This window comes from Bos taurus, chromosome 25 (assembly GCF_002263795.3).
Source record: "Bos taurus isolate L1 Dominette 01449 registration number 42190680 breed Hereford chromosome 25, ARS-UCD2.0, whole genome shotgun sequence".
Classification (NCBI taxonomy): Eukaryota; Metazoa; Chordata; class Mammalia; order Artiodactyla; family Bovidae; genus Bos; species Bos taurus.
Window position 1 is genome coordinate 21467784 of NC_037352.1, and position 576716 is coordinate 22044499.

The 576716-nt window shown below is 44.8% G+C and overlaps 2 protein-coding genes, 1 long non-coding RNA gene and 3 other non-coding genes across 8 annotated transcripts; 4 read left to right on the top strand and 2 right to left on the bottom strand.

The window, feature by feature from the left end:
* Positions 1–37533: 37533 nt before the first annotated feature.
* PRKCB (protein kinase C beta) lies at positions 37534–413154 on the top strand. Of its 3 annotated transcripts, none has more exons than XM_005224690.5 (17): positions 37534–37899; positions 38903–38934; positions 201686–201768; positions 236037–236148; positions 237529–237657; positions 295849–296005; positions 297438–297572; positions 309516–309612; positions 318736–318882; positions 351082–351255; positions 367179–367270; positions 369074–369136; positions 374563–374701; positions 378911–378991; positions 379276–379383; positions 385425–385565; positions 412504–413154. In XM_005224690.5, exons 1-17 carry the CDS (start codon positions 37727–37729, stop codon positions 412654–412656), a joined length of 2016 nt encoding a protein of 671 aa, XP_005224747.1. In that variant the 5' UTR covers positions 37534–37726; the 3' UTR covers positions 412657–413154.
* Positions 102633–102705, bottom strand: TRNAE-UUC (transfer RNA glutamic acid (anticodon UUC)). The gene has a single exon. It is a non-coding gene; the product is annotated as a tRNA-Glu (tRNA).
* Positions 222779–222851, top strand: TRNAG-CCC (transfer RNA glycine (anticodon CCC)). Its single transcript has one exon. It is a non-coding gene; the product is annotated as a tRNA-Gly (tRNA).
* LOC107131818 (uncharacterized) lies at positions 384237–393742 on the bottom strand. The gene is made up of 2 exons (XR_001495079.3): positions 393353–393742; positions 384237–387213 (listed from the first exon to the last, which is right to left on the bottom strand). It is a non-coding gene; the product is annotated as an uncharacterized lncRNA (long non-coding RNA).
* A 41241-nt stretch (positions 413155–454395) lies between the features above and the next one.
* On the top strand, positions 454396–555099 carry CACNG3 (calcium voltage-gated channel auxiliary subunit gamma 3). The gene is given in 4 exon segments (NM_001078014.1): positions 454396–455027; positions 541633–541716; positions 548127–548267; positions 554035–555099. Coding segments are annotated over 4 exon segments (948 nt in total). The 5' UTR covers positions 454396–454816; the 3' UTR covers positions 554547–555099.
* On the top strand, positions 539753–539825 carry TRNAG-CCC (transfer RNA glycine (anticodon CCC)). The gene has a single exon. It is a non-coding gene; the product is annotated as a tRNA-Gly (tRNA).
* Positions 555100–576716: the final 21617 nt, after the last annotated feature.

Sequence of the window (576716 nt, forward strand, 5' to 3'; positions counted from 1 at the left end):
CCTAAGGCCCACTTGACTTCACACTCTAGGATGTCTGGCTATAGGTGAGTGATCACATCATTGTGGTTATCTGGGTCATTAAGATCTTTTTTGTATAGTTCTGCTGTGTATTCTTGCCACTTCTTAGTATCTTCTGCTTCTGTTAGGTCCCTACCATTTCTGTCCTTTATTGTGCCCATCTTTGTATGAAATGTTCCCTTGGTATTTCTAATTATCTTGAAGAGATCTCTAGTCTTTTCCATTCTATTGTCTTCCTCTGTTTCTTTGCATTGTTCACTTAAGGCTTTCTTATCTCTCCTTGCTCTTCTCTGGAACTCTGCATTCAGTTGCTATTCTCTGGAACTCTGCATTCACTTTCCCTTTCTCCTTTGCCTTTTGCTTCTCTTCTCAGCTATTTGCAGGGCCTCTCAGACAACCATTTTGCCTTCTTGCATTTCTCAGAAGCACTTACCAGCTGGCACTTACCTTCTTTTTGCCAGTCCAACAGAGGAAAATGGTGTCTCATTATTGTTTTAATTTGCATTCCTTAATTGTGTAAGAGATTGAATGTTTTCTCCTATGTGTATAAGCCATTTGTATTTCCTTTTCTGTGAATCGCCTTTTCATGTCCTTCACACTAATGGAAATTCTCTCTCTTGCCTTCAGTACTTTCTTTTTCTTATCTGATCGCATTATTACTCAGCTGCCTCCTCTAGGTTATTTTTGGCACACTTGAGCTGCTCTAAGTTCTCCTTTCCTCTTCCTCCTGCTCCTCTGCTGCCCTCTTCCTCCTCTTTGAATGTGTAAATGCCTCCTAACACTCATGCTTTGTTCTCTGCCTCTGTGAGGTGAATCAGACACCCCTGTGATTTGGGGGCTTCAAAAATCACTGCAGATGGTGACTTCAGCCATGAAATTAAAAGATACTTACTCCTTGGAAGAAAAGCTATGACAAACCTAGACAGCGTATTAAAAAGCAGAGACATAACTTTGCCAACACAGGTCTGTCTAGTCAAAGCTATGGTTTTTTCAGCAGTCACTTATGCATGTGAGAGCTGTACTGTAAAGAAGGCTGAGAGCTGAAAAACTGATGCTTTCGAACTGTGGCACTGGAAAAGACTCTTGAGAGTCCCTTGGACAACAAGGAGATCCAATCACTCAGTCCTAAAGGAAATCAACCCTGAATATTCATTGGAAGGACTGATGCTGAAGCTGGAGTTCCAATACTTTGGCCACTTGATGCAAAGAGACCACTCATTGGAAAAGATCCCAATGCTGGGAAAGACTGAGGGCAGGAGAATAAGGGGGCAACAGAGGATAGGATGGTTGGATGGCATCACTGATTCAATGGTTATGAGTTTGAGCAAGCTCCAGGAGATGGTGAAGGACAGGGAAGCCTGGCATGCGGTAGTCCATAGGGTCGCCAAGAGTTGGACGTGACGAAGCGACTGAACAGCAAGAGGGAACCTTCTGGCCAAGGATTTTCAAAGCTGGCTCTCTGCCTGTGAGGGTGCCGGAAAGACAGTGGGGAGAAAGTGTAGAAAAATCCATAAGTGAAAGCCAAAGTATCATCCCATCCGTTTGCACAAACAGTTCTGCAAGAACCTGAGTTCAGTACTTGTTAGTGGTTAACTTGGGGGAGGGGATCTTATGTCTTTCTTTGTAAAAAAAAATTTTTTTAATTAGATTATGGGTGAATTTTACTTTCTTTCATCTTAATAGTTTTCATGGAAATATTTAATAGAAAAAACAATAAAAGGGTAACATTCAAAGAGTAACAGTGTATAGAGTGAAAATGAAGTTTCTCTTATCTGAATCCTCGGGAACAATTACTAGTATCACTTTCTCTTGTAAGTTTTCAGACTTGTTCTGTTTATTGTCTGTCTGTCTGTCTGTGTCTCATATTTCGGTCTCTTATATCTTTCTCTCTCTCATCCTTGACTCTTTTTCCACTAGTGGGTATATCACACACAAACTTTCAAGCCCCAAACTGTATGTCTGGGGAATTGTTTAATATAATCCCATAAAAATCCACCTCATTAACAGTTGGCTTTGTAATATTCTTATGTGTAAGCTCTGTAATATATTAAACACTTTTCCTGTTAATTAGAAAAGATTATTCCCCATTTTTAGCTGCAAACAGTAACTTAAAAAATAACCTTGAGCAAACACATCTGAGATTTGAGCATACATCTAGGATAAATTCCTGAAACTAGATAGAGTTCTTGGGTCAAAGTTCCTCCCCCATTTAAAATTTTGAGAGTTATCTAATAATTTCCTTTCAAAGGAGTTGTACCAACAAGTGCTCATACCAACAATGTGTGAAGATGTCTGTATTTATACTTCCTTTTAAACTTAGTCTCTTGACATTTTAATCTTAGTGGTTCTGATGGGTGAACACTGATATCTCACTGTTTCTTTACTCAGCGGCCAAGCTGAGGGTATCTGTAAAGATGCTTATAAATCCCTTACATCTCTTTTCTTGAGAACAACTTGTACGTGTTCTGCTTAACTTTGTTTGCTATTAGGTTATTGGTTTTCCATATATTAATTTTTAAAAGGTCTTTTTATATTAGGAAAATTAGCCCACACTTTGTTATATATGTTATGAATATTTTTCCTAATACATAGTTTGTTTTTTAATTTTGTTTAGTGTATATGTATGGAAATTAAAACTTTTCCCTATTGTAATTTACCAATCTTTTCTCTTATCACACCTCAGATTTGTGTCTTTCTTAGAAAGGTTTTCCCTTGTCCAAGATTATGAAAAAATTTTCCCATTTTTCTAGTAGTCTAATGACTTTATTTCTTTTTGTTATGTTTTATTTTTTTACTTTAACACTTTTGCCCCATCCAGAATTAATCTGATGTAAGGAGTGAGGTAGGAACCTACCTCCTCTTTTGTTAATCTGAATGATTATCCAGATCTCCTAAAAAGCATTTATTGATGACTCTGTCTTCTCCCCAATTACTTACAATGCCTCTCTTAAAGACAAATACGATATGATATAACTTATATATAGACTCTAAAATATAGCACAAATGAACCTATCTATGAACCAGAAATAGACTCACAGACATAGAGAACAGGCTTGTGGTTGCCAAGGATGGATTGGGAGCTTGGGACTAGCAGACGCAAACTAATATTTATAGGACTGATAAACAACAAGGTCCTACCATATAGAAGGGAACTATATTCAGTATCTATAATATTGGCAACTAAATTCAATATCCTATAATAAACCATGTGGAAAATAGAAATGCAATGAAAAAAAAATGCTTCTTGGGAATTCCCTGGTAGTCCGGTGGTTAGGACCCTGCACTTCGCTGCTGAGGACCCCAGTTCAATCCCTAGTCAGGGAACTGAAAATCCCAGAAGCCACATGTTGTGGCCAAAATTTTTTTTTTTTAAAAGAAAAAAGCTTCTCATATGGGCTTCCCTGGTGACACAGATGGTAAAGAACCTGCCATGCAGGAAGACCCAGATTCAATCCCTGGGTCAGGAAGATCCCCTGGAGAAGGAAATGGCAACCCACTGGAATATTCCACCCTGGAGAATCCCATGGACAGAGAAGTCTGGCAGGTTACAATCCATGGAGTCGCAAAGAGTTGGACATGATTGAGCAACTAACACTCTCTCATATCTTATGCAGAAGCTGATTGATATGGATACCGGCAGAAAATCTTGGCTAATGAAACTCTGAGATTCTGGTCAGTTCTTCGTTTTTCTTGCTGATACTGTTATCTTTCAAAAGGTAGAGGAAGTGTCTAGAGGAACCGTTGCCTTGACCCAAATTCTAGTCAACCAGGCGGAACAAGCTGATGAAGGGAAGTGACCAGAACCTCGGTAGAAAGTAATTGTGTCATTCTAGACGCTCTGCCTTCTTCCACGTTGGTTAGCCCTCCAGCTTCATCCAGCTTGGTTGGCAACATCCCTTGTGGTCAGCATCCCTGACGACCTGGCTCTGTCTCTAGCAATAGGAAGTCTGACAAGCAAGTTCCCCAAACACACCCTTCCCTTTCTTCCCTCCAGTTCTTTGCACACATCCTCCTCTTTGCCTGCAACTCTTTCTGTCCTTCCTTTGCCTACGGCTCTTCATCCTTTATTTCTCAATTTAAAGGTTGCTTCCATTGTGGAACCTTTCCTGATACTTAAGGTGGATGCTCCCTGTGCTTTGTGCTAAGTCACTCATTTGTGTCCAACTCTTTGCGACCTTATGGACTGTAGCCCACCAGGCTCCTCTGTCCACGGAATTCCCCAGGCAAGGTACTGGAGTGGGTTGCTGTGCCTTGCTTCAGTGGATCTTCCCGACCCAGGGATCAAATCGGTGTCTCCCACATGTCCTGCATTGGCAGGTGGGTTCTTTACCACTAGCGCCACCTGGGATGCTCCCTAGTAACTTCTGTTAATATTCCCGTCATAGTCTTCATCCAAGACCGGTAGGGTGGAGATGGAAAAGCACACTTACTCCAGGAGTCTGATGGTCTGGAAAGTGGCCTGGGGTAGAAATCTCAAGTGGAGATTTCTCATAGCCTATCTGCCCCAGGACCAGGAGTGCTGCATAATTTGTGGGGTTCAGTGCAAAATCCAAACTGTGGGGTCCTTTGATCAATCATTATGAATCTCAAGATGGTGATTGCAGAGCATTAAACCAAGTCTGGACTTCCCTGGTGGCTCAGATGGTAAAGCATCTGCCTACAATATGGGAGACCTGGGTTCAATCCATGGGTCGGGAAGATCTCCTGGAGAAGGAAATGGCAACCCACTCCAGTATTCTTGCCTGGAAAATCCCATGGATGGAGGAGCCTGGTAGGCTACAGTTCATGGGGTCGCAAAGAGTCAAACACGACTGAACGACTTCACTCACTTCACTCACTCAAACCAAGTCCAGGCCCTTCTGAGGGTGGAGTCCCCTGAGACTGCGTGGATTGCATGCCCATGAGAGTATGTGGAATGTTGGCCCCTGAGAGCTACGTGCATGTCCTAATCTGCAGCCCCTGTGCAAATGTGACCTTATTTGGAAGAAGGGTTTTTGCAGCTGTAACTAAACTAAGGATCTTGAGGTGAAGAAGTCACCTGGATTATCTGGATAATCCTCAGATCTAATGACACGTGCACTCCTAGGAAATACACAGGGGAGGTCAGACAGTAAGAGGAGACAGATGGAGAAGAGAAGAGAGATACACAGGGGAGAAGGCAGTGTGAAGATGGAGGGAGAGATGGGAGTGATGTGGCCATAAAACAAGGCAGCCAAGGAAAGCTGACATCCCCTAGAAGCTGGAAGAAGCAAGAAAGAATTCCTATCTACAGTTTCCACAGGGAGTATGGTCTTCCATCACCTTAATTTCAGCCTTCTGGTTTACAGAACGATGAGAGAATAAGTTTCTGTTGTTTTTAAGCTACCTAATTTGTAACAATTTGTTATGGCAGCCACAAGAAACTAATATACACTTGAAGCTGGCTCTGCTCAGGACATGTGTTGAAACCCTGGAGAAATAAAAATTTGTCTTTGCTTTGGAGTTACTAAGCCGGTAGGATTAAGTTCAGAGTTGCCAGGGCCACCATCCGGGTAGAACCCGTCTGAGGATGAAATCAACCCAGGGAAGCAAGGCCAAGAGAGGGAAACAGAGTGATTCTTGAAGATGTTGTTGGAAAACCTGGATCAAATTGTACCTGACAGTGAGTTCTAGCCCTGAATTTTTCAGTTATGTGAAATCTGAATTGAATCTTCAATTCAGTTTAAATTCAGTTTTTGTCACTCCCATCTGAAAGGGTCCTAACTACTACTCAGATATCAATCAAGAAAATTTGAGGCTTGGAGAAGAAGTTGTTACTGTTCAGTTGCTCAGTCGCGTCCAACTCTTTGTGACCTGATGGACTGCAGCACTCCAGGCTTTTCTGTCCTTCACAGAAAAATCTCCTGGAGTTTGCTCAAACTCAGGTCCATTGAGTCAGTGATGCCATCCAACTATCTCATCCTCTGTTGCCTCCTTTTCTTCCTGCCCTCAATCTTTCCCAGGATCAGGGTCTTTTCCAAGGAGTCAGCTCTTTGCATCAGATGGCCAAAGTACTGGAGCTTCAGTTTTAGCACCAGTCCTTCCAATGAGTATTCAGGGTTGATTTCCTTTAGGATTGAGTGGTTGGATCTCCTTGCTGTCCAAGGGCTTCTCAAGAGTCTTCTCCAACACCATAGTTCAAAAGCATGAATTCTTTGGTGCTCAGTAGAAGTGAGAAATGCTCACAATAGTAGATTAGAATAAGGAGGAGAAAAGCATACCCAATGGAGTAGTATGATTACAAAAAAGAGCCTTTCAGTGAAGCTGGGTTTTAGAGGACATATATGAAAGATGGAAAGAAGGACAAGCTACCAATGATAGAGATGAGGTAAGATGTGGACTGCTAACAGGAGATTCTAAAGCAATCTTGGAACTGAAGCTGTGAACAGCCAGACCACGAGAAGAACTCCATGGTTATGTTAAAGCATGAAGAGGGACAATGGAGAAGAAGGCTCCTTGATGCTGTTGTGTGGATGGAGGAAAGAGAAAAAACCAAACTGCTCTGGGGGTCTCGTGGAAGCCTAAGTTGAAGATTCATGGAGTTAGGGAGTATTTGATGAGCAAAATTCCCCGGGAGATGGGCATGGGTTCCAGAGCCTATGGAGCAGGATGGATGGAGAGGGATGCTTATTTTTTTTTTTTTTGGAATCTTCTGTGTTGCTATCTGGACTGGACTGAGATATTTGGTCATGAGGCACTCTCCCCATTCATAATTTAAAAAATGCCAACACTAAACCATAAAAATGCCTAGGATGCATTTTTGCCCTTCCTTGCCATCCTTGTAGGTTCACTTTTTTACTCAAGCCAGTACTGTGGCACCCAGCTATGCCCAGGTATAAACAGTGAGCATCTCACTTTAGTGACTCTGTATGTATCACTTTCTGCCGCCTCCTGATGGTGCAACTGTAAGGACCTGTTCAGCTGTTCTGACTCAGTCACACACCTGGATGTGCAAGGGGCTGACCAACCACGGGGCAACTCTTGACAAATGAAGGATGGGAGCCACGGATGAATCACTCCCTTCTTGAGTCCCGTGTTCTGAAGAGCATCCCCCATGGCTCCTGCAGCACTGAGCCTTAGCCGCTCACATGCTCACCAGCTTGTTAACCTGTCCTCAGGGGGCTCTCACTCTTCTGCTTCATTTGTCTTCATCCTCCACCTCTTTGGAATTGCTTTCCAAGTTAAACTGGCTGTGTACAAGCCACACACGCCCCTCTCCCCCACCATCTTTCAGGCTCTGTTCTTTTTTTTTTTTTTTTTAATGAACCATTTTAAAAAATGGTCTGAGTCTGGTGGCTCAGATAGTAAAGAATTTGCCTGCAGTATAAGAGAGCTGGGCTCGATCCCTGGTCAGGAAGATCCCCTGGAGAAGGGAATGGCAACCCACTCCAGTATTTGTGTCCAGAGAATTCCATGGGCAGAGGAGCCTGGCAGGCTACAGTCCATGGGGTTGCAAAGATTATTTTTGGCTGCACTGGCTCTTGGTTGCTGCGTGCGGGCTTTCTCTGGTTGTGCTGAGCGGGGCTCCTCCCCAGTCGCGGTGCGCTGGCGTCTCCTGCTGCAGAACTCAGGCTCTAGGCACGTGGGCTCAGCAGTCGTGATGCACAGGCTTGGTTGTCCCACAGCATGAGGAATCTTTCCAGACTAGGGATTGAACCCTGCTTTGGCACTCAGGTTCTTAACCACTAGACCACCAAGAAAGTCCTCTGCTCTGCTCTTTTGAGGAACCGGGGCTGAGACAATAGTGTTGGGGGAGGTCATGGAGAGGATGTGATGGGCAGTTGACCCTCCAGCTGGACCCGGGCAATTGGAGACTCCTCGCCTCCACCCAGTCCTTGGAATGTGTGTTCAGCCCACTGTTCCCACAGTGAGAGCCACTCCAAGGACGCAGCCTTGAGTGAGCAGTGTGTTGTCAGTACCGTCTGGGCTGGTCATGTGACTGAGCCCCATTAAGGCCTCTCCATAAACTTTCCAGATTTTAGCAGGTGGGTGCAGAGATCTACTTGTATTGCTGTCACTGAGGACAAGCCTCGCATCTAAGTCCCTGGGCTTATTGCACCTGCCTTCCACCACTCTGGACTGGCTACCTCTTTCTGCTGTCTCTCCTCGCCCTCTGTGTATGTGTATCAACTTACCAACCAATAAAGAAAAATAAGGAATTCCACCAAAGTTTTGGTTCTTTCATGACTATTCCAATGCCCTTGAGTCACCGATGCTACTATTCAACGAGGTGGTTCCAGAAGACAGGGAAAAAGAAAGGCCCAGGAAAAATTCCAAACAGGACAGGGAGAGAGCAGAATAGGTTGGGGCCTAGTAAGAGACGCTCAGGGGGCTTCCCTGGTGGTCCAGTGGTTAAGAATCCACCTGGCAAGGTAGGGGACATGGGTTCTATCCCTTGTTGAGGAACGAAGGTCCCACATGCAATGGAGAAACTAAGCCTTTTCACCACAACTACTGAAGCCCACGTGCTCTTGAGCCGGTGTACCACAACTAGAATGTGTGTGCCACATTGAAAGATCCCTCATGAAGCAATGAAGATCCTATGTGCTGCAGCTAAGACCCAGTACAGCCAAAATAAATTTAAAAAAAAGAAAGAAAGAGAGAGAGAGAGGCCCAGCCATGAGTGTGGCAAATTTAGGACACATTACCAGGAGAATAACATTAAAAACAAAGGAGGAAAAAGTTCCCCATCACTTGTGGAGCAGACGATGCTCAGAACACTGTGTCTCTTGTGGACACTCCACTCTGATGAAGGCAATGGAACCGCAGCATGCTTAGACAGAAGGTCAAGGAGGTCTTCAGAGACTTGTTACTATGATGCAGAAAGAAGTAGGAAGGTTTTACTTGCAAAACTGCTAGGAGTGAGGGATGGATGTGAGAGCTGTTTCCCAACGTGTGAAGTGTTGTCATATGGCAGCAGAAATAGATTTATTCTCGGAGTGAGGAATAATGTATGGAAGTTGGAGGAAGCCTGATTTAGATCAACGCAAGGAGAAACTCTCAAACCTGGAGCCTGCCTTCTGTCTTCCAGAGGATCCAGATGCCTGGGGTTCCCATGCATGACCTGGTTTCCCAACTAAGAAGAAGCAAAGCCAACGACGTCAAAGGATCTTAACGTGTCTCATTTCCTCCTTCCTTTCATTCATCCCATCAAACTGCTGAGCACCTCTAACACACCAGAAGGTCTTTATGGAGAATTGAAAACCTCCTGGTAACTCACATCTTTTGTTCCTAGGCTCTTTTCTTGGAAAGAAATCAAAGTCTCCAGTGTTGCTTTCTTTTGTCAGAGACTTGGAAGTGTGGCTCATGAATCTGAGCATGTCTGTGAGAACTGTCTCTATATCATGGCAACATGAGTCAAGGGCATTAGTGGATCATTCAGTATATGTTCATTGTAAACAATAGAAATGGACTCTGGCTAACCTTAGCAAAAAAGAAATAGTGGATTTTTAAATAGCTGCAGGTAAAACTAAAGGTCAGTCTTTGAGGCCAGGGATCAGGGATTTAAGGATCTAAGTAGCCAGAATACATGTACCTATATCATGCATCTATCTATCCATCCATCCACCCATCCATCCATCCATCCATCTACCATTCTATCTGAAACCTGTGCCACCATGTTGTAGAATTGTCTCCACAGGAAGCCAACTCTATGCTTTGCCTTAGTTGGAGCCTGGCTCTCTCTGGAGGTAATTTCTTCCTCCCCTGTCCATCCATTACCACTGTGAGCAATTTCAGTGTCCTTACAGATCACTTTCCCAAAACATTGGATGACTGTTCTACAGATTTCAACTAACCAACTTCTCCTTTACTCCCTCTTGGCCACACAATGACTTGGACATCAGCCAAAACTGCTCTATTTGAAAAACATTAAAAGGGACACTTCTACCCACTGATCATAGCTTCCCATCTTCCCACCTCTTCCACACCTTCATTCCCACTTAACCTATTTTTCATTCTCATCCAGGCCCCTGGGTCCCTCAGCCACTTTTGGCTCCACCCTTTTCACCAGCTGCAAGCCTAAGCTCACTCAAATGAACTCCTTTCAGATAACACTCCCAATTCTTCCACACCTCTGCCTTTCTAGCCATCTATTTTCTCAGTTCCTATTCCCAGGTTTTTCAATTTGACTGGAGAGAAGTCACAGGATCATTCTCTCTTGCCTTATGAAAAATTCTTAGTTTCCATCTTCTGTGCTTAATTTTGTGTGTCCACTTGGCTGGGAAACAGTGTCAAACATTATTCAGGATGTGTCTGTGAAGATGCGTTTGGATGAGATTCACATTTGAATCAGTAGAATGACTAAAGCAGATTGTTCTCCCCAATGTGTGTAAATAAAGTCACTCAGTCGTGTCCAACTCTTTGTGACGCCATGGACTATAGCCTACCAGGCTCCTCTGTCCATGGGATTTTCCAGGCAAGAGTACTGGAGTGGGTTGCCGTTTCCTTCTCCAGTGTGTGTGGGTCTTGTCTAAGTTGAAAGCCTGAATAGAGAAAAAAAGCTGATTCTCAACTGAGTAAGAGGGAATTCTTCCTGCCTGATGGTCTTTGAGCTGGGATGTTGAATTTTCCCTACCTTCACACTTGAATTGAAACATTGACTCTTCCTGGGTGTATAGCCTGTTTGCTTTTGGGCTGGAACTTACACCATCAACTGTCCTAGTTCTCAGGCCTTCCAGCTCAGACTTGGAGCTACACCACCATCTCTGTTGAGTTTCCAGCTTACCTACCCACCCTACAAATGTGGGGACTTTCCAGCCTCCATAATCACATGAGCCAACTCCTCATAATAAATCACTCTTTCTATATACACGGACTGTTAGTTCTGTTTCTCTGGAGAACCCTGACTAACATACCATCTTTAGCTTGATCCTTCTGCTAGTAAACATTCCTTTTATGAATCCTTAGTTGTTCTCTTTTCCATGACACAAGGCTTTACCACTTTCCTCAAACCCCTACCTGATTGTGTCTCCTTATTCCCAAGTTATGACTCTACTTCTAGAAAATATATAATTCAGCTCAGTTCAGTTCAGTCACTCAGTCATGTCCAACTCTTTGTGACCACACGGACTGCAGCACGCCAGACTTCTCTGTCCATCACCAACTTCCAGAGCTTGCTCAAACTCATGTCTACCAAGTCGGTAAGATCCACCGTCTCATCCTCTGTCATCCCCTTCTCCTCCTGCTTTCAATCTTTCCCAGCGTCAGGGTCTTTTCTAAGAGTCAGTTCTTCAAAACTACATAAGGCCCCAAAGCTAAAACAACCTCAACGTCTCCCTCCTCCCTTTTGTAAACATCTAAATTTCCCGGGTCTTTACCACCGTCACTCTATTCCTCTAGGACAAGGATCCTCTCTAGTTTTCAAGGGTAACTGTTCCATCTCTTCATCCACTGTATTTCCTCCCTTCTCCCCAGCAGCCTTGCTCCAGCAATGAATTCTCTATTTTCTGAACTTTCATCTTTGCCTTCTTTCTCCCCATATGATGATGTCTTATCATCTAAAAATAAAAATCCAACAAATCCCTTTTCTTAACACTACCTTTGCCTCAAATTCATGATCATATCACTCTCCATTCAAACTTCTAGAAAAGTATATGTGGTATACATTTTTTTAAACCACTGCACTGAATACTTTTGGGGCTTCCCAGGTGGTACTAGTGGAAAAGAACCCACCTGTCAATGCAGGAGACATAAGAGATGTGAGTTCAATCCCTGGGTTGGGAAGATCCCCTCTGGGAGGACATGGCAACCCACTCCAGTATTCTTGCCTGGAGAATCCCATGGACAGAGGAGTCTGGTGGACTACAGTCCATAGGGTTGCAAAGAGTAGGACATGACTGAAGAGACTTAGCATGCGCACATGCATTGAACACTTTATTTTTCAAATTATTTGTTTATGAATTTATTTGGCTGCTCTGGGTCTTGGTTGCGGCATGCTGGATCTTTGATCTTCATTGCAGTGTGTGAGATCTTTAGCTGTGGCATATGGGATCTAGTTCCCTGATCAGGGATTGAACACAGGCCCCCTGCATTGGGAGCATGGAGTCTTAGCCCCTTGACCACCAAAGAAGTCCCATGTGGCATACATTTAAAGATGTTTTTATTTGGAGATAGTTATAGATGGACAGGTGTTGTAAGAAATAATACAGAGAGATACATATGGTTTTGTCCATTTTCCTTCAGTATTTCTACTGTATACACCCTGTATAATTGTAGCACAATATCACGTATAATCAACTGATCTACTCAGATGTCACCAGTGTTACATAAAGCGTCATGTGATTTATCACATGTTTAGGCTTTTGTGAATACCACCGTAGTCAAGATAAAGGACAATTTCATCACTACAAGGACTTCTCATGTTATTTTTTGTGGCCACAACCTCTCTTCCTCCTTCTCTCTTACCCTTGAAATCAGTAGTACATTCCATCCAACTTGTATATATCAATATTTTTTTTGGAGGGGTTTTTATTTATTTTTTTAAATTTAATTTTATTTTTTAACTTTACAATATTGTATTGGTTTTGCCATATATCGAAATGAATCCACCACAGGTATGCATGTGTTCCCCATCCTGAACCCTCCTCCCTCCTCCCTCCCCATACCATTCCTCTGGGTCATCCCAGTGCACCAGCCCCAAGCATCCAGTATCATGCATTGAACCTGGACTGGCAATTCGTTTCATATATGATATTATACATATTTCGATGCCATTTTCCCAAATCATCTCACCCTCTCCCTCTCCCCAGAGTCCAAAAGACTGTTCTATACATCAGTGTCTCTTTTGCTGTCTCGTATACAGGGTTATTGTTACCATCTTTCTACATTCCATATATATGCATTAGTATACTGTATTGGTGTTTTTATTTCTGGCTTACTGCAGTCTGTATAATAAGTTCCAGTTTCATCCACCTCATGAGAACTGATTCAAATGTATTCTTTTTAATGGCTGAGTAATACTCCATTGTGTATATGTACCACAGCTTTCTTATCCATTCATCTGCTGATGGACATCTAGGTTGCTTCCATGTCCTGGCTATTATAAACAATATTTTTTTTAAAACAGTTCAGTTCAGTTCAGTTGCTCAGTCGTGTCCGGTTCTTTGTGACCCCATGAATTGCAGCACGCCAGGCATCCCTGTCCCTCACCAACTCCTAGAGTTCACTCAAACTCATGTCCATCGAGTTGGTGATGCCATCCAGCCATCTCATCCTCTGTCGTCCCCTTCTCCTCCTGCCCCCAATCCCTCCCAGCATCAGAGTCTTTTCCAATGAGTCAACTCTTCACATGAGGTGGCCAAAGTATTGGAGTTTCAGCTTCAGCATCAGTCCTTCCAATGAACACCCAGGACTGGTCTCCTTTAGGATGGACTGGTTGGATCTCCTTGCAGTCTAAGGGACTCTCAAGAGTCTTCTCCAATACCACAGTTCAAAAGCATCAATTCTTCAGTGCTCAGCTTTCTTCACAGTCCAACTCTCACATCCATACATGACCACTGGAAAAACCATAGCCTTGACTAGACGGACCCTTGTTGGCAAAGTAATGTCTCTGCTTTTGAATATGCTATTTAGGTTGGTCGTAAGTTTCGTTCCAAGGAGTAAGCGTCTTTTAATTTCATGGCTGCAATCACCATCTGCAGTGATTTTTGAGCCCCCCAAAATAAAGTCTGGCACTATTTCCACTGTTTCCCCATCTATTTCCCATGAAGTGATGGGACCAGATGCCATGATCTTAGTTTTCTGAATGTTGAGCTTTAAGTCAACTTCTTCACTCTCCTCTTTAACTTTCATCAAGAGGCTTTTTAGTGTTCCTATTCCATGATATGGATGTACTGTAGTTTAACAACTTGCCCACGTTTGATTGTTTCTAATTTCTTGCTATTATAAAGTTTCTATGAATATTTGTGTACAGGTTTGTGTGTGAATGAATTTTTATTTAGCTAGGATAAATATCCAAGAGTGCAGTGCATTTGCTAACTTTATATGACAAGCACATATTTTCTTTTATCTGTCTATCTATCTGGGCTTCCCAGGTGGCACAGTGGTAAAAAAATCTACCTGCAATGCAGAAGATGCAGGAGATGCAGGAGATTAGGGTTCGATCTCTGGGTCAGGAAGATCCTCTGGAGGAGGAAAGGGAAACCCACTCCAGTATTCTCACTGAGAGAATCCCATGGACAGAGGAGCCTGGTGGGCTGCAGTCCATAGGGTTAAAAAAAGTCAGACATGACTGAGTAACTTAGCATGCACTAACTATCTATCTATCATCTAAGAGCCTCTTGATGAAACTGAAAGAGGAGAGTGAAAAAGTTGGTTTAAAGCTCAACATTCAGAAAACTAAGATCATGACATCCGGTCCCATCACTTCATGGTAAATAGATGGGGAAACAGTGGAAACAGTGGCTGACTTTATTTTTCTGGGCTCCAAAATCACTGCAGATGGTGACTGCAGCCATGAAATTAAAAGACACTTACTCCTTGGAAGGAAAGTTATGACCAATCTGATAGCATATTCAAAAGCAGAGACATTACTTTGCCAACAAAGGCCCATCTAGTCAAGGCTATGGTTTTTCCAGTGGTCATGTATGGATATGAGAGAAAGCTGTGAAGAAAGCTGAGCACCAAAGAATTGATGGTTTTGAACTGTGGTGTTGGAAAAGACTCTTGAGAGTCCCTTGGACTGCAAGGAGATCCAACCAGTCCATCCTAAAGGAGACCAGTCCTGGGTGTTCATTGGAAGGACTGATGCTGAAGCTGAAACTCCAATATTTTGGTCACCTGATGTGAAGAGTTGACTCTTTGGAAAAGACCCCGATGCTGGGAAAGATTGAGGGCAGGAGGAGAAGGGGACGACAGAGGATGAGATGGTTGGATGGCATCACCGACTCAAGGGACATGGGTTTGGGTGAACTCCGGGAGTTGGTGATGGACAGGGAGGCTTGGCGTGCTGCGGTTCGTGGAGTCACAAACAGTCGAACATGACTGAACGACTGAACTAATCACTGTATTTTATCGTGAAAAAAAGAAAAACACTACATAAAACTCACAATCTTAACTATTTTTAAGTGTATAGTTCAGTAGGGCTAAGTATATTCATGTTTGATGTGCAGCAGATCTCCAGAACTTTTCATCTTGTAAATCTGAAGCCGTATCCCTTAAACAACTCTGCTCTCTCCCTTCTGCCAGCTCCTGGTAACTACTGTCTACTCCTATATGTATGAATTTGGCTGTGTTTGGGTACCTCATACAGGTATGAGGAAAAGTGGAATCATACAGTATTGGTCTTTTCTCTCACTGGCTTATTTTACTTAACATAATATGTTCAATGTTCATTCATGTTATAACTTGAGTCAGAATTTTCTTCCTTTTTATAAAATTAAAAAAAAAATTTTTTTCATTCTTATTTGGTTGTGCTGGGTCTTAGTTGCACCATGTGGGGGGTCTTTTAGTTGTGGCAAGCAGGACCTAGTTTCCTGACCAGAGACTGAATTCGGGCCCCCTGCATTGGGGGCATGGAGTCTTACCCACTGGACCACCAGGGAAGTCCCAGAATTTTCTTCTTTTTAAGGCTGTATAATATTCCATTGTATGTATATTCTACATTTTCTTTATCCATTCATCCACTGATGAACAGTTGGGCTGCTTCCACTTCTTGGCTCCTGTGAATACTAGTGCTGTTAATGTGAGTGTACAAATATCTCTGAGACACTTCTTTTGCTTCCATTGGATATATACTCAGAAGTAGGATTATTGAATTATAGGATAATTCTATTTTTAATTTTTGCAGCAACCTCCATGCTGTTATCCATAGCAGCTGCACCATTTTACAATCCCACCAACAGTGTATGAGGGTTTCAATTTCTTCACATCCTCACCAGCACTTGCTCTTTTCTATTTTTTTGTTTTATTTTTATTTTTTTTTAAAAAATAGTTTCCATCTGAATGGGGTGAGGTAATAGCTCATTGCAGGTTTGATTTGCATTTGTCTAATGATTAGTGATGTTGAGCATCTTTTCATACGCCCACTGGCCATTTGTATATCGATTTTAGAGAAATGTGTATTCAAGTTCTTTGCCCATTTTTAAATTGGGTTATTTTATTATTTGTTGTTGAGTTGCAGTGTTTTTAAAAAATATTTTCTGGATATTACCCCCTTGTCAAATATATGATTGGCAAATATATTCTCTTTCTCTGTAGATTGTCTTTTTATTCTATTAATTGTGCCCTTTGAGGCACAAAAGCTTTCAAATTTTATATAGTCCCAAGCATATCTTATTTTGTAAGAAACTGCATAAGAAACTGTTGTTCAGTTGCCTAGGCATATCCAACTCTTTGCAATCCCGTGGACTGCAGCAAGCCAGGCCTCCCTGTCCCTCACCATCTCCAGGAGTTTGCCCAAGTTCATGTTCCTTGCATCTGTGATGCCATCCAGCCATCTCATCCTTTGACACACTCTTCTCCTCTTGCCCTCAGTCTTTCCCAGCATCAAGAACTTTTCCAATGAATTTCATCTGTTTGCATCAGATGACCAAAATACTGGAGCTTCAGCTTCAGCATCAGTCCTTTCAGTGAATATTCAGAGTTGATTTTCCTTAAGATTGACTGGTTTGATCGCCTTGCTGTCCAAGGGACTTTCAGGATTCTTCTCCAGAACCACAGTTCAAAGGCATCAATTCTTTGGCATTCTGCCTTCTTTACAGCCTAGCTTTCATAACTGTACATGACCACTGGGAAGACCATAGCCTTAACTATATGGACCTTTGTCATCAGAGTAATGTCTCTGCTTTTCAATACACTGTCTAGGTTTGTCATTGCTTTCCTGCCAAGAAGCAACTGTCTTCTGATTTCATGGCTGCTGTCACTGTCCGCAGTGATTTTGGAGCCTAAGAAGAGGCAATCTGTCACTACTTCCACCTTTTCCCCTTCTATTTGCTATGAATAATGGGGCCAGATGCCATGATCTTAGTTTTTTTAATATTTAACCTTAAGCTGGCTCTTTCACCCTCATCAAGAGGCTCTTTAGTCCTCTTCGCTTTCTGCCATTAGAGTGGAATCATGGCTGAACCATTTTACATTCCCACCAACAATATATGAGTGATCTTGTTTCTCTGAATTCTTACCAACATTTGCTAGTAGCACTGTTTTTCAATTTTAGTCATTCTGATGAGTATGTGGTAATATATTTTTGTGGTTTAATTTGCATTTTCCTAATGGTTAATGGTGCTGAACATATTTTCGTGTGCTTATTTGTGATGTGAAATGGCTGTTCATGTCTTTTGCCCACTTTCTAATTTTTTATTGTTGAGTTTTGAGAGTTTTTAATATATTCTGGATACTTGTCCTTTATGGGTAACAAATGCTTCCTCCAGTCTGTAGCTTATCTTTTCATCCTCTTAACAAGGGCTTTCACAAAGAAAACATTTTTTAATCTTTATGATTAAATCTCCCAATTTATCATTTTTTTTGTTTGGTTTTGGTGTCATATTTAAGAACTCTACGATACTTTCCCCTTTTTTTCTTCTTTTAGAGAATCATTGCGCTCTTTCTTCCATAAAAATATTCCATCTGTGTGGTTTGGTGGAAGGGAAGCTAACAAGGGTACGGCCAATGAGAACACTCCATCTCCTGGGCCAGAGTGATTGGTTCAAGGGTGGTCAAGTCTCCCAAACTGGACCATTAAAAGCCCTTTCAGAGTCTTTCACAAGGGCCAGTTGGGGAGGATGCTCTCTACTTCTCCACGTGAACAAAGATTTTTCTGAAAAGAAGACAAGCAAGACTGAGAAATAGAGAGAAAAGGACACAGTGTTTAAGTCATGTAGGGTTTTTTTTTTTTTTTTTTTTTGAGATTTCTATTTACTTATTTATGGAGGGGTCTTCATTGCTGTGCATGGGCTTTCTTTAGTGGTGGTAAGCAGGGGCTACTCTTCATTGCGGTGCCTGGTCTTCTCATTGTTGTGGCTTGTCTTGCTGCGTGGAGCAAGGGCTCTGGGCTCAAGGGCTCAGTAATCGTGGCACATGGGCTGAGTTGTCCCATGGCCTGAGTTGTCCCATGGCCTGTGGAATCTTCCTGGGCCAGGGGTAAAATCTGTGTCCCCTGCATTGATAGGTGGATCCTTAACCACTGGACCACTAGGGAAGTCCTCAGTCATGGAGTTTAAATGCCTGAATCCAGGTATATATTAAGCATACCTTTTGATATTTCTGTGATTGGAGAGACATCAAATCAATAATAAGAGCCACCCCACCAAGTCTCCACTCTCTCCCCAAGCTGGCTTAAATTAGGTTTGCAAGGCACACAATCACAATATTCTAGGGAATATGGCATTCTGTGTTTATCATTCCTCTTTTCTCTTCTTTATTTTACCCTTTAATTGATAGTATTTTTTTTTTTTTTTACCATATCACAACTCTGAAACTGCTCTTGCTAAGGTTACTAATGACAAAAATTTTTCAGTCTCTGTTTCTAACCTCTTTGCCATATTTAACATAAAGTAAATGTCATATTTACTTGCTTCCTGATATTCCTATAGCATCTTTCTCTCTTTTTCTTTTTTATATTCCTTAGAATTGGCCAAATGTTAGGTTCCACACATCAGAAACCATGAGGAGCATCATCACACGCTATATATTTCAGTTCAGTTCAGTCACTCAGTCATGTCTGACTTTTTGCAACCCCATGAATCGCAGCACGCCAGGCCACCCTGTCCATCACCATCTCCCAGAGTTCACTCAAACTCATGTCCATCAAGTCGATGATGCCATCCAGCCATCTCATCCTGTCATCCCCTTCTCCTCCTGCCCCCAATCCCTCCCAGCATCAGAGTCTTTTCCAATGAGTCAACTCTTTGCATGAGGTGGCCAAAGTACTGGAGTTTCAGCTTTAGCATCGTTCCTTCCAAAGAACACCCAGGACTGATCTCCTTTAAAATGGACTGGTTGGATCTCCTTGCAGTCCAAGGGACTCTCAAGAGTCTTCTCCAATATCACAGTTATATCTTTACATGGAGCTAAAACCTTCAGGGGCTTCCCAGGTGACACTACTGGTAAAGAACCCGCCTGCCAACACAGGAGACATAAGAGACTTGGGTTCCATCCCTGGGTGGGGAAGATCCTGAGGAGGAGGAAATGGCAACCCACTCCATTAATCTTGCCTGGAGAATCTCATGGACGAAGGAGCCTGGCAGGCTACAGTTCATGAGATCGCATAGAGTCGGGGATGACTGAAGCAAGCACATCCTTTCACATCCTCTACATTTCATGTTGTTTAGTTGCTAAGTCATGTCTGATTCTTTGTGACCCCGTGGACTGTAGCCTACCAGACTCCTCTCTGTCCATAGAATTCTCCAGGCAAGAATACTGGAGTGGGTTGCCATTTCCTTCTCCAGGGGATCTTCCCGACCTAGGTATTGAACTCGTGTCTCCGGCACTAGCAGGCATATTCTTTACCACTGTACCACCAGGGAACCCCTACATTTTGTACCCTCTCCCTAACTATGCATTTGTGTATTTGTAATTTTGAACCCCAGATCTGGGCTTTGTTTGTAATTTTCTGGACACAATATTATATTAAGGATGCTTAAGTTTGATTTTGGGGTAACTACACCTCACAACTGGCTCATATTAGGATACAATCAACCAGCACTTCTTCACAGAAATTTTTTTTATATCCAGGCAACTTGAGCAGTCTGGCTATGGGCAAAACCATCTTTTTGTTGTCTGGGAACTATCATGCCCAACACCTCAACTGATATACAATGATAATATATTACTGATTCAACTGTCTTAAACAGAAAGGAAAAGTATCTTGCATAACCAGAATTTTCAAGGTAGCATCTTCATAGAATTAATAAAGTCATTGGTTCAGCATCATCATTGAGAATCCTTCCCATTTTCTCATTTACCATCCTCAGGCTAGCACCTCTCACAGTCCCAAGATGACTAGAGTTCCAGGCATCACTGGGATAGACTACAAAAACGCCCTCTCATTTGTAGCTACGCCTATCAAGATACATACATACATATGTATGTATATATATAGTCCGTGTCTCCATCTAGTTAGGGCTTAGTCATGTGACTTGCTTAGGTCAATGGGACAATAGTGATGAGACACAAAAGAAGACCCTTGAAAAGTGCTTGCACGTTGAGTTGCTGTTTTCTCTTGCTGCGCTTTGGGACCTGAGACACTATTTAGTGATTAGCTTGCTGGCAGAAAAGAAATAAGCCACCCCCGACCCCTCCAGCTGACTCCCTGAAGACCAACCAGCTTGTCAATTGTCAGACACATGAGTGAGGCCATTCTAGACCATCCAGCACCAGCTGAGGAAGCCCAGACCACAGGAACCACCTGGCCAACCCACAAAATCACGAGAAATAATAAATGATTCTATATTAAGTCACCCAATTTGAGGGGTGGTTAGTTATGTAGCACAAGCTAATCAATTAATCACATGCAGCCATAACAACATGCAGTAACAGGTGAGTGCCCATCTTGACACCGTATCTGTTTTTAGTCAGGAATGTTTCCTTTTGTATCTTTGGCTAGAACCTCATCTGTCTATTCCTAAACCCACCCCTTGCAAAGGAAATAGAATTACTATGATTGTCTTGGAAACACACAGGGGCCATGCAGAGAGGAGCAGACCATCCCCCAAATGGGGCTCTGCCAAAAAATAGAAACCTTCTGTCTTTTTGGCAGGGTGCCCCATGGAGGATGGACCATGAGGGGCGCTGAGTTTTCCGTGGGCATCCAATAAGCATCTACCACAGGTGGGCTCCCAAAATTGCATTTTCTGAATCTTCTCATTCTCCCCACCTTCAACAATGGCTGATCAGACTAGGCGGGCACTGAGGCAGAAAGATGAATCCATGAGCGTCTCTCTGTATTTGGAAGTGTATTAGTGTTTATGGGGATGGGAAATGTATCAGATATGTTAGTGGGTTATGAGGAGGTTGTATTTCACAACAGTGGGGCGGGGTGTAGAGAGACACAGAGGGAACTGAGTTAATGTTTTTCCATTTTCTAGATCCAATCTTTCCTGGGTCTTGGCTAGCTTTCTGTTCTTGGCTTCATGAAACACTTCCATAATTCTTTAACTAATTTCCCCTTCATTTGCTTGAGCTAGCCCTAATGAGCTTCTGTCACTCATGACAAAAGTGTTTTTAACTCACTGTTCTTATGAAAAGATGCCCAACCTTCCTCATAATAAGATAAATGCAAGAGGAAATTACACTCAGATACCATTTGTCGCTTATCAGATTGGCAAAAAGAGAATATCCTAACGACTTTATTGGTAAGGCTGTGGGAAAACAGGCACTGTCTTCACGACTAGTGTGAGTATGAAACAGTCTGGCCCCCACAGAGGGTGAGCTGGCGGCAACTGTCAACCTTGAAAATGCATTTACCCTTTGACCTAGTGATCCACTGAGGTGGGGAGAACGTGGTGCGTGTACAGGGTCATTTTTTACAGTTTCATTTGCAGAAGTAAAGGTCTGGAAATAACCCAAATATAACCCACGAAGGACTGGTTAAACTATCCCAGTACAAGCTCACATGGAATACAATGCGGCTGTAAAAATTAATGAAATTCTCTATGCTGTAATATGGAAAAGCTTTCAGATAGTCTGTTAAAAAAGTGCAGAATATTATACATATTATACCTTTGGTGTCAGAAAGAGGGGAAAGAAGAATATATAAGAATGCTAAGTTGCTTCAGTTGCGTCCGACTCTGTGCGACCCCATCTATGGGGTCCAGGCTCCCCTGTCCCTGGGATTCTCCAGGCAAGAACACTGGAGTGGGTTGCTGTTTCCTTCTCCAATGCATGAAAGTGAAAAGTGAAAGTGAAGTCGCTCAGTCGTGTCTGACTCTTAGCGACTGCAGCTTACCAGGCTCCTCTGTCCATGAGATTTTTCAGGCAAAAGTACTGGAGTTGGGTGCCATTGCCTTCTCCGGTATATAAGAATATGTATTCTCATTTAAAAATATTTAGATGGGTAAAGTTAATAAAGAAATATGGAAAGATGAACAGAAAGTAAGAAAGGAATAAACCTGGTTACTTCTAGGGGCTGGAAAAAATGGCTGAGGTGGATATATCATTTTGGCTTTGGCAAATGTGAACACATTACTAAAAATGAGCATAAGCAAAAAATCATTTTCCAATTAAAATATCCTATCACTCTATTCTAGTCTGCTATCTGAAGAACTCAGGATGGTAGGAAGAAAACATGCGAGGTTGATATCTTACTACTTGTTCATAAAAACACTTAAATCTGGAATGCACTGATGAAAATCCCAAAACAGAGAAGATGTGCAAGAAATATCCCCTTCACCGAATAGCTTCTCGGGTGCTTCCTACATTTGGCACTATGATTGCTTGCTGAAATCTTACCTCTCCAGGCTGCACTGCATCCAGAAGCCTGATTTTTTATGGATATGGGTATTTCTGCTCGGCCAGCCAAAGATTAAGCTGACCAGCCAAGCATATAAAAGAATTGCCAGACAAAGAAAGATGTTATATTAAAGATTTCTTTCCGACCTGCAGGGATCAGGTGGCCTCATAGAGAAATGACAAAATCTATTTTCTCTTCCTAGTATGTTCTTGCTGTTGGCACTCTCTCTTTATGGGAGAGGCTAAGTAAAGATTGCTTGCGGGGTGTTGGGTGTTGAGCTGGCACCCTCTTACAAGTGTGGGTAGCAGGTTGTGTGAGCCCAGGGAGCCGAGTCTCAGTGAGTGCCTGGTAGCCTGGCCTCTGGGGTCAGACTGAGGCGTTGGAGCACAGCCCTCCTACGTGGTGACTGAGTGATCCTGGACATGCATTCAAATTCTTTGTGCCTGTTTCAGTGAAAGGGGGATAAAAATTCTCTCTGTGTGATTATCAGGAGGATTAAGGGAGTTAATCTATAAAAAATAGTTTAGAACAACGCTTAGCACGTACGAAGTTCCCGATAAATGCTAGTACTAAAACAGAGAGGAGTAATAATTTTATTATAATATGACTTCAGGCTAAATAGCAGAGTTGGCAGGTATGCAAAACATTGCCACCCCTCACGACCCTCCACTCCCGACCAGTTCGGTGCAATCTTATGGAAGAAAGATTGAGGAGAGGTCTCTGGACACCAATTCTCAGTCATCTAAGATCATAAAAACAGTTTCAGAGGCTATAATGTGGCAGGCACTGTGCTCAGCTCTGAGGAGGATAAATTGATAAGATAGGACTTGCCTCTACCCTCCCAGAGGTCCTAGGCTCCCTGGGGAGACGGACAAGTTAAACAGATAGCCCCATCCAGGGTAAGTGCAATTGATCAGGTCGATTCAAGATGATTCAAGATGCGAGGGGACACAGGAGCAACTAATTTAAATTCAAGGAGCTAGGAAAGATTTCTTAGAGACAGGGATGGGTAGCAAATGATGCTGTCATCTCATATACCACCACTACACCAAATGATGAAACAACTCTCCCTCTCCTAGGAACAATGATAATAACTAAGTAATGATGTAATGATGATTATGAAATGCAGCTATACTCCGTAAAATTAATTAAAAATTCTAGAATCTGAGGTACAAAAAGCACAAAGGTAAACTTCAATTGTGGTGAGGCTGCCAGAGAACATATGTGTTAATACTTCCTTGCCATGGATTAATGAACTTCTCTATACTTTGCTTGCAGATTAAAAAAATATATAATTATTATGATTATGAAATAATAATGATGATAACATTTAACATATTTATGACTTTAAAATTATTTATTTATTTATTTGTTTTGGCTGCACTGGGTCTCAGCTGCTGTGCACAGGCTTTCTCTAGAGGTGGTGAGCAGGGGCTACTCCTAATAGTGGCTCACGGGCTTCTCACTGCGGTGGCTTCTCTCGTGGAGCACAGGCTCTAGGGTGTATAGGCTTCAGTAGCTGTGGTGCACAGGCTTAGTTGCCCGGTGGTATGTGGAATCTTCCCAGAGCAAGGGTGGAACCAGTGTCCCTGGCACTGGCAGGCAGATTCGTAACCACTGGACCACCAAGGGAAATCCCCATATCTACAGCCCCTTCCAAGCTCTTGACATCATTATCTCATTTAATCCTAACAACTTCTTTGTAGGTCTACCCTGAACCTCCTTAATTCAGCCTCACTTACTCACCCTGATCCCGGAAAAGACATCCTACCTTGGTTTAAAAGGTTGATGTTTTCTTCATCATGGGTTTTTTGCATTAGTTTCAATTTTTAACTGTATTACATTGAACTATTATGGATTTGCTTACTGGTTTATTGGTGCCCCTTAAATCTGGGACTCAAGTTGAGCGCGTCACGCTCCTCACCCTGGTCCTGGTCCTGCTGAGAAATGCTGAGTGAGGAAGGCTTAGGGCATAAGTGTTTATTCTGTCCACTTTGAGTTCTCTGTACAGATGGTGTTCCCAGTTCCTTCTTTTCAGATGGCATCATGGGAGGAAAGAGAAAACTCTTCCTATTCAGACTTAGTCTCTTGCATCTTGATTCCCCAAATGGGGACCCTGCCATACCGTTTCATGTTGCTTTCACATGACACCAAATCCCACTGAATCTCAAAACGAGAGTCATTCCTGATTTAACTAGCTATCAGTTATTCTGGGAACACCAAAGAGAAAGCTTCTATTAGGTCCTAGTGGGTTTTTAGCACTTGGCACTAGTGGTAAAGAACCCACCTCCCAGCGCAGGAAACATAAGAGATTTGGGTTCAATCCCTGGGTTGGGAAGATATCCTGGAGAAAGGCATGAAAACCCATCCCAGCATTCTTGCTTGGGAAATCCCATGGACAGAGGAGCCTGCTGGGCTACAGTCCACAGGATGGCAAAAGTTGAACACAATTGGGGTGACTTAGTATGCATGCACAGGCTTCGTTTAGCAAAGAATGAGCTGGCCTCTGACTTTCTTCCTTCAAACCTTGAATGAGGAGGGTGGCAGGGCTGGAACCCTCCAAGAGCAAGTCTGTCCTGGGAGCTGAGCTGTCACTATCGTGCTATCACTTCTGGGAGGACTGGAGGACTGTAATGGGAACAGAGCCTGTGGTCTGGATGTTTGTGCCTTCATGGCTTCATTTTCTCAGTTTCCTCTTCTAGAATTTAGCAAGCCAAACAAGAACTTTCTCTGACCTAATACTGAGTTTAATTATGGTGTGTTCATTATTATAGAGCATTTATCCCCAGTTACTTCCTGTTCAAGCTCCTGTTTGTTGCTGTGTTCTGAGAACCCGCATAGACACTGGAGGCCCTGAAAGAAGTGAAGGGGAAACTGGAGACAGCCTCCTCCCTGAAGGACTCCTCAACCAAGAGAGTGGGGTATGTACAGACCATATGACGTCATAGCTGCAACCAGAACCAGCTGTTTGGAGTCAGGCCAAAGGACTTAAAATAACTGGTTGTAGACATTCCACTTTGGTTATTTATCTGAGACACATACAAGAGTGTTCACGGTGGAGTTTTCTGAAGTAGTCCCCAACTGGAAATAATCCAAATGGCCATTGACATTGACTAGATAAGCACATTGTGGTATATTCATGCAGAACAATGGGGGCTTCCCAGGTGGCTCAGTGATAAAGAATCCTCCTGCCAATGTAGGAGATGTAAGAGATGCAGGTTCTATACCTGGGTTGGAAAGATCCCCTGAAGGAGGAAATGGCAACCCATTCTAGTATTCTTACCTGGGAAATCCCATGGATAGAGGAGCCTGGCGGGCTACAATCCATGGGGCTGCAAAAAGTCGGACATGACTTAGCAGCTGAGCACCATGCAGAACAAAAAAAGAGAATGAACACTGACATATGTGTGTGTATGTATATATATATATATATAAAGCACAGATGAGTCTCACAGATATTATATACAGTGAAAAAAATTGGAAATGGTATGGTTCCCATTTATATGCAGTTGAAGAATAGAGACTAATCTTTGATCTCAGTCTTAAAAAGGAAGGAAATTCTGACACGTGGCACAGCGTGGATGAACCTTGAGAACACTATGCTAAGTGAAATCAGTCAATACTACAAACTGAATGCTGTGTCCCCCCTGGAGCAAATTCATCTTCTGAAGCCCTAATTCCCAATGAGATGGTAGGTGCAGATGGCACCTTTGAAAGCTAATCAGGTTTAGGTGCAGTTGTGAGAGTGTGGCCCCATGATGGGACTAATACCCTTATGAAAAGAAGAGACACAAGATTCTCCCTTCCCTCCCTCCCTCCATCCCTTCCTCCCCTCTTCTCTCTGCATGCACCATGGAAAGGGCATGTGAGGACATAACCAGCAAGACAGCTCCCACAACAACCTGATTATGCTGACATACTTATCTTAAATTTCTAGTCTCCAGAATCATGAGAAATAAATGTTCATTTTTAAGCTACTCAGTTTAGGATAAGTTGTTAGCAGCCTGAACTAAGACCACCAGTCACATAAAGATATATACTATATAATTCAACTTACATGAATTACCCAGAATAGTCAAATTCATAGAGACAGAAAGTAGGAAGGTGTTTGCCGGTGGCTGGGGGGTCGGAGGACGGAGTGTGGTTTAACGGGGATAGAGTTTCAGTTTCCAAGATGAAAAGAATTCTGGAGACGGGTTGTTACTGAACCATACACTTACAGACAGTTTATAAAAATCACAATGAGCTATCACCTTACACCTGCTAGAATGATTGTCATCAAAAAGACGAGAGATAGCAAGCATTGGTGAGGCTGTGGAGAAAAGGAAACACTTGTGCATTGTTGGTGGGAATGCAAATTGGTGCAGCTATTATGCACAACAGTATGGAGGTTCCTCAAAGAATTAAAATTAAAACCACTCTGTGATCCAGCAATCCCACTACTGGACATATATCTGAAGGAAATTACAGCATTACCTCAAAGATATGTCTATATCCCCACGTTAATTGCAGCATTATTTATGAGAGGCAAGACATGAAAACAACCGAAGTGTCTTCAGTGGGTGAATGGATAAAGAAAATGTGGTACACACACACACACACACACACACACACACATATACACACATGTATGTATACACACATACATATATGTATATATACATATACATCCATACACATGTGTATATATATATCATATATACATGCATACAAAGGAATATTATTCAGCCACAAACAGAAGGAAGTTCTGCCATTTGTGAGAACTTGATGAATCTCAAAGGTATCAGGGTAAATGTAATGCCAGGCAGAGAAAGATGAATACTGTATGACCTCACTCTGTGTAGAATCTTAGGAAGAACTAGACTCATAGAAACACAGACCAAATTGGTGGTTGCCAGAGGCAGGGGTGAGGGTGGGCAGAACGGGTGAAGGTGGTCAAAAAAGGCACAAACTTTCAGTTCAATTCTAAATAAGTTCTGGGGATGTATGTACACCAAGGAGACTGTAGTTAACAACACTGTATTGTGTTTTTGAAAGTTGCTAAGAGAGTAGATCTTAAAAGTTCTTATCACGATGAAAAAACAAACTATGTGAAGCAAATGATGTTAACTAAGCTTACTGTGGAGATCATTTTACTGTGTATCCATATATCAAATAGTTATGTTGTACACCCTAAAATAATACAATTTATATGTCAATTGTATCTCAATAAAGCTGGGGAAAAAGACACAGTTAAGATGGTGAATTTTATGTTATATATATGTTATACCAATTCATAAAGATAAATAAACCTAATCTATGATGAGAGAAGTCAGATAGTGGCTCTTCCTGAAGGGATATTTCCTGAGAAAGGGAAGAGGAAAGTTTTCTGTGAAGCTAGAACTTTTCTGTATTTTGATGGTGGAAATTAGATCTTGATGTATGTAAAAGCGTATACTGCTATTGACTTAAAATTAATGTACCTTATAGTTCATATGTTTAACTGCAACAAAAAGTTTCATTCTTTTTTTTTTTTAAAGGTTATTTTTCTGGCAGAATCTTCCTATACAGAAGTGTCCTCTTCTTACCAGATATGAATATATTTTGCTATTTTTTTATATATACCTTATTTTAAAAAATTTTCTCATTTCCTGTATTACTGGCTTTTTGTTTAGCTGACTTTTTGTATGGAGCTATTTTAATTTTATTCTTATTTTATTTTGTGTATATTCTGTAACTATTTTCTTTGGGGTGACTATAGGGAATGTCCTAAGAGCAGCTATCGTGGTTACAGCATGGGCTCTGGGGACTTCTCTGGGGGTCCAGTGGCTAAGACTCTGGTCCTAATACAGGTTTGATTCCTGGTTAGGGAACTAGATCCCACATACTGTAAATAAAAGTTCGCTTGTCACAGCAAAAAGATCACGCATGCCCCAACTTAGACATGGCACAGCCAAAAAACAAAAAAAAAAACAAAAACCATGGACTCCAGAGTGAGAAGACCTGGACTTGAGTCTCAGTGCTGCTGGTTTATATAATATGGAGCCGAGCCTTGGAAGAGTTACTTAACCTCTCTGTGCCTTAATTTTCCCATCTGTATACAGCACAGGAATCATACATACAGTGGAGACATCAGTGCATGTAAAGCATTTAGCACAGGATCTGGTTCAATGTTAGTGTCTAATCGACATTAGGGTTTTTTTCCCATTCACTTATTTTTATTGTGGTAAAGAATACAAAACATGAAATTTACAATATTAACCCCTGTTTGAAGTGGATGGTTTAGTGGCATCAAGAACATTCTTATTGTTGTCCAGCCTTCAACACCATCCAGCTCCAGAACTCCTTCATCTTTTCAAATGGAAATTCTGTATCCATTAATCCCTTTACTTCCCCCTTCAGTTTTTTAATGTGATAAATAACATGTAACACAAATTTTAACACCTTAACCATTTGGTGTAGAGTTAAGTGGTATAAAGTATATTTGTATCATTGTTCAACTATCCCCACCATCCAGCTCCAAAATTCTTTTCATTTTGCAAAAGTGAATCTCAATGTCTCATTAAACAGTAAGTCCCGGTTCTTCGGTTCTTCGCAGCTTTACTGCTCCACTTTCTGTCTCTGTGGTTTTGACTACTTTAGATTCCTCATGCAAGTTGAATCACACAGTTGTCTTTTTGTAACTGGCTTATTTCACTCAGCATAATGTTCTCCAAGTTTATCCATGTTGTAGCATATGTTAGAATTTCCTTTCTTTTTAAGGATGAATAATATTCCATTATATTATAAAAACATACCACATTTTCTTTCTTTCTTTTTTTTTAAGATTTATTTATTTATTTCACTTCTTGGCTGTGGTGGGTCTGTGTTGCTGCTGTAGGGCTTTGTCTAGTCGTGGTGAGCAGGGGTCGGGGGATGGGGTGGGAGGGGCTACTCTTCCTCGTGGTGTGTGGGCTTCTCTTGGCTTCTCTTGTTGGGGAACACAGGCTCTGCTCTGGGTGAGCATGCTTCAGCAGTTGCAGCGCGTGGAGCCAGTAGCTGCAACTCTCGGGCTTAGTTGCCCTGTGGCGTGTGGGATCTTCCCAGACTAGGGATCCAACCGGTGCCCCTTGCATTGCAAGGCTGATCCTTAACCACTGGACCACCAGGGAAGCCCTATACCACATTTTCTTAACCATTTATCTGTCCCTGCATACTTGGGTTGCTTATGCACGTTGGCTACTGTGAGTAATGCTGCTATGACATCTGTGTAAAAATATCTCTTTAAGATCCTGCTTTCACCATCTTTTAATCTTCAATCTGTTTGTGTCTTTGGATCTAAACTGATTCTTTTGTAGATAGCTTATAATTAGAGCATATAATTTTTGATCCATTCTGCCAATATCCGTCTTTTGAGTATTTTACCATTAAATAAATTACTGATAAAGAGGGACTTACTTCTGTTCTTTTGCTATTTTTTCTATACGCCTTACAGCTTTTTTATTCCTCATTCTCAATAGTGCTGTATGTGTGTGTGTGTGTGTGTGTGTGTGTGTGTGTTTAGCTTTTTGTAGTGGACCATTTTGATTTTATTCTTATTTCCTTTTGTGTGTATTCTATAACTATTTTCTTTGTGGTTACTATGGGGATTACATTTAACATCCTAAAGTTAAAACACTCTAATTTTAATTTGTGCTAGCTTAACTTCAACAATCAGAGAAGGCAATGGCAACCCACTCCAGTACTCTTGCCTGGAAAATCCCATAGACAGAGGAGCCTGGTAGGCTGCAGTCCATGGGGTTGCGAAGAGTTGGACATGACTGAGCGACTTCACTTTCACTTTTCACTTTCATGCATTGGAGAAGGAAATGGCAACCCACTCCAGTGTTCTTGCCTGGAGAATCCCAGGGATGGGGGAGCCTGGTGGGCTGCCATCTATGGGGTCGCACAGAGTCAGACATGACTGACTCGACTTAGTAGCAGCAGCAGCAACTTCAACGATATACAAGACTGCTTTTACACAGTTCTGGTCCCATGTCTTAGTTATTGATACCACAAAATGACATTTTTTTTACATTGTGTGTCCAAAAACATAAAATAATAATATTTTTCATGATGTGTTAGTCTCTTAAATTATATAGAAAATAAAACGTGAAGTTACAAGGCAGAGTTACAATAATACTAGCTTTAGGCTAATCATTCTTTTGTAAAAAGTTGTGTATTACCCTCTTAGATCATGCAGAAAACAAAAAGTGGAGTTACAAACCATTTCTACAATAACACTAGCTCTTAAACTAGTCATTTGTTTGCCTTTACTGAGATCTCTATTTCTTCATATGTCTTTGAACTACTGTCTAGTATCCTTTCATTTCAATCTCCCTTCAGCATTTCTCGTAGGGCACATTTAATGGTTAAGAAAAAGTCCCTAAATTGTTGTTTTTCCAGGAATGGTGTTAATTTTCCCCTCAAAGTTTGAAGGACAGTTTTGCCAGTTAGGATTCTTGGTTGACAGTTTTTTTTTTTTTTCTTTTTGCATTTTGAACATAGTCCACTGTTTTCTGGCTTCCAAAACTTTCTGATGAGAAATCTGATCATAATCTTCTCAAAGATCATTTGTATGTGATGAGTCACTTCTCTTTTGTTCCTTTCAAGCTTCCCTCTTTATCTTTGTTTTCTGACAGCTTGATTATAACCTGTTGCAGTGGGAATCTCTCTGAGTTTATTCTACGTAGTGTTAGTTGAGTTTCTTGGATGTTTATGCTCGTGTCTTTCATCAAATTGGGATGTTTTGGACCACTATTTCTTCAAATAATCTTTCTGCCTTTTCTGTCTCTCTTTTCCTTCTGAAACTCCCACAGAATATATCTTGATTTCTTGATTGTATCCTTTAGGTTCTGTTCACTTTTCTTCAATGTTTTTTCTTTCTGTTCTTCAATAATTTCAATTGTTCTATCTTCAAGTTCACTGATTCTTTTGTCTGTCTACTCAAATCTGCCTTTGAATCCCTCTAGTGAACTTTTCATTTCAGTTTCTGTACTTTTCAAACTCTTCCTGGTTCCTTTTCTTTTTCCTCCTAGAACTTTTGTAATTTTAATGACATTTTTTAGTCTAGAAAAAAATTTTTTTCTCATGTATTCAATTACTACTTATTTGTCTTAGTAAGTAAATATTGATTTCTTTTTTTTTTTCTTTCTGGTTTTCTTTTGAAGTTTTTTTCTCTTTTTCTTGATAGTTACATTTTTTTCACCCAACATTTTCTTGACTTTCCCTGTCTTCCTTTAGTTCTTTGATTATGTTTAAGATGGTTGTTTTAAAGTCTTTGTCTAGGAGGTTCTACATGTAGTCTTTCACTGGGATGGTTTCTGTTGGTTCATGTTTTTCTTTTGAATGGGCCAAACTTTCCTGTTGTGTAATATTAACTTTTAATCATTAATAATAATTCCCTGGTGGCTCAGATGGTAAAGAAGCTGCCTGTAATGCAGGAGACCTGGGTTTGATCCCTGGGTCAGGAAGATCCCCTGGAGAAAGGAATGGCAACCCACTCCAGTATTTTTGTCTGGAGAATTCCATGGACAGAGGAGCCTGGCAGGCTATAGTCCATGGGGTCACAAAGAGTTGGACATGACTAAGAGACTAAACACATGCAATCATTAATAGCAGCAGTCCTAGAAGGATCTTGACTTAAATTTTTAAAATTTCTGTTTCCTTGTATGCCAGATGGGAATTGTGACATATTGTTAATTCAGTAAATATTTACTGAGCTCTTCCTAGGTGGCCCCCCATTTCTTTGATACTCTTTTCATTGAGACTTGGAGTCTCCACTTGAACCTAGGCTTTGTGGCTATTTGATGAGCAGCATATATCAAAAATGACACTGTGGCAGTTTCCAGATCAGGCTTTAAGGAGCTACCATCTACTTTCTATCTCTCAGGACACTCACTCTTGGAATTCAACTACTGTATTCTTAGGAAGCTCAAGCTGCCAATGAGAGGCTCACATAAAGAAAAAACAAGTTCCCTGACTCAAAGCCCTGGGTGATCTCTCAACTAAAGTTCAGCACCAATCTATCAGCCATGTAAGTGAGCATCTTGAAAGCAGATCCTTCAGCCTCTAGTCAAGACATCACTACTGATGTCACATAGGATAGAGATGAGCTTTTATTTATATTTTCTACTTAAATTTTAAAATTTATTTTAAAAATCTATTCTTTAGATGGGACTTCCCCAGTGGCCCAGTGGTTAAGACTCTGCACTTCCAGTGTACGGGGTGAGGGCTCAAGTCTTGGTTGCGGAACTAACATCCCTTGTGCTGCACAGTGTGGCCAAAATTCTTTTTTAAAAATCCATTCTTTAGAATAGAGCTGTCCAAAAAATATAATGTGAGGCACATACATAATTTTATTTATTTTTTGGAAGCCACAGTAAACAAGTGAGAAGAAGCAGGTAAAATTAATTTTAGAGAGAAATTTTATTTAACCCAATATATTCAAAATATGTTTTCAATGTGCAATGAACATAAAAATAATTTATGAGATATTTTACACTCTTGTTCACACTAAGTATGTAATATTTTGGGGTGTATTTTACACTTGCAATTACATCTCAGTTGAGACTAGCTACATTCCATATGTGGCAACTGACTACCGTACTGTGAGAGTGTAGCCTTGTAATGAAAGAATTGGAAGGCAGACTATATCCCTGCTGCTATTTACAGTTGAGGAAAGCAAGACCCAGAGGGAGGAAGTGACTTGCCCAGGGGTGTGCCCTGTTGTGGACTGAATGGTGGCCCCCTCAAAGGTATGTCCATGTCTTTTTTCGGTTATTCTGGGTCATAGTTATGGTATGCGGGATCTAGTTTCCTGACCAGGGATTGCACCCAGACTTCCTGCATTGGAAGCATGTAGTTTTAACCACTAAACCACCAGGGGAGTCCCATATATGTCCATGCCTTAATTCCTTTGGTAAAACAGTCTTTGCAAATGGAATTAACTTAATGATCTTGAGATGAAGACACTATTACAGATTATCTGGGAATGCCCTAAACAGCCAGTGTCCTTGTAAGAGATACACAGAGAAGATTAGACAGACAGAGGAGAAGACTGATACATAGACAGAAATTGATGTGAAGATAGAGGCAGCCATGGGGGTGATGTGCCCATAAGCCAAGGAAAATAAGGAAAGCTGAGCCACCAGAACTTGGAAGAGGCAAGGAAAGATTCTTTTCTAAAACCTCCAGAGAGAGTAGGGCCTGTAGACATCTTGATTTCAGTCTTCTGGACTTCAGAATTGTGAAAGAATAAGTTTCTGTTTTTTTAGGCACTTAGTTTTGCAATAATTTGTTATGGCAGCCTCAGGAAACTAATATATACAGCAAGTTTGAGGTGTGGACTTGAAAGCTCCTGAATTTCATCCCCAGCCAGAGCAGTCTGCTTTCTTATTGCCTCTGAAATCTTTCAAGTGGCCAGCATTCATTCTTTTACAAGCAGAGTGGATCACATGACCTAGAGGGCCCATGACCATTATATAGAGAGCCACTGTCCTTTTGCTCCAAGGAACACCATGAACTCTTGTCATCATCCTTTGCCTCATCTACTCAAATGACCTCAACTGCTCTCCCTGTTTCTACTCTTTCCACCTTCAGTTTTTTTTTATGCATAGTTTCCAGGGTAATCTTGAAAAAAAAAAAAGAAAACCCTCCAAATATATCTAGCCAAATCTCTGCTCTCAATCTTCCAGTGACTTCACATTCACTGGAGTGAAGTCCAAACTCCCTACGACACATCTACAAGGCCCGGCTATTTTATGGACCTTGTTTGTATCTGTTCACTCCAGGCACAGAGAACTTGCTGCTTCTCCAACATGTTGAGCACAGTCCTTCTCCAGGCCCGTTACATTTGCTGTTTTTCTCTGCCTGGAACATTCTCTACCCTCATAGCCCCATGGCTCATCCTCTTATTTTATTCAGGTCTTTACTCAGATGTTCTGTTTTCATAAAGGATCTCCCTGGTTGCTGTTACTATTCATTCCTTTACCATGCTTTATTTTTCTTTATAGGATGAATCCCATGCCACTTAGTATAGATTTATTAGTTCCTTAGGTTTTTGTTCATCTTCACCTTTGGCTGTATGATGGCAGGAACTTTTGTCTTTTATTTAACAGTGTGCAGAAAAACACATAACAGATATTCCATAAATTCAATCCTGAATGAGTGAACAAATGAATGAGGAAGTAGAAGCATGCAGGCTCCATGGAATCATAACTTTTTTCCTAGAGAAGTCAGAATCTGGATATATAGGTGAAGTTCTACCAATGTGAACCAAAAAGTATATGTTCACTGGAATGGCTAAAAGAATGTATCCAAGGCCACCTGTTTGAGACCCCTGCCCTATAGGATCCGGGCCCACTGGGAACTGTGTTCCCCATCTTCAGATAGTGCAGCTGCTCCAGGAATTGAGTGGTTCTTAAGGATCTACCAGCTTTTTCCTCTTTAGGCCCAGGCCCCATGAGGTCTTATTTGTTGTTATAGACCAAAATCATCCAGAACTCTTCATTCAAAAGGCAGGATGTGGGCTGTAAGCTTCCAGCTCATCAGTTCAAAGAAAACCTACTTCAGCAGCAATGTCTCCTGGGATATTTTCGCAAGCCTCCCTGGAAGATGCTGGGGCCTCTTAAAGGACTAATAATAGACAGACACGTCCAGTTTCCCAAACATGTCAAACTTAAAAGTGAAGGCTATTTTTTCCTTGTTACCTTTGAATTACTACGTAGGGAAAGGACATTCCATTATGACAGTCATCGCTCTCCACATGCCACTTAATAACGATTTAGACTCAGCAGCTTCCAAGCGAAATCATCCTAGGAGGAGCTGAGCTTCATTAGGCAGAAGTTCAGTGTAACTGGTTCAACTCCATCCGGCCCTCCTTCAGCCCTTTGTCACCAGAATGCTTTGTGCTTCAGCAGGTTTAACCACTGTTCAATGACAATGTGACTTTGGGTGTCTCTTTTAATCACTCTGAGCCTTGCTGACTTTATCCATCATGAAAGTTCCTAAACTGACACAGGGTTACCTAGAGGACTGAATAAAACAGTGCAAGTATCTGTGACACTCACCTGGCACCTGATGTTTATTATTATTGAACACTTACTGGACGTGGGTGGGGGCAAAGAGGTAATGTCCTTTAAGTTTTCATTCATCCACTTGTTCACACAATTACTCATTCAACCAATGTTTATTGAGCTCTGGGGAGGTGTCAGGCACAGAGCTTGGTGCAAGGTGACATAAGGGTGAATAGCAAGAGGTATACATACTATGAAAATCTCTCCAGATGCTGCCACTTGCCCAAAACATCTGCGCCTGCTTGCTCTCAGAGCCTAGGACTAGTGCAGGAGTTCACAGTCTAATGCAGCACTGTGTTCCCAGAGTGTGGAGCATGGTGGGTAAATGTTCAAGTGCAGTTCATGCATGCTGTCATTTAGTCACTAAGTTGTGTCAGACTCTGCGATCCCGTGACCTGTAGCCCACCAGTCTCATCTGTCCATGGGACTTCCCAGGCCGTTCGCTTCTTGGATGGGGCACTAAATCACACTGCATTACTCATGTAGATAAGTATTACTCTTCGGTTGCCTTTCTAGCTTTCAGATTCCATCCAGGGGAGAGTCCCAGTTGAATGCTAGTGTGTCTTTAGCATCTCTCTAACATTTGGTAATCTCCCATAAACAAAAGAAGGCCTCAGGTGCAGATGTTTTGGGCAAGTGGCAGCATCTGGAGAGATTTTCAAAGTATGTGTACCTCTTGCTATTCAAACTCAGAAACTAGATAAATATTTTTCCCTAGATGGTGCACAAATGTGACCAGCATTTGTGAAGATGGGTCAGGAGTGAAAGCTGGGGAAACACTGGCCTCTTAAATTTCTCCCAACCCCCCTCCCCACCTATAAACATTTTTTTATTGGCGTATAGTTCATTTACAATGTTGTATTAGTTTCAGGTATACAGTAAAGTGAATCAGGTAGACATATATACATATATCCACTCTTTTTTTCTTCTTTTTTTAAGATTATTTTCCCTTAAAGGACATTATAGGCTTTCTTGGTGGCTCAGTGGTAAAGAATCCACCTGCAATGCAGAAGGCGTGGGTTCGATCCCTGGGTTGAGAAGATCCCCTGGAGAAGGAAATGGCAGCCCACTCCAGCATTCTTGTCTGGGAAATCCCATGGACAGAGGAGCCTGGTGCGCTACAGTCCATGGGGTTGTAAAGAGTAGGACACAACTGAGCGACTAAACAACAATAGGCCATTACAGAGTACTGAGTAGAGTTCCCTGTGCTACACTGTGTGTACTTATTAGTTATCTATTTTATATACAGTAGTGTATATATGTCAAGCCCAATCTCCCAATTTATTCCTCCCTCCACCTCCCCACTCCCTTTAATGGCCCCATTTTACAGTTGACAGAAACTGAGTCTCTTTGTGGAGGGGATGGACAGAAAGTAGGGAGTTTTCTTCTAAACGATCAGGCGAGCAAAGCCAAGAATTGTCTTCGTGGTCGAGTTAGACGTGTATGTATAAAACAATGATTACTCCTCCCTTCCCTCTGCAGTACGTGTGTGCGTCTTTGTGTGTGTGTGTGTGGAGCCACAGGCCTTTCCGAATGAGTGACAGCGGGAGCCCGTCCCTCCAGGAGCCGCGTGCTGAGTGACCAATGGCACAGATAGGCTGTGGATGGGTACCAGTCTCTGCAGAAGCCCGGTTGGAAACCGTCGCACCCACCCTTTCCACTCCCCACCGCTCCCCCTTTTCCTCCCCCCACCCCCCTACCCCAGCTCCATCAGTCTTTTTCCGCTCTCGGTTTCCCCGGGCGCACCCAAGGTGCTTATCGCCTTCTTGCAATCCAGGCCGAAGACAGGGTCGGGGGTGCGCGGCGCGGGGGGGCCGAGGCTCAGGTCTGGCGGTTGCAGACTGCGGTCCCCGGTGCCGCCGCAGCACTGCGGCTGAGAACGCTTCGCTGGGAGGCCGGCAGCCTCGGGGTGCTAATATGTAAAGCAGCTGGCGGCGCTGGGCGGGGCCTGGAGGCGATGCAAATGAGGGAGGCGGGGTCTGCCCGGGGCTCCGCCCCCCTCCCCCGCAGCTGGGGCCAGCGGTGCCAAGCGCAGCTGGACTAACAGCGGCAGCTGGGCGAGTGACAGCTCCAGCTCCGCGCGCCGCGGCCGCCAGAGCCGGCGCAGAGGAAGCGCCCGCGGCCCCTGGCGCCTTAAGCGGCCGCCTCCTTCCGCGCCTCCCGGGCCCGCAGCCCGCGGTCCCGCGGCCCCGAGCCGACACTTCTCGGGCTCCGGCTCCCCGCGCGCAAGATGGCTGACCCGGCCGCGGGGCCGCCGCCGAGCGAGGGAGAGGAGAGCACCGTGCGCTTCGCCCGCAAAGGCGCCCTCCGGCAGAAGAACGTGCACGAGGTGAAGAACCACAAATTCACCGCCCGCTTCTTCAAGCAGCCCACCTTCTGCAGCCACTGCACCGACTTCATCTGGTGAGAGCGCGCCGGCGCAGGGCACCTTCTCGGGGCCCCGAGGGCAGCGCCGCGCGCGCGGGGACCCTTGTCCGCGTCCCCCCTCCGCCCTGCGCCTCCGAGGGAGGAGAAGCCCCACATCCCCGGAGCTCCCCGCTACGGACCCTTCTGCCCTGGACTCCCCGGTGGACGGTCCTGCGGCTTCCCGCTCCCCCGGGTCCCAGACGGCCGACCGCGGGGTGCCTCCTGCCCTGTCTCCCTCCCAGTCGCCTCGGAGCGCCCTGGGGCCGCGGCGCGGACGGCTGTCCCTCCCCGGGAGGGCAGCGTCTCTAGTGCCTTTTCGCACGGGGTTCCCTGTCCCTCCGCCTCCTTCCGGGCTCGAGGCACCCTCACCCCCCTTCCCTCCTTTCCGGGGGCAGCGCCCTGAGTGTCCTCTCTCTATCTCCCTGCGGGCACAGGGCATCCTTTCCTCCTCCTCCGTGTCTCCGAGGGCAGCGCCCTGTGTTATCTCTTTACTGCTCCTCCCTGCGGGCCTGGGTTCTCCTTTCCACTCCTCGGTTTCCCGGTGCACATCACTGCGGGAACCCTCTGGTCCCCGGTCCTTCTGGGCATGGGGAGTCCTCTCTCCGTCCCTGTCCTCCCGGAAACACCATCGCCGCGGGGGCTCTGCCAGTCTCCCTCCCGATGCGTCTTTTTCTTTTCTCTTTCTCCGAGGGTACGCGGGCATCTCTGTGGGCAGATCTCCTGCCTGCCCTCCGCCCCCACCACGACGGAAACGCTCCCCCAACCCCGCCACCTGGTGGTCGCAAACTCCTCTCTCTGCTTTTTGAGGGGAGATGGAGGTTACCGCTGAACTCCTACCTTCCCCCTCCCCCTGAAAGGCGGAAGACTCTTGGGCACCCGCCTGTGGCTGGGAGGTTGCACCTGGGCCAGAGGGGCAGGGGAAGTGGGGTGACTCTGCGGGGGAACTAACCGGCGGCTGGGCCCCTCGGGCTGTCTGACATGCCTCCTTCTGCCTTTGCAGGGGCTTCGGGAAGCAAGGATTTCAGTGCCAAGGTAGGCTGTGGGGTTCTGGCCCATTTGTGCAAAGAGAAGGTAAAAAAAGACTTCCTAGAAGTGACTGAATTAGGCAGAGAGTGAAGGCACCACGGCTGTCAGAGTGACCCCCAACCTAGGAATTCATCACCACAGAAAGGTCTTGTTAATACAAGGGGTGCTGTATGTGGGGCAGAGGTGCTCCATCCAGGAAGGGCTGGTGGGGCTGAGAGGCCCCGCTGGCCAAGGAAGTGTATCCACCCTTTCTACCTTCCTGCAGCTATCCGAAGAGTGAACCTGTCCTGCCTGGTCAGTTCGCCAGATAGGTGCACGCATGAGTGCTAAGTCGCTTCAGTCATGTCCAACTCCTTGCGACCCCATGGACTGTACCCCACCAGGCTCCTCTGTCCATGGGATTCTTCAGGCATGAACACTGGAGTGGGTTGCCTCCAGGGGATCTTCCCGACCCAAGGATCGAACCTGCATCGCTTACCTTTCCTGCACTGGCAGGCAGATTCTTGACCACTAGCGCCACCTGGGAAGCCCCTCCCCACCGATTCCTGCTCTCATGCCTTTCCACATCCCTTGCCCCATGGAGGTCTCTACAGGTGGCCTCTGCCTCTGCAGATGGTGTATCCCCTAGAAAGGCGACTGTGATTGTCCCCTGGGCCTCTGCCCTCTCTGAAGAAGTGGTTCCAGATGGAGTGCTTCTCAGATCCTGGTTTAAATTGCCCTTTCTCTCTTCTGGCTAGGTACAGGAAGGCTCCAAGTGACTGCTTACCTGGGTCCTTGCATCAGGCCTGAGATCCTTGACCCTAGCCAGGGATGCGCAGCCTAGGGGTGACTCGGCTGTCGCTAGCTGCAGGTTCTCTCTCCAGATGCCAGATCACCTGTAGTCTTGTTTAGCCCTTAGGGTGTCAAACGTTTTCTTAATTTGATGTCAACATTTTAGAACTGAAGATTTCACAAACGTATCTGACTTTGCAGCTTCAAGTTTGCTGACTGTTGGTCCCACTTTCTTTTTAGACCTACCGTTTGGAGCTGAGAGCAGCTGTTTTCATAGGCAGGGTGCACATTCACCGTTTTGTCTCAGTCGATCGCGACCAGGCCTGCTTCACCCAGTTTTGGCCCCTGTAGGGCCAAGAGTTTCAACCTCTGGTCTGGAAAGTGCCTGTTTTTAGACCAGCTATGGCTGAGTTTGGTGAGAAATGTCACATTTCTGGGGAATGTCTTAGGGACCAGTTGATTGCCCTGATAAGCTGGGCAGAGATCAGGGGAAGAAAGCATTTGAATATTAAAGAGTCTGAGATGTGACTTAGCACTGACTGACAGTTTAGTTGTAGCACCTCCACCCTCCAGAGAAAGTAAAGTGATCCCTGGTGAGTGTGGGTGGCATTGTCAGTTGTACAGAATGCCTGCAGTGTGGCACTGCTTTCTTCTGAGACTTGTATGTCCTCTAACCTGAAATCTGAGCCGAGCCCGCTTAGCTGGTGAGTGTCATAGAACCCCATCCCCCTCCTCCTTTACCAGGATTTGGAGCCCCAGTTTTACACACTGCATGAGAGGATTTCCCACATCCCTTTAAATGGCAACATTTTGGTTCTGGTGCAAACTGTTGGATTGTTTTCTAGAACATTATTAACCCCTGGAGCAGAATGCCAGTGGTGTCTTAGCCCAGGAACACGTAGATCTTTGAGGTTACCTCTCACTTTCATGAATCAGTTTCTGCCTTTGTGGCTTGCTGAGGTCCAGGGTGATTTTTGAACATTTTAATGCAGCTTTTCTATCCCAGCTGCTCTGTAGTTATTAGCGATGGGAACGTTGCTTGCAACATGCAGGTAATGATACATCTGAAGCGGGAGATCCTTTTATTCAAAGAAGGAACAGTGGTCAGCATTTTCTGGTGCAGCTATTAAGGCAGAATTAAAGTTTCTAATGAAACATGGCAGCTTAAGAGGTCGCCATGCTTAATTTTTTAAATCGCTTTTCTTTATCTCCTCTCCAGGCAATGTAGGGTAGTGGGCATGTGCACAGCCTGTCAGGCTATCACAGTGGCTTGGAATCTTGGCCTGAGACTTTGCAGCTGTGTTACTTAGCCTCTTTGTACCTCAGGCTCTTCATTTATAAAATGGGTCCAGTAACAATACCTACCTTTAAAAATTGCTAAGTGGCTCCAAGTTGTTAACAGTATGTAAGATGCTTGGACCAGAGGTCAGCACAGACTCAGCACTCAGAAGATATCATCTCCTAGGATTGTCTCCAAACTAAACTAGTGGTGGGGCAGCTGTGTGTAAGAGGAGACTGGGCTGCAGGGTTACTTTGCTATGAAACCAGCTGCCATGTTAGAGTCAAAATCCAGCTGTGAACATGTGGTCACCTTGTGTTACTGCTTTGTTCATATATGCCAACTGGGCTGGATGGGAAGGAGCCAGAGAGGGGAAGGGGCAGTTTGACAGCCCTTGAAATTGAGTTGTTTAGGACTTCATGCTTAGGGATATTTAGGAAAGGGAAAGATTATCCTCTTATCCTGGGACTTCTTTGGCAGCTCAGTCAAGAATCTGCCTGCAAGGCCGGAAACCTGGGTTCGATCCCTGGGTCGGGAAGATCCCCTGAAGAAGGGAATGGCCACCCACTCCAGTATTCTTGCCTAGAGATTTTCAAGGACAGAGGAGCCTGGTGGGCTACAGTCCACGGGGTCGCAAAGAATTGGACACGGCTGAGCAACTAACACTTACTCCTTACTTAAGATTGTTCTCAGGTATGCTCAGAATTACCTGGGACTAATCTTGGAACCTCAGAGCTATTCCTTATTCAAGCATTTTGGGCACTGCGTATTTCCTCAGGGTGAATCTAATGAAAATGGGATCAGCATTGCATAGAAAATGCCTAAGGTTTTATTGTCACCAAAGTCAGAGGTCCAAAGGCCAGGGTCCTGTGTTCTTTTCAGTTTTCCACTCTACAACCCCAGAAGTGAAAATTATCTCATGGTTCAAGAAGGATGCTGGACTATCCAGTCATCACATCTTTATTTCAGCCAACGGTAGGAGGAATGGTAAAGGAAGGCGAAGGACACATGAACAGGAAGTTGCCTCTTACACTTCTGCCTGAATGCTGTTAGCTAGAACTTAATCAAATACCCACACCCTGCTGCTGCAAAGGAGTGTGTGGGAAATGTGATGTTAATTTCAGGTAGCCCTAGTCCCAGCTAAAAGCTAGGGTGGGGGGTTTTCCACCTCAAAAATAGAAGGGACTAGGGATCCAGCCTCTGCCATTCTTGGGTAGGAGGTGTGTAGGATGATCATAAGGCAAGGAAACCACTGAGCCCCAGGCTCCATGGTGCTGCCATGGAAATTGGGGATGCTAAGATGGAAAGTCCATAAACCACGGGAAATTGGAAATTTGTGTGTGCTCAGGGAGCTGAAGAATAGATTTTCTTGCTTTTGTACAAAAATCTAGATTGACTGCCACATAATTTCTCCCGTTTTGTTTCCACTCTCTGTATTTTCTATAAGACCATTCTCGGTGAGGTAGTTTAAGAATGTCTCTGGTGACAGGGGACTGGAGCTGAGAATCTGTATTATGACACTGCCTAAATTCTGAATAAGAAATAGGATCCCTCAGATAAGCAAGGCAGACTTGTCTCTGTAGCATTCTTTAGAGGAGCTGCAGACCTGCCATTTGTGCCTTAGTTGTAATTAAGACAAGGCTTTGGGTGGAATTAGACTCTTACCCCAAGAAGCTTTTGCAGTTTGGCAGAGAAGGAAAAAAAATTTTTTTTAAAGGAAGTGACATCATTAGAAATAGGGAGACAATAAAATGCAGAGATTTAGAATTCCTAGCATGTGGTTGGAGTCAGAAAGAACTGGGTTTGAATCTATGCTCTGCCACCTACAACTGTGTAAAATCGGGCAAGTCTTCCATATGTCGTGGCCTCAGTTTGCTCAGCTGTGAAATGGGCTGATAGTACCTACCTTATAGGGTTATGGTGAAAAGTAACGAAGTGGTACAAGAGAAGTATCCACTGTTGCTAATTCTAAGTTAGATGATAATTATTACTTCTTTAGCTGTAGGGAACTGTGTCAACAGGGGACAGAGTTAATACGGGAACTCATTAAATGACTGTGACTTTCATGTATTTAGGTGGGTTTTCTTCTTAGGTATGTTTCTTTGCAGACTTCAGGTGACATCAGTGAGTCTGGCCCCAGCCAGCCAGCTTGCTTAGATTATATTTTCTCACCCTTCTTGTGAGAAGAATCTAAACTTCCCATGGACTCACTAGAAAAACCCCAGTGCACTAATTTTCTGACTATGAAAACCTAGCATTGATGATTATAATGAATAAACCAGCTGTCCCCTTTCCTGCATAGATTAGAAAACGTGTTTTTAAGCCTTCTTTTTTAATTTTTATTTTTTATTGAAGTACAGATGATTTACAATGTTGTGCAAATCTCTGCTGTACAGCAAAGTGACTCAGCTACACACATGTAGACATTCTCTTTAAAATATTCTTTTCCATTATAGTTTACACAGGATATTGAATATAGTTCACTTTGCTTTTTAAAAACCTTATAATAGACATTATTCTTAAAAATCCCCAAAGTATTTCATGAATCCAGTCATTGCTGGTTTCATCAACTTTGACTTTATAGGATTCAAGTTTATTTTAGTCTGTAGTTAGCACATAGAAATTAGAATATGTACTTTTTAAAAACAACAAAGATGAATCAAACGTTCATTTTATTTTTGGCATATTTTTTTCCCTAGGAACTTATGATGTCTTCAAGTTCACATTGAACTCTCTCAGTAAAATCATTAATAGGGCCCCCCCTATTTTTGGCCATGCTATGCAGCACGTGGGATCCTTAGGTCCCCGACCAGGGATTGAACACGCACCCCCTGTATTGGAAGCATGGAGTTTTAACCACTGGGCCACCAGGGAAATACCCAGAGGGCCTTTTTGTGTGTACAGTCACATGTCAGGCCACAGGCTACTGGAGCCTCTGTTATTCCACTTCTCTCCCTTCCCAGAAGTAGATCCCAGAGGCCTGTGAGTGAGACTCCACTTATCTCTTGGCTTCTTCTGAATGTGTTCTAGGGGTCCCAGGTGGATAAAAGGCACAGGCTTTTTGAATTTGTGTTTGTTGGCTTGACTTTTTATTTTTTTCCACCTGAAATGGGATTTGGGGCTCAAAGTCCCAAATGAAGTAAAAAATTTTAAGGGTAGATTAATGCTGGATCTGAACAAGAAGAAAGGTTGATTTGTTGAAAAGGCAGCAGCCAATTCATTTTGAGCTGTAGAGCACTCAGGGAGAGCTTGAAGCTTGGTCACTGGGCAACAGAATGCCTTTCTAAGTAAATATGGAAAATATGACCTTTGAAAATCTAGTTGATATGATATTCTGGTTATTAGAAACTCATTAAAAAATATATTATTTCTGAGTACCAGTGATACTCCAAGTACTGCCCGGAAGCAGATGCAGCATGCTTATGGTGCATTTGGGTCAGTAAAGAAAAAGATTCAGAGAACTTAACTGGTCAAAAGATAAACCAAAGGTGTGAAAATAATTTGTACATGTTCTTGCTGTTGGGGCCTCTGCCTCTGTCTCTTTCTCCCTATCTTTTTGTTTCTGTCTCTGTCTCTCTCTACACATGCACACAGGCACACACACATGTGCATATACACATAAATAGACCAGTATATCACAATTTGATAACATGTGTCTCCTTTGGGTGCTTTTCAGCTACAAGTAGTTAAATTATTAAGTACAATTTTAATCCTCTGGTCTTTTGTCTTTGCAGCCCAATTAATTCCTGGGTTGGAGAGGGGAACCAGCTGAGAATTTCATTATCTGTGGCTCATGTTTTCAAAAGCTTGGTCCCTTATCATTCTTGGCATTTGATCTAATCACAAGGATTCTTTGACATCATTCATCCCGTGTCTTCATTGAAATTGTATAATGCTTCTCAGAAAGTTCTGTTGGATAGAGCTGCCTTAGACCCTAGCAGTAGGTTTCACAATAATCCTAATGTGAGCAGACTCTGGGAGATTGGGATGGACAGGGAAGCCTGGCGTGCTGCAGTCCCTGGGGTCACAAAGAGTCAGACGTGTCTGAGCGACCGAACAGCAAATGTGAGTGCATTTAACTTAACTGTCAACTCTTAACTCTTCTTAATATGAAATACCAAATTTAAGATTAAATTTAAAAGAAAAGAGGACATAAAAACTGACAAAAGATAAGAAAATGGATAAAATTAGAGAGAAAAGAGGCAGGTGAGGAGGGGATTTGGTGATGAGGTGGGAAGGAGGCCCTGCTTACCACTTGGTCCAGCACTTGCTTATGTTCTAAAGACACATACCAGAAACAGATGAGGCTTCACTGGTCCCCATCGGAGTGGATCCAGAGAGACCCCAGGGAAATAGCAACTTTGTGTCCTTCTCATCTTTCTTTTTAGACATTTACCTTTATGGGGGGTTGTGTTTAAAACACACATGGTTAAAAAATAAAGTAATACAAAAGTAAAAAAAAATTGTGTGATAGACTGTTGACCTTTTTATAGCATTCACAAAATCCAGAGCGTTTACATGTGGCATTTGGAGGTGTGATGAATGCTTGGAAATCTGGTGGGAAATTTGTCTATTTACCACATCCATCCATCCATCCTTCCTTCCTTCCAAAAAGTATTCACTCATTAAACTCCCTGTATCAGGAATTATGTTAGATGGCAGGAGCACAATGGTGAATGAGATTGAGAAGATTCTTATTGTCGTGGGGCTTCCAGTGTAATGGGAGAGATAAGACATTCTACCGATACAAATCATTGCAGCAATGTTTAATTTCACTCTTGTTAGAAAAACATATCATATATTAATGCATATATGTGGAGTCTAGAAAAATGGTAAAGAAGAACCTATTTCCAGGGCAGGAATAGAGATACAGATGAAAGAACAGACATGTGGGCAAAGAGGAGGGGAAAAGGGAGGGCGGGACGACTTGGGAGACCGACTGACATATATACACTGCTTTGCGTAAAGAGCTAGTGGGAACCTGCTGGAAAGCACAGGAAGTGCAACGCGGTGCTCTGTGAAGACCTAGAGGGCTGAGATGGGGTGGGTGGGAGGGGGCCCAGAGGGAGGGGATCTGTGTGTACATAGAGCTGCTTCCACGCTGCGTCCACACTAAATTGTGCAGCAGTAACTAACACAACATTGCAAAGCTATTATACTCCAATAAAAAGCTTCTCTCTTGTTAGACTTTGAAGGGGATGTTCAGGGTGCTGTGGGGGCATGTAGGGGATGCTAGCCTATGTAACAGTTGGGGTGGAGTCAGGGAATTAAACATCAAACAACTTCTCATTCTTTGAGGTAATCTGAGAAAGTCTGAGTTGTCAAGGAACTGGAGCTAAAAAATCTGTATTGTGAAGTGGCTCATATCCTAGATAAAGATACACAGGAGGTCTTATCTCTGTGACATTCCGTGGAGAAGCCCTGAATCTATCTGTGTCTTGGTACTATGAATATTGAGTAGAATTAGACAATTATGTTAAGATGGCTTCTCTCTCAGTTTGACAGACAGAAAACGTTGTCTCCTCTTAGCTAATAACTCAGGTGATGAGCTGGCTTCCTTTTTGTTCAGGGACTGCCGTTTGAGGTTGTTCTAAAGGAGAAAAATCACCATTTCAGAGATGGAGGGGCAAGTCTGAGGCAACAGACTGAGAATAAATAGAGCAATTATACATGTGTGTGTGTGTGTGTACACACAGAAATTCTTTTCCATTAGTTCATTACAAGATATAGAAGTATACAACTGAGTCGCTCTGCTGTACACCAGAAACTGAACATTGCAAATCAACTATATTTCAATTAAAGAGAGAGAGAGAGCAAGCAAAATCTATCAGCGAAAGGCATTTGTGAGCTAAAAGCCAGTTTGCAAGGGCACAAGATTAGTTGCATTTTCTGCTGAATACCTTCCTCACCCTGGGTCCATGGCTGATTTCCTATTGCTGGTTCATTCCATTGGCTTGGGCGGTGTGTTTTCTCTCGTTGGGAAGATAATTTTTAAGTAGTTTCACAATAAGCAGCATTGATTCACATGTAGAGGAAGATCCTTTGTCAGTTCTCTTTCCATCTTTCTGATTACTTCAAGAATAAAGTCTCAGTCTCATAAAAATCTGAGTCCTTTGTGTGTGTGTGTGTGTGTTTAATAAAGGGACTACAGGGAATTATAGAAACATACAGGTATATTAGTTTCTACCTGTAATCCACTTTTAACTAATGTTGAGCCTCATGCTGTTCTTCCTCTGGGCCTCATTTCTTACTGGCTCTTCCTCCTTGTGAGTCAGGAAGAGGGGTTTCAGTGTCTTCCCAGAAACGTTTGGTGTTGCAGGGAAGCTGTGTTGCACAGAATTGAAAGGCACAGCAGTTCAGACTCTGACAGTGTCTGGAAGAGATGATAGCGTTTATTCAGGATGATAGCCTTTATTAATGTTACTGTTGTTATCGTTGCTGTTGTTGCTACCTTTTCTTTTTTACTTTCTTTTTTTATTTTTTAAATAAGGGTATAGTGGTTTTATGGGGCTTCCCAGGTAGCACTAGTGGTAAAGAACCCACCTGCCAATGCAGGAGACCTAAGAGATGCGAATTCAATCCCTGAGTTGGGGAGATCCCCTGGAGGAGGAAATGGCAGCTCACTCCAATATTCTTACATGGAGACTCCCATGGATAGAGGGGCCTGGCGGGCTATGGTTGGTATGATTGGCAAGAGTCGGACAATGACTGAAGCGACTTAACATACACACATAGTCGCTTTACAGTGTTGTGTTAGTTTCTGCTGTACAACAAACGGAATCAGCTATGTGTGTGTGTGTGTCCTGTCCCTCTTAGACCTCCCTCCCACCCTCTTCCCCATCCCACCCCTCTAGGCCATCACAGAGCACCCAGCTGAGTTCCCTGTGCTATACTGCAGGTTCCCCTAGCCATCTATTTTACACATGGTAGTGTATATATGTCAGTCCTGGGAATTGTCCTTTGCTTGCTTGTCTATGTCTTTTGGATGTCTCTTTCCCCTGTAGCCCACATGCAAAAATTTGCCCTACTGGGTCAGAAGGAGAACTCAGATCCAGACTAGGAGGGTTCTGGTCCTCCTTATTGAGTCTTGGCATTCGCTTAGTAAACAGAAATTAACTTTGCTCAACAGTAACAACGTTCCTGGGGGAAATTCTAGACTCTTCTTTCACCTTGCCACTGCCCACTGCCCAGTTAACCAAACTTTGTGTCTCTAGATAGGCAGTAAAAATTGGACTTGCTAGTGAAGGCTCAGAAATCAAATAGACACGATTTCCTATCCTGGCTTTGTCTTTCCATGGCCTTGTGACCCTGGGCTGGTGAAATATGATCCTGCCTTTATACACCTATCCTGATAGCTCAGTTGGTAAAGAATCCACCTGCAATGCAGGAGACCCTGGTTCAATTCCTGGATCGGGAAGATCTGCTGGAGAAGGGGTAGGCTATCCACTCCAGCATTCTTGGGCTTCCCTTGTGGCTCAGCTGGTAAAGAATCCACCCTCAATGTGGGAGACCTGGGTTTGATCCCTGGATTGGGAAGATCCCCTGGAGAAGGGAAAGGCTACCCACTCCAGAATTCTGGCCTGGAGAATTCCATGGACTGTATAGTCCATAGGGTCACAGAGAGTGGGAAAAGGCTGACTTTCACTTTCACTTTCACGTCTGTCTATCCATCTACCCATTTACCCACCAATCCATTCCTCTGTCCACCCAGCTGTTTTTCTGTTCCATCATCCATCCATCTATCCATCCAGCCATTTCCCCATCCATCTGTCCATCTGTCCATCTATCCATTCATTCAGTAAATATTCATTGAGTGCCTACCATGAATTGGGTACTGTTCTAGGAGCTAAAACTAGACCAGTAAAGGAGCCAGAGCCCCTGCCCTCAGGGACATTTATTGGAAGAACAGCAATTAAGTAACTTAGAAGAAATACATTGTTTAACATCAGGTTGCAGTATGGGCTTTGGAAAGAAAGAAGACACTGTGCTTGCCCTTGAAAATCTCTCTGGTCTTTGGAGGGGAGAGGAGAACAGCAGGACCAGTTACTTCCGGTACATAAATGAGAAGTATTACACCAAGGGTGTGAAAAGGCTTTGAATGACATCCGTACTCCTGGGAGGAAAGGAGAAGATTCCACACTGGAGCTGACATTTGGGAACAATCTTCCAGCAGGAGTGGGAGTTCCCAGATTGACAGGGGGTGAGGGCTGGGGTGGGTGTTTCGGGCAGAGGAGAGCAACATGGAGCCCTGGAAGAGTGAACGGGCTCCGCCGGGAACAGGAAGTGGGGGGTGTGCGTGCAGGAGGAGCTGGTGGGAGGGCAGCGTCATGTGGGGGCTGGGGCGGGGGGTGTCTGGACCTTGTGAAGGAGCATAGTGACTAGGAAGTGACTGTTGTCATTGCTGTAGAGCGGGATGTGTGGGGGTGAGTGAGATGGCCAAATGTTCGAAAAAGAGAATGAGATGTATTCTGAAACCGTAATTGCTGTGACTCAGTTCCTGAAATTCCAGGCTGGTGGGGTTGGAGGTCAGATAAGAGAAACTGAAATGACCATTTAGAAGCAGTGGTGGTGTTGATGGGCGGGGGGTGGGGGGGGTGTTCCCAGAGCGTGGAGGGGCTGCTGCTATTTTGCACATCCTAAAGAGACATTTGGATTTTCGTGTCAGTCATATTGTTGATGATTCTATTTTGGGAGGTGGTTACTGGGTTATTTTTATGGTTCTAACAATAGGGATATCACTCTTTGCTGCATCTTTAATCGTAGAAGGCCACAGAAATGATGTTGTCTCTAGAAGGAATCCTCCTACTCCTTTTCTCCTCTCCTGCTCTCATGCACCCAGCTCGTGTTTATTGAGCACATGTTCCACTGGAGGTAAAGGATTTGTGCTTTGGAGACAGGATGGCGTCAATATAAATCTTGGCTTCTTTTTTTTTCTGCCGGGTGGCACGTGCGATCTTAGTTCTCCAACCAGGGATGGAACCCATGCTCCCTGCATCGGAAGCACAGAGACTTAACCACTGGAGCACCAGGGAAGTTCCTAAATCTTGGCTTCTTATAGTGGGCTTCCCAGATGGTGCAGTGGTAAAGAATCTGCCTGGCAATGCAGGAGACGCAAGAGATGCAGCTTCGATCCCTGGGGTTGGAATGATCTCCTGGAGTAGGAAATGGCAACCCGCTTTTACCTGGACAATTCCACAGACAGGGAAGCTGCCGGGCTACAGTCCACGGGGTCGCAAAGAGTTGGACACGATGGAGCAAATGAGTACACACATATGGGACCTTGATCCTGTTGCTGAAGCTCTTTGAGCTTTTGGTTTTTTCAGAGGTCAAAGGCTGTCATTAGAACCTAGTTTATAGGGCTCATGGCTGGTGTTTCCTGAGCTCCTTGCTGATTCACAGTAAGTACTTGATAAACAGAGTTGATTCCATTATTTCCACGGGGTGGACTCTGTCTTGTCCTTAACTCAGTCTATCATCTTGTTGGGAGGCAAGATGAATGCTCCCGAGTCAAGGACATGATGCAAGAATGAAGGTGCTTACGTGTCATGGTCAAGAGCACTCGGGGAAGCCGACAGTGGATTTGAGGGTGGAGCGCTCAGCTGTGGTGAGAGAGGCGATTTGAACGTGGCTGAGCTCAGTGCTTTCTGTGCTAGCTTCCTGGCTTTCAATGCTTTCATTGGCGGCAAACCTCAGAACTGAAATTGAAGTTGGATTGAATTGAAATCTGTGATTGCCCCACCTGCTGCCTCATTTTGAAAACGTGTTGATGGCATTTCAACTTTAAATAGATTTCGGACCAGTTTCCCTTTAAACTCTGGAGGTCCCTTTAGGCTGTGGGTGGGATGTCTACCATGCCCTTTGAAGAAGACTCCTATATAATGTGGGTGAAGGTAGAGAGTGAGGTCTGCAGGACTGTCTCTTGTCTGGATGTGATGGTGGGGGTGCTGATTCTTATGGAATAGCCCTATTTTGAAGACCTTCCCTCCCTAAAGGTAGGGTCCGTTCTTTAGAGTTTAGGCAACGTGGCAAAGGAGAATTTTGACAGTTGTCTGGATTTTTTGTGTGCCTCGAAAAATGTATGGTTGGAGGTATTAATAATTCTATCTGGGGCAACATTATTCTTTGGGAAGCAGCGTTGGCATATAGGATGGTAAAGGACCATTTTCCATTTTGGTTAGAGGTCCATCTTTTTGGTGGCTTGCTCTTCGTTGTTCCAGGATTAAGTCAGCATCCTTAACATCTGCCTTCTCTGGGCCCTCAAAAGCCTCTCTTTGAACCACACTGCAACTTGAATTTCACTTTCTAGCTGAAGACTCCAGCTGGTCTTGCTCAGTGTGACACAGCTCTGCCCGGCCCAGGGCTTTTGCACATGTTCTATCTTGAGCCTGAATCACTCTCCCCTCTCTTCTGACCCCACTGCCCTCCTACTCATTGTTCAGAATTTAGTTCAGCTGTCACTTCTTCAGAGAAGCCTTCCTTGATCTTCCAAATCAGGTTCTCCCCTGGTACAGCCTCCTAACCCCTTGTCACTTTCACATTTTCTAAGAAAAAAATGTTCATTCATTTATTTAGCTGCACCACATTCTAGTTGCCTCTTGTGTGACGTCCCTTGCGGCACCCAGGCTTCTTTCTAGTTGTGATACGTAGGGGCTCAGTAGTTGCTGTGTGTGAGCTTAGTTGCCCCACGGCATGTGGAATCTTATTAATAGTTCCCTGACCAGGGATCGAACCTCTGTCCCCTGCGTTAGAAGACAGATTCTTAACCATTGGACCACTACAGAAGCCCCTCCATATTCTAATTGTATGTTTATTTGACTGTTGAGTGTTCATCTTCCCCACTAGACTATAAGTTTCCAGAGAGGTGGGACTCCATCTCTCTCACTTCCTGCTGTTCCTGGAGTACCCAGGTCTATACCTGGCACGTGGTGTGTACTCGTAGATACCTTTTAAATAAATGAATGGTATGGGGAACATAAATCCACTGAGGGAGTCATTTGATTTGGGTTTTAGTGCTAGTTTTGCTGTAGCTTGATCTACAGTTTTCCTAAAGAGCGCATCACTTCCTGGTTTACAGGCTCAGATCATTTTTGTTTGAACAACAACAACAAAAATTGTCCTCATTAAAGCCTGTTGAGGAGTGATTTTCAGAAGTATGTGAACGCTTCAATCTTAACCTCAGCTTTGGCCATGTTTCTCGGTAAAGACAAAGAGTTTCTCCGCTGAAGTCCCTGACTTTAGGACCCTGGTAGGCTAGAGTGACAATAATTTCCTTTAACAGTATATAAACTGGAAGCTACTAAAATGGCTATCAGCAGTGCACAGTGGAATACTGTACAGTAACAAGAGTGAGTAAACTCCAGCTGTATAAGACACGGATGACTGGCAAAAAACGCCAGATGCACAAGAGTATGTTCCGTAGAATTCCATGTACTTGAAGTTCAGGGACAGATGAAAGTAATCATTTGTAGTAATCATAGGTGATAGCAGGTAGGGTGGTGATTACCTACAGGAAGACTGGTGGGGACTAAGAGGGGACACCAGGGTTTGGGTGATGTTGTTTCTTGATCTGGGTGCTGGTTACATGGTGGGTTCATGACCATCCACTGAGCTGAAGACTTGTACCCATCTTCTCTTATGATAGTACACTTCAACAAAAACATTAAAAAAACACTGAGCTTTGGAAATTTCCTAGTGGTCCAGTGGTTAGGACTCTGCCCTTTCACTGCTGAGGACATGGGTTCAAGCCCTGGTTGGGGAAATAAGATCCCACAAGTCATGTGGTACAGCCAAAAAAAGCACAGAGCATTAAGTCACTGAGAATCTGAGAAATGTTAGTGGGGACTTTTTCAGTTCTGCACACAGAAGTGAAATCTGTAGGGGAGACAAGCACCTTCTGGAGTCAACCACAGAGGGATGGTGCCGTTTGCCTTCTTGGGGGGACATCTGCTTTTCATTTCAATGTTGCCCATCCATTGCAAACTGTAGAACAAGGAAGCCAGGGCATCCTGACAGTTTTCCCACCCAGTAATGCGGCTCTGTTATTACCAGGAGAACTTGAGCTCATAAACTACTTTTCAGGCTTGCATTTAAAACATTCTCTCTTTGCTAAGGTATTAGTCAGAGTCTGTGAAAGCTGCTGTAACAGATAAGCCCTGACACCTTTGTGGCTTGACGGGAAGCATTTATTTCTCACTCATGGCACAGATCCACTGCAGGCGATCCTGGTCAGGCAGCCTCCCTTGCAGCCACCCAGGTCACTCGCCACTGGGCAGGAGGATGGGGAAAGGGAATATGAGAAAGCACACTCATTTCACAGCCACTTCAGCCTGGAAGGGACGCTTATTGCTTCTGCTCACATTCTCTTGGCCGGAGCTTGGGCACAGAGGTGCGTCAACCTCAGGGGGTCCTGGGATGTGTCGACCAGCTCAGGAGTAGAAGCAAATGGGTGCCTGCTGAGAAACAGCGAACCCTGCTCAAGCTCCCAGAGCCATGGTTTCCTTTGACTTCCTTGGAGCTGGGCTATTTGATTTTACCTCTAACTTGACTTCTTTAAACCTGAGAAGTGAAATGCTAGACCTCTTTATTTCGTCAAACACAGGAAGGGATGTTTGGAGGAGAACACAGTCTGTTTGTGTTGCTAAGGATGAAATAAAGAGACACTCTTTTTTGCTTTTAGCTGGCAGAACAATCTGGCTTTTGTCAGAATTTCCAGTTTTCCAGCCTGTCAGAATTCTTGCCGCTTCTGGTTGCCCGTGGACATCACAGACACTTTGGTTTGAGTCAGAGATGAGCTCACTCAGTTACTTCTTTGGAAAAGGCTTTTGCTCATTCGTCATCTCTCCTATGGAAGAATCCTTTGGTGGTTCTACTTTTGGATATTTGACCAGACACAATTACCTGGTGTTTAACAAACCACCCCAGTCCTTAGTGGCTTCACACCACCACTGTTTTATTTAGCTCATGTTTCTGTGGGTCAGTACCTTGGGCTGGGCTCAGCTGGGCGGTCCTTCTGGTCCAGGTGAGGATTGGCTGCTCGTGTCTGGGGCCCCGGAAGGCACACCTGAGACCCCTGAGGCTTTTCTCCAGGTGGTCTCATCTTCAGTGGGCTGGCCTGAGCTCGGCCACGTGGTGGTGGGTGCATGCCCAGTGCATGAGAAGTGGTCACAGGGCCTCTTGAAGTTTAGGCTCAGAACTTGCACAGTGGCACTTCTCCCATATTCTCTTAGTGAAAGCAGGTCACAAGCCCACCTGAGAAATAAGGGAAGAAAGAAAAGGGGAAGAGCCTATTCCTCTTGATGGGAAAAGCCGCAAAGACTGTGTGGCATTTTGGGGAACCCTAGCAGGCCAGTTTCACCGTGGCCCTCATGACTCCTTAGCGCTGGTACAGTGTGCATCTGCCAGACGGAACTCGAATCTGTGGCGGGTCCCAGGTGAACTTTGCTGTGTGTCGTGTCTGTCTCTGGGATCCCATGGACTGCAGCCTGTGTCTGACTCTTTGGAACCCTGTGGACTGTAGTCTGCCAGGCTCCTCTATCCATGGGATTTCCCAGGCAAGAATACTGGAGTGGGTTGCCATTTCCTTCTCTCAGAGATATTCCCGACCCAGGGATCAAACCTGAGTCTCCTGCATTGGCAGGTGGGCTCTTTACTGCTGAGCCACCAGGAAAGCCCACTCACCACTTAGACATCATAAAAGGACTCAGGTCACAGAGAAATGAAAGGGCCAAATGCTTTATGTAAAGGGCATAGCCCAAGGCTTAGTGCACATGAGGCACTGACTGCTACCACCATCACTACCGAGTATACCACCAAATATTGTCACATTACCACCACCCGGGTCCTGCTGTGGACTTGGCATTACACTAAGTACTTAAGATCCATAGCACGAGGGAGAGATTTGAGAAGGAGACAGACATGAGTGAATCCGTGTCATTCCACGTGGCCCGATGGATCACAGAGCTTCAGTGGAGTGAGATGAGGACTAGGGCTTGAGTTCAGACCTCAGCCCCTCCACTGATCACATGTGAGGGCTTGGGTGCCTTTCTTAACCCCTCGAATCTCTGGTTTCCTCATCTGTGAAATGGAGGTAACAACACAGAGCCCGCCTCCCAGGATGCCGCGTGGATTGAATGAGACCAGGAATGCAAAAAAACATGTGATTGCTCCTTAAATGTTAGTTCTGAAAAACAGTTCTCAAAAACATCTTTGAAAAAATGTCCTAAAGGTACCATTTTTACTTAAATGTCCTCCTGTGACCCTGGCCAATGTCATTGCAGCTTTGTCTTCAGAGGGAGATTTGCAGACAGGTGGCTTATAGGAGGAGGAGCTCTTGGGAACAACATCTGTAAGGGAGGGAGGGAAGCAGGGAAGGGAGAAGTTGAACTGCAGTGCAGTTGTAATAGAGGCCAAAGCCAATCTGGTGGCTGGAGCTGTGATGGTCCTTCAGAAATGGGACAGTGGGATCTGCACCAAGTGGGCACTGGCTGTGGGCTGCTCTTGGGGAGCTGGAATTACCCTGGGCAAGGCAGCTTTCTTCTTCTTTTTCAAATTATTTATTCATTTGTGGCTGTGCTGGGTCTTTGTTTCTGCGTGGGCTTTTCTCTAGTTGCAGTGGATGGGGGCTACTCTCTCATTGCATTTGTGGGCTTCTCTTGTTGCAGAGCACAGGTTTCAGGCGCACCAGCTCAGTAATTGTGGAGCTTGGGCTTAGTTGCTCCATGGCATGTGGGTTCTTTCTGGACCAGGGATCGAACCCGTGTCTCCTGCCTTGGCAGGTGGATTCTTGACCACCGAGCTGCCAGGGAAGCCTAAGGCAGCTTTCTTCTTCAAGGGAGGAGTCCTAGGGAGGACTGTGAACCATTGGCCTTCTGAGGGAACTAGTGTCCTGATCCTGCAGGTGTGAGGAGGGTCTAGGGGATCCTCTGTGGGGCCCACAGCCTGCTTCCAGGTGTTTCTTAGAGACATTCCAAATCCTATCTCCTTGACTGTTCATAACCTTGTGGGCTTTTATCCTTGGTCCCTTCCCAAAACTGATTTAGTTGCCATGTAGGTTCATAGGCTGTATCTTCCAGCATTGAAATATAGAGAGTCTTAATCTAAGTAGGCTTAATCCAAGCAGGACGTGGGAATGACTTGCCCATGGTCATCTAGCTACCGGGCAGAGACCTGGTTTACATGCCTCCCCTTATTTCCTTCCACCATGCTCTCCTGAGTCACAGGCGATTCCAGCTTTATTCGAAGCCTGGACTCTGTAACCTTGGTGCCTTGACCTTCACCGTTCCACCTTCTTGCAGCTCCACGCTGGGAGGAGTTTTCCTAAATTCCTTTAAATATGTTTCTTAGACTGTGGATCATCACTCATTAGGGTGTCATGAAATCAATTTAGTAGGTTGTGAACACCGTGAAAAAAATAAACTTGAAAATATCAGAATGCATAACACTCACAACAAGTATGGTTTCATAAAGCTTTTATTTCATGTGAACATTTATAGGCATGTGTGAACTGGGCCAGATATAAAATGTATTTCTCACTGTGGGTGACGGTCAACGTGGTTTCAAAGTCATTGTGAGAAATACAGACACGAGGTCTGGGGGCTTGTGAAATTGACTCTTGAGGTTCATGGACTGTTGAGGCTTTACTTATTTCTAGAGATGATGTACGTGCATTGTTTTCAATCCTTTATAATTAGATATTGTATTCTCATCCCATCCTGCTATCCCAAGGTTATTCTAATGATCATCTTTGAGCTTTAAACATATCACTGATGAAAGTTACTTTTCCACATAGAATTCTAAGTGTGGGATAGGAGTTTTCCTTTTTTTGTAAGTGAAATTATTGGTTTTGATGTAACTGCCTGGCCTGACCTGTCTCTTGGGTGAAGTGTCCCAGTGCTACGTCAAGTGCTGGCAGAGAGCTGTCCCTCTTCCGCAGATGGAGAACTGGTTATCCTGGGGGATAATGTGGGTTGAGGAAGAAGTGTTTTATGAACAGAATCAGCACAGGGGTAGGAAGGAGGAGGTGTTCAGGGGCCTCACGGAGCTGCCGGGAGATGTGGGAAGAGCGTGCAGGCAAAGAGGTGGGCTGTGTCGCCGGGGTGACTCTCTGCCGACGGCAGCCTCCAGCTGGGCCTTCCGAGGGCTGGGACTCAGGCTGTGTTTCTGTTCTCTGGTGTCCTTGATAGGTAGGGGCTCAAATGACAGCTGGCCTCATTGTGTTTCCCTTTTGGCTTTCTCTGATTTGGGGCCTAAGGGCCACTTGGGGGCCAAGGCACTCCAAGTGAGACCCCCCAAAAAAAAAAAAAAAAACCAGGTTCAAGAAAAAACAAAAATAAACAAATGGGACATAATTAAGGAAAAATGGTGCTGATGAACCTGTCTGCAGGGCAGCAGTGGAGATGCAGACAGAGAACAGACTTGTGGTCACAGGGGGGGAAAGAAAGAGGGACAAACTGAAAGAGTAACGTTGAAACATGTACCTTATATACATTACCATGTGTAAGATAGATAGATAGCCAATGGGAATTTGCTGCATGACGGAGGGACCTCAAGGCTGGTGCTCAGTGACAACCTAGAGGGGTGGGATGGGGTGGGAAGTGGGAGGTGGGAGGGAGGTTCAAGAGGGAAGGGATATATGTATATCTGTGGCTGATTCATGTTGATGTATGGCAGAAACTAACACAATATTGTAAAGCAATTATCCTCCAATTAAGAATAATAAATTTATTTACAAAAAGAAGAAAAAATGAGTCTGGGTTAGACCTGTTCCTGCTTGAGTGTGTGTGTTCCTAGGAGAGTCTCTATCAGCAGCAGAAGACTGGCCAGGGAAACTTCCATTTCCTGGACATCTTCACATAAGGCTTTCAAATGCTGCTGACTCACAATGACGTTTATTGAGAACTTACTATGTTCCTGGCATGGTTCTAAGTGTTTTACTTTGGCCACCTGATGCGAAGAGTTGACTCATTTGAAAAGACCCTGATGCTGGGAAAGATTGAGGGTGGGAGGAGAAGGGGACGACAGAGGATGAGATGGTTGGATGGCATCACCGACTGAGTGGACATGAGTTTGAGTGAACTCTGGGAGTTGGTGATGGACAAGGGAGGCCTGGCGTGCTGTGGTCCATGGGGTTGCAGAGAGCTGGACATGACTGAGTGACTAAACTCAACTGAACTGAACCCTTTTAATCTTCACAACAGCCCAGTGAGGCTACTACTTTATTATTCCTATTTTATGCTGAGAAAACTAGGCACAAAGTTAAAGAGTTGTTTCCAAAGTTACAGGTTCAAACATAGATTTGAGTTCAGGACTGCATAAAAGGGATGGAGAGATGATGATGGTGACGGTGATGACGATGACAGCTAATATGTGAGGGCTTGCCGTGAGCTGGAGATTTCAGACTTCATCCCTTTGAATCATCATCCTTATTATCACCTCCATTCATCAGTGAGGAAACAGGCTTAGGAAGGGTAAAGAGTTTTCCTGAGAACTGCAGAGCCCAGATTGAATTCAAGAGCTCAGTTGGTAAAGAATCTGCCTGCAATGCAGGAGACCCCAGTTTGATTCCTGGGTCAGGAAGATCTGCTGGAGAAGGGATAGGCTACCCTCTCCAGTATTCTTGGACTTCCCTTGTGGCTCAGCTGGTAAAGGATCTGCCTGCAATGTGAGAGACCTGGGTTTGATCCCTGGTTTGGGAAGATCCCCTGGAGAAGGGAAAGGCTACCCACTCCAGTATTCTGGCCTGGAGAATTCCATGGACTGTATATATATAATCCATGGGGTTGCAGAGAGTTGAGAGACTTTCACTTTCTGTCTGAGTCAGATTCTGAGTTCCCAGTCACCAAGGTGAAGGGCTTGGGTGGGAGAGAGCCTTTGGGTGAGTGGAGGGCTCTGGCAGAGGGAGGGGGAACCGTGGTCAGGCAGGCTCTGGGGTGCTTGAAGATGATCTAGCTTATCCTTCAGAGCTAGGAAAGCTTGTTTGCCATAGCAGTGGGTGAAACTGGCAAAATCTGATGGACGAGAAAACTTCTTTGTGGGAAAAAATGTTTTCAGTAAATTGTTTTTGACCAGTGAAGGAGTTAGCACATGGGTAGATTTTTAGCTGTGGCCCTGAAAAAGGAATTCAGAAAGTGGCTTTAGGTCTGAGGTCTCTTGATGGTCATGTGACCACAGTCAGCTGATTTCTTTGTATGTGAGTTGCTGGGCTGGGAGGACAGGCTGAGAAGCATGAAGTCCTGGTGTCATTTGGAAGGAAGGGTTCACATACAGCAGACATGTCTGTGGGATGATAATACTTCCCTGAAGAGCTGTGCTCGTTTATCGAGGCCCTGAGCTGGATGCTTCACATATGATTGCATTTAAAGTCTGCAGCACCCGAGGAGATGGGTCTCATTTTCCCTCCATGAAGAAACTGAATTCCCTGGGAGTCCAGTGGTTAGGACTCCATGCTTTCACTGCAGGGGGCACAGGTTTGATCCCTGGTCAGGGAACTGAGATCCTGCAAGCCACGCAGTATTCCTCCACACCCCAAAAATAAAGGAATGGAGATTCAGGGATATTAACTTGCCCCAGGTCTTTTTTTTAGTATTTATTTATTTGGCTGTGTCTGGTCTTAGTTGTGGCATGTGGGATCTCTCTAGCTGTGGTGCACAGGCTTAGTTGCCCCGTGGCATGTAGGATCTTAGTTGCCTGACCAGGGATTGAACTTGCATCCCCTGCACTGCAAGGTGAATTCTTAACCACTGGATCACCAGGGAAGTCCCTGCCCCAGGTCTTGAAACTAAGAAGAATTTGAAGAGGATGACAAACCCAGGCCATCTGTTCTGAAGCTTGTGGTTCAGGGATTCTGCCAGGGCCCTTGATCAGCCTTTGGCTAGGGCATTGTGACGTATCATAGTGTGGTTTATGTGAATGAAAAACATTGCCTTCCATATTGGCAAACAAAGGATGCTGCAGCCATCAAGCCATCAGGATGGAGATAAAGGAGCTGCTGCCAAGCTCTCAGCCACTGCATGTGGGAGCCCAGGTTATGAATTGAGTTTTGAGGAAGTGGAAGCGGGTGAAGCAGAGTGTCAGTGAAGGGGGAGGAGAAGCAGGAGAGAGAAGGGACACTTGGCCAAGAAATAGTAGTTGAAGGATCAGGAACATTAAGCTTGAAGAAGAGAAACTTTGGAGGGGCAGAGCGAAGGTAGAATGTTGAAAGGAGAGAGAAAACTCCAGGGTTCAAAGAGAGCAGGACTCCTCTTAACGTGTTGAGGTTTACAGTGCTAAGTGCTGGCGAGAGCATGGTGAAGTAACAGCGGACCAAGGAAGGCCTCCTTCCGGGAGACGGCGAAACCATTTGGTGTCATTTCAGGGGGGCTCCAAAGAGCTCTGGTACCATGGTCCTTTATGTCTCAGTGTAGAAAAGAATTCAGCGAGGGACAGAGTGATAGATAAGAAGCGACATATTAGAATGGGACACTTGTGAGGTTTACAAGCAAGAGGTTGAGAAATGTGGCACCCCAAGAACTTAGCCTACAGTTTCATAATCAAAGGAAAAGTGGGGAGGAAGAAAAGAACTTGTTTGTCTTTCTTTCTTTCTTCTTTTTATTAAATATCCTGGGACAGTGCCCTGTATCTTCTGACACCCTCTCTTGACTCCTGATTGTCTGTGGCCCCTTACCCAGTGTGAGGTTTTTATTTATTTAATTTTTTTTAGCTGTGCTGGGTCTCCGTTTCTGCTTAGGCTTTTCTCAAGTTGCAGCGAGCAGGGCCTACTCTGTAGCTGTGGTGCGCGGGCTTCTCATTGCCGAGGCTTCTCTTGCAGAGCACTGGCTCTAGGAGCCTGGGTTTCAGTCGTTGCAGCTCATGGATCAATAGTTGTGGCTCGACTGGCTCTAGAGTGCTGGCTCAGTAGTTGTGGTGCACAGGCTTGGTTGCCCTGAGGCATGGGGATCTTCCAGGACCAGGGATCGAACCTGCGTCTCCTGCATTAGCAGGCAGATTCTTAACCATTGAGCCATCAGGGAAGCCCCTTGTTTGTCTTGAGTGGACGTCATGCTTCCATCATCAGCTCCTCCTCCCGGTTGAGCAGGGCAGTTTTCTTGTCCCTACATCGTCGAGCTAAGTCCACAAATTATTGTTTTTTATGCATGCAGAGAGGGTGTCCTAGGGATCGCTAACTCACTGAGCTCACCGGGCAGGTTGTGGATCTCATACCACCATTATTTTATTGTTTGGGCACATGTCCCATGCTTCTGTTGCACCATTTTGTTGCTAAGCAAGCCTGCTTTCTTGAGTAATCATTAAGTTACAGGGATCTTCCATATTTTTCTACCTACAATCCCATACTGGGATTTGGGCTTCCCTAGTGGCTCAGATGGTAGGGAATCTACCTGCAGTGCAGGAAACCCGGGTTTGACTACTTAATTACCTACTTTGTCCCTTTATTCTGTCCCTATCAATGAGAGGGGAGAGCACAGGTGGAATTAAAAAAGAAGGGAAAATGGGCGGGAAATAAAATAATTTTAAAGCCAGTTGGGGCTTCCCAGGTGATGCTACTGGTAAAGAACCCACCTGCCAATGCAGGAGACAGACATGGGTTCAATCCCTGGGTTCGGAAGATTCCCTGGAGGAGGGCATGGCAACCCACTCCAATATTCTCACCTGAAGAATCCCCATGGACAGAAGAGCCTGGCGGGCTACAGTCCATAGGGTCGCAAGGAGTTGGAGTTGGACATGACTGAAGTGACTTAGCACACACATGCATGCACAAGGCCAGTTGAGGGATTCTTCTTACTGGTCTCTACTTGCTTTGTGAAGTAGGAACAGAGGATTAGACAGATCTGGATTCAGATCCTGTGAGCCCTGGCAAATTTCTTATCCTTGACTTGGTCACTTTGAAACAAGGGTAAATGATAAGCGACAGTACCTTCTATAAAGATTTGTGACAATCACATGTAATAATGTCTGTGTGAGGTAGAGCCTCATTTTGGCACATTGAACAATAAAAGGGGTATGAATCATCGTCAGCTATTGAGGGATTTCTCATTTGGGTACTTGATGAAGAGGGATATCATAAAGAGCAGCAGAGAATTCAAGAAGAGGAGAAAGCTTAGGGGTAAAGATAGTGAATTCTACATGGGCTGTATTGAGTTTGAGACGCCTGTAGTATCTCCAGGTATAGATGTCCAAAAGGTAATTGGGAATAATGAGAAGTCAGAGATGACAGTAAATATTTGGGAGTTTTTAGTACAAGGCTGTTTTTTTTTTTTTTTTTCAAAATACCTAGAGCATATTATCGGTGGTACGCAAAGATTTTAGTTGTGTGTAACACTAAATAGAAATACACACACACATATATTTCCCCCTCTTCAATTCTCTTTTTAATTCTTCTGGTTGTTAAGGAGAATTTCTCACTGTGGTGCTATCATGTCTTAGACACTTTTCTAATGCATGCTAATTTCTCTTTTAAATAAAAAGAATGAGGCAACCTCAGGCTCAGAGATATGTGGCTGCTAGGATTAGTAATTATAATTTTCATTGTGTTTTTTGTGCTTGTCTTATATTTAGAGCTAATGTTACTAGTTTTCCAATTCTGTTGGTTATTTCAGATAGTACGCTTTGAATGTTCATAGGAGAACATTTAACAAGTTATTTGGAGGTAGGTGATTTGAGGGTTACTCAGAGGCTTAACAGGGTCGTGAAAGACTGGGGATTCTCCCAGTTATTTGATCCACCATCCTCCAAGTGTCATCAGTATCTGCCTTCTTGGTCCCAGGAAGACTGTGATAAGTACCAAGAGTCATGTCCTCACAGGACAGCATACAAAACCAGAAGGAAGGGTACCCAGGACAAAGGATTTGTCTTCAAGGACCTCATGTCATGCCTTGGAACATGGCAGCTATTTTTGACCATGAAGGGCAAGGCTGGCATGCTGTGAGTGATAGTATAGAAAAATAGAGAGGAATTGTGTCTTTCATGATGTCATTGAGCCACTGAATTAATTAACCTTGATATAGCCCTGATTGAATCCTTAAACAGCCCTATTTGTAGAAATTTGGTCTTGTTAGACCATGAATTCACTTATTGCTTAAGCCCTTTCAAGATGGGTTTTCTGTAACCTGCAGCTGAATGCCTTGTATCTCAGAGAATTTCAGAATATTGCCCTAACCTAATAGGAACTATTCCTCCCTTCTTTTCCTTGGCTGATTGTATTTTCTCTTGAGAGTGGGTCATATTTTCCTGGTTTTTCACGTGTTGCATAATTTCAGAATGTATCCTGGACATTGTGAGTGTTACATTGTGGGAACTCTGGATTCTGTTGTATTTCTCTGAGAAACGTTGATGCTTTCATCTTTGTAAGCTGTTGACTTGGACAGTAAACTATCTCTTGGACACCAGCTAAATGTCAGTCCTGCTTTTTATTTTATCTTGGGGCTTCTTTAAGGCTACCCTATGTGTGCATGGTTCGAGAGTCAGTCAGACACTTAGAGTTTATACAGGATGTGTGTGCTTGTTAAGTTGCTTTAGTTGTGTCCGACTCTTTGTGACCCTACGGACTGTAACCTGCCAGGATCCGCTGTCCATGGGATTCTGCAGGCAAGAATACGGAAGTGAGTTGCCATGCCCTCCTCCAGGGGATATTCCTGACCCAGGGATCAAACCTGCATCTCTTACACTGCAGGCAGATTCTTTACTGCTAAGCCATGGGGGAAACCCTTATACAGGCATACCTCATTTCACTGTGCTTCGAAGGTACTGTAGTTTTGTATTTTGTTTTTACAAATTGAAGGTTTTCAGCAAGTCTATTGACACCATGTTTTTCAAAAGCATTTGCTCACTTTGTGTCCCCAGGTCATGTTTTGGTAATTCACATTATATTTCAAATGTTTTCATTTTCGTTATATTTGTTATGGTGATCTGTGATCAGTCATCTTTGATGTTACTACTGTAATTGTGTTGGTATTTTTTAGCAATAAAGTATTTTAAAATTGAGGTATGTACATTGTTTCTATAGACACAGTGCTAGTGCACACTTGATATACACTACAGTATAGTGTAAATGTAACTTTAATCTGCACTGGGAAACCAAAAAAAAATGGGTGATTCACTTTATTGGAACATTTGCTTTAGTGTGGTGGTCTAGAATCAAGCCTCAGTATCTCTGAGGTCTGCCTGTACTCAGGAGTTGAGGCTTCTCTCTGAGCTTGCCCTAGTCCTGGATTCCCTCCGCACTTTCCAGTAGCTGTGGTTGACCTGAAATCTGTCCTCTGGCTCTGCAAGTCAGGAAGACTTAAGGTTTTATGTTGGAGTCTTAGCTGCCATTTGGTACTGACTGAAGCCTGTTCTCAGGGTAAAAGCTGCAAAATGGCTATTCTGTTCTTTCAAATTTCAGCTCCCTCCCTCTAGAATCTGCCTTCTAATGTTCATTCTTCAGTACATTCAGGTAAAAAAAGAAAAAAAATTTTTTGTCCAGAGTTAAACTTGTTATTTGTAGGAAATTTGGGTTCAATTGGAGTTTGTTCGACTGTACCAGAAACAAAAGCCTTTTTTCTTTCTAACATATGAGAAAATGGATGCCCAGAGAGGTTAAGCCACTTCCTCAACATCACAGAACTGGTGAGTAAGTGTCAGGGTCAGGCCCAGACCTGGGCTGCTGCACCCTGTGTCCAAGCTCCGTCCCAGGGATCTGGCTGCAGACTTGTGCCTCGGAATAGTCCGCCAGTTTGGGCTTAGTTTCATTTTGGCATGACAGGTGTCCGCCCTGTGAGTGGAGCTGCCGTAGCCACAAAGCTAAGCTGAGCAGTTTCTTGGCAGCCTTGGGACAGTTTTCTCCTCTTTCAGTCAGGATCTCTGGATGGGCTCCTTGAAAAACTTGGAATCGGCAGGCAGTGTTGTAGGCAGAGTCTCGGATAGAAACTTAGCAGCGCCAATAAGATGCCTCCTTATTATTTTGTTGGCAATTATTTTACCAAAGTAAGCTAGTAGTAAGTTGTGGTTAGAAGAGAGGAAGTTCAGAGTTCAGTAAGTTTTTTTTTTTTTCAAACATAAAAGAGGAAGTGACTGTTCTTATTTTGTACCAGTCTTGTCACTAATGGATATGGATTAAAATCTTAGCTAAGCTGAGGTCAAGCTTTGAACATTTGTTTTAAGAGTCTCCTTTGTAGAGCCACTGGCAGGATGTTTCTAACTTCTAAACAACCCAGAAGAATCCATGTGAAATCTTGTGACTTTATGTCCTTTACTGTTACTGTAGGGATGAAAAAAGCCCCCTCCAAAATGGTCATTTCCAGTTCTCTTTCTTAACCTTTCTCTCTGCTCAGTGATCTGTATCACCCTCAGGTACTATGCTTCAGGCTTCTTGCTATATTTCTGGAAGTAGCTCCACCTTCAAGATTTAAAAAGAAGCCTTATTGAGCACCTACTGTATGCCAGATTGGGGATACAGTGGTGAACAAGACAAGGGATTCCCTGGTGGTCTGATGGTTAGGACTCTGCGTCCGCCATAGCGGGGTGGGGGGGCAGGTTAGATCCCTGGTTGGGGAACTTAAGATCCCACACGCCGCTCAGTGTGTCCAACCAAACTGAACCAAAAAACCCCTAAAAACTGTGGTGAACAAGACTGAAAAAGTCCTTGCTCCTCATGTAACTTACATTTTCCTTGCTTGTAAACAAGCAAGGAGAAAAAGAGATCATTACACTATATTATGATAAGCGCTGGGAAAGAGAAAAACAGATTTCTTAAAGCAGAAACCTATTTTGGGGTGCTGTGATCAAACGGGAAACAAAAGAGAGACCCTTCTTTTCCATTTCCCCACCCTTTAGGCCCTTTAGTGGAGATAGGATAGTTCTTATCCCATGAAATCTTATAATGCAAGAAACTGTGGATGAATGTGCTGCTGCTGCTGCTTTTTTTTTTAGCCATGCAGCATGTGGAGTCTTAGTCCCTGACCAGGGATTGAAGTCATGCTCCCTGCAGTGGAGTCTGAACCAGTGGACCACCAGGGAAGCCCCTGCACGTGCTGCTGGAGCTGGTTCCTGTGTCTCAACTGATGCCTCTGGGATGGTTGGTTACTCCCTTCCATTGTCGTAGGTCTTACCCTTCACACTTGGCACCCCTTCGTGCTAGATAGAGCTGAGTGAAGGTTCTGGAATAGTAGACATAAGCCCAGAATATGGAAAGCTCTGGATGTCATGCTAAGAATCTACCTTTTAAACTTGGTCTTTGAACAAAAAAATTAATTTATTTAATTGGAGGCTAATTACTTTACACTATTGTAGTGGTTTTTGCCATCCATAAACTTGTCTCGACTCTGCATCCCCCTCTTTCAGGGTTCAGAACCTTTGCCTCACCGGATTGCCTCCAGGCTCTGTGGATTCCTTTTGAATTCTATCCCTTTCTCTTATTCTCCATTCCTAAAGCATCCATCCCATCCGCTTTTCTTTTTCACACCTGAGTATAAGTAGATAAGAGCAGCAGTTGTTAACTCTATTGATTGTAAAGTGCCTGTATTAAAAATGTTAATTATCACTCCTGGGAAGGGATTAAGCCTGTAGGCCTTCGGCAATTAGAAGAGCACAAAACCAGGTGTGCCTTGGCCTCCTGTTTCTCAGAGTAAAGAGAAAGCGTCGAGGGAGACAGAAGTGTCAGTCATGTGGTAATAATTATGGCTGTATTTATCCCCATAAGCATAGCTCTTCTGTCAATTATGGAATCAACCAGACTTTGTGACCCACCATGGCTGATGCAGTGAGATCGTCCTGCTGTGTTAAAGGAAAACATTAAATTCATAAGAAATGCTTAAGTGTCTGCCTGCCAATGCAGGAGACGCGTGTTCCATCCCTGGGTTGGGAAGATCCCCTGGAAAAGGAAATGGCAACCCACTCCAGTATTCTTGCCTGGGAAATCCCATGGACAGAGGAGCCTGGTGGGCTACAGTCCAAGGGGTCGCAAAAGAGTTGGACATGACTGAGTGAGTAAACAACAACAATAACACCTCATTAAGATCAATTAACTATCATAAGACATGGTATTAAAGATCTTTTTGGCATTTTTGACATCCCAGTCTAGGTACTCTCTCCCTTTCCCAGAGGTTGCATAATTGGTGTCTCTTTTTAGAACCTTTTCTCTGTTCGTATTTGTGTCCATACTGATTATGTGATACTCTGTGTGTGTGTCTTTCTAAATGGTGTCATATATCAGCTCATCATCTTGGACCTTGATTTTTCACATCGCAGAGTCTTGAAGAGCAGTCTCTGTTGTTACACTTTTAACTAGGTTCTCCGTAGTATTCTATTCCCATTTTTTATGGCTACTCTGTGTTTAGCAATGTTCAGATTCTTTTAGGGGTGGTGTTGTGGCAGGAAGGGGGACCCTTTCCAGCACCTGAGAGTGGGCTCTTGTGTAACACTTGGAAATGAATTGTCCGAGGAGACACTTGCTTACAAAGCAGGAGACTTTATTGGGAAGGGGTACCCAGCTGGAGAGCAGGAGGGTAAGGGAACCCCGGAGGACTTGCAACCCTGCAAGCCACTGTGCTGCGTGGCTTGCAGGCTCAGGTTTTATGGTAGTGAGATTAGTTTCTGGATTGTCTCTGGCCAATTGTTCTGACTCAGGGTCCTTCCTGGTGGCATGCGCATCGCTTGGCCAAGATGGATTCCAGTGAGGAGGATTCTGGAAGGTTGGTGGGACATACAGACTGGCATCTCGTCTCTCCTTTTGATTTTCCCCAAATTCTTCCAGTTCAGATCACATCAGATCAGATCAGTCGCTCAGTCGTGTCCGACTCTTTGCGACCCCATGAATCGCAGCACGCCAGGCCTCTCTGTCCATCACCAACTCCCGGAGTTCACCCAGACTCATGTGACTCCATCGAGTCAGTGATGCCATCCAGCCATCTCATCCTCTGTCATCCCCTTCTCCTCCTGCCCCCAATCCCTCCCAGCATCAGAGTCTTCTCCAATGAGTCAACTCTTCACATGAGGTGGCCAAAGTACTGGAGTTTCAGCTTCAGCATCATTCCTTCCAAAGAAATCCCAGGGCTGATCTCCTTCAGAATGGACTGGTTGGATCTCCTTGCAGTCCAAGGGACTCTCAAGAGTCTTCTCCAACACCACAGTTCAAAAGCATCAATTCTTCGGTGCTCAGCCTTCTTCACAGTCCAACTCTCACATCCATACGTGACCACAGGAAAAACCATAGCCTTGACTAAACGAACCTTTGTTGGCAAAGTAATGTCTCTGCTTTTGAATATGCTATCTAGGTTGGTCATAACTTTCCTTCCAAGGAGTAAGCATCTTTTAATTTCATGGCTGCAGTCACCATCTGCAGTGATTTTGGAGCCCAGAAAAATAAAGTCTGACACTGTTTCCACTGTTTCCCCATCTATTTCCCATGAAGTGATGGGACTGGATGCCATGATCTTCATTTTCTGAATGTTGAGCTTTAAGCCAACTTTTTCACTCTCCACTTTCACTTTCATCAAGAGGCTTTTTAGTTCCTCTTCACTTTTGGCCATAAGGGTGGTTTCATCTGCATATCTCAGGTTATTGATATTTCTCCTGGCAATCTTGATTCCAGCTTGTGCTTTTTCCAGTCCACTATTTCTCATGATGTACTCTGCATATAAGTTAAATAAGCAGGGTGACAATATACAGCCTTGACGTACTCCTTTTCCTATTTGGAACCAGTCTGTTGTTCCATGTCCAGTTCTAACTGTTGCTTCCTGACCTGCATACAAATTTCTCAAGAGGCAGGTCAGGTGGTCTGGTATTCCCATCTCTTTCAGAATTTTCCACTGTTTATTGTGATCCACACAGTCAAAGGCTTTGGCATAGTCAATAAAGCAGAAATAGATGTTTTTCTGGAACTCTCTTGCTTTTTCCATGATCCAGCGGATGTTGGCAATTTGATCTCTGGTTCCTCTGCCTTTTCTAAAACCAGCTTGAACATCAGGAAGTTCACGGTTCACATATTGCTGAAGCCTGGCTTGGAGAATTTTGAGCATTACTTTACTAGTGTGTGAGATGAGTACAATTGTGTGGTAGTTCAAGCATTCTTTGGCATTGCCTTTCTTTGGGATTGGAATGAAAACTGACCTTTTCCAGTCCTGTGGCCACTGCTGAGTTTTCCAAATTTGCTGGCATATTGAGTGCAGCACTTTCACAGTATCATCTTTCAGGATTTGAAATAGCTCCACTGGAATTCCATCACCTCCACTAGCTTTGTTCATAGTGATGCTTTCTAAGGCCCACTTGACTTCACATTCCAGGATGTCTGGCTCTAAGTCAGTGATCACACTATCGTGATTATCTGGGTCGTGAAGATCTTTTTTGTACAGTTCTTCTGTGTATTCTTGCCATCTCTTCTTAATATCTTCTGCTTCTGTTAGGTCCATACCATTTCTGTCTTTATCGAGCCCATCTTTGCATGAAATGTTCCCTTGGTATCTCTAATTTTCTTGAAGAGATCTCTAGTCTTTCCCATTCTGTTGTTTTCCTCTATTTCTTTTCATTGATTGCTGAAGAATGCTTTCTTATCTCTTCTTGCTATTCTTTGGAACTCTGCATTCAGATGCTTATATCTTTCCTTTTCTCCTTTGCTTTTCGCTTCTCTTCTTTTCACAGCTATTTGTAAGGCCTCCCCAGACAGCCATTGTGCTTTTTTGCATTTCTTTTCCATGGGGATGGTCTTGATCCCTGTCTCCTGTTCAGTGTCACGAACCTCCTTCCATAGTTCATCAGGCACTCTATCTATCAGATTTAGGCCCTTAAATTTATTTCTCACTTCCACTGTATAATCATAAAGGATTTGATTTAGGTCATACCTGAATGGTCTAGTGGTTTTCCCTACTTTCTTCAATTTAAGTCTGAATTTGGCAATAAGGAGTTCACGATCTGAGCCACAGTCAGCTCCTGGTCTTGTTTTTGCTGACTGTATAGAGCTCCTCCATCTTTGGCTGCAAAGAATATAATCAGTCTGATTTCTGTGTTGACCATCTGGTGATGTCCATGTATAGAGTCTTCTCTTGTGTTGTTGGAAGAGGGTGTTTATTATGACCAGTGCATTTTCTTGGCAAAACTCTATTGGCAAAACAGGACCTGTTGTTAAGATAACTCAGGCCAGTGGTTACTATGGTGCCTGGCCAGGGCGGGCAGTGTCAGCGTTTCCCCTGACAGTGTCTGTTATACACAGTACTACAATCAGCATCCCTGTTCATGTCTACACACATGCACGTGTTTCTCTAGTTCCTGAGAAGTCAATGGCATGGGGTGTACACGATTCAGATTTTAACAGACGTCCTCCAAAGTGACTGGTGTTACTCCCCCAAGCTATGTGTGTTTCTCTTTCACTACGTCTTCCTTAAATCGTAACATGGTCAGGCTGATCTCGGGTGGCCTTGGCCTTCTGTGGCTTGAAGCAGGATTTTGGTTCCTGGCCAGAAACTGAAGTCAGGCAGTGGCAGTAAGAACACTGAATCCTAGCCACTAGATTAGTGGCCAGTGGCAAGGCCCTGGCTCTTCGCGTTGTAGACATTAATTCCCACAAAGAAAATAGTGAAACAGAGTTTATTAGGAGGAAAAAGAATATGTGTGAATAGGCACACACAGGTGAGCTCAGAAAGAGGGACTCGAACACTTGTGGTAGATTAAATGACTTATATGGAGCATGTCTTCTGGATTTCCTTTGATCAGTCATCTTGCTTTGTCTGGTTATGAGTCTGTATTTGGTTTAATTCAGGATCCTGCTGTGTGTGCACATACATCTCTTAGCCAAGATGGATTCTAGCAAATAGGCTAGAATGACTTAGCATCACTCCCTTTTTGACCTCCATGGAGTCTTTCTGTACATGTATAGTCTTGGAAGGTCTCCTTGACCTCGAGAATGAGAAATATGTGGTCTCTGTCTTTTATCTGGGCAGGCCTCAGCCTCTTCTATTATATTTTATCTCAGTGTCTGTCCACAGGGGACAAACTCCAGCTGCTCAGCCTGGGGCCCATCTATCTCCTGCCTCAAAACTTAAACATTTTTGCCAATCTGAAGGGAGAAAAAGTGGCATTTAATTTTAATAGGCATTTTCTTGATTACTAATGAGGTTTCTTTTTATGTATTTCTTTGACAGTTGCATTTCGTCTCTGTAAATGCTCCCCTTTCACATTTTCTTATTACTTTGTAGGTATTTTTTACTTCAGTCTACTAAACACCAGTCATTCACTCATGTTGACTGAAAGAAAATGCAGATCTTAAGAGCTGTGAGGGCTTCCCTGGTGGCTTGGTGGCAGGGAATCTGCCTACCAATGCAGGAAACATAGGTTCAATCCCTGATCTGGGAGGATCCCACATCCTGTGGAGCAGCTAAGCCTGTGCATCCCAACTACTGAGTCCACACTCTAGAGCCTGGGGGCTGCAACTACGGAGCCCCTGCGCCCCAACTGCGGAAGCCTGAGCACCCTAGAACCAGTGCTCCACAGCAAGAAGCCAGTGCAATGAGAAGCCTGAGCACTACAACTACAGAGTAGCCAGCCCGCACTCACTGCAGCTGGAGACAAGCCCGGTGTAGCAGTGGAGACCCAGCGCAGCCAACAAACAAACCAGTCAGCAACATTAAAAAACAAAAGGAGTTGTGAGTTTAAGTTTTACTCAGGGAGCTTACTGAGGACTTTCGCCTGGGAGACAGTGTCTAGGCAGCTCTGAGGGACCAGCTCTGCAGAGATGGGGGAGAAGCCAGTATATGTATGATATTTGACCGGGGAGTGTATGTGTCATGCATATATCTCAGTAAAAGATTACTGTAGTCACAAGGAACAGATATCCCAAGTTAATGATTTTAATGCTTTACTACTTATGGGCAGATGCAAGATTCTGGATTCATGAAAATTTTCCTGAGATACATATTTGACTATCAGAGGGGTCTGTTTTCCCAAGTCTGTCCTGTGTCTCATCGGAATTCCCCTCTGGGTGTTCTGCTGGTCAGCAGCGGCAGTGGCTGGTGACTCCATCCTTGCAGAGCCGGTTGGTGAGCCACAGTCTTTGTTTTACACAGCATTCTTTGTCTGTGTTTGTGCCTGTCTGTTTTCATCAAATCCTGAGTCCTGTGTCACTCTAATATCTGAAATGACAGACTCCCTTATCTTGATTTGGCTCTTAAAGCCTAATAGTGTTTCCAAGCAATCCGTAATTCCCACTTTAAAGGTGAGAAAACCGAGGCTCAGAGAGTATACGTGATTAACTCAGAGTCTGAGCTGGTGCAGACATGAGCAAACGTTGAAAGCTTGAGCAGACCTAGAAATAGACTAGCCTGGGAATTCCCTGCTTGTCCAGTGGTTTGGGGTCAGAACTTTCACTGCCATGACCCAGGTTCCATCCCTGGTTGGGGAACTAAGGCCCCAGAAACTGTGGGGTGTGGCCAAAAAAGAAAAAAGAGAAATAGACCAAACTGCTGTGAACCACAGGGAAATGATCATCTCTGACCTTTCACTATTACCCAGACACTTCCACTTAGTCGTCTTGAGAGGAAAGTCTGTTTAATTATTCATCTCTTTTCCAAGTAATTGGTGACATGTTCTCCAGCTGGGAGATGGAATACACTTTATTGCTAAAATTGCCCACTACACATAAGACAGACGTTCCAGCCCCAAAGAAGAGTAAAAGAAGATTCTCTCATTGTGGGTCTGTCTTCCGAGGGTCTCCTTGTATGGTGACAGCAGCCTCTTGCTAAAATGCCTTGTGAACAGAAGGCTGGGGATACCAATGTTACCATTCATGGTCCATATCCACTTATCATGTTCAGAAATGACTTTGGTATCTTTTACTTCTACGGGTTCACAGAAAGAATTGAAAGTCCTTTATAGTTAGAGACAACGTCAGGGCATGTCTACAGGGTTTCCAGGGAGCAGAGCACTATCCCATGTCATAAAGTTGGAAACAAAAATTGAACTTGGACTTCTCCAACTGGTGTAAGCGAGGACCTCCCTATACTGGATGTGAGACGTTGATTTGAAATACTCAATGATACTTTGGGATGTGTACCAGCTTTTTAAGAGTTTCTATTTGAGTATTTATTTGGACCAGGCACAGTAATAAGCCATACATATGACTTATCTCATTTAAGTTTCATAGTAACCTAGGACTAAAATAGATCTGTTTGTTGTTGTTGTTCATTTGCTTACTTGTGTCCATCTTTTTGTGACCCAGTGGATTGCAGTACGCCAGGCTTCCCTGTCCTTCACCATCTCCCAGAGTTTGCTCAAACTCATGTCCATTGAGTCGGTGATGCCATTCAACCATTCATCCCCTGTCGTCCCCTTTGCTTCCTGACTTCAGACTTTTCCAGCATCAGGGTCTTTTCCAGTGAGTTGGTTCTTTGTATCAGGTGGCCAAAGTATTGGAGCTTCAGCTTCAGCATCCAGTCCTTCTAATGAATATTCAGGACTGATTTCCTTTAGGATTGACTGGTTTGATCTCCTTGCACCCCAAGGGACTCTCAAGAGTCTTCTCCAGCACCACAGTTCAGAAACATCAATTCTTTGGCACTCAGCTTTCTTTATGGTCCAGCTCTCACATCTGTGCATGACTATTGGAAAAACGATAGCTATACTGCCCTTTGTCGGCAAAGTGATGTCTCATTTTTAATACACTGTCTAGATTTGTCATAGCTTTTCTTCCAAGGAGCCAGCATCTTTTAATTTCATAGCTGCGGTCACTGTCTGCAGTGATTTTAGAGCTCAAGAAAATAAAGTTTGCCACTGTTTCCATTGTTTCCCCTTTTATTTGCCATGAAGTGATAGGACCAGATGCCATGATCTTAGTTTTTTGAATGTTGAGTTTTAAGCCAACTTTTTCACTCTCCTCTTTCACCCTCATCAAAAGGCTCTTTAATTCCTCTTCTCTTTCAACCATTAGGGTGGTGTCATCTGCATATCTGGGGTTATTGATATTTCTCTTGGCAATCTTGATTCCAACTTGTGCTTCATCCAACCCGGCATTTCACATGATGTCCTCTGCATATAAGTTAAATAAACAAGGTGATCATATACAGCCTTGACGTACTTACTCCTTTCCCAACTTTGAACCAGTCTGTTGTTCTGTTGTCCCATTTTATGAATAATTTGAGGCTCAGTTATTTAACTTCCTCAAGGTCATATACAAATAAGTAACAGCCATGATTCCAATTCTAAAATGTATGCTTTTTTAAAAAAAATTTTATTTATTATTTTATTTTTTGGCTGCACCGGGTCTTCGTTGCTGTGTGTGAGCTTTCTCTAGCTGTCGTGAACGGGGCTACTCTCTAATTGCCATTTGCAGGCTTCTCTTTGCAGTGGCTTTGTTTGCTGCAGAGCACGGGCTCTAGGGCATGCGGGCTTCAGTAGTTTTGGTGCATGGGCTCAGTAGCTGTCCCTTGGTTGCTCCGAGGCATGCGGAATCTTCCCGGAGTGGGGATCGAATCCTGTCCCCTGCGTTGCGAGGCGGATTCTTTACCACTGGACCCCCAGGGAAGTCCCCAAATGTATGCTTTTAATCATGACACTAATATTACGATGTCAATTAATATAACCATTTCCTCTACATTTTTTCTTTAGTTCTGAAAAGGGTAAGTGTTTTTCCAGGAAAATTTTCATAAGGTGTTGACATGAGTGACATGGAGGGGAATGTGGCCAGCTTAGGAGGGGAGTACATTCATCTCAGCATGAACATTCATGGGGTTTATTTTTAACTGGTTACAGATCTTGGACTAAAGTTTGAATGCAGCTTGTCTACCATACTCTTTATTCTAATTTTGGTTTGAGCTGTTCTGAATGAATCTCAGAAGCGGAAGGGAATTCATATTATTGAGCTTGACTCTGAAGTAGGTATTCTCATCTCAAAAATGGAGAAGTAAAAGTGAGGTGACTTGCACAGGGTCATTATGATGGATTATATTATTGAATCAAGTATTTGCTTTCTCCCTGTAAGAGGATCATATATTCTTACCCATTGCTTTGTGATAACATAGTATCTGCCTACAGGAGGAATGAGCTTTCCTGTTCTGTTGATGTGAGGTGTGGCCATGTGATACCCACTGACCAGTGTAATTGAGCAGCCGTGATATACTGTATATCTAAGTAGAAGCTTCCAGAGTCATTGCACGATTTGGCCCTTGCTCTTTTCCCCTGTGCCTCAGGACCAAGCAAGGACTGTTTCTTCAGCTTATATCCTGGCATATAAAAGGCACATGGAGTTGGGGGGGAAGTGGGAGGGAGTTTCAAGAACGATGGTGTGTGTGTGTGTGTGTGTATGCATTTACAACTGATTCATGTTATACAGCAGAAACCAACACAAAATTGTAAAGCATTTATCCTCCAATTAAAAATTAGAGAGAGAGAAAGAAGACACATGAAGGGAAGCCGCAGAGCACAGGCAATTGCGGTGACATGTAGCATGAGCAAGAGCTATGTTTTGCATGTTGTAAACCCCCACTGGAATTTGAGGTTGCTTGACATTGCAGTCTTACCTAGCAAAAGCTGACTAATACAGTTGTATAGCTAGTAACTTGGCTAAGCTGGAATTTGAGCCAGCTTGAATACCAAATTCTATCAATTCCATCAATGTTCTGTTCTTATTTCAGTTTTCCCTAGTATTCTGCTTTATTTGCTGTGTGTATTGTGTCCTTTAAAAAATGTCTTTTTAATGGTCTGCTTTTTCATTTAACACATTCATTTCAAAGAAACTTTATCACTGTGTAAATGGAAAAACAATATCACCCATAAAGAACTTGTAACTATAAAAAATGAACATAATTAAAAATATTATGAAATTCTCACAAGGTACTGTTGGCTGACAAGGATCTGAATTTGAAACATTCCCTCAACTTTGTTCCAAAAGGGAATTTAGCAGATATTAAAGTGATGTTCAAAATATACAAGCACCAAACAGAGACTTTCTCTTTTGAAAGAATCATGAGGATTGAAAATAATTTAAAAAGGGAACAAGTCCCAGTTATTATAGTTTGCTGTGATTGAATGCCGTGTCTATGTTCCACCTAAAATTCTCTCACATATGGCCAGTGAGTGATGCGCGCCTCCTCACGTGGGGAGTTTCCCTCCCTTTTGTTTCTATGTTAATGATTGTAAACTTCTGCAGCACAGACATGCTACGTTCATGTGACAGGTCCTCTCTAATGTGCTTTGTGTATTTACCCCATTATCAGGTGAGGAAGCAAAGGTGGGAGAGGTTTAGCCACAGCCTGGCAAGAGGCATGCATGATCACTTGCTCAGTCATGTCTGACTCTTTGTGATTCTTTAGACTCTAGCAAGCCAGGCTCCTTTATTCGTGGGATTTTCCAGGCAAGAAGTGGGTTGTTATTTCCGTCTCCAGAGGATCTTCCTGACCCAGGGATCGAACCCACATCTCCTGTGTCTCCTGCATTGGCAGGTGAATTCTTTACCACTGAGCCACCCGGGAAGCCCCTAGCAAGAGGCAGGGTTGGGATTTAAAGCCAGGTGTGTCTGGTTCTCACTGCTCACTGGGGAGTTTCAATGAATGAAGCCACTTGGGTGTTGCTGTTTCCTGATGTCAGAGCAGCTGCTGCTCCGGGGCATCAGCCTGGGGCCCTGGCAGGGTCTCCCTGCAGCGGTATTCACTGATCTGGACCCTGGCCAGGCTGCCAAGCACAGCCACAGAGCAGGCTGTCATGGACAGTTTCCGGCTGTCCCTACAGTCCCCTGTGCTTTCCTCTGTTCTGGCATCACTTTGGTGTTCAGTTCAGTTCAGTCGCTCAGTTGTGTCTGACTCTTTGCAACCCTCTGGACTGCAGCATGCCAGGCTTCCCTGTCCATCACCAACTCCTGGAGCCTACTCAAACTCATGTCCATAGAGTTGGTGATGCCATCCAACCATCTAATTCTCTGTCATCCCCTTGTCCTCCTGCCATACACCTTGGTGTATGAACTAGTTATTTCTTTATTACACACTACCCCCAAACTGCATGGAAGTGGGCATTCTGCAGACTTTGGCTGGGCTCACTTATGTGTCTGTGGTCAGCTGGCAGGTTACCTGGGGCCTGGAAGGCCTAGGATGGCTCCCCTCACTGGGATGTGTGTTTATTGGAGCAGAAGAGAGACTGGATGCTCTGTGTCTCTCCATCCACCAGGCTACTCAGGCTGGTTCATGGGCTGTTGGGAAAGGTTCCAGGGTCCTAAGAGCATAAGCATGCAAGGATTCTTGAGAAACACTTCGGAGTTGGCACACTGTCCCTTCTGCTGCTGCTACTGCACAGAAACCAGTCATGGGCTATTCTGGACTTGGGAAGTGGGGCATGGAGGAGAGGAGCCATCAAGCCACACTGCAGAGATTGTGGACACAGGGAGGAATGCGGACCCGGCCGTCTTTGCAGCTACTGTACTTGCTCCTTCACTAGCCTCTGAGTCTCATGAAGCCAGGCTGTGGAGCAGGGTCGCCTCTCTCTCCACGCACTCGGCCGCCCAAGGGGTAGAATGAATTGTGCACCAGCCACCATGCCCTCTCCTGTTCCTGGAGTTCGCCACGCTTATTCCCATCTCGGTGCCTCTCTGACTCCCCTTTGGACTCGGGTGGCTTCTCATCATCTCCATCTCAGCTCAGTCATCACCTCTCTGAGAAGCCTTTTCCACCTATGCTCCCTAAGTGTCCCTTTCAACACTCTCATCACACCACCCCCTGTTTTTCCTTCCGTGGCATCTATAGCCATGTAGAATTGTGCAGGAAAGGGGACCCCTTCCAGCGCCCAAAAGGGGGCTCTTGTCTAACACTCGGGAGTGAATTGTCCGAGAAGACACACATGCTGATAAAGCAAGAGACTTTACTGGGAAGGGGTGCCAGGTGGAGAGCAGCGGGGTAAGGGAACCCAGGAGTACTGCTCTCCCGTGTGGCTCGCAGTCTCGCCTTTTAGGGTGATGGGGTTCGTTTCTGGGTTGTCCCTGGCCAATCATTCTGACTCGGGTTCCTTCCTGGTGGCGCCAAGATGTTCCAGCGAGAGGATTCTGGGAGATTTGTAGGACATGTGGACTCGTGTTTCCACTCTCCTTTTGACTTTTCCCGAATTCGTCTGGTCAGTGGGAGCTTGTTAGTTCTGCCTTCCTTACCAGGACCGCCTGTTGTAAGATAACTCATGAAAGGGGTTACTCTCTTTCCTGGTCAGGGTGGGCAGTTTCAGTCTTTGGTTCCCCTAATAGAATCATTTGTACATCTCTGTCTTCTAGAAAGTAAGCTTTAGAAGATCAGGGCTCTAGCCTGTTTTGTTCTCTGTTAATTTTCCAGCTCCTAGAACAGAGGCTGGCACAAAACACAGATTGGTCCAGAGGATGCTATCTCAGTGCCTGGATGGCTTCCCCATGGCTCTGCTGGTGTCTGAAGGCCCTGTCCAGCAGCCACTCTGACTGCAGGAAGTAATCCTTTGCCGGCCAGCTTAGCAGGGAGGACTGGCAGGGTTCCCTTGACAGCGCCTTCCAGGTGGCTGCTTTCCCCAAGTCCATGTGGCCTCTGTGTGTCTCAGGCAGGGCTTTTTGGGTCACAAGTGATGGAAATTCACTCATGCAGCCTGAGGCCAAGAGGTAGAATAGTTCATGGTTAAATGCAAGGTCTCTGGAGCTACACTGTTTGGATTCGATTCTGGTTCTGCCACTTCCTAGCCAGATGCTCTACGGGGAGTTACTTAAACTCTCTGTGCCTCAGTTTGCTCACCTACAAACAAGGGAGAGGGAGGAAGGGGAAACAGCTGCCTCAGGGTTTTCAGGAAAATTAAATGAGTTCGTATATGTAGAGTATTTACTGCTCAGCTGATGGTAAGGATCTCTGAATTTAGCCACTGTTGCTGTCGTTACGATTAGCATTGGAGGCTTTCCTGCGTGATCAAAGGGCAGGAAGTTCAGCCAGGCTTCAGGAGTGACTGGATGGAAGAACTGGAAAACCGACCATTGGAAACTGTGCTTTTTCAGTGTCTCTATCTCTGGTTGCATTGCTCCCACATGTCTCCCTTGTTCTCCTTTCTCTGGCTTTCTCAGCCTGTGTTTATCCTGGGTCAGCCATGGTCTTTCTTACCATACTCACACTATTTTCCACCTGGGACAGATAGCATCTCTTAGGTCTAGTTCTAAGTTTCTGGGATAAGCTGATGGCCCATCTTTCGGTCAGGTGCCCTACACTCAGGCCATTTAGCTGTGCGCGCGTGTGTGTGCGTGTGTGTGTGTGTGTGTAGGGGATATGGATATGGAAGACACTCTAGCTGGGATCCTGCCCCTATACGTTTCAGAGCAGTCTTCCAGGGATTGGCAGAGACCCAGAAGACGTCAGCAATATATCTACTTTAAGGCTTCTCTTCTGCCTGCTTGTTGAGGCTCTCGAACTATAGTCCCACTCAGTCTCATCAAAATTATTATTTTTAAATATTGCCCAGCACTCTTACCTCTAATTATGCCAGACTCTTCTTGTCTTCTTCCTCTGTGAATCACTTGGTCATTTCCCAATCTTATATTTGGCTGTCATGAATATGGAAACATCACATAGAGTCTTAATTTCAAGGTTGGGTGGGGAAACTGCTCTTCTAAGCCTCTAACAAATAGACACCCACACCCACATATTCGTGTACTTACTAAAATAGTATTAGGCTAAGCATTCATTTCCACAAGTTTCTGAGGTATTGAAAGGAATGGGCAGCCTATGTGTGAATTTCATTGTATGCGTGAACTAAGAGTTCTTGAACTTGTCCTTAAATTTCCAACTTGTCCACGTACTTGATAAATAATGGATTCTGAAATCCTGTGTAACACTTCTGCAAGAGTCTGTCTATCCCTGAACAGAGATGAACCATGACATCTCACCAAGCTCCAGGAGTTGGTGAAGGACAGGGAAGCCTGGCGTGCTGCAGTCCATGGGGTTGCAGAGTCAGACACGACTGAGTGACTCAACTTAACTGATGACATGTCATGTTATAGATTGGTATTCACAAATTCAGATTCCTGCAGGAGCCTGGGCAGATAACTTAATTGCAGGAAACATCCTAGATTTAAGAAATATATAAAACCATAAGAGTTTTCTTCACTTATCCAAAGAGGTATATAATTTTTTGTAACATGCACTTTTTCTTGAGTGCAAGTTTTGGTTTTGCTCTTTTTAAAAGATATGGGTACAGAAGAATGATTTCTTTTAAGTGCACCATAGGGAAAGTAACCATCCAAGTGTAATGAGAGGTAACAACTGACAAGTCTTGGTAATGGGGAGACCACAGGGAGTGGTGGGGACTGTGGCAGAATAAATGGAGCGTGCCCCATCCCAAAGGAGTGGCCATGTAACTCAGGCCTGTTGTTGCCAGTGTGGCAGCACTGGCCTGGCCCTACCAGGGTTTTTTTTTTTTTTCCAGCAGAGACAATAAATCAAAATATTTATGGGAAATCTTCTAATTTAGGAATACTGATCATTTATTTAGTTTTTTCAAACTAAAAAACAGTTCTCAGACCAAACAATATGTGGGCCACCAATTAGTAATCACTGATGTAGATAATATACTTCAATGAGTCTCAAATCGTTAACTGTTTTTTTGGCAGCCCTCTCATACTGCTGACTCACTAGCTTTTTGTCTGATGAAATCCTTCAGTGATTCAAAAGTGCTTAATCTAAAATCCGCTTAATCCAAGTTGCATTCCTGGACTCAGAAATTGGGTTTCTGGACCTTCTGTTTGCTTGTGCTAAGTCCATCCTGTTACATGTGCTTAAGATGCTACTTCTGAAAAGAAAAAATGATGGTACTTCTGTCTTCCCACTCGTTTGATTCTTTCTTCAAGTTTTATCATAAAAATGGTGAGAGAGACAGAACTGAGGACCAGCAGCTGGTGTCCCCCTTTAGCAGAGCTTGGTTGTTGGTCCTACATATATTTTGCTTTGCTGGGATCCAGGGCAGGCTGCCCTTAAATGCACCTCAGTGGCATACTGATTATTTTGAATTAAAGTTACTTCAGAAATGACCGACACAAGAAGGATGCTCTGACCCTTCTGTCTGTCTCTGTGAAGGCAGGACACGAATCTCTCATGTGAAAGGGGCCTCCCTGCCTCTGGAGGTGGAAGACACTCAGTTGTATCACCAGAGATGGGACTTCAACCTGAGCACCTAAATAAACAAACGTTGTTACTTCTTTAATTTGCTGCTCCAGGAGCCCAAACTCTGTTTATATTCTTCACTCATCGAACATCCAAAAACCTAAGTTTCTTTGTCCTGTCAACTGCTCACAAATTTATTGTTTCTTGGCCTAAAAAGTATGAAAACCGCCTGCTTTGACCACTTCTTAGGTCCCATTTCTAGGAGACCTCTGTGTGCATGAATAAAATTTGTTTCTTTTTTCTCCTGTTAATCTGTCTTATGTCTTTTTTTTTTTTTTGGCTGAACCATGCAGCATGTCGAATCTTAGTTCCCGGACCAGGGATTGAACCCGTGCCCCCTGCATTGGGAGTATGGAGTCCTAACCACTGGAACATCAGGGAAGCCCCTTGTGTCAGATTTAGTCTTGGTTCAGCCACAAGAACTCCAGAGAGATGAGGGGAGGGTGGAATTTCCCTTTCCCTGACAGCTTCAGCTAAAAAGAGAGAAAATATTAAAAACTAGTGAGCTGTATTTAAGAACAGAATTTCACAATAAAATACCTGTATTTAGGCACCTTTTGAAAGACTGTGACAACTGGCAGCTCATCGACAGCAGGGCCTCATGCAATGCGGTTGACCCCTTTGGCTGGACGTGGCTCCTCCAGTCCCTCCGTTTGCTGCATTTTTTGGTGACCAGGCTGTCCCTGTAGGCATTACGTTTGTTATTCTTGTAGCGGTCTCTCCCCAGGTTGACATAAATTCACCGACTTATTCGTTCGTGCATGCACGCGTGCAGTAGTTTTGGAAGCCTGCTCTGTGTGGCAGGCAGGTGTAGCACTCACTGGAGAAGATACAGAGGTGACCAAGACAGGTACCTTCCCTCTCTTCAAGGATCCCACAATCTGCTGGGGAAGCTAGATATGAAAAGATGATGTCAGTCATTTCCTTAGAAGTGCCACAAAGGCAAATTGTGTTCGGGTGCCGCTTGACTTAGATGTTCAGCTTGTTCATTAATCCACCAAAGTGTCTGAGAAGACTGGGCACATTTTTTGCACTTTCCCAACAGACCATCACGAGTGACCTTGAGGAAGGTTTTGTTCAAGTCCAGAGACAGATTCCATATCATACTTCCCTCGTCCACCAGATTAGCACCGATCCTCGAACAAAGCAAAAACACAGAAAGCAAAACACAAAGTGAATGAAGTTGTCTGATGTGTTTCAAATCTCATTCTCCTTATGGGGGCTCTTTTGTCTACACAATCCACTGTTTCCTTTTTTGAAAAGCAAAATGACACTGGTGTACATTTTGGTGTTGTTATTGTTTTTATTGTCGTTCTCCAGGATTCTTTGGGGGTCCAAGGCACTGGTTTGGAGATCTCCTTTGGGAGATCTGTTGGTACCCTGGTGTGAAATTCATCTGGGCCCCCTATACTGGGAGCATATAAGAACATTGGGAGTGTTTTAAAGATGTATTTGCTCTGTTTTCTCCCTTCAGAATACCATCACTCAAAACAAGTAGGGAATGTGATTTGTGCTGGAATTTCCTTTATTCTGAGGTCTGGGTCTAAGGGAAGAGTGGATAGGGAAAAGGTTATCCCTTGAAATTCTTGTCTTGGTTAGGATCCTTGGTTGCAAATAGCATAAACTGACTTTAAGTTAAGCAGAAATGAATTTATTAGCGGGACATGAGAGAAATTAGCTATGTGAAGGAAAAGATGAAGACTTAGACTTTGGAAAGATCTGGAACGAGAGATGTTCTGGGGATGCAGAAAGCAAGATTTAACGGTTCATTCCTTGAAGACACCATAGGCAGGATGAATAACTTTGTTCAAGACGCAAAATCCAGGGAGTGAGCTTCTGATTGGCCTACCGTGAGTCACATGACCATCTCAGAAATGCTGACCCCACCAAGACCCCATGTAATGCTACTCCTCAAGGAGAACCAAGGAGAGTGGCTCTCAGGTGGGTGAACCTTGTGGATGTTGCCTGGAGTCTTCTTCCCTCAACCTAAAACCACTGTTGACTCTGTGGAGCTCATCACCAGTGGTGTGCCATACCATCACAGCTTCTTTCTGAGTATTTGTCTGGTTCCCTAGATTGTCCTATTTGATTCAAGTCAAGAGTGCTGGTTTTTCTAGGTGGGGCTCTAGTTCTCATTTATTTCATTTTAGTCTTTAAACTAAGAATCTGTATAAATGATAAAGGAAAAATGCCTGCATCGTCCTTCGTGTTGCCGGAGTCCTGCTCTAAATGTCTTGGTGATACCCACTCAAGACTGACAGTACTATGAAGTATAGTCAGTTCTTGCTACTTGTGATTGGTGGCTTCCGTGAAGTTGCTGGAAATGCTGAATTAGTGAATGTAGGACCATTGCTCTTGGGGAATTATGGGGTCAGGTTCCCGTGAGCCTCTGGCCATGACATTTTTGTCAACTAATCTGTAACCTTGTTTTATGTGTGTTTATGTTTAAAGTCATTTTATTTAATCTGTTGTTGACTTTTTAAACATTGAACTCGTGGCCAGCAGCACCACAACTGAATGAAACTTGCCTAACCACATGTATTTTCTTCGAAAGACACTATAACAACCCTCTTGCCCTTCGGGGCCAATTTTAATAGCTAAGTTTCCAACAAAAAGCACAGAAATGCAAAAAACATGGTATTGATTTCCCGAAAAAAGAATACTTGTTTATAGCATGAAAACTGAAACAAGGAGGCAGAGCGTAGCCTTGTCCAACCTCAACTGGGAATGTGTACGTTGATGACTCAAATCTTTCATCACTGTGTGTGTCCAAGAATGATCGTGAAAGTCCCATGAGTGCTGATTTTGGGGCTATAAGTAAATTTTATCAAGTAGGCAAATTTGCAGATATGGAATCTGTGAGTAATGAGTATTGACTTTAATACTGCTATCCTTGTTATACAAATGAAGTGGAATGGACGGGTAGAGAGAGATGAATTAACTTTGAGGGTAATGCAGGCGGGGATTGTGGAGCAGGGGCTGACTTTGCTTGCAGAAGGTGTGTTGTTATTAAGACAGTGGAATGTGGTGGGTGAGTGCAATGTGACCCCTGCCAAGAACTGGTTTTCATATTTTGTGGGCACTTAGGAAGCAGAGAATACTTAGGCCAATGGTCTGAAGAAAGAGGGCGGTGGGGGTGGTAAAGTGGTTTTCTCGGGTAAGCTTGGGCTGTTTTCATAGCCTGTGATGAGATGCAATGATACGCGACCCTGAGGTTTTCTATGTAATTTCTCCTTGAGATGAATTTCCTACAAACAGACGTCAGAGTAGTCTGAGAAAAACACTTGTTTGTGGTCTTTTGGATTTCTAAGAGAGAACAGCGAATAGGTTGGAGCATAGACTCTGGAGCCTCAACTTCCTGGGGTTTGAATCCTGGCTCTGCCATTAATTAACTGTGTGACCTTGGGTAGGTTACTTAACTTCCCTGTGCCTCTGTTTTCTCCTCTGTAAAATGGGAATAATAGTAATAACTATCTCATAGAGTCATTAAGAAGATTAAATTATATATATATAGAGAGAGAGAGGGGGGGGCTTTCTTGGTGGCTCAGATAGAAAAGAATCTGCCTGCAGTGTGGGAGATCTGGGTTCGATCTCAGGGTCAGGAAGATCCCCTGGATAAGGGAAGGGCAACCCTCCAGTGTTCTTGCCTGGAGAATCCTGTGGACAGAGGAGCCTGGCAGGCTGCAGTCCATGGGGTCACAAAGAGTCAGCACGACTGAGCGACTAGCGCATACATGCACACATGTATATAAAATTTAGAATAAGGCTTGGCACAGATCACATGCTCTGAAAGTGTTTACTACTATTATTATTTGTCCCAGCTCTGAGACTCACACCACTAGACACTGGTGTGTGTATCCCCACCCATTCAGCGATCACTGTGGAAGCTGGGTCAGCTGGCAGCTCCTGGGTCTTTTCCACTCTGCTTGAGGGGCTGCCTGACTCACCTCCTCTGCTCATGCAGATGACAGCTAAATAAAAGGGCTCTTTCCTCTTAGCATTAACTTAATTATAGGGGCTTCCTTGAAGGGGGTGTGGGTAGTACGCTTACCAACTCTCCCCTCCCTCTCCGCTCCCCCAGCCCCCACTGGTACCTGAAATAGTCTGAGTGTTGACTCTTGCCTCCTCTTTCTCACACGCTCTTTTATCCCTGTGATTCTGCATGCCTAATCTTTCATCTCTGGATGGGTTCTGTTACTGTTTTATGTGTTTTCTCTGCCCTGGTTTGAGTTCCAAAAGGTCTGTTTGGGTCTCTGTGGGTGTCTGGCAGCCTCTGCGGGCCTCTCTGAATTACATAACTGAAGTTTTGTATTTTCTGTTCCTTGCTGGGGGTTCTTTCTGTGCTATAATTTGACTCTCAGGGTACTAGAATTTTCTTTTGGGATCCCTAGTGTTTCTTTAGACTTTCTTCTACTGTATACTTTCTTCTTTAAAATAATGCTTTCTTATTGTTGGAGCAATACATAATCATTACAGAACATTATAAAATACACAGAAAGCAAATAATCTCACCCCTCCTCCAAATGTGAATACCTTGGTGTATCCTTCTCCATCTCTGTCACACAAATGGGGTCATGATGACACTTGAGACTGCCTGTTTGTCAAGTCGCATTTCATTGTGTTTTTTTAAAAAATTGATTTATGTATTTATTTTATTTTTGGCTGCATGTGGGCTTTCTCCAGCTGTGGCAAGCAGGAGCTACTCCCTAGTGGCGGTGCATGGGCTTTTCCTTGTGGTGGCCGCTCTTGTGGAGCACTGGCTCTAGGCATGTGGGCTTCAGTAGTTGTCGTGCACAGGCTTAGCTGCCCCAAGGCCTGTGGGATCTTCCCGAACCAGGGATCGATCCCGTGTCCTGCTCTGCAAGGTAGATTCTTAGCCACTCGACTGCCAGGGAAACCCCATTGTTGCTTTTTTTTCATGTGACTCTAGAATCTCTATTGCATGGCTTGACTATCCTTTATTTAAAAGGTACCCCAAGGATGGTCATAGAGGTATTTCCCTTTCTCACCATTATAAACTTACCCCATGCCTGCATCCCTAATTAGGTCCTCAGAGCAGATTTCTAGAAGTCTTTAGTGGTGATGCTAATAGGAGTATTTGTTTCCTCTTGGCTCCCCCTGATGCTCATGGGGGCCCAGATTCCTGAGGCTCTGTGTTCATCTTCCCAATGTCAGAAAATGGACAGGACGGTTATTGTTGACTTCTTTTCTTCTGGCTCTTTCCCCAATTCTAGTGTTTTTTTTTTTTCTTCTCTTTTTATCTGGCTTAGGTAGCTTTCTATTTAGTTCCCTGAGATAGGTGAAAGTTTTATTGTTTTAAAAAATATTAAGATAATTTAAACTCATGGTAAAAAAAAAAACATATAAAATTCACCACCTTAGCCATTTTTAAATGTACAGTAACTTGTGTTCAACATATTCATATTACTGTGCAGCAGAGCTCCAGAGCTTTTTCATCTTGCAAATCTGAAACTCCGTCCCCATTGTAAACAACTCCTTTTTAAGCCCTACCCCCAGTCCCTGGTAACCAGCCTTCTACTTTCTGTTTCTATGATTTTGACTATACTGGATGCAGCCTACGGTGGAACCGTATAGTAGTCTTTTTGTGACTGGCTTCTTTCATTTAGCATGATGTCCTCAAGGTTCATCCATGTTGTAGCAGGTGCCGGCTTCCCTCCGTTTAAAGGCTATATAATATTCCATTTTACATATACACTATAGTTTGCTCCTCCATCTGTCAGTGGACACTTGAGTTGTTTCTTCCTTATGGCTATTGTGAATTATGCTGCCGTGAACATGGATGTTTGCGTAGACTCTGGCAGTTGGTGATGGACAGGGAGGCCTGGTGTGCTGCAGTTCATGGGGTCGCAAAGAGTCGGACATGACTCAGTGACTGAACTGAACATGAATGTGTGGACATCTCTTTGAGTACCTGCTTTCACTTCTTTTGGATGTGTATCCATACTGGCATGGCTGGAGTGGAAGCGTCTCTGGCAGACTGTCCCGGGGATGTGGCCCCTAATTCCTCCACAGCTCCAGCTGACACATCCATTCGGTCATTGGGCGTGTATTGGGCACCAGCCATGTTGTTGTCACCAGTCCAGGCTGTGGAGATAGAAGGGCTAAGGCAGATCCCTGCCCTCTTGGAGCTGATATTCCAGCAGGAAGGCAGATGATATCCAAGTAAGCAAATTGGAAAAAAACCAAGATGAGTTCCACTTGTGATAAATGCCATGGAGAGACTGAACCAGGAGACGGCAACAGAGTGATGTGGCAGGTGGCTTCTTTGGGTAGGGGAGATCTTCCTAACCAAGTGACATGTGACCTGAGAACCACAAGATAGAAGGAGCCAGCCATGAAGAATGGGGAAACTAATTGTTCTGAGCCCTTGGGATGAGCCGTATCAAGGCCATGAGGAGGAAGCCAACTTGACATGATCGTGTAGCTGGGTTCCAGTGGGTGTGGATGGAGAAGCAGGTGGGCAGAGACCATGTCACACTGGGGCCTTTTAGGCAGGGATAAGCTTCTGTGCTGAATGCAGTGGGAACGCGTATTAGGTGGGGGATGGAAAGGATTGGATCAGTATTTAAAACGTCTCCCACTGGCTGCTGAGTGGTAGAGACCAGATGATGATTTAAAAGATCGCTGTAGACATCCAGGTGAGAGATGATGAGAGAGACATGCTGTATTTGGGGAGACACTGGCCGGGTTGGGAGTTGGAAGGACTTGCTGGATCAGATGTAGGTGGGGAGGGAAATGAACACAAAACCGGATGCCTGGAACTCTTTTTTTTTTTTGGCCACACTGAGACAGGTGGGATCTTAGTTCCCTGACCAGGGATCAAATGTTTGCCGCTTGTGGTGGAAGCTCAACCACTGGACTACCAGGGAAGTCCCGTCCACGTTTTTAGAGCTCTTACCATATAACGTCTTCTTTGACTTCATGTCAGCCTCCTCACATTTTGTAGATCAGTGCTGGCTAATAGGAATATAACATGAGCCACACATGTCATTTAAAAATTTCTAAGTAACCACCTAAAAAGAGTCAAACAAATGAAATTAATTTTGATTAATGTTTTCTTTAATTCATTATATCCCAAATATTGCATATCAACATATAATCAATATAAAATGATTAATGAAATATTTTACTTTTTAAAAATATGGTGTCTTCAAATTTTGGCACATATTTTATACTTGTCCTATGTCTCAGCTCAAACTAACCACATTTCAAATATTCAGAAGTCTCATGTAGCTGGGCTACTGTATTGGCAACAGTTGTAGGTGAGGAAACAGAGGGTCAGAAAGTGTAGGTTACTTCCTCTAAATTACATTGGGATGTAAGCCCTAACTGGACTCTGAAATCCAGACTAAGCTTGCAGCACTGTGCCCATCCCCAGTGGCTAAGGCCTTCACGACGTAAGCAAAGCTCATAGGAAGTTCCGTAGACTTTCCCCTATATTGTAAACATGTGGGGCTGAGAACTTACATTTGTTATAAGTTTATGTTTTCCTTTTTAAACAGATCAACCCCAAGTCCCTTCCCTTAGCTCAAGCTTCTCTTTGTAGAGATTAATTCATCAGAAAAATGTGACCATTCTTTTTGTCTTTCTGTTGGCACGCTGCATCCTGCAGACACTGAGCACTTGGCCATCTCCTTGTCTTCAGGGGCATTCCAGCAGCCTTTTTGTCCATGGGGTTATTCATTTGTTCAGCAAATACTGATGATTGGATGGATATAGTAAGGAGAGATGAGATATAGGGGCTTTGGGATCAGACAAACCTGGATTTGAGAACCAAGTTCAACAGATGGATGATCTCGGGCAAGTTATTTTATTTCTCTGGGGGACTCCAATTTCCTCATCAGGGAACTAAATAAAATGATACATCTACCTTTCAGGGGTTATTGTGAACATGATGCTAGATGATACATGTAAAGTATCACTCAAAGGAATCAATAATAATAATGATAGAAATAATAGCAGAGATAATTATTATTAATCTTATATATAACAATTATTTAATAACAATAACAAATTTTGTTCATTAGAGCTTGCTATGTGCCAGTCACTATCCCAATGATGTTAACCTCCTCTCTCTTTACTCTTATTATTTATACTCATTTATTTATATGGCTGTGCCATGTCTTAGTTATGGCATGCAGAATCTCTTAGTTGCAGCATGTGAACTCTTAGTTGCGGTATGTGGGGTCTAGTTATCTGACCAGGGATGAAACCTGGGCCCCCTGCACTGGAAGCGGTGGAGTCTTAGCCTCGACCACCAGAGAAGTCCCCTCCTACTCTTATTGTTTCTTTTAGGGGTGAAATGTACTAATCATTATACCTTTTTATTAGCCTAATTAATCCTGTGTTTCTTAGACAGACTGGAGATTTTGAGACTTTTTACTATTTTTCTCAACTTTTTTTTTTTTTTTAAACACTCTTTACAATCCTGGTTGGCCCTCAGCTTTTTCACCCATGCTCCCTCCAGTGTAACCTACATCTGCACTGAATTTGTTTTAAAATGGGAAATGTGTATTTCCTGTGTGCTGGGAAATGTATATTTCAGGCTGTGGGAAGCTGGTGGGCAAAGTATGTTCTGGATGTCTTTCTAGAACCTGTAAGCTCTTCTGAACCCCCACCAAATTGCCCTTGTAACGAAGTGGCCTGGGTCGTGGTGTATTTCTTCTTGATTCTGTGTCAGGCACCAGCGGGTCTGAGGAGCATGATAGTAATAGCATTAGCACTCGCTAACTTTCACTGATTGATTGCCATGTGCCTGCACTGTGCATGTAGCACTATATCTGTTTTCTCTTTTAATCCTCAAACTGACCCTTTGAGATAAATATGTTGTTATTGTGTTAAAGATGAGAAAACTGAGGTTCTAAGAGGTTGACAGATTTGCTTGAGGTCAGGGGGCTGGGATTTGAACCCAAGTCTTACACTAAAAAGTGTTCTTAACCAGCATCTCTGCTATTTGTTGGCATTTGACTGAGTCTGCCACGGAATTCTGGAGAAGGCAATGGCACCCCACTGTAGTACTCTTGCCTGGAAAATCCCATGGACGGAGGAGCTTGGTAGGCTGCAGCCCATGGGGCCGCGAAGAATCTGCCGCGACTGAGTGACTTCACTTTCACTTTTTACTTCATGCATTGGAGAAGGAAATGGCAACCCACTCCAGTGTTATTGCCTGGAGAATCCCAGGGACGGTGGAGCCCGGTGGGCTGCTGTCTCTGGGGTCGCACAGAGTCGGACACGACTGAAGCGACTTAGCAGCAGCAGCAGCAGCAGCCACGGAATTCACTTTGACTTGTAGATGGATTAGGTCTTCCCTTGAGAGGGCCTTCTCTTGCCTGGTTCCTCACTTGCTTCTGTTACTCTAGGAAATGGCTCTGGAGTGAGAGAGACTGAGGTTCCAGTTGCTGCTGGTGTGTCTTTGGGCAAGGCACTCAACCTCATCTTACCTCTTTAGAGTCTTCAAGAGGGCTGGGATATAACATGTTCAGGAGTGAAAAGAGTTTTTGGCCTCAGTAGGTGCTCAGTTAAAGGTTATTATTATTATTGCTCCTTTTTTTCCCTTTGGCGCCTCAGGTTGTACCTTTCCCCTTCTTTTCTGCCTAGAGCATCACACAATGGTGGTGTCTTTTCTTTGGGTCCATGGCTCTCCTTCTGCTGTTTGTACATTTCAGCCTGACTCAGTTCTCTAGATGTCATCTTCGTTTATTTTCAGCTGGGAGTCACTTGGGCCATGAACATTCTCTTATACCATTCCCTTCCCAAGGATGATTCGGGAACTAATCGCCAAATTCCCAGGCACTGCATAAAGTGAGCTGACAGGCAGTTCCCTTGAGTGAATCTCTTTACTTGGGGGTGCCGGCCCCATGACTAGCAGTTGTATGGATTTGGTTCTTTTCTCCCCAGCTGGGTTGCAGATGTCTTCCTAGGTCTGGACATTTTTTGGCCGAGTGAAATGTGAGGCCTTAGTTCCCCAGCCAGGGATCGAACCTCTGCCCTCTGCATTGGAAGTGCAGAGTCTTAACCATGGACCACCAGGGAAGTCCCTGTTTGTTTGTTTGTTTTTGAGTTGTTCTTGAGTGTTCCTGGGTGCTACTGCTAACTACAAGAATCTGACTTGCTGTACTCTGCTTTTCCACTTTCCCTTTAGGGCATCAGGTCGCCTTTCCATTTACTCAGCCTGGTTATACAGGGCCTGGCTAGAGGGGAACTTCAGGCAAGTCCTTTCTCCTTGGTGGGCTGCTGCAACCTCAGTGATAAATTTGATCCTCTCTCTTGACTCAGCTTGCCTTCTAGTACAGAGGCTGCATCTGGGTAGCTTTTGAAGTTGTTGAGACACTTGGGCTGAGCAGTGGAAAGCACAGCTCGGCTCAGCTAGAGGAAGCTCCGTAAAAGCTCTTTGGGTGGGCCTGCTGGCTTCCTGAGTTGGCAGACAAGGTCTCCTCCCCTGGGAGATAATGGGCCATTGTGGGCCGTAGCAGGGCCTGTGTTTCGGGGGTAGAACATTCAAGGCTTTCCTCCTTGCTGCCTTTTTGTATTCTCTTTATCCAGGAAGCTGAATATTGTTAGCAAGCACTATGCTGCTTGTTAAGTATTTCCCATTTTAAGTGTGTGCTGGTGCCAGAGAAGGGGAAATCCTCAAAACCCACTGCTCTTGACTCAGGCACCCTTGGTTTTGCCATAACCACCAGTTTGTCCCCTCTTCCTCCACCGACCTAGTCACGTCTGCTTGTTCTCAACCACAGCCTGACTGAGCCGTCCCTGTCTTTGTCTGTATGGAGTTACTGCACCCCACCTGCCAAGAAGGAATTTCTGTGTGGGGCCTGGGTAGCAGGCTTGTGCTTCCAAGATGGCTGGAAAGGGTTTAGGTAGCAAGCATGCAGTGTGTTTACAGGGGCCTCTGGCCTTCTGCTTGTAAGCCTGTGACAGCTTGTTTTACTGCTGGAGCTGTTTAGCATGTTAAGTGGTGACACAGTTGGATGACCAAGACTGGTGAAATGAATGTGAGACCTGCAGGTGTCTGAGTCCCCTTCTGCTGGTGGCATGAGTCAAGCTCTTTTTTCCTAGTTGACTTTAGTATTGCTAGTCAACATGACTGGTTATCCCTCCATCCATCCATTCATCCACCTATCCATCCGTTCATCTATATATTCACTCATCTACTCACTTATCCATTCACATACCCACTCATCCATCCACCTACCCACTCATCCATCCTTCCATCCATCCATATATCCACTTGTCGATCCATCTATCCATCCATGCATCCTTCCATCCTCTATCCACATTCAACATAGGATAATGTTTAAGAGCATAGACTTTGCAGTAATACAGCCTAGGTTGGAATTCCAACTCTGCCACTCCCAAGTACATGATCTTGGTTAAGTTTTTTCTTGAAATGAAAGTGAAAGTTGCTCAGTTGTGTCCGACTTTTTGTGATCCCATGGACTATACAGTTCATGGAATTCTCTAGGCCAGAATACTGGAGTGGGTAGCCTTTCACATCTCCAGGAGATCTTCACAACCCAGGGATCGAACGCACGTCTCCCACATTGCAGGTGGATTCTTGACCAGCTGAGTCACAAGGTAAGCCCAAGAATATTGGAGTGGGTAGCCTGTCTCTTCTGCAGTGGTCTTCCTGACCCAGAAATTGAGCTGGGGTCTCCTGCGTTGCAGGCAGATTCTTTGTCAGCTGAGCTATGAGGGAAGCCTCATAGCTCATGAGTTTTTTTTAACATCTCCTTATCTCAGCTTCCCCAGCTGTAAAATGAGATTGATGTTGAACGTAATAGTAGAGCCTGCCTCATAGTTTTGTTGTGAGGGTTATGTAAGTCTGGATGTATAAAGCACTTTCCATAGTGCATGTCTCATAGGCAGTGCTGTGTGTTAACAATTACTATTATTACATCTGTCCATCCATTTAACTGTTGTCTTTCATGATCACTCATGCTTTGCACTAAGTGTTTCTGGATTTTGTCTTCGCAAGCCATTGGTAGAGTTGCACTTTCTGGCTCCCTTGTGGGTAAGTTGGGCCATATGAGTGAGTTGCCCAGTGAGTTGTATTCCAGAGTGATGTATGTCACTTTCTGCTGGAGCATTTCATTGCTGATTCTTGACTCTCCAGAGTGATGTTTGAGGTAAGGCTTTTCTATCAACCTGATCCCAGAGACGTAGAGGAAATCCCCTAGCCAATCTGGCATGACCATGTAGTGTGAAAGGAGAAGAAACCTTTTGTTTGGGGGTTGTGTATTACCCAGCGATATGACCCAGCTCTCCTCACTAACTCTTGTCCCATCTGTCTGTATAAAGTAACACTACAGTCTTATTTTATTTCCTTTTCCGTTTCTTTGCAGCACTTATTACTAGCTGGCGTTTTCTTATATGTTTATTCATCTGTTAACTGTGTATAGTGTATTGTTATTTGTTCACTTCTCTAATTCTAGTATTTAGAATCAGAGCATTGCCCATAGTAGACACGCGATACGTATTCTTTAAATGAGTGTCAGTTAATGAATAGGTTTATTTAACTTTTAGAAAGTTCAGCTGAATCCTACATTCCACAGCTCCCTTGAAAATCCTCATTGAGGCAACTAATATTTGAGAAGGAACACACTGACCTTTCATTTTCCAATTTTATTACCTGAATTAAGAGGAAAAAAAATCCCTCAGATTTCATTGTCCCTCTGCAAGCCTCCTAATGCCCTTAGCCTATTGCAAGAAGTTGCCCAAATCCTATGAGACTGTTCGTGTCCAGATCTAGGCTCTGTTCTCTTGCTCTGAACCTTGTAGGGGCCTCTGCCCTCTCTGTGACAGCTGCCACCCAGAGCATTTGGGTCTTTGTAAGCCTAAGCATATCTTTTGCCACTTCTTTGAAACTAGGAGAGATACTCCCTAGGACTCTTAACTATTTCTGGAAGCAAAATGACATGTGCCCCACTGAAGACTTCGAAGACTGGTCATCTCCAACCACACTTCCCATCTTTGTATCAATTATCCTCAGTCATGGGCTGAGAGGTAAGCTCTGGTTCCTGTGCCATCGCTCGCCTCCTTCATACCTGGTTCTTGGTTCTGTTGATCCCTTGGTGGACTCTCCACTGTACTGTCTGGACTTGCCTATGTTGAATGCTTTCCCTTCCCCCTGCCTGCAGTCCACTCAGGAAGAACAACTTTTCTGGGGTCAGAAGTTTGCCTTCCTTTTGTTCTTTGTAGTTACTCTCCTCTAAGCCTCTTATTCAGTGACCCCTTGCTTTTTCCTGTCTTTCATCTATATACCACCAGCCTCTCCTCTCATTTATGGAAAGCACTGAGATCTGACTCATAATCTTCCTTCCCACACCAGTGCCTACCGTCATCTTAGGATATTTCAATATCCACAGAAGTGTGTGTATGTGTGCATGCTAAGTCGCTTCAGTCATGTCAGACTCTTTGTGACCCTATGGACTGTAGCCCACCAGCCTCCTCTGTCCATGGGATTCTTCAGGCAAGAATGCTAGAGTGGGTTGCCATTCCTTCCTCCAGAGGATCTTTCTGACCCAGGGATTGAACCTACATCTCTTATGTCTCCTGTATTGGCAGGTGGGTTCTTTACCAGCAGCACCATCTGGGAAGGCCATCCACAAAGGCATACCTAACTTTATAATTTTTCTACTTCCTTACTTAAATTATCTTCACTCCCAGAGCCTGTTAGGAAAGAGAGATATACTAAAGATGTATGCTGCTATTTGTAACACAGAATAATTGTAAATATCCAAGCTATCCAATAGGTAAATAATGTTAAGGCATGAGATAGACTGTTACACTGTTACAAAAAAAATATTTGTTGCCTTCCTTAGAAAAATGGTCATGATACATGGCTAAGCAGGAAAAAAACCAGATTATGAAATAAGATGCTTATCTTAATATATATGCTTAGGGAAAAAACAAAGGAACATAAGGTGTTCTTATATGTTTTTATACATGCTTATTGTTAAGTGGTGAGGTTATGTGTGCCATTGTTTGTGTGTGTATGTGTATGTATTATATATGTGTATGTGTGTGTGTATGTTTGCAGGTCATGCATCTTTCTCTAGTTTTTTCCCTTTATGCATGTACTAATAAATATATATATTTTAAATAATAAAAATCATAACTGATGTGCACGAGGCTCTCTTGGCTATTTCCTAAGGTACATTGCCCAGTTTCCTATATCAGGTATATCTCCAGGAGTTTGTCGGGTTTCCAGATAGCACTAGTGGTAAAGAATCTGCCTGCTAATGCAGGAGACACAAGAGACGTGCGTTCTGTCCCTGGGTTGGGAAGATCCCCTGGAGTAGGAAATGGCAACCTGCTCCAGTATTCTTGCCTGGAGAATTCTGTGGACAGGAGAGCCTGGTGGGCTACAGTCCAGGGGATGTCAAAGAGTCAGACACAACTGAGTGACTAAACACACACACATACATCAGGAGTTTGTCAGGGTTTATTATTATTATTTTTTTTAGACTCCCCAGTTCAACACAAATGCAGCAGGAGTTTTTAGTTAGAGGAACTAGTCAGTTGTGGTGATTTCAGCTCTAGATCCAGTGTTCAGTTGCACGGGGCTGTATTGACCTGTGGAGGTTGATGAGCATCTAAAAGAAGCCATTTGTGGAAGAAGATGCTGTGTGTTTGCCTATCACATTGACCCAGGAAAGGAGCTTTCACCCAAGACTGCACAAAAATTGTGCAGGGTAGTGTGCTGTGGTCCATAGGGTCACAAAGAGTCAGACACGACTGAGTGACTGAACTGAACTGACCAGAACGGTATTTGTCAGTGTTTTGCTTGGCTGACATCCCACAACTTACCTCCTTGTGCAGTTAGAATCCTTTCTAGGGTAATGTGTGAAAAACCATAGGCCTGTTGCCCACAGCCTCTCAGAGCTATAACACCAACAAGGTCTCAACAGTGTGCAGATTGGGAGATGGCTGGATCTCACCTCTCCTGGGGATATTTTCTGAAACAAATGCCTGTTAATAAGTGGCATGACTCCCTTGGTCTCAACGATAAAGTTGTACCTGTTACCGGGAGCCCTCGAGAGGAGACCTTTGATGAGGGTCTCAGCACGCAACATTTTAATTGGTGGTAGACTGATGTGTTGGGAAAGCTTGCTTTTTTCCCCCCAGTTGTTTCAGTAAGAATGTTGTGAAATAGCATACCCTTTGCCCTTCTGTGCTTTGTGTCCTGGACTTTAGAGGCTGACAACATGGCTGGTTAAAGAAAAGAAAACAAAACAAAACTCTGTTGCTTCAGGATGCAGTGTCGGCTGACTTGGTGGATTAAATCGTTTTAAGGTCATGAGCCTTAATTCTTACTTCAGTGATTCTCAAACTTTGTTTTGCAAAGCCCGAGAGCTTTTCTCTAAGGGATGAGCATGTTATTTCCAAGACAGTGTTATTTCTGTTTCATGTTAGTAAAAAAATTATTAAAACATACATTGTCTTTGTAATGTGATTTATACAGCCAAAGCCCTTGCATTCTCATTTCTCTCTTCTTCATACAAAGTCTTGTGTGAGTGAATAGATAGGTAGTTTTATTTATTTTGCTCAAGAGATATGTATTGAGTGCCTGTTGGTATATAGCACTAAGCAAACAAGACAAACATCAGTTTTCATCGGAGTGTAATAGAGTCTAAGGGGATGTTGTTTGTTGTTCAGTTGCTACGTCGTCTCCGACTCTTTGTGACCCCATGGACTGCAGCATACCAGGCTTCCCTGTCCTTCACCATCTCCCGCAGTTCGCTTAAACTCGTGTCCATTGAGTCGGTGATGCTATCTGACCATCTCAACTTCTGTCACCCCCCTTCTCTTCCTGCCCTCAATCTTTCCCAGCATCAGGATCTTTTCCAGTGAGTTGGCTTTTCGCATCAGATGGCCAGAGTATTGGAGCTTCAGCTTCAGCATCAGTCCTTCCAGTGAATATTCAGGGTTGATTTCCTTTAGGATTGACTGGTTTGATCTCCTTGCTGTCCGGGGAACTCTCAAGAGCCTTCTCCAGCACCGTAATTCAAAGGCATCAATTCTTCAGTGCTCAGCCTTTTTTATGGTCCAGCTCTCATACCTGATTTGCAGAGGAGGAAAAGATGGCTCAGAGAGATGAAGTAAATTCTTGGTTCTATATCAAGTTGGCATCAGAACTAGACTGTTACCTAGGTCTTCTGATCTCAGCCTATCATCTGACTAGGTCCTGTCTCCACAGTAGCATGTGACTGGAACCAGCTTATTATATGGGAGAAGGTCAGTCATTATCCTTTCAGCAGGATTGGAAATCTGGCTCCATTGGTCACTTAGTCTATAGGGTGAACTTGGAATGACTGGTGCTTATTTTTGAATTCCAGGGCTAGTCTGATGGAGGGTAGTGGAAGTCTTGCTAAGACCCTGGATGGGCTTCATCTTTGGATTATTCCCTGCCACCCTCCTGACTGAATCCCTCCTCTTTTTCTTAAAGGAACTCAGAGAAAATCCAAATTAAGAGTAAATAAAGGGAAAAGTAAGAAGGACACATGACAGAGAGAGGAAGGGAGAGGCTGGAAGAGAGACTGAGAGTTGAGGAATAGAAGGAAAAAGCCAAGTAAACTTGCTGGACTCGGAGTCCATAAATTGTTCATGGTGAAGGCCTTTGCCAGCAACACGGTGGCCTCTTTCAGCTCTTTTTCCTTTTCCCAGCTATGCTGACAAGCACCATGCTTTAGGGTGCTTTAATAGGGATTATACTAGGAGGATTTTCTAACATCCTTGCCTGGATTACTCCTTATCTGATTTCTCAGCAGTGGCCTTCAGTGGGCTCAGAGTATTCCAGGTTCAGCTCCCAGAGCAGCCCAGTGACTATTCACAAGCCCTGACTTAGGATCAATGCAGAAAACAGGAAGAGTGTAGGGGCAGGTGGGCGGAAGGAAAAAATCATGTTCGGAGACTGATAGTTAACATTTTTTTTTGCCATTCCAGTATTTTTTCCATGCATATAAATATGTATATTCTCATTTTTTATAAAAAGTTTCATAACATAATAATATTACTTTACATAATATTCTATAAAGTAATATTATCACTCTTTTGCACTGAGTGATATCTTGTAAATATTTTGTAGCCTCAAGTTTTTTTTCCTCTAAAAGATGTTTTATAGTGCCATAGACTTTCATTGAATAGATATTCAATTACGTGAGGAGCTCCTATTATTTAACATTATGTAATCACAGTTGTAAATAGCATCTTTGTATATTTATCTTTACATATGGCTACTTCTGAATATTTCCAAAGGATACATTCATGTATTAGTTAGCTTTTGCTGCATAACAAAAAATCCCACAGTTTAGTGGTATAAAGCAGCAGCTATTTATTTAGCTCCACAGTTCTGCAATTTGGACCAGGCAGTTCTTTTGGTCTGTGCTAGAATCAGCAGATGTATGTTTGGGACGAGCATGCATTTGGTGGACTGCATCCAGTCAGCTGGTGGGTTGCTCTGGATGATCGGTATCACATCTTCAGCCTGCCAGCCTTGTTTACACAGCTGTCACAGAGATGCAAGAGTAGCAGGAAGTCCTTGATACCCAAACTGTTTTCAAGGTTGTGCTTGTGACAAGTTTGCTTCTGTCCCATAGACCAAAGCATGTGACATGGCTAAGCCCTGAGCTAGTTTCAGAGGACATTACCAATGGGCAAAGCTACTGGATTAAACAAACAAACAAACAAACAGGACCTTTATTGCAGTCAACCCATCACAGTTCCCCAAACTGGGATTTCTGAGTCAAAGAGTATGACCATTTAAAAAGTTTGTGTTTCCAGGTTGCTCTACAGGGAGTTTGTAAGTATTAATAATTTATACCCTCACCTAGAGTGGTAAAGAATCTGCCTGCCAATGCAGGAGATGCAGGTTCTATTCCTGGGTCAGGAAGATCCCCTGGTGGAAGAAATAGCAACCCACTCCAGTATTCTTGCCTGGAAAATTCCATGAACAGAAGAGCCTGGTGGACTACAGTCCATGGGATTGCAAAGCATCAGAAATGACTGAATGACTGAGCACACGTTTCCAAATTTTCTTGATCACTGAATGTAATCATTGCTTTAATTTTCTCCTAGAGAATATGATTGTTGCTCTTGAAAAATACATGCTTATCGTAAAACACCAAAACAATGTGTGACCTTTATTGTTACTATCTTCCCAATACTCGATCCATTCTGACATTATTCCTATGTTACTGGGTTAAATTTATTTATATTTAAAATCTTGGAAATTATATTCATTGAAATTGTTCTGTAGTTTAATTTTTTTGGTTTGCTGTTATCATCTGTCCTTTCTCTTGACTTAAAAAGAGTCAAAATTGCAAAGGATTTATAACGTTCTTTAAAAATTTGGGTGAATTTTCTGTACCTCTAAATAAGACAACTTTGGGAGCATAATGCCCTTTTGGGTATTGCTTATTTGCCAATTTTAATAATTTATTCCATGAGCATTATTGATACACATTCAGGTCTATTCTGTTTTCCCAGGAATAAGTATTTAATTGAATTTCTAATTTATTAGTATGGAGCTGTATATATTGTTCTGTAGCGATCTGAACAATCTCCTTGCCACCTGTAGTTCTCTTTTCTCATTTTTACTGCCAAGTTCCTATTTTTGATTTTTGAATTTTTTCTTGATGAGCTTTGCAAAAATGTTAGTTTTATTTTCCCCCTCAAATAACCACACTTTAAATTTATCCTGTTCTGTTTCCTGATATTTTAATTCCTATTTTCCTCCTCACTCTTTTCTCAGTTTTATGGCTTCTTTCTAGTTTCTTGAACTAACTGTTCTCATTAAATTTTAGTGATGTCTATTGATTTGTCAAAGTTTGGGTTGTATGCAAGTCTCCTATTATGATGGTGATTTTTTTTTTTTTTAAAGAAACCATCTTTGTATATTTTAAAACAAATTTTGCTTTAGAATTCTGATTTTATTTTTATACTGTAGGAGTCAGAGTTTCAGTCTTCATTGTCAAGTCAGACAGATGTAAGCTTAAATCCTTCCTGGCTGTTCTAAGCAAATGATGGGCCAGTTTCATATTCTCCTAAAAGCTTGGTGGTAATAATGATGCCAGTGTAACTTTGGGTTTGTAAGTTAAATGATGTAATGAATATAAAGGGCTTAACAGAATACCAGGCACGTGATATCACTGTTCCTTTTTATTACCGATGTACTTTTTTGGGGGATGAGGCTGCACTGGGTCTTCACTCTGGCTTGTGGACTCTGCTGCAGCCTGTGGGCCTCTCGAGTTGCAGTCCATGGGCCTCTCTCTAGTTGGGCTCCAGAGTCCAGGCTCAGTAGTTGTAGCACCTGGGCTTAGTTGCCCCGCGGCGCGTGGGATCTTAGTTCCCACATCAGGGATGGACCCATGTCCCCTGCATTGGCAGGTGGATTCTGGACCACCAGGAAAGTCCCCTGATGTACTTTTTATGAATATAAAACACCCATCTTTGTTCTGTGTAATATTTTCATGCTTGAAATTTTCTTTGTGTGATATTAATATTTCTACTCATGGCAGCTTTCTCATTTCTTCGTTTTCATTTTGTGTCATTTTATTTTCCACACATCTCTTGTGAACCATATATATTTGAATTTTGATTTTTTTCCCTCCAAATTATGAATCTTTGTCTTTTAATGGAATGATTCAACTCATTCTCACTTTTGCAAAACAAGGGATTTTGAAAGCTTTTATCTCCTCCCTCTCTCAATCTTCTCTCCTTCTTTTGAAGATTTAACGACTAGAATTTTGTGAAAAAATTGGGATGTATTTTATTTCATCCCGATGAAATAAAAGAATGAGAAGAAGAAGAGGGCATCAGAGGATGAGATGGCTGGATGGCATCACTGATGCAACGGACGTGAACTTGGGCAAACATCGGGAGATGGTGAGGGACAGGGAGGCCTGGTGTCTACATCCATGGGGTCGCAAAGAATTGGATATGATTCGGCAACTGAACAACAACAACAATTTTATTTCACATGAATTGTTATTAATATTTGCGTTATTTCATATGATTCAAGAAGACTTTTTGAGATGCGACTCCTAAAATTTACTTGTTTCATTATTCACCTTTTATTTCAGGGGGCCCAATTCCCTCTTAATGAGTTTGATTGATTCATTAATTGAGTCAACAGATATTGAATGCATACTATTTGCAGACACCATACTAGGTGCTGTAGAAAAAAAAGTGTGTGATGTAGAGCTACTCTGTGTCTTCATCAGACCTCCTTAGAGGATGAGAGAGACAAAACAGAAGTAAACAGAAAAATACATTGAAAGTTAAAAGCAACTGTAAAGGAAACAGATTAGGGGCTTGAGGAGAGCATAGTGAGCATGTGGGGGGATATCTGTGTAGGAAGGTTAATCAGGGGGCTTCTTGTGTAGATGACATTTATGCTGGCACCTTAAGGAAGAGGTCGAATTAGCTCTGTGAATGAAGAGGGGAAGACGGGCCTTCCAGGCAGAAGGACCTCTATGTGTGAAGGCCCTGAGAGATGAAATAGCCTTATTCTAAAGTTGCTTCTAATTAGTTCTTTTTTATATTCACCAATTATCTTTTGAATTAAAGGCATACACAGAAGCACAGCTCATTTCTTACAGGTTACCGAATGTAGGGTTGGAGAGGGCATTTGGAAGCTAGATGGAATGGTCTCCATCCGTACACCCATCCATCCATCCATCTATCCAATAACCATTTCTGGAGTGCCTCCCGTGTGCCAGGCTCTGTGCAAGGTGTTGACTGTATAAAATAAGCACCCATCTATCCAATAACCATTTCTGGAGTGCCTCCCGTGTGCCAGGCTCTGTGCAAGGTGTTGACTGTATAAAATAAGCACCCCTTAGAGTGCAGAATCTAGTTGTGTAAACAGGCTAGAGGGCCCATGAGGATAAAGCTTGGTGGTTCTGTAGGAGTGGGATGGACCAGGGGTGGGGGAGGCATGTGCAAGCTCTGCAGAGCCCTGAGCAGGAGGGGGCTGTCGGGAAAGAGCTGAGAGCAACTCCTGCCAGATGGCTTCATTCTTCCCCCTGAAGGAAGTGGGGACTTCGTGCTGTGATATGATACACAAGAACAGCGTTTCCTGTGGGTTTGCAAGGGCATTTTGAATCTAAAGACTACAGCTTGTTGATGTGTGAAATAATTTTTTTTTCTTTTGCTTTTTTAGACTTTGTGAGGGGATAATCAGACTGATTTTTATAAGTGTAGCAAAAGGTACTTGGGGTGAATTTAAATGCACCCTTGTATTGGGTGGAGCCCTCGTCAAACGCAGGTATTACCTGTTGAGGGTTCTTCCAGGCACCCGCTGCTGGGGCATCCGGCTGTCACCCAGAAGCCCTTGTCCTCCAGTTCTGGAAACCAACTGATTTTTCTGCAACTGAACAGATCCTAATATTGGATCCTGTCTTATTCGACCCTCACTTCATGAACTTTATTGTCTTCAACTGTAAGATGAGGAGGGAGTAGATAACTTCATCTCTTGAGACCCTGCTTATCTTTATTTATTTTTATTGTTGTTTGGCTTTATTGTCTGGCTTATGAGATCTTAGTTCCCCAACCAGGGATTGAACCCAGGCCCTCAGCAGTGAAAATGCAGAGTCTTAACCACTGGACCACCAGGGAGGTCCCAACCCTTATCTTTAAAGTTCAGTCATTTGCTTATTCACTCACTCTTCCTCCTTGCCTTCCTCCCTCCCTCCCTCCCTCTCTCCCGTTCTTCCATCCATTTTTATGTCCATCTAGTACTTAATCAAGGGCCTACAGTGTGCCGGGTACTGTGCTAGGTACTCACCAATGGTGAGCAAATTAGACCCCGTCCCTACCTCATGAAGCTTACCGTTTAATAAGGATGACAGACAAGGAAATAATTATACAGATAATATGATTACTGTCATGGTAAGTGCTATTAATAAGAAGAGTAGAATGGGTGGGAGTATGTATCAAGATGATGTCTCTTATTTGGGGGTCAGAGGAGTCTGTCCTCACAAAGGGAAATTTAAACAAACAGTCGGTGAAGATTGACAGAAAAGCGTCCCAGGCAGAGGGCATGGTCTTTGCAAAGGCCTCGAGGCAGGAAGGAGTGTGGCAACGTTAATAAGATAAGACAAGTGCCTTATGAGGACCTGCTGTCTGCCAGGCACTATGCAGCCTTCACTGTGTGATCTTGATCAAGCCATCTCACCTCCTTGTGCCTTAATGTGTGTTATCTATAAAGTGGGGGTGGTTATGATCGTACTTATTTCGTTGGGTTGTCTTGAGGATCTAATGAAGTAATGACTGTGAAACCCTTAGCACTATGTCTAGACCATAGTAAGTGCCCCCCAAAGACAATAGTTGTTGCTGTAACTGAAAGTGGAGTGCGGCTGCTCACTACTCGAAAGCCAGTTAAGAGGTCAGGTTGGTGGAAGGGAGAGTTTGCTTAATTCTGGATGCCAGCAACTGGGGGCAGGGGGTGGGGGGAAGGTGGACCCCTGTCCAAAGTTGGACTCCCCACCCTATTGACAATCAGTAGGCAAGAGCTTTTATAGAGTGAGGGAGGGGCTCCATGCAGAAACATCACAGTTAGCTCTGACAGTCATCTTGAAATTGCTCATCAGTGATCTGACTACTGTCTTCTTTTTTTTTTTTTTTTTTAAGTATTTTTTCAGCTGCATTGGGTCTTAGGTTACAGCATGCAGACTCAGCTGTGGCATGTGGGATCTTGTTCCCTAATCAGGGATCAAACTCAGATTCCTGCATTGGGAGCTTGAAGTCTTAGCCCCTGGACCCCCAGGGAAGTCTCTGACCATTGTCATCTTGATTATTTTAAGTACAGTTAATCTTCAGTTCCACGGTTGGTTTGTTCCCCTTTCTTCAAGGCCACTTCTTGGAATTGTGGCAGCTTATGTCGTGGCTCCAGTCTGGTCATCATGTAGTTAACTTTTTCCACCTGGTAGGGGTTTTAGTGTCTATAAGACAGCCCACAGAACATGGCTCAGAATATATAGCCCTTGAGAAGGAACTAAAAGTCCCTGAATATGCATACAAAGAAGGCAATGGCACCCCACTCCAGTACTCTTGCCTGGAAAATCCCATGGACGGAGGAGCCAGGTGGGCTGCAGTCCATGGGGTCGCTAAGAGTCGGACACAACTGAGTGGCTTCACCTTCACTTTTCACTTTCATGCATTGGAGAAGGAAATGGCAACCCACTCCAGTGTTCTTGCCTGAAGAATCCCAGGGACGGAGGATCCTGGTGGTCTGCCATCTCTGGGGTTGCACAGAGTTGGACACGACTAAAGCGACTTAGCAGCAGCAGCAGAATATGCATAATGACTACATTTTTATTATTTGATCTCTTTTGAATATATTCCTTTGTTTCTGCATTTTCTCACTTCTCTGATTAAACATCTTCTTTGGCTGAAGTTTTTCCACAGACAAAGGCCTGCGGAGGACATGGGGGACAAGACCCATAGGGTCCTGCTCCATTTCATTACTGTTCTTTGATGGATAGTGTTGAGTGAGAGAGTTCTCCCTGGGGCTCAGGACCTGTTCTCCATCCTGTGGGTGATCTCTTTCTTGGGGTCACTCTTGGCGTTTCTGCAGAAGTGGAAGTCTGCCACTCAGCACAGCCAAGCATGTGAAACAACTGCTTCTCCATCTGCTTCCGAGGAAGGAGGGGGTGTCAGGCGTCGTGGAACTCAGGGATGGCTGCTGGCATTTGTCGTGTTGGTTGGCATTGTGGCGGTCAGGGGTAGTAATGATCAAAGAACAGACGGCTTAGGGCAAAGACCACATTCCATTCCTTATCTGTTGGTGAGACCAATACATATGCTCCCTTTTCTTTCACTGCAGGAAGACATTTCCCCTAAATCACTCTGCTGAGAACCAGGGCCATTTCCCTGGTTACAAATATCAAATATAAATTCACTGGTATAAACGAATGATAGATGTACCCTTCTGAGCATTCAGACAGCCCCAGTGTCAAACTGTCTGTGTGTGTGTGTGTAAAAATTCGAACAAACCCTTGTGAATGACTTTCGTTTATTTGTAATTTTTTTCTTTTTTTTAATTGGAGCATAATTGCTTTACAATATTGTGTGGGTTTCTGCCATTTGTAGTTATTTATCCATAAGAACTGTCTGCATGTTATTAAGTGTGGAGAGAGAAGGAAATAAAGAAGGCACTCCATCATCTAACTCAGGTGATTTGTCCCCAAGGCCTGTCTGGAGACATTAAGTTTGTCATAACTTGGAGAGTTGCTGCTGGAATCTAGTAAAATACAGGCCAGGTTACACTGCTCAACATGATACAACACACAGGACAGTTTCACAGCAAAGAATTGTAGATTCCAAAATGGCAAAGTGCCAGGGTTGAGAAACCTTAATCTCACTCTATGAAGAACCAATTTTGTAAAACCAACAGAGAGGGGCTGGCATCAATTATCACCATTTCTAGGGAATTTCGTGTGTGTGTATGAGTGTGTATGCATGTGTTGATCTTTTTAAAAAAAGTATCAATTTTTTAATTGAAGGATAATTGCTGCATGTGTTTATTTTAATTGATATAATTCCTTTATCTTCTTTTCTGGGTGTTTACTTATCTACTAGCCATTAAAATAGTTCGTTTTGAGTATATGATGCAAAGTTTGAAATCCTACAGGTATGACAGAGGTATTCAGTAGCAACAAATCTCCCTTCCAGCCCTGTCCCCTTAAGGCCCTTAAGTTCCTTCTCTGGAGGATAGCACTGTTACTAGTTTTGCATGTATTAATAAAGAGACTTCTTTGTCCACTTGATGGGAAGAGCTGACTCATTGGAAAAGACCCTGATGCTGGGAAAGATTGAGGGCAGGAAGAGAAGAGGGCGACAGAGGATGAGATGGTTGGATGGATCATCAACTCAGTGGACATGAGTTTGAGCAAACTCTGGGAGATAGTGAAGGACAGGGAAGCCTGGTGTGCTGCGGTCTACGGGGTTCCAAGGAGTCTGACACAACTTAGTGATTGAACAACAGTAAAGAGAAATTGCACACTTGAACCTTTTTTTGTACCATCAGCAGCACCTTCTGCACATTGTTTTTTGTTTGTCGCCTTTTTGTACTTGACTGTGAATCTTAGAGCTCTGTCTTCAGGCACACATAGAGCCGCCACATTCATTTTAACAGCTGCACCGTGTTCCCTTCTCCGGTTGTTCCATGTCTTCTGGTGATGGACGCTGGGCTCTTTCCAGTCTTTTGCTCTAACAAACAAGGCTGCAGTGAATATTCTCGTACCTAACCGTGGACGCACGTGTGTGAACACATCTTTCATGCAAAGTCCTGCAGATAGAATTGCTGGGCAAAAAGGCATGCGCATTTTAAACTTGGCCGGAGAGTTCTGACGGCAGTTGGATCTGACTCTGTGCGCCGTGCGTCATTCTCCGTGGGTCCCACTTCTGGTCCCTTTTCCTGTGGGGTTTCTGAGCTAAAAGCAGCACCTCTACCTCTCCCCCATTTGGAACTGATTACTCTAGAAGATGAACATTTTTCCAATCAAAATGCAGTGCCCAAGGATGCTTTGGAAATAGGAACAATATCTGTCATTCTGAGCTTTTGATGGTTTTGGATATAATTTTTCCAAATTGCTCATAGTCTTTAAGCACAGCAAGAGCCTCTCTCTGCAGCCAGTGCTTCCTGATCAATCCCACCCATCTCCCTTCCCCAGTGGGCTTTCTCCTAAGGGTAAGTAGAAGGCATGGGTTCTTTTGCTTTAAAAAAATAGCGTTAACTCCACGGGGGCGCCTGCTGCTTGATTGGGAGCGTCGGCATTTAGAGCTTGCTGGCTGCAATCTTGCTATGCAGACTGGAAGTTGTGGGGTGTTTTCATCTGCAGGAAACAGCTCGCAGCGGAAGGGGAGAGAGAGAAGGATAGCTGAGGAAATTAGAAGAGGAGGAAGCCGTGGGAGAGAGATGTCTTATTTTAAAGACGTCTTTGCCCATCTCTTTGGCATGTGAAACAGGACTGAAATGAGAAGTTGGGTTGCTTCTGCTGGACCTTCCCAGGAGCCAGCCTGGTTGGGTTTCCCAGGCTCCAGACTGTTGTCTGAGCTTGCTTGGGTACCCCCACCCCCTCCCCGGAGTCTCTCTTGTAAGAATGGGCTGGTAGCAGCACCTGCTCTGAAGTCCCAAAGGTTCAAGGGGCCAAAAAGAAACCCTGCAGTAACCATTTCTCAGCATTGGAGGCCACAGAACTCTGGTCTGCACATACACTCTCTAAGCTCCCGTCCCTGCTGCCAAAAGATAACCTGGGCTGTGTGTGTTGCTCATTGTATTTCTCAGCTCCTGGAGGGGGTACCTGGTACACAGTAGGTGCTCAATAAATATTCATTGAAAAAGGAGAAACTTGATGGCACTTAGAGCTCTGAGTCTGTTGGCATTTTTACCCCTGGGGAGAGACTTGATTTTAACTCACAGCCCATTGATAACCGGCTTTACAGCGTAGAGGACAGACTGGTGTGGAGTGGGCAGGGGTGTGCATGGCTCTTATTTGTATGGATAGTGTTCTGTCCTTTCTGAAACTTGGGTTTCTCTGCCGATGAGGGGAAATATCTGAGGAGGCAGTGAGAAAATAGTTGCTTCTGCCTTTAAAGAAAAAGCAAACCACTTTTTATTTTGAAATAGTTCTAGATTCTCAGGTAAGTTGCCAAGTCAGTACAGAAGAGTGCCTGTATACACCTCAGCCCATGTCCCCTGAGGCTGATCCTGCATGACTATGGCACGTTTGCTGCTGCTGTTTTGTAATCAGAAGTCCTTTGTGAACTCTGTCTTTGATTTGGATGTTAATAATAATAACAACAACGAAATGTTGATAATAGTTGTGGCATTAGTGGAGGTTAGCAATTAAGACAGCACTTACTCAGCACCAAGCCCTGTACTAAGCCTTTCTCCCTGTAGGAACTCATTGTCCTGTGAGGTGTAGGCACTTTTATAAAGATGCACATTTTACAGATGGGGAGACTGAGGCAGAGCCGTTGGGCAGACCGATCATGCAGCTCACTTCTGCTGCTGCTGCTGCTAAGTCACTTCAGTCATGTCCGACTCTGTGTGACCCCATAGACGGCAGCCCACCAGGCTCCCCCGTCCCTGGGATTCTCCAGGCAAGAACATTGGAGTGGGTTGCCATTTCCTTCTCCAATGCATGAAAGTGAAAACTGAAGTGAAGCCTCTCAGTCATGTCCAACTCTTAGCGACCCCATGGACTGCAGCCCACCTGGCTCCTCCGTCCATGGGATTTTCCAGGCAAGAGTACTGGAATCGGGTGCCATTGCCTTCTCCGTAGCTCGCTTCTGGCTAGGATGAAAACCGAAGTTGTCTGGCTCCAGACTCTCATTCTCCACCATTATTTTCTGCAAAATGATGATAATAGCTGTCATCTTTTGATGTGGATATGCTCAGGAGCTGGACTCAAAGTTTGACATGTATTTTTTTAAATTGGAGTATAATTGCTTTACAGTGCTGCATTAGTTTCTGCTGTACAACAGAAGTGAATCAGCTCTATGTGGAGATATATCCCCTCCCTCCTGGGCCTGCACCCCACTCCCCCCACCCCATCCCACCTATCTGAGCTCCCTGTGTTTAACAGCAGCTTCCCACTGGCTAGCATGGTAGACATGATAGTGTATATGTCATTCCTAATCTCCCAATTCACCCCACCCTCTCCTTCCTCTCCCTGTGTTCACATGTCTTTATGTCTGTGTCTCTATTTCTGCCCTGAAAATAGGTTCCACTATACCATTTCGCTAGTGGGAAAGAATCCGCCTGCTAATGCAGGAGATATAGGAGACGCAGGTTCAGTCTCTAAGTCAGGGAGATCTCCTGAGGAGGGCATGGCAACTCACTCCAGTATTCTTGCCTGAAGAATCCCACAGACAGAGGAGCCTGGCAGGCTACAATCCATAGCATCACAGTCTGACACGACTGAAGTGACTTAGCACATACCATTTTTCTAGAGTCCACATATATGCTTTAATATATGGTATTCGTTTTTCTCTTTCTCTTACTCAGAGGGCCGTGGTGAAGAGCACTGATTTTGCTTTCCTGCTTAGGAGAAAGATACGCAATCCTGCCGGTACTGCCACTTCATTCCTCTTCCATCAGTGGCAAAGATACTCAAAGCTTGGTCAGAACATGAACAGGCAGAGTACCTTAATTCCGAGAGTTAAAAAACACACTTGAATTAATCAGCAGGCACATGCCTCAGGACCATGAGAGGCTAAGATGTTTCTGCCTTAGATCTTGTTGGTAGCTGGCAGGGGAAATCAGCATAAAAGCAAAGTGCGGTCCGTGGGTTTTGGATTGAGAGGAGGAGATGCTTCAGGGCCCAGGTGGCGGGGGAAGGGTTCTTGGGGTTGGGGATGGAGAACAACTTGAACTTGTTTTCCACCCAAGGTTTTTGCAGCCCTCTGTGGATCTTTGCAAACCCGTGGGTCCCTCTGCCTGGAATACTTTTCAAATGCTGGACCCTTGCTGTGCAGTCTCACCCCCGCCCCGCCCCCAACCCCCAGCTCAGATGGCCTCTCCTCAGACAGGTCTTTGCTCACACAGTCTCCAGAATTCCTCTTGAGCTTCCCTGGTAGTCCGGTGGTTAAGAATCCGCCTGCCGATGTAGGGTACATGGGTTCGATCCCTGCTTCGGGAAGATCCCGCAAGCCACAGAAAAACTAACCCCATGTGCTCCAAGTACTGAGCCCATGCCCTGGAATTACTGAAGCCTGCATGCCTCGAGCCTGTGCTCCCCAACAAGAGAGGGAGAAGTCAGCGCACTGCAGCAAAGGAGAGTTTGTGCTCATCCCAACTAGAGAAAGCCAACAGGCAGAAACAAAGACCACAGCCAAAAAATAAATAAAATTAAAAAAAAAAACCAAAAACAAATCCCTCCCACATATTCACTGGACCGTAAGCTTCACAATGTCAAGGATCTACTTGTTGTGTTTCCAGCTGTATCCTTTACTGCTTAGAGCAAGGCTGGGCGCATGTTAGGGCTTCCCTGTTAGCTTAGATGGTAAAGAATCTGCCTACAGTATAGGAGAGCTGGGTTCGACCCCTGAGTCGGAAAGATCCCCTGGAGAAGGGAATGGCATCCCACTCCAGTATTCTTGCCAGGAGAATCCCATGGACGCAGGAGCCTGGTGGGCTATAGTCCATGGGGTCGCAAAGAGTCAGACACGACTGAGCAACTTTGACTACTACTAGTGCATATTAGGCTCTTGTTATGTCTTTGTTGACTAAATGAATGATGGTTTATTTCCAGTCCTTATTTGTCCTGGAACTCAGCACTTCAGCCACGAGCTTGTCTGCTTCCTGTGGAGGGTCAGATCCGCTCCCAAACTGAAAGCCTGCAGGGGTGTCAGTCTCATTCGCCACCCAGTGCCTGTGACAGGCCTGGCCTATGGGGAAGGGTGTGGGCTCTGGGGTCAGATTATCTGGATTCAGATCTTCTGCTTATGAGCTGTGTGATCCTCATCAGTTGCTGAGTCCCTCTGTGTTTCCACATGTGTACAAAAGGGATGCTACTAACATCTGTCTCATGGGGTTGCTGAGTTAATTAAATGAGTTAATATCAGTTAAAATACTTAGAAGAGTACCTGACATATAGTGAGTGTTTCATAACTATCAGTTTTTGTTGTTAGAACCCAAAATGTGTTTGGGATGTGAAGGTTGGGGAATCTTTATATAAAAGGCCCTTTCCTCTTTGATAAAATCTCCCCTAAGAAAGAGGTGAGGAGAGATGGAGATGATCTGAGAGGCCCCAGAGATCCTTAAAGCCAGGCTGGTAAAGAAATGTGACATCTCATGTCTCCCTGTTCTCTTGGAAAAGGCTAGTTTCTAGCTTGCCTGGTGTTTCTTTCCCCACTGTTTTCTACATTTGTTTCTTTGCATTGGGCCTGTTTTTTTTTTTTTTTTTTTAATAGCACAGTTAGGAATCCTGCTTGCTAGCTTGCTGCCTGGGACAGAGCGAAGCACTTCCATTTAGAGAAGCAGGCGGCCCTGGAATGCGGCTGCGGGCCTGCCAGGCTGACTCCAGGGCCCGGCTGCCCAGGAATGCACTTTGCAGCTTATACACGGTAGGGTCTCCTGTTCATGGAACTTCTCCTCTCTTATTCTTCTTTCGTGTCAGTTTTAAAAATAAAATAATACACACGCTTGCTTATCATTCCAAACAATGCAATGCATTTCCACATGTATTAGCATGAAGAAAACCTCCTTTCTATCCTGGCTGCCTCATTCCCCTCCCCTCACTTCCAGAGTAGGATTGCCCAGTTGGCACGATGCCCAGTGAAATCTGAAGTTTGAATAAACAAAGAATAACTTTGTATGTCTCTAGTATTGTATAGGGCAAACATTTAAAAATATATTTATTTAATTTTAAAACTTTGTATTTTGTTTTGTGGTATAAATCTGTCTCGGCTTCTCTGATAGCTCAGCCGGTAAAGAATCTGCCTGCAATGCAGGAGACCCTGGTTTGATTCCTGGGTTGGGAAGTTCCCCTGGAGAAGGGATAGGCTACCCACTCCAGCATTCTTGGGCTTCCTGGGTGGCTCAGATGGTCAAGAATCTGCCTGCAGTGTGGGAGACCTGGGTTCAATCCCTGGGTTGGGAAGACCCCTTGGAGGAGGGCATGGCCACCTACTCAAGTATGCTTGCCTGGAGAATCCCCATGGACAGAGGAGCCTGCTGGGCTACAGTCCACGGAGTTGCAAAGAGTCAGACATGACTGAGTGACTAAGCACAGCATAAATCAGCCTGCAGTACAGGAGACCCAGGTTCAATCCCTGGGTCTTGAAGATCCCCCTGGAGAAGGGAATGGCAACCCACTCTGGTATTCTTGCCTGGAGAATTGTGTGGACAGAGGAGCATGGCTGGCTACAGTCCATGGGGTTGCAAAGAGTCGGACATGATTGAGCGACTAACATTTTCACTTTCACTTCACATAAGCGATTAACAAACAATGTTGTAATAGTTTCAGGTCAACAGCAAAGGACTCAGCCATCCATATACATGTATCCATTCTCCCCCGCCAAATTCCCTCCCATCCAGACTGTCACACAACAGTGAGCAGAGTTCCATGTGTTATACAGTAGGTCCTTGTTGGTTATCCATTTTCAATATAGCAGTGCATACAAGTAGGACAAACTTTTTATTTGCCAAGTTTGACAACCCAGCGCCTCCCCTGTTATTAGTTTCCTGTGTTTCTTTCTAGTAATTTTCCAAGCTTGTGCAACCCACACAGACTTTGATGGACTCACTGCTGGGGGAATCCCCAGCATCTGGAGCAGAACCTGGCAAGTTGTAGCTGCTTAATAAATGTTGGTTGAATGGATGAGTGACTGTACCCACCCATTTCTTTACATGGTTGAAAATATAAAAACATTGCATATTGTTTTTCTTCATGGGACTGCAATCTCATAGGATTGATAGAGTTACCACGCTTATTTTTAAGAGTTTTTTCATAGTATTCTCTTTGATGAATACTGTGGTCCCTTGACTGGGCTTCCCAGGTGGTGATAGTGGTAAAGAACCCGCCTGCCAGTGCAGATGTAAGAGACTTGGATTCCATCCCTGAGTTGGCAAGATCCCCTGGAGGAGGGCGTGGCAGTCCCACTCCAGTATTCTTGCCTGGAGAATCCCATGGACAGAGGAGCCTGGCGGGCTACAGTCCATGGGGTCGCAAAGAGCCAGACATGCCTGAATGACTGGGCACACACCCATGCATGGTCCCTTGACATGAGACACTGGCAGGGTTGACAGTCTCCTGCTCTTATAAACAATGCGGTAATGAATGTTCCTCACTGTATTTACCCGTTGGATTTGGGTTGGATACTATGCAAGGATAGATATAGCATTGGGATCACTTGGGCAGAGGTATGTGCTTTAAAAGGTGGATGGAGGGACTTCTTTGGTGGTCCAGTGGCTAAGACCCCATGCTCCCAATGCAGGGGACCTGGGTTCCATCCCTAATCGAGGAACTGGATCCTGTATGCCACAACTGGGAGTTTGCACGTCACAGCTGAAAGATCCTGCGTGCCGCAGCTAGGGGATCCCACATGCCTCAGCGAGGTTCGAGGATCCTGTGTGCTCCCACTAGGACCAGGCGCAACCAAGTAATAAGTAAATACAATAAATATAAGATGTGGATGGATGCTGCTGAATTTCTTTCCATAGCAGGTCTGTTTGCACTTGCATCAGACAGCTCCTCCCTAGATCCTTACTGGCACAAAATAGTATCAGAGTTTTCCATTTTGCCAACCTGATCGGTGGAAAACTGGCATCTCACTGTCTCCTTCATTTGCCTCTGTTTGTTTATGAGAACCTTTTTTGTGTTTGAAAACTCTCTGTAGTTCTCTTTCTGTCAACTGCCTCTTGTCTTTTGCCTGTTTTCGTCCCCTTACTTTCTTATTAATTTTTAACAGGTTTTTATTAATTGAAGAACACATCTGTTAACCTGATGTATGTTTCATATATAATGTAATAGTGTAGTATAGAATATAAAATCAGTTTTATAACTTTGAAAAAAAATGGTTTTTATTATGAAATTTTTTTTACCCTGCAGATTTTTTAAACATTCTCAACTAGTCAAATTTATGTATCTTTTCCTTCATGTATTCTACATTTTGTGTCTTGCTTGGAAAGGCCTCCCCCTCAATGAGATTATAGAGCAATTTTCCCACATTTTCTTTTACTACTTTAACTTTTTTTTTTTTTTTCATTTAAATCTTTAATCCATCTGGAATTTATTTTGGTTTTAGGAGGGAGGTGAGGATCTAGCTTTATTCTCTACCAGATGGCCAGCCAGTTGTCCCAATACCATTTATTGAATAATCCATCGCTTCCCACAGAATTGAAATGCCGCCTTTATCATATATTAAATTGTGGAGGAGGGATTTTGTACTCATTTTCTGAGAACCTCCGGAGTCAGCAAGGATTTTAGAAGGTTTCAGCTGAGTAGAGGCAGAGGCCCTGATGACCTCAAGGAGGACATGAAACCAAAGCCCACAGTGGTTCAGACAAGCTCTGTGGGCTGGAGCAGGGGTTGCTTAGGGAACAAGAGGGGAAAGTGAGTTCCCAGTGGTGGGAAGGGTTTAACTAGTGCAAGATTTCTCAGCCTTGACACTATTGACATTTGGGGCTGAATAAATCTGTATTGGGGGCATCTTGTGTATCATAGAATGTTTAGCAGCATCCCTTACCTGCACCTACTAGTATTAACCTTTCCCCCAACTTATGACAATCAGAAATGTCTCCAGATGTAGCCAAAATGTCTCCAGGGGTCTCAGATCATCTCCAGTTGAGAAGCACTGTTTTATCAGACCAGGGTTGAGCAAGTCAAGCCCTTTCCTTTTCTGATATCCCACCATCCACAATCTCAAGGGTGCCAGACAGCTAGGAGCCAGGATGGGAGCTGCCCTTCTATCTCATAGACCAGAGACCGTGGTTCCAACCTGCCCCCCCGCCCCCCACCCCCACCCCCTGGGTCTTGCAGAGAATCTCCGGGGACTCCCTTGGGCCAGCCTGAGCCTTTCCCCTGACAGGTGCACCCCCGGTCTAAGGGCCACACCTGGCCGGGCATCCAGGAGCAGCGACTCAGAAACCTGAGGTGGCAGAAGCTTTGTGACTTGAGGGTGTGTCAGTTTATTGTTTTAGGAGTAAAGGAGTCATGTGTTTGAGAGATTGGGGTGGTAGGTGGGGAGAGAAATTCCATATTAAATAGGCAGGTGTGGGCGTGAGAGGAAAGAGAGATGGGTGAAGTCCCTGGAGCCTGGGAGAAGGAAGATACCGGAGGGGAGCAGTGGCTGCTGAGATTAGCCGATTAGAATGGGACCTGACTTCCTCCTGACAACTGCTGAGTAGGAACAGTTGTTACTGGGGGAGGGGGAGAGTGGAGGTGGGTGGGGACTCCCAAGTGGCTCAGTGGTAAAGAATCCACCTGCCACTATAGGAGACGTGGGTTTTATCCCTGGGTTGGGAAGATCCCCTGGAGAAGGAAATGGCAACCCAATCCAGTATTCTTGCCTGGAGAACCCATATGAACAGAGGAGCCTGTTGGGCTGCAGTCCATGGGACTGCAAAGAGTCAGACGTGACTGAGCCACTGAGCTCACATGCATGGCCATGCAGGAGGGTAAGAGTGACCTGAAGGTCCCATGGAGTGTGATGGATCAAGCAGAGAGTGTGGAGACAGCGGCTCTGGCAGATGAACAGCTTTTGCAGAAGCACCTGTGTGGAGTGTGTTGCACCAACATGCATCCTCCCAGGTGTGGCTCCAACATGGGATGCAGCTTCTGATGGGAAAGAGAGAGCCAGGCTCGGGATGCCTTGCTAAGGGGTCAGGTTTCCTTTTATTTCAAAGCACCCCTCAGCTACTCAATATGGGAAAACCACAGGAGGAAGGTGTGCAACAAGGAGTCAGTGGAGAACAGCCCACTGACCTCCCTGCCGCCTCCAGGGATCACCCCCTTTCCTCCCACATGTCATTAGAGTGCTCACCACACACCGCTAGAATGTATATCCTCTGAAGGCAGAGCTTTGTTTTGTTTTGTGCACAGTGCCTAGAACGGTGCGTGGCATTAAAATCCCATGGACGGAGGAGCCTGGTGGACTGCAGTCCATGGGGTCGCTGAGGGTCGGACACGACTGCGCGACTTCACTTTCCCTTTTCACTTTCATGCATTGGAGAAGGAAATGGCAACCCACTCCAGTGTTCTTGCCTGGAGAATCCCAGGGACGGGGGAGCCTGGTGGGCTGCCATCTGTGGGGTTGCACAGAGTCGGACGCGACTGAAGCGACTTAGCAGCAGCAGCAGCAGCAGCAGGTCATAAGGGATCTTAGTTCCCCAACCAGGGATCGAACTCTTGCCTTCTGCAGTGAAAGCACAGAGTTCCAACCACTGGACCTCCATGGAAGCCCCCAGCTGATGCTTAATACCCATTTGATGGATGAACAGATCCAGACTGCAAACCTGACGTCACTTATCCTTTTCACTGGGTGGTTCACGATCCATGTTCCATGTCAGTAGATACCTTCCCATGACACAAATTTTTCATGGTGCAGACTCTTGTGCTGTGCCCAAGGCCATCTTGTGCTTGGCCAAGTCCTCCTGCTCTTTGAGTTTTTTTCCCCATGTTTCTCTATTACAAATGCCTGTCTGTTCAGGCTGCTGTAACAGAAAACCACAGACTGAGTGGTTTAACAGTTTGTTGCTTACAGTTCTGGAGGCTGGAGGGCCAAGCTCCAGGTGCCAGCATGGTGAGGGCTTTCTTGTTGAGTCTCAGAGCTGTCTGCTCGTTGTTTCCTCATCTGATGAGGCCAGAGATAGGAGGCAGACTCTCTAGGGTCTCTTCTCATAAGCAGACTAATTCCATTCATGGGATCATGGCAAAACAGAAGGAACCAACATTATTTTGTCTTCTTTGTGGTTGGCTTCTGGTCATGTTAAGAGATGCTAGTTTTTTCATTCCATTTCCTTGGAGAAATTATTATTATTAAAATTATTAAATTTTATTAAAAGTTTTGAATACTCACATAATACAAAATTCACCATTTCACCATGTACAAATGTAAAATTCAGTGGTTTTTGTATTTACAGTATTGTGCAGTTATTACCACTATCTAAATTTCAGAACATTTTCATCACTCCCATAGGAAACCCAAATCCATTAGCGATCACTCCCCATTTCTTCGTCCTTATTTCTCCCTCTCCTAGCCACTAGCAACCACTAATCTGTTTTTAGTCTCTATAGATTTTTATCGGTTTGGGACATTTCATATCAATGGAATCACGCAACCGGTGGTTCTCTGTGACTGACTTCTTTCCCTTAGTTTCATGTCTTCAAGATTCATGCATGTATCAGTATTCCTTTTTATGGCTGGAAAATTTTCCATCAAGATTGATCACATCTTGTTTACCTGTTCATCAGTGGATGGACATTGGGGTTGTTTCCACAATTGGCTATGATAACTAATACTTCTATGAATATTCACATACAACTTTCGTGTGATTATGTTTTCAACTCTCTTGGATATTTACCTAAGAGTGGAATTGCTGGGCCATATGATTTATGTTCTGTGTTTACCTTTTTCAGACCATTTCCACTTTAAAAACACTTTATGTACATTGGCAGATGAATGGATAAGGAAGTTGTGGTACATAAACACAATGGAATATTACCCAGCTATAAAAAGGAATGCATTTGAATCAGTTCTAATGAGGTGGATAACCTGGAGCCTGTTATACAGGGTAAAGTAAGTCAGAAAGAGAAAGACAAATACTGTGTATTAATGCATGTATATGGAATTTTTAAAGTAAGTTAAAGAAAAATATGAATCGCATTGCAAGTGGCATGTGAATATGACAGATACCCAGAGAGTGGGGTGCAGTCCATTCACCTGGACATGACCCCCTCCTTACACCGTTTCCCACCTGTCTCTCCACCCTTATGTCCTTCCACTCCTTGGAGCCTCAGTGAAGCCAAACTGGTTTTCTCATCGTCCCTAAGAAGCTCTCTTTCCTCAAAGTTGCCGCCTCTTGGCCCTGACCTGGGGTGCGATCCAACTCTTGCTTATCCTCCAGAGAACTAGACTTCTCAAAATGCACCTTTTGCTTAAATCTATAGTTTAACCATCAATTGCGTGTTTTCTCCCTCTTGTTTCTCACTAACGGTTTTATTCATGAACCTTCTCCCTCCACTGTAAGCTCTTGACAGCTGCATCTATATTTGAGTAGTTCATTGTTCCCCTTGCTTGGTGGGTGCTTAATAGACACTTGGTAACTTGCCCTTCCTTGGAGCCTCCCCTCAGCCTGGAACCAGCCACAGGGTTGGCTCTTGGCCTGTTTGTGTTACCTTGGGTTTGTGGTTTACCCTTCGATTAACTTATTTCCACCTGTTTGGGTGTATCAGCCAGAGGTCTTCACATCCCAGGAGAGAGGGGTTAGTTAATTTTTTTTAGATGCAAGAAACAGAAACCGACTCGAGTCAGCTACCACTGGAAGGGGAATTCAGCACAAGGGGAAGGGGAATTTAGCAGAGACAGGGACTTCCCTGGTGGTCCAGTGATTACGAATCCGCCTTCCAATGTAGGGGACCTGAGTTTGATCCCCAGTTGGGGAACTAAGATCCCACATGCCGAGGTGGGGCAACTCAACATGTGCACGGCAACTACTGAGCCCACCGCCTCAACTAGAGAGAAGCCTGTGTGCCGTAAGGAAGATCCAGTGTACCGCAACTAAGACCCAATGCTGCCAACAAATCCATAAATAGAAACAAATGAATATTAAGAATACAGGGACATTGCTTGGGTACAAGAGGAAGGTCAGCCTGGTGAAGGGAAGGAGAATTGGGAACTGAAAGACTCTGAGGGGCCTCCATCACTCATCTTCACTTCTCCTCATCTGTATTCATCATGCTCACCTCCAGCTTTCCTTGTCTCTACATCTTAGATGGAAGATGACACCCCCTGGAATCTCAGCCTCCATTCTAAAGTCCTTGAAAGAATCTGATTGGCCCAGCTTAGATCTGGTGACCGGGGAACTAGGGCAATGGTATAGTGCAGCAGTACTGTGGAGTACTCAGCGTGGGGTCCCTGGAGCTGAGCCCTCAGTAGCATTCATTACTGAGTGAAGGAGCAGCTCTGGAGCTGTGAACCTCAGCTTCTTCTTTTCCAGCCTCTAGGGAAATCATGGGAGTGTGGGAGAAGAGCAGGATGTGACAAAAACAGTTAACATCAGACTTGGTAACCTTAAAAACTCCAGATGGAGATATCTTAGGGGAGGGAGGGGAAGTGTGGAGCCGCTGGTCAGTTCCACTTCTGGGAAAGGAAGCTCTCCTGATTTTTATGGCTCTTTGGTTGGGTAGGGGTTGTTGAAACATCTATTGGAACCTCTTACCTCCTTCTCAGAGTTCCTACTCAGGTGATTTTTGACTCTGAGCACCAGGAATGAAAAGGAAACTTTGTTCCCTGTAGCTGGGGGCTGTTGCCACTCTTCTGGATTTCCTTAGTCTAAGTTCTTCCCTGTTGTGCCACCTTCCTGAGGGCAGAGTTGACCCACCCTCCATTCCTGTTGAAGGGCTTAGAATGCTCCCCAGTACGTGCAAATATACCCAACTCCTTAAGTCTCAGTTACTTAATCTGCACAATGGGGCACATGCAGCCCACCATTGACATTTGTGGATTTGATCATTGTGGTTTCAGTCTCATTAGCTGCCTAGATCCTTGGGCCATGGTCCTGGGTCATCATCATAAAGCTTTGGTTTGAATTGGTTGCTTGGCAAGATTCGGAAGAAACAGAATGGTGTTGTGACCTAAATTGTGGTCTAGGGACTGAGATTTGCTTCCAAGTCTGGACACTGCCACATAGCTGGGTATCCTTGGGCAGATTTTTTTTTTTTTAAACTTTACATGATTGTATTAGTTTTGCCAAATATCAAAATGAATCCGCCACAGGTATACATGTGTTCCCCATCCTGAACCCTCCTCCCTCCTCCCTCCCCATACCATCCCTCTGGGTCGTCCCAGTGCACTAGCCCCAAGCATCCAGTATCATGCATCGAACCTGGACTGGCAACTCATTTCTTACATGATATTTTACATGTTTCAATGTCATTCTCCCAAATCTTCCCACCCTCTCCCTCTCCCACAGAGTCCATAAGACTGTTCTATACATCAGTGTCTCTTTTGCTGTCTCGTACACCGGGTTATTGTTACCATCTTTCTAAATTCCATATATATGTGTTAGTATACTGTATTTATGTTTTTCCTTGGGCAGATTTTTTAACTTTATGCTTCATTTTCTTGACCCATAAATGGGATGGTAATAGTACCCACCTCACAGGGTGGGCACTTTGGGTGGTTTAAATGAGTTAAGATGAGTACAGCCCTTCACAGTGAGCCTCAACACATGCTGGCCACAGCTCTTCTGCCAGGCTGGTTTCATTCATTCAGGTGATGCCTGGCCTCCAGGTGGACAGGGGGAGCCTGCCTGTGATGCTGTCTTTGTGATCTGGTCCAGCTGTGCAGGGATGCCCACTAGGCCTACTTTTTTTCCTTGGCAACCATTTAACAGGAAAGGTTGGGGCCAGCTAAGCCAGATGTCTAGGGTCCTGGTTGCTTCCTTTTTCTTAATCCTTGTTTACCTTTAACAAAACTGATGAGAGCCATGCAGCCCCTCTGGGTGGCCCTGCTCTGGCTGTTTTGAGTGTTTGCCTTGCCTTAGGAAACAGCAGGTGCAGTTGACAGCCTCTTTCCCCACCTCCAGCCTGTTAGCCCCAGTCTCTGGGGACTCCTTAGACTAATGCAGTTTTAATGAATACACATTACTGTTTACATGGCTGAAATGAGAGCCTGGCTGCTTATTTTATGCTGAGGTTTACAGCTCTGCCATTAAAAATCCTGCCTCCTTCGCTCTGCTTCTGGCCAGGGGGGCTGTTTCCTGGCGACCCTTCTCCCATCCCTCCAAATAAGGTCTTCACTGTGAGGTCTTGTGGTGTTAGAACACCTGCCTTGCCTAGAAAGGAGTCTTTGCCTAGGACAAAAACATAAATATGGGTTCTTCATTTTTAAAAATTTAAAAATATTTAAAAACTTCTCAATTAGAAAATGAAGATACACCAAGAGGAGAAAATAAAAATCACCCATAATTCCACTACTCAGGAAAAAACCAATTATTAACATTTGGTTTATATTTTTGCAGATTTTAATCAATACTTATAATAAGCATTTTAAATTAAAATTAGAAACCAAAATTAAAACACATTATTCTGAAATCTGCTTTTCATTCCCTGCAATTAATGTAATGTGAACATCTTTCCAAGACAAGAAACATAGATCAGTGGCATCTTTTATCAGGCATCGTTGTCTCCTCTGGTATGGCTGTACTTGAGTCTCTTCGAGAAAGTTTAAATTAAATCAAATTTCAAATATTAATATACACTCATGGGTTAAAAATTGAAAAGGCACAGCAGAGTTTACCTTGAAAAGTCTCTCTCCTAACCTGGGTCCTTGGCCACCCAGTTTTGCTCCCTATAACAACCAGTATTACCTGTCTCTTGTGTATACTTCTGGAAGTAGCCCCAGAATATACATGCAAATCATATACATTTGTTTTCTCTCTCCAACACACACACATTCAAATGTTAGCTTACCTTGCTTTTTAAACTTAATATACCTTGGAGTTTGTTCTGTATCATTACGTAAAGAATGTCCTTATTCTATTTTATGACTGCATCGTGGTCCATGGAATGAATGTCCCTGGGTATGTTTTTAAAATTGTTCTGTATTGACTCAGAGAAACCTTTCCTGTGGTTTTGTCCAAGCTCCTTGTCCATATGGCCTGGCCAGGGACAGCTAAAGGAAGGATGCCCGTTCAGAGATTAGGAGGGCCCGCAGGTCCAGATTATGAATGGGATTGGCCTGGATGGATCTGAGTGACAAAGACGAAGAGCAGAGCTGGTTGAGCCACATGCCAGGTGGCGGTCACTGGCAAAAGGCCATTTGTGTCTTATCTGCCATTCTCCAGATGGACCACATTTAAAACAGAGGCATTGACCTTCATTTACACTTGGTTGAGAAAAGGTTTCAGCAGAGGCCCAGTGAGAGGATCAGATGTTTCTTACACTTTCTGGCAAGAGGTTGAAGGGTGTCAGCAGGTAAGTGATCTCATAAAGCTGATTCAGAGTGAGAAAGAACTGTGTGTCTGCTTTAGAAACATCCACCTGCCTCCCAGTTGAAGGCATGTGATGGACTAGTCAAAGCATTTCGTGTTGGACTTCCTCTTTCCTGGTGCTCTTAAGTCACTAGGCCAGATGCTTTGAATTGGTTGAGGAAACACTTCAAGTTAGTCTGATCAGAGGGAAATATGGGGGTCTTACTGAATGGGGTTTGTCAGCAAAGACAGTGAAGACCGCCTAGAGAGAGTGGGGATCATTTTGTGTAAGTAAATGAACCTTGTGACTCTCTAAACAGGAGGGGCGATTTGACTCGGGAATGGGGCATTTCCCACACTTGGAGGGATGGGAGGGAGCCCACAAGGATGGAGAGGAAACCAGGATGGTGCCAATGAGAAACTGAGAGGGTTTTTATGGGAACACCTAGGAAGTAATGATCTGTCATTGATGAATCAGGCCAGGTCCACCAGGAGAGACTTGCTCTATTGTGTTCCCCCTGGATTTCAGTCAATCCACATGACCAAGTTCTCATTATTGAGTGAAATCAAGTCAAGAATAGACTCATTGTTTATTATGCTACCTGTTTTGTGAGGGTTGGAATGAAACAAATATCCAACCAAACGTAATTATTAAACAATTAAAAATTGCTTTCTTAAATAGCTATTGAATTACATCAGACTCAAAACTATAATTGCCGAGAGGCTGTCAATGAAGAAAAATAGAGTGCTATGTAAAAAAACTTCTAGTGCTATGCTTAGAGAGAAGTTTATAGCCTCAACACTTTTTATGGTTAAAGATCTGTGTGATGCTCTGCTTTGAACATAATTTGGCTACTCACTAATTCTAGTGCACCTGTCATTGCTTGAAAAAGTTTCTGGTATACCTCTTTAGGAATTTCATGTAGACCCAGTTTTCTTTATTAAATCTTCTGAGGTGAATATTTTGAAGGCAAAGCATTCATTTTGTTGTGTAAATTTACGTATTTTGAGATAGTCATGTAGCTGTATTATCCACTGAATATATTTCTAAGTCCCACTTATTAGTTTTTCTTATTAAACAAAACAACATATCAGCATTGCGGTAATAAGAAAATAGGATCAAACAACAAGAAAAAAAAAAGGTAGGTAAGAATTTAGATAAACCAAAACTTGTGTAGCAGATAAGTGATATCTTTAAGGACTCGGGTTCCTTTGTTCTTCCTGCTCCATCAGCCTTAGCAGGTAGTTTTCTGTCACATGATGACAAAGTGGCTGCAGAACCTCCTACAACGTAAGGTACATTCCAGGCATGTGGAATATGGAATGGCCTACACCCTTTTTCTTGCAAGACTTTTTGTCTTTTTCACTGGAGAAGGGATAATTATACCCTTTCCAGGGAATCCGTCTCTATCTTTATTGGCCAAGACTCCAGGGCAAACAGGTTAGAATATTTTTATCTCGGCACACTGAACAGTATCAGGGTTCTGTTATTAAGAAGGAAAGGGGATACACATTGGTTGTACACCCAGCAGATCTGGCATAGAAGGACTCCCCTCCTGCCCTTAGTCCTCATCAGTGTGACAAATTTGTTTCATTCATAGAATTTTCTATATGTTTTGGCTTTATAATTGTTAATTTTTACCAGACAAAAAATGACTGATTTTTGTTTGTTTTCTCTGTTGGACAGAGATCATTTATGATTTTTAATTGGAGATAATAAATATACTTTTGAATGAATGCAGATGCACTCAGGGGCAAAGGGGCTTTCCTGTTCCTGGTTCTTTGCAGAGAAGGATGGTCTATATTTGTCTGGTATTGAGCTTTGAGATGGGTTTTGCAAGAGTTTGGGCGTTTCTCTTTTCACCATTTGAGTCTTTGACTAAAGGAGAAGAGAAATTTTAGACCTCTGGGAACTGACTCTGTCAGCTTAGATACTCGGAAGTGGCTGGGGAGAGAGAGGGAGCAGAGATCGAGGGCAACAGCTTCATCTTTGCGCTTCCCCACATCAGTCTCTTTTAAGCTATCGCCCACCTCCCCTCCCCTCTGCAGCTCAAAGCCCCCATGATGTTTTTCCTCTGTGCCTCTTCCCCTCAGCATCTCTCCTCTACCACTTGCCATGTGTGGGGAGCTGTAGAGACTCCCGCGATATTTCTGAGCCTCATTGTCTTTGTTTGATATTTGGGATCCTGGCTCATTGAGAACAGCAATTTGCTCCTGACAGCTTGTCTCCAACCCCTCACCCCCAACATAAACCCAAACTCCCATATCCCACAGGGCATCGATGAAGCACTTTTGAAGTCCTTGCCGGCTTGAAACTTTTTTTTTTACCATAAAGAGAGAGTACTTATTGATTTCCATGATTTTTAAAAATTGTGGTAAAATACCCACAACATAAAATTTACCGTCTTAACTGTTTCTAAGTGCAGAGGACTCTTTTCATCTTGCAAAACTGAAACTATCCCCGTTAAGAAGAACTCTTTATTCCTCCTTCCTCCCTCCCCCCAGTCCCTGGCAACCACTAGTCTATCTTCTGTCTCCGTGATTTTGATTACTCCAGGTTCCTTAGATAAGGGGTTGTATTTTTGTGACTGGTATAATTTACTTAGCACAGTGTCTTCAAGGTTCATGCATGTTGGAGCAGGTGTCAGAATTTACTTTTTTAAAAAATTTGTGTAATATCCTATTGTATATGTACACTACAATTTGCTTAGCCATTCATTCACTGTTGGACAGTTGGATTGCTTCTGAAACCTTTTGGCTATTCTGTTCAGAATGCTGCTATGAATATGGGTGGACAAATACCTCTTCAAGCGGTGCTTTTTTCTTTTGGCTATATACTCAGAAGTGGAATTGCTGGATCATATGGTAAATCTACTTTTAATGTTTTAAAGGAATCTCAGTGCTGTTTTCCATAGTGGCTGGACCATTTTGCATTCTCATCAATAGTGTCTAAGGGTTTCAGTTTCTCCACATCCTTACCAACACTTGTTATTTATTTATTTATTTTTTTTTTGCCATACGATGATGCATGTGGGATCTTAGTACCCTGACCAAGGACTGAACACATGTCCTTTGTGGGGTATTAACCACTGGACCACCAGGGAAGTCCTCCTTTTTTTGTTGTTGATAGTAGTCATTTTAATGGATGTGAGGTGGTATCTCATTGTGGTTTTGATTTGCATTTCCCTACTGATGAGGGATGTTGAGGGGGCTTCACAGGTGGCATTAATGGTAAAGAACCTGCCTGCCAATACAGGAGACATAAGAGACACGGGTTCAATCCTTGGGTTGGGAAGATCCCCTGAAGGAGGGCATGGCAATCCACTGCAGTATTCTTGCCTGGAGAATCCCATGGACGGAGGAGCCCGGCAGGCTACAGTCCATAGGGTTACAAAGTTGGACACGACTGAAGCAACTTTGTATGCATGCATGAGTGATATTGAATATCTTCTTATGTGCTTATTGGCTATTTGTGTATCATCTTCGGAGAAATGTCTGTTCAAGTCAATTTCCATGACTTTGCATTATCACATCTGTATTGATTCAAGCAAGTCAACTGGAATAAACTCTGGCGTTTAGACTGATATTGTGGTTTTTCTGCAAATAAATTCTGCCCCCAAATAACCTCCAACTTTCTGGAAGCAGTCACCACGAGCACAGTTCTGAAGATAATTTTTTTAAAAAAGGAAATTCATAAAAGTATCATGCATCTTCCTTTTTTTTTTTGACACTAATGGAACAATTTAATGTAATTTCAGAGGGAAGCAGAGCTGCTGGAAAGGCTTGTGTGATGAGGGAAGGTTACCCAGCTCTGCTTTCAGGCAGCGTGTGGGAGCAGAGAGTGGTGTTCTCTGCAGGCTCTTAGGGAGGAGAGTGGGTGAGACAGCCCATTGCAGGCCCCCAAGGGCTTGGAGCGGAGTCCGGGGAAAGAGGATGGAAGAGGGGAAAGGCAATCCTTCAAGAGTCCTGCAGAATTGGGTGGAAATGCTCTTTCACCCAACAGATTCCACTGCCTTCTAAGTACAGGGTCATGTAGGCAGTGTGCCCTGGTGGAATGCTGATTAAGAAAACTGCTCTTGGACTTGTAGACTTAAAAATGATGCACAGCATGAGAGTTAAGTTTTATTTGGGGCAATATGAGGACTGCAGCCTAGGAGACAGCACGTCAGATAGCTCTGCAAAACTGTTCCAAAGAGGTAGCAGGAAAAGACAGTATATACATGATTTTGGTGAAGGGGAAGTACATGCAATCAAGCACATATTTTTTGCAGGTTTCTGCTGGTCTCATGAAGCTTCTGCTTGTCACAAGAAACAGTTGTCACCATGAAGGATTTTAGTTCTTTACTAGATATGAGGAGATACAAGAACTGGGCTCATAAAATCAGCTCTTGAGAACATTTAACTATCTGAGGACCTGTCTTGCCAGTTTTCCCAGAGCAGAGTGCCTTATTTCTGTTCTCCACTGTGAACTTCTTCAGGGGGGTGTTGAAGGTCAGTAGCTGCAGCAGCACATGATTTAATCCTTGTAGAGATAGATGGCAAGCACCCATGCCAAGTACCAATTTGTAGTTGACAGACTTTGAGTCTTTCTAGGCCTCAGTTTCTTCATCTTTCAAATGGGAACATTAACAGGCTCTACCTCATAGGGGTCGTGGTGGGGTTTAAACAAGAAAAGGCGAGTAAAATGCTGACACCTAGTGAGGGATTAAGTTATTAAGAAGGTGCTAGAGACTTGGTCTGGGCCCTTGGAAATCTACTGGTCTCATGAAGAGACAGCCTGGTTCCTACAAAATGCATAGTGGGAAGAAATAAGGGCTAGGATGTGATATGTTCTCTGGTGACAAGAATGCTGGGGAATGAACCTTAATTCTGAGTCATAATTCTTGGGCAGGCATCAAAGTACACATCACGAGAAGAAGGCATTTGAGTTGACTCTTGCAGGCTCCGTTGGTTCCCAACCAGCAAAAGCTTAGGAAAAGGGCAGGACAGGCAGGGCAAAGGGTTGCGGCCATGATGGTTCATGGTTAATTACACTGAGATGTTTATGTGTTACACTGAGTGTTGTGGTACATGGAGCACTAAGTAAGATCATGAAAACACCGAAATTCACTGGTCAGAAAAGACTTTGGATGATTAAAATGACATATTCATATTTATATGTGAACACATACATAAATGTAAAAGGATTGAACTCAGGTTCTACAGAAGTCAGGCAGGAAGCATAAATGAGTGAAGTGGGTTGGGTATAAAAGTGATGGTGTTTGGACTTGTGTTGAGCTGCAGAGTAGATGCCTTATTGAAAGGCATATCAGGTGACTGACTTAATTCAGAAGGAAATTCATTGCTTTATGTAACTGAGAAATCTAAGGGTATCTGCCTTCAGGTATAGTTTGATTCAGGGACTCAGTATGTTATCAGGATATGGTTTCTCTCATTTCATCTTTCAGTTTAGTTCAGTCACTCAGTTGTGTCTGACTCTTTGCAACCCCATGGACTGCAGCATGCCAGGCCTCCCTGTCCATCACCAATTCCTGGAGTTGACTCAAACTTATCTCCATTGAGTTGGTTGACGCCATCTGCCATCCAACCATCTCATCCTCTGTTGTCCCCTCCTCCTCCCACTTTTAATCTTTCCCAGCATCAGGGTCTTTTATAATGACTCAGTTTTTCACATCAGTTGGCCAAAGTATTGGAGTCTCAGCTTCAGCATCAGTCCTTTCAATGAATATCCAGGACTGATTTCCTTTAGGATGGGCTGATTAGATCTCCTTGCAGTCCAAGGGACTCTCAAGAGTCTTCTCCAACACTACAGTTCAAAAGCATCAATTCAAAAGCATCAATTCTTCAGCACTCAGCTTTCTTTATGGTCCAACTTTCACATCCATTCATGACTACTGGAAAAATCATAGCTTTGACCAGATGGACCTTTGTCGACAAAGTAATGTCTCTGCTTTTTAATATACTGTCTAGGTTGGTCATAACTTTTCTTCCAAGGAGCAAGTGTCTTTTAATTTCATGGCTGCAGTCACCATTTGCAGTGATTTTGGAGCCCCCAATATAGTCTTTCACTGTTTCCATTGTTTCCCCATCTGTTTGCCATGAAGTGATGGGACCAGATGCCATGATCTTAGTTTTTTGAATGTTGAGTTTTAAACCAACTTTTTCACTCTCCTCTTTCACTTTCATCAAGAGGCTCTTTAGTTCCTCTTTACTTTCTACCATAAGGGTGGTGTCATCTACAGATCTGAGGTTATTGACATTTCTCCTGGCAATCTTGATTCCAGCTTGTGCTTCATCCAGCCCAGTGTTTCTCATGATGTACTCTGCATATAAGTTAAATAAGCAGGGTGACAATATACAGCCTTGACGTACTCCTTTTCCTATTTGGAACCAGTCTGTTGTTCCATGTCCAGTTCTAACTGTTGCTTCCTGACCTGCATACAGGTTTCTCAAGAGGCAGGTCAGGTGGTCTGGTATTCCCATCTTTTTCAGAATTTTCCACTGTTTATTGTGATCCACAAAGTCAAAGGCTTTGGCATAATCAATAAAGCAGAAATAGATGTTCTTCTGGAACTCTCTTGCTTTTTCAATGATCCAGCAGATGTTGGCAATTTGATTTCTGGTTCCTCTGCCTTTTCTAAAACCAGCTTGAACATCTGGTAGTTCACGGTTCACATATTGCTGAAGCCTGGCTTGGAGAATTTTGAGCATTACTTTACTACTGTGTGAGATGAGTGCAATTGTGTGGTAGTTCAAGCATTCTTTGGCATTGCCTTTCTTTGGGATTGGAATGAAAACTGACCTTTTCCAGTCCTGTGGCCACTGCTGAGTTTTCCAAATTTGCTGGCATATTGAGTGCAGCACTTTCACAGTATCATCTTTCAGGATTTGAAATAGCTCCACTGGAATTCCATCACCTCCACTAGCTTTGTTCATAGTGATGCTTCCTAAGGCCCACTTAACTTCCCATTCCAGGATGTCTGGCTCTAGGTGAGTGATCACACCATCATGATCATCTGGGTCGTGAAGATCTTTTTTGTACAGTTCTTCTGTGTATTCTTGCCACCTCTTCTTAAAATATTCTGCTTCTGTTAGGTCCATACCATTTCTGTCCTTTATTGAGCCCATCTTTGCATGAAATGTCCCCTTGGTATCTCTGATTTTCTTGAAGAGATCTCTAGTCCTTCCCATTCTGTTGTTTTCCTCTATTTCTTTGCACTGATCACTGAGGAAGGCTTTCTTATCTTTCCTTGCTGTTCTTTGGAACTCTGCTTTCAAATCGGTATATCTTTAAAAGAAGGTTAAGTAAGTACTCACTGTACCATATAATGCTTCACAGTGTATTGTGGTGACCATCCAGTCTTGAGTTACTAACTTATGCTCTCAAAGTAGTGAGTTTGCACAAGTCATCAGAGGGTTTTCTGATACTGAGCTGATGTTGGCATCACTGTAGTCCCTGGCATTCTTTCTAGTCCCAATGACGATTAGCATGGTGTAGCTAGGATGGGAGGGGAGAGATTGCTCATTGTGGTCATAAAAGGGACCTGGCCAACAGACCCTCTAAGTTGAAGTATGCTTACATAATCATTAAGAAAGGAAAAGAGACCATGGCACATCTTGCAGTGGTTCTTGAAGTTCTCCCTGGCTGTACCCATCACTGCCAAACACATATCATCACCTGAAGCAAGTCACATGGCCATACCTACCTTCAAAGCAGGTGGGCAGGCACCATACTACTCTGTGCTTGGAAGGAAGGGTAGTCAGAACCTTTGCCCTAGTGTCCACTGAACTTCTGTTTCTGAGTTCCTCTTGCTAACCATTTATGTTTCTTCTATTGACATATATAATTAATTTTTTAAGACTGAGCACAAGAGTCTAATAGTCATCTTTGTTTTGTTTTCCTAACAGCCCATGTCAGCTCTAGATCCTGATTTTAAAATTCGAAGCCTCTCTAGGCCCACCTAGTTGCACATCATTTGCTCATTTAGTGAGTAGACCCCATGTAGCTTTGTTCTGGATCTGAGTAAAACTCTTTAACAGGCTATTGAGATTGGCTATTTCCTTGAGCCTTTTTACATTCCATTAGACAGAGCCTTCTAGGTCAGCATCTGACCATGAGTACATTTTGGGTACATTTATTTAACCACTTTGTGATTTACCTCAAATCCTGAGCCCTTAATGCAGGGAGAATGGAACATGGCCCCTAAAAGCGTGCTGAGAGATGGGGGAAAGGAAAAGGAGATAGAAAGTGCCCTAAATAGGAACACATAGAAATCATCCTTTTTGGAGCTATTTCTCGTTATAGAATCTCTGCTAGGGGTGTCTTCCACTGGAATTCCTGTCCTTTACTCTGGGAACGTCTCAGTGCATCACTGTCCAGAAAGAGGCATCATTTTCCCTTTTTGTTCTGTAGGACACACCTCTGGGATACCCTCAGGCCTGGCTGGTCATTATGCATCTGTGGCCGTGGATGCCCTCTCCTGTCCTAGTCACACCTTGACTCTGCCTAATTAACCATGATGTGTGTATTCTCTCTGTTTTGTTTTTCAATTATTTATTTGGCTATGCCAGGTCTTAGTTGAGACACATGAGATCTTTAGTTGTGGCATACAAACTCTCAGTTGCAGCATGTGGGATCTAGTTCCCTGACCAGGGATTGAACCGTCTTTGGGAGTGCAGAGTTGTAGCCACTGGACCACCAGGGAAGTCCAGTGTGTGTTCTTATGGTTGGAAAGAGAGCTTGTATTCCTGCAGTTTCTAGCAGAGCGCCAGAGACTCCATCCTTGACACTGTCTTGTCAGCCCTGTGATGCTAAACCCCAGGAGATCGTCCTGTCCCTCTTCCAAACAAGGAGATTTCTTAAAAACCTGAAGCAAGGATCTCAGTCGGCCAGATAGCTTCCAGGCTTCAGAATACTGCCTGGCAAGATTATTTCAATCAAGAATTTTCTTAGAGGCCTCAATGTACGATTAGCTGACTTATTTATCCATTGAAGTATTAATTGAATCCCTACTGTGTCAGGTGGTGGTGATGGGGGCATTGTCCAACAGTGATCACAATGGTAGGTCCCTGCGGTGATGAAAGCATTGTCTGGTAGAGAGTACAGACCCATGAAGAGGCAGGCACTCATGCAGGGCCTCCTTGCTATGGCCCCTCTAAGTGTGGGATCCTGAGGTGAGCAGAGTTGGGGCATCTAAGTAAAGCCCTCAGGGAACTTCCAGGGCTAAGTGATGTTCAAGCCTAGCTTTCAGGGTGACAGATTTAATTCAGTAAAGGGCGTGAAGAGAAGGAGAAGGGCTTCTCAGCAGAGGGAACAGTGAATGCACACAGAAAGGTTCAGGAACCAAAGTCAGTTTGTCTTGACTGGCACAGAGCATCTGTCCTTGTCTATTTATTAGGTGCGGGATCTGCTCGGGAAAGAGGAAGGCAGGAGCCTGCTCATAAACAGCTCATATGTCCCATTAACGAGCGTAGATGTTATTCTGAGGGTGCAGAAGTCTTTTTAAAATAAAGTGTTACATGATTGGATTTGCCTTTTAGAACCGCTCTGGCTGCAGTTGAAAGGTGAATTTCCCCGTGGCAAGGCTGGAGGAGGGGGCTTGGGTGGAGAGGCGGGTATAGTGATCCAGGCTGGACTTGATGCCTGGATTGCAGTCCGGGTTTGGAGGGATGTTTAGGGAATGTGGTTGAGAGATCTTGGTGATTGGCAGGGGAGTGGGAGGAGCGTGGGAGAGGGAGGAGTCAGGGGTGGCTCCCAGGCCTCCAGCTTGATGCGGGGTGGGTTGGTGGTGCAGTTCACAGAGATGGGACCCATAGGCAGAGTAACATGTTTTGAGGGAACTCAGAGTTCCCGTGATAGGTGCCTAATTGATGTCCAAATGGCACAGACTGGCTGGCGTGTGATCCTCAGACCTGGGGCTTTGGGCTGGATCTGGGCTCAGGACAGAGATTTGGGACTTGCTTGCCTGTCAATGGTAATTGCCGTCATGGAGTGTGATGAGCTTTCCCCAAGAGTTCATGTCGACTCTGGTGAAAGAAGAAGCAGGCCCCAGGCTGAGGGCCCTGGCTTTGGAAATATTGTTGAAATGTGTAAAAATGAAAGTGCTTACAGAGTTATTTCAGCGAACAGTTATTGAGCAAGAGCTTGTGCAAGGCACAGTGGCATGTGTGTTGTGGGAGGCCCTCCGATTGAGGGAGCTCGGCATTGTGTAAGGAAGTGATCACTATTGGGGCAGAGAAACTTTTTGTTGTTGCTGTTCAGTTGCTAAGTCATATCTGACTCTCTGCGATCCCATGGACTGCAGCACGCTAGGCTTCCCTGTCCTTCACTGCTTCCGGAGTTTGCACAAACTCATGTCCATTGTGTCAGTGATGCCATCCAACTGTCTCATCCTCTGTCGCTCCCTTCTTCTCCTGCCCTCAATCTTGCACAGCATCAGTGTCTTTTCCAATGAGTTGACTCTTTGTATCAGGTCCAAAGTATTGGAGCTTCAGCTTCAGTATCAGTTCTTCAATTGAATACTCAGGACTGATTTCCTTTAGGATTGACTGGTTTGATCTCCTTGCTGTCCAAGGGACTCTCAAGAGTCTTCTCTAGCACCACAGTTCCAAAACTTTTTGTAAATGCCCATAGTGTAAAAGAGATGGTGATAAAAGACTAGAGGCTGGGAAGAAAAAGAGGGCAGTGAACAATATAGGCTGGAAAACACACTGCTGTTTGGGGGACTGGAGGGCTCCCTGGAGGAGGTGACTTTCATTTTAAACTGGAAAAATAACCTCAGTACATGGTTTTCATTTAGTACTCTGGCCTGGCAATGGATGTGAATAGTAGAGTAGCTGCTCTTTCCTCATAAGCAAAACTAAGAAGGTAACTTTTGTATTAAACTTTTGTTTAAAGAGATCTTTTGTCAGGTGGAGCTGGAGTTTGGGAATGGAGGAGAACTGAGGAGGACAGGTGGGTGAGGGGGCGCTGTAGGAAGGAGAGGAGGCGTGAGGATGTTCTCAGGAAATGTGAGTCCTTCCTCATGGCAGGAATCCAGGGCGCTGAAAGACATCTTGGGACATCAGAGTAGAAAGCTGGAGGAAGGTTTTGAGTGCCATGCTGCAGAGTCTGGAGTCCAGCATGAAGGCAGAGTACAGTAAGTCCCCTACATTCAATGAGTTCCATCCCGAGAGTGTGTTCATAAGTCCAATGTGTTCATAAGTCCAGTAAAGTTAGGCCACCTACCCAACTAATGCGATCAGCTTTGTAGTACTGTACTATAATAGATTTATAATATGTTTCACACAAATCATAGTAAAAAACAAAGAAAACATTTTAAATCTTACAGTATGATACCCTACAGTATACCAGCTGGCATTCAGGGACTGGCATCCAGTGAACAGGCAACAAGAGTTCCTGACTGGAGGAGGGAGAGGGGTGGAGGCTGGTAGAGATGAAGGATGCTCAGCAATAGGAGGTGGAGGGCAAGCTTCAGTTTCACTGATGCCTGATGTTGATGGTACAGGTTCTGGTTCCTGCTGCTGCTGCTAAGTCACTTCAGTCGTGTCCGACTCTGTGTGACCCCATAGATGGCAGCCCACCAGGGTCCCCCGTCCCTGGGATTCTCCAGGCAAGAACACTGGAGTGTGTTGCCATTTCCTTCTCCAATGCATGAAAGTGAAAAGTGAAAGTGCAGTCACGCAGTTGTGGTTCCTTGCTGGATTCACTTCTGTCTACCCTCTTGAGAAAATGATCCAGTGATGTCCGGGTAGGAGGTCTTTTTTTTCTCGTCATAATTGACGCTGCAGCACTGGCTTGCATTCTGAATGGCTGCTGCACCCTTCACGGACTGTTCTATGTTTGGGTCATGTGTCTCAGAAACTAACAGCGCCCCCTCAGATAAAGAAAACCCCCTCGCCATTTCCTGGGTTGTGAATCTCTGTGATTCCTCAAGTTACTTCGTCTTCCTCTTGTCTGTCTATGTCCTTTCTCTGGGCATGTTAGCATCTTTGAATGTTCACCACTTGAAGGTTTCTCTGTGGAGAACTTACTGTTGGTAGGAATTGGAAGCTGATGTGGCTTCCAGCGCACACTGGCTCAAAGTGTGAGCTTTTGAACCAGACAGTCCTTGGGTTCCGAGCTGGTTCCTGCTGCTTCCTGGCTGTGTCGTCTTGAGCAATAATCTCATCTGTCAAACAGGAGTGAAATACCCCAGAGGAGGCTGTGAGGAGTGAAGTAAGATAACGCATAGAAAGCACTTGGCAGTGCAGAAATACAGCAACCCCTCAGTACATGCTGCACTTTAGACATGCTCATACCCACAAGAACTCCAAGGCTGTCCTCTGGTTTACTTTGGGCACCTCAGGGCCTAGGATCATGTCTGGCCTATAGTAGATGCTCAATAAATATTTCTTGGATAAAAGATGAATAATGCCAGTTTTGTTTTGGAAGGGATCTTTGGAAAAATACTTGGATAAAGGCTTCAGGAGAAGGTGAAAATTCCCTTTCTCCTGGTGCCTCGGTTTCAGAGATGAGAGGCAGACCTTTCTGCAAGATAGAAAGGGGGAGCTTTAGGGGGATTCCTGAGACCATCCGGGAGGGAGCTGGTGAGGGGGTAGGAGACAGTGTCCTGTGAAATGTGCCTCCCCCCAGGGAACCCCCTGAAACTTTCTGTAACGGTTTGCATCTGTGATGCTTCCATCTGCCATCTGCTGTGGTCCAAATGGGATTTGTAGAGGCAAGTGACTCTCAGGCCTCCTAGTAACTCTGCTTCCATGGGAAGGCAGCTGCCTCCCAGCCAGCCAGTGTCTTCAAGATGTGGGAAGCTTGCATCTGGAGGAGGAAAACAGCCTGAGGAAAGATGGCAGGAAGTGTGTGGTGGGGACAGAGATGAGCCTCACTTTGTGTGGATGGACTGGTGCTCCAGGTGGACTGTTTTTTCTTTCCTGCCTGAGTTTATGGGGTTGCTCTTTTGAAGAGCATTTCAATGACTTGTCTGCAGATTCTAGGAAAGAAGTTAAAATTTGGTTGTCAGTGTCTGCCTTTCTAGATTTCTTCCTTCTAACTTATTGTTGTTATGACTCCAAACGAAAAGCATTTAGTACTTATTATGGGCTTCATTGGGTTGTTATGATTGAATACATGCAGGCTTTTAGTGCAGTATCCAAGACATAGATGGCATTTAATCTTATCATTGTTATTATTGGTTAGCCCCAAGTCCACTTAATTCCCGCAGCAACATTAGTGGTCGGTACTATTACAGTGTTGATGTTAGAGACACACCTTGACAATTTCGTGGTCATACCTTGTGGCTGAACAGATGCCTGGTCATGCCTGAAGGAATCGGAAGCTCCTAGAGGTTGATGACTGGCTCACGATCATTCACAAAGCAAGTAGCAGAGCCGATTGCCATGGTAACCATTTCTAAGCATCAGCGCTCCAGGATGGACTTCACGATTCTCAGTCTGGCTTTGGCTGGTCCCCAGTGCCAGGAGTGTCTGGTCAGAGAAGTAAAGAAAGCGGTTAATTCCTGAACAGTGCCTGCCATGGCTCAGGGGTTGGTGAAGACCACGCTCTCAAGGACCACTTGAGACACTCAAGGTGTTCACTGTCACCTCACCGTCCAAGCTTTTTTTTGTTCATTTCCCCTGATGCTCTTCACAGCCCCAGGAACTAACCAAGGGGGTAGTTTTCTCTATCAGCCATGGGAAGGGTGCCTCGGTTGTCCCGAGGTCCTGGGGCTCTTGGTAGGACCGGAACCAGACTTCCGTTTCCGTATTTCCAAATTCGGTTCTCTTCTGTCAGTAGACCACGAGGGCCCCCCAGACGAGACAGATGGCAGACAGCTCCAGGAGTTTAAAATAGACTGAGCTCACTTCTGAGGTAGACATGTGCGTGGAGAGTGAGCTGGAAGGCAGGGACCCCTGTGTGGGAAAGCATTTTGGCAGAAAAGAGCCCAGAGTGGAGCGTTGAATGTGAGCATGAGTGTAGTTAGGTGGGTGTGAGAGTGTGAGAAGGGACTTGGGAGGGAGCCAGCATGAGGCAGGGCAGGGATGGGGAGGTATGGGAGCACCTGTACGGCTTCCTCCCTCCTCTCCAGCCCTGCCTGCCAGCTGCGCTCCCAGAGATGAGAGGGTCAGGTGGTCATACTGGCATGCCTGCAGTTTTTTCCTTCCCATCCTTCTGGCCTGCTGGGTCTTGGAAACTGATGTTTCAGGAGAACGGTGAATTTCCTGCAGAGAATTTGTACAGCCCCTTTAGGGTGATTCAAAGTCTATGCATTCCCTACTTTTTGGTAAAGAGGCCCCAAGGAATGATCCATCGCATCCACCTTTGAACCATGTGATGAAGTTGCCTGCCCATTGCTGATGGACCAGGCATGTCTTCACCTGATTCTTTCTCTGGGACTTGGACTTCGCCCTGAGTGATGCCAGCTAGCCTCTAATAACTCTAGACTAGAAGGCAGTGTGGCCTCAGGGACTGTGCGATGTGCACCAAAAATCAGAGGAAGCCTCACTGTTTCTGGAGCGGGTTCAGAGGCTGGGTTCAGAGATCGTGTGGACAGGGAGACAGAGTGGCTGTCTTGGTTCTTGATGGTCCTGCCTTGAAGCCAAACTAAGTGGCTGGCCTTGGTTTCTGTGAGTTACTTTGTTTCCTTGTAACAGGCTTCTTTCTTTGCTTGAGCTAGTTTTAGTGGGATTCTGACCGTTGTAATCCTAGATGCCCTGAGGAAGAGGCTAAGGAGATACAGGTGGAAACCTTGGCCATTATGGCAGTGAGGTTATCGGGATCTCTCTGGAGGGCACATTTTGGGAATTATCAGAGTGCATTTCTGACTGGAAGGGGTCTTGTATCTGAGGGATCTGGGGACTGAAAAGTGGGAACAGATGCTCTGGCAGAAGATGTTGGTCCATGCAACAGCCATTCCCCCATCGCTCCTGGTTTTACTTAGTGATAGGGTGCCCAAGGGACCAAGTACGAGTGACCCAAGATAGTTCTGTTTCCACCCTCAGTGACTGCTCTTGAGGTGAGCATGGGACCTAGTTTTGGCCAATGTAAAAGAGAAAATAACTCATTTTCCTCTCAACCCTTCCTGTCTTAGAGGTTGTCAAATATGAAAATAATGGTTGGAGCTATGGTGACCACCTTAGGACGATACACGGATGCCTAGAATTGCAGCTGACAGCCTGGAGCCACTCACAGCCCCAGAAACTTCCTACTCCAAGCGGTTCCTGTGTGTGATATTTGTTGATGAGCCCCTTTTGTTTAAGCAGCATTTAGTTGACTGTTATGTTAATTGAAGCTTAAGGCATCTTTTTTTTTCCTTAATTGGAGTATAATTGCTTTACAATGCTGTTAGTTTTTGCTGAACAAATGTGAATCAGCTCTATGTATATAGAGATCCCTTTCCTCTAGAGCCTCTCTCCCACCACTCCATCCCACCTGTTTAGGTCTTCATAGAGCACTGAGCAGAGCTCCCTGTGCTATACAGCAGTAAAGCCCAAAGCATTTCAGCTGATACAGTTAGGCTTTGTGATTTGGAGATCTGGGAGGAAAGCAAGGCATGTACAATAATCTCTTTAAGCAGAAAAATTAATGCTTTGCTTCATGAAGACCTTTAGCTCTGGTATTAAAGGCTGGTTTATAAAGCTTTGGCTTTGAGAATTGTGTGAACTGATACCAACCTGCGTATCCATCCATCATCCACACACTCATCCATCCATCTTGCATGCGTTCATGTTTCCATCCATCATCTGTCCATCCATTCGTCAGTCCATCTCTCTATTTGACTTTCTTTTTATGAAACTTTCCCTTTGAGTGATGGAAGATTTCCTTCTTGGCCTTGCTTGATTCTGTCTGTTGTCATTTCAGTATAAATGCTTCTCTTTCTCCAATTAGATCACATTTAGAGAGATGGGATTAGGTGGTTTTAGCAGAGTGAGAAGGATGTTCTGCAGCAGGCTCTCTCTAGGGACACCTGGTCTTTCAGTGTGTCTGGCATCTTAAGAGAAATGTTGACTTTTAGACATTGGGGGGAAAGTGTCTCTTCAGTTCTTAGGATGTTAAAATCTCCTATGTCCCCTTATTTCACTCCCTGGAGCTGCCTCAAATATACTCAAGCACTGTCGGCCTTAGGCCTGGATGCGTTGGCTTGAAAGGGCCAGAATCTGTCTGCAGAAAAATCGTGTGGGACTGACTTCAGGAAATACTTACTTTTTTCATAGCAGTTTTAAGGGGGAAGATACTCTTTATTTTATTTATTTATTTTGGCTGTGCTGGCTTGTTGTTAGTAGCAATGCTTACTAAGGCCCACTTGACTTCACATTCCAGGATGCCTGGCTCTAGGTGAGTGATCACACCATCGTGGTTATCTGGGTCATGATGATCTTTTTTGTATAGTTTCTCTGTGTATTCTTGCCGCCTCTTCTTAATATCTTCTGCTTCTGTTAGGTTCATACCATTTCTGTCCTTTATCGTGCTCATCTTTGCATGTTCCCGTCGTATCTCTAATTTTCTAAATTAGAAAGTGAAGAAGAACTGAAGAGCCTCTTGATGAAAGTGAAAGAGGAGAGTGAAAAAGTTGGCTTAAAAAAAAACCAAAACTGAACATTCAGAAAACTAAGATCATGGCATCCGGTCCCATCACTTCATGGCAAATAGATGGAGAAACAATGGAAACAGTGACAGACTTTATTTTGAGGGGGGGGGCCCAAATCACTGCAGATTGTGACTGCAGCCATGAAGTTAAAAGATGCTTGCTCCTTGGAAGTAAAGCCATGACCAACCTAGACAGCATATTAAAAAGCAGAGACATACTTTGCCAACAAAGGTCCGTCTAGTCAAGGCTATGGTTTTTCCAGTAGTCACGTGTGGATCTGAGAGTTGGACCATAAAGAAAACTGAGCGCTGAAGAATCGATGCTTTTGAACTGTGGTGTTGGAGAAGACACCTAAGAGTCCCTTGGGGTGCAAGGAGGTCCAACCAGTCCATTCTAAAGGAGATCAGTCCTGGGTGTTCATTGGAAGGACTGATGCTGAAGCTGAAACTCCAATACTTTGGCCACCTGATGCAAAGAACTGACTCATTAGAAAAGACCCTGATGCTGGGAAAGATTGAAGACAGGAAGAGAAGGGGACAACAGAGGATGAGATGTTTGGATGGCATTACCAACTCGATGGACATGAGTTTGAGCAAGCTTCAAGAGTTGGTGATAGACAGGGAAGCCTGGCGTGCTGCAGTCCATGGGGTTGCAAGGAGTCAGACACAACTGAGTGACTGAACTGAACTGAATTGGGTCTTCATTGCTGTCACAGGCGTTCTCTAGTTGCAGCAAGCTGGGGCTGCTCTCTAGTTTCAGTGAGCAGGCTTCTCATTGTGGTGGTCTGTCTTGCTGGGCTTCCCCAGTGGCTCAACTGGTAAAGAATCCCACCTGCCAATGCAGAAGATGCAAGAAATGCGAGTTCTATCCCTGGGTGGGAAGATCCCCTGGAGAAGGAAATGCAACCTACTCCGGTATTCTCGTCTGAAAAATTCCATGGATAGAGGAGCCTGGCGGGCTATTCCGCAGAGTCGGACACGACTGAGAATGCACGCTCACACATTCTTGTTGCCGAGCGTGGGCTCTAGGGTGCACCGGCTTCAGTAGTGGTGCATGGGCTCAGTTGCCCTGCGGCATGTGGAATCTTCCCTGACCATGGATTGAACTGGTGTCCCCTGTATTGCAAGGCAGATTCTTAACCACTGGGTCACCAGGGAAGCCCCTATTCTTTATTTTCTGATTATTAGGAATTGTATCTGCTTACGTAGATACACTGGCCTTTGTTTAAAAAAATCAGTTCCATAAAATATTTCCTGTTGATAAGATTTGTACCCATCTTGGACTGTTGTAGACAACGGTCTACTTCTGATTATAATGGAACGTGTTTGTATGTGTGCCTGGCCCCTCCTGGCCTGGCTGTTACTGGGGTGGTGGTGATGGGGTTCCTCGAGGCTGGGATGCTGGTTCTGGTAGCCTGTCTGGTGGTTTCTGACAGAGGTCCTTGGGGTTGTATGTGGGGAGCAAAGAGAACAGGGAGAAACACAGGGTGATAGGAATGTGAACCACATGCTCAGGAATGACTGAATCTGATTTCATTTAGCAACCAGAGTTCTTACTTCTTAAGCCAAGTGGGTTTTTCTTTCTGAACTTGGCCTTGGCTGATGCTTGAGTCTTTGCTTGAGTGCAGGTAAGAGGATGTCTTGGGCGGCAGCCACAAACCTGGCTGAACAACGGCTCACCTGGAGGCTGTGTTCATACATATGGAACCTCACCTCAGATCTACCCAGTCAGGAGGTTGTCACGAGTGGCTGTGTGTTAGACTGAGCTGGGGAGCTTTTAAAAGTCCCAGTGCCCTGGCCCTACCTCAGACCTGTTAAATCAGAATATCTGGGGATGAGACTGGAACAGCAGCCTAGTTTAGTAAAGGCTCTCAGGTGATTAAAAGGAGCAGCCAGGTTTGAGAGCTACAGGGGAGATAATCTGGACTTTCTATAAAGCCTGATGCAGTCAATCTTTTGAACATCACGGATTGGACCATGGTCACTTAGCAGTATAGACAAGACAGGCTCGCCTCACCTTCATGACTGTAACAGACTGTTACTAACAGGCCCTTGGAGAAATAGCAAACCGCAGGGACCCAAAAGGAATATAAAGTGAAAATTAAATCATGTCAGTCTTGGGCATCCATATCCCAGCTCTACATCAAAAATCTTTGAAGTTAAAAAATGCAGTGTTTTAAAATGCAATTTTGGGTAATATATAGCTCAAAAAAATACAAGCTCAAAAAAATACAAGAAAGGATACAGGTTTTAAATTTTCTCATTCACATCTTTCCTCCACCCACCCACTGCCCACCCTTTCTTGGGGTATCCTTCCAGAAGCTTTTCTTCTCCTCCCTTGTTTTCATAGAAAAAGGTGGCATACTGCAACCCACTTTGCTTTTTCTGCTAATATTTGGTTGGTAGCCTCCCGTGTGCTGGAATGGCTGGCATTTGTTCTGATTTGGTTTCCCTGGTGGCTAAGAAGGTAAAGAATCTGCCAGGAATATGGGAGACCTGGGTTTGATCCTTGGGTTGGGAAGATCCCCTGGAGAAGGGAAGGGCAACCCACTCCAGTGTTCTTGCCTGGGAAATCCCATGGACAGAGGAGCCTGGCTGGCTACAGTCCATGAGGTTGCAGAGTCAGACATGGCTTGAGTGACTAACACACACACATGCCATGCCAGTCTTTACATATTTGAATTAGTCTTGCCTACCTCTTGACTTTGCATCTTGGAGAACTATTTATGTGAGTACAAAGAGAGATTCCTTTTTTTTTTTTTTTTAATATTTATTTGTTTGTGCCAGGTCTTAATTGCAGCATGTAGGATCTTTAGTTGTGGCATTTGGAACCTGGTTTCCCTGATGGCTTAGCTGGTAAAGAATCTGCCTGCAATGCGGGAAACCTGGGTTCAATCCCTGGGTTGGGAAGATCCCCTGGAGAAGGGAAAGGCTACCCACGCCAGTATTATGGCCTGGAGAATTCCATGGACTGTATAGTCCATGGGGTTGCAAAGAGTCAGACACGATTGAGTGACTTTCACTTCACTTCTTTGAAACCTAGTTCCCTGGCCAGGGATTGAACCTGGGTCCCCTTCACTGGGAGTGTGGAGTCTTAGCCCCTGTACTACCAGGTAAGTCCCCCAAAGAAAGCTTCCTTAAACTTAAAGTTAGACGCAAAGTTTTCCATTGTATGGATGATTCATAATTTATTAGAGCAGTTCTCTGTGATGGACTTCAGATTATTCCCAATTTGGGGCTGTTTCAAACAATGCTATTAAGAAGAATGCAGTAAATGTATCATTTAGATATGTAGAAATTCATCTGTAGAATTCCTGTAAGTGCTATTTAGTGGTGAAAGGGCATTTTCTGGAGTCAAATTAGCAATGAGAAATGTGGAGAAGATCTCATGTTCTCCAGCATTGCTGTGCCAGGCAACTCTGCTTCTGAATTGTACTAGATGAACAGCTATATTTGCTTTTTTCCTTTGTCTTTGAGGAAATATCAGAAGGAGCAGCTGAAAAATTTTCATCTGATGATTTTAGAGGAGATGTTTCAATTCTCCAAGGCTGGTTCTTGGACCACCGGCATGTATCCTATAGCATTTGTGAAGAATACAAACCCAAGGCTTCACTAGAACTTTTGGGTAGAGTGTGATCAGTTTTTAATAGGCTCCTCAGATGATGCTTCTGTTCACTGGACTTGGAGAACCACTGTTGTGGGGATTTGTTTTGGAGCAGTGCCCTGGGAGGAGACCCTCTCATATGATTACAGAGTAGGGCCACTCTAGTTCATCCCATCCATGATCTGTAACTGCTGTGAACATCAAAAGTTCTATGATTCCAAGTAGACTTGGTCGTGGCAAAGGCTGAATATAACATTTGACTATCAGTCCCTCTTTGCCCTCACATGACTAAGATAACATATAATAGGAGAAACACTATAGACAACTTAAAAATTAATGACCAGTTGTTGGAATCTCAGTGATAGCTCCATTATCTGTAAGACAGATGGGGCTGGCTTGGGTTCACTCACTCTAGGCATCACCCCTGGATACAAAGATCAACTGGAAACAGTAGAAAAACGCTTCGTCTCTCTGCCACCATCCTGTTCCTAGACTAGGAGACCCAAGTGAAAAGTCATCCTTCTTCTACTCAAGAGTATTTTTTTGAAATAACTGAAGGCTTCTTACAACCCTTGATCTTCCCGCATTCACTCAGAGAAGTCAGACAGGTAGAGGAGGCAGTTTACTTGTGCACTGGCTGGTGTAGGGAACTGTTGATAGCAGACTGATCCTTGAGGGTGAGGCTTGCATAGGTAAGGTGCATTGTTGTGGTGGTCGGGAAGATCTCCTTTGGAAGGTAAGGTGCATTATAGAGACCAAAGGAGCTACATTGTGCATCTGGGGATCAGAGAACGTAGGAGCAGAGAATAGAAGAGTCTGTTTAAGGATAACGGAGCTGCAGGGGATGAGTGCTTGCTAGAAACCTGGTGCTGTTTACATTGGCCTACCCTCCAGTGTGGCTTGACAAGGGGATTTGACCATCTCGAAAGTGGGCAGAGAGGGCTTCCCTGGTCGTTCAGTAGTAAAGAATCCACCGCAGTGCAGAGACATGGGTTTGATCCCTGGGTTGGGAGGATCCCCTGAAGGAAGGCACGGCCAGCCCCTCTGGTGTTCTTTCCTAGAGAATCCCATGGACAGAGGAGCCTGGTGGGCTACAGGCCATAGGGTTGCAAAGAGTTGGACATGACTGAAGTGACTTAGCATGCATGCATGCATGCAAAGTGGACAGAGAACAGGACCAAGGATACTCTATGCAAACTGTCTTTTGACAAATACAGGATCTGGATGTAGATTCACAATGAGTAACACAGAGCTTACGACAATGCAGTCTACAGAGTTTTGAGGGACAATATTGGATTCTCAGTCATGCTGTCATTAATATGTGAAGGCGACAGAGTGCCAGTTTTCAGATATAAAAAGGTTTTGGAAATCTACCACCAATAAAAGAGTTATGTGAAGAGGTCCTCTCTCTGACTGAGAGAAGTCTAATACTAAGAACTTCAGGATGGAGTTACAGTTTAGAGGAAATGCGATGAATCCTTCAAGTAATTAAATGTAACATTGAGTCCAAATAATCACTCTTAGTCTTATGTTAAAATAGATGGCAGAAGATTTATCAGTCATAACAAGTATATCATCCAGATGTGGGGGATGTTGATAATAAGGGAGGCTATGCATGTTGTGGGGGTATATGGGAAATCACTGCACCTTCCCCTCAATTTTGCTGTGAACCTTAAACTGCTCTAAAAATTAAAGTCTTAATAATAAAATAAAATAGATGTTAGATGTTAAAAATATTTGTGAATGAAAGGCAATATGGTGTAAAAATAACTTCATAATCTTTTATGAAGATTTGAGTTTAAAATCCTAGTTTATGTTAATGAAGACTGCAAAGAAGATAGTAGGGGAGTGAGGTTAAGAAAAATGTATTCAGTTTACTGTCTTTTATATGGAAGACTTAATCAGAAAATATGCCATCAACTTTCTCTGTTAAAAATGAAGTAAAACTAGAAGTTAATAAAAAAAGATTATAAAATCAAGAACTTAAAATTGAAACACTTTCCTTAATAACCCTGGGACATATTCAGTATGGTGCTGGATGTTCTAGCCAGCGCTAAGCATGTAATAAGGCAAGAAAAGGAAATAAAAGGCATACAGATAAGAAAGGAAGAAATAAAACTGACTTTATTTGTAGATGACATGATTGTACGGAAAATCTGAAGGAGCCTCCAAGGCAACAACAAGAAGACAAAAAAATCCTACTACAACTAATTAATGAGTTTAGCAGTGTTGCAGGGTACAGGATAAACTACAAAAGTTGATTCTATTTTTATATACTAGCAATGGACATGAAAGACTCAACATTAGTTCTTCCCAAATTTGTGTACTGATTTGGTGCAATTCCTATGAAAATCCCAACAGAATTACTCTGTGGATAAAACAAGATTATTATATAATTTATATGAAAAGACAAAGAAGCTAGATGAGCTAAATCAGTTTTGAAAAAGAAGAATGAAGTGGGCGTAATCAGTCTTATTGTAATATTAATAGCTACAACAATCAGGACTTGGTGGTATTAGTGGAAGGGTAGACCCAGAGATCCTTGGAACAGAATAGAGAATAGAAGTAGACCCATACAAGTGCGCCCAGTTGATTTCTGACAAAGGCACAAAAACAATTCAGTGGAGAAAATACATTCTCAACAAGTGGCGCTGGGGCAGTTGTTTACCTATGGGCAGAAAAATGAACCTTGGCCCAAGTCTTACACCGTACAGAAAAATTAGCTCACAATAGATCATGGACTTACATGTAAAACATAAAGCTATAATACTTTTAAGAAAACACAGGAGAAAAATCTTTGGTATCTAGGGCCAGGCAAAGAGTTCTTTAGGTATTACGCTGGAAGCATGAACCATAAAAGAAAAAATTGATATGTTGGACCTCATCAAAGTTTTAACACTGTTGCATTATGAAAGACCCTGTTAAGAGGATGGAAAGACAGACTACATGTTGGGACCAAATATTTGCAAACCTCATATCTGCAAAGGACTATGATCTGGAATGTATAAAGAACCTGCCAAACTCAACAAATAACCTAATTAGAAAATAGGCAAAAGATATAAACAGACATTTCACTGAAGCAGAGATACACATGGTAACATAAGCACATAGTCTCACACATGCACAGACACACCCCACAATGAGATAGTATTGCACACTTACCAAAATGGCTAAAATAATCAACAATGACAGTACCAAATACACATGAGGATACGGAGCATCTCAGTCATTCTTATATTCTTGGTGGGAATGTAGAATGGGACAGCCACTCTGGAAAACAGTTTGGCAGTTTCTTAAAAATGAAACAGGCAACTGTGATATGACCCATGAATGATTCTCTAGGGCATGTATTCCCAAGAAATGGAAACTCATGCTCACACAAAAACCTCTGTGCAAATCTTTATAGTGTCTTTATTTGTAATAGCCAAAAGCTGGAAGCAGCCCAAATGTCCTTCAGTAAGTAAATGGCTCAACAAATTGTCGTCTGTCCACATCATGTACTATTAGTCAGCAATAAAAAGGAACAAACTACTGATACACTCAGCGACCTGAATGAATCATCAGAGAATTATGCCAAGTTAAGAAAGCTTATCCGCAAAGGTTCTACTCTACTGTATGATTACAATTACATAACATTCTCGAAATGTCAAAATTATAGAAATGGGGAACAGATTAGTGACTTCCAGGAGTGAGGAGAGGGTGGGAGCAGAGAGAAGTGGGTGCGACTGTAAAAGGGCAACGTGAAGCCTCCTTGCGAAGTGTTCTGTATCTTCACTATATTAATCTTAGTATCCTGGGTGTGATATCATATTATAGTTGTGCAAGGTGTTATCTTTGGGAGAAACTGGGTAAAGGATATATGGACTCTCCCTATTATTTTTTATAACTGCATGGGAATCTACAGTTGTCTCAAAATAAAAAAATATTAAGTAAAAGTTTCAAAATTAGGCTATTTAGTATAGTTTATAAACTATAGATGACACCAAGTCAGTATTCCAAATTCATAGTCATCAATGCTTTTTATAACTACAACCTCACTTCTTGTTACATATCAACAAACTGTAACTAGAAGTGGGGTCCAGCTGCTTGCTGCTCAGAAGCCAATAAAGAGGCAGAGTTGATCGAAAGGAAAGTTTGCTTGATTTTGGATGCTGCCATGAAGGTGTGGGGGAGGGCGGATGCCTGTCCAAAGGCCTACTTGCCCCCGTTGACAGTCAGTGGGCAAGAGCTTTTATAGGCTGTAGTGGGGCAAACATACAGAAACAATACAGTCCTGAGAGTCATCTTGAAATTGGTCATTGGTGGTCTGACTTGCATCATCTTGATTGTTTTAAATACAGTTAATCTTTAATTCCAGGGTCAGTTTGTTCCCATTCCCTTGAGGCCAATTCTCAGAATTTGTGGCCGCGTATGTCATGGCTAAAGTCTGGTCACTGGGTAGTTAACTTCTTGCACCTGGTAGGACTTTTTAATATCTGTAGGACAGCTCACAGAATATGGCTCAGAATATCTTCTATACCCCTTGAGAAGGAACTAAAGGTCCTTGGGTATGCTTAATGACTAAACCATTATTATTTGAGCTCCTTTGACCGTCTTCCCTTTGTTTCTGCATTTTCTCCCTTCTCTGATCAGATTTATTCTTTGACTAAACTTTGTCCGCAGACAAAAGGCAGGCTGAGGACATGGTGATAGGCGGAAAGGACCATAGGGTTCCGCTCCATTGCAAAACCATCAATTAAGCATTTCACTCAAGAAGTAAGGGAGAAAAAGTTCACAAGAGAAACCTAAGGAAAGCAGGAATAAAAATGCAGGATTGGGTCTCCTGTATTACAGGCAGATTCTTTAGAACCATCTGAGCCACCAGGGAAGCCCTGTAACATTTTATATCCTGTTGTAATAAAGCATTAGAATGTGCAAAAAGCATTGTGTTGATAACTCAAAGAATTAGCCCTGGAAAACAGGACAAAGCAAAACCAACAAAAGCCAATAAAATAGATCTACTTTTTTTTTTAATTTAAATTTATTTATTTTAATTGGAGGCTAATTACTTTACAATATTGTATTGATTCTGCCACACATCAACATGAATCTGCCACAGGCATACACGTGTTCCCCATTCTGAACCCCCCTCCCACCTCCCTCCCCGTACCATCCTTCTGGGTCATCCCAGTGCACCAGCCCCGAGCATCCTGTATTGAACCTGAACTGGCAATTCATTTTGTATATGATATTATACATGTTTCCATGCCATTCCCCCAAATCACCCCACCCTCTTCCTCTCCCACAGAGTCTAAAAGACTGTTCTGTACAACTGTGTCTCTTTTGCTGTCTCGCATACAGGGTTATCGTTACCATCTTTCTAAATTCCATATATATGCGTTAGTATACTGTATTGGTGTTTTTCTTTCTGGCTTACTTCACTCTGTGTAATAGGCTCCAGTTTCATCCACCTCATTAGAACTGATTCAAATGTATTCTTTTTATGGCTGAGTAATACTCCATTGTGTATATGTACCACAGCTTTCTTATCCATTCATCTGCTGATGGACATCTAGGTTGCTTCCATGTCCTGGCTATTATAAACAGTGCTGCGATGAACATTGGGGTACACATGTCTCTTTCAATTCTGGTTTCCTCAGTGTGTATGCCCAGCAGTGGGATTGCTGGGTCATATGGCAGTTCTGTTTCCAGTTTTTAAAGGAATCTCCACACTGTTCTCCATAGTAGCTGTACTAGTTTGCATTCCCACCAACAGTGTAAGAAGATTCCCTTTTCTCCACACCCTCTCCAGCATTTATTGCTTGTAGACTTTTGGATCACAGCCATTCTGACTGGCGTGAAATGGTACCTCGTTGTGGTTTTGATTTGCATTTCTCTACTTTTAACAATCATATGTTTAAAATGGCCTTCCCAGGTGGCGCTAGTGGTAAAGAACCTGCCTGCCATTGCTGGAGATATAAGGGACACGAGTTCGATCTCTGAGTCAGGAAGATCCCCTGGAGGAGGGCATGGCAACCCAGTTCAGTATCCTTGCTTGGAGAATTCCCATGAACAGAGGAGCCTGGGGGCTACAGTCCATAGGGTCACACAGAGTCAGACACGACTGAAGTGACTTAGCATGCCTGCACATGTATAAAATGAATCTGTAAGATGAATATAATACATATAATGAATATATGTGTATCCACAGTATGCAAATTGGGAATGATAAAGGACAGGAATACAAGGATAGAAAACATTATAAGCTAAGACATAATACTATACAGGTATACATGGATTTATATGATAGCTTTATTTCTTTGTTTATTGGCTGTGCTGCGTCTTCAGTGCTGTGTGAGGGCTTTCTTTAGCTGCGGTGAGCAGGGGCTACTCTTTGTTGCAGTGTGTGGGCTTCTCATTGGGGTGGCTTCTCTTGCTGCAGAGCACAGGCTCTAAGCATGTGGGCTCGGTAGTTCCAGTACACAGGCTTAGTTGCTCTGAAGCATGTGGAATCTTCCTGGACCAGATATTCAACCTGTGTCTCCTGCATTGACAGGCGAATTCTTAACCCCTGGACCACCAGGGAAGTCTTACCATAGCTTTTCTACTACTCTCTTCTGATATTGGGCAAGTTATTTACTCTCGCTAAGATCAATCTCTTCCACTGTAAAATGGGGATAATAATGCAGCGTTTGTGTAGATTCTGTGTGCTGATATGTTTAAATAGCTCAACCCATCGCTATGTGCTTCATAGAATTCAGATGTTAGCTATTGTTAATTTTTGGTATTAACTTTGTTAATAGTTAAATGTCTAGGAAAGCAAAAATGCCCAAATTATCGACCATAAAAGAGAGCCTGCCTAGACTAGGCCTGGAAAAGTTTTTCTTATAGGGACAGAGTAAATATTTTAGGTTGTGTGGGGCATTCTCCAAGAACAACTCAACTCTGCCATTGTAGCATGAAACCAGCTATAGATAATTTGTAAAGATGTGGACATGACTGTATTGCAATAAGACTTTATTTATTAAAACAAGTGGAAGGCCAGCAGGGTGTAGTTTACTGGTGTCTGGTCTAGACCAAGAGCAAAGAAGGAAATAATGAAAGTTTCAAATCCATTAGCAAAACCCCCAGGACAAGTGATCCTTTTGGCTTTCAAAAATTTTCTCTAAACCATAGAAAAAGAAGAAAACAATCTCAGTTCTTTCCTCTGACCTAGCATTATACACAGAGAAGGCGATGGCACCCCACTTCAGTATTCTTGCCTGGAAAATCCTACAGACGGAGAAGCCTAGTAAGCTGCAGTCCATGGGTTTGTGAAAAGTCAGACACGACTGAGCGACTTCACTTTGATTTTTCACTTTCACTCATTGGAGAAGGAAATGGCAACCCACTCCAGTGTTCTTGCCTGGAGAATCCCAGGGGCGGGGGAGCCTGGTGGGCTGCCGTCTGTGGGGTCGTACAGAATCAGACATGACTGAAGCGACTTAGCAGCAGAAGCAGCAGCATTATATAGGCACACAAACCTGATAACACAATATATAAAGCATAATATAATATCACTTGTAAACACAGAAAAGATTAATCCTAAATTAAACCTGGACAAGTTGAATCTTTTTAATATTAAAAGAACAATGTATCATGATCAAGGAAGATTCATTCTAGAAATACATCATGGTTTATTATTAGGAAGTCTATTAATAAATTCCATCAATATCTCAGAGGAAGAAGTGTGATCATCTTCATAGATGCCAAAAAAGCATTTGTTAAAATTTCAGCATTAATTTTGGGTAAAAACTCGCAGAGAAAGAACTAAGAATAAGAATATACTTTCTCAGCATGATACAGACTATCTGTGGCCAACCAGTGGTCAAAATATGCTATCTTTTGTGATAGTTGAAGCATTTCTATTAAAGTCAAGAATAAAAGAATGGTGGTTAAAGGATCAACACTTATTTGTAAAAAGAATGCCAAACTGACCCTATTCATAGGTTACGTAATATTTATTTTAGAAACTCTAAAGGGATCAATTGAAAAGCTATTAGTACTAATAAGAGTTATAGCTAAGGGGTTAGTTAACAAAACCTGTCAACCAAAATCAATAACTTTCTAAGTAGTTGGATAAATGACATAATGGAAAATAATCCCTTCTGATCTCCAGTACCACCTCACTGCCCACCAGCTCCTTTTCCTCCATCTGCATGCTTGGCAGACAGCCAGCAAAGAGTGCTATAACCCTCAGTGACAGGAGGACATGTGGAAACTTGAATATTAACCATAGATTGGCAAAGCCACTTCTGCCCTGTGTCTGCAGCATTGCCTGCATAATGAGCATAATCAAACCTCTCTTCTATGGTATTGAGCATTAACTCTGATTTGTGTGTGTGTGTGTAAGAGATAGCATCTCAATGATGGTTCATTAAAAGTTAATTTCCTTTCTGCTACCTTCCTTTGTTGTTGTTTAGTGGCTCAGTCATGTCCGACTCTTTGTTACCACATGGACTGCAGCACACCAGGCTTCCCTGTCCTTCACCATCTCCTGGAGCTTGCTCAAACTCATGTCCATTGAGTAGGTGATGCCATCCAACCATCTCATCCTCTGTTGTCCCCTTCTCCTCCTGCCTTCAGTCTTTCCTAGCATCAGGGACTTTTCTAAGAAGTCGGCTCTTCTACCTTCCTTGGATTGGCTAATTCCCTTAGCACTTGAAAAACACCAGGAAGCCTGGTCTTACACTCCTTTTGGGAAAATAAGCACGGATTCCAGAGTTTGAGGCAGCTTAACTTCTGTTCCTTGTCTGGTTTAACTGCTGCTGCTTCTGAACTTTGCCCTTATTTCAGGAAAGGAGAAAAAGAAATGATTCACAGTGATCCTTTCTTCAGGGCAGTGACCATCTCTTTCATCTTGTTTCCCCTGGAGTATTCAGGACAATCCTGGGGATAGGAATGTAGAGATAAAGTCAGGCAAAGAGAGGGAATTCCTTGATTGACCAGTGGTTAGGACATAGCACTTTCACTACCAGGGCTCAGGTTAAATCCCTGGTTAGGGAACTAAGATCCTTCGAGCTGCACAGTGTGGCCAAAAATAAAAAAAGAAGGCAAAGAGAAATGGCAGAAACCGGAGAGGTTATGGTGAAGGAGAAAGATTTTGGACTCAGATGTCTTGAGTATTAACATTCAAGCCATTGCTTATGATCGACCAGCTTTGTTGCTTGGGAAATTCCATTGAACCACTCTGAAGATTTAGAGTGTTCTGGGTCGTAAAATGAGAAAATGGTGTCATCTACTTTAAGACATTGTTGTAACGACTACACATATGTGAATGTGTTTTATTTAACTGTGTTGCATACATAAAAACCCTGTAAGTTAATAGCTCATGTATAAACTATACATGAGCTCAGTTCAGTTCGGTTCAGTTCGAATTGCTCAGTCATGTCCGACTCCTTGTGACCCCATGAATTGCAGCATGCCCCAGTACTTTGGCCACCTCATGTGAAGAGTTGATTCACTGGAAAAAAACTATACAGACTATGTGCCTTTAAAAATGTAAAGTTGGACTTACCTGATGGTATGGTGGATAAGAATCCACCTGCCTTTGCAGGGGGACATGGGTTTGATCCCTGGTCCCAGAATATCCCACATGCTGTGGAGTAACTACAGCCCATGAGCCCCAACTCCTGAGCCCACGGGCTGCAGCTACTGGTGCTCTCGAGCCGGTGCTCCACAGTCAGAGAAACCACCGCAGCTGGAGAAAGCCTGTGCGCAGCAACAAAGACCCAGTGCAACCGTAAATAAATAAAAATGGAAGGCTTTCCGAGATGCCTAAGACAGCTCAGAAACAGGGACTGTGTTTTTTAAATTAATTTTTATTGGAGTATAGGTGCTTTACAATATTTGTTAATTTCTGCTGTACAGAAAAATCAACCAGCCATACATGTACATATATCCCCTCCCTTTTGGACTTCCTTCCCATTCAGGTCATCAAAGGGAATGCACTTTTATAGGGAAAGTTACTGAATGGAGTGATTTACATTTTTTCCACCCTGCCACACAACTCTTGCATGAAAGAGCAACGAGCTTGAACCCCACGGGCAGCTAGGAGTGTGGTTCTTCCTCCCCCTGCTTTTATCATCTTTTGTTTCTTCATCATCAGTATCATCAAACCTAACTTTTATTGTGAGTTCACTACATGTCAGGTGCTGTTCTAGGATCTTGTTAATGAATTAATTCATTTTTTTCCCCTCACAACATGGAGGGAAAGAGATGGTAGGGGAAAGGCACTGGGTCTCCAGATTTTGCAACAGGTCACTGCTGGCATGGAGATGGCAGCTTCTTTCCATATGGATCTGGATTAGATGCATGATTGGTTTGGTCTGGTCTCAACTCTCAACTTCCTGTATGTGCTGAGATAGAATCCTATCTTAGGAGAAAAATTTGGAGAAAACACTGAAGCTGGAGTGTTCTAGTCTTGCCTGCAGTCTCAGAAGGGTGCCGTTACTTCCACTTTTCCGAATCATCTACAAGAGGGACTTTTAGTGTATCCAGAAGATGGGGTACCAACATAGTATTGGCAAGTTGTGAAAAATTTCAAACTGTATCCGGAAAGGTTGCCTGACTGTATTGCCTCAAAGTCTGTATAATTAGAATCCCATGATGTCATCTTTGAGCTTTAATATAGCTTAAAATTACCCTTCTGTAGGTTGTGTTTCTTTCTGAAATGTTTTAAATTTAGAAAATTAACTTGTTAAACTTTTTTTAAGTTAAATCTTTAGATTTTTTATTCACCCTGCTGTGGGCGAGCTGAAATGACATACGCTTGCTTGAGTCATCCGAGTCAAATGTTAGGGCACTCTGGCTGTCCTGGGGAAGCCAAGTTCTTCATGGTCTCAGATGGTGCTGTTTGGCCAAATATTTCTTCTTGGTAGGACTGAGAGGTGCAAGTGGCCTCCAGTATGCCATGCATTACTCCAGCCAGGTCCCCTTCCTGCTGACACTGGTCCTTGAGTGACTGGAGGGGAGCTACAAAGGAGACAGGTCTTGATGGACTAGATTCTGGGAGTTCAGTAATTTTTCTCCGTCACCTGTTCATAAACTCTCATGGGTTCTAGGTCATGGTGCAACTCTAGGTCAATCTTCTAAAAGCCAGTTTGCTGAAATTAGTTTGAGTTGACTAGTTTCATATCAGCATTTTAGGGAATGTCTGATTTGTCTCTATCCCAGTTCCCTGTAGTTGCAGGCCGAGAAGCACTGAGAGGGGATAATGAAGGACAGAGAGAGGAGTGGGCTGAGGGACAAGGAAGGGTGCTGATAAGCACAAAGAAAAGGGGCTGGAGGCAGAGAGGAGGCTGTGGAGGAGGATGAGGGGGTGGAGAGTGAGGTTCTGAGCATCACGGGGCAGCAGCCCCCTCATTTCAGTGACCAAAGATCCAAGTTTTGGACTTTTCAGGCCCCTCGGGGACAGCTTGACAATTCTGGCTGTGAGAACATGAAAGGCTAGGTCTTTCTTTTTTTCACTCAATTCCTGCTGTGTGTGGTGAGTGTGGGTGAGCTCGGGGGAAGGTTATCCTGTTGTCAGGAGGTAATTTACCACTGATGGGGGATATTCGGAAATGATGTGTGTGATCCTTCCCCTGCCACCTTTGGGACTTATTATTAATTTCCTCCCCCCCACTTGTCACAGCTGTGAAAATCCATCTTCTGATGTGATGGATGACAGATGGCAGGGCACCTGCAACCCTCATGGAGGGATGATAGGCTATGCCTGCACATAATAGGTGTCCAGTAATTATTGGTTGGATGAGTAAGTGAAGGGTTTGTTAAGTGATCTCTCAGCTTCCTGGAAGTCACAGACCAGGAGCTGTAGAATCTTAATGCTGGGGGGGGGCCTACTGGCCTAGAGATCAGTGAGGGATGGAGGAAGCAGTGGCATCTGATAAATGTTCAGTAATTGGCTCTCTGGTTAAAAAGCAAAAGCAAAAATGCAACTCTGGTATTGTAAGATTTGTGTGTGTCCAGTCGTGTAAGACTCTCTGTGACCTCCATGGGCTGTAGCCCACCAGGCTCTTCTGTCCGTGGAATTTTCCAGGCAAGAATACTGCAGTAGGTTTCCATTTCCTTCTTCAGGGATTGAAGCAGCATCTTCATGACCCTGGGATTGAGGCAGGAGATCCTGCATCGACAGGCCGATTCTTTACCACTTGAGCCAGTTCTCATGGTGTAAATATCCTGTCCTGGTCAGTTTCATGTGACGTGCCTGAACACAGAACTGAGAAGAGATGCACAAGCTGACTGTAACACACCCCTGGAGGAGGGAATATGAATGGGGCAACATGAACAGCAGTCAAAAGCTCACACAGCTCCCTCCCAGCACAGCTTTGTGTGCATGGCATACACCCTCTCATTGCAGTTTATCCCTGCAATGACTCTGAAATCTGGGATTTCCCTCCCGCTCTTACAGATGGGGCATCCTAAGCTCAGAGGGGTTGAATAATGTATCTACTATTGTAACCAACAACAGAGTGGATTCTAAGGCCCTTGTCCTCTCTGCTCACCTCACTGGGCCCACCTCAGAGGGGTTAAATAATGTATCTACTATTGTAACCAGCAGCAAAGTGGATTCTAAGGCCCATGTCCTCTCTGCTCACCTCACTGGGCTCACCTCACTGCTCAAGCTCAAGGTCACAGGATGAGTTTCACAGGGCGCCTTTGGATATTAGAGACTAACAGGGCTGGCTAATTCTGCCAACACAGTATTGGAGAGAGGGTTTATTCAGGAATGGCTTTGCTAAAGAGGTGACCAAAGAATGCACAGAGAGTTGCCTGGGTTACCAGGTGGACATAGTGGTAAAGGGTGAGTTATATCTCCTGTCTAACTCTCAGTTTCCCCATCTGTAGAAGGGGGAAACTGAACGTCTACTTCAAAGCCTTGTTAAGAGGATTAAATGTGATGTAAAGCACTTAGTATCATGCCTGCCACATAATATCAATAGATTCACATAAATGCTGATTTTCAGCAGAATTTTTCTACTTGAATTCCTCTTCAGGCTTTGTCAAACTTTAATATACATTTGGGTCACCTGGGGATCTAGTTAAGATGCAAATTCTGATTTAGCAGCTCTGGGGTGGAGGCTTGAGATTCAGCATTTCAAACAGGATTGCAGATGGTGGAGAATCGCATGGATAAAGAAGCCTGGTGGGCTACAGTCCATAGGGTCGAACAGAGTCAGACACAACTGAAGCGACTCAGCACACACACAGCAGGTTCACAGCTCACACTTTGAGTCGCCAGGGTCTGGGTTTTGGTGTCCTGCTGCTAAAACTCTCTGCTGTTTCTTCTCAGGACCTCCAAGATTACTCTTCACAGGGCGGGACCCCAGTTCTTTCGAGCAGCCCTCTGCTCAGCCTTCCAGGGGCATCTTCTGTGCTGCAGCACCAGCTTGCTGTGGGAAATCTGGTTTCCCCTCTTTTTCATTTTCCTTGAGCTTAGTTTTGGTTCTGCCAGGGCTTTGCTGTGCAATCTTAGCCAAATCCCTTTTCCTCTTTAGGATTTAATTTCTTCTTCTTCTTCTTTTTTTTTTTTTTTAAAAAAAAAAGGATTTAATTTCTAAATTTGCAAAATAAGATAGTAGGACAAAGTGACCTTCCAATTGGGGCTTCTGAAGTTCTGTGAATCTGTGATTACAGCTGGTTGGTGCATTCTGCCTCTAAGTCATAAGGAGAACTGGACTCCTTTTCTGGGCTGTGAGTTTCCAGGAGGGTCTCCAAAGGCATTTGGAGGAGTACAGTTAGGGCTTAGGAGGAGGAAGGATAAGGATTTAATCCAGACTTTCTGGAAAGATGACAGGTAGACCTGGAGGTAAAGGGGAAATGTTAGGGCACAGGAATGTCCTTGCTTTGGGGCCTAAACCACATTTCCAGGGAATGGCTACTAATTACTGAGTGTATATGTGCCAGGAGCTGTGCCAGAAACTAATAGGGGACGGTTGTCATGCTTTCTGGACTCTTAAGCATCATTTTTATGTTGGGAGATTCCCAGCCTTATAAACCCCTGCCCCATGAATGTAGAATTCAGAAATCCACTTTCCCAGCCCCCCTTGCAGCTAGAGCAGAGACACATGACCTGGGGTCTGCCAATTGGTTGCATCTTGGTCGGACTTTGAATCAGCTTCCAGTGATGAGAATAAGCAGACACTGGCAATCCGATATGGAGAGAGGTGGTAGGTATGTCCAGACCAGGCAGGCGGCTGTGGAAAGGCTTCTAGGAGGATGTGTGGCACGTGAATGTTGGATAGTCACAGTGTCCGTGGGGTAGATTCTAGGGTGGTGGCAGTGACTCCTCTCAGGATGGGTTCTGTGCTATGGTTTAGATGTTCCTCTGGGCTGTGGGGCCTCTAGTCAGATTCTGTTAGCCTCCCAGAGATTAAATGGTCTTTCTGCCTAAACTGGTTAGAGTGGGTTTCTGTTGTTTGTAAATAAGAATCTTAGCTGTCGAGAGCACTCTAATATGCATTGTCTCATGGTAGCCCAGTGAGGTATTAATAATATGGTAGTATAGGGCTTTCCTTGTGGCTCAACTGGTAAAGAATCTGCCTGCGATGCAGAAGACCTGGATTTTATACCTGGGTTGGGAAGATCCCCTGGAGAAGGGAAAGGCTACCCACTCCAGTATTCTGGCCTGGAGAATTCCATGGGCTGTATAGTCCATGGGATCACAAAGAGTTGGAGTCAACTGAGTGACTTCCACTTTCATGATAATATAACTAAGCTTCCAAGGTGTTGCTAGTGGTAAAGAATCTACCTGCCAATGCAGAAGACATAAGAGACTCAAGTTCTATCCCTGGGTCAGGAAGATCCTCTGGAGGAGGGCAATCCGCTCCAGTATTCTTACCTGTGAGGGCTTCCTTGGTGGCTCAGTGGTAAAGAATCTGCCTGCCAATGCAAGAGACATTGGTTAGATCCCTGAGATGGGAAGATCCCCTGGGGAAGGAAATGGCAACCCACTCCAGTACTCTTGCCTGGGAAATCTCATGGATAGAGGAGCCTGCCGGGCTACAGTTTATGGGGTTGAAGAGTCGGACATGACTTAATGATTAAACACCAGCGTGGTACTATATGGTAATAACCCTCTTTTTACTACTGAAGAGGTGAACTAACTTGCCCAAGGTCACATGGCTGGTAAGTGAAGGAACCAGGATTTGAGTCCAAATAATCTGGCTCCAAAGTGCATATTTTAAACCACCACCTATCTTCTGTAAGAGATTTGTGGATGTGGAAAGGCCCTTGTAGATCACTCGTAAATAGTATGGGCTTCCTCAGATCCAGGTCTAGTCACATCTATTGGGTTTTCACTGGCTACCCAAGGAGTTGTCGTAATAGAGCCAGCTGTTCTAGTGACAGTGATTCAGGCATATACACTTGAGTTTGGCCTGGAGCTATACACTCTGCCACAGAGCTTGCACTTTGCACTCTGTGCACATTAGATGATTATACTCTTCCAGAGTCTATGGGTGGATGCTGGGGGCTGAGAATGAGATTGAAAGTCAGAGGGGAAAGAAAGAACTGTCCTATGGGGCTTTCTTAGAAAAGAAAAGGAAAGGAAGTCTTTGCTCAGAGACTGATTAGAAAGTAAGCCTGGCCGTTGCCTACTTATCAGCCGTACTGTTTACTATGACAAAGCATTTAATATTCCTGAGGAGAGAATGGCAAAAGAAGTGGTTTGGCTAACTGGTTGACCTCCACTGCTAGGAATTTTCCTGGGGGTTCATGTGCTGCCTTCCCCTCTCTTTGTTTATCTCCTTTCATTCCTTCTTACATCTCCTGTAGTTTTCTTCAACAAATATTTTTGAGCACCTGGTATTTATTGATTCAACCAATATTTATTGAGTGCATACTGTGTGCCACACGTGGTTGTAGGTGTTAGAGACACAGCAGTGAAGTGGGCAGACAAGCTCTCATAGTGTCCGACTTGGTGGCAGAGGAGGTGGCCTGGTAAGCACAAAGCCAGCAGGTACAAGCTGTTTTAAGGGGAATCTCCACCCGCAGTCCTAACTTTGTTCCCTGGGAATAGACCATTCACATCCCTGTTTCACTGATGAGGAAACTGAAGCCGGAGAGCTTGAGTCAGCTGCCCAGGGTCTCACAGTTAGTGCCAGATCTCTCTGAGATCTGTCAGAGGCACAGGAGTCCAGCTAAACCCGACTCCAGGTTGCATCTCAGCCTGGGATGGGACTCAGAGCCTTTTTCCTTCTTCAGTTGGGCCGAGGGACCAGACTCCTTCCCTCTCCCCCTGTTGCCACCACCCATTATGTCCCAGGGAGCCTGGCTGTGGGGCGGATGTGGTCCCCCCAGCTGCCCACTTCCTTGCTGCTTCTGCCAACAGCGGCTTCAGCCCTTCTGAAGTGAATTTTTTTTTTTTTTCCTGTTGATCCCTCTAGGGGAAACAGATGTGGGTGGGGAGGGTGGTGAGCACACCCACACTCACCTAAGCCCGGAAGTACCCCAGGTTCCAGACTCCCTTCTGAGATGTGTGGGCCACTGGAGGCCCCAACTGCCCCCAGACACCCTCCCACACACCCCCCACCCCTGCATTGTGTTCCTGCTTTTCCTCTGGTGGATAAACCTCCTTCCAGTCCTAACTCATTGTTGGGCAAGACTTCCTGCTTGAGACCCAAGTTCCTAGTACTAGACCAGCTAAAAGCCAAGCAGTGTGGTTAAGAGAAGGAGGCCCTGGAGTTGGACAGACCTAGGCTCATATCCCAGTGCTGCCACTGGCAAGCTGTGTGGCCTCAAACAAGTTGATTAAGCTCTCTGAGTTCCTCTGTGAAATAAGCATGGATGTACCAATATCAGAGGGCTGTAGGGATAAGGCACCGGAAGGTCTTATAATTAGCTCAGTGCCCAGCACACAGTAAACAATAATGCTGGTTATTTCCATTACTGGGTGGAACAGAAGGGATCTCTCCTGGTGTCTTCAGGCCCCTCTGGCCTGGGACCTCCATTTCTAAGGCTTTTCTCTGCCTCCCAGGGCAGGGCTTCCCTGCAGTTTCACTTTAGCAAAGGCGTCTCCTTGCTCTCTGCTTTGTCTCTTGGTCTATTTCTTCCCTATTCTCCACGGTGAACAATCACACACACACACAACACACACCCCGCCCCGCCTTTTTTTTCTGGTCCCCATTTCTGTCTGTGAGTGAGAGACATGCAGAACACCCTGATTCACCTCTGGGGAGGACTGGGGAGTGGCCATCATTGAAAGAACACTTTGGGCCCTGGATAAAAAGCCCTGTTCTTCCTTGTCTCCAGCTCCTGCTCCCAGATCCATTAGCCTCCTTGAATCATCCCCAATCCCAGAAGAGCAATGGGGATGGGCATTTGAATAATAAGAAACCTCTACAGCTCAGATAAGTAGCAATATGTCCTGTTTCACTTGATTCACAGAGGACTGCTGAGTATCTGTCGTGTGCAAAGCACACAGGAGGAGAGGGAGAAGTAGCAAAAGAAATGGAATATCCATCCTCCAACCTGTGAGGGGCTTGATGGGACCTTTACTCCTCCGTTCACCATTCATTCAACCCACATGGGCCTCAACACTGGGACTTAACTGTTCTTTTCCATTTTTGCCAATCAAATGGGTGCAAAAGTATCTTGTTTTCATTTGCATTTCCCAGGTATTCATGCAGTTTGGCACATCTTCGTGTGCTTGTTGCTCATTCATATTTCTTTCTCTGGGAATCCCCTCTTCATATTACTTTGTCCATTTTTCTGGTGGGCTTTTTCTTACTGATGGATACTAGCTGTCTTTAATATAGTGGAGACCAGTCCCTTGTCTGTGCTATGTGCTGACAATAAATCCCCCTGGTCTGTCGCATGCCTTTCCTTTTTGTTTATGAATCGTTTCGCCACGTGGGCCTGTCACACTTTCATGGTTGGATGTTTCAGTCTTCTGAATGGCTCTGGGTTCGTCTCCCCTCTGATAGCACTTTGATTTCTGCTGACTTGTTTGTTTCCCATCTGTCAGACAGTGAGAAACTTGAGGGCAGGGACTACAATTTATTTATGTCTTCATGTCTGTCTCTTCAGGGACCCGTGCAAGGCTGGGCATAGAGTTTGTGCCTGAATGAGTTTTTTTTTTTTTTTTTTTTTTGCTGAAAACAGGTTTTATGCCTGAATGAGGGAGTGAATGAAAAAGCTGTGTGCTGCCCTCCCTGCAAAGATGGGGTCTTGCTGCAGAGAAGGGAGTGAGTCAAGGTGTGAATCAGAGCCTCTTCCCTGGTTCAGCTGACATTTCAAAAGCCCCGAGCAGAGCAGAAAAGACCCCTCATTCCAGGGAGCTCCCCCCCCCCCGCCCCAACCCATTTCCTGAGCGGGCACAGTGCAGTTCTGCTGGTTATTGTGCCTATGTGTGTACCTGCATGTACATGTAGGGCATTTATCATTTAAAACTGAGTAGGTCTTGCATTCTGTGTATATGTGAACAAGGCTGAAATATTCTCTGAGAGGACCTGTGCTTGTGTGTGGGTGCTCGGGGCACTGAGTGGAGAGGAACAGAGATGGCTGGGGGCGTGTGAAGAATCTTTGCCACGTACTGCTTACTGCATTTGCCACTGGGAGGATGGGGTGGCTGGAGGGTGTTCAGCGGCTCTGGGAGGCATCCTTAAGCCCAGCTTCCTGAAGTCTCTGGATCTGTGGCCACGTAATGCTCTTCCTCAGCCACGTGGCTGGCTGCTGTCCCCGCTGCAGCAGGCGCTTCCGTTTAGTTCCCAGAGGCTTGGCTTCTCCATTGTCATTTTCCAAAGCCGTGGAGAGTGCCAGTTAGATTGTTATACCCAAATAAGTGGAAATGTGTGAAAAAATAGTAAATATTTACTGTACCTTTTGTGGAGCAGGTTATTGCCATGGAAATGCTCTGCACATGGATCTGGTGACAGAGGGAAGCTAGTTCAGGAGCTTGGGGAGTGTTTGGATGCGATGCAGCTGGAGCTGGCAGGTTTAGGAGTGAGCGCTGTGGGTTTGGAGTTGCAGTGCAATAGGGTGAGACTACGAACCTTGGTCCCCAGGTGGCCTGTAGAGAGAGGGCATTTGGTTATGGCTTACCACGTGCAGGGTACTGTGCTGAGCCTTCCATGTGCCTTATTGCATTTCATCTTCATACCAGCCCTGTGAGATGCCATTATCCTCCTGGCTTCCTGGGGGCACAGATGGTAAAGAATCTGTGTGCAATGCAGGAGACCCGGATTCAATCCCTGGGTTGAGAAGATCCCTTGGAGAAACGAATGGCTATCCACTCCAGTATTCTTGCCTGGAGAATTTCATGGACAGAGGAGCCTGGCGGGCTACAGTCCATGGGGTCCCAAAGAGTTGGACACGACTGAGTGACTGACACACTTCCTGGGGCCCAGAGCCTGAACAGCTTGTGGAAGGGACTCAGTCAGTGAATGGCAGAGTCCCATGACCATGATTCTCCAGAGCCTGAGCGTTCACCACTAAGCCCTCTCTCTGATTTACTCCAGAGGAAGCTTAAATAGCCATCCACAGCAGGTTTGTTTTCCAGTGTTGGATTTGTTGCCAACGTTCAGAAACCATAGACTATTTCCAGCTTCTCTTGAAAATGTGGATGAGCTGGCTGTTGGCTGGGGGCTTCCCTTCCTGAGCGTCTGCTCCTCAGGGGCTGCCCGATTCAGGTGGGGCACCTGCTGTCCAGTTGGCACTGGGCACACTCCTGCTGCAGCTCAGAGAGAGCTCTGAGCATCACACTCAGGAGCTGTTGGAATTAATTGAGAATTTGCTACTGAGAGCTTTTCATCCTGTTAGAAATGATGTTTCATTTTAGCTATTGTTTTCATTTACCAATTAGAGCTTTGGGGATTATTTGATTTTCTTCCTGTGGTCTCAAGAATTTGTGAGTGGTTGAGTGAAGAACTTTATGGCAGGAAGAAAGGGCTCCAACAGGAGATGTGATGTGTTAACATATTCATTCATTCATTTGTATATTCATTCAACATGTTCATTGAGAGTTAGATGCTTTAATTACAATGGACGGTAGTCTTTTCTTCAAAGAGCTCACCATCTAATTGGGAGAGATGTAAATCACCATTACAAAACAATGCAGAAATACCATGATTGAGGTGCTCCCAGGCTATTCTGAGAGTGTACAGGAGGACATCTGTTCACATCTTGGGGATAGATCTGGGAGGCCTTCCAAGAAGAGGTGATGTTTATTGATAATCAAGTTAACCGAGCAAAGAATAATTAGAGGAAGAACATTTCAGGCTGATGGAAAGGAAAGCATGGTGCATGAAGAGAATGCCTGAGAGTTCAGTATGGCTGAAGCAGTGTGTGTGTGTGTTTCTATGTGTTTGGTGGTACTCAGTCCATAAGTAAAATCACATAGTCATTTGTATCTCCTGGTCCAAGTTCTCTTGGGCACAGGGCTGCCAGGTTGGTGGGAAAGCAACCCCATGGGGAACAATAGAATTAAGTCTGGGGACAGCATTGGGGGCTACAGAGATCATTTTACAGCCAAGAACAGCTGTATTAGGTTTATTTGGTAGAGCACATCTCTCTTTGTGTGTTTTGAGGACTTTTAGAAAGACTCCCTTCTGTTTGAAGTTTTTCTCCTTACAGTTATTCCTTTGGCTTGAATCTTGGTCTGAAGTTAGAATGCAGTGAAATATCCCTGAGTGCTAAGTGGATTCTTCTGGTTGCAAAGGAAAGACTTGTCTAGAATACCTTGGGTAGAGTGAGGGTTAACTGCAGGTGTGTATGGGGAAATGGGATGGAGGGGACAGCGTTCTCCTCAGCCATATGGTTACCCCAAGACAGACTCTTTTACCACCCCTCTTCTAGAGCTGGGACTGTGGGCATCTACCCATGTGGGTAGATGTTCACCAAAGCTCACCAAAGCTATCTGCTTACGTTTCTTATCCTCTACCCAAGAGAGGCCCTCATTGGTTTACTTTGACTCTATCCAGTATGGATAATTTATGCCAAGCCACATCATCCATTTATCCATCCATCTATGTATTTGTCTATTCATCCATCCATCCATCTAGTTCCATAACAAATGTTCATTTAGCACCTACTCATCTGTCAAATACTATGCTGGATTCTGGATGACAGTAATGAATAAGACAGCTACAGTCACTGTTCTTAAAGAGTCTATAGTCAGAGGGCAGTCAGACATTAAATGTGGTGAATGGCGTAAAAGGACTAAAAAATACATAAATCTGAGACTTATAAGTGGGACATGGATGGGTAGACAGAAGGAGGTATCAAGGAAAGCCTCCTAGGCTGATTTTTGTGTCCAGGGGAGCTTTGTTAGTTCATAGGACAAAAGTCTCAGGGGCTGTTCCAGGGGGAATTCCTTAGAAAGGGGATTGGGCTCTGCAGGCTCTGTGCACTTCCTCTGGGAAGTGTCATATCAAGACCCATGGTTGGAGATTTTCCCCAATGTGGGTAAGCTTATCTTTGCCTTTCCATGAGAGTCAGTGTAGATGATACGGAGTAAAGAGAGGAACGAAAGTGTTAGGGAGTGGTCAGTGATGAGCGCACACACACTGAACTGACAGTGTATCATGGGCAGTAGAGCCAGGACACCTTGGTTCAGCTCAGTTGCACTGCCTACTGTGTGACATGGCTTCATGGCCCACTGCCTCCTGTGTGACGTGGCTTCATGCCTCGGTTTCCTTGTCTGTAAATTATGAATAAAATACCCACATCATAGGGTTAGAGTGAAGATTCAGTGAGTTGATATAAGGCACTTAGAACAATGCCAGGCACAGGATAAAGGTAGGCACTTATTAAATGCCAGTCATTAGTGTGAGTATCATGATCATCATATGGTGTCAGCCAGTCTTGTCTGCTTTTGACAGCTCTTTCTTTGGTGAACTATAACTGGCCTTTCATCCCATATGTATGATACATAAAAACGTATCTTTCCTATCTGACTACTTCAGTTCATTACTGTTCTCAGGCAGGTTCTTCACTGATTCTGTGGCCCCATTCTTGCCCCCATCCCCAACACAGCACAGTGTCTTAGCCTGGCCCAGTGTTCTGTATCTGGGGATATGTGAGCATTAGGGCAGGTGGATGTATTCTCTAGGGAGCAGAGTAATGATTAAGGTTGATTATAACATCACAAAGGGCTTCTCTAAGTAGTGCTAGTGGTAAAGAATCTGCCTGCCAATTCAGGAGACACAGATTCAATCCCTGGGTCGAGAAGAACCCTTGGAGGAGGAAATGGCAACCCACTCCAGTATTCTTGCCTAATAAATTCCATAGACAAGAGGAGTCCATGGGGTTGCAAAGTGTCAGACGTGACTGAGCTGCTGAACACACACACCGTCACAGAAGCACATGGAGAGATGAGATGCAGGCCCCTGGCCTTCCAGGGCTGGGTATCGAGAAGTACTGGACTCAACCCCTTTGCTCCCCTGCTCTGGGTGCTGCTGAGGGACCTCAGCAGGCTCCAGTGAGGCATTTGCTTCTCCCATGCTGAGCAAGACCTTCCGAGCAAGACCTTGGAAGGGTCATCTTACCTCTCCTTTGGTTGCCTCTGCCCTGAACTGCCCACAAGTGACTAGTAGGTCGGTCCTGATGGAGGCGAGCCTGGTAGATGTGGGATAACCAAGGCCATGCAGCCGGAGCGAGGCCAGAGAGAGGGTGACTTGCCGAGGGGATGACATGCCGTGGGTCAGAGTGGCCTCTGCTCGGCAGGGCTGAAAGGACTTTTCCTTGAATTTGAGCTTTGTTCCTGCACTGACTTCTGGTGCCATGGGATTCTCATTCATCAGATGGGACTACTTCATACTTACTCATTCGTAGGCTGTTGTCTGCATTTCTGTTTTTGTGTTTTTTAGTTATCTCTGTATTTTTGGTCACTGAAGAAACACTTATTATAAAAGAATGTAACAGTGTATAACTATGTAGTCTAGATAGAAAGTTTCTACCTTATAGAGCCTGCAGACTTAAGCTTTAGCTGTATTATCCTGTGAAATGTTTTACTTGTAAATATAAATTTCTAATTAACAAAAATGAAAGCATAGCCTGTATGCAATTTTTACAGCCTACCTTTTTGTGTGGGGGGGGGTTGTTATATCTTGGACTTTTTCCTATATGAATACCTTATTAGATCTACCTTTTAAAATGGTGCTTCCCTGTTGGCTCAGTCAGTAAAGAGTCCGCCCGAAATGCGGGAGACCTGGTTTCAGTCCCTGGGTCAGGAAGATCCCCTGGAGAAGGAAATGGCATCCCACTTCAGTATTCTTGCCTGGAGAATTCCATGGACGGAGGAGCCTGGTAGGCTACAGTCCATAGGGCCACAAAGAGTCATACATAACTAAGCGACTAACTTCTACTTTCAACTTTATTAAATGGTGATGTAGTATTTCATAATAGGATGACTACCATATTGGGTATTTATATTTACTTTTATAATTTGACCAATATCCTATTGATGGGGATTTGGATTGAATCCACTTTTCTCTCTTTTTGAGTAGTGCATCTGTGAACATTCTTGGTCACTTCAGTGACTATTTCTGTAGAATAGTCTTTGAAATAGAATTTTTAGGGCAAAGGATGTGAACACTTTCACTTGTAGTAGATTTTGCTAAATTGCACTCCAGAAGGTTGTGCCAATTTATGCACTCACTGGCAGTGTGTGAAAGTGCCTCTAAGAAATGTCTTTTAAAAGATAAAATACCTATTGTTAAGCCATGAAACACTTCTCTAATAATTACTGAAAATTCTTCCAGCTGTGGCATAAGATGTGAGGCGTCCCGAAAGGACTGAAAGGTCTTGGGAAACATGGGAGCTTAATGTATTAAAAGGTGACATTTTGCATCAATGGGAAAAGGAATGGTTTATTTAATAAATGGTGCTGGCGTAATTGGATGGCCACATGGAAGGATGCAAAATTTGACTCCTAACTCACATCTTATAAAAAAAGAAATTATGGGGGGAGTAAATTATAGACAGAGTAATGATTTTAAAGTACAAATAATATAAAGAATATTAGAGGAAATTTTAGGAGCATATACAGGTAAGGCTGAGTGGGAGAAACCCAGAAGCCATAAAGGAAAAGATTAGAAAACTAATTTTTGATTATGCAAAAATGATTTAACCTTTTGGAAGGAGAATGTATTCATGAATTGCTTATTAAATTAAGAGATACTATTGAAAATAGACCTAGTGGATATATACAATGGTATCCAATATGAATAAAGTTGAAGTTAATAAAAAGTTTTTTTTTCTAATTTTATTTTATTTTTAAACTTTACATAATTGTATTAGTTTTGCCAAATATCAAAATGAATCCGCCACAGGTATACATGTGTTCCCCATCCTGAACCCCCCTCCCTCCTCCCTCCCCATACCATCCCTCTGGGTCGTCCCAGTGCACTAGCCCCAAGCATCCAGTATAGTGCATTGAACCTGGACTGGCAACTAGTTTCTTACATGATATTTTACATGTTTCAATGCCATTCTCCCAAATCTTCCCACCCTCTCCCTCTCCCACAGAGTCCATAAGACTGTTCTATACATCAGTGTCTCTTTTGCTGTCTCGTACACCGGGTTATTGTTACCATCTTTCTAAATTCCATATATATGCGTTAGTATACTGTATTTATGTTTTTCCTTCTGGCTTACTTCACTCTGTATAATAGGCTCCAGTTTCATCCACCTCATTAGAACTGATTCAAATGTATTCTTTTTAATGGCTGAGTAATACTCCATTGTGTATATGCACCACAGCTTTCTTATCCATTCATCTGCTGATGGACATCTAGGTTGCTTCCATGTCCTGGCTATTATAAACAGTGCTGCGATGAACATTGGGGTACACGTATTTGAGGACAAGAGCAGAAGGGGGTGACGTATGGTTGGATGACATCACTAACTCAATGGATATGAGTTTGAGCAAACTCCGGGATTTAGTGAAGGAGAGGGAAACCTGGTGTTCATGGGGTTGCAGAGTTGGACGTGACTTAGCAGCTGAACAGCAACACGCACCATAATTGTTTATATTAATGTTATTATTTGCATTCTGTACAATTGCCAAGATCCAGAAGCAACCCAAGTATCCATCAACAGATGAATGGATAAAGAAGATGTGGTATACCTAAGCGTAGAATACTACTCAGCTGTAAAAAAGAAATGACATGCTGCTATTTGCTATCATGTGGATGAACCTGGAGGGCACTGTGCTTAGTGAAATAAGTCATACAGGGAAATACTGTATATTAATCACTTATCTGTGGAATCCAAAAGCTACAATAAAGTAGTGAATATAACAAAAAAGAAGCAGACTCACAGACGTAGAGAGCAAACTAGTTGTTACCAGTTGGAAAGAAGGAAAGGGGGAGAAGTAATGATTAAGAGGTGCAGATTGCTATGTATGAAATAAATAAGCTACAAGGATATATTGTACAGCACAGGGAAGATAGACAACAGTTTATAACTTTAAATGGAGTTCAGTTCAGTTCAGTCGCTCAGTCCGACTCTTTGTGATCCCATGAGTCGCAGCACGCCAGGCCTCACTGTCCATCACCATCTCCCAGAGTTCACTCAAACTCACGTCCATCGAGTCGGTGATGCCATCCAGCCATCTCATCCTCTGTCATCCCCTTCTCCTCCTGCCCCCAATCCCTCCCAGCATCAGTCTTTTCCAGTGAGTCAACTCTTCACATGAGGTGGCCAAAGTACTGGAGTTTCAGCTTTAGCATCATTCCTTCCAAAGAACACCCAGGGCTGATCTCCTTTAGAATGGACTGGTTGGATCTCCCTGCAGTCCAAGGGACTCTCAAGAGTCTTCTCCAACACCACAGTTCAAAAGCATCAATTCTTCGGCGCTCAGCTTTCTTCACAGTTGAACCACTGTGTTGCACACCTGAAGCTACCTTGGTGTTGTAAATCAACTACCTCAAAAAGCTGCTATAAACATTTGCATATTTTTTTAAAAGAAAAAGTTTTAGGACATACGCTTGTCCAGGAGACACTGGTCAGGGCTTGAAAGTCTATGACTTTTAATCTAAGTAGAATTGGATGATAAACTAGAAATTGTATGGCCCCTAAACATAGTAAGCTCTGAAAGAGTAAAGAAAAAGGAAGGAAACATTTTCTGTTTCTTTTATTTTTTACTGTTTTGAACAACTTGAGTACCCACCCAAAGCCTCAGTTGTCCCAGGAGAGAGGAGACAAAAACACTCCATCAAAACAAAGCTTTAGCCACGCATTCTAGTTCTCAGGGGACACAGAGCTCCTTTCCCTTTGTGCCTGGTCCTACGTGAAACCTCAGGGCTCCCTGTCCTTCTTGAAGTCTGGGTCTCTCAGACTGTTCCTGAGAGTTTTCAGCAAATCCCCTCTCCCCACCATTCACTACAGTATTTGTACCATCCTCTGAATCAGCCCCAAAGACACTTCTTTGTATTAATCCTTTCCCCATTGTAAGGACTCCCCCAATGGCTCAGTGGGTAAAGAATTCAATCCCCTGGAGGTGGAACTGGCAATCCACTCCAGTATTCTTGCCTGGGAAAATCCTATTGATAGAGGAGCCTGGTGGGCTACAGTCCAAAGGGTTACAAAGAGTCGGACACGACTAAGTGACTGAGCACACGTTGTTTGGCTATCACCAGGGAACGGTGGTTGATGGACCCACTCTCCTTCAACTCCTAGCTCCATTATTCTCTACCTGTAGGGTTCACTGATCTTAAAGTTAGAAGTACATTTAGAAGGAGGCAGGCAGATGTGGCTTCCAATGCTTGCTTTCCCACTCTTGAGGTGAATGAGCTTATAAAAAGTTCTAAACCTCCATTTCCTCATCTATAAAACGGGGATAAAATGGTCCTGGCTTCCCTAGTGGTGCAGTTGGTCAAGAATGTGCCTGCAATGCAGGAGACCCGGGTTCCATCCCTGGGTTGGGAAGATCCCTTGGAGAAGGAAATAACAACCCACCCCAGTATTCTCGCCTGGAGAATTCCATGGACAGAGGAGCCGGTCGGGCTTCAGTCCATGGTATTACAACCAGTTGAACAGGACTGTGAGACTACTTTCACTTTCAAAATAGTCCTACCTCCTTGCACTGCTCTGAAGATTGTTGTTGTGATTATTGCTGAGTGCCGCACTTGGCATTTAGGAAATGCTCGATAAATGTTAGCTACTGGCGATGGTTATTTCTTCTTCTCTTTCTTTGTTACTTTAAGTGGCTCCTTACCGATGCCTGCAGAAATAGATTGATTTCGTGCCAGGGTTTAGGAGAGCTCAAGTTCACTCATTGCCTTAGGGGTAGCAGTGGTGGTTCAGAGCCAGACGCTGGATCCAGTCTGCCAACCGTCATTCAGCTCCTGGTTTTGCAGCTTAACTCCTGTGTGCAAATTACTTATCATCTCTGTGCCTTATTTTCATCATTTGCAAAATGAGAATAATAATGGAAGCTCATATAGCTAATTCTTACCAGGATTAAACAAATTAATATTTATAAAACAGTTAAAGACTGTCTGGCTCATTGTCAGTGTTATATAAATGTTTGTTAGGATAATTACAAAATAAACACTTAGATACATTACTTACCCCCTGCGGATCATGTCAAGGATAAAGGAAGCAGTACGCTGAAAACCCTGGTGAGCTCTGTGCATATGAGAGGTGTTATGGTGATTCATCATTATGTGCCTGGCCATTTTCCATTTTGCTTTTAGAATCAACCCCGGCCAAAAAAGGAGCTCTAACTGTTGAGAAACTGACACCGTGGGGGCAATTTCTGAATCTCTCTTTGTCCCTTTCTACTTGATCTTCTAAAACCTTTCACTAATGCGTCTTCGGGATAGGACCAAAAAAAAAAAAAAAAAAAATACTGAGTGAAGGTACTGTTGCTGTTTTGCTTCCAATAGTGGGAGTGAGTGATGTTTTCCAAAGGGATGGGTGGACAGGCAGAGCCTAGCAGGAAAGCCTTCTTGCTAAATTGAGGACTTTTGAACACAAATAGGCACAAGCTTGCTTGCTGTTTAAATAGAATATCAGCGATTATTATTTATCCAGCCGGAGTCTCCTGGGTTTGGTGCTGCCTCAGATTAGCAGTCTGCATTTCTGCTGCCACTTGTCGTCCCCCTTTCCATAACCCTGGATAGAAACCACTTCCCCAGAGGTCACCCCAAGTAAAAATATCAGCATGTGTTTATTAGCACCATTTCCCAGGCGCTGGGCTAAGTATGGATTTATCCTCATTTAATCTTCACAGCAGTTCTGGGTGATATTCCCCCATTCTACAGATGAGAACACTGAGGTGCAGAGAGACTGAGAACATGCGGTGGCAGACACTGCTGGGGGTTGCTTGTGTCCCTCCCCCATCCATGTCATTGCATTCTGGCCTGACTCCTGCCTGGCAGCGCCTGCATCTGTTTGTCTGAGGGCTTGCTCTGGACACTGGCTCATTCTGTCTACTTGCGTGTTAGGCTGGACAGGCAAAGAGTGACCCCTCCCCTAGGAGCAGTTCTCGACAGTAACTGATGAGCGTGAGGGAGAAATACTTCTGAGGCTTGTGATTCCTAGAGTTCCCCAGCAGGACGAAGATCTAGTTGCCCAAACTGGTAACGAGCTTGAAAATGCATCCTTTTTAGGCTACCTTCCCTCCCCGTCTCACTTCCCCACTCCGTACTGGTACTCCCGGGAATCACTGCTCAGAGGAACTGCTTGCGCTTCAGGCAGCATCTTAGGATCTACTTCTGGGGCATCCCAAACCGTGGCCCAAGATCCTAACTTCAATGGCCTTTTATGTCTTCATCTTCCTGGTGGCATCGACATGACTGATGGCTGTCCCTTCTTAAAGCTCTTCCCCTTTTCAGCTTCTGTGACAGTTGGTATGATTCTCTTTCTTCCTCTGCTGCCTCCTTTTTTTTTCTCATTCACTGATTTTTTTTCTTCTTCTTCTTTTTTTTTTTGGTTACTCAATTTTAGGCACTTCCAGTGTCTCCATGGGCTTCCAGGTGGTGCTGGTGGTAAAGAACCCACCTGTCAATGCAGGGAGACATAAGAGACCCGGGTTCGATCCCTGGGTTGGAAATATCCCTGGAGGAGGGCATGGCAACCCCTCCAATATTCTTGCCTGGAGAATCCCATGGACAGAGGAGCCTGGTGGGCTAAAGGGTCGCGAAGAGTCGGACAGGACTGAAGCGACTCAGCAGCAGCAACGGTGCCGAGCACATAATACATCCTCAATAAGTGGCAGCTCTTATTAGCCTGGGACAGAAAGTGAAACTTAGCAGGCCCTTTGGAGAGTTGAAATTTGCATTTTGAAAATTCAGGGGAGAGAGGGAGAGGCTGGGATGCCTCCTTTGCGGCACATCAGTGAGCAGCAGCCGCCTCATTGCTCTCCTTGACGGGGGCGGGGGGAGTCTCACTTAGGGGGTGGAGGCCACTGCCCTTCTGGTGGGAGGTGGTCTTCTCTGATGTCGCTGGGGTGTCCAGGTTGGTGGAGTGTTGCTGGCACATGTTGGCCTGTTTGATCGAAGGAGGGTGGCCTTGCCCCTCCTGGGGAAGAGGCTCATTAAGGTTGGGGAGGGGTATGTTTCCGAAGACTTCAAGGGTTCCCTGGAGTGGCTGCATGAGGCAGTCCCCTTGACTCATTTTGTCTCAATTAGTTGTTGATCCCTACACGATGTTTCTCCCTCTGGTTAGCCACAGGAATGGGTCATCCTTGGACTTGACTCTCAGCTTGAGAACTTCCCGAGTCACCATTGTCATTACAGTAAACCCTCTCCTGGGTTTATTGAGGGTGTGCTTGTGACAGCGTGCTGACACTTCGAGGACTTTAGGGCTGCCGGGAGGATTAAATGCCTTAGAAGGCATGTCTCTCTGTGCTGTGAACTGTGGTAGCCACAAGCCACATGCAGTTACTTAAATCTGTTAGTTAATGAAAGTTAAATAAAATGAAAAAATCCAGTTTCTCAGTCCCAATTGTTGTTGTTCAGTCACAAAGTCGTGTCCAACTCTTTGAGACCCCATGGACTGCAGCATGCCAGGCCTCCCTGTCCTTCACTCTTTCCCAGAGTTTGCTGACATTCATGTCCATTGAGTTGGAGATGTTATCTAACCATCTCATCCTCTGTCGTCGCCTTCTCCTCCTGCCCTCAGTCTTTCCCAGCATCAGGGTCTTTTCCATGAGTCGGCTCTTTGCATCAGGCGGCCAAAGTATTAGAGCTTGAGCTTGAGCTTCAGCATCAATCCTTCCAATGAATATTCAGGGTTGATTTCCTTTAGGATTGACTGGTTTGACCTCTTTGCAGTCCAAGTTACTCTCAAGAGTCTTCTCCAGCACCACAGTTCGAAAGCATCAATTCTTCAGTGCTCAGCCCTCTTTATGGTCCAACTCCCACATCCATACGTGACTACTGGAAAAACCATAGCTTTGACTAGACGGACCTTTGTCGGCAAAGTGATGTCTTTGCTGACACAATATTGTCAGTCACAGTGGCCACCTTCCAAGGGACAGTGCATATAGAGAACATTTCTCTCATTGCAGGAAGTCCTCCTGGGCACGACTGGTCTAGAGCAGGAATCAGTATACTTTGGCTCATGGATCTACTGGCTTAATTTGTAAACAGAATTTTGGGGGCACATAGCCATGTCTGTTCACATGTTGTCTGTGGCTCCTTGTTTGGGCTACACAGAAGATTTGAGTAGTAGTGACTGAGACGGAGGAGCCTGTGGAGACTAAAATAATGCTCTCTTAGCCTTGAAGAAAAGGTTTCCTGACCTCTGGCCTTGTGCTTGATAAGGAGATGTGTGCTATTTTTTACTTATATAAAAATAACTTTAGTTCCCTAAATAACCTCCCAAAGTCACTATTCTCTCCATCTCAGAGATGGGGAGACGGGACTGTAGTTCTATACAGCACCTTCCAGGAGGGCAAAGACCTTATCCGTCTCACTTGTCATTTACCCTTATGTCTGGGGCAGTGCCTAGCACACAGTAGACGTTTAGTGCATGTTTGATGAACAACGAATGGATAAGTAAATGTATAAATGACTTTATGTGCATGCCAAGTTGCTTCAGTTGTGTCCGACTCTTTGCAACCCCATGGACTGTAGCCTGCCAGGCTCCTCTGTCCATGGGATTCTCCAGGCAAGAGTACTGGAGTGGGTTGCCATGACCTCCTCTAGGGGTTCTTCCTGACCCAGAGATCGAATCCACATCTCTTAGGTCTCCTGTATTGGCAGGCAAGTTCTTTACCACTGGGCCCTACAATGTCTTTATGAACAAATACGAAAATCTGATCAGCTCCATTGTACAGATGAGAAAACAGAAGCCCTTCAAGAGGGGAGTTGCCTTGTCAGAAGGATGTGCTGCTGGATGTGTAGAGCTGGGGTTTTAGCTGAGTCGTCTGTGTGTTTCCTTCCGCGCCACCACTCCACCCCTCTGGAAGCTGCCCAGATGCAGAACGGGGCCGCCCCTCTCCCTGCTGCAGCCAGATGGTTGTTTAGTTGTGCGTATCTTCATCTCCAGCTGCTAGCCTCAGCTGCTCTGTGGCGCTCTTGGACTGGACGCTTCCTTTCTCCTGCTGAGGCCCTTGGGTCCAAGTAGGTCGGCCAAGTTTGAGTGATCTCCCTCTTGGCCGCTGCAGCTCCTGCAGTTTGAAGAAACACCATCTGTGATTTGATGTTTTTCTTAGAGCAAAACTAAGAGGACCATGGGGGTATCTTCAACTGAGATGCCAGAGGCCAAGTGAAACTGTGTGCCTTAAACATCTTCTCGGGTGGCTCCTGGTAGAGCATCTGCTCACAGTGGCTTCCCCATTGAATTGAGTCAAAGATGCGTTAAATGAATCCAGAGCATCACTGCTTCCAGCCGTGAAGTTCCAGAATTCCATCTCTGCTGGGCAGTGGCTTCATTAGGGCTCTGAGGACTAAGGCAAGGGGTCTCTGAGGTCTGGATGTTCCCTTCTCATCGCAGGGGGATCTCTGTGGCCTGGCTGTTCCCTTTTCACTGCAGGGTTGTTGATCATGTGCTCTGGGGCTCACCTGCCTGGATTTGAATCCTGCCCTCCTTGCCTGATGCTGTGTGATCTTGGTTAAGTTGCTTTCTCTTCCTGAGTTCACCTTCCTCCCTGCACATCAAGTGTAATAATAGGACCTACCACACGGCTGTAGTGAGGATTAAAGGAGCCAATATGTGCTTGGCATCTAGTGTTGTTGTTGTTCAGTCATCAAATTGTGTCTAACTCTTCCCAACCCTGTGGACTGTAGCATGCCAGGCTTCCCTGTCCCTCACCATCTCCCAGAGTTTTCCCAAGTTCATGTCCATTGAATTGGTGATGACATCCAAACATCTTATCCTCTGTCACCCGCTTCTCCTTCTGCCTTCAATCTTTCCCAGCATCAGGGTTTTTTCCAGTGAATCGACTCTTCAGGTAGCCAAAGGATTGGAGCTTCAGTCAGCATCAGTCCTTCCAATGAATCTTCAGAGTTGATTTCCTTTAGGATTGACTGGTTTGATCTCCTTGCTGTCCAAGGGACTCTCGGAAGTCTTCTCCGATACTACAGTTTGAAAGCATCAATTCTTCTGCGCTCAGCCTGCTTTATTGGCACTTCGTACCCTCTCTGTAGGGGATGATGATAATCCTGTCCTCTAATCTTCTCCTTCCGATGAGCAAGGACTGTGTCTTTCCTGCCTTTAAATCCCACACTGTGAGTTGGAGCAGTCTCATAACTCAGTCATCTGCAGGGGTCTGGGAGGAAAATTAACTGAGCACGTTGAGCTGGGTGGAGATTGCTGTGAAGTGGAGAATCCAAGGTGGTCTTGGAGGGGGAGCAATTATTCCTGCTTTCAACACATGCCTATTGAGTATCTTCCACGTGCCAAGCACTGTTGTAGGCGTGGAGACAGAGAATGAACCAGAGAGAACTCTCTGCCCTCTTGCAGTTTACATGTTAGTGGATTGGGGTTTAATGGCTTTGTCACCAGACAAGAATATGGGCCCACTGTTGCCATCACTTCTGTTTTTTGGAAAGAAAAGCCAGAAATCTGGATTTTTAAAAACCATGAGGGAGTGTGAGATTAGCAGTTACAAACTAATATACACAGCCTGTTCTACTGTATAGCACAAGGGACTTTTGTCACTCTCCTATGATAAACTGTAATGGAAAAAAATATGAAAGAGAATATACATAACTGACTCACTTGGCCATACAGCGGAAATGAACACAACATTGTTAATCAGTTATACTTCAAAAAATTAAAAAGCGACAACAACAACTATGAACCGGCGGTGGTTTTAAGTACTGGCTGTGGTTATATATTATTTTGTGAAGCACCGTGCGGTGCTTCATCATTCAGTTGTATCCGATTCTTTGTGACCCCATGAACTGTAGCCCACTGTAGCCTGCCAGTCTTCTCTGTTCATGGGGCATCCCCAGGCAAGAATACTGGAGTGGGTTGCCATGCCCTCCTCCGGGGGATCTTCCCAACCTAGGGATCGAACCCAGGTCTCCCGCATGGCAGGCGGATTCTTTACCGTCTAAGCCACCAATGTGGGCCAAACTCTGGGATCCCCAGCCCTCCAGTTGGCAGCCCCTGCTGTGAGATGCTCCCCAAATGGTTCTAGGAGGAGGGGAGTCTCTGCTCTGCACATCAGCAGCTGGGCTGATGTCAAGGTCATCGGGGCAGAGGGCATCTCCTCCCCATCCTGCAGGAGGTTCCTGTGGCATTTCTGCCCACAACACAGATGACACTGCTGTGCTGCAGACTGCAGGCAGTGAGTGTGAATATTCCTTCTCTCATCCTTCCTGTTCCCAGCCCCCATCCAGCCTATATCAAGAGGACAGAAGCAGCATCCGTAGTTACCCATGGCGGGGAAGAAGGTGGTGGCTGTGGCCGACGTGGAGAAAATGCAGTGGGTCCAGGAAGCAGCCTTTGAAGCCAGATAATTAATTATCTTTGTTGCCTGAATCTTTGTTAAAGTGGAGAACTGATCTAAAAGCCTGAGTGGCAAGGATGGGGAATAGGATTGAGGAGAAAAGAACTTGAAGATGCTACCAGGAGCAGTGCCTAACAGTGGGAGGTTTTGGAGAGAGTGGTGAGATTCCTGCGAAAATGTGAGACATGCTTATGAAGGTACTTTGTGTTCGGTACATTGAGCACTGTGCTGCAATGCTAGCTTTTATAGGTGGTTACCCCTAAGTGGGGCATGTACTCTCTGGTTTGCCTCTGTCCCCCACCTCCTGCTGTTGCACTTCACCCACTTGTTTGACTCATTTAGCCACTGTCCTGACCTTCATAGGTCTCAGAGCTGGTGGCCCCTGCTTTGTGGAGGCCATATGGCAGAGTGCTTGAGATGGTGGACTCTAGGCTCAGAACGAGCCTGATCTGCCTTTCACTATCTGTGCGATTCTGGACAAGTTCTTCTGCCTCTGCCTCTGTGATTGTACCTGTCAGGATCCCAGCAGGAAACACATGCCCCAGAGGCCTTCAATGAAGGGGTTCTTTAACACCTCTAGGGGGGAAGACTCTGGAGAAGACTCTTGAGAGTCCCTTGGACTGCAAGGAGATCAAACCAGTCAGTCCTAAAGGAAATCAACCTTGAATATTCACTGGAAGGACTGATGCTGAAGCTCCAATACTTTGGCCACCTGATGCACATAGCCGACTCGTTGGGAAAGACCCTGATGCTGGGAAAGATTGAGGACAAAAGGAGAAGGGGGTGACAGAGAATGAGATGGTTAGATAGCATCACTGACTCAGTGGGCATGAATTTGAGCAAACTCTGGGAAATGGTGGAGGACAGAGGAGACTGGCGTGCTGCAGTCCATGGGGTCTCAAGGAGTCAGACACGACTTAGCAACCGAACAGCAACAACAGGGAGGAAGAAACTAGTGGAGTTAACTTGTGGGGACTCTGCAGCCTAAGGCAGAAGGAATTGTTGGCACAAGTGGTGGTCTTGAAGGGACATAACTGCTTCCCAATGGTGCCATCAATTTAAGGAAGAAGCGGGGGAGGTACCTAGCCTTTCTCCTCCTCTCCAGTCACCTGTTGGTTCTACCTGTCTGAGGCCAGCTGGAAACCAGGAGGCAAGGGGCCTGGATGATTCATTTTGTAGGGGTCAGCCTCCCAGGGCTCAGGTCACAGCAGAGGCAGGTGAAGACCGGATCTGGGAGGGAAGCAAGGAAAAATGGTTCACTGATCCTCCATTTCCTAACCTCGAAAGTGGAGGATAATATGGCTGCCTATCTCGGAGTGTTCTTGGGGTGAAAATACTCCCTCAGGGTGCCTGCCCTGTAAATGCTGAGAGTCCCTGCGGGTTTCAAGGCCTTCCTAGCGACCGAGGGCCCAGAGAGAAGTGTTCTGTGAGTTGTCTCATCATACAATTTTAAGATGAAGAACTCTTCCCCTCCATCCCCTGTAATGGGAACATGGGATGTTGGCTTCTTTTGGGGAGCGTGTAAGGTGGAAGGCAGCAGTTAAGAATTAAGACTCCAGAGTCAGATAGTCTAGGTTCTAGCCTGACTGTCACTTACTGTCAAGTTTCTTAGCTTCTTAAGGCACCCCCCCCCCTTTTTTTATCTGTAAAATGGGGCTGTTGGTAATTCCTGTATCATAGCGTGGTGAGGATTAACTGTAAAGAGCTTAAAGCAGTGCCTGGAACATAGTAGGCAATCAATAGATAGTAGCTATTACTGCTGTTGCTGTCTTCCCCTCCTCCACCCCCTCTACATTTCTGTTATTGCCACCACCACCATCATCACCACCATCACCAACACCGCCCCTACTGTGGGTTGAGTGCGTGTGTGCTAAGTCACTTCAAGCCTGTTTGACTGTTTGTGACCCTATGGACTATAGCTAGGCAGCCTCCTCTGTCCATGGGAAAGTATCTAGGCAGAAATACTGGAGTTGCTATGTTCTCCTCCAGAGGATCTTCTTGACCCAGGGATCGAACCTGAGCCTTTTAGGTCTCCTGCATTGACAGGTGGGTTCATTACCACTGGTGCCTCCTGGGAAGCCCTACCTACTGTGTGTTAAGCAAAACTGACCTGTTACCATTAGAGAATTTCCCACTGCATGGAGTCCATCCACCAGCTCTCCCGGGAGCTTCATTGATCATCCCGTTAATCCTCTCGTCCTCCCACAGATATGATATTTCAGGGAGTGATTGATGGGTGTGTGTGTGTGTACGTGGGGGAGGGTGGGCTTGTGCCTGACTCCGGGGACACGGTGCTTTGTTATGCAGAATAGCTTGCCTGTCATCCCACTACGAGCCCCTTCCTTGAAAAGTTCCAGGCTATTTTTGAAGCCTTCGTGGCTCACATGTTCCTTTCTCCATCATGTCAATGCCAGTACAGAAACATCGGAACCTTTTGGCAGAATGTAAAGCAAAAGAGATTTCAAAGTGCATGGAGGATGAGTGTTGCTCAGATGACAGGGTATTAAGACATGACAAGAATGCTGAGTTTCCAGACTGCAGCAGCTTGTGCGTTTGTATTTAGCCCTCGTTGGATTTCTTGGGAAATCAGCGGAGGTGCCAAAGGCTAACGTCATCTCTAAGAAGGCACCAAAGGGTAGAAACACCCGCTGACACTCCCCCCCATAAATACACTCCGGAAGATCAGGAAACGATGCCAGAATGAGTGGGTGGTTGCCCTGGGCAACTCCAGGCTCCGGGCCACAGGGCGCTGCAGGTGAAGCAGCTGGCGATGGAGGGAAGCACATGAGCACCGGCCGCCCCAAAGCTTTGCTGCTGATGCAAAGCCCAAAACCCACACTGGAGTCTCCTGGTGTGCAGTGAATTCGTGCATCTAAGCGTGAAGGTGCCAAACCCTCACCATTTATACACTGTATTACAAATGTCATGTTTTATTTACCCTTCCTGTTCTTTCCTGAAGGGTAGGGAATGACTTTGGGCACAGGTAGCCCTGCGTTCTTGCATGCATGTTAAGTTGCTTTGGTCGTGTCTGACTCTTTACAACCCTACAGACTGTAGCCCACCAGGCTCCTCTGTCCATGGGATTCTCCAGGCAAGAATACTGGAGTGAGTTACCATGCCCTCCTCCAGGGCATCTTTCTGACCCAGGGATCGAACCCATGTCTCCTGCATTGGCAGGTGGGTTCTTTACCTCTAGCGCCACCTGGGAAGCCCTCTCTGCCTCGTACTAGCTCTTTGATCTTTGGCAAGTGGCTTTAAGATTCTGGTAATCTCTGGGCTCTGTGACATCCTAGCGGGGTGGGTTGGAGGGGGTGGGAGGGAGGTTCAAGAGGGAGGGGAAATACATATAGTTATGACTGATTCGCTTTGTTGTATGGCATAAACCAACACAAAGTTGTAAAGCAATTATCCTCCTATTAAAATAAAATAAATTTAAAAAGAAAAATGTTCCAGGAGTCTTCCTGAACCACTGTTTCTTCATTTGAAGGGAATTGTTGCAGCCCTCATGGGGTTAGAGATCATGGTGTTACAGGGTTCCTGGAGCTCAAAACAGGTTTGTGGAACTGCCCTGTTACGTTCAGTGCTCAGATAGTCCCAGGGGAATCAGTAGACCTCCTTCCACAAACGGGGAGACTCAGGCGGTGAGTACCTTGTCCATACCACTCACCCCAGGGTGAGCAGTGGTGCCTGAGTCTTTGGGGCCTCCTTGGAGGGAGGCAGTATGGAGTAGTGGTTAGGGCTTACCTACCCTCTGGAGTCCCTTGGGCAGGTTTTCTAAGCCTAGTAAGTCTTCCCTTTTTCTGTCTGTGAAGTGGGGATAATCATAGGCTTGCTTTCTGTGGTTGTCATGAGGATTACATGAAATAACTGTATAAGCACTTAGCCTGTGCTTGGGAGATGGTGAGCGCTCAACATGGTTGCTGTTGTTGCTGTTAGCGGTATTGTTGGTGGTAGCAATGGTAGTCATGGTGGTTGTTGCAGTTGTAGTAGTAACAGCAGTAATGATAACGTGGTTCCGTTGGTTCATGAGTGTTGACCTCCGGCAGCATTGCAAATCTTTGTTCTTCTTCTCCCTTCCTCTGAGGACAGACAGTGTCTAATTACTCTCCCCATGATCCTTTCTCCAGGGCCACTATTGTCCCCCTTTTCTTCCCTGCCCTGTGCCTGGTGAGGTAGACCTCTGTGGACCGCGTCTCCTGAGCTCTCCTGCTGACAGCCTTTGTCCTGAGTTGGGCCAATGGGAGGTGGTAGCCAGAGACTAAAGGGCTGGAAGAGGGAGGGTTTGGGGTTCTTTCCACCCTCACCTCCCTCCCTCCGTCTCTGGCTTCCTCCTGCAGTGACAGCTCCTGGCCGGTGGTCCTTCTTCCTTGATTCAGCTCTCACTGCGATCTTGTTACTCTGTGTCTTTAGATTATACCTCTAACCCTAGGTTGTGGTAACAATTTCCCACAGTTTCTAGTGTTTTAATTGAATATCTAGAGTGAATTCTCGTTCCCACAGAGACCCCAAGAGACCTATAAACGTATTAAAAAATAATGTATTGAATTGTTTTCATTCTAAAAATTGAAGAGGTACAATCATTTTGGAAAAAGTGGTGGTTTCTTATACAGTTAAACATCGAGTTACTACATGACACAGCAGTTTCATTCCTAGGTATTTACCAAGGTAGGTTAAATTATATGCCCACACAAAGACATGTAAATGAATATTTATAGCAGTTTTATTCATAATTGCCAGAAGCTGGAGGAAAAAAAATCCCCAAACAGCAATCAACATATGAACAAATAAACATACCAGAGAATAACTGTGTAATGGAATATTATTCAGGAATAAAATGAACTAACTACTGATATTGACAACTGCATTATTAATCATTAATAATCAAACATTAATCAGAATGAAAGAAGGCAGGCATAAGATATTGTATACTGTGTAGTTCCATTAATCTGTGCTAACAGAAAGCAGATTGATGGCTATGAAGGGCGGCATCTGGGGTGAGGGGATTTCATTGTAAACAGGAACTTTTGGGATGATTCAGATGTTCTGTCTCTTGATTGTGGGTTTACATGGGTGTAATACATCTGCTGGACTTCCCTGGTGGCTCAGACGGCAAAGCGTCTGTCTACAACGTGAGAGACCTGGGTTCAATCCTTGGTTGGGAAGATTCCCTGGAGAAGGAAATGGCAACCCACTCCAGTACTCTTGCCTTGAAAATCCCATGGATGGAGGAGCCTGGGAGGAGCTTGGCGCAGGCTACTATCCATGGGGTCGAAAAGAGTCGGGCACGACTGAGCGACTTCACTTCACTAATACATCTGCTAGGCATCCCTGGTGGCTCAGACAGTAAAGAATCTCCCTGCCAATGCAGGAGACCCCAGTTTGATCCCTGGGTCAGAAAGATCCCCTGGAGAAGGAAATGACAACCCACTCCAGTATTCTTGCCTGGGAAATCCATGGACAGAGAAGCCTGGTGGGTTACAGTCATGGGGTTGCAAAAGAGTCAGGCACGAATTAGTGACTAAACAACAACACATGTATTCATGGGCCTGTTTCTGAATTCTCTCTTCTGTTCAATTGGTCTGTTTGTCTGTCCTTGCTCCATACCAGGCTGTCTCATCACTGCAGACTTGTAATAATACTTGATATATGGTGCTGTAAGTCTTTAAGCTTTCTTCTTCCTCAGGCATCCTTGGTTCTTTGCATTTCTGTAGAAATATTAGAATCAGCATATTCATTTTCACACACACACATGTGCATAATGCACTAATTTCTCTCAACAATATTTTATAAAATATTCTGTACTTTCTGTGCAGATTTATTTCACATAGTTCTTTATATGTATTCCTAGGTATAATGATACTATTGTGTAACTTATGTTTTAAATGTTTGTTGCTGGTATATAGGGAAGCCCTGGTGGCTCAGTGGTAAAGAATCCACCTGCCAACTCTGGAGACCTGGGTTTGATCCCTGGGTCAGGAAGATCTCCTGAAGAAGGAAATGGCAGCTTACTCCAGTATTCTTGCCTGGGAAATCCCATGGACAGAGGAGCCTGGTGGGCTACAGTCCATAGGGTTGCAAAGAGTCAGAAACTACTTAGTGACTGAACAACCACAGGATAAAGGAGGGAAAACTTGGGGGCCATAATTTCTTGCTCCATGGTATTGGACTTAAATGAGTTGAAATGTATTTCTGTGTGATAATTTAAGCTTCAATATAAGTTTGCTTAATTCTTTGTCGAGTGAAAAAGCCCCTAACCTCATGAAATTGATTAAATTCTACATTTGCTTTATCATATAAAAATATTAGGGAAATTAAGTATTATAAAAAGAAGATCAAGACCTCAAAGTCCTTACAACCAGAGATCACTCCCACCATCAACATTTCAGATGTAATGTGTTTTCTTCCAGTTTTTTTCTGTACTTAGATTTTCCACCCTCAGTGGTCTTATTCAAATAAAAAGGAAAGCAAGTGGAAAGTCTCCATCCTGTGGCATTTTTGTTATGACTTTACTTGTCTCAGGCACCTAGGGTGATGGTGAGAAGCTTGTGTTCCTATATCCCAAATATACTGGGGGGGATGAAAATGTTCGGTCTGCTGAAGGAGACATATTGGGGGAATGGGTGGGATGGGGGCGTGATCTTCGGCTTCAAATCTCAACCAGTCAATCAGTCAGTTAAATATTATTGAGCTTCTTTCATGAGCTCACACTAGGAGTGCGGAGGTGAATAAAGCCTGTGGTTTCCCTGCTTGAATGGAGTCAGTCTAGGAGGGAAAGGTATTATTATTAATAGTGATAATAACAGTGACAATGGCAGTCGCTAATATTTATGATGAACCTACTATGTGCCAGGCACTAAGGCTTAATTTTTCTGTTCAAGTTTTTAATATGTCGTTCCATTTAATCTCCCAGTAGTCTTTGAGTAGGTACTCTTTCTAATCCTCATTTTATTATTGAAAAGAATAAAGTGGCTTAGAAAGTTTCAAACGGGATTGTACAATAAGCAGATTAAACTTAGGCTAGCAGGTCAGGAAGACTCTGAGGAAATGACATTTCACGTGTGATCTGAAGGATGACAGACATCAGAGAGAAACGATGCTGGCTTCAGAGAACCTAGACAGGGGCTGTTCCCCCCCCCCCCCCACACACACACACAGAGGGAAGTAGGCTGGTTTTGAGTAGTAATTTGGGATCAGATTGGACAGAATTGGTGACCGGAAGTGAGTCGTGACACTGAGGGAAGTCAAGGGTGGCTCCCAGGGTGAGCGAGAGGAAACATCAGAAGTGAGGCAGAAGTTTAAGTTTAAATTCAAACCAAAGCTCTTGATTATTTTTCCACTGTCAAAAATATAAACACTACATTCAGATAGTCAATATCAACATAATATTTTTTTCTGTGAACACTGATGAACTTCTGAAAATTTGAAAAACCCTGATTTTATAAGCTTTAGCTAATTCTTTTTAAAATCTTTATCATTGATTTATTTGGGTGTGCTGGGTCTTAGTTGCACCATGCGAGTTCTTACTTGTAGCATGTGGGATCTAGTTCTCCAACCAAAGATTGAACCAGGGCCTCCTGTACTGGGATGTGGAATCTTAGCCACTGGGCCACTAGGGAAATCCTGTTTAGTTAATTCTCTAAGTTTGGGTTCAGAGGTGAAGTACTGTAAATGTCTAATGTAAAGAACTATAAGTGTACCCCTGAAATAGAGCAGTAGCAACCCTGTTTCCTCAACACACTTGTTTCTAGTGTGGAACTGAATATAAGGTGGATACAAATGGAGACTAAAGTAGTTGAAAAACCAAGCGTTTTCCTAAAATTCCCTCTTTACTTCCCCCAGATCTTTGATGAGATAGGATACTGTTAGTTGAATGTTCAGCTTCCCAGGTGACACAGTGGTAAAGAATCTGCCTGCCACTGCAGCAGACTCAAGAGATGCAGTTTGTCCCCTGGGTTGTGAAGATCCCCTGGAGAAGGAATTGGCAACCCACTCCAGTATTCTTGCCTGGAGAATCCCATGGACAGAGGAGCCTGGTGGGCTACAGTCCATGGGGTCGCAAAGAGTCGGACGTGACTGAACATGCACACATTTGAATATTCAGATCCCTTTTGTAGAGTCTGGGAAGCATAAATAAAAAGCAGGGATGGAGACAAGGGACTTAGTTTTTTGGATATATATAGCTTCACTGTTACCTATGCTAAAGTTGTAAAGAAAAATGTATCAATATGCTTGGGAAAAATTTGTCTTTATGGATATCTTATTTTATCAAACTTGTCTAGTAACAGGGTGAAGGAGAAGGAGTGTAACTGCTATTAATTTTAAAAATTGGCTACTACATGTTTTTCTAAGACTTTTGGATGTAGCTGTATTTCCTCTAAAGTATATATTCCATCATGTTAAATAATTTGTTTTTATTAAAAAAACAAACAACATGAATGAGGCAGAAGAACAAGGATTTGGTTTGGAGCATCTTCAGTTTGAGATCCAGATGGTGGTACTTAGCAAGGAAGGAAGGGCTCTGGGCTGAGAGGTATAATTTGGAGCCACCAGCACAAACAAATTTGTGAAGTTTGTAGACTGACAAGGTGGTCTGTGGGGAGAGTGTTCACAGGGAATAGACCAGTACCTGGATAGAGCTTTGAGGAATTCCAGTAGGTTAATGGCAGGGTGGGGTGGGGCAGGGGGAACAGGAGGAGGAGCCAGGGAAAGGTAGAAGACGCCACGGAGGGCAGGATGGGGAGGTTACAGGGAAGCAGAGATCTGTGCGGTCTAAAGGACTTTCTAGTATCACTATTGTCCTTAGGAGGTTGAGCGCTCCTTGTTCTGCAATGAAATGAGAAGCTCAGGGACACTGTAGGAAGGGGTGGGGTCAGATGTCTTTGAATTGGTCAGAGTTTTTTGGTTCTTTGTAAGCAACAATTGACTGTAGGTGTCTTAAAAACCAAGTGGAAGGGTATGCAATTGTACATTCATGTCATGGCCAGGCCTTGGAAAGAACAGGGTCCAGAGTGGCTCTTGGCTCTAGGTGGCAGGAAGTCATGGACCACCTTCTTATGGCAGTACTACTGATTCAAGAATCAAATTCCCAGGAGGAGAGTGATTGGCTGATCTTGGGTCACATGCCACTCCTTGGCCAGGGGGAGAGCTGGGCACCTTGATTGACAGCACCACCAAGACTAGACATCATGGAGCCAGGCCAGTTTCCCAAAGGAAAGTCAAGATGGCACTTACCATAAGGGAGAGTGGCTGCTGCTGTGCAGGCAAAACCCACAGATGCTCACTGTAAACTCCACGGCCGTGTCTTGGATTGGATGTTCCCATGACAGGCCCTGCCTTCTTGCAGAGCTGTTGCTAGTGTTTTGCCTGCTGGAGGATTAAGTTTCTCTGTTTGCTTTTTAGAGTAAGTTTGGGGACTGAGATTGACATGAATTTATCTCTGGGCTTCAAGCCACTAGCTCTGGAGGCACAGTTTGGCAGATACGACTCATGTTATTTCTTGACATGACAGTCAAGAAAAGACCTGGCCTTGTGGCTATATGGCCCCTCCTTCGTGAGCAAGGCTAGGAGCTGGTAGTAGACAGATGGTGTAAATCTCTGTTGCGTCAGAGAGGTGGGTGTGACCATCCTACAGGCACTTACTAAAAAGAAGCCCAAGTAATTGGCACCTGTGGATACAGGAGATCTGTCAAATCTTATACCTTCCGGCACTTTCTCTTACCTGAGCAAACTTCTAAGTGCAGCCATCCTTGTAGGACTGTGGTATTTAGAGGATAATGGGCTTCCATGATGGCTCAGTGGATAAAGAATATTCCTGCAATGCAGGAGACACAGGCAGATGTGAGTTTGATCCCTGGGTCGGGAAGATCTCCTGGAGGAGGGCATGGAAACCCACTCCAGTATTCTGGAAAATCCCATGGACAGAGGAGTCTTCAGGCTACAGTTTATGGGATTGTCAAGTGTCAGACACGACTGAGCAACTAACACTATTTAGAGGATAAGGGAAGGATGAGACACTATATCACAGGTTTCCTCAGTTCACCAACATGGACTGATCCAACTGAGTGTTCTTAATAGCAAGTCCCTAAGTAAAAAAGCCCTGTGTATGAGACGGCAAAAGAGACACTGATGTATAGAACAGTCTTTTGAACTCTGTGGGAGAGGGAGAGGGTGGGATGATTTGGGAGAATGGCATTGAAACATGTATAATATCATATATGAAATGAGTCGCCAGTCTAGGTTCGATGCACGATACTGGATGCTTGGGGCTGGTGCACTGGGACGACCCAGAGGGATGGTATGGGGAGGGAGGAGGGAGGAGGGTGCAGGATGGGGAACAAGTGTATACCTGTGGCGGATTCATGTTGATGTATGGCAAAACCAATACAATATTGTAAAGTTAAAAAATTCAATAAAATAAATATACTAAAAAAAGAATTCTTAAATCACAAAAAGAAAAAAAAGAAAGATATATTTATAGGCACACATGAAACACAGGAGAAAAGAGAGGCCCTCACTGCCCACCCTCCAACTTCTCATCTTTGGTTTATTAGTCATAAGTCCTTTGGTCTCAAGAACCAAAAACCCAATTCAAGTTGGTTTAGACAAAGAGGGATTTGTTGACGTATATAAAAAAGCCGAGGGGTTCTCCCTTCAGGCTTGGTTAATTCCAGGTGCTTCTTTGCGGTTATCAGATATCTTTTGGCTCTGCTTTTCTCCCTGTTGATTTCATTCTTAGGAAAGCTTTTCCTTTGTGATAATAAAGATGGCAGCGTGCATGCACGTGTGCTCAGTCGCTTCAGTCGTGTCTGACTCTGCAATCCTGTGGACTGTAGCTAGCCAGGCTCCTCTATCCATAGGGATTCTCCAGGCAAGAATATTGGAGTGGGTTGCCATGCCCTCTTCCAGGAGATGTTCCTGATCCAGGGATAGAATTCACATCTGCCCGTGTCTCCTGCATTGCAGATGGATTCTTTACCCCACTGAGCCACCTAGGAAGCCCAAAGACGGCAGAGGCAGACTTATTCCCCACCCAACTTAGCAGTACTCCTGGAAAATAAATCCTTTTTCCTAATAATTCTAGCAAGAGTCCTAAAGCTGATTCTCACTGGGTGGCTGAGACACATGCCCATCCCTGAATCCACACTGTGGCTGGGGTCCTGGGTCCCCCTGGCATCCAGGAGAAGGGAGGGCATCCTTAGCCAGCTCATGGAAACTGGGGATCTGATGCCCCAAATAGAAGCAGAGAGGATAGAGGCTGGTTGGGCATTTCGGGACCAGCTCTTCTCCTGGTCCTCCTGGTCTGAGAGCTCTAGGGCGGTATGTCTGGTGAACAAGGGATGTTGATGTTTCCTCTTAGGCCATGGCTTTTTTGTCTTGCTGCCCCCGCCTTTGGGGCATGATCAAAGCCAGGAGGCCACGGGGTCAAGAGCAGTCTCCAAGTGTTATCCAAACAAGCAGGATATTCCCAGTAGCTGTCCTGCCCAGACGCCTTCTCCCCGGGGTTATAGCAGAAGTTGGTGGCCGTGGGGGAGGGAGGACTTTCTTCTCATGAGTTTGTTTACTTCTGAGTCCTATCCTTTACCTCTTGTTGGCTCCACTGCTTTGTCTGGCTTAGTTAAATAAGTTTGGTAATGTTGTGAATGAAAGCATTCCTTTCCTGCAGTTGCTGACCCCTGTAAGGCTCTTGCTCAGTAGTGCTAGGCTGCTGCTAAAGAAATGACGTTTGCTCTTCCTTCCATCTCTTATGGGAGGAAATCACCATCATTAGAACTCTGCGAATTCCCTTTAACTCTGGGTAAATGGTTGACAGTCCATATGATGGAATAGGATGCAGTTGTGGAGACAGGATGAGGTCACTGTCTACATGTTGAGATGGCATGGGCTCCAAATGTGGTAGTTTGGGGAAATGCATGAGGAGAGTGTGCAGATCAGCAGCGCTCTGCACCATTTGAATCATCCGTTCCCAGCCTCTTAGTGTGTGCTCAGTCATTCGGTCGTGTCTGACTCTTTGCGACCCCATAGACTCCCCATGGAGCCCACCAGACTCCTTTGTCCATGGAATTCTCCAGGCAGGAATACTGGAGTGGGTTGCCATTTCCTCCGCCAGGGGATCTTCCTTACCCAGGAATTGAACCTGCGTCTCTTGCATTGGCAGGTGGATTCATTACCACTAGGGCCACCTGGGAAGCCCTCCCAGCTTCTCCAGTCTTCCTCCCAATAAATCTGAATCTCTAGAGGGACTTGAGCCCTGTTTTGTTTTGAAAGCTCCAAGCGACTCAGCGTGCATCCCAGACTGAGAACCAAGGGTGTAGATTTGTAATCTTATGGATGAAACTAAAGAGGCATAGTTAAAACCAAAAAGGAAATAGAGAATTATGCTCCACATATAGGCAGGGACTCATACATGCTCACACAAATGCAGAGAATATTGCTAGAAGACTGACAAGAAATGAGAAAGAGTAGTTCCCTCTGGTAATGGGGTAGAGCCTTGTCTGTCAAACATATGCTAATCAGGAATGTTCGAATTTTAAGCCTTAAGCATGATAAACAGTTTAAAAAAGAAATCCTAACTGCGCACCTAAGGCAGGCCAGGCAGGGCTGTGAGATGACTCTGGGCTCATACAGCTTGACTGTGCTGCGGCCAGCCACCCACAGACGGGCAAATACCACCCACCACCCCGGCCACAGCTGCCTTCCTCTTGACTCAGCCGGTGAGAGTGACTTCTTGAGTGAGAGAGGTGACCAAAAGCCCAGTCATTCATTTATTCATTCACGGTCAATGTACTCATTCATATTTTTATTAAGAATCAGATGTGGGGCAGGTATGTGCCAAGCACAGGAATCTGGTCTCATCCTTATGACTATACATGAAGTGAAAGTGAAAGTGTTAGTCGCTTAGTCACATCTGACTCTTTGTGACCCCATGGACGGTAGCCCACCAGGTTCCTCTGTCCGTGGGATTCTCCAGACAAGAATACTGGTGTGGGTTGCCTTTCCCTTCTCCAGGGGATCTTTCTGATCCAGGGATGGAGCCAGTAACTGATCTTGTCCCCATTCTGTGGTTGGGGATATTTGAGCTCAGAGATAATGTGTAACCAAGGTGATAGTATTTGAATCAGGAAGACTAGCTAAAACAGAGCTTGTGAACTGGTGGGACTCAGATGTCTTTGGATGGTCAGCATGGAGTTTTCAAAAAATCCCATCTGGCAACACGGGACTAGCGCTCCCCGGGCCATTGCTGGACAGAGTTGAGTATCCCAGGGATGGGCATGTGCCGTCCAGTTCATCCCAGCCGCCCTTCCCTGCTGTATTACACCAGCCTGGCTTAACTCAGTCACACAGCCTGGCCTCTGCAGGGTTTTAAGTTTCTAACCCTTGCAATGAAGTAGGTGCATGTGTGCTATCTTTTCAGTTGTGTCTGACTCTTTGTGACCCTATGGACTGTAGCCTGACAGGCTCCTCCATCCATGGGAGTTCCTAGGCAAGAATACTGAAGTGCGTTTCCATGCCCTCCTCCAGGGGTTCTTCCTGACCCAGGGATCGAACCTGTGTCTCTTGCGTTGGCAGATGGGTGCTTTACCGCTGAGTCACCTGGGAAGCCCAGGGAAGTAGGTAGAATGAGCCAACCATTACTTGTCCCCTGGGGCTCCCAGACTGAATTATCCTGTGGAACATGTCATTTCTACTCCAGTCTGGCCTGCGGTCTGCTGATTGGAGGACTAAGCTCTCTGCCTTTAAATTTCCTCATGGCCATCATGGGATGGACTGTTGGTAGTGAAGTATTTATGGAACAGATTTGCACAGTAGAGAATGAGTGAAGTATAGAAAAGGACAGTCATCCAGCCTGGCAGGAATGTGGGGCAGTGGAGTGAGAGGAGGCAAGAGTAAAGTTGGATGCTGGTTTCATTGTGAATGGATGCCAGCCTGTTGGATTGGAACTTTATTCTTTAGGCCAGTGCTGTCCAATAATACTTTCTACAGTGAGTGTCCAATACTGTACCTTCTAGCCACATGTGACTGTTAAGCGCTTGAAATGTGGTTAGTGTGAATGAAAAGCTGAAGTATTTTTTAAACAATGGATTGTTCACCTCATTTTTAAAAAATATATTTGTTTATTTATTTGACTGTGCCAGGTGTTAGCTGGGGCATGCCGGGTCTCTGATCCTCACTGTGGCATGCAGCATCTTTAGTTGCAGCGTGTAAGATCTAGTTCCCTGACCAGGGAGTCAAACCCAGGCCCACTGCTTTGGGAGCATGGAGCCTTAACCACCCACTTGACCACCAAGGAAGTCCCAAGAACTGAATTTTAAATTTCATTTAATTAATTCAAATTGGCATAACCCCATATCGCCTGTGGCTACCGTATTGGACAGTGTGACTTTAGATGATAAGCAGCCAGTGAGTATGTTGGAGCAGGGAGATAGTATCAAGCTGAGTTTTCAGAAGATGAATTTTTCAGAAGTGTGTAGGCTGTATGGGGTGAGGGAAGTAGGCAGAAATAATATTAATGGTGTTTAGGCTGCAGTCCATGGGGTCCTTAAGAGTCGGACACGACTGAGCAACTTCCCTTTCACTTTTCACTTTCATGCATTGGAGAAGGAAATGGCAACCCACTCCAGTATTCTTGCCTGGAGAATCCCAGGGACAGAGGAGCCTGGTGGGGTCGCACAGAGTCAGACATGACTGAAGCGACTTAGCAGCAGCAGTATATGTTAGACACTTACTTGGTCCTCACATGACCTCATTTAACCCTCACAACAACTCTGTAAGAAAAGCACTATTATTTTTTCTATTTTATAGACTAGGAAAGCAAGACACAGCAAGGTCAATGAACTTAAGGTCATAGATCTAATAAATAGTGTGGCCTGGTGTCGTGTTCAGGCAGCTTGGCTGCAGAGTTCAGACTGTAAACCTCTCTAACCTGGAAGGAAGTAAATAAACCTTCACTGAGAAACTTCCTTTGTGCCCTGATGCTGTACACTGGTACATGATGTTTCATTTAGATTTCATGGCAATCACATAACACTGATGACCTTATCTCCTCTGTGATTATGGAAGCTTTGGTTCATAGAGATGAGACATGGCAGGCTTATCAGTTTCGGGGGAAACCAGTCAAGGCTTCATTGCAAAATTCCATTTCTGAGTTACTGAGGGCAGTTAGGGTGGAATCAGTGGGGAGTGTACAGGAGGATATGGTATAAAAGGTGTTGCGAAGGAAGAATCAGTAGGATTTAGCAACTGACTGGATGGCTGGGGTGAGGAAAGCGGGGGAGGATTTCTTCTGGAACAGTGAGATGAATGACAAACACAAATGCAGCCAGGCCGTATGAGCTGAGAGTGTGTGGGCTCCAGAGGAAGACAAACCTGGTTTCAAACGTAAGCGTGGCCACTGGCTAGCTGGACGCCCTCGGGCAAGTCATTCCTCTCTGTGTATCAGCATCCCTCTTGTTAAAACACAGATCAAAACACCTTCCTCCTGGGGCCGTGATGGGGCTAAGCTGCAATAACCATGGATGTAAAAGTCCTTTGCCAACTCAAGTCCATGGTCTTGTGAGTCATGCTTCTGAATAGTAGGGAGGCTGGGTGGAGGTGGTGACCAGGCCTATCTGCCTTTGATCATGGAGATGGTTCCAGAAAGCATGGGAGGGAGCACCACCTCATCTTGGACACTGGGCAGTTTCATGCCTGTGAGTCGTCTTTGACCCAGGAGGAAAGAGGGATCCTGCACACCCATCTGAAAGCAACATTTGCACACTGATGCCTCCACCTCAAATGACCCTTTCCACCGAGCACTTTGTGTGTGTGTGTCTTGTTTGACCTTCACAACAACTTTCTAAGAGTAGATAATGTTCTATACATCTGTATCTCTTTTGCTGTCTCTCATACAGGGTTGTCGTTACCATCTTTCTAAATTCCATATATATGTGTTAGTATACTGTATTGATGTTTTTCTTTCTGGCTTACTTCACTCTGTATAATAGGCTCCAGTTTCATCCACCTCATTAGAACTGATTCAAATGTATTCTTTTATTGTAAAGTAAAAAAAATAATAGTTTTAAAAAAAGGGTAGATAATGCTATCATTCCCCTTTTGGAGGATATGGGTGCTCAGCGAGGCATAGTAATTGGGCTGATGTCTTTCAGCTTGAGGTTCATAAAATAGTGGTTCAGGGGACTTCCTTGGTGGTCCAGTGGTTAAGAATCCACCTTGTAATGCAGCGGTCACAGGTTCGATTCCTGGTCAGGGAACTAAGATCTCACATGCTATGGAGCAGCTAAGCCTGAGAGTTGCAACTACTGAGACTGTGTGCCAGAGCCTGAGCACCACAACTAGAGAGTCTGTGCGTCACAATGAAGGATCCTGCATGGCACCATGAGGATCCCACGTGCTGCAGCGAAGACCTCACACAGCCAAATAAGTAAATAAAAAAAAAATTTTTTTTTTTAAATGAAAGTTCAAACTGAGGTTCATCTGATCCAGAGGCCTGGCCTGGAAGTCTTGCAGATGGTGGATTTCTCTCTTGAGGAATGGCTGTCTGGGGGCTTCCAGAGAGAGATGAGAGCTCAGGAAGGTGCTGAAGGCCCCTCTGTCTCTTCTTCCAACACAGACATCTGCAGCAAGTGCTGGAATGAATACTTCTGGTTAGTTTGGATTCAGGGACAAAGATTGCTTCCTAAAGATGACAGTTGCCCATTTTAGACTCTAGTGAGAATAGGGTACAAGAGATGGATCGACTCCAAAGAGAGAAAATAAAAATTTAACAACTTGATCTAGTTTCCTCTGGATACAACAAATGAATTGTAATGGTTAGAGCTGGGCATTTGTGGGTGGGTGCAGTATGAGGCAGAGTTGGGGTCCCATTGCTTCCTGGGGGCAGATACTCCAGAGAGGTCTCTTGGGCTTTTGTCTGTAGTCTTCTGCTTCTGGGATCATCCAAGTATTTCTGATCCTTGGCTGGTATAGTGGTTTCCTATTGCTAGAATAACAAATTACCACACACTTAATGGCTTAAAATAACAGATTTATTACCTTATAGCTCTGGAGGTCAAGAGTCTGAAAATGGGTCTCATGAGGCTAACATCAAGACAGCAGGATGCCAAGATGTCAGCAGGACGTCATTCCTTCTGGAGCCTCTGGGGACCGTCTGTTCTTTGCCTTTTCTAGCTTCTAGACACCATCCACATTTCTGGGAGTGTGTTCCTTTCCAGCAGTAGCATCACTCCAGCCTCTGCTTTTGTAGTCGTACCTCCTTCTCTGACTCTGACCCTCATACCTCCTTCTAATAAGGATCCAGTGGCTAAGACTCCATGCTCCCAGTGCAGGCGGCCTGGGCATTCAATCTCTGGTCAGGGAACTAGATCCCACATGCCACAACTAAGAGTTTACATGCTAAACGCAAAGATCTCACATGCCACAGTGAAGATCGAAGATCCTGCATGCTGCAACTAAGACTCAGCACAGCCAAGTAAATAAATTTTGAGGAAAAAAAGAAAAAAGTATTCTTTTTAAAAAAAGGACTCTTGTAATTGCATTAAACTCACCAGGATGTGTTAGTGTTATTCTCTCAGTCGTGTCTGACTCTTTGAGACCCCATGTACTATAGCCTGCCAGTCTCCTCTGTCCATGGAATTCTCCAGGCAAGAGTACTGGAGTGGGTAGCCATTCCCTTGTCTAGGGGATCTTCCTGACCCAGGGATTGAAACCGGGTCTCCCACATTGCATGCAGATTCTTCACTGTCTGAGCCACCATTCACACAGTCCAGGGATTAGAATGTGGACGTCTTTGGTGAGGCTGGGGGAAGACGTTATTCTACCTGTAGGCCTATGACTCTCATGATTTTAATGTAATGGGAGGATTGGAGATAAATGGTGCTTGGAATCTTAATCTCTTCCTCTGTGGGAGCCAAGTAGCAGTTCACTGCCCCCTGTTCTAAAAATTCAGTTTATTTATTTGTGGTTCTGCTGGGTCTTCATTGCTATGCTGACTTTGCTGTAGTTGCAGAGAGCGGTGGCTACGCTTTAGCTGTGGTTGCATGGCCTTCTCAGGGCAGTGGCTTCTCTTGTTGCAAGGCGTGGGCTCTAGAGCACAGGCTCAGTAGCTGTGGTGTATGGGTCTAGTTTCCCTGCAGCATGTGGGATCTTCCCAGACCAGGGGTCGAACTCTTGTCTCCTGCATTGGCAGGTGGTTTCTTTACCACTGAGCCACCAGGGACGTCCAGCAGTTTCCCCTTTTAAAATAGGTCTTGCATACATTCTCCCACCTGACACTCAGACATTTTCAGTGCTTGTCTGGTACATATACATTTGGGTTTGAGACTGCATCATGTAGTCCTAATAAAGCATGACAACGGTTAGATTCAGAAGGCTGTAGGCTGCAGGCTTCTAACCTCTATGGAGCAAAGAGTTGTTGCGTAAATCGTGAAGCATCTAGGAATTCTTGGTTCTTACCAGGTACCTGTTTGAAAGCAGGACCTAGAACGTGTTTCAGCAGTTTCTGTGAATGTTGGCTCTTCTTTAAGAAAAGCTAGTCTTACCCTGAATTTGCCAAACGAAATGAGGGGGTGTTTATTTGTATCACAAAAGGATTTAGTTTGTTTCTTTAAATAGCCTAAGCCCTACTCCTTTTCTTTGAAGTGTTTTAGTTAATGGGAAATTTGATTTGCAGAACTTTTTAGAAACACGATGTGTAAAGTAAATACCTGTGCTAGAAGCTCATCGACTTTTCAGCCTGTTCCCAGCTTCTCTGTAGAGCATGCTGGGGCACAGCCAAGTCCCTTGGCATACTGAGTACAGCAAGGTGGAAGTAGATTGTTTATTTTCGTGGCTAATTGGAAGGCTGGCAGGAGAGACCTTGTCAATGATTGACCTAGTCCTACACTTGACTGTGGTGGCAGAATGTGGAAGGCCAGCCGGGAGCTATAGCTAGCATTACGTTGATTGGGTTTTCTTCTTTTTGTGTGGCTGATAATGCCCATTCTTTGTGGATTCACTCACCGAATATTTGTTTACTCAATATATGCCAGGACATGTGGTAGACACTAGGAAGCTAGAGATGAGCTTCCCTCAAAGAGAGTAAGGATAGATAAGACCTTAACTGATATTTTAGATATTTTGAAGAAGGGCTCTAGGCTAAAGTAATTGCTTATCAGTGGTGAGCTGGGGGGAGAGGAACTTTCCTAAACATTTCTGGGTTAAGGGAGAAGTGAAAACTTCAGTAATAGGCCAATTAGAAACTTACAACAATGATGGCAGTATGAAGCATAGGAAGTGGTCAAAGCTGTGCTCGAAAGTTTTTAGCCTTGAAATGTTAAACTTTTAATGAAGAAGAATGGGAAGAAATTAGCTGAGCAGTCAGTTCAAGAAGCTTTAAAATGAATAATGAATAATAGCAGGAGACATTTGTTGCATACTCGGAGAAGGCAATGGCACCCCACTCCAGTACTCTTGCCTGGAAAATCCCATGGATGGAGAAGCCTGGTCGGCTTCAGTCCATGGGGTTGCTGAGTCAGACACGACTGAGCGACTTCACTTTCACTTTTCACTTTGATGCATTGGTGAAGGAAATGGCAACCCACTCCAGTACTCTTGCCTGGAGAATCCCAGGGACGGCGGAGCCTGGTGGGCTGCCGTCTATGGGGTCACACAGAGTCGAACACGACTGATGTGACTTAGCAGCAGCAGCAGCATGGTATGTTAGGCTAAGTTCTGAGCATGGATTATTTCATTTAATTCTGACAATACTGCTGTGATATGAGTATTATTACTATTATCACCATCATTTTTCAGAAAGAAAACTGAAGCACAGGTAGATAAGATAATGTGCCTAAACATTATAGTTTGCAAATGTTGAAAGTGAAAGTGAAGTCACTCAGTTGTGTCCGACTCTTTGCGACCCATGGACTGTGGCCCACAAAGCTCCTCCATCCATGGGATTCTCCAGGCAAGAATATTGGAGTGGGAAAGCAGCATCAAAACCTGGCCATCTGACTCCAGAATTCATACTTGCAACCCAATAAATAATACAAGAACAAGTACACATAAAATAAGTAGGACAAATAGCAGTAAAACTAACAAGTAAGAAAGAAACAGTAGAATTGATAAGTATATCCATCATTTGCTTCTTTAAAATGAAAGAATAATAAAATGGACACTAAGGAAGACAAACCTCTGAAAAAAAATAAAGAGAGAGAGACTCCCCAACAATATAATAGACGAAAGCTTGAGAAAGGGCCTGGCACCATCCCAGATAAGATGATGCAGTTGAAACACACAGAGGAGACCACTGTGGATCATTCCAAAGGAAAATATAAATTCCCAAAGTTAGTTTGAGAAGAGCGTGAGGGAGAAATAAAGCCGGTAAAAGCTCTAAGCTGGATAGGACTGTTTGCTCGTCATCCCTTTTATTCCACATTGCTCTGGGAATTTTACATATGGACATATAAAGGGAAACACAAGAGGCATATCTATCAGGGAGGAGGAAAGAAAAATGTTATTACTGGGGATAACATGATTCTCTACCTGGAAAACTCAAAGGAAGCAACTGAAATCCCACAGCAACTCTCATGAATTTTAAAAATACTTAGAGAATAAATACTCTGAAAATTTATTGCTTTCCTATTTGTAAATGATAACCACTCGGCAAACAAAATGGAAAAGATGTCAAAATCACAATAGCAGAGAAGTAGGACTTCTCAGATAATACGAAGTTATAAATATGTAGAACTATAGAGAAAAGTGGGCTTCCCAGGTGGCACTAGTGGTAAAGAATCCAGCTGCCAATTCAGGAGACATAAGAGACATGGATTTGATCCCTGGATTGGGAAGATCCCCTGGAGGTCATGGCAACCCACTCTAGTATTTTTGCACAGAGAATTCCGTGGACAGAGGAGCCTGGAGGGCTACAGAATCCATAGGGTTGCAAAGAATCGGACACGACTGAAGCAACTTAGCACGCACACATTCATAGAGAAAATTAAATACTGGGATACATAAAATAAAATTTTAGCAAGGGGGCACTCTATTCCTGATAGAAGTACTCATTGTTATGCAAGTGTCAATTATCAAAGTCCCAATAAATTTTTTTCTGGGGGTGAGGGTAGGGAGTTGACTAAATACAATAAAAATTCCATTGGTATTTTTAAAAGTTTGATAAACTGATTCTGAAGTTCACTTGGAACTTGGAATGATTGCCAGTAGAATGTTGAAAATAAGGATAATGAAAGAAGACTTGCCCTGCCAAGATATAACATATTATAAAGCTACTATAATTAAATCCCATATTTCTTTATTATAAGACAGATCAGTGGAACAGAACTGCAGGCCCAAAGACAGACCCCAGTGTATATAATTATTTAGTACATAATTAGGTTGGCGTTTGAAATCAGTGATGAGGGGATGAATTATTCAATAAAAGATGCTGGCACAATTGATTACCTATTTGGGGAAAAAAATGGCTAGTTAAATTCCCATGTCATTTCAGATACAAAAAAAATTACAAATCGATGGAAGTTTAAAGTGCATATGATGCCAGATAAAAGTAAAGAGAAAAGAATGGTATAGATAGGAATTTGGATCATATGGGAAGGCCTTTTGAAATGTAGTTGGACTAAGTTTTCTTTGTCCAGTTTTTTTTCTTTTGGTAGTCTGCAAGTTATTCTTGTTAGCACACTATTTCAGCTTCAGTCAGTTCAGTTCAGTCACTCAGTCGTGTCCAGCTCTTTGCGACCCCATTAATTGCAGCACGCCAGGCCTCCCTGTCCATCACCAACTCCCGGAGTTCACTGAGACTCACGTCCATCGAGTCAGTGATGCCATTCAGCCATCTCATCCTGTCGTCCCCTTCTCCTCCAGCCCCCAATCCCTCCCAGTATCAGAGTCTTTTCCAATGAGTTAACTCTTCACATGAGGTGAAAATGCAGTTTCTCCATACCTATTAACTCTTGAGGAATAAGACAAGGATCTTAGCATGTTGCAACTTTGTAGTCTTTTTCCCGTCCTTGTCTCTTAAGACTTGTCCCCCAACCCTCACCTTGCTTTTCTCTTTGTTCTTTCACCACTGTTTTATGCCTCTTTTATTCATTTTGTTGGTTTTTTTTTGTGGAGTGTATATTCTCTATTACTTCTTTGTGGGAAGTAAAATTTCCAAGTTCTTGTATTTTGGAAATGTCTTTATTTTGTTCTTTCACTTGAATGCTCGTTTGACTGTGTATGGGATTTTAGGTTCAAATGACTTTTCCTAAACCTTTGAAAATGTTGCTCCATTGTATTCTATTTTTTTTTTAGTTTTTAAAAAATTATTGCCACAATCAATTTAGTTAAATTTTTTAAAGATTTTTTTTATGTGGACCATTTTAAAAGTCTTTATTGAATTTGTTACAGTATTGCTTCTGTCTTATGGTTTGGTCTTTTGGCCGCGAGGCATGTGGAATCTCAGCTCCCTAATCAGAGATCGAACTCACCCCCCTGCATTAGAAGGCGAACTCTTAACTGTTGGAAGTGCCTCCATTGTATCCTAGAATGCAGAGTTGCAGATGAGAAATCTGATGTTAAAATTATTTTTGTTCCTTTGTCAGTAACTTTCCCGTCTTCTCTTCCTTTCCTTGCTGGACACGTCCTCACAGTGATATCTCAGTCAGTTCAGTTCAGTCGCTCAGTTGTGTCCGACTCTTTGCGACCCCATGAATCGCAGCACGCCAGGCCTCCCTGTCCATCACCAACTCCTGGAGTTCACTGAGACTCACGTCCATCGAGTCAGTGATGCCATCCAGCCATCTCATCCTCTGTCGTCCCCTTCTCCTCTTGCCCCCAATCCCTCCCAGCATCAGAGTCTTTTCCAATGAGTCAACTCTTCTCATGAGGTGGCCAAAGTACTGGAGTTTCAGCTTTAGCATCATTCCTTCCAAAGAATACCCAGGACTGGTCTCCTTTAGAATGGACTGGTTGGATCTCCTTATAGTCCAAGGGACTCTCAAGAGTCTTCTCCAACACCACAGTTCAAAAGCATCAATTCTTCTGTGCTCAACGTTCTTCACAGTCCAACTCTCACATCCATACATGACCATTGGAAAAACCATAGCCTTGACTAGACGGACCTTTGTTGGCAAAGTAATGTCTCTGCTTTTGAATATGCTATCTAGGTTGGTCATAACTTTCCTTCCAAGGAGCCTTGGTAATTCTCACTGTTAGTCATTTTTCTTTTTATTCGTATCTGTTGACACTTGATAGTTTCTTTCAATTTCATGGCTCAAATTCTTCTTAATCTTTAGAGAATTTCCTTTCATTTTCTTCAATTACACCTTCTTTACTTTTCTTTCTGTTCTTTCCTGAACATCCTTCTGTATAGATATTAGAATTTTGAGATCTATCCTACATGTTTTGAGTCATTTCTTTTATTCTTTCTTGCCTTTTTTTTTTTTTGCAAAATTCTGGGGAAATCACTCAAATTAGACTTCCAATTTGCTAAGTTCCTCTTTAGTTGTTCTCCACTTTGTATCAGCCCAACCACTGACTTTCCAGTTTGGGCAATCATATTTTTCATTTCCCGATCTTTGTTTTTCTTTGACTCTTTGTTTCAAAATGAAAGTAGGCTTATTTCCCTTGATATTATGTAATTAGCATATACTCTTTTGTCAGCATTTCAAACAATATGTATGTAAGGTTGTCAGTAAAAATAATCTGTAGTCCTATTGCCCAGTGATAACCATCACTGGCATTTTTTGGCCACTGCTCATGTATTACTCATGTAGGGCTTCCCTGGTGGCTCAGATGGTAAAGTGCCTGTCTGCAATGTGGGAGACCCGGGTTCGATCCCTGGGTTGGGAAGATCCCCTGGGGAAGGAGATGGCAGCCCACTCCACTACTCTTGCCTAGAAAATCCCATGGACAGAGGAACCTGGTATGCTACAGTCCATGGGGTAACAAAGAGTCGGGCATGACTGAGAGACTTCACTTTCACTTTCATATGTTACTCTCAACATTCACAGACTTATAGGCACAGAGGACTTCCCTACTCACAACAAACTTATATATGCTGTTTGACACAGATGTCTTTATACAAAGCATATATTACAAAATGCAATAAATCATAACAGAAAAAGGAGGAAAGAAATTGACCCCTTTGGAACTCTTCTTTTTAGCTTTGCCATCTTGTGGAATCTTGGTTCCCTGAGCAGGGATTGAACCTGAGTCCGCGGCAGTGGGGCCACAGGGTCCTAACCACTGGGCTGCTGGGGAATTATCCCCAGGTTCACTAATAATCAGTCAAGACTAATGTTTCTTTCCCATCTATTACCCTTTCTGTCTCCTTTCTGTCATGTTGAATTATTTTGAATTGAATCACTTTATTCATAAAGATTATAGGATGTATCCTTAGAAGTAAGAATAACAAAAAAATCATAATACCCTTATTATATAAAAAATTATAATTCCCTAATACCAATAACAAAAATTCCCTCATATTTTCAAAAAATCAGCCATTCATTTTTCTGATTATCTCACAATTATTAAAAAACTGTTAGTTCATTTAAATTAGGACCCAAACAACATCTACATATTGTGTTTAGTTAACACCTTCTTAAAATCTCTGTATTATGTTCCTCCTCTGCCCTGCTATTTTCCTCCTGCAGTTTTTAATTTTTGTTCATTTATTGTTGGTGTTTTGAGCAGTTTTAGGCATATAGAAAAACTAAAATACAGTTTCTGTACATTCCCTCAACTTCATTTCCACCCTAGTTCCCCCTATTATTAACGTTTGCGAGTGACATAAATCAGAAAGAGAAAGAGAAATACCATGTTAACTCACTTGTATGTGGGATCTTAAAAAAAAAAAAGGAAACCCAAAACACCAAAACCAAGAAGTGAACTTGTGGATACAGAGAACAGATTGGTGGTTGCCAGAGATTAGGGTCGGGAGCGGGTGACATGGATGAAAGTGGTCAAAATAAATAAGTTCAGGGGATGCAATAAATAGCATGGTGACTATAGTTAGTAGTACTGTAGTGTATCTTTGGGCTTCCCTGGGGGCTCAATGGTGAAGAATGTGCCTGCCAATGCAGGAGATGTGTTCCATCCCTGGGTTGGGAAGATCCGCTGGAGGAGGGCATGGAAACCCGCTCGAGTGTTCTTACTGGGAAATCCCACAGACAGAGGAGCCTGGCGACCTACTGTCCACGGGGTTGCAGAAGAGCCGGACACAACGACTGAGCATGTAGTGTATATTTGGAAGTCACTAAGAGAGTAAATCTTAAAAAATCTTATCACAAGAAAAAAATTTACAACTATGTGTGGTGATGGATATTCATGACTTAGAGTGATGATCATTTATAAATGTATATATGGAATCATTATGTTTTACACCTGAACCTAATATAAGATTATATCAATTATATCTCAATTAAAACATGAAGAGAACTGTATTTGATACCCTATTATAAGTCATAATGGAAAATAATATTAAACAATGTGAAAAAATGGAATAACATGCCTTAGAGTGTTGTTAGGAATATTAAGTGAATTAATATGTGGAAAGCACTTTTAAAGAATCTTGCATTAGTGTGGTACATTTGTTACAATTGATGGGCCAATATTGATACATGGTTATTAACTAAAAGCCATTGTTTATCCTAGGGTTCACTTTTTGTGTTGTAGATTCTCTAAGTGTAGTTGTCAGTACTATTTCATCCATAGTAGTCAACATAATTAGTAATTTGCAAGTTGTAACACCGGTGTACCCAGGAGTTTGACTTCAATAGAAGACAAGTGGCAGAAACTGAAGGCATTGTTTATCTGATTATAAAGCCTTTGAGTATAAAGTTCAGGCCTAATGTGTCTTCCTCTTCCCCTCCCTTCCTGTTCTCCACTTCCCCTCTCCCTTCCCTCCTACCCTCATTTTCTCTTTTGCAGTCTGCTGTTTTGTCGTGCACAAGCGGTGCCATGAATTTGTCACCTTCTCCTGCCCGGGCGCTGACAAGGGCCCAGCCTCTGACGTAAGTAACAGGCGCTGGTCACCTCTCTCTGTCCATAGTCAGTGCATCCTTTTGGGTGACTGTGAGTATACTGAGACAAAAAGTCAGGATGTCACGGTCCCTACGGCCTCTGAGACTATTTCATCTTAATGCGAAAAAAACCAAAACATTTTGAGAGGGGTGCATGACTTCAAGAAACCAGTTTCCCTTCTATGATTTAGCACAATGTCTTCATCTTTATGGCTGAGGCATGGGGTTGATGAGCAAGGGTTAAATTGTGAACTCTTTGTCAGGGCCCCAGAATTAGGAGGAAGTGAGATTTTCCTGCTCCGTTTAACCCAAACTGTGATTACTGTTGAGGGATAAGGGATGCTCCTGGGTAAAACTGGCAAATAAACTGTTTTGATCATTATTGCTTTATTTTAATATGGTTTGAAAAATGTATCTAGTAGTGGTTTGTCATTTATGGTGAGGATTTAAAATTTCCTACATAAGTAAAGGTGTTTAGAGTTAAACAAAAGATAGGGCTTCCTTGTGGCTCAGCTGGTAAAGAATTCACCCACAGTGTGGGAGACCTGGGTTTGATCCCTGGGTTGGGAAGATCCCCTGGAGAAGGGAAAGGCTACCCAGTATTCTGGCCTGGCGAATGCCATGAACTGTATAGTCCATGGGGTCAGAGAGAGTCAGACATGACTGAGTGACTTTCATTTTCACTTTCCTTTCAAAAGATAGGGACTTCCCTGGCAGTCCAGTGGTTAAGAATTCACACTTGCAGTGCAGGGGGTACAGGTTTAATCCCTGGTTGGGGAACTAAGATCCCATATGCTGTGTGGTATGGCCAAAAATAAATAAATAAAAATTGAAAAAGATAAACTGACTTAAGGAAAATATTAAGTGAATGACAGCCTGAGTGCTGTGTATGAGTGCTCTGTGGCTAAAGTCTTGGTACAAGTTTACCTAAAGTTTGAGGTACATGTGGATCGCCTATCCAACAGCCATTCCTCACCCTCACTCTTCTTTCTGGCAAAGGCCACCTCTTAGTATAAAGCTGAAGATGCCTGCTGCTTGCTTTCACAGGCTCCTTTGTAGCTAGTGAATGAGCACGTGACCCAGTTCTGCTCAGTGGGACCCGAGGGGAAGTCTGAGCAGGGCTTCTAGGAAAGACATTCCTTTCTGATAAAGGAAGATACTCCTTTCTTTGTTCTGGTGGACATTTTTGAGTGGGCACATAATGAATGCATGGAGTTGTGGCAACCCTTAGGGTCAATGAGAAAGCTATGACTGACATCCTGAGCATGGCCGAGTGGAAGAGTTAAAGGAACCTGGGTCATGGATGACGTTGATGAACTGCTGAGCCAACGCTGAGTTCTCTTATGCTCAGACTGTGTATGTGAGATAAGAAGCACCTCTTACTGGTAAAGTAAGGGTATTCTTTTCCATGCAGCTGAAACCGTCCTGGCCCTTCCACCACGCACGCAGTGCTGTTGGCCCAGTCATGAACTCTTAAGTCTGTCACCCCAGTTCTCTTATTTTGTTCCTGCTTTGGTTCACCTTCCTGGAATTTTCCCCACTGGCTTTGTCTCCCACTGGTCTTGTCTTGATCACTTAGAGTGGACAGCTGATCTCAGCTTGCTCGAAGTGGGTAGTCACTACCTTCTGTTGTTGCATGTGCTCTTGCTAGCCTTCTAAAAGTGGTCATCTGCCATTTTGCTGCAGATCAGGGGCAGGCCATGCACACTCTAGAGCTGATACTGCCGTTATTTTGCAGACTGTGCTATTTGGGTTTAGGAACTCCAGGCAACAGAGAACAACCAAAACCCTCACAGGCCTATTTGCAGAGACGAGGATGGGACCATTCTTCATGTTCTCTCAGATCACATTCCCTGACCCTTTTAGTGCAGTTCCTTCCTGTGTACCCAGGAGAGAAGGTAAGTTTGGGGGACAGCCTGCTTCCATTATGCAGTTCTGAATGTTCATGCAGATCGAGGCGTGATGCTCAGAAAGCAGCCAGGAGGATGCTGTTTCCCATAGCCCTTCTTTATTCCTTGGCTTTTTATGTTGCCTGAGGGAGAAGGAGCTCAAACTATTTTATGTGGAAAGGGAAATTTTGGTCCCTGAAACTGAAAAGCTCGACCCAGTGAATCAAGGTGCTGAAATGAGATCTTCAGGGATCTCTTTCTCCAGTTCTTGGCTCAGTTTTCTTCTGGTTTCTTCTGTTTTCTTCTGGTTTCTGTTTCAAGAAGGCTTTTCTCCTATGGGAGCATGTTGGCTGTGGTACCTTTAGTCTTCATGTCTTGTCAGTGCTGCAGTTCTAGAGACAAGAGCTAACGTCTCAGTAAATCCTGGGCCATATGTGACTGAGGATGGTTATGCTGATTGGCACGCCTGGTATGGTCTTACCCCTGGAGAGGTCTGAGAGTGGGAGAGAGGTGATCGGTCCCTTGAAGGAAAATGAGAGAAGCGGTATTGTGTACTGGTTAAAATCACACTATGGATGGAGCCAGCATTTCGAGGCTCAGGTATGCTTGACCTTGGGCAAAGTACTTCAGTGTATTTATGCTTTAGATTGCTCAATTGGAAATGAATAAAGCAGTTGTCCCTACCTGATAACCTTGGTCGGAATATCTGGTGTGTATGTTTAGGACAGTGTCTGGTACATACTGAAGATGATAATGACAATGGTAATGAATAACAGTGAATGTGTGCTGGGTAGACAACGAGGACAGATGTCTACCAGGGAAGTCTGTTGAATGAATAGGTCCTCTGCCTGCCACCTGGCAGTTGTCCTTCCTAGGCATGTGTAGGCGCCATAAGTTGTAGGAGACCCTGCTCTGTGTGAATGGAACAGTGTAGTCATTCATTGCCTTGGGCATGGGGAGAGCAGGTAGTCCTCCCTACAGCCGGCATGCATAGATTTGGCAGCCAATCTCTGGACACAGTTCCAAGAAGGCCAGTTGGCACCAAGGATGATGAATTGGTCCAGACTCCTGAACTGGGTTGACTTTGTTCATTGACCTTTTTCTGTCCATGGTTGGAGACATGATTAAATATCTGACCACACCTGTTCACCTACCTGGCCAGGCTCTCTGAGGCTCATGCAGATCAGGAGGGGTGCCCTCCTCTTGTATGACCTTGGAGGAGCAGGTATGCAGCGAGCTCATGGACTAGAAAAGTGCTGCCTCCATTTGTGAGAAAGGAATTGTCCTTGTTGTCTTCTGCCCTCTGCTATTCCAAGTCCAACCTGAGCTGAGGAATATTCTGGGTATTAGTAGATCTTTGTGTGGTTGGCAGCCTTCTAGATCTCTATCATGGCATATTAGGCTACCTGATGGGAATTTTATGAATCAAGCTCTGTCCCAGTGAACCCAGCTACTGACCCAACCATTCAATGCCAATGGGAATAGACAGTACATATGGGCACCCACCACTGGGGGACCTCAAAACATGGCAGAGTTCCTGGGTGCTACGTCTGATCATCTGTAGGGATCCTACTGGTTCTGAGATCTTCTCAGAATTAGAAAGAGAAGCTTGTCTCTGAGGGCTTGGACTAGGATAAGTCAAGTGCAGGACTTGCCCTGGGCACAAAGATTAAGGGATTCTTGCTTGTGTCTGCCTGGTGGCTGGATGATCTAGGCTGGCCCCATTCACATGACTGGCAGCGAGCTGGCTGTGGGCCTAGGTGCCTTGATTCTTCTCCACATGGCTTCTCATCCTCCAGCTGACCAGCTCTGGTTTGTTCACATGGTGGTTTCAGGGTTCTAAGAAGAGCACATCCCAATGCATCAGTGCTTTTCCAGCTCATGCATCATGTCTGACAATGTCCCCCTGGACCAAGTAGTCTCATGTTATTCTTCAGTAGCTCAGTCGTGTCCGACTCTTTGTGACCCCATGAACTGTAGTCTGCAGGTTCCTCTGTCCATGGTGTTCTCCCAGCAAGAATACTGGAGTGGATTGCCATTTTCTACTCCAAGGGATCTTCCTGGACCAGGGATCAAATCTGTGTCTCCTGCATTGGCAGGCAGATTCTTTACCACTGAACCACCAGGGAAGCCCCCCAAGTAGTCTCATGGCCAAGCCCAAATTCAAGTGGTAAAGAAATAGACCACTCATCATGGGAGGGGAAAGAATCTCTGGTCAAGCTACTGCAGATCCTGTTGACTCAGGGGGTCACTGTGGAACAGAATCCCTGGAGGCCATCACACTGGGCTTCATAAAGGACTCTCAGGTCTCACTGTGGTTCAGAGAGTCAGACGGCCTCAGTAGGACAACAGGCCTCTTGTATTCCCTGCCCCAGCTCCCTGAGTGACTTAGCCTCCTCCAATGACAAATGGAAAGTTGGGCAGTTTATGGATCACTCCCAGAGACAATGGGCTTCCCAAGTGGCTCAGTGGTAAAGGCTCCGCTTGCCAGTGCAGGAGATGCAGGAGACAAGGGTTTAATCCCTGGGTTGGGAAGTTCCCCTGGAGGAGGAAATGGCAATCCACTCCAGTATTCTTGCTTGGAGAATTCCATGGACAGAGAAGCCTGGTGGGCTACCGTTCACGGGGTCACAAAGAATCGGACACGACTGAGTGGCTGAGACACACACACACCCAGAGACAATGGTGATTAAGGATGTGGACTCTGAAGTCAGTCATACCGTCTTAGTTCATGTTAGTTGCGCGTGAGGTGATCTCGGGTGGTCATTTTTCTTCTCTGTGGCTCAGTTTCTTTATCCACAAACTGGGATGTTAGTACCAACCACATAGGTCTATTGTAATAATTTTAAAAAAATCCTTAAAATGAAAAAGAGCTAACTACATCAGCATCAAAAGGATTAACCACAGATGGATTAAAGAGCCATTGTGTGAAAGCGCTAAGCACAGTGCCTGTCACGTCCTAAGCCTTTGGTGCAGGTAGCTGATGGCTTTCCACTGATCTCCCTAATTGTGGATGTACTGATAATTCTCTCCATTCCTCCACCTACACCATGCACTCGTGTTTTCATTTCCATTGTGAGAGTGCTAAGTCACTCAGTTGTGTCCGACTCTTTGCAACACCATGGACTGCATGTAGCCCACCAGGCTCCTCTGTCCATGGATTTCTCCAGGCAAGAATACTAGAGTGGGTTGCCATGCCTTCCTCCAGGGGATCTTTCTGACCCAGGGATTGAACCTGAATCTTCTACGTCCCTTGCATTGGCAGGCAGGTTCTTTACCACTAGCATCTGGGGAGCCTTTCCATTGCCATTACTTTATACAAAACCTGAAATTTTGCAGTACAATGCTGAGAAAAAGAACCTAGACTCTGGAGCCAGAAAACCTTGGTGTCAAAATCCAGTGCTGAAGTCCCCAGCTCCATTGATCTTGGTAAAATTATTTCAGTTCTGTGATCTTAGTTTGTATCTTTAAAATGGGGCAAATAATACATAAATCATAGGTTCGGGGTGAGTAGTCAATGAAAAGCTACTTGAATCACAGCCAGAATAGTGTCTGGCACAAAGAAGGCACTCGGAAAATGGTTTCTAAATTATGATTTATCCCTGGAGGAATCTCTCCTACTCAAGAAGGGGTGCAGGTTACACTCTGACCTGCCAAGAAATAATAGCTAATAATAGCTAACTTTGTTGAGCAGAGGTTCTGTGCCAGGCATTACAAAAGTATAAAAGGACTCTTTAGCTGGTTTGTCTAAAGATAACTCCTCCAGTGTTTTATGGTTTTAGGAATAATAATTTCTTATCATTCATGGTCAAAGTACTGAATAAAACTCATTGTTATGCCTTGTACCCTCCTGATTCCATCACTAAATCAGTTCAGTGAAAGATGCAGGCAGTAATGTTGAGTTTTGTGTTTCTTAATCAAGTCTTACTTTATGAAGAAATATATTAAAAATGATAAATCATGCATTAGATGTTGAAGACTTAATAAAAGAGAAATAAAAGAAAATTTAAAAAGAATATATTAAATTCACATATTAAAAGAATATGCATATAAATGCTAATGGGTTTGAAAATCTGGTTGAAAGGGATGATTCTCAAGGAAATTTTAAATTGGCAATTTTATCTCAAGAAAAAATTGAAAACCATAACAGGCAAATAATCGAGAGAAATGAGAACATTGCTTTTCTTCTCCCAAAGCTCCAGAATAATAGGCTTCATGGGTAAATTATTTTAAACTTTAGAAGAATGAAGAATTTCTGTTCATTTTATTTTATTTTGATTTTCATAACAGTGAGCCTGTTGTCTTAAAATATCTTTGTTTCCTTTTTGTGACATGCTTTACTTTTTTATTGAAGTATAACTGATGGATAAGATTATGTAAATTACAGGTATACAATATAATGCTTCACAATTTTAAAGGTTATACTTCATTTATGTGTGTGTGTGTGTGTGTGTGCGCGCACACACACACACGCTAAGTTGCTTAGTGGTGTCTGACTCTTAGCAACCCCATGGACTGTAGCTGGCCAGGCTCCTTTGTCCATGGGGGTTCTCCAGGCAAGAATATTGGAGTCGGTTGCCATGCCCTCCTCCAGGGGATCTTCCCAACCCAGGGATCAAACCCAGGTCTCCCACATTGCAGGCAGATTCTTTACCATCTGAGCCACCAGGGAAGCCCATGAATACTGGAGTGGGTAGCCATTCCCTTCTCCAGGGGATCTTCCTAACCTAGGAATCGAACCAGGGTCTCCTGCATTGCAGATAGATTCTTTACCAGCTGAGCTACCAGGAAAGCCCATACTCCATTTATAGTTATTATAAAATATTGGCTATATGCCCTGTCTTATACAATATATCCTTGTAGTTTATCTTATACTTAATCTGTTCATTTTAAACTATATCAAATTATAGAGAAAAAGTAAACGTTCACAATTTAAAAAAATCAAAAGTGCAGTAAAGCCAACTCAAATTGGCACTAGATAAGAGATTGGCTCATGGGAAGGACATTGAGAAGGATTAAAAGCTTCAGGGATAAGAGTCTCAGATACTGAAACTGAGGATCCAGTACTTGTAAGATGCTTTCTCATTATTGGCTGTATCAGTCAGCTTTGCTGTGTAACAAACCATCCCAAAATTTAGTGGCTTAAAATGTTTATTATGTTTGGTGATTGTGTGGGCTGCTTGGGGCATTCTTCTGATCTGGGCCTATTCAGCTGATCACTGCTGAGCTCTCTCGTCCATTTGGTCAGCTGTGACTTGGCTGGTGCAGGATCACCTAGGGTAGCCTCAGGCACATGGCAGCCTCTTGCCTGGGCACTTGGTTCCTCCTCCATGTGGTCTCCTTTCCTCCATCAGTTTAGGCTTATCTGCACACTGGTCTCAGGGTGCCAAGCACAGCAAGAGAGGAAAGCCCCCACAGCATAGGTGTCTTTCAAGCTTTTTTTTATGTCACAGTGGTTGTGGCCAAGATCAGATTTGGGGTGGAAAAACAGACTTCACCTCTGGATAGTAGGGGCTGCAAAATCTCGTTGCAGAGATGCACGTGGGACGTGGGGACTTGGGGCCATTTTGCAGTCTACCATTCTGCAGCTGGCCCTCATCTGCTGTGCCAGCTGTCTCCTTGGTCCTTCCAGATCATCTCTGCTTTCTCCTTGAGAGACTGACCTGTAAGGGCTGCATCAGTGGGGGTTCCCTTACTCTCTGACTTCTGGTTGGGCTTAAGATGAGGGATTGATAGGAGACTGGAGGGTGAGCCCAGGGCGTTTGTCATAAGGTCTTCTTGGCTTTACCCTTTGACAGTGTTCCCCTCCTAAGGCAGTCTGCAGCTGTTCCCTCCCAAAGTCTCTCCTTTTCCCTCTGCTTGTGCTGGCTCTCAGTTACTGCACCCTCCCTCTTGCTTTCTCAACAGCATGCCCACACTTTTCTAAACAGTCCTTTTAATGGAATCTGCCTTAAAGTCTCCTAATTTGAATATGCCGTTCGTTTCCTGCTGGGACCCCAGCTGACTTGTCCTTGCTTTATTTGCTCCTATTGGAGACAGGACATGCCTGTAAGTACGTCTGGTAACCTGTTGACCCTAGGGAAAGATGGAAACCTAGTTGACACAGTGGCCTTCCTTCTTCCTGCATTCATAATCAGTCCCAGGAAAGGGTTCTGATTGGTTGGTCCTCAGTTGTTAGGGGAATGAACTCTTACAGTTTAACACGCCTGGACCATATAGCATCCCTCTGACTCAGAGAACAACATATAAGAAGAAGGAATGGGAGACTTGAAGGAGCTGACAAAATAAATAGCTGCCACACTGTATTGTTATAAGCTAGCTTGACCATGGTAACCAGCATACCCAATAAAGCTGGCTTACAAAACTAAACTGTAGTCAACTTAGAGTGTAAATTTAAAGATCCTAAGTAAAACATATCAGATCAGATCAGTCGCTCAGTTATGTCTGACTCTTTGCGACCCCATGAATCGCAGCACGCCAGGCCTCCCCGTCCATCACCAACTCCCGGAGTTCACTGAGACTCACGTCCATCGAGTCAGTGATGCCATCCAGCCATCTTATCTTCTGTCGTCCCCTTCTTCTCCTGCCCTCAATCCCTCCCAGCATCAGAGTCTTTTCTAATGAGTCAACTCTTCGCATGAGGTGGCCAAAGTACTGGAGCTTCAGCTTAAGCATCATTCCTTCCAAAGAAATCCCAGGGCTGGTCTCCTTCAGAATGGACTGGTTGGATCTCCTTGCAGTCCAAGGGACTCTCAAGAGTCTTCTCCAACACCACAGTTCAAAAGCATCAATTCTTCGGTGCTCAGCCTTCTTCACAGTCCAACTCTCACATCCATACATGACCACAGGAAAAACCATAGCCTTGACTAGACGAACCTTTGTTGGCAAAGTAATGTCTCTGCTTTTGAATATGCTATCTAGGTTGGTCATAACTTTCCTTCCAAGGAGTAAGCATCTTTTAATTTCATGGCTACAGTCACCATCTGTAGTGATTTTGGAGCCCAGAAAAATAAAGTCTGACACTATTTCCACTGTTTCCCCATCTATTTCCCATGAAGTGGTGGGACTGGATGCCATGATCTTCGTTTTCTGAATGTTGAGCTTTAAGCCAACTTTTTCACTCTCCACTTTCACTTTCATCAAGAGGCTTTTGAGTTCCTCTTCACTTTCTGCCATAAGGATGGTGTTGTCAGCATATCTGAGGTTATTGATATTTCTCCTGGCAATCTTGATTCCAGCTTGTGTTTCTTCCAGTCCAGCGTTTCTCATGATGTACTCTGCATATAAGTTAAATAAACAGGGTGACAATATACAGCCTTGACGAACTCCTTTTCCTATTTGGAACCAGTCTGTTGTTCCATGTCCAGTTCTAACTGTTGCTTCCTGACCTGCATACACATTTCTCAAGAGGCAGATCAGATGGTCTGGTATTCCCATCTCTTTCAGATTTTTCCACCGTTTATTGTGATACACACAGTCAAAGGCTTTGGCATAGTCAATAAGGCAGAAATAGATGTTTTTCTGGAATTCTCTTGCTTTTTCCATGATCCAGCGGATGTTGGCAATTTGATCTCTGGTTCCTCTTCCTTTTCTAAAACCAGCTTGAACATCAGGAAGTTCACAGTTCACATATTGCTGAAGATACTATTTAATTCTTGGCATAGACATATTGGTTCAAGTAGACTTTTTTAATATGAAAGAAACAATTTAGAGATAAAAATAATGAAAATTTTTGGTTAATGTAACAAAATATAAGAACAAGATAAAAATTAGCCAAGGAACTGTGCAATCTCAGAAGTAAAAATTTCAGTTTATCAGTTGCCTTGCACGTGCACTCAGTCGTGTCCAACTCTTTGCGACTCCATGGACTGTAGCCTCTGCCCATAGAAGTCTCCAGACAAGAATACTGGAGTGGGTTGCCATTTCCTTCTCCAGGAATCTTCCCAACCTAGGGATTGAACCTGTGTTTCCTGCATTGTAGATGGATGTTTTACTGCTTGAGCCATCAGGAACTAACCCAGTGTAAGTGGATTGAAATTCTCTACTAAAAGGCAAAGACTAATCAGACTGGAGAAATATACAATTCGAGGCATTGTATGAAAGAAATGTACTAGGTTAAAAATAAAAGAGTCAAAGATATAGCCCCCCCAAAAAACCACACATACATATAGAACATAATCTTAATAATACAAATCAAAAGAAATAGGATTCAAAGTAAAAAACATGAAAAGGAGGAAGAGAGGGAAAGTGCACTCTAATATATTACTGGTGATATGAATGTAAATGAATATTGGGTTGGCCAAAAAGTTCGTTTGGATTCTTCTGTAAGATATGATGAAAAACCCAAGTACACTTTTTGGCCAATCCAATGTAGTCTTCCTCAAGAGATAATTACCAACATGTATCAAAAGCCTTAATGACCTTTTTAGCCTAAGAATTTTGCTAAGGAATTATTTAAGGATATATGTATATATTTATAAAAAATTGGAAGCAATCTAAATGGCTGGAAATTAGGGTTTATGTAAGTAAAACATTTCCGTATGACAGGAGGCTGCACAGTGATTAAATGTTACAGTGTCTGGGTGATGGGAATGTTCTTTCTGTGTCTTGTTGAGTTGGCACCTGTATACACGCACACAGTATTCAAAACTCATGAAACTGTGTGCTTAAAAGAGGGAGGGGGACATATATACCTATGGCTGATTCATGTTGAGGTTTGACAGAAAGCAACAAAATTCTGTAAAGCAGTTAACCCTTCAGTTAAAAGATAAGTTAATTTAAAAAAGAAAGTCTGTACCTCACTGTATATCAATTATACTTCAATAAAAAGTCATCTGATTAAAATGTTATTGATATGGGACTATATAGTCATTATGAATGAAGAAAGCAGACAACAAAGCCCATGTATGGTAGGATATGTCTACAAACATACACCCTTGTGAAAATACAAGGCCACATTTTCTGAGCACATTTTGGTGTCCCCTTGTCAACTCTGCTCAGTATCTTATTCCAGACTGTTGGCAGAACTCTGAAGATCACTTTGGGAATTTCTGTAACTGTCTTCTGTGATCTTGTTTTTGGTGCCACTTCACCTCCAGCATGGACTCAGGCTTCCTGCTTAATTTGATTAGAATCAAACCTGAGTGAAGGCTTGGGTATAACTGTAAGGAACTATAGTTGCTTCTGGATGTGGTCACTCTTAAGATACTCCATCAGCTTAGTCCCCACATGGGCCTCTTCAGTGCTCCTGGTAAGATTCTGGCCCATTGGTAGACTCACCTTTGGCCCCCAAGGAGGGAAGTCCTAGCTCTGCCAGTCTGGGGTCCACTCACTTCCTGCTTCAGCACCAGTGGAGTGGGACATCCCTGTCTTCAGATAAAGGGCCCACCTCCTTTTCCTTGGCATTGTCTGGTCTCCCTGGCTCCAAGAAAGCAACATAACAGTTGGCTGCACTCTTCTCAAAGCCTGGGTTGCTTAGTCTTACATAACTCCAGGCAGGGGCACCCCACCATTCTGTTCTGATGATGCTCCAAGACTGTCTGGCTCTTCGAGGAGGTGAAGCAACAGTTAGGGTTGAACGTCCCTCTTGGCATCATGGTACGATTGCATCATTACCTGATAGCAGAGCTCATTTGTATCTCTCAAGGATAAGTAGTACCAGGGGCAATTCAGCCTGTAAACAGTGCAGACTCTCTCTCTCTCTCATATATCTACTACCTATCTCAATCTGGCAGGGCACCAGGACTCTTATTTATTACTTAACACTGTAGTCTATAACTTCTACATTCACGATGAAAGTGTTCAATAATTAGGGTGTATGTTCCAAATGAGAAAAGAACAGCTTACAAGGCAGAGTCTGAGAGTTGACCTGTCTTGCTCAAAGGCTAGGCTTCCACTTAACATTTAAAGAGCTATTGTATAGATTTTTGATGTAACTTCGGAAGACAGAAGCAGGCCTGAGAACCGTCTGTGCAGGCTGAGGAAGAACAGTCTAAACTGACTCACTGGTTCCTATTTAAGGATATTAACGCCTCATCCCAGTAGAGCAAAGACCGGTTGTCACCAGTTGCAGAGGGGATATCTGTGGTAGGTGTGGGTTTCTTCCACGGCTCTTTTACTAATGTTGTTTGGTTGCATGCAGCAGAAGCCACCTTGAGTTAGCTTAAATATCCACCTGCCAGTGCAGGAGACACAAGAGATTCGGGTTTGATCCCTGGGTCGGGAAGGTCCCCTGGAATAGGAAATGGCAACCCACTCCAGTACTCAGTTCAGTTCAGTTGCTCAGTCATGTCCAACTCTTTGCGACCCCATGAATTGCAGCACGCCAGGCCTCCCTGTCCATCACCAACTCCCGGAGTTTACCCAAACTCATGTCCATCGAGTTGGTGATGCCATCCAGCCATCTCATCCTCTGTCGTCCCCTTCTCCTCCTGCCCCCAATCCCTCCCAGCATCAGGGCCTTTTCCAATGAGTCAACTCTTCGCATGAGGTGGCCAAAGTATTGGAGTTTCAGCTTCAGCATCAGTCCTTCCAATGAACACCCAGGACTGATCTCCTTTAGGATGGACTGGTTGGATCTCCTTGCAGTCCAAGGGACTCTAAGGAGATCCAACCAGTCCATCCTAAAGGAGATGGTCCTGCCTGGAAAATCCCATGAACAAAGGAGTCTCGCAGGCTATAGGCCAGGGGTTTGCAAAGAGCTGGATACCACTGAACCACGGAGCATACACAAGCATAGTGAGATTTATTGAAAAGGGTATAATGTACTTTAGAGAACTGGAGGAAACCTCCCTAGACAACCAAATCAGTTGTATCTGATTTTGGTATTTGTGTTGCTTTGGCCCTAAATTCAAATTCCAGAAGAAGAAACATTATTCTCTGAAGCTTAAGTTACTTAACCAGCCATTTTCTTGGGCTTTTAAAGTCTTCCCTCTTTAGGGAACTAAATACAGTGTGGGTGGGTGGCTTTTTGAAGGAGAATTGAGACACTTATACCTCATCACTGAGGCAGAGATGTTTGCAGGTGAAAACCACACATGTCCACTACAATTTCTCAATGCTTCTTTGCAGAATACAGACAGGTTGAATGCTTAAGGATTATTTGGGTAGCCCACTCAGAACAGATCTCAGCTGAAGAAATACAGACAAGGGTCTGGGGATCTGTATTTTGAAGTCCTTTGGGTAATTCTCCTGGGGAGTCAAGTTTGGAAACCAGCAAAAGGTCCTATCTCAGAGTGGTTCTAAAACCAGAATGGTGGGGTTTGAATTCAAGGTTTGCCACTAACTAGCTGAATAAATAATCTTGGGCTAGGTATGTAACTTCTCTGCCTTGGTTTTCTCATCGGTAAGAAGAGGATAAAATAGCATCCTCCTAACAAGGTTCAGGCAAGGGTTAAATGAGTTAATCCATGTTGAGGGTTTCTCACCGTGCCTGGCAAATAGTAAGCGGGAGTTAATATGGCTACCGCCAGCGGCCCCTTCGAATCTTAGGATGTGAGTTTAAGATTGGAAAAGACCCTGATGCTGGGAAAGATTGAAGGTGGGAGGAGAAGGGGATCACACAGGATGAGATGGTTGGATGGCATCACCGACTCAATGGACATGAGTTTGAGTAAGCTTCCCTGTCCATCACAGGAAAGCCTGGCATGCTGCAGTCCATGGGGTCGCAAAGAGTCGGAGATAGCTGAGCGACTGAACTGAACTGAACTGAACTGAGCCTTATTTTTGGCATGGCATGCGTCCATCTTGCTTGCCACAAAATGGATACACAAAGGCACCTCCCGTGAGCTGGTTGAGGGGGAAAGTCTAATGAAAATGATGGTAATGTGGTGAAATGCAATTCTTTTGTTGGTGAAATGCATTCTGCCCAATTCTTCTCCCATTTGCCGCTTGCGGCTGATGGCATCTGCAGTGCGGAACCCGCATGTAAAGGTCAGAGTGAATTGCTTCTCCACAGCCCTCTGTCCCCTCACTGTCACAAAGACAGAGCTTCGTGCTGTGGATGAAGAAGCACGACCCCAGTATGCAGTGTCTGGAGAAGGGAAAGAGCTGTTTCTCTGGTGCACGAAGATCAGAGGTGCTGGAACTAAATGAGGCAGGCATGTCTTGTCTTATGAATTATTTTGACTTCTGGTTAAGGGGCGAGACCGGCCTCAGAGACTGATAAAGGCAATTTCCCAGAAGACCTCAGCCTGTGGAGGCTGCAGACGGAGGGGGAAATAGAGCATTCAAAGGTAGATGACCCAGAAAGAGACATCTCTCACGTGAAAGGCGCTGGTCCTGGAGTCAGAAAGGCTCTGCCTCCAGCTCCAGTGGTCTGGACTCCTGGGATGTCTGAGTAGCAATATTTTATTTAAATAGTAGTATCCAAGAGCTAGCATTCATAGATAAGATTCTGTTTTAAGCACTTTCCGTAGAATCTTTCTTTATTCTTCGTTTCACTCTAGGAGGTGAGTCCCATTGTTGTCAGCCCCATTTTACAGATAAGGAAACTGAGGCTCTGAAGAGACTGAGGGACTTGCCCAGGGTCCCATGACCAGCGAGTAGCTGAGCCAGGATTCACACCCAGGCAGTCTGGCCCAGCTCCTGTTCTTACCCCGCACCCCAGGCTGCCTCGTTACTTCAGCCCCATTCACCTGGAAAAGCTAACTGAAACAGACAGCTCTTTTCTCCAGAACTGCCTTCCCACATCTGCGCCCCCAGAAACTGTCTGACCTCATAGCCTGGGTTCCGCTGGGTCCAGCTACACAAGTACACTTGCCCCAGACTGGACCCATCAGACCCCCTCTTCCAAGAATTTAGAATCTGGATTCAGAGGTGCTGCTTTTAGTCTGGGTTGGTCACACGGTTTTTGCAAACTGCTTCTTGTACAGGAAAGGGTCCATCTTGGTGAATTTTCACACAGTGAACATTTCTCTGTAACCAGAACCCCAGAAGCCCTCCTGTGTACCCTTATCATCCCTACATCTCCATCCCCTTCCATCAGGGTAACCACTACCCAGGCCAACAGCCGTTTGCTTGCTTGCTTTCTTTTATTGAGCTATTTAGTTTTATTTTCTTTTATTTCATTTTATTGTGGAGAGAACAAAACATCTGACCTACCCTCTTTGTTGAATTTGTTACAGTATTGCTTCTGTTGTTTTTCTGTTCTGTTTTTTTTTGGCCCAGAGGCCTGGGGGATGTTAGCTCCCTGACCAGGGGTGGAACCTGCACCCCCTGTGTTGGAAGGCGAAGTCTTAACCACTGGACCACCAAGGAAGTCACTCTTAATACACTTAAAAAAATGATTTTATTTATTTATTTATTTTTGGTTGTGCTGCTTGGGCTTTTCTCCAGCTAGGACGAGTGGGCGCTACTCTCCAGCTGTGTGATCCTCGGGCTTCTCATTGTGGCGGCTTCTCTTGCTGTGGAGCACAGCCTCTAGAGCACAGGCTCAGTAGCTGTGGTGCATGGGCTCAGTTGCTCCATGGCATATGGGATCTTCCAGGATCAGGGATTGAACCTGTGTCCTGCATAGGCAGGTGGGTGTTTTTTTTTTTTTTTAATCACTAAACCACCATGGAAGCCCTCCTCTTAATAAACTCTTAAGTGTACTATCCTGTATTGTTGACTGTAGACAGTGGTGGGCAGATCTCTAGAGCTCACTCATCTTGCTTAACTGAAACATTGATTAGTAATTCTGTTTCCCCCACCCCAGCTTCCAGGACCCATCATTCCACTCTTTGATTCTGTGAATTTGGTGTGATTGGAATTATATAGTCTTTCTGTTATATTTGTCTTTCTGTGTCTGGTTTATTTCACTTGACATAATGTCCTCAAAGTGTATCCATATTGTCCCGTGTTGCAGTGTATCGTTCCTTTTTAAGCATGAGTAAGAGCCCCCTGTATGTATATACTGTGTCTTCTTCATCCATTCATCTGTGTGTATGCATTCAGTTTGCTTCCTCACCGTTGCGAATAATGCTGCAGTGAACACAGGAGTTGTAAAGTCTCTCTAAGACCCTGATTTCAGTTATTTTTGGATAAATACCCATAACTGGAATGGCTGGATCATATAGTATTTCTCTTTTTGAGGAGTCTCTAAATGGGCCTAGGACTTGAGTAGACATTTATCTGAAGACATACAGGTGGGTAACTGGTATCTGAAAAGATGTTCAGCATTCATCAGAAAATTCAAATCAAACCCTCAGTGAGACCTCACACCTGACAGGCTGGCTGTTATCAAAACAAACTCCAAAGACAAGTGTTGGTGAGGGTGTAGAGAAACCCTTGCTCACTCTTGGTGGAAATGCAGAATAGTGCAGCCACTATAGAAGGAGAGTGCCTGCTTTGAACTCTGTACACATGGAGAGAGCCTCTCTTGTGTCTGGCTGCCTTCCTTGGTGTTTTGTTTGTGGCCACGTGACTTTGAAAAGGTGCATGCATTCATCAGGATGTCTGGCTTCAAAGCCAGCCAGCACTGGGCAGGTTAAGTAAATGAGTCAAGTGTGTGATAACAGGGACATTGCATCTAGAGTGTGTGTACTCTGTCTGAAAGGAATTTTTTAATTCCTGTTCTTTAAACAACCAAGATCCAGGTTTTCCAATTTTTAAAAGAGACATCTGAATCCCCTAAATGTGGGTGCTGACAGATAATTCGAGAACGACATATATGGTGCATTTAAAAAACATGTTTGGACTGGATTTCATTCTGTACATTTTGTTGTTCAGTTGCTAAGTTGTGTCCAACTCTTTGTGACCCCATGGACTGTAGTCCCTGCCCACCTCGCCACACCCCCAGGCCCCTGTGTCCATGGATTTCTCTAGGCAAGAATACTGGAGTGGGTTGCCATTTCCTTTTACATGGGATCTTATAGACCAGGGATCAAACCCATGTCTCCTGCATTGGCAGACAGGTTATTAAGCAGTGAAGTCCTCATTCTGTCTACCACCAGTTTATAACTTCTGAAGCTGGGAACTGTCAGTGGAAAGTCATGTCTCATGTCCCCAGCCTAGTCAATGAAGGGAGAAGGAAAAATATGGTCACCCTGGTTAAGGAAACTGCTGCTGCAGTGTCCCCCTGCTGTACTTGAACTCTCCGTGTCCCGTGGGATCTGCGGCGGGGTTGGGGTGCAATGTATGGGGGGAGTTATCTGGCAGCCACTTGCTTCTCCTACATGCAGTCTTCAGGGAGAATCATTCATCATTCCGTATATTTATTAAGGGCCTGCTGCTGCCAGGGACTGCTCGGCGAGGATTCAATTCAACTTTCTATATTTGCTCAGTTACCCCCCACCCTGCATCAGACCTTGCCATTCTTAATCCTTTTTTAATAGGAAGACCTGGGCCAGGATGCCTTTCCCTCAATTCAAGCCTCACCTTTTCCATATATTGAGAAACATTTCAGGAACTTTTGTCTTTTACTTGGCACCTTTCCCTGATTTTCTGGGCTGAAATAGATTCTATTTTTAAACAATTCCTTCTGGTACTTTCAGCAGTAGTTTGCAGGTGAGAGTAGAGTAAAATGTTCAGGTTCAGGTTTCTGGTCTTGCTTGTTGTTTGAAAGTATGGACTCTGGAGCCAGCCTGCCTGGGTTCAAATCTTGGCTCTGCTGCTTACTGGCTGCGTGACTCTGGATAAGCCACTTAACTGCTCTGTGCCCCAGTTTCTTCATTTTCAAGATGAGGACAATAATCTATCTACTGGGTGGGGATGTTGGGTGAAATAAGTTGGTTCATGCAAAGAGCTTAAAACAGTGCCTTGTGTGTTATGTAAGTGTTTGTTTGACTCAGAATCTTGGACCTGATTGCTTTCAAACTCAGCCCATTGGTTCTGACTCTCCTGTGATTCTGCATCTCAGCCTTCCTGTTGCAACTCTCTGCCTTTGATTCTCTTCACCCCTTGACTGAATCTCCAAAATTCTCCTGACCGTGGGTCAATTCTTGGGGCCTCTTCTGTGTTCCTAGACTTTCCCCACCCTCATATTCTCCCCATCGCTTTGTACCTCCTAAATAATAATCAAACCTGACATTTACAGGTGTATCTTGGAGATACCGTGGGTTAAGTTCCAGACCACCAGTAATGCAAATATCACATGGATTTTTTGATTTCCCACTGAATGTAGAAGTTATGTTCATACTCTACGGTATTCCTTTTAAGTATGCAGTAGTATTATGTCTAAAAAACAATGAAGTGAAAAAGTGAAAGTGTTAGTTGCCCAGTTGTGTCTGACTCTTTGCGATCTCATGGACTGTAGCCTGCCAGGCTCCTCTGTCTATGGGATTCTTCAGGCAAGAATACTGCAGTGGGTTGCCATGCCCTTCTCCAGGGGATCATCCCAACCCAGGGATTGAACCAAGGTCTCCCTCATTGCAGGCAGATCTTTATCATCTGAGCCACCAGGTAGCACCCCCCCAAAAAATAGAAATTAAGAAACAGTGTATATATCTTAATTTTAAAATATGTTATTGCTAAAAAATGCTATCATGGGAGCCTTCAGCGGGCTGTAATCTTTTTTTGTGGGTTGAGGGTCTGAAATATCGTGAGACTTATCAAAATGTGACAGAGACAGAAAGTGAGCAAATGCTGTTGGAAAAATGGCGCCGATGGACTTGCTAGATGCAGCGTTGCCACAAACCTTTAATGTGTAAGAAACTCTTCTGCAGTGTAAGAAAACAAAACGAGGCGCACCCCCCACAGACAGTTCTGTCCATCCGCACAGACAGGACCTTCGTCCAGGCCCCACCCACTCTCCCTGGACCAGCTGCCTCTTGTCCCGACGCCCCGCTTCCTCTCTGTCTCATCAGCCTGTCATTTCCGCATTGCTGCGGAGTCATCTTTCCAAAAACCGGGTGGGATCTTGTCATCGTTCTTGCTGAAAACACGTCAGTGGCTTCCCACGGTTTTAGAGGCGCCGTTGATTCTCTGAGGGTCCATAAGCAGGATCTTCATACGTCCTTCTTTGTCACACTGGCCCGAATACACACCTGCTTATTCTGTTGCCTTGGGATCCTAAGGAGCGTGTGCCCCTGCTGTTCCCACTGTTCTCACAAGGGTCCCCTCTGGGACATGAAGGATATGGTTGCCCTGCTCCCAGGCCCTGCATGCTGTGGCCCCATCCATCCCTGTAGCCTCTTCCTGACTCCTCTCTCCTCACCCCGAGACTGAGCTTCCTTCTTTCAGTCTCCCATCCTTCCCAACAGCTCTTCCCCCACAAGGCACGTGCCTTGCTCTTCCCCTTGAACTCAGGGAGTCTCAGTTCTGGTTGCATGTTTGAATCATCTGCAGAGCTTTAAAACTGAGTGCTGGTGCCTGGGCCCATTGCAGACGAATGAAGTCAGACTTTATTGACTCAAAGCCTCTCAGTTGATTTTAATGTGCTTTGAGGCTTAAGAACCCTGATTGACTTGGACTCATCCTCTAGGCCACAGCTCAGCTCCTTAGGGAAGCCCTCCCTGGCCTCCCTGACCAGGTCACTTCTGCCTGTTTTGCACTCCTAAAGCCCCGCATACCTCTCCTTACTGTCACACATCATAGGGTCGCTTATTTATATGATGACCAAGAGCCTAGCTGCGTGACCTTGAACAAGTTACTTAACTTCTCTGTGCCTCAGTTTTTTCCCCTGTACAATGAGAATAATAAACCTGTTGTACAAGGTCAGTGAGGGTCAAATAAATTAATTATATATAAAGCTCTTAGAGGGCTTCCCAGGTGGCTCTAGTGGTAAAGAAACCACCTGCCAATGCAGGAGACATAAAAGATGTGGGGTTGATCCCTAAGTCGGGAAGATGCCCTGGAGGAGGGCATGACAGCCCACTCCAGTATTCTTGCCTGGAGTGTCCCATGGACAGAGAAGCCTGGTGGGCTACAGTCATGGGGTTGCACAGAGTTGGACACGACTGAAGCAACCTAGCCCACACGCACAGAGCTCTTGGAACAGTGTTTGGCATATGTTAGCTCTTACTGTAATGGTGATCATGGTGATGATGATGGTTATCCCTCACTGGAATCTAGAGAGCCCTTGAGGTGGGGTCAGCATCTGCTGTTGGACAGCTCCCCGCCCCGGGACAGCACATAGCACGTAAGAGCTCTTTAGTAACTGCTGACAGGTGTCCCAGTGATGCTCTTGGTGACAGGGTAATCAGTTGGTGTGCACAGGACTTGTCTTCTTCAGTTAGGTTCCTTGTCTGTATGGATCTATTGGTTTAGTATCCATGCTTCTAGTGCCCAGAGTTAGAGTCGTTAGGATCAGAACCTACACGGGCTTGTGCTGTCCAGAGTCCCAGGTGCTGATGGTGGCCTGGCAGACGTTCGCTTCAGCCACGTCCTGCATGTCCTTCTACGTAAGAGCTCTTTCTGCTCTTCTGAAAGGCAGGCGTGGGGGTGCCCAGGGCTTCTGTGGCAGAGGAAGCTGTCAGGAAGCCGGCATGGTGCTCTGAGTCTAGGAATCAAGCTGACAGCATCTTTTAAGTTAAGTAACCTCAGTAACCTCGTGTCCTGGTCCTGCGTTTGGGTGACCTGCACACAGCAGGGAGCGGGATGCCCCTCCCTTTGTTGGCTGATGGTGCTGTGGGGGGAAGGGGAAGCTAGGGGAGAGGCTGGGTGTGCATGTTTTGTGGTTGATGGAGGATTTATTTATAAAACAAGGGTGTGATCTGTGGCAGTGTGTCTGGTCCCTGAAAGGCTACTGTATACTCTGAGCAGTGAATTCACAGGAAGAGGCAGGGCAGAGCTGTGTGAACAGCCTGGAAGGCAGAGTGTAAGAACTCGAAGGGCCCTTGGGGAATACCCAGCTCAACTTCCTTGTTTTTTCAAGGAGGAACTGAGACCAGAGCATGGAAGTGACTTGGCCAAGATCACAGGTGAAGTCTTTATTTTAAGTTGACATCGATCAAGTGCACACTGTCTGCCAGTCACTGTGCTGATAAGCACAGTATAATCATGATTTCACGAATGTTCACAAATCTAAAAGCCAAAACATTTGTTTATTTATTATATTCTACCCACATAGAGTGTTAACTAATTGCCAAGCACCGCGCTGAGCTTTTTACAAAAATTAACTCAATAGCATCTCATGATCCTATGAACATTTAATGCTATTATTATTGTTTCTACTTTAAAAATGAGGTGGGACTTCCCTGATGGTCCAATGGCTAGGACTCTGCACTCCCAGTGCAGGGGGCCCAGGTTCAATCCCTGGTCAGGGAACTAGATCCCACATGCCCCGACTAAGAGTTCTCATGCCACAAAGATCCTGCACGTGCAACGAAGATCGAAGACCCCACGTGCCACAATTAAGACCCAGCACAGCCAAATAAATAAATACCTTTTAGAAAATGAGGAGGTGGAAGCACAGCAACGTTAGGTAATCTGCACCAAGTCACACGAGAAGTCGTTAAGTCTGGGATTCAGCCCAGGAAGCCCAGCCTCACAGTGTGTGTCATCCTGCTGTAGCGTCTCCCCATTTGACAGGTGAGAAAACTGAGGCTCATATAGCTTGAGGAACTTGCTCAAGGCCGCATGACTGGGAAGTAACAGAGCTGGGACAGAATTCGGACCATCTACCTTGAGAATCTGGCTCATGAGATCTCTACTAAGTCCTCTCTTATGGGGGCCGGGGTCTCACGGCTGAGGGATTTGAATTGAAGACAGGGGATGGGGGCTGAGGCAGAGCTTGGAGCCAGGCAGGGGGCAGAGGACTGTATCAGCCCGGCCTGCCTGTGTTGAAGCAGGGTGTCTGCATCTGAATAGCAGGGTGTCTGCAGAGCCCTGTCAAGTGCCCCAAGTCCAGGTTCCACCCTCTGTCCTTCAGATGTTAGCTCGGACTTCACCTCCTCGGGGAAGCCTCCCAGATCTGGTGACGGAATCCCTCACCGTTAACTCTTTAAGCACCCCGAGCTTCTCCTGCACGGCACTCAGAAGTGTGCATTTGTTTGTACCTTTTTACTGTCACCTCCCAGCTAGGCTGGCAGCCCGTCAGGGTCCTGCAGACCCTGTGTTTGATTTTGTTCATCCAGCTTCTGACACATACCAGGCACTCAACAAACACTTGGTGAGTAAGTGGATCATTGCCAGGTGGCACTTGTAGTAAAGAACCTGCCTACCAATACAGGAGACATAAGAGATGCGAGTTCAACTCCTAGGTCAGGAAAATCCCCTGGAGAAGGAAATGGTAACCCACTCCAGTATTCTTGCCTGGGACATCCCATGGACAGAGGAGCCCGGTGAGCTACAGTCCACGGGATCTCAAAGAGTTGGACACGACTGAGCGTGCACACTCACATGTGGGCTTCCCTGGTGGTCTAGTGGCTGAGGCTCTGTGCTCATAATGGAGAAGGCCCAGCTTGGATCCCTGGTCAGGGAACTGGATCCCACATGCCTCAACCAAGAGTTTGCATGCCGCAACTAAAGATTCCACGTGCTGCAGGCTAAGACCCAACACAGCCAAATAAATAACATAAAAATAAATATTAAAACACACACGCACACACGCAGACACACTTGCGGTGTTAGATGTTGAAAGAAAAATCAACAAAATTTAAAAGGCAAGTGAAAAACTGGGAAAATGTTTACTGTGTATATCATGTGTGAGTGGGTAATGTTCTTTACGTTGTATAGGAAGCTTGTTACTAATCATTTAGAAAGAAGCAAACTTGAATTTAAACATGGGCAAAGGCTGTGGACAGAAAATGAATGATAACAGTGAACATTTAAAAATATTTACTTCCACCAGTGACCGTTAAGCAGTTTTCAGGCAGTAATGCATTGAGCTCTCCCATCAACTTAGGCAGTAATTATTATTATTATCCAGTTTTTAGATGTAGAAACTAAGACTTGAAAGGGTTAAATAATTTGCCCTGTAGTCTGGAAGCTAATAACTGCAAGAGCTGTGTCTTAAATTTGAATGTGGCTATTAATTAACCCCTGATGTTGACACTGGCTCCAGTGCAGATTGTAACCCAGGAAATCATATTTAAAATCCTACTGAAGTTGACACAGCGGAAGCTTGTCTTTAAATGGAACAATTACTTATTTGCCCAAGGGGTGGGGGTCGTAGCAGCCGTGGGTATCACAGCCTCCCGCAGGCACCGGAGCATCTACACAGCTCATCAGCACGATTCACTCTGCTCTCCGGGAACACAATGAAAGATCTTCTCCAAATTACAGTGTCCCCCTTCCAACTGTGTAATTACAGCTTCTAACATTCTACGCATTTCATGTGCACAGAATCTCAGTCCACATCGTCCTAATTAAGGTTCCCCTGCCTCTTTGTCTCTCGGGAATTCTCAGCATTTTGTCTGCAGTTTGGGACATGGCGATGCTGTTGGGTTACCCGGCAGGCTGGTACGTGCAGTGGGAGTTTCGTGATGTCCAGATAAACATGAAAATATTCTACTGTCATCAAAACTCTGCTGCTGCTGCTGCTGCTGCTAAGTTGCTTCAGTCATGTCCGACTCTGTGCGACCCCATAGACGGCAGCCCACCAGGCTCCCCTGTCCCTGGGATTCTCCAGGCAAGAACACTGGAGTGGGGTGCCATTTCCTTCTCTGATGCGTGAAAGTGAAAAGTGAAAGTGAAGTCGCTCAGTCGTGTCCGACTCCTAGGGACCCCATGGACTGCAGCCGACCAGGCTCCTCCATCCATGGGATTTTCCAGGCAAGAGTACTGGAGTGGAGTGCCATCAAAACTCTACAGAGCTATATAAGGAAAAGTTGTATTCCTTTCCACTTTGTTCCCTCCTGCCTTCCTAAAGAAACACTTTTTTTATTAACTTCTCTTGCAGCCTCTCCTTCTCGCATTTGCTTTTGCAGACCTGAGTAATTTAAAATACACTTTCTTATCCTACCTCACTTTCTCAACCCAAAGGTTGCCTGCAGCATAGTTCTGCACCTTGGGTTCTGCTTTTTTTTTTTCTTTTTCGACTTCTCTTAAAAATATACTCTTAAGATTTTCTCCACGTTAGTGCAGAAAGCTTCATTTTCATCCTGAATGGTAGTCCATTGTGTAACTGCAGTAAGATTTGAGTATCTCCATCCCTATGACATTTGGCTCATTTAAAATCTTTCACTATCATAAACGATGCTGCAGTGAACAACCGTGTGTGTATAAAATTTCCTATGTATGTGGGTTTATCTCCAGGATCAAGTCCCAGAAGTGGGACAGCTGGGTCAAAACGGGAGAAGTATTTGGACTTTTGATATACATGCCCATTTGCCCCCACAGGGTAATGCTGATCGGCTTACTCACTGCACATATGTATGTCTGTGTTTCTACAGCTTGTTAATGCAGTCCGGTGGGATGAACATCTTAAAATTTCATTGTAAGGGTTGTCTATTTCATTTTTAAGGTGTGTTAGAAAAAAACATAACTTGCACACCGATCCCACAAGTTCACACTCTTAGTTTTATTTTAAAATAGGTTAAAATAGGTTTTAAAATAGGTGAAAGTGGCATTCTGAGTGAAAAAACAGCACCAAGTATGAATTAATAATTTTATTGGTAGAATGTAGGCATGCAAAAATATGACAGCTCAAGACTGAAGTTCGGGAGGTGTTACCGTGATTATCTTTTCTCTTTGGAATAATACACTCCAGAGCCTGTACGTCCTTCATGCAAGGCGCATGCTGGGAGCTTTAGCCGTCACATCCAGTCGATGAAGTGGGTACTGTGTTTATCTGCGATTTATGGACAAGGAAGCAGAGACGCAGAGTGCTCAAGTAACTTGCCTGAGGCCTCACGGTTAACTCCAGAGCCCAGGCTTGCAAGCTTCCTTTTCTTCTGACCCTATTTCCAGCTGGGGTCTCCAGGTTTGCCTTGCCTGTCTACCTCCTGGGAAACATACCTTCGAGGCTTCTGTGGCCTGTGAAGGGCCAGGGACGACACAGTCTGAATTTATAGGCTGCCCTGACTTTCTCCTCTGACTGACGCTGCGGTGCGTGCTCTCATGACCTTGGTGTTTCAGCGCAGCTTCCGTATTCCTGCAGCTTTGCCTCAGCTCAGCCGAATTTCAGCCCACCTGTGCACAAAGCCATACAGCCCATTCAGGCTGAGAGAGGCTATTTTAGGTTGTGATTTAGAGATTTAAAGTTCTTTTTTCCCCCTGATCTGTGCTTCCTTCATCCTTAGCTGCATGAGCCTGGAGGCAGGTGATGAGCGGAAGATGCTGAGCTGGGATGGACCTGTCCTTTGGTCCTGGGGAGTAGGTGTTCACAGTGAAGACTCTGGTTTGGGGATGGGGGTGGGGAGCTCCGAGTGACCTGACGGTGGCTGGTGCCACATTTGTGTGGGATGAGGGGTGTCATATAGCTGTAACCCCCTATTGGGTTGGAGGCCCTCTGGGAAGGCTGAGGAGCAGCCAGGTGACACTCAGGTGTCCCCACTCTGCTACCTGCATATTTGGAACCTGACAAATGTGATTGCAGTCCTGTCTCTTCTTCTTTCTTGCTTTGTGACCTCGGAAAAGTTCCTTCTCTAAGCCTCAGTTTGGTCATCTGGAATACCAGGATTATAACTCCTATGTCATTGGTCTTTATGGGGGTTTAATGATATGATATCCAGGTGGTGCTAGTGGTAAAGAACCTGCCTACCGGTGTAGGAGACATAAGAGACACGGGTTCGATCCCTGGGTCAGGAAGATCCCCTGGAGAAAGAAGTGGCAACTGACTCCAGTATTCTTGCTTGGGACAATGGACAGAGGAGCCTGGTAGGCTGCAGTCCATGGGGTCACAAAGAGTCAGACAGGACTTAGCTACTAAACAACAACGACAATAATGATGTGATATGGAACCCTTAGCACAGTGCTTGGAAGAGTGCTGAGTTCATGGTGGCAGTGAGAGTCACAGTAGTCGATAATCATTTTATTCTTGTTATTTGACAATGTCTTGCATGAGGATCAGACGTGGAAGAAAACTTGGAAATCCAAGTGTGCCTAGTATGAAGCATGATAGAGCTCAACGCCATGAAACAGTGGGTAGAGGCATCATGCCAGGATCCTGTGAGAACCTGATTGCTTAGGGATGGGAGAGAGGACCAGGTGGGAGAGATGACTAGAGGTCAAGAGGTGATGCTGCGGGAGGGATACAAAAATTTCAAGCCCATTTCTGAAAGCTCTTGGCACTGAACTGCATGAACTCATCATTCAGGAGTATGAGGTTATGTCCACATGTGGTTGGACCCCAGCCAGTGACACCTAGGAAGAAAGGACCCCAGTCAGTGGACTCCTAGGGAGAGAGGATGGGGAGTCTGGCAAAAGTCACAAACCCAGATTCCTACAGGGGCCAGGTGGGGAAGGGAAGAGAGTGAAGCAGGCAAGGTGTGAGACAATAGAGAATGATGGGAACTGTGGAGAATTAGAAAGCTTATGCTTTATCTAAAGGTGCCATCGCTGCTCCGCCCAGAGGAATATGTGTCCAGTGTTGCCCCAACTTGTGAGTTTTCAAAAGGAACCAGAAATCTGCATTTTTTTCTGACATTTCAGGATTTTTAAAATATTTTTAAGACGCTCCATATGGGCCAAATACCGCCTGTTTGTAAACTTAGTGTGGCCTTTGGCATCCAGATGGTAACCTCTGAACATGAAGAAGGACCCGGGCCAGGAATGGGGTTGGGCTATAGGTACACTGGAGGGGGTCCAGCCCTTGTGGGCTGGGCTGGGGAAGCCAACTGTAGAACAAGGTCGGGGAGGGATGGAGGCAGGGCTGGGCATCGCGTCTTTGACTGGGATCCAGACAGACCTGGGGGGAGAGTTCTGACTTAGAGGCCACGTGGATCCCTGACCTCATCCTGGTCAATAGTCACAGCCTCAGAGGCTGGGAAAGGAATGTACTTCAGCTAAAGGCAGGGCTGCCATTTAACCTGTATCCACCAGCACGACTGGACCAGTTGTGAAAATGATGAAGTATTTACCTGCTGGTTGGTGAATAGCCACTGGGCCGTCGGAACCTCCCCCTCCCACCTGCCACCCATCCACTTCTTTCCCTGGCAGCTCCTCCCCACCCTACCTTGTCATGATCTGGCAACTAAAGGGTTAACTCCCAGCGTAGCTAGGCCCTGCAGTCCATTCTGATCGTCAGTGGGCAGTATGGGCAGTACTTGAGCCAAAGTGATTGTAAATATCTTGACAATTATTCCACCCCCGCCCCTCCTCCCAGTGCAGGTAGCAGATGCCTGCTTAGGTTGGCTTAAGTACAAAGGATAAATTTTAGAGGACACAGGAGAGTCAGATGGAACTGGAGGGCAGAATGCCAGGCCCCTAGGAGACTGCAACCAGGAGCTCCATCCCTGGGGTCATGAAGCCTTTGTTCCTTTCTCCCTGGAGCCTGCTGTCAGTAATCACCACCTCAGCCCTACGGCTCTACATGTCCTGACGGCCCGTCCTCTGACACTTGAACTGAGCATCCACCTCTCCACCGGTCACCTGTGTCTGGTTTTGGGGGAGGGTCATCTCCAGGTGCAGACCTGCCCCTTGGGCCTGGGCAGACATAGACAGGCACCCTGAATGATTCTCCTTGAAGGTCCTAAGGACCCCAGCTGTGGGCGTGTGGCTTTGTTCCAAGCTCTCCCAAGTGGAAGGAGGGAAGGGACCAGAAATCAATCCGGAGATGACCTGTTTTCTGGGTCGTCTGAGAGATCAGAGCGGGTGTCGGGGGTGGGAGTGGGGATGGGTGGAGTTGGTATTTACAAGCCTTAGCCCTCCTGAAAGAGAAGGCAAGGGAATGAGATTGGAGGAGCCTCCATCAGCCTCTAAATAAACCACAGAGAAACAGATTTCCTCTGCATCCTGCCTGAGTGGCCTTTCTTTCTCCCGTCTGGTGTAATTCATCTTGCACAGGACTGTCCAGGTCATGTGCATCGTCTAAGGCCTCTTTGTGCTTCATAGCAGTGACTGCGGCCCACTGCTGCCATCACAGCTCACGGACCTCTCACTATGTGCCACCTACTGTGTGCCATGCAGTGCTGGCAGTGGCTGGGCAGCCCTGGGCAAGTCACTACACCTCTCGGTCCCTCAGTTTCCTCATCTGTAAAGTGGGGGCAGTAAGCAGTACAGACTTCATAGAGGTGTTATGAGATTCAATGAGTTAATGTCTGATAACTCCCTGCAAGTGGCTCCTGGCATGAATTAAACACTCAATAAATGTTGACTCTCACTCATTAAGTATTTATCAAGCACCTTCTGTATGCTAAGTACAATATATGCTCTGGGATATCATGGAGAGCAAAATTGCCTCATGTTGCATGCAGCTAAGCATGAGAGAGATGCAGTTAAACACACAGCTACAACGCAGTGGTATAAATACTGTGATGGGAAAGATAGGGGTGAGTGTTAGACAGTCTGTCTGACTCTTTGCAACCCCATGGACTGTAGCCCGCCAGGCTCCTCTGTCCATGGAATTGTCCAGGCAAGAATACTGGAGTGGGGTTGCTGTGCCCTTGTCCAGGGGATCTTCCCAACCCAGGGATCAAACCCGGGTGCCCCCCTGTAGGCAGATTCTTTACCATCTGAGCCACCTGGGAAGCCCAAAGAGGTGAGGGGCATGGCATTTATTTTCTTTTGCTTTCTCTCTGCCATTAAAACATAAGTTCCACCAGAGGAGGTATTGTCTCCTTTGCTCACAGTTGTACCCTCAATGCCTGGGAAGAACCTTGCTCTCAGAATACATTTACTGGGTGAATGAACAAAGGAAAGCAAAAAGGAAGTGCTATTTTAGCCGGACCTGAAGGATGAGGCGTTAATGTAGTTGGGGGTTGCAGAGGAAAGAGAGAATACCCTGCTGTATTCCCACTTTGGAGCCAGGCTGATGTGGGGTGAGTCCCAGCCCTCCAGGGGCCGTTTGGTTGACCTTGGAGAAGGTCCTCTCTAGACTGGGCTCCTTTCATCGTCACTGAAATCAGCATGAGTAACACCTTCCACATGGCTGTCACTGGGCATATGGACAGCTCGCAATCACTGTGTTTTCTTCTTCCTTCCCTTTCTTTGTGCATCTTGGCACCTCCTGCTGCGAAAGAGACTTGCTAAGATGGAGAGGGGTTTCTGTTTTTTGTAAAATTTTTAATTGGAGGATAATTGCTTTACAATGTTGTGTTGGTTTCTGCTGTACTGCAGTGCAAATCAGTCACAACTATATGTATATATCCCCTCCCGCTTGAGGCTCCCTCCCACCCCCATCTCACACCTCTAGGTCATCACAGAGCACCAATCTGGGCTCCCCGTTATATAGCAGCTTCCCACTAATTATGTTTTACTGATAGTGATGCGGGGAGCTCGGCTTCTGTGCACCAGTGCTGGATTGAACCATGGAGACAGGGTTTTGGGTGAAGTAGAAAAGAATAGCTTCATTGCTTTGCCAGGGCAAAGCAGGTTCCTGCCCCTGAAACTGTGTGTCCCCACCCAGGACAGTTTGGTGAGGAGTTTTATAGCGATGGTTTAAGGATGGGGTTGCTGATAGGATTAGGGTCTGCAGGGCATACACTCCTTTAATCTGGTTAGAGGTAATCTTGAACCAGGACCCTGCCTGAAGGCTGTGCTGTGGTTTCTGCTCTTCCCGTTGGCAGTGTCTGGTTAGGAATGCTTGAGGTCTTCTCCCCTGAGATTCCCCACTAAGATATAGGCATGGAGGAAAGTGCAATGCCAGCAAAGAGCAACTTTATTCTTAGTGGAGTTTTGCCTCCGATCTCTAAGTAGAGCTCATGAGGCCCTTGGGGACTCCTTTCTATTGAGGCAGGCCTCAGTCAGTCAGTTTAGTCACTCAGTCGTGTCCGACTCTTTGCGACCCCATGAATCGCAGCGCGCCAGGCCTCCCTGTCCATCACCAACTCCCGGAGTTCACTCAAACTCATGTGCATCGAGTTGGTGATGCCATCCAGCCATCTCATCCTCTGTCATCTCGTTCTCCTCCTGCCCCCAATCCCTCCCAGCAACAGAGTCTTTTCCAATGAATCAACTCTGCATGAGGTGGCCAAAGTATTGGAGTTTCAGCTTCAGCATCAGTCCTTCCAATGAACACCCAGGACTGGTCTCCTTTAGGATGGACTGGTTGGATCTCCTTGCAGTCCAAGGGACTTTCAAGAGTCTTCTCCAGCACCACAGTTCAAGCAGTTAAAATATCCTCAAAGCTAATTCTTGGCTCAAAAAGGTTAACATATCAGGGAACCCAGAAGCGAGCACAGGAACCAAGAGGAGAGAGAGAACTTGCCCCAGGACTTGGAGTGGAGTTGGTCCAGGCCAGTCATGCCCACCCTTCTTAGGGTGAGACCATGGGACCAGGAGGATGGAACCACCACTCAAAGGTGCCCGTGGCTTTAGGGCCTATGAAAGCTCCACCCACTGAGGTTGGGCCAGTCAGCGTCCTGGAATTTGATCAACCAGACTGGCTCTCATCTTCCTTAGAGGCCCAGGTGGCACAGTGGTAAAGAATCCGACTGCCAGTGCAGGAGACCCTGGAGATTCGGGTTCGGTCCCTGGATCCGGAAGATTCCCTGGAGTAGGAAATGGCAACTTGCTCCAGTATTCTTGCCTGGAAAATTCCATAGACAGAGGAGCCTGGCGGGATACAGTCTATGGAGTTGCAGAGTTGAGCCAGCCAGGGGAGTGAGAGAAGCCTTGAGCTCCCCCTTCAGGCCAATGCGGGTCAAGAACAGGTGGGTTTGAGGTGTTCATTTCTCACCTTTTAAGGTGGATTCACACGGGGCTGGCAGTGGAAAGCATTTTATGGCACAGAGCACTGGGACTGTTTCCAGGAACCTGATTTTTTTCTTTCTTTTTTTTTAGTCTCGTTGCCCAAGGATGGAAACATGGCTGGCTAAGCCATCAACAGGGAGCCTGTAGTTTTTGTTTTTTGCTTTCAAGCCCTGATGCTGTTACTGGGGTAGCAGCTCAGTCCTCGAGCAGGAGAGGTGGTGGCTGGGGTCCTTCTGAATCCTGGAGCTCTGCAGGTCCCACAGCCAGAGCAGAGCTGACCCTGCCTCTTCACCTGGGCTGTTCAGGGCTATGCAAGGGTCACCCCTTCACCCGCTTGACGTGACCACAGAGGTTTGGAAAATCAGGAAGGAAACACTGTAGCTCATTAAGAAGATGAAGGCCAACAAAAGCCTTCAGGGATGGAGGATATTTTAGGCAGACTTGTTGAAACAGAGTTTTCATGCAGCAAAATTCAATTTTTAAAACATATGTACAGTAACATTCACATGGTTGATAATATAGCTTATTCCAGTCACCCCATAAAAGTTCCCACATTCTGTCAACTTGTTATCAATTCCCTTTCCTCCTCTGATCCTTCTTAACCACCCATCTGTTTTCTGTCCCCATAGTTATGCCTTTTCTTTTCTTTTAGTTTTGCCTTTTCTAGAATGTCATTTAAACAGAATTAAACAGCATGTATTTGACATCGTTATCTTACCCTAATGCTTCTGAGATTCAGAAAGGTTACCTGTATCAGTAGTTCATTCCTTCTTACTGCTGAGAAGTATTCAATTGTGTGGATACACCACACGTCGTTTATCGATTCACATGGTAAATGTTGAGTACTTAGCTTGTTTCCAGACTTTGGATATTATAAATAAGGTGATTGTAAACTTTCAGGTTTTTCTGTGGATTCATGTATTCATCCCCACTCCAGTACTCTTGCCTGGAAAGTCCCATGGACAGAGGAGCCTGGTAGGCTGCAGTCCATGGGGTCACTAAGAGTCAGACACGACTGAGCAACTTCACTTTCACTTTTCACTTTCATGCATTGGAGAAGGAAATGGCAACCCACTCCAGTGTTCTTGCCTGGAGAATCCCAGGGACGGGGGAGCCTGGTGGGCTGCCGTCTATGGGGCCGCACAGAGTCGGACACGACTGAAGCGACTTAGCAGCAGCAGCATGTATTCATTTCACACCTAGGAGTGGGAATACTGTGTCATATATGATAAGGGGATGTTTACCTTTATAAGAAACTGCCATGCCACTTTCCAAAGAGACTCTACCATTTTGCATTCCCCCTGTATTGCAGGAGGGTTCCAATTAGGTTCTCTCCACATCAGCACTTGGTATTGTCAGTATCAGTTTTCTAAAATGTTAGCCACCCTAAAAGGTATAAAGATTATTTTTACATTTTGAAAATAACAGGTTCCTAAGGAGAAATGCTCATTATTTTTATAGCACATAAAATAATTTCTACTTATCGTGTCTGTTTCCTTATTTGTTCATTTTCTGTCTCTATTAGAATGTGTTTTGGAAAGGCACTTGCATCAATAAATATATGTGAATGGATGAATGAATGGATTAGGGAAGAGATAGGTGGCTTACAACAAAGGCTAGAATGTCAGCTCAGCCTTGGGTTGGAACCTGGGGCCCTTGTCTTCTCTTCTGCAATATACTCTTTCATGGAGGAAGCAACTTGCAGGCTGGGTTGGGAAAGAGAAGAAGACTTTTGTTTTTTAAATTAGAGCATCTCTTGAAGGAGACAGACATCATGTGGAGCCAGAGAGTCATGAAGGGCATGGCATGTTTGGGAGTATGAACCAGTCCTGGGTACAGAAAATGTAATGTGTGTTGGAGGCATCGTTGGGATCACATGGGCGATGTAATAATAATAATGCAAAAGCTTTCACTGCTTACTGTGTGCCGGGCGGTTCGAAGCTCTCTCCATAGGTTAATTCATTTATTATTCCCAATGGTCCTGTAAGCTTACAGCACTATCAGTCTCCTCATTGTCCAGACAAGGGAAGTGAAGCACAAAGAAATTAAATATCTTGCTCAAAATTATGCATCTAAGAAGAACCCAGGCGGTTTATGTTCCCAAGTCTGTGCCTTTAACTTCTGCACTGCACTGCCAGGTTAGGAAGGGCACGTTAGTTAGTTAGGGAACAGTGTGAGCCACTGTAACAGATAACCCCCAAATATAGTGACTTGAATAAGACAGAAGGTAGGTTTTCTCTCAGATGTCTGTCTAAAGGGACAAAGTACAGGGCCAGTGGGTCCAAGGTGGTCACTTCCACTTCTCACCATCTTCCGGCCAGTGGGAAGGGAAGAAGGGGCCTAGGAGGCTGTACCTTGCAGGGTGCTAAGTCACTTCAGTTGTGTCTGATTCTTTGCAACCCTATGCACAGTAGCCCACCAGGCTCCTCTGTCATGGGATTCTCTAGGCAGGAATGCTGGAGTGGGTTGCTATGCCCTCCTCCAGGGGATCTTCCTGACCCAGGGGTCGAACCCACATCTCTTACATCTCCTACATTGGCAGGTGGGTTCTTTACCAGTAATGCCACCTGCGAATCCTGGGAGGATGTATGTGCTTAGTCGTTCAGTCGTGTATGACTCTGTGACACCATGTCACAGAGTAGCCTGCCAGGCTTCTCTGTCCATGGGGATTCTCCAGGCAAGAATACTGGAGTGGGTTGCCATTTCCTTCTCCAGAGGATCTTCCCAACCCAGGGATTGAACCCAGGTCTCCCACATTGCAGACAGATTCTTTACCATCTGAGCCACCAGGGAAGCCTGGAAAGATGTACACCTTTCTTTTAAAGGAATGACTGAAACACATACATCCCATTGGTGAGAACTCAATCACATACACACGCCAAGTTGCAAGGGAGACTGGGAAATGTGGTCTATAGTTGGACAGCCATGAGCTCTGCTGCAACTCAAGGGTTCTCTTATTGAAAGGAAGACTGGGTATTGGTGGAAAGCTAGTAGTCCATGCCACAGTCTGCAGAGTATTCACTGGACTTTGAACAGATGGTGGTGGTGGTTTAGCTGCCAAGTCGTGTCTGACTCTTGCGACCCCATGGACTGTAGCCTGCCAGGCTCCTCTGTCTATGGGATTCTCCAGGCAAGAATACTGGAGTGGGTTGCCATTTCCTTCTCCAGGGGATCTTCCTGACCCAGGAATTGAACCTGAGTGTCCTTGCATTGTAGGCAGATTCTTTACCAACTGAGCTACAAGAGAAGACTTTAGATGAAGAGGTCCTAGCAAATGGCCTCTAAGTGGGGAGGTTTCAGGCCTTGGGTTTTAGATAATTCAGAAGTTGCTCGGAAGATAAAGGAGAGAGAAGTAGACAAGGGGACCCTTCTACTTCGTTCGTCTGGAGTTTTGTTTGCTATCTCTGCAGTCCTTGCTGCTGGCAGGAGTCAGTAGGTTGGGTTCTCCGATGGAGTGCTTCCAGGCACAGTGAGTATGTGTGCTGGGTGAGAATGGGAGCCATCAGCTGTCTTAGTCATTCATTCATTCATTCTTCAGTGACTGTTTATCCAGCCTGGTGTTTGGGTACAGCACTCCTGCGATGGTCCCAGCAGGTATGATGGATGCTGGGGGCCAAGTGCAGTTCTCAGCGTGTTCTCCAATGATGCTGAGTGCAGTGTGAAACCTTGGCATGCCACACTGACACCAACCTCTCTTGTTGTTTCTTTGGCCCTCAGGACCCCCGGAGCAAACACAAGTTCAAGATCCACACATACTCCAGCCCCACGTTTTGTGACCACTGTGGGTCATTGCTCTATGGACTTATCCACCAGGGGATGAAATGTGACAGTAAGTACATGTGCCCTCGAGGAACCTCTGCTGCCCCAGCTGCTTCCTTATGGTTTGGGGCCCAAGTCTGCAGCACATTCTCCCAAGTCCTGGGTGGGCTGGGTACCCCCGGCGTGATGCTGAGTAACAATAACCAACAATAACCATTTATTTAGGGCACAATTCTTCAAGGCTGTCCTTGGGGCCTGGATTGGCCTTGCTCATACCTGGGTGATGGGGTAGCAAGTTGGTGCTGACGTAGGACCCTGAACTTGGGCATGCAGGTTCCAGGGGGCTCCCCATCCTTCCGCCAACCTTCTCTCCCCACAACTCATTTACAGTTTTTTTTTAATCTGCCTGCTGCCTCCTGGAGGTTGGGTGGGATGAGAAGGGATGCCATGCCCCCAGCTCCTGTGGAATCTCCTGAAATGCCCTGTGGGGTGACCCAGCCTCTCCTGACTTCTCAGACTGGAATGAGGGACCCCTAGTGAACATGGGACTCCAGGCATAGCCTGGAGCAGCCGAGGGGCTTAGGGGAAACCAGCCACCCATTGAAAGAAGCACAGGGGCACTCCAGGAGTGTGGACAGGGAGCCAGTATTTATCACGTCACACAGGAGACTTCAGCCAGTCAGATTCAGTTTGCATATTCCATTCGTCTTGCCCTGGGTCTTAAGTTTTTTTCTTGCAGTTAGTTATGGTGGATACTGTGGGGGCTCAGCTCAGGTTCCAAGATGATGCCCCTCCCAGGGCTGGTTCATGACCACAGATTGGCAGATGCAGGGGCAAAGGCTTGGCCCTCTTGTGTCAGTCTGGGACAACACTGAACGGTCCTCTGAGCCCCCGAGTCCCTCCTCTTGTCAGCCTTAGGGCATCCTCATGGGCCCAGAGCCCCTCACTGTAAACCTGCTCACAACTTCCATTCTCAGACTCTTTCCAGGGAACCCAGCCTATCATCAATATTTAAAAATCGGGAGAGGTCAGGATTCCTGCTTACTCCTGAAAAAAGGGAAAATCTTGGCAACTTTGGGCGTGCACCCTGCAGGGCTGTGCCCTCAGTGGGAGCTGCTGTGTTCTCTGGTTGGCCAAGACCACCACACCCGCACCTTTCCTCACTATGTTAGACACCCCCGTGTCACTGGGGTTGGTGACTCTGGCTTCAGAGCCTTTGCGGGTGTGCCAGGTACCTCAGCCTTCCGGGAAGGACAGACACCTTCCGCCTCCTCTGTCCATGAGGGCTGGGGTGTCGGGGTTTTGGAGAGGGGGAGTTGGAGAAGCAAGCCCTTCGGGTGAGACCGGAGCAGGGCAGGCTGGTCTCCGCCCGCCTCGGAGGGAAGGAGGGGAACCGGAGGGGTCCAGCCTGGACCAGCCTGAGCCGCGCGCCCTGCCTCTGTCCCCGCAGCCTGCATGATGAACGTCCACAAGCGCTGCGTGATGAACGTCCCCAGCCTCTGCGGCACGGACCACACGGAGCGCCGCGGCCGCATCTACATCCAAGCCCACATCGAGAGGGAGGTCCTCATTGTTGTCGGTAGGTGGCGCTGGGGCTCCCTCGCCGGCTCCGCTCGACCTGGACCCGGCTGGAGCGCTGAGTCAGGGGAGCGAGGGATGGGCGGCGCGGGGGCGCGGCGGGAGCTGCGGTGATGCTACCTTCCTCCTCGGCCCCTGGCCCCATCCCACTCCAGCCTCTCCCCGCCGTAGGCATCCTTAGAAACTGCACCCTGCAGGGCGAGGCTCTCAGCACCTTCTGTGCGCTGGAGCTCAGAGCTGGAGCCGCCCCGGGAGTACGTTGGTTTTCTCCAAGACCTCAGAGGTGTTGTCACGAGCCAGTAGAGCAGACAAGATGCTGAACACCTTAATTTTATGGCAGGCTCTGGCCGGTGGACTAAACCTACTCTGAAGCCAGACACTGTACTTTGAAATGGTTTTCATCCTAATAACGGTGGAAAATAATTCAAATTTAGATTATTTCTGTTGCCTTCTTAATTTTCATTTATTGCTACCCTGCAGATCTATTATTTCCAGATTTTTGTATAACAATGATGGGCAATGCAATTGGTTTATCCCTTCCATGGGGAAAAATAAAGGTTTCCAACTTCGTTGTTGTTCCCCACCCCCTTTCGCTCTGGATCTTTGGAGCCTGCAGTTCTGTTCCCTTTATTACCATAGCAGAGAACGGATGCTTGGTTCTTCCCCAAACTTTTCCAGTGGGAAAACAGAGTCTTGATGATAAACACCCAGTTTGGGAGAGTGTTACATCTTAGGGACGAGAAGAAATGCGGTGTTTATCCCTGGGGCTTTCTGCGTATTTGCAGTGTTTCTTTCTTAAACCTGAGGGTTACTGCTCTGGTCCTGTTCTGTTATTCTCCATACTTTTTGCAATTCTGAAATACTTCATACTACAATATAAGAAAGAGGGATAATAGAGCCTGCTGAAGAGGTGCAGCATGGTGTCTGGCCCTCCTAATGGAGCATTTAGGAAATACGTGGCTCAGACACATACAGCTCAAATGGAATGAAAATGCAGCTGGCTGGTTGGGTAACTTAGCCATGTGTGTTAGGTGGGTGTGCTAAGTTGCTTCAGTTGTGTCCACCTCTTTGCAACCCCATGGACTGTTGCCAGCCAGGCTCCTCTGTCCATGGGATTTCCCAGGCAAGCATACTGGAGTGGGTTGCATGCCCTTCACCAGGGGATCTTCCCGACCCAGGGATGGAACCCGCGTCTCCTGGGCCTGCTGTATTGCAGGCAGATTCTTTGCCTCTGAGCTACTGGAGAAGCCCAACCTAGCCATAAAGCTGTGATAAATTCAATACTGAACTGGGCCAGAATGAGACTGAAACTTTGAAGGAATTCTCTCCCCAAGGCTTATGTCAAACTTCTTAGACTTCATCACTAATTAACTTATACAAAGTTTTATGACTTAGTATCTTAGAAGACAAATCATAGAAAGGATTTTTTAAAAATTTATCTCAGGCTCCAGAATGGTTCAGCTGCTCTGAAGAACTGTGCCTATACCACGTAAAAGTTGAAAAATATCCCTGTAAAATATAAACTGTTTTAAAGTGAGGTTCCTGACACCCAGTGGGCTCTTAAGGAATGTATGTTTCACTTGATTTGCTTTTTCCTCTGAGAGGAAGATGAGCAGCTGACTTTGTCCCAGTGGAATACCTGAGGGTCCCCAAGGAGTAGAATGTCTCTTAAAAATAGGCTTCCCTGGTGGCTCAGATGGTAAAGAATCTGCCTGCAGTGCAGGAGACAGGTGTTTGATCCCTGGACCAGGAGAATTCCATGGACAAAGGAGCCTGACAGGCTACAGTCCATGGGGTTGCAGAGTCGGACACAACTGAGTAAGTGTCACTCACTCTAGGAGTAGAAGCCTCAAGAAGAGCTGAATTCATCCACTGTCTATAAACTTCCTGGGTGGATGGGGCAAAAATGAGGCTCTGCTCCCCTCTACTGTTATTTTCTAGGAACTACACTGACTCATATGTTACTATGGACAGCCCCGTCTTTAACCAACCCATTGAACGCACAGTGCTTAAAACCAAAGGACAGCATAATGCCCTCAAGGTCCATCCATTGTTTCCACCATAAAAAGATAAATAATTCTGTGGCATTATAGAGGCCTTAGCTAATGCAGGGATGTAATCGTATTGCATTATGCAAATGTATCAGATCAACATATTGCATACTGTTAACTTAAACACTGTGCTGTGCTCAGTCGTGTCCGACTCTTTGCGACCTCATGAACTGTAGCCCACCAGGCTCCTCTGTCCATGGAATTCTCTAGGCAAGAGTACTGGAGTGGGTAGCCATTTCCTTCTCCAGGATATCTTCCTAACCCAGGGGTTGAACCCAGGTCTCCCGCTTTGCAGGTGGATTCTTAACCATCTGAGCCACCACGGAAGCTCCTAATCTAGTATGACCTCATCTTAACTTGATTGCATTTGCAGAGACCTTGTCTCCAAACAGGGTCACATTCAGATTAGTCTTGAGCATATCTTTTAGGGGGATGCAATTCAATCTATAATGAGGGGAAGGAAGGGAAGTAGGGGCTCCCTTAAAGTTAGGGACTGAATATCTGCATACTCAGGGTTCTGCTAGCACTAACTGAGTAGCTATCGGTGTGTTAATAGTGGTTTTTGATTTTCCGAGTGCTTTGATAGGGGGTCATCCAGTGGAGGTAGTGGTGTTGCCAGCATACAGACAAGGGAACTAAAACTCGGTGAGGCTGGACGACTTGCCTGATGTCACGTGCAGAGCAGGGATGAGCACCCAGCCTCCGGCCTGCAGGTCACCGTGCCCTGCTATCACTAGCTCACCACGCCAGGCACGGTCCGAACCTGGCCTGAGTCAGTTGATTGATTGATGGTAGAAGAACCTGATGCTTTGACTGTGCTTCTCTAAATATAGACCTGAGTTGGAGATTTTGCTTCAGGTGATTTATTAGAGCTGCTCATGAAATGAGGTGTGAGGATGGAGCAGGGACATGCTGAATGGGAGTGTGATTTCTGCTCAAGAGAGTGTGATTTCTGCTCAAGACCAGCTTTGGGCAGACTCCATGGGGTTCTGGAACACGTGTGACAGTGCAGGGTGAGCTTCTCCTAGAGGCTGGAGGGCTGTTCTGACAGGTCCATTCTGTGGACTGAGTTGAGTCCCCCTAAAATCCACATGTGGAAGCCCCAGCCCCGTGAAATGCTGTTTGAAGTTGGAGTCTTTGGGACAATTAGGGTTAGATGAACGTGGGCTTTTGTGAGGGGCTTGGTGGCTTTATGGCCACAGGAGGACACAATAAGGAGGTGGCCACCTGCAAGCCAGGAAGGGGGCTGTCACCAGGACCTGCACCTTGATGTCGGACTTCTTGCCTCCAGAGCTGTGAGAAATAAGCATCTGCCATTTAAGCCACCTAGTCGATGGTATTTTATTACAGGCTGGGCTGACTGAGACCTCGCTCCCGGCTACTGAGATTGAAAGCAGGAGGGAGGTGTTACCTCCCAGGCTCCGTGGCTTCTGTGTGGCTGAGGGCAGCTCTCTGAACACGGGGCAGCTATGAGCCACACTCAACTGCAGCTGGGAGCTGGGCGTGGTGGCCAGCCTGGAGGGGGCCTGGGAGGGGCCCGGGTCACCTGGGTATCCCTCTGATCTCCCCAGCATCCTTCTGGTGTCATTGTTGGGACTCCAGGCCCTGCTCCTTGATCTCAGCCAGACAGAGCAGAGGGAGCGAGAGGCCAGATGCGGCCTGTGGTGTTGAGTTGCCCCACTTCATCTGCACTATAGAGGCATGCCCAGTGGTGCGACTCGCCACTCACCAGTCTTCTGCTCTGAGCATCACATGCTCTTTGAAATCCCACCGTCTCCAGAGATACAAGGCTACACGTGCTTCTGAAAGATCTGAGGGTTCCCTCATCTCCTTTGGCTCCTGAAATCCAGGCTTCGTATCTGCCATCAAGGATCTTGCAGGGGAAAGCTCGGGATGGAAATCTGATGAGTCCTGTTTCTTTGAAAAGCTCATCAATGGTGTCTCATTGCCCTCGTGTGTGTGTTAGTCGCTAAGTCGTGTCCAGCTCTTTGCGACCCCATGGACTATGAGGCCCACCGGACTCCTCTGTCCATGGAGTTCTCCAAGCAAGAATACTGGAGTGGGAGGCAGTACAGTCAGAAGCCACCATCAGAGTTGTAAAATGCTCCTGGAGGTTATGAAGCCCATGTCCTTATATATAAAACACCTCCCCCATTCAATTGAGTATCTCCTTATTAACACACCAACTAATGTCCCATTTTTATATTTCTGTCTTCATTGCAGCCATCTGCAAGTCCTTAACCATATTCATAGTTTTATCTCCCAGAAATTGGGACTGTTCTCACAAAAAGCCGAAGGAGCAGTTTTTTGGATGTTTCTCTTTGGAACACCCATTCAGTGTTCTTACCACTGTGCTGTTCTGTACACAACCTCATTAGCCTAAACCATCTCCTGGAATGACTTAGGAACTCCCAATATTTTGTGTTTAAATCCTTCCAAAAATCTGACATCCCCACATCCAAAGAAGAAGAGCAGGGGTCCAGTGGTTGGGTCCAAGCTTCCACTGCAGGGGGGATAGGTTTGATCCCCAGTCTGGGAACTTAAGATACCACTTGCTGTGTGTAATGCGGCCAAAAAAGTATTTTTAAAAATTGAAAAAAAAAGAAGAGCATTAGAGAGATGTAAATTCTTGACAGGCTATTATGAAAGGGTGAGGTTCGCATCCATCTATAGACTAGATTCCAAGAGAGATTTTAAAAGCATTGTTAAGAGAAAGGAAACTGATGTTGAAAGCTCACAGAAGCCCCTCTTGTTATGTAAAGAACTGCCTACCTTCTATGTGAAACTGTTAGTGTTAGCTGCTCAGTCCTGTCTGAGTCTTTGCAACCCCATGGACTGGAGCCCGCCAGGCTCCTCTGTCTATAGTATTTCCCAAGCAAGAATGCTGGAGTGGGTTGCCATGCCCTCCTCTAGGGGATCTTCCCAGCCCAGGGATTGAACCCACGTCTCCCACGTTGCAGGCAGATTCTTCACCGTCTGAGCCACCAGGGAAGCTTCTGTGGTTGTATTGACTAACACCCTTGTTCTCTAGTTTAGACTGGGTTTGGCTGATGGTCAGTGGTGTAAAACCAATATGGCAGAACAAGACTAGACGAGCAGAGGGCAGTCCTGGGTATGCTGTACCTGAGGGGTGAGATGGGAGGTAGGGGTAGTTGGGAGTGATTGGGTATCTACAGTGTGAGAAAGGTGGCATGTTACAGGTAGGAGGGTAGGATGAGCTCAGTAAGCACAGACGTTCATTCAGGAAGGGCTTGACTACCAGATTGTATCCATTGACAAATAAGATCTCATCTCTGCTTGCGGGAGCTCACAGCTTAGTGGGAGAGACAGATACAGATAATTATATTACAATGTGGCAAATAATGTGATTGTGCCCTGAGAGCACCCAGAGGGGCACCTGAAGCTTCTTGAAGGAAGCCATGGCTGAGTTGACTCTATAAGATGTATAAGGGTTATCTGGGTAGAGCAGCTTTGTGTCCAGGAAAAGAAGAAAAATGACATCAGCTCTGTTTATTGAGTTCTTATTTCATGCCGGGAGCTCTACAGAGGTCAACTCATTAATCTTCAGAGCAGTCCTCTGTCGTAGGTATTATTATTGTCCCCATTTTACCAGTGAGAAAACTGACGCACGGAGTGGGTTAAGTAACTTTTACTGGAATCACACAGTAAGTGGTGTGATCTGAGCCCAGGCAGCCCGGCTCCATGGCCCTTGGTCCCACTGGGATGCTGAGTTCCAGGCAGAGGGATATGGTGCACAGAAGTCTGGAGGCTGGAAATGGCAGGGGGTCGGGGAGGCTGTTAGCGGTTCGGTGTGGCTTCCCTTCACTACGTTCTGGTTATAAGCTTCTCTAGAATCTGCTCACTCACTCCCAATCATTCACTTACTCATTAACGGTGTGTATGGAGAGGGACATACTTCCCTGGTGGGCCAGTGGTTAAGACTTCACCTTCTAATGCAGAATCAGGGCACCGGTTCTGAAGGTCCCACAGGCCCCTTGGCCAAAAAACCAGAACATAAAACAGAAACAATATTATAACAAATTCAATAACGACTTTATAAGTGGCCCACAAAAAAACCACAAAAAATCCTTTGAAAATATGTCTTGAGTTTCCACGGCTTGTCAGGCATGTTCTAGACACTTGGGACCCAACATGGGGAAAAACAAACCTCTTTTCCTGGACAAACATCACAACCTGGGGTCTTGCCAGTTGCAAGAGACTCTTGGAACTTTTTCTCATCTTTCTTCCTTTTGTTTGCTATGGAGAATGTCCTTCTTGTCAGGTTACATTCCTTGCCCTTTGAGTTTTTTTCAGATACTCTCTGTCCATTTATTTTTTGAAACCTTTGAGCTTTGGGAGTTTGGAAAACACAGCCAGAAAAACCTGAAGGCTATTTCTGCCATTTGCCCTGTCACATCCTTCCCCGAGTTGGTTCTCTATTTAAGGGGAAAGGGAAGGAGGGAGGAAAAAGGAAATGTAAAGAAGAAAAATTCAGGTGGACTAATATCTCAAAATGACTAATATCTCAAAATACCACCCAGCAATTACAAGGAGATAAAATGACAACAAGCTAGGCTGCTAGGGCCCACTAGGGGGCAGTCTTTACTTTCAAAGCCATTCCTTCCCAAAGGCTGTCTTTTTGGAGATGTCCCGATTTGCAGAACAACACCATCTTTGTCCATAACGGATGGTGTCACAGCAACAGTTACCCACCTTCCCCCGCCCCCACTAAACAGCTGTGTCACTGGGGCTCAGAAAAAGAAAATAATATCTCAAGGTCACACATCCTAGCGTGGGGATAGGACCCAGTTCTTGTGGGGTTCCTACTCCTTTATACATTATGGGTTAGTATTTTTCTCCAACATTTTGTTACGAAAAATGTCTGACACACAGCAAAACTTAAAGAATTTTACAGCAGTCATTTATCAGTCACCTAGATCCTGCCATTAACACTGCTTAGTCAGGTATCCATCCATCTCACTCCCCATCCATCACTTTGTCTTATTTTTGACACATTTCAAAGGGAATTGAAGACATCAATTCAGTTCCCCGTAAACCTTTCAGCCTGCACATCATCCACAAGAATTCAAAACAAATTTGTAATTTCTTTAAATTTGTGAGGTAAAATTTACATACAGTGAAATGTCGTTATCTTAGGCATTCCTGTGGTGAGTTTTGACATGTGTATAGCCCTAACCCCTATAGAAAAGCTATGACAGCATGTTGAAAAACAGAGGCATTACTTTACCAGCAAAGTTCCGTTTAGTCAAAGCTATGGTTTTTTTTCATTACTCATTTGTGGATGTGAGAGTTGGTCTATAAAGAAAGCTGAGTGCCGAGGAATTGATGCTTTTGAACTGTGGTGTTGGAGAAGACTCTTGAGAGTCCCTTGTGCTGTAAGATCCAACCAGTCAATCCTAAAGGAAATCAGTCCTGAATATTCATTGGAAGGACTGATGCTGAAGCTGAAACTCCAATACTTTGGCCACCTGATGCGAAGAACCGACTCATTGAAAAAGACCCTGATTCTGGGAAAGATTGAAAGCGGGAGGAGAAGGGGACGACAGAGGATGAACTGATTGGAAGGCATCACCGACTCGATGGACATGAGTTTGAGCAAGCTCCGGGAGTTGGTGATGGACAGGGAAGCCTGGCGTGCTGCAGTCCATGAGGTTGCAAAGAGCTGGACACGACTGAGGGACTGAACTGAACTGAACCCCTATCATGTTAATCCTCTTTTTTTTTAATGTCACAGCTGCCATTGAAGATCTGCTTAAAGCTGTGAATACCATTCTCAGAGAAATCCCTTTGTGTACAGACGTGCCTGGCCCCCAACCCCCGCACACCCCTCCAAGTTTCAATAATTAGGGCTTCAGATCTTTTAGATTACATCACACTTAACAGTTGTTAATTTTTTTGGGGGGGATCAATAATACAGGAAAATAGGTTTGTTCAAAACATTTCACTGTGTACTCATTAGAGAGCAAATTCCCTTAAAACAAATGTATCAAGACACCCACATTATTTTGCTTCTCTTCAGTGTTTTTGTGATGAAGTTGCGTTAAATCCTATCTCTATCTGTGGAACCATCTTTCTAAATGAGTTTACAGATAGTTGTCTGCTCACCCCTGAGGCCAGGGTTCCCTGCCCACCCATCATGGGAAGCCTTTTGACTTTTGAGGTGGGAATTGGCGTCTGGACACTGAAGGAGATGGAGTTGGCGTGAAGAGATGGAGGGAGCTGAAGTGTTCCTTCTCTTGTTCCCTGAATGTTTAAGCCTCATGAGAAAGGTCAAGCCCAGGCCACTGTCTGAGGCCCCCAAACCTGGGCACGTACTGGGTATGCAGTCATTGTTCCTAAATGCCTGCTGAATGGCATGGCTCGGGGTGCTGCCAGGACCTTCAGGGCTGTGACTCTACTGCCTTTGAGGGACGTGGTCCTACAATATCTATTAAGATATGTATATATATGCACACTCTGACTCTCAAATTTCCCTTTTGGGAATCTAGCCTATCGAAATAAAACACTAGCAAGGAAATAATGCCCAGAATAAGCATGTTTATTGATGTTTTCTTTGCAGCAGCAAAGAATTGGAATCCGCCTAATTAGGCTTATATCCATTTTATAGGATATTATGCAGTTGTTGAAAACAGTGAATCAAAATTGATGTGTGGGGCTTCTATGAAGCAGGTCATTTTGGTTTTTAATATGGGAGCTTGCTACACAAATATACGTATTTCACTTTGTGAAATACTTCACTTTGTGAAAATTCATCAAATTGTGCCATTATGATTTGTATGATTTGAAGTATGTATATTATACTTCATAGTATACTTTTATTAACTGAGAAGTTTAAATAGTAAAATTAAAAAAAATAAAATAATAAAATTTAAAAAATAAAATAATAATACAATTCTAAAGAATCAAAGTCAATATAAAACACCAATGGATTAGAGCTATAGCTATTGACCTGGAACAGGCAGCCCACTGCCTGTTTTTGTAAATAAAGTTTTATTGGGATAAAGCCACACTCATCATTTGCATATTGACTCTGGCTGCTTCCATAGCACAGTGGTCAGTTCATTGAGTGGTTGTGACAGAGCCTGTATTGCCTGCAAAGCCGAAAGTTTTTTTTTTTTTTTTCTGGTGCTTTCCGAAAACATTTGCCAATCCCTGATCTGGAGGCACATTTTTGATGTATTATTAAGTGAGAGGGTTAGGTTGCATAAAAATATTTTTTGTATGATCTCATTTCCAAGAAATAACCGCCAGGCACTTCCCATGTGTGAAGTTATGTTTGGATGTTTTTATAAGGGTGGGAAGAAAGGTATGGAAGGGTACAAAGCAGGCTGTAAATGCTATAGGATTGCAGAAGGATTGGGAAGGTGGGGATGGAGAGAGGCTGGGGCTGGGAGAGGCTGGCTATCTTCTCTTAATATGTCTTGCTTGCGTGCGTGTCTGACTCTTTGAGACTCTCTGGATGGTAGCCCACCAAGCTCCTCTGTCTCTGGGATTTCCTAGGCAAGAATATTGGAGTGGGTTGCCATTTCCTTCTCCAGGGGAAATTCCCAACCCAAGGATCAAACTCATGTCTGGATTCTTTACTACTGAGCCACCTGGGAAGCCCCTAAAGTTTTCAAAAAAGAAGAAACGAAACCAGAGAAATCTCTAAATAGAAAAAGCTAATTTAATAATGCCTCCACCAACGATTGGAGTGAAAACTGAGTGGCTGATGCCAGTGATGGGTGATTGTGGCTTTGAGGACGACTGGGGCAATTTTCAACTGGGGCGGTCCTCAGCCAGGGCAGAGCGTGTGTTCTAGTTCTCATCCTCACCTGTGAGAATCTTGGGTAGCACCCACCCTGTGAGCTGGCCTGTTCTGTGACCCTCATGGCATTTCCATTTGTCACTGTCTTGCATCCCTCGTCACTACAACACGTCCTCTTCTCTTCTTCCTCCCTTTTCCCTCTTCTCCTCTTCTGCCTTCTCCAGGAGGCAGCCCACGCTGACTTGACCCTCAGTCCCTCAACCCCACCTGCAGGTCTCTGACTTCTTTAACTTAAAAAACTCCAAATACTCCGGTGCCTTCTAACTCTGTTTCCCATGCTGTCACCTCCCCAAGCTTCCAAGTTCGGGGGGTGTTGCGCTTCAGAAATTGTAGAACCCGGTTGCACCAAGTGTGGTCTGTGGACCAGCGGCATCAAGTATCACCTGGGAGGGGGCTGGAAAGGCAGAACCCCGGGTTCCTTCCGGATCTGCTGAGTCAGAATCTGCATTTCAGCAAAATCCCCATGTGATTCGTGTACACTTTGTTTAATTGGAGGCTAATCACTTTAGGACACTGTGTTGGTTTCTGCCGCACATCAGCATGAATCGGCCACAGGTGTACACATGCCCCCTCCCTCTTGAACCTCTCTCCCACCTCCCACCCCATCCCACCCCTCTAGGTTGTCACAGAGCACCAGGCTGAACTCCCTGTGCTGTGCAGCAACTTCCCATTAGCTAGCTATTTTACATATGGTGAGGTATGTATTTCATCTTTCTACTCTCTCAGCGTGTCCCCTCACCTTCCCCTGCTGTTGTCCGTAAGTCTGTTTTCTATGTCTGAGTCTCTATTCCTGCCCTGCAAATAGGTTCATCAGTACCGTTGTTTCTAGAGTCCATATATATGCATTAATATATGATATATTTTCTCTTTTTGACTTACTTCACTCTGTATAACAGGCTCGAAGTTCATCCATCTCACTAGAACTGATTCAAAGCCATTCTTTTTTATGGTTGAGTAATATTCCACTGTATATATGTACCACAACTTCTTTATCCATTCATCTGTTGATAACTATCTAGGTTGCTTCCATGTCCCGGCTGTAAATAGTGCTGCAGTGAACACTGGGGTACATGTGTCTTTTTCAGTTATGGTTTTTTTTTTTTCAGTTAGGGTATGTGTTCAGTAGTGAGATTGCTAGGTTGTATGGTAGTTTTATTCCTAGTTTTTATTTTTATTATTTTTTTAATTTAATTTTATTTTTAAACTTCACATAATTGTATTAGTTTTGCCAAATATCAAAATGAATCCACCACAGGCACACATGTGCTCCCCATCCTGAACCCTCCTCCCTCCCCCCTCCCCACACCATCCCCCTGGGTCGTCCCAGTGCACCAGCCCACTGTTCTCCATAGTGGCTGTATCAATTTATATTCCCACCAACAGTGCAAAAGGGTTCCCTTTTCTCCACATCCTCTCCAGCATTTATTGTTTGTAGATTTTTTTTATGATGGCTATTCTGACCAATGTGAGGTGATACCTTGTAGTTTTGAGTTGCATTTCTCTAATAATAGGTGATGTTGAGCATATTTTTCATGTGTTAATTATCCATCTGGATGTCTTCTTGGAGAAATGTCTGTTTAGGTCTTCTGCCATTTTTTGATTGGGTTGTTTGTTTCTCTGACGTTGAGCTGCATGCACGCATGCATGCTTAGACACTTCAGTCGTGTCTGACTCTTTGTGACCCCATGAACTGTAGCCCACCAGGCTCCTCGGTCCATGGAATTTCCCAGGCAAGAATACTGGAGTGGGTTGCCATTTGAGACGCATTAATCTCCAAAATATACAAGCAGCTCAACCTCAGATTCCCGTGCCCTTTAAAATTCCATGCACTTTTCCTGCAGACAAGCTCAATGATGCATCTCGTCCACTAGGTGGCAGGCTTTACCGCTCTCTGCTTCTGCCGGGGCGGCCACAAGTGGAAAGTCTGGGTGGAGAGTGCCCCGCAGCCCACTGTGGCCATGACATTTCACCTGTCAGCATCTCTGGGCCCAGAATCCCGTTTCATCGATGGTCTGAACCTACCTGTGTGCCCTGGGATATCCCCCTGCAGCACAGAGCGCCCGGCTCTTGTAACGTGACCCAGAGCCCCTCTCTGCTTTGCCTCTGTCTCCTGTTGCAAGGGGAGAAGGCGCACCTTCCTTTTCCAGTCGCAGCCCCACCTGCTCTTCTCATTGACTTGCTGCAAGTCTGTACAATGTAGCCCAGCATGCACGCCAACAGAGTCTAGGATCACAGAGCCTGAGCAGGGGGCTTTGGAGTCGGGCCTGGTTTGATCCAACGTCTCTTGTGTGCTGGGCACCGCTTGCCATCACGAACAAGGCAGCGGCTGCTGTTGTGTCCTGTGTTATTTCTGATGAGGGAGGTGACCACTGAGCAAGCAGAGTCCCTTCCCCATAGTGATAAAGGCTGTGTGTGCATGCGTGCTGAGTCGCTTCAGTCATGTCCTACTCTTTGCAACCCTGTGGATTGTAGCCTGCCAGGCTCCTCTGTCCATAGGCTTCTCCATGCAGGAATACTGGAGTGGGTTGCCATTTCCTGCTCCAGGGTGTGCAGGAGATGAAATAAGGCAGAAGGCAGTGTTCTCATGTAATCCTATCCAAAGCCCCATGAGATGGTTACTAACACCATCTCCGTTTTCCAGGTGGGGAAATGGAGGCACAGAGAGGGAGGTTCATAACTCCCTCAAGTCCCACGGCTCCGAGCGGGTAGAGCTGGGGTGTGAACCCAGTGTCAGTTCCTGAGTGTGGCTTTTTTTTTGGCTGCTCTGTGAGGCACACAGGGTCTTAGTTCCCTGGCCTGGGATTGAACCTGTACCCACCACAGTGAAAGCGTGGAGTCTTCACCAGCGGACGACCAGGGAAGCCCCCCCAGAGTGTGAGGCTCTTGATCACCCTCTGTCCCCTCTCTGTCCCCTCCTTGGGGGTAGGGGAAGTAGTGGTGGCTGCTGCTAGCAGCAGCTCTTCTCTGGAACACTTCCTGTGTGCCGGCCTTGCCCAGACTCCACGAGCGCAACCTCTGCTGTTAGGGCGGCTCTCCCCGGGCTGCCAAGGAGGAAATGGGTGCCGGGCTCAGCTGCCTTCTGCTGATGCAGACTTTGCTTCCTAGCACTCCGTTTTTCTAGTATCTTCCACTTGCCCACTTTTCTCCTTTGAGCGTATGCGAGCCAGTGTTTGCTGGGCTGTGAGGCTAATGTTAATGATACTTCTTTAGGCCGGCCTGCCTGTTTCCAGAAAGGCCAGCATCATTGGCCAAGACCTGCCCAAGAGGCTGGCTGGATCCCTCGGTTGTGAGCGGTGGACCAGTGGGGGAGGCCTTCTCTCTCAGCCTCACTGTGGAAGGGTCAGGGGCTCTCCCTTCCTGCTTGGAAGGCAAGGAATACCTGGGTGGCTCAGGAGGATGAGGTGAGGCTGGTGGAAGGACCCAGCCTGAGAACCACGTGGCTGTGGGAACTCCATAGGCCATGTGTGCGAGCATTTAGACCAGCGCCTGGGAGGTAGTCGGGATGCCGTATGTAATTGCTGTTACTCTGCTCAGCATGGTTTACCCAGCCCTGTACGAATTCCTGGACTGATTTTTGCTGGATTTGCCAAGTTTGGAGTTTCCTGTTTGGTGACCTTTTTATTTCCTCCCAGAGTGGCATGTTTTTAGGATGTGGTTTCTTAGGTGAGAAGTTCAGCTTCTTGGAGACCCAGTCTGTAATGGGCAGGCAGAGAGAGGGGTCAGTGTGTGAGTCACTCAATCGTGTCTGACTCTTTGCGATCCCATGGACTGTATCCCGCCAGGCTTCTCTGTCCATGGGATTCTCCAGATAAGACTACTGGAGTGGGATGCCATTCCTTTCTCCAGGGGATCTTTCTGACCCAGGGGTTGAACCCGAGTCTCCTGAATTACAGGCAGATTCTTTCCATCTGAGCCACCAGGGAAGCCGTAATAGGTATCAGCTCTACCTCTCTTGTTACCCTCCTGGGTACTGTATGTCCTGGAAGATTTACATTTAATCTGACTCTTTGATGAGGAAGGGAGGCATTTGGCTGTACCTGAAATGATCTGAGAGAGGGTACCTGCCCAGCTGAGGAGTTCAGGGAACCTGGGTCCTAAGCCTGCCACTTTAAGACACATTCCAGTTATATATGCAGCCAACATGTAGTAAACACTTCCTGTATGCCAGGCACTTTAAGGGAAGCATCACATGTAATACTCACCTTGAACCCTGGAGGTTTTACCCGCTTTGTTCAGGTGAAGAAGGCACAGCTTGGAGACGTTAAGTAATTCGTTTAAAGTCGCACAGTTGTGAAGTGGCAGATCCCTGGTTCAAAGCTGGGCTGTCTGGTTCCAGAGCCTGTGCTCCTAAGCTCTACCTTGTCCTGCCATCCTGGGTGCTTGAGCTGGTGGAATTGAGGGCACCCAGAAGGTGAGAGGGAGGGGGTAAAGCTCACAGCAGTTACCTTGAGAAAGTGATTTCACTTTAAAATAAAAAGGTGTTCAGGTTACAAAGGGAAACATCAAGATACAAAGTGGTTTCAGCTTCCGGGAGAAGCAGATCTTCACGGGAAAACCCACTGCCCAGCTGGTATCAGGGATGCTGGGCCTTGCAAGGCTCCTGCATTGTTCAGGGAACCAGAGCTACCATGTGGACCCTGGAACAAGGGATTCATTGGAGGATTTGACCTTGCACAAGCTTGGAGAAGCTGGGGATATGAAGGGTGTGTTGGGGTCAGAGGAAGACCAGTGAGTGGTCCAGGCAGATGGGGTGCAGTTGGTAGGTAATTCAGTCAGGCTGCCAAGAAGTGAAAGTGAAAGTTGCTCAGTCGTGTCTGACTCTTTGCAACCCCATGGACTACATAGTCCATGGAATTCTCCAGGCCAGAATACTGGAGTGGGTAGCTTTTCCCTTCTCCAGGGGATCTTCCCAACCCAGGGATTGAACCCAGGTCTCCCACATTGTAGGCAGATTCTTTACCAGCTGAGCCACCAGGGAAGCCCAGGAATGCTGGAGTGGGTAGCCTGTCCCTTCTCCAGCTGATCTTCCTGACCCAGCAATCGAACTGGAGTTTCCTGTATTGCAGGAGGGAGGATTCTTTATCAGCTGAGCTACCAGGGAAGCCCAAAGGGTCTATTAATTAACCTCGTGACGCTTCTACTAGCATCATCCGATGGGTCACCCAGTACATAAATGCTGGCTGCTTCTTACTCATTTGAGGACAGTTTTGGGGGGCCCAGAATCTTTCAGTTCCCAGGTAAAGCTGCCCCAACTCTTTCAGCCACTAGCTTTGTGCATGTGTTAGTCACTCAGTGGTCTCCAACTCTTTATGACCCCATGGATTGTACGCCGCCAGGCTCCTCTGTCCATGGAATTCTCCAGGCAAGAATACTGGAATGGATAGCCATTCCCTTCTCTAGGCCCCTTCCCCTACCCAGGGATCGAACCTGGGTCTCCAGCACTGCAGGCAGATTCTTTACCATCTGAGCCACCAGGGAACCTCCAGCTTGCTATCTAATCCCTAATTCACAGACCACAACTTCAGACACTGCACAGCAGAGCTGTGAGTCCTCCCACCAACACAGACCCAGAGCTCCTCCAAACAGAGCTCTCATCAGAGTAGCGTCCTTATCGAGCCTGACCTGACTGAGAGAGAACCCTCCAGGGGTGGCAGAGGAGAGAGGGATCGTTCCCTTCCTTGTTCTAGATGAGCGATTTCGTACTTTACTGACGGCAGCTCGCTGCGAGAGGTAGGTTTTACCCACCACGTGCACACTCACAACTGAAGCCAAACCACCATGATGTAATACTCACCCCTACTTACTCACGGTGGGTGCTCGGGTACAGTGTCATCTCCATTCTATTCGGTCCTATCCCTGTTCCTTTCAGAAATCCTTTAAGAAAAATGGTCTTGACGCTCAGGTTTTGAATTCATGCACCATAGCCAGGTGCGTTGGATTCCCTGGTGGCTCAGATGGTAAAGCGTCTGCCTGCAATGCGGGAGACCGGGGTTCAATCCCGGAGACCCGGGTTCAATCCCTGGGTCGGGAAGATCCTCTGGAGAAGGAAATGGCCATGTGACATTATTTGAACCACACTGCTCTGGACCACATTGTTCTCTTTCTGTGTCCTCGGATGACACTATTGTTTTTGGGGCTCAGGGTAAGGCCAGCCACGTCACACGGTTGATTCATTTTAGGTTTACAGTCCGTTAAACTGCCTATGCCAACTCCGCCAGGTGCTGTTAACCTATGTTTCCTACATCTTTGCTGCTTTTTAGGGTTTTTTCCCTTCTTCTCTTTTTTTTTTTTTTTAGACATGAGGTTGGGCCAGATGCATTTCATCTTACTGGATTTCATCTTTGCTGTAGGGTGGAGTGGGGAGCTTTGTGTAACCTCTCACCCTAGGCCAGGGTCTTCTGAATGTCCCTTCCCCCTGACACTGTTCTTTGTATCAGGTTGGTGCCATTTCTCCACTCCCTCCCCCATCTTTGTTTATTTTTTTGTTTTAAAATATAGGTCTTACTCAGGCATGGTGAAGCCAGTGGATCAGGATGTTGTCAGTGAAAAGATAGTTTATTACTTGTAGTGCAGAGATATCACTTTACTGACAAAGGACCCTGTAGTCAAAGCTGTGGTTTTTCTAGTAGTCATGTATGGGTGTGAGAGTTGGACCATAAAGCTGAGAGCTCAAGAATTGATGCTTTCCAACTCTGGTGCTTAGGGACTGAACAAGAGGAAATGCCACAGCACACAGGACCACCTGGGGAGGCACCAGGGTTGGTCAGGAGGCAGAGCAGGTGAGGCGGGCCTTTCTTGTGGTTTCCATGGGGAGGAATGGATGAGGCAAGTGAAGCAGACTTGGGAATGGCTTTGTTGTCGTTCAGTCACTTAGCCGAGTCCAACTCTTTGCGACCCCTTGGACTGCAGCACACCAGGCTTCCCTGTCCTTCACCATCTCCTGGAGCTTGCTCAAACTCATGTCCATTGAGGCAGTGATGCCATCCAACCATCTCATCCTCTGTTGCCCCTTTTTCCTCCTGCCCTCAGTCTTTCCCAGAATCAGGTTCTTTTCTAATGAGTCAACTCTTCACTTCAGGTGGCCAAAGTATTGGAGCTTCAGCTTCAGTGCTCTCAGTGAATATTCTGGATTGATTTCCTTTGGGACTGGTTAGTTTGAATAATTTTAGCAGGTTCTGGAGTGTAGGGGCTGTCTCTAGTTGTCTGGCCCTGGCATGATTAGTGCAGAGAATGGTGGCCTGGGGTATAAGAGCTCCAAGAGCTTCCTGTGGTCATCCCTCTGTGTATCTTAATCTCCTTTTATAAGGACACCAGTGAGATTGAATTAGGACACATTGTAAAGGCCCCATTTTAGTTAATACATCCTTATATGCCCTGTTTCCAAATGCAGTCACCTTCTGAGGCACAGCAGAGAGAGGGTAGGGCTTAAACATATGAGATTTGTGGGGAGGGACACAATTCAGCCCATAACGTCTCATAATCGGAGGTCACCCAGAAGGCAGTTGTGATCCAGAGATAATGAGAATGTCTTCCAGACCTCTGGCATGGCCTGGCCCACCTTGCAGGTCCCTGGGGTTATACTTGTGACACTCCAGAGCTTTGTAGGCATTATAGGCAGGGAGGGCCATGTGTCTCTGTCTCATTCAGTCTCTTTTGGCCATCTCAGAAATCCCCAATTGCTTCCAATTGTCCAATTTAAAGTTCTGCTTATAAGCATCATAACACCTTTCCCCTCAACTTGTCTTTTTCAGTCTTGTATCTCTGTCTTCTCTTACTACCTTTCATTAATACCATTTCCTGTATAACTGACTCTAGTTTCCATACTACTTTCCTTCTAGACAATTTTCCCCTTGGTCTCAGCCTTGCCCTTCTTTTATTTCAAGACACCGTTCACAACAAAATTTAACTTTGCAATGACACCAAAGTGTTATGAGCGTAGAGAGGAAGAAGGGAGATTGAGAAGATCTTTTTAATTTTGAAAAAAAAAAAAAAAAGAGCTCCATGAAGGAGGTGGTGGGAAAGGTATGCTTACAGCTGACTTTATTACCTCTAGGAATTGGCTGCCTTGGGAAGGACAGTCTCTCCTGGGTCAGCAAGGCCCCAGATGTCAAAGAAAACAGAAGTACAGAAAGTAAAAAGCCATGATTCATACATTTAAAACCGTTTTTATTTAATGATATCATCAAACTTGTATAGGTGCAGAGTTATTAATGAAAAAAAAAAAAAAAAACCAATGGTGCATTGCAGAGTCTATGATGGAAGGCATTGTCCGCTCCCCCACCCCAGTTCCACTCTTTGGAGCAGTGCTCCCGAAACGAGAATCACCCACAGAAGGCTCTAGTGCCCCAGGGATTCTGCTTCAGCAGGTCTGGGTGCACTTGAATTTCTAGTGAGTTCCCAGGGGAGCCTTCCAGGGGACCACGCTCTGAGCACTGCTGCCTTGGAGGGCATCATTTGAATTTCCTCTGGTACCTGAGCTCTAGGTTTTAATGACACGCTCTGTCACTGTTTCACTTCACTTCTTCGTGGTTCCAGCATCCTGAGCAGAATTTAGCTCTCTGACAACACCCCTCTGGTGTCCTCCCCCACATACCCGCAGCACAGGCATATCCCCTCTTCTAGTTCACTCCTTCAGCAAAAGGGTCTTATTATCCAGCATCTTGTAAGGTATCAAGCACTGAGCTGCTTGCTGGGAGTTGCCTGAGAACAAGAAAGTCTTGCTTCCAGTGGAGCTTCCATTCCAGTGGAAGGCTCCACGGGCTCTACCTTTAAGGACCTGATAGAGTTTGGAGCCATGTGGTTGCTGTCAGAGTTACTCAGCTCTGCTGCTACAGCATGAAAGACCACAGACCGTATGTAAACGAATAGGCTGGGCTCTGTTCTACTAAAACCTAATTTACAAAAACAGGTGATGGGTTGGGTTTGGTGTGCAGGCTGCAGCTAGACCTCTGTTGTAGGGTGTGCGACAGACAATAAAGTAGGTCTGATGCATGTGCTCAATTGTGTCCAACTCTTCGCAACCCCGTGGACTGTAGCCTGCCAGGCTCCTCTGTCCAGGGAGTTTTCCAGGAAAGAACACTGAAGTGGGTTGCCATTTCCTACTCCAGGGGATCTTCCTTACCTAGGAATCAAACTCGTGTCTCTTGCATCTCCTGCATTGGCAGGCAGATTCTAAAGTAGGTAAAGAAGTAAAATAGACAGTATGTCAGACGGCAAGTGTTAAGAGAAAAAGAAAGTAGGAAAGGAGGATTGGGAGTCTGAGAGAGAGGGCGGGACTTGCAGATTTAGATAAGGGTGGCAGGAAAATGTCACTGAGATGGGAACAATTGAATAAAGACTTTTAAAGTATTTATTTATTTACTTGGCTGCGCTGGGTCTTAGTTGCGGCATGCAAACTCTTAGTGAGTGGCAGCATGGGGGAATCTAGTTCCCTGATCAGGGATCGAATGTGGGCCCCCTGAATTCGGAGCACAGAGTCTTAGCCACTGGACCACCAGGGAAGTTCTGAATAAAGACTTTGGAAGATGAATGAGGGAGTCGTGCAGCTTCCTAGAGGAAGGGTATTCCAGGTAGAGGTACCGCCAGTACAACGACCCTGTAGCAGCATCGGGCTCCGCACGCTTGTGGAAACAGTGAGCAGGCTCTTGAGTGTGAGTGGGGTGAGCCAAGGTGGGGAGAGCAGGAGAGGTGGACAGGTGACATGGAGGCAGCTGCTGGAAGTTTTTGTATTTCCTTACAAGGAGCCACAGTAACGAATCCCAAGAGTATATTGTGGCTCTAGTAGTTCTCATCACTCCTTGGTATCTGCATAGGTTGGTTCCAGGACTCCTGGTGGGTGCCAAAGTCTACAGGTGCTCAACAGGTACTCAAATTCCTTATAGTCGACGCTCCTCCCCAACCCATGTCTGCAAATACAGAGGGCCAGGTGTATATGTACAACTCCATTTCTTGTTTTCTCAACTATAAGAAGTACCTCTTGACTTTATTTTGTAAGAGGTACCAGGCACTGTACAAACACTGTGCCATTGTGTGCGTGCATGCTGAGTCACTTCAGTTGTGTCTGCCTCTTTGCGACCCTATAGCCTGTATAGACTGTAACCTGCCAGGCTCCCCTGTCCTTGGGAGTCTCCAGACAAGAATATTGAAGTGGGTTGCCATGCCCTCTTCCAGGGGATCTTCCTGACCCAGGGATTGGACCTGCGTCTCTTACGTCTCATGCATTGACAAGTGGGTTCTTTATCACTAGCGCCCCCTGGGAAGCCCCTTTACATGCATTACTTCATTTAATTCCTATGAGATAAAAACTAATATTTCTCCATTCAGTAGAAGAGGAAACTGAAGCTCACAAAGGTTCAGTGACTTGGCTAAGGCCACACACTAGTAAGTGCCAGAGCTGGGATTTGAACCCGGGTCTGTCTTTATTAGAGATCTTAGCACCCACAGTATCCTGACAGGCAATACTGTAATCCTTCAGGAATACTGGCAGAACCTGTGGCTTTTGGACAATAAAATGCAAAACCTTTGTCAAGGGTGTGCATCAGTCAGACAAAACAGGAAGTATTCCGAGAGAGGGGAAAGGTTCTTTGCTGTGGGAACTCTGACCAAGCCTCTGACAGCTCATTTATGTGATGGTGGTGTAGTTTGACATTCATAGTACAAGACTTGCATGCAATTAGCCTGAATCGTTTTAACACAGTCTCCTGAAAACATTTGGAATTTTCCCTCTGTCTGGCCTTGTGCGTGATGTAACTGGGGCTTTATTTAGTTGGTCATCCATCCCAGAATAGCGAGCTCTACATCTGCCTGCATCACCGTGGTCTGATTGAGGTCTTGTTTTCCTGGAGGGCAGAGACGGCTGTGTGGACTTGCTCTGCGGACCCTGCTCCCAAGGGATCATTTGTGCAAATACGACGACGGCAGAGCCCCTTTTCAGCCCGTGACAGAATGATTTCTCCCAGTGTGTCTAAGCGAGAGTCCTGTTAAGTATGCAATGCAAATGAGATGCAAATGAAAGGGCCGCCTTGGTTGGGTGGGGAGGTCAGCGCGCTGGGGGCTTCTGCCCTCCTCCTCATCAGTAGGCTGATGAACCTGGCAGGTCCTTTGACGGTCATCTTTTCTGCCCACCAAAGGGTTCTTAATGAGGGCAGAAACTGACTGTTCCTGCGTCCCCTTCAGATACCTGGTGATTGGAAGCTAGAGAGATGGTGCACTTTGCACGGGCTGTCAGACTCCTCTGAGTTGTCATCAGCTGCCTGCTGGGCTCTGAGAAGGGCTGGGGCAGAAGGGAAATGGCGCTAACAGACTGCTATTGTCTGTTCCTCCTCCCCTGTGGAGCTGCGTGAGGCAGCCACGGATGGCTGGGTTTGGGGCTCTCACGCCAGCTTCCATGGTCCTCACTGGCTGCCTGCCTCGGCTCAGAGAATGGGTCTCCCCAGGGACTTGGAATAAGAGCTAAGAGCCTGTCTCCCCTCTACCCTACCTGCGCCCCCCCCAGCTGAGGATCAATGATGCTTTGATTTTATTTCTTCTTCCAATCTGACTCACCGTCTTCGCCTGTAGCTTGAGAAATCCCAATCCAAGCAGCCTTTTGAAGCGAGGAAAGAAAACTGAACGAAACGGCAGGAAATTATGAAATAGTGGAGAAAGACACGTGGGTACATGCACAGAGCCAGCAGCTCCAAAGGATGCTCCATGGCATCTTTCTGCTATTTCTCCTTGTTTTGCAGGGGCTTGCACCGTGCAGTTCCCCAGCTGAATCGTTAACATCTTTCTAAATGCAAATATAAAATGCACACAGCAAGGGCCACCTCCTAAGTGCCAGGCACACTGCTCAACTCTCTACCTGCATTAGTACATTAAATCTCAATTTGCAGGTAGGGAAACTGAGACCTAGGGAGCTTAACTGACTTGCCCAAGGTCATTTGGCTAGAAGGTGGCAGAACTGATGCTTGATCCCTTGAAGCCCAGGTCCTTAACCACTGTGACAAATCGAGGCTCTAGGAATTGAAATGGTGATTTCAGCTGAGGGATGCATGAGCTTTCATTATTTCCCCGGCCTTCTCATCCAGGCTTCCTGGTGAGAGACAGACCTGGGCTCATCACTGTCTCTGCTCATCATTAGTTCAAGAGACAGCTTGGGGGCTACAGGGGCCCCAAAATGGGTGAGATGGGTAGGGAGGCAGATCCTGGACTTGAAATGTCGTGTCTCCAGATTTCTTCAGCAAGGGGCTGCCTGCCAGGTCTCCAGGGAGGGCCTGGTGACTGAGGCTTGGGGTCTGAAAGTTAATGTATTAGACAGGCCTGTTGCCATGGCCTTGCTCTGGACATTTCTTGGGTCCATGGCATGTCAACAGGGGCCAGACTCAACCCTCATTCACGAGCACATCGGACGTGTCTTTCCGCAAGTGTTTATAGCAGATATCATGGGAGTGATGTCCATGGCCAGCACTCAACAGACATTTATTAAAAACAAAAATCTGAACAAGAGGACAGAATCTTGTCAACAGTGTCCTATAGCCACGGGGACATGTTTTAGATCATGCCCTCATGCCCTTCCCAAACGGAAACTTTTGGGAAGGGGAAGGGCCACCAGTGTCTCTTTGGTTTCATTAGATCCTCACGACAACCATGTGAGATAATACCTGTCCCCTTCCCATTATTATTATAATTCTACAGAAGAAGAGAGTGCAGCTTAGAGAGGTGAATTTACTTGCCCAAATTCCCGCAGCTAGTGAAAAGCAGGGCTTGAATTAAAATATAGATGTGACTGATTGTAAACCTAGGTTCTTAATGCACAGCATTCCTGGGGAACACAAAGGTATTTTCTTTTAGGCTTCCTTCCTCCTTTTTCCTCCCTCTCTGCCTCCTACCTTTCCTTCTTCCCTCAATCTCTCCCTCCCTCCCTTTCTTCTTTCCATTGTTTTTTGAGTCTTTCCGGTGTGGGAGGCCACTTGCCAGACACCAAGAGGGTTCTGTGAATGAGTATGGCCCTTTCCACACAGAGTATTTCGCAACTTACAAGAGAGCGAGGAAGAGAACCCTCACTCTAAAGCGGGGCGTGGGTGAAGTGATAACCCAGCTTGAAGGCACACGCTGTGGGAGGTCCCTGCTGCGGAGGGAAGTATTCCAACTGATGAAGCTGGGAAAGGCTTCACAGAGTCAAAGGCAACGGAGTTCGTTCTGGAAGGGGAGGACTAGCCCCTTGCTAGGACTCAGCTAGGAGCTTTGTCTGTTTCATACTTTGAAAGATGAATAGAAGCTTTCATGGGCTTTGGCCCTCTGAAATCCACTCTCCACACCCAGCCGGAGGGATCCTTCTAAAATGTAAATCACCTGTGCCCTTCCCTTGCTTAGACTAGTCCGAGGCCTCTCAGAGTTTTCCATTGAAATCCAGACCCTGGCCCCTGCTCTGACAGCCTGCAGGAACAGCATCACCCAATAAGCCTCCCTCCAAGCTCATCTTCCCTCTTTGTCCTCCCTCGTCCTTTGTGATAGCCTCCTCGCTGCTCCACCACGTGAGTGTCCTTCCTTCTTGCAGCTGCTCTTCCTTCAGCCCAGATTGTCCTTCCTTGAGTTGTACATGTGATGGATTCTGGTCACTCCCTATTTGTCCACTGAAAAGTTACCTTCTCAGGCCACCGCGGAGCCTTCTCTAAACCATGAATCCCCTCCCATATTTTCTACTCCATTACCCTGTCTAGTGGCTCAACTGGTAAAGAATCCCATGCAGGAGACCTGGGTTCGATCCCTGGGTTGGGCAGATTGCCTGGAGAAGGAAATGGCAACCTGCTCCAGTATGCTTGCCGGGAAAATTCCATGGACAGAGGAGCCCATGGAGTCACGAAGAATCAGACACGACTGAGTGTGCATGCACACGCACCCTGTCTGGTACTGTTGTGGTATTTGTCACATGTTGTTATTATGTTGTTTATTTGTTTCTTAGCTGTTTCCCTCCACTGGATGGAGGGAAGAACTAGTCTTATTTTTTATACCACTGTGAGCCAGCACCTGTGCAGATACACAATGAATGCTTGTTGAACAGGTGATTAAATAGGTGGAAAAATGAGTTAAGTAGCAGGCTGTCAGGATGAAATGGCCACGTGAATGAAGACCCTGGGCATGAAGGGCTATTGGATTTCTGATGTGTTGAGATTACAGAGTGTGTCTGTGAAGAGTGATTGATGCCAGGTCATAGAAGACCTTGCTCACGCATTCTAGGGATTTGGGATGTTATTCAGTGGTTGATGAGCCATTCATTGGGGGTGGTAATTACCTAATCTAGATATTGCGGGTGACAGCGAACGGGAAGGATTTCAGGAGGATGGATGAGAAGATGCACACTTCAGTTAAGGAAGTGGCAGCAAAAATGGACAGATGAGAGCACATTGATGTGGAGAATCACAGAGAGGATGGAGGAGTCAAGAGTTAATTGAGACTGGTGGCTCAGCAAGATGTGTGCGTAGTGATAAGCAAGCAGGGCTAGAAATCAAAGAAGCTCGCTTGGAGGAAAAGGCGATGCTCTTGGGTTTGTAAAGAGGCTGAGTCTGAGATGTTTCGGGCTCACAGGGGTGACTGTGTCCAGCAGGTGGATGGATCTAGATATCCAGACACCCAACTGGGAAAACAGAGCAGAGAGCACAAGTTTAGGCACCAGTAGCCTAACAGTGGAGCTGGAGCGGTGGGGCATGCCAGGTCCAAGAGGGCGGGGAGTTCGAAGTACATCAGGGTTGGGACCCTGGGAAATGCAGCTACTTTAAGGATTAGTGGAGAAGAGGAACCACTGAAGGAGAAGAAAAAATGGTGCTCTGAGAGAAAGAAGGAGAAGCAGAAGGATTGAGGGTCACAGGAACCAAAGCAAGCAAGAGTTCAAGAAGGTGAACACGGCCAGCTGATTAGATGCTGCCAACTGGAAATGGCAGCAAGAACAGGCTAAGCATGGAGACAGTCTGGGAGTCGATCATTCAGTTTAGGGATTTGGACAGTGCTTATTCAATGGCCTGGTGGGAGGAAGAGCCAGGATGCTGGGTGCTAGGAGGGGGAGGTGGAAAGAGAGGTGTGGACAACTCATAAGTGAATGTGGGCTGCAAAAGGAAGGGGTCAGGAGAGGAAGCTGAAAAGACAGTTATTTATGGCAAACTCGGTCATTTTTATAGTGTGAATGGGAAAGAGTGTGAAGGAAGGGCTCAGGATGCATGGGAAACGGGGGCAGAAAGTAGGCAGAAGGGGTCCCAGACCTTTGTCGTCACATAGTTAGGTGTTCCGATCCCAGCTCTGCCACCTACTAGCTGTGGGTCTTGGGCAAGTGAGTCAGCTCCTCAGAGACTCAGCTTCCTTGTCTGGCAAACAGCGAGAGCACACGCCGCAGGGGTTCAGGAGTACCAGGGGGTGTGTATCATGGTCTTTACAGTACCTAGTGCCTGGGGAGATTTGAGGTAGTGGACTCTGTTCAAACTCCTTTATAGATGCCACTTAGAAGAGACCACAGCGACACTTGCTAACCCTTAGTTCGCGTTAGGTGGCTCCTGTTCTAAACTCCGAACTCATGACACTGATCAAGAGTCTTTGTGCAGTGGAGACCGTGGGGTGCCACCCCGACCCCCCTTTCCTAACGGAAGCACTTCTGCCCAGGCATGCGGAGCGTTGGCAGCTGACCACTCACAGCTTAGTTGTCCAGGAATTGCCCCCAGGAGAGCCGCATTGTCAAGGGGCAGCCCACACCCAGGGACTGGTCGCTGGTGGAGGTTGGGTACAGACGTGTCCACTGGGGATAGTCTGAAAAAACACCCGGATCTCAGCACTCCCTAGTAGATTGGGTGAGGCCTGTTACAACTTCATTGTCATTTCACTCCTCCTTCTATTTTATTCTGCTTTCCTCATTCTCTACAGGGGTTTTTCCCAAGGATAAGACCCAACAAGATCCCTGTGCACAAATCTCCATCTCAGTGTCTGTTTTCAGAGAACTTGACTTAAGACACCCTGTTTAGCGTTTCTGTCTTTCCCCTAAACTGTAAGCATCTTGAAGGCACTGGCTATGTCTGTCTTGTTCATTGTATTGCCAGTTCTAGGCACATAATAGATGCTCATTAATTGTGTGCTGAAGAAACAAATGAACTGATTTCTTAGACACATACACAGGAGTGCTCTGATACATACAAGTTTCCAGAGGTGTGAATTACAGGTCACGGTTATCCACGAGTGCCTTCTGTGGGCACGTGAGCCTACCTGGGGCCACCCGGTGGGAAGCCATTCCTCACGATAGGTCTGTGTCTTCTGTGAGTGATTTTCAGATTTATATCAGCAAACAGTGGTCACGATTTATAAAATGTTCACACAGGAACATTAGGGCTGCATCAACATCATTTTTGTACAGAGAGGTTGTTCCTGAGGGCCTTTAATTTTCTAACTTTCATTATTGGGAGAGTAAAATGTATCACTTGCAACCCAAAATTGATTTTTATTTCCCCAAAGAAGCCCATAAAAATAAATAACTTCCCAGGAGGGAAGAAAGAAAAGAACTGTTTACACTGGGCAATTTATTAAAAAAGAGAACAGGAAGCCTGGAGGGGCAAAGCTATCTAAACATTTAGATTGTATCTGTTTTCCTCTCACTGTCTCTTTTTTTTCTAATTTGAGTCTTACTAGACTTTGAAAACACCCATGCTGTTGAGAAGGTTCACTAAGGATGGCTTCATGGGACATTCTAGAGCGTTGGCCCATGATTTGCATCTCCTGTGTTGCCATTGGAGGAAATGTAATCTCATTAGTAATTGTATCAGTAAGCTTTTGCTGTGTAACAGATCACTCCAAAGGGTGATTTGCCTTAAAAAGACAAACGTTCTGTCCCCTTTGTGAGTCTGCTTGGAGATTTCTCCGACCTGGGCTGACTTCTCTGGGGCTGAAGGGTCTAGGATGACCTCAGTCCCATGCTCTGTGGTTTGCTCAGTGTCAGCTGAAGCGACAGGGCCGACCTAGCCTTGTGTTTCTCATCATTCCACAGGCTAGCTCTGGCTTATCGGTGTGGTTGTAGTCATAGGCGTCTCAGAAGCAGTGAGAGCAATTCAACTCAAGCCTCACCTCACAAGCACGTTTAGGACTCTGCTTATATCACATTGATCAATGTTTCAGTGGCTGAAGCCATTCACATGACCAAGTCCACATTCAGAGAAAAAAATGGGCATTTATTCTTTCACTGGCATAAATAGGAGAATGTAGGCAGGGAAGATAGTGAGTAGTCTCATTTTACAGCTAATAAGCTGAGAATCAGAGAGGTTGAGCAACTGGCCTGAGGTCACACAGCAAGCTAAGAACCCACTGTGTAACCAGCCAGGGTGAGTGAAGCCACCCTGTGCTGCTGCATGCTGTCTCCCCTTCGTTCATTCCATCTACCACTCTGATATCCAGGAGGGTAGCTCTCTGGGGTCTGTTAGGGAGCTGGCCCCTCACTCAGCCCCGGAACGATGCTCTTCTTTTACCAGTTACTGCTCACGCTTGCCTGCCATGCGGGTTGTTCTCTGCTTGCACACCTCAGTTTCCCGTCTGCTCTTCCCTGTGCCTCGGGAGACTGACCCCTGTGGAGGGCGTCACTTGGGCCCTCTGGCTTCTGCTTGAGCTCATGCAGTAAGAAGGGCTGGCGAGGGGATTGCAAGAGAGCAAAGGTGAGGTGTGAGTTGCTCAGTTATTTCTGACTCTTTACGACCCCATGGACTGTAGCCCGCCAGGCTCCTCTGTCCAAGGAATTCTCTAGGCAAGAATACTGGACTGAGTTGCCTTTCCCTTCTCCAGGGGCTCTTCCCCACCTAGGGACTGAACCTGGGTCTCCCGCATTGCAGACAGATTCTTTCTCGTCTGAACTACTAGGTGCTCTTCCCCAGGCTCTCTGCTCTGTGCCCCAGCTCCAGGGTTCACCAGGCTCTGGTAACATTGTTTCCTCCCTTTGCCTTTCAGCCTAGGGTTGGCAGTGACATTCACATCAGTGCTAGTCTCTGGGTGCCTCACCATGCATTGTTTTAAAAAAACTATTTCCTTTATTTTTGGCTGTGCTGGGTCTTTGCTGCTGTGTGCCGGCTTCTCACTGCAGTGGCTTCTCTTGTTGCAGAGCCTGGGCTTGAGGCATGCAGGCTTCAGTAGTGAAGCTGCACGTGAACTCAGTAGTTGGGGCACATGGGCTTAGGTGCCCTGTGGCTTGTGGAATCTTCCTGAACCAGGGATCAAACCCACGTCCCCTGCATTGGCAGGCAGATTTTAAGCCACTGGACCATCAGGGATGCCCCATCCATTCTTGATTCCTTTAATCCTGGCCTCATATTTCTGGGTAGTTCCTTATTTAAAGCCTCTTGAACCATCTGAATCGGATTCTGTTTCCTGCTCAGGCCTATGTGGATATACTTTCACTAGGTTATATTTTCTTATAAGGCGAGAAGAAAATAGAGTTTGCAGCATGTGATTTGAGGAAGTGAGTTTCTTGCTGGGCATGCCCACGAAGCGGAGTGTGTAGCCTCCACAGACGCTCATGTGGCAGGAAGAGTGTTGAGAACTTCAGCGCTAGAGTGTGAGGTTCCCATTGTCTAGGCTCTGTTCAGGGAATTCTGAGGACTCTGGCAAGGGCATTCCGAGGTGTTTCTGGCATCTGTGTGGTGGCGAAAAGCTAATAGCATCCCGAATGCCCGTTGATGAAAGAATGAATGGCTGAATGGTTTGTGGTCCAGGCAGGCGGTGGTATAATAGGCAGTTTGAAAAGAACGAGTTCGTTCTCAATTGACTGACATGGAGAAACAGACAAGATGTATTGTTAGGTAGGAAAAGCACTTCGCCGGCTAACAGGTACAGTGTGATTCCATTTTTGGAGAATAACTCTCCCGATCCCTTTGTTTCCAGGCAGTTGTCACAGCGAGAGAAAGTGGGGAAGGATAAACACAGGTTGCTAGCCTGGGTTTGCTGGGGAGGGGAATTCGGGTGTAGGGTGGGGGAGGAGAAGGGAGTGTGTGAAAGAATGGGGGCAAAAAGGTCAACGGGGAAGTAGGCATGGATTTACTCTTTTTTCCCTAACTTTGTGAGATACTTAGATCATGGATTTTCAGATGAACTTTTTTCCTCTAAGCACAGCTTTAGCAGATTTTCACAAGGTTTGAAGCTTTTGCATTTCTATTATGATTTCTTCTTTTTCCTATGGGCTATTTAAAAGTGTATATTTAATTTTCAGACATTTGTGGATATTCTTGTTATCTTTTGTTACGGATTTTTGGTTCGTTTCCCCTGTGGTCAGAGAGCACACATCATTTCATTCTCTAGAAACCCTGGTAAATATTCCTCGTGCACTTGTAAAGAATATCTGCTCCGTGGTCGTTGCATGCAGTATCCACGTGGGCAGATTAGGTTACGGTTGTGTCACTGTGTTGTTGATATTTTCGATATCTTTGTTGACGTTTATTTTGCTTGCTTGTCGTGTTGCTGAAGGAGCTATGGTCAGGTCTCCTATTATGACTGCATTTTCGCCTCTTTGTTTTCTCAATTTTTGCTTTGTATATTTTGAAGCAGTGTTATTACCATAAATTATAATTGTTTTCTCTCTCCTTGGTAGATTGATCATTTTACCATGTGTCTCTTTATTGCAAAGATACTTCTTGCCTTACTGCCTCTTTGTCTCATATAAAGATACAAACTTTCTTTTGGTTATTGTTAGTGATCTCTCTCTCATGAAAGTGGTTGACAATGAGTCACTGAAAGTAAAAAGAAACAAATGCCCCAAATGTAGGGATACAGAAAAAATGAAAGTGAAAGGAGAGAGAAAAAATATGTAAAGTGAAAATGATTGAAAAGGAAGAAGATTTGAATATTCTTTTCTCTTTGCTTTCAATCCTTATATTCAGAATGTCTTTTATAAGCATAATTTTAAAATCCAGTTATTTGATTTTTAATTTGAGCATTTAGACTATTCACATTTAATGCAGTTGCTGATATATTTTAGTTTATGTCTGTGATCTTCCTATTTATTTTCTACTGGTCCCGTGTGCTTCACGTTTCTTTTCTCTCTGTTTTTGCCTCATTTTGAATCACTCGAGTATATTTTATCATCTCACTTCTATTAACTTGTTAATCATGTATTATTATTTTCATGTTGGTCTACAGAGTGCAGCATACATCACTGATGTATTTTTATTTTATTTACTTATTTGGCTGTGTCGTGTCTTAGTTGTGGCACATGGAGCCTTTGCTGTGTCACGCAGGGTCTCCTGTTTCAGTGCGAGGCTTCTCTAGTTGTGGCATGAGGTCTTAGTTGCTCTGAGGCACATGGACTCTTAGTTCCCACTGCAAGGTGGATTCTTAATCACTGCAACGCCAGCGAAGTCCCATCCTTGACACTTATAGAGTCCATTATATTACTAAATGGGCTTCCCTGGTGGCTCAGAGGGTAAAGAATCCGCCTGCAATGCAGGAGACCTGGGTTTGATCCCTGGATTGGGAAGATCCCCTGGAGGAGGTCATGGCAACCCACTTCAGTATTCTTGCCTGGAGAATCCTCATGGACAGAGGAGCCTGACAGGCTACAGTCCATGGGGTCACAAAGAGTTGGACATGACTTAGTGACTAAACAACAACATATTATTAAATAACCCTAGGTCCTTAAACATTTTAGTTCCACTTACCCTGTCCCACCCTATTTTTACATGTCATTTAAACTATACATTATTATTGCTTTGTACAATCAATATTCATTTACAGTTATGAATATATTTATCCTTTTTGTTGTTTTTTGGTTTCTTCCTGCATATACATATTTCCATCTGGAATCATTCTCTTTCCCTTTAAAGAACCCCTTTAAGCATTTACTTTAGTCTTGGCCTGCTGGAAATAAATTTTAAAATATTTTTTTTCACATTCACTTTTGAAGAATGTTTTTGCTGGGTATAGCATTCAAAATTAGCAGTTGTTTTCTCTCAGCACTTTTAAGATGTTACCCCATTGTTCTTATTCTTTTTCTTGTTTTCTATTCCTTTGAAAGTAATGTGCCTTTTTTTTTTAATTTGGCTTCTTTTGATTTTCTCTTTATCTTTGATTTTCAACAGTTTGATTATGGTGTTCTTAGGAGTGTGTGTGTGTGTGTGTGTGTGCGCATCCATGTGTATTTATTCTGTTCTTGAATTTTTAGCTGGACATCTTTCACCAGTACTGGTAAATTGTTGAGCATTCTTTGCCCCATTCCTTGTCTTCTTTTCATCCTGGTTTTTAATTACACATGGATTAGCCCTTTCCACTGTGTTGCACCATCTCTGACACTGTATTCAGTGCTTTCCATCCTTTTTATTCTCTCTGCTTTAGTCTGATGGTTCTATTCTGTATTTTTCTCCTTTTTTTGGCTGCGCTGGGCAGCTTGCACATTTTAGTTCCCCTACCAGCTATCTAACCCATGTCCTCTGCAGTAGAAATGGGGAGTCTTAACCACTAGTCTTAATCACCAGGGAATTCCCTAGTCTGTTAGTTCGAAGTGAGTTATTTTTTTTTTAAGTGGCAAACAGTTTTTAATTTATTTTTTAGTTGGAGGAAAATTGCTTTACAGTGTTATGTTGGTTTCTGCCATACGACGCAAATCAGCCATAATCATACGTATATCACCTCCTTCTTGAGTCTCCTTCCTGAGTCTCCTTCCCTTTTCCCCACCCCACCCCTCTAGGTCATCACAAAGCTATTTTTCCAGTCGCTTATATGCCCTCAAATGGCTTCTAATCTGCTGTTTAACCCTTACACTGAATTCTTAATTTTAATTATTGTATTTTTAAGCCTTTCTTGTTTTAGAATACTTTTAGATTTACAAAAAAAGTTACATAGTACAGAGCTCTTGTAAACCCTTCATGCAGGTTCCCCTATTATTAACATCTTATCATTGTAGCTTTGTCAAAACGCGAACATTAACAATAATTGGTACATTACTGCTAACAAAATTCCAGATTTTATTTAGGTGTTAGTAGTCCTTTCATTAACATCCTTTGTTTGTTTTGGGATTGCACCCAAGATACCAAGTTTTACTTAGTTGTCGCATCTTCTTAGTTCCCTTGGTTCATTACCATTTCTCTGTCTTTGGTTTTCATGCCCTTGGCAGTTTTGAGGAGTTCCAGTCAGGTGTTTTGTAGATTTCCCTTCAGTTCAGGAATTACTGTATTTTTAATTCTTAAGTCCACATTTTTAAAATAGATTATAGCTCTCTAGTGAAGTTCTCCATGTTGTCATCCCCCCTTTTTTAATCCTCTTGAACACAGTTATTCTTAAGGTCCAGTGACTAGGTCACCTGTGAATCTGTTCTGGTGCCTGTTTTTCCTTCTGGTCCTGTTTCTCGACATGTTTGTAACTTTGGTTTGAATTCCAGACATTTCATATATCAAATTAGAGCTTTGGTTGAAGTTGTCTTCTTCCTCTTGTTCATTTTCAGTCTGATGATGGAGCCGCTAGAGGTTTCCAACTGTGAGGCTGAAGACTTCCGCGGGCCCTCCTCCTTACCAGGTCCCGAACTCCAGTTTTTGTTTCTCTAGCACCAGAAATCAACAGCACATTTCTATTCTGTGTCGCAACCTCTGTTTTTGAATTGGCAAAGCCCCCGGGGAAGAACCAGCGCCTCGTGTCAGGTTAGCTTCTTTGATCTTCCATTCTCGCCAAGATCTTGGCCCCCCAAGTCCTGCTCTCCCTGGCAGCTCTGTTCCTGGCTCCAAGGCTTCTAACTGCTTCTTAGCAGCTGCCGTCTGCCTGGCTTCTCAGCCTTTTGCCCTGTGCCGAGAATGGTTTCTGCCCCTAAGGAAAAAGTGGCACACAGAATAATGTGCTTATTTCAATTCCAATTCCTTCAACATTCCAGTTCCTTGAAAAAATATTTTGTTTATCTGGCTTTTATAGTTGTTCTCAGCTGGAGCGTTGAGCTTCTGTGAGCTGCTTCATCACCGCCGAAGTGGTATGATGCTAGGTGAAAATGTAAAATATGAAATAGATGTATGGCTTTATAATTATGTACAAATTGAATGTTAATGTGGGTGAAGACTAGAAGGTGAATCTACAAATTAAAGCATTTATTTGATTTTAGGATAAGATCAAAGAGAATATTTGCTTTGGATTCTGTTACATCTATAATTAAGTTAAAAAAATTTTTTTAAAAGACGAGGTGGTGAGAGTATCCGTGATAGTGTAAAGAATGCCCATTTCTTCTAGGTCCTGCTAGGGAGACCCTAAGAACTCTGGGGAATGAAGACCCTGAGGTTAAAGTCACTAAATATCTTCTGGGAGTATTGATACAGAATAGTAGCCAAGGGGACTTCCCTGATAGTCCAGTGGTAAAGAATGCACCTTCTGATGCAGGGGGCGCAGGTTCTATCCCTCGTCAGGGAAATAAGATCCCACATGCCATGGAGCAGCTAAGCCTTCTGGCCACAACTAGAGAAGCCCACGTACCACAAAAGACACCCATATGCTGCAAGTAAAGAAACCTGCATAATGCAAAAAAGGCCCAGCGCAGCCCAAACAAATAAAGAAAACCAGAATGATAGCCAATAGCAACAACTAAACTTATCGAATGTTTACTCTGTGCCAGACATTCTGTTTATTCATGTAATTATTTGTTATTTTATTTATTTTTTTAATTTATTTATTTTTTAGTTGAAGGATAATTATTTACAGAATTTTGTTGTTTTCTGTCAAACGTCAACTCATGTAATTATTATAACATCCTAGGTTAGCCCCATTTCTTAGACAAGGAGACCAAGACCCTGGGAAGTTGGGTGACATTTAGGGCACACAGCACTGGGTGGCAGAGCTCACATTAAAGCCCAGGATCTCTGGCTTTCTGCCTGAGCTCCTTGCCACCCGAGTCTCCTAGTTTGTTCAGGACGGTGGCTTTAGATCAGATAAAGGTACTTAAAATGCAGGAGGTGCTGTGCTGGAGGAAGTTTCGTCCAGTCCCCATATCTGGGGGCAAATGAAGCAGAAATTCTCAGAACAGTCTGTTCTTAAATCAGTCAAGACCTTGCCTTTTCTGAACAGGCTGGACTCCTGCCTCCCAGAGAGAGGTAGTGAAGTGTGGCAGTGAAGAGCTTCGGCCCCAGGGACGGGCAGTATGTGTATACAGCATGTGTAACTGGTGCTCAGGGAATGTTGTTGTCAGTATCACCAGCATCATTGGCCAAAACGACCCAAATCACAGAACCAGTAAATTCTTTCTGGGCTTGAGGCCTTGGGCGCCTCCCAAGGTGCTAAGATTCATGGTCCTTCTCCCCTTCAGCGAGTGTCTCACACTGTGCTGGACGGTGGGGTCATGACCATCACTCAGGCAGGTGCCATGGATAACCACAGTCAGGGATTACACGTGTTGTGCCAGACAACAGGACAAGATGTTCTAAGATGGGCACCGACCCATGCTGCCGTTGGAGCTCTGCAGAGGTTTTAGGGCATGGAGAGAGAAGAGAACACCTCACTCATCCTGTATCAGTTCATCCCTCAAACGCTGATTAACCATCTGCTACATGCCAGATGCGTGCTAGGCCTGGGAGTACAAAAGTGACCACAAACAGACTCTCCTCTCATGAAGCTTTAAAAAGTTATCTGTTTATTTATTGGCTGCATGGAGTCTCCGTTGTGGCATGTGGGCTTCTCTCTAGTTGAGGCACGTGGGCTCTGCAGCCCCGAGGCCCGAGGGATCTTAGTTCCCCAACCAGGGATCAAACCCACATCCCCTGCATTGGAAGGCAGATTCTTAACCCCTGCACCACCAGGGAAGTCCTCTAATGAAGCTTTTAACCTTGCATGAAATCAGGGAATTTAATGACATTTAATGATCAGATTATTGAGCACCTATAAATACTATGTCTTTAACCCAGTCCTAGGCACTTGATGGGTCAGTATAATAATACCAGAGGCGTTGCTGAGTGTGTAATAGGTTTGATCCCTTAGCATGCACAGTGGCCCCTAAACCCTCCCAAGCTGGTGAGGTGGCACAGCGATCATTCTCACATTACAGATGAGGAAACTGAGGCTCACATTAAGTAAAATTTAAATAAAATTGTAAATAAAACTGAGGCTCATGTTAAGTAAAATTTTCGAGGATTCACACAACTAGAAAACGGCATCACTTGGACTTGAATCCAGGTCTGTCTGAGGCCAAGTTCTTAGCCATGGTACCATGCTCCTTCCAGAAACAGTAGAAAGTCACAATCCCTTCCCTTTAAGAGTTCTATTAAATAGAACAGGATAAGTAAGGCAAGGGCACATATCTTTAAAGCATACTGTGCTGCTGAACATAAGAAAGGAATAATCCTATTGGGTGGGTCAGGTGAAGTCAGGAGAGGCTTCCGGGAGGAGGTGACATTAGAGCGCTATCTGTAAGAAAGAGTGAAGGGCCAAGGGAGGGAATCTGCTGGGTAGAGTTTGGTGTACACAATGACCTCTGGGGGGAGTTGGAAAGTGAAAGTGTTAGTTGCTCAGTAGTGTCCAACTCTTTGCAACCCCATGAACTGTAGCCCACCAGGCTCCTCTGTCCATGGAATTCTCCAGGCAAGAATACCGGAGTGGGTTGCTATTTTCTTCTCCATGGGATTTTCCTGATCGAGGGATCAAACCGGATCTTCTGCATTGCAGGCAGATTTTACCACCTGAGCCGCCACCAAGGGGGAAGTTGGAATACTCCTGGGTTGGTGTGGGGATGTGGGTCAGGGCTCAGGACCAGGCTGATACTCTTGGTTCCTGAGCCTTGTCTCAAGGGCTGGTGGGGTCCAGAGAGAGGAGAAGGAGCTTAACAACTTCGTCATCATGATACACCCTTAATATTCCATCTTCGGCTTCTATTGGAGGCTTTCTGTGTCTCTCAGAGCTCCGTATGGCTGGTGTGGAGAGAGGCCTGGGCTTATCCTCTGCCTGGGACACACTGCATCTTCTGCGTCGCCAAGAAGACAAACAGGATTAGAAGAAAGGAAGCAAAAGGAGCTCGTCCAATTTCCAGTGATGCTTATGTGTGTCCAGAGTCGAGAACTCTAGAGCAACCCAGCTCTCCAGGGCCGTTGGTTGTACTTGTGATTTGGGGTAAAGGTGCTCTTGTAGGAAAGAGTAAACATCTGCCTGACTCAGCCAGTCTGCATGGATCCCTTGGAAAGTTGCTGATGGACATGATCCTGGTCCTGTCCATCTCCTCCAATAGAGACTGGAACTTGCAGGGAGCAGCAGGAGGTCAAGCATGGCAGGAGTTTGGGATCCCTGTAAAGAGGAAGGGGCAGGGAAGGCAGGAGAGTTATCATGGGTAAAGGAGCCAGTTTTTATGATGGACATTCTTTAGAAAAGGGTATCTATTTTACTGATGTTTGCTGCTGCTGCTGCTAAGTCGCTTCATTTGTGTCTGACTCTGTGCGACCCCATAGACGGCAGCCCACCAGGCTCCACCGTCCCTGGGATTCTCCAGGCAAGAACACTGGAGTGGGTTGCCATTTCCTTCTCCAATGCATGAAAGTGAAAAGTGAAAGTGAAGTCGTTCAGTCGTGTCTGACTCTTCGCGACCCCATGGACTGCAGCCTACCAGGCTCCTCCATCCATGGGATTTTCCAGGCAAGAGTACTGGAGTGGGGTGCCATTGGCTTCTCCGGTGTCTGACTCTAGATTTCACCAAAAATGAGCTCAAGAATATTCTGGCCATATGTTTAGATTTTTTAAATAAAATGGACAGGGAGTCCCCTGGTGACCTAGTGGATAGGATTCTGGGCTTTCATTGTTGTGGCCTAGGGTCAGTCCCTGGACAGGGAACTAAGATTCTATAAGCCACACAGTGTGGCCAAAAAAAGGTAAATAGACAGTCAGCTTTAAGGGTGCACAGTATATTCAAGAATTAGACAATCTGGGGGATGGCATAGCTATACACTTAGGTTTACAAGTATAGAGCCAGGCCCTGGAATTGGAGGAAAAACCAGCCATTCAGAACTGAACAGAGGTCCTTGGTTGCTGACACAGTCTCCCTTGACTTCAGATTTGAGACAAACAGAGGGAGTCTTGTCACTACAGAAAAACCAGTGAATTCAGGACAAACAGTAACAGGATAGATTGGCCAGAGAGGCAGTTCAGATTGTGGGATTCAGCCTGAAGCGAATAGGGTTGGCTGGAGGCTGGACATGTTGAACTGAAGCCCAGGATCTATAGACTAGAGCAAGCATTTCTGTCCTTGGGATTCTCCAGGCAAGAATGCTGGGGTGGGTTGCCATTCCCCTCTCTGGGGGATCTTCCCGACCCAGGGATCAAACCCAGGTCTCCTGCACTGCAGGCAGATTCTTTACTGTCTGAGCCACCAGGGAAGTCTAACCCACTGTTAAACCAGCAATCCTAAACCAGTGCCTTCTCCTGAAATCACCAGTTTCCAAACAAGTAAGATGCTCTTCCCAATCAGTGTGATGGACACATTCTGGAGGGACCATGGACATCTTTGGGCGCTCTGCCAGGTGTTATTATCATCACAAAGGTGCCCGACGCAGCTTGCTGCTCTCTCCTGGGCTCATGGCAATTTGGGTCAAGGTTAACTCACTCTCTAGCTCTTTCTTTTGTTTTTTAAATGTATTGATGTGAAATTCATGTAACATTAACTTGACCATTTTAGAGCGAGCAGTTCAGCGGCGTTTAGTACATTTGTGCAACTACCACCTCTGTCTACTTGCAAAACATTCCATCGCTCCGAAATAAAACCCCACATCCATTAAGCAGTTATTCCCCATTCCCCTCTGCCCTCAGCCCCTGGCAACCATTGATCTGCTTTCTTGAGGTCTCTCTTTTTAAGACTGTTTAAAGACAAAACTATTTGGCACCTCAAGTATCTTTGAAGAAGATAATCACATAATGCTGGTTATCTAGGCCAGGGGTCCCCAACCTCTGGGATCTAATGCCCGATGTTTTGAGGTGGAGCTGATGTAATAATAATAGAAATAAGTGTCAGTTGCTCAATCAGATCCTACTGTTTGTGACCCCATGGACTGTAGCCTGCCAGGCTCCTCTGTCCATGAGATTCTCTAGGCCAGAATACTGGAGTGGGTAGTCATTCCCTTCTGCAGGAGATCCCCCCAACCCAGGGATCAAACCTGGGTCTCCTGCATTGCAGGCAGATTCTTTACCGTCTGAGCCACCAGGGAAGACCTAAATGTACAATAAATGTAATACCCTTGACTCATCCCGAAACCATCCCCCTCCTCCCAGTTGGTGGAAAAATTGTCTTCCACGAAACTGGTCTGTGGTGCCAAAAAGGTTGGGGACCACCCATCTAGGGCAGGTTGTCACAACATCTAAATCCTTTATCAGTTTGCAAATAATCAATATGCCGAGTGCCCTCTGTCTCCTTGGTCTCCTCTCCAGGACCCCTCAAACCTTTTCCAGTGAAAAGGTTAAAAATGTCTGGTCCAAGGGGAGAATTCAGATCCACTCCAGGGCTTTGGCTGTGTCCATTTGGCTGGGTAGCACTGCTTTCTCAGTGTTTGCCTGTTAGCCCTGCGGCTGAGGCGAGCATTCAAATTCTTGCAGATGTAACGACCTCTACTAATTCAAAGGCTTCCTTCCATTGCTCCCTTGTTTGCATCCCACCTGCCTCCAACAGGTGTATCATCTTTTTAAATGTCTTAATCTAAAGTTCAGTATCTCCCCCTCCCCATCATTTTTTAAAATGGTTTTCTTTTTAAAAAGTATTTATTTATTCATTTTAATTTTTGGCTGCTCTGGGTCACTGTTGCTGCTTGAGGGCTCTCTCTAGAGAACGGGTTTTCAGCAGCAGGGTGATGTCACAGTTAAGGGTGTAGTGTTTGCAGCCAGAGTCCAAAGCCCTCTTCTACTGTTAACCATTTGGACAAGACACTTAACCTCCTCAGCTCTCAGTTTCCACACTGTTAAAATGGGGAGAAGAGTCATATGCATGTCATAAGATTTCTGTGTGGCTTACATGAGATAGTTTATGTATAGCACTTAAGGAGTGCTTGGCTCATAGTAACAGCTCATTTGCCACTAGCTATTAGAATTTAATCTTGACTTCTATCATATTTTGGAATAAATCGTTTTTTGGCTTCCTAAAAAAGAACAAAAAGAGCATGGACTTAAAATCAGTAGGCAATGGTGAGTCAGTGAGGTTTTTTGAGAGTGGGAATGACATGATAAGATCTCTGCTCTGGGAAGATTAATTTGTCTGCAGCTCACAGGCTGACCTAGAAGGAAGAGAGGGTGAAGGGAGGTTCACACAGTAGTCTGAGCGTGGCTCGCAGTATGGCAGCCACTCATCAGCCACCGGTCATGCATAGCTACTTACATTTAAATGAAAGAATATTTGGCAAAACTAATACAATTATGTAAAGTTTAAAAATAAAATAAAATAAAATAATAATATTAAGTACATGCCATGTGGGACAGCAAGCACTTCCATCCTCCCAGGAGGTGGTGGTGGATGGTGCTGGTGGAGAGCAGTGGTTCTCACCCCTGAGTGGGCATCAGAATAACCTTGAAGGTGCATTAGCATCCAGACTGCTGGGCTCCCCTGCCCCTCCTGTCAGTTTCCAGCTCAGTAGGTCTGGGGCGGGGAGCTGGGAATCTGCATTTCCACCGCGTTTCCGGGAGATGCTGATCCTGCTAGTCTAGGACACCTTTGCTTTCTCCCTTGGAGAACCCACTGTCTGGACCAGCAGTTTTCAATTCCTGGTGTGATGGAAGGGTTTTTTGTTTTTTAACTTTTTATTTTGTATTGAGGGTATAGCCAATAAACAGTGTTGTGGTAGTTTCAGGTGAGCAGTGAAGGGCCTCAGCCGTACATATCCATGTATCCATTCTCCCCCAAACTCCCCTACCATCCTGGCTGCCACAGAACGTTGAGCAGAGTTCCTTGTGCTATACCATTGTCCTTGTTGGTTATCCATTTAAAATATAGGAGTGTGTACATGTCCATCCCAAACTCCCTAATGAAGGAAGGGGAGTTGTTTTGAGCTTGTTGACAGGTGTGTGTCTTGTTTATATGACCCAACTAAGCCTGTTTGGGATTTGGACTGAGTTTCTTCCCGAGACAGTCAGGCAGCGGTGCTGCTGGGGGGTCTGTCTCGTGACGGAATGTGTATAGGAGCCTTCGCTGAAGGAGGAGTAAGTGGGTCTCTCTTGGAATCTGGGGACAGAGGGACTGATCAGGTAGTGAGGAGTGATCCCTGCAACCTCCTGTGCTTGCCTGCCAGGCTGGACTCTGCTTTGACGTCTGCTGGAAAGGACAGTAGAGAAAGAGATTTGCACAACTGAACAGCCGAGAACGTGCTGTCTCTGTTCCTCGGTCCCCCCCTAACAACTTTCTCCCCAAGGCACGAATGACTCATGTCTAGTTGCAGGGTGGGGTGGGAGTCGGGGGGAACGGCCTCGGGGTGTGACAGAATTTAATGAAGCAGGAAGTGGGAGAAGCACACCTCTTAAACCCTCAACGTATTACCCCATTACCCGCCACACGTGTCCCTCACATCCACGGTTTGAGCTGCAGAAAGAAACAGCATAGAGTTCATTCTCAGTGAGCCAGGGGACAGCATCCGCTGATGGGCAGGGTCCCTGAAATGTTCACCAGAGTCTGAGCTGAGCTTGGAGTATCAGGCAGAGACCTAGGGTGGGGCTGTGATAGACCGGAAGCAGGAAAACTTGCCCCACGCCAGCTGTGAGCCCTTTTCTACACACTCATCGGATGTGCATGAGAGCACTTAGGACATTCTTCCAGAATGTTCTCTGTACCAGCCAGCAGATAGCTGTGACCCTCCTCAGGTGGCTCTCCCACAGTCCCAGTGGCTCTCTTGAGTCCCTCCCTGGACCTCCCCCCAGCCCAGCAACTAAATTCACACCTGAGCATCTAGAGGGACCTCCAAGACCCTGTTCGATTTCTGAGGATGGCATCAGTACTGGTGAGATGGTACTTGTGGCATTTGGAAGTATTTTGCATATAATGTGTGTGTGTGTGTGTGTGTGTGTGTGTGTGTGTGTGTGTGAAGGGAATGGCTATTCCCTTCTTGCCTGGAGAATTCCATGGACAGAGGAGCTTGGTCTGTGGGATCACAAAGTCAGACACGACTGAAGTGACTTAGCATGTATGCATAAGTGTGTGTATATGTATGTAGATACATACGTACACAGTAGTGAAGAGTGGGGGAAGGTGGGGAGGATTCAGTAGGTGCTTCAATGAGCTTGAGATATGAATAGTTTGGTAAAATTATAATAGAAAGTGGGAAGGATGCATGTTTCCTAAAGGCTGGTTAAGACCCATTGCTTTAATCATCCGTTCATCCATCCACCCATCCATTTAGGACAAATAGGTCCAGGAGGAGAATTCTCCCTCTTTCAGTGCTTCTGTGCCATTGAGGATGTTTGACAGTACCTAAGGGGGAACATTCCTCTGTTGGGACTTCTCTGAACAGATGTTTTCTTCCCTCATCATCCCCAGATGACAGTAGAAGAAACAGAAAACTTATCTTCAAATGACAGCCTTTTCCTCTGGCTGCCTGGGGAACATGGCGTGAGAATGTGGCTGTCAGGTTTTAAAAAAATCCGTTGGATCCCATGATTCAGTGATGTGGTTAATGTAGATAGGACTCTTCTATCAAAGCAGGGAGCCCATTGAAGAAATGAGAAAATATGCATTGGTTCTCCAGAGAAGGGAGGTAAGCCCTCCTTCCTTGGGGCCAGGGGGCTTTTGTCCCGAGCCTCTGGAAATTAAACCCATCACTTAGAGAGCAGATTGTGGGGCTTCTGGCCACTGCTGCTTGGGCTGCGCAAAGCTGCCGACGGACAGTTTTGATTGAATGTCGAAATTAAGCTGCCAAGCCGCGACTCTGCAGCTCCAGGGACCCCATGTTAGTATTTATGTCACATCTTTAGAAATAATCACATTGTGAAGCAGTGCCCAAAGCCATGTCAGCAGCTACTGCAGCTCAGGGTTTGAACGTCACCCGCCTGGCGCTTCTGCTGCATCTTCTCGGCATGGGCTGGTGGAGGAGGGGTAGGCACACCGTCTAGGAACCCGATAGGGTTCCTGTCCTGAGGATGCAGGCAAAGAAGCCGTACGCCTCGTCTGTCCTTGTTTTCTCCCAACTGGAGGCCTGTCATGGTCTCCAAATGAGAAATAAAGCTAGCTTGTTGGGTGGCTTACTCACAAACCATCTGTCCTGGGCATAAGGGAAGACCCCCCCAAGGGCCGGCCCGAGGGGAACAGATGTTCACGGGGACAGGTTTATTCTTGTTTTTCTAGAGCGTGGTCTGCAGAGCACCCCCTCTATCTGCACGAATCCCTGCATACTGTCCCTGCATCCCCAGAGGGACCCGGTGGCATTGCCCACACAATCGGGGCACGTCAGGCACTTGGAGACTGCACTTGTGAGACCCCAAGGGGTGACTAACCCACATCCTCTCCAGGGAGGGGAATGGTCTCTGGACCTCTAGGTCTTGAGGCTGTGCAGAGTCATAGCAGGTGCCGAGCAGCCTCGGTAACTGCAAGGCTCTGAGTGACTAGGGAAACCTCTGTAGAAAATGTGAGTGAAAGTGAAAGTTGCTCAGTTGTGTCTGACTGTTTGCGACTATATAGTCCATGGAATTCTCCAGGCCAGAATACTGGAGTGAGTAGCCTTTCCCTTCTTCAGGGGATCTTCCCAACCCAGGGATCGAATCCAGATCTCCTGCATTGTGGGCAGATTCTTTACTAACTGAGCTATCAGGGAAGCCCTCTGTAGAAAATAGATGACACTAAAGTGGGTTCAGTGGATTATAGAAGGTCGGCTTTTCAAGTTTCTGGTTTCACGATGAAACCAGTTACAGAGCATGAAAGTTGCATGGTTTAGGCAGTGATGTACAGATTTGGGGGAATCAGTTGGTTGGGTCTTGGGCCATCCACATTGTATCCAGTTCCAATTTGTTGAGAGTAATTGTGTACAAGACTGGCCTCCCATTAAGCCAAGAATTCTTTCTCCCAGATTTAAAATAGCTTGTTTTTTTAATTGGAGGATAATTGCTTTACAGTGTCGTGTTGGTGTCTGCCGTACAACAGCGTGCATCAGCCATAAGTATACATCTGTCCCCTCCCCCGTGAGCCTCCCTTCCACACACCACCACCACTGTCTCCCTCTTCTTGGTCATCACAGAGTAACTTTTTTTTTTTAATTAAAAAAGTAATTCATGCTCAACAGAGACCATATATTTAACTTCTCCTTCTTCTGAATCCCCACTGAATGAGTAGGAGATTAAAAATGGGAAAAATTTATCAGAACTGCAAACCAGAGAGTGTCGATTGCCTGCCAGAACCACTGAAGAATTTCTGTAAGGTACAGCTGAGACAATACAAGCTAATTTTGTCTCCCTTTTCCAATATCTAAGCCGCTTAATGTTTTTCTTTTATGTAATTGTATTGGTTGGTGCTTCCAGAATGATGTTAAATTATAGCGGAGATGTGGGCATTTTTAATTTGATTGTGGCCTTAAGGGAACTAGAAATGCCTCCATAGAGTTTCACTAGTAAGACAATGAAAACCTTTGATACATTTATTATGCCAAGAAAAGCATGTATCTCTTCCTGTTTTTCTAAGGGTTAAAAAAAAGAATGATTATTGAATTTTGTTGCTTGTCTTTTTGTCATTTTTTGAGATAATTACATGTTTTTCTCCTTTGACCTAGTTTTATAGTGGATAATATTAATAGATTTTCTAAAACTATGAAGGGTTTTGTTTAGAGAGTCTGTAATCAGACTTGAGTTTTTGAAAGCTCATTTTGATGTAGGGACATGGAGGAAGGGCAGAATGGAGCACGACTGTTGGCGAGAAACCAACTAGGAGAGAAAAAAGGAATGTTCACACAAGAACCATATGTGTGACTGGTTTACCAGTCGCTCATTACCTGCCAAGGACAATACCACTTTATAGGCTTCAAGTGTAACTCAGTAATCACATAACCCTATGATCAATGATTATTGTTAAGGTTAGATAACAGTGTGGATAGTAAGAAGGGCTCAGGGGCACTTGCCTGTTGATCTGGTGGTTAAGAATCTGCCTTCCATTGCAGGGAAAGGGGATTTGATCCTGGTTAGGAACTAAGATCCCACCTGCCGTGGGGCAGCTAGGCCTGTGTGCCGCGACTACTGAGCCTGTATGCTCTAGAGCCAGTGCTCTGCACCAAGAGAAGCCCACGTGTGCTGCAACTGGAGAAATCCGGTGCGCGGCAACGAAGACTCAGTAAAGTCAAAATCAAAAAGAAAATTAAAAATAAGAAGGAAAAGGGCTCAGGTACATGAAACGATAAAGAGGTAGAAGGAATTGTATATAGTCATAGGTTGTACCAAGGGAAGGCAACCAGGGCGATTTCCAGATTTCTTACTGCAATTGGGTGGTGAATCATTAAGCACTCATCAAGAATGGCATTGAGGAGAGGGAGCAGATATGTTCTGATCTGTAATGCTGGTGGGTGGGGTTCATGACAAGGAGTTGATGAGTATTCCTGGACATGATGTATCTGTGGGGCATCCAGTACCAGATATATGATAGACAGTTGCATATTCTGTTCTAAAGCTCAGTGAAGCACTTTTAGTAATAATAAAAATCATGGGAGTAGGGAAAATGTGGAAATTCAAAAGTAAACTTATGTTTAATCTATAGTTCAGAGAGAAAATCTTAAGGAACATTAGAAAATATTTTGAATCCATGAAAGAAAATAAAAATGCAATGCACCAAAATTTGTGGAATCCAGATAAAGAAGTGCTTGAAATGAAATTTATATTGTGGAATTCAACCAAACATCAAAGGAAGAAATAACCCTGATTCTTCTAGAAAATGGAATAGGAGGGAGCACTTCCTAACTTATTTTATGAGGCTAGCATTGCTCTGATACCAAAGTCAGACAAAAACAGCACAAGGAAACTACACATGATTATCTCTTATGACCACAAATGCAAAAACCTTCAACAGAATCATGCAGGTCAAATACAGAAAGAAGTAAAAAGAATAATACAGCATGACCAAGTGAATGGGTTTCCCTGGAGGCTCAGATGGTAAAGAATCTGCCTGCAATGCAGGAGACCAAGGTTCAGTCCCTGGGTTAGGACTATCCCCTGGAGAAGGGAATGGTTACCTGCTCCAGTATTCTTGCCTGGAGAATTCCATGAACAGAGAAGCCTGGCAGGCTATAGTCTATGGCATCACAAAGAGTCAGACACGACTGAGCAACTAACACTTTCAAGTGAATTTTATCCTGGAAATGTAAGTCTGGTTCGTTAATAATAATAATAATAATAAAGTTAGTGTATTCCACTGTATTAATAATCTAAAGAAAGAAAAAGCATATGAATATGTTTGATGCAGAAAAGGCATTTGATAGATTTATTAATAATATTCATTTATGATAAAAGCTGTCATCATACTAGAAATAGAAAGGAACTTTCCTGAGGTGTTAAAGGACATCTAGAGAAAAATCTGCAGTATACTTAGTAATGAAAAACAGCGTGCTTTCCTGATAAGCTATGAAACAAGACAAGGACATCCACCTTTACCCAGTCTATTCAGCATCATACTGGAAGATCTAGTCAGTGCAATAAGATGATAAAAAGAAACAAAAAATTGGAAAAACAGATTGAGAAATGCAAATTGGAAAGGAAAAAAAAAGTCTCTATACATGGAAAACATGATTGTCTATGTAGAAAATCCAAAAGAATCTGCCAAAAAACCTCCAAGAACTAGTAAAAGATATAAGGTCAACACACAAAAATCAATTGTATTTTCATATATCAACAGAAACTAAAGTTTTTAAAATACCGTTTGCAATAACTTCAAAACAAATGTAATATTTTGTTATAAATCTAATAAAATATGTCTAGAATCCGTATGCTGAAAGTTATAAAACACTGCAAGAAATCAAAGAATACTTAAATAAATGAAGAGACATGCCTTGTTTATGGATTGGAAGACCCAGGATATAGTAAAGTCTTCAGTTTTTCAGATTGATCTGTAGACTTAATAAATTTCCAATCAAAATCTCAGCAGGAGTTTTTTTATTGATATGGACAAAGGGATTCTAAAATTTAATGAAAAGGCCAAAGAACTAGAATGCCAACACAGTTTTTAAGATGAAGAATAAAGTTGGTAGAATCACAGTACTCAATTTTCAGACCTAAGACAAAGCTTCAGTTATCAGGCAGTGTAATTTTGGCAAAGGGATAATAAATACATAAATAACTGGATCAGAAGAGAGAGTCCAGATGTATACCCATACAAATACAGCCCATTGGTTGTTTTTTTTTTTTAAAGATATAAAAACAAAGAAATGGAAAGACTACCCAGTCTTTCAACAAATGATGTTGGAATGACTGGCATTCATATGCAAACAAAATGAACCTCAACTTCTGTTCATAAACTTATTGAAGAACTAAAACAAAATGGATTATAGATCTAAATGTTAAATTTAAAGGCATAGAAATGGAAAACATAGGAGAAAAAAATTTTATGACCTGGAGTTAAACAAAGAGTTCTCAAACATGACACTAAAAACATGACTCATGAAAGAAAAAATAATTAACTGGACCTCATTAAAATAAAAAAACACTTTTGCTTTGCAAAAGGCACTGTTACATAATGAAAAGACAAGCTACAAACTGGAAGAACATATTTGCAAAGCACATATCTGAAAAAAGACCTGGATCCAGAGTAGAGAACTCTCAGAGTCGTAAGTGTGCAAGCAACTCCATGAAAAAGATGGGCCAAAACACCACCAAAGATGGTGTAAGGATGGCAGGTTCACTCACAAGAAGAGGCTCAGTGTCACTGGAAATCAGGGAAATGCAAATTAAAGCTACAGTGAGATACCACTATATACCTATTAGAATGGCTAAGATAATAACGACAGAGCTTCCCTGGTGGCTCAGTGGTAAAGAATCTGCCTGCCAGTGCAGGAGACACAGGTTTGATACCTGGTCCAGGAAGATTCCACATGCCACAGAGAAATGAAACCTGTGTGCCACAGCTATTGAGCCTGTGTTCTAGAACCCAGCAGCTGCAATGACTGAGCCCACATGCCACAGCTGCTGAAGCCCGTGTGCCCTACAGCCCGTGCTCTGCAACAAGAGAAGCCACCACAGTGAACAGCCCATGCACCGCAATGATAGAGGAACTCCTGCTCGCCACAGCAAGAGCAAGCCCAGGCAGCAACGAAGATCCAGCACAACCAAAAATAAATAAATAAAATTATTAAAAAAACAATAATAAATACTGTGAATACAGTGTGCTGGAAAGGATGCAAGGTGAGAGAAACTTTTATTTATTGCTAGCAGGAATGCAAAATGGTACAGTCTCTTTGGAAAACCTTTTGGTATATATTTATACATATATATATATAACACCTATATGTGTATGTGTGTGTATATACATATATATATACACACACGAATGTATGTATATACACACTTACCATATGCTTTAATGATCTAACTCCTAGGAATTTACCCTAGAGAAATGAAATTTCATGTTCACATTTGAATATTTGTAGCAGCTCTATTCATAATGACCAAAAACTAGAGACCGCTCAAATGCCCTTGAACAGGTGAATGGATAAATGAACTGTGGTTCATCCATACAGTGGAATATTCCTCATCAATGGAAAGAAATGATTAAAAACTATTCATATGCACAACCTGGCTGCCTCTCAAAGGCACTTTGCTGAGTTAGAGAAGCCAATCTCAAAAGGTTTCATCCTGTCTGATGCTACATTTATATGGAAGATGTGTCATTCTTCAAAAGATAAAACTATAGTAAATGAGAAATGGAGCATCGATTGCTAGGGGCTGAGGGTAGCGGGTGGGTTGTAACTATGAAGCAGCAGCTCACAGGATTTTTCTGGAGTGATTGAACTGTCCTATGTCCTGGTAGGATGATGGTTACATGATTCTATACATATGTTAAAATTCACGAAAGTATACACAAAAAGTCAGTATTACTGTATGCTGATTAAATAATTAAATGCCATAGACAGAAAATAAACAGATAAAAAAGACAGGAAAAGGAGGGCTTCCCAAGTAGCTAAGTGGTGAAGAATCCACCTGCTAATGCGGGAGACACGGGTATCATCGCTGGTGTAGGAGGACCCCGCACGCTGCAGAGCAACTAAGCCCGTGCGCCATGACTTCCGAGTCTGCGCTCTAGAGCCCGCGTACCGCAGTTGCTGCAACGGGCAAGCTCTGGAGCCCGTGATCCCCAACAAGAGATGCCACTGCAATGAGAAGCCCATGCCCCACAACTGGAGCTCCTGCTCCCCACAACTTGAGAAAAGCCCACACGGCAACAAAGACCCAGCACAGGCAAAAATAAATAATTATTAAAAAAAAACACAAAACTTTCACACACACACACAAAAGACAAGGAGAGGAAAAGAGGGTCGGAGGGAGAGAGAAAGAGAGAGAGACTGAGAGTGGGGGAGGGCAGAAGGATAAGGCAGTAGGCATGAGATGAAAGAGGAACTAGCTAAGGGGAAGGCGTAAGCAAGAAGGATATCATATTGTGATAATAAAAAATAATTTAAAAAATAAATTAAAATGCATAGAAACAGTTAACAGAGGAGTGCTTACTGCAGAAAATATAATCAGTCATATGGAAATAGGCTTAAGGAATACTCCCAGGTGGCAGGGGAAAGGAACAAAAAGATGACTATAGTTATGGGGGGAAAAAAAGGTGTGGAGGATAAACAGCATGGATCCACAGGTAAATGGAATCAGGTGTTCCTGCAGAAACAACCAGGGCAAATGGAAAAGCACCTATTTTGAGAGCAGAGCTCAAGACAAGCAAGTAGTAAACAGTACAAAAAAGAATTTTTAAAAGAATGAAACATAAAATCCAAGATTAAAAAAATAGTCACGTGCCTCAGGTAACACAGGGTCAAATACATAAAAGCAAAAACTGCTAGAAATGAAATGAGGAATTTATAGAAATGCCATTGAGGGATGGTTTTAAAACATATTGTGTCCGTCTTTGACAGATAAAACAGGTAAAAAAATATGAGTATAGATTACTTAAATAATATTCTTAAAGCTCGTGCCAAATACTTCTCTCTTGAAGCCTGAACTCTTCCTTAAGAGACTCGCCTTTTCCCTAGTATGCACAAAATTGATGATATGTTAACTTGCAAAGCAGACCTCTTCACAAAATGCCCCAGAAATGGCTCAGCCTACATCTTCTGATGAAAACGTGATAGAACTAGAAATCCATGCCACAGACATAATACAGAAGATCATTGTGCGAACCAGATGGAACAGGAATCAGACAGGAGCCTTAAAATGATGAACTCCTGAGATTGTTTCTGTCGGGAAAGGGAAGGGTTGGCTAGGCATGCCCAGTAGGGTGACAGGTGGTGTGGAGGGCCAGGCGGTTGTTGGAGGTCATGGGTGTGTCATGCATCAAGCTCTCCATGTATTATTCTTTTCTCTGGTGCTCTCTCGAAGCCGTGTATCACTGACAGTCAGAGGTATGCAGACAGGATGTTGTTCAAAAGACACAATATTAAAGCCCATGGCCAGAAGTGCTTGGAGGAGCTTTCCATATTGGCAGGGTTAGGAAGAAAAGTAACATCACAGCAGCTCACTGATGGCCCAGAAGAAAGGAAAGAGTTCAGGGATCAAAGGGTTTGATATGTATTTAAAAAAAAAATGGTATAAAGGGAGCAGAGGATTAAAAAGATAAAAGGTTATTGGGGAGTTCAGAGGAAGAACCATTCATTCCAGGTGAGACTCCAGGTGGCTGAACTGGAATGGAGAGGAAGCTATAATGTAAGAAGAAGGGAGGGATTTATCACAGTTGGCATCAGAACATCATTCTTTGACTACCTCCTCCAGGTTCATTTATATGAAAATCACTTTGGAGAGATACTCTTTTAGCCTTGAAATTGATCTTAATAGTTATGTAATTTGATCTAAATTCTCTCAAAGGAGACAGGAAATCAACATTTGTTGAGACTCTGCCATGTGCTTTTCACTATACTTCAACACCATTATCCTCTGTAATTAGAGGAACCATGTAATTTATTGTCCGAACTAGACTCTCTTGAGAGTAAAAGAACAACAGATAGAGACTGAGGTTGTTCTTGGTAAACTGGCATGGATGGCAGTCCTATAATTATCAGACATCCTTTTGAGTTGTATGCGACTTTATCAGCATTTCAGAGACAGGGAAACTCAGCGAAGTCTTTTATTTATTTATTATTTTGGCTGCATTGGGTATTTGTTGCTGTGCACAGGCTTCTGACTGCAGTAGCCTCTTTTGTTTCAGAGCACCGGCTCTAAGGCAGGCTTCAGTAACTGCACGCAGGCTCAGTAGCTGCGGTACTTTGGCATGGTACATATTGCTCTGTGGCATGTGAAATCTTCCCGGACCAGGGATTAAACCTGCGTCTCCTGCATTGGAAGATGCTTAAGTGGATTCTTAACCACTGGACCACCAGGGAAGTCCTCAGAGGAGTCTTCTGACTAAAGGCACCCCGTTAGTGAGAGTCAAAGGCAGAGGCAGAACTTAGACCCAGGTGTGTGTGACTCTGAAGTCTAACTGTTGCTAACTTAGTTCCCGGCTTACCTGCATTAGCTCCCCATCATCGTTTCACTTGCCTTGGCTTGACAGGCTCCCTTCCAGACAGATACTGTGATGGTCCCAGCTGGAAGTCTGTCTCAACACAGATGATTCGATGTGTGATGACTCTGCCGCTGCCAGCAGTGACAGGAAGCCAGCTGTTCTCAGAGCCTTTGGCCATGATGCACTTGAGATGTCTTAGCTCCTGCGTGTGGGCTACCCAGAGACCCTAGGCTTGCTTACTTTGTAATCAGAGTCCATCAGATGAGGCCAGGGATGGCCAGTTAAGATGATGGAAGGAGATGCTGATGGATCCAGGGCTCACAAAAACTATAGCATCAGAGAAGCTTGGGATTAGAAGAAGCAATGAGTGAATGCTGCAGCTGCTCGGTCGCTTCAGTCATGTCTGACTCTTTGCAACCCCATGACTAGCCCGCCAGCCTCCTCTGTCCACAGGAGTTTTCCCAGCAAGAATACTGGAGTGGACTGCCATGCCCTCCTCCAGGGGATCTTGTTGACCCAGTAATTGCACCCAAGTCTCCTGTGTAGCAGGCAGAATCTTTACCACTGAGCCACTCAGGAAGCCCATAATAAGTGGGCTTATTATCAACAAAATGCAGATCTAGGAGTAGACAGCTGAAGAAGTTTCGGCTTAAGGAAGTGTGACGGGGCAGTGGGGAGGAACTTGGGATTAACTGAAGGCCCAGTAAACTGTCATCCATCAGATCACTGAAAGAGAAGGAGGTGGGTGCAGAGCAGGAGAGCCAAAATGGGTGGATGGCTCTGAAAGTTTTCACCTGATCAATCTCTTTACTTCAGTCCTGCTTTGGTCCTGGCGTGTGTGCCACGGGTGTCCAGCTGGTCTCAGTAAGGCCATCCTGGGTCTGTTCACCTAGGGCCCAGCCATTCAGACCAGGATCTTTGCAGACTCGGTTGCTCTAAAAAGTCTTTGGGGAACAGAATGGGGGTCTTTGAAGGCCAAAACAATGAGTTCTTGGCGGCGGTAAATGGACCACAACTGAATTGATTTTTTAAATTAAGTTTTAATAACGCAGTTAATATAAGAATGCATTCTCTTTGTAATAATTTCAGAAAATGACAATTAAGGCTTAAGTTTCTTTTGCCCACGAACCAGGTGCCTTTACCTCTTCCACAGATGTAGCCCTTTCTTCAAGCCACTTTTGGATTTATCCTTCTAGACTTTTTTCTATATATTTGCATTCACATGTGACCTTATAGAAAATTTATTATACTTGTCTCAAAGATTTGGAGGGCCTTGTTTGTTTAAACACAGTCCCAAAATTATAGAAAAGTTTCAAGAACAGTACGAGGATTTCTGTATTCTCTTTACCTGATTTACCATTTGTTCACATTTTGTTTCATTTGTTCATCATTCTCTCTATTAAATATTTTAATATGCGTGTATATGTTTTTGTGAGCCATCTGAGAATGAGTTGGAATCGTGGTCCCCATTTTTTCCTAGATAATTTAGTATATATTTTCTAAGGACACGGACATTCTCGTGCATATGTACAGTTATTCAACTCTGGAAACCTAATATTGGCCCAGTGCTATCATTTAATTCATAGTCTCAATCCAAATTTCATCAGCTGAACCACTGATGTCGATCTTCAGTTGAAACCACTGACTTTTTTTTTTAAACAAAGAAGTATTACATTGTAATAGCCAATCTTCATTTTGCTGGTTTAACATGTTAGCACATGTAGATAGCCCAGTGTTATAGAGCCATACATAATATTTCACTGTGTGAACATGCTCTGGATTATTTACCCCTTCCCCTGTTGATGAGCATTCACGTTATTTCCTATTTTTTTTAATTGAAATATAGTTGCTTTACCATGTTGTGTTAGTTTCTGCTGTACAGCGAAGTGAACCAAATATCCATGTACATATATATCCCCTCTTCTTGGATTTCCTTCCCATTTAGGTCACCACAGAGCATTAAGTAGAGTTCCCTGTGCTCTACAGTAGGTTCTCATTAGTTATCTACTTTGTACGTAATAGTGTATATATGTCAATCCCAGTCTCGCAGTTCATCCCACCCTGCCTTTCCCCCTTTCGTGTCCATACATTTGTTCTCTCTGTCTGTGTCTATTTCTGCCTTGAAAACAGGTTCATCTGTACCATTTTCTTAGATTCCACGTAGATAAAATGCGTTAATATACAACATTGATTTTTCTCTTTCTGACTTGCTTCACTCTGTGTAACAATCTGTAGGTATATCCACATCTCTACAAATGATCCAAGTTTGTTCTTTTTTATGACTGATTAAATTTTGCTGTATATATGTACCGCATCTTCTTTATCCATTCATTGGTTGATAGACATTTAGGTTTCTTCCATGACCTGGCTATTTTAAATAGTGCTGCAGTGAACACTGGGGTGCATGTGTTTTTTTTTTTAATTTTGTTTTTTTTTTCAGGGTATATGCCCAGTAGTGGGATTTCTGGGTCATATGATAATTCTATTTTTAATTTTTTAAGGAACCTTCAAACTGTTCTCCGTAGTGGCTGTATCAATTTGCATTTCCTGCTTTTTATCTCTGCAAACATCCTCAAACATAACTGAATGCTAGTGGGGATTGCTTTGGATGACTGTTCTAAGGACATTTATAGTGAGGACAAATAAGGACTCATGACGTTGAAGAAAGTACCTTCAAAAGGAGAAGTTCTTAATACAGAGAAGCTTCTGGTTCACATAGTATATTATGATGACTTTAAAGCAACACAGTTATTCAGACTTTCCAATACTTATTAAAAAAAATAAGAAAGTTCTTATTGAAGAGCAATCCTTAGGAAGATAGTTAACAGTAGAGCTATCTTTTATGGATTCAGCACTGTATTAGGTAATCACACCAGAATGCAGAGGCCTTGTTTGCTCTGAAGGCCTTTGATGGAAACAGCCAGATCTTACCCCCCAACCAGCTTCACTCCCAAGGCAAGCAATGTTCTCTTGACTGGGACACTTTTCTGTGCACTTAGCAAGCTTCCACCAGGGGGGACAGTTGCTATTTCTGCTTTGTGTGAAGCATTTTGTACCATCTGGGCTGGCTGAATTTCAACAGAGATAGTAAAGAAACATTTATCAAGAAAAATCAAAGTCAGTCTCGCCAAGTGTGGTCTAGAGAGATTTGCTGTCTCAATACATATACAGCTCTCTTGCTGCTGGGAAACATGACTCTACTTTGAAAAGCTTCAGGAGGGACAGGCCTTTGGATCTTAGCCTGAAGCTACTTTCAGCTGCTCACGATACAGTGACTTTAGTAGCCAGAGCACTTGGAGATGTGAATACCAACAGTCCCAGAATCAATTCCACTTTGTTCCTTTTCATAGAAATTTTTGGCCCCTTTGGGAGAGGATAGACCCAAAAGGAACAGAAGTAGAAGAAAGGGTCTATCTGTAAGAGTTGGGGGAAAGATGGAGTCATGCCTCAGTTAGGCTTGGAAAGTTAGGGGAAGTAGACGGCCAGGGAGAGGTCATTCTTAAACCATTAGTTATGAGATTGGCTCAAGAATACTTGTCCTACAAAGAGTACTCTGAAGGAGCTGTGAGGTGCATACTTACAATAGAAGAATGTTCTGGTGATTGTCCTGTGCTGTCAGTTTATAAGACAGGGGAGGGCGTGTGGTCTTTGAAGAAAGACAAGCTGTTTTCACTTGCATATGTGTTGCCAATCAACCAGACAGACAAGTTTCTGGCACTTCAGAGCCTCTCAAATCATGTTTTTATGGATGTGTCATTCCAAGATCCAAGCCTGGAAACTTGCACATGCTGTTTTCCTTGGAAGGCTCAGTGAATGAGAGAAAGGAACAGTTGGAGATTGTATGTAGTCCATGGGGAAAGTGTACGGGCATATTAAGAAATTATATCATCTAGGAAAGTTTTACCTAATGTGTGCTCTATGGACCAGCAGTATCAGCATCACTTGGGAACTTAAAGAAACAGATGAGCAGGTGTCACTCCAGACTTAATGAATCAGAATCTTATCTGTGGGAGTGGGTCATAGGAATATGCATCTCACTGGTCATCTGGGTGACCCTTGTCCACACTAAGGGCTGAGAAGCATTCCTTTGGAAGGGTTCAAATGGAAAAGTCAGATGCTTTATTCTCAAGAAAAAATTTGGAAATGATTACGTCTTCATAATAAAAACAAACCAATGTAGTAAAAAGAGGGCACTGAATATTAATTGTAATAACAATGAAATAGCAATAACATGAAAGTGAAAGCAATAATATAGCTAGCATTTATTGACTATTTCTCTAGGTGTTAACAATGTATATTCTTTATCTGATTTCACCCTTTTAACAGCCCAGTGAGGTATGTTCTTTCCATTTTACTGATCAAGAATTTGAGATTCAAAAATGTGAAATAACTGCTAGGCAAGATGCAGACCCTGGATTCTCATAGCCCTGTATCCACTATACTATATGACCTGACTACTGTCTCCTTAGAAATCAACTCTACTTTGAATCTGTTGTTGTTGCTGAGTCGCCAAGTCATGTTCGACTCTTCGTGATCCCAAAATTGCTTTGAATAACTTGGTTTTATTCTGCTAGGCACTGGGAATAGGGGGTCAACATAAGATATTGAAGGCGAGATCAACATTATGTTGGCACCCCTGTCCATAGTACTTAGCAGAATGCCGAACACATTAGGGACCTGCTTATTGAACTTAACCAAATCAAAGAGGTAAAATTCTTACTTTTGGTACAAAAATGAGATACAACTTGCAAGATGACATGGAATAGGAATTCAGCCTGTGGATAAGTGGAAGAAGGGGCCATGTGCTAGAGTAGAGAATGGTGTCAGTGCAGAATAAGTTATAGCGTGCCTCCTGGGGTCCCTTGTCACTCCTCTGACAGTCCACTCAGCCCTTTCTTCATTCCCTTTATTCAGTCTCAGCCCTTCACTAGCTATATGGTCTTAGGCAAGTCAGCCCCCCACCACTCCATCCCAAGCAGTGGTTAGTTGTCAGATAAAATGAAAGGAAAGAGGAGCAAGGGAGTTGAGAGTAATTTTCAAGAGTGAATATAATGCCTCCAAAACTTTAAGCTGGGGGTGAAGGGAGTAAAGACGAGAGGGAATGAGGAGAAAGAGAAAATTTTATATTGGGCTCAATAGGTTGATTGGTGATGAAAGACTTGTAGCAGTGGGGTACTAGAGTTAATGAACAGGAAAATGGGAAGTAGCATAGCTTGTGGGATACATGAAGCTGAGTTAAAAAAGTAGTGTAACTTCTGGATGATAAACACCAGGAAGGAGGTGACTGTGATGAGGTGGAAGCAGAGGTTGCAGGGAGTGATGGGGATGCTTTATTCTTTACTTTTCTGATAACTTGTTGCACTTATGAAGCACTTAGAACAAATACGGAATGATGGTGGTGGTAAGGGGTATCTTTGTCATATTCTTGACTTTAATGAGATTGCATTTACCATTAACTTTGGTGCTGTTATTTCAGATGTCCTTTGTCCTGTGGCGATTTCCTGTTATTTCTAGCTAATTGCAATGATCCTATAGTTTTCTCCTTTGACCTATAATTATGATGAATATTTTAATAATAGATTTCTGAGGTTGAGCCATCTTTGCATTCTGGTAAGAGTCACTGTTTGTTAGCCTTTTAGCAGATAGTTTGATTCAGTCTGCTAATATCAATATATTACTTTGGGTTTTCCTATCATAAATGAGGTGGTTGGCACTGTATCCTCAAGATCTAGACAGTTTTCATTTTCTTATCGCCTTCCCTTGGCCATCTATGTTACTGGTTTTTGAACTGACTCCTAATTAACTTCTTCCCATTTCTCCAGACTGATGTCTTATGCTGCCTCATCCTTCTTATTCTCAGTTGCATCCCAGACTGTTGACCTTCTTCTTCCTTTCCCTGCTAAACCTCCTTTACCCAGGGTGTTCTTGGGCACAGGTGGAGCCTAGCTGTAATGCTGCTGTTTTTCCAGCCCTCTCACCCTGGGCTGTCTAGGCGCTGGTTAATGGGTGCTGCCTGGATAAATAGGTCATTTTGGTTTAGAGGGCAATTCTTTCTCTTTTATTAATAGCTTTTACTTTTTTATTAATTACCTTTTATTGGAGTGTAGTTGCTTTATGATATTGTGGTAGCTTCTACTGCATAGCAAAATGAATCAGCTATACATATACACATACCCCTCCCTCTTGGATTCCCCTCTTATTTAGGTCACCATGGTGCATTAAGTAGAGTTCCCTGTGCTGTACTGCATGTTCATATCAGTTGCCTGGTTTTCTTTTTGAATTCAGATAAAATGCACCATTAACCATTTTTAAGTGTATAGCTTGGTGGCATTTACTGAATTAACAGTTGTGGGCAACCATCGTTTCTATCTAGGTCCAAGGAATTTTTGTCACCCTTAAAGGAAACCCCATAACCATTAGGTAGTAACTCCCATTCCACCTACCACCAACTCCTGGCAGCTGCTAGTCTGCTGTCTCTTTGGATTTACCTGTTCTGGATGTTTCATGTAAATGGAATCATAGAATATGTAAATTTTTATGTCAGAGTATACACATGTTCATAGCAGCACCTTTTACAATAGTCAAAAGTTGATCAGCTGATGAATGGATAAACAAAATTTGATATATTCAGTCAAGCAGATATTCAGTTCAGTTCAGTTGCTCAGTTGTGTCCAACTCTCTGCGACCCCATGAACCGCAGCACGCCAGGTCTCCCTGTCCATCACCAACTCCCGGAGTTCACTCAAACTCATGTCCATTGTGTCAGTGATGCCATCCAACCATCTTATCCTCTGTCGTCCCCTTCTCCTCCTGCCCTCAATCTTTCTCAGCATCAGGATCTTTTCAAACGAGTCAGCTCTTCGCATTAGGTGGCCAAAATACTGGAGTTTCAGCTTCAACATCAGTCCTTCCAATGACCACCCAGGACTGATTTCCTTTAGGATGGATTGGTTGGATCTTCTCGCAGTCCAAGGGACTCTCAAGAGTCTTCTATTCAACCATAAATGAAGTACAATATGTAGGATCCTAGAAAGGATTAAGCTAATTGGAAGAAACTAATTTTTCTTGGAGGCCTTTTGGAAAATAAACTAAAAAGTTTATGGTTAATCTAGGGGAAGGGCAGTTTGAAAGTCAGAAATCAATTTTAAACCAACATAGAGTCTACATCTTTTCAGTTTATCTCACTTCGTATGCCTCTTAGCTGTTGGTGTTAATAAATGAAGATTCCCATTAAATAAATGTGATGCCAGGAAACCTTTTCACAGGTTCTACAACCATCACTGGTTGGCACTTTAACTTTTGGGGGTTCAGTTCAGTTCAGTTGCTCAGTTGTGTCCGACTCTGCAACCCCATGAACCACAGCACGCCAGGCTTCCCTGTCCATCACCAACTGCTGGAGTCTATCCAAACCCATGTCCATTGAGTCAGTGATGGCATCCAACCATCTCATCCTCTGTCATCCCCTTCTCCTTCTGCCCTCAATCTTTCCCAGCATCAGGGTCTTTTCAAATGAGTCAGCTCTTCACATCAAGTGGCCAAAGTATTGGAGTTTCAGCTTCAACATCAGTCCTTCTAATGAACACCTACGACCGATCTCCTTTAGGATGGACTGGTTGGATCTCCTTTCAGTCCAAGGGACTCTCAAGAGTCTTCTCCAACACCACAGTTCAAAAGCATCAATTCTTTGGCACTCAGCTTTCTTTGTAGATATTAATGCTAAAACTGGTTTGTTTATTTTCTTTCTGTTTTTAGTAAGAGATGCTAAAAACCTTGTACCTATGGATCCTAATGGCTTGTCAGATCCTTACGTGAAACTGAAACTGATTCCTGATCCCAAGAGTGAGAGCAAGCAGAAGACCAAGACCATCAAGTGCTCCCTCAACCCCGAGTGGAACGAAACATTTAGATTGTAAGTTAAAATTACTGCATCCCAGTCTGGGTGGCAAGGTTGGGTTGTGGACCACCTGAGATTGGGAAGGTCCTTTACCAGCCTGTCTTTCCTTCCCTCTGTCCCTGACTCCTTCTCTCCCTCCCTTTCTCCCTTCCTCTCTTCCTTTCTTCCTTCTTCCCTTCCTCTCCACCTGCAGTTTTGCATTGCAAGCCAAGTAAAAATTGGAGCTTTTTTCATATACAGTATTGAGAATGTCTCTGATGTGGGGGAGTGGAAAATACTGTGATGTGTTGCTAGGTGAAGCCAAATTGTGGGAGTTGCTCTGGGTCTCAGCAAACATAGAATGCAACCCATAGGGTGTGGGGATGACCTGCTTAGGGCTGTGTGTGTGGCTGATGCTGGGCCAGCCGCCAGCCACCTGCTGGGAGCTCTTTGCTAGCTGCCATGCAGGGTCTTCCCTGGCTAGTGCTCCAAGAACATGGCATCACTTTTTGATGCATCTGAGCTAACAATTATGAGATACATCAGCCGACAGTTACTGAGCATGTGCTGTTTATAACAAGCACTGTATTAAGGGATCTGGCTTCACTAGTAATTTCATCCCCATTTTACCAATTGGGCTTTAAGAGGTTAAAGAACAGGCCAGTATCCCACAACAAGAACAGGGTAGGATGGGATTCAGTGACAGTCCAACTCCAGGGAAAAGTGAATGTGTTAATTGCTCAGTTGTGTCCAACTCTTTGTGACCCCATGGATTGTATCCTGCCAGGTTCCTCTGTCCATGGAACTTCCTAGGTAAGAATATTGGAGTGGGTAGCCATTCCCTTCTCCAGAGGATCTTCCTGACCCAGGGATAGAACCCTAGTCTCCTGCACTGCAGGTAGATTCTTTACTGTCTGAGCCACCAGGGAAGCCCTCCAACTTCAGGGATCATGGACCAAAAGCATGACTTCTTGTGGTGCCCTGTTTCCTCCTTCCCCTCTCAGAGCAAAACTGGGGGCTCATCTCAGCCTCCATCAAGGACATGCCCTAGAACAATTTTCCCCAGACTGGCCCCAGCAAGGCTCTTTCCTTCATACATTTCCTCAACCTCATTATCAACCTGCATGTGTGCAAACACTCACATAATTACAGGACTGGCATTCATAGTTCTTAGAGTGACTGTGTCAGTAGGATTTCCTGAACATCGTGGATCCTGGACATACGGCAGCGCAAGTGGTTAGAACTGCCTGGTCAGAGCTCGCCTGGGTCCTCTTCCTGTTTAACCACAGGCTGTAAAACAGAAAAGCTCTGCCTCCCTAGGGAGCTTGCCCGGGATGAAAACTGAATTTGTTTCTTGGAACAGCTTGTAATCTTTAAACATTGCTACCTTCAGGCTTTGCCTCTTGTACATTTCATATGCTTGAGAAATCACGGTAACCTCACTGACTTTTTTTTTCCCTCCTTGCAGCCAGCTGAAAGAATCGGACAAAGACAGGAGACTGTCTGTAGAGATTTGGGATTGGGATCTGACCAGCAGAAATGACTTCATGGGATCTTTGTCGTTTGGGATTTCTGAACTGCAGAAAGCTGGTGTTGATGGCTGGTAAGGAAGCTTTCACTTTGAGAGCAACAGTACAGCTTGATCCATCAAAACCTGAGATCAAGAATGGTTCCCTTTTTCTCCTAAAGACTGAAGCAGAATCACAAGTGAAAGCTGGTAGATTGGCTCTGCCACATCAGTTCAGTTCAGTCGCTCAGTTGTGTCCGACTCTTTGCGACCCCATGAGTCGCAGCACGCTAGGCCTCCCTGTCCATCACCAACTCCCAACTCCCGCAGTTCACTCAAACTCGTGTCCATCGAGTCGGTGATGCCATCCAGCCATCTCATCCTCTGTCGTCCCCTTCTCCTCCTGCCCCCAATCCCTCCCAGCATCAGGGTCTTTTCCAGTGAGTCAACTCTTCGCATGAGGTGGCCAAAGTTTTGGAGTTTCAGCTTTAGCATCAATCCTTCCAATGAACACCCAGGACTGATCTCCTTTAGAATGGACTGGTTGGATCTCCTTGCAGTCCAAGGGACTCTCAAGAGTCTTCTCCAACACCACAGTTCAAAAGCATCAATTCTTCGGCACTCAGCTTTCTTCACAGTCCAACTCTCACATCGATATATGACCACTGGAAAAACCATAGCGTTGACTAGACGGACCTTTGTTGGCAAAGTAATGTCTCTGCTTTTGAATATGCTATCTAGGTTGGTCATAACTTTCCTTCCAAGGAGTAAGCGTCTTTTAATTTCATGGCTGCAATCACCATCTGCAGTGATTTTGGAGCCCCCAAAAATAAAGTCTGACACTGTTTCCACTGTTTCCCATCTATTTCCCATGAAGTGATAGGACCAGATGCCATGATCTTAGTTTTCTGAATGTTGAGCTTTAAGCCAACTTTTTCACTCTCAACTTTCACTTTCATCAAGAGGCTTTTTAGTTCCTCTTCACTTTCTGCCATAAGGGTGGTGTCACCTGCATATCTGAGGTTATTGATATTTCTCCTGGCAATCTTGATTCCAGCTTGTGCTTCTTCCAGTCCAGCGTTTCTCATGATGTACTCTGCATATAAGTTAAATAAACAATATACAGCCTTGACAAACTCCTTTTCCTATTTGGAACCAGTCTGTTGTTCCATGTCCAGTTCTAACTGTTGCTTCCTGACCTGCATATAGGTTTCTCAAGAGGCAGGTCAGGTGGTCTGGTATTCCCATCTCTTTCAGAATTTTCCACCATTTATTGTGATACACAGTCAAAGGCTTTGGCATAGTCAATAAAGCAGAAATAGATGTTTTTCTGGAACTCTCTTGCTTTTTCCATGATCCAGTGGATATTGGCAATTTGATCTCTGGTTCCTCTGCCTTTTCTAAAACCAGCTTGAACATCTGAAAGTTCACGGTTCACGTATTGCTGAAGCCTGGCTTGGTAAATTTTGAGCATTACTTTACTAGCATGTAAAATGAGTGCAGTTGTGCAGTAGTTTGAGCATTCTTTGGCATTGCCTTTCTTTGGGATTGCTGTATAGATAACATTTAGTCCTCATGCAAAAATTCCATGGACAGAGGAGCCTGGTAGGCTACAGTCCATGGAGTCACAAAGAGTCGGACACGACTGAGCAACTTCACTTTCCTAGACTTTTCCGTGAGAAAAAAAAGAAAGAAAGAATTAGTTGTCAGTATTTTCAAACTCAGGAAATTTTCAATAAAAGTTTGGGCCTACAGGGTAACAAGTGAGAACAGCTGAGTAGTTAATACTGACTTTTGACAGGATGTGGTGGTGGTGGTGGTCTAGTCGGCTAAGTTGTATCTAACTCTTATCACTCCATGGACTGTAGCCCACCAGGCTCCTCTGTCTATGAAATGTTTCAGGCAGGAACACTGGAGTGGGTTGCTGTTTTCCTATTCCATAGGATCTTCTTGGCCCAGGGATTGAACCCAGGTCTCCTACATTGCAGGCAGATTCTTTACTGATGGAGCAACCAGGGAATCCCATTTGCTGCAGTCCTCATTAGTCCCTATGGTTTTACATCTGTCCCACTTTACACAACAGTATGACTTAAGAGGCCCCATGAGCACTAAAATGGCTCTCACACTGTATTTAAAAGGTATGTTTAATTCACTGTTAGATTTTGACTCCTTAAGAAGATGCCTCTTCACTGGGACTGCTTACCAAGCCTGGCCACCACAGTACTGGGGGGTTACCGTCACTCACGCTAAATTGCTTCAGTTCTTTCCGACTCTTTGTGATCTTGTGGACCCGCCAGGCTCCTCTGTCCATGGCGATTCTCCAGGCAAGAATACTGGAGTGGGTTGCCATGCCCTCCTCCGGGGGATCTTCCTGACCCAGGAATGGAACCCTCATCTGTTATATCTGCTGCATTGTCAGGTGGGTTCTTTACCACTAGCGCCACCTGGGAAGTCCTGGTTACTTTCACAGTCAGCTGCAGTATTTCCCTTGTTCTGACATGTTTGCTTCTAACAACAACAACATCTTTGCCCAATATTCCCAGCGAAGAGGCTGGGTAGGTCCTCTTTGGTGACTGTTTCTTTCCCAGTTATCTGAGCAGAGGAGTCGGAAGAGATGGTCCACCTTGGCACTAGAACTATGGGAGAAGTAGTAATTTGGCAGGGGTCCTGTCTCTTTAAGAGAAATTGTGTCATTTCTGAATGGTCCTTGCTCTGGACTTTTTCAGTTATAAGTGAAAGACAATCAGAACCAAACTGGTTTAGCAAGAAAGAGAATGGATCATCGGAAGCTCACAAGGGACCTCACGTCCTTTCCATTGTTCCCCTTACAACTTCCTTGTCTCTCCTCCACATTTATCATAGGCATTTATTCACTTTATTTATTTGTGCTCACTCCATCCTAGTCATTAGAAATATATCAAGTATAAGACAGACATGCCCTTGTGAAACTTAGCTTCTAGAAAAGAATGCGAAACCTTGAAGAAGAAATCATACAAATAACTAATCAGTGACTACATGGTGAGAGACGTGAAAGGATGCAGAAGCTGAGACCATAAAAAAAGTGTGCTGAAAAGTTCACTTGTACCCTTTTGGGGGAACTTATCTACAAACAAACAGAGTTACAGAAGCAGAAGACAAACTTATGGTTACTGGGGGTGGAGGGGAGGATAGGAGGGATAAATTAGGAGATTGGGATTGATATAGACACATTACTATACATAAAATGGGGCTTCCCAGGTAACTCTGGTATGCCTGCCAATGCAGGAGACATGGATTCGATATCTGGGTCAGGAAGATACCCTGGAGAAGAAAATGGCAACCCACTCCAGTATTCTTGTATGGAAAATCCAGTATTCTTGTCTGGAAAATCCCATGGACAGAGGAGCCTGGTTGGCTACAGTCCATGGAGTCACAAAGTCAGACATGAAAGAGCAGGCACGCACATTCTATGTATAAAATAGATAACTATTAATAATAAGTACCTACTGTATAGCACAAGGAAGTCTACCCAGTGTTCTGTAATGACCTATATGGAAAAAGAATCTAAAAAACAGTGGATATAGGTATATGTATAATTAATACACTTTGCTGTACAGCAGAAACTAATCAACATTATAAATCAAATATACTCCAATACAATTTTTTAAAAAAATTTAAAAAGAAGTGTGCTAAAGCCCAATCACAAAAGTTAAAGACATAATTCTCATAAAAAAAGATAATGAGCATTTGTTAAAGTTTTCCTTGGCTCATGAGTGAGGAAGCTGGGAAGATGAATGCCTAATTCCATAGGTTTGAGGAATTTTTTTCGGGCTTCCCTGGTGGCTCAGATGGTAAAGAATGGGTTTGATCTCTGGACCAGGAAAATCCCCTGGAGAAGGGAATGGCTACCCAGTATTCTTGCCTGGAGAATTCCACGGGCAGAGGAGCCTGGTGGGCTGTAGTCCATGGATCACAGAGAGTTGGACACAACTGAGCAACTAACACTTTCACTTATACTTTCAGACAAAGGAATGCTGAAATAACTTGGCTAAGTTAGATGTAAAACTGGCTGCTGTTAAACAGGGCAGTAAAATCACAATTTTGGAGGTTATTGTATCTACCAGACCGAAGAACAAAATCTCACCTCGGATTTCTAAAAGTTGACATCTGTCTTTGCAGACTTGGGAGACCATCTGTATCTTACTGGATTGTGAATAATAAATAATAGGACCAAGAGGAAGGAGATAACTAATTAGAAAATGCTCAAGCATGACATTAAAAGGTCACACCATCATCCTTTTGCCTCTTCCCCAAGTTCTGGATAATTTTTCTTGACGTCTGGATGATTTGACTTTGCAGGCTCTCAGCATTGCTACTCAGATTGCTTGTTCCTTCCTCTTTAAATCAAGTGTAAAGAGGTTAAACAGAAAGAATGCATGATCCCTGAGGGTATAAATGAGACAGGAGAGAACATAATAATAATAATTATGATAACAATAGCTGCTTCTTATTGACTCTTTCTAGTGCCAGGCTCTGGGCTGATCTCTTCCCAGGTGTCCTGAAGTCATACATTGATACAGTGTTAGTCAGATGTGAGGGAAAAATATAGCTGCTTTATTTTCTATAATGGACCTAGACTTTCTTATGCGGTTTTGTGACCTCCTGGTGGGCAAGGAGAAGGGAACCTTCACTGCAGATGGTGGCTTCTGGGCTTCATTGCTGCTGGGTGATCAACCCTGCCTGGTCCCTGAACCAGCGCCCACAGAGGCAGGACAGTTCTCTCCCCAAGCCCCCAGCTGTGGGGGCATCCTTCTGGCTTCATGCTGGAGTCCCAGGTCCTTGGCTGTTGCCTCTGATTGTGAGGTCCCTTCACAGTGCCTGTCCTCTTTGTCCCGCCCCGTGGGCCACTGCCAGGCCCCACCCTGATCAGCACTTCCATGACCTCTTATTTTTTGAGTCTCCTGCGTGGAGATCCAGGAGCTCCATCTCAGAGCCCTCTGTCTTTCCCTCTGCAGCTGCTACTATGCTGTGGCCCTCCGTGCAGGTCTCTGCCCAGGGCTCTGGAGGCAGGGGGCCCAAGCCCTCTGCTTTCACCCTGTCCTCTCCTGCCTCCTTCACGTGGTTCTCCAGGCCCCTAAGGGCAGGGCTGTCTCCCACAAGGGCCACATCCTTCTTCCTGGGCCAGCGCCCGCCATGTCTCCTCCCCTGAAGCAAACGGCAGAGTGCAGAGAGGACAGAATGGCTTGATGATAAGGGACGGGCCACCAGGAATAAGTCCAAATACGACTGCATTTACACTTCCATCAGCTTTTAATTCTCCCAGCACTGCTGGGTGGAACATTGTTCCCTGGATCAGAGTAGTTGATCGGGGGTGAGGTGCACACAGCACATCAGTGACAGTGCTGGAGATCAGGTCCAGGTCTCTGTGATGCCAGCATCTAAGCACCTACACATCCCATTCTACCCCCGGTATGGTGGGGGCCTAGAAGGCAGACTGGAAGCTTGGCTCTTCTGACCAGTTAGATGCCTTGTGACCTCAGACTTCGCCACCTGTACCACAGCCTTCTTAGCAGGTCTGATTCCATTCATCAGGAGTAATTATAGCAACCTGCCTCCATCTGTCTCTTGGGATAGTTGCAAAGTTGATGAAATAATAGTAGGAAGGGAACTTCTACAAAAATAAAAGCCCTCTTCAGATGCTGTAGATAAAAGTCCTCTTCAGATGTAGGGCCATGTAGGGCCAAGATATCTATGATGCTGTCTTACCTTGAAATATACCAAATGCTAGAAATTTGGGTTCTTGACCCAGGTATTTTTTTTTTAAACAGATATATTTTTTTAAACATTTATTCATTCATCTGCATTGGGTCTTAGTTGCGTCATGCGGGATCTTTCATTGTGGCACACGGACTCTCTAGTTGGGGTGAACAGGCTAAGTTGCTCCATGGCACGTGGGATCTTAGTTCCCCGACCAGGGATTGAACCCACGCCCCCTGCATTGCAAGGTGGATTCTAAACCACCAGACCACCGGGGAAGTCCCAACCCAGGAATTCTTTTAACCCTGTGCGATCTAGGGTGTGTCCCATTCCCTCTGTGAGACTCAGTGTGCCCCTCTGGAAGGGGACGAGCGCTCCCTGCTCTTCTGCGGTTCTCATTTAAGGCCGCCTGGCAGAAACAGCAAGGAACGCGTCCAGATGTGACGCACCAGCCCCGGGCCCGCATCTGCTGCTCTGCTGCCAGTTCTGTGTCTGTTGTCAAACCCTCTCCTTTGTTTCTAATTTTGTGTCTTTATACCGTGTTCTTTCCTTCCCCTTGTTTTTTCAGAAGTTTATCTGTTTCACTGTTGTTTTTTTTTACTTCTTCAAAGAGTCTGGGATTTGTATATCAGTTCTGTGTTTCTGTTTTCTCCTTTCCCGTAGGTTTGTTTTGTGGTTGTCTTTGAATTTCAGTTGAATATTTGGCTAATTTATTTTTTTCTCTCTTAACTTACGCTGCTCTTTAAAAATAACAGGCAAGCATTGGCGGGAACAGAAATTTCTGTTTTGATACATCGCATTGAGCTTTTGTGGCTTACTCGAAGTTTGCAGTTGTATTTTTAATTTTCTTTCTAACATGCTTTTCCTTAGGCATGTTTTATAGCTAGAGGCTATAACTTAACTTAAAGTCTTAACTTTTTGTTTACCTTTTTATTACTAACGTTCAGTGACAGTTTTTGTGCTTTATAGCCAGAGAATATGGCCTGTGCATTTTTCATGTTTTCCTTGTTTTTTTTTCATTTAAATTTCATTTTTTCATTTAAATTTCATTTTTTCATTTAAATTTCATTTCATGTTTTTTTTCAATTTAGCTTAGTGTATGGTCAGTGTTGCTAATTGTTCTGTGTACATTTCAATAGAAAGATTTATTTACTATTTGTAATCTTGGGCAACATCTTTTTAGTAGCCTCACATATCCCATTCTTATAGCTATGCCTCAACTTACATAATAATATTCTTATTATAAGATGTGCAATGTTTACCTATATAAATAATTCTACAGTAAATATACTTATAAGTGAAACCTTTGCTTTAAATATCTCAGTCGCTAAGTTGTGTCCGACTTTTGTGACCCCATGGACTGTCCATGGGATTTTTCTAAGCAAGAATACTAGAATGGGTTGCCATTTCCTTCTCAGGGGGATCTTCCCGATGCAAGGATCAAACCTGTGTCTCCTGCATTAGCAGGCAGATTCTTTATCACTGAACCACCTGGGAAGCCCTTGCCTTAATTATTTCCTAATAAATTCTTAAGCCTGGAATCAGTAGCTTTGAGGATATATGCATTATTAAAGTATTTACCATATTGTTCTATCATTTTTTTCAGTTAATTTACATTCTCACCAGTGCTGTGTGAGACTTTTCCTTTCACCCACGCTTGTCAACATCTGGTATTATAAATTTCAAAGATGATGCAGAAGCTATACATATTTTGTTACTAAATATATATATATATATTTAGATAATATACATGCATAATGTGATATACATTTTATATGTACTTTAATAATATAAATGTTTATTATTTACCTACATTTGTTACTAATTACGTTGAATGCTTTCATTTGTATATTGCCTTTTTTTTGTTTTCATAAGCGACTGTGTACTGTGTTTTGCCTATTATTTTCTTACTAATTTAGACGTTTTTATATAAGAGGGATAATACTGTCTTTGCTGAAATATGCGTTGCAATATTCCCTTCTTTCATGTTGTATGTTAATTTTGGGAATATGCATTTTTTTCTTAGTGGTATATAAAACATTCCATTCAAATCTAATTAGCATAATAAATATCAAGCCAACTGCCAGGAAAAGTTCTCAAGTTTGTCCTCTAATGCCCTAATTGTTCACTGGATTATCCATCCTAGTGTTCACTGTGTCCAATGGATTTTAAAACTTAGAATTATATATATTTTTTTTCTGAAAGTAGTTTTTCCTAAGTTCAAATTGTTCCTGCTTCATAGATGCATTCACCTCTTGGAACTCACTGAAAATATGAGTTAGATATTGTTTGGAATTTTGTTTCTTTTGACACTGGTTCTATTTCATGGAAACTGGATTCCTCGTTGTTTCTCTTTATTTGAGAGAGGTTGTTCATGTGCCCTCCATATAGAATGGTGAGCATAGAAATGTGAGTGTGTGTGTATGTGTTAGTCGCTCAGTCATGTCTGACTCTTTGCAACCCCATGGACTGTAACGGTCCAGGGGCCTCTGTCCATGGCATTCGCCAGACAAGAACTCTGGAGTGGGTTGCCGTGCCCTTCTCCAGGGGATCTTCCCGACCCAGGGATTGAACCTAGTTCTCTTGCATTTCAGGCAGATTCTTTACCGTCTGAGCTACCAGGGAAGCCCAAGAAACCTGAGTGTCCTGTTCTAATCTATCATATCCAGATGAAGGGACAAAGAAGTCTTTTGTATTTTTGAAATTCTTCTTTGTCAGGTCTGGGGTCCCGGTCCTGTAGATACCGGGGGGAGGGCTATGACCTGAGACAGCTGCACAGCAGGCAGCCCTGCTACCTGATGGTGGGGCATCTTCTGCCTGCTGGGTTTGTGCATCTCAAAGCTGGAAGGGATCCCTGTTCCTCCTTTCTGATGGGTTCACTGTCCATATCCAGAGGCCATAGTGACAGCGTACTGGCCACAGCGAATGTGAGGGGTGGGGGGCTCCTGTTTTGACCAATGCCCCAGGCGCTGGTGTGTCCTGTACCTCCTGAATATGGATCAAAATTAGTGATCCTCATCCTATCTCTGGTGGTCTGATCCGGGGTTGCTAGTGGGGTCCTGTGAGGTTCCCATTGACTGATCACAGCTGGTCAATCCCTCTTAACGTATATCTTCCAAAATACTTTCTACTCCAAATGGATTAGGTAGTGCATGGTTGAGATGCTGGCCATATAGAACTGTAACTGGACAAAACTATTCTTCTGTTGGTGTTGCTTCAGTTCTTGAGTTTGCTGCAGAGAAAGTCTCAGAGGGCCCTGATGTATTCTAAATGCTCTTTAACCCCTGCTGTTTGCTGAGCTCCCATTTTAACAAAGTAGGGGGGCAGGCGTTAGTCTCAGAGCCTTTGGTAAGCAATACCATCTACTTGGTTTTTTTTTTTTTTCACTTTTTATTAGAGTATCATTGCTTTACAATGTTATGTCATTTTCGGCTGTACAACAAAGTGAATCAGCCACATGTATGAGTAACTTTGATTTGCATGTGTTTAATTTTTCACAGATACGTACTTTCTGCTTAACAAATGATATTGGTTTTCTTTACAAGGAAGAGATATAGAGTGTCCTTTTAAAGTGAATTTATTATTTAAAAAAGAGGTGATTAAATGAAAGCATTAAGTTGATAATAACATCCAGATTTAGCAAAATCCACAAAGGTGAATGAATTTTGCCAAAGACGGCTCCATGCTCTCTTACTAGCACTTTAATTTGTGGAACTTCCTGGAAGTCCCTGCTTTGTGGATAGCAGCCTTCTTGATTTCCAGCAAAGATACAGATGTTCTCTTATTTGTATATTTCTTTGGGTAATTTCAGTGGAAGTTTGGAAGATGAGCATTGACTATTAAATGTGGAGGCGTCTGGGCTCAAACTGGCATCTTGGCTTTGAGTCACCTATCTGTCTATTTTTAGAAGCTGCCGAGGAAGATTTGTGAATGGAGAAAAACATTGTGATGAAAACTGTAAATTTTGCTTAGGAAGTCTTTGGGAGTGAGGAATTTGGGGTTCTTTTTTCGCCCAATGACTTAATTGTCTTTGGAATGTCCCTTTTCCTTCCTCACGCTCATCTCAGTCTGACTAGATGAAAATATCTTTGTGGCCTAGAAACAAATTGAAACCATTTTGTTTATTATAATAATATGAATATCAGTAACAATGATGATGATGCCTTTTATTAAACACTTGCTAAATGCCAGATTTTATTTTCTTGGGCTCCAAAATCGCTGCATGGTGACTGCAGCCATGAAATTAAAAGACACTTGCTCCTTGGAAGAAAAGCTATGACCAACCTAGACAGCATTTTGAAAAGCAGAGACATTACTTTGCCAACAAAGGTCTGTATAGTCAAAGCTATGGTTTTTCCAGCAGTCACACGTGGATGTGAGAGTTGGACCATAAAGAAGGCTGAGCGCCAAAGAATTGATGCTTTTGAACTGTGGTGTTGGAGAAGACTCTTGAGAGTCCCTTGGACTGCATGGATATCCAACCAGTCCATCCTAAAGGAAATCAGTCCTGAATATTAATTGAAAGGACTGATGCTGAAGCTGAAACTCCAGTACTTTGACTACCTGATGTGAAGAGCTGACTCTGATGCCAATAAAGATTGAAGGCAGAAGGAGAAGGGGATGACAGAGAACAAGATGGTTGGATGGCATTACTGACTCAGTGGACATGAGTTTGAACAAGCTCCAGGAGACGAAGGACAGAGAAGCCTTGCATGCTGCAGTCCATGGGGTCACAAGGAGACGGACACGACTGAGTAACAACAAAATGCCAGCCACCAGGCTTATCATCTTACACACATCATCACGTGTCAACTTCACCATGATCCTATGGAAAAGGCTTTTATTCCTGTTTATAGATGAGAAGAATCAAGGCTCGAGGGATCTTCCTAGCTCATTCAATTACCCAAAGAGGCAAGGGAAGAGGTGAAATTTGGACCCAGGCATGGTTTGACTCCAGGACTTGTGTACTTTCTCAGGAGCTTGACTACCAGACACTTTGGGAAGGTGTCTGTGTAGAAAAACAGCATCATTGAGTGAAGTCCATAGTCTTCCAAGCGCTGCCGAGTGCTGAGTGGCAAGGTGGCAGTGTGTTACAGTGGAAGGGAGTAGGAATGCTGGGACAGCGAAATACAGTGATACAGCGTGATACATTAGCCTTCTTTCAGAATCAGAAAGCACTTTCTTGTTGTCAGTCACTAAGTCGTGTCCGATTCTTTACGACCTCATGAATTGCAGCACGCCAGGCTTCTCTGCTTCACTATCTCCTAGAATTTGCTCAAACTCATGTCCGTTGAGTTGGTAATGCTATCTAGCCATCTCAACTTCTCTTCTTGCCCTCAATCTTTCCCAGCATCAAGGTCTTTCCTAATGAGTGGGCTCTTTGCATCAGGCTGCTGAAGTATTGGAGCTTCAGCATCAGTCCTTCCAATGAATAATCAGTTGATTGGTTTGATCTCCTTGCTGTCCAAGGGACTCTCAGGAGTCTTCTCCAGCACCACAATTCAAAAGCATTAGTTCTTCAACACTCAGCTTTCTTTATGGTCCAACTCTAACATCCATTAATGGGCCCCGCAAAATGGATAGAAACAATGACTGTTATAACCAAGAAAATCCTGTGTGTCTATGTGTTTGTACAGGCTGACAAAGAACTTTGCATTCTATAAACATATTTTTTCTGATGTCTTTCTGATGGTTATAAAAATATAAATGAGGGAAGAGATAGGGAGTGTGGAATTGACATGTAAATACTGTTATATTTAAAATGGATAATCAACAGAGTCGTACTGTATAGCACAGGGAACTTTGCTCAATGTTATGTGGCAGCCTGGATGGGAGGGGAGTTTAGGGGAGAATGGACACATGTATGTGTGTGTGTGTATATATATATATATATATATATTTATATGGCTGAGTCCCTTTTCCATCCACCTGAAACTATTACAACATTGTTAATCAGCTATACTCCAATATAAAACAAAAAGTTAAAAAGAAAAGCAAACCTCTTCCTGGAAAACCAACGGGGAATTTGAGTTTTTTGCATATGAGCCACCTGTTCTCCTTGTGTGGCCCTGTAATAAACCTTTCTCTGCTGCAAACAAAAGTTTCTCTGCACATACATACACATAATATACCTACCTACACACACACACCCACCCACCCCCACACACACACAGATACATCCCCAAACCAAACACCCATCAACACATGTTTTTAAAGCAGTTTTCTGTAGACCCCTCTCCCTTATCCTAATCATCAGAATATGAAGTAGCATCATGGATTTTGTCTTTCCTTTGCTCCCTTTAGGTTTAAGTTACTGAGCCAGGAGGAAGGCGAGTACTTCAACGTGCCCGTGCCACCGGAAGGCAGTGAGGGCAACGAGGAACTGCGACAGAAATTCGAGGTGAGATGTCTTTCTTTCAGCATCGGTGGGAACCAGCTGAGTCTGCCTCCGTACTGTTTTTCTTGTTCGTGGTGTGATTTCTACCAAGGCCTTTCACAATCCTGGGCCTTGGAAATGTTGTTCCACCTCCCAGAAAACTACATATCCTTCAAGATCTCAATTAAGTGTTCCCTGCCTTCTGACATCATTCTGCCTCCTTGTCTTCAATCAGATTTAGACCTTTCCTTAAACGTGTTCATTCGCTACCTGGGTCATTTGGATGGTGGCTTGGACAGGAATGTCAGTAACAATGAATGAAAACAGTGGATAAGGTAGTGATTATATTCTGGAAGCTGAGTCAAGTAGGCTTGCTGAGGTCTGGAATTTGGATTTGGATCTGTTGTCGGTGGGATGGTGCTGTATTAACGCATGGAATTAACTGTGCTTGAAATACCTTTGGGTGCATCTTCCCAAGATTAAGAGCCCTTGGCTCTGACCTTGGGCAGTAGCGCTGGTCTGTTTCTACCCCAGGCAAACCCCTTCTCCCCTGTGGGGCCACATAAACTCCATTTTCCAGGAGTTTGGGATGTATATGGGATGCGAAGGTGTGTAGGACATATCCCAGTTTTACAAAGAAAATGCTTTGGGGAAATAGGTTTGAGTTCTTTCATTAAGTGTGTATTGAGTGATTTTAAAGTAGTTTCATAAGGGAAAACTCATTATTTTGTTCACAGGAACTTAATATACGAAGTCTGATGGGAAATCATCAATTCTAGATAAGCAATGATGGTCTACTAACTCTGAAAAATTGTATGAAATATCTAAAATGAAATAGGTTACTGTCATTGTTATTCGTCCAGTAATCACGCAAGCAAATAGAAGCAGAACGTGACCAGGTAAAGTTCTGTGACAGAGAGGTCCATGGTGCTTTGAGAAGATGTAAGAGGGAAATATAACATCTGAGAGGGCAGGGAAGGAGCCTCTGAGGAAACAACACAGGAGGTTAACCAAGTAAAGGGGGAAAAAAGCCTTTCATTCCAAGAGGAGAGCAGATATAAAGGCCCTGTGTTGGGCGATCTGTTGCAACTATGGGATGCTCAAAGATGGCCAGTGTGGCTGGAGCAGAGAGAGCAAAGTCTGAGTTCAAAGTGCGGCTGGGAGGTGGTGGGGGTCAGAGTAGTGCTGGCTTTGGCAAGGGTTTGGGCATTATTCCAAGAACCCTCTTAGAGTCCCCTCAGTTAGATAGAAATAGTACTTGGATCCTGACCCTTGTCTTGAGCCTGCACCCTCCGTAAAACCTGGTGATTGTTCTGACCCAGTGGGACTTCCCATCATGGAAGCAAGTGGAGTAAACATGTTGGCCGTGGGCTCATCAGTCATTCTCCAGGGAACTCGATCACAGGTTCATCCTCACAGGGCCACTCAAGCCCAAATGAGTGGATGAAAGTTAATAACTGGACACTGGGAACTTCCCCGCTGGTCCAGTGGTTAAGAATCCGCCTGCCAATCCAGGGGACACGGATTTGATCCCTGGTCTGACAAGATCCCACGTGCTGCGGGGCAGCTAAGCCTGGACACCACAACCACGGAGTCCACGTGCTGAAAATACTGAAGCCTGAGCCCCTAGAGCCTGTGCTCCACAACAAGAGAAGCCTCTGCAACGAGAAGTCCCAGGACTGCAGCCAAAGAGTAGCCGCTGCTCGCTGCAACTAAAGAAAAGCCCGTGTGCAGCAGCGAAGACCCAGCATAGCCAAAAATAAATAAATAAATAAATAAGAACTGGACACTGATTTTTTTTTTTTTTTAAAAGGTAGGACTGGAGGGCAGGCCTTCCACAGAGCTCTTTCCAGTTCCTTCCCTCAACTTTCTGATGGAGTGGTGTCCGTTTGCTGCGGAGTTAAAAATGTCCTCTTGTGGATGAAAAAAAGAAAATAAGACCAGTGTTTTCTTATATAAAATGAAGTCTCAGTTTTGCAAAATAATTTCTTCTGTCTTAGGGCAGCTGGGGTGACATTTCAGAACACCCAGGAAAACATTTCTTACATGAACAGAGCATTTGTCTGGGCCAGTTATTGGCTTGAAGGAAAGGACTGTTTTATCTGCGTGCAACAAAACGTGTCCCTTTATTTCCTGAAAGAGCCTGCAAACGCTTGTTTATGCCTGAGTGGTAATCGCTCCACACCATAGTTTGTTGATTAAAAAAATGTTTCCAAGAGACCGAAAATTGTTCCCAGACACATAGAGGAATTTCAGTTGACCTTGAACGTGAGAAATGTAATCCCTGTGCAATAACCAATTAGCACCCAGAATGACTCAGAAATTACTTTCAAGCCTCTTATCTGGAGAAATTCTGAGTGACGGTAAAATCGAGCTGCAGAAATTGGCGTAATAGAATTTCATGGTAGGGTGAGCTTGGTGAAGTTACTGCTCGTGGTCTGTTTCAGGACGTCGGAGGAGACCGTTTGGGGACTTCTGTCCGGCCATGGTCTTGCTGATAGGCTGGGGAAAGCTCCACCATTTTGCTTGGTTCCAAATGGGTCTTCTGAGAGTTGTAGACATTTTTTTTGGGTGGTTGATTTTTAAATTTTTTATTAATAGTTATTTTTAATTAATTGATTATTGGTTTACAATAATGGTTTGGTTTCTGTCACACATCAACATGAATTAACCACAGGTGTACATATATCCTTTGCCTCTCCAATATTCCTCCCATTCCCTCCCACCTCCCGCTCATTCCCACCCTTCTAGATTATTCCAGAGTCCCAGTTTGAGTTCCTGAGTCATACAGAAAATTCCCATTGGCTATCTATTTACAGAGAAATTTTTGATTTAATAAAATGCTCACTGCTGCTGCTGCTGCTGCTACTAAGTCGCTTCAGTCTCTCTATGTGCCTTTTATTAAGTGTTTTAGAAGTATTAACTCATATAATTCAATCCTTACAGCCACCTTGACTGGTTGGTACTCCTATCATCCCCCTTTATCTTTTACAGATGAGGAAACTGAGGCCCAGAGAGGTTAAGCAACTTTCTAACATCTCTCAGCTGGTCGCTGTCTCACTTTGAGTTTCCCCAGAAACAGACTCTCAGGATTCAAGTCCACATGGTTTCTTTAGGGGCTTCTCAGGTGGCCCTAGTGGTAAAGAACCTACCTGCCATGCTGGAGACATAAGAGACTCAGGTTCACTCCCTGGGTTGAGAAGATCCCCTGGAGGAGGGAGTGGCAACCCACTCCAGTATCCTTGCCTGGAGAATTCCATGGACAGAGGAACTTGGCAGTGACACCGAGAAGCATCTAGCGTAGTGAGGACGTGAGGCAGGGAGAGGAAGCGAGTTGGGAAAGGATGTACTATCAGCAAGATACCACTGTGGGCAACTGGAGTTTAATCCTGCTTTAGCTGGGGTTTAGCATGGGCCATAGGGTTTCCAGTCAAGGAGCAAGCAGCTGAATTATTATCCACCAGTCCCCCTTCCATCACTGGCTGCTTCTGGGGAATTAGCTTGTCAGCGGTTTCAACTTGGCCTGCCAGTGGACTATACTTGCTCCTGCAGTCAGGAAATGAGCCTGTAGACAGAGTCACAGGTGTCAGCGGCCAGCAGCCCAGGTGTAGAGGGGCGGGGGTCGGGGGGCGCCAAAGGGTCTTGGCTGGATGACTGGGGCTACAGCTGTGCAGCGTAGCCTGTGCTGTTCAGGTGGTTCGAGAGCCAGCTTGCCTATATTTGAGTCCCAGCTCTTCCCTTCCTTGCTGGGTGCTGAAGGCAAGTTACTTTATCTCTGAGCTTTTGATTCCCCATCTGCAAAGTGAGGGTATCATGATACTTCTGCTCTCTGGAGGGTCTGTGGCAGTGAATGAAACAATGCACTTTAAACAGTCTGGGGACTTCCCTGGTGCTCCAGTGACTAAGACTCTGTGCTCCCAGGGCAGGGGTTGGGGTTCCAACCCCTGGTCAGGGAACTAGATCCCGCATGTTGCAGCTAAGACCTGGTGCAGCCAAATAAAAAAATTGAATAAATAAATCAGCCTGGCATGTGATATTATTCAGATGTCAGCCCATCATTATCATCCTCCCAGAATACATACAGAATAAATAATGCTCCAGACCTGCCCCTCCTGGTCTTTGGAAGGGCTGCTTGGGGGTTCAGAGCATCAGCGTGGACTTGTAGTCTACTGGGGTCTCTGCCACCACTGTTGGGTGTGAAAGTGCCCTAGGAGCTCCTTGCAGAGGGTAGGGGTGGTAGAGGAGTTTAGTTTAAGCCAATACAGGCATTCTTCATCTGAAACGGAGCCCTGAAGCCTGGCAGCCCAGGTGCCTTCACCCTCCCCTGGTGCAGCCTGGCAAGAGGCAGGGCTCTTTCTCAGAAGCACCTCTGTCTGCTCTCTCTTTGAGCGCTGAGTCCTGGGGCTCTAAATTGCAGACATGAAAAGGCGACCATTAGTGTATCCTGTTTCTGAAGGCATATTCAGCCCAGCAAGACAGAAGATCATTTAAATTTGGGCCTCAGTTTTAAAATGTGTTTGCTCTTCGATGGAGGACCTTGCTAGGCACGAGGTGGCTGGGAGTTCAGAGGGACACAGGACAGGATTCTTGTTCTCCAAAGATCACAAGCCCAAAAGTGTCTAGGATCTGGGCAGATAACAAGGAGTGGGGAGAGCTTGGTGTGAGACAGCAGGGCTGGTGGTGAGAGCGGTAAATGAGATAAACTGGAGCCCGAATGTCCCGTCTACAGGCACGGTGGCTTATGGATGGGCCCAGTGTTGGCAGATCTACTTCTTTAGAAGAAGCAAGGATTTGGGTTTTTAATATGGTATCTTCACCCCACTCCAGTACTCCTGCCTGGAAAATCCCATGGATGGAGGAGCCTGGTGGGCTGCAGAACCATGGGGTCGCTAAGAGTTGGACACGACTGAGTGACTTCACTTTCACTTTTCACTTTCGTGCATTGGAGAAGGAAATGGCAACCCACTCAAGTGTTCTTGCCTAGAGAATCCCAGGGATGGGGCAGTCTGGTGGGCTGCCGTATATGGGGTTGCACAGAGTCAGACATGACTGAAGTGACTTAGCAGCAGCAGCTCCTAATTTTTAACAGATGTCAAGCAATGTAAATATTAGTGCAGACCAGGCCAACAGGCTATTAGACTTCTGATCTAGCATGTAGAGGCTAAGATAACATGCTTAGTTCAGGCTCTGATCACAAAAAGCCATAGACTGACATTTATTTCTCATAGTTCTGGAGGCTGGAGAGTCTAGGGTCAAGGTGCTGGCAGAATTGTCTGGTGAGAGTCTGCTTCCTGGTCCATAGTCATCTTATCACTGTGTCCTCACATGTGAAAGGGGCAAAGGAACTCTCTAGGGTCTCTTTAATTGGGGCACTAATCCCATCCGTGAGGGCTCCACCCTCATGACCTAATCCCCTCCTGCAGGCCCCACCTCCTAACACCATCACCTTTGAGGGTTAGGATGTCAGCATGTGTCAGCTTTGGGGAGGACACAGACATCCGTCTACAGCATAAGCCCACTTTACCTAAGAGGAAAGTCACACAAGCAAATTGAGATGGAGTGTGGAATTCAGAAGAGAGAAGGTTTCTTGCAGGACTGAGGAATGAAGCTGTTTCCCACTTGCTGCTCCTTGAAGAACAGGAAAAAATTTTTCCTCTAAGCAATCAAAGGGAGAAATGGGAGAGTGAGCATGCCTCACTCCTTCCCCTTCAGGGGGTGTGCTGGGCCCTGCAGGTGGAGGGAAGCAGATCTCAGGGCTGGAACAGGGACTGGGAACCAGGCACGGTCAGGACATGGATCTTCACGGGCTGGAGATTGGAGTGTGTGAATCAGGTGGGCCCCGAGTCAGGGTTCAGAGACATCATAATAAAGCAAGGGGATGGTGGCAGCGGGGAGGGAGATAGTGGGGCAGGAGGGAGGGAGGGGACGTGTTTGGATCAGGACAGCCAGGGAAAATCTCTGGGAGCTGGAGGGTGAGGATTTGGGATGATAGGAAGACATGGCCTCCAAAAGCAATGTGGCTTCTGTTCTAGACTCTTTTCTTTCTTTCTTAAATGCTTTTAAAAAATATGAACTGTTTTTAAAGTCTTTATTGAATTTGTTACAAATTGTTTCTGTTTTATGTTTTGGTTTTTTGACCCCAAGGCATGTGGGATCTTAACTCCCGGACCAGGGATCAAACCCACACTCCCTGCGTTGAAAGGTGAAATCTTAACCACTGGACCACCAGGGAGGTCCCTAAGCTCTTTTCTTGTTTACAGTTTCCCTGGCTATCTGCTTTTAACTACCCCTTCCATGCCTTAACCCTCAAATCCATCTCCAGTTCTTATGTCATTTCTTAACCCGAAACCCACATGATACAACTGCTCACTGGGTATTTATTTACACTGGGTTGTCCCAGAGACACTTAAATCTTGACAAATCTTTATTAAAAAATAACTGGACCAAGAATCCTCTCGAATACCTTGCTAGTAGCCAAAATGCAGAGAAAACACAAATGCCTGTAAACAAGAGAATGATCTTAAACAGTGAATGCTACTCAGCAGTACAAAAGCAAACCACTGATTCGTGCATGCAGCAAATGACGTGAGTGAATTTCAAGACCATTATGATGAGTGAGAGAAGCCAGGCGCGAAAAACGACATACCCCATGGAGGAAAACTTAACACTCTCACAGTACGTCTGATGCCAAGCGTATGGGTTTTCCATCCCAAGAAATTCTCCAGTTCTCTGTGGACACCAACTAGGTGTTCTCCAGTTTAATTCAGTTTGGACACTAGCTGCTCAGAGTCAGCACAAACCTCATAGGTTAAGGGCTCATTCCTACAGGACATCCCCCCTGCAACTTTCTTTTTTTTATTTAATTTTATTTTATTTTTAAACTTTACAGTATTGTATTAGTTTTGCCAAATATCGAAATGAATCTGCCACAGGTATACATGTGTTCCCCATCCTGAACCCTCCTCCCTTCTCCCTCCCCATACCATCCCTCTGGGTCATCCCAGTGCACAAGCCCCAAGCATCCAGTTTCGTGCATTGAACCTGGACTGGCAACTCGTTTCATACATGATATTATACATGTTTCATTGCCATTCTCCCAAATCTTCCCACCCTCTCCCTGTCCAACAGAGTCCATAAGACTGATCTATACATCAGTGTCTCTTTTGCTGTCTCATACACAGGGTTATTGTTACCATCTTTCTAAATTCCATATATATGCGTTAGTATACTGTATTGGTGTTTTTCTTTCTGGCTTACTTCACTCTGTATAATAGGCTCCAGTTTCATCCACCTCATTAGAACTGATTCAAATGTATTCTTTTTAATGGCTGAGTAAGACTCCATTGTGTATATGTACCACAGCTTTCTTATCCATTCATTTGCTGATGGACATCTAGGTTGCTTCCATGTCCTGGCTATTATAAACAGTGCTGCGATGAACATTGGGGTACACGTGTCTCTTTCCCTTCTGGTTTCCTCAGTGTGTATGCCCAGCAGTGGGATTGCTGGGTCATAAGGCAGTTCTATTTCCAGTTTTTTAAGGAATCTCCACACTGTTCTCCATAGTGGCTGTACTAGTTTGCATTCCCACCAACAGTGTAAGAGGGTTCCCTTTTCTCCACACCCTCTCCAGCATTTATTGCTTGTAGATTTTTGGATTGCAGCCATTCTGACTGGCGTGAAATGGTACCTCATAGTGGTTTTGATTTGCATTTCTCTGATAATGAGTGATGTTGAGCATCTTTTCATGTGTTTGTTAGCCATCTGTATGTCTTCTTTGGAGAAATGTCTGTTTAGTTCTTTGGCCCATTTTTTGATTGGGTCATTTATTTTTCTGGAGTTGAACTGTAGGAGTTGCTTGTATATTTTTGAGATTAGTTGTTTGTCAGTTGCTTCATTTGCTCCCCCTGCAACTTTAGACTCCAATTATAAATATGCTGGTCTCCTATTCTCCCCTGATTTCACGGAATTTGTTGCCATTCGGAGGCATCATTTTGCTATTCACAACAGCAAGCCTCTCCCCGATTGCATTGAGGACCAACGTGGGCCTCATCCATCCATTATCCTACAAAATATGTAGCTGGAAACTTTGCTGGTTGTCTGGGATATTGTGGAATATAAGACATACTCCCTGCCCTGGAAGGTTTCCAGTCTGTTGGGAAAACAAGCGAACAGACAGTTAACCTGCAGCATAAATGGAGAGTGAGGTGGATGAAGGGAGCAGATAGGGACGTCTTATCCAGACAGAGAATCCAGGAAGACTTCCCCGAGAAAGTGAGAATGTGGAGCAGAGAATGTGGGTAACTAGGTTGGTGAAGGGGAGAGAATAATCATCCGTACGGGAGCAATAGTAAGTGTAAAGGCTCTGAGGTAGGAGGGCCCTGGGACTCGAGGATGTGAAAGGACAATGAAGCTGGGTTTGTAGGGAAGAAGGACCCAAGAAGTGAAGAGATTGGAAAAGTAGGGAGAGCCTGATCAGACTGGGTCATCTGGGCCCATGAAAGCACCAAGGATCTTAAAAATGCTGGGTCACTACTGAAGCATTTTAAGCTTGGTTGACTTGGTTGAGTGTGAAGGAGCAGAAGTCCCAGTGTGTGTGTTAGCCACTCTTGTCCAACTCCTTGTGACCCCACGGACTGTAGCCCACCAGGCTCCTCTGTCTTTGGAATTCTCCAGGCCAGAATACTGAGGTGGGTTGCCATTCCCTTCTCCAGGGGATCTTCCCAATCCAGGAATCAAACCCGAGTGTCCTCCATTGCAGGAAGATTCTTTACCATCTGAGCCAGGGAAGCCGTGAAAGTCACAGTTGCTGCATGTAAAGCCCAATGTGGAGGGAGCCAGGGTGGGTTGTCCAGGTGAGAGATGATGACAGGTGGAGATGGAAGGAGGAAGGAATTCTCAAGACAGCTGGGAGGAAGCAATGACAGTTTCTGGTGGTGGATGAGACACGAGGGATAAAAGAAACATGGAGGTGCCAAGTCTGGCCTTCACGTTTTGAGTTTGCACTGTGGATACTGGGCTGTGCTTTTCACCGAGTCAGGGGCATAAGTTGCAGGATCCACAGCTTGCCACCGGCGCTTGAGTTTGAACACTTAATGCAGGCATCCTCCAACTCTGACGATGTTTTCTATGTGCTTCTCCCTCCAGAGAGCCAAGATCGGTCCTGGGCCCAAGACTCCTGAAGAAAAGACGACCAACACCATCTCCAAATTTGACAACAACGGCAACAGGGACCGGATGAAACTGACCGATTTTAACTTCCTGATGGTGCTGGGAAAAGGCAGCTTTGGCAAGGTACAGTGTGGCTGGGTGGAGGCACCTGCTGCAGAAGGAACCAGCTAACAAGGCAGGCACATTTGCTGTTCATATGGGGCTTATGTTCCAGGGAGGGAGAGAGTGAAAAGTAAATAGAGCTACACTCCAGTTGGTAACCAGTACTGTGAAGGAAATAAATGGAGTGCTGTGTCACAGGCAGATAAAGAAGGGACCCACTCATGGGACGAATTGAGAGAGTATCTTTGACATAAATACACGACCATGTATAAAGTAGATAGCTAGTGGTTCCCTCTGCTCTACGGCACAGGGAGCTCATCTCTGTGCTCTGTGATAACCTAGAGGGGTGGGATGGGGGGCTGCTGGGAGGGAAGCTCAAGAGGGAGGGGTTTTACATATACTTACAACTGATTTACATTGTTGTACAGCAGAAACTAGCACACCACTGTAAAGCAATTATACTCTGATTAAAAGGTAAGTTTTTAAAAAAGAAAGGACCTACTCAGACTGAGAAAGTGATGTAGAAACTGAGACCTGAAGGTTGAGAATTAACCAGCCATACATTCAGAGACCTAGGAAAGATTGTTTGTGGCAGAGAGAACGGCAAGCGCAAAAGCCCTGAGGTAGGGAAGGGCTGGGCACATTCTAGGCACTGTCAGAGGTGCTGGGCCAAAATGCCATGAGGTGAGAGAGGTTGTGGGATGTGAGGTTGCAGAGGTGGGAGGGGCCTGATCTTGCAGAGCCTTAAGAGCAGTAACGAGGAGTTTGGATTTGACTCACAATGCAGTGGGGAGCCACTGAGAATCTTAAGCAGAGAAGTGACATGATCAGATTCAGTTTTGGAAAAGATCACTCTTGCAGCTGAGAATGGAAGTGGCTCTTTTCAAACAGCCGCATGGTTGAAGGATGTCTCTGGGACTTGTAGAGCGATTCTGGATGCTTTTATAGATACCAGGAGATGCTGTTTTACTGAAGTTGAGATTGCATTATAAGTATTCCTGACTTGTTTAGTGTTGTTTTGAGTCCTTTAATCCCTGTGTGTGCCACCAACACGTCTCACATCAATCTCATTCCATGAACTCAGGTGTGCAAAAAGTATCAAATTTCTTTCCCATCTCTATAGCATAAGTCAAAACTCTGGGAATTATCCTCTACTCCTCCTTGGCCCCCCTCTTACCCCAGGTCCGCATAATAGTGAGTCTAGATAGGTCCTCCTACAAAACATATCATGAATTTACTGAGTTCTCTCCATCTTCACTAATTCAGTCCTAATCTATACCATACATTACCACCTGGACCACTGCAGACGTTCCCAACTGGTTACCCTGCTTCCACTCTGGTGACCTGTAATTAATACACTTCCATGCAGCAGCCATAGTTATTTTTAAAAGCTTTACATTAGGTCAAATCACTCCCCTGCTTAAAATCCTCCAGTGGCTTCATAAACAGAATACATTCTGTCCTGTGTCCTGGGCTTACATCGCTCTTTAAAATCTGGTCCTTGTTCTCTGTTTGATGCCTTCTTTTTCTTTCCTTCTCCCCATCACCCACTGTGCTTGGGCCGCATGGAGGTTCTTTGAAACGTACAAAGCTCCTTCTTCTCTTAGCGCTTCTGTGATGCTGTTCCCTTCCTTTATTATTTGCAGAACTGGCTCTTTCTTGTCATTTCCCTCTCTACTTAGATGTCACCTCTTCTGAGAAGCCTTCCCTGACCACCGCTCAGAAGAGCCATGCATTCGTTCTCCATTATATTTAACTCTCCCAGCACCCACCACCAGCGGATACTTCTCTTGCTTGTCTATTCATTTGTCTCCTCATTCTAAGATCTGAGTTCCACAAGAGCCAGGAGCTGTGTCGTGTTCACCGCCCTACTTCCAGTGCTTGTGGGTTGAATTCATGCAGGACCTAGACTGAATGCATGAATTTTCTCGAAGGGCCACAAGGTCTGTCCTGCTACTGCAGTGAAATAAGAAATCTGAGATGGTGGCACAAAGGTGGAAGAGCCTTGGCAGGGAGTGGGACTAGAGAGTAGGAGCACAGAGTAAGATTGCTGAGCTGCCTGGAGGTCTGGGAGGCTAAAGAATCGGCAGTGGTGATAGCAGAGGTCCATGCCATTGTGTGCTTTTTGCCAGCAGTTCTGAGCGGCCTGAGGGTGGAGACGGAGTAGCGTCAATAGATGGTGGATTTGAGCTAAGTATGGGGATTAGCCCTAGAAGATCACGGTAATAAGGGAGTCAGGGTTTCAGGGGAGAGGGATATCCACTGCAGATCCAACAGAGGCTGTTCTAATAGGTACTCAGGAAAACTGTACTGAATAAATGAGTAACAGTGGCATCTAGACCAGAGGAAGTCATAGCAGGAAGAGGTTTATCACCTTGGTGTGGGAAAGAAGTCTAGAGGCCTAGGGATGAGAAACAAGTGGATGAGGCCATGAGATTTTTTTTTTTTTAAGGAGAAAGGGGTTAGATTCTAAAACCCTGGCTCTTGCTCTTTTGTGGATGTTCTGCTCGCTCTTTCTGGAAGCTTTTTAGTTTTTAAGATTTATTTACTCGACGGCACTGAGCCTTAGTTGTAGCTTGTGCTGTGCGTAGTCTCTCAGTCGTGTCCGACTCGGCGACCCTGTGGACTATAGCCTGCCAGGCTCCTCTGTCCATGGGGATTCCCCCAGCAGGAATACTGGAGTGGGTTACCATGCCCTTCTCCAGGGGCATAAAAGGGGTCCTTATTGTGGCATTCGAACATTTAGTTGCCACGTGCAGGATCTATGTCCCTGACCAGGGATTGAACCTGAGTCCCCTGCATTGGGAGCACGGAGTCTTAGCCACTGGACCACGAGGGAAGTCCCAAGGCCAGGAGATTTAAAATGCTAGCTCTTGGGGCATGTGGATTTCAAAGATGGGGTGGTTTCCATGATGACAAGGAGGAAGGTGGCCTACATGAAGAAGAGGTTCTAATAAGCTGAGGCTGTCAGGCAGTTTTAAAAATTAAATTACATTTTTAATAAGTAGTATATTCCCATGGTTCATAATGAAAAGGATATTAGAAGGATAAACACTGAGAAGTCTTGCTCCCACCCAAGTTCACATCCTTCTGTGCCCCCTCCCTGCTACTGCCCCTCCATATATAAGCTGTTTCGTTGATTTAATTTGCATCTTTCCAGTTTTCTCCCTGCTAATTTAACAAATATAAATATGCATGTTTATTCTTGTCCTTGTTGTCTCAAAAGTTAGCAGACTGCACACACAGTTCTTCACCTTTTGGATCACTCAACAAATGGGAAAGGTTTTTCTTTGGCCGTGCTGCGTCTTCATTGCTGTGTGGGCTTTTCTCTAGGTGCGGCAAGGAAGGGCTACTCTCTGGGTGCGGTGGGCAGGCTTCTCATTGGGGTGGCTTCTCTTGTGGTGGAGCACTGGGCTCTAGGGCGCTTGGGCTTCAGTCATTGCTGCTCCCGGGCTCTAGAACCCAGGCTCAGTAGTTGTGGTGCTCAGGCTTGGTTGCTTCTCAGCATGTAGGATCTTCCCAGACCAGGGATCCAACCTGTGCCCAATTAGCAGGTGGATTCTTTACCGCTGAGCCACCAGGGAAACCCTGATTGGAAAGTTTTTGAGGAGTGGAAGTTCCAGAGGGTGTTGCAAAAAGGACTAGGTTTGGGGGGGGTGTAGAGGAATTGGAGAGCAGGTCCTTGGGGAATAGTGAGGGAATTAGAATAAATCATGCATTTCCATGGAAACGGTTATAATAATTGAGAGTTCTGTTCCAGTCTGGGATGTGGCATCAAATGAATCACAGAGGAAAACAACAGTATGTCATGAAAGCAACTAGAATAACAAAAACCTCTGCCATCCTTTAAAGCGTAGAGCAATCCTGGGCAACTCACGTTTTGCCAACCACGGTTTTAGACAAATGTGGTTTTATATTTGAATGTCTACTTTTTACCATTTTGTTATCTTGTAGGCTATATACATTAAATCCCATACATGGAAGAACAAGGCAGCAGTAGTGCTCCCCCTTCCAAAGATGAAAGACTTGGACCTTTGGGTAATCTGTTCACACGTCCCCTCCCCCAGGCCCACAGTGTAAGATGTGGCTCAGAAAAGCCTGCTGTTCAGCACGGCACTAATTTGTGGAGTGACTAGAGAGTGACACACGCGTTTTGCTAAGACCTGTGAAAATGAAGCAAGGGACAAAGCAAGTGTGAAGGCCGTTGAGTTCCAAATGAGTAAACTCTGTTGCAAAAACTTGAACAGGAGGCACAGTTTGGAGAGTTCGTTTGCTTTCCTGGCCATGAGAGAGTGTTTCCCAGGAGGGTCATCGTACGAGGGCAGGGCATCTCAGCATCTCTGGCTTTCTTGGAGACGGATGCCCTCTAGGACTCTTGTTACAGAGCATTTGCATGTATTATTTTGTTATTTAATGTTTATTTTTATAGTTTGATCCTTCGTTCTATTTATTACGATTTCTTTTTTTATATATTTGTGTATCTGCTGGGCTGTGTCGAGTCTCAGCTGTGGCATGTAGCATCTTCATTGCGGCGCGCAGACTCTGTAGTTGAGGCACGTGGGCTCTGGAGTGCGAGGGCTCAGTGGTTGCGGTGCATGGGCTTTGTTGCTTCTCAGCACGTGGGATCTTAGTTCCCTGACCAGGGATCGAACCCTTGTCCCCTGCATTGCAAGATGTATTCTTAACTACTGGACCACCAGGAAAGTCCCTTTTATGATTTCTTGAACCTTCGATTTCTGCTTTGCCAACCTTTACACTTTTCAAGAATTTAACCTCTGTGGTTGTCGAGTGATTTCTGTGGTTAAAATTGTGCAGCAGATATGTGAATTGGACAGATGGGCACTGTCCAGACCAATTATACAAGGGAAGTTTATGAAGTAAGCAGGGAAAGTCCCTGATCAGGTATATATGTGTGTGTGGTCTTTGTGTGCTCAGTCCAGCTCTTTGTGACCCCATGGACTGTAGCCCGCCAGGCTCCTCTGTCCATGGGAGTCTCCAGGCAAAAATACTGGAGTGGCATGCCATTTCCTCCTCCCAGGAATCTTCCCAACCCAGAATCAAACCTGCGTCTCCTGCAGTTCCTGCATTGCAGGCAGATTCTTTACCACTGAGCCACTTGGAAAGACCTGGTAAGGTATATACACAGCGCAAATGCAACTATTTACATTGTAAACTTGATTCCCCTAATTCTGAAGTACTAGAAGATAAACGGGTTTCCCAGGTGGTGCTAGTGGTAAAGAACCCACCTGCCAGTGCTGGAGACATAAGAGACACAGGTTCAATCCCTGGGTCAGGAAGATCCCCTGAAGGAAGGCATGGCAACCCCCTCCAGTATTCTTATCTGGAGAATCCTATGGACAGAGGAGCCTGGAGGGCTACAGTCCAGAGGATCATGCAGAGTTGGACAAGATTGAAGCAGCTTAGCATGCACGCATGCACGCCTGCACCGTGATGAATATCCATTGAATATTTAATTAATGCTAATATCACTTGCCTTCTGACACTTCAGATGTGCTTGTGGTAATGATTTGTCTGATCCAGATCTTTTTAGAAAATTATGCGGGGAAGTTTGAGTGAGGGTTTTCTTATTATTTCCTTATACTTGTGGACTCTTGCTCATGGAGGGTACTGGCCAACTGGGGGACTTCGGGGTGTAGGGAGGGCAGGTACATGTCATGGTGGACATATAGGTAACATAAAAAAGCTCAAATCCAGCAGCACAAAAGATCTATCACAGGAAATGATCAGAAGTAGAAAAAATGAAAATAGCCCAAATGTTCATCAGTAGTATGAAAGTTAAACGTATAATGGTGTATCCATGATACTTTCAAAAGAATATGGTCTTTCTATCTTTCATATCTCTGTTTGTCATTGTGGACAGACATCCATGACACAGTATCAAGTAAAAATAGAAGCAAACCACAGAACGCTATGATTAGTGGTGTAACATAAACTGTACACAGAATCATTTTATTTAGGTAATATACTCAGAGACCCTACTCTCACTGGACTTCCCCCCAACATTTTATCAGGAAAAAATGTTAAAAATATAGAAAAGTTGAAAGAATTATACAGTAAGCATCCGTAATACCCAGTACCTAGATTCTACATTTAGCATTTGACTATATATGCTTTTTTGCTTTTTAAATATTTATTTGTTTGGCTGCATCGGGTCTTAAGTTGCGTCTTGCAAGATCTTTCATTGCAGCTCTTGGGCTTGCTAGTTATGGCTCAGGGGCCTAGTTGCTGTGCTGCATGTGGGATCTTAGTTTCCTGACCAGGGATCGAACCTGCATCCCTTGCTTTGGAAGGCAAAGCACTTAACCACTGGACCACCAGGGAAGTCCCTGACTGTATATATGCTCGATCACATGTCCATCCTTCTTTTTGTCTCTACATTAACCTATCTTTAATGCATTTCAAACCAAAATGCAGACATCAGTACACTTGACCCTGAATTCTTCAGCACGCACCTCATTTCACCAGAATTTAATATTTGTTTTTGATCATTTTAAGGTAAAATTTGCACACAACAAAATGCATGAAGTAGCATGTCATTCTGTGAATTTTGAAAAATGCATGCTTAAAAACCTAATGGGAATATAAACATTAATCAAAAAACTTCACACTAAACAGATGTAAAGTACAACTGTGATGTTTGCTGTATGCTGGGAGAACCTGAGGGAGTGGGCTTGGCTCTGGCTGCAGTCAGGAAAGGCTTCTTGGAGAAAGAGGCTCTTGAGTTTTACCTAAAGGATGAGCTAAGTTAACTGTGCCAAGAGGGGAGGGAGTAAATGGAAAATCTCAGAATGTCTCTTCTGGGACTCTCCTGGTGGTTGAGTGGTTAAGACTCCATACTTCCAATGCAGGGTCCGTGGTTTCAATCCCTGGTTGGGGAACTAAGATCTCATATGTGGCATGGCCAAAAATGAAAAAAAAAAAAAAAAGTCTCTTCTTCCTGACCCCACAGCAAGCCCAGCCTGGTTAATCTGTGTGGCAGCCAAACACATAAGCTAGGTAGGGTAGATTCAGTTGTCATAGCAAACAGACCCCCTAAATCTGTACTGATTCAGACACAATAGAAGTTCAGTGTTCATTCATGCAAAGTCCAAGACGGGTGTTTCTGGCCTTGCCCACGCTCTCCATCTGGTGATTAAGTGACCCAGGTTCCTTCCATCCTACATGGCTCCATCAGTCCCTACAGCCTTGTTTTTGTCTGTACTCAGAGAGCAGAGGGGGAAAGAGTACAGAGGAGGCACAAGCTGCTTTTTAAAAGCCCTGATGTGGATGTGGTACCCGTCACTTCTGCCTACACGCTGTTGCAGAGAATTCAGTCACGTGCCTCAGAGCAAGGGATGCTGGGAGAGCAGTTTTGGTGGGAGGATAGTGGCTTCAGCCATAATCCCTACTTTTCAGCTCTGGTTGGAATTTTTCTCGATGACAAGAAAGACCTTCTGACTTTAACCTTTAGAACTCCTCATTTTTCATGCCCCACAAACAAAAACCATTAAGCCTCTCTTGATGACATTTCCTTGTGTTCAAATCATGGAACATGCCAGGTGTGAGTCCTGCTTTTCCTGAAGCATAGCATAAGCCAGGAATAAATCAAGTAGGAAGAAGTCAGCAGCTTATGAAATTAAAAGGAAAAGTGGAAAGTCTTTGGAAAAGCAGGTATTACTTTTATCTCTTCAAAAAGCTCCATTCAAGTCTTTTGCTTTAAATGCATCGAAGATGATCAAAAATAAAAAGCCAAGAGGTGAGAGACAAAACCATTCAGCTTCTTCTAGTGTTTGACTTTCCTCGAGTAATGACCAAGAGGCTGATGATACTAAGTGTCTGAATGTCACTGAGGCAGCTGTTGGGGGTTAACCCAGTGGCCCCCGGAGACTCAGTATTTGTGTACCACTCTCCAGGGTGCTGACGCCATCTCCCATAGCTCAAGATTCAGACTGTATAACAGGGTTGAGTATAGCCTTGACCAAGTTTCCCAGCTATTAGCTATTCATGCACCTGTAATTTTTTGAAACATGTATGTACTTCCTTTATATTATCTTAAATATTTTTTCTTTAAATGATTTAGTTGACTTCCTTCTCTTCTTCTTAGCATTGCCCTAAGTGATAATGTGTCTGAAATCACAGGCTTGATCTAGCAGTTACATATTTGTTTTAATATATCTCAGGAGAACGTATTAAAAGAAAAGTAATTTTGTCCTTGTATTGCTGATGGTACAAATACCACATTTTACAAAAAGAAAACTGTCTTAAAGGTCTTTCACTCACATGAAAATTTGGTACTTCAACTACCATTGTATTCCTAAGAACATGAAGACTTCTGTTGCATTTTTGTTTATCTCCAGAAGGTACAGAAAGTCTCTGATCTTTCCTCTCCCCTATATCCTCTCCTTTAGATAAGGAGCATGCTCACCATTTCCTGAGTCCTTCAAGATGTTTTCTGTGATCTTGACTTTCTCTTTCTTGTCCTTTACTCACTGACTATATCAGAGAATCAAACTGCTCTTTTGAGATTTGCTGCCTCCACTTCCTTCCCACTCACCTCTGCCTTGTCCTTTTGCCCTGTGACATCTACCCTCAGCAACCTCTGTTTCACCCATTATCAGTGATCGCATAGCTCCTAACTCTCCAGATCTGAGCGTGAAGCATGGCGGCTGCTTATGAAAGCAGCAGGCAGACATGAGGGAAAGGAACTGGGGCTAAGGTTGGAACCAATACCTGGAAGAAGTCATCATTTTTATAATAACTGCCTGCTGATGGCATAATTAAGGATTTATTCATTCAACAAGTATTAATTGATCATTCACTATGTGTCAGGCAGCCTTATAGGTGATGCTGAAAGCTCAGTTTCTCCATACATCAGTGCCGAATCAAATCTTGGAGACAGAGTTTTGGGTGGAGAAGGCAATGGCACCCACTCCAGTACTCTTGCCTGGAAAATCCCATGGATGGAGGAGCCTGGTGGGCTGCAGTCCATGGGGTCACTAAGAGTCAGACACACTGAGCGACTTCACTTTCACTTTTCACTTTCATGCATTGGAGAAGGAAATGGCAACCCACTCCAGTGTTCTTGCCTGGAGAATCCCAGGGACGGGGGAGCCTGGTGGGCTGCCATCTATGGGGTCGCACAGAGTTGGACAAGACTGAAGCGACTTAGCAGTAAAGAATATGTTTATTGCTTTTCCAGGCAAAGGGGGACACAGCAGGCTAATGCCGTCTGAACCACATGCCCCACTTGGGGAAGATAGTGACAAGTTTTACAGTAATTGTTCACAGAGGCCGTGATCAAGCTTGTGGATATTCTTCTAATGGGTTGGTGGTGAGATAAGTAGGAGTCAACATCACCGACCTTCAGTCCAGCTGGTCTGGGGTCTTGTGGGCAGCATACCATCATTAATTATTAACTTCTCCCACCTGGACGGGGTTTCAGTATCTGCAAAATAGCTTAAAGATATTGTTGTGTGTATCCCTTGATGCGGAAACAGGACCTTGCCCCAAGGCTGCTCTCCACTGTTTCTCCCTGGTCTCGCATCCCCTCCCCTCCCTAATTAACAACTGCTTGAGTCTGCCCATTGGAACTCAGGGAAGGTCATGTAGGTCAAATGAAGGTTGTTTCCTATAATCAAAGAAGTGGGGGACACAGAAAGACCTTGTGCCCACAAGCCCCACAGGGCCCTGCACGGTACCATAAGTGCAGAGAAAATGACTGTGAACAAAACAGGCAAAATTATCTGCCCTTGTGGAACATGTATTCTCGTGGTGGTGGTAGTGAAGAGGCTGATGCTATCGCCTAACATTCTGAGTCCTCACTCAATGCCAGGCTTGTTGTAAGGGCTTTGTATGTATTGGCTTCTGCTTCTGCTTTAATATAGTTGCTAATATCCCCATTGTACAGTTGAGGAAATGAGATGCAGGCAGTTGAAATAAATGTCAGAGAGCTAGTCAGTGGCATTTAACAGACCGGGTTTGGTTTGAATACGTGTGATCAGAGGCTCTTAACTGCTTGATACTTTTAACACCTGTATTTCTAGTTTCTACAGTGGTAGTCTCAGTGCAGTTCAGTTCAGTCGCTCAGTCGTGTCCGACTCTTTGCATGAACTGCAGCACGCCAGGCCTGCCTGTCCATCACCAACTCCCGGAGTTCACTCAAACTCACGTCCATCGAGTCGGTGATGCCATCCAGCCATCTCATCCTCTGTTGTCCCCTTCTCCTCCTGCCCTCAATCCCTCCCAGCATCAGGGTCCTTGATGAGTCAACTCTTCGCATGAGGTGGCCAAAGTACTGGAGTTTCAGCTTTAGCATCATTCCTTCCAAAGAACACACAGGACTGATCTCCTTTAGAATGGACTGGTTGGATCTCCTTGCAGTCCAAGGGACTCTCAAGAGTCTTCTCCAACACCACAGTTCAAAAGCATCAATTCTTCGGCGCTCAGCTTTCTTCACAGTCAAACTCTCACATCCATACATGACCACTGGAAAAACCATAGCTTTGACTAGACAGAGCTTTGTTGGCAAAGTAATATCTCTGCTTTTGAATATGCTATCTATGTTGGTCATAACTTTCCTTCCAAGGAGTAAGAGTCTTTTAATTTTATGACTGCAGTCACCATCTGCAGTGATTTTGGAGCCCAAAAACATAAAGTCTGACACTGTTTCCACTGTTTCCCCATCTATTTCCCATGAAGTGATGGGACCGGATGCCATGATCTTCGTTTTCTGAACGTTGAGCTTTAAGCCAACTTTTTCACTCTCCTCTTTCACTTTCATCAAGAGGCTTTTGAGTTCCTCTTCACTTTCTGCCATAAGGGTGGTGTCATCTGCATATCTCAGGTTCTTGATATTTCTCCTGGCAATCTTGATTCCAGCTTGTGCCTCTTCCAGCCCAGCGTTTCTCATGATGTACTCTGCATAGAAGTTAAATAAGCATGGTTGTCTCACCATGTCACAAATGTATTCTAGAAGGTTAACTGTTAACCCCTCTTATTTTCTCATCCTCCACCCCCTTCTCTTTCCCTCCAAGTGTAAGCAGAGTTTGCATGCCTTGTTTTCAGACTGAGCCTCTGCCGTTAGACGGACGGCATGCCCATCATGCTGGAAGGCTCCTGGTGTTCTGTTCTCCTTCCTCGCTCCGTGTTTGTCGATCACCATCTATGTGCCAACGCTCGTCAGCAGGGATTCCTAGGAAGGGCTCCTGAGAATTCACTTCTCTCTTCTAGTGTCTGCACCTCTCACCTCCTCTGCAGGGTTTGCTCGTGAGATCCTCCGAGTCTGGGAGGCATCTCCAGTGTGTGCAGTAACTTTTCAGCTGGTTTCTTTCAACCGTCAACTTTCATTTCTTCTAACCCTCACCAGCTCTGTCAGCCATCCCCACCCTATACAGTTCCACTCACCCATCTCCATTGCCTCCATTGAGCTCATACCAATTGCCAGGGACCATGCTATTTTTAAAAATGATTTTATTTGTTAATTTTTGACTGTGCTGGATCTTCATTGTGGGGTTTTCTCTAGTTGTGGCGAGGACGGGCTGCTCTAGTTGCTTGCACAGGCTTCTTACTGTGGTAGCCTCTTGTTGCAGAGCATGGGCTCTAGACCACCGGATCAATAGTTGTGGTGCATGGGCTTAGTTGCTTCAAGACATTGGGATCTTCTGGGACCGGGGATCAAACCTGCGTCTCCTGCATCGGCAGGCAGATTCTTTACCACTGAGCCACCAGGGAAGCCCCCAAGCTATGGGTTTACATGGATCACATGTATTAATTCTCACCACAGCCCTGCTAGGTAGTTACTGATATTAACCCTATTAGACCTATTTGAAAACTGTAAGTCAGAGAGGCTGAGCGACCTCCCCGAGACCACACAGCTAGGAGGAGGCAAGACCAGGGCTTGAAGTCAGGTTTTATGATTCCAGTTACCTCTTTCCTTCTCTAACAGCACTCTTCTCTACTTTGGGGTCCACTCATCTCCACCACACTGTTAGTCTTTTTTGAAACCATTTAAAATGAAGACTTTATGGGCTTCTCCTTACATCATGAAAAAAAAAAGTGTAAAACTCTATTTTACAACTGATTCAAGGACAAATATATTAAAATTGCATGTTAAAGCATCTTCTTCAGCTTAAAAGTTAATTTTTTCCCCTTGTGATTTGGAAAGAAATGAAAAATACTTTCATGAGCCCCTGAAAAGATCGTGGTCCCCAGTGTGCTTGAAGTTGGCCCTGGCTGCTGACACCAGTGCCCCAACAGTGCAACCTTCAAGCTCTCTCCCCAAAAGCTGCCGGGGTACTTAACTAGCATGTGCTTTGAGTTTGGGCAAGAGAGAGAAAAATGCAGAGCTCCACCCCCAGACTCTAGTGTCTTCTCCTGGATCCCAGTAAAGCATTGAGTTACCCCAGGAAGAAATTGCCTGAAGAGATGAAAAGGCAGTTTAGTTTCTACCGGTAACAAAGGCCTTTTCTGAAGTCTCGGAGCTCCCGTTGTGGGAGTCTATCCTAATTTTAATCTCATTAGTGGTATGGATTCACACGCACACATATACATCCATACATTAGAAGTGGTTATATAATCCTACAGACAAAAGCTCTTCCCTTTACTTCAACCTGCTCTGCTATCTTCCTGCACCATATGGTGAGTCTTTTTATCATATGGTTCACAGATAGCTCAAAGTCTTTGCTACCTGTTCCCTTAATCCTTTTCCAGAGAACCTTTTGACATTTGCTGTCTGATCTTGGATTCCTGCCTTCTCTTTGGTTCTATCCCAATTATGGCTCCTTCCTCCCAGCCCCCAGTCTTTCGTATGCAATTCTTATTGCTGAGTATTTTTGCCAACTCATCTTCCCAAGTCACTTTCTGAATTCGTCCAGGTCTCTCATCAATGAAGTGACTTGCTGCTTTTCCGTAGCCCCGATTTTCACCCCTTGTGTGTGGAGCTCAGTCGCTCAGTCATGTCCGACTCTGCGACCCCATGGACTGTAGCCTGCCAGGCTCCTCTTTGAAAGGATTTCCCAGGCAAGAATATTGGAGTGGGTTGCCATTTCCTCCTCCAGGGAATCTTCCTGACCCGGGTATTGAACCCACATCTCCTGCATCTCCTGCATTGGCAGACAGATTCTTTACCACTGAGCCACCATGTAAGCCCCAGTTCACCCCTCAGGAGATAGTACATTACAGAACAAGAAAGTATAAGAGTCTATTTTCCCAATAAAATGAATTATATCAAAGAAAGTGAAACATTTGGAATTTCAAGTTTTCTTGTCAAGCCAGAGTGAGGAAAGGGGGGATTTATTGGGCAGACACAGCCTATTTTCCCCAACTTCCAAAGGCAGGAAGTGCAGCTGGGATGAGAAGCTTCCAGGAATCCAGCCATTATTGTCTTCATCCTGGGGAACCCCCGTCTGTCACCCCAGCTTCTTGCTGATGTCTCTTGTTCTGACTGTGCCTCAGCAACACCTCCCTCAGCCTTCCAGCACTTCTCCATTCTCAATCGAATCCCCAAATCTAGAACAGCCTAGAATTTAAAGCCCTAGGAAAAAGACTGATGGGCCAATATGGCTCAGGGATCATGAGATCCAGTTAGCTTTGGCCGGGAGGACAGGTCACTTTTCCAACCATCTGTCAGGAAGGACAACAGGAATGGACTGTCTGAAAAGCAGCTGTGGTCTGGGAAGCTCCTCAAAGAGAAGGAAGAAAATGCTGGGCTGCATGGCACATGGGCCTGTGTTCCCTTCCGATCTGTAGATTCTTCAAAACATTGCCTGGCTCTTTGGGGAAAATAATAAAAAGTTAAATCTAGTTCTCTTACGAAGGGTCAGATAGAGCCTATTAACATGGGATCTCTGTTTCAGGCGATAATTCATGGCCTCTGGTCCAATTAATGTGCTGTCATAGTTCACCCTCTGCGCATCCATCTCAACCGCATCTTTACTTGCTATTTCAGAAATTCTTGTCCTGTTAAGATGAATCCCTGTTTACTAAGCATAACCCATAATCTTTTCTACAACAAACATGATTGCAGAGGCCTATAGATTATAATCCAATGCCCATGGTAAATATTTGGAATGTACAAGTATGGATGGTTAATATAACTAAGCATGCCATAGTTTGTTCAATCCTTACCAGTCCCTTGGTTCCATTTCATATTATGTATTGTGGTGCTAGTGGTAAAGAACCCACCTGCCAGTGCAAGAGACAGTTCAGTCCCTGGATCGGGAAGATGCCCTGGAGAAGGGCATGGCAACCCACTCCAGTATTCTTGCCTGGAGAATCCCATGGACAGAGGAGTCTGGTGGGCTACAGTCCATAGGGTCACAAAGAGTCAGACATGACTGAAGCAACTTAGCATATATGCATGCGTTGACCTCATTGAACATTGCTGCAGAGATTGATAATATAGTCTGAGCACTGAGAACCTAAGTGTTTTATATGCATTGCTCATTTAATCTTAACAATGATCTTAGGAGGTGGGTGCTGTCATTATTTCCATTTTGCAGATGAGGGAGTGGAGGCTCAGGGTTGAGCGCAGAGACTCCAGATTCATGCGGCTGTGGATGCACGTTCAAACCCGAGTCTGCCTCTTGAAGGTATAGCCGCTATGCCACACAGCCTCCAGGGCACTCAACATACTCCACTCCCCTCAGAGAAAGCCCATTCTCTCTCAGTCTGTGACACCAACCACAAAGGGAGGCTTGTGTACACAGAGCGCTTCAGATTATAGAGAAATGGGATTCCTTTGTCTGCCTAATTGTTGAAATGAATGATGAACCCTTAAGGGTTTCACTATGTTTTCTTTTGATGAAAGGCATCAATTGTTGGTTTGTCTTCCCTGAGACTGTTTAAAAAGCAGTTGAATTAAATCTGCTTTTATTTTAACCATCTAGCTTTGTCAAATACAATGTATGATTCAAAGAAAAGTAACTAAGCCAACCTACAGGTCACCAACATTGATTTGAGCTCAAGAGAACACGTCAATAACTCGAATTGATACCTATCAATTCCACTGTATCAGTTCTCTGATATGAATAATTAGAAGTAATACAGCCAGAGTTTTGAAATATAATAGTTGTTTTGAATTTCTTATTACAACCCAATCAGACATTTCTTATGGAATCCAATGAACCATCTTCATTTAAAACACAAGGGCTCAGCGTTTCAGGTTTAAATCTTCATATTCCTTCTCCTCTTCCCAGCAGTGACTGTGAGTCATTCCTTCCATGGGTGTAGTGACATTTGCCCAACAATAGCAGGTCCACAGGAGCCAGAGATGACTCGGCCAAAAGTACCTCCATTCTAAACTTTGTTTCACACTTCCACTGGCTTTCTCTGCTAGTGGGGAAAAAGTTGACACTTGATTAAATCTAGTGGGTGACATGGCATCATTTTAAAAGGCTTAAATCTTAATCCCACCTGTCATCCTGACCTCTGATCTGAAAACTCAATTTATCTGTCACTCAGCTCCATGCTTCCCCCATTATAAACATCTCCCACTTGAGTGGTACATTCATTATAATCAATAAACCCACATGGTCACGTCCTTATCACCTGAAGTCCACAGTTTACATTAGGGTTCATTCTTGGTGGTGTACGTTCTACATATTTAGACAGATGTATATCGACGTGCATCAACCGTTATAGTATCTTACAAAGTAGTTGCACTGCCCTAAAAATCCTCTACGCTCCGCCTGTTCATCCCTCCCACCCCCTTACCCCCTAGCAACCACTGATCTTTTTACTGTCTCCATGGTTTTGCCTTTTCCAGAATGTCATATAGTTGGAATCATACGGTATGTAACCATATAAAGAGATTTTATTTTAAATAAGGAAAACCTTACATAATAAATCATGAAATAACCCAGTTGATCTGCATGCTGAGTATCACTGCTCTTATTTTTGTCTTGCCAACTTGAACACTGTACCCACAAAGTGATGCAGTGCTACCCAGATCCACTCTATTAACTCCCAATTAGCATCCTTTCCCACTATACCGCTTCTCGATTTTTCCTGAAGTACTTCTTCAATTTGCAAGTCTACCCAAGTTGCTCCTCCAAAAGGAGCTATTAGAAGCCAGAAACCATTTCTAGATGGCTAACTTCCAGTTTGCTGCTAGAAGCAAATGTATTTAATTCCCTTAAACCACATGATTTTGTATTCTATTTAGTGAGTCCACCATCAAATACAAAATTTGAACACACATATGTGTGGATATATTATGCTTAGAAAATATGACCCAAAGTTTAAACAATAACAGTACACTTTGAAGAATTAAATTAGGGCCTCCAAGATAACCTAGAATATGTTAGAACATCCTCGTGTCTGGTGAAAGTTGACATTTGGGAGAACCTCACAAGGTAATAAAGAATTCATCAACCATGATGGGCATGGTGAATTGAGTTCTGGTTCTAGGCGTTAAACTCTTAAGATGCCATGTGGCTTCCTAGGTGGCTCGCCAGTAAAGAATCCACCTGCCAATGCAGGAGACACAGGAGGTGTAGGTTCGATCACTGGGTTGGGAAGATCCCCCTGGAGGAGGAAGTGGCAACCCATTCTAGTATTCTTGCCTGGGGAATCCCATGGACAGAGGAGCCTGGCGGGCTACAGTCCACAGGGTTGCAAAGAGTCAGGCACGACTAAGCGTGCACACTTTCTCTCTTAAGATGCTGTGTATCATCGAATCACTCTCGCGACCCTATGACTTGGTGGACTGTGGTTTACATTTACCCCCACATCCACCTCCAGGGTCTCCTGATTGGAATGGCTCTGTCCCTCATTCCATGCCTCTGGTTATCAGAGGTTGGGGGGTGCCTAAGCCAACTCTTCAAACCCAGCCCAGTCTGAAGGAGGGCTTTGCCAGAGAAGATGAGTCTAGAGGGGCCTGGAGTTCAGGGTGTATCATCACTTCCCCGTTCAGAATGTTAGAAGATGACAGATGGTCTGCTGATTCTGCAGGGAAGTCCCGTCTGGCCTGAACATGCCGCTCCCTGCGGGAGAGTCCTCTTAGCCTCTCCAGGAGGGCTCGTGCCAGCCCCACCTCTAAACACAGACAGTACGACCTTGCCTTTCACTCTGGGCTGCGCGTAAGGATCTCCTGGGAAATAGATTTTGCAGAAATTTTGGTCTATGGCTCTGGTTCACTCTCTGCCATCTGGAGAATGTGGGAAGGAACTGCTGTCCCCACTGAAGGAGCCGGAGCATCCCTCTTATTTTCTGTATTTATTCCTTCGCTTTAACAACATTGCCTGGGACTTCCCTGGTGGTCCAGCGGCTAAGGCTCCAGGGGGAACTAGATCCCACGCGCTACAGCTAAGAGTTCACATGCCGCAACTAAGACCTGTGTTTAGTGGCTCAGTCGTGACCAACTCTTTGCCACCGTATGGATGGATTGTAGTCTGCCAGGCTCCCCTGTTGATGGGATTTCCCAAGAAAATACACTGGAGTGTGTTGCCATTCCCTTCTCCAGGGGATCTTTCCAGCCCAGGGATTGAGCCCCTGTCTCCTGCATGGGTACACCAATTCTTTATTGTCTGAGGCATAAACAAAATGGCTTGATATATGCCAGGCTCTGAACGTCACTTGTATTATGTCACTTGCTCTCACAACAGCCCTAGGAAGGAGGACTGTCACTGTGCCCCTTATATATATATGAGGGAACCAAGAGTCAGGGAGGTTGAATAACTTGCCCGAGATCACACAGCAAGCACATGATAGAGTGATGCTTTGAATCCAGAACTGAACTTGTACCTACTGTGATTTTACAGCTCTAATTAGATATAAACTTTGAGCTTATCAGTTTTGTCAAGGTCACAGTCTCATTCTTACATCAAAGAGCTTGTCAGGATACCTGCTGTGTTGTAAAGAGAAGAGGATGTGGACACTCACCTTCATCTTGTAACCCGGCTGCACCCAAGTCTCTCTCAAAATCCTCCCCCCAAGTGGGCGAAAGCCCCCAAGGAGAACAGTGGCCAATGTTTGCCCAGTGCTCCAACCCCTGATGACAGTACCATCCTGATGGCCTCTCCTCATCCTCCCCCACGGCAGGCCAGGCCTAGCACAGGAAGGCCCCCACTATTTAGAAGATTCCTACTTAATTGGTCTGGAGTGTGGTCCAAGCATCAGCTTGTAAAAGCTCCGCAGGGAGTTCCAGTGTGCAGCCTGGAGAAACAGGAGCTCAGTACAAGCAGGCTTTCGAGGCAAAGCCAAGCAAAGGGGAGGGGAGGGTGGGGGAAACTGGATTTGCCTGAAGACAGAACTGAGCTGGTCTAAAGTACTCTAGGTCTTCAGAGGGAAAAGGTGGAGCCAAAGTAGGAGACATTCCCAGAGGGCAAGGGGACCCTCAAAGAGATGGAACCCTAAAATAGAGGAGGGTTCATGCTTGCCAGAGATCAGCGCCCCACTACGTCCCGCAGACTCGCACCCAGCCTTGTCCACAAGCCAGCTCTGTAGTGTGGTGGGTGTGGGAGAGGCGGGCAGAGGGGCTCGGGGTCCCCCTGGAGGCCTGCCTGCTACATACCTGGCTTTGACTTGCTTTTGCATCCCTCTCCCGTGCACCCTCAGCTCCCTGCACCTTACAGACCCTCTCCTCCCGAATTACTGTTTGGGGACTCTGTGAGCCCCAGATGTGTCTCTCTAGTTTAAGATGCACCGTCTGAGTTCATCCAGTTACCATCTTTTCCTGGCCCCTGTATATTAGTCAAACTTGTGGGCTCTGATCGTGCTCGATGGAATGGTCTCCCTTCGACCTCCTCTGACCCTGTCGCAGGGATGTTGCTAAGAACATCCTCCATGGCAGCACTGCATGTTCACGATCCACACGAGACATTTCTTCTAGACCTGAGTTCCAGGAAAAGCTTATTTCTCTCTGCAACCAATGATTTTCTTTATAGGAAATATAAACTTTTGTCATCGTTTCACGTAATTCTGGTTGCTTTGGTCTTTAGGAAGCTAATAGTACAATACATACAAACACACATACTATATTTATAAAATACACACATACACATATATATACATGCATACCCATCCACACACACTCACACACACACATGTTGGGGGTTGGGCAAAAAGTTTATTCGGGTTTTTCTGTACCATTCTTAAATACATACTATGTACTATATAATCATTTTTAACCAGGTTTACCAAGGTGTAATTTACATAACATAAAATCCACTTGTTTAATATTACATAATCTTGAATGCTGCCTCAAATATATTGTGAATTATAAGTTGGATGTAACCATAGATAAATTAAATGATGCTGAGAGCTAAATCACTAAAGATTTTTAGTGACCTAGACCTAGGGTTTCTTTTTAATTCCTTTCTCCTCATTCATGGGCTTCCCAGGTGTTCTAGTGAAAAAGAAGCCACCTGCCAGTGCAGGAAACATACAAGACTTGGGTTCAATCCCTGGGTTGGGAAGATCCCCTGGAGGAGGGCATGGCAACGCACTCCAGCGTTGTTGAGAATGCCATGGACAGAGAAGCGTGGCTGGCTATAGTCTGTGGGGTCATAAAGAGTTGGGCACGACTGAAACAACTTAGAAGGCACACCTCTCACTCAGATCTTTTCATTTATTTATTCACGAAATATTTATTGAGTGTTTAGACGTGGGTGATGTGACAGTGAAGCAGTCAAACCAAACAGCTGCTCTCCTGGAGCTTACCTTCTAGGGAGGGAGAAAAGAAACAAATGGAGGGGAACAGGATGCCAGATGTGGTGAGTGCTGGGAAGAGGAAGGGAGTGGGGAGTGGCAGAGGGGCTGCCACTTGATGGAAGGTGGTCAGGGAGGACCTCTTCGAGGAGGTCACACTGAACGAGGTAAGAAAGCACGCTGTTGAGCATCTCCGGGGAAGAGTCCCACAGGCAGGACAAAGTGTCTGTGGAGGTTGGGAGCAGGTAGAGTGGAAACAGAATTATGCAGGAGGCAATTGCAAGAGACCAGGGTGCGAATCATGGTGGCTTAGATCAGGAAGGAGGTTGGGGGTGGACGTTTTTTGAAGGTGTAGTTGATAAAACTTGAGGCACTGGATGAGAGATGCAAGAGAGAGCAATTGAGGGAGGCTCAGTTCGGCTTTGGACTTTCAGCAGGCGTCTGTTGAAGTTGGGGGAGTGGGGAGTGGGGCCTTGGTCCCCAACTGTCATTGCCCTCTCCTGTCAATAAGCACACAGACACACAGTTCCCTCGGGGCCAGTCTCCTTAGCCGGTTAAGAGCTGTGTTCAGGGCTCACAAGCCGTCTCCTCGGTCATTCTCTGAAAAGATGAAGCTGATGATAACCAGCGAGGCTAGTGGGCTGAATTGTCTCCACCCAGTATATATATTCAAGTTTAACTGCTGATCCTGTGAATTCCACCTAGACTGGTGGTGATTTAGTCACTAAGTTGTGGCCTACTCTTGCAACCCCATGGACTGTAGCCTGCCAGGCTCCTCTGTCCATGAGATTTTCCAGGCAAGAATATTGGAGTGGATTGCCATTTCCTTCTGCAGGGGATCTTCCCGACCCAGGAATTGAACCCAGGTCTCCTGTATTGCAGGCAGATTCTTTACCGACTGAGCTATGAGGGAAGCCCAACCTGGGCAGAGGGTCTTTGCAGATGTCAAGTTCAGATGAGCTCAGGGTGGCCTTAATCCAATGACATATCTCTTTATAAGAAAAGGCCATTTAGACAGAGACACAGGGAAGAACAGCATGTGAAGATGGAGGAAGAGACTCGGGTGATGTGTCCACTGGCGGAGGATAGCTGGCAACTGCAGAAGCCGGGGGAGACCTCTGGAACTGATCATCCCTCAAAACCTTAAGGAGGCACAAACCCTACCTCAATTTCTGGTCTCCTGAAGTGTGCAAGAATAGACTTGTGGTTCTTGTTATTGTAACTAGTACCAGTTCCTAAGTACTCTTCATTTCCCCAGAACGGTGCTGAATTCATATGTACCGTTTTCGTTCTTGATCCCCTCAAGTTTCCTTAGCACCACCCAAAGCTGAGCATTGGTAGTTTCCCTGTTTTCTAGATGAGGCAATTAAGGTTCAGAAAAGGTAAGTGACTTTCCCGAGGCCACACAGCTAGTATGTGGTGGAACTTGGATATTTACCAGGTCTCCTATTTCTAAAGTCCGTGACCTAACCATAATGCCGTCTTGTCCCGTCCCCCAAGAGCCAAGGTTCCAGGCACATTTTCCTGTTTGGATTTCCCAGTAAAGTTCATCTCCACCGACTTTCCAGTTAGGAATCCCTGGGCTACTCTCCACTTTATCTGCTGTCATTGGAGCTGCTGCTGTTTATCACATCTCTCCCAAAAGATTCTCGGGGAACAGATGTGGCTGGGAATTTGATAAGAACATCACTTCAGCACAGCCTTTCAGTCTGTTTGGAATCCTCACCCAGGAGATGGAGGGACAGCTGAACAAACAGCCCACGCCCTCGATGTTGGTATTAACTGAAGTGGAAGCTCCAGAAACTGCAGACAATAAAAAACCATGTCTACAGAAAGGAACATTTTAGAGCATGGCATCGCCATTGCTGGTGCTCGGGCTGTTTTTCTGCCATTTCTTTCTCTTGTTCCAACCCTACTTGAGGGCACAGGAGGAGGCAGGTAAGATCTTCTCAGCCACTTACTCCTTAGAAGCAGGGCCATGTCTATCCTGTTTGTAGGTGCATTACCAGTGCCTAGCATCATGGCTGGCACAGAATTCCCAGGAGGGCTCAGGGACTGGATGGATGAACTGGAATCATGGCTGCAGCACTAACTCAGACTAAGCTCATCTGGACAAGTCGATGACTGGTTTGTTCCTGGTTGTATAAGAAATGGAGAAATAACCTACTGTTCTGTCTTGGCCATGAGTTAGGACATAGGGGCCAAAGCCTCAACAAGAGAGGTGGGTAGGGAAAGCAGAACAGGGCCAGGATCTGGAGTCAGATTTGAAACACTCCAGCAATAATATGCAGATGGTGCAGCCTCATGACTCAACCCTTGATTCATAGGGCTCAGAGAATCAGATGGTTAAGAGCATGGACTTTGGAGACAGATAACCTCCAAGGGTCACTTCCTAGTGGAGTGACTTTAGACCCCTCACCTCACTTCTCTAAGCCCTGGCTTCCTCCTCTGTGAGTAGCAGTAGCAGTACCTGCACTGCATCTGTGTGGAATTACATGAGATGATGCACCATGTAAATAAGAAGTAGGGGTAGTTATCATTATTAGCCCCAAACTAGCCACCTTCCCTTATATGCTGGTCCCCCCAACATTGCCTGCTTTCTTCCTGGCACATATACAGGCCCATTCCCTTTGAATGTCCCCTGTTCTCTGTCCAGCCGCCCCTCCCCCGCCGCCACCTTGTTGCCAGTGCTGATGATTGTTTGCTACATCTCAGAGAGCTGGGAGTTAGAATCTGGAATTTGAATTCTAGAACTTGAGCACTCACTTCCTATCAAGGTTTATGGATCCAGGTTGGTTTCATTTGAAGAGAACACAGTTTGCTTCCCTTTGCCCGGAATATGCCTTCCCCCATCTCCACCTTGCTAGTCCTGGCAGTTCTTCAGGTCTCAGCCTAACCATCACTTCCCCAGGGCATCTTTTGCTGGCCCACCACATCAGGTTAAGTCCTCCGTGTGAACACTCACAATGGGCGCCGTGCACTTCTCTTTCAGGAGTTTAATCATAATTGAATGGGAATCATTTGTGCTGGTGTGTAAGCTTCCTGAAGGCATTGTCATTCTGCATCCTCAGCGCCCAGAATATTCCAGACACTTAATTCGTGTTTACTGAACAATGAATGAATTGGCCAGTCTTCTAGGTCCGGGATGAAACTAGAAAAGGTGACTCATTTGGAAGGCAGGATGAATTCTGTTTCCATTGCCCATCTCAACCGAAGCCTTAAACATTTTTGGATTGAAAAGAGTGTGCATAATTAAACACAGGACATAAATAAAGCCAGGTAACAGGGGCCACAGCTGACAAGAACGGGTTGCTTTAGGGCACACGTGAACTTAGATGAATCTATTCTAGTTGCCTCCTGTTGTACCACAGATTGTCCCCAAACTCAGAGGTCTAAAACAACAACTGTAGCCCGCCAGGCTTCTCTGTCCATGCAATTCTCCAGGCAAGAATACTGGAGTGGGTAGCCATTCCCTTCTCCAGGGAATCTTCCCGACCCAGGGATCGAACCTAGGTCTTCCACATTGCAGGCAGATTCTTTACCATCTGAGCCACCAGAGAAGCCCAAAGACCCCCAAACGACGCCACTCATATGTTATTACCTCTCATGGTTTCTGAGAGTCAGAAGATTGGGAACACCCCCTGGGTGGTTGTGGTTTGGGGTCTGTCCTGCAGTGGCTGGAGCAGGGACGGCTGGGGCTGGAGTTCCCAGTGCTGTGTGGACAGCAAGTTCTTTGTGTCTTCTCCAGGCCTCTCCTGTCCACATGGCCTCATTCTGTAGCCTTGCTGGCACGGTGGCCTCGGGGCTCCAAAGGCAGGTGTCCCAAGAGAAGCGGCTGCCTCCAGAGTCACGCAGTGCTCCATTCACTGGAGCAGTCACAGAGGCTGCCTGCATTCCAGGGACAGGGCACACACAGACTCTGCCCTTTGAGAAACAGCAAATGTCTGTAGACATGTTTTGAAACCGCCACAGAATATCACTTCCTTCGTGGTGTGGGGGAAGCTCTCAGGAAGCTCTCAAAAAGCCCTCCAAGGCTAGGATTCCTATTGAAAGGAAAGCTTGATTATGTTAATATTAACTTGTCTTGCAGTTCCCTTGACTGCAGAAAAAGTGTTGGGAAACTCAAGAGTTTTACCTGTGGAACGTCCTCGCTCTTACAGTAAATTAGTCGATTTGATAATACTTCACAGACTTGCCCACGTTCACGGGACAGGGCACAGACTCTGCCCTTTGAGAAAGGGCACATATCTTGGACCTTCAGCGGCTTCTCTGGTGGCTCAGATGGTCAAGACTCTGCCCACAGTGGGAGACCTGGGTTTGATCCCTGGGTCCAGAAGATCCTCTGGAGAAGGGAATGGCAAACCACTGTGGTGTTCTTGCCTGGAGAATTCCAGGGACAGAGGAGCCTAGAGAGCTGTAGTCCATCGGGTCACAAAGAGTCAGATATGACTGAGCAACTAACACACACACACACACACACACACACACACACACACACGCATGGTTCCTCAGAGCAACACATTTAGTAATTAGAATCAAGGGGAGGTGCTTGTTAAAATGCTCACTCCCAGGCCACAATCAGAGCTTCTAGACCAGAGGTGGCACTTGAAACCTTGTCTTGTAAGCAAATATCCCCATGTAATCCTGAGATCGGCAGGTATCTGTGCTGTGCGCTCAGTTGCGTCGACTCCTTGGGAACCCACGGACTGTAGCCTGCTAGGCTCCTCTGTCCATGGGATTTTCCAGGCAAGGATACTGGAGGCACTGTTGTTTATAAAGAATGGAATTTGCCTTGTTTTAGGTCATGTACTAACCTGATGCTATTTGACTCCCCAAAATGTTTATTTTGTATTAAGAATGTGAGCTCCTCAAACAATAATTTTGTCTTACAGGATCTTTAAGAAATAAAAATCCACTCAAGGTAGTATAAATAAAATAACAACTTTATTGGGGAGATATGGAGGTTTCTATGGAAACGGCCAAGCCTCCTGAGAGATTGGAACCAAGAACTGGAAAGCAAAGCCTTTGATCATTCCCTGACATTCTTTTCCTCACCCTACACCCCACCACCACCTCTGGGCCATTTTTCTCTGCCTGTGTGTGGTAGGAAGGAACCACTTATTGCTTCTCAGCCTTTTGGCTAAGATCAAGTGTAGGAAAAGACCACTTTAGGCAGATCTGTCTGTTTCTCTCTTCAGGACCCCAGACTGACTGCTGGGAGTATCCTAATTCCACATTCTTAAATGAGAGCATCTGATTGGCTCAACCTTAATTGATTAACTGATTGGCTTAACCTCAGTTCTCTACCTCTGATCCAATCAGCTGTGGCCAGATAGACCCCCTGCCCAATCAGAAGATTCTGGTAAGGATCTGGAAGAACTGAAAAGTATGTTAGGGTCCATTTCCAACTTAAACTTCAGCCACTTTTGATAATGCAGTCAGTCTTGATTTTTATCTATCTTTTTTGAAATACATGTTCTAGAACAAACTACCAGTGTTGGGCACACCACCTGTTTTTATAAATAAAGTTTTATTGGGACACAACCACACTCTTCACTTGTGTGAATGGCCTTCTGGTACTGGCTTATTCTCCCCCTACTCCTGTAGCTTAGGAAAGGCAAGGTACTGAGACTCTTCACACAAAAAAATAACTGTAACTATGAATGCAACAGTATTTTCTGAGATGTAAAGCACATAGTATTGATGATTTGCAAGACGATTTTAGTTTAGTAATTTGAGTTTTTAAAGGTGGTAAGTAGATGTGATGTGCAATAAAATTAAATTGCAGCATGATAAGGTTAGTCTCTCTTTTTTTATGTTTTCTCTTAGTCTTTCTAATTACTTGAACCAGAAAGCCTCATTTGTTGACTGCATGCCACCAATAGCTAACATTTGCTAATATCACTTTTTTCCTTAAACAAGGAGAAAATGCAGGGTCTGGCTCAGCACTTTCAGCAGCCAGGAGCATCCAGCTAGAATCTCCTAGCGCTGCTCTGTTCATATTTATTTTTCTGCTCATCTTTCATTTAAGGATGCGATAGGCTTGCCATTAATGGTGGTGATCCAGAGTTTCCTTTTCAGATAAGTGTGGTTAAGTAAAGATGTGACTGGGTTTTAAAAATACTGATGAAATACCAGTTTATGTGGTAGGGGAAAAAATGTGAAAAAAAAAAAAAAAAGGCACATGAATGGTGATTGAAGTTAGGGAACACCCGCATCAAGTAGCTGGCAGAGCTGCAAAGCAGTCCCATGGTCCAGAGGAGGGAGTGACCCTTTTGGTCTTGTGGACCATTGGGGGATATAGACGAAGGTGACATCTGAGCTGAATCTCAGACTCTCAGGGCAGTGAACGAGTGTGAGAGGACTCTGCAGGTCGTGGGAGTAGAATAGCCACAGGGAAAGAGAGAACAGGACGTGGTCATGGAATTGTTTCACTTGAGGGAGCCACTGAGGGACTTAAGGCATCTGAGTAGCCTGGTCAGATTTGCATTTTTTAATTAATTAATTTATTTTAATTGGAGGCTAATTACTTTACAATATTGTAGTGGCTTTTGCCATACATCAACACGAATCAGCCATGGGTGTACACGAGTCCCCCATCCTGAACCCGCCTCCCACCTCCCTTCCCATCCCATCCCTGAGTGTCGTCCCAGTGCACCAGCCCTGAGCGCCCAGTCTCATGCATCGAACGTGAACTAAACAGTCATTAGCTCAAGCAGGTTCAGCTCTCTGAGCTTCAGTTTGTTTATCTGTAGAATGGGGGTAGTTGAAACAGACATATGGTGCCTGCGCCTGGTGCCTGGGGAAATTCCCAGACATCTGTCTTGCTCCTCCTCCAGCCAAGGGGCTGCACTGACATTCAAGAAGTCCAGGGCCCCTCTCCTGGGTTTTTGGGTGGTGGTGGTTGGGTGGGGTGAGGTGTTTACAAGTATTCAGGATTGTTAGACGGTACATTGACCAGTGGTGACGGGACAGCAGGTCTGTCCACACTCGAAGTGCTGAGCCCCTCCTGTGTCCTGGGGGGTCATCCCAGCTGACGGCTCGGCTTCTACCAGCCTTCACTCCCTCTACACATTCACCTCTGCTCATGGCCCTCCCTGCTCTTTCCCCAGCCCTGGCCTCCTGGGGAATCTGGGAGCAGAAAATGCCTGTCTTCAGCCTACTCTTTACAGCTTAGTGGAGTCACTGTTTGTGCCTTGGTGAGGGCTAGGGAAGGAAAAACGGCTCTGGGTACCCGTGAGGGAGCAGAGAGAGATGGGAAATAAGCTGAAGACACACAGTCCAGCACTTTGAGCCCTGCCCTGCCCAGGCAACTCCTGCGAGGATCTGCTCAGCTTGGCAGCTCGTATTTCTGTGGTGAGGCTTGGGGAGAAAGAGGCTGCAAAAGCCCTCTTGCTTCGGAAGTGTGTGTGTCAGGGACTTTCTCCCTAAGATTTCTAAGTTCCTGGATCTGTGTCGCCCACGACCACCCCTGGCTCTGATGAGAGAAAATGATGTGGCCAGGAGACCGCACAGAGGGGTGGGGACCTCGGCTGAGAGCTCCCTGCAGGAGTCCAGGGAAGCCTCTCATATCCAGGCAGGAGCTGAGCGGAACATGGGAGCTGCCCTCCTGCCCCGAGGCTCCCTCTGGCCCCCTGAGGCCTCTCTTGCTGTGTCTGATCCTCCAGCCAAGTCAGGGGTGAGCATTTTCATTTCCTCAGCCACCTAAACTCCTGGAGGATTCTTCTGGAGCTCTGACAAGTGGAGCATATAAAGGCAGAGACCTTGAGTTCAGGTTCAGTTCAGTTCAGTTCAGTTGCTCAGTCGTGTCTGACTCTTTGCGACCCCATGGACCACAGCACACCAGGCATCCCTGTCTATCACCAACTGCCAGAGTTTACTCAAACTCACATCCATTGAGTCGGTGATTCCATCCAACCATCTCATCCTGTGTCATTCCTTTCTCCTCCTGCCTTCAATCTTTCCCAGCATCAGGGTCTTTTCGAATGAGTCAGTTCTTTGCATCAGGTGGCCAAAGTATTGGAGTTTCAGCCTCAGCATCAGTCCTTCCAATGAATATTCAGGACTGATTTCCTTTAGGATGGACTGGTTGGATCTCCTTGCTGTCCAAGGGACTCTCAAGAGTCTTCTCCAACACCACAGTTCAAAAGCATCAATTCTTTGGTGCTCAGCTTTCTTTATAGTCCAACTCTCACATCCTTACATGACCACCAGAAAAACCATAGCTTTGACTAGACAGACCTTTGTTGGCAAAGTAATGTCTCTGCTTTTTATAAGCTGTCTAGGTTGGTCATAACTTTTCTTCCAAGGAGCAAGTGTCTTTTAATTTCATGGCTGCAGTTACCATCTGCAGTGATTTTGGAGCCCCAAAAAATAGTCTGTCACTGTTTCCACTATTTCCCCATCTATTTGCCATGAAGTGATGGGACCAGATGCCATGATCTTAGTTTTCTGAATGTTGAGTTTTAAGCCAACTTTTTCACTCTCCTCTTTCACTTTCGTCAAGAGTCTCTTTAGTTCTTCTTTGCTTTCTGCCATAAGCATGGTGTCATCTGCATATCTGAGGTTATTGATATTTCTCCCACCAATCTTGATTCCAGCTTGTGCTTCCTCCAGCCCAGCATTTCTCATGATGTACTCTGCATATAAGTTAAATAAGCAGAGTAACAATACTCCTTTCCTGATTTGGAACCAGTCTGTTGTTTCATGTCCAGTTCTAATTGTTGCTTCTTGATCTGCATACAGATTTCTCAGGAGGCGGGTCAGGTGGTCTGGTATTCCCATCTCTTGAAGAATTTTCCTCAGTTTGCTGTGGTCCACACAGTCAAAGGCTTTGGCATAGTCAATAAAGCAGAAGTAGATGCTTTTCTGGAACTCTCTTGCTTTTTCTATGATCCAACAGGTGTTGGCAATTTGACCTCTGGTTCCTCTGCCTTTTCTAAATCCAGCTTGAACATCTGGATGTTCACAGTTCACGTATTGCTGAAGCCTGGCTTGGAGAATTTTGAGCATTACTTTACTAGTGTGTGAGATGAGTGCAGTTGTGCGGTAGTTTGAGCATTCTTTGGCATTGCCTTTCTTTGGGATTGGAATGAAAACTGACCTTTTCCAGTCCTGTGGCCACTGCTGAGTTTCCCAAATTCGCTGGCATATTGAGTGCAGCACTTTCACATCATCTTTTAGGATTTGAAATAGCTTAATTGGAATTCCATCACCTCCACTAGCTTTGTTCGTAGTGATGCTTCCTAAGGCCCACTTGACTTCACGTTCTAGGATGTCTGGCTCTAGGTGAGTGATCACACCATCATGATTATCTGGGTCATGAAGGTCTTTTTTGTATAGTTCCTCTGTGTATTCTTGCCATCTCTTCTTAATATCTTTTGCTTCTGTTAGGTCCATGCCATTTCTGCCCTTTATTGTGCCAATCTTTGCATGAAATATTCCCTTGGTATCTCTAATTTTCTTGAAGAGATCTCTAGTCTTTCCCATTCTGTTGTTTTCCTTTATTTCTTTAAACTGGTCACTGAGGAAGGCTTTTTTATATCTCCTTGCTATTCTTTGGAACTCTGAATTCAAATGGGTGTGTCTTTCCTTTTCTCCTTTGCCTTTCACTTCTCTTCTTTTCGTAGCTGTTTTTAAGACCTCCTCAGACAACCATTTTGCCTTTTTGCATTTCCTTTTCTTGGGGATGGTCTTAATCTCTGTCTCCTGTACAATGTCATGAACTTTCATCCATAGTTCTTCAGGCACTCTGTCTATCCAATCTAATCCCTCAAATCTATTTCTCACTTCTACTGTATAGTTGTAAGGAATTTGATTTAGGTCATACCTGAATGATCTAGTGGCTTTCCCTACTTTCTTCATTTTAAGTCTGAATTTGGCAATAAGGAGCTCATGTTCTGAGACACAGTCAGCTCCTAGTCTTGTTTTTGCTGACTGTATAGAGCTTCTCCATCTTTGGCTGCAAAGAATATAATCAATCTGATTTTCATATTGACCGTCTGGTGATGTCCATGTGTAGAGTCTTCTCTTGTGTTGTTGGAAGAGGGTTTTGCTATGACCAGTGTGTTTTCTTGGCAAAACTCTATTAGCCTTTGCCCTGCTTCATTCTGTACTCCATAGCCAAATTTGCCTGTTACTCCAGGTATTTCTTAATTTCCTACTTTTGCATTCCAGTCCCCTATAATGAAAAGGACATATTTTTTGAGTATTAGTTCTAGAAGGTCTTGTAGATCTTCATAGAACCATTCAATTTCAGCTTCTTCAGCATTATTGGTCGGGGCATAGACTTGGATTACTGTGATATTGAATGGCTTGCCTTGGAAATGAACAGAGATCATTCTGTCATTTTTGAGATTGCATCTAAGTACTGCATTTAGGACTCTTTTGTTGACCATGATGGCTACTCCCATTTCTTCTAGTTCAGATAGACTGGGTTCAAATCCTGGCTCTGTCCCTAACTGAATTTTTGGTGTCACAGGTCACTTACCTGCCATGGGCCACCTATGAGATAGAGCTCTTTTCAATTCATTAATTTAAAACTTATATTTGTTTATTATTGAAGCATAGTTGATATACAATATTGTATAAGTTGCAGGCATACATTGTAGTGATTCTCAAGTTTTAAAGGTTAAACTTCATTTATGGTTACTATAAAATATTGGCAGTATTTCCTGTGTTGTGTCATATACCCTTGTAGCTTATTTTATACCTAATAGTCTGTGCCTCTTAATCGGCCAGCCCTATGTTGCCTCTTCCCTATGAAATGCAGTTCTTAATGGTACTGACTTCCCAGAGTCTTAGGCAAAGTGAATGAGAAATAATAAATGAGAACCACTCATTGTCTGGCACATGGTACTCAAAATAATGTGACGATTGATATTATTGCCTGCAAAATATCTGACCCAGTGTGTGCAGTGTGTACTTACTTGGATCTGATTGCCTCTTCGTCCAGGAAGCCTTCTCAGAAGCCCCCAGACCAGGTTAGGTCTTGAACAACATGGTCCTGCCCCATGCTTCTAAGAGGCTTCTTGAGAACGGTACCTGCGGGTCACTCTTCCCTCTGGCACAGTCACAACCAGTGAAAATAATGATGTGTCACGAGCCACGCTGATTAACATGCTCTGATTGTGACCACGGCTGTGTAGAAGGAAGCCCCAGGACACAGGAGGGGATGTTAAAATATTACATTAATCATCCCTGTAATTAATGTCCAAAGTCCTCCTTCCTCCCTGGAATGCAGCATCAGGAAACGTGCCTGCTCATCTAATGGTGTTTCTCCATGCTTAGCAGGCTCTTAGTAAATATTAAATAACTGAAAGAACAAGAGAACCATTGCCCCCAATTCAGTTTTATCAGGAATTCAATCATTCCTTCCTTCAACAAATACTTCTTGAACATCTGCTGTGTGCCAGGCACACTATTCCAGGCTTGCGGGGGTACACCAACAAACAAAACAGGCAAAGATACTTGCCCTCATGGGGTTTATGTTTGACTGGACATTGATATGTGTCCCAGAGGGATATCTTAATACATGCTCATCACTCTTGAAACTGTCTTCTATTTTTAAATTTTTTCTTTTGAAAAATTGAAGGATAGTTAATTTACAAGGTTGTGTTAATTTCAGGTGTACAGCAGAGTGATTCAGTTTATATTACCTATATTCCTTTTTTAGATTCTTTTTCCATTAGAGGTTATTATTAATACAAGATGCTGAATATAGTTCCCTGTGCTGTACAGTAGATCCTTGTTGTTTTGATGTTGTTGTTTAGTCGCTAAGTTGTGTCTGACTCTTTTGCGACCCCATGGACTATAGCCTGCCAGGCTCCTCTGTCCAAGGGGTTTCCCAGGCAAGAATACTGGAGTGGGTTGCCGTTTCCTTTTCCAGGAGATAGTCCTGACCCAGGAATCGAAACCGAGTCTCCTGCTTGATGGGCAAATTCTTTACCACGGAGCCCCCTGGGAAGCCCCCTTTTGTTTACCGATTTTATATATAGTAGTGTGTCTCTGTTAATCCCAAGCTCCTAATTTATCCTGCTGCTGCTAAGTCACTTCAGTCGTATCCGACTCTGTGTGACCCCATAGACAGCAGCCCACCAGGCTCCCCCGTCCCTGGGATTCTCCAGGCAAGAACATGGAGTGGGTTGCCATTTCCTTCTCCAATGCTTGAAAGTGAAAAGTGAAAGTGAAGTCGCTCAGTCGTGTCCAACTCTTCTCGACCCCATGGACTGCAGCCTACCAGGCTCCTCCGTCCATGGGATTTTCTAGGCAAGAGTACTGGAGTGGGGTGCCATTGCCTTCTCCGTAATTTATCCTTCTACCACCCCCGCTTTCCCCTTTAGTAACCATAAATTTGTTTTCTATGGCGGTGAGTCTGTCTCTGTCTTGGAACCACCCTCTTTTCGATTGGGTTCAGCCATTCAAGGTTCAAGGTCCGGGGGAAACTTTATGTATCATATCAGCATCCACTGAGGGCGCGTGGAAGGAGCTTTGAATGGATTTGAATGACCCTCAGCCACCAGTGGCTTCACTGGGGGCCCCTTCAATTACACTGACATGCCCACTGTCTTGCAGGTCATGCTCTCAGAGCGAAAAGGCACAGATGAGCTGTATGCTGTGAAGATCCTGAAAAAGGACGTGGTCATCCAAGATGATGACGTGGAATGCACGATGGTGGAGAAGCGGGTGCTGGCCCTGCCCGGGAAGCCGCCCTTCCTGACCCAGCTGCATTCCTGCTTCCAGACCATGGTAACTACCTGGGGGCTGGACCCCTCCACCTCCGGGCTTCCAGGCTTTGGCCAGAGCAGTTCTAGCAGTGGCCACCCCATAGAGGCACCCAGGCCCTTCCCATCCTGGAGACAGAAAGCTGTCAGGCCCAGGGATGGCTGTGGAGCATTTTTCTGAGGTTGCCACTGAGAAGCGCTCTCCCCTGAGGCAGATGCTGTTTCAACAAAGATAAAGGAACTCAGGCAATTGGTTTTATAACCAACTGAGCAGGGCCTTCCTCTGGCAGCAAGAGGTGACTTGGGGACAGGAACTCAGGACTTTCAGTCCCACAATCTCAGATGTTCTAGCAGCAGTTACAGATGGGGATGAGGGCAGAGGTCCTCACAGGTGCCCCTACAGGGTCAGGGTCGGGCCTCTGGATCCTTCAGATAAATGTGTGATTCTGTGCTGCAGGTTGCATGGCCCTCATAGGACTCCCGGGGCAGGGGGCACAGCCTGGGTAGGGGCTGATGAGCTCAGAGCCAGGCTTCTAAGAAGAAGAGGAAATCTATGTACTATCTGCTATTCACTGTGATTCTACTTTCATCTGTGAGAATGAGAGACATCCTTCGAACAACCTCTTTCCTTCCCCCTGTGCACACTAGACCTGGCTCTCCATCCACTGTGGCCATCAGACCACAATCTGGGGCCCCATTCAACTCACTGGGCTCTGCTGTCACATCCCCCATTGCATTGACTGGTAACTCTCCCCCTGTCTCCTTTGCTTTAAGAGCACGACCTTCTCAGAAATAGGACCTAGCTTTCTCAGCCATCTGCCTCATCTATGAGCCTTTCCCAGGTACCAGACACTGTGTGTGTGGAGGGGGTGGGAGTAGGGGAAGGAAGGCAGAGCAGAGCCCAAATGCAAAGAGATAAGAGTTAATTCTTGCTTTGGAAGCTTCTCAGGGCAAAGGCCTAGAGTCTTAAAGATGCTTTAAGGGCACGTTCAAGATTATTTTGACTTGCTCCAGTTTGCACCCTTCGTTCTGATTTTAGAACCCAACTCCTGTGTGCGATGGGATGCTATTGTAACTTGTGTGTGCTTTAAAGTTTCTTTTTTCCTCCAGCATCCCCAAGTCCTGTGCTCTGCTAAGTTCGACTGAGTCCCCCGCCAGCCTAGAAAGACCCGGAACTGGGTTTGGGATGGGTTTTCTCAGTGCAGGCTGTACCCTTGTGGTAGAACTACCTGTGGTGAGAGGGGCAGAGTCAGAACCCGGCTCCTTCCTTGGTGTGAGAGTTTCTTGATACATATTGGGGTCAGAGGGACCTGGGTTCACATCTCAGCTTTGTCATTTTCTGGCTGAGTGGCCTTGAGAAAATCATGCAACCCCGCTGGGCCTCAGTCTCTTCATATGTAAAGGGATAAAAGTAGCTGCATCCAAGGTTGCTATGAGGAGGAAATGAGATTACACATGAGACGTGCTTAACACGGTGCTTGTTACCTGGTAAACACTCTTGTGTTCTGCTCAGCTGCTCAGTCGTGTCCGACTCTTGTGCGACCCCATGGACTGTAGCCCCCCAGGCTCCTCTGTTCATGGGATTTCCCAGGCAAGAATACTGGAGTGAGTTGCTGTCTTCTACTCCAGGGGATCTTCCTGACCTAGGGATCAAACCATGACTCCTACATTGGCAGGCAGATTCTTTACTATTGCACCACTTGGGAAGCCCCCAAACACTCATAAATGTTGGTTATCCACTTCACAGACATTTAACATTGGCCTTGGCCTGGACTGGTACTGAGCTATAGAGCTGAGGAAGCTAGGTGCTCTTTTTGAGAAGCTAGGTCCTGTTTTCTCCTCTTAAAGCAAAGATGACAGACACGGGGATGTTACCAAACAATGTAAAGCTGCTGTGATAGCAGAATCTGGAGAAGTCAAGGAGTCCCTAGGTTGTTCCTTGATGCCACAGGGGCATCTGCATTTTGGGTGAAGGGATGGTTTTTTCTGCTGGGGCCCTGCCCCGAATCCTAATCTCCCTGCCACAGGTCAAGAGAGAGGGAACATTCTAGGGAAATGTGTGCAGTATTTCTTTCGGAGGCTTTGACCCACCAGCCTCTTGTCGGGGTCTGCTGGTGACAGTGGGCTATAAGAAGATTTTCACTCTGCTGCCGGCAGAGAGCGGAAGTCGTGTTTGCCAGTGTGTGGAGCATGTACCACCATGCAGTATGGTGCTGGGTAGTTTGAAGGGTGATTTTGGGTGCTGCACGGATTTTAAATTGTGTTCTTTTAAGTTCACTGTACATTCTTCTGAGTACCTTGAGGAGGATGTTTCTATGTGATGCTGCTGCTGCTGCTAAGTCCTTTCAGTCGTGTCCGACTCTGTGCGTCCCCATAGATGGCAACCCACCAGGCTCCCCCGTCCCTGGGATTCTCCAGGCAAGAACACTGGAGTGGGTTGCCATTTCCTTCTCCAGTGCATGAAAGTGAAAAGTGAAAGTGAAGTTGCTCAGTCGTGTCCGACCCTCAGTGACCCCATGGACTGCAGCCTTCCAGGCTCGTCCGTCCATGGGATTTTCCTCGAAAGAGTACTGGAGTGGGGTGCCATTACCTTCTCTGTCTATTTGGTGCTAGCATGGCCATTAACATCTTTCTAACACTTGCCTTTTTAACAGAGAGAGAGGGGACCAGGCTTCAGGTTCTGAGCTTTGACAAATAGCAGTTTCTTTTACTTACTTATTTTTAATTGGGGAATAATTACTTTACAATATTGTGTTTGTTGCTGCCATACATCAACATGAATCAGCCATAGGAATACAATTTCCTTTAAAAATATTTATTTAGGCTGTGCTGGGTCTTTATTGTGGCATGCGGGATCTTTAGTTGCAGCATGGAACTCTTAATTATGGCATGTGGGATCTAGTTCCCTGACCAGGGATCGAACCTGGACTCCCTGCTTTGGGAGGATGGAATCATAGCCACTGGACCACCAGGGAAGTCCCTAAATAGCAGTTTCTAAGTCATTGTTTTGCTTTTATTTTATATATTTTTTACGGATTTCTTTCATTTAAGACAGCACTATAAAGTCTTTCAATTTTTAAATTTTGAGATATTATAAGACAAATATGAAGAAACCACACGCAATTAGTGTTTTAATAATGAGTTTTTATAGAGTTAAGCTCCTTATACCACCATCCAGGTCAAGAAAGAACTTTGGCAGCCACTCTAGAAGTTTCTCTGTGTCCCAATCTCCATCTCCCCGCAAATGGTAGCTTGACTTCTTTGCCTGTCTCTATAGTTTTATCACTTAAGTTTTATCATCCCTTGATAAGATAGTTTACTCTTTCCCCTTGGTAGAAATTTGCTGTGTCTTTAATATAATGATTTCCTTCTCCATTCTTTCCATCCTTTCTTTTACTTGCTAAAGAGCCTGGGCTGTCTGACCCATAACATTTTCACAGTCTGAATTTTTCTGATTGCTGTCTGAGGGCCAGCATATCTGTTTCCGCTGTCCCCTGTTTTTTGAAAATTGGTACCTGAACCTAGAGGCTTGGCCAGACTCAACTTTGATCCCTTTGGTAAGACCAGGTGGCTGTTTTTTTTTTGTTTTTTTTTAATCCAAAGGCACATAATGTCCAGTTGCCCCTCTTTTTGTATGTTGGCAATGAGAGATGCTCTGTGTCTGGGTCCATGAATTCATAAAGGACTGTGAGGTGGTGATTTCCTAATTCTATCATTTCTTTTTCTTTATTAGTTGGATGCTTTTATAAAGAGAGACTTCCCTCACCTGTTTCTTTGTCCCCTGGTGGTACAGTTCATCTAGAAATCAGGATAGATAGATGAGGCTTTTCTCTTACTTGACAGTTTTCATGAATTGGTTCACTGTTATGCCCCAAAAGTAACTAAAGTTTGCTTAATAGAGTTTTTGTAAAGAAAAATGTTAAGTGAGCAACAATTCACATCACACGAGACTTGGCAGAGATGGAGAAGGACATACTTCTTACAAGTTCAAATCTCTAATGTTACCTTGGGGAGTGAAAGCCTGCAGGTATTCAAGTCACGACTAGACCCTTAGACCTCTAGATTCCCTCATTCCCACATCTTCTCTTTTTTCCTTTGGCCATTCCTACATTGACTCATGGAGATCACCAGATGAAGGACAGTTTCAGTGGTAAATACACTAAGAAGGAGACCTTGTTCTCAAGGAAGAGTCTGGGCTATCTTGGAGCAAAAGCTTTCAATTTCAGTTGGATGTGTTGAGATTAGGGGAAATTGGTCGTTGGTTGTTAATACTCATTAAGTAAAGTATCTTCATTTGTAATTTACTGTTTTAAACATGATACAGTGGATTTGAGGCTCTTCTTTTAACGTTGAGTCTTGAATTTCAGTATGCTTTCTGGAACTGGGGAGTAGGGCCTGGGCGTGCATGGAAACAGCACAACATCTTGGGTCCCCTCCACGATATCCACGAGCCGTCACCTGCCAGGGAAGAGAGAGTAACAGCCAAGAGAATTGAGTGGATTCGAGTCTTGTGTGGGGAGAAAGGCCTCCTCTTGAAAACTGACCCCATCCAGCAAGGCTGGGGATGGAACTGGTTGCTTTCCGGTTGGTGAGGATCAGATGAAATTGTTATCCCATCTGTATTTGCAGGAAAAATATGTAACTTCTCACATGCCTCATGTGGTGGCCAAAATTTTAAAAAACAAAACAAACAAACAAAAGTACTTAACTTTAAGTAGCAGAGTTATGCCTGGCTCAGGGAGATGCACTTCCTGCCAGCTGAGTGTGAGGCCCTTGGGGGCTGAGCAGGGTCAGCTGAGAGGAAAGCCAAGACTTCTCCTATCTCACATCCAACACCACATCACTGAGTGAAAGGCCCCCATTGAAATGTTTTTGTTTACTTTTTCCTTTGGCTAAGCACTTGTATTTTAAGTTTCAGTTCAGTTCAGTTCAGTCGCTCAGTCGTGTCCAACTCTTTGTGACCCCATGAATTGCAGCATGCCAGGCCTCCCTGTCCATCACCAACTCCCGGAGTTCACCCAGACCCACATCCATTGAGTCGGTGATGCCATCCAGCCATCTCATCCTCTGTCGTCCCCTTCTCCTCCTGCCCTCAATCCCTCCCAGCATCAGGGTCTTTTCCAATGAGTCAACTCTTCGCATGAGGTGGCCAAAGTGCTGGAGTTTCAGCTTTAGCATCATTCCTTCCAAAGAACACCCAGGACTGATCTCCTTTAGAATGGACTGGTTGGATCTCTTTGCAGTCCAAGGGACTCTCAAGAGTCTTCTCCAACACCACAGTTCAAAAGCATCATTTCTTCGGCTCTCAGCTTTCTTCACAGTCCAACTCTCACATCCATACATGACTACTGGAAAAACCATGGCCTTGACTAGACAGACCTTTGTTGGCAAAGTAATGTCTCTGCTCTTTAATATGCTATCTAGGTTGGTCATAACTTTCCTTCCAAGGAGTAAGTGTCTTTTAATTTCACGGCTTCAGTCACCATCTGCAGTGATTTTGGAGCCCAGAAAAATAAAGTCTGACACTATTTCCACTGTTTCCCCATCTATTTCCCATGAAGTGATGGGACCGGATGCCATGATCTTTGTTTTCTGAATGTTGAGCTTTAAGCCAACTTTTTCACTCTCCTCTTTCACTTTCATCATGAGGCTTTTTAATTCCTCTTCACTTTCTGCCATAAGGGTGGTGTTGTCAGCGTATCTGAGGTTATTGATATTTCTCCTGGCAGTCTTGATTCCAGCTTGTGCTTCTTCCAGCCCAGCATTTCTCATGATGTACTCTGCATATAAGTTATTTCAGATATTTGATAATGCAGTAGGGCTTCCTTGGTGGCTCAGTGGTTAAAAAAAAAAAAAAATCTGCCTGCCAAGCAGGAGACTCGGGTTTGATCCCTGGGCTGGAAGATGCTCTGGAGAAGGAAATGGCAACCCACTCCAGTATTCTTGCTTGGGAAATCCCCTGGGCAGAGGAGCTTGGCAGGCTACAGTCTATGGGGTCGCAGAAATGTTGGACTTGACCTAGAGACTAAACAACAAGAATAATGCCTACAATACATGACACACAGGTCCAGCCATCTTAAGCCACATGAATGATGGCCCCCGGATGGGTCCCAGCATCACCTCCATTTCACAGATGAGGGCATTGAAGCCATACATAATAGCTCGTACATTTCAGGGCCAGGATTGGAAGCCAGGCAGCCAGGCTCCAAGGGGCTTTACACTTCATCACTACACGGTGAGGTCTTCTGAGTGCATGTTCCCCGATTCCCACCTCTTCTGACTCGCCTGGGGCGGAACTGCCAGCAGCCAGCCTGTCTCTGGGCTCTAGCGGGGGCCCAGTCACATCCCTCACCTGCTCCGTAAAATATCACCCCTGCTGCATCCCTCCACTTTCCACCCCTGCTCCCTGCATCCCTCCACTTTCCACCCCCACTCCCTGGAGTGGACCTGACTCCCATCTGAGCATCTGCCATCATGTGGGCCAGTGAATACTCTGCTTCATTCCAGCCTCACAAAGAATTGTGTGGTGAAAGGATTTATCTGACATCCCACCTTGAAAAAGAAAGGATTGAAGATCTGGGACATGGAGGGTAGTTTGCCCTCGACACAGCACTGCTGAACCCAGAACCCAAGTGTTTTCTAATAGATTATATTGAGTTGCTACCAAAATGGCCCTAACAGACAAAAACAATAAAAAGCGGCAGCTGGCGTTAGTGTTCAGTGAGTGTCATACTGTGTACTCAACACTCTACAGATAACCTCTCATTTTATCCTCCGACACCACCCTGGGTGAGCCCTGGAACTGCCCCCAGTGTTGAGATAAGGATGCTGGTATTCTGAGAAGTAACTTGAGCAATGCCATGTGGGAGCAGGGGAATGGCAATCCCAGTTGTCATCCACAGTGCCCTCATCTGTGAAAAGGGGATGGGAGGCTGGGATCTGCTCTGTAAGACTCTAGAACCCTCAACCTCGAAGCCTTGCTAGCTTGCTTCTGTCTTACGTCCAGATTCCTTTTTCTAGCTTATAAATTGTCTTCACTGTCATGATCATGTCTGATTTTAACAAAGACACCATAAGCACATACTACTGTTCACGCTTCCTCAAAGGAAGCCAACCCTCAGAAATTTGCAATGGCTCAGGTTACACCGTAAGTGACATTAGTTTCCATGGTGGCTCAGATGGTAAAGAATCTGCCTGCAATGCAGACGACCTGGGTTTGACCCCTGGGTCGGGAAGATCCCCTGGAGAAGGGAATGCAACCCACTCTAGTATTCTTCCGTAGACAGAGGAGCCTGGGCTTCCATCCATGGGGTCACAGAGAGTCGGACATGACTGAGTGACTAACACTTTGATTTTTGACACTATCGGTAAGTGGCAGGTGACCTAATGCCCCTTCAGGTGTTCATTTCACTAGGAAAGCATCACCCACTTGTCTCACAAGGATATTATGATGATTGGAAAGACTTTATGGTCCGAGTGATTTTCAGATTTAGGGAGCCGTGCATAAAGATGAGACAGAGGACTATTAGCCCAGCTCAGGTGAGCAGGAAAGCCCAGGAAAGTGGTTGTCATCACCTTCTGGAATTACATCTCCCCTGATCCCAGATTGGTGCTCTGGAGGTGGAGCCTGAGCTGGAGTAGACAATATCCCTAAAGCCAGCAGCCCTGGAAGTCAGATCATTACTGCCAGTCTGCAGACAGTACTAATGCTTATTGATTCTGTCAACAAGTATTTATTTGTTGACATAAATGTGTCAGGACCCAGCTGCACCACTGGGAGGATGCATCCATGAACAGAAGAGATAAAAGTCCCCCATTCCTTTGGAATTTACATCTGAGTGGGGGAGACAGATAATAAACAATAATAACAAAAAATAAGGGGGCAAGAGATGATGGATGAAGACAGAGATGCTATTTTTGATTGGATGATCAGGGGCGGTGTTTCTGATAAGGATGACATTTGAGCAGAGACCAGAGCAAATGAGGGAGCTAGGCATGTGGATATCTCAGGGCAAAGTGTTCTAGACAGCAGGAAGAATGAGTGTAAACGCCCCAGGCAGGGACATGCTTGGCGTGTTTGAGGAGCAGCGACCAGGCCAGTGTAGCCTGAATGGAGTGTCATTTTGTATCTTGTGACCCAGAATTCCTTTATGAATCAGCTACCTTAAAAAAAAAATGACAGATCTAGTATAGCATGCTGCAGACTTGATATGTTTTTCTTGCTACAGACTTAGAATTTGGAAGATAAAAGCTTCTTAATAAAAGAAAAAGAATCTTGATGCTGGTCAGAATAGATAAAAGGGAAAAAGACTCCCCACCAATGTATGAAACAGTTTTTGTCATCCTTAAAATGATGCAAATTTAATTTCAAAAAACTTGTTTAGAAAAGCAAAGTTACATCAGAAGTATTCTTAGACAACTGGATTTTTTAAATCCTTGAAAAATATGCATGGCTCAATTTAACAGAAGATGTAAGATATCAAATTCTATTTAAGAGATTGTTCTAAATGTGTTAAAATTGGATTTGCACATGGAAAAGAATCAGAGATATAGACAAATCAAAACATTTATTTGATTTAGGGAGGTGCCTGTGGGTAATTGTCTTCATTTTGAATTTATATTATTTCAGGAGAGTCTGTGATAAAATACCTTAAAAGTGTTGAATGTACCACAAGGTGGCAAAAGTTAATACTGAAATTGTTGTTCACTCGCTAAGTCATGTCCGAATCTTTGCAATCCCATGGACTATAGCGTGCCAGGCTTCCCTATCCTTCACCATCTTCTGGAGCTTGCTCAAACTCTTGTCCATTGAGTTAGCGATGCCATCCCACCATCTCATCCTCTGTCTTCCCCTTCTCCTCCTGCCTTCAGTCTTTCCCAGTACCAGGGTCTTTTCCAGTGAGTTGGCTCTTTGGATCAGGTGGCCACAGTGTTGGAGCTTCAGCTTCAGCATTAACACACAGATGCAAAAGCCATCAGAAGGGGGTTGAATTTTCAGTGAATTGCTCATTAGAGGAACTGGTCTTAGGAGAATGGGGTTTAGGCCAATTTTTCTAGAAGTACAAAGGGATAAGTAGGAGCTTCTCAGTCAAATAAATCTAGGTCTGAGATTCCTGGCTGTGTGACCTCCAGGAATTCACTTAACAGATCTGAATATTGGTTTCATCATCTTTAAAGTGACGTAAGAAGTGAAGATTAAAAGAGATGATATACAAAGTGCAGAACAAATAATAAATGAGGCTACCCCTTTGAGCTGTGCTGTAGGGGCACCTGGCTGCCTAGGCACAAAAGGATTGCGTTTTCCTCCAGCCTTTTTGCAGTGTTTCCCAGGGACAGTTGTCAGCCCGGCACATTCATGCAATTTCCCAACTGCCAGTGGGCACAGGCAGTTGAGTCTCCTTAGCAAAACATCTATTTTAAATGTTTTCTTTTCAATTGAACATATGCACTTCTTTTTTTTTTTTTTAAATAGAATTAGATTTCATGAGTCATTGAAGGACAGAAGTTACTTCCTCCCCAAATTTGCTGTCGTGGCCCAGCAAGAACTCAGTTGCAAGGCATGCTGGGAGGGACGTCAACCCAGAATGCAAAAAGGGACAGGGAAGGGGATGAGAATGATTCCGCTTGTAGAGCTGGCCCCCGGTGACATGTCCATTGAGCACGGAGAGTGTCTAAGGGGTCCTTGTAATTTGGGGTCAAGTTTGGGTTGGCACCGGTATCCAAGGATATGGTTAAATGTAAGGGTGTTGCCGTAGGAAGCTCTTGGCAGTAGTCTCTATGGTTGAGTTGCAGGAAATAGAATACCCTTCTTTCAAATTAGCTGTTAAAAAAGAAAATATTGGAAAGAAACGACCGAAAGGCAGAACCTGAGCCTCATGAAGATCTAGAACTTCAAGGCTTTCTAGACTAAATCTGTTTCTTTCTCCGCGCTTTCTTTGTTTTTCCCTGATCATGGTAACATGGCTTCCATAGCCCCTGTTTGCCTATCCGCCAAATTCCCACATTCCAATTCAAACTCAGGAAAGAGAATCTGATTGGTTCAGCATAGGTCAGTTGCTTTATTCCTAGTCCAATCACCTAGTAATTGACTACTAGTTCAGTAGGAAACTTTAAGAAGGAGTTGTATCTACAGGGAAGGAATAGTTGGTGCTCTTGTCAGGTGGGAGACAGCATCTTGAGGCCAAGGAGATCAATTGGGTTGGAGCAGGACATAGCCTGCTGCTAACAGTACAAATAGGGTGTTCAGTGTCTCCAAAGAGAGGAAACCGGAGAGATAGGTGTCTGGGCCTTAGGCAGCTAAAGCCATCTAAGAATCTTGAGTGCAGGAAAGGATCCAGGAATACAACCCAGGCATACAGAGCTGGGGTGGGTAGGAATGGACACAGCCTGCTTCTCTACCCTCTTGATGGTGACCTTTGTGTATTCATTCAGTAATCAAAGGTCCATAGAATTCCAAGGAAGAAGAGAGATGGCCCTAGCCCCAGTCCATGGGGTCACAAAGAGTCGGACACAACTGAGCGACTGAACTGAACTTGAGAACTTTGCTTTCTATGTGGAAGGGCAAAGCTTAGAAAGCTGAAAATACAGTTAGAGGAGCATCAGATTGCATGATTATGATAGTGATTCTTAGGCTACAGAATACAGAGGAAATAAGGTGTCACACCCTCATATGAATGAGGCTCCACCAGTTTGCATGGACTCCGTGTGCATCATCTGTTACATCTTTGCAAACTGTTTGGAGGAGAAGCTGTTCCTGTCCCTTCAAGGAGGCAGAGGAAGTTTAAGTAACTAATGTAAGATGTCAGAGTAAGCAGGATCTCTAGGACTTGCACTCAAAACAAGCTCATGCCACAGCTAGAGCCCTTAACTGCACAGCTTCTTGAGAGAAACAGATGGATCTCTACAGTAAGAGAACAGTTTACAGGCAAGATTGATTCACTGACCAGCTTTGGAAAATCACTCCAGATCATTAAATAGATTAACACTTACTGCAACTCGCCTTAGAGAGGGTACATGCTTAGAGTTGCTCACGTTGCTGACTTTCTCTGTCCGGGGTACCTTATGAAAAGTGTCAGGTGTCCTCCTGGCAGTTACATGGGCCTCATGTCACATCCCACTTTCAGCTGACTTAGAGGAACAGTGATTATCTCTTTAAATGCCCTGCCCTTTCCATGACCCCCCTGGTGAACTCTGCACATGCAGTCCAACCATGATTTTATTTTTTATTTGGCTGCCCTGGGTGTGAGTTATGGCATGTGGTATCTAGTTTCCCCACCAGGCCCCCTGCATTGGGAGCGTGGAGTCTTAATCGCGGGACCACCGGGGAAGTCCCTCGTCATCATCCTCATACTCACACGCCAAATTTGAGAAATGCTACCCAACCATTTTGCACGCTGCAGTGACAGACAGATATTTAATTTATTTACTGATTGAACATGAGAGGTCATGGGGAAAGGAAATTTAAAATTAACTGGAGTCGTTTCACGCTTCAGGGACAAGGGCAGTGTGTAAATGAAGAATCACCACAATAACGAGGACAATTAGGGAGGAACACTTTGAAAGTTGAGCAGACTGGCTAGTTTGAGGGGAAAGATGGTGAGCTTGCCTTTCGGAGCCTTTAATTGGAGTTGACGGTGGAACACCCACGTAGAAACGTCCTGTAGCCAGCTGGAGCTGACTGGAGCTCAGGAGAAAGGGAGAGGGTAGAAACCGAAGTCAAGATTCATCAGCCTAGAGCAGTGAGAGTTGATGTTTTGAGCTGTGACAAGTCCTCTTTGGAAAACAGAGCAAGTAGCAGGAGCCAAGCTGGACTTGGAGTCCAGACTCAGTACATACTTTCTAATGTCCACGTAGGAGAGGCCAGCAGATAGGTCCTGATCCAAACCTACTGCACGTGACTAGGAGAAAGATCTTTAAAACTTTGGAATAATTTTATAGAAACAGTAGGAGAACAAAGTCAAATATTAGGGCATTATTGGGGGGGGTGCGGGGCGGTGGGGGGGTGGAATGGGCTTCCCAGGTGGCTCAGATGGTAAAGAATCTGCCTAAAATGTAGGATACCCAGGTTCAATCCCTGAGTTGGGCAGATCCCCTGAAGAAGGGAATGGCTACCAATTCTGGGTTTTTTGCCTGGAGGATTCCCTGGACAGAGGAGCCTGGTGGGCTTCAGCCCATTGGATCACACAACTGTGCAAACTATCTATGGGGGGGAAATAATTATGCTAGAATTGGAGGTGTTGGTTGAAGGCCATTTCATGAGCCGAAGTCCCCAGAGCTCGCTCTCTCTACCTGTCGTGCAGTTTCTCTGAACACATCGTACTTGAGATGATGGCTTGAGTTAGTCATGTATTTGTCTTAACCAAGATTCTGAATTCTCTGAAGGCAAGACCTGCATCTTACCAATTTTGTTCCTTTAACTCCTGATACTGTGACTTAACAAAAATAAATGTTCAGTTAAAGTTCTAAAAAGTTCACTTCCCTGCTCAGGATGGGCTCTAGGTTGCCCTTGGCAGTGTTTTCCAAAATGAATCTTCCTTGCTCTGGAGTGGGAGATGAACTTGGTGGTACAGGGACGTTTGTTTCTAAAATAAGGCATTTAAGGGATTGATGTACCAAAAGCAGACTGGTTATAGTGTAGAGTCAACAGAGTCCAGGTAGGCATTTATTTTTTTTACAGAGGAAACAGTGACTCTCCATTTGTGAATTTGATATGAAGTTTTAAAATTTTTAAGTAACTGTGTTTAAGTGAAAAAAAAAAGGTGAGTTAATGAAAAAATATTTTAAAATAAGTAACTTTTAGTAAATGAGTTAGATGATATACTCTGTAAAGATCTTAAAGTGAGAAGACTGAAGTTTGGGTGGCTGGCCCCACCCTGCCTTGCTTGACTCTCCTTTTATAACTCCATGCACTTTACTCTCCCTTGCCAGAAGTGTTGTTGATGCTGTTCGGTTGCTGAGTCATGTCTGACTCTTTGCGACCCCATAGACTGCACACCCCAGGCCTCCCTGTCCTTCACCATCTCCTGGAGTTTGCTCAGACTCATGTCCATTGAGTCAATGAGGCCATCCAACCATCTCATCCTCTGTCGCCCCCTTCTCCTTCTGCCCTCAGTCTTTCCCAGCATCAGGGTCTTTTCCAGTGCGTCGGCTCTTCACATCAGTAGCTGTAAAATCAGGGGCTTCAAGTGCTAGTAATATTTTTTTCACAGTACGCATCAAAATAAACACAGAACTATAAAGGTAAAACCATATGCATCCATAGCCCACCTAAAATTATCTCCCTCCCCATTTAGGAAACGTTGCTATTTGGAAATTTATCTGGTCTCCCCACTTGCCTGGGGAATCCTTATTGTCGGGCACCGTGGATCATTCACAGCAGCATTTCTGGCAGTAGGAGAGCCTGGCATACAGTGGGCATCATTAAGTATTTGCTCGGAAAATGAAAGGACAGCAAGATGCCAGCCGTAACGTTTAATAGCTGAAGCGCCGGTGTGCCAACACCACACTCGATACAGTTCAGAGACGACAGATCTCAGGGTGGCCCCACATACAGTTTGAAGTAGAAACAGACCACAGAACATGGCATTATCCACCCTGGAGTTCTCTCCCTGATGTTGGGATTCTAACTAATGAGTTTGGGGGGCGGGGGCAAGTTGAGTTCTTTCAAGCAGAAAGCAAGCTCCTGAAATCTCTCCCTCACTTACTTCTCTCTCTGTGGCCGATGCCATCTGCTAGTTTTAAAAATAATTTTTAAAAGCAAGTGTTTTGGTTCTCTTCAAACATGTAGCAAAGACAGATGCTATTTTTAGGCTTGTTTTCTATCAAAAAAAAAAAACCCCTAAGAACCAGGGGCTGGGTGTCGGCAGTTCTGGCTGACTGTCTCCACTCTGCCACTAACTTGTAAGTGACCTTTTTGCAAATCTCATATGCCTTGGACACTGAGAACAGAAGTGATAATTCTGTCTCTCATTAGAGATGTTGAGAGGGTGAAGTAGCGTCGGGGTGAGAAAGTCCTACGATAGTTCAAAAATAATTGATTAACCCATACCCCTCCCTTGTGGTCTGCCAGCTTTTTTGACACATGGCTGGATTTCTATATCCCCTCCCTTCTCCCCTGGACAGAGAGCTCCCAGACGGAAGAACACACCCACACATCCATGCAATGTATGGGTGAGAACCTTGCACAGGAAGCTGTATAATAAGAGGTTACAGGTTTAGAAACCAACCTGCCCAGGTTCAAATCCTGCCAGAAATGGTAGTCCTTGTCACATTGAATTGTTTAGAGAGATAAAAGAGATAAAATATATAAAGCGCTTTGTCACATAGCAAATGCTTACAAGGTGGTAGCTTTATTGAATGGCTGTTATTCTAATTATTGTACACTCAGTATACATTTGACAAATGCACATATGACTGTTATGTATAAGACAAAGTTCCGTGCACTGTAAGGAAGATTTTGTTTTTTAATGGTAGATTAAACCTTTGCTGTATGGCCATCATCATGTTGTTGTTCAGTTGCTCAATTGTGTCTGACTCTTTGTAACCCCCTAGACTGCAGCACGCCAGGTTTCCCTGTCCTTCACTACCTTCTGGAGTTTGTTCAAACTCATGTCCATTGAGTTGATGATGCTATCTGACCATCTCAACCTCTGTCACCCCCTTGTCCTCATGTTTGAATGCTTTATATATGTATCTACTCTATAGGACAGGTGAATCATGGCAGAGATAAAGCTGGAGGTTTGAGAGGTTAAGTAACAGCAGTTACACAGCCAATAAGGGATGGCGAGAGACTTGAAATCCTGTATTGATTTCATAGGGACCCTTTGCCCTCCACACCACTTCTCTACTAACTCCGCTCCTGGTCTAACAGCCCCGCACAATAGTCACTTCATGACTTTTGACAGTAAATCCGTCTTTTAAATTGGCAACCCAACCACCTCAACATATAAATAAAACCCAAACACATATTTCACAACATGACCAGTCTGGAAGCCACACACAGGATTTTTACAGTATCCTGTTGGTTACAGAAGTCAGTCCAGTTCGTAGAGGGAAGGGACAACACCAGGAAGTGAGCATCGGCAGTGAAAACCACCGGAGGCGGCGCGGCGTGGAGGCTGGCTCCCACAGCTGCCTGTTACCTGTCATACGATTGTTCACTTAGTGGTCTTCACCCTTAAAATTAGCTTTCTCTGAAATGATGGCCATTAAGTCGCAAGGCTGATGTGCTGATTGTATTTTCCAGGACAAACGAGAGTAAATTTAGCGTTATTAATTTTTTCCTAATTATTTATTTTTTTTTTTACCGTGCTGGGTCTTCACTGCTGCACGGGCTTTTCCCTGGTTGCGGTGAGTGGGGGCTGCTGTCTAGTTGCGGTGTGTGAGCTTCTCATTGCGGTGGCCTCTCTTGTTGCGGCTCCAGGGTGGTAGAGCACAGGCTCAGTAGTTGTGGCGCGTGGGCTGAGTTGCTCTGCGGCATGTGGGATCTTCATGGATCATGAATCGAACTTGTATCTCCTGCACTGGCAAGCGGATTCTTTGCCACTGAATCACCAGGGAAGCCCAGTGTTACTCTTTTTTTCTTTAATTTCAGAGACTTTTCTGGTGGTCCAGTGGCTAAGACTCTGCGCTCTTAATTTGAGGGGCCTGGGTTCGATCCCTGACTGGGGAACTAGATCCCACATGCTGCCTCTAAGAGTTTGCATGCCACAACTAACTAAAGACCAGCACAGCCAAATAAACAAAAAGATTTTTTAAAAAATGTCACGTTCTCCCTGTGTTCACTTGTGTACTTTCAATGGCACAAATGCTCCATTTGGGGACTCAAGGCACCTGCCCTGTCGTTGAGTCCTGGGGGTTTGGATCATAAATCTCAGCTATTACCTGCTCTCCATCTGGGGCCCAAGAAACTCCAGAAGGCTGACTTTGCTCTTTGCTGTCTCCTCCCAGGATCGCCTGTACTTCGTGATGGAGTATGTGAATGGTGGTGACCTCATGTACCACATCCAGCAAGTGGGCCGGTTCAAGGAGCCTCACGCCGTGTAAGTGGCGCTGTGCTTTTTCCCTTGGGATGAATGAGTGGGTGGTTAGTTCCTTTGGGTTTTTAGCCAAATAAGAATTTTAAATATCTTGGGCTTCTTCTTTAAGAGAAATGCGTGGCCGGGACAGAGGGTGTTCTGCTGAGATGGGCTACTTGTTTCTTGCTTAACACCCGCTAAGAGCTGGAAGCTTGAAAACCACAGCTATTTCTTGACCTCCACGTTTTGCCCCTGGCGCTTAAGGAAAGCCCTAAAAATTCCTTGGGGAGTGTCGTTGTAGGTTTTGAGTTTTCCTTTGCGCATATTGGTTGAGAGCTTACCATGTGCCAGGCTCAGAGATTTTAGAGACTTGCTCACAGTCACAGAGCTCGTGTGAGGCAGACCCAGAGTTCTGACCCAGATCTTCCTTGCTCACGTTCTTGCTCCATCTTAGCTGTCCTCATTCCAGGGAGATGAAAGCTCAAGCTGCATAGTGACTACACTCTGTGGCTCTTGGAGTGGGGAGACTGACTCTGGATTTTTGGAAATCTGTTTCCCCTGCTGAGTCCATTCCATCACCTTCAGCACACAAGGCAGCCAGTCTCTTTTGTCTGGAACACACATTTCATCCTGGGTCTCCCTGCGGTTGGTGAATGGGAGTGTGGCAAGTCACAGGATCAGCAGTGCTAACCTCTCCTAGGGAGGTTGTTGGGCTCCTACTGTCCCTCCAGAAAGCCCCTAGGGCTCACCCAGGGCCCCATCCTGTCCTTGCAGAGGCCTCCTGGCGCCCGTGCAGCTCAGCCTTGCCCCCTCTCCTCCCCCCTGCCCAGAACACGAGCACTGATTCTGGGCGGGTTACCATTCCCATGCTTCCAGGTCATGCCATTTGTGTGTCTTGGTACAATTCTAATGGGCTGCTTAGAAGTAAAAGGACTTCTAACATCTAATTGACCACTGACCTTTATTCCATTATCATATGAGACATTGTCAGGACACTTTACAGAGTTCCCCAAAGCCCTGCCCAACCTTTACAACTGGGCTTTCTGGTTCTCCCCAAATCTCTCTCTTAAATTTTGAAACTGAAAAGCTAACACTTCAGCCAGATGCTGTTTCCAATTCTGGCTGTGCTATTTATTAGCTGTGTAACTTGGTCAGGGTATTTCCTGTCACTAAGCCTCAGTTTCCTCATTTGAGGAACAGGGAGGTAATTGTAGCACCTCATTGCTGTTGAGTCACTCAGTTGTGTCTGACTTTTTTGTGCCCCCATGGATTGTAGCCCACCTGGCTCCTCTGTCTGTGGGATTTCCCAGGCAAGAATACTGGAGTGGGTTGCCATTTCCTTCTCCAGGGGATCTTCCCAACCCAGGGATTGAACCTGTCTCTTGCATTGGCAGGCATATTCTTTACCACAGAGCCACTACCTTATAAGGTTATTGTAAAGATTTAATCAGATAATAACCTGAAATGATACAAGGTTAATGGTAAGCCTTCAACAGATGTTAGGTATTGTCATTGAGATATTTTAACTTGTTGTCATCTGAAACAATCCTTCTCTAGCCAGTTCATCATATCCTGTGGCTTCCTCCCCACTAAAAAGTTGCTGAACCTCTGCCCACCCCATTTGGTCCTTAAAGCAGCCTCATAGCTCTCTAAACCCTGTTCATCCGTCTAGACTCCCATACTTTGTTTTATGAGCTGTGTGGTTGACCATCCATGGTGAGACATTCATGCCCTACGCCCAGTTCAATATTGTATTGAATTCTGAGAGTTGCCGGGCATATGGTGTCCTTGAATTTCTCCATTGTGGTTTTTTTTTTTTAATTTCAGATTTTACGCTGCAGAAATTGCCATCGGTCTGTTCTTCTTGCAGAGCAAGGGCATCATTTACCGGTAAGCGAACACTGCTGTACTTTCCATCTCTCGGCTCCCTCAGCTCCTCCCTTCCCTGCCTCTTTCTTTAACTGCTTTTAAAATTAGAATCCATGGTGGGGGAGGAATCCTCCAGTACTAACTTGGGCATGTGCTCTGCCAGGCAGCATCGCCCACTGCCCTGGCAAAGTTTGGGCAGCTTTGTATGATGATAGAAGATCTTGACGGACTCTGCCTCCAGAGATTGTTCAGAGCCTCATATGTGAGACCATTTGCTCCAAGAGGAGGAGGCTAACCACTGGGGACCCAGCACATCCTTCTCTTCCCCGTGGACCCCACATTTGGGGAGCAAGCAAAGACTCTTGGCTGGCAGAATGTGCTGGATCATATTATTGTGAAACAAATCTCTTTCTTTCTTTCTCTTTCCTTGTTTCTCTCCCTCACTTTCTTTCTTTCTTTTTGTGCTATGTAACTACAGTTTGGGAATGGATCTCAGAGTAGCTTGCCCTGAAAGACAGGATTAAGTTCAGGACTTGGCATTTGCCCGTTTTTGGAGGAGCAAGCGTATGATCATAGTCGGATGAGTCATCCCACTTTATATCTCATGCAAGGCAGACTGTGGAGCCTGGGGCTGCTATTTGTCAGTGAGTCCACGGTGTATAATTCTTATACCACATGGATGCAAGCATTCCAGTGCAGGCTTGGGCTGGTTTGTTACACAAGGGAGGCTGGCATGTGGCATGGGGCTTCTGAAGGATGCTTGCCCCGAGTGAGGGTCTTTTTAAAAGATCTTGAAGAGTCATCAAAGTCCATTTGATTCACTGATTTGATAAACATTTATTGAAAGCCCACCATATCATATACTGGCCTCTACTCTAGGTGGGGGGATGCATTGTGAAGAAAACAGACAAAGGCCAGCCTTTGTAGAGCTCAGATTCCAGTGGTGGAAGACAGATCCCGTAAATCATAAAAATGCTGTCTGTAGTGAGAAGTACTATGGAGGGAAGTCAAGTAGGGGAGGGGGCTGATGTGGGCTGGGTGGTGGTTCTTGCCTGACATTCCACAGAGAGCATGAGATTGGGGTCTGAAGAGTTAGGGAAGACCCTCGGAAGCCTGGTCTTCCTAAAGCAACTGAAGGACATGGAAATAAAAGGCATGAAGAGACTAGCCTGGTGATCTCAAGGCAGAAGGTGGAAGTGAGGCTGCGGGCCCTGGTGGGATGAGGGATGGAAGATGAGGGGCCTTGCCAGAATCCTGCAGAGTCCTGGGGCTTTTTTTTCACTCCTTGAGGTAGCAGGTCCTGAGTGCATCGAGTCCCCACTCTGCCTGTGTGCTCCTGATAACAGAGGAATGAAGATCAAGAAGGAGAGTGGCTTTACCTGGCACAGCCCTGATCTCAGTAAAGAAATAGAAACAGCGAGTAATCATAATAATTTCAACTGTAAATAGTGTAGTCATTCTACCCATGCTCACCCTCAATGAACATGTGTCACCATGTATGCATGAAATGGGACCCGTGAAGCCTCTGATTCCCCCAGTTTCCCCTTTGACTGTCATAGTGGGAGCATCTTGTTATACTGAATGTAATTCTGGTGTTGAAAGGTACGCATTATCTTCCGTATGACATGAAGACCCCTACATTCAAGTTGATGACTTCAGCTGGTGGTTAAACCAAAGAACAGGGGATCATGGGTAATTGTTCACTCTACACGATTTTCTCCTTACGTGCTGACATTTGAACCTGACTCCTCTATGGGATGGGCTTCCACCAGAATAGAATCAGGCACTTAAGCATTGCTGAGAAGATAAAATAAGGGACTATAAGTTTATTGGAAGAAAACTCAGTCCCAAGGAAGGGACCAGGACAGGAAATGATTTGAGTTCTTGCCAACAGGGCTGGGATTCAAGGCAAGGTTTCCAATATATTAGGGAACTAGACTGGAATCTGGGATCCATTGGTCTAGGTCATAAAATCCAAAGATTAGGATTCTAGGTGCTAGACCGTGCCTGAATGCAAAGCTTTTTCTCCTAACTGTACATTGTTCCTTTCCTCCTCCATTATATTTGTCATCCTTTTAAGCCACTCACCCTCTGAACCCCTTTCATTTGTGGGTAGGAATGGAATCCATAGCTTCCTCTAAAGATTTAACACACCAGATACTTTTGCAGCCTCCCTATAGGAAGAGCAAACACACAACTCAGGCTCTGATGCTCGTCACATTCACTGAAGACGTTGAATCGGAAGTTAGTGACCAAGAAGCAGAGCCTGTAGAATGGAGAGTGGATGTAGTCATCAGCTATGTCTAGTTTCCAGAGGTGTGAGAGGAAGTGGTTCTTAGGAATAGCGCCCCGAGTCCAGCATTAGGGCTTCATGGAACAAGGGACAATGTCTATACCCAGTGGTGACATCAGTGGCATCTTCACTGGGTCATTTCTGTGCTGGTTAGTCATTGTTCATGGCTGCATAGCCTCCAAGTCTGCTTTGCCAGCCTTTTTGGAAATTCTCAGAGCTCCCCCAATTCCTTCCTAAAAACTCCTTTTTTTGGTTGAAATAGTCAGAGTTGGTTTTTGTTGCTCACAATCAAGAACTTCGGTGGAGACAGCAATTGATAATCAAATGGAAACTGCAGAAAATTTACATGACAGAAGATAAGTGGTTTTATAAGTTCACAGAGATTGGTTTTATGGTGGCAGAGTCTTTTTAGGGGCTTCCCTGATGGCTCAGCGTGTAAAGAATCCACCTGCAGTGCAGAAGACACGGGTTCGATCTCTGGTTTGAGAAGACCCCCTGGAGGAGGGCATGGCTACCCACTCCAGTATTATTGCCTGGAGAATCCCATGGATTGAGGAGCCTGGCAGGCTACAGTCCAAAGGGTCGCAAGGAGTCATACATGACTGAGCGACTGAGCACACGCACACAAAGTCTTTTTAAATGTTATAAATGTCCTTCTTCTTCATTTGGATCTCTGGTTATTTTAACAGCTTTTAAGTAAAGAGGATGAGGACTCATAGTAGATCTGTCCTCTCTGAGGACCGTGGCTAGAGATGTCGGGCGAGGGGAAGATGAAAGACTTCCAAACTTAGTGTCTGATTTATAGATCGCCATCCTTGGAACGTGTATTGATTTTGCTCTTGATGGAATTGTAAACATGAAGACATCTGGCCAGCCCCCTTTAGAAGCATAGATGAGGATTCATTACATTAAACAAAAGAATGGAGTGGACTATCAAAACATTATTATGTGACAGCTTGCTCCAGCCCCATGACCTGCTGGCTCTTAGCACTTGAAGCTCCTTTTCTATAATAGACGGAGATGTCATCACTTTTGGGGTTGCCCCAACTGCCTGTTTAGGGGCATGTGGTCAGGCTGAAGGAAATGTCATGGGTCTCTGTTAATCAAATCACATGCAGACGTGGTATGTTTATTGCTTCCGAGTCTAGCTTTTCTAAGTTCTAAGCTGGCCTTCAGAGACCACTGTGGCTTGTAGAGAAGCATGAAGGTTGGATGTGGGTAGTACCATGGACAGCACTAGAGATCCTAGGATGTTGCTTCTGTTGGTAAACAGTGGAGTGCAAATGGGCTTCCCCTTGGATGAAGAGACCTCACAGACACAGATAGGAGATGCCAAGATATATTTTCAGGTTGTATTCTTTTAGTAGAAAATTATGACAGCAACTCGATTGAAATGAACTTTCGTTAAAAGAGGCGTGTTATGGCTGACATTGGAGAAGTCTGTGGCACCCCACTCCAGTACTCTTGCCTGGAAAATCCCAGGGATGGGGGAACCTGGTGGGCTGCCATCGATGGGGTCGCACAGAGTCGGACACAACTGAAGCGACTTAGCAGCAGCAGCAGCATGGCTGACATAACTGAAAAGTCTAGGACTGAGGCTCAAATGATGTTATGAGCATTTATTCGCTCCCTCTGAGTTCTGCTATATCTATAGTAGCTTTGTTTTCTCTACCTGGTGACCTCTTGCGCATCTAGACTTAGTTTCTACCACCCGAACAATCCTGATGTTAAAAGAGTTCATCTTTTTCCTGATGGTGCCAGCAAAAATGTTGGGGCTGATGTTAATGTTCAAAGACTTTGATCAGCTTATATGGGGTTACATGGCTCTTCCTAAACTGTGACCAGAAACCGTGATCCACTGTGACTAGCAGGATGGAGTATTTCCACTGGCCAGGACAGGCCCACATGACCACTCCTGGAAGCAGGAGTTAAGATCAGCATCACCAACTTCATATGGCTTGAGAATCAGGGAAGCTGTTTCTTCAAAGAAATATTAGGATGTTCTTACCCCAAGATACTAGAATAGGTGGAGCCACAGATGTCCACCAGCAAGCAAAGGCGATTTGAGGGAGAGATCTGAATTGAATGGTAGATTCCTTAACCTCTGAGGAAGTTGGATTTCTAATGGGATTGAGGAAGTCTGGCCCATAGATCATACCTACTCATGGGTGCTGAAACACCCAAGTGATGACTTTGGAATCAGTGTTAAGGGAGGAGGAAAGTGTAATGATATTGTAGTCATCAGATATGCTGGAAATGTGCAAGGGTCCCCAAACATCAAACTCTCCCCATCAACACAGATGAAATAGAATGAGAGTGGAGCCTGTGTTGTTTAGGGCATCACTCTTTGAAGGTGACACCTTCCTGATTCTCTGTTACAGTAACCTCCCCCCGTTCCTGTCCACCTCATCATTCTTTTTATTTCCTTCATATCATTCATCAGAAGCTACAAGAAGCATGCTTGTAGATTTGAATACTTGGTAATTGACTTTATCCCTCTACTAGAATTTAATCTGAATAAGAGCAAGATGCTTGATTATCTTGTTCATAATATACTTATCTCCAAGCATAGTGTCTGTCACAAAGTAGGTGGGCAACAAATATTTTTTGATTGGAAATCAGTAGAAACCCCTGGGTTCATGACCTAGAAACTGGCTTAGGGGAGCTTGGGGTACTTGGTGGTAAACAAGATGATCTCAATCAGTTTTTTTTTTTCTTCATGCTCTTCAGAGATATTTTTTAAATGATAGTTTTGTATAAAACCTTCCTATGAAATGTAAGGGATCTTGATGTTGCAAAGGTCAACTCTAGAGATGCCCCCAGATAAAGGACACTTCTGTGGATGCTCTGCCCAGATGGAGGAAGCTTCTGTTTTATTTAGCTGTCTGTGGATCGCTCTTCTCAGAGTTGCTGTCTCATTGCATCCTCCCGAGACACTTGGCATAGTTGCCGCTGCAGGAAAAGAGAAGCACAGAGGTTTGCAGACCCTCATGTCTCCCTGCCAGATCATAAGCTGTTGGAGGGTAAGGACTGGGTTGTACTCACTGCTGTGCCCCCACCAGGCATGGTACAGTGTTCTGCCTGTAGTGAGTGGATGTTGGTTGACTCAAAAGAAATAGCATTTAATTCAGCCCCTGAATCTGTGTCCCCACAGTGACCTGAAACTTGACAATGTGATGCTGGATTCCGAGGGCCACATCAAGATCGCTGATTTTGGCATGTGTAAGGAGAACATCTGGGATGGGGTGACGACTAAGACCTTCTGCGGCACCCCAGACTACATCGCCCCCGAGGTGAGCTGACGCCAACCCCTCAGGCGTGTCTGCATTGTGCTGATGTCCTCCCTGAGCCTTAGGTGGGAGAGGTCCGAGGGGTACCAGACAAGCAGGACCTCAGGCTGGTCCATCTCCTAGACTAAATCGTTCCTTTGAGATCACACATGTAAATTAACTTAGCACACATCCCAGAAGCGCAGACCCAAAATACATCAAGGTTTGGGAGAAAATTTAAATAAAACTCAAAAGAACCATCCACCACACATCAGTAAGATTCTTCGTCAAGCTGCTGTGGCTCATGGCCATATGATACCTCCTAATTATGCCACTGAAACGTGTGTTCAGGGGAGACGGAAAGGCAGAGAAGGAGTAAGAGAGAGAGAGATTGATTCCCGGGACAGATGTATGACACAGGGTCCGTGTGTGCATAGGTATGAGGTAGTTGTGCTGAATCCTAAAAGACTCAGCTTTTTTCTTCCTGTGATTAAGATATAAATGAAAGTGTGAAGATTTATTTTAGTGCCTCCCCCTCCCTTCCCAGAGGAAGCGGTCAGTTGCAGAATGGATTTCCCCAACGTGTCATGGTACAAAAATTTGTGCCAGATGATAGCCTCCCTTTTCCTCTGAATTGGTGCTCAGGAAGGTGGCATCCTGCAATCTGTTACTGGATTTTTATGGAAAGGAACTGCGAGCTTGGCATAGAGTCTTGGAAATGGACATTCTCGAATTCCTCTCTTCTTGACTGTTAAGGCTTCATATGTAACAATGGTGATGGGAGGACCCCTGTCACTAAGTAGCTTGGCACTAAATTGAAAACCTGCCTACTCTGTTACCAAAACTCTTCCTCTTTTAGGAATCTAGTTTGCAACATACACACACACAGACACACAAACACACACCATACTCGGAAGGATATGTCTTCAAAGCCCTTTCTTTGTTGCAGCACTATTTTTAATAATGAAAAATAGGACACAGTCTCAGTAACTACCAGTGAAGTAAAAGAGTTGCAATTCATATTAAATATTATGCAACCCTTATAAAGATCAGAGCACACCTGTCTGTACTAACTTGAACAGTGTTTGTTAATCAAGGGATGGGCAATAGACTGAATGATTTACAGTATGGAATACTATGCTGTGCTTAGTTGCTCAGTCGTGTTCAACCCTTTGCGATCCCACGGACTGTAGCCCACCAGGCTCCTCTGTCCATGGGATTCTCCAGGCAAAAATACTGGAGCAGGTTGCCATGACCTCCTCAGTGTGGAATACTATTAAGCCTCAATTCAAAAAGTGAATGAGATGTATATGCAGATATTGAAACATTGTTGAGAGGAAAAAATTGAGTTACAGAATGATAAATACAGTATGATGCCATTTATGGTAAATAACAATACACAGAACACTGCTATATGTTTCTTACAAGTATGTAGATATGCGTGCAGAAGTATAGAAGATGCATGAAGATTCCAGACTGGTTTTACAACACTGGTTACCTCTGAGGATAAGGCCATTGTAAATCTTAATCTGTATACCGTTTTATCTTTGCACAAGGCAAATGTATTTGTGTATTACTTAAGGAGTTGAAAAGTAATCCTTTGAGCACTTAACTCTTTATTAGGACCCAATGGCATTTTCCCTTTGTGACATACATTGCTTTATTATCATTGTGTTAATTAGTGAGGATATCAGATACAGTTCCTTGATCTGCTGTGAGTTCAGTGATCTCTGGTTCACAAGGCCTGCTGCCCTTTACCATCACCTGGGGAGTTTTTGTTATTTTTTTAATTAATTAATTTTTCCCCCTCCACACAGCACGCAGGATCTTAGTTCCCCAACCAGGGATTGAACCCTTGCATTGGAAACTCAAAGTCTTAACCACTGGATGGTCAGGGAAGTCCCTGGGGAGCTTTTAAAATGGGGATAGCCAGGCATCACCCTAGATGAATGGAATCAGAATCACTGCAGCATGGACCCCCACATGTGTGGTTTTCAAAGATTCTTGGATGCTGGTAAAGCCCCAAGTTGTGTTACGGGGGAAACTGCCTCCTCCTCCAGCCTGCAGCCCGCAACCTGCTGGTGGGAGGAATAAACTGCAGGTCAGGTTTCCCCCTGCTTTGCCATTAACTAAGCCCCTCGCTTCTGGCAACTTCTTTCACCTCCCAGGCTCTATTTCCCTTTGTAAAAGGATTAACTTGTTAGGTTGTCATGAGGATCAAAAGAGACATGAAGTACTTTAAAAGTGTGAAAACACTTTCAATAAGTGTTCTCACAGAAAGCTTTCCTTCATCCATTGCAAGCAGTTCTCCTCAGAGGACACTTGTGATTTCAGGGCAGACGCCAAGGTGGGAGATGGAGGTGGATAAACAGACTTATAGCCAAGCTTTATAACCAAGCTTGCTCAGACACATTTGTTGAATAAAACCAACTATCACTGAATTAGAGAACTTTCAAGTCATAGCTGACATTTTGAGGGCATAATATATGAGAGGCACGTATTTCTCTTTCATCCTATTAAAACTCTGTGACATAGATATTATTATACACTTGGTTTTGTAGATGAAGAAACTGAGACCTAGAGACATTAAGTGACGTCACCCGGGGTCACAGGCTGGGCAACAGCAGTCAGGATTCCAACTCTGGACTGTGTGGCCCTCAGTCCTCAACCCCTTAACCTTTGCCGTATCACCTTCTAATCCCTTTTTTTTTTTTTAAACTTTTTATTTTGTATTGGGGTAGAGCCGATTAACAATGGTGTGATAGTTTCAGGTGAACAGCGAAGGGACTCAGCCATACATATAACATGTATCCATTCTCCCCCAAACTCCCTTCCCATTCAGGCTGCCACATAACATGGAGCAGAGTTCCTTGTGCTATATAGTAGGTCCGTGTTGGTTATCCATTTAAAATATAACAGTGTGTACATGTTGATTCCTAACTCCTTAACTAATCCCTTTGATAGTTAGTTTTCACCCCTATATCCTAAGAGGGGGCTTCCCTGGTGACTCAGAGATTAAAGCGTCTGCCTCCAATGCGGGAGACCTGGGTTTCATCCTTGGGTCAGGAAGATCCCCTGGAGAAGGAAATGGCAATCCACTCCAGTATTCTTGCCGTGGACAGAGGAGCCTGGTAGGTTACAGTCCACAGGGTTGCAAAGAGTCAGACACGACTGAGCTACTTCACTCACTCACTTCACTCACATCCTAATGGATGGTCACACAGCTGTTCTAGGCTTTACCATGCTCTGGCAATTTGGTCATAAGTATGAAAACCTTTAAAACTACATATACCATTTGATTCACCAGTTCTCCTCCTAGGAGTTTATCTTAAGGAAAGAAAATTGGACAGATGTCCACATATCTAATTGCATGGAAGAAACCTAATCAGTTGGGTATTGATGAAATAGATTTTGGTATATCCAACCAATGGAACATTATGCAGAGGTGAAAAAGCTGGTTATGTTGATGTACAGATATTAGCATGGTAATTCTAAATGAATAAAATGCTGTATTAAAGTTCCATATATTAAAGTATTTATGTAAAGTACATTCATACACACAAAGTTTAATATATATTAATAGACAAAAATCTAGAGGAAAATAGACCAAATATCAATCATAATGTCTCTCTTGATAAAGAACTGTTTTAATTGTATTCTCATATTATATCTATATTTTAAATAAATAATAATAACTGCTATTACATTTTTTAACTTAAAAAATTTTTAATTGTGGCAAAAAAACACATCACCATCTTAACCATTTCTAAGCATACAGTTCAGTAGTCTTACATATGGTCACATTGTTGTGTAAATGTTATTACTTTTATCATGAGAAAGAAAGACAAGTTTTCTCCTTTAAAATGCTGTGCTGACTGTATTAAAAATTAAAAATAACCATACTAAGTGCTTTGAAAAGGCAATGTGACATACACAGATGCCTTCCCCGCCTGCAGGTATCTCTGTAAAGGATATCCATCTTCTTAAGGTAAAGAAATAGCTTCGGTGGACACTGGACTCCCTGTTCACTCCTTTAGACAGAGGCCCACATCTGGAACTGTGACGGCCAATTTAATCTTTCACAACGGGCGGGTGTCAGGCAAAGGAAGAACTCTCCCCCTACCCCCGCCAGCCCCAGGGATGCTCCACTCTTATTGTAAGAGAAGTGTATATTCATTCTCAGCCACTGCAAGAACCTGCACATCTCCCTGACGGATGCCTTCTGTTTTCCAGATAATTGCTTATCAGCCCTATGGGAAGTCCGTGGATTGGTGGGCATTTGGCGTCCTGCTGTATGAGATGTTGGCTGGGCAGGTAATTGAATTTTAAGTGACTTGTAAGGAAAGTCCTCCCCCACCCCCATCCCCGTGGTTTCTTTGAGAGTGTCAGCCGGATACCAGCTCACAGCTCTGAACCTCTGTAATTTCCATGACCTTGGGGTTACCCTCATCTATTGACCCCATTTCCTTATCCTCTTCCTGGAAGCCCTGGGTATGGCTTGGCTGTGGACCCCAGGGAGCTGGGCACGCTGGTTTGGGGCAGTTGGTGGGGGGTATAGTTCCTGCAGGACTCCTCCCACCCTGCGCTCTGCTCCGCAGGCACCGTTTGAAGGGGAGGACGAGGATGAACTCTTCCAGTCCATCATGGAACACAACGTGGCTTATCCGAAGTCCATGTCCAAGGAAGCTGTGGCCATCTGCAAAGGGGTGAGTGAGCCCCTTAAAGCTGGCAGCCAGGACCACCACCTACAGGGGTGCAGGGGTGCAGGTCGTGCCCTGCACAAGGATGCTGCGCCTGGGGCCGGGGAGGGGTAGTGGAGGTCAAACTCCACCCCTGGTCCACTGGCCAGCCTGTGAGCCCGGAACAGACCTGCTGCCTCCCAGAGGAAAGGGAGCTTTCTTCTAACTCACACAGAAACACCATAGAGGCCTGCCTGCAATAGCATGTGGCGGGGCTCCAGGCTCTAGGCCAGCACAGAGGAAGGCTTATGGAATGAATGAGGTGGGGAGCCCAGAAACTTTGCCAAAGAGCTGGAACCCGGGGAAGGTACCCAAGAGGGGTACGACATGACCGGTCAGCCTCACTCAATGCTGGGGCCTACGAGTTTAGTTAATAGTAAGAGTATGTGCCTTTTGTCCTAAGAAAATAATCACAGTATTGAGTTTAAGGGATCCGCTAGATAAGTTGACCCAAATTGAGTGTCTCCCAACCCCTACTCTCCCCCTAACCCACAAATGACTGAAAAGTTTGCAAGTTTGTACATAGTGATGTATGCAAATTTACCTGTGAACAAAACAGGACACCTGTTTTGGGTAAGGATTGCTTGTTTTTGTTTTTTGTGTTTGGCCAGGACATGCTCACAATGACATGGGTGAATACCTGGAGACCAGTGGTCCTCCCCGTTGGCACCATCAGAATGACCTGTGGTGCTTTTTTCAAAGGCACACACCTCAGCCTCTCCCCTAGAAACTGAGTTTAGCATCTATCTGTACTGTGAAAAAGTCACCGTGTTGCTTAAAAACCACTGCCTTTTATTATTCAAATATGGTAAGTCTTCAACTCTGATGAAAGAATGAAAGGAACACTGTGAGACCCCAGAGAACAGGGCTCAGGGATGCTGCCTTTATGAAGTTTTCCTTCCCAGCAGTCAGCAGTGCCAGCACGGCTCAGGGTTGGAGCGTGCCCACCTGTGTGTCCGGATAAACCAGGGCTGCTGGTTCTAGATCCTCATGGTGTTTGCAGATTTCTCGTTACCCAACCCAACTCTGCCCTTCCTAACCCATCACATGGCATGTGAGCTGGCCTGAGTGAAGGAAAGCTGAACTCAGGAGGTTTATAACACCTGGGCCAACCTCGATCTAGAAGCACCTTGTCATGCCACCTGAATTCCCACTCTGAGAATCACCTAAGCTTGTGTGTCAGCTGCATAGGTTAGGATGCAAATATCCCTGGGGAAGACATATGTGAATTCATCTCAGTCCCTAACATCTCAAAATTTATAGTTTGAAAATAGTTTTCATAGGTATGAGGCAGGAAGAGGGAAGGGGAGGTACAGGGCGTGGAGAGGTTCATGTGCTTGCTTAGTCACTCAGTCGTGTCCGACTCTTTGTGACCCCTATGGACTGTAGCCCACCAGGCTCCTCTGTCCATGGGATTCTCCAGGCAAGAATACTGGAGTGGGTTGCCATGCCCTCCTCCAGGGGATCTTCCCAACCCAGGGATCAAACCCAGGTCTCCTACGTTGCAGGCTGATTCTTTACCGTCTGAGCCACCGGGGAAGCCCAAGAATACTGGAGTGGGTAGCCTATCCTTTCTCCAGGGGATCTTCCTGGCCCAGGAATCGAACTGGGATCTCCTGCATTGCAGGTGGATTCTTTACCAGCTGAGCTGTTCATGAGAAGCTTAAACAAGGCCCTTGGCAAAGAGAGGGCATAGAACAAGGCCAGGGCAAACCCCTACAGTCATCATACAGGATGGGGAGACAGGGAGAGACTGTACTGGAAGCCAGTCTTTCCTTCAGATAAGAATGTGTCCTCTCCTCTCCTGATTTTTCTGGGCAGAAATCTGCATTTGAGTTCAAGTCTGAGCATTATTAACCCTATGACAGCCGGGAAGTTGTTCCACCTCATCTGCAGATTGGGGATACACATATGGGACTGCCCATGCGATCAGGGTTCTCTGATCAGGAGATGAGTTGATACAGGGTGGGGAGAGAGGGAGCTCTTAGTTTGTTAAATAGTTACCAACATTAGAGAATGGATATGTGGACACAGGGAGGGAAGAGGGTGGGGTGACTTGGGAGATTAGGATTGACACGTATTGCTCCCATGTGTAAAACAGATAGCTAGCAGGAACCTGTTATAAAGCACAGGAAGCTCAGCTCGGTGCTCTGTGATGACCTAGATGGGGGTGGATGGGAGGGAGGTCCAAGAGTGAGGGGATATATATGTCTACATATAGCCGATTCTCTTCATTGTACAGCAGAAACTAGCACAACTGTGTAAAGCAGTAATAGTCCAATAAAAACAAAGAAATAAAATCACTGGAGGGAAAAAAAAGAAAAATGGCGACCTTTAAAAATCAGGGGATTTCCTCTAACATTCAGCTTTCCAGTTTCTTTCAAAAAAATCTGATCTCTCCACGCTGGTCTGTCATTCCTGGAAGGCATCCGTCAGCTGTATTGGAAGCCAGTCTGTCCTTCAGATAAGAATGTGTCCTCTCCTCTCCTGATTTTTCTGGGCAGAAACCCGCATCTGAGTTCAAGTGTGAGCATTATTAACCCTGTGACAGCCAGAAAGCTGTTCCACCTCATCTGCAGATTGGGGACACACGTATGGGACCGCACACAGGGTTCTCTGATCAGGAGATGAGTTAATACATAGAACTCAATTGAGAGTCTGTCACTGTGTTCCAAAACCCTTGGGTTACAACTCCTGCTGTTACTAACGCTGGCACTTCCATGTTACATGCTAACCTCCTCTTGATATTCAAGTTTGCATTCCCCCTGCCTTGGATTTTTAAAGTGGGGGGTTTGGGAATTCAAGACTATTTGTACATTTCAACCCTTCCGCTTCCTAGGTGCACAGTCTTGAGCATATTACTTTGCATCTGTGGGCTTCTGTTTCTTTATCTCCGAAGATGGAATAATAATCCTCACTATGCAGAATTTTGGAAGAGTGTTAAATGATGAGGTAACAGAAGAGGAATCTCCTCGCATAGTGTTGGCACATAGTAGGTGCTCCATGCATGTTCAGGACTTTCCCCTTCACAGCCCTGCCTGCCTAGACAGCTGGAGTTCTAAGTGGGTCATGGAGAAAAGGGTTTTCCAGGTCAGCTGCATTCAGCTTCAGCTCCAATTAGCAGTTTCCCTGGTAGAGCAGATTTCTATTAATTTCAGACCCATAACCTTCAGGATTAGCGAGGGTGACTTTCTTACTATTGGGTTTGGGGACCTTTCTGAGTTGAGTTGGCTGAGGCCCGTGTGGGCTTTTTCTTCAAGGTTGATGCTCCAGAGAAGGAGTGATGCTCAAGTGAACAGCCAAATGCTTCCTCCTGAACCGTGGGCCCCAGGGGATGCGTCTGGGAGGTGATCAGAGATCGGAAGAGTGATTAAGTCCAGCTGTCTGCATGGCTGGCTTCCGGCGCCGGAGCTCAGCGTGCAAGAGCTGAGCACAGCCTCGCATTAGTTAGTGCTGGGGTGTTTCTGCAGTGGTTTTCCTTCGCCTAGCATTCTCCTATTTACATGGAAAGTGAGCTAGGTTTTTGAAAAAAGTCTCATTCCATTTGAAAATGTCCGCTTATCTAGGGGTCCCCAACTTCCAAGATCTAATGCCCGATGATCTGAAGTAGACCTGATGTAATAATAATGAGTGAAGTGCACTCATAATTATATAATTATAATCCGCTTGAATCATCCCCAAACCACGCCCCCACCCCAGTCAGAGGAAAAAAATGTCTTCCTTTAAACTGGTCCCTGGTGCCAAAAAGGTTGGGGACTGCTGTTATCCATCCCATTAAAGACCCTATTTTCCACCATAAAAAAATTAGTATACAGTTTGCTCGGATCACCACTCCCCCTTTGAATAAACTTGAAGCAGACAGAAGCCCCAGTTGGCCATACATTAAGGTGAAAACAATAAGGAACTATAAGATGGAGCTTCAAGACTCTGGGTCAGGCTGATCTGTTCAAAGCGCAGCTCTGCTACTTAGCTGGGTGATCTTAGGCAGATGCCTGCTTCTCTGGACCCAGTGTCTTTATGTGGAAAATGAGGATAATAGTTTCTGAGGCCTTAATGTTGTGAAGATGAAAGAGTAACGGATAATAGCTGTGAGCCCGGGCACACAGGAAGTGCTTAGGACACGGAAGCTGTTATTTTTTATATATATAATTTAATTTATTTATTTGGCTGTGCTGGGTCTTCGTTGCTGCCCGGGCTTTTCCCTAGTTGGGGTGAGTGGGGTTGCTCTCCAGTTGCAGTGCACTGGCTTCTCACTGGAGTGGCTTGTCTTGCTGTGGAGCATGGGCTCTAGGTGCATGGGCTTCAGTAGTTATGACTCGTGGGCTCTGCAGTTGCAGTTCTCGGGCTCTAGAGCACAGGCTCAGTAGTATCGGCACACAGGTTTAGTTGCTCCGCAGCATGTGTGATCTTCCCAGACCAGGGATTGAACCCGTATTTCCTGCATTGACTGCAGGTTCTTTACCACTGAGCCACCAGGGAAGTCCCGGAAGCTGTTGTGGATAGGGTTGCTGGTTGTGCTAACCAAGGCCTCGTAACCTTTTCTTTCCTCCCATTCTAATCCTACACAAAAGTCAAGATTCGGCCCAATTTCCTTGCCCTCCCTAAACTTTTCCTGACCAAGTGAGACCACAGATCATCCCTGGGAACCACATGGAATCTGTGTCTCTAAATGTCCAAATTTTAGAGGTCAGCAGAGGTGAGATCCAATCCCAGCTCTGCCATCTACTGTCTCTGTGAGTCCTTGCCAGTTGCTTAACCCTCTGAGTGTCAATTGCCTTGTCACTCAGGGGGGGAAAAATTAAAACACCCAACTCGTTGGGTCATTGTGAGATTCGGGTAAGACTAGGCATAAAATTTATAAAGAAGTAGCTTAGAAACAGAATTGCAGGGTTATTTTTCCCCTGGAAGATAAAGCATGTGTGGAAAGTATGTGCTTCTCTGTGTGTGGGGGTGTAGGAGGGTAGTTTCTGATGACAGATTATCTGTAGCAAGAATCAGGCTGAGCTGAAAGTCCAACAGAGTAGGTGTGAATTGCTGAATTCATCCCTTCCCCCCATAATCCTCAAGCCCTGGGCAAAAACCTGAGGAGTCTGACATCACGGGCTTCTTGGTGTCAAGTCAACTCCAGGAAGCTTCATGGTCTTGTATGTTTCAATCGTCTTGCTTCTTCTTTTGATGGCCTCTTGCTGATCTTTCTTTTTTAAAAAATTAATCATCAACTCCTCCGTCTTGACTCTCTGTGCATTTGCTTAAGTCTTGAGATCAGAGATATTTTCCTGCTGCTTTGGACTCATTTACAAGAGGGAGCCTGTCTGGTTTCATCTTAGAACGTCTATTCATCTTATTATTTAGCTCTGGCTCAGAGACCCAAAGATGGAGGGTTTTGATAATTAAGTAATTTAAATGGGACACCAAAGAAACCTCAGCGGAGTTTAGTGTAATGTGTGATACAAGGGAAATGAGCTGGGCTAGGTTTTGACTATTTAATGAGCTTTTGGAAAGTAATTACTTGAAACTTGGGTCCATTTGACTAATATTTTTTCTTCTGTCTTGTCATTTTCACAAGCGCTTTACTGAGAAATGCAAACATTATCTGAATGAACGTGCCCTTTGCTTTGGTCAAACTCCCATTTCCTCGTGGTAGCAGGAGGAGAATTTGAAGATATTGAAACTGTTCTCATTAAATGCATCAGTAATTGCGTAGAAGTCATTCTTAAATCAAAACGCACCATGTGATATTTCTGACTTGAAGTTCAGGGCCACAGTCAGGCTGAAGTGTGATTAACTGTAATGGACTTTGCTCTGGGACCGGGAGCAGCAGACACTTTTGTTGGGTCCTCCTATTAGAAAGACCTGGCTGGGAAATTACTGCTGGGATGAAAAGCCAAAAATAAAGATTTAGTTGGGAGTCTTTTGCGCTGTCTTCCCTCATTCATAGGAGCGATCATTTCTGAAAGTCCCACATTTCCTCTTCTGAAATTCATTCTACATTTCTCTTTCTCTTGAAGCTGATGACCAAACACCCAGGCAAACGTCTGGGTTGTGGACCTGAAGGTGAACGTGACATCAAAGAGCATGCATTTTTCCGGTATATTGACTGGGAGAAACTTGAACGCAAAGAGATTCAGCCCCCGTATAAGCCGAAAGCCGTAAGTAAACCGTTCTCTAAAGGCAGTTGGGTCCACATCATAATGTTTTTTGGGTCCACGTCGTAACAGGCTCTTTTCCTCTCTCCGATGTGTGTGCCCATGGTGCCCTCCGAGGGGTGGACCTCGATGAACATGTCTATAAGTGTTCATATTTATACTCAAAGACAGCGGGTACAAAAATGGAGATTTCCGCCCGCACAGCCTCAATATATGCGGGAAAGACCATGGATGTTGTGTTTTTGTTTTATTGATTCAATTATTGTAACCGTCTGAGCTGGCAGCTTTGGGGGAATGGTTTTTGGGTGAGCCGAGTTCAGATCCATTTTTGGACTGCGATAAAGAATCTAATTTTGCCCTCGGTCTTTCCTTGGTTCAACTGTGTCATTTTCTCTTCAAACTGACATTGAAAAGGTCATGTTGTTTATCTCAACAGTATTTAAATTTAATTTTGAAATATACACTCCATCTGAGTCAGTAAAGAAGACAGAACGCCCAGCCAGCTCCCACCCAAGGCGAACCAGATTGAAGCAGAGGCTGGCATGCTCATAAAGCCCTCCCAGAGCCTCTGGGTGTGGATATGGCTCTCGGGGAATTGTTGAAAGAGTGAAAGTCTCACATTTCCCAAGGTCGTGTGCATGCAGGAGCACTTCCATCCCTAAGGACTCAGCAGGGAGGAGGAGTTTTCTCCTGGATTAATCAGGACCGTGATTCTACTGGAAGGATGTTTCTTTGTTAAAGTACAGGGGAGACCTGGTGACTTTATTATGGGTTGCAACTGCTGGCTAAGGCTGAAAAGTAGTAAGGCTGAACGTAAACGTTGTTATCAAAACCAAAAGTCATGAGGATCTCAGATGTGAAAAATGATAGTGAAAGTGATGCTTGTTTTGATATTATTATTATTAATTTCATGGCCACTTACCTGGCCATATTAAGCAGTTCACACATAGCATCTAAGCAAATCCTCAAAACAAAATATTACGCAGGTGCTGTCATTCCACGTCATGGAAGAGGAAATGGAAGCTCATAAAAATTGAGTGCTCTCTCCAAGTTCATTCAGCCAGTGTGTGAGGAAATGAGGATTCTGAGAGTCTGACTCCATTAGAGGCAATACCAGGATGCCCCGGGGACAAAGGGCATGTAGTTTAAGGAAGCCTCTCAGGTGCTTCTCACACTTCCCAGCCCTGCACACCCCAAATGATTAGATTCACAGTATCCCTGCTGAGTCCTGTTTCTCTCTGGATAATTCCTGGTGCTCAGTCTTGGGGTCCTTTAGGGGCAGTGAGTTCCACATTGTGGTCCTTCTGATTGTTGCCAGTGTATATAGCGATACCAAATCAGCCTCCTCAGAATGTCCATCACTGAGTCCTGTTCTGTCAACCAGAGCTTCTTTCTCTGATACTCCAAAACCTGCAATTTCTGGGCTCAACACGCCCCTTGTCCACCTGTAAGCATGTCCCATATGACGTCACCTATTGTCCTCCAGGTTAGTAACATCCATCTTGAAATGCAGACACAGGGTTGAGCACAGTATTCCTAATCGTGTCTGACTCTCATGAATACAGTGGATCCAATAAACCATCTCTTGATTGCTTTACCTCTGGAGAACTTGAAGGAGTCGTTTCCCCTCTCTGCTCCTCTGTTGCATCATCTGTAATACAGGGATGACAACAGTTTCTCTATCAGGGGAGGGTCATGATGCATAAAGTACTCAGTACATGACCGGTACACAGCAGGCACTCTGGGAGAGTTGATGATGACTTTTGTTAGCAACATGTCACCTGTTGGTCAATGTCTCGGGTGCAGGGTCTTTGAAGGGGCAGAGCAGTGAGGGTCCTGCTGGTGCTAGTCCCTAAGATAATGTCCATGTGTGTACTTGGGGTTCGTGTGTACACCTACATGTCATAGGCAGTATCATCATTTTTATTATATGTAAGAAAAGATCAAAAAGCAATCTGAAAGACAAGAATGGGTTCTCCAGTCAGGAAACTGGGAACTTGAGGGGACACACACACCCTATTTGGGTTTTGCAGGGCTGTTCATGAGGTCTCAATATGCAGATCAGCCTCTCTCCACTTGGCTAGAGGAGAGATGTATATGCCCCCATCCCCACCAGAATTGAACCACTGACATTTGAGGTTCATTCCTTGCTTAGAGAGCAGTGGTTTTCAAAGAGTTGTCCCCAGACCATCAGTATCACCTGGAAACTTTAGGAATGAAATTCTCAGGCTCCCACCCCAGACCTCCTGAGTCAGAAACCTTGCCATGGGGCTCTCAAGGGGAATCTGATAAATGCTCCAGTCTAGGACTCACTGCTGTGGAGTTTATGGTCAAAAGCTCTTGCAGGGAAGCTAAACAGAGGCCAAAGGAACGTGGCAGGGAGAGAAATCTCTTTAAGGGGAAGACAGTGGTTTTTACACAGTCTGAGTGAGGAGAGGTGCCTTCCAGGAACAGGTCACAGACTCAGATGGCTACAGAGGCCAAGCAGGTAATGTCAGTGAGAGAGGTGGGAGTGGTTTAAAGAGGGGCAGACGGGGGAGCTCGTGGTTCTCAAGGCTCAACAGGTGGGTGTTCATCTCCAGCTGACCAATTGGAGGGTCCTGTGGATCATCAGTGATTATTATTTTCTTTTTATCTTATTCATGAAAGTAAGAGTGATCTTTCCTTGGGGACCTTCTATGAGGCAGGCATGGGGCCAGCCACGTCAGTCCTATGGGAGATGCAGGCTCTGCACTGCTGCATCCTCCTCAGGACTTTTGTATGAAATCTCACTATTTTAAAAAACATATCAGCAACAACATTTTAAAAGTTAAATGCAACTCAAGTCAAATAAAACACCCATGAACCATACGTGGCTGTCAGTTTATAATCTCTAGGGTAGAGATCTTGCAGAGTCTGGTTGATGTTTAGCTGGGTCCCATAAGTGCTGGTTACTTACAACCAGAGTCCACTTTGGCAGGTTAAATACTTTGAATAAATACCCTGGCCCACAGAGGGTGCTCAGGAAAAATGAGCTGTTCTTATCATTGATAACACAAAATGGTTACAACAGCTAGTGATGATCCATAGAATCCTTCAACTGTTCTGTATTGGATATGGTTTCCAACCAGCTGATGTCTTGAAATGTTTGTGTGGCTTAACAGTGACCTTCAAAGTACAGTGACTGGACTGGGCTATAGACTTCAAGATGTTCTACCATCACCTCTAAGGAAACAAGACACTGAATAAAGAATTTCTGATTCCTAGGGTAAATTCAAAATAAACATAATAATGTATACACTGGACTTCCCTGGTAGCTCAGCTGGAAAAGAATCTGCCAGAAATACAGGAGACCCCAGTTCAATCCCTGGGTCAGGAAGATCCCCTGGAGAAAGGATAGGCTACCCACTCCAGTGTTCTTGGGCTTCTCTTGTGGCTCAGTTGGTAAAGAATCTGCCTGCAATGTGGGAGATCCCGGTTCGATTCCTGGGTTGGGAAGATCCCCTGGAGAAAGGATGGGCTACCCACTCCAGTATTCTTGGGCTTCCTTGGTGGCTCAGACAGTAAAGAATTGACCTGCAATGCAGGAGACCTGGGTTCAATCCCTGGGTTAGGAAGATCCCCTGGAGGAGGGCATGACAACCCACTCTAGTATTCTTGCCTGGAGAATCCCCATGGACAGAGGAACCTGGTGGGCTACAGTCCATGGGGGTCACAAAGAGTCGGACACGTCTGAGTGACTAAGCACAACACAGCACAATGTATACACATCACACACTCATTCGATTCGACTTGGGTATGTGCCTTTCACAAAGCAGTTGCCAGCCCTAGAGCCCCCAGCCCCCACCTGAGGATTTCACATTTTCCCTTTCCCCACACTTTCTGAAAGGCCCTGGTGAGTGTGTGCAGAGTTCCATGTGCTTCTCAGGATATTGAAAGGCGTGCATGTATCTGTCAGTGTTCTTGACTCATGCGTGCTATTAAATAGAGTGCAGCAAGAGAAAGAAAAACCACGGGGCAATAACAGAGGATTATATTCAAACACCAGTGAAGGGTGCTATTATTGAAGGCTCATTAAAATAATTTTAAATGGATTTTTTAAAAGTCGTTCTCAGTGCATCTTTTATTGTGGCAGGAGCTGTTCACATGGTATCATGGGAAACTACTGAAATACACTGGCTTCATGTACTGTTTCAGGGTACAAGAGTAATTTTTTTAAATGTGCATCCGATTGTGTCATTCTCTTGCTTAAATCTCCCCCTCCAACCCCCTCCCTCCCGACTCCACTCCATCAATGGCTCTCTGCCCGCCCCTGGGATAATGTCTATTGTTCCTCAGCATATATGGCTTTTAGAGTCTTCCTTGAACCAGCCTCTACTGCCTCCCCAGGCTCCTAACTTCAAGAACTGGCATTGCTGAGTGTCATTCAGCTCCTCAAACTCAAAGTGCCTTCCTTCCCTTCCTGGCTCTGCCCATGCAGAGCCAGCCACCTGGGAACCCCGGAGCCGTCCCATGCTCCCTCCCTCCCTAACCCTCCTGGTACCTTCCTCCTTCCTCCTCATCAAATCAGTAAACTGTCACCCACTCAGGGAAGCTCTTGTCAATTGCCAAGTAGAGATCATCTGCTAAAGTCCTATCAACAAACTCATCACACTTTGTCGTAATTGTTCAGTGTAAGGTCTGTCTTTCTGGCGAGACCAAAAGACTGTCTTTTTCAGTGTTGGATCCCAATGCTTAGCATAATGTTGAGCACATAACGGGTGCTTAATAATTTTTACTGAATAAATGAATGATTCAATGAAAGGCTGTCAAATAAGATGTTGCAGTGCACTGTGCTGAGGAACATACTGGATTCTTTAGGGATATTTATTAGAGCACAGAGGGGGTTTTTCTCATGCCCAGCAGCGAAGCTCAAATAAATTGGTTGTTGTGTAAGTTACCCTATTTATAAAGGGCTATAATTTGGGTACTGAATTGTATCTGTCATAGCATCATTTGGTTGTGTGATGAAAGATCTGATGATGCAATGCATGAATTGTTGCACTTTGGATGGGGAGGGCTGTGACTCCCACAGCCTGTCATTGTCCAGCCAATGGCACAGGCATCATGATGTAGCCTAGCAGAGCTTGTTAAACGTTAATATGCGCACAGAGTCTCTTGGACATATGATTAAAATGTGGGTTCTGATTCAGCCAGTCTACAACAGGGCCTGAGATGCTGCATTTCTATGATGCTCCCAGATGAGATACTGCCACTGGATCACAGCAATAGCAGGGGCTAGGACATGGTTCTGTGGGGTGCCACCACCCAGTGAGTGGACTGGTAGATGCTGTTGTAATTGGTGTGCCATGTAGCATGGTGAAAGCTGTACTGAAGGGGTGTATAAGCTTTAGTACAGAATGTTCTTTGTATGTGACTTGGGGTGCCCGGCAGGGTCTTCTGGGTCAGTGTGTGGTGAGTGGGAGCTGCTGGTTTGTGGGTGAAGGGCTGAGTATGTGACTGGGTGTGTCGTGGGGCAGTGGGTTGAGAAGTGGTGTGATCTGGTTCTGTCCTCCAGTGGGGGTGTTATGGATCATGCATTCATCACCTGTTTATTGAGGTTAGGTGCTCTTCTAGGTCATAGAGACACAACAGTAAAAATAATAAAAATCTCTGCCCTTGTGAAACTTAATCTTCTCGAGAGAGTAGGGAAATAATAAACATAGAAATCAGTGGGTATGTTTGTTAGAAGTTGATCAGCGTTATGGAGGGGTGGGCACTTGGAGAGCTGGGTCACAGAGAGGTCAGTTTTATTTTCTCTATTTATTTATTTGACTACATTGTGTCTTAGTTGTGGCACTAGGGCTCAGTAGTTGCAGTGTGAGGGCTCCTCAGTTGCTCGAGATGTATAAGATCTTAGTTCCCTGACCTGGTATCAAACCCTTATCCGCTGCATTGCAAGGCGGATTCCTAACCACTCGACCACCAGGGAAGTCCCTGAGAGGTCAGTTTTAAATAGGGTCGTTGGAAAGTCTCGCTGAGAAAGTGACATTTCAGCAAAGATGGGAAGAAGGTGAGGGAGGGAGTGAGCCATGTGTATATCTGGGGGTGAAAGTGATTTGGTAGTATTAACAGATGCAAAGGCCCTGAAGCAGGAGCTTGCCTGGCACATTTAGGAAGGAGCAGAGAGTCCAGGTGCCTGAGCTGAGCAGGCAAGGGAGAGAGTAAACGGAGATGAGATCAGAGAGGCCATGGGAGGAGACATTGTACAGGTCATTGTAGGATCTTTGACTTTTACTCCAACTAAGATGGGCAGAGAAATAGCTTGATCTGACCTGTTGTGGGGACAGGGGTAGGTTGCTGACCCAGGTGAGAGGTGCTCAGCTCATGGACAGGATGATGTTCTAGCCTCCAAGTTGGGTTCATCTTGGCTTCCTCAGTCCCTCTCCAGTTCCTTGCACCTGGTGGGTGCTCAGTAATTACCCCAGGGGCAGGAAGGAATGGATGAAGAAGACTCCGGACTACCTGCATAATTGCCCTCAGGTATAAAGTGATGGCTGAGTGTTGGGCCTGGTGAGAAGTAGGGTGAACTGATGAAATGGATAGTCATGGAAGCTTCTGGAGTCCAGAGTGCCAGCTTGAGGGCATAGAGCAGGGCATGGTTATCCAGTGGATTATACTTCTGGTCCATGTGAATGACGTCATGACATGGAACGCTCCATGTGCCAAGGTCTGTAACCAGAAGTTCCCACTGGGTGATCAGCTTGGAGTGTGGCTGTGCTGTAGTGGAGGGTGCATTGAGACCACTCTGTGGTGAGCATGTTTTATTGGAGAATTTGTAGTATGAGGTGCTATAGTCTCACAGATGTTAGCAAGATAGGCTAGCATGTGTGTGTTAGTTGCTCGTTCGTGTCCGACTTTTTGCAATCCCATGGCCTGTAGCCAACCAGGCTTCTCTGTCCATGGGATTCTTCTGGCAAGAAAACTGGAGTGGGTTACCATTTCCTTCTCCAGGGGATCTTCCCAACTCAGAAATCAAACCCAGGTCTCCTGCATTGTAGGTAGATCCTTTACCGTTTGAGCTACCAGAGAAGCCCAGGCTAGCATAAGGTCTTTAAATCAAAACGCCTGAGCGAGTGAAGTCCACTGGTGTCTGTGACACCTCATGCAGGGCTCACTGTGAAAACAAGGAAGAGGCCCTGACCTTGGGCTTGAGGCTGCAGCTGCCCCATGGAGGCAGCCCTTGGGTCAACTTGCCCAACAGGCAATGCAACAAATTGAAGAAGGAGAGTAAAGTGTTAATAACAGGGCAACAAGGATGTCCTGTTTCGTTACAGTCCAGAGAGCCTTCATCGCTAGGGTGTGTACAGCCATCTGCCCACTGGTAAATGTGGCTCTATTCTTGTTCTAAGATATATCTGATCATTGGTTCACTCTGGGCGGGAGTTGAGTACAGCTGGGCGGGACATAGACATTAAGAAGAACCCTTTCCCTACATCCTTTCATCCCAGCTGGCCATTGGTTACTATCTAGATGTGATCAGCCTGCTCACCCCTCCTTCCTTCCCTCCCAGCCTCGGTGTCAGGCTCTCAGACTCCAGCCCCCACGTACAACAGGCTGATGCCAATCATTTCTGCTCTGGTTACCTCTTCTCCAGTCTCACTTTTTGTAAAGCTCTGTAGAATTTTGAGGCATCTGCATATCTGTAAAGTCTTGGAATCTTGCAAACTAAAAAGCAAACAGAAAAACCCAGCAGAGCCCCTTATCCCCCACTGTATTTTATTGAGCCTTTCATTTAATATTGTTTCCAAAATACCGCAGAGGTTACTTACTGGATCGCATACTGTTACTCGCATCTTCTGGGCGTCTAAATGCCGAACTGCTTCAGAGACTCAGTCGTGCTCACAGGACTTGGTTTCTTAGTAATTCTGTCATCTGAAAACACTGTTTATGTAGCTGAGGTCAAAAGCGTCAAGCACTGCTTTAATGAGCTGCAATTCTGTTCATGTGACATTCTCCTCCAAAGCCAATTGCCCTTTACACCGTGTGAGTAAGTGTCTCTGTGTGTGTATCTGAACGTGTGTTTGATGTGCTGACATTTCTGAATTGAAGCCACAAAGCATAACCTTTGTATGTTTGCTATTAAAACTCCAAATTCAAGGCTTAAGAAAGGGAGCTAACTTTGACTTAATATGATTTATTTAAGAATAGAACTTAGCTCCCCCAAGGTACCAAATGCTGAAGAGAATAATACCGTTTTGAATATTAGGATTTAAAATACTTTTTTATAAAAGCTGTACTATTCAAATACACTGGAAAAAACATCGAGCTCTTCCGGCAGAGCCAGGCAACTGTGTTAAGGGCCTTCCAGGCATTACCTCACTTAACTCTCACAACCCTATGAGGTAGGTGTCATTGTCACCGTATTGCAGATATGAGGGCATGAAACTTGGAAAGGTTAGGACATGTGCTCAAGGCCCAGCGGCTAGGAGGTGGAACCATGGATTCCACATGCCCAGTATCTTGCAAAGATTATTCGAAGCACTTGGAGCCCCTTTTAATAAGGTCTGTGATCACACTGATGGGAGAGAGCCATGATAACAGCATCTAATGGTGTCTGTTACATAATAGAAAAAGACTAAGTATTCTTACAGTTCAAATGAATTAAAATTTATTTTAAAATATGGCAACAAACAAGTAGCATATTCACACCTTTTACAATTTTCTGGCAGAATTTTTAAAAGATGCAAATCTGACTTGTTCCTTAAGGCGCTGATTTCGAGGCTGACAAAGACAGTAGACACTGAATAACCCCTGGATACGGGGCATGGCAGCATCTGAAATGAGGCACTCAGGACAGGCTTATTAAGAAGTAGACATTTCCCCACCCGGTTCTGTTTATTCTTTTCGTTATTCAGAGTGTGGAGTTTGCAGAGATCTTAATCAAAATATTAGGCGACCTTCCTACACCGACTAACAAATAGCCAAGAGTTGTTTAGGACATGCAACCTAGAGTCTGTGTATCTCTTTATCTCCTTTTCCATCCGTCCATGGAGAACCTACTTAAGCTGCGGATTCAGCCGGACTCCCTTTGAAGGATGGTTCAAGTTGACAGGTCCGTGGGCCAAATGAAGTTTCTAAATCATTTGCCAGGTGCATGACTTTGAGCTGTCCCCTGGCAGAGGAGGCAATGGTTTGATTGAAATGGTAGGTGGAAAGGCCACATGCTGGGAGAAAGCATGAAGCTGTTAGGATATATCTGGCCATGACCACTGAAATATAACAGCAGTCAAAAACTGAAAATACTTTAGAAGCGGAATTCAACCCCTCCATGCTGGAGACAAGGAAGCGAAGGCCAAGTTTTGCCCAAGGGACTTACATGGGGAATATGACAGAACCAGAACAAGATAACTAGCCTTCCATTGAATGCATGCAGGACCTTAATAATAACAACTATATATGACAGTAACAATAAAATGGGTCAGCCATATTCTATGAAATTATTCAATTTTAGTAGAAAGTGGAGCACACTATCTAATTTAGTCATCTCATTTCACCTTCACAACAACCCCCTGAAATAGATGCTATTATTACTCACCCTGTACTAGTAAGGAAACAGGCTCAGAGATGTTAAGTAACTTGCCCATGGTCACAAGCCAATTCAATTTGAAATCCTATCAGTCTACCTCCGAAGCCTATATTCTTGCTTCCGTGATGTTTCTTCTTTCATCTCCCAACCCGGCTACACAGATGTGGGATTTGAACTGCTCTTGGTCAAGTCCCAAGTTTAAATACATTCCTGGGGGATGGGCTCTGTTGGGTGAATGTCCATAAAGTCGAGCTCCTCAGTTCTGCTGTCAACCCTGCCCAGGCTGTAATGCTTATCACAGCTCCCCAGAAAGCTGTTGACCAAAGGTTGAGAGAACTCGAGGAGATGAGCCCATGGATCCAGGGAGCCTGGGTCAAGCAGAAGGAATATGGACAGAGAGTCAGCAGAGCCAGGATTCAAACACCAGCCTTGGGAATCTCCTGGCAGTCCAGTGGTTAGGACTCAGCGCTTTCACTGCTGTGACCTGGGTTCCATCCCTGGTTGGGGAATTAAGATCCTACAAATGATGCGGTGCAGTGAAAAAAAAAACCCAACAAACAAAACATCAGCCTTGCAATTCATCAGCTGAGTGAAGGTGGGCAAGTAACTGGACCCCTCTGAGCGTCCTCAGTTGTAGGTGCTCTGATCTCAGCCAGGCTCTTAAGCCTTCCCCATCAGTCCCTCTCTGAGTCCCCTGGAAAGTCCCCAAACCTTCTCTTTCCTGAAGGTCCCCCAACTAAAGTTCTGGTCATCTTGGTCTCAGCAGATAGCCTCATCTCGTAAGCTGAGAGGAAATGGAGGCGTGTGGGTGCCCCTGGGTGGGTGGCTTTCCTGCTCTTGCACAGTCATCTTGACCTCTTTGACCTACCTTCCTCTTTGTGTCAACAAACAGGTTCTCTTCATGAAGATGTTCCTTTCTGTTCTGAACCCCCATTCTCCTGTGTCCTTTGCATGTCTACTCTGGCCAGTCTGTGTCCACAGCTTCTCCATATATTAATCAGAACTCCTAGGGTTGCAAATAGGAACCCAGTTCAAACTGACTTAGTATTTAGTTGTGACTGAATCCAGAGTCTGGACCATGTCAAAAACAATCCATTTCTCTGTATCCCTTAAGATTGCTTTCCTCTCTGTTGACTTCTTTATTCTTCAAAGTTTTTCTTGGGCACATAGCTGCTCCAGGCCTACATCCCATTGTTTCTGCAATTCCTGCTGAAAGAGAGCTTCCTTTTTCTAAAATTTCCTGCGGCTTGGAACTCAGTCTTGTTGGAAGATGTTCAGTCATATGTCCATCTCTAAAGCAATCACTGTGGCCAGGGGATGGAATGTTCTGATTGGCCAGATCCAGGGCACCTGTCAAGGGACTGGGTCTGCCCCTGTCTAAAGTGGACATCTTGCAGAGGGGAAGGAGTGGATTCTCCCAGAAAAATAAAGCTGCTCGCTGTGCCTGCAAACCAAGCAGATGCCCACTCTGGCTCTTTTCAGATTCATTCTGTTCAACACAGAAACATGCAAAGTCTCTCATCTTAAAAATCTCTTCCCTCTAGACTGAGATCTCTCCATTCTACCACTGCGGTATCTTTTCGTGCAAACTGGATGGAGTTCTTGCTCCCTCCATTTTTTTACCTTCCATTCTTTCCATGGTTCAGTGCAATCTGGCTTCTGCCCCCACCATTCTATTGAAATCCCTCGCATTGAGTCAGCAGTGACCTCAAAATTGCCTCCTCTCGTAGACTTGTCTTTTCTTTCTTGACCTCGTCAAACTGGGTACTTTGATCTTCCTTCCTTAAGAAAAAAATCTGAAAAGAGTTTAAAACTTCCAGCAGCATCAAAAGCTATGCAGGGAAATTAAGTACCTCCCTGTAGACCCCTAACTAGGCTCCTTCGTTCTTCTTCCCAGAGCCACCCACTGTGATCGGCGTCCTGGGTGAGCTTCTGGAGAGGTCCTCCACCTCACACATGAGGGTGTCAGTGCTCGTCTTCAATTCCCACCCCTCACTTTGTTCCCTTCCATCTTGGAGGTTTTGGTTTTTTTTTCATGGCACTGAGCTGGCTGACTTTCCTCCTCCTTCCACAACCATTCCTGCTTGAAAAATTGACTCCATGGAGAAGTTCTTTCTTTTTTTAAGTTTTTTTTTTTTTTAAATCACCAAAAGCATTTTGTATTGGAGGTATAGCTGATAAACAATGTTGTGGTAGTTTCTGGCAGACAACAAAGGGACTCAGCCATGCACATACACGCCTCCGTTCTCCCCCAAACTGCCCTCCAGGCTGCCACATCACAATAAGCAGAGTCCCATGAAGACTTCTGATGACATTAGAACTTGGAGGACCAAGACATGCCCATGACCCAGAGAGGGAAAGATCCAAAGTGTATTTCTTGTTTATTTACAAGTACAGTTTCTTAAAAACAATCACAAAATGCCCTCCAATTAGGGTATGAAAAACAACAACTCAGAGGTGGCTTGTGAATCTGCTTGAAATGTCTTTCCAAGGGAGTGAGGCTGGGATGGGAGACAGGAGGTATCCCTTTTGTGCCTGGGTCCACATTTTCTTCACTGTCTCTCACCAGGAGCCCAGGGCCCGACCTCACCTGGCTTCCTGCATACTCTGCCAACCTTGGTGGGACAGATTTTTGTGTATTAAGTGCCTGTAACTGTTAACAGTATATTCTGGTGATCTCAGAGAGACAGCAGTGAGGGGTCTTGAAGAGAGATCTTAGTTCCCTGCCCAGGAATTGAACCTGGGTGGCTTGGATGGAAACCAGGAATCCTAGCTGTTAGTCCACCAGGGGCTAGAGGCTTGGAGCAAAATTCCTCTGGCCCTTGTCCCCATTGAAAAATGAATTTCTCAAACAGGCAAAAACTGTAAAAACAGGTACAAAGTTTATTATCAGAGACACAGCATAGCATGTGGGGGAGCACACACGGTGAAACAGTTTGTTTATTAAGACAGAAGAAGCAAGGCAGAGAGACACACCCGGGAGGGTGTGGGCGTTTTCCCCAATGGAGAGGAGCCCTAGTAAAGAGGCAGTTAAATCATTTCTATAGGGCAGTTCTTCCGGATCTTTGCTTACCTTTGGCTGGCTATCTTATTTCTTTTCCACACTTGACTTGGCCTAGGGCCCTCCCCAATATGCTTGCACAGGTTTTGGCCAAGATGGATTCCAGTGCAGAGGCCTGTGGGAGGTTTGACAGCACCTATTATGGGATGGCACCCCCTCCTTTTGGTTGTTTTATCTCTTTGCTCCAGCAGAGCTCAGCTCCTGCCACTTTGTCCTCTGAGTGTCTAGGGAAAACAGATCTCCAAGTTTCTCTGCTGGACAAACTCCAACTGTCCAGCCCAGGGGCCCATCTACCTCCCACTTCACTAGGGTAGGTTGGGGTATGGCAGGGCCTGTAGGACCCCTCTGTTGCCAGGGTACAGCCACCCCCATCAGACTAGCTCACTGGATGGGACTGGCTGAGTCACAACTCAACTGCAGCTACCAGCTACCATGTCAGATTTTTTTAATGTGCATTTTGTCAAATCATTCTCACCGCACCCTGCAAGATAGATCCATTTGACAAAACAGGAAACCTGGCCAAGGGAATTTAGATAACTTGCTTACAGATTATCTGCAGATTGATGGTGCTAAGATTATTACCCAGGTCAACTTAACTTTTTCTTTTTCAGCTTACTTTTAAGTCCATGTCACATGATCAGATGCAATTTGCAAGGCAGTGAGATGTCGCTGACACCCTGTGGTCTCTGGAATCAAGCAGACCAGACTTCGAATCGTGGTTCTCCTCATTTACCTTGTATGACCCTGGCCAAGTTGTTAACTTTTCAAATTTTCTGTTAAGTGGAGATAATCTTTCCTGCCTATCTTATGGATGTGTGAGAATCAAGGCTATAAAAACATAGGCAAATAAAAGGGGCAATTTCTGTTTGAGGGCTAGTTTATTTGAAGCCAGCAGCAGCTTAGGTTTAGGATGAATTTTAAAGGATGGATAAGAATAATATGTTACTTTGTTGACATAGGAAAGCATTTAGAGTATATTTCATCTAGTTTTAAAAAGCAGCTTAAAGTGATGATACATTTTTTAGAGAGTAAAAAGCATTCATCGATCAATTCACCCAGCTATCCAGGACATAGACCAAAATGTTAACATAATGAAGGTATTGGGGTGGTAGAATTATAAAGGACTTTGTTGTTTCTTTCTCTTGGCACTTGTGAACAAGTTGTTTGTTTCTGCATAAATGGATCAGTTGTCAGATCTGAGCGCAAATCTTAGTCAGTTACTTAAGCTCTAAATCTGTTCCTTGTTGTAGAGCAGACTTCATAAACCTGTTGGATTAAATGAGATCATGCTTGTAAATCACTTATACAGTATCTGGCTAAAAATAAGCACTTCATATATACTACCATTTATCCGTTGAACAGCACTCAGTGCCAGCTCTGTATCGGGATCTGAAAATTCAGGTGTGGGCCAATCAGATGTGGCTTCAGCTCTTGTGTGTGTGTGCATGCTAAGTAGCCTCCATCATGTCCAGCTCTTTGCAACCCTATGGACTGTCGCCCACCAGGCTCCCCTGTCCATGGGATTCTCCAGGCAAGAATTTTGGAGTGGGTTGCCATGTCATCATCTATATTCCATCGAGATTGTAAACTCATACAGTAGCTCATACAATCTAGATGGAACTATAGACAATGACAGATACACAAAGAAATAAACATGTAGATCTGGATATTCACACATTTTATTTCCTATGGAAGAAATGAACAGGTTGTTCTGAGAGAGAATAACAGGAAGAGGAGAAAAGAGGGAGCTCCTTGACTTGGAGGTGATCTGGAATCGCTTTTCTGAGGAGGTAGCATTTAAATTGAGACTGAGGAAAACACACATTGCATGTTTTTTAAATGAAAATTTGTTAAAAAAAATGAAACTTGCTATCCAGCACAAAAACCTCTCTCTTGCCGATTTCTTCTTAAATAGACACAGAGATCAAATATCCCGATAGTAAGGGACCTCCATTATCAGAAAAGGAGGCTTTAATCTTTCCTTCTTTGCCAAAGGCCAGACACTTTCGAATATTGTCTGACTTTTCTCGGGAGAAAAACCTTGGTCTACAGACAACTTTTAAAAACGATCAAATGTGTGTGTGGCTCTGTCCGTGGCTGGCTGCTGCTCACTGGGTGGGACCCTCCTGCATTCTCCGCTGCGGAGAACCACACAGCCTAAAAAGGATCCCGAATTTCATTGAATTTGCACATTTAAAAAAAAGAGAGACTCCTTTGTCTTTTACTCAGACTGTATGCTTGGGTGTCTTTTCATCAAGACCTAGGTTCGGTTCCTGAAGATGCCCTGATGTCTTGATGGAGGCTGGGCAGGAAGCTCCCCTGTGCCACTGGCCTCACGTCGTCAAGCCCGGTTAAGCAGCGAGAAGTATGGGGCAGACCCTCATCCTCTTCTCCAGCGTCATCTGTGGCTGATCTCTTTTCATTTCTGTTTCTTCCCTGGGCTCTTTCCTTCTAAGAAGCAATATCTTTCTTTTTGATCCCACTCAGCTTAGATGTCACCTCCTCCAGAAAGTCTCCCTGGACTTCTTCTTTCTCCCTGAGCTAGTCTTCTCAGGTTCCTCACCTCTGGACTCCGTGGCAGCACGTGTCACACGGCTCCATGCTGTCCGTGTATGCATCTGTCTCCTCTGCTGGACTGTAAGCTCCATGGTGACAAGGACAGGGACATCTTATACACCATCTTATTTCTGGTACCCAGCAAATCAGTAGATGGAAGATGCCCATTTAGATAAGCAAATATTAGCCTTCGTCATCATTCCCTTAGCACCAGAGTACACACTAGGACAGCTATTAGGGAAATCTTAGGGTTTTTAACTAACATGAAGCTCATTAAACAGCACCAGGCAGATTTTAACAATTTGGTTAAATATTTCCATTCCCTTTATTCCTATTTCCCCCCTTTTCTCCACTTCAATAGCTCCCTCATTTAAAATGGGCTTTGTAGGGACTTCCCTGGCAGTCCAGTGGTTAAGACTTCGCCTTCCAACAGAGGGGGTGTGGTTTGATCCCTGGTCTGGGAGTTAAGATCCCACATGCCTCATGGCCAAAAAATCAAAATATGAAGCAGAAGCAGTATTGTAACAAATTCAATAAAGACTTTAAAAAAAATGGTCCACATTTAAAAAAAATCTTTAAAAAGATACTTATTAATAATACTACTTGACTGATATTTAAATTTTCAAAAACACAAAAGCATAAAAGGTAGAAAAATCAAACAGTCTGTAACTCTCCCAATCTCTCCAAGCACATATATAATACACATGCAGATAGTATGTCCACATTTATGTCTATAATTTATAAAATGGGAACATTGTACAGTTATTAATTATATATAACTGTTATTTGAGATTCTTCTACATCTTATTTTAATTTTTAAAAGTGTTTTGCATGGTAATACATAAAAATAGTTATATCATTATTTATTCAACTCTTTTCCCTATTGGTCAAGAGTTGATTTCAAAAAAAATTTTTTTCCCCCTCTAACAACTCTTTGATGAACACTCTGTCTCTTGAATCTCGGAACGTGGGACCTTAGTTCCCTGACCAAGGATGACCGTGTGGAGTCTTAACCCCTTCACCACCAGGGAGTCCCTTCTTGTATTTCGATGGGCTAAACCCAGGTGTGTAGAGGAGGCCTCCAGGAAAAGCTCCTGGAGGAAGTGACTGGAGACAGAGGATGTGTAGGCAATGACGGGGAACAGGGTGGGAGGCAAGGCTTCCTGGTGGAGGAGACAGCTTGTGCTCAGGCTTGGAGGTGAGCATGCATGAGCGTTCCAGGAACTGGGAGGATTTCAACACAGCTGGAGGGTGTGTTGGGGATGGGAGCTGGGCTAGGGGAACGTGGGCAGTGAAGGGGCTGTTGGCCAGGTGACCAGCGCCGACTCCTAAACAACCTGTAAGCCATGCTGAGGAGTGTGGCTTTGGGCCATGGGGAGCCACCACAGACAAGGGCAGGAAAGTGACATATCCAGGTTGGCACTTTGAAAGATCTCTGTGGTTGCTGTGACTGAGCCAACTCCACATTTGACAGCTAGACTTGGAGCTGTTATTAACACAACGAAACAGAAATTAGAAGGAAGGGAAGAAAAAGAGGGGGGAAAGAGCTCACATGTAACAGTTCACAGATAAGATTTTCAAGTGGTCTTGGCTCTTAAATTTGGGGGCTCAAGTGAACACATCATGATCCTCACTCCCCTTTCCAACTGTGGAAGAGGTTCCATGTGACTTTAAATAACCTAGTTGGCTTTGGCCCCCTTTCTGTTCCAGGAGCCCCAGTGATGACAAGGGGGTTGGGTGTTCTTCTGAGTGAGGCTGAAGCGTTCCCAGCCAGAGAAGCAGGTGTGGTCCACGCTGCGTTTGTAATTAGATCCCAGCCGCGGAGCTGCCCATTCTCCAAGGACACAGCAGGCGCAGAGCTGATCGGGCTGTGCCTCCCAAGGGCTGACGTCTCCATTTAGGGAGCGCTCCTGAAGCTAATGGGCGGTGACAGCTCCATTTTAAAAACACGGAAACACTTAGGGAGGCTGTGATGTGCCAGGCTCGTAAGCTGCTTATTAGCAGGGAAATCACGCTCCCTCTGTATTGTGCCCCCTTGGTTAACCCCTGTTCCTGCATCTCCTTTCTGCGATCTCACTTAAAGATTTCATTGTTCTCTAGGCAGTGGGGGGAGTGATGGGAGAGGAGGCCGCAGAGCTGCCAGAAGCTGTTTCTCTGTCTCCCATCACAGCCTCTGGGGAGGCCCCAGCAAAGCAATAGCCTTCTGGTGTGGATGGGAAAGGGATGGGTTTGGTTTTTTGTTTTTTAAAGAAAAATGGTCCCTGAAGACTCTCTGTGTCTCAGCTTCCTGTGCCGGCTGGTTGGGGTCCCAACACCCAGAAGCACCCACAGGGCTGCCTTGTAATATGCCATCCCACTCCTCCAGGCCCTGCCGCTGACATCTCTTTGTGTTTTCCAGCTCCATCCCTTCTTTTTCCACAACAGCTCCCTCTTTTTCCACAACCCTGTCCACCATCTCTCTCCTCTGGATGATCGCAACCATCTTCTACCCTCCCCGCTGCCTCCACCATCAGTCTAGTGGCTGCTTCTTTTCCAGTCCCAGCAAGGGGACTCCTGTCTGACCTTTGACATCTCCACTGGACTCTCCAACTTACCACAAATGAAACCAAGGCTCCATTTCTTTAACCAAACATGCTTTACCCCAGTGTCACCCACTCACCAAGTGGCTCAGACCACAAGTCTTCTCATACCCCACAACCAGTCCATCAGCAAATCTTATCAACTCGCAATTCAAAGTAGACCCCTCCCCAGTCAAATGCATCTTCCCATCTTCCCCACTGTCGCCTCCCTCCAGGCCACCATCCTCTCTTGCCTGGATTATTGCAGCATCCTCCTGATTGGTCTGCTTCTACCTTTCCCCCTTGTTCACCCATCAGTCGGTTTTGGACACAGTCCCAGTGACGTTGCTGTCAGAGCCTGCCTCCTCAGTGCTCAGAATTCTCCAGCCGCTTCTCATCAAGCTGATCTGAAAAGCCTCTGTCTTCACAGGGCTGGCGTGGCCAGCAATCTGGCTCCTGGTCCTCTCTTGAGCTCTCAGACCCCTGCTTGCCCCTTGGTCACTGCTCTGGCCACACTGGCTTCGTGGCTGTTCAGTGACCATGCCCAACAAGCTCCTGTCCTGGGTCCTTCGCCCTTGCAGTTCCTTCTACCCAGAATGTTCTTCCTGCCAGTGTGTGCACAGCTCCTCCTGGCTGAAGGCTTGCCAGAATGTCACCTCCAAGCTGACTCATTTATCAAAAATGGCCTCATCTTCACTCTTTCCCCCTGACTCTGTTTTTCTTAATGTCACTTATTTCCATCTGGCATTATTATTGTTTTTGTTGTTTTGGGGGAGTTTTGGCCACGCAGCCTGGCTTGTAGGATCTCAGTTCCCTTGAGCAGGGAGGGAGTCGGGGTGCCGGCAGGGAAAGAACCAAGTCCTAACCACCCGACTGCCAGGGAATTCCTCATCTGGCATTAAAATATACATTTACAGTTATATTTTTATGTATTTATTGATTGCCTTTCTTCTCCAGTAAAATGTAAGCTCTGTGAGGCATGGATTTTCTATGATTTACTATTAACACAGGGCCTGGCACATAGTAGGTACTCAAGAGTGTTTCATGAATGAGAAAATGAATACACAGTGAAAGGATCTGGACGGTATTCCTGACCACACTGTGTTGACCTTGACGGCAGAAGTTTTGCCCCACTGGCCAGCAGAAAAAACCTGAGTCTTGGTCATGTGGTTGGGAGTCCCTTATCGGTACTGAGGCCAAGCTGTCAAAACAGCTGAAACAATTTAGTTTGGAATAACTAATGTGCTTCTCCAAGTCTGACACGAGTCTTTAAAAATGCAAGGCTGTTTCCTCAATGTTTAAAACTTCAACATCATGGAAACACACCATCATAGGAAGTGGATACTGTCTGGGAGGAATTGTAGTGGAAAACGAGAACCAGCGATGCTCACAGCTCTGCTGTGTTGATCACTTACTCAGTGCCAGGCATGGTGTCAGTCACAGACGGGATCTCATTTTATCCTCATCAGAACCTCATTTGAGAAAAATTAGAGTTGTCTCTAGTGTACAAAAGAGGAAACTGAGGCTGGAAGGGAGTTGGCCAGGGCTGCACACGTAGCAGGCAGTGACGCCAGGATTTTAACCCACGTCACCGTTACTCCACTCTGGCGGTCATTCGCCAGCCCACCAACCATTTTGCAACATGGCACTGGGAGCCTGGACTCTGACAGACAAACCTGGCTGACACAGTGGCTCTGCTATTTGTTAGCAGTGGGACCCTGAACAAATTACATCACCTCCTTGGCCTCAGTCTCCTCATCCATACAATAGGGATGGCTGTAATACCCACTTCACAGGGTCTTTGGGAGAATGAAATAAAAGTAATACAAAGAAAGAGCATTCTAGCATGCCTGGAACATACAAAATGCATAATAAACATTAACTGTTATAATTATTAGTGTCTTCCCAAGTGGCTCAGTGGTAAAGAATCCGCCTGCCAATGCAGGAGCCGCAGGAGACTCAGGTTCAATTCCTGGGTAGGGAAGATCCCCTGGAGAAGGAAATGGCAGCCCACTCCATTATTCTTGCCGGGATAATCCCATGGACAGAGGAGCCTGGTGGGCTACAATCCATGGGGTTGCAAAGAGTCAGACAGGACCGAGCGACTGAGCATACACGCACATCGCAATTGTCATTACTCCCACTGTGTTCTTAGGTTGTTTGCTTCCTGTAGATACTGAAACACTTAGAGATTTCATGCAAATGGGTTTGCTGGTGAAGAAGGAAGAAAATCAGGCCTAGTGACTCAACTCTTCTCATTAGATGGGGACTGATGTGTGCATGTGTATGTGCTCACACGTGAGTGAAGAAATGTACACACGCACACACACATGCGTTACCACTCTGTCTCAGACCAGGACTTTTCATAGAGAAGGACAGCAGGAGGCATGAGAAATGGTGATGGTTTCTTCTCGAGAGCTTGGGGAGATCCCAAGCACTGGGTTGGCTTTCATCCCACACCCTTCATTCCCATCTGGAGGCAGAATGGCTGCATTTATTTCCTGGTACCTTGTAATTAAGGGTCAATGACTTCTCCCTCCAACCAGGGCCTCATAGTGGCCCTGCCATTGCAGCCACCAAACCCAGGTCTGGATGTTTCTCTCCATTAACTGGAGCATGTAAACTCTTATATCTGTGGAGTTGGAGAATGTCTCCAGAGATGACTGAGAGCCAAAGGACAGCGCTTTAAGGGACGTGCTGCTTAATGTTGGGAATCTCCAAGGTGACGTATAAACAAGTCACTACTTCAAATCTTGTACCACAAAAAATATCTCAGGGACCTTAATCCCATCTCCTTCAGGAATGAGCTTGGCCAACTCCTTGGGGTGGAGTTGGGAGAACATGCCACATGCCACCATCCCCACCATCCCATGCTGCCATCCAGCTCCTGACTGCCCAGAAGGACACCACGGGCAGCTCATGAGCTCCAGGAACTGAAGGTCGGGAGCCCAAGGTCACCTGCCAATCCGTGGTCATGAGAATTTTGCATTTTATGTTGCTCTCATTTCTGATCATCGAAACAGTCTCTCCGAGGTAGTGAAAGGGAAGGGCTTGGAGAAGCCACACCCAGTTTCGTTTGGTTCTGTTCTGTTTTCAGTTTCGTTTAGTTTATTTTTTCCACCCACCACAAATTCTTCTCTTCCCCTCTCATAGTGTGGGCGAAATGCTGAAAACTTCGACCGATTTTTCACCCGCCATCCACCAGTTCTAACACCTCCTGACCAGGAAGTCATCAGGAATATTGACCAATCAGAATTCGAAGGATTTTCCTTTGTTAACTCTGAATTTTTAAAACCTGAAGTCAAGAGCTAAGTAGCTGTGTAGATTTCCGTCCTTCATTTCTGTCATTCAAGCTCAACGGCTATTGTGGTGACATTTTTTTGTTTTCATTGCAAAGTTGCATCCATGTTTTGTTTGCTGATGAAACTAGAGTGACCATGTTTCAGGACCCAAATGTCCTCAGGTAGTTTTGGAGCATCTCTGTGAGATGGGATTATGCAGATGGCATGTTGACAATGTGGCTGCATAATTAGCACATTATCAAAGTCCTTGTAGCATTTATTTTCCCCAGCATGTCAGCGATGTAGATCCAGCGGGGACAGAACATGCCTGCTTTCTCCCCCTTGTTCCTGCACTGCCATTCTCATCCCTTTTCCAACGCCAACCATCCAATCTAGATTTTTTTTCCTGCCAAACAAGTGGATAATCGGATGCTAGCAGTATTCTCCCGCTTCCAGTCCTGGAGCTTGGCTTGTATCCAAGTAGATGGTTGCTTTGCCTTAGGGGGAATTTCCTCCATTCTTCCTGGTTTGGAGGCCCCAGGAGCTTTGGGGAAAAAACATGCTAAAAATAAAATTTTATTTGTTTTTTTTTTTTTAACTCAAAAATTAAGAAGATTATTTAAGTCCTTTTAAAATTCCAAGAGTGTGCTTTTAGACAGTTTCAATCTAAGGGCACTTCCAGGAGTCATAAGGCAACCAGCTTGGGTGCTACCTTAATGCTGTAATTTCTGGTTCCCTGTGTCCCCCGATCACCTTCATCCCCAAACTACTTGAACAGGGCATTTGGACTAACTCCCTGAAAAGACATGGTCACTTTAGCAAAGTCCCAAAGGGCCATGGTTTTACATTACATTTCAAACTTTATTTGCTTTGGGGTTTTATTTCTGTTGTTCAAATGCAAAAAAAAAAAAAAAAGTTACTCACTTTTGTTACACATGCTTTGAAATACGTGTCCAGATGTTATTAACCACAATGACCTGCTTTGATTTACCGAGAAGACGGCTCTAGAGCCTGGCAGACCCATGCCTGCTCAAATGGGATTTGTCTAGGTTTGTTGCTGGCTTCAGAAAGCTAATTAAGTGCTCTGAGAAAGACACCATGTCTTGAAAGCATAGACAGTTGTATTCTTCACTTTGATGTTGTTTTGCAAGATGTTTGTGGAAATGTTTGTATCTGGATATCTGTTATGTGCCATTTTTCTTCTAGCATCGAGATACAATAAAAAAAAAAAAAAAGCAAGAAAGAAGAAGAAATACTATTTCAAGGAAAACGGCTGTCTATGAAAAACATGGACCCAAACTGCAGAATGGGGCCTCCTGAGGCTTCAGGACAGAAAAAAATTAAAGCCAGATCTTAATCTTGGCCCCAGTGTTCAGCCAGTCAGAGAGACTGAAACTGTGGATCATTTAGGGACTCCTGGGGGCCTTTGATGGGGTGGGATGAGCTGGCTGGGGGGGTCTCAATGAGATCAGAGCTCAAGGCCCACATTCTCACCAGAGGCAAGTTTAGGGGCCAGTTAGGGGCAGGGCTGGGGCTGCTGAGTTTGTTATCAAAATCACTACGCCTCTCAGCTCAGACTCATCCTTTCTAGCAAATAGCTTCACGAGCCCCCAGAAGCCCAGGGAAACCCCTTGATTGGGGAAATTCCGTTTCCATCTGAGCAGATGAGGACAGCAGGTGGTCCCCCATCCCACCTCCTGTCCCCCGCTGTCCTCAGGCAGCCCTGAAGGCAACTCTTGTCACAAGTCAAGTGATTTCCGCAAGCGCCAGGGCTTCTAAGAGACCATCAAGGGAACTCAAAACACTTGACAAGTGTCCTTGAAGGGAGACTTCTCATCTTTAAGAAAATTGTGATTTGATTTCTACTTGGGCAAAGCCCCCTGCTGTTCACTCCTTTCTGCCTGCTCTCGTCTCCTTGCTGGGGGTGTGGGGACCATCCCTGTGGCCACTGTTGTGGGTCACAATCTAGATGTCAAAGGAAGCAGATGGGAAGCCCTAGCTCTCAAGCTTAGGAGGCAAGAGAAGGAGGAAAACTGGGGAAGACCCTCCTCATTGTATTGTTGGGAAACCGGCATCAGGAAGGAGGAAGTGACTTGCCCAAAGTCAGCCAGTTGGAATGCAAACCCAGTTTCCTGAATCTCCGTACGGGTCTCCCTCCTCTGTGACTGCCGTCTCTGAGCCATGCCCACCAACAGACAGCTTATTTGAAGTCTTTCATCTGGCTGTTGGGTCACCAAGCCTTTACTTGGATATACTCTCAGGAAGATTAAAACCAAGGAGAAACATTGGGCCATCGACAAGTCATTAGAGACAACTTTAGAGAACAACGTAGGATGGGTGAATAGATATAAATAGATAGGTAGATAGATAGAGATAAATAGATATAAATAGAAAGAATATACTGTGTGTGTATATATATATGTATTATATTTACTGCACTCTACATTTTCCAAATTGCTAACATTATTTTTCAAAAGTTTAATAGTTTGCAGAAGTAGATACTCAAGCCAAAGCCTCTGTTCCCCTAATACACTGAGCTGAGAGTTGTTCAGGGAAGCCTTCTGTGAAAGGGAGGGATCATTAGAATTCTTGCAGTTGCCTATTCCATCAACATTTCAAGTGCAGAGGAGACTGAGAAGCAGAGCTTTCAACAGATGTAATCTCAGCGGAATACTTTGCAAACACATCCAAGAAAGATTTTTAAATTAATTTTTGTGATTGTGCATGTATTCCACCCTCCTTTCAGTCACCTAGCCAGCATTTAGTGAGCACTAACTGTGTGCTGGGCTCTATCCTAGGTGGCAGAAGCATGGTGGGGAGCATGAAGATGCAACCCAGGAAGGTAGTCATTAAACAAGTCATTAAAAGCACGATATGATCTAGAGATAACTCATCTCTAGGTTAATCAGGGAAGACTTCATTTAAGAAAGGAAGAGTCATCAGAAGACTTTGGGGTTCTTTCTCTCTGGAGACCACATTGGAGGCTACAGGAGATGCAGCAGCACCCTCTCGACCCAGATTTCTGGTCCAGTCCTATAGTGCCAAAGTGGGGAAAGAGAGGCAAGAGCTGGGGTGTGTTTCCTTCTAGAAGGCCAAAGACACAGTCTCCATACTTGATGCAATCACAGAATCATCAAGATGTGAGCTGACAGATGCCTGTGTGATAAGAGGGAACTAGTTTCAGAACTCAGTTCCAAGTCGTTAGTCCAGATTCCTTTCAGGCCCTCAGGAGACACTGCCCCTGGCTTGATACCACCTGGTTCTTCTAGATGAGACAGCTTGATGCTTTCCAGAAGAACTTAAATTAGAGGGTCGTTTTGTAAAAAGAAACTAAGAAAATCCAAAGAAGCCTAAACACAGTCCAGGGTAGTCATGGCTAGTTGTCTACCAGGATCTTAGAATCCCTCTTTCCCTTTGTTGGACTCCTCATTGACCTTCTCTTCTAAGAAAGCACAGGGCCACGGTCAGAGTGACCATCTTGGGGAATTACTAGGAAGCCAGTGGAATTAGTGGGGCTTCCCTACTGTCTCAGATGGTAAAGAATCCACCTGCAATGCAGGAGATCTGGGTTCAGTAATCTTCCTGGGGTGAATGCAACTATTTTCATGTAACTCCAGATACTATCACCCTGGAAAGGAATTTTCCCAACAGAGAGGCCCATTCTTTCCCAACTTTTAGGGTAAAGTTCAGGGGTCTTTTCTATTGAGGATCTGCCCACAATGGCAAGTCCTGTTTGGATCATGTGGCTGATTGAAGCATCACCAGTACAACAAATGGGGTAGGACTTTAATAATTGAGGATGATGCAAAGGGAACCTCTGCTGGATACCCACAGGCAGGGAAAGCCATGCCAGGGGACCTGAAAGGAGGCAGATGCCTGTCTTCTAGCCTCAGGTATTCCCAGGGCCCACACCCAGCCCTGGAGCTCTCAGATCTTGAAGGAGCCTCACACAGTTCTATCCATATTGGGGCTCACAATGGATAAGGGCCCATCTGAGTGACCCACAGAATCAGTGGGAACAAATTCCATTATTTTGCTCTAGAGTGAGATCTCTAGCTTGGGGACAACTGTGAGTTGTCAGAAGTCAAGAGGCTCATCTTTCATTAAGTCTTCATTCATCTATTCACTCATTCAGCAAATAATCATGGAAGGCCTGCCATGTACCAAGTCTTGGCACTGGAAATATACAGACAAGGACTTTAGCCTCCTGCAAAGAGGCAATAAATAATCATGACAGTTTCTGACAGCAGCAAGTACAATGAACACAATTAGAAAGATGTTTAAGTATGACTAGTGGGGTTCAGGGAGGGAGGCACAGACAGTATTAAAGGAAAAGCTGGCATTCAAGCCTTTCTCTGAACACAGGAAAGAATGCATTCAGTGCCTGGGACAGCACAGGACAGGCTGGCAGCTGGCAGGATGAGAAAAAAGTAGAGTGGGTGGGGCATGGCAGGAGATGCCTACCACCCAAAAATCAGCTCCACCACTATCTTCAGCTCACTCCCCTCTGACCACACCTACTGAATTGAATTCCTCATATTCCCCTCACTCCACACCCCCACACATACACCACAAGAGTAAGTGGGGAACTTCGTAGGAACATTTTACCCATCTCAGTGGAGTAGTCAAAAAGAAGGCATTCTTGTGAGAGGCATTTTGCAAAGGACAATGAGGCCAGCAATGAGAAATCCTTGTCAGTCAGTGCCCTTTAGGGGTTAAACCTAAAGCAGAGATAATGATCAGCCAAACTCTAGCAAATCAGTCAGTTCTCTCCCTTCTTGACAATCTGACACCACTCTGGCTTCAGCCAGGTAACCTGCCCAGTACCAGTGAAACCCATGTGTTATCCTTGGTTGTCCTTGCAATACACCAGCCATCAAACTGTCCCCCAGTCAGAGAGGCTAAGATGAAGCCTAATTGGGAATCGTGTGGTCAGGTAAAAGTCACCACCCCGCTGTGCAATCTTGGGCAAGTCACTTTACCTTCCTGTGCCTCAGTTTTCTCATATGTCAGAGCACTGGGGCAAGGAGCTCTACCTGCCCCCAGGTGGGTGGTGAAGATGGGAAGATCATAGGCTGGAAAGGACCCTGAAGAGGTGAGAGCATCATACAGATGTGAGATCTTTTCATGAGCCCACACTCTGACATTCCCTGGTGAAACTTGGCCCAAACTATATTTAGTAAACTGGAGACTGATGTCCCCTCCGCACCCCCACCCCCCCAAAATGAAACTCCAGACTAACTAGGAGAATGGAATATTTTAAGACTGTCTTTCCAGACTGAGTTTGTTAACCAGATGCATCATCAGAAGACCTCTGATGATCATCAGAAGAACCTCTGGCTGATGAAGACTCAGATTCTAGTCTGTGGTTGGATTTCTGAGCATCCCTTCAAAGCCTCGATTGCACCAGGGAATGTGGGATGGATAGTGATCCCCTCCTTTCGTTGAGCAGTGATGTGATGTCCCCATTCTTGCCACTCTGCCTTCTGGGGATGAGTGGTTGTGAGCTCTTCTCCTTTTTAAAGAAAGAAGCCTCCTAGCCACAGGGGGCGCTCTTGAATGATTTTCTCCTGGACGCTCTACCGCATGACTATTTCTATGACATTATACCTTGTAAGAGGTAGATTCCAACTCATCTCAAAGCCGAAGAAAACAACAGACACATACACACACCATATTTTCTGGCAATCCTTAAAGAAAGTCAATGTCTCGTTTCCTTTCTTAGAAAATTTCCACAAAGTCTTCTCTCCAGAAGCCAACATACGATGTGAAATGAAAGCCAGGGATTAGTATTGCAGTGCAGCTGCTAAAACCGGTCAGCACAGGGCTTCTCCCAACTCTGCCCATGAGACGTCATCAGCTTCCCAATAACTGGCATGTCTCGGTCACATTTCCTCCTCCTTATGCCATGTTAATGTGTTTGCTTTCCATTTGACAGAGAGACAAGCGAGACACCTCCAATTTCGACAAAGAGTTCACCAGACAGCCTGTGGAACTCACGCCTACTGATAAACTCTTCATCATGAACTTGGACCAAAATGAATTTGCTGGCTTCTCCTATACTAACCCAGAGTTTGTCATTAATGTGTAGGTGAATGCAAACTCCATTGTAAGCCTGGAGTGTAAGACTTCAGGCCAAGTGTATGTATCAATTCTAGTCTTCCAGGATTCATGGTGCATATGCTGGCATTCCACACATGGAGAGCTTGTCCTAGAGGGCTTTTCTTTGTATGTGTAGCTTGCTAGTTTGTTTTCTACATCTGAAAATGTTTAGTTTAGAATAAGCGCTTTATCCAATATTAGAGGTACAATTTTCCAAACTTCCAGAAACTCATCAAACAAACAGACGATGTCAAAACTAATGTGTCTGATACCAAAATGCTTCAGTATTTGTAATTTTTAAAGTCAGAAGCTAATGTTCCTGGTAAAAGTTTTTACAGTTATCCTATAATATCCCCCTTGAATGCTAAGCATGACTGGTATTTTTAAAAATTGTGAGTAAGCTTTGCAGTTACTGTGAACTATTGTCTCTTGGAGGAAATTTTTTGTTTAAGAATTGATACGATTAAACTGAGTTAATATATGCCAACTCTTGTTTACATGTCTGCTTTTAAATACAGTCTGGTGCAGGGGTTACAAACTGGGAAGTCATAGCCTGATCCCATAGATGAGTTTCGTTTCACTTGCACAGAATTTCATTTAATTGAAATTGTTGTCAACATTAAAAAATGGAATTTTTCTGTAGATTTCTGGACTTTCAGATTCAGTTGAAAAAAAATCAGAAGACTGGCAGCACTGGGCCTATATTTCCATGTGGAAATAATTCAACAGAACTGAGAAATGGCCATCTCTTTAAAAGCAGTGCATCCTCTCATTTTACCACAGTCTCCACCACTCTCTATTGTCCTACATTCTCATCCACTTCCTGGATGCTGTGGCCCTTTGAGGTAAAGATCTCTGCTATTTGCCAGTCATAGGTTTCATGACCTTAATACTTTCCTGTGCCCATAATTAGGGTATCTGGCCAGTCATCCAGTTGAGTGGTTGGTATGTAGTCAGTCCTCAAACACAAAATACATGATACAGTTTCATGACAAAAGTCAACAGGAAGGTTGGCATCAGGACAGAACACTTCTGTGGTCTATGAGGATGTCACTCGCATTTGTGAAACTGCTTACCTCGTAATATTTTCTGCTATGAGGACGTCACTCGCATTTGTGAAACTGCTTACCTTGTAATATTTTCTGCTAGTCCCATATCTGTAACAGACAAAACAAACAGGGGTTTACCCTTCTCTCAACAGCCATACTTGTCCAATGAAGCCAGAAGAGAAGGGAAAAAAATAAGGGAGATCGCTTCTAAAAGCTGTTGGCATGATAAGGAGACCCATTCTCTGAGATCAAAGTGGCATGTTAGTGAATCACACTGGGTATGAGCTTGACACCTTCTTCTCTGAATGAAATCAGGCTTCTGTTTTCTTTTTGAAAGCTGTAGTAATCCAATCGATAACACCTGCCTTTGAAGCTGCTAATGTCATGGGGTTGCGGAAAAGAGCAGATCTGTCACTGCAAGTTCATCATGACTCAACAGACTTTATTTATCTCCTCCCTCCTTGGAAGACCCCCAGGAAATGGGCATTGGGCAGATACAGTGAAACCACTGATTCTAGTGTACTCTGCAGAATTTCAGGAACACTGCCAGTTACATCAGGTAAAGCTAACTTAAAGAAGAAACTATGTTCAGTGCATCACATTCAGAAAACAAAAATATGTGAATTGCTATAGATGTGTGATGGCATGTTCCATTTAAGATGATATTACAGAAGTTGCTATTGCTACTTATGATTCCTCCATATTTCTTGCCAGCCCTGCATATTTCCTCCCTCTGCTGGATATAAACCAGCCTTTCATTTCATAAATAACTGACCACGAGCTCTGAACCAGGCATAGTTCTGGGTGCTGGGGATATAGAGACCAACAAGACAGTTCAAGACTTTCTACACACAGGCACAAGAAGACTGAAGAAGTTCCAGCCTTTCATCTTCCTGGGCTCGCATCCAGTGAAATAGGAGTGGGAGCTCCTGTAAGAGCCCTGCAGTTTCCTCTGACTGGCTCTGCCTGGTCCCGTGTACATCCCTGAACCAAGCCCTGTATCTGGGGTGGAGAGAGGTCGTGGGTAGGCTATTTTGATTGGTCAAGCCTAAACTGTATTAGTTATCTACTGCCGTGTAACAAATTACTCCAAAACTTTGAAACAGCAAACATTTATTACACAACATTCTTGTCTGTGGGCAAGAATCTGGTTGGTGTGGCCTCTTATAAGGTTGCAGTTAAGCTGTTGGCCAGGATTGCATTACGTATGAAGGCTCCACTGGGGGACATGGGATTCACTACAAGCTTAATCTCACGATGCTGACAGCCTCTGTTTCTAGCCAGATAAGCAGCTGCCTAGGAACTGTGTCTTTGGACATGGTAGCTGGCTTCCCCAGGGAAAATGAATCAAGTGAGAGTCTAATCTGGAAGCCATCTAATCTCAGTGGCAACCCAGTCTCAGAAGTGACATCTCATCGTATTACTGGTTTATGTTCTTCAGAAGCAAGCCCGTAGGCCCAGCCCATACTCTGGGGAGGGTCTTATACAAGGTGAGAGTTCCAGGAAGTGAGGGCCTCTAGGTGTCATCTTGGAGACTGCTGCCACATGCACCATGAGCTGCACCCCTGGCGCTATGGGTAGAGTGCCACCCAAACCACATTAACCGAGACGGGGTGAGGGACCACTCTCTAAATAAAAGTTTCAGAAGCTGTTCTTGGAACAAGGGGAATGTGTTCTGAGGAGACAAACTACAGTGGTGGATTCTCTGAAGATGGAAATTTAGAGTAGCCCCAAAGATTCCTTAAGGTTGGTGATGTATGAGAGACTGGTCAATACTGAGAAAAAATTAAAGGAATGACTCCCTTGTCATTGCATGTGGTCCACAGAGGTCCCCATTGCCAAGTTCACCACCAAAGACAAGAGCGTGAATTTGACCTTCAGATGAATTATAGTCTTGGCCTTCCAGGGACTCAAAATCCATCAAGAAGATGAGTTGGTGGAAACGTACACATGATACAAGATCAATTATTTGAGTGACAAACCACTTCAATGCTTAGTGTCTTTAAAAAAAAACAACCATTTGTTTAACTCACAGTGATGATTTTTCTGGTCTGGCCATCCCAGCTCATCTCTGATGGACTTGCCTGTGTATGTTCAGTCAGCTAGAAGGACAGCTGGTGACTTGATGGTCTAGGATGACCTCACTCACATATACAGTGTTTGACAGACTGGCCGGTCTAGAGATGGCTCAGTTGGAATGGTTTGGTTTTGCTCCATGTTCTCTATTTACCCTCCAGCAGGGTAGAACATGGGGCTTCCCAAGTGGCTCAGGGGGTAAAGAATCTGCCTGCAGTGCAGGAGATGCAGGAGACATGGGTTCGATCCCTGGGTCAGGAAGATCCCTTGGAGGAAGGCATGGCAACCCACTCCAGTATTCTTGCCTGAAGAGTTCCATGGACAGAGGAGCCTGGCGGGCTACAGTCCATGGGCTCGCAAAGAGTCAGACATGACTGAAGCGATTTAGCACACATGCGGGGTAGAACATAGCTTTCCTCATAGGGTGGTTTTGAGGACCACTGAAGAGCAGCAGTGGGAAGCAAACCCCAGTGCACAAGCACTTTTGAAGGCTCATCTTATGTCATGGTTGCTGCTTCTCCATAAGGGAAATTCAAGGGGTGGAGAAATGGACTCCACTTTTGGATGGGAGGCACTACAAAAACACATTGCAAAGGCAAATCGAATGATGGGGAAATGTATGGCCAGCTTTGTATCTACCGCAGAGTCCATCAGTGGCACCATTTGTGAACTTAGGGGGCTTCCAAGAGTTAAGGTAGATGGGATCAAGAAATTTCCGGGAACATCTCGGGCTGTACCATGGTCAGGCCACTTAGATCACCAAAACTCTGTCTCTTCAGTCTCAACATACAGACACAGTGCTAGAGTTCAGGCTTGTTAATTGGGTAATGAGTCAGCATGAGAGCTGGTACAATAGGTTCTTCATACCCATGACGACAAAATTCTGCAGTATTCACGTGTTACTCCTGCCTTGATTCTTTTTCTCAAGTCACATACACACTGAGATGCTGGAGAATTCAGGGAGGAATGGAAAACAAGCTAAATGATGACCCAGTCTGGGACACCCAATCCACTACCGCCTATCAATCTCTAGCTCTCCAAATCTGAAAGCCAAATAGCTCAGGTCTTGTATCTGTGCTGGCTTTGATATGAGACTGCTTTGACACATGGAATTCTGCTGTCATCACATCCTAGACAAGCAATGCTGCTGCTAAGTCGCTTCAGTTGTGTCTGACTCTGTGTGGCTGTAGGGACTGTAGCCCACCAGACTCCTCTGTCTGTGAGATTCTCCAGGCAAGAATACTGGAGTGGGTTGCCATGCTCTCCTCCATGAGATCTTCCCATCCCAGGGATCAAACCCATGTCTTTTATGTCTCCTGCATCGGCAGGTGGGTTCTTCCACTAGCGCCACCTGGGGAGCCCAGACAAGCAATGGTGGTTCCAAAAGTGAGTCCTGATTTCCCCAAACAATAAAGGTTTGCAGTCCAGACATCTCAGCCAATGACTGAACCACACTCAATCCATTATGGGTTTTGTCCCATAAAATGCTAGTCTTCCTAGCATATGGTCTGCCAATATCAGGCCAGATGTCAGGGTGAGATTACAATGGTATTTGGACAAAAGATGCAAGAACATTCAATTCTGTTTTCAGCCAATCCATGAGAGAAATACATGAATAGAAGAAAATGCCTAGTAGATGAAAAGTTGATCACTATTGGAAGATTTGACTTCATACCCCAACGTGGGATCCTAATCCTAAGGTGATCTGGATTGCGTGGAGAATTCCTATCAGGTGGGTTGTGTTTTGTATCTATTGCTGTTAACAAGTTACCCCGAACTTAACACTTAAGACATATTTGTGTGTGTGTGTGTGTGTGTGTGTGTGTGTGTGTGCGCGCGCGCGCGCACGCACGCACGCGCTCAATTGTGTCTGACTCTTTGTGACCCTTTGGACTATAGACCGCCAGGCTTCTCTGTCCATAGGATTTTTCAGGCAAAAATACTGGAGTGGGTTGCCATTTCCTCCTCCAGGGGAACGTCTCAACCCAGAGATCAAACCCACATCTCCTGTGTATCCTGCATTGCAGGCAAATTCTTTACCCAATGAGCCATCGGGGAAGCCCATATTTACTAGGTCATAATTTCTGTGGGTTGGGAGTTCAGGCACAGTTTAGTGGGGTTCTCTGCTTCAGAAAACCTTATAAGTTTCAGTCAAGGTTTTGACTGGGATTATGATCTTCTGTGAAGGTTCAACTAGGGAAACATCCACTTCTAAGCTTGCTTACATGGTTGTTGGCAAGATTCAGTTACTTGCAAGCTCTCAGACTGATAACCTCAGTTCCTCACTTGCTCTTAGCTGGAGGCTGCCCTCAGTTCTTTGCCAAGTGGGTCTTTCCAAAATGTTGGCTTGCTTCATCAAGGTGCACAAGCTTAGAAAGCAATATAGGAAGAATATCAGTAAGAGGGAAGTTCCATTCTTTTGTAAATTAATCACACAAGTGATAGTACATCATTTGCTGTATTCTTCATTACAAACAAGTCATTAGGTCCGGTCTGCTCTTAAGAAGAAGGACATAAGGACATACATGAGTGAGGCAGAGACCACTGGAAGTCATATCATATACTACCACATGAGTATAAAGAGTATCCTCTAATACAGCAGTTCCCAACCTTTTTGGTACCATGGACTGGTTTCATGGAAGACAATTTTTTCACTGGCCCAGTGGTAGGGGATGGCTTTGAGGGATTCGAGCACATTACATTATTTGTACACTTTATTTCTATTATTATTACATCAGTTCCACATCAGGCAGAAGGTTGAGGACCCTTGCTCTAAGAGATGTAATATGGGACAGGGACTCATTGGAAAAGACCCTCATGCTGGGAAAGATTGAAAGCAAAAGGAGAAGGAGGCAGCTGAGGATGAGATGGTTAGATAGCATCATAGACTTAATGGACAGGAATTTGAGCAAACTCTGGGAGATAGCGGAGGACAGAGGAACCTGGCATGCTGCAACCCATGGGGTTGCAAAGAGTCAGACATGAGTTAGCAACTGAACAACAGCAATGAAAGACAAAGGTGGGGAGGTCTTATCACTGTGTCCAATGGATGTACTCGATCTTGATCAACCAGACCAACCCCCTTCTTAGAAGTGCAGTGAAGGTGGGGAGGAAGCACTATGACCATCCTTTCTCTGACCAGGAGTTTCTGAGCCAGTGTGGGTGGCCAGGCTGTCACCATTCATCTGAATGAATATTACTTTTTTTTTTCTTGCATCAAAAGTTTTGAGTCCTTCATAAATAAAACATAAATCACACTTATTTAATCCCACAGAGTAGAAGCACCCTTAGTCTCAAAATAGAGGCTCAGTTCAGTTCGGTTGCTCAGTCATGTTCAACTCTTTGCGACCCCATGGACGGCAGCACGCCAGGCTTCCCTGTCCCTCACCAACTTCTGGAACCTAATCAAAATCATGTCCGTCGCATCAGTGATGCCGTCCAACCATCTCATCCTCTGTCATCCTCATATCTTCCTGCCTTCAGTCTTCCCCAGCATCAGGGTCTTGTCCAATGAGTCAGTTCTTTGCATCAGTTGGCCAAAGTGTTGGAGTTTCAGTGTCAGCATCAGTCCTTCCAATGAATATTCAGGACTGATTTCCTTTAGGATGGACTGGTTGGATCTCCTTGCCGTCCAAGGAACTCTCAAGAGTCTTCTCCAACACCACAGTTCAAAAGCATCAATTCTTCAGCACTCAGCTTTCTTTATAGTCTAATTCTCACATCCATACATGACCACTGGAAAAACCATAGCCTTGGCTAGATGGACCTTTGTTGGCGAAGTAACGTCTCTGCTTTTAAATATGCTCTCTAGGTTGGTCATAGCTTTTCTTCCAAGGAGTAAGCATCTTTTAATTTCATGGTTGAAGTCACCATCTGCAGTGATTTTGGAGCCCCACCCCCCCACACACACACACACAAAATAAAGTCTCTCGCTGTTTCCATTGTTTCCCCATCTATTTGCCATGAAGTGATGGGACCAGATGCCATGATCTTAGTTTTCTGAATGTTGAGCTTTAAGCCAACTTTTTCACTCTCCTCTTTCACTTTCATCAAGAGGCTCTTTAGTTCTTCACTTTTTGCCATAAGGACGGTGTCATCTGCATATCTGAGGTTATTGATATTTCTCCCGGCAATCTTGATTGCAGCTTGTGCTTCATCCAACCCGGCATTTCACATGATGTAGTCTGCATATAAGTTAAATAAGCAGGGTGACAATAGACAACCTTGACTTAACTCTTTTAGTTTCCTTTAATCCCCCTAAACACAAGCAACATTGGATTCACATCTCTGCCCTAATCGGGCATCAGAAAGCTGAAAGGCACAGTGAAACTTTAGTTTGAGGAGCTCTTGGGGATATTTGACCCCAAGATCATCTTCAGGAAATTCTACTAGCTGTAAGTGAACAGAGCACAGGGAAAGACTTAGACGGAAAGAAGGTGAAAATATTTTAAAATATGATGTGAAGGGGGAGGAAACTTTGAATGGACAGAGGAGCCAGCAGAAGAAGCCCCCAGATCTCATCCTCCTCATCTCTTTGCTCAAACCTGGGCTTGAGGATGCGCTTCTCATTATTATGCTACAAAGGCTGAAACTTTATCAAGCATCCCATGACTGCAGAGAGAAATCACTAGACCTGAATATGAATGGATAGATTCATTCATATTGATTTCTTTCATTCATTCATTGCATCTCTCTTTAGGACTCATGTTATTCCAGATGGGGAATGGAACCTGGGTCATCTTCTCATGCAGTCGATGCTCTGAGAGGGATACGTACTAAATATCGTGAATAACAGTGCTGATAGCCATACCTTCTATGGAGAAGACAAAGCAGGGTGGTGGGAAGAGACTGGCAAGGGTGGGGATGACTGAGTCCTCAGCTGCTTAGCCCGAACACTCAGGCAAGACCTCCTTGTAGTCTGAAGTCAGTGATAAGGACCAGAGCAAAGCATTCCAGACAGAAGGGACAGCAAGTGCCAGAGCATGAGACCTGGGCTTCCAAAGACCAGAAAGCAGCCCATGTCACCAGAGAAAGGCCAGACCCAGCAAAGCGGGACCAGAGAGCAAGGCAGGGGTCAGATCTTGTAGGTATTAGTAGATAGTGATGAGAAGTTTAACTTTGTTCTAAGTTCAGGGAGAATCCCTTGGACACTGTATTAGTTTCCTGTTGCTGCTATAACAAATTTTCACAAACTATGTGGCTTAAAACAACACCAATGTATTTGCTTGTAGTTTTGGAGGTCACAAGTCCAAAATCAGTCTCCCTGGACTAAAGTTGTCCACAGAGCTGACAGCTGCTTCTAGGAGAGCATCTATTTCCTTGCCTTTTCCAGCTTCTCGAGTCCACCTGCATCCTGTGGCCCGTGGCCTCTGTCAAATCTTCAAAGCACGTCACTCCAGCCTCTGCTTCTGTTGTTGTATCTTTTTTACTTGTAACTTTTCTGCCTTCCTTGTGATTATATTGGACCAACCCAGATAATTCAGGATAACCTCCCCATCTTGTGATCCTTAACGCATCCATAAAGTCTCTTTTACCATGTAAGATGATATATTAATAGGTTGAGATTTCCCTGGTGGTCCAGTGGTTAAGAATCCACGTTGCAATGCAGGGGACACAGGTTCAACCCCTAATCAGGGAACTAAGATCCCGCATCTCAGGGCAACTAAGCCAGTGTACCATAACTACTGAGCCCATGCATTACAGCAATCCCCCCCCACACACACATATGTTGTTCAGTCACTTAAGCTGTGTCCGACTCTTTGCAAACCCATGAACTGCAGCATGCCAGGCTTCCCTGTCCTTCACCATCTCCCAGAGTTTGCTCAAACTCATGTCCATTGAATCAGCAATGCCATCCAACCATCTCATCCTCTGTTGCCCTCTTCTCCTCCTGCCTTCAATCTTTTTCAGCATCAGGGTCTTTTCCAATGAGTTGGCTCTTTGCATTAGGTGGTCAAAGTATTAGAGCTTCATACATATATATATTTATATATATAATTATATAAATATATATTTAATATAAATATAATATAATATATATAATATATACAATATAATATAAATATTATATATATATATTTCAGGGATTATGGGACACCTTTAGAGGAACTTTATCCTGTCTTCCCACAGACACATGAAGCAGAGGGCTGATGTGATCTGGTTGACCTTAGAGGTCTATAGGGGTGAGGATAAAGGAAGATCAATGAAGCCATCACAATAGTGCTGCTGCTGCTAAGTCGCTTCAGTCGTGTCCGACTCTGTGCGACCCCATAGACGGCAGCCCACCAGGCTCCCCCGTCCCTGGGATTCTCCAGGCAAGAGCACTGGAGTGGGTTGCCATTGCCTTCTCCAACGCATGAAAGTGAAAAGTGAAAGTGAAGTCGCTCAGTCATGTCCGACTCCTAGCGACCCCGTGGACTGCAGCCTACCAGGCTCCTGCGTCCATGGGATTTGCCAGGCAAGAGTACTGGAGTGGGGTGCCATTGCCTTCTCCATCACAACAGTGCAGGGGGAGGCAAAGGTACAGTTTACCTTGACTGCTGCAGTCGTCATAGAGATGAGAGAGAAAATCACAATGATTGATTCGGACTACCAGCCAAACTGGTATGCTGACTCTCAGCTGAATACACTTAACCAGCCCAGCACCAGTCTCTATAGAAACCATTTGGGTCTGCATGGCTTTTCTGAAGGAAAGAGGTCTGGACTGGAAGAGAGAGAAACATCCCCTCCAATGACATAGGCAGGGTGGGGGCTGGTCCTGTCTGTGGGTGGTACTTGGGATAAAGGGCTGTTGAGGAATAAGGGACCAGACAGGGGATGAGTGGGAGAAGGGCTTTAGCAGTGATGTGGAAAATCTGGTCGAGTAAGCTGAAGAATGACACCCCTCCACAATCTCCCACCAAGGTATTGAGTCCTAAACCTGGAATATGTAAAAGTCACCTTCTTTGGAAAAAGACTCTTTGCAGATATAATTAAATTGAGGATCCTAAGATAAAGAGATCACCCTGGATTACTAGGGTGGGCCCTAAGTGCTACAACAAATATCTTTATAAGGGAGACAAGGACATAACACAGACACAAAGAGGAAGCAGACCACAGATGCAGCAGAGAAGGGTGTGGCCACAAGCCAAGGAATGTCGACACAGTGGCTGGGAGCTGAAAGAGGTGAGGAATGGGTTCTCCCCCGGAGCTTCCAGAGAGAGTGCCACCTGCCAACACCTTGATTTCGGTCTCCAGACCCATGAGAGGCTCCATCTCTGTTGTTTCAGCCCACCCAGTTTGTGGTCGTTTGTTATAGCATCCCCAAGTAATGAATTCATCTGGTGGGGACCAGATCACAACTTAAAGTTTGACTCAACTGCTGGTAAATTGACCAAACTAGAACTCTGAACTCAAGCCTTCCATTGTGGACATGCCCCCAGGCAGGTGAAGTCAGAGATGGACTCCCCATCATCCCAGGAAACAAGATGAGAAGAAGCCTAGGTCTCTCTGACAGTCAGGGACCCCTGATGCCTTTAAACCCCTTCTATTGGCACCACCCTCAGTCCTGAAACCGCCTCTGTGGGTGCAGCCTTCCTGTGGGGCCCCTGAAGACAGACAGCCCTGGCTCTGTATGGTTCAAGCCTGGGGACAACTCGCCTCCCACGACAATACACCCACTTGGGGTTGGCTCAAACGCCTCTATGTCTGATGCTGCAGAGAGTGGTGGAAAGCTACAGAGAATGGACAAAACTCACAGACCATCTGTTCATCTTCTGTGTTTTGTGAATTTATTTTCAAATGTTAAGCATTTGATAGCAGTTGTCAGGCATTATCTTAAAAGCTACCATTTGGGTAAAGACGTTCTTTTAAAAATCCAGGAGGATCACTCAGAGATCAGTGATTCTCCAGGGTGTGGAATCAGGGATGAGTTGTATTTTGAACAACATCTTCAAATATTATCGTATAATTTTATAACCAGAAAAGGGAAATGATATGTCTTATTTCTACAATACAGACTTCAGGAAGGAAAGCTTGACCAAATCTTGCTTAAAAGGCTGTGTAGAAATGGGGGAATTACTCAATCAAGAATCACAGGGTCTGGGATAGGGGTTTATTGGAATTTCCTGGCCATGGTGAGTTTTTATGTTTATCAGAAAGGGACACTTCTTTTTTGTTTTTTTCTTTTCAGTAAAAGAATATGTTACCTTGACTTGATTCTCAGAATGCTTAGAAATGCTTCTAGGAGTACAGCCACCTAGAAAAGGGTGTGTCTATGGTTGTAAATGATGAGCAGAATGAACCAACTTCTAGAGAGATTTTGTTCTCTATGTCCTACAGTTCAGGGGCTTAGTTGGGAGACATAAGAATGACCCTCCAGCTTCAATACCTTCCATCAGGAGCCTCTATGTTAAGTAGGACTGTCCTTGGGTATCACAGAAATTACACAGCTAATTCCCAAATCATGACCCTAGGCACCCATAACTTAGCCCTCTTGGCTAACATGACCATGAGAACTGAATACTGACCTCCTGGAACATGCTTCTCATTTCATTGATATAACTGCAGAAAATCTTGCCTAGGTTAAACTAAAGGGGTTACTATAGAGTATGTGTGCATGCATGCTAAGTCACTTCAGTCATGTCCGACTCTCTGAGACTCTATGGACTATAACCCACCAGGTTCCTCTGTCCATGGGATTCTCCCAGCAAGAATGCTGGAGTGGGTTGCCATTCCCTTCTCCAGGGGATCTTCCCGATCCAGGGGTTGATCCCGTGTCTCTGATGTCTCCTGCATTAGCAGGTGGTTTCTTTACCACTAGTGCCACCTGGGAGCCCCACTATAGAGGAGTGGCAGAAACCCAGACTGTGCATCCAAAGTGTTCAACTACCAGCTCTGCTACATACCAGCCGCACAACCTTAGAAAGTTACTTAGCCATGTCTTCCCATCCTTAGGAGGGGTGTTGTGTGTGTCACTCAGCTATGTCTGACTCTTGGCAATCTCATGGACTGTAGCTCACCAGGCTCCTCTGCCCATGGGATTCTCCAGGCAAGAATACTGGAGTGGGTTGCCATTCCCTTCTCCAAGGGACCTTCCTGACCCAGGGATCGAACCCAGGTTTCCTGCATTGTGGGCAGATTCTTTACCAACTGAGCCACCAGGGAATTCAGTAATAATACTCTCCCGTAGAACAGTTGGGGAGATTGAATGAGAGAGTGCCTAGAGCATAGTATGTTTCATTTGTGTGTTAGCTATTATTTCCATTATTATAGGAACCAGGCAGATAAGGCAAATGCCTGAAGCATTCCAGGAGTAGGGTAATGGGAGTGTTACGAGCCAAGAGTACCTGGTCTGGAGAGTGCCTTGTTCTATCTGAAGTGAACAGCCACTACATCGTCTCCAAGAGACAATCTGCAAGGATGCAGCCATATTTTTCATCCCTTAAAAGAAGCTAGAAATCTATATTTTTATATAAAATATCCTGAAGTAAAAATAAGGGCCAGTAATTCTAATTTCTTGAAACTTTCTTTGTGACTCCATGGACTATAGCCCACAAGGCTCCTCTGTCCATGGGATTTTCCAGGCAGGGAGTGGGCTACCATTTCATTTTCCAGGGGATCTTTCTGACCCAGGATCAAACTGGCATCTCTTGCGTCTCCTGCTCTGCATGTGGATTCTTTACCACCGAGCCACCTGGGAAGCTTGAAACTCTGGGCTGTGCAAATAAAATATGTCCATTTAATGCATACATCAGGCAGGCTGCAAGCTTGAAACCTCAAATGTACAAGATCAACAGATGCCCATTTTCAGCTCTTTTAAAAGGCTTCTAAGGATATCTGGTGGAGAGAGTATTTCATCTTTCATTATTATTTACAATATATTATGTTAAGTAGGATTATGTAAATTATTATTTACAATATAATAATTTAGCACTTATAATATGCTAAGCCTTATCATAGGGCTTTATAATAATAATCCAATTCTCACAACAACCCTATAAGGTAGGTACTATTATTCTTGTCATTTTATAGTGGAAAAGACTGGAGCTCAGAGGATAAATAACTTGCTCAAGACAAAAGAGCAAAAGAGAAGGTGGTCAAACCAGATTCTGAATGCGAGATGGCTTTTCAAAATTTGTTACAAATCACATGAAAGATGTAAACCCCACACAGAATGTTGGCATGGCCAGAGCTGTTACCAAAATGTGTATTTATAATAGTATATATCACTGAGTGACCTTGGATTAGCAGGACCATGAGAGAATCTGAGCAAACAGAGCTCAGCAGAGCCTTGTCATGTAGACGGAATTGCTTGTGCCCATCAGAAGTCAATACATGGTCCCTTGAACCATATTTCTGATTGGTCTGGCACTAAATTAATCACATAGATGATGGTAAACCATTATAGAGCATTCACCATGTGTCAGTCCCAGTTCCAAACATCCTGTGAATATTACCTAACCCCGGTGAAAGTGCTAGTTGCTCAGTCATGTCTGATCTTTGTGACACCATAGACTGTCGCTCACCAGGCTCCTCTGTCCATAGAATTCTCCAGGCAAGAATACTGGAGTGGATTGCCATTCCCTTCTCCAGGAGATCTTCCCGACCCAGGGATTAGACCCAGGTCTCCCACATTGCAGGCAGATTCTTTAACACCTGAGCTACCAGGGAATACCTAATGAGACGAATACTATTCCTATCATCTCCATTGTATGTGGAGGAAGGTGAATCACAGAGAGATGGATCCATGTGTCCAAATCTACACAGCCACGACTGGGGCAGGGTTTGAATCCAGGCGGTCCAGTTTCTCAGTCTATGCTCTTGACTACTCCATTTTGTTCATATATCAATTAACAATGTCAATTACCTGTGATTATCTCCACTGCAAAAATGTCCATGAGCAAGAAAAAACACAGCAAGGAGAGAGATTTAGCATTAAGTTGCAGACAAAACTGAACATTGGGGGTGGGGGGGGGGAGGATGTAGTAGCTAGCTTTGGGAAGCGGCAATTATCCCTAGGTTCCATCGGTGTTAAGTTTATGATCGCCTCATAGAAACTGTAGGAGCTGGATGGTATTATTTAACTCATTTTATAGATGAAAAAGCTGTGACTCAGAGATGCCTTGAATAAGGTCACACAACTGTTAAGTGGTCAAATGAGGGCTTGAATGCAGGTCTATCAAATTCTACAGCCTCAGTGTTTAAGCCTCACATTACAATGTTCAAGTAGTTGTTTCTTCCAGAACGACTCTGTGAAGGGAGGTGGGAAAAACTAGAATAAGGACTAATTGTTCAGCCATGGAGTAACTTCCACAGAGTTTCCATAGAGAAGTCCACATGACTGAGCAGTGCCTGACACCCCTCAGATACCCTGCACCCTGAAACCAGAGGATCATGGACTCTCCCTTATCCCTCTGGCTAAATGTGAAGAATGTCTGCCTGCTTTGTTACCTCCTGGATCCCCAAACTTGGCTGGGTATTGAACTTGTATGTGGTTTACAAGTGGCAGAACCCATCTCGAAGTGGAGTACTTAGAAGAAAAAGAATCATTTTCTGTTTGTTTATGTAACTAGAAGAGCCTTGAGCTTTCTGGCTTCACCGACAGATGGGTCCAGGGACTCATGCAATATCAGAAGCTGTCCCTTTCTTCCTTCATCTAATTTTCTTCATTTTCTTGGTGGCCCCCAGAAGCTCCAATCACTACCCCCAGAGCTCAGTAATACTAATGAGAGGAAAATTTAATTTTTCTAATAGCCCCAATAAAAACTACAAGACTGAGTTTTACTGACTTGGCTTCAATAGCCATCTCTAACTTAATTATCTTAGCTAGAGGGATAGATATTGCATTCTCCAAGCCTGGGTCACATGCTCACCCCTAGAGTTCTTTTGAATCACACGGGGAGGTGTGGCTTCCCAGAGGAAAACGGTGATATAATTTCTTAAAATTTGTTTAATTAATTCATTTATTTTATTTTGGGCTGTTCTGGGTTTTTGTTGTTTCACTGGCTTTTCTCTAGTTGTGGTGAGAGGGGTCTACACTCTACTGCAGTGACTCCACTTGCAGAGCACCAGCTCTAGGGTGCATGGGCTCAGTAGCAGCACAGGCTTAGTTGCCTCTCAGCACATGAGGTCGTCCTGGCCCAAGGATCAGACTGGTGTCCTCCGCACTGCAAGGTGGAGGCTCTTACCCTTTGGACCACCAGGGAAGCCTGGTGATATAATTTTTAAAAGAAAGGGAAATGAGGTCTGGGAAGTAATAACAGGTGTCTACTAAAAGCTCAGACTGTACAGTCTCCTACTTCTTGGTGCTTAAGATTATAGGCACACATCTATATCGTCCCTAATGTGTTACCTGCCTCACTCATTTTTTTTTAATGTTTTTATTGAAGAATAATTGCTTTACAGAATTTTGCTGTTTTCTCTCAGACCTCAACATGAATCAGCCATCAGATCAGATCAGATCAGTCGCTCAGTCGTGTCCGACTCTTTGCAACCCCATGAATCACAGCATGCCAGGCTTCCCTGTCCATCACCAACTCCCGGAGTTCACTCAGACTCATGTCCATCGAGTCAGTGATGCCATCCAGCCATCTCACCCTCTGTCGTCCCCTTCTCCTCCTGCCCCCAATCCCTCCCAGCATCAGAGTCTTTTCCAGTGAGTCAACTCTTCGCAAGAGGTAGCCAAAGTGCTGGAGTTTCAGCTTTAGCATCATTCCTTCCAAAGAAGTCCCAGGGCTGATCTCCTTCAGAATGGACTGGTTGGATCTCCTTGCAGTCCAAGGGACTCTCAAGAGTCTTCTCCAACACCACAGTTCAAAAGCATCAATTCTTCGGCACTCAGCCTTCTTCACAGTCCAACTCTCACATCCATACATGACCACAGGAAAAACCATAGCCTTGACTAGACGAACCTTTGTTGGCAAAGTAATGTCTCTGCTTTTGAATATGCTATCTAGGTTTGGTCCTAATTTTCCTTCCAAGGAGTAAGCGTCTTTTAATTTCATGGCTGCAGTCACCATTTGCAGTGATTTTGGAGCCCAGAAAAATAAAGTCTGACACTGTTTCCACTGTTTCCCCATCTATTTCCCATGAAGTGGTGGGACCAGATGCCATGATCTTGGTTTTCTGAATGTTGAGCTTTAAGCCAACTTTTTCACTCTCCACTTTCACTTTCATCAAGAGGCTTTTGAGTTCCTCTTCACTTTCTGCCATAGGGGTGGTGTCATCTGCATATCTGAGGTTATTGATATTTCTTCCGGCAATCTTGATTCTAGCTTGTGTTTCTTCCAGTCCAGCGTTTCTCATGATGTACTCTGCATATGAGTTAAATAAACAGGGTGACAATATACAGCCTTGATGAACTCCTTTTCCTATTTGGAACCAGTCTGTTGTTCCATGTCCAGTTCTAACTGTTGCTTCCTGACCTGCATACAAATTTCTCAAGAGGCAGATCAGGTAGTCTGGTATTCCCATCTCTTGAAGAATTTTCCACAGTTTATTGTGATCCACACAGTCAAAGGCTTTGGCATAGTCAATAAAGCAGAAATAGATATTTTTCTGGAACTCTCTTGCTTTTTCTATGATCCAGCAGATGAGATACCAAAGGAACATTTCATGCAAAGATGAGCTCGATAAAGGACAGAAATGGTATGGACCTAACAGAAGCAGAAGATATTAAGAAGAGATGATAAGAAGACACAGAAGAACTGTATAAAAAAGATCTTCACAACCCAGATAATAACGATGGTGTGATCACTGACCTAGAGCCAGACATCCTGGAATGTGAAGTCAAGTGGGCCTTAGAAAGCATCACTACGAACAAAGCTAGTGGAGGTGATGGAATTCCAGTTGAGCTATTCCAAATCCTGAAAGATGATGCTGTGAAAGTGCTGCACTCAATATGCCAGCAAATTTGGAAAACTCAGCAGTGGCCACAGGACTGGAAAAGGTCAGTTTTCATTCCAATCCCAAAGAAAGGCAATGGCAAAGAATGCTCAAACTACCACACAATTGCACTCATCTCACACGCTAGTAAAGTAATGCTCAAAATTCTCCAAGCCAGGCTTCAGCAATATGTGAACCGTGAACTTCCTGATGTTCAAGCTGGTTTTAGAAAAGGGAGAGAAACCAGAGATCAAATTGCCAACATCCGCTGGATCATAGAATCAGCCATAGGTATACACAAATCCCCTCCCTTCTGAACCTCCCTCCCCTCTCCCTCCCCATCCCACCCCTCTAGGTTGATACAGAGCTCCTGTTTGAGTTTCCTGAAACATACATCAAATTCCCATTGGCTATCTATTTTACATATGGTAATGTGAGTTTCCATGTTTTTCTTTCCATACATCTCACCGTCTCCTCCCCTCTCCCCATGTCCATAAGTCTATTCCCTATGTCTGTTTCTCCATTGCTGCCTCGCAAAAAAATTCTTCAGTACCATTTTTCTAGATTCCATATATATGCATTAGTGTATGACATTTATCTTTCTCTTTCTGACTTACTTCACTCTGAATAATAGGCTCTAGGTTCATCCACCTCATTAGAACTGACTGGATAATATTCCATTGTGTATATGTACCATACTTCTTTATCCATTCATCTGTCAATGGATATCTAGGTTGCTTCCATGTTCTAGCTATTGTAAATAGTGCTGCAATGAACAATGGGATATATGTGTCTTTTTCAATTTTGGTTTCCTCAGGGTATATGCCTAGGAGTGGGATTGCTGGGTCATATTGACCTACCTCATTTTTAATGGAAGGTTCTCAGTGTCTCTGAAGCCTATAAGAAAGGCAATAAATTTGTTTGCTAGCATATGTAGTGGACAATTTCCCTTCTGGAAAGAGCAGTATTCCTCATGGTTCTATCCATCTCTCATTCTCAAGCATATGGTTCAGGCAGGGCTTATCCACCAAAGGCTTCAAGCACAAACCTAAACCTGTCTTATACCTTTGGCCATATGATTGGTTCTGAGATGATTGCATGATTTTATTCTTACGAGAGTCATCATATAACTGGCATTATAAAAAGAAAGAAAGAAAGAAAGACTGCTGGGAAAGAAAAGCTCTTTCTTTTCAACAGGGGTTGGTGAAAGGGTAGGTTGTTGGCTGGGAGAGGCTAGAAGCCATCTTGCCAATGGAGGGAATAGTTCTGGCCCCCAGATGATACCAGAGCTGAGAGATGGAATTTGAGCCCCTGGACCCAGACGTACTCCATTTAAGCTAACTGATCACTATCCTTTTCTTTTGTGAATTAAACCAATTTGACATGGATTTTCTGTCACTGGCAACTAAAAAACAGCTACTCGACTGCGACTGAAAGTGAAAGTGTTAGTTGCTCAGCCGTGTCCAGCTCTTTTCAAGTCCATGGGTTGTAGCCTGCCAGGCTCCTCTGTCCACGGATTTCTCCAGGCAAAAGTACTGGAGTGGTTTGCCCTCTCCTTCTCCAGGAGATCTTCCCGATCAGGGATCAAACCCAGGTCTACCACATTGTAGGCGGATTCTTTACCATCTGAGCCACCAGGGACTGCTGCTGTTGCTGCTGCTGCTGCTAAGTCGCTTCAGTCGTGTCCGACTCTGTGTGACCCCATAGACGGCAGCCCACCAGGCTCCCCTGTCCCTGGGAATCTCCAGGCAAGAACACTGGAGTGGGCTGCCATTTCCTTCTCCAATGCATGAAAGTGAAAAGTGAAAGTGAAGTCGCTCAGTCGTGTCCGACTCTTAGCGATCCCATGGCCTGCAGCCTACCAGGCTCCTCTGTCCATGGGATTTTCCAAGCAAGAGTACTGGAGTGGGTGCCATTGCCTTCTCTGGGACTGCTACTACCTGGATTCAAACAGCAGCCCTGCCATCTTTACAAACTATATCATTTGGGTAAACTGCTTAACCCCTCTGATCCTCTGTTGCCCCCTCTATGGAGGGGAAATCTTTCTCCTGTGGGATATCAGTATAGTAACTGAGGTTATAGCTGATTAACACTGATCACAGTTTTGGGAACACCATGTGTGCGTCATACATGTAAGTACTATTGGTGTTGGAAAAGCTGGAAAAACCAAAATAAGTGTGATGGAAACTAAATTTGAGTGTCTATCAGGGCCTGGAAAAAATTTGATGTAGCTGAGTTGACTCAGTTCAGTTCAGTTCAGTTGCTCAGTCGTCTGAAACTCTTTGCAACCCCATGGACTGCAGCACACCAAGCTTCCCTGTCCATCACCAACTCCTGGAGCTTACTCAAACTCATGTTCATCGAGTCGGTGATGCCATCCAACCATCTTATCCTCTGTCCCCCACTTCTCCTCCTGCCTTCAAGTCCTTTGCATCAGGTGGCCAAATTATTGGCGCTTCAGCTTCAGCATCAGTCCTTCCAATGAATATTCAGGACTCTTCAGCTGAGCTGGCTGGACACAGATAATAGGGAGTGCTGGAGACACTGGAAGGGCAAAAGCCTGATTCAAAGACATTCAAGCTTTAAATTTTAAAATCTCTGTGAGGGACAAGCAAAATAAGGGCAAGAGCTACAAGCTCTCCAACCACCAGAAAACAATTGAAACACAAATGTTTCAGGTGAGACCACAGCTATGAGCCAGGAGGTCCGATTGCCCAATTTCAAGTGTGTCGGTGAATTTCAGATCTAGGAAGCAACATGATGCCCCCAACCTTGATGCTCTGCCACCCTTCTCAAAGCAAGAGCACCGAAGGGCTCCTGGAGTTCAGGCTCTCCTTAATTTTAAAACCGAACATGACCACTCTTTATTTTTAACCTTCCCTTCCCCTCGTCTATGCCTTCAAGCAGCTTTTCTGGGGAGGTAGTGTTTGCGCCCACACTGGCAGATCTGAGTCCCTGGCCACGCGCCGGCTGCGATGGGGACGTTGCCATGCCCACCCACCCCAGCAGCCTGGAAGCCAGCCTTTAGAGGGGCTCACTTGAGAGCCGCATGAACTATGAGGAGAGTGGAACCCAAAGTGCTACAAGTGACCCAGGTGTGGGCGAGGTGCCCTCCATGCTGGCTCACTCTTTTGAAAGGAGCATGCTTCGGGTCTGGTAGGAGCATCTGTAACAGTAAGGTTCTCAGAGGCGGACCTGGGGCTTACGGTACTCATTGCCACATGGTAAATACTGCCCATGGACCAGCAGTTGTCACATGTTGTGCTTTTAATCACATTAGCCTAATAGAGAAGGAAGCCCAGAGAGGTTAACAAAGTTGCCCTGAGTCACACAAGGCTCTTCAGTGGGAGAGCCAGGATTTGAACGTTGAGGCTGTAAATCTAGCACTTTAACTTCATCACCATACTGTAATGCCAACCAGGAGGCAGAATGCAATGATGTGCTGACATGAGTTTTCTGAGCCCTTTGACAGCTGCATTTATTTTTGCTAATTGTTAAAGAATCATCTGATCCATACATCCATTTCCTCTCAATATGACTAGTTTGATGGTCTTAAATTTTGACGTGACACATGTTAAATGATGCATGTTGACAGATTCTTTGACATCCCTCCCATTAAGAGATGGAACTAATTTCCCTCCTCTTGAATATGGGCTAGCTTCTATCAGGTACAGTGAGGTGATGGAAGTAATGCCTTGCAGTTTACAAGGCTAGCTTGGAATACAGAAATTTTGCCAGGCTCCCCACATCCTGGGATGCCCACTGGGACCCAGCTGCCATGCTGCATGGAAGCCCAGGCCACTCAGGGGCCACACGGCGGTGCTCCCTATAGAAGCCCCTTCTCAGGTTCTAGCTCGCAGCCAGCACTAACCATCAGAGGTGCAGATGGGAAAGACTTTGTGATGATTCCGCTCCCAGCCACCCAACTGCAACCAGAGATAACCCTGAACAAGAACCACATAGCTGATTCAGTCAATTCCCAGAACAGTGAGAGACGATAATAAATGATTGTCATTAGGAACAGTTATTGTGAATTAGTTCCTGTAAAAAAAAAAAAATCCATTCTTAGGCTCTGGCAAAAAATAAAATTAAATTAAAAAATGAGCTTATTGACTTGCATGATTCGATTACAAACAGAATAAACTCCAATCCTACAAAATCAGGTGTGGGCAACTCTCCTACCTACCTTTCTGTCAGTGTTTTTCAACAATCAGGACAATGACGATGATGATGATGAAGATAATTTGTGCCTTTCCTCCTTGACAGCTTTGTATGTGTCACACAGAGAGCAAAGTGATTCAGTTAGATATCTATCTGTGCTTTTTCAGATGTTTTCCATTATAGGTTATTACAAGATGTTGAATATAGTTTCCTATGCCTTACAGTATGTGTGTGTGTGCTCAGTCGCTTCAGTTGTGTCTGACCCTTTGCGACCCTATGACTGTAGCCCACCAGAATCCTCTGTTCATGGAATTCTCCAGGCAAGAATACTGGAGTGGGCTACCATGCCCTCCTCCAGGGGATCTTCCTGACCCAGGGATTGAACCATGTCTCCTGCACTGCAGGCAGATTCTTGCTGCTGAGCCACCAGGGAAGCCCATGCTACATAGCAGGTCCTTGCTGTTTGTCTATGTTATATGTAGTAATGTGTAACTGATAGTCCTAAATTCCCAATTTATTCTTCCACCCTTTCCCCTTGTCAACCGCAGGTTTGTTTTCTATTTGTTGTTTAGTTGCTCAGTCATGTCCGTGACCCCGTAGACTCCAGGTTTCCCTGTCCTTTGCTATCTCCCTGAGTTTGCTCAAACTCATGTCCATTGAGTCAATGATGCAATCCAACCATCTCAGCCTCTGTCACCTCCTTCTCTGTCTGCCCTCAATCTTTCCTAGCCTCAGAACCTTTTCTAGTGAGTCAGCTCTTTGAATTACGTGGCCCAAGTATTGGCGCTTCAGCTTCAGCATCAGTCCTTCCAATGAATCTTCAGGGTTGATTTCCTTTAGGATTGACTGGTTTGTTCTCCTTGCTGTCCAAGGGACTCTCAAGAGTCTTCTCAAACATCACAGTTCAAAAGCACTCAGCCTTCTTTATGGTTCAACTCTCACATCTGTACATGACTACTAGAAAAACCATATCTTTGACTATATGGACCTTTGTCAGCAAAGGAATGTCTCTACTTTTTAATACACTGTCTAGGTTTGTAATAGCTTTTCTTCCAAGGAGCAAGTATCTTTTCATTTCATGGTAGTCACCATCCACAGTGATTTTGGAGCCCAAGAAAATAAAGTCTGTCACTGTTTCCATTGTTTCCCCATCTATTTGCCATGAAGTGATGGGACTGGATGCTGTGATCTTAGTTTTTTGAATGTTCAGTTTTAAGCCAGCTTTTTCACTCCTCTTTTGCTTTCATCAAGAGGCTTTTTAGTTCCTCTTCACTGTCTGCCATAAGGGTGGTGTCATGTGCATATCTGAGGTTATTGATATTTCTCCTGGCAATCTTGATTCCAGCTTGTGCTTCATCCAGCCTGGCATTTCACATGATATACTCTGCATATAAATTAAATAAGCAGGGTGACAATAGACAACCTTGACAGACTCCTTTCCCAATTTTGAACCAGTTTGTTGTTCCATGTTTGGTTCTAACTGTTGCTTCTTGACCTGCATACAGGTTTCTCAGGAGACAGATAAGGTGAAATGGTATGCCCATTTCTAAGAGTTTTCCACAGTTTGTGGTGATCCACACAGTCAAGGGCTTTAGCATAGTTAATGAAGCAGAAGTAGATGTTTTTCTGGAACACTCTTGCTTTTTCTATGATCCAACAGGTGTTGGCAATTTGATCTCTGGTTCTTCTGCCTTTTCTAAATCCAGCTTGAACACCTAGAAGTTCTTGGTTCACATACTGTTGAAACCTAGCTTGGAGAATTTTGAGCATTACTTCGCTAGCATGTGAGATGAGTGCAATTGTGCGATAGTTTGAACATTCTTTGGCATTGCCCTTCTTTGGGATTGGAATGAAAACTGACTTTTTCCAGTCCTGTGGCCACTGCTGAGTTTTCCAAATTTGCTGGCATTTTGAGTGCAACACTTTAACAACATCATCTTTGGGGATTAGAAATAGTTCAGCTGGAATTCCATCACTTTCACTAGCTTTGCTTGTAGTAATGCTTCCTAAAGCGCACCTTACTTCACACTCCAGGATGTCTGGCTCTAGGTGAGTGATCACACCATCATGGTTATCTGGGTCATTAAGACTTTTTTTGTACAGTTCTTCTGTATATTCTTGCTCTCTCTTCTCAATATCTTCTGCTTCTGTTAGGTCCATACCATTTCTGTCCTTTATTGTGCCCATCTTTGCATGAAATATTCCTTTGGTATCTCTAGTTTTCTTGAAGAGATCTCTAGTCTTCCCCATTCTATTGTTTTCCTCTATTTCTTTGCATTGTTCACTTAAGAAGGTGTTTTTATCTCTCCTTTCTATTCTTTGTAACTCTGCATTCAGTTGGATATATCTTTCCTTTTCTCTTTTGCTTTGTTTTCTATGTCTGGAGTCTATTTCAATTTTGTAAAGTTCATTTGTATCACTTTTAAAATTCCATATTAAGTAATATCACATCATGTTTATCTTTTCCTGACTTACTTCAGTTAATATGATAATCTCCAGGTTCTCCCATGTTGATGCAAATGGCAGTATTTCATTCTTTTTTTATGGCTGACTTATTCACTTCTAACATGGGAATAAAAACAATCCCGGTCTAGAAATAAATAGAACCAGGACTATGCAGAATGTATATTAAGAAAAAATGAAAGTTAATCAAGGGAATTTAAAATAAGATCAGATGAATGGAATTAAAGAATTATTTAATAATGTCAGTTCTTCCTAAATAAATACATGGGTTTGATACATTTCTAATAAACATCCCCATTTCAATTTCTTTTATATTTGTTATGTTTGTTTTCCTCTAATGGAGAAGGAGAAATTTGACAAAGTGACTCTAAAATTCACCCAGAAGAATGAACGGGCAAAATAGCCAAGAATAACCTAAAAGTGAAGAGTAATTAGGGAACACGCTGAATACAGATATTAAAATAAACTATAAAATTTCAAAGATTAAAATAGCATAGTACTTAAATATTGAAACATAGATCAATGGAATAGAGCAGATAACTCTGAGACAATATTTCATGTATATGACTTTATTAGATATTAAAAGTGGCCATCCAATATTATAGAGAAAAGAAATATTCAGTGACACTGGGACAATTGATTAATGTTGGGGGTAAACAAAGCAAAATTAAATCTTCATTTCATTATACATCAGTGTAAATTCCAGATTGATGAAAGCATATAAAGTAAAAGTTAATTAAAACTAATAAACAATCTAGGCAAAGTTCTGAGTAAGAAAGCAGCTTGATCACTTGATCATAGACATCTAATGTGTACCTGCTCCTCCTTTCTCCTCAATTCTCCTGTTGAAATATACATATAGATATGTATTAATATACATCAGCAGTGCATGCATGCTCAGTGTCTGACTCTTTGCGACCCCATGGACTGTGAACAGAATTTTCCAGGCAAGAATACTGGAGTGGGTTGCCGTTTCTTTCTCCAGGGGCTCTTCCTGACCCAGGGATCAAACCTTTTGTCTCCTGAGTCTTTTGCAGTGACAAGCGATACCACTGTGCCACTTGTGAAGCAAATATATATATATATATATATATATATATTCACACACATACATGCACATGTATATATATGTATACTATATATATTTATATATGTTAAAATTTTATTTTATCGAAGTATAGTTGATTTATAACGTGATGTTAATTTCTGCTGTACAGCAAAGTGATTCATATTCTTTTCCATTGTGCTTTATCACAGGATATTAAACACAGTACCTTGCTGTTTACCCATCCTATATGTTTTCATCTGCCAGTCCCAAGTCCCAATCCATGCCTCTCCCAACCCCCTCCACCCTGGCAAGTCTGTTCTCGATGTGTCTGAGTCTGTTTCTGTTTCATAGATGGGTTCATTTGTGTTGTGTTTTTTCTTCTTTAAAGATGAAGGGTAAAGCTTTATCTGACAATTACAGAGGGCTGCCATCCATATATTTGAAACTTTAAAATATTTATTCCCAATGTGATAGGAATGAGATGAAATTTAAAACTGGATCTTTGGTGATGTTGGAGATAAGTAGGAAAAAAAAAAAAACCACTTAGTTAATCTAATCAAGGAGAGGAAGAAAGACAGGTGTCATTGGGAGTAAGCAAAATCAGAATTACAGTTAAGGAAAATAAGTTTAAAATGCAGAATATATTATGTATAACTTCATACTGATAAAATAGAAAATTTGGATGATATAGATTATATTATAGGAAAACATATATGGACCAAAAAATTGATTCCAAGGGGAGGATGAGAGATCTGAGTAAAGGGAATTCCCTGGTGGCCCAGTGGTCAGGGCTCCTCACTTCCACTGCAGCAGGCACGGGTTCTATCCCTCCATCTCTGGTGGGGGAACTGAGGTCCACAAGCCGGCAGTATGGCAAAAAAAAAAAAATCATCTGCATAATATACAGAACCATGGGGGAAATTGAAAAACTAGTCAGAGAATGACCATGGACTCAGTGGATTTCATGGGTGAGACCATACAGCTAAACAAACAGGAAGGGGTTGGCAGCATCTATACTTCCCTGTCTCTGTTTTGGGTCCAGCAGGAGCCAGACAGGTGACCTAGGAGTGACACAGGCGGAGGACCTTAGAGAGGACTAGACACTGAGGTAAAGAGAAGCGGGTGTGCCTCACTAAAGAAGCAGATGCTACTCCTCCAACCAATGGCTGGCTGGAATGTGGGCCCACAGTTTAACTCAGTGCAGTGCAAATTGTAAAAACCAGATGGTGAAGAAAAGCATCAGCAGGCTGAACAGAACCTATGATCTACCAATTTGCAAATTCTCCTGGAAATGTTATAAATACATAGGATTTAGGAAGGGACGACCTAAATACCATTGTCTGGAATCATTTTGAAAATTGTTGCTCAGAAGAGGTGATTACCCCCATCAGTGCTTCAGGGTGGGACATGTTGCTGAACAACTTTGGGTCAGCACTGAGGCAAGTCAATTGAATAAGAGAAAACAAAGATTTCATCTTTTGCCTTAACCCATGCACCTCTTTGGCTGTGACAAAGGAAGGATGGACAATTCTGGAAAAAGATAATTTATTCATTCATTTAATCAACAATTGTGTATTAAGCACCTACTGTGTGTCATGTGCTATAAATATTGTAAGCATGGGATACAGTAGTGTAGAGTCAAAGCTATGGTCTTTCCAATAGTCATGTGCAGATGTGAGAGAGTTGAACCATAAAGAAGGCAGAGTGCCAAAGAATTGATTTCTTTGAACTGTGATGCTGGAGAAGACTTCTGAGAGTCCCTTGGACAGCAAGGAGATCAAACCGGTCAATCCTAAAAGAAATCAACCTTGAATACTCATTAGAAGGACTGATGCTGAAGCTGAAACTCCAGTACTTTGGCCACCTGATGCGAAGAGTTGTCTCATTGGAAAAGACCCTGATGCTGGGAAAGATTGAAGGCAGGAGGGGAAATGGGTGACAGAGGATGAGATGGTTGGATGATGTCCCTGACCCAATGGACATCAGTTTGAGCAAACTTTGGGACATTGTGAAGGACAGGGAAGCCTGGCATGCTGTAGTTCATGGAGTTGCAAAGAGTTAGACATGACTGACCAACTGAACAACAAAAAGTGTAGTGAATAAAATAGAACATTTCTCTGCCCTCAGTGAACTTTATGTTCTAGAGTTTGTGAAAAATAAACAATGGGCAAAACTCAGGGTCCTCTGGTCAGTTTCAATGTTAAGAACCTTAGTTTTGTAAGGAGGACTCACTTCTAGGCATTCAAAAGCCCAATGCAGAAATAACATGAGACCTGGGACTTGCTTCAGAATAAGTCAGTGGGGAGGGGCAGTTAGCGGGACATAGAGATGAAACAGGATTGGCCATGGGTCGACGGCTCTTGTAGTCGGTGATGGGCACAAGGACATTCATTCATCTGCTATACATTCCTCCCAATTTCATATGCCTGAAATTTTTTCATAGTGGCAAGGTTTTTAAAGTCCAATTCAGTTGAAGTCAAACGTGAACCTCGCATTCAATTCCAAGTCTTCGCTTGTCTCCAGCCCCAGCCTGACCGTGAGTGGAGGGGCTCCGTGTGGGAGCGGGAGGCAGGTGAGATGTCCTTCCCTGCTTCCCCTCCTCTCCTGTTGCTGGCTGCTCTGGGGCTGAGGAGGGGGAAGAGGGGTAGGAGGTGAAGCTCTTCTTAGATGGTGTCATCAGTGGTCCTTTTGTGACTGCTGAAGCCCTCTGCATTGCTGTCATTCAAATGTTGCTCTCTCCTAAATATGGTTCTGTGGAGAGAGTTTGAACTGAGTTAATTTCCTCGGTCTCCACATGGTACTCAGTGCATCTTTGCCACACCAGACCCTGGGAGTCGAGGCTGCCTTCCTGATGCCCTCCCTCCTCACCCTGTAATCGACGGATGCTCCAGCCAGCCTCTTGCCTTCATGGTTCTCCAAGTGGGACCCAGGCACCAGCCTCTATGTTCATGTGTTCATGCATGCTCCATGTACCTGATGACACTTAGTTTCTCTCCAGGGTTCCTCCCAGTGCATTTTGCTCCAGGTGCCAGCCTAGAGCCTCCACATCAGCAGCCCTGGCCAGTCTCCCTTCCTGCAGGTCCCTCATCCCATCCATGAGTGGATTGAACCCATTCTCACTTGGCTTGATGGGGGAAGAGCCACCTACTCCTCCACCAGGGTGACGGGACACAAAGAGGCAAAGCACCTTCCTCCCCCAGGCTCCTGGCTCACTGTTTCCCCACCTCACTGGAGGCCAGTCCTCAGTCCATGTAATCTGCCTGGGAGCCATTGGAGAGAGGGCTGCAGGACCTGTCTGGCCAGCTCTTCATGAGCCCTGGGGAGTCATCTGGCAGCTCTTTGGCTCTGGATGTGGGAATATTTCTCACTTATTGTTTTCAGCTTTGGGGCTTTGGCCAACATTCCAAGCCAACAGGAAAAGCCCTAAACCACATCCTGTTCTACTGATTTTAGGAAGGTTTCCCAAGTGGTTTTAAGCCTCTTAGTTGTCGAGGTGTTTATCTCATCTCTCAATAAAGACACCTTTTGAATCTCTAACTGCCTCTTGGGCCATTTTGTTTTCCTAGTCCATATGTCCCATGGAAAGTGATTAACCACGTAATAGTCAGTTGTTCGTTATTCTGAAGGTGGCGGATTAAAACAAATCTCATTAAGAGAGTTGGCTTCTTTGGCATCGTTGTTTTATTTTTAGCTGAATTGACGTTTATTGAGAACTTCGTATGTGCGAGGGGCTATGTTAAGCACTTATATGTAATCCTCATTATACAATAAGGAAGTCCTACTGACCTTAGAAACTGGTCCCATTATTTTACTTATGAGGAAAGAGAGGCACAGAAGGATTAAGTCATTTTCTCAAGGTCACACAGCAAGTGATGCAACTGGGACTCAAATCCAGGTTTCCCTGACTCCAAACCCCATACTTTCCATCCTGCATTAAGTATGTGGGTACATGCTTAGTCTCTTCAGTAGTGTCCAACTCTCTGCAACCCTATGGACCTGTCAGGCTCCTCTGTCCATGGGATTCTCCAGGCAAGAATACTGGAGTAGGTTGCCAATTCCTTACAGTATTTGGTCTTGCCATTGATATAAGCCTCTATCCCACAAATCTGTGCAGGATGAGGGGAGGACAAAGGCTCTTTCTCCTGGTTCTCCTGGTGAGGTTTGTCCAGGACACCATTTGGGGATCTTATATCTTGAGTCTGATCTCCTTAGGTCTTAGAGAAAGGCCAGTACACTTCTCCCATAAAAGTGGACAAGAAGGTGGAAGGGAGGCAGATGCCCTAGGGAGGCTTGGGGCCAAAAGGCAAAGGACTCTATCTGTGATTTTCTTTTCATCTTCTTGGTCTCCACTACCATTTCTATCCCATGGAGCAGAGCCAAGCCTCTGACGTATCACTAAAAAATACAAACCTGATCAAGTCGCTTCCTGCTAAAACCTCTCACAGTTTCCCACCTCCCTCAGGAAAGTCATGTGATTTAACATGATTCTCAGTGTCTCCTGTTTCTCACATGTGCTATGCTGATAGCACACATGCAACTTAGTCTAAGACGCCAACATCTTTAGCCCAAGTTAGTGCAATAGCCTCTTAATTTATCTCCTGGTTTTCACTTTTGCCCCAGTGGAGAATAGCCACTCAGTGGCTAGAAGGAAATTTCCAAAGTGTGGGTCAGCTCATGTTACTCTTATGCAATGGCTTTACAGTGTTAAGGAATACGCAGGACTTCCCTGGTGGTCCAGTGGTTAAGAATGGGTCTTTCAATGCAGGGGATGAGGTTTGATCTCTGATTGAGGAACTAAGATCCCACATTCCATGGAGCAAGTAAGCCTTCAAACGGCAACTACTGAGCCTACACGCTGTGGAGCCTGTATTGCCACAACTAGAGAGTCTGTGTGCTTCAGTGAGAGATCTACATGACACAGTGAAGATCCCAGATGCTGCAACTAAGACCTGACACAGCTGAAGGAAAAAAAAAAACCAACTTGATGTACTGCTGACAAAGGTCCGTCTAGTCAAAGCTATGGTTTTTCCAGTAGTCACATACGGATGTGAGAGTTGGACTGTAAAGAAAGCTTAGCACCAAAGAATTGATGCTTTTGAACTGTGCTGTTGGAGAAGACTCTTGAGAGCCCCTTTGATAGCAAGGAGATCCAACCAGTCCATCCTAAAGGAAATCAGTCCTGAATATTCTTTGGAAGGACTGATGCTGAAGTTGAAACTCCAATACTTTGGCCACCTGATGCGAAGAACTGACTCACTGGAAAAGACTCTGATGCTGGAAGGGATTGAGGGCAGGAGGAGAAGGGGACAACAGAGGATGAGATGGTTGGATGGCATCACCAACTCAAAGGACATGAGTTTGAGCAAGCTCCGGAAGTTGGTAATGGACAGGGAGGCCTGATGTGCTGCAGTCCATGGGGTTGCAAAGAGTTGCACACGACTGAGTGACTGAACTGATTGACTGTCTTGAACCATTGAGGGGGGAAAAAAGAAATGTTCAAACTGTTTACCCTGGCCCACTCACTCTATATTATTGAGCCCCAGTCCAACTCGCTGACCTCCTTGGCTAGGATTTTCCTTCTTGTTCATGAGATTCCTGCCACTCTGTCCACCTCAACAAGTCATGTTTATTCTCCTTTCAGAGCTTCTGCACTTGATGATCCTTCTTCTGGGAACAATTTCCTTGGTTCTTCTTCAGGCTGACTCCTTCTCCACCTTTGATTTTTTTCAGCTCAAGCCACCTCCTCGGAATGCCCTCCTTGATTGTGTTCCTTAAAGACTTCCTTCTGCCACTGCCCCTACTGTGTATCCTATCGAGTTACCCAATTTTCTTTTCTTTTCTTCACAGTACTTATCACTACTTGCTTCACGGTATTTATCACTAAATTTTTGTTTGTTTGCTTATGTGTTCATTGGCTGTCTCCCTCACCTAGAATGCAAGTTCCTTGGGGGCAGGGAATCCGTGTTGCTCACCACTGCATCCTCAGTGCCTACAGAAGACCTGGTCTTTGTAGATGTTTGTTGGATGATCTCGCATGGCAAAATGGCCCTGCGTGGTCTGGCATCTACCTAACTGTAGTGCACAGTGAACATCTCATTTTTATCTCCCTTTTTCTAGTAACAACACCCTCAAATTCCTCATAGAATCAGCCCCTTACCCAGTCTCAGTTCACACAAATTGATTTGGTCTTCCTCCCTGTGTGTCCAGAGGCAGAATGATAGCACAGACCTGAAAATCAGTGAATCTCATTTCCTGGATACTACAATTGATTCAGGTAGATCTGAAGCAAATGGGTCAATGAGAAACTACCCCCAAGACATTTGTTCTAACTGTTGATTGAGACATATCCTATTTCTTCTAGGGTTGCTCAGCTGGTAGAAGGCAAGCCAGGAGTTCCTTGTATGTGAGAAGAGAGCCAGGCTGAGGATGGAGCCGGTGGAGAGGGAGACAGGGCTGAGATGAAAAAGCAGACTGGATGCCATTTGTGTGAAGTCTGGGATTCAGTTGCTCACGAGCTTATCTACTTTTGTGCTTTTAAGTCACAGGCACTGATTGATTGCTCTTGCTTTTTGTACACCCTTTCAGTTGGATTTCTGTCAACTCTAATCAGAAGCTTTGTGGGGGGTGGGGGAGGACAAGATTGGGAGTTTGGGATTAGCAGATGCAAACTAGTATATATAGGATAGATAAACAGCAAGGTTCTATTGGACCTATATGCAATACCCCATGATTAAACCATAATGGAAAATAATATGAAAAATAATACATATATGAAAAATAATATATATATATATAACTGAATCACCTCACTGTACATTGGAAATTAACACAACATTATAAATCAACTATACTTCAATAAAACATTTTAAAATAGAAATTTCATGACTAATAGGCTACCTCTCTAATTCTACTTCTCTTCATCTGTATAAATTAGGAATTACCACTGATCCTTGAACAACAGGATTTGAATGCTCTGTTCTACTTGTATACTATTTTCAATAGTAAATATATACTATACTATATACAGTTTATATATATGGTACTATATAAACCACAGTTGGGTGAATCTGTGGATGCAGAGGAACTGCATCCATGTGTAGCGGGCAGACTATAGGTTTTTTGTGGATGTTCAGCTGAACAGAGTGCTGGCACCCTCTAACCCCTCGATTGTTCCAGAATCAACTGTATGCTCATCTGCTAAAATTGAAAAGGGGTGAAATAAGAAGTCTGTTTTTGTCATGTAATAATAACTTTGGAGATGATCGAAGCCACCTTAGATGATGGCTCCATAATGCTATAACAGACCCAAGCTTCTCCAATTTTATTTTATTTTCAGACATCTTAAACATGTACTTGTCACCTTCCAGTAACAAGTCATCTGGTCAACCTCTGAAACTGAGTTCCAGTTCTATGCAGGAAGAAATATAAGGTAAGGACAGCACACCATGGGTTAGTAAAGTCTGACCACCAGCTCCCTTGAAGGAGATTTTACACACCACAGAACAACTATTTTTCCCCCCATTTAAAAATTCTAGTAAAATTTATGTAACATAAAGTTTGCTATTTTCAATGTACAATTTAGTGCCACTAATTGCATCCACAATGTTAGGTAACCATCACCAAAATCTATTTCTAAAACATCTCATCACACGAAACAGTTTCTTAACCGTTAAGCATAACTCCCCATCCCCCTCTCCTCTTAAGCCCTGATAACATCTAATCTACTTTCTGCTTCTATGAATTTGCCTATTCTAGGTACTCCTACACAGAATGGTATGATATTTGTCTTTTTGTGTCTGGCTTATTTCACTAAGCATAATGTCTTCAAGGTCCAATCATGCTGTAGCATGTATCCAAGCTTCATTTCTTTATATGGCTGAATAATATTCCACTGTACATATAGGACACATATGCTAATCCATTCATCAGTTGATGGACACTTGTGTTGTTTACACCTTTTGGCTATGGTATGCAAAACACTTTAATTACATTTTATTGGTCAGAATTTTGTTACAGGATCACCATTCTCTTCAAGGAAAACTGAAAGATGTGATTTTCTTTCAAGTAGTCAAAGAGCATCCCCAACTACAATTGGAGTTTTATTAGTTAAAAACAAATGAAGAAAGGTCATTAAGGAAACAACTAGCAGCCTCTGCAGCAGTCCACCCCTATGCCAGCGAATGTCTTTCCACATATAGCACACCCTGACATTCTCCCAAAGGAAACAATCACAAACTCTCATCCATTGAGAGGTTAGGATTTCTGGGCAATTTGTAGTCTTCTTCAACAGATCTGGGTGTGTCTTCTCCTGGTCTAAACTAAAAGATAACACATTTGCTACCAGTTCACCCATTATTTAATTTTGCAGGTGGAACCAGGTAAACATTAAGAGCTTCTTCTTTTTATTTTATTTTATTTTTAAACTTTACAATATTGTATTAGTTTTGCCAAATATCGAAATGAATCTGCCACAGGTATACCTGTGTTCCCCATCCTGAACCCTCATCCCTCCTCCCTCTTCATACCCTCCCTCTGGGTCGTCCCAGTGCACCAGCCCCAAGCATCCAGTATCATGCATCGAACCTGGACTGGCGATTCGTTTCATACATGATATTATACATGTTTCAATGCCATTCTCCCAAATCTCCCCACCCTCTCCCTCTCCCACAGAGTCCATAAGACTGATCTATACATCAGTGTCTTTTTTGCTGTCTCGTACACAGGGTTATCGTTACCATCTTTCTAAATTCCATATATATGCGTTAGTATACTGTATTGGTGTTTTTCTTTCTGGCTTACTTCACTCTGTATAATAGGCTCCAGTTTCATCCACCTCATTAGAACTGATTCAAATGTATTCTTTTTAATGGCTGAGTAATACTCCATTGTGTATATGTACCACAGCTTTCTTATCCATTCATCTGCTGATGGGCATCTAGGCTGCTTCCATGTCCTGGCTATTATAAACAGTGCTGCGATGAACATTGGGGTACACGTGTCTCTTTCCCTTCTGGTTCCTCAGTGTGTATGCCCAGCAGTGGGATTGCTGGATCATAAGGCAGTTCTATTTCCAGTTTTTTAAGGAATCTCCACACTGTTCTCCATAGTGGCTGTAGGCAAAGGTGGGTATATAGAGCATTCACAGGTTCATAGAAATTATCCAGCCCAACTGAGTAAGAATAACAAAATTTCTCTTTTCTGGGAATGGAAGAAGTTTCTTGGCTAACAAGGAGGAACTCCTTTATCTGTTACTTTCCATTACTTTCTCTCTGACCTCTGGAAGATTCTTCTTTGTCTATATCTCTCTCCCTGGACTCATCAACTTGGGGACAACAAGCTTCCTCTTGGACTCAAGAATCTTTCAGGGGTTTACTTTTTAGAGGTGTCCTAATCTAAAGGTTGCTACCCAAGCTTGGGATATAGTTGGTAAAATAATTCCTCTAAAAAGCAAATAAATTTTTAATATTTTCTGGAAGAGTATTCATGGCCAAACATCTCCTCTGTACATAATATACAAGCATGAAGAGTATGCCATATTAATGCCACATCACACTCCAGTCATACTAAACTCCTTTCATTCCCTCAAGCTCTTTATGTTCCAGGGCATTGCACATACCAATCTAAATGCCTGGAACACAGTTTTCCCTGATCCTTACTTGGCTACTCATCTTTAAGGGCTCTGTTAAAATGGAACTTCCTCTGTGAAGCCTTTTCCAATGACCTCCAGTGACATGAATCAGCCCTGATTTGCACTTCCCCTAGCAGACTGCTAACCAGCCTTCATTGAGGTTTTAGGTAGAGTTGCTGAGAAGCTTAGCCTGAAGCAGGGAGTCATATGCAGGTAACTTCTAGAAGTAGTGTCCTTTAGGGAAAACCTAGCAGAGTATGGGAACCAGCATACAGAAAGGCAGTGAGTGCCCACCTGTGACTTCCCAGAGAAGCAGTATTAGCTTTGCCAGGGAACTTGCTAGAAATGAAAGATTCCATGAACCATCCTAGAAACTCTGGGAATGGAACCAGTAAGCTGACTTTTAAAAATTATTTATTTAGCTGCTCTGGGTCTTAGTTGTGCCATGTGAGATCTAGTTCCCTGGTCAGGGATTGAACCCAGGCACCCTGCACTGGGAGTGTGGAGTCTTAGCCACTGGGCCACCAGGAAAGTCCCATAAGCTGTTGTTTAACCAGCCTTGTAAGTGATGCACAACTCAAGTTTGAGAAACACAGGGAGAGGGGACAAAGTCAAATGAGAATGTGGTCCCAGGTAAAATCTGGCCTTGGCCTGACCCACGGGGGACTCTAGAACATAAATTGCACCACAGAATTCTCTCTGCCTTTGGCAAGAAGAAAGACTTTTGCATCCCTGTATCAGCCACTCATTGACTGTAGGCTGTCCCTGGCATAGGGATCCCTTGGGGAGGTAGCTCTTATCAGCTAAGAACAATTCTTCCAAGAAGGGACAACCACGGGCTGGCAGAGGGGGTAGGAAGGTTGGGGCTACAAACGCACCAACCTAGCAAAGGGAATCTAGGCATCTATGGGAGACTAACAGCATCTGTTTCAATTGTTCTTATTTGTTCAGTTATCTCTGTTCTTTCCTTTAGACTGAGTTCCAAGTGATCAAGAACTAAGTCTTTCTTATTATTAACTTACCAGTGCCTTTCGTGGTGTGTGAAATGTAATAGTTATTTATTAAGTTAATTGATTAATCAAATGCTGATTGAGTGCCTACGGTACCCTGGGCACTGACCCAGGGTCTTGTAATTTACATGTGAATTCTTTTGCTCTAGTGGGGAGGTGGCAATAAACACACAGATGCATATACATACATATGAACATATGTGTATATGTATATAAGATGGTGTCAGATATTGAAAAATGCTATAAAGAAATAAAAAGCAGAGGGAGAGGACAGAGAGAAGAATGAGGTGTTATTTTAGAGCAGTTAAAGGATTCTCTGAGAATGCGACATTTGAGCTGAGATATGAATGAAGTGAGGGACTGAACCACGAGAAGGAACATCTGGTGGAAGTAACTTCTATGTGAATTCAAAATTATTTCTAAATAAATGTTTTCTTATGAGAAGGATATCTCGGGGGAGAGCATTCCAGGGAATGGTTGGATGAATCACAGGAAACACCTGGGATTTCTATACTGATAAAGCAGGAGGTGACTGGAAGAGATGGACAAGTGGCATGCTACTTACTCTTCTCATTTATTTTTTATTCGACTTCATTTATCAAAGTATACCTGCTCAAGATTTTCTGAAAATCAAATAGGGCCAAAGGGGCTGTCAGGAAAAGCAGCTCCTGGCCCCATTCCTGCTCCTCTCCCCCAAAGTTACCATGGTTAGCTGGTAACTTTTCTGTCTTGAGCGAACAAATGAAAGGCATTCAGTCATGTCTGACTCTTTGTGATCCCACGGACTTAGCCCACCAGGCTCCTCTGTCCATAGAACTCTCCAGGCAAGAACACTGGAGTGGATTGCCATTCCCTTCTCCAGGGCATTGTCCTAACCCAGAGATTGAACCTGAGTCTCTTGCATTGACAGGCAGATTCTTTACCATCTGCATCACCCTAGTTTAACTTGAAAGTCGCTCGGTCATGTCCGACTCTTTTTCTAGTCCATAGATTCTCCAGTGGGTAGCCATTCTCTTCTCCAGCGGATCTTCCCAACCCAGGGATCGAACCCAGGTCCCCCACATTGCAGGTGGATTCTTTACCAGCTGAGCCACAAGGAAAGCCCACTCCAAATACAGTTGTTGAATTTTTATGGTTCCTATATTGATTCCCTTATAACTTTCAATGGCATACTCCAACCTCTAGAGCTTCCATCAGCTATCGACAGCATACCTTGGCTGTTCTCTGTGTAATACCTGGATGTTGCAGCCCCACCATTCCTTCCCTCCTCCAACCATCCAGCTCCAATCATAGGTGCAGATAGGAGGGACCTAATTTTCAAGTATTTGAGTGCAAAAGAATAGGGGATTTTGGTTACTGAAAGAAGGTCAGTAAGGCTAAAGTTTAAATAACATGAGGATGTGTTTTATAACCATATTTCATTTTCCACACCTTGAATCTAGAAGTGACAAACCCATAACTGAACTATGTGAGAATATAAAGGGGAGTTATGGGATGGCAGATAGGGCGCCCTCAGTCCACATCTGCTTAGTTTTCACCATTTCCTTAACTGACATTCATGTGGGTGACTTTACCACAGACGAGTTTTTCTCTTTCAGCTTATGTTTCTTGGAAGAAGGGCATAGACAAAGGTGAAGCTGGGGGGTACACTCAGCCCAGTTGTACATCTGGCAGAGGCTCCAATACCTTCAGAGCCTTACACCCTAACATGTTGCCTTCTCACTCATGATCATGTTTTACTGCTGAACCCCTGGGCATCATCAGAGTGGCCCCAGAAGTGAATCAACATGGATTTTTCACAGCAGTCTTTTGAGAGGTCTCAAAAGTTCCTCCTACTCTGAGAATTGTCCTCTCTCCCTCAGCTCACAGGAGCTGGTCCCAGTAGCTGTGTCCATACCACCACCACCCCGTCTCAATGACCACAGCAGGTCGGGCTGGAAAGTGGCATGAGACACAATCAGTTTATCTCCCCTGAAAGTTTTTAATTGAGACTAAAACTGCCCTTTTGAGTCTGGGTGGATCTCTTGGATAGAGGAGACATAAAACCTCAAAATCTAGCTTCCATCTGGAGGATCAACAAATAGAGATGGCAAAATAATCTTTTTCCAACTAAAAATATGGAAAGAGGCAGAGATGAAAAATAGAGTGACTTTCAAGCCTTTTGATGGCTTTTATTCCCTGGTTTTATCTCCTTGCTGAGGCCTGATAATGTCTTTAGGTAAAGGTTTCTTGAAGCAGCACCATATCCTTATATCAAAACTCCAATTCCTTAAACTAACTCCAATGAGTTTCTTCTATTTACAGCCAAAATGTACTAGCAAAATATCCCCTACTATATAATGGGTTTCTTGAGGGGCAGGTAGGAACCATATTTGTGTATTCTTCAAACAGCTAAGCAGAATGCTTTGTGCATAGTAGGTACTCACGAAGTATTTATTGAATTGAATCAGCTGCTGATACTCATTCCTAAATGACACAACCACTTTCAGGGGCCCTGACCCCTGCTGCTGCTGCTAAGTCACTTCAGTCATGTCCGACTCTGTGCAACCCCATAGATGGCAGCCCACCAGGCTCCCCCGTCCCTGGCATTCTCCAGGCAAGAACACTGGAGTGGGTTGCCATTTCCTTCTCCAATGCATGAAAGTGAAAAGTGAAAGTGAAAGTGAAGTCGCTTAGTCATGTCCGATTCTTAGTGACCCCATGGACTGCAGCCTACCAGGCTCCTCTCTGACCTAGGAGAGGAAGAACAGAAAAAATACAGATGTACAGACTAGCTAAGAATCCAATCACCAGACTCCTCTGCCCATGAAATTGTCTAGGCAAGAATACTGGAATGGGTAACCATTCCCTTCTCCAGGGGATCTTCCCAACCCAGGGATCGAATGAATCCAGGACTCTTGCATTGCAGGCAGATTCTTTACCATCTGAGCCACCACAGAAACCCCTAAGAATCCAAAGGAAGCTGGTAAAAAGAAGCCTTAATAAGAGTCTCAAACATCAGTTGCAAGCTATCTGAGTGCCTCCCGGTCTCCTGCCACATTCGTAGGATCAAAGAAGGTCATCAGCAAACAGAAAGAGCCTGGCTCCATCACTGTTATAAAAAGATAGTGCTTTGAATCTCTTGGGTCCCTGATGGATCTGGTGAAAGAGCCCTCTAGTGGTAAGAAACGAGCGATTACATTTAGGTTTAGAAGCTGATTCTACGCATCCATGTACACACACCTACACATTCAATTGAATGAAAGGATGAGGTCACCCCCTAGTAAGTGGGGAGGCATCATCAGGAACTAACTGACGGCCTTCCTGCCTCTGCACTCCCACTCCACTCAGGTGTTCTGATTCTCCAAACGCAAGTTCAGATCTTCCCATACTCTGTGATCAGCTTTGAACTAGTCTGTGATCAGTTTTGGACCTGGGGAGGGGAAGACAGGGGAGGGGAGAGGCAGGGGAGAACCCTGCCTCACCAAGCCAAAAGCTCAGTATACGTTTTCACTCTTGTTATGTTGATCCCTTTCTCTCCTTCAGAATTGTCCACATCCTGAGCAGTGATGTCACCTTCATCTGCCTGAGCTCCTGACCCTTCTCCCCAACCCCACACAGTTTGCCTGGATGTTTGATTCCATTCTCCTGGACCTTCTGGGAGCCATACCTTGTGTGTCTGGGCTTCTATTACAGACCACGGAGGTAGAGAGAGGGCTGCTGTTGTTTTACTGTGAGTTTGGTGAATGGATTGATTGGAGCACACTCTGCCAAAGCCCATTGACCTTCCAATCACGTGATCCTGCTTAAAGAAAAGACTTTTCTCACTCCTATCAGAGGAAGGGCAAAAACAGATCCTGGAGTAGTTGCTTTGGTCATTATTAGTTATTTCATATTATTTAAGTTTTTGAGATGAGGAAGGGAAATTTCACTAATCTAGCAACTCTTTTCAGGGAAGACCAGCTTCACCTCCATCTTACATAGGGCTTTTTCCTTTCCTTTTTTTTATTTTTTTTAAGGAAGCTTTATTGAGAAGCAAATTTCATTTCAGGAAAGGAAAAACAATAAATAACTTATAGAAAGCTTGGTACATTTCCCCCCATTACCTCCTATCTTTCTTCTGAGATATGACTAGTTGTGGTCTTGGCCCCAAGTTTATCTGTTCCATTTTGGTTATGTGGCAAGCTTTCAGTATTTCTACTTCCTGCCTACCAATCAGTGTTTGTGATCCACGACACATGCATATGCAAGTAAGTCTATGTAGGGGCATAAACCTACACTACACCTATACTTAGGCATGTACACCCACAAATGCATATAGCTATGCATTTGCAGCAAATAGGCTTATAACACTGTAAGCAGGTACTGTCATACACAGATATACATATATATATATATATATATATATATATATATATATACACACACACACACATATCTGCTTTACTTCTACAACAAATTCCCAGGCATTCAGAACTCATAGCTAAATTGGACACAGCACAAGTAAACATCTAAACACAATCACGTGATGACTACTATGTATTCAAATCTACACATGCATGTGCAGGTATATCTAACACCAAGAACCAAATATTTAAGTGAATTTAAGACCAAAAGCATACAAACAAAGTAGCAGAGTCACCAAGAAATCGTGAGCTGCATTTGAGAACTCTTCCGTGAATTGTTGCTATTCGGTCTTCTGGATAGAAGCTCTCAGACAGAAAGCCAGAAATGTCACCAGGGGACTGTATGTGTCTGCGATTACCTACCATTATATTTTTGTCCAGTTAAATAACATTCAAATATGACAGCTGGTTATGAACACATCTCAGGGACTGCAGAAACAAACCAAGCAGCCTTGATTCCAAACACCCGACCTCTGAGTCTCTGTCCCATCATGCCACAGAATAGAAATAATGAGGGCATTCTGTGGACTTAGTCTACTTGGCATGCTCAAGTATATGCCAGAACACATGGTGATAAAAAGCTATTTGAATTAAATGCTGATCCTTGGTGGTTCAGATGGTAAAGAATCTGCCTGCAATGCAGGAGACCCAGGTTCGATCCCTGGGTCAGGAAGATCCCCAGGAGAAGTGAATAACTACCTACTCCAGTATTCTTGTTTGGAGACTTCCATGGACAGAGGAGCCTGCCAGGCCGGGTGCATGAGATAGCAAAGAGTTGGACACGACTGAGCAACTAACACTTGGAACAATGACTATTTCCAAGGAAGAGTCTCACTAGCTTTCAGGTGTGCACCAACATTTGCACTTGGGACTAACAAGGAAAGCAGACCTAACTTCACTTGCTTCCTGTCTAACTTAGACAAGGATGTTAACAAATGATCATCCAAGGGACCTTTGAAGAGAATCTGACATTTTCAGCGACTCTCCCACCTTGACTCCATCACCACCACCATCCGCAAAATGTACGGTTGTTAAAATATATGTGTTCGGAGATCAATATCTCACACTCCATGGGCCCAAATCCCTAATATGTGCATAATAGAATCTACATACTTCTGGCTCCTTCTGTCTTTTAGGAATACATGATCATATGTATATGAACAGTTCCGGGTCTGATCTGAGCACGTTGTCTCCGTTGTAAACCAGAGCTCCAGAGAAAGGAGGGTAGACATATTGGTTTGTTTTCTGGGGAACCAAATTGAGACAGACTATACACAGATGTTCCTGTGACAACACTTTTTGCCTGCCCAAGTGAGCCATAGAACCGTTGCCCCGAGTCGCCGGTCCCTTTAAGAAGACTCGGTCTTCCCCAATGGGCTCCAGCGGCGCCCGCAGCAAAAGGCAAACTTGCCTGGCTCATTGGTGGTGGGGGAAATGCCGCGTCGGGTGGGAGCTGAGAGAGCGCCAGAGTGCGCTGCAGGCTCCTTTCCCCTTCCCCTTTCCTTAACCCTTCCGGGAGCGGGGAGCGGGGGAACCGGGTCGTGCTGCAGCGCGCCTGAGGAGCCGGGGCGCTGACTGCCCTGGGCTCCCGAAACTTTGCGCGGAGCGTGGGTTGACTAGGTTGAGAAGAGCAGGTGGGCTGGCCTCGGAGGGGCGGGAGGAAGACCCACCCGTCGGTATCCCAGGTCTCTCGCCCGGGCGTTAGGAAGGCGGGGGTGCAGCAGCAGCAGAGGAGCTGTCCCTTCAGCACCACGGACCTAAAGCCTGGTCGTTAGGCAGGCGGAGGCGGGGCAACAGGCGGGGAGCTGTCCCTTCAGCACCGCGGACCTTTGCCCTCCGATGAAACCTCTCGGCCCCCGCCCCAGGACTGTCTTTTCTCCAGTTTGAGCGGGGGTGTCGGGAGCAGGCGGTGAGCTTTCCTGGGAGGCTGGGGAAGCAATGAACACTCTTCTCAGCGACTCGCCTCCCAGCAGTGCTATTTTTTGCCATCCGCCCTCACCCCCAGCACACGCGCTCGCACACACACGCACGCACGCACACACACACACACACACACATAGCCCTCTCTGGATTTCTTTGCCTTGAGTCTCCCGGGGCTGTGAGGAGCTAGGCGCATCTCAGATTGAGCTGGCAGCTCCAGGCTCCAGAGCCATGCCCTGCACGGACCCTCATCCTTACCAAGCTCCCGAGGAATGAAAGGAAACCAGGGACCCTCAGAAGGCAGCGGTGATGTGGACCAACCCCCTGGAGCCTGCACCCTTCCGAGGGCCATAGGCGACCGAGGGAACTGGAGAGAGCTCCAGACAGGAAAACCCAGCTTTCCCAAAGTCCCTGTGGATGCCGACAAAAGGAGACCCGAATTTTTGGAATAGCCTGTCCTAGGTTACCCAGCTGCAGAGTGATTTTTCCCTCTGGCATTGAATCTCCCTCTCCAACGCCCAGCCGTCCAGAGTACCATGAAGAATTATGAGGATGTGTGACAGAGGAGTCCAGATGTTGATCACTACTGTGGGAGCCTTCGCAGCTTTTAGTTTAATGACCATTGCAGTGGGCACGGACTACTGGTTATATTCCAGAGGTGTGTGCAGGACTAAATCTACAAGTGATAATGAAACCAGCAGGAAGAATGAAGAAGTAATGACCCATTCCGGGCTGTGGAGGACCTGCTGCCTAGAAGGTATTTACTAATTCCTCTCAATGGCCCCAAACAATCCAGTTTCTGATTTTTTGCTATTCCAGTGTGTGGTTGGGGAGACAGAGGCAGTGTTGGGGAAAGAGGATAGTTCGAATTATTGCCAAGAATTTGCAGATGTCCAGACTGTTCCAAGAAAGACTAATGCAGTGTGGGATGAAAGGGTTGGGTCTTGTTGGTCGTTTTTGGTATGAGCTTCATGAGATGAGATTTTGTGGCTCTCCGGGAAGCTTCTGCAGTTGAGAAAAGTCTTCAAATCTAAGATCCCCAGGCATATTGTGAACTACTTTGCTTTGATCTCTGGCTTTAGATGGGGTCTCTGGCTCTGCTTAAATTGCATTTCAGTGGGGAAGAGGTGACAAGAGAGGAAGGGAAGGAAGGGAAAGCAGCAGGGGGAGAGAGAGATTGATTATGACCTAGGCTGGCATACTCTCAGCTATTTCCTGATTTCACACCATAGTCTTATCAGTTTAACTTCTGAGTTTGGTCTAACTAGATATTTTCATGAACTTCCATTGCCAATCAGTTCCAGACTAACCTATATGAACCTCTACATGCACACACACACATATTTTATGAAAACATTAATACATATTTCTCCATTTGGGATCAAAACAAAACTGAAGTCTAGGTATTTAGTGTCCACCTGTCTTCTTTCCTAAAGCATTTGCAAAGCCAACATATATTTCTATGACATTTGCATAAGACTGATTCTCAAGAATCACAGCATACCACTTCTCATTCAAAAAATTGAAGATTCATTCTAAATTACAATGAAGAGGACTAACTAATTTTAGAATGTCAAGCCTGTCTCGCTATAAACTTGCCTTCAGAACACCAGAAGTCACTCTGGATGTCAGTAGGAGTAAATTAAAAAATAGAGAAGGAAATCAAAGCTCTTTAGAGACTGTGTGCCTGAGGGGAAGGAACTGGATTAGAGGGGCAGAAGGGAGTTTTTTCAGGCTTCTGAGGAATCTGTGAAGCTTGTCATAGTGATGAGCAAGGAAATCTGTGTTTCCTGTGTGCTTTCCTTCCCTGCCTGCCATTGGTTCTCCATGCCTGCATTCCCACAGGCTGGCATTTGTCAGGGCTTCTTGAGAAGTTGCATTTACGTAAATTGCTTAGGAAATCGTGCTATGACATCACTTGCTAGTGTAATATTGCATCATTCCCTGGCCTTCCTCCCATGATCTGACACTCTGAACAACTGCTCTCCTGACTGTAGACTACTAGAGTTGATTCTGTTTCCACCGCAAATTTGCAACTGGTGGGAAGCCCAGGTAGGAAAGGATGACTTTAAATGCAACAGGATTACTGCACTTGCTGGCTGAAGACCTTGGTAATGCCGCAAACTATCTATGTGACCTTGGCTAAGACATTTACCTATCCAACCCTGAGCATATTAATCTGGTAGATGATTAATTTGGGATAGGTATTCATGAATTAGCACTATCCAAGGGTCTTATTATAGCCAATGTACTGACAGAAATTCTTTCCTAAACTTTGACAAAAATCTGATATCTGTGATTATTTGTAGTCAGATATGGTGAAGTCATTTACCTTAGGGAAATGCCATAATTCTCTTTCCAATGTTAACAATAAGGAATTGAGCCATCTTTATAAAGCTGCAATTTGGTGGATGTTTTGGTGTCTATGTGATTCTAAGGATGACATAAAAAAATCTGAAGTGGCTTCCAAGCCAAAATGGCATATAGGTAGACCATGTTTCATTTATTTCCAAATTTTCTGCCTCTTTGATGTAAATCTGGGTATACACAATTAAACCCCAGTTTTGGCCTCCCTCATTAGGTCCTAAAATTCCTGAATCCTTGTTCAGAATTTCTCAACTGATGGTTTCACTTTTCTCCAACATCATGTCCTACACCCACAGTTTGTATAAGGAATTGGAATCCCACCCAGGCATTATGTGGGCTTAGTGGGAGAAGTGAGGATTTGAATCAAGAAGAAATTGGATTATCCTAAGATATGTTCTTGGTCAGGTGAATTCTTCTAAGAAAATTTTCTTGCAGTCTCCTTGCAATGTGACCCAGGTATTTTGTTTTTTACATTTTTGAAGTATTAATACAGTGAGCTGCACAAACTTTAATGAATCACAATGAAATTTTAGCTATGTGTTCACCCATATAATCAACACCAAAATAGGCCTAGATGAAATCTGAAGCTAAGATTTTCCTTCATGCAATGAACATATCAAGTGTTCAAGGAATTTGCAGGAGCATCTGCTTTATGCACAGGAAGACACATGCAGGAGGCAGCATCCATCTTCTGCTGGAATGAAGGTGTACAGCCATCTCCTGCTCCATAATCTCTTGTCTTCCAAAGCCTCAGCATCTTCATTTTACTGGCCCTTTAAGTGTCAAAGGATAACTGGGTGGGAGAGGGCATCCATACTTTTTTAAGAGTCATGAGAGAATGTGGCTATTTCGTACAAGAAGGAGAGAATGCTCCAGAGGGACATGACAGCTGTCTGCAAATATCTGAAGGGCTGTCATATGGAAAAGAGGCTCAAAATGTTCTATGTGGTCTCAAGAGGATAGAATTAGGAGCTAGAGGAAAACAAGTTTTACCTCAGTATAAGTAACTCCCCAATATGTCATAAGAAGCTTTCAGAGGTTATGAGTTGTCTACTACCAAAATTATTCAAGTATAAGAAAACTACATTAATTGTTTCCAGATTTAACTAGTCATCAGAATCACATAGAGAGCTTTAAAAAGTAGATAATAAGGCCCCACAACTAGGTTTTTGGCCTCCATGGGTCTGCGGTAGGTCACTTGGAATCTTAATTTTCTGAAAGTCTTCCAAGCAATATATGTTAATGCCAAACCACGTTGAGTATTTACAATGGGTCTGGGAATAACCATGTGTGTTAGGAAGGATCACATCTCTCAAGTGAGAGAAGAGATGTTTCCAGTTTTCTTTTCTGTAACTCAGCAGAACATCATACATATTTAGCACTTATTATGTGCTAGGATTGTGCTAAGAACTTTGAAAAACTAACTCTTTCATCTTCAAAGGCTGTCAGGGTGGTGGGTATATGTATTAGCCTCATTTTACAGATGAGAAAACTGAGGCCTGGAGAAGTTATAGAACTTGCCCAAGGTCTCATACCTAAACTCAGCAGACACTACTGCACCTAAGCCATGTTGCTCCACCTAGCCCTTGCTAGAGAACATTAATTCATGCTCCAGAGGATAAGTTGCTACTGGTACAAATATAAGCCTGTGAGAGAACCCAAACACATGGGTTTTTCCATTCAGAAGCCCCAGATCCCACCATGCTTGTGCAGCATCTGCAGGGGTGTAGGAGCCACCAGACAGGCAAAAACTCAGAGGCAGTAAAGGACACTGTTTGAATGAAAAACCAATCAACCTATGTAGAGACACCCACACTGAGAAGCCAGAACAAATGCCTGACTCATTAGCTGGAAAGCACGCTAGGCATTCACAAGGCGGTGCCCCGACCTGCTGTGTGCTCTCAATGGCGGCATGTGAATTTGAATGAGAACATGTTCAATATGTGATTCTCTCATTAAGAAACCTCTTGAAGTTGTAGATATAATCAAAGGGATGTGTTTAGATAACAGAAAGACCACTGGCTTAGTAGGAAGGATGCTACGAGGTGCTAATCACATTCCTATCTCTAGCAGTTGTGTATGTTAGTACACGCAGCAGTTGTATATGTAAATTGTGTATGTTATTTCCTCCTTTGGAACTTAGTTCACCCAGTTCTAAAGAGAGAGCTTCAGGTAAGATTAGTAAGTAAGTAAAGTAGCTCTGTCGTGTCCGACTCTTTGCGACCCCATGGACTGTAGCCTACCAGGCTCCTCTGTCCATGGGACTTGCCAGGCAAGAGTACTGGAGTGGGTTGCCATTTCCTTCTCCATCAGGTAAGATTAGGAAGAAACAAATCCAAACATCCCTGTGGACTAGGCAAGTGATGTAAAGTGTGAAGCAAGTATTTCGCAGTCCTCTTAGCTCAGTTCTATTGTTGTGAGAAGAGGAGTAACACTGCAAATGAGCTGTCCATGGGATTCTCCAGGCAAGAATACTGGAGCGGGTTGCCATTTCCTTCTCCAGGGGATCTTCCCAACCCAGGAATCGAACCCGTGTCTCTTATGTCTCCTGCACTGGGAGTCGGGTTCTTTACCACTAGTGCCACCTGGGAAGCCCATGAGAAGATATCCAGTAACTGAAACTTGGCTTCAGTGTGGTGGCAACAGAGAGTGGTGGGGACTGCAGCAAACTGGGAACAATTGCTATGTGGCTTGAGTTGATTTTCACTCTGGGAAAATGGATCCCAAACTTGGCCCAATGCTCCAAATTTTAAAAAACCAGATGTTGAATCGTCTGACTTTTAAAATGTGGGCAACTGGCTTAACTTTTTAAACACACAGTTCCAGCCAAACCAAGCTCACTTTATGCCTGAATTTGCCCTGTGGGTTGCCTTTCGAGCCCTGAAAATGATCTAAAAGGCCCTTTAAATCCTAATTTCTGATATTTTCCGTAATGAAGTTGTCCTTCATTAAGCGAATTATCACTTTTTCAACTCATTAAAAAGTTGCTACTAAGAAAAACAAAAAACACTTCGGATTTTAGAATAGGGAACTTAAAATTATGAAAAAGAAGTTCAAGAAACTGATGTTTCTGCTACAGATGGGCCTGGATGATATCAAACATCTGGCTGAAAAACTGGAAAAAAAATTAGCTGGTCATTAGAAGTTCTCCCATATTTCCAAATCTCCAGATGGTTGACTTTTTCAGCCAGATGGGGTTCCAGCTTTATTTATGTGTTCAGAAGCCTTCGGGGAAGCTTCAAAGATGTGGTTGAGGACAGGGATGGGAGAAGGACATGAGTACTTCCTATGTACCAAGCCCATTCTAGGTGCTTTAACCTATATTAATTTACAATTTTCACATCTCCTGTCTGCTCCCCAGTAGAATATAAACTCCATAAGGATGGAGATTCTTGTCTACGGGGGGCACTACTATATCCCCAGAGCTTAGAAACAGTACCAAGTAGACCCTTCTGCTCCTCTGCCCTAGATTAATGCTGCACCTCCCCTTAAATGTGGGTGCAGAATGCGTCTGAACTCTCTTTCCCACTCCTGACCTTCCTTGTTCCTTTCTCTCCACTTTTCTTCCTTGATCTTAAAATCCAAGAGGCAGACAAAAGAGAGAAATGGGATGGAGGCTTAAGGCAGGATGGGAGAGACTGACCATGACTGTGTTTGGGGGCAGGTTAGGATTTGGGGAAGTGGCAGAGGCTGAGGTGTGAGCATGACTGACATTCAGCCAGAAGATGTTTATATAGCTATACTAGATGTTAAAACATGGAAATACTTCCTTATCTGTTGATAAATAGTATCTGTTGGTTCCCCTTACTGATGAATTCAATATAATTTGACATGAGCTCTCTGTGTATTTTAAGAGAATTATGTTTTTGACAATTTGAATGGTATACTCCAACACATGAAAGTATCCCCAATAAGACCAGTCCTCACCAAAACCCCACCACTAGCCCTTCCTCGAACCACTCAAACATCCATTAGATCCAACAAGTAAAAACCTGGCCCAGCAGGGCCATCAGGATCGTGCTCCAGGCCTACAGAAGCATCAATTCAAATTGGCTCATCTTATGTCCTACTGGTGGTTAAATATTTTTGGATCTTACTCTTAGCTATGCCATTCTTGATGGAAAGAATTCTCTTTTTTCTACCTCAAATCCAGACTTCTACCTTCTGACTGTAGCATTCTACCCATCTGAGAAAGTAGATAGCTCAGATATACTTTTTGCTTCATCATTTGAGATGTTATCTCTGGATTGGAATAAAGACAAGTGACCTGCAATCCAAGGCTGGGTGATCCATGTGGGCTAGTAGCGTGGATGATTAGTGTGAGTTACCAGCACATATGGAGAACAGCAACAACAACAACAATGTGGGCTAGTAGCGTGGATGATTAGTGTGAGTTACCAGCACATATGGAGAACAGCAACAACAATAAGAAATCAGGCAAAAAGATGGGTATGCCCTTTTAATGTTTAATATCACAGGGTAGTGTCTGACAAGCTTACGTAAGTGGTCATCTAATTCCCTGGAAGTGTACCTTTGTTTGACCTAGCTTTTATTATAGATTCAGGCCTAGCTATATAGTTAAATGTTTACTTGTAGAAAACTTGGGAAGATGAACATTTATCTTTTTATTCAGTGGAGGTACAAATAGTTTCTGTTCATTAGAGGAGATAACTCCAAATGTTGTGGACAATTTGCCCATTCCCTAGGACATTAGTCAGTTTTATATATAACTTAACAATATTATTTCAGTTTTTTTCATCTAAAAAAGAAAACATAACATCTTTCTTTGAGCCAGCTTTGTCATTCTGCTGGTTCCCTTCACTGATGAATTAAATAAAATTTGACATAAGCTCACTGTGTATTTTAGTAGAATTATGTTTTTAACAATTGAACATTCTACCCTAACATGTGAAAGTATTCCCAATAAAACCAATGTTTCTGAGATTGAAAAGAAGCCTACAAAAACTCCAAGATTGATTTTTTCCCCCTCATTCTATGACCCTGCCGAGAGCCCATTTTTCAATATAGAAGCAAATGGGCCTTTAATAATTTATGGAAGATCCCAAAGAATATTAAATAATAGCAGGGGCTTTGGGGTCAGGTAGACCTGGTTTCTTACCTGAATCCTGCCATTTTCTGGCTATACGACTTCAGAGATTGCCAACCCTCTGAGCATGAGTTTCTTTACCTGTACAACAAGTAAACAAAAGTAGCAAGTACTTTCACCTGTTTCTTTCTTAGTTCTTAATTTATGTCTTATGGTTCCTTCATGCCTCTAAATAATATGTTGACTAGTAGTCCTTGATTCATGCGTTTTAGACAAGATGCATTTTCTAAGACAAATGATTTTGCTTTCTTAAACTACTACCCTTCCTTCAATACTTTTAGTTTCCCAATAAGTTACCTGTGGCTTCCAAGAAGAATCATTCATAAAGCCTGAGGGCAGCTGGCATCTCATTCCTGGACTGGATACTAGCTGAGGCAGCATGACTGCTCATCTGCTCATGTGCACATTTTAGCAAGGAAGTCAGAAGACAAGAGCAGGGCTGAGAGAGAGAATGGCAGTGGGGCGGCCTGTTCGGAAGGGAGAGGTCTTATGAGTTGAGTGGATCTATGGTGGATACCTGAGAGCTTATGCCATTTTGTTCACATCCCACCCAGGAGAATAGCCAGTTAGGCAAGTAGACCCTAGACAGGGCTACATGATATTCAGGAAGATTGCCCTGCAGTCTGTTGCCCTGCACAGGGCTGCCTGGCCAAGGGGTCAAGCAGAGATTAAGAGTCAGTCCATGCGCCATTCCCCAAACCACACCTGTTGATCCAGAACTGAGTCTATCCAAAGGGAGGCAGACCTTTAAAAGCATAAGGGTTCTGTATGGGGCAACTGCAGGTCCAGCAGCATAGGGCTATGCATTGCCAGTGATGGGAGCCACGGTGGGATGGCAAAGACTGACCAGACTCAGGTATCTCACATCAGGGAAGGAAGTTGCAGTGGAAGGTCCACAGGGCCTCCAGTAACTAATGCACATGCTTCTAATGGGAAGTCAATGTGTTGACTCCTGCATGCAGAGAATCTGACCATCAGTGTTAGATGCAGGAACAGTAGCAATGAACAGTAATGCTTTGCAAATCCACCCGCTAAATAAAGTAACATTTTGGCCTTTTTTCCTTCCTGTTCTTGGCCACAGCATACTGAATTTACTCCCAAATGAAAGAGGGAAGAGTAAGGAAATAGCTTGCAACCAGGTATGCAGTTGCAAGTTTTAACAACCAACAGTGGCTGGAAAGTTATGAAATCTGCCCAAAATATCACTAAGAAAATGAGGGATTGGACATAACACAGTTGAAAGCCAAAATAAAACAGTTGCCTCATTATATGCCACTTAGTTGAGACTTATCAATAAATAGGAAATATGTCATCACGCTTTGTCTCTAAAATTCTAAAAGTTGAAAATTCAGTGATGTACTATGTAGGTACTATGATACATAATTATATTTCAGGAGTTGGCAAATTACAGCCAATGGGTCGGATTTGGCCCATGGTTTATTTTTGTGTAATCCAAAAGCTAAGACTATTTTGTACATTTTCAAATGGCAGAAAAAATTAAACAATATCCCCAAATATTTCACAATACATAAAAATGATAAGAAATTCAAATTTCAGCATTATATAACTCTTAGTGTTGTATATTTTTAAATTATGGAAATTTGTTTTCTTTCCTGTTATGTTAATACCTATATAGTATCCTCAATTTTGCTGCTTGGCCTGCAGAGCCTAAAATATTTACTGTCTGGCCCCTTAAGCAAAAGTAGTTTGCCAATCCCTGCTACACCTCACTGCAGAGATATGTAGGAATCTACAATAACAATTTATTTCGAGAAGTACCCTTTGTATTCCCAAGAGTGTTGAATTTCTTTCTTTTTTCCTGGTACTACGTTGCCTTTATCATAGACTGTTCATCTGATCAGGTATTCAGGTATTCTGTCCTCTCTTCTTTCCTGAAGAACTCTCATTTAGTTCTTTGCCCAGGCAGTCCTTGTCCTCTTTCTGAGCCATGAAAAGTTTGAAAGAAAGTCAACGAGATCTTCCCCTCTCTAATGGTATCTAAGGAAGACAGCCCCTGCCAAGGTATGTAAGGAAAAACATCTGTTGGAGCCGGCAAGAGAAGAAAACTTTGGTAACCTGTGTTCTGGTGGCTATGAAGAAATTAAAAAAAAAAATCCTAGAGGCAGACTGAAGTAGACTCAATCAGACATGGCTACTGGGTGAGTGAGGGTGAAGAAATTATGTCCACAAGAGGCAGCTGGTATTGAAAATCTAGACAGAGCTACTCATCCATATAGTTCCAAGAATAAGGTTCATATGATTATGAAACTCTATGAAAAATATTATATGAATGGGCACTTTTTTAGAAGTAGTTTCATTCTCCCAAAGTGTTAAGAATCAGTAATACAGAGTTTAGGGCAGAGAAGAAACCTGGGTTGATACTTAGGATCATCTAGGCATAGGTGGTAATTGAAGACACAAGAGTACACAAGAAATGGCATAAAAACCCCAGATGACTACAAAGAGGGAAACTGACAGAACCCCTCTAAGTAACATTAATACTATGGGGCAAGGATCAGGAAAAAAAAAAAAAAAGTGAAAGTGTTAGTTGCTCAGTCGTCTGACTCTTTCTGATCCCATGAACTATAGCCCATCAGGCTCCTCTGTCTACGGGATTCTCCAGGAAAGAATACTAGGGTAGGTAGCCATTCCCTTCTCTAGGGGATCTTCCTAATCCAGGGATCGAACCCAGGTCTCCTGCATTGCAGGCAGATTATTTACCATCTGAGCCATCAGGGAAGCCCCATGGATCAGAGGAACTTGTGAAAATTTAAAAACAACAAGACCAACAACAACCAGAAAAAAAGAGAACTGAAGAGGAGAAAGAATTCAGGATTTAAATACCATTTTGAAGTCTACTAAGGCTTGCTCCAAAACGATGCAAATGAACAGAAACATCTGGTGCTAGAAGCTATCTGGCTTAGATAGCTCCTAGCAAGATGGAAAGTCAACATCAGTAGGCTATTTCCTGGGTTTGTAGGTCCCACAAAAGGGCCTGCTTCCAGGATAGGTCTGCCCTTCCTTCTGGGATTGGTAAGCAGGTGAGATATCAAGGTGGACCCTGGAGGATGCTTCTAAGGAAGTTGCTGAAGGAGAGAATGGGTCATGAGAATTCCAGAAAGAAGTGCCAAGGAAATAGTAAAATAATAATTAGCTAACACTTAATGAACACCTTCTGTGCACGAAGCTATGATTACTGGAGCAGATTGAGCGTTCATTTAGGGGCTAACTCCTGAGCATTTATTTATTTATTTAACAGACACATGCTTTATGCCAAGCACTGTTGTAAGTGAGCACTTGACAAACATTATTTAATCCTCATGCATTCTTCCGAAGGTAGCCATTACTATTCTCCCCATTTTACAAATGAAGGGATGCGGACCCAGAAGGGACATGGTTAATGAGAGGCAGAACTGGAATTCTGATCCCACCCTGTGTTGCCTTTCGTTACTGTACTCTACCTGCTTGGCCTGCTTGGCAGAGGATGAGATGATGGGATGGCATCATCGACTCAATGGACATGAGCTTAAGTAAGCTCTGGGAGTTGGTGATGGACAGGGAAGCTCTGGCATGCTGCAGTCCATGAGGTCTCAAAGAGTCGGACATGACTGAGCAACTGAACTGACCTGCTTGGCTAAGCACTTAGTGTAGACAGAAGGAACTGATTCTCATAATAGCCCTGGGGACAACCAGCAGGCCTCTCCCACCAATAACGACACTGAGGCTTGGACAATTGAAGATCACCAGCTAGGTGGTGGCAGGGCTGGGACTTGAACCAGAAAATTCACCCTAATCTCCACACTGCACTGTCTTAATATAAGATTCAAGGCCTGGTGGGCTGGGCTTCTCTAACCTTCCCACTCCTGTATCCAGGAGAGTTTGATGTTAGTCATGGCTCTGAACCATTCAACAGATGGAACTGTGGTGAAAAATAATTAACCCAGCCTTTGCCAACTTTTATTACAAAACCAGAAGCAAGATCAAGGGAAAGATATGGTAGAGCTAGTGAGACTGAGATATGGTAGCAGTAGGTTCTGAAGAAACACCACCTCTGAATAAAAGGTAAGTTGAAAAAAATTAAAAGGCAACACCAAGCATTTGAAATAAGAGCAATGTTTCTTTTCCAGAGTTTGACTAGAGGCAGATGAGTAAACTATTAGAGACTCTTGCATCCTCTACCTTAAATTTGTGGTGTTTGCAAACTTAAGAGTGCCATTAGATTCATGGGTGTCCCACTTCCTGAGGACTAGACTTGGGCACATCATTTATTTGACTTCTTTGAGCTTTACATTCTGTGTCAGGCAGGAGGAGTCAAGGTGTCTGACTTGGGTAACTCTGGTACTTAGGGTCTGCAGCCTGGTTCTCACGCAGTACCCAAGGCCAAAGACATCTTTGAAGAGCACCTGAGTCACACCAGACATGCCAAAGACTCTTGTACCACCAGCTCTAGCTCTTAGTGACCTTGGGCGTGAGTAGGCTCACAATAGGCTGCTGAGGTGAGCTTGGGGCAGCAAGACTTAACACCATCAATCCAACTTTTAATTTTCATGTTGTAAGAAATACTATCACATGTTATCTATCACATATGCTTTTTGGAGAATATGTAACATATAGCATATATGTAGCATATAACACATGGAGCATGTGTAACATATAACATATATAACATATAACATATGTCTCCTCCCTTTAAAATATTTGCTAATTTATTTTTGGCTTCATCAAGTCTTACTTGCAGCATGCAAGATCTGTGTTGTAGGAGGTAGGCTTCTCTCTAGCTGTGGCACACAGGCTCAGTAGTTGTGACGCATGGGTTTAGTTGGCATATGGGTTCTCAGTTCTCCAAGCAGGGATCGAACCTGCATACCCTGCATTGCAAGGCAGATTCTTAACCACTGGACCATTAGGGAAGTCTCCCGGACACTTTATCCACCACATTTCCCTGAACCACTGCCTAGAACAAGAGCCTGGCACACAGTTGATGCTTAATAAATATACATTGAATTTATTGCTTGTGAGTAAGTAATTTCATTACCTTGAGTTTCTCTGAGTGAATCCATGCTAATCCCTGACAATCGTTGTTCTGCCATTAAGTGCTTACAAACTACTTTTAAAATAATGTATCCTATAATCCCTGCCACAATGAATGGTAATTCAACAGTCTGTGTTTTGAATAAGTCTGACGTGAAGATCTCAATATTGTTTGTCCATAGCTCACTTTCCATTTTTTTCCCCTCAAAGATGATCCATAATATTTTAACCGTCTCATTTAAAATTTCCCTCCATATCCTGGGTGCAAACTTGGGGAAGGAAAAAAGAAAATACATGTTGTGTGAGACATATTGTGTACAGATCCGGCAGGCACTGTTTCTATTCCTTGTGCTTCAGATTCTGTATATATTTGGTTACCTGCATATTTAGGAAATGGAATTTCCACCACTCTATATTCTGCAGCGTATGCTATTCAGCATCATGCATAGCTGCCTTGGAATACAATAATACCTACCTGTTAAATTAAAGTGACTCCGAACCTCATGGGTAATAGCTGAGGTGTCTTCCATCACCTCATCTATTACAAAATTCTACTGTCACCTATGGAAATTGATTTTGGCATTGAGCCATTAATACAGATGCATATTTACAACAAACCATTCTGACCCTTTGCAAATCACAGGACGGCAGAACCAATTAGCTGTTTATCAACTTAAAATGTCTTAAAATATGTACTACCAAGTAAGTCCCGGCTTTTCAAAATATTGCTTTTCACCAAAGATGAATCTGGCTTGCAATCAAAATGCCTTAAGTGTTTAGAGAAAAAGAAAAAGATCAAATCAACAGGCAATGATGTTAATCTGAGTCAAAGGCCTGCTGCACAGCATCATAATTGCTCTTTTCTGCTTTTTCACTCTGTGCTGAGTGATGGCTTAGCTCTGAGCAGTGGGGAAATGGCAGGGGTTGGGTTCTAAGAGATAATAAGGTCTGAACCAAGGAAAATTCATTCTGGGCCACCCCCAAAGATGATTTTCCAGTTGGAGTCCCTGGGGCTGAGCATAGGAAATGGAGAGTCTTAGCCCAAGACTGTGGACTTTCTCCAATCTCTCTTAAAGCAGGCAGAAGAATGGGGTGGGGGAGGAGTGTGAAATTGTAAACAGCATGGTCAAGGTCAGCTTCCCTGAGAAGGTGACATTTAGCCCCAAATCTGAAAGAGGTAAGGAACCAAGTCAGGTGGGAAGAACGTTCCTGCCAGGCAGAAGGAACAGCAGGTGCAAAGGCCCTGAGAGGGGAGATGCCTTGGGTGTTTAAGGAGCAAGGAAGTCAGTGTGACTGGACAGGATGAGTGAGGAGGAAGAGAGAACAGGTGAGAGAGATGGAGGTCGGAAGGAAGTAGTAAGAACTTGGACTTTGAGTGAACTGGAAGCCTTTGGAAGAGTTTTTAATTAATTTACTTCTTTGGCTGTGTGGGGTCTTAGTTGTGGCACACAGGATCTTCGGTTACAGCACATGGATTCTCTGGCTGTGGTGCTTAGGCTCAGTAGTTACAGTAGGCAGGCTTAGTTGCTTCGAGACATGTGGAATCTTAGTTCCCTGACCAGGGATCGAACCCACATCCCCTGTATTACAAAGCAGATTCTTAACCACTGGACCACCAGGAAAGTCCCTGAAAGAGTTGAATCCCAGGAACGACATATTCTTGGATTTGCTGTGTCTGAGTCTTCTCACCTGCATTATTTGCTGCTTGACAGAAGGAGAACTTTGAACTGTGACCTTTCTTGCTTCCACCAGGCAAGAACTTCAGCTCTAACCTTTAAAACTTTCATCCCACCTGGTCCCCATGCTTCTCTAAGACTGGGCACAGTGGAATAGCATCTCTTCAGCCTCCTCTTCCTTCTTCTCCTGAAAACAAGCCACGGTCCCTCACTGTTTTCAGCATCATATTTCTCACTGTGAGGAAATGGGGTTTAAATGAAATGACAATGATGTGGAAGTTTCTAATGCTTTCCGGATCTTACAAAGCTCTTGGAGTCATCATTCCTGTTGGGTAACCCCTTCCTGACTCACAGATTATCCCAGTCAGGCTGGCATCTTCTCCTGTGCTCTGGTCCCTCTTCTCAGCCTGGAGAGACAATAAGACACTTCGAAGTAAGTGGTTTGCATTTGAGGGAACCTCCAGTCTGCCTCCTGCTCTGTGAGGGCTTATTTAACACCTACTATGTGCCAGACACTGTTCTGGGTGCCCAGGATTCAGCAGAAAATAGACAAGTCCACAGTTGTGTAGGAAAGATGCTGAGTGCACCTAGATGAACAGTTCAGGATTCTCCCAGGACATAGACCAGGGGATCCTGGATTAGGCAGGGGGACTATTCACTGTCACAGCAATGATCTCTTAGGGCTTGTGTGTCCCCAAGGTGCCTGGCCTACAATATGTGTTCAGAACACATTTGTCTAATGCACGAAGAAACTTGTGGAGGGCACACAGAGGAGAGCTGACCTCTGCCAGGTGCTGGGGGCTGGAGTAGAAATGAATTCAGAGCCCGTGGCTTTTTATCCTTCAGCAGAGGGGAAAGAGAACAGAAAAACAGTCTACCTAAAGGTCCATGGAGACTAACTGATGACACATCTGTCTCTTTTTCGAAATTCTTTGAACTTTTTAAAAAACAAATAATCTTGGATATTTGATTTTTGTCACGTTCTTTTGAGTGGCATATTTTTCCTATTGTATTTTCCTAATTAAAACACCTTGAATATAAAAGTAATAGAAAAACATATCCTCAATATCAACTTTTAAAATAAAATAGACAAGGCAAGTTTTCCCCTGGGCTCTTACAGCAATCTCATCCCCTTACCCCCAAACTATTGCTACTTCAGTTTGATGAATCTCTAATAAATATTATTTCCCTTCTTTTCCGGTCTACCATGTCAAGAAGATTAGAAAGCATATATTTTTCTCTTCCAGTTCAAATTATTCATAATTTACTCAAAAGCTTTAAAATGGTATCTTACAATTTATTAAGATATTTAATCATGCACACTATTTTTAAAAATCAAATCATACAGAAGGGCTTTTAATGACAAGCATGTACTTCAGGGGGCTTCACCCCTTCCCACTTCAAGTACTACTCCTTAGAGCAAGCTTTTTTAAAAAAAAAAAAACATTTCTGATTCAGTTCCTCTGGTGGTTACATCCACATCTCTAAATAGTATGTTTCTTCTTTGATAAACATATCATAAACATTTTTTGATTTATAATCTATTGACTTCCTGCCATAATAGGCAAGGATTTAGCTAACTCACTCTACCCTCTGTATTGATTATCTTTCTAATTTCTAAAAATAACATTAATCTTCATTTCTTTTTCCAGCCACCTTGGGAAGAACATCTTTGCTTCCCACTTTGCAGAATGAGGATGTACATATACCCTCCTTCCTACCCACCCATGTCTGTCAGTTATGTTTGGACTTTTTCATGGTCAAGATTCACTCCATTTGCATTCTATTCTATAAATATGCTAATGTCTTCCATGCTGGGGCTATAGATTGACTCTGGAGTTTGAAAAACAAATGAACATTATTATGATTATGTAGACAATGTTTGATACAAAGCTAAGTTGTTTTCTAGGATTACATGTTTTTCTTTATGCTTTCAATGTCATTGCAATCTGAGTCATTCAAAGATAAATGTCCTTATGGAGTCTCCTTTCTAACGCTCAACTAGTTGTTCAAAATCATGCCATATATTATTTGCTACAGTTTTCATTTTTCCTGGAGTTTCTGATTGACTCAAAGAGTTTTCTAACTGGTCATTTAAGAGCAAAATTAGGCTTTTTAAACAGAAGCCCTGTGGCAGGGAAAGGAACGTTTTGGAAAAAATCACTCCGCCGTCTTTTTTTTCCTGTTTCCTCAGTACAGGGTAGTGGTTAAGAACTCAACTCCTACAGTTAGACTAGTTGGGTTCAAATCCCAGGTCAACCGCATACAGTTATATAACTTTGGATGTGTCCACTCATTTCTATGTGTGTTTCCTCATCTATACAGTGGTGATTATTACTCATAAGGTTGTTTCAGGGATTTAATGAGTTAGTCCTTGTATAGCACTTAGAGCAGTGCCTGGCACACGGTAGTACTAACTTGGTGTTGGTTGTTACCACCCTCCTGTGATAAACAGATCAGACAAAATCTGCCCATTGGCACTGTTCTGCCAACAGCAAGGACTCGCCCAGGCTATAGTTACCACTGTACTGTTAGTCCCCAAGAATTTTCAGTCTTGGCTTTCCTGAGGCAAAGCCAATGATATAGCTGATTGCAGACCCTATCAAGAAACAAAATTCATGATTTTTGGTGATACATCTTGGACCTGATTCCTTTCATACTGGTTGATGTACATGGTCAAAATGTCGGGGAATATGTATTCTAGAATATCCCCCAACTGAGCCACAGTGAGGAACCATTAGCACTTAATACATAACAGTAGCAAAGTGCATACTGAGTACCTGTATGCATTATCTCCCTTAGTCCTCTCAAGAGCACTATGGGGTATTTATACTCACTTTACCAATGAGCAAATGGGCTCAGATGGCAAAGAAGCTGCCTGCAATGCAGGAGACCCAGGTTCAATCCCTGGGTCGGGAAGATCCCCTGGAGAAGGGAATGGCAACCCACTCCAGTAGTCTTGCCTGGAGAATCCCATGGACAGAGGAGCCTGGCAGGCTACAGTCTGTGGCGTTGCAAAGAATTGGACATGACTGAAGCAATTCAGCACACACATGCCAGTGAACAAATGGAACTCAGAGAAGTAACTGTTCAGATTCTCACAACTTGTGAGTGGTCGTAGAAGTGAGATTGAACTCCGGGTCTTTTAAATCTGAAAACTGATATCCTTAAGGCTGCTGTCAAGAGTCCTCAAAATGTCTTTTGTTAACTACGGAGCCTCCCAACATCATTTCATGGGGTCTGCAGAGTCAAAACTATTTCATAGTGATAATAAAATGTGATTTGCCTTTTTCACTGTATTGACATTTGCACAGATGATGCAGAAACAAAGGTGGAGAACACTCCTGGAGTCTGGAATAATGGCAATACGCCAAGTGGTTCCAGGTGTCACAGTGTTCACCACCGCCACCCACTCACAGTGAAAGGAAGTGCTAGTTTCACTTTGTATGTAACAACACGGGAAGGACAGGTAAAGTACTTCCACCATAAACCAAAGGCCACCGCTGGTCTCCAGCAAAGCCACTTGTGCCACTGAGGTGCGAGCTGAACTAGCTGCTTTTCCCCCACGAAACACCCTATTTACTTGAAAGGATGACTGACAGGCAAATTATGGTTATTCAGACTTGGGTATTTGGCAGACATTTTCTCGAAAATGAGCTAAGTGAGCCTGTCACTTCAAGGAAAGCAACTGACAGTGTTTATTGCCAAGGAAAAAAATTCAAGGTTGCAAGTAAAATTACAATTTTGTTTCTATCTGCCCCCATAAGTGAATGCAATTTTTTTTCTATTTGTAATGAAATGTGCCAAATTTGGAAGGTTTGTATAACTCAGTGAGCTGATATTTCCCAAGTGACCAATGCATGATGTTAAAAATGATCCCTGAATAAATGATTCATTCAAAATACAGGATTAGAAAGACCCATGGATTTTAATGTACTAGAGCATAAAAAGTTAATGCATATGTTTTCAAACTCCACATTGCAACTAGCCATTAAAAAAAAAAAAAAACTGCTTGATGAGTTTTGGCGTACTATCAAAGGAGATATCCGTGATCATCTTCAAAGGCTATTCAAATTCATTGATCTTTGCAGAGCACATATTTGTATGAGGCTAGGTGTTCTTCATATATTTCAACAAAACATTTGACAACAGATCTAATGCAGAAGCATATATGAGAACCTACCTCTTTTTTTTTTTCTATCAAGCCAGACAATAAAGAGATTTGCAAAAATGTAAAACCAAATGCCACTCTTCTCACGTTTTTTGTTTTAGAAAATAAAGCTATTTTCATATAAATATGTTATTTATGTTAGCATGCAATTGGGTCTATCATTGTTTTCAAATGAATATGAATTTTTCTGAGTTTTATTTTCTAATACAGGAAATACTGTTAGATTTAATGCACAGAAATATCTCAATAATGTGCACAAGTGTAATAGGAGTCCTGAGACCAAAACACACCAGAATCTCTTTATAGATAAACTTTTACTCTTGTTGACAAACTTCAAGTGGTCGAGGAGAGAAACTAAAGAAGCCATGTTCACACTTTTGTCAGAAGCTTTCCTTCTAGTTCTGTCTTTTCTTTTCTGCTGGGACCTAAAACACGGTCCCTTGGCACATTCTGGTCTCTCTGTTTTTGAGTCCTCTTTAGTTGCAGCTGAGCTCAGCCATTGTTCGCCCATCACTGGGATGTAAGAGGCAATGTGAGATTCCAGCAGGCACTGAAAGAGGTGTCTTTGATTAAAATGCAACCCTGCTGGTATCAAGTTTGACAGGGCCTGAAGGATTCACCGTGTCTTGTGTCTTTGTTCACAAACACTGACAAAGCTTAGCCATGTCCTCACAAAGAAGGGAAAGCTCGGGATTTGTGGTGTGATTCCTTACATGTGAGACAAAGCAGAGGGCAGGGAAACTGAGCTGTGAGTCCTCAGGATTCTGTGGGTAAGGATTTAAATTGATAAATTGTCTGTCTTCTACCTCAAAGTAAAGGAGACCATGTGTGAGGATGAAAAAATTCAGAAATGGAAGGGACTACTGGGACAGTCACTGAACAAATATTTCTTGTGCCCAGTCCTAGTGCTAGGCACTGGGAAACAAAGAGAAGAATGGGAAATCAGAGGGAGGCTTGGGGATGCTTCCAGAAACGGCTGTTCCTGTTTGCGTGTTGTTTTACCAGCCCCACATCCACCCCACTTTTCTGGTAAAAGTACTCTGTTTTTCTTTTCGGGGTTACCATGTCACCCTATCACTCTGTCCTCTGTCCACATGATTTGAGAGGAACTGACTCCAGCCTGGCCCTCTGGATGAGCATGTGACTCAGGAATGACCTTGACAATTATAAAAAATTTAAGCTAAGTAGAGGTTCTCAATATGGTATAATTTTGCTCCCCATGGGACGGACATTTGGCAAAGCCTTGCGACATTTTTGGTCATCACGACTTGGTAGGAGTGTGGGGGAGTACTCCTGCATCTTGTGGCATCAGGGGATGTTGCTAAATGCTCTGCTATGCACAGGAAAGCCCCCACAGTGGAATTTTCTAGTTCTACGTGTCAACAGAGCGGGGGTTGATAGCCCTGATCGAAAGATAATAGGAAGACATTGAAAGGTTTTAAGCAGAGGAGTAATGCGATGTGAACTGATGTTTTTAAAATTATAGTCGGGTGTCATGTGGCAACAGATTTTAGAAATCAAAGAGTGGAACAGGGAGCGGGTGCGGGAGTGCTATTGCGATAACCCCGGTGAGAGACTAGAAGTTTGGAAAGAAGTTTGATTTGGAAATAAACATTTGCAAATCATCAGAGGCAAAGCATAGAGACTTGGATGAGAATAATAGCCTCCCATAAGGCTGTGAAAAAGAATAGAATAGAACCAAAGACAGAGCCTCTGGAATCACCCATGTATGGCGTGTAAAATAATGATAATATCTAACATCGTCTGACAGTTTATGCGCCAGCCACTATGCCAAGTCATTTACGTGATCGCGTTTAATCCATTTATCAAAGCTTTCATCACCATTCTACAGATAAGAAAACTTAGGCACAGAGAGGTTAAGTAACTGGCCCAAGGCCACACAGTTAGCTATTGTCCAAGAGAATTAGAACTAAAAAGATATGATCGTATCGCTTTCCCACTTAACTACCAAGCTGCCTCCCTGGTCTAAGAATTTTCCAAGATAAAAACTACAACTCTCACAAGAACTGAAGGATGAATGTGAGTTAGAAAATGAAAGGATGGAGCAGTGTTCCAGGAAGAGGAAAAAGCACATATGGATGTCTGGAGGCTGGCACCACAGAGGAACTAAAACACTCAGTAATGGTTGCAGAGAGGTACACATTCATAGGTGGGCCGAGTGCACAGAATGGCAGGGGCCAAGTCATGCAAATCTGGGGAGAGTGTATTAGGTTAGACTTTATCCTGGAGGCAACAGGAATCCTTTGGAAAATTTAAAGTGAGAGTTGGAAAAACTTATATGAGGTATGTTCCTGGTGGTCCAGTGGTTTAGACTTCGTGCTCCCAATGCAGGGGGCCTGGGTTCGATCCCTGGTCAGGGGAATAGATCCCACATGACACAGCTAAGTTCCTGCCTGCTGCAACTAAGACCTGGCACAGCCAAAAAATAAATAAATGGATGAATAGTAAGAAAAAAAAATCTGAGATGATAAAGTTTTCATTTTTGAGGCCCGTTGCGGATGCAGTGTGGACAGTGGATGGGAGAATAGAAGGCTAGTTAAGAAGCTTTAATGCAATAATCCAGGAGTAATGATGGATTTCCCCTATTGGTGATGGGGAATCACATTACTTTGGGAGGTGTGTAAAAGCTAAAATCCACAGAAGTTCCTATTTGTTGCTTGTCAATTGTGAAGAAAAATAAAGTCAGGGGATTCTTGTGCTTCTGGCTTCACCTTCGGATGAGCAATGATACCTCTTACTGATGGAAATTTTGAACAGGAAGATGGTGAGTTTAGTTTTGAACAGGTTGAGTTTACAGCTTCTCATCTAACATTCAGCTGGGGGCATTAAGAAGGTCATTGAATACACTCATCTTGATCTTGTAAGAGATGTCTTGTCTAATTACTTCTCCATGTATGTAGCTAGGCTTTTTGATCAGAAAACAAATGTGTACCTTCCAACCTCTGCTAATTCTAATAGAGTCACTCTGGACAGGTCATTCAATGAGGTTCTGCGTGACAGATTAACTGATGTTAAAAGTCTGATTTCAACAGCAGGAGGTCACTGCCAATCTAACTGGGCACAGATAGAGTTTACTGGGTCATGGAAAGCAAGTAGTGTAAAACCATTGTTTCAACCTCATCTGCTTCCATTGCTGACTTATCATCTGATTTGGGGTGAACATTAAAGAATCTTTTCATAATGATGACCTTTTGAAATTTGAAATGATGGTTTCTGGTTAATTTCCATTCCAGCCCTGGGGCTGCTGCTTGAAGGTCATGAGCTTGAAGCTCTTGACTTGTTTCTAGCCCCATGCTCTCAACCAGAATTGGAAAAGGGCAGTGTTGTTTTTATCCTTTACATGCCCATCATTTGGATAAAGGATTGTCATACATAATTGTGTGACCAGACACTGAGGATGAAAAACATATAAAGTGTTGAGTTTCTGTTACTAACACGACCCAATCTGTTCTTTTCTGGAGAACCTGGGAACATTTGGTTTTAGGTCATCACAGTCCAATAACACTGTTTTATCACTTAGAATTCATTCAATTGCAAGTGACAGAAAACCCAATTCGAACTGAGAGAGAGATTTTACCAGGTCACATGCTTGGACAGTAAAGGTATGGCTTGATGTACTGAATTCACAAGTAACGCTATTTTTCTTACCATTCTTTCTTCTCTGTTGACTCCATTTCAGAGTAATGGATTAGAGACTCAGAGACAGATACATAACAGCAACTCTCAGGGCTGAATGCTTCTTTGCTTGAACTCAGCAAAAGAGTATGAGATTCTTGCCCAGCAAGTGTAAATCTCATTGCATTTCATTGGCTCTGATAAGGTTCATGTCTGTTACTGAACCAATCACTGTAGACAAGGTGTCCCAAAGGGCTGACTGGTTTATGTGGTCAAACCTTGGAGTAGGAGAGGCATAGATCCCAGAGATAATTACAATAATGAACAACAAGCGTCAGTTACTACATGTCAGGCACTGGTCTAAGCAGTATGCGTGCTTTTTAATTTGCTATTTGGAACAACCTTTGGGGTAGGTGCTATGGATATCACCCTTTTAATGATGAACAAAGCCAAAATACAGTGAGGTTAAGTAACTCGGGGCTTCTTTGATGGCTCAGTGGTAAATAAGCTGCCTGCAATGCAGCAGACTTGGCTTCAATCCGTGGGTCAGGGAAAGTCCTGTGGAGGAGGAAATGGCAACCCACTCCAGAATTCTTGTCTGGGAAATCCCATGGACAGAGGCCCTGGCAGGCTACAGTTCATGGGGTCGCAGAAGAGTCAGACCATTTAGCGACTATACAACACCAACATAAGTAACTTTCTCAAGAACCCACAGCTGCTAAATGACAAAAGTAAGGTTCAGAAAGGTGAAGGAACCGTCTTCAAATCAGACAGGTGGTAGATGATGGAACCATAATGTAACAAACACAGGCAGCCTCTCATCACAGAATGGGCTCTTAACCCATTCTCTGTGACACCACCCTAAGTTAGAGTGGGGCTACTAGATGTCCACTGTCACTCAACACTTCACTGTTACAGAGGGCTTTCATATAGACTTCAATTTCCCTCACCGCCTTATGAATGAGTCAGGACCTGGGTGCATTAGCCCCATTTTCGGATGAGAAAATTGATGTTCCGGTTAATTGAGTGATTCGCTCTAGGTCAAACATCAAGTAAAAAATAGTGGAACAGGGTCTAAAATCCCACACCCACCCTTTCTTTTCTTACTTTATTTTATATTTATTTGGCTGTGCCAGGTCTTAGTTGAGGCATGTGGGATCTTTGATCTTTGTTGCAGCTTGTGGGATCTGTAGTTGAGGCATGTCAACTTCTAGTTGGGGCATGAGAACTCTTAATAGAAGCATGTGGGATCCAGTTCCCTGACCCAGGATCGACCCTGGGCCCCCTGCACTGGGATCATATAGTCTTAGCCATTGAATCACCAGGGAAGTTCCCACAGCCATCCTTTCTAACCCTGCAATTACATACCCTGACAGTTTAGTGCATATTTTAAAAGCCTGCAGACTTTACTGGACTCATTGCAGGCTGGTCCTGAACCCTTGATTCCTGGAAGCTACCATCATGTTAATTTCTTTCTGGCTTTGTTGTTGGCAGATAAGAGAATCTCAAGAACTTGGACACAAAGCTTCCCTCGATATTTAAACTGCAAATTAAGCTATTTATAAAACAGTTCATCCACACTGAATTATGGCCTTTTTCTTTGATTCAGTTCACATACACACACACACACACACAAACAAATCTGTATCTGCTTCTGGACTTTATAGTCTTTACTTTGATACTTCTATTTCTGAGGTTCTATCATACTTTTGTTTGACTTAATACCACAGGTTTTTAAGATTCTTATTACCAGAAGGGCATGTACTTCCTTACTATGCTGCTGCTTTTTTTCCCTAAGAGTGGTTTGATTACTTTTTAAAAAATATCTATTTAGGTGCAGGCTGGGTCTTAGTTGCAGCACTGGGGATCTTTTTTAGTTGCGGTATACAGGATCTCTAGCTGCAGCATGTGAACTCAGTTGCAGCATGTGGGATCTAGTTCCTTGACCAGGAATCGAACCCTGGCACCCTGAATTGGGAGTCTTAGCCACTGGACCACCTGCAAAGTCCTTCTCTGCTTCTTTTCCAGTACGTTTTCAGTTCTTCTGATTTTTCCCAGTGAATTTTCTGACCATTCTGTCAAGTTGCCAGAGATATGGAATATTGAGAAAATTTTAATTAACAGAGTTATTTGGGCACAATCGACATCTTCAGAACACTAAATCTTCCTCAACAAAAAGGTAATAAATTTCCCATGTGTTAGCATTTCCTGTAAGGTCTTTTAGAGAAGTTGTGCCAGTTTCCTCATTTAAGCTTGTGCATTGATTGGGTATATATTATTTTCAGGTAGCTTTTATGTTCTTGGTTGCTAATGTTAACGGGTACCTTTTCCAGGATATTTTCTAAATAGTCTGTATGTGAGGAAGGTATTGATTTGCAATTATAAGCTGCTTGAATTTTCTTATTGTTGCCAGTTGCACTGTAGTTAATTTCACTTGGTTTTCCAGGTAAACAATCATGACATCTGCAAATAATAGATAAAACTTAGTTTCTTCCTGCTCGCTTCCCTTTGACTGAGCCCCAGAGGATGAAGGCCAGAAATGGTAGTGCTTAAAGTGCCTTGCCCCTCACTATAAATGCCTTTGGACTGTAGTTCTCAAAGTGATTTATCTAGGTATAAATCCCCAAGTTTATGCAAACTTGCTAATCTGCATTTTAGCAAGCTCCTAGGGTGATTTCTTCTCCCCTAACCTGCTTTTCACTGTTTCACCAAGAGGCATGGTTTTTTGCTATTGGTTTAGAAAGGTTTTCTTTATCATGCTAGGGAGGCTTCTATCAATGTCTAGCTAACTAAGAATCTTAAACAGGTAATGGAGGTTTACATTGTTCTTTGGAGGTTTACATTTTTTGATATCTACTGAGATTGCAAGCTTTTTCTCCCTTGACTTGCTAATAATATGTTTTTAAATTTAAATTTATTTCTTTTTTAACTGGAGGAAAATTGCTTTACAATACTGTGTTGGTTTCTATATATCAACATAAATCAGCCCGTAAGTACACATATGTCCCCTTTCTCTTGAACCTCCCTCCCACCTCCCACCTCGTTAATGCCTTTTGTAATAAATCCTTTTGGGTTTTATTTTGCTTTTGACATATTATGCTGAAATAAATCTGCTAATAAATAATTTAGACCCCTGCTCTATATTGATCAGTAAAATTTATCTGTAGTCTGCTTTTTGTGTGCTATCTGTGTTTAGATATCAAAGTTGTGATAGCTTGATAAAATGATTTGCTATGCTCTGAAATAGATTCAATAACATGGAGATTTTCATGTAAAACCCTCTGGGCCTGGGGCCTTTTTGAAAGTAGTTCTTTGACAAAATCTTTCATGTGTTACTTGCTTGTATCAGGCCTTTTTTTGGAGTCATTTCTGTTTCCTAGAAAATCATTCACTTCATAGAAACATGCAAATGTTTTGGTATAGAGTTGAACACTGTAATTGCTTAAAGCTTGTGTTTTTCCAAGTCTATCTTTTCTCCTCTCTAGTTTATCATTTTGTCTCCAACTGCGCGTACAGTTGGTTCTGTTTTTTCCAACACTGTGCCATTGAGTTGTCTTTCAGCCTTCAATTTTTCAGCTTTGAGGTTTCATCTCTTTCTGGGTTTTTATGTATTTTTTAAGAAGCTGGGAAAAACTGTTTGAAGGCAGCTAGCCAAATGCATTTTGAGCAACATGTTTTTTCTCTTGGGACTTTTTAACCCAGATTTAAAGTTTCATCTTGTTCAGGTTGGCAGGTTTTAATGGGAAGAAGTCCTTTTGGGGATCCCAACTCATCCAGCAAAGGCACTAGAGTTCCCAGCTAAGTGTCATCTGCCAATGTGATTTACTAGCTTGCCACTCTGATTCTCACAGAGTCATTGATAAAACCACTGAAAAGGGAAAGTTCAAGAATGTAGCTCAGTGGTAAAGAATTAGTTAAGCATAATCATTATCAGAAGATTCATCTGAATATAAACTCACTTCAAGTTCAGTGAGTTCACTGAAAAGCCAGAGCCCCTAACGCTGGCTGAGTTAAGTGTTATTCACTTATATTATACACTCATTGAGTATTTCCTCTGGGTAAGAAAGGCACCTTGCTGGTCTTAGACACACAAAGCTGAAAAGATGCAGCCCCTTTCTTCGGACACTTAGGTTGTGAAGAAAATCCTTTCTTAAATTATGTGATCACACAAGCTTGCCTCACAAGCAAGCTTTTCTTATGTAGGCAAACGTTAAGTTTCTTTTTTTTCTTATGTAGGCAAACATTAAGTTTCCCCTTCAAAAACTACAGAAGTATCATATTTCCTGTAATCAGTGAAACTATGAAAACATAGAAAAGGTAGTAATAATATACCCTGCTCAATTCCAACTCTATTTCCACATTACCCTACTCCAAAGCAATCCATGTTAACAGCTAGATATGTTTCCTCAACATCTTCTTCACCCTCAAAACACACACATACATGCACAAGTGGGGTGGGGGGGATTTTTTTTTTATTTTTAAAATTGAATGAGATATTAGCTGCTACTTGCTTTTCTCCTTGAATACATCATGGGTTTCTTTCCAGGGCAATAGACACATATCTAACTCAATCCTTTTAATAGCTATATCATATTCCATAGAATGGAATCACTTCAGTGTATTCAACCATTTCCCCATGGGTGAGCATTCACCTTGCTTCCAGTTTCGTCTTGTTTCTAGTCATTCTTACAAATATGTCACTACATACTCGTGCTTTTATTTTTATAGGCTAGATTACCAAAAGTGAGATTGCCAGATACAGGCATGGGCTTATCATCCTAAAAGGTATTGACAGACTTGAAAATCTTGAAAGATTTTAGCAAGTAGGGGATGGTTACCAGGCAAATACTATAATTATTAAACTAAAATGCTGCCTGCCCACACAAATTCAAGACATTTGTTTGAAAGGAAGCTCTCTACAATGGGTCTGTTGGATGCACAAAATCCAGGGGGCACTGCTCTGAGAACAGTAATTGTTGTTGTTGTTAGTCACTCAGTCGTGTCCAGCTCTTTGTGGCCCCATGGACTGTAGCCTGCCAGGCTCCTCTGTCCATGGGATTCTCCAGGCAAGAATACTGGAGTGAGTTGCCAATTCCTTCTCCAGGGGATCTTCCTGACCCAGGGGTCGAACCATGGTCTCCTGCATTGCAGGCAGATTCTTTACCATCTGAGCCACCAGGAAAGTCATTGAGAACAGTAAAAACAACAGCAAAGCCATTTACTGAGCCCTTCCCATGTAATCAGCCAGCACCTTAAGTGTGCATCTTTCATTTCACTCTCGCTGCCATAGAAAACAGATACTGTTTATTACCATCCTAACTTTCCAGAAACAGACACAGGCCTAGCAAGTTGAAGTCACTTACTCAAGGTCACCCATCTAGTAGGTGGTGTAGCTGAGATCTGGCTCCAATTCTGTGTGGCTCCAGGACCTGTGCTCTCAACCACCATATGGGATTTCTTCCAAGGATGCCTTTGCTGACACTGTTTTACTTGAGCCCCAAAATGATGTGACCTTTGATGTTCACTTTGAACAGGCTAAGCTGTGCCTCCTGCTGGGAAGGAGGAACACAGCCTCGAGCTTGATTGACCTCCACGTAGGACTTCCTCATTCAAGGGGAGCTGAGTGAGAAGTGAGCTCCCAGGATGCTAGGTGGACATGTTTGTTTGCCCTGCACACAACTCCAAAGCCAGCTTTCTCCTCCTCTTCCCTCTCTCCTCTTTTCCTCTCCCTACTCTCTTTCTTTTTCTTTCTCAAAACAGAGAACTGAAGCAACTAAGAGAAACTGGGAACTTTTTACCTGTCTCCATTCTCTCGTGATAGCCAACACACAATCATGGTCAAAAGTATAGACTCTGGAGTCGGAATGACCTGGGTTGGAAACCAACCTGCTATCCATCCTTGAGCAAGTTTCATGAGACTCTCCAAGCCTCCTGGTCTCCCTGGCAGCATAACCATCCCACTCAGTGTCTTGTCTTACCTATTAGAGCATCATCTCCTTGGGGACCAGTCAATGCCCATGCCTCCCAGTTTACAGGTCCTGAGGGAACCTGCATCATGCTGGGCCAATATTGATTCTCAGCAATTAGATTTGATGATGTTTTTTAGTAAGACTCAAGGCTAGTCAGGGGAGAAGGGAAATGAATCCAGCTTTGAGAGCCTATGTATTGAGTACTGTCTTGGAACTTAATAAACATTGACTCAACTCTGTGACCTAGGCATCATTATTTCCATCATACAGAGGAGAAAAATGACACTCAGCAGAGTCAAGATCATCTTCCTAGAACTGCAGAGTAGAAATGATAGTGATGGTTGTGATAACTACTGTTTATCAAGCATTGGCTATGAGTCAGTACTACATCAAGAACTTTGTTTGCACTCTCATTCAGTCCTAACAAAAACCCAACACATGAACCCTATTATTAACCCCTTTTACAGATGAGAAAACTGAGGCCCTGAAAGGTTAAATGACTTTTCAAGAGCACTCAGTAAGTGTAGGAGCTGGGATTTGAACTGAGGTCTTTCAGATTCCTTAGAAGCTTACCTTGCCCTTCCTTTGGTAGTGAAGACCTTGGTGGCAGTTATTCAAATTTAAACATTCAGCTTCTTGGACCATATCTAAATGTCATGTCATGCAGCTGTTTAGAAGGCCAGGCCTTTGGAAGAAGGAACCAGATTGCATCCCACCCATCTTCATCCCTTCATCTTTTGAGGTGTGTGGGCATCACTTGCATGGCAAGATTCTGCATCCTGTCTCGTGGGCACACGTACCGTCTGTGCTTGGCACAGCCTGCTGCCTCCCTGGAACATCTGTGGCTCCCTACTACCATGAGTGATTCTATTTTCCACACATCTCCAGCTCGTTAGAAAGCAAGGCTCCTATTTGTTGGTAGATGTTTGCAATCTGAAGCTGAAACACTGCAAAACGATGATTGAGCTGATTCACACCGGGGGAGAGTCTTTGACACATAAACACACACACACACATACATGCACACGACACTTAATTAGTGAAGACTGAGCTGGCACCTGGTCCAGTGGGTGTGGTAACTGTCCACTGAGGGCCATCTGGCTCCTGGTGACAGTTGCAGAACCGGAAGCTTTTCACACAGCCATGGTGGTCTTCCCTGGCCATGGTTGCTATCCAAATGTCCTCTGGGTCACCCAACTCACTGAAGTGTCAGTGTCCCAGGGATGCACTCTGTCACTCAAGGGAGTGAGAAAGCTGAAATAAACAGCATCACCCCAGCAGACCTTGGGTTATGCAGCAAGGAAAGAGCTTCCCCTCTGAACGTGTCTTAGAACTTCCTCAACGTTCCTCCCAGAGTCTCCACTTCTGGTCTTTGGCCAAATGCAATCTTTAAAAATACACATTTGGCAAGAATCTGAAAAAAAAAAAAAAAAACCTTCAGATTGTTATGTGATGGTGGGGAAAAGACACATTTTTTTAAAACTCTAAAAAAAGCACCTTAGCATTTGTAGGCTTTTATAATTCTGAAACAGCTGAAATGCTAAAACTTTCAAGTTGGCAGGATTGAAACTGAATCTGCAAAGCCCGTTCAATTTGACAAGAGTGGGAGCCTTGCATCTCAGAGGGATTTGATGAAGCCTGTGGGCCTGAGCCATCAACACAATGGGTGGCCACCCACTCTCAGGGGGCCCTTTCCTTGCCTCCCTTCCAGCTTCCTGCAGACCTCATCTTCTGGGGCTCTGTCCACTCAGCCCACCAAGGCTGTCCCACTGCCCTCAGAGTGGCTGGGAGCACAGCATCTGGCTAAGGATTCGGGTTGTGAAGTCAGACCACTTGGGTTTGCAGTACTGATTCCATGACCTACAAATTCTGGGACCTTATTCAAGTTACTTGATTCTTCTGTGCCTTGGTTTCCTCATCTGTAAAATGGGAACAATATCTATCTCATGACATAACTCTAAGTGAGTTATGTCTTGAAAGTGCATTAGAGCAGTACCAAGTACATGGGAAACATTTAATAATGCTGGCTATTATTTATTAGCAGAGACAATGCAACCACAAAAAAAGATGTGGGATTGTGGCTAAAAATGGTGGGAAGCCCAGGGCTGAGGGGTTAGAGAACCTTAGATTCTAGCCAGTCAGGGGTGAGGTTAGGACAAAAATCATCATAGGTATAATCAAGACCTACTATGTGACAAAAGCTCTATGGGGATTCAAAATTAATATTTAATATATTTGTTGATTTATAATCATCTTCTTGGGCTTCCCCGGTAGCTCAGCTGGGAAAGAATCCGCCTGCAATGGCAGGAGACCTGGTTTCAGTCCCTGGGTTGGGAAGATCCCCTGGAGGAGAGCATGACAACCTACTTCAGTATTCTTGCCTGGACAATCCCCATGGACAGAGGAGCCTGGCAGGCTACAGTCCATGGGGTCGCAAAGAGTTGGACACGACTGATCAACTAAGCACGGCACAGCACAATCATCTTCTTCCAGAAAGAATATAAGGCAGTTTCTAGGTACATAACATAAGAAAAGATAGGTTCAATACTGGATTAAGAAAAACGGGACAGGACCACGCCAAGAGTGAGAGTAAATGCATCTCATAATGAAATATGTTCTTGGAAAAGTGGTTCCTAAGGCTGCCCATAAACCAGGCTTCCTTGAACAAGGGGAAAGAAAAGAAAAGGGAAAGTGAAGTCGCTCAGTCATGTCCGACTTTTTGCGACCCTGTGGACTGTAGCCCCACCAGGCTCCTCCATCCATGGGATTCTCCAGGCAAGAATACTGGAGTTGGGTGCCATTTCCTTCTCCAGGGGATCTTCCCCACCCAGGGATCAAACCCAGGTCTCCCGCATTGCGGGCAGACGGTTTAACCTCTGAGCCACCAGGGAAGCCTCAACAAGGGGAAGTTTGGTCAGATGCATGGCTGCAGCACTCGAATGCAGGTAAACCTGAGGGCTAAGCAAACCTTTGATCAGGCCCACCTGGGGTCCCAGACGTGCTTCAAGGCTTGTCCCTTTGCAAATTACTTAACCTCTTGGAGTTCCTTCACCTGTCATGGGATACTGTGTGTGGCCATGGGGTTATTTCAAGTGTAACTTGGAATCATAGATGAAAAACATTTATTACAGGGCCAGCCACTTAGCAAAGAGTCCAATAAATCATTGTCAAAATAAATAAATTTCAGAATATATAGATACCTGCCACTCTCTTTGATACCAAGCTCAGAAAGTACTGTTTCCCTTCCTAAAAGGATGCTGTTTCACATAATAAAACATGATATCCTCATCGTGGGGACGATGGCAAAGTCCCCAAAGCCACCGTGCAAACCCCTGAGGAGCAAAAACAGAAGTACAGGTTCAAGGTCGAGCTCTACTGCTACTGGCGGTGAGATCTCTGATCCCTCGCTTCACTTTCCTGATATTTGGGTTCTATGTCTGTAAAAGGGCAAAATACTACTATTAATGCTTTTCTTATAGGGATGTTATAGAAATTAAATGAGATAATGATTGATAAGATATTTGGCATCGTTTGGGCATGTAGGTAGCACTCGGTGGCCCTGACGTTGTTTGTTGCTGATGTTGCCAGCAATGGTTCATCTGCGCTGGTCTGGCTTCATCCAGAGGGACACCCAGAATGCCTGATAGGTGGGGGGTCTGCATATCCCTCCGGCCTGGCGGGGTATCTCCTCTGTGTGATGACACACTTACAGTCCGCATTTTTCGGGCAACCATTCAAATATTTTATCTTGTCAACTGAGGACAAACCATGTAGCTTAAATCAAGCGAGGGGTAGAAGGATCCTTTCGGAGAGGACGAAGTGCCCTTGAAGGGCCTGGACCTGAATAAATGGCCATTTCGGTGTCCTCCTTAGAATGGGTTGTGTTGGTGAAAGCCAGCAGGGCAGGGCTGAGGTATTATGGCTTCATGGTTAGGAGCATAGGTTTGGGAGCCACCCTGTTCAGGGTTCAAGATCTGCTTCTGCTACTTACTGGCTGTGTGACCTGGACCAAGTTACCTAACCCCTCTGGGTCTCAGTTTTCTCATTTCTTAAACAAAAGGGGACAGATGATAACAGCTTCAACCTCATATGACTGTGATAGGATTAAGCAATCCGAAAGATGCCGTTGAACAAGGGGCACAGTAGGGTCAGGCTAAGTGTTAGCTGTTCTTATCACGGAGAGTACAGAAGGTGAGAACCCGAAGACGCTATGGTGGTGGCGGAAAGGGTTAAAGGGGTTGTACTTCGTCAAGGGAGGCAGACTGGAACTCCAGGTGAGCCGTGGGGAGGGAGACTTGGGTAAATGAGGGGTGCTTACTGATGAGGTAAGGACCTGGGGGCGACAGACGAGCCCGGCTCCCGGGCACAGGTGGAGCGGATAATCGGGGCGCGGAGGTGGAAAGCATTCAGGCTGAGCAAGGTGGCAGCTAAGTTTAGCGCTGGAAGGGAGGGATTTGAATATGCGTGAACTGCCCTCCCGCGGTGCCAAACGGCTGAGGTTTTCAATCGCTCCTCACAGGGAGTCATGCATGAATGGGGAAACAGAGTCAGCAGGAATGCCCGTCTAGGGGGCTGTGTGCCCATTTCTCCCGGGTTCGGGCCACTGGCTTCCCACCCCGCGTCGGGGACCAGAGAGGGGGCTCCTTGCTTTTGTCCAATGAAACTAGGCGTTTGGGGCAGTGGATCTCCAGGGAGTGGATTCCTTTTTGACATCAAGGAGGCCTGGTTTGGGGTGGTAGCTTGTACACAATCAGAAGTGGGAAAGGGTCCTGGCTCACTTCCTGGTACACTCCCTGAAACTCACATCCCCGGGTCCTGGCCTGCCTCCCCTTCCCTCCGCTGCCCAACCCTCCCCAGCCTCTCTCCTCTCCCCTTCCTCTCTACCCCTCTTCTCCTGTTCCCTCTATCTCTCTCCCACAAATCTATATTCAGTTTCTGTCTTCCAAAAAGAAAAACTGAGTAGGAGGACAAATTGTTTAAAAGCAATGCATCTATTTTAACAAAACGCTTTTTCCTTTGAGTCAGTCCTAAGAAATTTGGGTACCATCTAAGCCAGAATGAACCAGACAATAATCCTGAACGATGAAATGGATTTGGGAAGAGAGCCTCACCTGCTGGGACTGGGTGGAGAACAAGGAAAGACAGAGAGGATGTCACCCCAGTGTGTTAGAGAGGTAACCAAGCCAGGGTGTTTGATTAGAAGACCTGAAAGTCAGCAGAGAGAGAGTAAAGCATCTGTTCAGTCATTTGGATGTCAAGTCCATCCTGTGTCAAACATCCGGCTCTTGGAAATGTGTGGATGATTGCTTGTGTAGACCTGACCTTTCAGATCTTGGCCACCCTGGTTCTCATCCCAAGTCAAGAAGTCCTTCCTTAGTTGATGCATAGCGCAGGGAGTTCATCCTGGTGCTCTGTGACAACCTAGAGGGGCGCGATGGGGTGGGAGGTGGGAAGGAGGTTCAAGAGGGAGGGGACATGTGTGTACTGATGGCAGATTCATACTAATGTGTGGCAGAAACCAACACAGCATTGTAAAGTGATTATCCTTCAATTAAAAATAAATAAATTCTTTAAAAAAGAAGGGCAAACAACAACAAAAAAAGAAGTCCTTCCTTGTCCTCTGGATTTAAAGATCCCAGAGCTGTCAGGAAAATATTGAAGTCTTTTCTGTTGGAAAAGCCAGAATCTTAGCTCTAGTCTCAGCTCTGCCCCTTAGCTCTGAGCTGTGGAATAAACCATTCCCTGTGGGGCCCCTGTTTCCTTCTCTACACAATAAGAGGATTAGACTAGGCGACCTCAAGAGGCCTCCAACTGTGACCTTCAGCCTCTGGTTCTCTTTGTCCTTGTCACTCCACTTGACAGCCAGCTAAGAGTGTGATCTTTGGAACCACATCACTGGCAGTCATATATTGCCTCCATCCCTGGCAGCTGTGGATCTGCACATGTTACTTTTAACTCTCAGAGTCCTCAGTTTCCTCACCTGTAAAATGGATAACAGTACGGTTTTTCACTGCACTTGTTTTCCCCATTCCACTCAACAAAGCTTATCAGGAAGCCACTGAGTGAGAATAGAACCTACCCTGATTTATAAAAATAAAATGTACATCCCATGCATATTTCAGAACGTACACTGTAATTGGTAATAAGATTCTTGGGATGCCTTCTGCAATTGACAGGGAAATATTCTGCAGCTGAGATTTGCTGGCTCCTCCAATCTGGGTCCGTTTCAGCTTTGCTTGAGAAAACTGAGGATCAGACCGGCCCAACTATCTGCCCAGGATCATCCAACAGATGTTTTTGAGTGTCGCTGAAAATGCCAAGGGAGATCTAGAGAGGGGAAGTCCTCTCTCACTCCTATACCCTGCATCTGGTTCTGGGATTCATACTGGAAACATTATGGGTAGAGGGGAGAAAAAAAAAATCAAACCCGTGAATCAAGAGCTTTCCAATCCTTCTGCCTCTTATCCCCATCCATCTGATCTACAGCCTCTTCTTCCACTGCAGGAATGTGTTCTCATAGAAAACTGCTTTTGCCTTATCTCCCTTCTGAGAAAATTTGCTGCTTCTGAAAAGATATATTTGTGCCACAAACTTCGTGTTTGTGCACCTGATTGTAGGTGCAGGAACAAGAAGGCAAATCTGGGTAGTAAAATTGCTTCCTTTTGCTTATCTGCAAACTCTTAACTTAGAGAGGACATCGGAAGAAGACACCAGAATATCTCCCCCCCAGGCAGCTGGTCCCACATCCTCTTGGCTTGGGTACGAGAAATCCCCTGAGTTATTCAGTGTGAAGGGACATAACAGCATCCCTACTGGCAGCAGAACAGCCTATGCCAAAGCCCCAGGGTGCCCAGTCTCTGTTCATTAATGCTGCCCACAGGCTGCAGGAGAAGTCCTTCTGCTTTGACAGGCAGAAGGTCCAGGTTCCAGGGCACTGGAGGAGATAATTGTCTTTATAGCCAGGGGATGCTTGGCAAAGAGGTCAACTGACTTTATACACTCCCCTAAAAGTCTAGGCAGATGATAGTGATGAAACCATATTGTTCTTAACTCCTGGCAAAACAAACAAATGAAAAGATGTTTTAGAAACAGCATGCTCTAGTAGAAAGTACAATATGGGGTCGATATCTGGGGATCTTGCCGGTTATGAGTCCTGTGCTGGCTTCGCTGACGTGTGCTCAGTTGCTTCAGTCGTGTCTGTCTCTTTGCAACCCACCAGGCCGCTCTGTCCATGGGATTCTCTAGGCAAGAATACGGAGTGGGTTGTCATGCCCTGCCCTAGGGGATCTTCCCAACCCAGGGACTGAACCCGCGACTCCTGCATGGCAGACAGATTCTTTACCCAGTGAGCCACCTGGGAAGCCCAGCTTATCTGGCAAAATTAGATAAATGATTCTTGCTCTGTGTATTTCCTTGGGTTGTTATGAGAATTAAATGAGATGCTAGGTATTAAAAGATTTGGGAGAATATATTGCACTTCTTTATTTATTCAAATCATGGAGGCTGAGTGTTCTCTAGATGCCAGTAGTTGCAGATAGGGTGGTGCTAGGGGGTACCTGCTCTTACATACAGGTGGGCGAAGGCAGGTGTGCCCTGAGCTGAGGAATGGTTTCTCCAGAGCACCCTCCAGAGGCCACATCCTAGCCCTCCACCTGCCAGGTTAGCTGGAAGTACAAATTTTTTCCTTAAGTCTCTTAAGTCTCCAGATTGCTTCCTGGGGTCTGAACGGTCACTCGGCTTCCTCCAGACTTGCAGCCTGAACTCCAGCCCAGATGTGCTCCCTGGAGTAGGGTATGTCACAGTTGCCCCCTGAGATGCCAGCTTCAAAATGGGCCTCCATACAGCCAAGTCCCCCAGCCTGCTGCTGGGAGGGGAAATACCCAGTAGATTCTCAGCTTGCTACTCCTGGTACCAATGACAGCTAGATCTCAGTCCCCAGAGAGGGTGGGATTTCTACCAAGGCTTCTTTGATCCTTTAAGGTGTGAATAATAAAACAGCTGATTTCTACTGACTGATTTATCAATTGATAAACTGGGTATTATCCTGAGCATATTTCATACAGTAACTCTTTCAATCTCGAATTGAAAACAACTCTGTGAGGGCAGGATTAGGATTATCCCCATTTTACAGGTGAGGAAATCAAGGCTAGGAGTGACCCTCCTAAGTCACAGCTCTATGTGACAGAGCCAGGATCTGAACCAGAGCCATTGCCTCTAACTGCTAACCTCTCCTGGAGGAGCTAAGGAGGAGACTTTTCCATCATATACCAAAATAGGGCATATAGATTCAAGTTCAAGTCTGCCCTCAGGATGACAAGGTCAGGGGTGCTTCCAGTGTCCACCAGTTCCTGACTTAATGTCCTCAGTCCTGGTCCTGTCTTCTCCCATCCCGCCCCGCTCCTGCCCCGCTCTGGGGTCACTTCCATCTAGGAGTCTGCTTGCCCTCCTGCACGTCAGCTGGGCCAGTTTACACTAAACAGCGTTCCACAACTTCACGTCTTGGTCTCCTTCTGTGAATTTGTCCTCTGAACGTGCAGCTCTTCCGGAACTACAGTTTCTCTTGCAGAAAACAAAATTAAACCGCTTCCTCACCAGACACCCAGCTGTGCACAAAAAATTAATCAATTACTTTTGAGATAAGAGCTGCAGAAGAGAAGCTCAGGGGGCTGTGGTGATACTGCTGTTATCTCTGAAGACACTCCTCAGCCATTCTATGCAAAGGGAGGCTGGGTTTGTTGAGGACGAGTGTTCATCCTGGTGGATGTTTCGAGGCCTACAGATCCCCCCATAACCTCTCCTGCCGTCTCCTCTCTCCCTCCCTCCCTCCCTCTTAAGTAAAGGTATCAAATCATTACCCCTGCTTAACTACTACTGTGTGATAGGGGCTTCCCTGGTGGCTCAAACGATAAAGAATCTACCTGCAATGTAGGAGACCTGTGTTAGATCCCTGACTCGGGAAGATCTCCTGGAGACGGAAATGGCTATCCACATCAGTATCTTGCCTGAAGAACTCCATGGACAGAGGAACCTAGTGGGCTACACAGTCCATGGGGTACAGAGAATCGGACATGACTGAGCAACTAACATTTTTTCACTTTATTATGTATAATGGCTCTTTTACTGTAGAAGCATTGCACTATTCACTATAAAAAACTTAGATAATAAAAGTTAGCTTGAAAGTAACATTAGTTATCCTTATATTCTCTCATCCCAGATATAACCCGGAGATATAACCCTTATTGAATGTATATGTTTAGGTTTTCTATATTTTCTAGTTATCCCTTACTTTTAACTCAAATGGAATTATACCACACATTGTGTGTGTGTGTGTGTGTGTTAGTCGCTCAGTTGTGTCCAACTGTGTGCTAACTCATGAACTGTAGCCCACCAGGCTCCTCTGTTCATGGAATTCTCCAGGCCAGAACACTGGAGTGGGTAGCTATTCCCTTCTCCAGGGGATCTTCCTGACCCAGGGGTCAAACCTGGATCTCCTGCATTGCAGGCAGATTCTTTACCATCTCAGCCATCAGGGAAGCCCACCATACACTTTTTATAGTGTCCTGTTTCCCTTACTAAAGCATCATGATCATCTTTTCTATATCGACAAATGTTTTCCCTTATCATCTAATGACTGGATAATATTTCATTGTATGCTGTGCCATAACTAATTTAATCTCTTTGGGTTGGGTATTTAGTTTGTTTCCAGTTAAAAGCAATAGACACGCATATATTGCAATAAATAAATTCCTGCACGCACTCATGATAATTCCTTATGGAGAATTTCTAAAACTGAAAATCACTGGATCAAAAGATGTACGTATTTTAAAATATACTTTTTACTTAGGATAGTTTAGATTTGCAGCAAAGCTGCAAAGACACTAGAAATAGTTCCCACATTCATTTTCCCCTGTAAAGTTCTCAGACTGTGATGTATTTGTTCCAACTATAAACCAATATCGGGCTTCCCTGGTGGCTCATATGGTAAAGAATCTACCTGCAATGCAGGAGACCGGGGTTCAATTCCTGGGTGGGGAAGATTCCTTGCAAAAGGGAATGGCTACCCACTCCAGTATTCTTGCCTGGAGAATTCCATGGACAGAGGAGTCTGGCGATCCCGTCCACAGGATCACAAAGAGTTGGACATGACTGAGCATCCAACACCTAACATAAACCAGTATTGGTACATTATTAACCAAAGTGAAAGTGAATTAGCTCAGTCGTGTCTGACTCTTTGCGACCCCCGTGGACTGTAGCTTACCAGGCTCCTCCGTCCACGGAATTTTCCAGGCAAGAGTACTGGAGTGGGTTGCCATTTCCTTCTCCAGATATCATCCTGACCCAGGGATCGAAGCCGGGTCTCCCGCATTGCAGGCAGACGCTTTACCATCTGAGCCACCAGGGAAGCCCTATTAAGTCACATGCTTTATTCTGATTTCCTTAGCTTTTGCCTAATGTCCTTTTTTCTGTTCCTGGATTCCATCCAGGATGTCATATTACGTTTAGTCATCACATCTCTTTAGGCTCCTCTAGGCTGTGACAGTTTTTCCTTGTTTTTGATGACCTTCATAGTTTTGTGGAGTACTGACTAGGTATTCTGTAGCATGTCCCTCAGTTTGACTTTGTGTGATGTTTTTCTCATGATCACATCAGAGACTATGGGGTTTTGAGAGCAAAACCCACAAAAAGTGCCATTCTCATCACATCATATCAAGGGTACGTGCTGTCCACATGACATCACGATTGGTGTTGACCTTGATCACCAGACTGAGGTTGTGTTTATCAGGTTTCTCTGCTGTAGAGTTACTCCCCCCACTTCCTGTACTGTGTTATTTGGAAGGAAGTTACTCTGCAGACAATTACTCTGATTCCCACACTTAATGAGTGGAGAGTCATGCTCCCCTTCCTGGAGGCGGCAGTATCTACATCAATTATTTAGAATCCTTCTGTACGAGAGAATTGTCCATGCTTCCTTATTCATTCATTCATTCATTTATATCAATATGAATTCACAGACGTGCATTTTATACTGTGGATTATAATTCATTACTCCATTATTTATTTTGCTCCTTCAATTGTCCCAGCTCTAGCCATTGGGAGCTCTTTCACTTGGCTCCTTTGTCCTTTTGACATTCTCCCATCGGTTTGTGTCTGACAGCCTCCTTATTTTTCTGGACTCCAGGATGTTCTGGGCTCATCTTGTACATTCTCTGCCCAGAAGAAGTCGTTTTCCCAAGAATTCTTGGTTCCTTTTACAGGAGAACGGGATTAGAAACCAAGACTGGGTGCTGGTTATGCACTTTGCTGTTTACTCCAGGCCCTCCTGGCAGACGGAGCTCGGAAACGTATGTGTGCATTGAGCCATGTGTATGGACATGTCTATCATCATTTCTGTATTTATCCACCTGTATCTATTTTAAGCTAAACATGAGTTCATATTCATGTCTCCAGTTCTAGTCCAGTATGACATGGTTTGCTTTAGCTTTCTTCTTTGCCATTAGCTATATATATATTTTAATTGAAATATAATTGACATACAGTATGATGTTAGTTTCACGTGTACTGCATAGTGATTTTACATTTGCATACACTGTGAAATAATCACCGTAATATGTCTGGTCATCATCTGTCCTCCTACAAAATTATGACAGTATTATTCACCACCATATTCTTTAGGCAACATATTAAATCCCTGTAGCTTCTTTTATAACAACTGGTTTGTATCCCTTTCACCTATTTTGCCCCCCAACACCCCTTCCTCTCTGGCAAATGCACATTTGTTCCCTGTATCTATAAGTCTGTTTTGATTTTGTTTTAATTGTTAAGTTTGTTTAGATTACACCTTTAAGTAATCATATGGTTTTTCTTTCTCTGTCTGACTCATTTCACTTAACATAATACTCTCTAGATCCATCCATGTTGTACAAATGGCAAGATTTCATTTTCTTTATGTCTGAGTAGTACTCCATTTCGGAGAAGGCAATGGCACCCCACTCCAGTAGTCTTGCCTGGAAAATCCCATGGACGGAGGAGCCTGGTAGGCTGCAGTCCATGGGGTCGCTAAGAGTCGGACACAACTGAGCGACTTCACTTTCACTTTTCACTTTCATGCATTGGAGAAGGAAATGGCAACCCACTCCAGTGTTCTTGCCTGGAGAATCCCAGGGATGGCAGAGCCTGGTGGGCTGCAGTCCATGGGGTCGCTAAGAGTTGGACACGACTGAAGCAACTTAGCAGCAGCAGCAGTACTCCGTTTTATATATATATGTGTGTGTATGTATATATATATATATATAAAACGTATCGTCTTTATTCTTTCATCCATAGATGCACAATTAGGTTGCTTCTATATCTGGACTATTTTAAATAATGTTGCAGTGAACATTTGTGTCCGTATAGCTTTTCAAATTAGTGTTTTTGTTTGGAAGATAGCTATATTTTAAAGGCTTTTGACTTATACTGCCATATTGCCTTCCATGAACTTCTTTTGAGGGGAGGACAGGAGTTAGAGAACTATGCCCTGAACCTCTTTGCTGACAATCAGGTTTGAATAAAATTGATCACACACACCGCCTAGAATGACACATTCTAAGCTAACATTTCTCATGCTATATGAGAGATATGAAGTCCCTTTTTGCTTGAAGAGATCAAAATCTGAAAGTACTTGTGTGCACAACTCCCCCACTTTGAGAATCAGAGACCACTAACATCAGAGAAGCGCTCCAGGTGGAAATCTGTGGTTATTTCTTGCTTTGTTGAGTACTTTTTTGAGCCATGACTAAGATCTTTTGATCTGAGTGGCTTCCAAACTGCTTTTAAGTCCAGATAAAGAGTAGGTCTTTTATTCCCAACTTGTGGACCTGAGACCTCATGGGGTAAACAATGGACTATGGAATCTGTATAAAGGGTCACAAAACTCAGGTACCTCCAGAACCAGGTGGGTTACACATGAGGGAAAGACTGCTGGCAAACTGGGAAACTCAGGGCCTAGTTATAGAAATGTGGGCCCAGTGTCACCAGGGCCTCTGATTTCTTTTGAAGAAGCCAGAAATCTAGATTTTTGTGTGAACCTCTGCAATTTTTAAATGGTGGTCATGATTGGCAATCTTTCCAAAACACTGTCAGAGCCAGCCAAAATATGTCCTCTGGCAAGATATGACCTTCAGAATTCCTGTTTGGGACTTTGGTATTGGCACTCACTTGTTCATAGGAAAACCGTTAAGTCAATTACGTGGGAATCCATGACCATCTTTTTATACTATAAAGGGATCCCACACACAACAAGTTCAAATAACACTGGGTTACTGGGTTACAAGTTCAAATAATTTGTGTTCAAATAACACTGGGTTACTTTGTCTTGCAGAAGCATTCATTTAAAAAAATTTTTTATTTTGTATTGGGATATAGCCAGTTACAATGTTGTGATAGTTTCGGGTGGACAGAAAAGGGACTCAACCATACATATACTTGTATCCATTTTCCTCCAAACTTCTCTCCCATCCAGCCTGCCACATAACGTTGAGCAGAGTTCCATGTGCTATAGGCTTCCTAGGTGGCACCAAAACTGAAATTGTTGGTCACTCAGTCGTGTCTGACTCTGCAATCTCATGGACTATAGCCCACCAGGGTCCTCTGTCCCTGGAATTCTCCAGGCAAGACTGGAGTGGGTTGCCATTTCCTTCTCTAGTGGATCTTCCCGACCCAGGGATTGAACCCGGGTCTTCCACACTGTAGCCAGTTTCTTCACTATCTGAGCCACCAGGGAAGCCCTACTGGTAAAGAAGCCCCCTGCTTACCAATGCAAGAGACGTAAGAGATGCAAGTTTGATCCCTGGATTGGAAAGATCCCCTGGAGAAGGAAATGGAAATCCACTCCAATATTCTTGCCTGGGGAATAACCATGGACAGAGGAGCCTGGTGGGCTATAGCCCATAGGGTCGCAAAGAGTAGGACACGATTGAAGAAACTTAGCAGGCACATATGCACCATGTGCTATACAGTAAATCCTTGACATTTACCCATTTTAAATATAATAGTGTGTCCATGTCCTTTCCAAACTGCCTAAGTATCCTTTCCCCCCATCCTTCCTCCTGGCAACCATAAATTCATTCTCTGTGAGTCTCTTTCTGCAAAGAGAAAGAGACTTTCTAAAGACTTTCTAAAGAGAAAGAGACTTTCTAAAGACTTTCTCATTCACTTTTTTAAAACGTTATTTATTTTTCAATTGGAGAATAATTGCTTTACAATATTGTGTTGGTTTCTGCCATACATCAACATGAATCAGCCATAGGTATACATATGTCCCCTCCCTCACCTCCCACCACTCTAGGTTGCCACAGAGCACCAGGCTGAGCTCCCTGTGTTATACAGCAGATAGCCAGTGGGAAAACATTCACTTTTATTTCTTTCCTCAATCAGTGAGTTTCCAAACAAGTTAGAATTCAGACTCTCTGGAGGCTGAGGGATTAACACTGGAACGCAGCAAACCATTAGTGGCAGAATAAGCCAGGTCAACTTCATGGGGTGTTGGGGGAAATGTGACTCCCCTACCACCACCCAAAATAATCACAAGATGTGTGGGGACGGGGGGGACATCTGCCCACCCTGCAAAGGCATGTCCCCCACACTCTATGGTCTTCATTGCTTCTGCTTTTCTGACTCATGAGTCTTTCAGGGCTGTGGGGGATTGATTTAAAAGCATCCCATAAGGCAGGGAATGGAGCCGAGGGAATTATTATCCATCCAGCAAGATTAAGCCTCCAAATGAAAACCATACTTCTTCGTTCATCTTGGCATGCAGACCATGTTCTTTCACCCAAGAGAACACTATTAGTTGGCAACCAAAAAGCTGCGATGTTCATGATCATTTTCTTAAGTTTTTGAACAACTGTATTTTCTTCTGGTCCTCTGGATTTCCCTAAATTGGCATCTCCTTTCTGCTTCCTAGATTTCTGTGTTTGGGGCATAGATCTGGGTTTGAAAGTTATTACTTGGATGAGTAATTCTTCATGGAATAGTTCTGAGTGTCTAGTGAGATGACATAGAAAGGGATTCTAATTTTTATTTATTTATTTTTGGCTGCACTGGGTCTTCGTTGCTGTGTGCAAGCTTTCTCTAGAGGTGGCACGTGGGCTTCTCACCGTGGTGGCTTCTCTTGTGGCAGAGCATGGGCTCTAGGGCATGCAGGCTTCAGAAGTTGTGGTGCAGGCTCAGTAGTTGAGGTATACGAGCTTAGTCGCCCCATGGCACGTGGGACCTACCCAGACAGGGGATGGAACCCATGTCCCTCGCACTGGCTCATGGACTCCAAACCACTGGACCACCAGGGAAGTCTTAGAGAGGGATTCTAAATTAAACACCGGGACACTGTAAATTCTGAATCTTTCTTCTGTTATCCTGATGCCAGGGATCCCTAGGACCCAGGCACATGGAAAGCAAGAGCAGTCGCTCAGCTTTTCCCTTTTACTCCCTCATCTCTTATCTTCTGGCTTCCACTGTGTTCTCCTTCTAATCCATTTTCCTCATTGTCTCCTGAGTAATCTTTTGAAAACACCCATAAGGTCGAGCTCTCCTTCTGCTTAATATTCTCCAAAGGCTTCCCAAGATTCTTTTAAAAATAAGCCTTCTTATCACAGCCCCGTTAAACCTTGCTACTCGAAGTGTGGTCCTTGGACCTGGAGCATCAGCATCTTCTGGGAGCTTGTTAGAAATGCAGCTGCTGAATGCAACCTACTGAATCAGAATATGCATTTTCACAAGATCCTCCGGTGACTGGGCTGCCCATCAAAACTGAAGAACCTATGGGCTTCCGGGCACACACTAGTAGTTCTCAGCCCAGGTTGCATACTGAGTCACCTGGGAAGATTTTGAACACATCCTGCCCAGCCCCCATCTGGATGTGGTAGATTCCAGACTCTGGTATATTTTTTTTAAATCTCCCCAGGTGGGACTTCCCTGGTGGTCCAGCGGTTAAAAATCCACCTGTCAGTGCAGGGGGCGTGAGTTCAATCCCCGGTGTGGGAAGATTCCACATTAGGCAGAGCAACTAAGCCAGTGAGCCACAACTACTGACCCTCTTGCCTAGAACCCATGCTCTGAAACAAGAGAAACCACCGCGGTCAGAAGCCCACACACCTCAACTAAAGAGTAGTTTGCAACAACTGCTGGCAATAACTAGAGAAAGTCTCGGCGTAGCAATGAAGACTCAGCGCTGCCCCCTCCCCCCAAAAAAACTCCCCAGGTGGTTGTAAGATACAACTAGGGGTCAGAACAACTGCTTTACTCTTGCTTGCCCCTCTGGCTTCATCCCCCAAGGTCCCCACATCCATCTTTTTTTTTCATACTCTAAAAATGCCGAGTGACATGAGTCTCTCGCCCTCATGTTCCTGCTGCCTAGGACGCATCTCTTGTGGTCTTCTTATCGTTTAGAACGCTACTTCAACATCAGCGTTTCAGGTCCTCTTCCCTGGCTAGTCCCACTGCCCACTGGATCTGTACCCCACTGCCCTGTTTGATTGCCTTCAGAGCATTTATTGCTATCTGCAGGTAACGAACATGCTTCTGTATTTCTTGGCCCATGAAATGGTTGCTTTTGTTCATTAGAATTTCAGTTTCAGCAAGACTGAGACCTTGCAGGTTTTATTTACCATCAGGGCTGGATTCACATTAAACTAAGGACGTGCTTTGCGCAAGAACATGTGGTGGGGGGAGAGTGACAGAAAGAAAAGCTTTTTTAAAACAAGATTTGATATTTCAAAAGCTGACCAAAGTTAGTCATCATGGGAAAAAAATTAGGATCTGTTGTACTTCCTTATACATATTTTAAAATAGTTCTTAAAAAAAAATACAAGAGGGAAAAGGTACCAATCATCTTTTTAGTACTTAGAGATTTAAAATTTTAAACTTAAAAAAATTAAAGTACAATGCACTCCAGCATTCTTGCTGGAGAATCCCATGAACAGAGGAGCCTTGTGGGTTATAGTCCATACGGTTGCAGAGTTGGACATGACTGAAGTGACTTAGCACAAATGCATGAAAAGTGTAACATGCATACAGAGAAATGCATCCTCAACTCAGTGAAATTTCATAAACTGAACACTCCTATGTATCCATCACCCGATCAGCTTCTAGAAGCTTCTCTCATGCTCCTTCTGACCACTGTCAGCCCTCATTCAGCATAGACTCAGTTTTTGGAAAGTTCTAATCCAACATTGACACCTCTGTGGCCCCATGACTAGAGCAGTGCCTGGCAAATATTGGGCGACCAATCAGTGTTTGCTGAATAAATGAATTGGCTCATTGATTAATTACTTCTTCCAATTATCTCTATGCACACCCCCCTGATTGGGGAATCCAGAGAGGGCAGCTCTCAGAGGCTGGAATGTATAATTCGAACGACCAAAATCATGTGATAGGCTCAGAGCTGACCTCAGTCTCCTTTAGGATGCCAGCAATTGATGGCACATTTTCCAGGTCCAGTTGGTCTGTGAGCCTTTTGATGGAAGCAGGGAGGCGGTTTCGCTTTGGTGCCTGCCCCCCGATGGTACCCATCCAGCTGCACCACCGCCCGTCAGCAGGAGTGGGAATTATCACACCAGTGGGCTGTTCCTGGCGTCACTGTGGTCACTGCCCTTTGGGTCTCTTTGCATTTAACTGGGGCTTATATTTCGCCCCATGGAAACTCAGGGCTCCTATTCTTCCTTCTGGGCTTTTCGTTTTTTCCCTTCTAGTTGATGAAGCAACCGTGCTGAGCAAGGTAAAAAGGTTGAATTGCAGTTTCAGAAGCAGAGAGGTACTAAACCACGGTTTCCTGTGCAGCAGGCGTGTGGGACAAAGGGAGGAGGACACTGGCACTGACCCCAAAAGACAGGGACACGTGGCAGTCCATGGCCTCTTGCTCACCATTGTGCTAGGAAGTATTCCTTCTAGCCATTGGCTGTGCTGCTGTGCTGAGCTTAGTCGCTCGGTCATATCCAACTCTTTGCAACCCCATGGACTGTAGCCCACCAGGCTTCTCTGTCCATGGGGATTCTCCAGGCAAGAATACTGGAGTGGGTTGCGTGCCCTCCTCCGGGGGGCTAGCCATTGGCTAACCACCCCCAACACATACACATTTGCCTGCGTGTCCAGGTACCACGATGCCTTCAGAATTCCATTGTCCCCAGCTCTGAGAAGATTTCCCGGACACAGTTCTTCCCACCCCCAATTCCTGCCACTACGCTCCCCCACCACACACACACAACTTCCACGGTTTGCGTTAGGTGTGATGTCTGGCTCTATCTCAGGCATAACCACAACTGCTCACAACACTGCACGCCCTGTGCTGCAACTTCACTGGCAGCCCCTCATTTAGTCCCCATCCCAGCTCTATGAAGCCCCTCCTGGCCTCATCCCCATTTTACAGATGGGGAAAATGAGGCTCCTGGAGGTTGACTTACCCAAGGTCTCTCAGCTAGTAAGTGGCAGAGCCAAGACTGGCACCCCTGTCTGTTCGAGTGACAGATGCTGGACAGCATCTGACCAGCTATGGGACTGCACCTGCAGACACGGCCCATTCATAGCTGAGCCCTCGGTATAAAGAGGATACAGTATAAAGAGCTCTCTGGAAATTGCCCTCAGTATAAAGAGCTGCCTTGGCCAATGTCATACACCTTTCGCAAGGGGCATCCCACATCCAACAGCTGCTTAAGGTACGGGGTACAAAGACCCCGCCCCCTTGCTTTCATTCAGGACATCTCTAAATATCAGCTCAGCTCCAGAGTCCCCATACCCATAGAGCAGACTGAGACCACATAACAACCACATCACAGCTGCATATGCCCCCTGGCCGGCCCTTCTTCCCTTACTCCCCCACCACACAGGGAACATCCCCAGGAGCCCATCCCCAAAAAACCTGACATGCAAATCTTCAGGATCTGTATCCTGAGAACACAAACTATGAAAACTCCAAGGCACACACTAGACTTTGAGGTCTGTAAACTTTACCTATGGTTTTCCCAGCCCAGTACCCAGCAGGCAGAGATGGGAAAACAACCCAAGCCTGCCTCTTCTCCATGCACCTCTTGGAAAAATTGGATGTTCTCACTTATAACAAAGGGCTTCCCTGGTGGCTCAGACAGTAAAGAATCCACCTGCAATGCAGGAGACCTGGGTGCAGTCCCTGGGTCAGGAAAATCCCCTGGAGGAGGGCATGGCCACCCACTCCACTATTCTTACCTGGAGAATCCCCATGGACAGAGGAGCCTGGCGGGCTACAGTCCATGGGGTCTCAAAGAGTCCCCAAACATGACTAAGCATAGCATAACTTATAACAAAATGATTGTAGGGGTCTTCCCTGGTGGTCCAGTGTCTAAGACTCCATGCTTCCAATGTGGAGGTCCTGGGTTCAATCTCTGATTTTGGTTGCATGCTGCAACTGAAAAAAAAAAAAAAAAAAGATCCCTCATGCTGCAAGGAAGATCAAAGATCCTGCATCCCGCAACTAAGACCTGCTACAGTCAAATAAATAAAAATAAATGTATTTTTTTTAATGGTGTAGGACACTATGTGACCAGGGAAGAAATCTTTCCTGGGGTGTGATAGGCAGGGACTCTGATCCCCTGAGGACTTCACTGCATTGATATTCTTTCTGACTCGCAGCCCTACTTCTGGTGGCTGGTGGCATCTCCCCAAATAGGGGGTGGGGTGGAGAGGCCATGATCCCTCCAGCAGACCCAGACCTGCAAGAAAAGGATCTCCCTGTGCCCATCCAGGGGCGTGAGATCTGTGTTCCTGATGGGCATCTTGCTGCTGTGTCTGCCTCCCTGGCTCCATGCTGAACTCTCCACTGGGCCGTATTTGTATCTGAAACTCCTGGGCATCTGACAGGGCCTTTGACTCTGTGGACACTCCGAAAACCTTGAATGAGCAGATGAGCCAGGGACCCAGGGGGAAGGTCGATAAAGGTGGAAGGACCCCACGTGCTAGGGGGTAGATGGTGGATCACCACCAACACCGTGTCCCCGTTCATTGGTGACCTTGGTCCCCACCCCCGAGGAAGAGGGTTCAGATCCACACCTCACAGCTTCGAGCCTGGGTGTGGCTGTTCCTGAAGCCATCTGCTCTACCAGTGTCTACAGCGGCCAGGGCAGAGGCGGTGCGCCCACTTCCTTCCTCTGCACGTCGGAATCTGCACAGCATGTACGACTTCGCTGGCTGGGCCCTTGTCTCTTCCACGCCATCCATCATCTCTGCAAGCTGTCCTTGCAGCCGGCCTGTGTCTTACTTATGTCTGGATTCCAACATCTTCTTGTCCAGGCCGGATCTCATTGTAAGCAGCTAACCAATTAATATTATCAATGGTAAAAGCTAACAATAAGCATTTGAAACATTTACTATGTACCACTGGCCTAATTAGCACTTCGCCGATGGCTCAGCAGGTAAAGAATCTGTCGGCAATGCAGGAGACCAGGGTTTGATCCCTGGGTTGGGAAGATCCCCGGGAGGAGGATGCAGCAATCCATTCCAGTATTCTTGCTGGGATAATCCCATAGACAGAGAAGCCTGGTGGGGTTGAAAAGAGTTGGACGTGACTGAAGTGACTGAGCAAGTATGCGCTGGCCTAATAACCTCTCCCGAATGGACTTATTTAACCTTCACAGCAGCTCTATGAATTGTTGTTCTCACGTTGCAGAGGTAGAAACTAAGGCACAGAGATATCAAGCAACCTGCCTGAAGTCACGCAGCTAGTCAAGTAGGACAGTCAGGCTCTGAGTGCAAGTGTTTCAGCAGCACTTTGTACCTCCCCAGTGAGCACAAAGTTAGGGCAATACGGACAAAGGAAAAAGGACTGATGAGTAGATAAGGTAGAAAAGGAAGGTAATAAACAAATGCTATTTAGTGCTTAATATGTGCTCAGATCAGATCAGATCAGATCAGTTGCCCAGTCGTGTCCGACTCTTTGCGACCCCATGAATCGCAGCACGCCAGGCCTCCCTGTCCATCACCAAATCCTGGAGTTCACTCAGACTCACGTCCATCGAGTCAGTGATGCCATCCAGCCATCTCATCCTCTGTCGTCCCCTCTTCCTCCTGCCCCCAATCCCTCCCAGCATCAGGGTCTTTTCCAAGGAGTCAACTCTTCTCATGAGGTGGCCAAAGTACTGGCGTTTCAGCTTTAACATCATTCCTTCCAAAGAAATCCCAGGGCTGATCTCCTTCAGAATGGACTGGTTGGATATCCTTGCAGTCCAAGGGACTCTCAAGAGTCTTCTCCAACACCACAGTTCAGAAGCATCAATTCTTCAGCACTCAGCCAGGTACCTTTTTATAGTTTTTCTCCCAACACCTGCACAGTGAGATAGGAGAGGCTCAGAGAGGTTAAGTAACTTGCTCAAGGTCATCACAACAGGCGTCCATCTGTCTGGATTCAAACCCAGACCTCCTGACACCTGTTAGAGCAACCTTATTCTTTATAGGAATGAAATGCTTTCAGCATGAGAAAACCACCAGGTAAGCCTCTCACTCAGGCTGTGACCTCCTAATGGGCCCACATAATATTCGTTTGCCTTGGTTTCGCACACACGTCCTAACACAAAGCCTGTTGAGTGAGCAAATGAATCATCGTTCACGTACTTTCACACAGGGGTGCCTGATGGGACTTCATAGAAATAGTGGAGGGATGTGTTGCGAAGGTAATGATTTCTCCACAAAGCAGACAGAAATGATCTTCAAAGAGTGAATCAGATCATTCCCCCCAAGGGATGGCAGGGAAGGCCTCTCTGAGGAGGTGACATTTGAGCTGAGACCTGCAGCTCAAGAGAGAAGTTGCAGGGAAGAAGAAGCCAGCCATGTGAGAATATAGGAGAGATACATTCGAAGAAGAAGAAACAGTGTGTGCTAAGGCCCTGGGGCAGCAAAGAGCTCTGTGTGTTTGTAGCTGGAGGGACCAGAGCATGATGACCCATGGAACAGCATGGTAGATGAGGGCCGGAAGGTAGACAGGGACCAGATCAGGACGACATCATAGAATTCAGTGGGGACGTCAGATGTAGGTTCACATGTAGTGGTGGTGGTGGTTTAGTCGCTCAGTCGTGTCTGACTCTTTGTGACGCTATGGGCTGTAGCCTTCCAGGCTCCTCTGTCCATGGGATTCTCCAGGCCAGAATATTGGAGTGGGTTGCCGTTTCCTTCTCCAGGGGATCTTCCCGACCCAGGGATCGAACCTGGGTCACCTGCGTGGCAGGCAGAGTCTTTGCTGTCTGAACCACCAGGGAAGCCTAATTCTAAAAATAGTGGGAAGCTATTGGAGGACTTTAAAGCAGAGGGGAAGACATGAAGTGATCTTCTTTGTAAAATATCACTATGGGAAAGAACTGAATGAGACCAGAAGCAGGGAGACCATTAGGAGGAGACATCCAGGTGGGAGGGGATGGTGGCTTGGACCAGTGTGAGGAAGTCAGTTCAGTTCAGTCACTCAGTCGTGTCCGACTCTTTGCGACTCCATGAACCGCAGCATGCCAGGCCTCCCTGTCCATCACCAACTCCCGGAGTCCACCCAAACCCATGTCCATTGAGTCGGTGATACCATCCAACCATCTCATCCTCTGTCGTCCCCTTCTCCTCCTGCCCTCAATCTTTCCCAGCATCAGGGTCTTTTCAAATGAGTCAGCTCTTCGCATCAGGTGGCCAAAGTACTGGAGTTTCAGTTTCATCAGTCCTTCCAATGAACACCCAGGACTGATATCCTTTAGGATGGACTGGTTGGATCTCCTTGCAGTCCAACACCACAGTTATCCAACACCACAGTTCAAAAGCATCAATTCTTCGACACTCAGCTTTCTTTATAGTCCAACTCTCACATCCATACATGACCACTGGAAAAACCATAGCCTTGACTAGATGGACCTTTGTTGACAAAGTAATGTCTCTGCTTTTTAATATGCTGTCTAGGTTGGTCATAACTTTGCTTCCAAGGAGTAAGCATCTTTTAATTTCATGGCTGCAATCAGCCATCTGCAGTGATTTTGGAGCCCCCAAAAACTAAAGTGTGAGGAAGCAGCATTCCTAACAGCAGCAAGCTTTGGCAATTGAGTTGACAGACATTGATAACAAACTGGATGTTTGAGAGTGAGGGGAAATCTATGAAAAACTCACCTGCCTGAGATAGGGAAGACCAACAGTGAAAATAGCTATTGCTTAAACAGCGGTTGCTAGGTGCTGTTTTCATCACTTACTGTATGTTAATACTTCCTTTCAGCTTCACAGCAGCCCGAGGAGGAAGCTAATGTTATTCCCATTTACAGATGGGGAACACTGAGATACAGAGAGGTTAAGCGATGTGCCCAAAGTCCCACAGCTAGTGGGTGAGAGTGCTGGGATTTGAGCCTGGATTCAGATTCCAAGCACTGGCATTTCACTGTGGATTCTTCCCCTTAGAGAAGAATGTTGACAAGGTAGGGGGCTTTCTGGACTCCCCCACATCCTGCTGTGAGCTGTCAGTAGGCAGAGATGAATAGCTATTCTCCTGAGGCTGTTAGAGTTCAAGTGGATGCACGTACAGGCTTCCCAGGAGGCTCAGTGGTAAAGAATTTGCCTGAAATATAGGAGACGCAGGAGATGCAGTTTTGATCCCTGGGTTGAGAAGATCCCCTGGAGAAGGAAATGGTAACCCACTCCAGTATTCTTGCTGGAGAATCCCAAGGAGAGAAGTGCCTGGTGGACTATAGTCCATAGGATTACAAAGAGTCAGACACAACTGAAGCAACTTAGCGCACGCGCGCGCACACACACACACACACACACACAGGCACACACACACACACACACACACACACACACATGCATGGAGACACATATTCCTCCTAGATACACGCCAGGTGATGACCCTTCAAGGCCCCAAACCAGGGACTCCATCGGGTCCTGCTTCCTGGCCAGCTCCCCAGCGTGGACACAAAGGAACCAGTCCTTAGGGCGTTTTCAAGCTGTTTCCCTTTTCTGGGTGGAGACCCTTGAGCTGTCTCATTCAGCCACAATATGGGGCAGAAGTTAAGAGTAAAAACTCTGCAAAGAGATGTGAGGCACATTACTTGACCTTTCTGTGTCTCAATTTTCCCATCTGTAAAATGGGAACAATGTTAGTTATAATGGGGTTATAATGAGTTAATATATATAAAGTATTATTAAAAAGTGCTTGGCACATTCTAAGAGCTTTTTCACATGGGTGCTAAGAAATAAAATGGTGATAGGTGAGGGCAAGGGGGAGATGCAATACTTCTCCAAGCCAAGATCATCATCCACAGAACAAAATGAGCACACATGTCTATCCAGGGACCTGACCTGTTTGGGGGTTGATGTTGGGGAAAATGTTAAAATCAGGCTTCAGTCCATCTGTTCTAAATATGAAATCAGAGTCAACAAGAAGGAGTAGGGTGTTAAATATTGGTGGCTGGGCTGGACTGCATTAGGCAATAGGAGCAAACATTTTACACGATGAGCCACGACCCCCTGGCTGGGAGGCTCCAGGTCTAAAATGGATCAGAGTGTGAACCCAGGTCAGCGTCTCAGCCCATCAAAACAACCCACATCCCACTCCAGCTTTGGTGAGTTGTGTTAAGAGAGGAAAACAGTGTAAAAGTGCAGAGCTAGACTGATTCAATGGAAAAGGGAATGGCACCCCTCTCCAGTATTCTTGCTTGGAGAATCCCATGGACAGAGGAGCCTGGCAGGCTACAGTCCATGGTGTCGTAAGAATCAGACACGACTTAGTGACTAAACCACCACCACCAGACTGGTTCAAAGCCCAGCTCTCCACTTGTTAGCTGTGCTTCTTTACACAAGTCACTTACCTTCTCTGTGCCTCAGTTTTCCCATCTGTAAAACCTTGGGTGATGGCAATAATAATATGTATCTTACGGTGCTGTAGTGAGGAAAGAATGAAAAGTATGATTCTAGCACCCATTAAACACTGAATAAATAGCAATCTCAGTGTGCATAATGCTTTGTCATTTTTAAAAACATTAATCTGCTCTTATTTTAATTAATTAATTAATTTTGGCCATGCCACATGGCATGTGGGATTTTAGTTCCCTGACCAGGGATTGGACCTGTGCTCCTAGCATTTGAAGCAGTCTTAACCACTGGACCACCAGGGAAGGCCCCATGATGTATCTTTTCTAAAATATTAAGTTAAAACTTCTATATTAAGAACTTTATATGAACTGATTTATTTCTCACAACAGCTCCCTGATATAAATCCTATTACTGTCCCTCATTTGCTGATGAAAAAAATGAGACTCAGAGAGGTTAAGCAGTTTGCCCAAGGATACACAGCTTGAAGCATCAGGACTGGGATTTGAATCCAGGTAGCCTGGCTCCAGAGTCAAGGCTCAAAATACCACACTAAGAGGGTTTTGTTTTGTTTTTAATGCAATGATAGTTTTAAAAGCTTCATTTTCTGCACTGTTCAGGATCCGTTTAAAAAAGATGAAACTGGCCAAAAAGATATACTTACTATGTCTTCACTATCCGAAAGCAGAGCTCCTGGGACTTCCCTGGTGGTCCAGCGGGTTAGGACTCTGCACCTCTGATGCAGAGGGCGTGGGTTCAGTTCCTGGTTGGGAAACTTAGATCCTGCATACTGCGTGATATGGCCCCCCAAAAAAGAACAGATACCCGATTACGACGGGGCAGAGCTTCTCTCCAGAGGTAGGCTCCTGGTGAGCAGAAATAGATCCATACTTTAATAGACCCAGTGCAAAATGAAATTTTTTTTCATCATTTCAAAAATATTAAGAATTTCAAGACGATAAGAACAAAGCATTCAACCAAGGCCAGGATTCTTCTGAGCATGGGACACTGTGAGGCTGCTCCGCTCCTCTACCCTTGGAGCTGCCCTGATGCAGGGGCCTGGCTCCACTTCACCCGCAGGGCAGCCCCGTGGCCCTGGCTGAACCGTGTCACCTGAGAGGTTGTGAGTGGCCTTGACCTTTCACCCCAGGGCACCATGCTGTGAAAAAGGAAGGAAGCCCTGCCTTCCTGGATGAATCTAGAAAACACTTCTCCTCGGTCTGAGCCAAAGCCCCATTCTTTCCCCAGGATTTATCAGCCTTCAGAATGCTTTGTATGTATGGGACGCCCCCCATCCTTACAATATGGATGTTGCTATACACCTCTGTGTGCCCACAGACGCCCCAGCAACCCAGCTTCATTCTGAAACCCAGCAAACTCCCCAAGGATGCCCCGTCCCCTTCTCAGTCCCTCCTCTTCCTTCTTTTCCTTCTCCTCCTTCATCCCCTCACTCAACCTCCTTCATCTTTATGCCATCCAGAAGCCTCCACAGTCAGGAAATCCAGGTAGGAAGAAAGTGAAAAATGGAAGCCGTGGGCTCTGAGTGTTATGTGATTGAGAAATCAGGGAGTCTGTAAGGGTGGGAGCCCCCTGGGCTGCCGTATTAGGAAGCTGTGGGTGCGTGCGGGCTTTTTTTATTCTCTACCAGGTTCTTCGGGAAGTTCCTGGAACATGGGAGCGGCCTTGCCCACCTGAAGATCCTAAGGAGGTGGCTCCATCTGGGAGCTTCCAAAACAAACCCCCCACTCCCGCTGGTGCTTCCCTTACCCAGCAGCCCCAGCTTCTCCTCTGTGCCTTGCAGGATTATTTTTGGAAATCTACTAATTCAACAGGTATTCACTGAGCGCTTCTCCGAGGCCAGGCCACACTTGTCAGACTGCTGACTCGCTTTGTATCTTGGGTGGAGATTCACCCGCCTCTGTGTCTCTCCCAGCCCAAGAGAGGGCTCTTTGAATCCAAAGAAGGGACCCGTGTGCTTCTTCAGCTGTCAGAACACTCCCGCCACTTCACTGCTCCCTCTTCTGATCACCACCCTCACCACAGCGGTATCATTGGATTGCTGGCATTTACTGAGCACATACTATGTCCCAGACAGCATGGTGCACCTAATGAGGTGGTACTGTTATTATCCTTGTCTTACCAAGGAAGAAACGGAGGTTCGGAAAGTGTAACGTGTCCGAGGCCCCATAGCCTGGGAGCCAGGCTGGGCCTAAGGTCTTCGCCACCTGGAGGATCTCAGGGACCCTTTGGACTTCATCCATCCCGAGACATCAAAGGCAGACACAACCTCCCTTTTACCATCCCTGGCAGGAGCCCCTCCTGTTTGTCTGCCAGTGCCTGCCCTGCCACATGCCCCGGGCCCTCCCCCATCAGTGCCCTGGCTGAGCTCCGGTGTCAGCTTTTCCTTGAGCCTCTGCCTGAATGCCCAGCATGCTGCGAGCAACTCTGAACCCTGGGCTCTCACTCTGGCTTGTGAGCCTGTGCTTGTGAGCTCCCTGGGGAAGGTTCTGGCCCACTTCCCCGAGCCCCCACGGAGTCAGTGCGGAGCAGGCAGCCATGCCGCTTGCTGGGGTGACAATGGATTGGCCCATCCGTGGCTTCATTCAGCTCTGTCTTCCCAGACCTTCTCCCAGCAGTCCGACTGAGATACCCAAGACTCCACCCCACCCCCAGCAGCCCTGGAACCCCCCAGCTTGCTCCAAGCTGTGCCTGGTCTGCACTTGGATCCTCGGAGTGAGAGACAGTTTGGCACCCCGCCCCCCAAAGTCCTGATGTGGTGGCCCCATGGGGAGCAGAAATGAACAGATCTGGGTCCAAATTCCAGCTTGGCTACTTGGCCAGGTCGTCAAATGTTCCTCGACTTCCCTGATCTGCAGTCCCCTCACTAATGAAATATGGATAAACATGCACAAATAATAACATCAGTTCAGTTCAGTCACTCAGTTGTGTCTGACTCTTTGCGACCCCATGGATTGCAGCACAGCAGGCTTCCCTGTCCATCACCAACTCCCGGAGCTTACTCAAACTCATGCCCATTGAGTCAGCGATGCCATCCAGCCATCTCATCCTCTGTCATCCCCTTCCTCTCCTGCCCTCAATCTTTCCAAGCATCAGGATCTTTCTTTTCTAATGAGTCAGTTCTTCATATCAGGTGGCCAGAGTATTGGAGCTTCAGCTTTACCATCAGTCCTTCCAATGAATATGCAGGACTGATTTTCTTTAGGATTGACTGGCTTACAACATAGTGATAACACAGGGGAAATGTCTTCTGTAGTACCCAGGACACAGACATCACATGACAAGTAGGACCAGCTTCCAAAACTAGAGAATGAGTGAATGAATGTGAATGAAGGGATCTCACAAATGACCCACCAGGCTGCAGAGTAACCATCATCACCCTTATTGCCCACATAGGCTAGGTCCCACGGACATGCTCCATGCTTTATTTATATTATCTCATTTAATTGGCCATTCCAGCTTTCCAGTTAAGGAAACTGCAGCTTGGAGATGCTGAAAAATTCAAGCAAGGCTGCATGGGCAAGAAGGGGCAGAGACAGGAGACAGTTTTCAGCTTGGGGTTGGCTATGCCTGAGCCTGAGCTCTTAACCACTGAGTTATGCCTCTAGGCTGGCTCTCTTTGAGACCATTGCGTGCGTGCAGGCTAAGTCTATTCAGTTGTATCTGACTCTTCACAATCCCATGGACCAGGCTCCACTGTCCATGGGATTCTCCAGGCAAGAATACTGAAGTGGATTGCCATGTGCTCCTCCAGGGGATCTTCCCGACCTAGGGATCAAACCCGTGTCTCATGTCTCCTGCACTGGCTGGCAGGTTCTTTACCACTAGCGCCACCTGGGAAGCCCCTCTCTGAGGCGGTTAGACTCCACCTAACCATGGAATCACATGGTGGAAGCGATGTGGGTAGGGTGGAGGTGATGGGTGTGTTCCTCAGCCTGTTCCAAAGACTACAGACAGAACATGAAAGAGCCACTGTTCACAGGGATGGGTGAGCCCTGGGGGCTACCGTGGAGCCCCCAGACCAGCAGCAGCAGCAGCAGCAGCAGCAGCATCTCCGGGGAGCTTGTTAAATGTGCAGAATCTCAGACCCATCCCAGATCTGCTGAGTCAGAATTTCTCGGGAATCTGCATTGTAACAAGCCCTGCAGGGGACCCTGTGCCCCTGAAGTTTGGGAAGCGCTGCTCTCAAGGGTTCCAGCCTCTGGGCCTTTGCACTTGTTGGTCACCCAGCTAGGATGCTCTCCTTCTTGCTCTTGGCATGGCTGGCTCATGTTCTGCATCCAACCTCAGCTCAGATGCCCCTTCCAGAAGCTTCCTTCTCCTCCCGCTGTGACTGGCTATGTTACACTTTGTTGATTTCCTTCATAGCATGGTCCCCCTCATGCTATGTTGTTTGAACAAGAAAGGCTTGTTCTTTCTCTCTCTTTCTCCCCCACATCCACAAGGGCAGAGATTTTGTTCATTTCCTGGAGCCAGGTGTTATGCTTAGCACCCAGTAGGCCCTCCGTAGACATTTTTATGGATGAGTGAATGAACAAACACCAGCTTCCTGCCTGGCATCAGCTCATAGGCTGGCTACCATCTGGTTATTATATGATAGCCCTTTCAACACGAAGTCTCAGCAACACAGGCCCGAGGGGCCTTGTATATTAGGCGGAAATGGCCTGTTACAGGGTGGTTAGGGTGGCTTAGGGAAAATTTTGGCTCAGACGGTAAAACATCTGCCTGCCAAGCAAGAGACATGGGTTCAATCCCTGGGCTGGGAAGATCCCCTGGAGAAGGAAACAGCAACCCACTCCAGTATTCTAGCCTGGGAAATGCCATGGACAGAGGAACCTGGCGGGCTACAGTCCATAAGGTCACAAAAGAGTTGGACACAACTTAGCAACTAAGCAACAACAGCAAATCACATTAAGGGCGCTTATTAAGGCTGTTCCTTGAGGCATTGAAAATCAGTGCCACCCAGCCTAGATGAAATGAGGTTACCTAGCCCTCCCTTCTACCTGGGGGTTACCTGATAGCCCACCCACAGAGGCTCCCATGCCTCAGAGGGTACCTACCATGGCTGATGCCTGGAATCTGGACATGGCATTAAATAGCATCTTACCACATGGCGAGAAAGCTATTTGCTTTTCAATTCACAGTGTCTAGCTGGAATTTAATAACATCATTTTGTTTTCATTGTGTTTATTTTCGAGGTGGCCTTCTATTTATGGCCAGCAATACTAGTTCTCCATTTACAGTCAGGTTATAAAGCCTCCTTTTAAATAAAATTGGGTTTTAAAAAAAGTAAGTTGATTTAAAGAGACGTATCAGACAAATACTAAAAGGTGGTGTAAATATATGGAGACGGCCATAAAGGCTGGGGAACACGTAGTTTGCTAACCCGAGTACATTTCATGCATCAGAGTGTTTAGAATTTTAGAGAGACGAGGGTACATTTACCATAGATGGCTTTATGACCCTGGGTAGCGGAGAAGGCAATGGCACCCCACTCCAGTACTCTTGCCTGGAAAATCCCATGGACGGAGGAGCCTGGTAGGCTGCAGTCCATGCTAAGGGTTGGACACAACTGAGCGACTTCACTTTCACTTTTCACTTTTATGCATTGGAGAAGGAAATGGCAACCCACTCCAGTGTTCTTGCCTGGAGAATCCCAGGGACGGGGGAGCCTGGTGGGTTGCTGTCTATGGGGTCGAACAGAGTCGGACACGACTGATGCGACTTAGCAGCAGCAGCAGCACCCTGCCATCAGATGCATTAGTTACTCTGTAGCAAAACTTCAAAATAGTTCCAACAAGTGAAATCTGTAAAGATGAGTTACTTTCTCAAGTTAGATTGTTAGGTCAGGTTTTATCAGCAACTGAGTCCATGTCATGACCTCACAGTTTTGTTACCAAATACACAGCAAGGAAATTTCTTTTTTTTTTTCTTTCAGAGCTTTTTGGATTTCATAATTTTGGATAAGGACTTGTAGACCTTGGAAATAATACTCACACAAATCCTAAATGGGAGTTCATGAGCATTTCACCCTGTGACATGCTTCCCCTTATGTGATCTCATTTAATCCTCATGACAACCCCAAGAGTCAAGAACTATGTTTATACCCATTTTCCAGATGAGGAAACTGAGGCCTCAAGCAGTTAATTCACCTGCCAAAGTTACACAGACAGTGGGACTTCTTTGGTGGTCTAGTAGCCAAGACTCCGAGCTCTCAATGCAGAGGGCCCAGGGCTCAATCCTGAAGGGCCTGGGGTTCAATTCCTGGTTGGGGAACTAGATCTCACATGTTGCAACTAAGACCCCAACTAAGACCCAGTGCAGCCAAATACAGAAATAAAATATTTGTTTAAAAAACACAAAGGGAAACAAACTTACACAGCTAATATGATAGTGGGACCTGAATTGGAAGCCAGACAGACTGGAGGAGAAGGGCAGAATGACCTGGAACTCAGATGTATCCACCCCCATGGCCACTCCATGACCTATTGATGATTCCCACTCTCCTAGCACTGAAATTCTCACATCAGCATCACTCCTTAGCTAGGTGAGAAAAAAGAGCCACTGTCTCCAGATGCCCAAGAGAAACAAGCCCAGCCAGTGCCTGAAAACAGCTCTATGATTTCATTAGCACCTCGAGGGAGCCCTGGTCACCCCTGGGTACCCACCAGAAACTGCCAAGACAAGCTGTGAGCTTCATGGCCACAGTTTCTTTTAGCCTTCAGACCTGCCCCTCCCCACCAGGCACACATTGCTTCTTTTCCTCTCTGGTTGCCATTTTTATTGAACATAAAAGCCCTTTGCCAGACACTGATCAGCTAAACATTTTCTTAAACACTACCTCTGTTTCCGGAGGGGAGCTTCCTTGGTGGCTCCGTGGTAAAGAATCCACCCACTAAGGCAGGAGACACGGGAGACCCAGGTTTGATCCCTGGGTTGGGAAGATCCCCTGGAGAGGGAAATGGCAACCCACTCCAGTATTCTTGCCTGGGAAATCCCAGGGATAGAGAAGCCTGGTGGGCTAAAGTCCATTGGGTCGCAAGAGTTGGACATGACTTAGCAACTAAAACCATCACCACCTCTGTTTTTAGAAGAGTTTTTAATTTGAAAAATACAGGGAAATGAAACCAAAAATATAAAACTCATTCATGATCCACTTTAAAATGTAGAGTAAGAGGGGAAAGTTCCCCCAAACCCATTCTGCCGCTCAAATTCTATCCCCTCCACACCCTACAAAGGTAAAGGAAACCTGACCTCTGCCTAGAAAGGCAAAAGGAAGAAAGCTAAAGCTGACTTTTATTTAGCACCTAGTATATGGGCTTCTGGAAAAGGCAATGGCACCTGACTCCAGTACTCTTGCCTGGAAAATCCCATGCACCGAGGAGCCTGGTGGGCTGCAGTCCATGGGGTTGCTAAGAGTCGGACACGACTAAGCAAATTCACTTTCACTTTTCACTTTCACGCATTGGAGAAGGAAATGGCAACCCACTCCAGTGTTCTTGCCTGGAGAATCCCAGGGATGGGGGAGCCTGGTGGGCTGCCGTCTATGGGGTCGCACAGAGTTGGGCACGACTGAAGTGACTTAGCAGCAGCAGCAGCAGCATATGGGCTTCCCTGGTGGCTCAGAGGTTAAAGCATCTGCCTGCAATGCAGGAGACCTGGGTTTGATCCCTGGGTCAGGAAGATCCCCTGGAGAAGGAAATGGCAACCCACTCCAGTACTCTTGCCTGGAAAATCCCATGGAGAGAGGAGCCTGGTAGACTATAGTCCATGGGATCGAAGAGTCGGACACAACTGAGCGACTTCACTTTATATGCCTAGCATCTTGCTGGATGCTCTGTAACACATTATTTCATTGAATGCCCCCAAAGACAAGCAATAGCAGTAAAGCCTTTAGAAAAGATAATAGTGTCCTTGTTTATAGAAAACTGAAATTCAAGGGCAATGGAAACTGCCCAAGATCACACAGGAAGTGGTGGAGCTGGGGTTCCAATCCCCTTCTTCTTTGCTTCTATTTCTAAATGGATACAGATCTCAGCCTAAAATCCCAAGTCTGCATGACACAACTGTATTTTTCTGCGGGTGGATTTAGTGTCTTAATTTCCTTCTGAAACACGCTCCTTGTCCAGTTTTCCCGTCTCGTTTCCTGGGACCACTACTTACAGCGCTCTCACAGGCCAAAAATGTAGAGAACCTCAATGTCTCTTTTCTCCCCCGTCATCCAATGACCAAATCTTTTCAGCTCTGCCTTCAAAATACAGAATTAACCTAGCGCTTCTCCTGCCTCCTGTCTTCTTAGTCCTAGCTGTCATCATCCATCACTCCCACCCCAGGACCACATGGCCCCAGCTTTTAGGCTTCTCTCTGTCAAGACCACCCTCCACCTGGCAGCCTGAAAATGAAAGTCACTCAGTTGTGTCCGACTCTTTGCGATCCCATGGACTCCATGGAATTTTCCAGGCCAGAATACTGGAGAGGGTAGCCATTCCCTTCTCCAGGGGATCTTCCCAACCCAGGGATTGAACCCAGGTCTCCCTCATTGCAGGCAGATTCTTTACCAGCTGAGCCACCAGGAAAGCCCAGCAGCCTGAGGTGTCATTAAAATGTCCATCTAGTCACATCACTTTCCCACTTACTCTCCCTCCCCAAGCCCCACCATACTTGGAATAAGACCCCAGTGCTGTTCTGTAGCCCACAATTCTTCTCCCCTCCTCCACAGGCTCAGCCTCCATCTCCTCCCCACTCGACTCTCCTGTTCCCTACTGGGTCTGCCCTGTCTCTCCACAGCCCAGCTCACTCCCACCTCAGGACCCAGTGCTTCCTCTTCCCGCCACCTGAGGTGGGACTCTTTCGTTCCCCATTCAGTCTTCAGGCCACACATGCCCCTCAGAGACACCCCGATGGATCGTGCTTCCCGAGCCTCTTGTCCTGCTTGAGATTCCTCACAGCTCTGATCACTGAAGTCACTTGCTCATTCGTCCTCCCCACCCTCCAGAAGGACCTGGTAGCTTCTGAGAACACCAGAAGGGGTGCTTTCTGAGTCACAGAACAGTAGTTGCAATGCAGTAGTTGGAGTCCTGGAAACTAGGAGGTGGCTCATAGTTATTTCTTTTCTAACATTTATTTATTTTGCTGCTCCGGGTCTTAGTTGCAGCATGTGGGATCTAGTTCCCTGTGCTCAGTCACTCAGTCATGTCCGATTCTTTGTGACCTCATGGACTATAGCCCGCCAGGCTCCTCTGTCCATGGGGATTCTCCAGGCAAGAATACTGGACTGGGTTTCCACGTCCTCCTCCAGGGGATCTTCGCAACCTGGGCATCGAAGCCAGGTCTCCTGAATTGCAGGCAGATTCTTTACCATCTGGGTCACCAGGGAAGCCCAAGAATACTGGAGTGAGTAGCTTATCCCTTCTCCAGGGCATCTTCCAAACCCAGGAATTGAATTGGGGTCTCTTGCATTGCAGGAGGATTCTATACCAGCTGAGCTACCAGGGAAGCCTGACCAGGGATCAAACCCAGGCATCCTGCATTGGGAAAGTGGAGACTTAGCCACTGGACCACCAGGGAAATCCCCTAATAGCTATTTCTTGAATGACACGAATGAATTTCTGTTATGAGCTCTGCTCCATTGGAGGAAGGATTTAATCTCAGCCAATCCCTTTCTTTGAAGGGCATCTAAGCTCAGAGGATGGAAATGTCTGGTCTGGGTCATCTTGCCTGCATGTGCCATCTGCTGAGGCTTTCTCATTTCTTTCACCTCTTTGGGGTGAAAGGAAGGATGATGGGAAAAAAATGATTGGGGAACATCACTTAATTTATAGCAGAAGAGTCAATGACCACACAGCTTTGTCCCACTTTATTCCTTCATACACTTCAGACCCAGCACACTCAGTAGCCGGAGTCCCAGAGATACACAAGCCTCGCCCAAGCCAGGGAGCTCTGCTCCTGGGGGACCATGCTCAGCACTGTTCCTGGGCCATGGCCTCACTGATTCTTACAGAAAGCCTGAGAAGCAGGACAGGTAGGACTGGTGATCCTCATTTCACAAACGTGAACACCAAGACCAGAAATGGTTATGTGAGTTACCTGGGTTTGCAACATGGGTTTGGGGCAAACCTGAAGTTGGGAGACAGATGTGCTTTGCTCTGGGTTCACCAATTTTCTTCAGTGGGTAGCTTTTCAGACACCTGCTGGAAGTTGAAAACGGGAGGAGTGATGAGAAATCAAATCCTGATGACCTCATTTGAGATCCTGGATCCAGACATGCCTGAATCAGGATCACCTCCTGGATGTATCAGTAACTGCTGATGGTCAAGCCAGCCCTTCCAGCAGGAGGCACACCCATTCATTTACGAAAGAAATATTTTCTGAGTAAAGAAACAGAATCTGGATTCCTTGGGGTGAGACTTATACTTTGGTGAAACAAAAGTCTGTGGTGGGGGGAGGGTCGGAGGGGGAGGCACAGGCTTAGACTGTGACATGATTGAGAACTCTCACAGCCAGGGAAAGCCCTGTGGAGGAATTAGAGTCAGTGAGAACCTAGAAAAGGGCTGGGTATTGAAATCTTCTTTAGTTAGTCACAAGGAAGCACGCTGAGATTCTGGAGTCAGAAGAACCTGGATTTAAGTTGTCAATCTGCCCCTCTCGGGCTGTGTTAATTGGGTTAAGATACTTACCCTCACTGAGCTTCAATTTACAAATTGTAACGTGTCCATGACAAGAGCTGATGCCATTTCAAGTGATGTGGTGTAAGGATGAAATACTGTGTGGCCAACACTGAGCAGAGTCAGTACAGGAAAGAGACAGGCAGGGCAGGAGAGTGGTACCTGCATGGTCTCTGGAATGAGTCTCTGGGTTTGAATCCTGAGTTTGCCACAGGTCGCCTGTGTCATCTTGGACAAGTTACATATTTCTCTATGACCAGTTTCCTTATCAATAAGATGAGTACCTATCTCATCGGGTTAGACCGAAAGTGCTTAAAACTGGACTTGGCAGATAACAGGACTTTTACTGTTCCAAGAAGGTGATCCTATATTTGTGAAGACTCTCATTCGTAAATGACAGAAATCCATCTCAAATAATTATAAACTGCCTGAGGAGCTGGCACTACTGGAAAAGAACCCGCCTACCAGTGCAAGACACGTTAAGAGACATGGGCTCGATTCCTGGGTTAGGAAGATCCCCTGAGGAGGGCATGGCAACCCACTCCAGTATTCTTGCCTGGAAAATCCCATGGACAGAGGAGCCTGGTGGGCTACAGTCCATAGGGTCACAAAGAGTTGTACACGACTGAAGTGAGTTAGCATGCATACATGAGGAGCTTATGTAGCTGAAACACTCAATGGTTTACTTAATTAAGACACGGCTGCATCCAGGGGTTCAAATGATGTCAACAAGATTCAGACCTTCAACACCTCTGAGCTCTACGTTCTTGTCTCTGTTTCACCCTCAGGCTGGCCCTCTCCAAGAGGGGTCCTTGGCAAACTCCAGTTCCAGCTTACTACCTTAGCAACCCAGTGGGAAAGAGCACTTTTCTTCCTTAACAGTTTGAGCCAAGGCTCCAGGACCATTCCTCACCAGACCAACTCGGTCACTGGCCCATCCCTGAACCAATCACTGTGATCAGAGAGATGGAATGTGTTGGCTGGTCAAACTTAAGTCACGTGTTCCCCGCTTTAGTCAACCACAACAGCCAGACCTATTTGGAATTTTGATGGGTCATCGCACATCCACCTCTAAGCTAATAACGTCGTCACTCTTCTCATCCCACCCCTGACACACAGGCTGAAGTGAGGCAGAAATTGTTTCCTACAGTGGAATCAGGGTGCTGATACCAAAAGACAAGAGTGTAGACCCTCCTCAGGCAGATAGAACACATGTGCCCTCCAGAGTCCTGGTACTGACCTCAGCCTCCCTGGTCATCAGAGAGACCCACCTGATCTCTCCCCACCATGCCCTGATCCTGAGCCAGTCTAGTTAATGACAGCTGGCTGTAGGCTCCAGGCTTGAGGCTGACTGACCATGCCCAGGGACAGCACTGCCAGGAACCCAGGGAATGTGCTGTGAACCTCAGCATCCCTCCTGGGAAAAGATGCACATCTCTAAGTAGTGGGCTGGGCTTCAGGACCCCAAGAGAAAAAGCCACAGTCCTGGAGGAGGAAAAGGCAAGGGGACAATTCCAGGGCCCAGATTTTGCAAGGCTCTGGAATTAAGAGGGTCTCAAGCAGTGAAGAGACACTAACACAAGAAACTTAGGGAAGAATTCGGACTTGGAGGAAATGCTCCATACTCATCCCTTCACTGACTTATTTGTTGATTTGATGACCTACTGTGTGCCAGGAACTGGGAAGTCAGCAGCAAACAAGGAGTGTGTTCTTGGAGTTTATGGTAGCACAGAATAAACAGACATATAACTAAACCCATAATTAATTATTTATATGTTCCCCCAAAAGAGAAACATGGGGTGCTGTGAGAGCAAATAATTAGATGGCATCAGCCTGAGTACATGTGGATGGTAAGATCTTAAGGGCAGGAGGAATTAATCTAACAGGGAATGGGTAGAGAAGGATATATGAGGCAGAGAGAGTGCAGGTGCAAAGTCCTGAGGCAGGAGCAGGAGGAGTACGGGCAGAAGAATCTGGAGCTGGGAAGAGGCCAGATGACACAGGACTGTGCAGAACTTCTGTCCTTATCCAACAGGAATCCACCTTGTCTAAAATTCCCTCAGGTACAATACACAACAAACAGACGTTTGATAAATACTGATGAATCACCTACTATGTACCAGACTTTGTACAAGGTGTCTGAGATACAGCAGTGCTTATATTTTAGTGAAGAAGTCAGAAATTAAACGAGGCAAGAAGGGCTTTCCTGATGGCTCAGTGGTAAACAGTCCACCTGCAATGCAGGAGACCTGGGTTTGATCCCTGGGTCGAGAAGATCCCCTGAAGGAGGAAATGGCAACCCACTGTAGTATTCTTGCCTGGGAAATCCTTGGACAGAGGAGCTATAGTCCACGGGTTGTAAAAAGAGTCAGACGTAACTGAGTGACTAAATAGCAACAGTAAATATAAACAAGATAATAAACAACTTACATATAATCATAAACGATGTGAAGGAAGCAACTAGAGGCAGGTGGAGACCTAAATGTTGAGAACGAGACAGCTCCAAAAAGGGCCAGGAGAGAGCGGGGCAGGCAGAAAGCTGTGTTCCTCAACCTCCTGCACATTAGAATCACATGTGCATGCTCAGTCTCTAAGTCATGTCCACCTCTTTGCAACCCCATGGTCTGTAGCCCACCAAGCTCCTCTGTCCATGGAATTTCTCAGGCAAAAATACTGGAATGGGTTGCCATTGTTCATCAGGGGATCTTCCCAACCCAGGAATCAAACCTGAGTATCCTGCTTTGCAGGCTGATTCCTTACCACTGTGCCACCTGGGAAGATGCAGCATTTTAGAATCACCCAGAATAGCTAAAAAAGGCCAACCCCCACATCCAGAAATGTGGGTTGTGGATACCAATACTGTTTAAGAACTTCTAGGATGGTTCTGGGGTCAGCTGGGACTGAGAACCCCTGGGTCAGACCTGGCTACTCAAAGTGAGGTCCACGGACCAGCAGCAGCCACACCACCTACAAGCTGGTTAGAAATCCCAGAAGGGACAGAACCTCAAGCCCTTTCCCAGACCTACCAGTTTCAAATCTGCATTTTTTACAAGGTGCCCATGTTAAAGTTTGAGAATGGTTGACCTAGAGTGTAGTGAAAGAGAGAGGTGTAGATAGGACAAGGTGGGACTGGAGAGATGAGAGGAGGTCAGATGAGCTTCACTCTAGGGGCCTCGCTTCATTCTAAGTACAGCACAGGTTCATATGCCACACCCCAACACACACACACACAGCACACGGGCATGCAGCCATACCCACACGTGGGCACCAGGCCCGTTTACATTCTATGCTTTTCTAAAATATATTTGCACCCACCTCTGATAACTTCAGGCTTCCCTGGTGGCTCAGACGGTAAAGAATCTGCCTGCACCACGGGAGACATGGGTTTGATCCCTGAGTTGGGAAGATCCCCCGGAGGAGGGCAAGGGAACCCACTCCAGTATTCTTGCCTGGAGAATTCCCATGGACAGAGGAGCCTGGAGGGCTACAGTCCAGGGGGTTGCAAAGAGTCAGACACGACTTAAGGACTAAGCACTGATAACTTTAGATGCCCTCCTCAGGGTAGGTAGGGGCATCCCTATCCCATCTCTCTCTCTCTCTCTCTCTCTCTCTCTCTCTCTCACACACACACACACACACACACACACACACACCTGCCCTTAGACTCACCCCACCCACAGACACCCCTGCCTCACTCCAATCATATTGCAACTTAGAAAGACTCCAGTGGGTGAATGTGCAGGGAGAATGGAGGATCTAGAGGAAGAGGCCACACTTTCTTTCTCCTGCCCAGATGGGGGAGAAACCATCACATCCACACAGGTTACAGGGAGGCAGCCAGGCTCTGTACTTTGCAGAACTAAATCCCAGGATGGAGTTTGCTCCAAACGCCAGAACTATTCCTGGATGTCAGGTGCAGTTAATGGTTGCCGTGGCAACCACCCATGCTTAATGACTAGAAGAGAGTTAAAGATGCTGGATAAATGTCAGGGCCCAGGATGGATTTGCTGGGAGCAGATCTGTTCGCACGGGGCAGAGTTGCCCAGTGAAGGTTGAAATGAGCAGTTCAGGGTAGCTGGAAACAGATGCAGAAGACTCTCTCTCCCCCTTCTCAGGTTAGTAGAGTCAGAATGGCACAAAATGTCAAAAAGTGTAGATTTCTACATGGACGGTTTCTACATAGACTCCAGGTTTGGGTTTGATCCTGCAACATGTTCTCAGAGATTGCAGAGGGTGTAAATATAAGTCTAGGTCCTTGATGAATTAAAAGATGTCACTTTATAAAAAAAAAAAAAAACTTTTCTGGAGGGCATCCCAGGTGGCACTAGTGGTAAAGAATCTGCCTGCCAATACAGGAGATGTAAGAGACCTGGGTTCCATCCCTGGGTGAGGAAGATCCCCTGGAGGAGAGCATGGCAACCCACTCCAGTATTCTTGCCTGGAGAATCCCAGGGACAGAGGAGTCTGCAGGGCTACAGTCCATAGGGTCGTAAAGAGTCGGACAAGACTAAAGCAACTTAGCACACATGCATGTAAACTTTACTGGATTATTTTTTTAATGAAGAAAATGCCAAATTAGTGCTGAAAAAACAGCCTTTTGTAAAGATGATGTCCATAAAATGAGATGATAAGCCACAGACTGGGAGAAAGTATCTGCCAAAGACACAGCTGATAAAGGGCTGTTACCCAAAATATATGAAGAACTCTTGAAACATGTATATTACCACATGTTAAATAGATGACCAGCACAAGTTTGATGCATGAAGCAGGACACTCAAAGCTGGTGCTCTGGGACAACCCAGAGAGATAGGGTGGAGAAGGAGGTGGGAGGGGGGTTCAGGATGGGAGGGACACATGTGCACCCATGACTGATTCATGTCTGCTGCTGTTAAGTCACTTCAGTCGTGTCCGACTCTGTGCGACCCCATGGACTGCAGCCCACCAGGCTCCCCCGTCCCTGGGATTCTCCAGGCAAGAACACTGGAGTGGGTTGCCATTTCCTTCTCCAATGCATGAAAGTGAAAAGTGAAAGTGAAGTCGTTCAGTCGTGTCCGACTCTTGGCGACCCCATGGACTGCAGCCTACCAGGCTCCTCCATCCATGGGATTTTCCAGGCAAGAGTACTGCAGTGGGGTGCCATAGCCTTCTCCATGATTCATGTCAATATTTGGCAAAAGCCACCACAATATTGTAAAGTAATTATCCTCCAATTAATTAATTTTAAAAAAGAACTCTTAAAGACCAACATTAAGAAAACAAGGAGCCTGATTATAAAATGGGCCAAAAACTATAACAAACGTGTCACTAAACTCAAATTAAGACAACGAGATACCACCAAGCACCTAGTAGAACGACTGAAACCCAGAACGCTGACCCCACCAAAAGCGGGTGAGCAGCAGAAGCTCTCATGCATTGTTTCTGTGCTGGGCTAAGTTGCTTGTCTTGTCCAACTCTCTGCGACCCTATGGACTATTGCCCTCCAGGCTCCTCTGTCCATGGGATTAGTGGGTTGCCATGCCCTCCTCCAGCGGATCTTCCCAACCCAGGAATCGAACTTGTGTCTCTTTATGTTTACCTGCATTGGCAGGTGAGTTCCTTACCAGTAGCACCACCTGGGAAACGTTGCTGGTGAGAATGCAAAATGGAACAGCTGCTTTGGAGGACAGTTTGGTGCTTTCTTACAGAGTAAATATACACTTAACATACAATCCAGCAATCATATACCTTGGTATTTGTCCAAATACTCCTTGGTATTTATATCTACACAGCAACCTACACATGGATATTTATAGCAACCGTGTTCACAATTGCCAAAAACCTGGAAGCAATCAAGATGCCCTTCAGTATGCATGCGTGTATGCGTGTCGTGTCCGACTCCGTGCCACGCATGGACTGTAGCCCACCAGGTTCTCCTGCCCGTGGGATCCTCCAGGCAAGAATACTGGAGTGGGCTGCCATGCTCTCTTCCAGGGGATCTTCTCGACCTAGGGACAGAATCCATGTCTCCTACATCTCCTGCACTGGGAGATGGGTTCTTTAGCTCTAGCACCACGTAGGAAACCCGTCCTTCAGTATGTGAGTGGATAAATAAACTGTTGCACATCCAAACAGTGGAATATTGTTCAGTATAGAGAAAAAAGCTATGAAGCCATGAAGAGGCATGGAGGAATCTTAAAAAATATATTTTTTATTGTGGTAAAAGTCACATAATATAAAACACACTGTTTTGACTATATGACTGTACAGTTCAGCAGCACGAAGTACATTCATGTTGCTGGACCTCTCTCACCATCATCCATCTCCTGAATTTTTCACCTTCCTAAGCTGAAACTCTGTCCCCGTTAAACACTGACTCCCCATTCCCCCGTCCCCATTCCCCATCCCCTGGTCCCTGGCATCTACCAATGTGCTTTCTCTTTTTAACTTTTTATTTTGTATTAGAGTATAGCTGATTAACAATGGTGTGATAATTTCAGGTACGCAGCAGAGTGACTCGGTCATACGTATATACCAATGTACTTTCCGACTCCACGAATTTGACTGTTCTAGGTACCTCATCAGAGAAGGCAATGACACCCCACTCCAGTACTCTTGCCTGGAAAATCCTGTGGGCAGAGTAGCCTGGTAGGCTACAGTCCATGGGGTCGCTAAGAGTCAGACACGACTGAGCAACCTCACTTTCACTTTTCACTTTCATGCATTGGAGAAGGAAATGGCAACCCACTCCAGTGTTCTTGCCTGGAGAATCCCAGGGACGGGTGAGCCTGGTGGGCTGCCGTCTACTGGGTCGCACAGAGTTGGACATGACTGAAGTGACTTAGCAGTAGGTACCTCCTACAAGTGGAATCAAGCAGTATTTGTCCGCACCTAAAGTATATTGGAATGCACTTTCCAGGTTAACTTAACATATGTCCTACAAACAGACTGTGTCTTCTTTTTATTTCCCCCTGTGCTATACAGTAGGTTCTCATTAGTTATCTGCTTTATACATAGTAATGTAGGGGGTGGGATAAATTAGGAGATTGGGACTGACATGGAGGAATCTTAAATGCATATGGCTACGTGACAGAAACTGTATGACATTCCAAGTATATGACACTGGAAAAGACACAACAAAAGGAGACAGTAAAAGGAATGGTGGTCAGCAGGGGTCAGGAGAGAGATGGATGGATAGGTGAAGCACAGAGCATTTTTAAAATTAATTTATTTTAATTGGAGGATAATTTCTTTACAACATTGTGGTGGTTTCTGCCATACATCAACATGAATCACCCACCGTGCATATGTGTCCCCCCATCCTGAACCTCCCTCCCACCTGCCTCCCCACCCCATCCCTCTGGGTTATCCCAGAGGACCAGCTTTGAGTGCCCTGCTTCATGCATCGAACTTGCACTGGTCTTCTATTTCACATATGGCAAAATACGTGTTTCAATGCTATTCTCTCAAGTCATCCCACCCTCGCCTTCTCCCACATAGTCCAAAAGTCTGTTCTTTACATCTGTGTCTCCTTTGGTGCCTTGCATATAGGATCGTCATTACTGTCTTTCTAAATTTCATACATATGCATTAATAAATTGTATTGGTGTTTCTCTTTCTGACTTACTTCACTGGCACAGAGGATTTTTTAAGGCAGTGAAAACTATTTTGTGTGATACTATAATGATAGATACATACTGTTAGATATTTGTCCGAACCCAAGAATATACAACATCAAGAATGAAATAGAATATAAACTATGAATTTGAGTGATAACGATGTGTCAGTGTGGGTTACACAGTGTAACCCATGTGTCATCGGTTACAACAAAGGTACCATTCTGGTGGGGATGCAAATAAAGGTAGAGTAATGAGTGTGTGGGGCAGGAGGGTATCAGAAATCTCTGGGCCTTCCCCTCAAGTTTGCTTGGAACCTAATACTGCTCTAAAAAGTACAATCTATTGAAAAAATAGCAATAACTCTTTGAACCCCACGTCTCCACCTGTTACTCTGTAAGTGTGCCGTTCACATGCTGCTTACTCGTGTTAAAGAGCGCAGGCAGGGAGCCAGGAGTCGGCTCCAAGTTGCACAGTGGGTGTCTCTCCAGTGTGTCTCTGTGACGCTGTGTGGCGCTGCGCTTGGAACTGCTAACACCTGGGAATGCGGAGGCCAAGTCCAAGGGATCAGCTGCCCTGAGCTCCCTGCTCAGGGCAGGGACTCAGGGCTGTGTGATGCTCCCTTGTTGAAAAACAAAAAAAACACTTGTATGGCCTCAACCTCAACCTTGTAAGAGTGAATTGCTTTCCACAAACCCTTGCAAACCCTATCTGGACCTGCTCCACGGTCAAGGTCTCACAAACTCACAGAGGTCAAGTTCTTTGTGTGTGTGACAATGATCCTGTGTCTGTCTGGCTGCAGAATGTGGCTCTCAGACTCTGGTGAACCTCGGAATCCTGCAAGAGCCTGCTAACAAGCAGTTTCTCAGACTCTCCCTAACTCACTGCCTTGTGTAGAGAACCCAAGAATACACTTCTTTTTTTCCTAACAAGAGCCCAGGTGATTCTCATGTGGATGCGCCCAGCTTTTCCAGGAATCCAGAGAAAAAGGGTTTCCCCCAGAACCCCTGCCATGAACCATTTGTTTGGTCTGGAAACTGATGGGTTCTTTGACTACTGCCAATGCTTGCCAAGGTGCGATTAAGATGATTTTTCACTAAAATGATTATGGGGATCATCCCCCACCCTCATAGATAATCTGATATTAAAATAACAATAATAAGCTGTTAAATAAGGAAGGACAACACATTTCAGGATTTTTTCCATGCTATTTTAATTTTGTTGTTGTTCAGTCACTAAGTCGTGTCTGACTCTGCGACCCTGTGAACTACAGCATACCAGCTTCCCTGTCCTTCACTATCTCCCAGAGTTTGCTCAAACTCATGTCCATTGAGTTGGTGATACCATCCAACCATGTCATGCTCTGTCACCCCCTTCTCCTCTTGCCCTCAATCTTTCCCAGCATCAGGGTCTTTTCCAATGAGTCACCTCTTCAGCTGGCCAAAGTACTGAAGCTTCCTCAGCATCAATCCTTCCAATGAATATTCAGGATTGATTTCCTTTAGGATTGACCGGTTTGATCTGTGTTGTCCAAGGAACTCTCAAGAGCCTTCTCCAGCACCACAATTCAAAAGCATCAATTCTTTAGCTATTTTAATGATATTTTGTAAAAGTCGAATATCGATTAATTTCCCATCCTCATTTTTTCCTCTCTCTGTTTTTACCCCTGCTTTCCTGGTACCCCCAAACACATGGCTTATTCTGCCTAGTTGGCAGAAGTAGGTGTTCTACATCAGTGCCTATGAAGTTTCAGGTGCCAAACTGGGCATCCAAAACACAGAAGTGGAGAGAACTGCTGTCTTGGCTAGGATGGGCCAGGCTCTTGACTCTGCACTTCAGAACCAGCTAGGACCCAGGCTTTGGGTTAGAATGGAGTTCCAGTTGGGCCTGCAATTAACCAGACAATTAAAGACCACAAAAAATTTTTACCCCAAACCCAGCAAAGGGGCTAATCAAGCAAAATGCCCAATGTCAGGCTCTGCAGAAATAAATCAGACCTAGAACTGGTGCAGAGAAGGACAGACAGCACCACAGGCCCCTGCTCTGAGCTCAACTTTCTGTACTTGCTTCTAAGGCAGGACACTCACTTGATAAGGCATCTCTGTCCGGGTGGATGTGGCTGGACTCTGGCTGGATCATTGTTCCTCCCCCATCATCAGTTACTTCTTCAGAAGGTTCATGATAGCTTTCAATGACTCCTCTGATGATGCTCTTCCCTTCCTGCGCCTATGCAAGCCCCTGCCACCGTCTAAGAGATCTTCTAAAACTGTAAATCAGATTGTGTTTCTCACCTATATAAAGCCCTCCAGAAGCAGGGACCACACACCTCTCCAGCTCCCAGCCCTGACCTCAAAGGGACTCCATCCTCTGGCTCCTTTGTGGACCTGTTTTGTTTTTGTTTTTTTTTTCATTCATATGTTCATAACAGCTTTATCTATAATATAATATTTCTACTTATGAATAATTCATATACAATGAAATGCACCAATCTTAAAATTTTGTAATTCATTAGGTTTGGGTTAATGCATGCACTCTTGTGACCCACTCTTTATAAGATTTAAAACGTTTCTAACGTCTCAGAAAGTTCCTTTGTTCTTCTGGTTAATCTCTGCTACATCACTCCATCCCCAACTCCCAGGGTATTTAGTAGTCTGATTTCTTTCACCGTAGATTAGTTGTTTTTTTTTTTTATTTTATTTTTAAACTTTACAATATTGTATTTGTTTTGCCAAATATCGAAATGAATCTGCCACAGGTATACCTGTGTTCCCCATCCTGAACCCTCCTCCCTCCTCCCTCCCCATACCCTCCCTCTGGGTCGTCCCAGTGCACCAGCCCCAAGCATCCAGTATCGTGCATCGAACCTGGTTTTATCCTGTCTCCCCCTTACTCTGCTCCCTGCACTTCCCTCGATTCCAGAAACACGCTCCATATTACCCTGCCTTGGGGCCTTTGCACTTGGGGTGCCCTCTTCCTAGAAAGTTCTTCCCTCACATCTTCAAATCTTGTCACTCAGGTAATCTTCGCAGAGAAGACTTCCCTATCCACCCAATCTTACAGTTCTCTCCCTCCCCTCCCAAGACACTCTCTCTCTCTGGAAATTATTATTTTCATGGCATTTATCACTATTTGAAATCGCCTTTTCCATTTTTACAGAAACCTTTGTTTCATTTATTTATTCATTCACTGTTGGTCCCTCTGCACTAGGCTATAACAGCCTTGAGCTCCAGAACCTAGTCTGTTCATTCACTGATGAATCCCGTGTGCCCAGGACACAGCTTAATGCAAACCAGGCACCTTGGCAGACATCTGTTGAACAAAAGACTGAATTTGGATGTGCACTGACAGCAGTTCGGGAGCCTCAGAAGAGCCTGTTTATTTCTCCTTAATTCACTCATTCCTATTAGGAGCCATGAGCCATAATTGCTGTACCCCCAAGTGCTGCGTCTTGCTCAAAGACACCTAGTTCAGGGTCCTCATTATTGGTGAATTCATTATCCAAATTCTGCACATGCGAGGCTGCACGGATGAGCCAGCAAACTCCGTCTTACTGTGAATGTGTCACCTGACCTTTCATAAAATCAATCTCTGCTCAAACACACCCCCAGCCCCATCCCACCGCACCCCCGTTGAATACCCTGTGGTTCATGGTCGTGGCCAGGCAGCCTCTCTCTGATTGCCAGCTCATGTCGACTGTGACCAAACCACGCAAATAGGAGGCAAAAATGACTGCAAAGTGAGAATGGGTGTCTTGCAGCATAGTCAGGACTTCACGAGATGGATGTGAGGGTTGTTGGGGATTTGGTGGCGTGGGGTGACATGCCAGCCAAGGGCGACCAAGAGCCCGCACAGAAGGGCGCCAGTTAACAATGGGAGAAGAGAAACCCAACAAGAGTGATGATGTGATAGGCGCATCCCAGCCATTTGAATATCAAAGGATCAAGAGGAGCCCTTGAGAAAATGATGACATGCTCAAACATTTTTCGCAAAAGTGACCCACTTTATGATCCGGCTCCGAAAGTCAGACTTTATAATCCAGCTGGGAAAGCGAAGGATTTCATATTGCACCATCATGCGATTGTATCAGACAAAGGTTGCCCCCTCCCACCAAAAAATCCACATAACTGACTTTTGGGTTCATTGTAGTGTATAGTTAGAAAAGATAAGACAAAATAAACATAGTCTCACTAGTGATGATTCTATTTTCAAGATAAGGCTGGAAGAACAACCTTGAATTTTATTATTTGCTATGAAATGATGGTCCCTATTTTTATTTATTTATTTTTGGCAGCTCTGGGTCTTCACTGCTTCTTGCGGGCTTTCTCTAGTTGCGGCGATTGTCACGGCGCGCGGGCTTCTCACTGTGGTGACTTCTCTTGTTACAGAGCACGGGCTCTCTGGTCCACGGGCTTCAGTACTTGTGGCCAACAGGCTTGGTTGCCCCAAGGCACGTGGGATGTTCCCGGACCAGGGAGTGAACTTGCATCTCTTGCACTGCAAGTCAGGTTCTTAACCACTGGACCATCAGGAAAGTCCCGGTCCCTATTCTTAAGTGAGCTCTCCTGAAGGCTATGAGTCTCAACCTTAGTTGATCAGTTATACTTATCTGGGCAGCTTTACAAACTCCAGATGTCCAGGCTAATTAAGTAAGAATCTTCAGAAAGATTCAGAATCTTCAGAAACTAAGATCAGCATTTTCCAGCTGTGCCCTCAACCCCTGAAATCCCCATGTGCATCCCATGTTGGGAAGCACCGTTTCAAGGTATCCAGCATATTCAAAAGCAGAGACATTACTTTGCCAACAAAGGTTCGTCTAGTCAAGGCTATGGTTTTTCCTGTGGTCATGTATGGATGTGAGAGTTGGACTGTGAAGAAGGCTGAGTGCCGAAGAATTGATGCTTTTGAACTGTGGTGTTGGAGAAGACTCTTGAGAGTCCCTTGGACTGCAAGGAGATCCAACCAGTCCATTCTGAAGGAGATCAGCCCTGGGATGTCTTTGGAAGGAATGATGCTAAAGCTGAAACTCCAGTACTTTGGCCACCTCATGCGAAGAGTTGACTCATTGGAAAAGACTGATGCTGGGAGGGATTGGGGGCAGGAGGAGAAGGGGACGACAGAGGATGAGATGGCTGGATGGCATCACTGACTCAATGGATGTGAGTCTCACTGAACTCCGGGAGTTGGTGATGGACAGGGAGGCCTGGCGTGCTGTGATTCATGGGGTTGCAAAGAGTCGGACATGACTGAGCTACTGATCTGATCTGATCTGATCTGATCCTCTGTAATAAAGATCTGCCTTAATACCAGGAACCCAAGCATCTTTACCATCAGGTGGTGGTTTTTGCTTTCTTAACACAAGTACTTTCGGGGCACAGATTTGATGTTTGTTCTTCTTTCCTGATTTCTCAAGGCAGATTCATCACAATGAGCATTTAACAAAAGACCTATATCACTGGACCCAGATCCCTCGTCTCAAGTGAGCCTCGGTTTTCATTCTGAGCTGGAGTTCAGGGGCCTGACGTTTGACTGCAGCAGCCAAATGGAATGGGTGCCAAGGTCCAGGCACTGGCTTGGCTGTGTTTCTGGGCTGGACCAGGTTCTGGGCACCGATGCTGGGCTGGGTGGGGCTGGCTAGGAGCATCCACCCTCAACCTGAGCACATGGTCACTGTCCAGAGACTGCTCAGAAGTAATCCTTTGTCAGGTCAGATGGTGCCACAGCCACCAAATTCTGCCCCAGGACTATCAACATGGGCTGCTCACAGTCCGCAGGAGGTGGATGGTAGGAAACCCACCTGAAGACCACTGAGGGGCTCTGCCAGACTGATCTCCTCCCTTCAGAGGATGGACATCCTGTGGACAACTGCCCTCCATTCAGGGTCTCCCTTCAGGACTGCAAACTTGAAAAAAGGATGGTTGATTTGAATGACTCTCTCACTTCCCCTGGTCTTTCTGCTCTGGGTCTGGTATTTCCCATCTTGAAGCCAAAACCACTGAAATCAGAGCTGCCTTTAGCTGACCCAGAAAAGCTCTGTCGGGCCCTTGCCCAAACGTGGTACAGCCGGCAGTCTAGACCTGTTCCTGCTGGGGTGTGGCGGCTCCTCAGGCTTCCTGCCTGGCTCATCTCTATGTGGGAATCACACGTGTGCACACGCCCACACACAGGTCTGTGCATGTATAGACACATCCATGTGAGGGTGGCAGGGAGAAGACACGATCTCCAGCTTCCCCATGGCTTCCTTTCCCCCTGTGCCCCAAATAGTAACAACATTAATAGCTGTCCCTTGGTTTGGGTTTTTTTTTTTTTTGGCGGGGGATGGGATGCAATAGGAGTCACACAATGTGGCATGCAGGATCTTAGTTCCCCAACCAGGGATTGAACCTGCGTCCCCTGCATTGCAAGCTTCGAGCCTGAACCACTGGACTGCCAAGGAAGTCCCAGAAGCTGTCGTTTGTTAACGCTGTTCTTGGGGCTCAGCACCATATTAGTACCATTTAGGGGATTTTGCTAAGACCTCAGGCTCTGAAGTTAGACAGACCTTGGTTTTAGGCCTCAGGTTTCCTGTCTATAAATGGAGTGATTGGATTAACACACACATAATAGTAACCATCAATCTAAAGCTCTAGACAAACATTAACTCTTTTAATCCTCATTTAACCCCACAAGCTATATACCACCAGTATTCTCAGATTACAGACAGGAAACTGAGATACACACAAGTTCAGTAACTCGCAACACAGCCAGCTCTCACAGTCAGGCATTTTGGCTCCTGAATCCACGCTCCTCACTCCAGTCTACAACCAGCAGGAGTACCCGCTTCATGGGGTTGCAAGCACTACACAAAGATCCCTTAACTTGACGCGTGGCACAGGGCACATCTAAACAAACAGCAGGTAACATCCTTATTTCTTTGAGAAGTTATTTGCAGATTATTGTTTTCTTACAGGAGACCGAGGCTCAGTGGAATAAATAACTCATCCAAGGTCGCTCAACCAATGAGTTAGTAAGTGGTGGAACAGAGATTTGAATTCAGGCCTGAGGGCTCCAAAGCTTTGTTCCTATGACTGTGCCACTGGACAACCTCTTTATAAGTCAAATATGTACCTGCTAAGGAGGTGTTGTTCAGTTGCTCAGTCGTGTCTGACTCTTTGTGACCCCATGGGATGCCAGGCTTTCCTGTCCTTCACTATCTCCTGGGGTTTGCTCAAACTCACGTCCATTGGTGATGCCATCCAACTATCTCATTTTCTGTCGCCCTCTTCTCCTCTTGCCCCCAATCTTTCCCAGCATCAGGGTCTTTTCCAGTGAGTTGGTTCTTCATATTAGGTGATCCAAAGTATTGGAGCTTTAACATCAGTCCTTTCAATAAATATTCAGGATTGATTTCCTTTAGGATTGACTGGTTGGATCTCCTTGCAGTCCAAGGGACCCTCCAGAGTCTTCTCCAGCACCACAATTATTTGAAAGCATCAATTCTTCGGTGCTCAGCCTTCTTTATGGTCCAACTCTCACATCATACATGACTATTGGAAAAACCATAACTTTGACTATGTGGACCTTTGTTGGCAAAGTGATGTCTCTGCTTTTTAATATGCTAAGTTCATCATAGTTTTTTTCCCTAAGGAGCAAGCATCTTTTAATTTCATGGCTGCAGTCACCATCCATAGTGATTTTAGAGTGCAAGAACATAAAGTCTGTCACTGTTTTCATTGTTTCCCCATCTATTTGCCATGAAGTGATGAAATTGGATGCTATGATCTTTGTTTTTTGAATGTTGAGTTTTAAGCCAACTTTTTCACTCTTTTCTTTCACTTTCATCAAGAGGTTCTTTTGTTTCTCTTCACTTTGTGCCAATCTCACCTGCATAGCTGAGATTATTGATATTTCTCCCAGCAATCTTGATTCCAGCTTGTGTTTCATCCAACCTGGCATTTCACATGATGTACACTGCATATGTTAAATAAGCAGAGTGACAATATACAGCCTTGATGTACTGACATCAAGGGAGTAATTTTGAACTAGTCCATTTTCCATGTCCGGTTCTAACTGTTGCTTCTTGACCTGCATACAGGTTTCTCAGGGGGAAGGTAAGGTGGTCTGGAATTCCCGTCTCTTAGAGGGTACAGCCTTTATTTCTCCAAATTACAAGAATCTGACCTGTTTGCAAAAATTCCAGAAAAGTATACTCAATATTTTGTAATAACCTATAAGGGAAAAGAAGCTGAGAAAAATGGATATATATGTATGTGTGTATGTGTGTGTGTGTGTGTGTGTGTGTGTGTAAATTAATACAGCATTGTAAATCAACTATGCTTCAGTTTAAAAAAACTTGAAGGAAAAAAAAAGAAATTCCAAGCAAAACAGCCTAATCCCCACTTCATGATTGTTGATGGCCATTTCCCAAGATCAGGCTGGGTGCCCATGGTACTCATATCTGAAAGGAAATACTCAGGATGGAAACTGAGCCAGGGAACATGGAAACACCACTTTCCCTGGAGATATGTGACAAGGGCTTTATGAGTTAAAAACACAAACATCCCATTTTCTGGGCTCCCTCCCCAGCCGGGCTGCCTCCCTGGCATGTCTGGAAGCCCCTCAAGGCCATGTAGGTCCTTTAGGCTACCCCAACCCTCAAGGCCATGTAGGTCCTTTAGGCTACCCCGACCCTCAAGGCCATGTAGGTCCTTTAGGCTACCCCGACCCTCAAGGCCATGTAGGTCCTTTAGGCTACCCCGACCCTCAAGGCCATGTAGGTCCTTTAGGCTACCCCGACCCTCAAGGCCATGTAGGTCCTTTAGGCTACCCCGACCCTCAAGGCCATGTAGGTCCTTTAGGCTACCCCGACCCTCAAGGCCATGTAGGTCCTTTAGGCTACCCCGACCCTAAGGAAGAGATGGAGGTGACCTTGGTCCTTGTGCAACCCAACCTCCGAGATATTCCATAGACCTCAGTGCTGAAGGCACAGCTTGAAGGGCAGCTGATGGACCCAGTAACACCCCCACAAGAAGCCCTCTTCCACCCACTGGCCTCCTTTCTGTTCCCCAAGCTCATTCCCAACCCCAGAGCCTTGGCACTTGCACTGCCCTTGGCCTGGAAAACCCTTTCTCCCGCTCTTCACACCACTGACTCCTTCTCTGTATTCAGGTCTGAGGTCATATGTTTCCCTGGACCACCCTGCCCCAAGTTGCCAACCATCTCCCCCACCATCACATCATCCTGTAGGGTTTCTTTACAGCAAAGTTATCTTATTCTTTTATTGAATAGTCTATAGACTCTCTTTTCCAGCGAGGATATAAATTCTGAGGACCAGAATCTTCTTTGTCTTGGCCACTAGTCAATTCCTAGGACTTAAAACAGCTCTGGTACACTGTGGGTGTTTGATAAATTTGGGGGAAGGATGGAAAGAAGGAAAGGAAGGAGGGAGGGAGGGAGGGAGCGGGAGGTTGAAGCAATCAATCTTCACAGCCCAGTTCTCATGCCTGCCCTACCCCAGGTATCCATCACCTTATCACCTGTCACCAGTGGCTACTGGATCTGTCTCCCAGACCAGCCACCATCGATCCTCTTAACACCCTGAATCACTCAGAGGACCCAAAGGAGTTTTTCTTTCACTCACTCCCTCTCATCATCTCACAAGTTATTCCACTCTGCCTGGAGCCACACACCTCCCTTACTCTGATTAACTTTTAATTAACCTTCAGATCTCAGTTTAGACATGATTTCATTCAACATTCAGTTAACAGAAATCACTCTACGAAGTTATCAAGTGAGAGAATTTTGGGTGATGAAGGAAGCGCTTTTACTTTAATCTTATGCCTTTTCTATATATACTGTTTGAATTTTCTAACTACATACATATATTCTTTTAGTTTAACAGGGGTTATCTGAATACAGAATAATGTATTGCTCCTTATTTTCTTTCTAACATTTCTCTGCTTTGAAAAAATATCCTAATAAATGTACTTTGTCAATGTCAGTACCACAATGACTTAATTATTACAGCTTTGTTTTATGGTTTAATATCTTACCAGAAGCCACCTTCCTGACTTCTTTCATTCATTCTACTATTTTTTTCATAGTGAATTGCCTCCAGCTTCCATTACCAAATAGACAATTCGATCACCTGGAAAGAAATGATAATTTTACCCTATTTTTTATCGTGTATAACTCTTAATTCTGTTTTATTTCTTCTTGTATTGGAGCTTGTAGAACCATGGTACATAATAGAGGCAATTGTGGGCATTCATATCTCATTCTTGATTGTAATGGGACTATTTCTAGGGTTTGACCTTTGAAAAGGATTGTTCGTTTAAAGGAGGTGCCTTCCTCATAGGAAAGAAGTATTCTTCTATTGTCAGAGCCAGGGATGAGCCGTTAGTGTAAACTTCTCTGCAGGATGAGTCTTGTTGTCACCCCAAATCCAGTCCCTGTAATTACACTTCAACACTTCAGGAAATCTGTCTTGGGTCTCCCTGTCATTCCAAAGCTCTTTTTGGGGTCCTGAGGTCTGTGAGTGCTCACAGCCTAGCTCCCTATGTGCTCTACTTGGGGTTCCCATCCCCTCTCACCTGTAACCGCTGGTCTGCCTCCTAGACCAAGCACCACCGAGCCCTCTCCTGGTGTACCACATTCCTGGTTTCTGCTTCTCTCAGCCCCAGTGTCTTAGCCTCAGCTGTACTAGGACAGTGCTTATCTCTGTATCCTGACTTCATCCTCGCAGGGTACCTGTTTTCAGCATCTCTCTTGGTTCCATCCTCTGCAATTCATGGGCAAGTCCAATCCCATCCTGTGTTTTCCTTAGATTTTACTGATGTGGGGAAATACTGATGAGAAAATATAAGTGAGAATAAGAACAGCAAAATCTTTATTTAAAAAAAAAAACTATTTGTGTGTTACAGCCTGGGGGGTGTGGGGAGAAGGCTGGAAGGAAACATACAGAAATGCTAAACAGTGGTTATTTCTGGGAGCTGGCAATATGCTACATGTACGAATGGCCAAGTTCACTTTTTGATGAGTGTATGACTTATGGTGCCAGCAGCTTCATTTTCAGTGTGGAGTCTTCCTCAGGGAAATTCTTGATTCCCTTTCCTTTTGTATTGCTTTTTAAAATCTCATCATGGCACCAATGTGTCTCTTCTGGTCCTAAAATACCTCCCCAAGCCAATGGTAGGAATAGTTATAATTTATTGAGTTCTTACTATGTGCCAGGAACTATACTAAGTGCCTTTCGTCATTGCCTGATTAAAAGAGTTCTGTAGAAACTGCTGAGTACAGCACTACTATTACAGCCTCGATTAATTCTCATGACAACCTCATGAAGTTATTATTGTTATTATCTTCATCCTGTAGAAGAAGAAATTGAGATTTGGAGCGGTAATTCGCCACAGGTAGCTCAAGTGATGTAGAGCCGGGTGGGGACTTTGGCCGACTAGAGAAACTCACATCCAGTCCAAAGCAGGGGAGGGGTTACTGATGCCCAGCTGCTGGGGATTGTTTCCACATGGACACGTGGGACAGAGCGCCCCATTGTTCAAGAGAAGCTGCAAATCAGATTTTCCTGGGACATATCCTGAATTTTAAATTGCAGCGATATACTTAACTTATAAAAATATACAGGACTTCGCTGGTGGTCCAATGATAAAGAATCCACCTGCCAGTGCAGGGGACATGGGTTCGATCCCTGGTCTGGGAAGATTCAACATGTTCAGGAGCAACTAAGCCCATGAGTCACAACTGTTGAACCTGAACTCTAGAGCCCGGGAGCCACGACTACTGAAGCCCGCGTGCCCTACAGCCCATGCTCTGCAACAAGAGAAGCTACTGCAAAGAGTGGCCACCTACCCCCAAGTCTCCCCAACTAGAGAAAGCCCTTGAGCAAGCCCACATGCAGCAAATATGACCCAACACAGCCAAAAATAATTAATTTAAAAATATTAATAAAATTTAAAATCAAAATACAATAAAATACAAGTGAAAAACAGAACATAAACAAACAAACACACCAAACAGAACATTCTTCAGTCCAAATTTGCCCTAGATGAACATTATCTGCTTCAGAAGCTCCAGCTTGGATTAAGTTCTCCAGCCCCAAGAAGGCCCATTTGTTTCCCACTTTGCCCCCACCACAGTTTGTACACAGTCTGTGTCTGACTCTTTGCAACCTCATGGACTATAACATACCAGGCTCCTCTGTCCTTGGGATTCTTCAGGCGAGAATACTAGAGTGGGTCGCCATGCCCTCCTCTCGGGGATCTTCCCAACTCAGGGATCAAACGCACATCTCTTATGTCCCTCGCATCGGCAGGTGGCTTCTTTACCACTAGAGCCACCTGGGAAGCCTCCTTAGGCAAACAGTCAATAATTTTGGCTTTGCTGTCTCTACCACAACTACTCAGCTCTGCCATTTTGGCACAAAAATCGTAAACAAACGGGCATGGCTGGATTTCAATACGATTTTATTTGCAGACTCTGAAAGTTGAATTTCGTCTAGTTTTTTTTTTTTTTTAATGTGTCATGAAACAACATTCTTCTTTTGATTTTTCCAACCATCTACATATGCAAAAACCAGCCTCAGCTCGTAGGCTGTACGAAACAGGTGGTGCAACGCTTTAGACCACTTAAAATTCTTGACCGTTTCTCCAGGAGCCACTGGTGTTCGCTGGCTCTGCATCCTAGCTTCAAGCTGCCTTAAGCCCCCTTAGGTAAGGCGCATTTCACAAGCAGATGCGGGCGTGTGTGTAGCCCTCCAGTCCCGTGTGGTTCTGACTGGTCTGTTTCAGTAGTTCTCACATTTAGTCTTCCGCTGAACTTTTCCTTCCTGTGAAATCTCTTGTTGGGAATGTGAAATAGCTATTAATAGGTGGTCCTACAACCACTCTTCTTGCCCTGCCCAGTGGCCCCTGATGTAAACCCTGGAAAAAGCATAGTGGATGGAAAAACCACCATCCTATGGTCTGGTTTATAACAGTGGATGGACCATGAAATGGTCATAGAGCCATCTGGCAAAGGACTTTGCTTACAACCCTAAAATGTGCTGAAGAGAGTGCAGTTCTGAGTAGTGATTATGAACTTGGCTTTGGAGTCTGAAAGACTTACATTTGAGTGTGCCGCTTGTAGCTGTATCCTTGGGAAAATCACCTGCTTTATAGATTTCCTCATCTGTGAAATAGGGCTCATAAAACCAGGTACCTCAACAGGCTGTCTTGAGTGCTAGAGAGGATTTAGAATGGCATGTGGTATACGGTAAGTGCTTCACATGTGTGACTTATTCTGATTTGTTATCCAGCCAGGTGGAAGGGGATGGGGCTTAAAAACAAACAGGAATCTGGCTGAAACTCTCAAATCCAAACAAGAAAAAGGAAGGCCTTTTCTCAATATCAGGGAAGGAGTTCTGAGTTTGTCCTTCTTCCAAGAATTTCTTTGAGTCTTCAAGCCTTCTCTCCAAGACTCCCCTTCTTGGTTCTGAGTCCCTTCTCTGCCTGGTAAGTGGAGAATCAAAACCGAGAGAATGGGCTCATATCACATGCCATTTTCTGTGAAATGCCTCTGGTTTGGAGCATACTTGTAGTGCGGGTTAAATACATGGCTCTCCTCGAGACAAGGAAGCAACCTAAATGTCCATCAACAGAGGAATGGATAAAGAGAGTGTAGTACGTATACACAGTGGGATGTTGCTGCTGCTGCTGCTGAATCACTTCAGTCGTGTCCGACTCTGTGTGACCCCATAGACGGAAGCCCACCAGGCTCCCCCGTCCCTGGGATTCTCCAGGCAAGAACACTGGAGTGGATTGCCATTTCCTTCTCCAATGCATGAAAGTGAAAAGTGAAAGTGAAGTCGCTCAGTTGTGTCCAACCCTCAGCGACCCCATGGACTGCAGCCTTCCAGGCTCCTCCGTCCATGGGATTTTCCAGGCAAGAGTACTGGAGTGGGGTGACAATGGGATGTTACTTAGCCATTAAAAAGGATGAAATAATGCTGTTTGCAGCAACACGGGTGAACCTAGAGATTATCATACTAAGTGAAGTAAGTCAGAAAGAGAAAGGCAAATACCATATGATGTTACTTATATGTGGAATCTAAAATATGACGTAAATGAATTTCCACAAAGCAGAAATAGATGCACAGACATACAGAATAGACTTGTGGTTGCCAAGGGTCGGGGTCGGGGGATGGTAGGGAGAGGGATGGATTGGGAGCTTGGGATTAGCAGACGCAAACTGAGACATATAGAATGGATAAACAACAAGGTCCTACTGTATAGCAAAGGGAACTATATTTAATATTCTGTAATAAGACATCATGGAAAGAATATGAAAATTATATATATACACATATAACTGAATCATTTTGATGAACAGCAGAAACTAACAGAACATTGTAAATCAACTACACTTCATTAAAATTTTAAGAATATACATGGCACGGGACTTCCCTGGTGGTCCAGTGGCTAAGACTTTGTGCTCCCAATGCAGGGGGCCCAGGTTCGATCCCTGGTTGGGGAACTAGATCCTGCATGCCACAACTAAGATCCTGTGGGGCCAAATAAATAAATAAAATGTTTTTAAAAATGCATAGCGCTCCTATTATTATCAGATAATAATAGACATAGTGTAATGGTAAAGCCAGATGCAAATATTGACTCTTCCTTCACCAGCTATGACAACTCTCTCTCCTTTGCGATCCTGCATTGGCTCATCATTGAATGTCAGTGTGAACAGTCCCTACCTCCTAGGGTGGTGGATGAGAGTAAATGAGAAGAATGTAGGTTTTAGCTCTGTGCCTTGCCCACTGGAAGCACTTCAAAGGTGCTAGCCATTATAATGATGCGCCTAGAGCTTTGCAAAAATTATCTTACTTCATATATGATCTTATTTCTTACAGTAACTACTCTGAAAATATAAGCCCAGCTGTGTGTGAATATAAGCCTTGTCTGCGGTCCTCGACACCACCTGGCCCCTCACCTCCACGCCATCTCTACGGGCAGAGACAAGAACAATAAGGCATAATTTCACACTGTGTTGTGGTGAGAGGTTCTGAAATTGTTTGTCATTTATGAGAACTGGCAGAGCCATTAACTGCCCTGGAGACTGGCTAATTGGCTAGTTAAGAAACACCCACAACGATTATCAAACACCCGCAATGAGTTAACTCAGGCTGATGGCGAAGGAAGAAAAGGAAAGAGAATGCTGACTGTCGTTTCCCCAGGATATACCCGTGCAATTCTGTCCTCCTGAAGGAGTGAGCTGCACAGCAGAGCCCAGCAAGCTGTGGCTCCAGGCAAGGAGATCGTTAAAGGGGACTATCCTGTGTTATCTATCAGAGAGATAGATATCCGAATCCGTGCCTGGAATCCACACCGAGGAGCCAGCAGACCTTGACTGTGTTCTGGCTCACCTCTTACGCATTTGAGCGCAAGCACAGTTTTGTTTTGTGTTTTAATTGGAAGATTATTGCTTTACAATGTTGTGTTGGTTTCTGCCATACAACAACTCGGATCAGTCATAACTATATATTAATATATATCCCTTCCCTCACGAGTCTCTCTCCCATTCCCCCCAAAATTATTTATTTGGCTCCTTGGGGCTTTGTTGAAGCATGAGGGGGTCTTAGTTCCCCTGACCAGGGATTGAACCCAAGTCTTCTGCATTGCAAGGTGGATCCTTAACCAGTGGACCAATGCTATTGGCCAGTTGCTTCATCTGTAAAATGGGACGATAAGATTTTATATATAAATATATATACACACACATATATGTCTACCCACTGGGTTTCCCCGGTGGCTCAGCAGGAGCCACAGGAGACACATGTTCGATCCCTGGGTCGGGAAGATCCCCTGGAGGAGGAAATGGCAACCAACTCCAGTATTCTTGCCTGGAGAATCCCATGGGCAGAGGAGCTTGGCAGGCTACAGTCCATGGGGTCGCAAAGAGTCAGACACGATGAAGCAACTTAGCACGCACATGCACACACACACGTGTATATTCCACTTTCTTTTCCCCTTTCCCCTCATTGACTGGGGAAAAAATAACAGCTCTCATGATGAATGCTTATGCTTCCTAGCTCTTTGCCCTTCTAAATAGATCCCAGGATCATGCAAAATCTAAGCAGAAAGTTTCTGTCTCCAGCTTTATTTATTTTTTTCCTCTGCTAATCTCCTTTTTGTGCCCCAAGAAAGATGCTGATTGACCCACCAAGGCAGAACCACCAAGTCTGAAGGATCTTCACTGTGGGAGAGGAGAAGCCCCAGGCTGGGCCCAGGTGTTCTTTCTGCCCCCCTCCCCCGACTCAGGGCCACACTTGTTTCCACAGGGGCTTTCCGAGGCGTGTGCAAGAAAATTGATCACTTCCCCGAAGATGCTGACTACGAACAGGATACAGCTGAGTATCTCCTGCGTAAGTTTCCCTGACTTCCAGGGTCCCCCTGGCGGGAGGGTGATGAGGAGGGGTGCCCTGCGGTCGCCCAGCTGCCTCTGAGTTTGAGGCTCCCCAATACCTAGCCTCATAAATGGATATGTGCAATGAAGCTTCAGGAAAATCTTTGCTACTAGACAGAGACATTCAGGCAGTTCTGATATCTGAGTCTCTTTCATTTCAGTGAACTAGAAACAGGAAAAGAAAAAAAAAAGGTGAATCAAACCTCAAAAGTTCTTTTTAGTCCACTTACAAGAAAATCTAAGGGTTTTCTGCAACTTGAATACAAGTTTTCACCTGCCCCAGAGGGTGGATTTGAGGTGCTAATGGGTGAGGTGCTAATGGATGAAGTGCTAATGGGTGAGGTCCTAAGGGGCAAGGCCTGGGAGGATAAATGTAAACCAAGGTTCACCCTTCTTCAGTTTCAACAGCAGGGCTAGTGTCTCCCCGTAGATTGTCCCAAGGTCAGTGACCCTGATATGATGGGGAACTGTCATGAACACAGAATGTAGGAGGCAGTAGGGTATGCTGAGCAAGGGCTCTGGATTCTGGTCGACCAGGGCTTTTACTCCACTGACGCCCAACTAGCTGGGTTAGATGTGGGCCAAGGTGCTTTACCTCTCATTGTAAAACCAAACACTATAAAACTCTTAGAGGAAAACAGAGGCAGAACACTCTTTGCCATAAATCGCAGCAAGATCTTTTTTGACCACCTCCTAGAATAATGAAAATAAGAATAAACAAATGGGACATACTTAAAAGCTTTTGCGCAATGAAGGAAACCATAAACAAAACAAAAAGACCATCCCCAGAGTGTGAGAAAATATTTGCAAACAGAGCAATTGACAAGGAATTAATCTCCAAAACATACAAAGAGCTCATGTAGCTCAACATCAAAAAACAAAAACAAATGACACAATAAAAAAATGGGTGGAAGACCTAAAATAAACCCCTCTCTAAAGAAGACACACAGATAGCCAACCAACACATGAAAAGATGCTCAACATCTCTAATAATTAGAGAAATGCAAATCAAAACTGCATCATCAAAAAGTCTCTCACCTTTCTTTATAGTCAGGAATGAAGACTATAACGTCATCCATTTAACAGGGTCACGAAAATTACATAAGCTGATGCACATTACACACCGCCTGAAACCATACGTGTTGGCTCTTTTTTGTGGCATGGGATGAACAACAGCCAAGGCCAACAGCAGCCAAGGGCCTGACATTGATCCTGGCACAGAGAGAATTGGAAACAATGTAATTTAAATAGAATTTCTTCAACAGGGAGCCTGAGTTTCCTCAGAAGGGAAATTTTAAGGCACTGACTAATCTACTATTAGAGAGTGTTAAATGTAACATTAAAAAAAAAAAAAACTACTACAGTAATATCAATAAAACTTCAAGAAATTGTGGTATTCTGATTATGCCTGTAACTCATAACTCAAGCAGAGTGTTTTACAATTAAAATCAGTTTTCACTCTACTCATGCTTGCCAGTCTGCAGAGGGACTGTGGGTATTCATATGAGCCTTTAATCACATAACAATATAAGTGGTGCTGGGGGATCAGTTTGAAAGAAACAGACACTTCTAAGCTAAATTTTAAAATGTAAACATATTATTTCCCTTTTTTCAGCTACTTGGATTTGCCCAATGCTGCCTAGGGTTTATATGAGCAGCTCAAAAAGATCTGATGTGGGAATAGAAGCCACATTTAGAGAGGGAGCTTGACCAGAGTTTGGGGGATGACATAGATTATTATTACTTGGACTTCCTCAAAAAAAGGATTATTCTAAAGCCATCACAAGTGGGCTTTTATCAGAGTGCCTAAGTTTTTACTTTTCTTCCCTATTTTGATGTTTGCCCTGCTGGGGATGAAACAGAACTGTGAGTTCTATTTCACAACTTGCAAAACTGATTTTAAATTCTTCCAAGAGATGCACCTCTTTTCCAACAAAGTATATCTCTCCCCTCTTGGAAGGTGAAGGTCCTCACCATCAGCCACCAAACCAGGTTAAGGAGGGACTGTCCCAAGCACACGAATTTCCTGCTGGGAATGTTGGAATCCCTGACCCAGTCACGTGGGGCCAGGGTCCCATTCCTGCAGGGGTCTCCAGCCCGTCCAGTCCCATGCTGTTAGTTCCTGCTGTGACCACACCCCAGGACAATGGGATTCTCCACACTAATTTGTTTGCTTTTTCTTCTTTCTTATATGTGGTTGGGGAGGTTACAGCTTAAATCTGTAGCAGAAGGTTTAATCGCCCACAGGTCCTGTTGACCTGAGCAGTGGTCCCCAACCTTTTTGGCACCAGGGACTGGTTCCATGGAAGACAATTTTTCCATGGACAGCAGGGGTCGGGCGGTGGAGGGGATGGTTTCAGGAGGATTCAAGCAATAGCATTCTGGCTCCTGTGAGAATCTAATGACACTGATCTGACAGGAGGCAGAGTTTAGGCAGTAACGTGAGTGATGGGGAGCAGCTGTAAATACAGATGAAGCTTCACCCGCTGGCCCGCCACTCACCTCCTGCTGTGCAGCCTGGTTCTTAACAGACCACAGATGGGAAGCTGTCCAGGGCCTGTAGGTTGGGGATCCCTAGACTAGAGAAATCCCTAACATAGCACTGGACCTGGCCAAGCCCTGCTCAGACAACGAAGGTGAAATTACCCTGGAACAAGCTTCCCTCCCCACTCCTAGGACCACAGCTTAGCCCCATATAGATTAGGGAGGAGAAACAGGGAAAGAAGACAGTAAGACCTCTTTAATTGTCCTGACGCCAGACAAAAACCTTCTTGTTCATCTAGATAAACCAAATCCAAGGTTGGGAATTCCCTGGCGGTTCATTGCTTAGGACTTGGTGCTTTCACTGTGAAGCTGGGGTTTGATCCCTGGTGAGGGAACTAAGATCCCACAAGCCATGCATCACAGCCAAAAAAAAAAAAAAAAAAACCAATGAATGAATCGAGGGTAGACTCCACCTGACTTAGGAGAAAGTGGCAGCAGAGCACATCCTGTGTGAGGCTGGCACCTGTAGCCAGAGTCTTTAGAACCTGCTCTGATCCCGCCCGTGGGGCAGAAATGGGATCTGGCCACCGCCTGGTTTCCAGATGGTTCCCACACCGCATAGGAAGCAACCACATTCCCACGTCTCACAGCCACACATCGCAAATACACACAACCAACGCAATTCAGTAGCTTCCAACGCTCAGATCATCTCCTTCGGGCTTAATCACACTGTAATCATACTTTGAAATTTTTTTTTTAATTGTTTTTAAGGTGCTCTCCTTTAATCAGTTGAACTCATCACATTGAATATTCCAGCAATTCCCGTCAAGGATACAATGCAAACGATTGCCTCAGAGATCTGCACAAGAGTTCCTAACAAGTCCTTGATATCCCTGGGGGTAGACCCACTCCTAATATTTGTGGGGCCCAGGCCCAAGGTTCATATGGAAACTCATAGGCCATATGGGTAAATATTTAGATGCTATAAATAAGCTATGCCCACCAAAGACCCCAGAGCTTACTTCCCAGGATGCCCCTTGACATGGGCACTAGAGGAACCAGGGGGCCCGCCCTGCCCCCTGCAAGCCTGCCTGGGGCCCCAGATGTGCAGGGCAAGCCAGGCCTAGGCTAGGACTCCTGGACAGTGACTGACTGGCCTGAAGCCGGGATGGGGACTGATCTAATCACCCTCCCAGGGGTCAGGACATCCAGGACCCCTCCCTTCATGTTTCAGGTCTCCTATCGAGGTTTCTAGTTAGTTTGAAGCCCCTCCCAAAACTTTCGCATCACGATGAGGACAGTTACTGGGATCCTGGTCTGCCCAGACCCCAACACTGGGTGACTTGGGGTGGTCATCCCTAAACAAAAGCTAGAATTTTTCTCATTTTCTTCTTTTCATGAAGAGAATCTCACCCCAGTTCTCCTCTATCGGCCCTCCCAGGCAGATCCCAAATCAGCTACCAAACTTGCAGAAAACTTTTTCCATGAAAAAGACAAAACAAAACACCAGCAACAACAAAAGCAGAGCCCAGCCCTGTGCCCTTGGAGCGGGAGGACCGCCACACTGTAGCAGTAGGAAGAAAGCATCCGTGAGAAAACAGACAGGGCCGTGAAGTTCCGAGCACTGAGCTTGAACTTCAACGCCAAGAATGCACTGACCGCCTTTCCCCGCCGCCCTACTGCTCCTGCACACGCGCCGTGATTTTAAAGATGCTACCGTCTGCTCAGCGGCTAAGCACCAGGCCCTCGAGTCATTGTCAACCCCTCTTTCTCTCACATCCCACTGCCAGTTCTTTAGGATTTACCTTCAAAATGCATCCTGAGTCTCTCACCACCCATCTACAACCGAGTCCATGCCACGGTCAGCTCAAGTCTGGGTTCTTACAGCCCTTTCAGCCACACCAGCCCCACCCTTAAAGGGTCCACACTTGGGTCCATGCTCTCTGCTCTCACTATCTTGGAAGTCTTCTTTTTTTATATATGCCTTTGACAGTCACCTTTATTTCATCTTTTCTTCCAGTTTTATTGATATATAACTGATATACAGTGCTGTATAGATTTAAGGTGTACTGCATCATGGTTTGACTTACATACATCATGAAATGATGACCACAGAATGTTTAGTGAACATCCACCATCTCATACAGACACAAAATTAAAGAAGCAGAAAAAATTTGTTTCCTTGTGATGGAACTCTCAGAAGTTACTCTCTCAGTTTTTATGTATAATGTCCAGCTGTGTTAATTTTATTTACCATGCTGCACAATAAATCCCTAGTACTTATTTTTCTTATAACCTGGGAGTCTGTACCTTTTGACCACCTCCATTTCATTCCCCCTCCCCCTAGTCCCCACCTCTAGTAACCGCAAATCTGGTCTCTTTTTCTATGAGTTTGTTTTTGAAGTAGATCTGACCTACAATTGGAGCTTCCCTGGTAGCTCAGCTGGTTAAGAATCTGCCTGCAATGCAGGAGACTCCAGTTAGATCCCTGCTTCAGGAAGATCTGCTGGAGAAGGGAACAGCTACCTACTCCAGTATTCTGGCCTGGAGAATTCTATGGACTGGGGTCCATGGGGTCGCAAAGAGTTGGACATGACTGAGTCACTTTCACTTTCTAACCTACAACACTATGTTGGTTCCTGTTACACAACAAAATGATTTGATATTTCTATACATTTCAAAATGATTGCCATGATAAGTCTAGTCACCATACCATCTTGAAATTCTTAATAATTTTATAACAAGAGGCCTTGCATTTTCATCCTGCATAGGGCCCTAAAAATTAGGTAGCAGCTCCTACCCGTCATCTCTGTTAGAATGCAAGTCCCGTAAGGGTGGGACCTTAGCTCTTTTGTACCTCAATGAAGGCAGAATTTATCCAACTGATATTCTGGCCCAAGTATTCCAGGAAATAGTCTAATACTGGTTGGGTAAATACTGGAATCCCCACCTGAAGGCCCCTTCCCCCAAAACCTTAGGGCCTCTCTATGATCTAGTAACAAGAGTTAACACACTTGTTTTGAAGACTTGCCCTGGGCCTCAACTAGCATCCTCTCTTTCCCCTTTGAAGGGCCACACCTGTGCCCCTGGGGGTGTTTAAACATTTCTGTCAGTATGCCAGGACCCAGCAGAGCCCCTGGCATTTTGTAGGTGCCCCAGAAGCCTTGATGAATGAATAACTAAATTCATGTGTTTATCCAGTGACTAAATAGATATTGCATGGTCATTGCCAGACTCAGTACTAAATGAATGTTCGTGTGTTTTGGGAAAGAGAGCTTGTGATCTAATGGGAATCCCAGGATGCCCCACCAGCTACCTAAATTGCAGGACCCAGGGCAAAATGAAAATCCTGGGTTTCTGGTTCAAAACGCAGGCCAAAATTGCTGTTTCCCTTCTTCTGCCTTCTCTCTCTCCACCTGTCATGGTGTCTTTTACTTGCTATGTAATGTCACACTCCCTCCAGCATAAGGACACTCAAGGGTGCCCAGGGCTTGCACCCAATCCTGATTCTCCCTGTGTCCATGCTCAGGAGCCGAGGGTAGCAGCGGTCACTGGTTGGGGTGGGGGAGGGGCAGCTAGGAACCACCCCACGGAGAACGGGAGGTAGCAATGTGGTGGGGAGTGGGATGCCACATGAGTCGAGGTTCGAAGCCCATGGCGCATGCTCCATTGGCCCATCAGACTTATTTGAAAAACACACATTCAAAATAAAGCTATTATGCATTTCAGGATGATGACTACAGACCGTTAACCCCAAGCCCAGGGTGTTAGATGTATACTCCTCCTGCTCACGTGCTGTCCTCCAACCAGGCACCCCCATGTCTGTGGATGGGGATCTCAGGGCTGGCTGGGTGCAGGCAGAACCCTCTCTCCTTCTCTCCACAGGGGCTGTGAGGGCCTCCAGCGTCTTCCCTATCCTCAGCGTCACGCTGCTCTTCTTCGGCGGGCTCTGCGTGGCAGCCAGCGAGTTCCATCGCAGCAGACACAACGTCATCCTCAGCGCGGGCATCTTTTTTGTCTCTGCAGGTGAGCATCTTGGCCTCTGCCCAGAGAGCATCACAGACACCAAACCCGAGCCAGGGCCAGAAGGACAAAGCCATGCTATTCAGGGTTCCCTCCAGGGAAGGAGCAAGAAAATGTTCGACCTGTGTGTTAAGAATGAGAACCAAAGGCTTTAATAAGAACCAAAGATGCTGACAATCTAGCTGGAGAATGGACAGAGGGAAGATGAGGAGGAGATGGGGTACTTAGGTCGGCTCAGAGATGGGAGAATGATTAATAAGAATGTGCCTGTGTATGTCTGTTCAGAGTGGGCAGGGAGCGTGTATGGTGTGTGTAAGGTGTGACTCGAGAGATGAGTCCAGTGTGTTTTAAAGGGGTCCAACTTCTGGATACGATCATACACTATTTCTGGCCCCGTGAGACCTGGGTTTACTGGTGAACTACTGGTCACAGCTCTTCAAGAACTCAAATCCTCAGGCTGTCCAGAGCATCTCTGGGAACAACAGAAAACCCAGCAGCCTCAGATGCTCTCAGGAAAGATCTTATCAATAGCAGCCCTGACCGGAAGGTGGCAGAGGGTGGTAAGGAGGATGAGACAGTCTCGAGAAGGGTTCCTGTTTCTGCCTCCTCTCTCCTCCTTTATCTCCATCCCTCCTCCACCCGCTCATCTTCCTCCCTTTTGGGTTTCCACGCCTCTTTGCTTTGCAGTCTCTTCCCACCCCACCCTTCAGTCGATGCCATCTGAATGAAATGCTTTAGAGATGAAAAGAGGGAAGAGAGCTTGACTCTTTGATGACGACCTCCAAACTTTAACCCATAATGGCAGAATATTTACTTGGGTAGAAACAGAGAAGAGGCTTCACAGGTGGTGATAGTGCTAAAGAATCCTCCCGCCAATGCAGGAGATGCGAGAGATGTGGGTTTCTATCCCTGGGTGGGGAAGATCCCCTGGAGGAGGAAATGGCAACCCACTCCAGTATTCTTGCCTGGGAAATCCCATGGACAGAGGAGACTGGCAGGCTACAGCCTATGGAGTTGCAAAAGAGACAGACGCGACTTAGCGACGAAACAACAACCACAAAAACAGAATAGCTTACCTGCCTGGATTTGAATTTTGGCTAAACTTATGGGACCCTGGAAATGTTACCAAATCCCTGTAACTTGATTTCCTCAACTATAAAATGGGGGGAAAAGTACCAGTGCTTATTTCATAGGGTTGTTGGAAGGAGGTTGAACGTAAAAAGCACAATATTATTTTCTAGCAAGTTAAAAGCAACACAATAGTTCTGAAGTTGGAAGCCCAGCTTCCCAGCCCCCTCTAAGATCTTTCTCCGTATCCTCCCTATTCTTTTCCCTTCTTGGAAAAGGGGAAGGTGGACGGAATCCAGCGCTGAGTGTCTGGGAACCAACTCGAGCCACAGACCATCTTGTCAGGAGAATAAGATCAGCTTATGATTTTATTAAAGGTGACACTCTGTGTGGACAGACGCTAACAGCTGGCAGACCCAGGGACTTGCATTGCTTTGAGGCACGTTCTAGTTGTCGGGGGCCCCTCCAGACCTCCCGGTCTCTGACTGACCCAGGGGATGCTGTGTTGTGCTGACATGAGGGTTTCCTAAACAGGAGAAGATCATTATTTTGTCCCCCAAGGGGATTGTGAAGGGAGAGTGTGTCACCAGCAAACGTCCTGTTACAAGGGGTGTTGTGAGAGACAGCAGGTAGAATAGACTCACGGGAACCGGGGAAGACAAGGGGCAGCAACAAGGGCCTGAGGGGAGCCAGAAGCTGGGGGTCTGTCTAATCCTAGCTCTCCCCCCACCACTGACCTCCCTGAGGGCCCTAAAGAGCCTCCGTTCTTCCACCTACAAAATGAAAGTAGGATTCAGCACTCCCGAAGGCTCTTTTTGCTCAGTTATTCTAAGGTCCTATGATTTCTGGCAAGCAGTCAACAATCCTTTATTGAGTACCTACTATGCGCCAGGAACTGGGCATTATGCTCAAGACCATGGGCTCTGAAGTCAGGCTGCCTGGGGCAAATCGTGGCTCTACCACTCCCCTGTGTGGTAACCTCAGGCAAGTCTCTTAACCAATCAATGCCTCCATTTCCTCATCTGAAAAATGGGGGTAATAATGGCTCTACTTCTTAAGCCTGCTCAGAGGATTAGATAGTTGGTATGTGGAAAATGCCTAGAACTGCATCTAGCTGGCAGTAACTGTGGGATGCATAGTGCTAAGTCACTTCAGTCATGTCCAACTCTGTGACTGCATGGACTGTAGCCCACCAGGCTTCTCTGTCCTTGGGATTCTCCAGGCAAGAATACTGGAGTGGGTCACCATGTCCTTCTCCAAGGGATCTTCCCAACCCAGGGATAAACCTGCATCTCTTATGTCTCCTGCATTGGCAGGCGGGTTCTTTACCACTAGGACCACCTAGGATCCATAAAAGCTGGTATTATATATGTTGTACCATTTAATTCTCATGTTGATTCAATTCAACAAATATGCACTGTGCTCTTGCTTCGGGTCAGGCTCTGGGCAAGGAGATAAGACCATAGCGGTGAACAAACCTAGCTAGATCTGAGCTCAGGGAGCAAGAGACAATCTTGGGTTCAAACCCCACCTTTGCCATTTCCCAGGGCTTCCAAGGTGGTAAAGAACGCACCTGTCCATGGAGGAGATTTAAGAGACACCAGTTCAATCCCTGGGTCAGGAAGATCTCCTGGAGGAGGGCATAGCAACCCACTCCAGTATTTCTGCCTGGAGAATCCCATGGACAGAGGAGCCCGGTGGGTTACAGTCCATGGGGTCGCAAAGAGTCGGACACGACTACAGCAGCTTAGCACAAGCACACAGGCCATTCCCCAGCTGTGTTGACTTGGGAAGTTATTTTCTCTGTGTCCCAGTTTCCTCATCTGTAAAAAAAAAAAAAAGGTTTTTTGTTTTTTTGTTTTTTTAAAGCAGGACTGTTGCAATGATTAATTGAGATCATGCACGTAAAGACTTTGCACAGTGCCTGGCATATCATCAATGCCATAGAAACAAGTGGCAACTCGCTTGGCTTGTCACCTCCTTTAACCTGCGCTGACATCCGAGTATCTCTTTGAGTTTCTTTTTTTTTTTTTTTTTCAGCAAGACTTCTTTCCAGGGCTTCTCAAACTTTGCCACCAAAATTTCCCTGCAGGCAGAGGAGAGTGAAAAATGTGACCCTGGGGAGTCAGGGGGCATCACCAGAAGCTGCCTTCCATGAGCTGAAATGTCTTTGAAGTCTGTCTCCCATTTATACTTAAAAATTCATGTGAATTCTGCTCTCTTCTCCTTATTATATCCATGTTCATTTTAATATAAAAGAATGTGTCTTCCCTACTCATCTTCAAGCCAAACTGACACTCCAGAAACAGGAGCCGTTTTTTTTCACCCTGTGGTTTTCTGCAGCTTGACACAGGGCTGGCCGTGTCAACCCCCATATGAAGAAATAGCTCCGTGATTAGAACCCACTGCCTACCTGCTGAGTGCCTGTGCTGGGTAAAGCCAAGAGGAGACAGGGAAGAAGCAGACCCTGGCCCTGCCTTCTAGGGGAGAGTCCTAGATGGAGTGTGGCCAGAGATCATATTCAAAACATGAATCCCTTTAATGCATGAGCACCAGTCAATCAGAACTGGAGTAGAATGGAGTGGCCCTTGCTATGCCAAGCTTTAACCCTTTGTACAGATGAACCTATTTGCAGGGCAGAAATAGAGATGCAGATGTAGGGAATGGACGTGTGGATCTGAGGTGGGGGGATGAATTGGGAAATTGGGACTGACATATGGGCACTGCCATGTATAAAACAGATAGCTAGCAGGAACCTACTGTAGGTTCCTACTAGCTCAGTTCAGTGCTCGGTGGTGACCTAGATGGGTGGTAGGGATAGGGGGTGGAGAGGTCCAAGAGGGAGGGGATATATGTATGCCTATTGGTGATTCATGTTGTTGTACAGCAGAAACTAATACAACATTGTAAAGCAGCTATGTTGCTCAGTCACTCAGTCATGTCCGACTCTTTGCAACCCCATAGACTGTAGTCTGCCAGGCTCCTCTGTCCATGGAATTTTCCAGGCAGGAATACTGGAGTGGGTTGCCACTTCCTACTCCAGGGGATCAAACCCACGTCTCTTGGGTCTCCTGCATTGGCAGCCAGATTCTTTACCACTAGTGGGAAGTTCCAAAGCAACTATACCCCAATTAAAAAGAACAATAACAACAACAACAAAAACTTGGTTGCTGGACTCTGGGGAAATCCTGAGGATCCCCAGGAAGAGTATGAGGTGTTCAATGGTCGGGATGCTCAGCAGGCCAATGGAAATGGTTATTTACCAACTAGTACTGGGAACGATGGGCTTTCCAGGTGGTGCTAGTGGTAAAGAAGCAGCCTGCCAATTCAGGAGATGTAAGAGACCTGGGCTGGATCCCTAGGTCCAGAAGATCCCCTGGAGGAGGGCACAGCAACCCACTCCAGTATTCTTGCCTGGAGAATCCCATGGACAGAGGAGCTTTGTGGGCTACGGTCCATAGGGTTACAAAGAGTCAGATATGACTGAAGTGACTTAGCACGTACACACTGGGAACTGTAAGAAGGGACAACTTCCATTTAGAGGCAGCCTGGGTTTGTAGGCTAGAAGACTCCAGCTGATGTACAAGCCTCCCTGAGTCATTACTGGTATAAGGCTTAGATGAGGCCCTTAAAGCAAAGAGACACAAAGAGATATTGTTAGCTTTGGACAATCGTGTGAGAGAAGCAGCCACAGACCCTCAGGTTCTTTCATTCCTTCTTACTACTCCCTAGAGAATCAATTTCTCTCCAAGCTACTGGACAGCTCTTTCCAGAACTATTCTGTTGGCCCTTGGGGACACCAAGTCTGCCGACCTTGCCTACTGAGGACAACAGCTTCACATTCCCCAGTTCCTGATGTTTGAACAATAGCTAATTTAAAACATTATTGTATCCCCCGTGCAGATAAAAAGATATAGTTAGTTACTGTCCCTTACCCATGGGTCATTCTTTCTCCAAACTTCGTTCCAGACCCAGAAATATCCACTGGGCAGCCATATCTGGACTCTCAATAAGCACTTCTAACCCCGTTCTTCTTCTCTAAGCCTCCTCTCTCTGCTGCCTCTTATTGAGGCTCAAGATGCCATCAACCTTCCCACCATCCAGGCGAGACTGCTACTATAAGTTATTCTCAACTCTGTTGTCAACAGCCTTTCATCTCCTGGTGAGCCAGGAGCTGTTCAGGACCTGCTCAAACGTCACCTTGTCTTCAGGACAAAGTGGCTGAGTCATCTTCTCTTTTTGCTCCTGAACCATTTTATATATGTCTCTGGTGGAGCCCTGACTGTATTTTGCTGTAATTGCATTTACATGTCAGTTTCTCCTACTAATGGTAAGAAACTCAAGGGCAAGAATCTGTATCTCGTTCATTTTACCATCCTCATGACTTAGTGCTGAAGACTAAGTTTTGATGGAATGAATTGTTTCTAAGGGAAAATACATGCACTTTGATTTCTGCTGCACTTGCTGGAGGAGTAAGGTGTATTCTTTAGCTGAATGCTTCCCACCAGGGATGGATCAGCAGAATTTTTCATTTCCCGAGAGACACACCCTGCGGGAAGAGTTCAGCAGCTGAATTTCCGGCCATAAATCCATTCTCCTCTCTCCCTGTCATCTTCACATTTTCAAAATAAATAGTTCAAGCCTAAGTCACAGTTACCTCTGAGGTTTATAAAGGATGTATTTTTCTTTCCCCTTCTTTTAGGGTTAAGCAACATCATCGGCATCATAGTTTATATATCAGCCAATGCTGGAGACCCTGGGCAGCGTGACTCCAAAAAGAGCTACTCCTATGGCTGGTCCTTTTACTTCGGAGCCTTCTCTTTCATCATCGCGGAAATTGTGGGGGTCGTCGCCGTGCACATCTATATAGAAAAGCATCAGCAGTTACGTGCCAAATCCCACTCGGAGCTCCTGAAGAAATCGACCTTCGCTCGCCTTCCACCCTACAGGTATAGATTTCGGAGGCGGTCGAGTTCCCGCTCCACGGAACCCAGATCCCGAGACCTGTCCCCCATCAGCAAAGGCTTCCACACCATCCCTTCCACTGACATCTCAATGTTCACCCTGTCCCGGGACCCCTCAAAGATCACCATGGGGACCCTCCTCAACTCCGACCGGGACCACGCTTTTCTACAGTTCCACAACTCCACGCCCAAAGAGTTCAAAGAGTCGTTGCATAATAATCCGGCCAACAGGCGCACCACGCCCGTCTGAACTGACCTCGGCCCTCTGCCCTCCGCCCCAGCACAGCGCGGGGGGAAGTGGACAGAGGAGTCTCTGAGGTTGCATGGCATGGTCCTCGTGATGGTATTACTTTTTACAAAGAATGAAACCAAATGGACTCAGCCCTCTCCCACACTTCACCCCTCCCCCTCCAGGTCCTAACCGGTCCATCCCTTCCCCCACTTTTCAAGCCAATCCCATGATGTCGTTTCTCTCTGTGTGTATCTGTGACAGATGTTTTCCTCTCTTCCTTCTTTACTGGAAGGACCTCCTCATTCTTCCCTCCTTGGAAGAGGACTTTACTCAAAGTCATGGGTGGTGGCTGGGTGGGGGGTGGTGGGGTCTCCAAATCCCCAGGTGTGTGCACAGGTGTCCCCATTGTCCACTCATGCAAATCCTCAGGCCACTTAACCGCCCAGGTGGCCCGGAGGGAGGCATTCACCTTTCCGTGTTAGAATAACATGACCAGAAATCAAAGATGTCAGAGCCCCGAAGCAGCTAATGTAATAAGCACTCATGTATTAAAAGTTTTGCCTTGTTGTAACTCACAGAGCGGGGGTGCTTTGTTTCTTCTGGGTAATTCCTGCACAAATTCACTGCCCTGCCCTCAAGCTGACTCATGTCCACGTTGAAAGCTGAACTTTACTCATCCACACTCCAGTCACTAGGAAGGATCCGCCTTCCCCTCTTGAGGACAGCAAGGTGCTCTCACCAATGGCAGAGTCTGTAACCCTCGCCTGAATCCCCAGAAGCTACTGGAGGCAAACATGTGTTCAGAAATATAGCTCTGGTACCCAGTAGCTCTAGGAACTGGGGAAAGTCCACCTGACCTTCAAGCCTCAGCCTTCTCATCTGTAAAATGGAGCATGGTACAGTATTCTCCTTGACAGAGTTGTGAGGCTTAAATAGAACATCTTGTGTAAAATTATTCAGTTCAGTTCAGTCGCTCAGTAGTGTCCGACTCTTTGCGACCCCATGAATCACAGCACGCCAGGCCTCCCTGTCCCTCACCAACTCCTGGGGTTCACCCAAACTCATGTCCATCGAGTCTCTGATGCCATCCAGCCATCTCATCCTCTGTCTTTCCCTTCTCCTCCTGCCCCCAATCCTTCCCAGCATTGGGGTCTTTTCCAATGAGTCAATTCTTCACATGAGGTGGCCAAAGTATTGGAGTTTCAGCTTCAACATCAGTCCTTCCAGTGAACACCCAGGACTGATCTCCTTTAGGATGGACTGGTTGGACCTTCTTGCAGTCCAAGGGACTCTCAAGAGTCTTCTCCAACAGCACAGTTCAAAAGCATCAATTCTTTGGCACTCAGCTTTCTTCACAGTCCAACTCTCACATCCATACATGACCACTGGAAAAACCATAGCCTTGACTAGACGGACCTTTGTTGGCAAAGTAATGTCTCTGCTTTTGAATATGCTATCTAGGTTGGTCATAACTTTCCTTCTAGGGAGTAAGCGTCTTTTAATTTCATGGCTACAATCACCATCTACAGTGACTTTGGAGCCCCAAAAAACAAAGTCTGCCACTGTTTCCCCATCTATTTCCCATGAAGTGATGGAACCAGATGCCATGATCTTCGTTTTCTGAATGTTGAGCTTTAAGCCAACTTTTTCACTCTCCTCTTTCACTTTCATCAAGAGGCTTTTGAGTTCCTCTTCACTTTTTGCCATTTAAGGGTGGTGTCATCTGCATATCTGAGGTTATTGATATTTCTCCCAGCAATCTTGATTCCAGCTTGTGCTTCTTCCAGCCCAGCGTTTCTCATGATGTACTCTGCAGAGAAGTTAAATAAGCAGGGTGACAATATACAGCCTTGACGTACTCCTTTTCCTATTTGGAACCAGTCTGTTGTTCTATGTCCAGTTCTAACTGTTGCTTCCTGACCTGCATACAGGTTTCTCAAGAGGCAGGTCAGATGGTCTGGTATTCCCATCTCTTTCAGAATTTTCCACAGTTTATTATGATGCATACAGTCAAAGGCTTTGGCATAGTCAATAAAGCAGAAATAGATGTTTTGCTGGAACTCTCTTGCTTTTTCCATGATGCAGCGGATGTTGGCAATTTGATCTCTGGTTCCTCTGCCTTTTCTAAAACCAGCTTGAACATCTGGAAGTTCATGGTTCACGTATTGCTGAAGCCTGGCTTGGAGAATTTTGAGCATTACTTTACTAGCATGTGAGATGAGGGCAATTGTGCAGTAGTTCAAGCATTCTTTGGCATTGCCTTTCTTTGGGATTGGAATGAAAACTGACCTTTTCCAGTCCTGTGGCCACTGCTGAGTTTTCCAAATTTGCTGGCATACTGAGTGCAGCACTTTCACAGCATCATCTTATGCTTTTTACCTTATGGATGACTTCTGGGTAGACTGAGCATTAGCTGAGTTTGGGCTTCCATAACAAATACTATAGATCAGGGTGGCTTAATAGCAGACATTTATTTCTTAAAGTTATGGAGGCTGGGCAGTTCCAGATCAGGATGACAGCAGATTTTGTTCTTGGTGAGGGCTCTCCTCCTAGCTTGAAGACAGCCACATTCTCACTGTGTCCTAACATGACAGAGCCACTAACTCCATCACAAGGGCCCACCCTCATTAAGGGTTTTCCCGATTTCTCAGTGGTAAAAAACATCTGCCTGCAAAGAAGGAGATGCAGGAGGTGCGAGTTCAATCCCTGGATCAGGAAGATCCCCTGGAGAGAACCCACTTCAGTATTCCTGCCTAGACAATCCCACGGACAGAGGAGCCTGATGGGCTACAATCCATGGGGTGACAAAGAGTCAGGCATGACTGAGCATGCACTCTTGAGCTTGAGCTTGATCTCTAATTACTTCCCAAATGCCTCATCTCCAAATGTCATCATTTTGAAGCTTAGGGCTTCAGTATGTGGATTTAGATGGTGGGGAGGGATCCCATTCAGTCTGCAGCAAGCATGACTGTAGGAAGACTGAAGCCAAATGGAAGCTAGTCTCTTCTGGGGGTAACGGTGTACTTTGCACAGTCCCTGAGGGGCTCAGGGGAGTGAAAGTGGAAGGACATTTGAATATTTTGAATACTGATACCAGAAAGCATGAGAGACAGACAGCATCCCTGCCTGCAGTGACTCCTGGGGTGAGTGTGGCACACACCAACTTGTCAAGCCTCCATCCCACTTCCAGCTCCAGCCACTCAAGGAGGCAGAGTTATGGTCATAGGAGCTCACGCTTACCTAACTCTGCTGGGTACCAGGCTGTGTTGTGGAAACTTACACATATTGCATCATTTATTCCTCCCAGAAATATCCCCATTTTACCTAGGAGGAAACTGAGGCCAGAGAGGGTGTGTGATTGTCAAGACTTCATTCCCACTGCAGGCTCCAAATTCTGGGAAGCCAATCACGTGCCCACACTCACACCCACAGTGAATTTTATTGTAGAGTGCAGACTAGTAACAATTTGTTTTGTTTGACACTTGAGAGACATTGCTTGCAAATTACACACATACATCAAATTATCTCACTGAATCCTTAAGACAACCCACGTGTAGGAAGAATTATTATCCGCATTTCAGCAGGTGAGGAAAGAGAGGCTTGAGGAGAGTGTCTTAGGTACCGATAACAGAGCCAGCATTGAGAGCCAAGACTCTGCTTCCTAATTTGACCAATTTCCTCCCTCTGCCGCATTTCCCAAACCTCAGTCATTTGAATTCAACCCTTGCAAAAATGTTTCATATCCACGTACCACATCGGCCATTATTTATTTAATGTTTCTCTTTAAATTGACTCGCTTTTTACTTTAATAAATATATCTTGAAAATGAACTTTATATCACTACTGTAAAAAAGAAAATTGAATTGCTTACCATAAGCAAATGGTAACTAGGAGAATAACTACAGAAAAAAGCAACACAATCCTGCCATATTCTAGCTGCTGCCTATTGTAAGCCAAAGGCCGGCTGCCTGCTCTTTGTAAAAATGGACATAATCAAAGTGTTAGAAAGATGTTAAGATACTCTAGCAACAAAGAAGATGCTTCCCTTGGCTTAATCAGGAAAAACGGCAAGGGGAAAACCCCCTCACTAACACTGCTCTCTAATACTGCGGCCGTGTGTCAGGTCAAATTATCTCATCTAACACTTCGGGAGGAGTGGCTCCAGGCACTCTTGGAGAGGGAAAGATCTAAGACATGGAGCAGGTAGGTGATGGATACTGTGAAGGGAAGACTCAGCAACCTGCAGCCCTGAGAACCAGGAGTTTGCCAAAAACAGGGCATCTGGGGAGCTGATCAGGGATGGAGAGAAAAAAACCCAGGGGCTTAACTAACTGGACATCTGCTCAGGAGACCCAGTACGAATTCCTCTGCAAAGGCCAGAGAGCTGGAGGAGAGAAGCAGGCACCTGACCCTTGGAAGGACCCCCTTGCTCCCTGCAAGGTTTCAGCATGTGAGACCTCAGAGTGCCTTTGCGTGAAGGCCGCTCAGATGCACCCGGCTGGCTGGCATCAAGTACATATTCATATCAACACTTCCAGTTCACGGCCAGGACCCTGGGCAATCCTGTCATCCAAAGTCCTGTGAAGAGTATTCACATTCACTAGGCGCCTACTGTGTGTGCCAAGCAATGTGTCAGGAGCTTCTCTTAATTTGTGTTTTTCCATCCTAACATTTGGGTATGTACTATCATTAAATCCATTGGATAGATGTTAAAACTTGCAAAGAAACAGCAAAGGAGGTGCTCGGACTGGCATCTACCTGACTCTAAACTCTATGCAATAGCCACTCACTAAGCCTTCTGGGTCACACTTCTCAAATCTCTTGCTCCACCGCTGAGGTCCCCCCCATTTCCTTCACCACAATACAGCTCCTTTCCCAGTCCTCTCATATGGACCAGCAACATCCTACGGCCGATTTCAAGAGCAGAACACTGGGGCTTCTCTGTCTTGTATCTCTATTCTGCAGCCCTCAGGGCCAAGTTTTGTCTCTACCTTTCAAGAGAGCATAACATTCAAGCAAGCAGATGCTGTAGCTGCACTGCCCAGATTTGAATCCCAGCTCTGCATTCATCAGCCATGATGACTTTAACAAGATGATCTCCCTGTGCCTCAGCGTTCCCTGCTGTAAAAGGGAAGCAAAAGTAGTCCTTACTTCATAGGTTTGTGGTGAGGATTCAATGAGCTTATTTTCATAAAGCACTTAGAAATATACTTGAAAGAAAATATGTACCGTATAAATGTTGCTATTTTGTGTCAGTTGCTCACTCATGTCCATCTCTTTCTGACCCTATGCACGGTAGCCCACCAGGCTCCTTTGTCCATGGGGATTCTCCAGGCAAAAATACTAGAGTGGGTTGCCACTCTCTCCTCCAGGGGATCTTCCCAACCCAGGAATCAAACCGGGGTCTCCTGCATTGTAGGCAGATTCTTTACCAGCTGAGCTATCAGGTTAGCTAATATTTATTATTGTTCTCAGATTTACATTGTTCCTACTGGATCATTTCCCACCAATCCAATCTTATTTTCCAGATTGTGTCAACACACACTTCTAATCAAGCCAGCATCTACATGCAAGCCTGCATGCTAAGTCGCTTCAGTTGTGTCCAACTCTGTGTGACCCCATGGACTATAGCCCCCCAGGCTCCTCTGTTTATGGGGATTCTCCAGGCAAGACTACTGGAGTGGGTTGCCATGCCTTCCTCCGGGGGATCTTCCCGAGTCAAAGATCAAACCTCTTATGTCTCCTGCACAGGCAGGTGGGTTCTTTACCACTAGCGCCACCTGGGAAGCGCCCACATCTACATACCTATTCCCAGCTCTCTGCCATTGCCGATGAGTGTTATTCCTGCCTACAACGTTTCCCCTTGCCCTCTCCACGTTTGTCCATTCTTCAAGAGCAAAATCAAGCCTCATCTACCTCCATGAAGTCTTTAGTGGCTTCTTGGGCTACATAACCTCTCACTTCATAACATTCATTCCTTCATTCATTTATCTAGCACTTATTACCAAGTACCTACTATGCTACTGTGTGTCAGAAACAACTACAATCCCCACAGATACAACCACTCTCAGTCCAGTGTGGGAGACAAGTACTAAACAACTAGACACACGAATCAGCATCATTTACAATCGTGTCATAAGGGGAAAACAGAGAGCAAAAAGTACATAGGCCTGTAAATGGGGAGCTCTAATTTTGTTGGAGGGTCAAGTCTCAGGAGTTGGCATTTACAATTATACCTAAAAGTAGAGTTTGTGTTATCCAAGTGAAAGAAGGACACAGGGAGGGAAAAATTAACCTCAGCATATGCAAAGGCCCTGAGACTGGAGAGACCCCGCCTCCAACTCCTAAAAAGTCAGTAAAACTGGAATGCATACAGGTTACAGGAAGGGCGGCATCAGACAAAACCAAAGGAAAAGCTGGATCCAGAGGATAGAGAATTACAACCATGTAAAAGATTTGGAATTTTGACCCTGAGTACATTCAGAGGCCACTTATCAGCCATAAAAAAAAAAAAAGAAAAGAAAAGAAATAAGGCCATTTGCAGCAACATGGATGCAACTAGAGATTATCATACTAAGTGAAGGAAGTCAGAAAAAGAAAGACAAATACCAGATGATACCACTTATATGTGGAATCTAAAATATGGCACAAACGAACCTATTTACAAAACAGAAACAGATTCTCAGACATAGAGAACAGATTTGTGGTTGCCAAGGGGAAGGGGGGGGTGGGTGGGGAAGGGCTGGGAGTTTGGGATTCCTAGATGTAAACTATTATATCTAGGATGGACAAACAAAAGGTCCTGCTGTACAACAGAGGGAATTATATTCAGTATCCTGTGATTAAACCATAATGGAAAAGAATATGAAAAAAAGAATGTCTGTATGTGTACAATTGAGTCACTTTGCTGTATAGCAGCGATAGGCATAATGTTGTAAATCGACTATACTTCAATTTAAAAACAAAAAAAATGTTTAGAAAAATTTTTAAAGACTTTGAAACATAAAAAAAAAAAAGGAATTTTAATTTTAGGTATACGTTCAGTTCAGTTGAGTTCAGTCGCTCAGTCATGTCTGACTCTTTGTGACCCCATAAATTGCAGCACGCCAGGCCTCCCTGTCCATCACCAACTCCCGGAGTTCACCCAAACTCATGTCCATCGAGTCAGTGATGCCATCCAGCCATCTCATCCTCTGTCATCCCCTCTCCTTCTGCCCCCAATCCCTCCCAGCATCAGAGTCTTTTCCAATGAGTCAACTCTTCGCATGAGGTGGCCAAAGTACTGGAGTTTCAGCTTTAGCATCATTCCCTCCAAAGAACACCCAGGACTGATCTCCTTTAGAATGGACTGGTTGGATCTCCTTGCAGTCCAAGGGACTCTCAAGAGTCTTCTCCAACACCACAGTTCAAAAGCATCAATTCTTCGGCGCTCAGCTTTCTTCACAGTCCAACTCTCGCATCCATACATGGCCACTGGAAAAACCATAGCCTTGACTAGACAGACCTTTGTTGGCAAAGTAATGTCTCTGCTTTTGAATATGCTATCTAGGTTGGTCATAACTTTCCTTCCAAGGAGTAAGCGTCTGTTAATTTCATGGCTGCAGTCACCATCTGTAGTGATTTTGGAGCCCCAAAAAATAAAGTCTGACACTGTTTCCCCATCTATTTCCCATGAAGTGATGGGACCAGATGCCATGATCTTCATTTTCTGAATGTTGAGCTTTAAACCAACTATTTCATTCTCCTCTTTCACTTTCATCAAGAGGCTTTTGAGTTCCTCTTCACTTTCTGCCATAAGGGTGGTGTCGTCCGCATATCTGAGGTTATTGATATTTCTCCCAGCAATCTTGATTCCAGCCTGTGCTTCTTCCAGCCCACCGTTTCTCATGATGTACTCTGCATAGAAGTTAAATAAGCAGGGTGACAATATACAGCCTTGACATACTCCTTTTCCTATTTGGAGCCAGTCTGTTGTTCCATGTCCAGTTCTAACTGTTGCTTCCTGACCTGCATATAGGTTTCTCAAGAGGCAGGTCAGGTATATGTTAGAGACAATCTATTTGTCTTTTCAGAAATTTTATGTTAGGCACCTAGTGAAATATTAGTTCCTAAATCTCATCTTTAGAAATAAATACTTCTTCAATAGTTTTTGTACTACTTGCTTTATCCACAGTCTCTGGTGGATGGGGGCTTCCCAGGTGGTATAGTTAATAAAGAATCCCCGCCATTGCAGGAGATGCAGAGGAGCTCGGCAGGCTACAGCCCATGGGGTGGCGAAGAGTTAGACACGACTGAGTGACTCACACAAACATACACACACTTACACACACACACACACACACACACACTTACACACTTGCTGCCAGACACAGCTGATTGGATCACAGTTTGTACCTGATTGAAGGCTAGCCAACTCATTCATAGGGAGGCCGGTAACCTGGAACTTGTGACTTGACTTTAAAAGGTAAACTGAGCCAATCAGATGATCTCTGCTGGAACTTTTAACCAACAGCCACAGAAATCAGTTGCTAGTTGGCTAGGGACAGCGAAACAGAAAAGATACAAGGAAGCCTTGGGACTAGGGTGGCAACAATGGGGCAAAGGCAAGCTGAAGTTATTTTTTAAAATAAGACAAAACTGTTTGGTCATGAAGAGACAACCCTGCAAAGCCTTCCCATTACACTTAAATAAAATCCAAAATTTTGCCATAATCTCCAAAGTCTTGCATTATTAAGACCATACGAACCTATCCATCTTTATTCCATGCCACCTTTCATGTTGCGGCCTACACTCCAGTCACATGTCCTCCCTTTTCAGTCCCTTGATCCAGCCGAACATATTTCTGCCTCAGGGCCTTCACATCCAATGCTCCCACTGCTTGAAATCTCTCTCTTTATATGGTTGTCTTCTTCCCATTCTTCAGGTCTGAGCTGACAAGTCACCTCTTTGTTTGCCAACTGTCAAAAGCAGATCCCCTGTTATTCTCTATTATAGTCCATACTTATTCCCTTGATCATTCAGAAGGGTGTAATATTTTATCTTTTGTGTATTTGTTTACTTACTAGAAGATAAGTTCTGTGAGACCAGTGTCCTTGACTGTCTTGTTCTAGCTTTTCATCTGGTAAGTGCTCAACTATGTGAAGGGAAGAAAGAGAACGCATGGAGTATTATTTAGGGGAAAACAAGTAGCACAGGGAGAGGAAAAGCGTGGCTTTCTTGGATTCTAATGGCTTCTCTGTCCCATTTCCTTCTGGCCCAGTCGTATTGCAGGGGATCTCTGGGAGACTTTTTCTGAATTCCTTCAACAATCTCCTCTTTCCTCGAGCAAACTTGAGTGGGTCTCTGTTCCTAGTCACCAAGTGAACAGTGACAAGAACTTCTGAAGCTTCCAGAGCTGGAGAACACCCAGCCATATGGGAGCAGCTGAGAGTCCCTCTTGGGGACAGCAGGATAGCTGGACCAGAATAGTATTTAGCCAGGATGTTTCTAGAAGGGGGGTCAGAACTTCAAAGCCAGTTCAGTTCAGAAAGAGCCAAGACTGAGACAGAACCGGGGACCGAAAACCAAGGGGCAGTGTCTGAGGGCCAGTAAATCGTGAGCCTAAAATCAAAGTCAGCATAAAGCCAATGGCAAGGCCATGTTATTGGCTGAAAGCAAGCACCTCCTGGGTGTTAGGTAAAATTTGTGGACTGCTGATTCCTTCTTTGCAAATAATAGCAAAACCAACCAAACAAAAACCAGTTTTAAGACGGTGGCCTGTGGGGACTTCCCCTGTGCTCCCGCGGTTAGGACCCAGCACATTCACTGCCACAGGTTTGCTCCCTGGTCGGGGAACTAAGAACCTGCAAGCCTCACGACACAGCAAAAAAAAAAAAAAGATGGTCATCTGGACTTTAGAGGGCCTTCTCTGATGCTTTCAGTAAAAACCTCTTGACTGCAAGTAATACTCCGTTCTAACTTAACTAGATTGTATTGATCAGGTAAACTAAGTTATCATAACAACCTCCCAAGTTTCTAGGGTTTAACCAAATAAACCTTTACTTCTTGCTCACACAAGTCCAATGCAGGTGTTTTGGGCTGAGCCATGCTCCTGGATGACTCTACTCAAGTTGTAACTCAGGAGACAAAGCTGCTTCTGTCCTGCAGTTGTGCCATCTTGTGGCTTCAGGGTGGCCTGAACTCATCCACCTGGGTAGATGGGGGAGGGGAGAGTGGTAGTGGTGAGAAAGCGAAGGGTCATGCCCCTAAACTCAATCACCTTGACCCAGAAGCAACCCATTCATTTCATTAGTAAGAAGAGTCACGTGGCTCCAGATTCCAGGGGAAGTGATGTTGAAAACATCATCCACGGCTGGAGAGTTGGTTCCCAGTAATAACTCTACATGACGTAAGGTAGGCATTGATCTTTAACAAGTGACTGCTCATTTCTGTCATTCAACTTAAGCAAGAAAAAATGTTGCCTTTGTAAAAAGAAATCTCAAGATAAAGGGACCCGCAGGTTAGTTAATGGTTTCCCTGGTGGTTCAGCAGTAAAGAATTCACTTGCAACACAGGAGACACAGGAGACGTGGATTCCATCCCTGGGTCAGAAAGATCCCCTGGAGGAGGGCGTGGCAACCCACTTCAGTATTCTTGCTAGGAAAATCCCATGGTCAGAGGAGCCTAGCAGGCCACGGTCCAAGTGGTCACAAAGAGGAAAAGATGACTGCAGCTGTTGAGCACACACACAGGTTAGTTAATTCAGCAGCTCAAAGATATATCCAAGGACCCAAAGACTTTCCATCTTTCCACAGCTCCATCCTTGGGCCAGTATCCATCATGCCCAGGTATAATATCCCATCATAGACAGATGCAACATCTGTGCAAGATGCTGCCTCTTTACTGTGCGTCTTTAAGAGGGAAGAAATCTTTATTAGAAGCTACTCCATTACATTTCCCCCTATTCTCTTTGGCCAGAATTGGGGCATATGTCCACCCATAAGCCAGTCACCAATAAAGGGAATAACATTACCATGAGGGACCCAGACCAGTGGTTCTTAGCCTTGGATGTCCATTAGCACCATCTGCAGGACACTTTTTAAAATACAAATGTTCAGACACTCTTGCAGCTGACTCTCAACTTAACTGATCAAAAGGGGGCCTGAGCTTCAATAGTCGCCAATGACAGATTAAGGAACAAAGTTTATTTACATTCTTGTTTAGCTTAATCCATGAGATGCTCGTAAAATTTGGGAACTTGAAGTGATAAAGCAAATGGGGAAAATGATAGCAACCGGTGCATCTGGATAAAGGATAGGGGAAGAAGCTCTTTCTTCATTCTTGTGATTTTTTTTTTCTATAGGCTTGAGATTATATCAAAATTTAAAGTTACAAAAGAGGGGGGTGATGGGAACTTACATATAAAAGCCAGGATTTTGAAATTCTTTTGAAAATCAGAAAATCTGGAAAAGTGGAGTCTGTGTTCCTGCAGAAAATAAAAAGTAGATCTGATAATAGAGCCCAGAACTCTGAGCAAATACATCCAAGCCAAGGGCCTTGGCATCAGTATCATTATCTGGAGCTCAGGTGAGTCTTAGAATCAGTCTTGGGACTCAGTGTCTGGAATCCTTTCCATTTCTATTCATTCTCTTCTATCCTGCTCCATTCTCTTCCAGCCTCTAAGTATAGCTTGGATTATTTTCTGCCAAATGCAGCACCTTGCACTTGCCCACACTGAAAGCTCATCCCTGGCAACTCCTCTGCCCACTCGCACAGCCTGGTGAGCTCTTCCTGCGACGACGTGTCGCCAGCGGCTTGGCATTTCACTCCCTGGCACAGCGAAGTGTCACCGACGCATGTGGCTCTCTCACCACTCACTCCTCCGGATCAGTCAGGCAAATGTCAGCGAAGACCCAGCCCAGCACTGACACCCTGCTGTTTTCAATTAATTGATTAACTAACTCATCACAACCCAACCAAGCCTCTGGTGGCAAGCAAAAGTGGCCAGCTGCGGTTAATGTAAGCAACAGATCAATTTTGTGTAAGGCAGAACTTCTCAAAGGTGGTGCAAGCGACATTGGGGTCTGGATAACTCTGCTCTGGGGCTGCGCTGAGTATTGTAGGATGTTTAGCGGCAGCCCTGGCTTCCACCCACCAGATGCCAGGAGCACAACTGCCCTGCCCCACCCCCAACGTTGTGACAACCAAAAATGTCTCCAGACAATGGCAGAAGTTTTTGGTGGGGATGGGGGAATTAAAAGCTGCTCCCAACAGAAAGGATTAAGGATTAAACCTAAGAAAAGATGGCAATCTTGAAACAGAGCAGGACCCTGTGGGGCTCCTGGGCCTGGAAGCATTTCTGTGTCCCCCATTCTTTCCTTGTTTATAGGGAGTAGACTCCAGTCTCCATGATCTTCCTTGAGTTCCAGAGGGCAGATTCAAGTTGTTGCTACTCAGGGAATGGAGGGGGGCTGCAGAGATAAGGAAGGAAGAGTGTGGAAACAGTGGTGAAGCCTTGGAGCAGGGTCCTGGTTCCCCCTCAAGGGTACCCATAAAGAGCTCATCTTTGAGCTCTTTATAGAACTCAGTCATTTAAGGGCATATAAGGGTATATAAAATCATTTAAGGGTACCCATAAAGAGCTCATCTTTGAGCTCTTTATAGAACTAAAGCCCCCAACAAATGGAAGATGTTAGCATTTGTCATTCCAGACAAGACCACCTGAAGCCAGATTAAAGGAGTTCCAGCCCCGCACACACTTAATTCTTATCAGCAACCCCAGGCTTGAACCATTGCTATAAAACTCCTCACCAAATCCTCCCAGGTTGGGATACACAGTTCTTTAGGACACAAGCCCACTGGGTTCCCCTTTGCCTGGCAAAAAAATAAAGCTCTTCTTTTCTACTTCACCCAAAGCTTTGTCTCTATTCTATTCAGCACCAGTGCGTAGGGGCTGAGTTTTTGGCATCATACTGAGACATTGTAGGGTTGTAGACAGCAGGGACTGTTAGATGGTTGGATGTGAATCCTGGCTCCATCATTTTTATTTGTGTGACTTAATCTCTCCATGCCTCAGTTCCCTTATCTTTAAAGGAGATAATCAGGTTAAATTAGGTTATACGGTGGAAACAAATAAGCCCCAAATATTAGTAGTTTAAAATACAGGCTATGTGTCCACTGGGGGTCAGCTGGGGTTTTGTTCACCTTGCTCAGTAGAGGGTCCACCATCTGGATATTGCTGGTCAAAATGACAAGGAGAAAACAAAGAGATGCTAAACTGGCCCTTAAAAGTTTCTGTCTGGAAATGATACATATCATTCCTGTTCATAATTCATTGATCAAATAAGTTATGTGGCTATACTGAATTTAAAGGGGACAACAAAGTGAAAACCTACCACAAGCCCAGAGAAAGAAGAAGGGGAAATATTGATTGACAAACAGCACTAAAGTCGAACATGAGTAATAACAATACTGACCTTATAAGTTTGCTGGGAATAGTAAACAAATTAATCGTACAAAGTTCTCAGAACAGTGCCTGGCATCTATTAACTACTCTATAAATATTGGCTTATTATTACTGGTCAATTCGCCCAGCATTTACTGAGCGCTGTGATGGTCCATTTTATGTGAATATCCCAGTAGTCTCATCAAACACTCATCTTGGTGTTGCTTTGAAGGATTTTACAGATGTGATTAACATCTGTAGTTGACATTACGTAAAAGGAATTATTTTCAACAATCTGGGCCACCCGATGCAATCAGTTGAAGGACCTTAAGAGCAGAGCCAAGGTTACCCTAAAGAAGAAGAAATTCTGGGGAATCTTCTGGTGGTCCAGTGGTTAGGACTCAGTGATTTCACTGCCAGGGACTGGGTTCACTGGGTTCACTCCCTGATCAGGGAACTAAGATAATGCAGGATGTGTGGCATGACCAAAAAAAAAAAAGAAATTCTTCCTGAGGACAGTAGCATCAGCTCCTACCCAGGTTTCCAGGCTGCCCTTCCTAACAGCCTGTGCTACAGATTTCAGATTTGCCCAGCCTGCCCCACAATCATATAAGCCAATTCCAGGCAATAAATCTCTTTACAAGAACTTTCCGGGTGGTCCAATGGTTAAGACTCTGCACTTTCAATGCAGGGATCTCAGGTTTGATCCCTGCTTGGGGAACTAAGATCCCATATGCTGTGCTGTGTGGCCAAGAATAAAATAATAATAATAATAAATTTTAAAGGAATAATAAAAGTAATAACTGATAATAAAAACTCTTTACAGCCTTACCTGTCAATATCTTCCCTCTCCCCGCTTTCCCTCTTCTTCCTACCTCTTGTTAAAGACGTAAGTTCTAGGTTTTATTCCCCACTCCTGTGATGACTCATTTCTGACTTCTGACCCTTTAGTACTGACCCCCGCCCCGACCCTGCCCCCTGGCGGACCTTTCCTGGTTTGGCCCCATCCCCCTGGATCTTTCTGTTTACAGCCACCACCTACCTCCTTAGACGTCTAGCAGTTTCTTCCCCCGTGTTGGGCATCCTTAAGGCTAAAGAGCTTGAGAGAGCAGAAATTTTGAGCCACGTGACTTCAGGACCAACTGCCCCCAAAGTAGGCCTCAATTATGTACTGATTATGTTGAATTAAAGTTAAGAAACAATTGATGTAACAGGACACTTTGACCCTCCTCTGTGTCTCTCTGGAAGCAGGAAATAAACTTCCCATGTGATACACACAGCTATATATGAAATAAATAACCAACAAGGGCCTACTGTAGAGAACAGGGAACTATACTCAGTATTATGTAATAACCAGTAAGGGAAAAGAATCTGGAAAAAATGGATATTTATGTATATATGTATAGCTGAAATACTTTGCTACACACTTGAAACTAACGTAACATTGTAGATCAACTATACTTCATTAAAAATAAATAAATGAATCTTTTTTAAAAAGAAAGAAGAGGGCAGAGAATCCCCAGGTCAAAGAAAATCAGTCAATCAATAAATAATCAATCATTAAATTTCTCATGGGAAAGGTCCATTCTCTGCATCTGGAGGTAAAAAGGACACCCTTCTCATCTGAGGTGAGAAAACTGTATAAACAAGTCTTGTTACCTCTTTACTTTCCCCAAGCCCAAACTCTGTTTAGGTAATTCACTAAGAAAAGTGAAGCGTTAGCCGCTCAGTCGTGTCTGACTCTTTGCAACCCCATGGACTGTGGTCCACCAGGCTCCTCTGTCCATGGGATTCTCCAGGCAAGAATACTGGACTGGGTTGCCATTCCGTTCTCCAGGGGACTTTCCCAACCCAGGGATTGAAGCTGGGTCTTCCCCATTGCAGGCAGATTCTTTACCACTGAGCCACCAGGGAAGCCCCCACAGCCTAATTTTCTTTGTCCTATCAATTCCTCATACCTTTATTTCTTTGTCTAAAAAGTATACAAGCTGCCGGATTTGGCCACTTCTTAGATTCCATTTCTATAAGACCTCTGTCCATACAAATTAAAATTTGTCTCTTTTTCTCCAGTTAATCTGTCTTGTGTCCATTTTATTATGAGTCCAGCTGCAAGAACTCAAGAGGGGAAGGAGGTAAGTTTGCCCCTCCTCAACAATGACCATGACTGCTATGCCTTGCAAAGCTCCATCTGCTGCCCTGACCCCACCTTCCCTATCAAGTTCAAGTTTGTGCTCTGTGACTTTAAGTAAGTGACTTTCCGTGCTTCAGTTTAACTCAGCTGCTGGAGGGGATCAGGATATACCATCTTGAAATATGCCACTTTGGCAGAGGATTATTTTGAGCTGAAGGCAAGCAAGAAACAGCAAATGCAGAGAAAGTTCTTTATCCTCCTCTTTACTGCCTCAAGGCAAGGCATAAATTTACCTCCGTGAAGGTGTGCCCCCTCCTCAATCCTGTACCAAAAAGAGGAAACAACTCTTGTCACACTGGCGATGGCGCCAACTTGAATTTGCACAAAGAAATTGAATTGAAATAACCCTTATCGTGCATCATTTCTCCCATATATTTGCCTTCCCACAATCTACTGCCCCTAGAAGCCCAAACCCTTTTCCTTCCTCTTGTCACCTCTCTAACTAAATGTATTGTACTTTGTTAAAATGGTATATAACCTCTCAGACTAAACCATGCAATCAAATTGGGACTCGAACCCATGGTCTTTTCGCTGAGACCACACACTTGACCTCAGGATTTAATGATGCTCAGATTCTTGCAGTCTCTTCCCAGAAAGAATTCAGTGAGAGACAGAGTGATAGGTAAGAAGTAGATTTATTTAGGGAGAAATACACTCCACAGACAGAGTATAGGCCATCTTAGAAAGCAAGAGGCCCCAAAATATGGGATATTAGTTTTAATGTGCTGGGGAATTTCATAGGCTAATGAGTGGGAGGATTATCCAACTGTTTTGAGGAATTGGTAGGGATTTTCAGGAACTGGGCCACCAGTCACTTTTGGCCTTTATGATTAGCCTCAGAACTGTCATGGTGTATCATTTGGCTAAGGTATTACAATGAGGAATTAGACACATGAGCATCTAATGAGGCTCAAGGTCTACTGGAAGTTGAATCTTCTGCCATCCTGGGCTTGGTTGGTTCTAACCAGTTTTTGTCATGACTTGTGGCTATGTCATTCTTTTAAAGGTTATGTCCTGTCCCCTTCCCTCCCATTTCAGAAACACTTCTTTGAGCTTTCACTTCCTCTTCCATGAGATCCCCTTGTTTGTATAAAAAAATAAGTAAAATATCAACGTCATATACAATTTGTATACCTTATAGGGGAACAAAATTTGCCACTCCAAAATCTGTCTTTGGGGCATGAGGATCATGATTGATTATTTAGGTTAGTTATTTTTAAGAAACAGAAGATTCAGCAAGAAACTTTGACCTCCTCCTTAGCTGCCTAAAGAATGTAGATAGAAGACATGTTATAACAAGGGAACATCACCAAAGACTATAGTAAGACATTAGGTGTGTAGACCCGGAGGAGCCTAACAAGGCCTGTTTGTTAAAACTCCTCTGTGTCCCACTGCCTTTGCCTGGACCAGCAAACATTTATTTACCAAATATTTGCTTTTCCATATCCATGTGAATTGCCTGCCTTACCTTTGAAGTCCCAGATCCCTACCCCTAACATCTTCTTCTATCTTAAGCTGAAGATGGTATTTAAGGTGAAGGTTTTAGTCATTTTAGTAAATTACTCCATTTTCCTGGGCTCTCCCATGTATGCTTGTTACTAAACTTTTGTTTGATTTTCTTCTCTTAATCTGTCTTGTGTCAGTTTAATTCTTAGGCCAGCCAGAAGAACCTACAAGGGAAGAGGAAAATGTCTTCCTCCCCGACAGCCTCTTTTTCTGTTACCTAGCTTTTCTTAGTTTAGTTTGCATGGCCCCATTCACTCAATTAAACAGTGTAAGAGGGAAAGTATTCTCCTCCCCTATACTGCAAAGTGGGAATCACAAGAGAACCCATCTTCTATTTGTGCAATGAGGACTTAATGAGGCAAATGCTTGTATAGTACTTAACACATGACCAGCTCATAGTCAGTGCTTAGTAACTGAGAACTTGTTAAATAATTACCAATACTACTATTGATGAAAAATTAATCAATCTAGGAAAGAAATGGAATATTTTATTCAAGCCAAATGGAGATTTTAAGCATGGTCACATAATCTTTTGAGACAGAGGGAGGGATGTACATTAAATGATGTGTTTTTGACAGTTTACAGAATCCAGATCTACAAGTACAGAGTGAGTAGTGGGTCATGAGTCATTATGGCCCCTTACAAGATTAAGAAAAGTTATCTCCTCAGTTCAGTTCAGTCACTCAGTCATGTCCAACTCTTTGAGACCTCATGAATCACAGCATGCCAGGCCTCCCTGTCCATCACCAACTCCCGGAGTTCACTCAGACTCATGTCCATTGAGTCAGTGATGCCATCCAGCCATCTCATCCTCTGTCATCCCCTTCTCCTCCTGCCCCCAATCCCTCCCAGCATCAGAGTCTTTTCCAAGGAGTCAACTTTTCGCATGAGGTAGCCAAAGTACTGGAGTTTCAGCTTTAGTATCCTTCCAAAGAAATCCCAGGGCTGATCTCCTTCAGAATGGACTGGTTGGATCTCTTTGCAGTCCAAGGGACTCGCAAGAGTCTTCTCCAACACCACAGTTCAAAAGCATCAATTCTTTGGTGCTCAGCTTTCTTCACAGTCCAACTCTCACATCCATACATGACCACTGGAAAAACCATAGCCTTGACTAGATGGACCTTTGTTGGCAAAGTTATCTCCTAAGGAGTAATGAATCTTGATGAGATTAAGGAGGATTAATCAGATCTCCTAAGGAGGTCTGATTAATGCAGATACACGTGCCTGCTAAGTCGCTTCAGTCATGTCTGACTCTGCAACCCTGTGGACTGTAACCTACCAGGCTCCTCCATCCATGGGATTCTCCAGGCAAGAATACTGGAGTAGGTTGCCATGCCCTTCTCCAGGGGATCTTCTCAACCCAGGGAACAAAGCCACATCTCTTATGTCTTCTGCACTGGCGGGAGGGTTCTTTACCACTTGCGCCACCCGGAAAGTCCCCATGCAGATGCACACAACACACTAAAGGGACTTCCCTGGTAGTCCAGTGGTTAAGACTCTGTACTTTCATTGCAGGGAGCATGGGTTCGATCCCTGGTTGGAGAACTAAGATCCCACAAGCTACATGGTCAAAAAACAAAACAAAGAAACAAAAGATACAATAAATACTAAATGGGGAGGGAGGAAGCCCAAACAGGCAAAGAAACACTTTATCAAAAATTTTCCCATCTTGCCATAAATTATGAATTTTATTTCATCACTAGCCCTCTCCATCTTCATCCCCAGCCCTGGTATTTTTGCCCCTTGTGGTTTCAGGACAATTTGGTGAACAGCTGAGTCACAGAAACATAACCAGTTTTATTAAACACAACCAAGCTGGTGTTGACAAAATTAATCGGTCCATGTAAGAAAGCAATGGAAAATTTTATTTGAGCCAAACCAAGAATTATAACCTGGGAAAAGCATCTCAGAAAACTCCAAGAACTGTTTCACCCATTAGAAGTCAAGGCATAGTTTTATAAGTTTTTTGAGATAGAGGCCTGTACGTTAAATGACATATTATTGACAGTTTATACAATCCAGATCTGTAGGTACAAGGTGGTGGATCATCATGACCCCTTACAAGATCAAGAAGGAATGTTAGTTACCTTTTAAGGTGTTGTGTTCTTGGTGCTAGGAGAATGCTGCTGTTTTTGCTGATGAAGTTTGGTCGATGCATAACACAGGCACACAATGCACAGTGATGGGAGAGAGGGGACCAAAGGGCAGAGGACATGCTCTGGTTTACTTTTTTCTAATCTTGCCATAAAATATGAATTTTATATCACACTGGCATCCCCACTATAAGTCTCTCTTGAGAAGGGAAACTTCTACAATGTAAATCTATTCATCTTTTCTTCAAACCCACCCTCTCCCATAACATAAAGAGCTGCTTCCTTTTAGCAGGGAGCCCCAGGGAGCTGGCTTCTGTCTCCCTACTTCGATCCACGCTCAGGCACCCCATGGTCAATGTGTCCATATTGGCATCTCAGCTGTAGGGGACTCACAAGAAGTCTTGTGCTTTGAAGTATCGCACTTACCTACATTTTACATATCAAGAGGGAAGAGGATGGCAAATCATTATTGGCAAGAAAGATAGGGGAAATAGCAGAGGTCGTGTATTCAAAAGCAATTAGTTCGGACAACAGAAGGAACAAAAGGAAAGACATTATGCAAATGGAGGCCATTCCATCCCTCAGAAGATAATGTCCTCTTTGAACACAAAAGGAAGGCTTTTAAAGCAGCCCAGTTCTTTCCAGTTCTGTTCAAATATTAAGCTTCCTCATGATTAATATTAGGCCTGGGTAGCGTCAGGGCTCTGAAACATTAACACTTTCATATTCCTCAGTAATGATGTTAGTATTCACTGTATTAGATTTTAAATATTTCACAACATTGGGCAGGAGTCAGTACAGTCATAAATCTTTAACTTCTACCAAATAACTCAAAACTGGCATGAGCCCATACCGCTCTTCCTTTTTTAATATTTCCTCTATGTAGTCTTTTGAGGGCTACTAAATTGGGGATGATCTTCAATAGGAAGTCCATTCTCTGGGAAGCAAGTAGTGTCTGATTTCAGTTACTTTAGGAGGAGAAAGCAAGGTGTTACCAAACTCTGAGTGCCATTCAAAGGCCAAATTCAAATATTGAGAGTCAATTGGAAAGAAAAAGCTACTTTTTTTCAGGAGGCTAGCAACCTGGAGAGAAGGCTGACTTGTGTCCAAAAACCAATTCCGAAGATTCTGCTCAACCATGAAGTCTTCCCAGGTGTCTCAGACGATAAAGAATCTGCCCTCAGTGCTGGAGATCCAGGTTTGACTCCTAGGTCAGGAAGATACCCTGGAGAAGGGGATGAAAACCCACTCCAGTATTCTTGCCTGGAGAATTCCATGGACAGAGAAGCCTGGTGGGCTACAGTCCATGGGGGTTGCAAAGGGTCAGATATGGCTGAGTGACTAGTGCAACACACACAAGCTTTTAAAGGGAGAATCATTTGTGGAGCAGGTCAAAGTCTTCATATCTTCTGCTGTGTGCTGGCTTTCTTCTGATTGGTTGGTGGTGAGGTAACAGGGCAGTGCTCCAGGAATCTCGTGCTCAGCCTGAAGTCACCGTCCTCCACCTGGGTGGGGGCCTTAGTTCCCGCAGAAGAACTAAAAGGTATTTTGCTGTGCATTTTCCGTGAGGAGGAACCAGGGCCCTGAAATGTTGTTTCTTTTCCCTTTGGCCACACTTCATGACCTGCGGGATTTTAGTTCCCTGACCAGAGGAACCCGGGAAGTGGAAGTGTAGAGTCAACCAGTGAACTGCCAGGGAAGCCCCCACCCTATTGCTTCTTTTTTTTCTCTCTCTTTTTATTTTTTTAAATTAAATTTATTTATTTTAATTAGAGGCTAATTACTTTACAATATTGCATTGCACTATTGCTTCCTGACTCTTCCTCCTAAGTCTCTGCATTCCCTCCCTTCCCTGGTAAGCAACTGTTTGAATATGCCCTTTGGAACTCAGGGAAGTTCAAGGAGGCTGAACGAAGCTTATTTCCTACAAACAGAAATCGGGAAACACTGAAAGGATCTGTGCCCAGAAGAACCCCACAGGGTCCTGCTCTGTTTCAAAGGTAAGCAGAATTGGAAAATATCCCCTTTACCTTTCACCCCTTCTTCGTGGAACCAGGATTCTTCTTTCTCTCCACATGGAGAAACTGTGACCAAGTCCAGGCTTGCTCTGCTCACCTCACAATGAATCTGAGAGACAAAGTGTTGAGGCAAGGAGTATAACTTTATTCAGAAAGCCGGCTGATGAAGAAGATGGCAGACTAATGTTTCAGAGTAACCATCTCATCAGAGTCTGGATGCCAGGTCAGGGAGAGAAGCAATGAGAAGCTAAAATCAAAAGGCAGAATAGAGAGGGTCAGGCAGTGGGGAAATAAATGAAAGAGAGGAAGAGGTGATGGGGGAGTAAAGTGAAAGGGTCTTGAGCCTTCCAAACATCTCTGGGAACGGCCAGATTTTGAAAGGGGTGTGTTCATGTCTTCCTTTTGTTGTAGCTATTCACAAGTGGCAGGGTCAGAGTATGTCTCTATGAGCTGAAAAAAGGTACTTTAGTTTACAGTAGGCAGATAGGCAGGGTCCTCTGAGGCAGGCTATTATGTGTGATTATAATAACAAAAGTAATGAAAAGCAAGTCAAAGAAACAGTTTCCAACATGGAGTCAGAATTAGCTCCTTCTCTGCAACAAAACCAGGAGAAATGGAGATTCAAGTTCATCCCTCCCATGAGCAAAAGAGAGCATGAAGACAGTAGAGGTATTATCAGAAGGGGGACCCCTTCCAGGGCCCGAGATTGGGTTCCTGTCTAACACTCAGAAATGAATTGTCCAAGGAGACATACATGCTGACAAAGTAAGGGAATTTATTGGGAGGGGGTGCCCAGGCAGAGGGCAGTATGGTAAAGGAACCCAGGAGAACTTCTCTGCCACGTGGCTTGTAGTCTCAGAGTTTATGGTGGTGGAGTTCATCCTTCAGGTTTTCTCTGGCCAGTCATCTTGCATAAAACTGAGCAGGACACTGTGGGGCTCTGGGCATGGAAGCCTT

What these genes read in the sequence shown, in the direction of transcription:
- PRKCB (XM_005224690.5), top strand. Translation starts at nt 37,727, where the DNA reads ATGGCTGACCCGGCCGCGGGGCCGCCGCCGAGCGAGGGAGAGGAGAGC. An exon ending in GCAAGGATTTCAGTGCCAAG is followed by an intron (nt 38,935 to 201,685) that starts GTAGGCTGTGGG and finishes TCTCTTTTGCAG; the next exon opens with TCTGCTGTTTTGTCGTGCAC. An exon ending in AAAGCTGGTGTTGATGGCTG is followed by an intron (nt 297,573 to 309,515) that starts GTAAGGAAGCTT and finishes TGCTCCCTTTAG; the next exon opens with GTTTAAGTTACTGAGCCAGG.